Genomic DNA, 557259 nt, shown 5'->3' on the forward strand with positions numbered 1-557259 from the left:
AAAAAATAGCATATTAGATGACATTTTTGCAAATTAAAAAAAATGCAGTTGTGTGTTAATTATCATTGCTATGGTTAGTGTTACCTCAAAATCAGAGATCAGAAAATACATATCAGGAGATGAAAAAGAGGCATGTGACAGCTTATAATAACTGCATAGAATAATCAAATAACTTAAAAGTTACTGTTTAAAGAAGGTAAATTCTAATTAAATGCTTGAATGTATTTTTGCAAAAAAATAGTTTATACTTCAGTTCTATGAACTACTATAGTCCATGAAAGAGTGTAAAGGGGGATAAGGTTTGAAAAAGAGGTTGTATTCAGATTAGGGTGGGTTTTAAATGTTTAAGACATTTGTCCTTGGTTTAAGAGAAAATTGGACTCGCTGAATGTTTTCCAACAGAATAATAATATCAGAGCTGTTATTTAAGAAAATTAATTTTATAGCAGTGTTTATAACAGACCAGTTAGGTAAGAACTGAAAAGAAAGCTACTTATAACATGGTAGCAAACAGATTTAGAATGCCTGCATGTATGTGCAAAGTATGGATCATAACTTTAATAGTTTGCTTTAAAATAAAAAATTAATAATGGTAAATTAAATTAAATAGATGAATTTAAATTTTGTCTATATTCTCATTTATTACAAATCACGTAAGCTAATTTAAAAGCAAGTTGTCTAGAGCAGTTAAATGATCTATCAAAAGATCCTACTCAACCCAGCCTTCATGTTTCAGGGTTGAGCATTGACTTATGAACCAGGAGGTCATGGTTTGATGCCCAGCCAGGGAACATGCTAGGGTTTCAGGCTCAATCCCCAGTGGGGGACATGTAGGAGGCAGCTGATCAATGATTCTCTCTCATCCTTGATGTTTCTATCTCTCTCTCCCTCTCCTTTCCTCTGAAACCAATAAAATATATATTTAAAAAATAAAAGATCCTACTAAATTGTAAACATGTTTGCTAAGATAACTTCCTACCTTCTATTTTAGTGAATTCCTTTGATAACTTAACTTTGAAAAGGCACTTACATAAATTTCCATAAGTGAATAACAATGTCTTAAGTGCTATATATTTATCCATTTATCAATATTTTAGAAATTTTATTAGCTATAATTTAACAATATAATATAGATTAACCTTTATTGACTTCAGTATAACAATGACCTATAATATCAAGAGAAATCTAATAATAGACAAATATGCAAATTGACCATACCTCTGACACACCCAGAAGCCCCGCCCACAAGCCCCGCCCACCATCCAATCAGAGCGAGTATGCAAATTAACCCAAACCAAGATGGCTACAGCCACAGAGAGCAAGGTTCCCTAGGTAACAGAGGAAGCCAAGCTTTCTGCCAGCCATTGCAGGCCTAAGCCTCCACTCAAGCTACAAAGTTTCAATTATAGAAGGTAAACAAATTCAAACAAATGGCGGCAGAATGGAGCTTGAGAGAGCAGGCCAGGGTTGCCGCCAGCAACAGGGGTAGCAAAGCTTTCTGCACACCCTGGCCGGGCCCACCCGCTTAAGGCAACAAAGTTTCAATTATAACCCCAACACAAATGGCTTCGGGCCTCGGAGGGAGCCCCAGGCTTGGCTCCGCTCCAGGATACAAAGTTTCAGTTGTAGAAGGAAAATAAATTCCAGATACCAGGGTCTCTGCTTTTGTCCCAGGGGGCGTGGCCCACCTGCAAACCACCACAGGCCCCTCGCTCAGGCCGCCCCACACCCCAAGGGAACCCCACCCTGATCAGGGACACACTTCAGGGCAAACCAGCTGGCCCCACCCCTGTACCAGGCCTCTATCCTATCTAATAAAAGAGAACTATGCAGATTGATCATCACTGCAACACACAATATAGCTGCCCCCATGTGGTCAAAGATCCTGCCCCCATGTGGACACAAGATGGCCACCACAAGATGGCCAGCAGGAGAGGGCAGTTGGGAGGCACCCTGCCTGCAAGGGAGGGCAGTTGAGAGGGACCAGGCTTGCAAGGGAGGGCAGTTGAGAGGGATCAGGCCTGCAAGGAAGGGTAGTTGGAGGTGATCAACCCTGCAGGAGAGGGCAGTTAGGGGTGACCAGGCCAGAAGAGGAGGGAAGTTGGGGGCAAACAGGCTGGCATGGGAGTGATTAGGGGGTGATCAAGCTGGCAGGCAGAAGCAGTTAGGGGCAATCAGGAAGGCAGGCAGGCAAGCAGTTGGGAACCAGCAGTCCTGGATTATGAGAGGGATGTCCGACTGCCCTAAACGGGCAGTCGGACTTCCTTTGAGGGGTCTGAGATTGGAGAGGGTACAGGCTGGGCTGAGGGACAACCCCCCTCCGTGCACGAATTTCGTGCACCGGGCCTCTAGTAAATATATAAATATATATATATACACACATATATGCATATATATGTATATATATAAAATCTTAGTGCTAATGCTGTGGGTGGACAATTAGATTTATAATGGTATAATGGGACTATAATGGCATAAATCCAACATGAATGAATCATAGCAGCTGAGAAGGGAGTAAAAAATGAAAGCTATGTGTCAAGATTGCTCTAGAGAAACACAGATGAACATTATTAGGTGTTTTTACTTATACTTGGTAATAAAGAAATGAAAAGTTGGCAAGACTATCTTGGAGTGAGGCACCAAAATGCAATCAGGAGAGCAGGGTTACTTATCCATGGACTCTAAAAAGTAAACAAGCCAACAAAACAGGAACAGACTTACAGATACAGAGAACCAACTGGGGTTGGTGGGGTGGGTGAGATGTAGGGATGTGTGAAATAGGTGAAGGAATTAAGGGGTGCAAACTTCCAGGATAAGATCAATAAGTTGCGTGAAAGTAACTAACAGCATGGAGAAAATCTACACTAATAAAAGAGAAATATGCAAATTAACTGTACCTCTGTGACCCCCCACCAGCCAATCAGGAGTGAGTATGCAAATTAACCCAACAAAGATGGGGGTTAATTTGCATATGCAGGTGCAGCAGGACGCCTGCTATGAGGGGAAGGGCGGGGGCAGAGGGAGCTACAGGAGTGGCCCTCTGGCCGGAGCAAAGACAAGGCTCTGGCCGGACCGAAGACTGAAGGCTCCGGCCAGACCGAATATTAAAGGCTCCAGACAGACCAAAGACTCTGGCCGAGTGAAGACTCCAGCCAGAGTGAAGGCCTGGGTCCCGGGTGCCCGAGGAAAACCAGTGCTGGCAGCCAGGGGAAGGAAGGCCTATTCTTGCACAAATCTTCATGCAACAGGCCTCTAGTAGTCAATAATACTGTACTAACTTGATATGGTACCTGAAGGTAACTAAACTATAAGTGGTGACCACATTGTAATATATATAAGTATCAAATCACTATTTTGTACATCTGAAACTAATATAATATTGTAAGTCAGTTATACTTGAATGAATAGATGAATGAATGAATACAAGATATATTACAAGAGCAACAAGAGAGAAGCTTTTGAATTATGTACACAATGTCCACAAGACATAACACTGCACTTTTTTGTTATAGCTTTTAAGATGTAAGAAAAATGTATGGTTACCATAAAGAGACACAGTTTAACTGGCTAACTCTTCATGAGAAATTCATTTTGGTTTGTTTGTCTCTTCATGAGTAATTGAGCTGCATCTAAATTTAGCTGTGCTGTGAAATTGAATCCCACTTATTAAATTAAATAAGTGGCATCTATTGGCAAGTTAGGAATAAGCATGTTAATGTACTCAATCTTTGTTAGATACAATATGACAATTCTGCATATTTTTAAAAAGATTAGCTGCACAAATAAGGATGAGTTCAGGTATATGTTACTTTAAGTAAGGAAAATTTTCTGTTTGCCAATGAATTTTTAGCAATACAAATGAAAATATATTTGAAAGTCATATTCCCTAGCTGGTTTGGCTCAGTGAATAGACAGCTGATTAATAATTCTCTCTCATCATTGATGTTTCCCTCTCTCTTTCCCTCTCCCTTCATCTCTAAAATCAATAAAAATATATTTTAAAAAATGTCATATATATCTAGGAAGTACCAGAAGTGGCCTTACAATAGGATATAATGCTAATGATAATTTAAAGAAAAAAATGTCTCTGTCATAGCAGCTGTTAACTGCTGTGCTCAGATGCTGATGCTGTTGTTTCTCATTTAAAGGTAGACGTGACTGATGTCAGTAAAAACAGTTCTCACCATTTAGCTGGCAGTGGATAAAACTTCCTAGTTACCAGCCAAATATCAAGAACTTACTTGCTAGATAATATTTCTGTTGCTGATTACAGAGTGTAGCTATAGAGCTCTGAAGTTAGAGTAAAATCAGCAGCTCATTGGAGTTGATTTAAAACAAAATTCTCAAGGTTGGTAAGAGATAGTAATCAATCATTCCTAAAACTCAAGCTTGCTCTACAAAAATAGAGTCACAAGCACAATCCTATCTAATAAAAGAGTAATATGCAAATTGACCATCATTCCAACACGCAAGATGGCTGCCCCCATGTGGTCAAAGATGGCTGCCCCTATGTGGACACAAGATGGCTGCCACAAGATGACCAGCAGGGAGGGCAGTTGGGAGGGACCAGGCCTGCAAGAGAGGGGCAGTTGGGGGCAATCAAGCCTGCAGAGGAGGGCAGTTAGGGGTGACCAGGCCAGCAGAGGAGGGAAGTTGGGGGCGACCGGGCCTGCAGCGGAGGGCAGTTGGGGGCAAACAGGCCTGGCAGGGGAGCAGTTAGGCATCGATCAGGCTGGCAGGGGAGTGGTTAGGGGGTGATCAGGCTGGCAGGCAGAAGCAGTTAGGGCAATCAGGAAGGCAGGCAGGTGAGCAGTTGGGAGCCAGCAGTCCTGGATTGTGAGAGGGATGTCATCCTTTGAGCGGTCCCAGATTGGAGAGTGTGCAGGCTGGGCTGAGGGACACCCCCTCTCCCCCAGTGCACAAATTTTGTGCACTGGGCCTCTAGTCCTAACTAATAAAAGAATAACATGCAAATTGACTGTCACTCCAACACACAAGATGGCTGCCCCCATGTGGTCAAAGATCCTGCCCCCATGTGGACACAAGATGGCTGCCACAAGATGGCCACAGGGGAGGGCAGTTGGGAAGGACCAGGCCTGCAAAAGAGGGCAGTTGGGAGGGAGGGCAGTTGGGAGGGACCTGCAAGGGAGGGCAGTTGTGGGCAATCAAGCCTGCAGGGGAGGGCAGTTAGGGGTGACCAGGCCGGCAGGGGAGGGCAGTTAGGGGCAAAGAGGCTGGCAGGGGAGAAGTTAGGCATCAATCAGGCTGGCAGGGGAGTGGTTAGGGGGTGATCAGGCTGGCAGGCAGAAGCAGTTAGGGGCAATCAGGAAGGCAGGCAGGTGAGCAGTCAGGATCAGGCCTAAACGGGCAGTTGGACATCCCTCGAGGGGTCCCAGATTGGAGAGGGTGCAGGCTGGGCTGAGGGACACACGCCCCCGTGCATGAATTTCGTGCATCGGGCCTCTAGTTACACATAAAAGAAAAATGGCATTTAAGTTTCTTTGTGTACTTTTCAGTGGATTCAAAAGAGGAATTATAGTCAATTTTAGAATATTAAATAAAAGATAGTTATTGCACTTAAGAATAAATATAAATTTTAAATGTGTACCTTCTCTGCAGAAAAGATTAAACATAGACAGACTAGACCCAATCTAAAGTGATTCATGGTCTTTTAAAATGTCTTGTATCTCTAGTTGCAAAATAATTCCTATTCTATGTCTCTATATGCCTAAAAACATGTTGTAAAGGAAAAAATTGTGTGTGAATACCAAACACCTAAGCTTTTATCCTAAATAATCACAAATTTGATTTATTGTATTGATTGACCAGTCCAGGGAACTAATTAAAGGAATAAATGTATGTTGCAATACTCAACATCCCTTATTTGTTGATAATTTGCTCATAACAATTTCTCTGAACTCCTAGCCAATAGAAATTTTTAATTAGCAGGACTATAAAATTCCAGTTTGAGTTTTTTTGTGTGTGTTTTTTTTGTTTGTTTGTTTTAATAGAATTTGCAGGCAACAACAGGCCAGGAGAGACTTGGGAATCTTAGCTGTAAACTTCATCCTATTTTTCTCTCACTTGCCTGCCATATTTTTCTTCCCTTCAGTATACATTGTTTTTTAAAACATTCTTTCTTGGCATTGAGAGATTAACAAGAACAGAGAGCAGAGGAGGGCAAGTATATAAAGCACTATGGAAGGAAAAACTACCATACAATCAGAAGTCTAAATTTAATCCTGGTGTTATAATTAACAAAAGCAAATTTCTTAACATGTGTGAGTTTCTGTTACTTCATATGCAAATTTAGGAGTTAGAAATTATACTCTCTGAGGTTCTTCTACCTCTATAATTTATTATTCTGTGTGAGAAAGGATAAAATAAATCATATATTATTGAAGCAATATTTGTTATGACAGAATGGCAGTACTTTTTTCTTCACGGAAACTAATGTGTCAATTACAAAACATCATAATTTCATTTATATTCCTACTTCAAAAAAAGTAGAATATTAGCTCCAAAATTTGGTAAAATCTGTGGAGAAACTTAGAAATCCTATTATCATACACACTCTATGAGGTATCTGTTCAAGATACCTCATTTACAAATATAAGTAACAGCTCTTTTTCTTGTGGAAATAACAGTCAAATTATTTAGTTAAGGCTTGAAAGTATAGTTTCTATATGTTGTCATAGTGCAAAAAACATTATTTAATTAAAGACTTACTGTGAGCTAAATATTACAATCTAGAAAGAAACCATTGTTTTCTTTATCTTCAGGGTTGATTGCTGAGATTCATCATGTACTGTGAAGGACTGGACATTTTATCATTCTGGCAAGCTAACAAGTTGGCCTGCCACAGTTTCAAAACTGTGCTGTCAAAAGACATAAGACTCCTGAGTCAAAGACAGAAGGCTTTATTCCTCAGTGTATTAGCTGATTCCAGAGTATCAGCATTTAAGCTAATGACCCAATTCCACGAGGGGACTTGAAGAGGGATAGATGTTCCCATACATACATTATTGGAGAGAAATCCTGAGCTTAGGGAACAAATCCTTTATAATAAACAGTAAGTCTGACTGACCTTTTTCCCAGAAGAAGACATTACATTTATTTAAACACAGCCGTGAACAAACGTGCTTTTTGCTCCAGAGGGAGACACTATCTTCATCATTAAAGATGGTTCCTTATACAAACATCCTTGGGAAGATAGTCCAGGACAAAGGCCAACAGTTCCTGCACTAGCAAGTTGTGCAGAAATCCAAGAGACCTATGGATAATTACTCCTGACAATAAAGCAAGCTGTTTAAGAATGGCTAATAATTAAAGGTTCATTAAATAAAACATTTATGCCCTAGCCAGTTTGGCTCAGTGGATAGAGCATCGGCTATGGACTGAAGGGTCCTGGGTTCAATTCGGGTCAAGGGCACATACCTCAGTTGCAGGCTCCGCCCCAGCCCAGGCCCTGGTTAGGGCTCCTTCAGGAGGCAACCAATCAATGTGTTTATCTCACATTGATATTTCTCTCTGTCTTTCTCTCTCTCTTCCACTCTCTCTAAAAATCAATGGAAAAATATCCTGGGGTGAGGATTAAGAAAATAATAATAATAAATACAACAAAACATTTATTATGTTATAATAAAACTGTTTGCATTTTAGATATCAATTGCATTGGAGTTGGGGACAGTAGCGAGTCAGAAAATAAGACAAGTCAGAATATAACTCAACAACTCCTTATAGAGAGTTGACTATGTTGAAGGCTATTATCATCAACAACCCCTATTTTGCTGAAGTCATTGGTCAATGTCAATCAAACAAACATTTTAAAGTGACTTAAAAATTTCCCAGGCTTAAAAATATTTCAATGATTTTGAACTTTCAATAGAAATAAAACCAACTTCTTACAGTAGCCCACAAGACCCTGTGGCTTTAGTTAGTGCTTACTTCTTTGTCCTCTTCTCATACCACTCTCCAAGATACTCTCTGAACTTCAGTCACACTCTTTCTTATGTTCCTCAAGCACATCAAACTTTACCCCAAATTGGATCCATTTCACTTGCTCTTCACTTTGCCTGGAATACTTTTCCCCCAGATTTCCACAAGGCTGTCTCTTTCTCATCAGTTGCGTTTTAGTTCAGTTTTATCTCAGAGAGATTTCTCAAAGTTCCCACTCTTTCCAAAACCAGTTGTTCAATGTAGTAGACACTTTTGTGGATTATCATACAGCCATTCTTCTTTGATAACAGAATATTGATTTTATTCATATCCCTTAGAACAGTCTTCAAGGGAGACAGGCCCGAGGCATGTCTTGGTTATTTTAAGGCATGTCAGGATTATCTCAGATTATTGCTGATTGATCATTTTAGCCATAAGTCTACCATTCAATTTAGAGGAAACTTTGGATGACAGGCAAGTCATTGCAATTCTAAAAAGTTTTATCCTTTAAGAAGAAACCCCCCTTAACTATCTCAGGGTATCGGACACCTGAGATTCTCTCTGCTATTTTGAATCCTGAGTATATCCAGGCAAAAAGGACTAGCCAACATGCTGAAAATGACAAAGAAGAAAAAATTTATGTAAATGATGAGGTAACTCAGCTCTTGAATTAATCATCCTGGAACTTTCCTAGTACTTGACATCATGTTATATAAGATAATCAATGTACTTACTGACCAAAATTTTAGTTTATTGTTGTTTTTTCTGTAACTTGAGATAGAAAGCATCCTTACTGCTATAACAGATATCCCATTGTCCTATATTTTTTCTTCCTACCATTTCCTCAATGAGACCAGGTACCTCATCTGTCATGTTGATTCCTAATTATATAGTAGCCAGGATAGTGCCTTGACTATACGATATACTCAGTAAATATTTTTAAGTTAAAATATAAGAAAGTGAAACAAAATCAATGTCCAATGGAACTTATACTATACTAGTGCCCCGGTGCATGGATTTGTGCACATCGAAAGGAAATTAATTAGAAGGTAGCTGATAGGGTGGGACTGGACAAGAAGGGCCGGACATGCCCTGTAGCCATCCTCCCATGGCGGGCCACACCTGGGGCAGCACCACGGCTTGAAGGGTGTCTACAGAGTGAGCGGGGTCCCTCCAGCAGGTGGGGTCCCTCGGCCTGGCCTGTGGGGATCAGGCCTAAACCGGCTCTTCAACATCCCCCAAGGGGTCCCGGATTGCAAGAGGGCAGTTCTCAGGTGACACACCCCGGAATCGGGCTCTCTCCTCTCTGGTTCCAGGGTGCATCACCCAAGAACCGCAGCTCAGCAGCTCCTGTGTTGAGCATCTGCCCCTTGGTGTTCAGTGCGCATCATAGCTACCAGTTGGACGGTTGGATGGTCACTTAGCCTTTTATAAATATAGATTAAAATATTTCACACATACTCACACATGTAACAGGCATGATAATCTTTGAAATACGTTAATGTGCTTTTCTCTTTCATCTTTCTATGCTATGTAATGTTCTCCCAATCATATTTCTGTGTGTGTGTGTGAGGAGTGGAATGTTAAAGAAAGAGAAATAAATAACTGTTCATCTTTAAAAAATAAAAGTAAGATTTGGGTAAGTGTTTTGTGAGACAATTGTCTAAATTGCAGGTGATTTTGAAAAAGAGATTTTTTGAATTATTTAAACTTCTATAAGCATACCCAGCTGGCATGTTTAGATCTGCAGTGAAGTAGAGCAACATAAAAAAAGTTATAGCAGATCTCTCTATCTCCATGTGAGGACATAACAAGAAGGTGCCCATCTGCAAGCCAGGAGTTGATATTTTACCAGAATCCAACTCTGCTGGCACCCTGACCTTAGAATTCCAGCCTCCAGAACTGTGAAAAAAATAAAGTTCTGTTGTTTAAGTCACCCAGCCTATAATATTTTGTTATGGCAGCCCTACCTCACTAATACAAGCAGAATTAAGAATATGATTTCATGCCAAAATAACCAGACAAGAATCAAATAAGAATTCCAGAATTACTATGAAAAAATTCCCCAGATAACAGAAATAAGGCAGTTTTGAGGGATCGTGGGCCTCCAACAAAGAATTTTTGTCTGCAGTCTTCCTGCCCTCTGGTAGTGCCTCTCCCATGTTGAGGGGTGGCTCTACTGTGGCAACCTGATCATGGTATTGGCTTGCTCTTCCATAGAAGCACATCATCGATGGCATAAAGTTCATACTGATCCTGACAAACAAGGTCCTTCATGATCTGGACCCAGTGGTGCTTGCCATTACCACCAACATTTTTAGTCCTAAAGGAACTATCTCAAATGTCTATCTTGCCATGCTGTTTTCACAACTTTAAGCTTTGTACTCCACATGGGAAATGCTCTCTCCTTCCAATCCCCCTCTTCCATTTTTAAAACAACTGCTCATTCTCTAAGTCCTGGCTAAAATGTTGCCTTCTTTCCTAATTCTAGAACCATTCCATTGTCCATATTCTCACTGCATCTTGGACATTCATCCATTATATATAAACAATGGTCATATTTATTGCATACTCTTCTCTATACTGTACCTATCAACATGTGACATGCCATTCTCTTGGACTTACTTAGAAAACCCCCCCTCTCTCTCTTCTCTGTGCTTCTCTCTTGCTAGTGTAATTCTTATTCTTCGTTGGCCTAAAATTCTTCTGGAAAACTTTCCCAGGCTCTTAAGATGAATTGGTTTCTTGGTAAATACCCTCATCATTCTCAATACACCTTGATTACATTGTATTTATTTATTTGCTGTTTTCCTCACTCTGGAACAATGAATGAATATCATATCATCTATTTGCTAGAACTGTACTGTCCAACACAGTAGGCACTAACCACATGTGAGTAATGAACACTGAAAATGTGTCTAGTGCAAATTGAGTTGTGCTATAAAGGTAAAATATGCACCACTGGCTTTTGAAAATAGAACCAAAAGGAGAATACAAAGCATTACAATAAAATGTTTTATGCTGATTATACCTTGAAATATTGACATCTTGATTTTAGTGAAATAAGTGAAATATATTATTAAAATTAATTTTTTTTTATTTTTAGTCTTTTTACCTGGCTACTAAAAAATATAAGTTTCAAATGTGCCACACATTATATTTCTATTAAATAGCACTGCACATCATGGTCTTCGGAAGTAGAGAAAACTTTGATTATTGATTTTCTACATATCACTATATGTAGAAAACAAATCTATTTCACTATGTATTGAGTGAATAAATTTAAAAATGGCAAATAGTAAGTGAGAATAGCTGTATTATTTAATTAGCAACAAGTAAGAAAATGTGCACAGATTCTTTGTTACTAATTCATCAAAATGGTCTTAGATTCATCATGACAATGTTGTCCTTTTGGGTATGCTTGTAAAATGGGAGAAGTCGGGGGAAAAGAACTCAGCCTGAAAACCTTATGATGGTAAAAGTTCTGACTTTAAAAGAAATATACATTCTGACTTTAATATATTTTTAAAGTTTTTATTTGAATCTGTGTTTGGGGGCCATTCTGAATGTGCCTGTCATAGGCAGATGCTTCTGTTCTCTAAGACTAGCGACATAGGAATCAGTAGGTGGTAGTGCAGATGGCAGAGAGAGGGTGGGGTGACATTTCAAACTGTGGGCAGGACTAATGCAAATTTGGCAGCTCAAATGGAAATTTTGTGGCTGATTATTTTTGCAAGACTTTTTGCTTTCCAAGAGGTCTTTGACCACCCCACCCCAACCCACCCCCACATATATAACTCTCTCCATTGGAATTATTTTATATTGTAATTCTCAAAGACCAAGAGTTCTCAAAATGTTGCCTATGTGACCAAACTTTATACTTCTAACACTGGAAATCACAGGTATTTCTATTTTTAAAATCTTAAATATAGGGAAATATATTTGTTTTTATCATGCATTTAGTTATTAGAAATACATATGCATATATTTTTAATGAGAAAAAAAGTACAAATTATTTCATCTGAATTTTTTCTAAGCCATTGTCATTGGACTTGCTGAGCCATATAATGTGAACTGCCTGAGATAAGTCAGCCTCCTCCCAAGCTCCTCTAGCATGATTCAATTCCATTCTCAACAAACCAAGGCAGATAAATTTCATCTCTGTATCTGTGACCCCTAATCCCCCTGTAAAATATGCCCTCCAGCTTGTCAACATCTTTATATAGCGTAATATATTTCCAAATGTCTAACCATAACAACCTGTTGTGTTATATCCTTTTTTCTCTTATGTGCTTGAACATTGAATTAGGGTACTAAACTTTTTTTTTAACTTTTTTGCAAACTATTATTTCCAATATTCTCATTTACCAAAGTTGTAAAAATATTAAAAGCTTTAAAGATGAAACTGTTAACTGGTTAACAAAAATTAGTACATGTCTTTAAGCCCAGCAAAACGCCATAGACACGGAAGACTGAATACAATAAAATTCCATTTATATAAAGTTTTGTACATGCAATATCAAGCAATACATTAATAAAGACTATAGACATAGAGATAAAGGAAGACATGACAAACAAAAAGTTCAAAATATTAGTGAATTCGTGGTAAATTAGGAGAGAGGTTGATGGAACCAGGGCAGGACAAGTAGGGACTTCCAAGGAATACCGATCATACTCTACCTCCTAATCTGAGTGGTGAGTATGGGAGTGTTTAATTTATGATTATTCATTATACCTAATAGCCTATTATAAATAATATTTTATTATTTTGTGCATATCACAAAATAATTTTAAAAATAGAGTTATAAAGGAAAGGAAGGAAACGAGGGAAGGGGAGAGAGGGAGGGAAGGAAAGAAAGAAGGGAGGAAAAGAAAAACATGGAAAAGTAAAGGGGAAAATAATGACTAAGACAGAATAAAATAAGAAGTCTGAGCAAAATGGAAAGGGAAAGGTCCAAAAAACTGGGAAATGTTGGTCATGATGACACATTAATAATAACATCACAATGATGATGATGATGATGATGATGATATAGTATCTAATGTTATGGAATCATTGTTATATTCCAGACACCATTCTTGTTCTCAGTTTTTGTACATGAACTCATTTAAACATTATAATGACTCCATGGGATAGGTTCTACTACCATTTCCATTTTGTTTCACATTACTAAACTAAAGCAAATAAAATTTTAGTAAACTTATGAAGGTCACACATTTGATAAGTGGCAGAATGGGGAAATTCATTTGAAAGACTGATTTCCTTTTTTAATTGAATATTTAACATTATATAAATTAACATTATATTATATTCAGGTTTCCAACATAAGGACTCAATATTTGTATCTAAGTTAACATCCATCACCAGACATAGTTACACATTTCTTAACACCGTACTATCTAAAATCTCCAAGAATCATGGTTCTCAGATAATAAGTGATTAATTTTTCCTAGCCTATCTGGCCAAGCCTCCATGAACCTACCTCAGTAGTTCTCCTGACATTAGGCAGGCTATGTCAGTGACTATAAGATTAAAAGTCTATTTGTCTTTACTTTCATTTTTTAAGACATCCTAATTTCCTGCCTCTTCTCAAGACTTGTCATCCTCCATGAGATACTGAATTTGGAACAGAGGTATTAGGTCACTTTTATTAAATGTTTTCTTAGGCATTACTGTATTTTCCTGTATTTCAATTTCTTCATTTTCTTCCCAAAGAAACAACAAGTCTTACATGATCCTAGGATTTTTCAGCCATCACACAATCTTTCATTAAAGGTTAAAATTGGATAATACTCTCATATTTTCAGCTTAGTCTTAAATGAAAACTCACTGAGGGTGGTTCCAAATTTAGAGATGTTTACACAGAAACAATCACAAACTGTTAAAGTCAAGGCTAAATGAAAAGATTCCACGTATTTTCCCCAAATGTCACTATATACTGTAACTGTCTCTTTATTTCTTATATCATTGTGGTGACCTTAGTCTGTGGAATTATATGCCTATGAATATTTTATCATTCTAGTTAGAAGAATTCATCACAAATCAAAATTATATATGACTCACCAAGTTGGAAAAAAATGATCATCGTAATCATTGAAACTGAGTCATTGTCCCTTTATTACCTTACCCTGTAGTGCCGGGACAGCACTGATTACATCCTCTCCAGCCCAACTTTCTGTAGAACTAAATCCCCCCTGAACTTCAGTCCTCACTGAAACGTGTGAATGAGGATGAAAGATCTGAAGAGTTTTCCAGAGCAGGACTTCGTGAATACCACAGTCTTCAAAGTCAGTGACCTGTTTATTTCTCATGCTCCTATTTGGCAATATCCCTTCCTAAGCAAGTTTCCTAATCCTATTTCACTCTCAAGAAACCCCTGAAACTGCAGGTCCCAGCATGCTCTCCCTCTAGGGAGCACACCTATGCCATTCCCTTCTCCACAGGCATGTATCCCCTGACCCCTAAGTCTCATAGGGACCCCATAAGACTTGCAACCAGGGGAGCAATGGGCAGTGGCAACTCATCTCAAGCGAATCTCCTGAACCTGTCTCTAAGGCCCCCTTTTCCCTGACTTCCCAGTGAGCCAAAGCAGCCCAGCCTTGACTCTCCTACTACTTATTTTATGCCCTTCCTAGTTTCACTGTCCTGTGTTTTAGCTGCAGTCAATAAATTCTTGCTTGCGTTTCTACATTTTTGTCTCTTGATTGAAATCTTTCCTTCAAGAAGACAAGAGCTGATGTGTCCTTGTCTCATGAGGTACACTTCTCATTTTGTCTAGATGCAAAAGACTTCTGGGCTCTGGTATACAGAGGAACCATGACAAGGAAAGAGCCTGGTCCCTTAAGTTACCCCTAGGAGAAATCTGCTTGCTGACACGCAAGTCTGCATTGGATTATTAAATGAGCAAAATAATATTGTTTTCTATGTTACATCCTTAAAATATAAGATATTACTTGTCACTTAAATCATTGTTAATCAGAAAGAAAATTCAATCTTTTTATTGAAAATTTAATCTTATAAAACAAAAAAATTAATTTTAGAGAGGGTCCATCTTTTCCACTTGAAACACTAAAATGTATGGAAATCACAGCATGAGTCCATAGATAATTCTGTGACTATTTTAATCAGTGCTAAAAATCTGTAAATATTTAGGCACAAAAATGCCTATTCTGTTGAGTACTCCTTTAAAAATAAGAGCATGATTAAATACATTGCTTGATATAATTTAGCATGATCCTCAATTTTTATTTATTTATTTTAAAAATATATTTTTATTGATTTCAGAGAGGAAAGGAGAGGGAGAGAGAGAGAGAAACATCAATGATGAGAGAGAATCATTGACTGGCTGCCTCCTGCACATCTCCTACTGGAGATCAAGCCTGCACCCGGCAGGTACCCTGACAGGGAATCAAACAGTGACCTCCTGCTTCATAGGTTGACAGTCAACTACTGAGCCACACTGGCCAGGCCTCAATTTTTATTTTTAAGGGTTTGGTTATATTAAGGAATATGTAAATATAATCTTGTTACATCAGCTCCAAGGTTGCAACAAGTTTTGTATCAAAGAGAATATATATCCTCTATAATAAAAGCCTAATATGCTAAGTGTCTGGTAGTCCAGTCGTCTGTTCAACCAATCAAAGCGTAATATGCTAATGATATGCTAAGGCTGCTCAATCGCTCACTATGATGTGCACTGACCACCAGGGGCAGATGCTCCGACTGGTAGGTAAGCTTGCTGCTGGGGTCTGGCCAATCGGGACTGAGAGAGACGGGATGGACATGCCCTGTAGCCCTCCCGCGGTCCCTCATCGGCAGCTGGCCAACCGCCCGCATCCCTCCCCGGCCCCAATCATGCACAGGTGGGGTCCCTTGACCTGGTCTGTGCCCTCTCACAATCGGTGACCCCTTGGGGGATGTCAGAGAGCCGGTTTCAGCCTGATCCTGCAGACCAGGCTGAGGGACCCCACTGGTGCACAAATTCGTGAACCGGGCCTCTAATATATATATTAACAACAGTATATTGCTTTATATATAAAGGGGTATAGATAGAACCAAATATTATAGGTCATAACACTTGGAAATGTTGAGCATATCATGACAAAAATTAACCTAGTTAGTTTTGTAAATGATTGCTAAAGTAGCCGTAACATTTCAGGTGTTTGATTTCCTTTATGGTATCAAGGTAGTTTAGTTATGCTACTTATGCTTTCATTTAAACCTAAGAATTAGCTTGTCCAATCACATAATCTGATACTGAATATAATAGAAAATTATCAAAGTTACAATAACAGTGCCATATTTCTTATAGATTAAAAAATGTTATATATATATATATATATATTTGGCTTTGGAAATTGTTTTCAAATGTCATTATGCTTACAAAATTCTAACTAAACACCTAAACCTTACAGTAACCCAATCCATGTATTTACCAATGCCAATTTCTATACTAGCACTCCTATCTGTTTATTCATCTATATCTATAAAAGTCTAAGCAACTGTTACCACAGGACGACAGGCTGGTAACTATGATGTGCACTGACCACCAGGGGGCAGACACTCAATGCTGAAGCTGCCCCCTGGTGGTCAGTGCGCTCCCACTGGCCAACCTCCTGAGGTCCCTCCCCCCATCTGGCCAGCCCCGATCGGGCCCAATTGCTGGTCAGGCTCAGGGACCGCACCCGTGTGCAAATTCGTGCACTGGGCCTCTACTATTGACATAAAATCACAAGCATTTGTCTGCAGATGGTAGAGATTTCCTTGGAAAATTAGGGAATTGAAAGAAGCAGAAGCTGAATTACAAATCTATACTTTCTCTATTGGATTATTTTTATTTTCATAACCATATTTTCTTTGGCGTTTCCAGATTTCTCTTCTTCCAAGGCATTAAGATCAATTCTTATTTTTTAACCAATAATGAGTTTGTTTCTGTTTTGCTTTTGTTCTCTGAAAGGCTTCTGTGGCCCATATGAGACTATATCTTATTAGAAAGAGTGATAATGAATGAAATTGCACTTCAATGTTTCATACAGTAAATTTGAAAAACATATAAGACTATGTTTAAAGTACTCTTTCTTAGTAATGCTTTCTTGTTGATTATTGTTCTTGTAAGTGCTTTTCATGAAGACATTTAAAAACAAAACCTAATCATTTAATTTTGAAGTGAAATAGGTGCAATGAATCAAATCCATATTGACTTTTTTTTTTTTTTTTTACCAAATATCTTTTCATAGAGTCTGGAAATCTGTTTTTAAGGTGACAGTTCATCTGCTAAACTGATTTTTGATACCGACAAATGGACATTTCCACCCCAATGGTTTGTGCATTAGAGTGCACTTTATAGTAGAGTTCTAATCCAAGTTGGGGAGGGAGATGGCCTTGAGGGGTACATGTTTTGGGAAGAATAGGGGTACATGTTTTGGGAAGAATTTGGCACTGTAGCTTTAACCAGTAATAGCTATCTTCTGTTAGGATTTTCTATCAGCAGCACCTCCGTCAGGCCTCTATCTCAAGTATGTTCTTAGAAACTTCTTAGGGGAGGACAAACCTTCATCTCTACAAATTCACCTCTCCCAGGAATTGATCTCGGCTCTTAATAACATAAGTGTAGAGTGCCTCCTTGTGGCCCAGACACTTGACTAAAGGCAGTATTGTCCATAAAATATGTAGTCTAGTAAAGTGTACCAGGCATTACTATATATATATATATATCATATATACACATATATATTATATTATATATTATATATTATATTATATATGATATAATTAAGGTATAGTTAATATGACATTCACCCATGTAAAGTGTATGAATCAATGGTTTTTAGTTTATTTACAAAGTTGTGCAACTATCACCACAATTAATCTTAGGACATTTCATCTCCTTGTCTTGACCGGAAGCCCCTCTTAACAAATTCTTACTAACAAATGAGTAGATGACCAACTGCAAGAATAAACAAATGAATAAAGACACATGTAAATTTCTAGTTTGCATCAAACAAGTGCAAAAGTGAGCTCTTAAGGTTTCTATTATGCACTCACATATATGTTATGCTATATGTATGAAAGGGAAATTTTGATTTAAGAAAAATGAAATATAATGAAGTATCCTTAATGCTATTAATGAGATTAAGTAATAACTATCAACCCACATTCATCAATTTATATTTCCAAGGTTATTAATTTAAATGTTATTTGAAGTCTGTTAGACTTTATATAGAAATGGTGATTCTAGACCCAGCAATTGAAGCTAAGTAGAATTTTGAATTCATGCTCAGGTTGCTCACTAAAACCCACATGTTCTTTCAATGAGAAAATGCAGCTTGTGTTTCAAAACAAGGATATAAAAATAACTGGAACACATGTTTATAAGTTGGGGATTGCCTGTATTTTTGGAATACTGTTACTATTATAGTGTTTAGAAAATACTTTTTACTTAAAATTAAAAATATACTTCTAAGAGAAAGTATAAAACCCATTTGTCTTAATATTTCATTCAGAAAAAAAAGACAAATCCTATCCATACTGTTTATTTGAGGATCTAATAAAAGTTTTCAAAATTAGTTACAGATTTTCATATTTAGTTATAGATTTTATTTTTCTTGTATTTTCAAATTCAGCTTTTAAAGCTTCTTATTTGCTTGATCAAGGTGATAATATTTTATTTCTATAAAATATTTTTATCTTTCTAATCTCCATTGAAAGATAACAAAATCAGTACTATGAAGGTGTCTTACTGAGGTATAGCTGTTTATGGAAGAAGAGTACATGAAGCAATAAATAGCTCCAGCCAGTGATTAAATGTAGACGCAGAGTTGAAGTATCTGATGGATGCAAATGCCATTTACAGCCTCACATAGTTCAATATCATAAATACTACTCTCATTGTACAAGTACAAAGATGACAACACAAAATAAACTCTATAGCGTATACACAAATGATACAAATAAAAAAGTAGGTAAATATGCCAATTTAAATTATAATTTTATTGTTTTTATATGAATCAATAACAGGCCCAGATGATTATTTTCTTCATATAAGCTTAAATATAAACTTTTTATAGTGATTAATTGCTTAAGGTGGACTAGAGGATAGGCTAAGAGTTTATATTTGGAAAAACCTGTCATCAGGAATTTATACAATTTAAGTATCAAGGCCATTAAAATTTGTCTAACATTCATGATAAGTTGAATTAATATGTCATATAGCTATATAGTTAACACTTGCATATCTCATTAAATACTGTGCCTGTTTAAGTATGTAAGAATTGATCTTTTAAAATAAAAATGATAGTGAAAATCTGTCTATGCTAAATCTTTTAATGTTAAAAGCCCTTGGAACATATAATTTAAATGGGTGAATTATATGGTATGTGGATTATATATAAATAAAGCTATTAAAAATTAACAAATTGTAAAGAAACATATGTTTCTGATTTTTAAAATTTGCCTACATATTTGAGCCATGAAAATGGTTTATTTATTCTTAGACAATATTTTCTTTTTTAAAAAAATATATTTTATTGATTTTTTACAGAGAGGAAGGGAGAGGGATAGAGAGTCAGAAACATCGATGAGAGAGAAACATCGATCAGCTGCCTCCTGCACACTCCCCACTGGGTATGTGCCCACAACCAAAGAACATGCCCTTGACTGGAATCGAACCTGGGATCTTTGAGTCCACAGGCTGACGCTCTATCCACTGAGCCAAACCAGTCAGGGATTATTCTTAGACAATATTTTCTTAAGTGCAGTACAAGCTTTTTTCCAAATGAACAATCTCCACCTGTATTGATCATTAGTTTACTAATCTATTATGTATATTTTAAAGCATGCACATATACAAATTACAAAAGAATGAGAAAAAAGTACTTCTTTAGCACACATATATATATGCACCATTAAATACATATTACATGTGAGTTGTTTGTTCTTACAGATAATTGCTTAGCCTTCTTAAAAATGACTTGTTATAAATTTCTTTTCAATTCTTAAATCATAGAGATTGAAAAAAGTTTCACCTTGCATGGCTCAATGCTTTTTATCTGTTTTCCTGCAATATCCCTGACTTTGGGTGTGGCTATGGATGAGTTAAGAAACTGCTATATTCTTTAATTCTCATTAAATCTGGGGTTAAGAATTTGAGTATTTGATGGAGGTTTTAGAGATTAATGAGTTCAAGTTTTCTCATTAATTAAGAACAAATTAATTTAAAATTAACCTAAGACACGGAAAAGAGGCTGGGACATGTGACACTGAGTTCAGGGCTCTTGGGCATTTTCTAAATTCTAACCGTTTTTCAGGTTAGAATAAAGTCACTGAAGCGGCTAAATCACTGTTGACCTTTCCTCCTAATCCCACTTACACCTTCCTATTGTTCGCGAATTTTTCTGAAAAAAAGGTATTGAGAGAAAGAAGTGATCCTGAAGGCTGAAAATGGAAAGAATATAGGCTCATTAAAGTTCATGAGTCATTTACTATGAAAATATTTGCACATATAAATCAGTATTCTATATGGAATGGATTATGACATTTTTCAGTTGAGTTCATATAAAAATTCTACATGTCAAGTGATCAGGTTGCTGCCTATGCATAGGGAATTTGCAAACATTGTACAGTAGTTGTACCTTATATAACACTTTAATATTTACTTTTTTATTTTAAAAAGTGGTTAAATATTAATATCATAAAACCCATTCTACTTTTAGGGAATCTTGAAAGATTTTTCATATTTTCTATAAATAGGAAGACATTGAAGATTACTACATTTGTTTAGCAATAAACATTTTAGCTGATTGAATATTTGAAGTAAATTTAGTTGTCTTGATCTTTTGCCTCATTTATGCTGTTTTGTTCCAGGCATTTTGGCCTTCTTGCTTCTTACTGTCTCTGTTTTACCTTTCTCCTTTGCATTGCATTTATCTGTGTTATAGAAGCAAATTCATACTTTCTTTCATCTTGTCTTTCCTTCGTGTTTCTATTTTTATTCTCTGGGTAATTTCTCTTTGATTTTGCTAATATTTACACTTCTTTTTCTCCATATTACTTTTAAAAGGTCCCTCTCTTGGTAATGTGTTTAAGACACTCGACTATTGTCTATTGGGAAGGAAAAAGGTCAAAAGAAGAGGTGGAAAAGAGGCAGATTAGAACTGGCTAGTTAAGTTGGGGAAGAAAGGGGAAAAAACAGCAGAATTGGGTTCTGTTCCTACACTTTGATGAATTATGGAGATTTGTTTAGGCTTGAATTTGAAGCTTTGTCACCGTGTTGTAACTAAGTTTATGATGACAGTCCATCTTTGATAAGTATTTTGTGGTTGTTCAAAGGAAAAAATGTTGTGTATTTTGAGAAGTAAAAATGAAGTTTTAAAAAATGTATAATCAATCCAATATATAGGAAGTACAAAAGTATTCTAATAATCTTTTGAAAAATATCAAGTCTTGAATTTAAGAAATTTTTAAGGACTAACAGGGAGAGACAGAGATGACTGAATATACACAGCCCTCCTCACCAAAAAAACATGCTGGCTCTTGTTATAAACTAGAGGCCCAGTGCACGAATTCATATGGGGTGTGAGGGGGTCCCTCAGCCTGGTCTGCACCCTCTCGCAATCTTGAGAACCCCTCAGGGGATGTAGCAGTGAGCCAAGCGGCAGGCGGCCAGGGAGGAGCCCAAGCTGGGGCCATGCGCCATGCCGCTCGCACTCATCCTGGCCCACTGCGCCTGCCGCCACTGCTCAGTAGTGCTGCCACGGAGTCAGGAGAGACTCCTGCTGCCACAACTGCTCTTGCCAGCCATGAGCCTGGCTTCTGGCTGAGCGGCACTTCCCCTGTGGAAGTACATTGACCACCAGGGGGCAACTCCTGCATTGAGCATCTGCCCCCTGGTGTTCAGTGCACATCATAGGGACTGGTTGACCAGTCATTCCGGTAGTAATGGTTGCTTAGGCTTATATATGTATATATATAGACTAGGGGCCCAGTGCATGAATTTGTGCACCTTGGAAGGAACTGTGGGCCATGAGGCTGCGGTAGGCACAGGGCGGGTCTTGAGCCATCTTCTGTGCTCCCATCTGGCCCCTCCTGCCACGGCCCCCAGTCTTCTGTCTGCTGGAAGCCCTACTCCCACCGCCGTCAGCGGGTGCAAGCAGCGGCTGCTGCCCTGATTGCCCCTTAGGAGCAGGGGGAGGTGGAGAAACCTTCAGGGGCGATCAGGGCCGGCAGCCGCCACTCGCACCAGCTGATGACGCCTAGTGATCGGGACCAGTTCCGGGCACCAGCAGTGGGTGCTAGTGGTGGCTCTGGCACTGGCTGCAGGTGCAAGCAGGGCCAGCGCTGGAAGCAGGTGTGAGTGCTGTATGGGACCATGGCGCGGGAGCAAAGAATTTTCAGTAACCACCAGAGGCTCGCCCTGATGACAGTGACTGGCACCCTGCCTTGGTCTGGCGTCCCCACTCAACTGCTCCACCATCCCACTGCGGCCAATGCCCGCCATGTTCCACACATGCCCCCTGGTGGTCATCACACGTCATAGTGACTGGTTGTTCGGTCTATTTGCACATTAGCCTTTTATTATATAGGATAATGACTGCTAATCATGTGAATGACATAATTAAATAAAATTAAGATAATTTTTAATGGCAACTAGACTAAGAAATGTTATTAGAATATTATAAAAACAAAATCCTTCATTTTTAAGTTATCCATTTGATATTTTAAAGTTATTCATTTGGTTTAAACTTAATAATTTGCATGTATCCTGACAGTATAAATTATATCCAAAAAAATGAAGGACAACTTGGCAAAAGATGGATTAATCTCTGTGTAACAGAAAGACTTGCAGTAACACCAGGTAATACATACAGTTGTTGTGGGGGATTGGTTCCAGATCCTCTATGGATACCAAAATCTGAGGATGGCATAGTATTTGCATATAGTCTGCGCACATCCTCCTGTATACTTTAAATCATCTCTAGATTACTCATAATGTAATTACTCACAATGTAAATGCTATATAAATAATTGATCTATATTGTTTAGGGAATAAATATAGGAAAAAATCTGTACATGTTCATTAAAGACACAACTATCACAGGTCTCATTATGTAGTAGTACACATTAGCAACAACATGACTTCTTTTTACTTGGTTAGTTGAAGCCACTGATTTAGAACCCATGGATACAGAGGGCAGGCTGTATACTCAGCTTGAAACTCAAGACTCAAGTTTATTGTTTTACTTTGGACTATCTTCACCCAGGTTGGCAAACTTATGAAATTAATTCTTCTATTCTGGGTAGCTATGGATAGTCTGAGAGAATCATAATCTTAAGGAAAGGGTCACCTTAGAGTAAAAATTAGAAAAATGTGAATAAGAAAAAGAAAAGCAATGTATTTAAATTCCAACTGTAGACAATGTAAGTTATCTTTAGAATAGAATTATTTAAATCCCTGTTCTTAGTTTTAAAGGTACAAACTGTTGAAATATTGTTTCAATTATGAAAAAATATAACATCAGAAGCATATAACAATATCCTTCAGCCGGTTGATTAGGCATCACAGTATTTTGTCTTTTTCCAAATTATCAGGAATTGTTAGAAATTATACCCCACTGTCCTCTATCTTGTAAAGAAAATACTATTACTATTTAAAAATATTTGATGGCCCAGTCCGCGTGGCTCAATGGTTGAGTGTCGACCAGGAGGTCACAGTTTGATTCCTTGTCAGGGCATATGCCTGGGTTGCGGGCTTGATTCCCAGTGTGAGGCACAAAGGAGGCAGCTGACCAATGATACTCTCTCATTATTGATATTTCTCTCTCTCTTTCTCCCTTCCTCTCTGGAATCAATAAGAATATATTTAAAAAAATTTTTTTGATGTAGCCCTGGCTGGTGTGGCTTAGTTGGTTGGGGTGTCATCCTGAACAGTGAAAGGTTGCTGGTTTGATTCCTGGTCAGGGCACATACACAGAGTGCAGATTTAATTCCTGGTCTAGCGCATACAAAAGGCAACTGATATTGTTTCTCTCTTACATCGATGTGTTTTTTTTTTTGTTTTTTTTTTCTCTCTCTCTCCCCCAACCTCTTCCTCCCCCTCTAAAAAATCAATAAAAACATATCCTCTGGTGAGGATTAAAAATAATACTTTAAAATATTTGAAGGCTTGGCCAGTGTTGCTCAATGGTTTGGCATAGACCTATGAACCAGAATGTCAAAGTTTGATTCCTAGTCAGGGTACATGCCAGGGTGTGGGCTTGAAACCAAGTAGGAGGCAGGCAGGAGGCAACAATCAATGATTCTATCTCATTATTGATGTTTCTATCCCTCTCTACCTCTCCCTTCATCTTTGATATTAATTAAAAAATTGATGCATATTGATTTTAAAAAGTTTCTTAATACCAGACTTTTACGTTTATATTGCCCATGTGATAGGTAAATAGAATAGAGATATTATTGTCACCTATCAATGGATTGTAGGATTTTAACTCTTAAATTTACTCATATGTCCAGATAATCAAGTCTCTTTTGCAATAATATAGATATTTTAATCATATAATTCTGAAATGTGTGGCTACAAAAATAAAATTATTTTTCTTCTATTTTTCCCCATCTCATTACTGTAGAGGGAGAAACTCCTAGCAATACCCTTTTGAGGTGCTTCTATAAACGCTCATATAACAGATTAATTTATATAATATCTATATTTATATAAATATTTTATCCATAGCAGGTACACTTGATCCATAACATATCCAAATTCTTACAGAAATTGGATATGCTAGGTCGTAATGGTGTTTTATTGCATTTAATGTATATGAAAATACCTACTATCAGGAGAAAGTAGGTGGTGTGCAGGAGGCAGCCTATTGATCTCATCTATGTTTCTATCTCTCTGTCCCTCTCCCTTCCTCTCTCTAAAATCAATAATAAAAAAGAATAGTATCAACAAATGATATTTTTTTCTCTCTCGTGGAAGGTTGCATTTACATAATTAAAAAAACTGGAAGAGTGCCAATAGGTATTAGTTTTTGTCTTTTCAAATGTTACTATCTACCCATTATTAACCATATCCCATTGCATTTTTGCTGCCAGTAATTACTTGGATAAGTAACTGAATTCTGTACTTCCCTTTGTCTATTAGGTCTAAATAAATGGATTCCATATAGTTTGTGCTATAACTTACAGTTCAAAAACAACAACAAAACACCAGCCCTGCCCTGGCTGGTGTGGTTTGTTCAGTGGTTAGAGCATTGTCTCTTGCACCAAAGGGTCATGGGTTCAATTTCCTGTCAGGTTGGGGGTGTAATTCCCAGTTGGGGGTGCAATACCCAGTTGGGGCATGATACTCAGTTGGGGTGCATGCATGAGGCAATCCAATCAATGTTTCTCTCTCACATGAATGTTTCTCTTTTTCTTTTTCTAGAATCAATGAAAAATATATCCTGGGGTGAGGAATAAAAAAACATAAAAACTCCAGCCTTATTTATGGAGTGAAGAAGGATCATATAATAAAATTTAGATTTTAGAGTCTAATAGAATTTTGTTTTTTTTTAATGGGAATTCATGATGTAGGTGCTAATTTTTTCTGAGATGTGCTTGTGTTTAATGGTGAGGAAGGTAGAAAGAGCAAAAATAAAACAAGAGAAAGGGATAAAAAGTTTTATGATTAGCAGAGATTTAAAAATAGAACAGCATAAAAGCTATTGATTGGTTGAAGATATGATGGTATTTAATATAATAGCTAATATTTCTAAATCCTTAAATTAGCAGAAGTTTGTCAATATCATATTCTGATAGGCAAATAATAAACTTCTAATAAGTACTTGTTGAAAGCTTCTGTGTCCATTTAGAAAAAGAATATTTTTTTTGTCAAAAGTTTAATGCAGACCTAGCCAGTTTGGCTCAGTAGATAGAGCGTCAGCCTGTGGACTGAAGGGTCCCGGGTTCGATTCCAGTTAAAGGCATGTACCTCTATTGCAGGTTTGATACCTGGTCCTGGTGGGGCCTCCTGTGGGAGCCAACCAATCGCTGTGTCTCTCTCTCACAACAATGTTTCTCTCTCTGTTTCTTCTCCTCCCTTTCACTCTCTCTAAAAATCAATGGAAAAATATCTTTAGGTGAGTATTAACAACAATAAGAAGTTTAATGCAATATCTGTCAATAGCTGTATTAGTCTGACCAAAGAAAAATTTGTTCTAAATATTTCTCTTGTTTGTACGAAGTATTTGACCATGTTTCCTTATCTAAGACAGTGCCTTTTCCTTGTTGCTTTCTATGATGGCCTGTGTATGCTGCTTTAGTTTCAAAACACTGAAGGCTAATGCTGCCTTAAAAACCATTACACACTCCCTTCACCATTCATTCTCCGCGGAATTGATACTTCAGAGTTGCTTTCTTTCTTACTCCCATCTTCTGAAAAGATTCCCCAAGGACATAGATAGTTGAAGCTTTCTGTCCATTTTTGTTTAACTTTGGCTTTCTCTGGCACATATCTGTGTGTGCATAGAAGCATGATATCACCTCAAGTCACAGGCATTTTCGATTATGGCTCTTACAGTGTATCTTTATCTCAGAGACAGGTCATATACCCCTATCTGCATATACACAAATAAGGCCCATTGTTATGGTTTTCTCCTTACATTACTTAACCCTTTGCACTCGCTTGCTTTTTTCTCGATTCCTTTATTCTAATGCTAACCGTGTCGAGTCACACTCGACATCCGAGTGCAAAATTAAGATATGCCAAATAGAAAATTAATTATTGCCTTTTATGTTATTTTGGCCTTGGGGAATTATTTTCTTTTCTAGTATTTGTATATGTACAGTTGAGAGAGAGAGAGAAGAGAGAAGAGAGAGAGAGAGAGAGAGAGAGAGAGAGAATTAAAAATATTTCAATTAGGTTATTTGTTCTATTATATAGTCAAAATGTTGAATAAATTAATTTGATTTACTGAAAAAAATTCAGGAAAACATGCTCATACATACAAACAAATATACAACCAAGTAGACTTTTATGCTACCACTATGTATACTATAACCTAAAAAAGGGAGTAAAAGTGAACATTTCGTGGTTACAAGGTGCATATTGTTCTTTGTTCATTTTTAATAAAAATAAAATATAGATGAACAAATTAAATATTTACATATAATAACAATTAAGAGTTAGTCACAAGTTACAAATCATAAATTTGTTATAAAAGTCACTGCTTATGGAGATTTGACTGGGAGTGGTGAGCAGACAATACAGTGTACAGATGATGTGCTGTAGAATTGTACACCTAAAACCCACATAATGTTGTCAACCAGTGTCACCCCAATAAATTAAACAGGGAGTAAAAGTCACTGCTTTGCATGAACTAATCTTCTTTAAACTTTCTTCTAGAAGTGATTAAACATAAATATCTGCAACTCTTCATTAGTCTATTTTTTTATTAGAAAATTTCCTCCTAAGTGAATGGTAGGTATTGATTTCTGACTTCTTGCTCATTTATAGCCCATAAGACAAGTTTTATTATCAGTCCTTATGGTTTATAAACAGGTTACCTTGAATGGCAAATTTTGATGATTTTAGCATTTATTAAAATTAATGGGATGAGATCTGATTTAGGGGGAAATTTTCTAAAATAACAGAACTGAGATGAAACAATGCATTGTCGATGGCTATGGCTAATCCAATAGGCACATAATATTATTGTGGAAATGGTCATGTTTTAACTACCGCACATTAGAAATAAAATCCACATTATGGATATCCTCATTAAAAAGGTTTAGGTAGATAAAAAACCATAAATAGCAAACCTTACAACAGAGCACTGAGCAGTGATTTAGCCTTACAGTTGATAACCAACCCTTTCAGAAAGAATTGTAGAAGCAATATCTTTCTTCAACAGCTTCAGATATTAGAAAACAGAGTGTTTCATCAGAGTGATCCAAAAAAAATTGAGATTTGGCTCAAAGGCCAACAATGTTAATAATGAAGGCTGACTTACCTTCTCTCGAAGTTTATTACATTTTTTTATTCCTTAAGCTCCTTCTTTTAAAGATATAAAATTGGAAATGGGTATACCTTAGTAGGAACTCTGAGGGCATTATTGAAATCATTGACAGAATACATTATACAAATATTTTTATGTAGTGAGGCTATTATGATACCAACATATCACGTACACAATAACGGGCGTCTAATTCTGCTATTTGTAATCCCCATGCTGGGGAAGAAAACCTGCTTTTGCATCACTGAAAATTGAAAAAATAAAATGATGGACTCGACTATTCGCTTATCTAATTTTGGAGTGGAAAGCTACCTTCAGTTATAGAAAAATATCCTTCCTGAGCTCCGTTTCTCAGTCGCATTACATCTCACTTCATCTCTGTTTGCTAGCTCCTGCTGCCACACTCCATGCTTAGCATAAAACAAAGTTAAGTCCCGGTGGGGTGCCTTTTGTGAGGCCTCTCAGAGTAGGAAGAGAGAAACAAAGAGCAATAAAGAGATGTAGAGAATACAAAAACAAATAAGGCACCACAAAGGAGAGGTAAGGGGGGGCGGTGTGGGGGAAGAAAACATCACTGGGTCAAGAATCTTAAAATCACACACTTTTTTATCTTTTGCTAATAAGTAGTAGTCGTATGTCTTCTCTGTTTTGGGATGCTGCCTTCAGAGAGCTGGGACATAAACTCAGAATATGTAAGGGTCTTTCATAAGCGCCCCCCGGAAACTAAAGAAGGGCTCATTAAAATTTCACAGCCACCTCGAAACTACGGCTTGGACGTATAGGCAGGATGGTCATTTTTTGGTCATCTGGGATCAGGCTCGCTACGCTTCGTGTCAGACGTGCTCTGATACGCTATCATAAGGGAGCTTATGGATTTAAGACGTTCAAGGACATTTTTCCACTCCTGGCATACCAGTTCCCTCCTGAGGAGGCCTGCGCGGTTGGGAGAGGGAGGCCTAATCCGAGACCCTTCTGTTCTTCCTATGAGGAGGCCAGAGCATGCCTTCCCACTGCTGCTGCCGGGGGTGGAGGTGGAAACTGGTCCTGTCTTGCTACTCCTTAGCTTTCTCCTCCTCCCATATTTCCCCCTCCACATTTCAGGCTCTTTCCTCAAATTGCTACCCTTTTGGTGCCTTCACATTGCCAAAGTGAACTCACCCTGCAGGCCAGGCAGACCAGTGGCCAAAGCAGGGCATGCGAAACCTTCTGGAATAGTCTCTCACCAGAATGGTACAAAGCCCCTTTCGCAGTTCTCTCCTCCCAGGATGGAGAATTCGTCCCTCCACCCCTCTCTGTCCCACCGAATGGCCGGGCTGGGAAGATTTTTTTTACAGCATCAGGTGCTTCTCTGAACGTCCTCAGCCCGGGCCCGGAGGCTGTCCTCGCCAGGTGAGCCGTACCTGGGGTGGGACCGCTGGCACAAATGGCATTCAGCTGCGCCAGCGGCTCCAGCTTCTGGCACCGCCGGGCAAACGAACAGTGCCACCTGGCAGAGCCCAAAGCGGGGCTTTACGATGCAAACACAAACCCCCCTCCTGCATTTGTTGTCCGATCACTTCCCCACGATTCCCAGGCCGGCAGTGGATTCTACACTCGGGGGGAAGGCTCAGGGGAAGGCAGCCTCTGCCTGTGCAAACATAACCCCCGAAGGCGCAGGCCAAGTCCCGGGCGGGAGCCTCCGCAGCCGGATGCCCGCTGGGCGCCTGGCTGTCCCGGGGGAGCCCCGCGGGGCTGGGTCCGCTCTCCCTCCGCTCGCCGGGCGGCGGGAGCGGGCGGGCGCCGACTTCGGGAGTTCCTTTCTGCCTTGTAAGGAGGGCTGCTCCGGCCCGTCCCCGCCCGATCGCTCTGACGCCCAGCCCTCCCCCTGCCCACCCCCAGCCTCCTCCCTTCCACTCCCCGGGAGAAGCCAGACGGAGCCTCTCTCCCCGCCACAAGTCTCTCCGCCGCCTGCCATCCCCCCCCCCAACCCCCCCATTCCGACATCCACCCCCCTCCTCCGCCCCCGCCCCGCCTCCTTCCCCCTGGGCGATCGGGGGGAATAAATCAGGGAAGAAACCGAGAGGCGAAGGGAGGTAGTGAGAGTGCGCGGGCGCTGGCAGGCTCGCCCAGGTCTGTTTCCAAAGTCGCCCTTGATGGCGGCGGAGGCGAGGCAGCCGCGACGCTGAGCCGCCGACGCCGCGAGCTCGAGGGTCCGCCCGCCGCCGCCGCCGCCCCTTCCCCGCGCCGCGCCCCGCTGCGCCCCGGCCCGGGCGCGCCAGCCCTCGGACCTCCCGGCGACCCGGGCGGGCGGAGCGCGCCCCTTCTCCTCCCGGCGTTCCCGGCACCGCTCCTTCCTTCCCGGGCCGGGGAGGGAGGCGGGATTGATCTTCGATCACGAAGATGGCTGCTGGCTGCCTGCTGGTCTTGACTCTGACACTTTTCCAATCTTGGCTGATCCGCCTCTCGTCGGAGGAGCCTTTCCCTTCGGCCATCACGTAAGTCGCCGGGCAGGGCAGGGCAGGGCAGGGCAGGGCAGGGCAGGGCTGGGGGTGCCGGCCGAGGGTGCCGCTGGAGCGGGGCGCCGGACTCCGTCCCCCGATCGCGGGGTTTTCCTGCCCGTGGGGGTGGGGAGCGAGTCCGGCTGGGCTCCGGAGAGGCCGGGCGGGAGGAGCGCGCCGCTGGCCGCGGGGATGCGCTCCGAACCCGAGCGTCCGAGGGGCCGGGCGCCGGGGCCGCGCGGTCCCGGGCGGCAACATCTGCCCACGGCTCGCGGCGCCTCAGCCCATCTCTTATAGGATCCCTTAGACTTAAAGAGTTGACAGGCACACGTTTCACGGGGGAGGAAGAAAAGTTTCCAGCCACTGAGCCGCTCTCATCAAAACGCAGTCTTCATAAAAAGTTGTGTTGTGGCCGGGCGTTGGACAAATAGGTAATTGCAGGCTTTGGCAGGGGAGCCGGGACCTGTCCCGCCCTTGGCCTCTGGGATGCTCGCTAATTGCCCAGGTGTCCAAACTCCGTTAGATCCTCAGTCTCTGGGCGCACTTGACAGCCTTTCTGGTCGGAAGTGTGCTCACCGCGCCCCGGCCGCAGAGCACCGTCCGCCCAGGGGTCTGGCAGGGGCCGGGACCACCCTTTCTTGGAAGCATCTAATTGCCGGAAAGACTTGCGGCTCCTGTTCTTAGGATGAATTGAACCTATTCTTTGGGGGAAGGAACTGAGCCTTACCAGAGTCTCCTGCAATTTTCTCTTATTTTTAAGATTCTAAAATAACTTACACACACACACACACACACACACACACACACACACACACACGAACACAACACCTCTCTGCTTTTCTGGAAATAGAGTGTTTAAAGGTAGCCATGTAGTCACACGGCAGGAAGGGAATGAAAAATAATTCCTCTCCTCTCTTTTAGGCTGGAAAAAGCAATCCGAGTCAGTGGCACAGAAATACACATACATACTTTTAAATGCGCTGAATAGCCTATCAGGCATTCTGGGAAAGCATTTATTTTAGTTCTTGAAGCTACTTTAAAGCTTCTGAGAGCAGGTAATCTTAAGTGGATGAGTCATTTTAATGCATTTTACATAACAAAAACAAAGCCCAAGGTAGCCTTCCCGGTATTTAGGATGTTGGGAATTATTTGCTGTCCTTTCGTTGACCGAGTGCTGAATCCTATAGTTTCTGGCGGATCCTAACTGTGAATCTTTACCAGTTGAAACCCTGCAGCTATTAGATTCAGCTTAAAGTATTTATGACATTAGGTGCCAGTGCAAGCATCTGACTGATGCACATCCTAACCCAGAGAAGGGAGGTGTCTAATATTTTTGTCATTGATTTACAGTCATGTTCCTTTTTAGATAATCTTCCATAAAAATGATTGCAGATCCTGTTTTTGTTATGAAGCAAAAGGGTAAATGCCATCTGTCGACCTTCTTTTAATTGGCAGCATGTTCCAAGCAGATATTTTAAAACATAAAGATAGGAAGGATTCCCCTAAAGATACTTCAAAATTATTTACTCTTACTAATTTTTTACTCTCTCTAGCTTGGCCTATACAGCAAGAACTCCAGTGACTCACTTGCATTTTGTGTCAAATGAGAAGAGTCCCTGTGTTTAGTTTACACCTTTTTAGTCTTATTTTTAACTGACAATTTATCATTGTTTTTATCATTTGGAGGTTATGCATCATCACACCATTGGGGAAAACTATGACTTTAAACTCCAACAAACTACAACCTTTTATTCTTGAATGTGACATGGTAAAATATTAATGTAAAAATCCTTATTGTAAGTACAGCTTTCATAAATGATGTCCTAAAATTAAAATAACTCAGTTTTCATGGTCAGAAATTTACTAGAGACAAGAAAGAAATAGTGGGCAAAATAGGAATTAGGAAAACAAAAAAAATTTTAAAAGATTTGAAATTTATTTTTTAACAATGGAGATTTAAGATGTCTTCAAATTATATGAAACATCATTTCATGAAATAAAAGCTTAGTAAAAGGTTTTGTAGGTCTAAGCCAGTATCCTATAGATAATATTAACAATATTTTTGTAAGACTCTGCATCTTCAGTTATTTATTTGGAAAGTTAGTAACACCATCTTCTGAGGAGAGGACAAATGATAATTGACATCTGTACTTCATGTTAGATTTCTGAATAAATTTAAAAAAATTTAAATTGCAGTGTTATTTTCATCAAGATGTGATGCCATTTGCTTTTCTTGAAAGAAAAAAAATCATATGAAATGTTGAGATCAGGAAAAATCTCAAATCTTTGGGAAAAATTTCAAGTTTATAAAAACTGCACACAAAGATGATAGCATTCACTAAAGGCACATTATTATGCTTCTATGTGTAAGTTTCCCATTAGTAAATCTTTAGTAAATATTTTTTTTTGATTATTTTACTTTTCAGAGAAAAGGTAACATGAGAAGTTTTGATTATCAGAAAAGGATGCCATCAACACACTATAAAATTAATTATGCACTTACTGGAGTGGGGCCTCAATTTGAGCTAGTAATTCACAAAGTGTTTTGTTTTTTTATAAAGTGTTTATAATATTAAGAGCTTACGTTTTATTATAATAAAACAAAAAATATTCTAAGTAGCTTTAATTTTCTGCTCTCTGCTTTCTCATACATTCTCATAGCAGATTCTTCTGGATTAAAGCAGTAGTTAAACTGTTCTAAGTGTTAATACTAAAATAATTTTTTTTTTTAAGACAAAGACATTTTGATACAATTCTTTGCTAGCTTAGGTTTTCCTTGTGGAAAGGATTGTCTCAATAAGGTGTGAAACATATATATGCCATTTGGTAGCAGCCACCACATGCATATTAGTTTATATGTAAATGGAAAATACAGTATTTTCATGTTAAAATGCACGTTATATTGGTAGTTTAAAATACAGTTTCAAAAAGGGAGCTCTCCCTTCTTCTAGAAATAATTTCTTGACTCATATGTGAAAACAATTCTATTTTAAAACTCAGGGTAATATGTATGGAAGCCAGTATTGTAATGTTAATTTAAACCTGGCCCTCTTAATTTTAGAACCTATTTATATAAATCCAGTTTTTTTTTTTAAACTTTGTAGTTCTAACTACTCATGTTAAACTTTTATCTCAGTCATATCAAAATGCCAATCAGTCAAGAATAATTGGATGAGAGACTATTGGTATGTGGTGGTTTTAATATAAACTGTATAATGGGATAAATTACAGGTGTCTACATGAAATACAGGTATATATATATATATATATTCCTGTTACTAGACAAATTTAAACTTAAAGGCTGTAGAAAAAAAATTTTATGTCATTGGAATGGCTATGACTTGGAATGGGTATCTTTACTATTTGTTAGAAGTGACAATTATTCTCATTTGGGCTTAGCAATTTCTTTTCACATACTATGTATACAAGAAAATGTGTCCTTGATAAAATAAGATAAAATATTAAATGTAAAATAAAACCTTAAAACTATGAACATCAGTAAATCGCTATGTTAGACCTTTAATTTGTTCTCATCAGCTTAAGCACATGACGTTTATTATTTCACAGGTGTGTGTTCAAAATATGCAGCAGTAGATATATTTTTTCAATTAAGTAGTAACATGATGTTAAATATATTAATGTTTACACATAGGTGTATGCGTAGCTATTTGGATTGACAGCTGGATGAGCATTAGGTTGACAGAAATGGATATAAACCAAAATTTTTTTAGAAATATACAAAGGCATAACTTATTATAGTTTATAACAAGGAGATAAAGTGTGCCTTTATTTTTTTTATGGATTTCATTAATTAAATAAGTACATTCTGAAGCAAACTATTCATTTTGGAAAATATAAAAAATTTACCACTGTTTCTTCAAAGAAACCTCTCTGCATAGACACCTTTCTTTTATTTCTCCAGTATTGATAAAAATAACATCATTTTACACATGGTAAAGTTTTGCAAAAACCTAAATAACGTGTGCAAATTATGAATTCAAATTTAGTATTTATATTTACAGTATATATTCATAAGAAATAACAATGCATTTAGGAACTTTAAAAATAATTTTAATCATTGGTTTTCAGTACACATGTAAATTTCCAAGGAAGTAATCTGTTCTTCTCAATTCACATCTTATTTTCTTGTATGTATCTTCAAACTGTTTATAAACTTAAACTGGAGATTTAAACGGTTAAAGTAAAATATATTTTAGGCAAATTGCCAATTTATTGATTTCCTTCAGTGACTTACATGTATGGACATAATCAGTTCTAACATAAACATATACATCTAGAAGTTTGAAAAAAAAATCAGAATTTCAGTATTTCTAAGAAGTAACATTTTATTGCTCTTAAAGTGACAACCTTTCATTATTTGTAATAAAAGAGTTGTCTGTTATAGTGTTTCAAAAAGCGTGTGAGCTGCTTACCATGGGGAAAGGACTCTGTTCTATTGCATCCACTCCACTTTTACTTAAGGCTGATAGTGTGCATCCGGCACTATAGCATACTCTGTCAGCCAGTCCTTTTCATGGATTCTCTGCTTAGTACCACACCTGTTCCCAAGCCTTTCATATGGTTGCTTTCCAGTGTACGTGGAACTGTACTGAGATAACCAACCACAGAGCTTACACATGGTTCATTTTTTTTTCTTTTGTGTGCGCGAAAAGAAAAATGGTTGTGTCATATTGTTTACAGAGTTGAAAGAAAGAGGGTTTTGACTTCAATGTCACTTGAGGTAAAAATAGTAGCACTTTGTGAAAAATACTGTATTTGACATCTTTCCCTTCTGGGTCCAAAATATTAACATTGCAAATTTAGATAAATAGTCTAGTTTATATTACTATAGTACTCTATTTAATAATATTTTATGTGTGTGCAAATATACTCAGGGTGGGGCAAAAGGTTTCCAATTGTTGGTATGGAAAATAATACAATAATTAATAAATAATAATTCAAAAATAAACTTTCACATACAATTGCAAACCTACTTTTGCCCCACCCTGTTTTATATATATAAATTGATTCAGAGAGAATCATTGATTGTCTGCCTCCTGCATGTCCCACACTGGGGATCAAGCCCTCACCCCGGCACGTGTATACATTACCACATATATGTGGTAATGTATACACACTTTAACAGCTGATAGCTATAGATTCTATTACATTTTGAAAATGAAGTGTATTTTAATAAATACTGCATTTTAGGGTGTATACATTTTTGGGGGGACACTGTGTGTGTGTGTGTGTGTGCATGCGTGCACACATATATATGGATTTTTTAAAACTTCAAGTGGTCTGCTAGGGTAGAAAAACTTCAGTAAGGTAAGTTTTTTAACAAATGTCCATGCTTTAATATCTCTGCCAATCCACAACTGTTTTTAGGAATTGAATGCCATTCAAAATATTTTTGTAACACTAGCATTTAGAATAACTTGTAAATAAAATAAAATAACATATTGTATACAAAAGCAACTGGAAAATGCTCAGATCATATAGTGACAAGTTATTAACATAATGATGATTAAAAAGTATGATTCTAAAGATAGTCTTGCCATCATTTAAAATATATATATTTTTATTATTGATTTCAGAGAGGAAGGGAGAGGGAGAGAGAGATAGAAACATCAGTGATCAGAGAGAATCATTGATTGTCTGCCTCCTGCATGCCCCACACTGGGGATCAAGCCCTCACCCCGGCACGTGTTCTGGCCTGGAATCGAGCTGTGACTTTCTGGTTTATAGGCTGATGCTCAACCACTGAGCCACACCAGCGGGCAGATTTGCCATCTTTTATACAAAACAAGCATGAGAAAGAAACTATTGCACATGGAATACTGGGTACATATTAAGAGGTCTATGCATGCTAAGCAATTTTATTTCTGCCGTTTACATATGGGATATTTAAAATGTGTAAGAATTAAACATATTTGGCATTACGACATTTTTGGAATGAAGGATAAATGTGCCCATGTTTTAGTTTTATTTGTAAAATATAAACTTTCAGGTTTCTTTTCCTTCTAGGCATTATATATTTTGGAGTATTTTAATACACATGAATAAACTACCATTAGCAATCTAAAATAATGAGTCAAATGATCATTGCTCCTTTAAAATTTGCCATTTGTACAGAGTCTAACAAGATTCCAAACAAAGAAAAGATTGACATTGTGGCCTCAACAAACTGGTGTGCTTTTACAGTTAATTTCAGTATCAGAATCAGGGTGTTATATATGAAGCAATATTTAAAGTTCTATCTGAATATGAATGTGGGATATTTCTGGCTAGATGTTATTTTAACATTTGCTTCTACTGATTTTTTTTTTTACCATATGCCTCTGCTGGGATAAAAAAAAATTAGGATATATTTTAAATTCTATATCATAAATGGGAGAACTACTTAAGCTAGAAATGATGGTAATGCAAATAATGTTGTTGCCCATTTTAAATGCTTCAGATTTGGAGATAATCTTACTGTCAATTTGAAGTTCTTTTTTTTTTTCCTGAGTAATTAAAAATTTGTGATAGTCTCCTGGCTAATTATGAATTCTTTTATTCAAATAACTAATTGCTAGTTCTCGCTTTCATGCACATACATATTTACTATTAATTTATTATTTGATATAACATTGAATCAATTGGAGAATTTTTGGTTTGTTTTTTTTCCCCCAAGTAACCTGTGATCAGACCTCAATTTCGGGTCCTCCTTCTCCCTTCATTCTTCTCTGACTGTTTCAGGGACTTCCTTTCACCACCAGACATTTCTCTCGATGGGAAACTGTTGAGGAATTTTGATGCACAGATAAGTCTGTAATATATAATCAAAACTTCCACCAAAATTGTCACACAGTCTAGACAATTGTTTCATTTGACATTTGCCCACATACTGTGGGGATAATTAGGGGAAAGAGGGAAAGAGCTAATAAAATAGTTCTATGTATAAGGTGCCTACTGTCAGGCTACGTAAAGGGATGGTTAGACATTAATGATGTCTTATTTTCAGGATTAAAGGAGGACTGGGTCAATAAAATAAAAAGGGCTTAGGCAACCTGGAAAGTCTCCTGTTTTAAAAAAGTGATCTAGAAGCGTGGTAAAAATGCTACGAGGAATGATGCATGTGTAAGTGGGGCAGACAAAGGAGCCCTTGGATTACAAAATTAAAGATGCTAAAGGCAGCAGTTGGTTATTTAAATTTTTTTCTTATTTTTTCCCCATTTCCCATGTGAGCTTGGTTTTCCTAGTGCTGTTTACTGAACATAATATTAGCTTTTATATATTTAAATATTCATATATGGAAATTCACCTTAGAAACAAACCAAAGACAATAAAATTGTCTAGGTCTCAAAAAAGAGAAGCAATTAAACATTTTTATTTTTTATAAAACCTTGGGGAAGTGGTTTATTGAATAAGAAGTGTTACTATAACATATTAAAAACCAAAGTGCTAATAATCAAGAAAGAAATTCTGTTCGTAATATTTTTTCATTAGATCATAAGAAATCAAATAACTTGCAGGTCTGTAGGTGTCTATGTATTATACCGAAGATTATTTAGACTTCAAAGTACATAATGCATCATATTAAAAAAATAATTTTAATTTATGCTATCTCTTAATGTCTCCTGCTTCAAATATTTTAACATAAAATGAAATTTAATTCAATGAATAATGCAATTATTACTCAGTACAAATTATATAATGCACTGAGCTACATTCTGAGAATCCAAACTGAGGAAGGGAGTCCCACAGGAAGAAATTCCCAACTCCAAGGTGACTGGGAAGCAGTGGGACCCATCAAAACATGATCCAGTAAAAGCAAATAGCATGTTGAAGACACATGGTCTGTTCCGTGTTAGGTCTGGGGCTTCTGGGTAGGAAGAGATGTTGGTGGGACTGGATTGTTGGTTAGAGTCTGAATTATAAAATGCAGGGCCATCTTTCTACATGACCTGAAGGGAGATGGGCAGTGTTTACAGCACATGGACATTTGTGGTAGCCCAGCTCTGCGTACTCAAATTTGGCCTTCATCCTCAGAGTTTTTAAATTAAAAATAAAAGTTATAGGCTTTGACTTATAATACCTAGAAGGTGGATTAAAGAGACCGATATCTGAGGCAGAGACAATGAGAGGAGCAGCTAGTAGACCATGGCAGCATTCCCAGAGTGAGAGTTGGCCAAGGTCTAAAAAAGAACAGTGGTCGTGGGAAAGCAGAGCAGGTGTGGAACATGCTGTAGAAGTAAAATGGTTTGGGTACTTGGGGAATCAGAAAGAGAGAAGAGTTAGAACCCAAGATGTCTAACAGGTAGGTCATGTGACACTGAACGATGTACAGTAGAGTGCACAGGAGGAAGACCAAGTTGGTGGGGGGAGGGGAGGGAATGGGCTCACTTGCCATTTTGATTCACAGTGTCTCTGTAGAAATGTGTCTCTAAAGGGGATTTGGAGACAAATTCAGAGTGCAGTCTTTGAAGTCAGAAAGAAGGTTCATTCATCTATTTAGCAAATATTATTTAGTATCTGTTATGATAGGCATTGCGAGTTTCCAAAGAAGAACCTAGGTGCAGCAGGGATGGGGAACATCTGACCCTCGGGCCATAGAAGCCTGGAGGAATCATTTGGCCTGGCCCTGCCAAGGCATTCGGGGTGAGTTAATTAAATGTTTGACCAAATATAGCAGGCTAATTTTTAAGTTGATAATTTTGTATGTCCCGGGAATGATGTTATAAATATCCAAATGATCCTTGGCAGATAAAAAGGTTCCCCACCCCCAATCTACAGTTTCATTTTGCAGAGAGATCCGAAAGGAGGAGTCCTTTAAGGAAGTCACCGGGCCATGAGGGTAGGAGAGCAGTTTCGGCAGCGTGTTGCTGACTGCAGCACGATTTCAGTGCCTTAGGAGTTCGTAGCGGCAGAGACTAGAAAGGTAGCGAGTGTAGATCGTTCTTTCAAGAGATTTGACAGTGTGAGGAAAGGGGAAGATGTATAGTGGGTTCAGAGGAAGACACTTTGAGAAATTTGGCACTCTTTTGCTTTGTTTGAAAATAGGAGTTATGTTAGGCTGCTTGGGATTTCAAGTAGTAGCAGTAAAAAACCATAGGACTATCTTGAACCAAAAAGGGAAATATCGCTCAGTGATAGTGGAGCTGGATGATCAATTATGGGAGTCAAGGTCAAGGATGTGCCAACAACTGCAGGAGGGGTGGGACTGCCAACGGGTTCATCCCTTGCTCCAGTCTACAGGTTTTCTTTGACTTTTCATTCTCTGTTCCCTGCAAATTGGCTTTATCTGCTTTCCAGTGCGCATGACATGGAATAGCTGTGAGAGTTTACATTCTCTCCATCAAAGCTTTGAACTAGTTTGAAACTAGAATTCTAGTCCAAACATAGCCTCCTATGTTGACCGTGTGAATATGGCCATCTACAGCCCATTTAGTTGTGATCAGGAGATGGGATTTGGAAAAAGGACTCTGGTTACCAGAGCTTGGGGCACTTCTTTATGCAATCTCATTAGGACATATTACATTGCAACAGGCCAGTTGCTGTTAGCATGGATAGAGAAGAAGTAGTTCTTAGAAAATGGCTTTTGGGGTTGGGGAAGGTTGTAGAGACAACTAAATAAGTGTTACCAGAGGGGAGATTTGAGGATATCTGAGGGAGAAGACCAAATGGCAGAGAGATGAAAGAGATGAGGGGCCATGACTGATAGGTGAATTTTCTGACCTGCAGGTGAGGAATGGATCAAGAAGAAAAATAGTGTTTTACAAAGTAACTTTTCACAGATGAATTAGCCTTGAGAATTAAAGCAGATGTTTGGGATATAGAATAGATGCACTTTTAATTTACTGGAGGTGTTTTTGGAGGAATGTTTCAAATTACATATTCCATTCTCAATGACCAGGTTCAGAAATGTAATGCATACACATGAGTAATGTCCAAGTTTTGAGATGCACAGACTAGAATTTTTCTTTATCTGGTAGTAATAAGACTCCAGTTCACAGCTCTGTTCCCTTTGGACACAGCCACATTTGATCCTTTTTTGTCTTTATTTTTTTGTTCACTTTTTTTAGACAACATTATTATCTTGAAAATCCATGTAGTTTTGCAAAATGTTATTAGATTTAATAAGTATATGTGCTTCTGGTAGAAAGAAATATGAGTGAAAAGGAAATAACAGAAAGAGGAAAGAGTTTCTGTTTTGGCAATTTATCATTATTTATTAATTATTATTTTTTGACAGATAGAGGAGGTTTACTACTACATTCTATCCCACTACCCTATATTCAGTCTTTAGCAAAAGGAAGAGATTTGAATTGAAACAGTGCCTTGTTAATAAAACAAAATGAAAAAATTTGGTTAAATAAGAAACAAGTCACAGAATATTTCTGCAAGGCATGTTCCTGGTCACCTCTTAAAGAGGCATCTCAGGTCTCCTGAAGGTCTGGAAATTACTGGCAGCTGCCATCACAGCAGTTCCCTGAGCTTCCAGGATGACTGATGAATGGTTAGGATCACAAATGCCAGCACATCTATGAATCAATGTCTATTTCATTGGTACCAATGCAGTGTGGAAAAATCACCCCTGTCGTGTGCAACGAGAGATGAGAAGAGTTAGGTGGGCTCTGTATTTTTCTCTTCTGTGACTTTGCCCTCTTTTCTCTCCCATAGGTAGTCACAGTTGACTTGAGCTAATTTTGATATCTCTACCTGCAGAATGTATGGACACTAACGCTAAGCATTCTCTTTACATATTATAAGATTGCTTTCTGACATTTTTGAGCTCCTTCTGTATTCCGGGCACTGTGAATTAATACTCTGCATGTTTTTGAACCCATCCAACTTAAGTTAGTTAGTCCCCTAAGGTAAGTATTATTATCCTTGTTTTCTAGATGAGGGAAGTTAAACTTAGAGTATGAAGAACTTTTATGAATTTTCTTCGGAGCAAAATTTGATCTCAAGCAGTTTAATTACTCACCTGCTGTACTTGGCTGCCCTTCTGTGGCAGGAGCCTTGATCCTCACCTGGTCCAGTTGTGGCCGACTGAGTATCTCAGCAATGAGGTTGAGGGGAAAGGAGTCAGTGTAAATAGAGCAGAACTAACTCCAAGTCTCAATTTCTCCATCTGCAGAACAAGGATAACTAAGTAGATCCAGAATCACAATGTTATACCATGAAGGCCAAATGAGAAGATGCGTGGGGAACTTGGAAGGGCTGTTTAATGGCCAGGCTTTAGTATTTGTATCACATGTGATTTTTTTCTGCCTTCAAGAAATCATGAAGTGATGACTAAGATTCAGTGAGCTAGATTAGTATGCTAATATATCATTTGGGCCACCAGGAAAACCTGAAATGAGGGGGGAAAGGAATGCTTATCAGGCCTTAAAAGTGTCTCTTTGTAAAGCTTCTGTGGCCATAATCATGAAGAGGGGACTCTAGTATGCAGTGAACTTGAGAGAGTGAAATGTTTTGTCTCTAGGTTAAGGACGACCTGTGCCCTAAAAGAGACCATGGAGAAAGCAGAACCATAAAGGACTCTATGTTTTATCTAACATTTCAGCCAGCACCTGTGCTATGAGAACTGTGCCACAGGAGGTTGAATCTGTTCTTAAAAGTTATAACCTTGACACTGATAACCTCTCATTATCAAACAAAGATGTGAGCTTTCAGCTTCGAGTCAGAATGTTTGAAAGTTAAGGCGATCCACCCATGATGTTTATAGAAATGATTCTAGACAACTCTCCAAATTGGGAGATCACAGAAGAATAAAATTGAGACCAGTTGCACTTTTAGCAGCCAATACAGAAGTCAGAGCATACTGAAAAGGCCAGTTGTCATTTGCTTCATCCAACTGATGATGAGCCACACTCATTTAACCCCGCCCCTTCACTTTTCAGTATAAATGCAGGTCAGCCTTTTGCACACACTCTTCATAGAAATAAAAAAAGTTAACATGTCTGCTGCACATTTTTAATCAGTTCGTGGAGGAAAGAGATATTTTGATGATACTATACATTAATCCGATGACTAATGAGTACAACTTGGTAATAACCATGGAAGCAGTAAGTTTTCAAGTACCAGGAACCGGCCTTTTTGACATTTGCCACAGAGAAGAATGTGTAATAGTCTTATGATGTTAGTCACTTTAAAAATACCAACCCGTCTTTGCTATGGCATGCTATTAGAATCGGCTTAAATTTGCATTTGTGAAAATGTTAGGAGAGACAAACCGATGGGCCATGGGAAGCTGCAGAAGGATGGGCACAATGGGGGCTATGCTCATAGCTCTAAATTAAACATTTAAGCTTGGTTGTTTCTCAACACATCCGATTTTCCTGTCCATATAAATGTAGAAATCAGAATTAATTTTCCTGAGGTAAATTTTTATTGTGCATGTGTAGCTCAGTTCCCAGGGGGTTGATGTACATCGTGTCAAGGTCTGCCAGTGAGTAATTGTTTAAAATTTATATCAATACTCAATGGTAATAAATAAACATAGGGGAATGGTAACTCATCACAGAGCCAACCATGCATGATAATTAGATGAGGTCCATTTATCTCCTTAAGTTATCAGATGTGACACAACCTGTCTGTGTGGTGTCTAAATGCCAGCTGAGTCCCTGGGTGTAAATGACTGTGACGGGGGGCGGGGGTGGTTTGAGGTTTGCAAGCCTTGGATTTGATTCTACCACTTCGGGATTTTTCCACAAGTAAAGTCCATTGGCCCCTGGGATTCTGTACTCATAATATGTATGGGTTCTAAAACCTGGAGTCAACAGACTCCTCAGGATATATATTTTTTTCCTTTCCTGTTTCCTCTACAACCACCACCCTAATTCCAGGATAATACATAAAATATGTGTTGTATTATATTATATAACATAGTAATACAGCACATTATATAATATATAAACTCTAGAGGCTCGGTGCATGGATTTGTGCACTGGTGGGGTCCCTCGGCCTGGTCTGTGCCCTCTAGCAATCTGGGACCCCTCGGGGATGTTGGAGGCCCAGTGCACGGATTCGGCCTGATCCCTGCAGACGAGGCCGAGGGACTCCACTGGTGCACATATGTGTACACCAGGCCTTTAGTATGCATATAAGATCTTTGGTTAATCCCTGCAGACCAGGCCAAGGGACTCCACTGGTGCACATATGTGTACACCAGGCCTTTAGTATGCATATAAGATCTTTGGTTAATCTCTTCCTGTCCTCCCCCTCCCCCTTCCTCTGAGATTCATCAGTCTGTTCCATGTTTCCATGCCTGTGCATTGAGCATCTGCCCCCTGGTGGTCAATGTGTGTCATAGCTACCTGTCGAAGGGTTGCTTAGGCTTTTATATATATATATATAGATATATAATTTATATGACATGAAAATATTATAAAACACTAGTGAAATATGCACATAAATTCAGATGTGTTATATGTATGTAGAACACATTTAGAAGACATTATAAAACCTGAAAATGCTTTTTAGTATCTGGAAGAGCTGTTATGTATAAATCATTGGGATAGGATTTTTACTTGCTGATTATAGTTTTAATTTTTTTTGCCCACTTTGAGTCTTGTGATAACTCTCTTTCATAGCTTTCAAACCCCACAGTGATACTGTATTGCTCCACTTGCTCCCCAAAGGTGCTAGTAAGCGTGTTGTAGACATTTGAGCAAAACCAGAACCATACTAGTCTGTCCTGTAAGTTCTGAGGACTCAAGGTACATAGTCTGTTATGGTGGGAAGTACTCAGAATTCTAAAAGGTGATCATTTATGATAGGGGTGGGGAACCTTTTTTCTGCCAAGGGCCATTTGGAGATTTATGATTCGTTTAATATAAATTTATGTTGCTATGAAAAAAGCTCCTAGATTTATTGAATTTTGAGTCCCGCCTGCAGTTGCCTTGGCAGGGCCAGACCAAATGATTTCATGGGCTGGACATTCCTCACCCCTGGTTTGTGAGGTGGCTTCAGCCTTTCCAACCAGATTTCATCATTTGAACCACAGAACACAGATAATGATTTGAGTGACTCTTTTTTTTCAGTTCTCTCAAAAATGATTCATGGAGGAGCATCTAATTCTTAAAAATGGGTGTTTTTGAACAGTAGGGCTTAATTCTCTCATAGAACTTTCTTGGCTAGTTAAAGTGTGGGTTCAAAGCTTAGCTCTATAATTTATTAGCTGGGTAATTTGAGCATATGTATCTTCCCATTGATAAAACCATATAAGGTTTTTGCAAGAATTAAGAATGTTAATTCATGTAAAGCACTGATAACATAGAAAGCACTGATCTACACTAATAAAAGAGTAAGATGCAAATTGACCGTACCTTCATGATGCCCACCAGCCAATCAGGAGTGAGTATGCAAATTAACCCAACAAAGATGACAGGTTAATTTGCATATGCAGGCGCCAAGTGGCTGGGGGCGGGGCAGGTGTCCTGCACCGCCCCAGCCACTCTGGGCCTCTGGGCAGCATGGGAAGGTGGAAAGGCGGCTCTGGGCCCGAGCAAAAATCGGGTCCAGCCAGAGTGAAGGTGATGCCAGCAGCCAGGGGAAGGAAGGCCCATTCTTGCATGAATCTTCGTGCATCGGGCCTCTAGTTAAATATAATTTGCATAGAGGCAGAATTTAGTGGGGGCAGGTGATCTGAATTCCTGTTTGTCTGCCACTAACTAGATAGGGAACCTGCTTTGGTAACATCTTGTGAGGAAGAGTAATTGTGATACTTGTGTGATATAGAATGGTACTTTTTTTTTTTTTAAGATGAGCAACTAACATATCATATCTTACCTTGAGGAATAAATGAATTTTATGGAGTTTCTAAGAAAAGAGTACAAACCAATTAAACTGTTAAAATATCAACTCAAATTTTTCAAGAAGACTTCATATTGGAACTCATTCATCTTGAAGTTTAGAAGTGTGCACAGAATCACATAAAGTGTGGCCTTTCCTTGTGCCCAGTTGATTTGCTTTCCTCCCAGTGAGATGTCATGATTCTATGAGAAGTTAGGAAAACTTAAATCCTCAATATTTATGGAAAAAAAAAGATGTCAGTCAGATTATACAAAAGAGATACAAGACTGACCACTAATTTAAAGGACAGGGAATGAAAACAAACTAGACAGAATCGTCATAAAGACATTTTATATGAAGATCGATAGATAGAATGAGTCAATTGTTCAGAATTCAGTAATCTAGATTCATTCATTTATTTCATTTTGGCATTTTCCATGCTGTGTATTACACTGCCACAATCTTTGTAGTTTAAAACAATGTACATTTATTTTCTCCCAGTTTCCATGGTGAGGAGCCTAGCCATGGCTTAGCTGGATCGTTCGCTCTGGGTCTCACAAGGCTGCACTAAGGAGTCGACTGGTCTGCATTTCTTACTGGGGCTACTTTCTGCTCTTCTTTAAAGCTTATGTGGTTGTTAACACTCCCTTGTGGTTTTAGGGAAATTTCCTTTCCACATGGTGCTCTCTCAAAGGTCCTCTCACAACATGGTCACTTCTTTCTGAAAGGCCAGCAGGAAAATCTCTCTGTTTAGTCCCTCTTTTAAGGACTTCCAACTAATTAAGTAGACCACCCACGATAATCTTTCTTTTGATGATCTGAGAATCAAATAATTTGGGATCTTTCGTCTACAGAATCCCTTTACTCTTGGCCATATAACATAGCCCCATCCTGGGAGTGACTTCCCTATATAATCATAGGTCCCATCCCTCCAAACTCCCCCCACGAGAGTGGATGATACATGGTAGCCCTCTTAGAATTCTTCCTCCCACAGGTTTTATTATTAGATTATTAGACAACCATCATAAAAACACCCCAAATTAGAAAATGAATAGGAATACGCATTTGCTTGCCACTTTAGATGTTCAGAAATGCTGACAATTCTCTGAAGCAGTCAGTCAGATGATTTCTCATCCTTTTGCCTCCAGGAAATCGTGCTCAGCTACCTTGGTGCTGATCTATCCTGTAAGGAAAGTAAATTCCAAGAGCTCATTAACAACTCATTCCTAGTGTTAGTTGAACTTTTCATCCTCTACAAAGAAAAAAAATTCTCCCTGCTGTGGTGTAAGTCAGTTGACACAATTATTGCCAACACTGTATAGAAAGATTGTAAGACAACTCTTCTGAAATGTAAAGGATTAAATTACTTCCAAATTAAGGTTTGTATTTCATGAACACTTAAGTTTCTCCTGAAATTATGTGCATTTCCCTGCCTGTATAAACTAGGTGATTTTGTAAAATCCCAACCTGCATCTGTTTTTTTATACATATCCATAACGAATACCCCAATTATAAAGTATTAATGCAGAAATGTTCATGTACTGGAAAAAGCATCATATATCCCTTATCCTCAGTATATAGATTTAGGAGGATAGCTATGGCTTCTGTTTACAAAGAATATACTATAATAAAATGCTTCTTCAAATTCTTAAGTACTGGGTACTCAGTAAGTTTACTTTAAAAAAAGCGCCCTCCCTATCCTGTATACAGGTGCCCCGTGCATACCTAGTCCATTTCCTTTGGAAGTACTGCTGATTACCTGATTTGTTCAGGATTTGTCTTGTTATACCACTAGCATTAATTAATTTGCTAACACCTGGGTATTCTGGTCAGAATAATTGTCTAGTTCAGTGCTTTTCACATTCACTGTCCTTAGAAATAGAGTTTATTTTTTTGTAAATTTCATGTTCATTGCAAATGTATATTTTTGTAGAACAATGAAAATCAATTAATGGTAAAGTGTAATTTAAAACCATGTTTTCTTTTTATTATTATTTTTGGTCAATCCTCACCCAAGGATATTTTTTCCATTGATTTTTTAGAGAGAGTAGAATGGAGGGAGGGGGTGAGGGAGAGAAAGAGAGATCAAGGGAGAGAGAAACATCGATGTGAGAGAGACACATCTATTAGTTGCCTCCTGTTCATGCCCTGACTCACCAGGGACAGGGATTGAACCTGCAACCCAGGTACGTGCCCTTGACTGGGAATCAAACCTGTGATCCTTTCGTTTGTGGTCTGATGCCCTGACCACTGCAGCATACTGACCAGGGCTGAACCATCTATACTAATAAAAGAGTAATATGCTAATTAGACCGGGAGACCTTCCGGATGTCCTTCCCGACAAAGCCATGGTGGCGGGGCCGAGGTGGTTAGGGGCGATCAGGCCAGGAGGGTAGGGCAGTTGGGAGTGATCAGGCCAGCAGTGGGGGGCAGTTGGGGGCGAGCAGTCTGGCAGGTAGAGTGGTTAGGGGAGATCAGGCAGGCAGGCAGGTAAGGGGTTAGGAGCCAGTGGTCCTGGATTGCGAGAGGATGTCTGACTGCCGGTTTAGGCCCTATCCCAGGGATTGGGCCTAAACCGGCAGTCAGACATCCCCCAAGGGGTCCCAGATTAGAGAGGGTGCAGGCCGGGCTGAGGGACACCTCCCCCACCCCGTCCCCCATGCACAAATTTCATGCACAGGTTCACTAGTGTTTTAAAATAATCAGATTTAGTAGTCATAGCATTACTTTTTCAAACAGTTATAAAAGTGTCTAAACACTCTCTATTTCTATACTTTTCTTGAGCCAGATCAGCAGAGTACAACCGGAGTAGCCTTAGTTTAATTGATTTGCCTACGTAAGGTAACCAAATTACTGTTTTCAGTTTGAAAATGGAATTAAAAACAAAAAAAAACTAAAATAGAAGATTTTCTCATTAAGTGGTCTTTAAAAATGATATGCCCTGTTTTAATGCTTATCTTTGGTTTAGGCTATTGAATAACTATGAACTTTTTCCTCAAAGTAATCATAATGTTTTGGTTTGAAAGTAGCTGCCTATTTCAGATTGTTACATGTATAGTTTCTGAATAGAATTTTATGTTATATACAAGCAATTTGACTTTTAGTGTATTCTCTTTAGGATGTTTTATTTTTCCAATGAGTCTAAATGCTTGCTATAAGTAGGACAAATATCTTGGTACTGCAATGAAAGGAAGGACTGCCATACCTGAGACAGGTTGCATTTTTTTACACTTTAAAAAAAAAAAATCTGAATAAAGTGTACTTGGCCTATGAGATTAAGGTTGTATAAAAAAAATCTCTGTTGATATCTCAGATCTGATAGTGTCTGCAAAGTATAAAAGTATGTCATTCTCACTGGGTTGAAACACATCCAGAATCAAACAATATGACTCTTGCAAAAGGCAATTAAACGTTTTCTAAGAAAGTTTCACATGTTCACTTAATAAGTATTGAGAATTGCAAAACTTTTTTATTTTGTAGACCCCGATTTCTCCTTAGGTATCTGTACTCATTGTAACTGAAATGTATGAAAAAACATATTTATTTTTTGACAGAATCTCTTTCAGTTGTTTTCTCCTGGTTTGACTGGAGATTTTCCTGACAGCCAGTGCCAAAGATGTTCTCAAATTGCATGTAGGATTTACCTAATGAAACTGAGGCATGTTAAGTTATAGCAATAGACGGGATCAACAAGGTTGTCAGCTCTTTATTTTTATGTCTTTCCATGCAGTCTCTTCTGAGTTGTATCTGTCACTAGACACTTATTCCTGAACAATTGCCTCAAGGATAGAGTTTTCCAGACTATTGAGATAGATTAGTTTCCTAAGAAAATTAGAACTTACGTGTTTTAAGACTCTCTTCAAGGGTTCTTATTCTGTTGTTAGGTGGGTCACTTAAAGCTAATCGAAATAAACTAGATATTTTTATAAAGATGCTGCATCTCCGAGCTAATAGGACATCAGGTAAGGAACAATGCCAATGTGGACAGTACTAGACAAACTCTTGCTAAACTGGCCATCTAAGTAAGTGGTTTTTAGGATAAGCTCACAAAAAAATACTTGATTGATAAATTCCCTTATAGCATAACTTCATGGATCTTACATAGTAAAAATTATAGCTGTATCTATGTAGTTTAAAAATCCCCTTCACGAAAGAGAATGTGTAATTTACAACATTACAATGGCCATGGTTCTAAGAAATCTCCTGAAATCTTACTAGTGGAAACTGTCCTACCTTGGTAACCATTGTAGTTAATTATTGCAATAAAATATTAATTATCATTACATTTATATATACATATTTAAAACATCTTGGCAAGATGGCCCTCATATGTGAATATATTAATTTACTATATTTCAATTTTGCCAAAAATATGGCTGAGAATTTAAAATCAGATGTCACTGTCTTATAAACCTCACTAGTAAAAGTAAAGCATTATCTTCTTTGTGAGCAGCTTTATTTAGGGGTTGGTTAAGCCTTTTCCTTCGAGCTACATGGAGCAACAGGAAGGGAAAATATGCTTAAAGGAAATATATATGGGTGAGGCAACCAAAACCTTTGCTGCATCTTGGAATTTTTATGAGGCCAGGACCTTGACTCCAGATTATCCATGAAATTATTCTGTTGACATCATATGGTCCTGAAATGAAACTCTTTGTGTTACTCGCATTCCTGGCCATCCTCATTTTTAATTAGATGGTGATTTAAGGCATGTCTATACATACGTGATCTGATCAGTTCTGAGCCAGCCCTACCTCCAGGTGAGCACCCGGGAAGTGACATGGCCATTATATTTAGTAGTGTAGGAGGCTGTCACCAACTGTGTTGAAATGTGGCTTTGTGTCTATCTGCTTCTCCTTCCCTATCCTTCTGCCACTACATTTATCTACTAATTTTCCAGTGGATCAAGTGTGCACAAGCTCTTCCTTGGTTGTTCAGATCTCTGCTTTTATCCTCCACCCACCCACTTTGAACACATTCAGAACTCTTCTTTCTCAAACCATTAGATAAACAGAATCTTTCTAGAGGCATCATTTTAATGGGAGTTAATCAGCACAGATAAATCTCTAGTGTGTAGGCCATATAAATGCAGACCATATTTTAAAGGAGGATTTTTCTGTAGTTCTGTCCTGACTCCTGATTGCAACTGCCAAACACCATGTCAGAAGAGAAATATCTGGGTGATCTGCTTCTGAAAGTTTGTTCACCAGTGTCTGGGCATAGTCATAGAACAAGTTTTGAGAGAATGATTTCTTGAGGTTTTCTCTCTAGATTCAGATACTATCCCATAGAATATCAGATATTATTCTAAAGAAGTCATTAAGTTAGATATTAGTGGCACATAATAAAGTGATGACAAGCTAAGCATGGTCAGTAAAGACCTACTATGGATATGTGATATCTATATAATAAAAGGCTAATATGCAAATCAACTGAACAGGGGAACAACGGGTTGCTATGACAATCACTGACCACCAGGGGCAGATGCTCAACATAGGAGCTTCCCCCTGGTGGTCAGTGTGCTCCCACAGGAGGTGCGCCACTCAGCCAGAAGCCGGGCTCATGGCTGGTGAGCGCAGCGGCAGTAGCAGGAGCCTCTCCCTGCCTCCACTGTAGCACTAAGGATGTCCTACTGGAGTGGGCCTAAGCTGTCAGTCGGACATCCCCCTGGATTGCGAGAGGGTGGAGGCTGGGCTGAGGTACACACCCCCCCCCCAACTGAGTTTACAAATTTCGTGCACTGGGCCTCTAGTTTATAATAAAGCAAGAGTGCTATTTTATAAAAATACCAAAGGAATAGAAGTCTGGTAGATTAAGAGGCACAGACTGTTAGGATAAGGAGTGATGTTTTGAAGAACATGCACTTGAAGGAAGAAGTGTGGCCTGATATTTTTTTTCTGCTCTGATTTTTCTATATTATGTCATTCTACATTGAAGATTGAAAATTTGTTCCACATACACATACTACAAATTTATCAAAGGCAAGGACTCTGAAAAATTGTTGTATAAAATAAGGAAACAAGGACCTAAAGACACTAAAGCAGTTATTCCATAAAACGTATCTCAGAGAAGATATTCTATCTTTTTTTTAAGCAACAGAACTGGATTTGCTCATTACATCCAATTGGTTACATTTCTGAATGCTTTTCTCATGCTTTTATCTCACAACGAGAGTTGTTCTGTTTCTGGCCTTCATGATGTAGCGGGTTAAAAGCAGTGCTTTATTTTATAAAGGAAAGAAAATCATGAGTTGGTAATGGGGTGAAAACTGGAAAAAAGAGGCTTTTGGACTCCTTAATTAATATGAGATGCAATTCAGTTCGACTCATTTGTATTTCTTACCAATCCTTGTTCTCTCCTAAATTCAGACACAGCATGATGGACACTAGACTATTGTATTTTAATTTTACAATATTTGTTTGCATTTAATAATACTTTTATAGTATTTGCTAACAATTCATAATTTTAGAAAAGTCAAATCATAGAAATTTGACCGAAAATAACTATTGAAGTCTATTAAAATACACCAAGGAAAGATAGTGTTACCACCAAGATTTTATAAAAAGCCACTAAATTTTTTACATAATCTAGGCTAGATTGCTCAAGCTTGGAACTGCTGACATTTTGAACTAGACAGTTGTTTGTAATGGAGGCCTGTCATGTGCATTGTAGGATGTTTAGTAGCATCCTTGGTCTCTGCCCTTGGTCACTACCAGTAACAACCCCTTCCAAGTCATGACAATAAGAAATATCTCCAGACATTGTCAAATGTCTCTTATGGTGCAAAACCAGCCCTGGTTGGGAACCACCGACCTAAATGTAAATCAATTGACCTATGATATGTACTCCCGTTGCCAGTGGTATCTCTATCTGGCTCATTCTCAAAATACTTACGTGGTGTTTGCATTTTGCAAACACTTTGTCACGTCAGTGAGTTGTATTCATTAAGCCCTGAGAAGCATGCTTTTAAAAAAGGTAAATTGGCCAGTTCAAAATATTTTCTAAATTTAACTGTTAAATTTAGTGGTTGGTGAAGCAAGAAGTATAATTATGTAACATACAGTCAGATGTACAGGGGTAAACTTCTCCTGTTCCTAGAGATCAGTGAGTTTCCTGAAGGAGGGTTTCGCAGTGGAACATGTCTGTGACAGAAGTATACTGCTATCCGCTCTTTCCTGCTGGGTTTAGAGCAGAAGTGAGACAATCTAGCCGGTCCTTGTGCACAAGGCATAAAATGCTTCATAGACACCAGAAATGCTGGACAGTTGCCAGGGTGGCCTGTGGGCAAACTGTAATTAATATGGACACTCTTGTTAGGGGTGTTTGTTTCACCTGGGAAAACTGTGTAGTAAACGAATGAAGATTTTCTTGGCTGAAAGGACTCCGTTTTTTAAGAGGGAAATAATGAACAGAGACCTCCCCCATGACCCCCATTCCCCAAACAATATGAGCACTTTTGGGATAAACTTATTCTACGTCAAAGCGCTATTTGTAGATGTACTGGTATAGTGTTCTGTCTTATGGCGCTTTGAAATTTTATAGGGCTGGTCTGGACTGATCATACACCAAAAATATCTTGATGGGTATGAAAAGAATACCAGGCATTTCTGCTCATCTACTTGCACTGTAAATGGAGACGAGCTACATGCTGGTTTGTTCTCTTTTAGGACAGTGTACTTACAAGAATGACAATACAACGTGGTGTAGTGTAGAAACAGTAATCCTGGTGAGTGCCAGGTGCATTAGTTTGAAAGGAATGCTATTACAGGAGGGAAAATGGAAACCCAAAATCTCTGGCCCAAGATCAAGGAGCAATTTCTCTGCCTGTTGTTTTCCTGTCTGCAAAGAAATAATACGTATTTTATCTTTTTAGTTGGTTGGGCTTAAACGGGACTCTTAAAGTATTTCAGATTCATCCCACTCTAGCTGACTTAGGAGAGCCTAGAAAGATTCATTTTTGTGTCTCCTTTTCCTGTTGTCCTCTCTCTGATACCTCTCTAATACTTAACCATATTGTTAACAAAACATAAATATATTTCACTTTCACTGGATGCAAAATCTAGTGCATTTCCACACATTTTCTCCCTTCTTTAAGTATTCAATATTCATACATGAGCATAATAATCCCTGCCTTTCCCTTTTTCTACTACAGACAAATATGGTAAAAAGTATCCTGTAATGACCAGCATTTTATTTCAGCCCAGCTCTTCCTTTTGTTAGCCCTCGTGTTGCGTTTGACTAGGACCCTTTTGGTTTCTGCCTGTTATCCATCCTAATAATGACCTTTCACTCTCAAAAGTATCCAGGTTCAGACAACAAATTATGTTTACCCTGTGTTCAGCCTATATTATCAGTATGTTCTACGGTATAATCCAATTTATGGTGTCATCATTAGGAAGTTTAGATTACATTTTAAAAATTTATACATGGAACATATAGTGGACATTTTGAGTATTAATAAACTTCTATACATATGCCTGGATTGTAGATACATTAAAATGACTTAGAAACACTTTTTTTTTCTTCTTCATATCCTGGATATATTTTTTTCTTTTAAGAGCCTTTAAGAAATGAGATATTTGCTATATATTCCACAACAACAGTTTAAAATTTTTAAGTAGTTGTGAATTACTAAGTTATGCAAACCTTTAATATGAAGAACAACCTGATTTATTCATTACCTATGTATTTGCTTTTTGAGTCCCTTTGGTTGACATATGCTTTTCCAAAATGTGTATGTTGAAGTTCTAACCCCCAGAATCTCAGAGTGTATGTGCCCTTATTTAGAAATAGGGTCTTTGCAGATATAATTAGTTAGGATTAGGTCATACAGGGGTAAGGTAGGCTATAATCCAATATGGCAAATGTACCTTAAGAAGGGAAAATTTGGGCCCAGACACACACACACACACACACACACACACGCACGCACGCACACACACACACACACGCACGCACACACACACAGGGGGAACGCCATGAGCAGAGTGGAATTATGCTGCCACAAGCCAAGCAACTCCCAGAATCTAGGAGAGAGGCCTAGAGCAGATCCTCCCCTAGTGCCTCCAGAGGAGCCTGGCCGTACTGACACCTTGATCTTGGTTTTCTAGCCCCCAGAACTATAAGACAACATGTGTCTGTTATTCTAAGCCACCCACTTTGAGGTACTTTGTTATGGAAACCCCAGCACAGACTCCATCCCCTGTTGGGATGGTCATGACATCCCATTCAGTCCTTTAAGGCCTGGTGGAGCATATTGTCATCATATAGAGTTATTACAGTGGTTTCATGTTCAGTGAGACATCACTACCTGTAAAAATAATTCCTCTAGAACACTTACTGATGAATGCTCTATTTATACTCCCTACCATACTCAGTGTAGGTTGTCTTTTAGCCAAAGGTTCCAGGTAATTATATGAAGCTCCCAGACTTCAGGTCTATGGAGTTTTTCTAGCCTTCTCTTACAAAGAGACACTTATATATAGTGTTTTGTCCTGTACTCCTTCCTCTTTGGCACGGCATCAATGGATTTGCTCCAGGTTTGGAAAATGTGTGACCAGTGAATAGCATAATTCTTGCCAAACTTCCCAAGAAATAAAGAGAACCCTTAGGCTTTTAAAGATATGTTTATTAAAAAAAAAAAAAAAGAGGCTAATTTGGAAAGTTTTTTTTTTTTCTTCTAAAATAACATAATGTGGTTATAGTACTTTTACTTTGGGACCTTTTACGTTTGAATAGTATGAGTTTGTTAATATGTACATTTTTAGGATGCTAATGATGCGATTATAAATACAAATGTGTGGCTATAACCCAGTGTATTAAACACACAATTTCCCAGGGGTGTACACTCCAGGTGTGTTGTCTTGTAGAATCAGAGGCCAGGCTCACTTGGAGCTCTTAGTGCTAGTACTGTGTTCACCTTCTTAAAGAAAACATTTTTATGATAAACATGCTGGACACAGACACCTCCCTAGAATGGATCAAAATCTCTTAGAGGCTGAATCAATACTGTAGATATTCTCTTTCAGGGCTTGACACTCTTTTCACTCTGTCCTCCCTGGATTAGAATGCCTGATTCGTGCTTTTAGTGCTCGGTGCTACCCTTGCTTCCCACAAATTACTACTCAATATTTCATTGTCTGGCATTATGTTTAGTAGGTTTTCCCACTATTTTTCCTTCTCTGTTTGATGCTTCATTTAACGAGCTCTGTAACGTGTGTAACTTGTGACTTTGGTTTTTGTGCTAGACATGGGTCCAGGTGTACAGTGCGTGATGTCTCAGTTTCCGTTTCCTTATCTCTACCAGTATATGTGAATACATTGACACTGCAGAGCACAATATTGACATGCGATATTATACTATTCATTTTCCCCACTAAGCCAATGTGTTGGATCTGTGTAACATTTAACTTGCCATGAGAGTTGGTGGTTGGCCTCTTTTTCAGACCTTGCTTTTTCTGAATGCATGTTGTGTTTGAAATGCAGTTTAGATACCATCTATTATAGACACCAACGTTTGTATGCTATGATTATAAAGTGGTGTGACTTAGTTACAATTACATCTTGGCTTATTATTCTAGTATTTTATTGGGTAAAATTCTGAATCATGGGTTAGAGTAAAGTAAGTTATGAATGTTATTCATGATAATATATCCTGATTAACAAAATAATTCAATGTATAGTCTCATTATATGTATGTATATCTATAATATATGCATATATACCATATGTGCATATATAATATACATGTATAGACACTCATTGATAAAATTAATAAAATACTTTAATAAGTATTGCCAACCATGGCCCAGGAAATATGTTAGTCCCTGAAGAAACAAAGTTAATAGAACAAGATTGTACCTTAGATAATTTCTAGGATAATTATAACAATATTTAACATTTAATCATTTACATGTACTATCTTAAAGCTTTGTTTTATTTTATTTTTATTAATCTTTTTCTAAAGTATTTTGGGTTTACAAGTGTTATGATTATAATTAAAAAGTTTATTTCTACTCATGCCATAGTATATATTTCTACATATATACTATGGAAACTACTCAGCCATAAGAAAAGATGAAATACTGCCATTTTACGACAACATGGATGGACCTTGAGGATACTATGCTAAGTGAAATAAATCAGTCAGAAAAAGCTAAGAATCACATGATTTCACTCATATGTGGGATATAAAAGTGAAACCCATAGACACAGACAGACAGCAGTAGGATAGTTAGTTGCCAGAGGGAAGGGGGCTCCGGGTGGTGGTTAATGGAAAGCGGGTCAAGTATTTGGGGTTGGGAGATGATTTGACTTTGGGTGGTGGGCATACAGTGCAATATACGGATAATGTGCCATAGAAATGTACATTTAAAACCTATGTGACCCCATTAACCAATGTCACCCCAATAAATTTGATAAAATTAAAAAAAAGAATTAAACCTCAGTAAGTTTTTCTAGAATTAATGCATAATAGGATAAGCTTACATTTATTTTTCTAGGGAATAATGGGGTCTTAGAGGCAAACCCATCAGCCATTGTTCTGGAGCACCTCAGAGAGGTGTGGGTCATAAGCAGGGGGCATGTGTAGCCAGGCAGAGTTGGGAAGACCTCCGCCCAGGCCTGAAAATGCAGACACATTGCTTCTTTGGCTGAGAAATCAGGGCATGAGTAGAAATAAACTTGCTGATGACCCACTTTCCTTTAGGTAAATGTTAGATATTTTAGAAGGAAAAGTAGTAAGTCCATACAAAGTTCCTTTTGCGCAGATATCAAAGTGGCTCCTCATTCAGAATATAGAAGATAAAATTGATTGACCAAGAAATGTCCAATTAAGAACTGTGCAGAAAAGTTATCTCAGAAATACTAATGTAGTCTTTGAAAACCTGTTTAGACTGTAAAACAGACACAAGTAGATATGTGGACTAATTCAAATAACATTATTTCTTAAGATAAAGTAGTTGTAGTTAAAGTAATTTAACAAATGAAATACCTCACTTTTAGCAAATGTTAATACTTCTTTAAGTGGCTTATAAGCATTTTAGAGCTTTTTTCTCTCATCATTTTGCATCTCTGAAACAACTAGGGAAATGTTTTAGTTAATTCCGAATTTCACAAAATGTTTTGATAACCTTCAAACTGTATAATTTTTCCCTACATAGACTTTTTGAATTTCAAGTATTCTTTTTTTATATAGGTTTCTGCATAATTTTCCCCATTTATATCAAGGCTTGGATATTTTCTGGTCTAAAGAGTAAGGCAAGAAGCAATTTAGTCCATTTTTCAAAAATAAAACTAGTGCTTAGCAGATTAACAACTGATTTTTATCTTTGAGAACCAAATCACAGGGAAAGGGTTACAGGCATAGAAAGCCTGAAACACAAATACAAACACATAATTGGAGCCCCGAACAGTCTCTGGGACGAATGATCAGGAGCCCAGAGGTGAGATGAGGCCAGTTTTTTGATCAACATTTACTTTTTAAGATTACTTCTCATGTATTCAGTACATGGGTGGCAACTCAATTACATTGTTTGAGATTTAGTCCCTGGCTTGACTGTGGTTGAATTGACAATTTTTCAACTTTACTAAGATGCGAAAGCCATACCCAAATCTTACTTCAGAGTTTGAATTTTGATCTCTCCCAGGCCAGTGATGTGTGGTAGGATGCTCTCTTGTGATGCTGGGCAGGGACAGCGAACACAGATCCCAGTGAGCCATCCACCCAATATCATGGGTAAAGGACCGAGGCGCTGCAGTATACTGTGTTGCCAGTGTTTTTTGCATGTTGTGTTTTCACATCCCATCATGTGTAAAACTCCCATCTGTGTATCCTGCTTCTGATGAGAAGAAGAGGAAGGCAATTATTATAAAGATAATGAGGGGTGTGTGTGTGTGTGTGTGTGTGTGTGTGTGTGTGTGTGTGTGTGTGTGTTAGTTTTAGTTTTGGCTTGAGGTAAGGAATTTAACACCTTGAGGGACTTTCATTTTCTATGAAATAATTTCAACTTTTTATCAAAGTTAGACATCTCTTGTGAGAAATGTACCAAAATTCAAAAGTTGCTCTAGTGAGGTTTACTACTCAGGAAAAATAATTCCCAAGATATTTTCTACCCCTATTAGCTCCTCTGTACTACGTGCCAGAAAAATGGGCACAGGCAAGGTGTCCGCGTACCTGTATAGAAAAAAAGGCTTTGAGATTTTGGATTCTTGGATGTGAATATTATATGCCTATTTAATAATGTCAACAGCAGTTTAAATAATATGCTTTTTGATTTTTTGATCATTACTTAACTGAATAAGAAATCGTTGTTGGCAATGAACATTATTGCCAGCATTTACTGAGTGACAGGTGTCAGGTAGTATGCTAGTGTTTTACTTATGTTATCTTATTTCATTCTGACCTCAACCCCTATAAAACAGCGACAGACATTACTTTTCTCTTTTATAGATGAAGAAGATGAAGCTGAGGTCCTGAGCAGTTGAATAAACTGTCAGCCAAACATAGATAGTGTTAGTGGGATAGAAATACAATTCTGGTCTGTCTGATTCCAAACTTTCTCTCAGCCACAAAATTATATTGCCTTCTCATGCAGAACTGCGCAGGTGCCAGGTATTTAAAATAGCATTTAAAATAAGGATGACTGTATTTGGGTCATTAAGTATGTTCTTAGGCAGGCTATAGTTTTTCTTTATCTAGACCAGTGATTGTTAAATGGAGAACATTTAAACTACCGTTTCTCTAAAGAAGTTAATGACTTTTAACTCTTGCTTCTTAGATAAGAGTCCATACAATGGAATAAACACTTTTCCCATTATAGTATATGTGAAAGAAATCTTCAAAGCAAAAGAGGCAAGTGAATATCAAAGAAGCTTCTTTTAGAATGTAATCCTATGAGAGAGTAGTCGTGAAAGATTAGAAAAGATTCTCTTTGTGATTATGCATTTGAAGCAGCTGGGATGAATTCTGTCATGATCGACATAACTGAGGATCATTTCTGCAAGTGAGGGATACAGAACGTTAAAGACTCATCGCTTGGTACTGAGGTCACCTGCTTCTTAACAGACGAAAATAGAAGAGAACAAGTGTTAAGAATTCATTCTGCCTTCTCTATGCTTTTGTAGCTTTATTTTTAGAGCTCTGCTAGCAGCAGTTGGGAGCATTGTTTGCCCCTAAGCGCTTGCTCAGTCAGACTCACCCTCTCTCTTGCAATCTTTGCCTCCTTTGACAGGTGTGAGGGACTTCCTAAGTGTCGCAAGCTAGTCATCTGGCATCAGCCACCCAGATATAGCTTGCGCCTTCAGCCCACTGAGGTCAGAAGAGAGGTAATTTTTCTTGTGCATGTTAACATGTATTAGTTTTTTCGTAAGGCTAAGCTGATCAGAATGAAAGGGTGTTGGATAGATAGTGGTGCAGGATAAAAAAAATTTAATAAAGAATGGATTAGATAAACTGCCATGATGGATTGATTCATAAGGAAAGAATGAAAAGGAATATGTCAGTGGCTTTCTTACTAAACCTAAGCGATCATAAATGCCCAAACCACACAACAATACCAGTTTTTGTGATAAAAGCAGAACACATTTATTATTATAAAAATTGTGCATGCATGTGTATGTTTCTGAAGAAATTAGAGAAACTATTACATAGAGATTTGTCCATAATGTACTGTTTATTCAAGACAAAGTAAGTGTAGTAATTTAAATATTTATAGCCCAGGGAACAATAGGAACAGAAGAGATCTTAGACAATGACTTTCTCAGGAAAGTCATGAACTGTTGGCAGTTCATGCCATTCATTGGAATTACGGGAGATACAGAGGTTTCATTGCACACATTATACAAGGCAACACAGCAGGAACACATTTGAATCACCTGGGAAGTTTTCAAAAGTTACAAGTTCTCAGGTTCTACTCTAGAGACTCTGATAATTGGCTTGGCATTAGTATTTAAAAAAAAAATCTCCCTGGATGATTTTACTGTGTAGCCAGGGTAGAGAACCATTGACTTAGAAAACTCAACAGGAGAGCTGTGCATTCAGAATTACATACCTCTAATTATACTTGGCTTCCATGACCTGTGGAATATAACACATTTTCAGACACACTAGCATTAAAAAATAGGATTTCATTATCCAATAATCTATTCATGAGTTAATCAAATATTTGTTCAATGCCTACCATGTAAGAGGACACTGATGGAGAGAGAGCCTCAGGGATCTAGCATTTTATTTCTTCTCAAAGAATTTATAATCTGGGGAGTAATAGAAATATCTTAAGAAGTAATCAATGTTCTAAAGCTGTATGTGCTTCACAGCAATGCCCAGTAGTGATAAAATGAATCGAGGAAGAATAACAACTCTAGGCTCATGTGGTCATGGAGAGTTCATAGAAGGTTTGCAATCCTCCCCATCACAGATTTTCTTTTAAAGCCTTTAAAGCTGCAGTCTCTGAAGTTTTGTTGGTAACTTAAAAGTGCTGAGACACAGATCTATCTGGTCTTCCCCCCTGTAGATACTAGTAAAATCTCCTCATTGAATCCCATTGTCTTGGGACCACCCTTACCTAGCTGATTACCCCTAGTGTTTACAATTGCTTTGAACTTGAATATGAAGTTTATCTAAAACAGTAGCTTTTGAGCTGGCCTTACAGAATGAACAGAATTTAGGTGCAAGGACAGTAGGTTGAATTTTCCCTGCTCCAGATTAGCAGAGGGACCATATTAAACAAAAGTAAAGAGTATACAACTTGATTGAGAAAGGAAAGTTATTGCAATAGTAACAAGCTCATACAATTCCTCTTCCATGTGCTCGATGTTAGATGCATTTTTATTATTATCTTATGTTTATAACCTTTGTCAGGTATTAGATTAATTTTTTTTTAGTAAAAAGTGAGGTTCAAAGAGTTTATAATATCAAACATTAGTAAGTCATCAAGTCAAGTTTCCAACACAGTCCAGTAGCCATTCTGATATCAAAAGCAGTGCTCTTTCCACTCTGCTGTGTCTCCTTGTATAAATGAATAATGGGAAGAGACAAAAAGCAGGTAGAGGAAGAGGGTGGCTTGTGGAATCCTTGAATACCAATTCAAAGAAAGGATTTCATCCTGAGGGAAGCAGGGAGTCATTAAAGAGTTTTGCAAGGGGTATATATTTTAGTTATTTTAGAAGGCTAAACAGGCAGGGATATATATATATATATATATATCAGTTCAATAAAAATGCTTATTTATTTAAAAATTATTTATTGAACACATTGTATTCTACACAGTATCTAATTCCTGGGAGTAGAGTTGGATTAATGAGTGTTTTTAATCAAAAAGTTTCTTTGTAATATGCTGTGCTAAACATTTTGGAGAGAAAGAGAAATGAGGTACAGCATCTACCTTCTACATATATTGTTGTTGAATCAGCCTATTGGATAATTGGGCCCTTCTGGGTGTTTTTGTACTTCCAACTGCGACATGATGGGTTCCAGGGGAAGGAGGCTATGCCGGGATCATCAAGGCTTCTGTAGTGGTCCATCCAGAAGGTCTCAATTTGAGGGGATGAAGAAGTGAAAGATGAACTAACAGAAAGGAAGGGTGTCTGTGATTTTTGAAACTTTATGTTTTGTTTCATACAAACTTCTTAAAAATAGTTCTGTCACCATGAGTTAATATATAGCACGCTGTGACATTCCAGTGTTCCAGATAGTATTAATTTTTACTTTGAGTGTGGAAATACATTTCTCATTGTGCACAACATTCTCTTTATGGAATGTTTGATATGTAGGACTCTGAAAAATACTGTGAGAAGTTATGAAAAGAGGGATTATATAAAGCAAGAGGTAAACAAATTATGTATTAAATTATATGATATTTTTATGTGTGACAAAGATCTATTGATTCGCTAAATTTGACCAACATGTGTGTTTTTTTTTTTTTTAATATGCTTTTATTGATTTCAGAGGGAGGAAGGGAGAGGGAGTGAGAGATAGAAACATCAATGATGAGAATAATTGATCAGCTGCCTCCTGCATTCCCCTCACAGGGGACTGAGCTCAAAACCCAGGCATGTACCCTGACTGGGAATCGAATTGTGATCTCCTACTTCATGGGTCAATGCTCAACCACTGAGCAACAACAGCCAGGCTTGAACAACATGTTTTTTGAGCTGTCTTTCTGGATGGCTGACATTCTTCGAAGAAAAACTATCTACCATTAAGTATCAATATTATGGTCAGAGCACAGAGCAAAACTGACCTCATGAGGTATTAAGTTCTTTTTATGGGCATTTTTAGTACTATTTTCTGACCCAATCTATGTGCATTGCATCTCTGATTAAGTAGAGGAGAGGGCTGTGAAGTTTGTTTCTAAGGTATCCTCAAATCCTATGGGTTGCAAACATTATCTATAGCCTAGACATATAAACTGTCTTATTTGTAATTATTATTGCTGTTTTTAAACTGTATGTCAATGTCATTCTTATGAATAAACTAGAGGCCCGGTGCATGAAATTCATGTACAGGTAGGGTCCCTAGGCCTGGCCGGCGATCAGGGCCAATTGGGGCCTTCCGGCTATGGTCCGAGGCTTCCCTTCCCAGGCTGCGGGCTGGGGCCTTCCTTCATTCCACACTGCCCCCTGGTGGTCAGCGCACGTTATAGCGAGCGATAGAACTCCTGGTCTCCTGGTTGAACTCCCATTGGGACACTTTGCATATTAGCCTGTTATATGTATAGATTATACTTGGGCATGTGCAGTCCATATATTTTTCTGCTAAAAGGAATTCTCATTTATAATTTTAATCAAGAAAATTTCATTAAATAAGTGTGCTAGGACAACAGTAATCTTTTCATATTGAGGGATATAGAAGATATACATTTTATAGAGGGATAGAAATACCAGATATTTTGTGCATGATTATTTTACTTATCTAGTGATATAAAAAACTCAAACCCAAGTAAAGGTTCTCAAATATGGATGTCAAATCCTTTTCCCATTGCCTGTTTGAATATCAAATATATTTCCATAACTCTAGCAAAGTGAGCTCATACACCTAGTGTGTGTGTGCTGTCTTGTGGTAACATTGCTTAAGGTGGTAGGCAGATCCCTCAGAAAATGCTTGAACAAAGAGTTGAAGACAACTGGCAGGCAGCTGTTACATTAAGCCGTGCTGGAATTTTCTCTGTGCCAATCACATTCTTCAGATGTACAAAAGACTTACACATTAACAGATCTGCCTTATTGGCGTCCTTATAATATTTTTAGAGGGGTAGTAAATAGGATATTTGATCTTTAAGATTAGTTTTTATATATGTGGACCTGACATTTGAAATTATTTAAACATAATTTATTATAGTTATTGAATATCTATGTTTTAAAATAATTTCCTGGGTAAAGTTGAAAAGAAAGTGGAAAATCTAAAAATAATAGTGAGGAAGCCGTAGCTGGTTTGGCTCAGTGGATAGCGCATCGGCCTATGGACTGAAGGGTCCCGGGTTCAATTCCAGTCAAGGGCACATGCCCAGTTGGGGGCGTGCAGGAGGCAGCCGATCAGTGATTATCTCTTATCATTGAGGTTTTTAATCTCTCTCCTGCTCCCTTCCTCTCTGAAATCAATACAAATATATTTAAATAAATAAATATAAATAATAGTGAGACCAAAAAAAAAAAAAAAAAATCCAAGTAAAATAGATAAGGATTTTCAGGAAAAAAAAAAATGGTGCAGTGAACACTGAGGCTGTGATTTCTGAGCCAGGGCTTCTCTAAAATAAGTAAAAAGACAAAACAAAACAAAACTACTTTATTTATTTGAATAGTTTTAGGTTCACAGCAAAATTGATACTTCAGAGATTTCCCATGCAGCCCCTGCCCCTACACATCATAGCCTCGCAGAGCCTCCCCCATTATCCTTTTCCTTGTATATGCTGCACAGGCATCCACACTGGAAACCCCAGGATGGAAAGAGATGAGGATGTGACACCTTGATGGTAGGCTGGGGAAGGTCTTCCAACAAACAGCATTTAAACTAGAATCCCTGCACTGGAAAGGTAGTTCCACTCATCGAGATCTAATAACGTGCACTGTGTAATACAGAAGTACATACTGAGCCGTGTTCTTTAGAATCCCCTTCTGAATTCCACAGACAACATTGCTACTGGCCACACAGCCACAGTGTGAATTCCTAGACTTTGTCCTTCATTTTCCTACTGACCATCTCCTATAGTTTTAGACAGTCTTGTTTTCTTTTCTTTTTTTCTTTTAGGTGGTGGCCAGAGTCTTGCAATGCCTTTACTTAGAAATAATTTCCCCAGCTTTAGAAATATGACTCTGTTTGCATAAATTTAACTTATTTGTCTATCTTAATTTGTATATTAATTTTAAACCCTAATTTTGTTTTTTTTAGATTATTCTTGTAAATTTTAATATATATACTTCATAATACATTTAAAGAGAAGATGTGTTGTCTATTATTTTCATGTAATAATTATCTTAATTAGATACATGCCTTCACTTTTTAAAAAAATTATTTTTTATTTTTAAAAAATTTTCTTTATTGATTAAGGTATTACATATGTGTCCTTGTCTCCCCCCGCATTGACCCCCACCTTCCCACTCGTGACCTCACCCCCTAGTGTCTGTCTGTGTCCATTGGTTAGGCTTATATGCATGCATTCAAGTCCTTTGGTTGCTCTCTTTCTCTTCCCCCCCATCCTCCCCTGCCTTCCCTCAGAGGTCTGATGGTCTGATCGATGCTTCTCTTGTCTCTGGATCTGTTTTTGTTCATCAGTTTATGTTGTTCATTATTTTCCATTTTTTTGAGAGCACTTGTCATTCAACATTGACCATATTTTCTGATGAGAACCGCCAAAGCAGTGATATGAAATGACTAATGAGATAATTTAAAAAATGGCAAAGAGAATATCAGTCTTTTTTCTAACCCAATGTTTTTTGCTAACCCACCCATTTTACCTCGACTCATGTTATTATAATACCAACGGAATTTTATTTAACCAGTTTTGAAACACTGTCTTTCAGTGAGAGTAATTCTCAAAATCATCTACTTCAGAAAAGGCAAGTATCTTGGGTGCTTTGGAGTTTTTCTATCTAAATCTCCACTAGCTGCCTCAAGTAAATATAGATTCTGTACTTGAGCGACAGCAACAAATGCTGAAACCTAATCCTACATTCTCAGTGCTCTGATGGGCCATATTTGGCAAATCCCTGCTCTCCCTGGACTTCACTGGCCCAGCAAATATCTTTTCTGCTGACTACCGAGGGAGACATAGGGCACAGTCTCATGGTTACTTTTCTGCTTGTGTAAAATTAGTAGCACTGACTGAGAGTGTGAAGTAATGAGTTAGTATTAAAAGTTGCCTAATGGTGCCAAATGTGAAGTTGAACTTGGCTTTAAGTCAATATTCTGTCATACATACAAAAGCAAGTAAGCAAGATATAGAACTAAATTTCTTCCCCTATAATTGAACTTTATTTTAAATTTGAGCCATCTTTAAGAATGATACTTAAAACAGTCAATTTAAGGATTCTTCACTAAACCATTTCAAGCAGGGGTGGCAATTCAAATCTGAGGCGGTCCTATGGAGCTTTAGGAAGGAAAGGTTCATCTAGCATCCTTTGAATGAAGCTAATCTGTTTAGACTTTTAGACTTCTGTCCCTCCTGCAGATCCTAAGATATGCATGTTCCTGCACATGTCAAAGTCACTCTGTGTCATGAGGTTCCTTCAGGTCACTGGCCTCTATCAGCCACTTCCATGTCTCTCTTTTGGCCAGAGTTTCAAGAACTTATTTAGAACCCCCATCTAACCTTCCAAGAATTTGACTCTGGTCTGTGTACTTTATGTCCTTTGGTTACTAATTCAATGTAGGAATTGGAAGTGGGGGAGGGGGCAGAAAAAGGGGGAGAAAACAGTGTATTCTCACTTAACAGCACTAAATCTTATCCCTTACACTTACAAAAACTATTCAGTACTTAACAGTATTAATATATTTTCTCAGGAATTGTGTACCTGAAATCTGTATAATTTTGTTAACCAGTGTCACCCCAATAAATTCAATAAAACGGAAAAACAAAAATAAAACAAAGCCTTTTGTTTCTTTTACTGAGTTCATTGAAAATAAAAACTAAACCCTGTTCACCTGTCTAAAATTAGAACTCTATTCTGACACTTCCCAACTTAATTTTTCTCTAGCGTATAGAAATACTTAATACTTAGATAATATAGTTATCTAAATAAAATAATTTGCAGTGTCTTAAATTTTCTAATTTCTTTATGTTTTTCTTACTCTTAAATGAAAGCTTTAGAATAAATACAATGTGGCACTTAGTAGCTATGCCTAAGAGAGTTTAGTCACTGGTAGATATTCTTATAAATGGATTTCCCCTTCTGGAAAAATTTATTTAAGTCTTAGTTTCTATTACATTAAAATAATTTCAGAATGTACATCTTTTTGTTTGTTACATTGAAGTAAAATACCCAAGAGATTAAATATCATTCTAAATTCTGTTTCCTAATTTAAATATATATCTTATTAGCTCCTCTTTTAATTTGTCTTTAACTTTATTATATAAATATGGAATTATTATTTGAACAATTGCATAACTTGAACACACCTGTATAGCCTTTAGCATGAATTACACATTTTTATTTGCAAGAATACATTTAGCATTTTTGTGTGTAATAATTCAACATTTCTCTATTGAAAGATGACCTTCATTTCCATTACTTCATTAAAATAGTACATATCTGTATATATGTCAAAATTTTACATGCAGATGTTGTTTCAAGGTAATTCAAGTGTCATTGCCTTTCTACTTTTTTTGTAGTCTATCATTTTATTATTTGAATCTTTCAGGACTGAGCTGGAATCCTGATTATTTATAATTTCATATTTACAAAATTCATGCAAATTGATAACATAATCAAATTGATATCACTTCTGAATTATTACCAAGAAAGGGGGACATTATCTTGCAATGAGAGAGCGAATAAATATATATCTTGTCTTTGCTGTTTCCTGATGACTTACAGAGTCACCTGACCATTTATGTCCAAGGGGATACATTTATAAGTAGAATTTTTGTATTGATTTGGGATAGGACGCAATTTTTTCCTGAGGCATTTAGTGTTCATATATTGTTTTCATATAATCTCTCAAGTGTAATAAATTCATTCATTGTAAGCTAATAGTGATTAAACATTGTAAACTGATAGTGGCCCTTATAGGGTTATTTTAAAATAAAAGAACACTTTAGGAAACAAAAAGAAATTAATATAAAACCAGGAATAACTAATTATGTGTGGGGAAGAAGTTAATTATTTTAGCTTCCTTTAAATTTCACTAGATGGGACCACCAACTTTACCTCTGTAAACTATTTCTACTGTCTGTTTTTTTTTAATTTTATTTTTCCATTATAGTTTATAGTCAATATTATTTTATATTAGTTTCAGACATACAGCATATTGGTTTAGATAATCATACACTTTATGAAGTGTTCTCCCCGATATTTCCAGTACCCACCTGGACCATACATAGTTATTAGAATATTCTTGACTGTATTCACTGTGCTGTATTTACATCCCCATGACTATTTTGTAGCTACCAATTTGTATTTCTTCATCCTTTCACCGTTCTCACCCTGTCTCCCAACTGCCATTCCCTTTGACAACCATCGGTCTTGTTCTCTGTATCTGTGTGTCTTTTTGTTTGATTTTAATCTGTGCAAAGAAACAATACAAAATTCAAGAAATAAAATCTATTGTGTGAAAACATTTAAGGTATTTAAAGGCCAAATATTTTCTTTAAAAAATAATTTTATTTATTTCAGAGATGAAGAGAGAGAGAGATAGAAATATCAATGAGAATCATTGATCGGCTGCCTCCTGCATGCCCCACACAGGGCAAGTGCCCTGACCGGGAATCAAACCATGACCTCCTGGTTCATATTTCAACACTCGACCACTGAACCACACCAGCCAGGCAAGGCCTAATATTTTTATGCCGTATTCTGTCCTGGCTTTCCATAGATCAGTATCTTTTTATGATGTGGATAATTAAAATTTTACTGTATTTTGAATTTATGCAGATTAATCTGGGTAATCTGAAGCTTCAAAAAGTCAGGTGAGTGGGCAGTCAGGTGAGTAGAGGGAGAACTGGAGATTGCACTGTATAATTTTTGCCAGTACTATTGAATCTGCTGTTAGAAATTATGAGGATTTCCTCCAGAAACATAAAGCATGCAGAGTATTTAACTTGTTTCCGTCTAATTATATACTTGAGTGGTGCACGTGTTGTCAGATTCTGAAACCATCTTTGAATTCACTTTTTTTCCCACCTTGGTACTCTGTGCTTTCTGAGATTTTACATGGTTATATGACCTATGAGTGATGCTCAATATTGACAAGTATAGTGCAAACAACAGATGGTAAGATATTGATGGAGAAATTTGTTAACGGGCCAGTTGTCTTGCTTACAAGTACATCTTTTTGGCTTTTTCCGTCTGCTTTTCTACATTTTGTACCTTGGAAGGAGGAAAGAACAGAAAGGTATTTTTATGTTTCTTCATGGGAATATATTTTCTAATCTAGTCTGTTCTCTGGCTGGTCACACCTCCATTTAGCCAACACAAAACTAAATCATAGTTTCCTTCTTTGATTGTGAAACATAATGAAGCTTCTCGAAGATTTGCTAATTGGTAAAGGTGAACTTATAAGTAAAAAGTAAGTACTTCCTCTTTGTTTTTCTATAAAATGACAGCCTACCAGTGGAAAGGCAGATCTAGAGATGAAGGGATTAGCTCTGATTTAAATTTGAACTCAGGAACTTCCCCTGGGAACCTAGACAAATTATGCTATCCCAATATAATTTAAATACCTTTGCTGCTTCTCATTTACATCTAGCTAAGAAAATAACAAAACTATTGCTACTGTGTTCTCAGGTATTTGAAAAGGAAAATGTCAAAATACTGTTGGAAAGCCCGTTTTTGATTAAAGTTATTCTTCCTGATCTTCTGACTGCCTCAGATAATTAAGGGCTCATTTAGGATTGGGAAACCTGACATTTTCATGGCAACTTTCATTATTGGACCACCATATTGATATATTATAACTACATAAACAAAATTTGCCACCCTTAGCACTTTCAAGTATACTAAAATGTTTAAATTTGAAAAAAAAAATTATTGAAGTTGGCCTGGCAAAGCTAACAGTATTGCTAAAAATCTGTGTTTTTGACTCAGATCTGATTTTCACTGATCCAGCATTGATCTGAAAATTTACATAGAGAAAAATATTGAAGAAAAATGCCTCTTTTAAGGTGGGCAGTATTGGAATAGCAAGGAATACCTTAAATGTTGAAGGGTAAGAATGCTGGGAAAGGGTTAACAATATGGATTACTTCCCTGGCCATCAGAGTAATGGCATTTAATATTTTATAAAGGACATATGACCATTGGAAATGATATATTTTTATAAAGAAATATCTTAAGTACAATGATTAATAATTAAAGTGTCACAATTATTCTTTAATCGCATGATATATAATATATTTAAATTGCTACCACTTTATACCATCTACATATTGTGTGGGTGTGTGTATTGTTTACTAATCTAATTATCTTAGATGGAGATAATTATTTTTAATTGATTGTTAGAAGTCAAATTGTCATAGTATGTTTTTACAATGAAATAATTAATGGTGTGCTTAGCACTTTTGCATGTACAGTCTTTAAATGGGTATGGGACTATATTTTATTTTACTCTTCATGGGAGTGTATTTCTGTTAATTTCTGGTTTTTAATGGACAGCTGCTTGGCTTCAGGAGGTTATGATTTATTATGTTAAAATGTAATTTGAAACAAGAGCTAATTTCTTCCCTCAATCCTATGTGTAAATATATTGCTAACATATTGTATGGTTTGCACTTTCTAATGATGTGCAGTTGCATTCAATCTAAATGTTTTTCACAGGATAATGCAGCACAAAGTAAGATTAAAGTGGAGGGTATTAAATACTATAGCCTTTTTTTTTTTTCTTTTGCTGGAGGTACTTATTGCTGTGGTTATTGCCATTTAAGGCAAAAGATGCTGCTTACTTAATGGTTGCTGGTGGTCTCTAGGGCACTTTACAGAAAATCCTAAGAATGCAAGTGTATGTATAAGTTAATTCTTTGGAAAAAAACAATACATTTTATTATAAAAAAGAAAGATTTTTCAGGCCAATTTGTAAAGCCTATTTAACCCACAATGTACCAGATAGAAAATTACGATAGAACTATTTCAACTGTATTTGACCACCAGGCTTTCATGCTCATGTATTCATCATGAGCATCAACAAGATACATTTTTTTGTAGGCACTAGGGATGAAGGATGGAGGTGTGGGGCAGAATACACATGTATGAAAAAGTCCCTTTCTCTAAAGATCTAATAATTCCTCTTCTGGTAAGTTACAGTTCATTCCACTTTGAGACTTTGCACTATTTTTCTTACTCCAACAACGGGAGTGAATCTCTCCAGCCTCTTTGGAAAGCCAGTAGCCGGGCAGAAAAGGAAGGAGGAGCACAGCACAAGCTGAGCAAAATGTGGTCCTATTCCTTGGGGAGCTTGAAATCCAGCCAGCAGGTGCACAAGTGGATGTGTGCCCTGGTGAAACAGTGATGTTTTGTAGGTATTGGAACTGGGAGGAGGAACTCTTAATGCAGGCAGAGAAGAAGGGTTTGTTTGCATTGGGCCGAGTATTTCACTAGGGTCTAAAGGGTTCAGGAGCATTTCAGTACATTAATGTGATTTATGCTTGATCTATATGCATTAATTGATTCTTACATCATGCCTCATTTTCCCATGTGTCTTGCATCAACATTCAGTTAAAAACAACTTCATCTTTGCTATATTCAGTCGATTTCTACCCTAACTTCTACTGTTTTCAAACTATTTGAAAGCTATCTCTTCCTTAACCAGCCAGTTATTTCTGCTCTTTGTATACAAGGCAAACACATAAGCTTTACCTTTTATTTTGACTCTTTAGCATTTTAATGCAATGCTCATTTCATATTTTAAAGCATACATTCCTTCTAGGATGAAAATATGTTTTCTTTTTTTCTTTATTTTATTACCAGTGATCTATTTTTTATATTTCAAAATATTTTGTATTAGTCTGCTTGGGCTGCTGTAACAAAATACCCAAGGCTGAGTGGCTTAAATAACAGACATTTATTTCTCACAGTGGTAGAGGCTGGGAAGTCGAAGGTCAAGGTGCTGGCCAATATGGTTCTTGGGGGAACCTGCTTCTTAGTTTACAGGTAGACAATTTTTTGCTGTGTTCTTACATGGCAGAGACAGATCTTCTTTCTCTTGCATCTCCAAATACAGTCACATTAGGGATTAGAGCCTCAACATACTATTTTTTTTTTTTTTCTTTGGGGGAAGGGTGGCGGCACAAAATTCAGTCCATAGCATTGAAATAATAATAATTAAAAATAAAAAAAAAATCCTGGAGCTTTTAAAATTATTGTGTTCCTTCTCTAGTGTTTTAGTCAAATGAAAGTTGATAAATGAGAGATGTAAGTGTAGCTCATAACTGAACAGGAGTTAGTTTTTCTGTATATTTCAGCATTCCCTATTTTCAGCACTTACTTGGCTATGTGTGGTGAATATGCACTTCATATAGATGTGCAAATTTTTCCAGAAGCTGCTTTTGGCTTGTTTAGTCTTAAAAAAATCACTTGACTTTTTAGATATGTAAAATTTTGGTTATGCACATGCCTTAGTGTAAAGAGGTACTTTGTAAATATTTACTAATTGCAATATTGGAGATTTTAATTTGTGTGAAAATAACTGAAAAATCCTGTGTTGATGGGTGCAGGGAGAGGAGAGCTCAGGTGATAAATAAGAAGTGATGCAAATAAATACCAGTCGTGCTTCTTCCTACTCTGAAAGCCTCAGCTTATTCAACACTCCTTTGAATTTATACATGTTTGCTACTCATTTAATTTTTACATATGAAGACCAAGGATGCTGTCCATTTTTATTAGGATTCCTAAGTACCTTTTCTCTATCCCTTGTTTCAAATATAATCATTCTTCTGTGATGCTCCTTCCCCTTGTACCTGTGAAAGGTCCTCTTCCTTCTCCGTCTGCCTGTTTGCTGCTCTATTTCTCCTTAGTGCTTTCTCTTCCAAACAAGGGCTGAATATGAATAATTGAATGGCAAATAGATTTAGTTCAGAGCAGCAATGGTGCAGCTGGCAGCCGCGCCAATAAGCACCCTTGGCATGTAAAACTAGCCTCTGACCAGTTTTTCTCTTTTGGAATAGATCAGAGGCTCAAAAATTTCAGTCAAAGAAGCTGAAATACAAGTTCTCATTTGGAGGGAAAAAATAACTAAAGGACTTATGACCTGTCTTTGTATCCAGGCTGTATTCTAAGTGACAAATGTGTTAATGTCGTTAATGGTTAATTTTACAACTTCTACTGAGTTTTAGATTACTAGATAAAATAATCCTCTAGATCATCAGTTCTTCTGTGGAACTGATGGTATAGAAGGAATCGCAACACATTTCAATAGAAACAATGGAAAGATTGAATCCCAAACCTTAGACACCGACAGACTTAAAGTCATCTGCACTCAGAGGGAAGGTAAGGGAGGGTGGGGGTAAGGGGGAGAGATCAACCAAAGGACTTGTATGCATGCATATAAGCCTAACCAATGGACACAGACACCAGGGGGGTGAGAGCATGATTGGTGGGGTGGGTGGGGGGGCAATGGGGGGATAAGGACATGTACGTAATACCTTAATCAATAAAGAAAAAAAAAAGGCATCTGCAAATCCTTGGCTACCATTACATATAGCATATATTTTTATGCACAAATGTCTCCAAATATATTTACCCCTTGTGTTTAGAACAAACACAGTTTATTTTAAATTTATGAATACCAACCATATATTTCTGTATATCTAAACATGTCCTTTGAGTAGTTTTAAATACTAATAATTCACCTGATCTTTTCAGAAGCCCCATTTTAGGCCATGTAACATTTACCGTATCACAAAGCGTATTATGGAGGAGGTGGTCCCCTTACACTTGCATACACAACCAGTAACAAATAGAAGGTCATTTTCTGATTTAAGGGGTCACTTTCCTTTCTTCTGTGGAGGGCTGCCATCCCGCCCACTGCCCCTCCCCTAACAGTCCTCTGAATAGTCTCTGTGAATGGGCCAGCACGCCTCTGTTTAGGCCTCAGCCACTCTTGCTGCAAAACTTGAAAAGAGCCCATATGGGTCAGAAGTGAATGGGATAGCCCGGGATCACTGCTGGGAAACATGTTCAAGCTAGTCACAAACTAATCTGGGAGTGACTTCAGACAAAGAAGACAAAAGACCACTTTAGGGTCTAAATCACCCACTTGACAGAGGAGGGCTCCAGAATAAGTACCCTGCTAAGTTCTAGTTACTTCTGTGTTCCTTTCTCTTTAATTGTAATGAATTTTAGGGGTGAAGGCCAGGAAAATCAGGAAATTTCCTTAAATTTAAAAGAATGTCTATATGTAGTTATTCTTTTTGCTGTATATGTTTGCTTTCTTACAAGAGTTCTGTACGTATATAACCCAGCTTCAATTTGACTATTTCCATTACTCGGTTTCAAAGTATCTTTATTGAGGATGCATTTTTTCAAGTTAGGAAGCTTTATTTTTTTTCCTGATGTATCATTTTAAAATAGTCTCATGTAATACGGGTAAAGTAAGTCCCTTAGGAAAAAATGTGTTCTATTAATATTTTTGTATTTATTTATGCACTTAGAAGGACATCAAATCATACAGTAGAATGTAAAAATAAAACATAAAGACAAGAAAAGAGTAAATGTAATTAGAGGCTAGGGTGATCTGAATGCAAATATGTAAACCGTATATTACATAGTTTTAAAAAATTGTCCTGAAGATTTCATTTTTGAGATTCCTACAGGCCAGAATAAGAAGGCAAATACATGTTATATAATTTATATATGGGAGTAGTGTACTAATTCCACAGGGGCGGTTAAGTATTTTTCCTGGTACTTAGGTCTGAAAGAAATTCTTCCCATGAGTTTTCAATACACGAGTTGTTGAAGGATCAATAACTATAAGATTGGATTCTATAAACTTCTGTCCATTACAGCTGAGGCTATAATGCAAGGTAAACTTTGGAAAAGTAATTTTAAAGGGTTTTACGAGAATGCGGTTCAAGGACATGGCCTTGATCCACAAATAAAATCTAGATTCCAGAGAAATGTCTTAAATTTCCCCCATAAATATTGTTGCTCTTAATCAGACTAATGATAAAGGCAGTCAGAAATAATTTGAGACTATATTCTCTATAAGACTCTGGAGTCTAGATAGTCTTCATTGCTTAGTAAGGACATCCTTATATACATTAACAAGAAAAGAACACTTGGTAGGTTAGAACGTTTTGTAAAAACTTGTCTGACCAAGTTTCAATTTGTCTGATCCAAATGCTTATTAAATGGATACCCATCTCTCCCACTGGCCACACATCTTTATATAAGAGAGTGTCTAGATTTACCAATTCTAAACCAATTCTCAAAGCAACTGATAATCATGGGATATTTTTCTCTGTGTATGGACTTTGATATAAAGGAAGTGTTGACAAAGTTGATATTATGAATTCTCTTACAATACAAGCAGAAGTTATTGTAGACTTACTTGGCTTTTTTATACCTTTCTAATCAGTCACAAAACTAATTTTCCTGTTTAAATTTCATTATCTTCTTTGTAGGTGAGAAAATTTGAGGTTTGAAATGAACTGTGCTCTTATGCCGAATAGAAGCTTTCTGCTTCTTGGATAATATATAATGGGAGGCACTTATAGTTAGAGAACAGAATGCAAATGTAATAAACATTGACAGTTTAAAAGTAATGCTGTAATGAAGAGAAGCTGGGTTATGGGAGGAGGGGAAGTAGTGAAGGGATGTGGCAAGGTACTCATTTTCTTCTCTTTTGATACTTAGGGAGTAAGAACTACTGCCTAAAACCTATGGATAGTCTAGTAGATTCTTAAGACATTAATTATTAAGATGCAAATAATGAAAAAGTTAAAAATAAAATTATAGCTAAGAAATTTGGAAGAACGCAGAGAGAACGGCAGTTGGATATATGGGGAAGACAGAAAAGTAGTGAGTTAATTTCTGTATATTTCATAGGAGTGAGCAGGTACTCCTTACAGAGGAACACTCAAGAAATGGAGGTAAAAATAGATTATTTCAAGTATGACCATGGCCAAAACAAGAGATGTAAATTTTTCTAAGAAGGGAAATTTGGTTATACTTCCATGGACTAGAACTGGATATGAAATGAGAGAAACTTTACTGTCATTTGTAACTTTCCATTCCATGTATTATTTTAATATTTTTAAATACATAATGACTGATTCAGTAGCTATCTTCAGTGTGGAACTTTAGAACATTTTCTGAGTAGTCAGTAGTTTTTGAATGTGTCTGAGGAAAAGACAAACACTTACACACATATTTTTAAAAATGTTATTGTCAACCCTGGCTGGGTAACTAAGTTGGTTAGAGTATCATCCCAATGCACCAAGGTTATAGATTCAATCCCTAGTCAGGGCACATACAAGAACCAACTAATGAATGAATAAATAAGTGGAATAACAAATCTATTTTTCTCTATCTCTCAAATCAGTCAGTAAGTTTTAAAAATACTATTTTTCAGAAAAGTTTAGAGAAACATAAATAATTAGATAAGCACTATATTTGTAAGTGCATACAATTGTTTTAAGGGTAATCATTTAGTACGTCTGTTAAAGTGCTTTACAAATTGTAAGGTTAAAAATGTTAGGTGCTTCTATTATTTATCAAGGTTGTCTTTGTAATTTGTTTTTAGGGAAAAGTAACTGTTTAATAACTTTATGAGAAAAATGTCTTTTGAATTATATTTTCATGGATTATTTTGACTCATGTTCTGAAATTTATCATTTGGCAGACATGGGACTGGTCTAGCAAATGTGTCATTTTTTAAAAGCATCTAATTTATTATCATGCAAATAATTATGGAAACCCACTTGAGAACTTGTGAATAAAAAGTAACTGGTATGCATGACTAAAAAAAAAAAAAAAAAAAAGTATCACTTCTTCTCTACTGAACGTAGAACTCTACCCTGATCAGGTGACAACTTGAATGTTGGCTTTAGGTCTCAGAGTAAAATTTTTATTTAATAAGTTTATTGAAAAATTAGATTATCTTCTTACTTTCCCCCCTTAATTAATTAATTAATTAATTAATTAAAGAACAGTTGCTATACAATAATATTATACTAGTTTCAGGTGTACAACATAGTGGTTGGACACATATATCTTGCCCTGGGAATACCACACCAAGTCTGGTAATCATCTGTCACTGTGCAAAGTTATCACACTGTTATTGCCTATATTCCTCTTCACTTTTTTCATCCAACCCTTCACCCCCATCCCCTCTGGCAATTATCAATTTGTTCTTTGTTTTTGTGAGTCTGTTTTTGTTCTTTTGCTTTGATTTTTAAAAATTCCACACATAAATGAAAGCATGTGGTACTTGCTTTTCTCTGTCTGACATATTTCACTTAGCATAACACCCTCTAGGACCATCCGTGTTGTCACAAATGATATTTCGTTTTTTAATTAATATTCCATTGTATATATGTACCACATCTTTTTATTCATTCATCTATCAATGGGCCCCTAGGTTGCATCCATATCTTGGCTGTTATAAATAACTAGAGGCCCGGTGCATGAAATTCATGAATGGGTAGGGTCCCTAGGCCTGGCTGGCGATCAGGGCCCATCGGGGTCTTCCGGCTGCTGGACGGGGCCTTCCTTCTGACTGCCAGCCAGGGTGTTCCTTCTCCCAGCTGCTGGCTACTGGCCGCTGGCCAGGGCCTTCCATCATTCTGTGCCGCCCCCTGGTGGTCAGTGCACGTCATAGTGAGGAATTGAACTCCTGGTCTCCCAGTCGAACTCCCAAGGGGACAATTTGCATATTAGGCTTTTATATATATATATAGATGTTGCAGTGTACATAGGAGTGCTTATATCTGTTTGAATTAGTGGTTTCTTTTTTTTTTTTTTTCCTGATAAATAGGATGCTAAAGTATCAAGGAATATGTCTATAAGCACTAATAATGAATAACGGCATTTTTTTCTCAAGCTCAGAGAATTCATGACAGAAGTAGACATAGACCATCAGAAATTTAGAGCTAATGAAAATTAGTCCTAAATTTACAAATTAGCCCTAATTACAGAAATTTAGGGCTAGTGAAAATCATAGGGAGACAGTATGGTACACCTTAAAGAAGCTCTTTCTGTCAATTAAAATTATTAAAATAAAACTGGAACTTTCAAGAAACTGAGCCTTTCATCCCTCATAGTGTTTAATATAGTTGTAATTGTTATTTATTGAGCACTTACATACTAAATATTCTAAGGCCTTTTATTCTGTTATTCAGTTCTCACAGCATCCCTAAGAGAAAGGTACTGCTAAATAGCTCTATCTTACTAGTACAGGCGAGAAAATAAAGATTTAAGGAGAGTAAGTGTTCTGCTTAGGATCTCACTATACATGACAGGTAATACCAATTCTTCTGGCTCTGAACCCTGAACTCCTAAATAAGAAGATCAAGTCTAAGTTGAATAGCCTATATAATAAAGAGGTAATATGCAAATGGTTGTTACGCCATGATGCATAACAACCAGCAGAGAGCTACAGGAGGGCGGGGCAGCGAGCTACTCGCACACGGATTAGTGCACAGGGCTACTAGTAGTTAGATAACATATGTTTGCAAGAGGGTCTGACTTAGATGCCCTTAGGATTTTTGTCACATGTCTTAATGATTTTCTTGAATCTTACATGGATCCAGTTGGCATGACCTAGTAGTTACAGTTGTGATATTTAATGGTATAAAGTAGGAAGGCAGTCCTATTTCCCACCATGTGGCCTTCAGATTTTATCTTTTTGATATTTGGAAGAAAGTGTTTTGGTGTGTTTGATTACAAAGAAGGATCTAGAAATGCATGAATTCCTGTCAAACGCTACTCTTGTTTTTGGAGTTTTCAGAGAAGTTGTATATACAGGTGCATAATTTCGGGACTACAGTACTATCATAAATACCCCTTAGTGGTTGATAGTCTAATGCAATGTTCAGAACCAATGGCTTTGCTGTAAATAATCTCTTGTGAATCTAAAATTTGGACCTAGAGTGCTCAAGTATTTGTGGAAACAGAGAGAAAGAGAAAACTAGGTCTATAAAGGGGACTTGTGCGTCCCTCTCGCTTCTGTCTCCACCTGAATTCTTAGAACCAGAAAGAGAATGGGAACATGATATAGTTGGAGGTCCAATGTTCATGTGGCGAAAAGCAGAAAATGTAAAAGAGAGCCCTTTCTCATAAAGGACCCTTGCTCCTTAAGCCACAGTGACTCCTGATTATTAGTAATCACAGGTCAGTCAATATTTCAAGTGCCAACCAATATGGAGAAATCCTTCCTTTAGGTAGACAAGGAGAGATGAGTGTCCAAACAGGAGGAAGGAGACAGATTTTTTTTCCTTTTTCCATTTTTTATTAAGGTATTATATGTGTACATATCTTACCATTTCCCCCCCCACCCCAACCCCACTCCCATACATGAGACAGATGTTTTAAGTGTTAAACAGAAAGCAAAAATATTCCTGACAGTCTTTATTGGATTTTCTCCCTGCATTCTTGAAAAATTTCCCAAACTTCCTAAGACCCATGCTGCCCATACTTTTATAGGTACAATAGGGGCTAAGACAAGCCAATATGAAGAGCTAAATGCGACAGATGGCCACAATTGCATTGATCTAATATATCAATCCTGATCTAAATGGAAAAGAGAATCTAATACCTTCCAAAGCAACTCTGAAGTTTTAGTCAATAACTGGAATGTTAGATTTTGGCAAAAGAAGAGATGTTAGATTTTTAAAGCTGACTATATGACCCCAATAAAAAAGAATCAATTTTTATTAGGAATGGAGCCTGGCAGTTTTGTGTAACGCATCCAGAATTTCCCTGACGAATTCTGAGTAATGGATTAGCTTCAGTGAAAATTAGGTGATTTTTTGTGACTTTAACATGATGCACAAGAAGCTTCAATCAATAATACTCGCATTGGAGAACAGTTTTGAAGTAGGCAAACAGCATATATAATACATTATCATGTGTATATAATTATCTCAGCGTGCCAAACGGTGGAAAACAATCTTCAAGTGGCAGAGAATTAATAACCCTTCTCATTTTATTGTTCAGCATTTTATTCTAAAGTTATGTTGGATTTCTTTTTGTTTTCCTAAGAGATTTTCTTAAAAGCACAAACCTGACATAGCTCAGTGCAGCTCACTTTCATCAACAGTGAGCTGAAATTCTGTTGAAAGACAAATATTATAATTGTCAGTGTCTGAGAAGGCTAGTTGCAAGGAAAAAAAATTATTGGGGCTAGGTACTATATGGAAATTCATGCATATATAGATTCAAGAATTTAACCCACATGCATTCTTCTAAATTAGATACTGAGGTGTGTGTATATATTTAGAGGTATATATTTGGAAAAGAAGTGTAGAAATGTTCATGACAGGTGAAAAGAATTTAACCATTGAGAAAACTGCTGAATTAATAGAGGCTGCTGTTTTGGAATATCTAATGTTTATTTACTATGAAAATAACATACACTTCATGTTGAAAGGATATATTTTATCTCTTAGTTGTTTCTCTTTGAGGAGAACATTAGCCTTGTATTAGGGAAGTATAGCAAGGACAATATCTACTGAAAAGCATGAGTGTTATGCTGGCATTGTCAAGTTCCCAGCTGTTTTATATTGCGATAACAATAGGGTGAACTGTAAGAATGGTGCTCTGTACCTTAAAGCTTGTTTTATTTCTAATGTGTGAATGACAGGTATTTATTGAGCTGCCTCAGACGTATAGCAACATGGAAAAATGTCCATTGAAAGCTAGTTATTTAAAAATATATCGTAGAACAATTTAAAACTCAGTTTGGCCGTGTTTGGGATCCAATGGCATTTCTTACTATTTCCCAAATTGCTGAATTGGACAAAACCAGCCAGACCTTTTTTCTTTCCTTTTGAGGTTTCTTATATTTCATAAGAAATAGGTGCCCAATGACCTGAATATCTCCTTTGTGACACCTATTTTCTGTATCCCCCCCGCTCTAGCTGACACAGAAATGCTGTGACACGTGGTCTTGTCCCAGTGACAGGCAGCCAATGTGTTTGCAGTCATTAACTCGCTCCTGGAGCCTAGAGAGCCCGAGGCAATCACCAGCCACTGATTTTCACCCTGGGGACCTCGCAGACACACTGTTTGGGGCTGTAGGCAATTAAGACAGCCTACTATGAAATCAATAATGTTTGCGGGGCATTGAGTATATTTACTAAGCATTTTGATAAATACACACACGTGTGTGTCCTGCCCACAAAAACCTGCATTTTTGTGGTGAATATACACAAGGGAAGCTTGTTAACAATATATATATATATATATATATATATATATATATATATATAAATAAAATCACACATACACAGAAGTGTCAAAAGTGTTTAAAGCAGTACCTGATTAACTGGTTGAAGCAGTAACTAGTGTAGATACTACCTGTTCCATAAAAAGAGGAAGCAGGAGGCGCATGGAGCTGGGCCAACTGGAAACATTTTTTTTTTTTTTTTACATACTGGTATATGTTTACTGATTTCAGAGAGGAAGGGAGAGGGAGGGAGAGATAGAAACATCAATGATGAGAGAGAATTATTGATTGGCGGCCTCCTACACACCCCACACTGTGGATCGAGCCCGCGTCCCGGGCATGTGCCCTGACCAAGAATCGAACCATGACCTCCTGGTTCAAAGGTCGACTCTCAACCACTGAGCCACGCCGGCCGGGCTCCATGTTTTTTTCTTATAGATTTCTGAGCCAGTAGAGAATGTCAGTTTTTCATTTGCGTGACCCCCCGATATTCAGATCCAATATAATATTCTTGGAATGAATCCCTTATATTCCGTCAATTTAATGCCTTAGCTGTTTGAGGATTAGAAAACTGGTATCTGTTTTCTAAATTCTAAAATCCAGCCAAGTCCTTAACCTTTTATAGAAATGCCTTGTTGAGAGAGGTTTTCTTGAGGGTAACGGAGTCACCTCAATCAGCAGTTACTGTATACATATGCAAGAAGGCTGTTAATTAAAGGGACAGGAAAACATAATTGTGCTAACTTTCTGGATCCTCTGCCTTGCATAATGATGTGAGAAGAATTGCTTGGCACATTTCAGGATTTCTGAGCTCCCTTAATGATGGCTATAGGCTGATTTAATCAACAAACCGTGCAACTGCAGTCATTGTGACTCAGGTCCTTGTGACAAAATAAATGGTTTATAGTAAACTGCCAGAAGATACACAACACCATGTATAATTCTGTGTGGTGTTTTTATTTTCATTTTTGTTGTTGTTGCGGTTTGTCCATTGTGCTCTGTTTTTACTAATTTATTTTGAACAACTATTTTATGAAAAGCATTGGTATATAGGGAGTTTGTATTAACGTGTAGCTACATCTGAATTCTGTTACCTTTCATTTAGTTTTACTTATTTTTCCATCTATTTATGTGATATTCTAGTGCTGATTGCAGCTACCATAAATTCTCATTTGCTAAGATGAGTGTAACAACGACAAAAGCATGGCTCAAAGCTGAGAATGAGTGCCTGCGTTTGTCTGTGGGTGTGTGCCTGCCTGTGCATATGCGCATGTGAGATGTCTTGATCCATTTGTACATTTCTCTGGGGAATTCTCAGGCAATTAAGCCAACCTATTACAATAGATCCTTTTCGGCACGTTCTGATTTGATAGGAGAATGGGTAATTCCTGTTAATGACTAGTACATCTGTTCAATTATATTGTTTGGTATTGATGCTTAATTAGGTGTCACGTTGGAGGAGGGGGGGACCCTGAAAGCATGACTTCCTTTTAAATGTCAGACTCTTCCTAAATTACCTGTCTTTTTAACATACATGGGGCGCTTTGACAGGCATCGCGTCCTTCGACCTTAAAACATTTACACTGTGCTGGAGAAGAAGTGCAATGTTCCCTGGGAAGTGAGCTGTTTTGGAACTGGTTTGCCTTGAATGTCACACATGTCCAGTTTCGTGTGGAGCGACCCTTGTCAACCTTTAGCTGGCAACAGAAGGAGGACTTCCCAGGGGTAATACAATTTTTGTTAAATGGCCTTGTTTTTCTCTGGGAGGGTTTCTTTAGAAAAGATAGCCCTGAATAAAATTGAGGCTATATTGCTTAAAACCATAGCTTGTGTGTTTTGTGTGTGTGTGTGTGTGTGTGTTTTTTTTTCTAGATGTATCTAGATACAAGCAAATATAGCACCCATTGTATATTTTCTTTTTTAAATAGTATTGACACATGGATCCTATTTGTAAAATATAGATAGACGAATGGGTAAATAACTGAGTATAAATACGATTCTTGAAACTAGAATAGGGAGAGATTTATAATAGAAAAGATTGTGTCTGAGGAGCTAAGTATTCTTTTAGCTCGGGAGTTATGAGTGTCACAGTTTGAAAGCCTTTTTAGCCAGCCTGTAGGCATGTGTTTCATTTTTTATTGATGTCCATTGGTGGGTTAAGGCCAAAGATGATTATGTTTTCCTTGACAACTCATGCTATGTCACAAGCGATGTGATGTGTTTTAATCAAACCATGCATTATGTAGGAGATCCTAGAACAATTAAAAAGTGGGAATTGACAGCATAGACAATTAGGTCCTTAAAAATGAATTATAATGGTCGAGGTTTGCTGGTGGCTGACCTTGTTTAATCACCTCGTCCAGTGATTTTCATCTTGTGGCACATATAAACTAATTACTAAAATTCTGCAGCACACCAAAACATATTTTTTGCTGATCTGACAAAAAAAAATGGTATAATTTTGATTCATTCATACCAGACAGCTGTAGTTGTGTTGGCTGTTGTCATTTTTTTATTTGACAGTCTAAGGCAGGCGTCCTCAAACTACGGCCCGCTGGCCACATGCGGGTGTTTTTGTTGTTTTGTTGTGTTTTTTTACTTCAAAATAAGATATGTGCAGTGTGCATGGGAATTTGTTCATAGTTTTTTTTAAACTATAGTCCGGCCCTCCAACAGTCTGAGGGACAGTGAACTGGCCCCCTGTTTAAAAAGTTTGAGGACCCCTGGTCTAAGGCAAAAGAGGTCAGTGCCCCTGACTAAATAGGTATTGCATGTTTTAAAAGTTCCTGCTGCACACTGACTGCAAACCACGGACCTTGTGTGTAAGCATTTGGAGTGTTTTTGTTGACTATGTGGCTATCCTTAACAAAAGATAAGGATATTAATGTGTTGTTCAAAACTGAATAAAGAGTTGTTGATTATACTAACTTAAGTTAGAACCCTCTTTCCAAAAGAAAAGGAGTTACTTGGGTCAAGGTAGTCTAGTAAAATTTGGCAATTCTAACATCTGGCCAATTCTTAGTTTGGTATTTTCTTGTTTATATTAGTGATCTGTCTGCATTTTTAAACTATTCCTTAGGATAGTAAAATATAAGAACATATAAAGGAAACTATAAGCAATTCTCTTTAATTCTAGATACAGTAATAGTTAACCATTCAGTGATGTAGATTCTTTGCAAGATTTGCTCCAACCCCAATCTTTAGCAGTACTTACTGTTCTCATCCTGGACAGTGTGGCTCAGTTAGTTGGAGCATACTCCTGTGCACTGAAGGATCAAAGGGTCATGGGTTTGATTCCTGGTCAGGGCAGGAATGTACTCAGATTGTAGGTTCAATCCCCGGTTGGGGCACATGCCAGAGGCAACTGATGGATGTTTCTCTCCCACATAGATGTTTCTCCCTCTCCCTCTCCTTTTCTTTCTCTTTAAAAATCAATAAAAACATATTAAAAAATATTAACTGTTCTCAAGATTCTTCTCTGTAAACCATATTCTAAATTTGAATAAAATAATTCTCTTTTATGTTTTAGGTAAGATTAGAAAATAAAAAAACTGCTTCCTAACATATGTTGCTATAATTTTATACAGAATGAGAGTTTGCCTTATTGGATTTACTCTCTTTGTGCTAATCAATACTGTAAATTATTTCTTAGATAACTAATTTTTGCATATCTTTCATGCAATGAGGAAGCTCACACAGGAGATTGGATAGATTTTTTTGAGGAACAATTACGTTAAAATTACCTAGTAATTTTGGAAGTGTTACCATGAAGTTATACAATATCTTAAAGTTTGTACTTACTTTAATTTTTTGGGTTAATATTTATTTGCTGTACTTTCATTTTTGAGAATATTACCTTGTAATAAATGTTATGTGTAAATTAATTCTGTTACTGAGCACACTTTTTGTATTACAAAAATATGTATTAAAGGTTATGTACAAATCAAATAACTAGAGTGTTTAAGATGCTTATCTTAATTTTTTCACTATATAAAATTGAAGATCAGTTAATTTCATTTTTCTAATCATAAATATAGAAAGAATACTGATGGGAATTTTAATAAAAACATGAAAATGACAATTGTACAACATTCCAGGCCTTATAGTCTTGTAATGAAATTACAGATTAGGTATCTCATAGAATTTCATTATAGTGATGTTATTTGTTATTTATTATTTTTTTGTTAATCCTCACCCGAGGACATTTTTCTCCATTGATTTTTTTTTAAGAAAGAGTGGAAAGGAGGGGGAGAGATATATATAGAGAAACATCGATGTGAGAGAGACACATGGATTAGTTGCCTCCTGAACACGCCCTGACCAGGGTTGGGGATCGAACCTGCAACCGAGGTGTAAGATGCTATTTTTAAAATATTCTCTAGAACTTGTGATTTTTTAATGGACTTCTATATCAATAGCACAGTTATCCCATTGTAAATAACTGTTTCTTCTTGAAAAAAATTAAGGATATAGTTTAGTGATACATTTATTTCTCAACCTTAAGCTTTAGTTCCTAATATTATAAACTTTGTAGAGCAACCACAAAAACTTGATAAAGATTTATTATGTTTGTGGTACTGTGCTAAGTACTTTATAGGCAAGATCTTTTTTTAATCTTTACAAGAACCCTGTGAGTTATGTACCAACTAGAGGCCCGGGGCATGAAATTCGTGCACGGAGTGGGGGGGGGGGGGCGTTCCTCAGCCCGGCCTGCACCCTCTCCAATCTGGGACCCCTTCGGGGGATGTCCAACTGCCAGTTTAGGCCCGATCCCACAGGGATCGGACATCCCTCTTGCAATCTGGGACCGCTGGCTCCTAACCGCTCCCCTGCCTGCCTGCCAGCCAGATCGCCCCTACCTTGCCCGCCTGCCTGCTTGCCTGATTGCCCCTACCTTGCCCCCCTGCAGTCCTGATCAACCCTAACTTGCCCCCCTGCGGGCCTGATCACCCCTAACTGCCTGTGCCTCGGTACCCAGTCTGGCCTCCCTCTGTGGGAGGTGACCTGGCAGATCAGGAGAAGGCACTACCCCCATTACCCTGCTGCTGCTGCCACTGCCAGCCTGAGCCTCAGCCCTTTGCAGCCTCCCACGGCTGCCTGAGCCACTGCGGCTTTGTCTGGAAGGATGTCCGGAAGACGACCACTCTAATTAGCATATTACCCTTTTATTAGTATAGATGCTAGCCTAACTTTTAAAATGATAAAGTAACCGTCCCACATCAGTTAGTAAACAGCCAAGCCAAGCAGGATGGCCCAAGCCCCAAGAACTTGACCTATCTCTCTGCTATACTGTTAATTAGTAGAGAGATGTTCCAGATCCTGTTAAATGGTAGACTATTTCTATCTGTGAGAGGTGTGACTATGCCTTTAAAAGTTCTATTATCACTACATTATAATACATTACATTGCAAAAGATTCAGGCAGATAATACATATACACAAAACAAAGTACAAAGGACATTTATGACCCATCTCCCTACTCCACTGTTGGCAAGTCAGTGTGTGTCCTTCCAGTACTGTTCACTGTTTATGTAACACCTGGTGTGAATACTTATAGAATCAAATATTTACTTTTTACATATATATATGGATAAGTTCTTACTCTAGGCATTATTATGGCTTGCTTATTCACTGAAGATCTTGATATCTTTCTGTTAATTATTTGTCTTTTCTTTTTCCCCCACTTAATTTTTTGACTGCTGCATATCCCATGGAATTGATGTGCCATCAACTATTTAAGAAGTTCTCTTAAATAGTAATATTTAGGTTGATCTTCTCTATTTCCTATTACAAATAATGTCCCTGTGAACATCTTAATACACACCACTTTTTGGATCTCATGGAGTGTTTCCTTATGATAAGAGACCTAGAGATGAATAGGGAACCAGTATTTTTCACATTGAAAAATATTTCCTGATTTGCCTTCAAAGAGTGTATATATTTACATATATAATATATGTATACATATAATCACATATATACATATGTATATACATACACATAATAGTGTATAATATATATATGTATATATGTGTGTGTGTGTGTGTGTGTGTGTGTGTGTGTGTGTAACCTTTGAAGGCAAATCAGGAAATGTTATATATTTTTTAAATTATATCTTTATTTTCACATATTATGTTTTTCCTAGTGTTTGTCAGTATTTAATTTTTTGTTGATCTGATGTGTAATGAAATGTTATGTTTTGTTTGCTTGGCCATTGATGAGGCTTTCTTTTCAATAATTTTAGTTATTTTTTTCTGATAATTTGGAGTCCTCTGTATATTTCTCTATTAGTTGTTTACATTTTTCATAAAGAGCTTGTAAAATCTCATATTGAATTATGTTATAGTCTAGTAATTCTTCAGTTTATTATTTTGGACTAGAGGCCCAGTGCACGAAATTTGTGCACTCAGGGGGTCCCTCAGCCAGGCCTGCGCCCTCTCACAGTCCAGGAGCCCTCAGGGGATATCTGACTGACAGTGGGCCTAAGCCATCAGTCAGACATATTTAGTGCTACCGCTGAGGCAGGAGAGGCTCCTGCCACTGCCATGGCACTCGCCAGCTGTGAACCAGCTTCTGACTGAGCAGCGCTCCCCTTATTGGAGCACACTGACTGACACAGGGAAGCTCCTGCATTGAGCGTCTGTCCCCTGGTGGTCATAGCAACTGGTCGTTCTACTGTTTGGTCTATTTGCATATTAGCCTTTTATTATATAGGATTGTTATGTAGATAATCATATTATCTGCAAATAATAAAAGCTTTTTTTTTTGTTTTCTTTCCCAATGTTTATGACCCCTATTTATCTTTCTATCTTAGAATATTAACTATGAATTCTGTTACAGCATTTTTGTGCTAATGAGAATGTACATGCTTCTGTTTGCACTTGACTTAGTGGGATGTTTTAAGTATTTCACCTTTAAGTATTTTTTCCATAAACTGGTAGATAATGTTTATTAAGTTAAGGAAGCTTCTTTCTCTTCCTAAGAACCAAAATTAAACATTAGTAAAAGCATTTTGGGGGATATTTATTGAAAAGATAGGGTGATTTTTATCTTTAATTACTTAATATACTGGATTAAATTACAGGTTAAAAATAATGTAATCTGAAAATAATACAATATTAACCATTTAGTATATTCCAGGGATTGTTCTAAATCCGTGGTCGGCAAACTGTGGCTTGCAAGCCACATGTGGCTCTTTGGCCCCTTGAGTGTGGCTCTTCCACAAAATACCACGGCCTGGGTGAGTCTATTTTGAAGAAGTGGCATTAGAAGAAGTTTAAGTTTAAAAAATTTGGCTCTCAAAAGAAATTTCAATCGTTGTACTGTTGATATTTGGCTCTGTTGACTAATGAGTTTGCCGACCACTGTTCTAAATGAATTTTTTGTTTCAATTAATTTTAATTTTACAACCCTTTGAGACGAAGAGGTATTAAAATGTAGAAGTATTAGGATATTTTAATGTTGAAACATCTATTTCTTCCTGGAATAAATGTTCCTTGGTCATGGTGCCTTTTTAAAAATTTTCTCTTTGATTTGATTGCTCAATATTTCATATAGATTTTTTTTTGCTTTTGTTTATATTTGGGATCAGTTTATATTCTCTCTACTTCTGGCTTGTTTTGGTAAGAAAATGTTTGCTTTTTCTAAACTTAATTAATGTATACAGGGTAATTTTATAATCAGAAAATAAATTTTAATGTAATTTAAAACACTGTGCATTAACATTTACTCTGAAAAAAGAGTTGTGGAAGTATGGGAGACAGAGGAAGCTAGAGTCAGATTGACCAGTAAGCAGGGCAGTGCAATAGTCCATCACAAGATGACAGAGTTCTAAAAGCAGTGACACTGAGAATGAAAGGAGGAAGGAATGGCAAAGAGTTGTTTATATAATAGAATTAACATTCATTCATTAAACATTTAATAAATTCTTACTACCTTTCAAGTGCTAGTCACTCTTATTGTCCTGAAGCTAAAAGTTAAATGGGGAACTTGACAAATAAATAATCGCTTTTTTATATTATAAGTAAATTATACCATATCCTGGAGTGATTTACTGAAAAGGAAATACTTGAATTTGGCCTTAAATATAACTGGAAATTTGCCCTGGCTGGTTTTTCTCAGTGGTTAGAGCCCACAGACCTAAGGGTTGTGGGTTCAATTCCAGGTCAAGGGCACGTACCTTGGTTGCAGATTCTATAGCCCCATTAGGGGTCTGTGGCGGAGGCAACCAATTGATGTGTCTCCCTCCCTCTCCCTCTTTTCCCTTCCTCCTTCTCCTCCCTCCCTTCCACTGTCTCTAGAAATCAATGAAAAAAATATCCTCAGGTGAGGATTAAAAGTGAAGAAAGAATTTATACATTAGGAAAAAGAGGAGTATAAGATGTTAGTAACATCCTATACGTAAATTATTTCAAATTTATGAATATTTATACACAAGTATTTTAAGATGTTATTCTGAAGTGAGAATGATATGATATAAGGATCATTGTTATGTACAGAAAAGGAAGAGAAAATGTTGATAGAAGGTAGGAAAGATTGGAAATATAGGAGGTATCAGTTTATGGAAACGTCTTGTAAAACATTTTTGTAACTTACTGTGATGTACCTGGGGACTTCTGACTAGGGAGCAAATTGATAGGCTCTAGCTTTTGTGAACAACAAATTCTTAGGACTTTAATTTTGTTATTATTGTTCAATAATAGAAAGAATAATAGTCCCTTAGCAACTATTTAAGAAATTGAGGCTAGATCAAAGCATATGTAAAATATGTATAACACATTCCTTGGACTTAATAGTCTCTAACCATTTAAAGTGCAATAAAATGGTACACTGATTTGTTTAAAGTCTAAAAATGCAGAAATAGGGACATTCTATTTCCACTGTAATTTCAGATTCTGCTTTTGACTTTGAATAAGAAATCAGCTATGATATCATTATTTTCCTGCTTCATAGAACTTAATGAGCTTTTAAAAATAATTTAGCAAATGGCAAAGCCATACAGTGTTAAATAGTAATCTCTGTGTGTTTCCACACAATTTGTGTAGCTGCTTTTCTCTGAAGAATCCAAACATTTACGCTATTATGCCAATACTTCATCCTTAGAGGGAAGCACCTTGGGTTGAAGTTTCTGCACGTGATGAGGGACATTCCCATAGTCAAAGCGGACACTGACAGTGGAAGTCCAGGTAGTGGAGCAAATTGGCAGTGACATGAAGTGTTGGATCAACCTGGTGGAGGTGGACAGTGCCCAGAATTGTTACTCTTTGATTACATTGCGGTCGTTGGTGCCATGGCTTTCATCCCTGTTGGAATTTCTAATTTTTGCTATAGTGACGCAATGATCCCATTATTTTTCTCATTCCAAAATGACCTGAAGTAGTTTTATAGGCACTTAGTATGAAAATTCAGACTTTTGGAATGTAAGGTTTTTTCTTGCAGATGACTTTAAGAGACTTTATGGTGTCTGTGTCAGCCAAGAGTATTTTTACCATTCTTCTCCATTCTATTACTTAAAAAAAAAAAAGAGAAGTTATTGGATGTAAGACCATGCTTTTTCAATCGAAGCCTTCTTTATCATGCCTTGTGCAAAAATACAGATATCCCAATTTGACTATTCTCTTTGCTTTCCCCCAAAGCGTCATTTATATATTCAATTAATATTTTATTGCACAACTATTTTATCTCAGTGTTAAGCAAAGTGCTTTTGATTTCAGATGAGAAAGGCCTTCCCTTGTGCTGTTTATATTCTAATAGAGTAAAGAGACTGAAAACAAGTAAAAATACACATCTAATAATTGCAAGGTTGTGAGTGTCTTGAAGAAATATTAGAGCCTGATGTGAAGGACAGGGGGCGGCAGGATAAAGTGATCAGTTTAGCTACTGGGGTCAGGATTTAGTCTATGAGGTGATGACATTTGATGTGGAATTGAAAGAATGAGAAGAGATGAAAAGACCTGGAGGGAAAACGTGGTAGGCAGAAGAAACAGCAGGCACAAACATGCTATTTGATTGATGATGGTGTCAAATTCTATAGAGAGTGGCAAGTTAAATATCTAAATCTTTGTCTCTTACCCAAAATGCTAGTGAATGCATATGCTCATATATTGGTGCTAGAGCAATGAGCCGTCTAAGAGGAGCGTGGGCTCATGTGGTGTTTGCCATTTCGGTTCATTTTCCCTTTTGAGGTTCTGTATGCTAAAGTTTTTCCAATTCATTGACTGAAATATCAAGGAGTAAAGAAGCTCCTATAGTAGCTTCACCACCCAATTCTTATGTCATCCTCTATGTGTAATAGAAAATAAATTGTAGGGTTATGCAAATCAAGCAATATCACTTCAGCCCTTCTTTAAGCCTCTCCTTATTATCCACCTAGAACAGTGGTCGGCAAACTCATTAGTCAACAGAGCCAAATATCAACAGTACAACGATTGAAATTTCTTTTGAGAGTCAATTTTTTTAAACTTAAACTTCTTCTAACGCCACTTCTTCAAAATAGACTCACCCAGGCCGTGGTATTTTGTGGAAGAGCCACACTCAAGGGGCCAAGGAGCCGCATGTGGCTCGAGAGCCGCAGTTTGCCGAACACTGACCTAGAACTTATCAAGAGAATGTGAAAGATGGCTGCCTAAGGTTTAGAGGTAACTTATGCTACAGCGCTTAAGTTTTTAGTGCAATGAAATAATTAAATTTGTGTCTTTCATGGCAATGTTCAAATATAAGAGTATCTAAAATATAGAGATGCACAAATATGAACTCCATTGCTTTGCAGAGAGCCAACCATATGACTGGTGTAAACAAATCATTGTTCATTTATTGATCTGTAATTGATCTACCTGCACAGCAAAAATCAATGCTATTCATATCCATTGTCCATACTGAAAAGATATATACTTGATTATAAAAGTCAGTGAACATTACTTTTCCTAACAATAAGTTGAATATAAGCAAAAATTCTTATAAATAAAATAGTCTTGTAAGAGACTTGCCTTCACAATTCTATGTAAAATAGATTAAAGCAACCATATGTTCTATCATAATTGGGTTAGAGGCTATATCATTTTAGACTTATAGGACTGTTAATGGCATACCTTAAAAGTTGCAATGATTATTTGAAGAATAGTACATAGTGCATTGTTTAAAGTTCTTGGTGATGAGCGACTTTTCTTTTCAAATGTACAAAAGTAAATTTTCATCTGTTTTAAGAGAAACTTCACCTTCATTTAAAAAAAAAAAGCATTATTTTAGTCTTTTATCTTTTTTTATTCTCCCTACTCCTCCCAACTTCTCTGTGTCCCACCTCCTTATTCTTTCTCTTGATTTCTTTCTTTTCCTTTGGGTCCATTGAATTTCTTTCAATTCCTTCACTTTCATTTTCTTTCATTTAATCTTATCTACGACCAGCTGGCTGTGTCATAAATTCAGGGGAGAGTTGGTTAATCAGGAACATGTTATTTCCCCTGGGTTTCCCAGCTCTGTGTAACCCTCTGGATTTCTCTAATGAAGACGAAAGATATTGTGATGGGCACAATGGGGTCTCTTCCATTAATTCTATTGTCTGCCCGTTCATTCCACAAACACCCCCTCTGCCAAATCAGAAGAGAGAACATAGAAAACAAGACCAGAGTAGATGGAAATTAGAACCCTTTTACCACAATCCTGACAGGGGTGTTTTCTTTAGGTGAAAAGTATATACACTGCCTAACCTCTTTGAATCATTATTCTTGTGGGCTACTTCCCTGATTCTTAGCTCCAACTTTGCTTTTAGACAGTGACTATTGGATCCTCCTTAGAACCACAGTCCAAAGAACCTGGTGGAAGGGCGGACCCAGTCCACTCCTAAACCGAAACCCAGACTCAGGTCGCAGAACTTTGGAGGTATATGGTTGTCAGGTCTCCGCTTGGTCAGAAAATGTTTCTATTAAAAGTACATGGTATATTTTAGTAATCATTATCACCTAAATTGCCCTTATTGGCTGATTATTGCTTTTTTTTTAATTGCAGGGAGAAGACAGAAATTATCACTGTGCCCTTTCCATACCTATATTTTTATTCACTCTTTCCATTCTGGTTAGATCTAAGGATAAAGACAAACAAAAATATGGTAGTCAGATGGCTACATCTAAGTCAGCTGCCTCCGCTGTAAAAATATATACTATTTTTGGGTGTTCTTTTGCTAGGTATTAGGAATTGGATATTTCTGAAATATTTATAACTTTACTTATAAATTCCAAAGGGATAATAATCATCATAAAAATCAAATAATATGTAAATGTTTATAAAATATCTAATTTTAGATGGTTGTCTAATCATTTATAAGGTAAATGTCCTTAATTTCTTTTGCACTCAGAAGAACTTTCTAACAGTTTCACCTTTCAAATGAAAAAGTTATTAGTAAAGTAATGAATGTCTGTCACAGAAAGTATTGGGGAGAATTGGCATGACAATTTTTCATGGGTAATGCGTAAGGGAAGCCTCCATTAAATAGGAGCCTGGGCTAGAAGAACAAGTTGTTTTCTTCTGCAGTTTCTAGAACTAAAAATAATGTTTATTAATATCTGTGTTCATCAGAGAAATAACCTCAGATTCATATACTATATGTTGAAAGGTGATGTGAATGCCTATGAGGCTACTATTTCCCTGATGTTATCAAGAGATATGAGAGGGTGATTCAGTGCTTTGGGGGAAATAGATCATGGATAGTTGAAAAGATAGTTCTACAGACAGCAAGAGATGTGCACGTTGTTGTTGTTTTTTTCTTCTATTATTACAGGTGACCTAAAACAGGTAGTGTGGATTCTAATGGCTTGCCTTTTGTATTTTCTGCATAGCAATAAGGGAGTTCATTCAGCCTCGCTTTTACAGAAGGAACATTTTGAGATAGAATATATGGGCTGTCAGTCCTGTGGGAGGCTGCTGAGTCACATATGATTCACAGATCTGGCTTCAGAAATCTTCAGAATTTCTCTTAACAATACAGGGTGGTCTGCTTTAAAAATGCCTGTTGAAATCCACATTGGGATGTGCTCTAAATGGAGCACTTAGCAGCAGTGACAGAATGACTATTAATGAAAAAAATTTAAAAGCCTGCAACGATTCCTTCAGAATGCTGATGTTTAATTTATGTTACTGGCTGCTTCATAATTTCTTCATGTTTCATAAAGATGATGAGTTACATGAGAGTTATAGCAGGGCCCTCCAGCCCTTTTCACTAGGGCTCATGAAATGCATCTTACCTATTTCTAAAATGACTGAATGAGATCAGTTTTCAAGTCTTTCCTTCTAATTGCAGGAGAATTATTTCAAATGTGGAAGATGTAAACATCAACACAAATGAGACTTTCTACTAGGAGATTGACCACTGTCTGTTACAGTGTTTATTTCATATTTTATATAAATAATTTAAATTCTAGTAACCATCTTGTTATTTGCTTCCTAATAAGGAAAATATGCCCAAGACTTGAATTTTTTAAATTTCTTTTTTGTTTGTAATAGTAAATCAATCATCTGATGTTAGTTATTTAATTATAATTTTATTTTTAAAAAAGCCTTCTAAGTAACTTATACATACATGATCATGCTTTACAGCATTTAAAAAAATATATTTTTATTGATTTCAGAGAGGAAGGGAGAGGGAGAAAGATAGAAACATCAGTGATGAAAGAGAATCATTGATGGACTGCCTCCTGCATGCCCCACACTGGGGATCGAGCCCACAACCTGGGCACATGCCCTGACCAGGAATCATACCATGACCTCTTGGTTCATAGGTCGACGCTCAACCACTGAGCCATGTTCGCTGGGCTACACCATTTTTTAAATTTACTGAGAGTATGACACAGATGCTTCAGTTGGAATTAACTACATAAAGTGCTTTCCCCCCTTGATATAGTTTTTCTATTTAATTGCCTAGATTTTCACCTACCTTTTCACTTAGAATTCATAAAAGGTCATGATTTTATAAAATTGTTATTTAAACAGCAGCCAATCATGTGAAATCTTCATTCAAATACAAATGTTTGACGTCGTTATCAAGAAATTAAAGCTGAGTTCTTTTCCTGTATTCCTTTGACATTTGTATAAACCTTTCACCAAAGCTTCACATTCTTCACAAGTAATTATTGCATAGTGCTAAAATTGTCATTTTGCCACCATTTGATAAGCATCAATTTATTTTTAAACACAATTCTCATTGTTAATTTCACTGCAATAATGATTTTTTTTTTAAAGTTTAGCCTTGTGTTTCTGTTGAGCAGGGCAGGAAAGGGCGCTGCTGTAATTCCTGTCCTGAGAAGCAATCTTTGCCTGGAGTGCTTGGTCCACTCAGACCATGGGGGCGGGGGTTATGGGGGGGGGCACAAGGGCAGTGAATGTGCAGCTCAGGCACAGGGTCAAGGAGAACCACGCGTCAGAGGGGACAAAAAGGTTGAAAGCAATTAAAAGGTAATATATTTTCTGAGCTGTAAGATATTTACTGTCTCATTTTTAAAGGTTTCATTTCATTATTTTCGAGAATCCTGTGCTTAATACTCAAGGAACAAACGTGTGGGAGACAGGCTCTCCTTATAATGTCCCTTTCTAAGGGTCTTCAGGAAGAGAGTTATTGCTTTTCTAATCTGCAGGTTAATACATTTGCATCGACGGCTTTTTGATTGTTCAATAAACTCGGTTCTGAAACAGCTGTCAGACAAATTACACTGTGGGCTGTCTATCCAGGGGGCACCACAGAAGTGGGCCAGGCTTTTACATGGGTGCATTTGTGTGTGTGTTGGAGCCTGCATCAGGAAAACAATGAAGGCCAGCTGAAACAGTCATCTTTTCCATTGATATTTGAAAGATTTAATGTTGCTTTTAGAATATTACATATTTAAAACACATCAGGGCTGACTGTACATCTAACCTGCTACTTCATGTCAAGTGTGTGCATGTTGTGAATAATATGAGGGTCAATTGCTGTGCACCTAAAACTGAGGATGTCTTGCTATGCTAACGAAAGGCGCTCAATTTATGGTTTTGTAAATAAAATAAACAGTTCTTGTTTACTTGATAATATTGATGGGAAATATTCAATTTGAAGAAAAATTACAGCATTGAAGAAATATGTGCATATTTCCAAAAAGGCCTTTTTAGGGAAGAAAATGCCTGGGTTTTCTCAATTACTTAAATGTTTACTTTCTAATTATAACTTATTTTTTCTCTTGCCATGTAAACATAAGACTTTTGTAATTGTCATTTGTTCCCTTTACATCAACAGCAGGCTTAGAACCCAGCGATACGCTATGCTATAAAATAAAAAAAAAACTAACACCACAAGACATTTGAAAGTTATGATGAGAGGAGAGTTGAGGATGACTGGTGGCTTAATGATGGAAAGCACAAAGCCGTGTTTCAGATCACCGCATTGATTAGCATTTATTAATGCATGTACTCTATTTGCTTCTAAAGGCAAACTGCTTAACTCTACCACTTACTAACTCTGTGACCTTATGCAAGTAATGTAACCTCTGTAATTCAGTTTCCTCATCTGTAAGGTGGGGCTCATAATAGAATCTGCCTCAATAGATTTTTGTGAGAATTAAAGAGTTTGTTCACATAACATGTTTAGAACATCTCCTGGCACAAGGTACTTAATTAAGTGTTATCTATTATCTATTGAGCATCCATTTTGTGTTCAGAACTATGCTGGATCCTCTCAGAATACAGAACTATAAGCTGTGGTCCAAGGAAATGAAGTATTGTTGGAGAAAAATAATTCTAGCATAACACAGTATATTAATATGTGTGACATTTTGTAAGGCAGGCGATGTATATCTTAAGAACTTAGGGAAAAGAAAGGTTTTTAGGGATTCGAGGTCTTAGATTGTCCAGAAGAAAAAGGACCTGCAGCACAGGCTTACAGGGTGATTTTCAGGAACTGCAGCGACTTAGAGAGGTAACGTCAGGCTGGTAGGCAACATGATAACCTGACAGAGTTGACATGTTGCTGAAACAATTAAAATGGTTTGGCTGCGGATACTGATCCATGTGGGGAAGTGGATTGGCCATTTAGATCAGAATCTAAACATCATAAGCATTATAGTGTTTTGCAGTATTGAAAATATTACGGAAGCTAGGTTAATAATTCAGAGAAGAAAGGAAATGAGGCCATTTTTATCATGACATTAAATAATATTTACACACATGAATTGGGCTGAAATAAATTTTGCGAACAATCTGCAATGAGTGAAAAAGTATAGATAAACATTGAGAGGGGAGACCTTCCATAAAATGAATGGAGGCTTTGTAATGAGCAATTAGAAATCCAGCTCATTCGGTCCATAGAGACACCAGCAGCAGATTGTGTGGCCACGCGGGACCCCTCCCTTGGCTCCAGGCCACACAGGGACTGTGCTGGGGGTTGTAACTAGCTCTGATGGGGAAGGTAAAACAACAAAGCTCCCAGAGCCTCGAGGGATCAAATCCCTGTCTGAGAACCGTCCCCCTCCAGCTATCGGTGGAACTACATGAATATCAACCCTGCGTGTATTGCTCATTTGTTGTCTTGGAAGCTGGAAGCCTACGCTGAGGCAAAAGGTATTAACTAAATAAAGAAACAATGAAAAATGCTTGGATAAAACAAAAATTAATCCAAGATGGTGGAAAAGGAGATCTCATAAAGAATCTTTGTTTTTCGAGAATTATGAGTATGTATATTTGTAAAGTGGATTAAACACACACACACACACACACACACACACACACACACACACACACACCAGCAAAGGCTAACAGAACATAAAGGCAGAGGAACATGATCAACTTATGAATCAGATTTTAGTGATAAAGCCTTTTTTTTCCCTACTCCTCAAGCACTTTACCTTTATACTGTAATTAGCAAAAATCAGATGCCTTTTAACATTGCTTACAATATTGACTCTAGGCAAAAATGGAATACTGAAACATTTCACAAGTCAAAATAGCTTTCTAAAAACAGTTTGTTGAAAATGGCTTAAATTGTTAACAATTTTAAGAACTAACATTTCTGGCATGACACCCATCTCACAAACAATCCTAGATTTAATGTAATATCAAGCACTCTTTTTACACACACACACACACACACACACACACACACACACACACACACTTGTATTTCATAATATAGTTATCTATGTTATAAGAATTGCACAGTTAGCAAATAGTGTGTCTAGGTTATCTAAATCTTTGGCTTACTTATATAATTTTTACTCAAATACGGGAACACTGTGGGTGGTTTATTATATAACAAAAAATAGGAGCAGTTTGGCATTGGTGGGATATTTATAGCAAGTGGAACGCTTGAAATATATGAACTTATTACTTCAAAATTATGAACAAGCTGCTTATATATGAACACAATTGAAATGGTCAGCTTGTTAGAGCTTGTATTATTTATTTTTTTCCAAGATCCACGGGCATAGCTATGTGTATTTCCTTGGATTAAAAATAAAATGATTTCTTTAAAAAGTGGCATAGGCAGAGCATTGCCTTAGAACAAGGGCTGCAGAGACTTCTCACGCGCCCACTCCTCCTCTATGTCCCTGACTGTAACAGCCTCTTCCTTTCCCTTTGCTCTTCTCTGCGTCTCCCATTTATTTATTTTTTGGCTCTGGTATCTAAGATAATTGCTAGTTGGATAATTCAAGAAGGGTGTCGAAGGAAGATGTCTGCTTTTAATGCTCTCTCCTTACTAATAGCAGTAGATTCGGGCATTTGTCTCTATGTCAGAAAATTGACCATATTGAATATAGGAAGGAAGGACAGTTAGGTAACAATGCTTAGCTATTGCTTTGGCTCCATTCTTCCAACAAAGAAAATCTCTTTGTAGCATTTAAAACAATTAAATGGGTAACTGTGCAGACTTGACACTTTGTACTCAACTGTTATACTTTTCAATAGATTAAATTGGGTATAATTTGTGCTGTTCTGAATCTGCTCTTCCTCCAAGTGCATGCAAAATGAAATTGATTACCATAATTCTTTTTAAAAAGTTTTCCAAACTAGGTACTACTCTTTTTAAAGCCATTTTACAGGCAAATCCAACCTGAAAAGGAACAATAATTACATGCCAAATATTTTTAATTCAATTTTCATGAAAACTTGAATATTTTATATTTTTGCTTTTAAATTTGTGCTGTTTCTGTGTCATAAAGTGAAGCAGATGATATAAAAGATGATCTTAATTATTCAATAAAATATTTGCTTCAATATTTAAAGATCTCAGTGAATTCTCCAAACTACATTGAGTCTGCAGACATCTTCAAACAGTGGGAAGCATTCTGCTAGTCGACTCTAATGAGTTATTGTAAGGGCAGAGAGAGAATACAAGATAATTTTTTCCTATGACATTCAATACCCACTTGACAGATTTGGAATTATAAGTTATGTTCTCTAGAGATTTACTAATCCCTGTAAAGTATTAAATATAATTGTGCTTTAAAAATCAATAATGCAGTTTTATTTCAATATATTTTCTGTTTATTCAATAACTACTTGTCTGCCTACTATATGCAAGACACTTTAATAAAAATATTGAGGATTCAGGGACAAATAAGTATAAATGTATATCCACCTAATCATGAAAGTATACAGGAAAATAAGCATAAAGCCAATTAAAGTGCTTTGGAGTTTAGTGGATAGAAGAGAATCTTTTTTAGTTTGGCAGTTTATCAAAGGTGATATCAGGGTAGTTGTGGAATTTATTCATAATGAAGGTAGAGAATGAATTTCAGGGACAGGCTGAAGTAAATAAGAGGGTAGAAAGCTAGGTAGGTTAAGTTTTTTAAACTTTAATTTTTGTCAGACTTGCTGACCTTCCCTCACGTGAGAGTTACACGCCTCCCCTTCTCCCCACACCGCCCCAACCACCCATACCCGGAGGGAAAGCTGTGTCCTTATCTCCAGAGACCAGGGACGGAGAAAGGAACAGGCATGAACCGGCTTTGTTAAGTTTCCCTCAGTTTACTCTGCACAGCTCTTTGACCTGTCATATCTTTCCATTCTTTATCAAGTCTAGCATAAGAACACTCAGGTTTAACCATCTCTTTGGGTTTTTATTTCCTTACGAAGTCTCCCATGCCATGTAAGACTCCTTCTGGAGTGCTCTGTTGGTTTCTTCTTACATGAAAAGGCTATATAGCCCCTCTAACTTTCTCCAAAATTTTATAGTATATTCTGGAGACAGTCAATGAAATAGTGCTCAGTGATTATAAATATGTGCTTGACAATTTACCTAGAAATAGAAATACTGATAATTTGCACATATGCGTATTTCCCCTTATGTCATTTTTTACTTTTATGCTGAATGGGATCTTTGCATATTTCCTAGTCATATATATTCTTCTAACTCCAGGTTTGGGAGGCAGAGTTCTTTTTTTTTTATTTTTAAATTTCTTTATTGATTAAGGTATCACATATTTGTCCTCATCCCCCCATTCCCATCCCACACCCCTCCCCACACATGCCCCCATCCCCCCTGTTGCCCTTAACCGCTGGTTAGGCTCATATGCTTGCACACAAGTCCTTTGGTTGATCTCTCCCTTTTACCCCCACCTTCCCCTAACCTCCCTCTGAGGCCCGACAGTCTGATCCATGCCTCCTTGTTTCTGGGTCTGTTCTTGTTCATCAGTCTATGTTGTTCATTATTTCCCCTAGATGAGTGGGATCATGTGCTATTAGAAATACACTTATAAGAACCAAAAATGAGACAAGCAATAATGGTTATGGTGACAGGCAAATGAATCAGTCTATAGTGAGTTTCTTTCTGGGCCAACAGTTCTTTTGAGACCCAATTTCAATGTCACACAGTTCCTTATGTGTACATGTCAGCACTGACATTTCAGTTCTGGATGGTGGACAAATGGTGGTAATGCAGGTCCGACTCTCTCTGGTTTGGTCCTGGGCAACCTGCAGTGATGCACAGCTGCTGACTGCTAGTATGGGAAGGCCACGTCAGCGTCTTCCATCTCTGGACTGCTTCTCTTCTGTCTTCATGGCTGGAGTAGTCCTGCTGATTCCTCTCTGTTGCTGGAATCCACATGGTCTCGGAGTTGTTTTCTGAAAATATACAAACATATTCTTGACCAAAAGTTAATAAAGGAATATTTTCTATAAATTTGACTTGGGATCCTATTTCATTTTTTGCCCAAATGATTTTCCTCTGGCTTGTGTGTTTTTCATGGGTGTCTTGCTTTTAGCCTTACAATTAATTTTCTAAAGTATTAATTTTCTAGATGTATTTTACTTACAGGATATTTTTCCTTACATGATATTCTTCTACTATCCCCTCCTTTTTTGATTTAAATGTTAGGAGGCTTTTGAAAATTTTATAATGTAGTCTTGATGGCTTTTAAATTTTAATTTTTTGCACTATAATATTACTGTTTTAGGTTCATTACATGGTGCACAATTTTATCATGAGATGAAGTACCACTACAAATTTTAGTTAACACTTTAGGAACACCTTTTTGTCCAGTACAATTAATTTTTCTAGAGTATTCGCTTGTTTCAACTAGACAATTTAAATTTGCCTGAAAACTTGACTACTATTTTACTGTCAAATTTATTACTCTAACAACAATCTTATTTTACCTTGTAAATATTAGTGGAAGGGATTATTTGCCTTCTTGAGTAGGTCCTGAGCATTCCTGGTGGTAGGCTGGATTTAGATATCATAAACCCACTTCCCCACACCATAGGTACAAGACAACTCAAACAATTCTTGTTGGAGTGAGAGGGCAGCTGCTGTCGGCCAAGTCTCTGTCGATCACCTGGGTCCTGATCTGAGCTGGGCATGGGAAGCACGAAGCAGCCATGGGAGCAGGAGACCTCCCTCAGAAGGGACTAGGGTTCAGGCCCCTGCAGTGTTGGGGGGGTGAGGGTCTGTGCCCCACCTCTGTTGATCCCAAATTCTCTCCTGATGGCCCCTCTGCGACTGTGCCTGTCTTAGGTTGTTCCTTCCTTGAGGAATCTTACCAGTCTCTGGCTAACCAGCCATCCTCTGGGGCCAAGCAGGGTGATGTGAGGTTCAGTTCTGTCTCCTTGGTAGCCTATGCCCCTGTGGCCTCCATGCCCAGCACCTGCCTTTGGATCCCCTCGCCTGCTGGCGGGGCCCCAGCATGGATCACATATCTTGTGGAACCCGGGTTTCTTCTCCAGGGAGGGCTCAGTTCGCCCCACTGGGTGAGAGACAGATCCATGGCACCAGTCATCTCGAGACTTCAACCTCGACCTGAACAGAGAGCTCATGCAACAGCTGTGAGCAATTGAATTGTGAGAATAGGGTCTCTCTTGCCCTAAAGGGTAAGAGAGACCAATATGGAATGCTCAGCTGCCTTCCCAGGAGGCCCTCTACACAATGAAAAGGATTAAATCCTTACATGTCCTTTTTAAATGGGAGGCAGAGTTCTTATGTCTTTTAGGAAAACCAGGCACCATGTCATATCCATGAAAAATAATCCTTGCTCCTATAAAGTGTTCTTGATAGCTTGTCAGTGGGGCAGAGAAGATTGGAAGAGTCCTGAATTGCTTTTCAGCCAAAACAGGTTCACCCCAATGAACAGTGGCAGTGACAGTACACTCAGGTGTCAAGTTAGAATGAAAGGTTTAGACCATTTAGCATAAATCAGAATTCAGGCATGAGTTAAGTTCATGTTTTTACATATATGCTATTTGCCTCTTGGTTTCCCAGCTAAAGGGATATATAAGATACATATAACAGTTTTTATTATTTGTCAATGTTGGGAATTATACTTGAGAAGAGATGATTCATTTTCCTTGGGTTTTAGGACTTGTTTAGTAACTGCTTGGAGAAATGAGGTAGTCTGACCCGAATTAGAAAATGGTGTCAACGGTCTTTGCTCCTCCCAGTTTCCTACTGGAACCTATTGTTTTAAATGTAAAAATAGGAACAATTATATTTACCTAATAGTAGTAATAAGAATATTAGTTAGTATTTATAATATGTTTCAAATATACGCACCAGCTCATAAGCAGCACAAAGTCTAATATTAGAATAATGTGGTTATGCATACTTGATTTTAATGAATCTATAAATTTCTCTCCACTTTGTACCCTCCTCCCCTTTATTTTTTGTTTCTTGATATTGATTTATCTTCTTTGTATCAATTTCATACAGCATGGTTCAATAAATATTCTTTCTTATTTTCATTTGTGTAAAAGTATCCCTAGCGTTTATGTATTTAATTTGCTAACTAATTTGTTGCACATGTAAATCAAACCTCTGTGTTTTCTTCTAAGGCATTTCATTCTTTTTATGACTGACTTTCAGGTTTTGCTTCTTCCCCTTTAGTTTATTAGCTCATTATTCTTTTATGTGTTCTCCTACACCTCATTTAAATCCCTGTTTCATGTTATACTTCTTTCCATGTTTAATTTCTTGTTCTGTTGCACTTAAGTTTAGTTGGGGGAAAAAATGGCCGCCTTATAGTAGTATTGAAACTTATCTATCTGAAGAAAAGAAGATTAATATGGTTAAATACCCATGATCCCAGCACTTATGAAATACAAAGTTCAGTTTCCTTTATAAAATAGCACTTTATAAAACATTTAGTGTTAATAAAATTTAAAGAAGTTGGATAAATAAGATACTTATAATGGCATAGGACTATTTATCATATGACCTCAGGAAAAGAAAAGATACATAAATTTTACATAGCATGCTTTCAGCCATGTGAGGTAATTTAAGAAGACTAAATGGGAATACATGAAATGTTAGCAGTGGTTATCCCTAGGTAATTAAATTAGGAGACATTTAAAATATTTCTCATTTTCTTGCATTTTAAAAAATGTTCTACACTTAGCACACCCTTAGTATTATATCCAGAAGACGTGTAAGCTAAAGAATAAGGCTTAGTTTAGAATATTCTATTTACTAATTTTAAATGGAATTTTCATAAAAAATAAGCAAATTTATCCTCATTGGACATGGCAATCATGTCATTTTTCTCTTATCTGGGGGTATTTCAGCATTCTAAGGGGCTTTACAGTAAAGTCTCATTGGCTTTATAATTTGTAGATGGGATGAGAGGGTGGACATAATGAGAGCTGGGAGGGAGAAGAAATATTTAAAGGCAATTTGATGAATTATCTGCATCATGACTATAAAATGGCTGTCTGTGGCCTTAATTTGCCAGAGATATAATCAAATGTTTTCTTCTCTAATGTCTGCAGTATCAAGTCATGGGTGGATAAGATGCAAGAAGACCTTGTCACACTGGCAAAAACAGCAAGTGGAGTCAATCAGCTTGTGGATGTGAGTAGAACCCAAATAAACTTACTCTTTCCTTTAATTTGAATGCAGTTCTAACTTCCAGGAAGCTGTTCTTCTGTATTATAAATAAGATGGTTTTTGTGTGTGGATCTGGTAGTGAAATTCTAGAAGAGACCCTTGGTATTGCTTGGTATTGTGAGAAAGAAACATCATCCCTAACAATTAATAAAGCTTTCTCACCACACACACTTCACAGTTTACACACAGCCCTCACTTACATGAATCCATGTGTTACATAGACTCCCCTAAAGTTTAAATTGGGATGTTACCTTTCTATTCTTCAGACTATATTGTATAATCTCTCACATAGCGGTGACTTTAAGTACTGTGATGAATTCCTTTGAATGTCCTCAGTGGGAACACTTCTTCATTTTTTGATGGTAGATTTTATTTTTAAGGAGAGTTGAAAAGTGTTTACAGCCATGTCTGGAGACTAGAGTGAGTCATTGATATGGGTAGCAAAGATTTTGGTGTAAGAAAAAGTCATTGTAAAATAGGGTTTTTCTTAGGATTTATGAAAGTCACTATTAAATGATTTTTGAAGATAATATTATTATATAAATATTTATTTATCATCTTTAAAAGGTTATTTGACTTGGGTAAGAACATTTATATTGTAGGTTTTGTAACATTTATTAAACATTAAATGTTATTTCTTGAGTGTCTCACTTCTATTTCAATGTAAGTAATGTAACAATTTGAAAGTACTTTCCTCTTGTGATCTTAGTGATGCAATGAGGCCTTTTATTTTCCAAAAATGAGATGAAATGTATTAAAGCAGATTCATATGTATGATACATAAGTATTTATTATATGGGTATTTATGTGTGAATACTTCTCTCCAGAGAAAATGGAATGTGTGGTTGGTTACCATATATATTAATAGAAATTCATAAAGGAACCTTATTAATTGAGCAGATACTTAAAAAATTATTCAAAAGAAACTGTGTACAAAACAATCATAGGTTTTAATCTCAGAGTATGTTGAACAAACATAAATATCTGTGAGATGAAGATATTTGGAAATGAAAAATGTTCCTTGTGAATAACAATGATCAAATTTAGTTTAGTCAGCATGTGTGTGTCCCAGGTTCTGTGTAGGCTACAAGGGTTGACAGAGAACAGTTCCTTTCCCCAGAGAACTGACGCTCTGCTAATCTACTATGTGGGCCCGAAGATGCCTGAAAGCTCCTGGTAGCCGGTGCTGGTGATCTGCAATGATATTGTGGGGAAATATGTAAGAATATGAGCGTGTGCAAGGTAATACCTGAGCCTCTATGAAAGTGATGGAGTTTGTGGGATGAGAAAAAAAGAGATGAGAATTAACAGGTTCTGGTTAGAAGCTATATGAATCTTTTTATTGACAGATTGAGATTAAAAATAACTGCTCTTGGGAGCGCTCCTTCACTCCTCCAGAGTTTCTGCAGCCTCAGAAACCACTTTCTTGGCTGACCTCATTTTTACTTTTCATGTAAATACGTGAACCTTCTCTCACCGAATCTGCTTTTGCAGGGAATCATTATGCAACAAAAAAGTCTCACCTGATTTCCACTATGCTTTTGTGAAGTGTAGCTGACTAAGAAGAGTGTAAAATTGTTAAATGAATAAATGGCTTTGTCTGAATATGGATAACAAAATAGAATGGAGAGGATGGAAGAAAATTCCCACACTTTTTCTGTTTCTGAGGCACATACATAACCACAGTGACAGAAAAAATACAATTAAATAATTTGTTTTATTATATGTAACGAATGAGGGGGGAGAGATAGAACAGAATCGATTATTGGAAAAAGAATGTGAGTATTAGGTCACAGAAAGAGCGTCATTTTGCGTAGATAAGTGATCCATATACCTCTGTGCTTTTGCCTAGAGAGAAGGTTCATGTGTGGGCTTTTGGCTGTGGAAATTTAAAGTAGAGACTGGCTGAAGGATGCTATAGTGGATAGTGGACTTTGAGCTGAGGTTGGGCGTATTGGATACAAGGCGAGGACCAAAAGTTGAATAAATGGAGGGATTTAACAGGTTCATGGATTGAAATTCAATATTATGGAAATGATGATTCTTCCAAAAGTATTTAATGTAATTATTTTTACTGGTTTTGCAAGATAGAACTAGCATTTTACCTGAATACTCATATGCAGCTGTAATGAGGCAACTTAGCAAAAATAAGACATCTTTAAAATTTAATGAAAATTAAAGTTATTTGCCTAACTTCTGTTAAAGATACAGCATGAATTAGCTTAAATAGTGCTATGTCTTAATGAATTATTCCATTATCTAAACATTTATTAGAAGATAACATGTCCATTAATTGAGTATGCTCAGCCACAAAGTACATGAAATAATCGAGGGAAGAGAAGAAATAAAATTAGGGAAAAGAGACAGTAATGTATTATAATTTTGCTTAGTGAATTTAATATATTAGAACCTTTCAAATACAACTGAAGGACTTCATTTGTTTTTCATTATTTCAATAACTGCACTACCTATGCATGTGGTATCTTATTAATTCTCAGGACAACCTTATAAAGTGAACATCATCATCTTTAATATGCATGAAGCAATTGCAATGTTAAATTTTGGTTCTAGGACACACAACTACTAAATTGGATGTAACTCTAAAATTAAAAAAAAAATCTTGTTATGCTTTATACCAAACATGATTAATTATGTCATGGTCATATACAGTCCATGGGCCGCATGCCTTGTTTATTTGGCCCATATCAGCCTTTGAGTTTGACATGCTTGCTTTAGACTATAATATTTTACCTTTTTACATTGCTTCTTGTATATTGAAAAGGCAAGCAGATCCCTGATTAGGTACAAGGTTACTATGGTTATGCTACTGCTCTTTTAGTAAGAGATACAAATTAGAAGAAGCCAAAATTCGGCTAGCAGTTACCCACTCATGAACATTTCTATTTGAATTTATTTTTAAAAAAGAAAGTATGGAAAGATATTGTAAAACCTAAATTTACATGCAGAATGTAAAATCTTCCATTACTGTTGGTATGTACAGACATGGTTTTGTGTGTATATCTATTAAAAGGATTGCTGAGAGTGGTACAGAAAATAGTTTTTCCTGATTTTGTCTTTATGGGTCTTCCACCTGAAGAAAATACACTTATTTTCATCCAGTTGATAGGTTGGTGATCGCTAAGATGTTTCATCTCATGGAGTTGTTGAGATTGATGACATATCCATATACAATATTTATTGACCTATAACCAGAACTCAAGAAGGATCATACCCCTGTTGTATTAGTCAAGAGAATTGTATTATACTAGAGGCCCGGTGCACGAAAATTCATGCCCTCGGGGCTTGTGGGTCCCTCAGCCAGGCCTGCGCCCTCTCACAGTCTGGGAGCCCTCAGGGGATATCTTACTGTCGGAGCACTCCCAATATTATCTCAAAGACATAAATATGAAATGTGTATAAATATTGAGCATTCCGTTCTCTTAATTAAGTTAGTATTTACACAAGGATTTTGAGTGAAGAATTTCATTAGTAACTCAAGGGGTTCACAGTCCAATGTTTTTTTCTTTGTGGTCACATGATCTTATGTAAATAGAATGTTCATTTTCTAGGTGGTAGAGAGTTTAATATATTATTTTATTGGCAAAAGAAGATACTCTGAAGCAGAACATAATTAATCATTGGTGATTCTGAGTAGGGATTTAGCAAGATGCAGAGTCAACAGTAAGGATGGGAATCTTTTTTTTTTTTTTTTTTCTCCTCGGGAATGATGCTAAGTAGCTGGTGATAGTAGATTTCCCTTTACCTGCTTGTCAAGTGAGATAGTGACACTCTCCCTTCCTCACAGAAACGTTGTAGGGGTAAAAGGGATATAAAATGCAATGTGACAGCAATAATAGATGCTATTAAAAAGTTGATGCTTACTTCTCTTTAAAATGTAGCTTTATATTTATGTTTATATTACTTTAAAAGTAATATAATTATTTTAAAAAGTAATATAAGTACTTTATAAAAGTAATGGTATTACTTTTCAAATATAGCTTATTTATTTCATGTTTTGATTTTGTTCAGAGTTGTCTTACACCTCCAACTAGGAAATGTTGTGACTAGTTACCATAATAACAGGCAAATTGAGATTATTGTCATCTTAGGGAAAAATACATTACCCTCCCTCCCTAAATGGAGAGAAATCTATTTTGACTGCAGAATGTATTTCCATAGAGAGAATATGGACTCTGTTATTTTTGTGTATGTGTGCTTTGTTTCTTTTAAACAGTGGTTAATTACATCTGTTTTCAAAGACACGGAATAAAATGAATTCTAAAGGGGTTTCTAATCTTATGATAACTTTCAATATTTTATTAACAGGTTTTTAAGTGCAGTACTATCAGTTCATAAACATTAATAGTGAAAGACTATTAAAATGATTTCTTTTTTACCATACCGATCTGTTCTATTATCAATCAATAACACTTTTTAAAGTTATGCTGGTATTTGAGCGAGTTCTTATTTTTGTTTCTTCAAGTAGCAATCTAATGGCTTGGTAATACTAATTACAGGGAGAGTGATAGATAGTGGCTGTGCTCTCTTCTTGTCTATGAGCCTCACAAAGGACGGGGAAGCTAAAAACGTATGGAAGTGATGTAGCCAAGGGTTAGCTTCTTCTTTACAATGAAGATGAATGGCATACAAGACCATTATTTGCTACTGCACACTCTCAATATACAACATATAGCTTCTTATATTTCTCCCCTGAAGACACCTTTAATGTCTCTATATAGAGTGCAGTGATTCTCAGCCAGGGGCAATTTTGTTCCCCAAGAGACATTTGAAACATTTATTATTGTCACAACCAGGGGTGGGGCGGGGCGGGGGGCGGTGAGTGTTACTGGCATGTAGGGTGCAGAGGCCAAAGATGCTGCTAAACATCCTATACTGCATAGGGCACTGCCCACAGCAAAGAACGATCTGGTAAAAATGTCATTATTGCTGAGGCTGAAAATGTAAGAAGGACAAGAATTTGAGGCAAGAGTACATGTATGAAACTCCTTAAATGAATATAAATTTGTAAAGTTACACATCAGTATTGATAGGAAGCAATTTTTCTTTAGAGAAGCCATTTGCTACTAGATGGTTAAGCACAAATGAAGCTGTGCTGTGTTTTAAAGGTCTTTTGTTGGCAGTGAAATAAATTTAGATCCTTTGGGTTTAGGGTCAGTCTCAAATAGTTTGGACTTGACTACATAATCAGGTAAAAACTCTGAATTTTATAGCTCTTCATAATAGTGTCCCAATTAGTTTTTCAGTCTTTATTTTCCAATAATTTCTTGTTTCACACACATTCTGATTTTCTCTCTCCCTTACTTGTGCACATTTATTCAAAAGTGTGACTATAATCCATCTTTTTGATGATCATAACCCATGTGACCTGACTTGCCTCTGAATTCTGATGGTACAATTTTCTGTACTTCCTCATTGGAACACTGATAATAGTCATATTGATTATTACCCTGTTCTGTGTATTTACTCTAACCTAATTACCATTTGCATGTTGCATTTATGATACATTGTGTAACTGCATAGTACCTTACATAGCCTTGTTGTTTTTTTAGATTTAAAATAAATATTGGTTTTAAAATACAAGGAAAACTTGTTACAAGCCAGCATTTCCCTTCCTAGTAAAGCCTGATGCAATCACCGGTCTCAGTGTCCATTTGCTCATTTATGCCGCCAGGATTATGGAGCGCCTGCTACGTGCGGGCACTATATTATGTGCTGGGCTGTACCAGTGGACAAAACAGGCAAAAATCTCTGTCTTCTTGAAATTTCTCCTCCTGCTACCAACTCTGGTTTTCTCTTGCAGAGTCACATCTTCCTCGTCCACTTTAAAGGATCTTTGTGATTACATTGGACTCACCAGGACACTCCAGGATAATCTCGTTATTTTCAATTCATCTGATTAGCAAAACTTCATTACATCTGCAAACTTAATTCCACTTTGCCATGTAACGTCGTATTCACAGATTCTGGGGATTCGGATGTGGATCTCTTTGGGAGGCCTTTATTGTGCCTACCACAGCCATCACTTCTGTCACTCGGTGTCTGAATACTCTTTTCCTCCCACTAGTCTTTTCACTTCTGCTTCTGCCCTTGATCCATCCCACTGTCATCTACAGTCAGACTCTGATTGGCGCAATGTATTACTGTTTAAACAGATCTTTTGTACTGGCTCCTACAGGCCACTGGTTTCAGAAGTTAGCTGCTTGCAGGTCTGATATATCCTAATACAGTTAAGCAAGGGCCAAAGTCAAGGTCATACATTAGAATAATGCTACCCATTTATAAGGAAAATCAAGAGCCCGAACCCCAGTGTTCCCATTAATATGATGGCTAAGTGAATGCATTTTTTAGGTTTCTTAAAGTGAGTGGTATAGAGAAGCTTCCTGAAAGTGATTGCTAATCCAGTCTTATCTGTCATCCAGAACCTGGAAGTGTATCTGGCTTTCAGTGAGCATCTCGGGGGTACCTGCATTAGTCTGTGGCATCATTCATCACCTAAAACTAAGGCTTGTGATTTCAGAAACATTTCTCTATGTATGTTTATGAAGCAGTTATATCAATGAGTGGCATCACCTTTTAGATATTACATTCGAGAGTATTTTAAATGTATTATTCTGAAGATTATCTTGACACTATGGACTTAACTAGAGCAAAGTGACTTAGAAGTTTCCAATGAAAAAGGTAGGGAAACCATATTCTCTGTTGCCATCACCACAAAACTTGGTCTGTCAATGTAATACTGAAAGTACATTACAACCAGTTAATTAAAATTGTAAGAAAGAATATACAGGCGACAAGTATTGTTTTGTCAAAACTTACATCAAAGATAGTAGGGGGAGGACTTGAACAACAGAAAATGAAAAGCATATTCATGCATCGGTCAGCAGAATAAAGCTCCTGTCCTGGAGTCTCTTTATGGGCCGTATTCTTTCTAGCAGACGAAATGGAAGCCAGTGTCACACAGCACGTGAGAAATCAACATGTGATTTGAATGGAGTTTGCCTGGTCACAAAAACTCCTATTATTTCTACCATAATATTTTTCTTTCAGAAAGGCCATTGGATAAAATGCTAAAGCAGGTCATTGTTTTTTAAGGAAACAAAATACTAGAAAGAGGAAAAGATACTGAAGAATTTTTCAAATAGTCGTTAGGTTAACATGTGAAATGGTATAGAAATGTGGTTTATTTTAGTGGGAGAAAAAATCATAAATTTATGTACATTAGGAAAATACATAATGTTAAAATCCATGTGAAACTTTCTACTCTGAAAATGTTTACAAAACAAAAACCAGTAGACTTTTTGAGAGCCTTCTCAATATTTTATGCAACAAAGAATATTGTATTCTTTAAAACCAGAAGCAAGAGTTAGTTTTTCTTTTGGTGGGACGACAGTTAAATGCTTCAAATTCATTTTTATTACCAAGAAAACATTTCAAATGTTTTATATGTAAAGTAGACAGCAGGATATTTACATTGGGTATCGAGATTTAAGCTTCTTTAACTTTACATTTATTTAAAGTTTATTTGCACCCAGCTGATGTTGCTCAGTAGTTGCGTGTCATCCATGAACTAGGAGGTCAAGATTCTGATTCCCAGTCAGAGCACATGCCCGGGTTGTGGGCTCAGTACCCAGTGAGGGGCATGAAGGAGGCAACCAATCAATGATTATCTCTCATCATTGGTTTCTATCTCTCTCTTTCTCTCCCTTCCTCTCTGAAATCAATAAAATATATATATTTTGAAAATATGGGCAATAAAAACATATTATTTTAAAAAGTTTATTTGCACCCTAACCAGTTTGGTTCAGTGGATAGAGCATCAGCCTGCAGACTGAAGGGTCCCAGGTTTGATTCCGGTCAAGGGCATGTACGTTGGTTGCGGGCACATCCCCAGTAGGGTGTGCAGGAGGCATCCGATCAATGATTCTCTCATTGATGTTTGTAACTCTCTATCCCTCTCCCTTCCTCTCTGTAAAAATCAATAATAATAATAAAATATATATATATATACATACATATATATATGTATGTGTGTGTGTGTGTATATATATATATATATATATATATATATATATAAGTTTATTTGCCAGCTAGATCTTGTATTTTTTTTCTTTTTCTAAGCATTAAAAAAGTTACCCTAGAAACATAATTTGAGAGAATAAATATATTTTAGAAATATATATATATATATATATATATATATATATGAACTAAATTCTTCTGATTTATAATCCTCTCATTCTTTAAAGTACTTATAACATTTCTAATATGTGTAGGTAGTGAATTAATAAATGTCTTTATTTATAGTACATAATGCAAAGTAAAGACTATGCATCCTGAACTAATCTTCACCAACTCTGAATTATAGTGTAGTCTCTATACCACAGGAAGGAGATCAGACTTCATACGGAAAGGAACAAAACATTAATGGTTCAAAGCACAGCTGCCTTTATACCAATTAGCTATATTGGTTTTACTGCAAAGAACTAAATATCCTGGATCAATTAAAGTGATGTTGAGGTTTATCTTTTTGTACCCTGATCAATTAATCTATTCAGGAGGTCATGTTCTTGGATGTCATCTTAGGCCAAAATAAAAGAGGGAGCCTTGAGTTGGATGGATTTTACCATGGATAACCTGGGTCTTTAAAACAGAGCTCGATAATCTGCCCTGCAGAAGAAAACACAAGCAGTCCAGTAATATGCAGGAATCCTGGATGACACTAAATATGGAGATTGTATATGCTAAGTTACTGTGGTTTGAATAGGTGAAATGAAAACCTACAAGGTCAAAATTGAGACTAGTATGGAAACACCTCATAGTTTGAATAAATCAAATGAATTTAGGAGTAAAAGTTTGATTTAAATCTTTAAAAACTATTAATTTTTATCACTTGAATAAAAAATTTAATTCTATATAAACTAACATTATCTGTTATAAATAATCTAGAGCAGGCATCCTCAAACTACGGCCCGTGGGCCACATGCGGGTGTTTTTGCCGTTTTGTTTTTTTACTTCAAAATAAGACATGTGCAGTGTGCATAGGAATTTGTTCATAGTTTTTTTTTTTTAAACTATAGTCTGGCCCTCCAACAGTCTGAGGGACAGTGAACTGGCCCCCTGTTTAAAAAGTTTGAGGACCCCTGATCTAGAGGCCTGGTGCATGAATTCATGCATGGTTGGGGTTCCTCGGCCTGGCTGGCAATCGGGACCATCTTGCCCAGTCCCAATCAGGGCCGATGTGGGCGGCTGGCCAAGGAGGGACTATGGGAGGGCTCCAGGGCTTGTCCTGCCTGTCTCACCCAGTCCTGATCGGCCAGACCCTAGCAGCAAGCTAACCTACCCTGATCGGTCGAACACTTAGCCTATTAGGCTTTTATATATATAGATGTTAGTATATGTTTCTGTGTCCATTTGAAACCAGCATTCACCAGTAGCATCCATGCTCAGCTGGGACTGGGCTGTAGAACCTGTTGGTAGTAACAGAATGCTGAGGTTGTGCTAGGAAAACAGGGTTGAACTGGTTCCTTCATGTGCCTGGATTCTCTTCTCATAAGATGGCAAAAAACTGCCAGGTCTTGGCTTTTATAGATGGTTTAGTCATGCATGTGCAACCCATCTGTTGGATGCATAAGGGATTTTCTTCTCTGCTCGGCCCTCCAGCCACAGATAGGGTTGCTGGTCCTCTCCCCACCCCTTTTCTTTCATTCTTCCTCTCTCACCAGGAGTGTACAGGCTCTGCATACCAATTGCATCTGATGCCATGCTAAGGAACTCTTTCCATGGACACTTATGTGAGCCAGAAATGCAGCCAAGTTTCCTTTTGCTGCCTAGCTTACTTTCAGTATAGTTTGATTCATCGATTTAAAGACAAAACTAAAGTCAATCTGATAATAAAAATATTTACACAATTCCATTTTAACCTTTAATGTTGACCTTGATGACCTTCAACTACTACTCTGTGAAATGAAGCTCCCTGTGTCACCTGGATGAACCTTCCTTAGCAGGGGCTTCATATTCATTCATTAATTCTCTCTCTCTTTCTTTTCATAAGGTTTGGCAGCAAACCCGTTAGCCTCAGTGATTGCAATGAAGGAGAACAGTGGGAAGTCTCTCTCCATACATTAGCACTTCCCCCGCCCTCCTACCTTTGTTCACTGCACACATCCTCCTGGTTTGACGTCCCATACTTCAGTTCTCCTGTTTTTAAAATGCTGATGGCAGTTAATTCCAGGTTTTGAGTTTGAAAGTACAACTTCAAGTCACAAAATTGCATATACAAAGCATTGTTGTTCAAGATGTTTTACAGCCTGTTGACGTAGCTATTTTGGCGAGCTGGTGGTCTTATAGGAAACTAATATTTATATACATATTTTTGACACACCTAAACTCTGGGAAGATCAAGGTGAAGGAAGAAAAGGGTGGACTTTTCTAATCAATTGTTTATGATTTTTAAATACATTCTAATGTGAACTTATGAGCCAAATAAGCAATTATTGTTCTTAATAATTTCTTTTGCTTTTCACATAGATTTATGAGAAATACCAAGATTTGTATACTGTGGAACCAAATAATGCACGCCAGCTGGTGGAAATCGCAGCCAGGGATATTGAAAAACTTCTAAGCAACAGATCTAAAGCTCTGGTGGTGAGTTTAAATTGGGTCTGCTCATTTTGTTATTTTCCATTACTTATTATTTTTCATGCTTTAGTTGGAGGCTTTCTTTAGTATGCTTTCTTTACCACGGAAACTGTTCATCTAATATGTGCATGAAAGGTGAGATATCATGGTTTCATTGTGAATCCAACATAACCAGCTTACTTCTAATTATTAGTTTGTTAAGTGATTTTAATACATAGGAATAGTATATTTAATTCGTACATGGATGTATTTATACATATGTAAGTCAAGATGTGTAATAATAATGTTTAAATTTATTGTGCAACATAAAATCCATGAATATTGCCAGCACCCTTAACGCTGACTTCTTAGAACTTTCCTGTCCCCTTACCTTGCCTCCCTGCCAGGGGTGGCCAATACTCTAGATATTTGATTACTTATTTCTTTATTTTAAAAAATAGTTGTGCTTCACATACATGTTTTGTTAAACAACATATTTGCTAGTTTGCTTTCTTTTTAGTTTTATTAAAATCACATTATACTATATGTAGCTCTCAGTGACTTTCTTCCATTTTGTTTGTTCTAGAGGCCCAGTGCATAAAATTTGTGCAGTCTGGGAGCCCTCGGGGGATGCCGCCTGCAGGCTTAGGCCCATCAAGGGGTCCTTAGCGCTGCCTTGGAAGCAGGAGAGGCTCCTGCCACTGCCTCTGCACTCACCAGCCATGAGCTGAGTGGCGCAACCCCTGGGGGAGTGCACTGACCACTACGGGGCAGCTCCTGCATTGAGTATCTGCCCCATGGTGGTCAGTGTGCGTCATAGCGACCGGATGTTCCACTGTTGGGTCTATTTGCATATTAGCCTTTTATTTTATAGGATGATTTATCTGGAGGTTTGTACTTAGATTTAATTTATTTTAGCCACAGTTAAATATTATTTTATGAGGATATATCTCAAATTTTCATTTATTCTCTGTTGGTAAATTATTATTTGGTGCTGCTAAATCTTCTTGAACAAGTTTCCTGGTACCTAGTGCAAGGATATCTGTAGGGCCAATAGTGGAATTATTAGACTGTAGGTATTCACAAAGTCAGCTTTACAAGAATATTAATTCCTTTCCAAAATAGTTTCATCAGTTTAGATGTGCACTAGCAATATATTTTTAGTATCAAGGTTATCAACATAAAATACCCTTGGGAATATATAATAGATGCAAATCTATGAAAAAACATGTAAATTGAACTGGTTGTTTTCTCAAATATCTACTAAAGAAATTCCCTAGGAGTTTCTAGAATTCAGTTGTTTGTCTTTTTTTAAAGGAAATGAACAATTGAAAGGATTTTTTTTTTCTTCTTTTTAGTGGAATGATTAAAATTTCTATGATAAACTTTATTATGTCTTCACATATACTGATTTTATGTATTTGAACATTAAATTTTTAATTCTGGCTTTTATAGCCTGTTGATTAAACATGAAATCATAACTTATTTTATTGCTTCATGCTTAACTTACATTTGTTTATATGTTCGACTCAAAATTACTTCAACCAATATCTTTTTTCAATTTCAGTATTTATTTTGACATTTTATTCATGCTTATATTGTACTATTATCTTTTGATCTGCTCCAACAACCAAGTTTAGAAAGAGCTGAAAGAGAAACCACTGTAAAAAAATTTAGTTGCTTTTGCCATAAAACCAACCTCTTTTATAGCAAAACAGATTTTGTACTTAAGTCATTTTTTGTTTTGTTTTGAGAGTATATAAAAACATGTTATGATTCTGATGAGTGATATGCATTGGGCTGTTACAGAATCCTATGAAATAGGCACATTTAAACATCTGTTCATTCTTGTTTTATTAATGAGGAAACTCATAAAGGTCTAGGGTTCTTGTCCAAGACTTGTATAGGTAACATGAGGTTGTGGTGGAATTTCACTTTAGGACATCTGTCCATGAATCCAGCTTTTTCCCCTCTAACTCCACACTGATAATTTCAGCCATTTTATTTTCAATATGTATTTCCTAAGTTAGTATTTTTCTATTTTTCTTGCTATGCCTATGCCTCACAAACTGGCTCAATATGGTAATTATTCTGCTAACATTGTTGGATTATTCTTAAGCAATCTCAAGTCAAAAAAGAAACAATCATTTAACATTGTTATTAACATTTATTTCAGCCTGCACTAGGCAGAAAACCTGCAAGTGTTAATGAACAGTTCATAGGAAAAAGCTTTTCAACAAAACAATCCAACCTCCTCCAATGGTGCCTCCTGAAAGATGGAGGTGTATTAAATAAGTGGTCTTATTGTTCACCAACCAGCACAGACAAGGGGATCTGCTGAGTTAATGAAGGTCTCTAGACATTTTGCTCAAATAAAATAGGATCAAGGTTATAATAAACACATTTTTCCAGTGACACATTTCCAATTATGGTGTATCGTGTCTCCCTCTGGCTGTCCTGGTAACTTTAATTAAAGCTGCTCTAATCTATTATGAAGCTTTAAATACTGTAATATGCGCCACCTCCCTCTTAATTCAACCTTGATATTTAGTTTATGATTAGATAATGAAAAAGAGAAAATAACAAATGTTTTCAAATGACTGTTAAAATAGTATTTTTTCTTTCTCCCCCCCGCCAAAGATTATTGTTGATTAACCAAATTGTTTTGTGTATCTTTAGCTATTAAAGCAGTAGTTCTCTATTTTTCATGTTTGTCATTGATATGGAGTTTGCTAAAATGCAGATTCCTGGCCTTTATCTATAGAGGGTTTAACTCAGAAAGAAAGAAATATCAGAAAACCAGGTCCAAAGAAGTGATAAAGAGATTCAGAAAGAAATATGAAATTTTTAGAGACTCAAAGAATTTAAAATGTATTGTATTTGGGTTTTAGGAATCATTGGTTTACTTTTACAAAAACAGATTCATTAGAATATATTGGAATGAAATAAAGACTACAGTGTTAAAGAGTTTTTGGGAAATGAGAAATTGGCAAGAAATTAATATGCTCAAGAAATTTGGTAGGACAGTGAAAGAGAATGTGGAGTACTACTATAGACTTTTTCTTTTTTTCAGAATGGAGGACATGTAAACATGCATATAGGCAGAAAGGAAGGAATCTATTAAATGTAAAACTAAGAAAAAAACACACACCTGGATGTTGAAGGATAGTTCCAGAAAACACATACACCGATATTAGAGTAATGAATTTATCTTTGAAAAGGTGGTGGTATCTTTCACTTGAGACAGAATGGATAGTAAATATGAATAAAGATAATTAAACTTGCAGATAGATGAAATTGGAAGTCACACTGGATAACCACTTTTCTCTTGGAAAAGTAGAAGTCTTATGTGCAAAAAATAGGTGTCTTGAGGACCGTATTAAAGATTTGGGGAAGCAAAGTAAGAAAAAGTGAAATGAGTCTTGTATAGGTAAGTGGTAAAAAAACATATAGAGCCATCCTAACATTGAGAAAAAACAGAAGGTATAAGATATCCTCATGTTCTAAGAGTGAGGTGCTAAGCTACATATGAATTTGAGAGTTGTCTGAAAGTATATGTCTTGACAATTAGCCCTAAATCTATCTTGAGGGTATAAATTTATCCAGATTGAAGAGAACGAAAAAAATTCCTTTGGGAGAAGTATGGAATATTGTGCTATTTCTGTTTTCATAGATAAAAATGTCCTTACCCTTCTCCTTAATCTTAGTATAAATGTTCTTGAGAGGATTGCCTGGATTGCTTATATATTTATTTCCCCTCGAATCTGAGTGGTAAAGGGACTAGCTAATCCACTAGTATTTTGTCAAATTTAGATTACTTTTATTTATTTGGATTTGACACATGCTTCTGGATGCTAACAATAAAGTGCCGAGGCTAGAGATGCCTGTCTGATGGCTGAGCAATGAAAGGTGGCTTCACTGGGCACAAGCTTACACACAAATCAAAGCAGAGGTGAGCCGTACCTGATGGAGCTGGTCTGGGACTTGATCCAATAGGGCACGCTGCCAGGGACAAAGCCAGTTCAGCAGAAAGAGGGTAGACACACACTATCAGATGGGAACTGAAGCGCAGGGTGTAAGTGGCAGCCAGAAGTGTGGCATTGTAGTGAGATGTTCTGGAAACCTCCAAACAATGCCGGGTGGCACCCAAAGAGAGGAGTAAGTCCGCGATGCCCATCCACCAATGCCAGCGTGTACCAACACACAATCATAGCGAGAAAGGGTGTCCATTACCAGCTTTCTCACAGTGCCGTTGCTGAAATCTCCACCTGTGAGCTGGCAAGTGCCATCAAGATGGGATCAGGAGGAGAAACTCCGAGAGGGAGCTTACCACACTCCTCACACAGAGACCCCAGGAATTTCTCAACCTGGAGCAGTACTGAGCTACTATTGGAAGTACAAATGAATTTTAAAATTAGATTTTTCACTTTAACCCAAATTAGATATTTTAATTAATTAGCTGAGATTATTTTTAGGTATAAAAGTGATATATACAGTGTTGCTTAGGACAGTTATGGACCCTGTAAGGCTTAAAGTTGTGTCCAAATACAGCTGAAGGGTGATTAGTACAGATTACAGGTTTATTTTCTTTCATGTAACAAGAAATCTGAGGTAGGTAGCTGAAAAGATTTCCAGAAGTCCCATTCTGCTACTTCTGTGTGCATCTCAGTGAATAAGCCCTGCCTGCAAGTGGGGGATAAAAAATACAGTTTTTGCTTCTCTGTACAAAATTGTACTCTTAGTTAAAATTTTAATCCAGCCAGCTGGTGTCTATGTCAAGACCTTTACAAGATTTAATGTGAGTTTTAGGGAAGAGAGTCTAGAGCAAATCCATTTTAAGAAGCATAGGAAAGAAAAACATTGCTTTGTAAAAAACAAAACAAACAAACAAAAAACAAAACAAAAAAAAACCCAACAACAATCATAGAGTTCTGCCCTGGCTGGTGTGGCTCAATTGGTTGAGCATCCTTCCATGCTCCAAGAGGTCACCAGTTCAATTCCCAGTTAGGGAATGTGTCCAGGTTGCAGGCTCGATCCCCAGTAGAGGGCATGCAGCAGGCAGCCAATATATGTTTCTCTCCCTCTCCCTTCCTCTGTCTCCAAAATCAATAAAAACATGTTTAAAACACACACACACACAGAGTTCCACTCCTTTAATATGATTACATAATCAGATCAGCTTTTTCTATGGAGGATTGGGACAGTATTAATAGTAGAAGAATGAAAAGACTCTTGAATCCATTTTAGATTGAGATTGGCAGAGTAAATATTATAAACATCAAGGACACTTAAGAATTAGTTATCAGTAGTTGAAATGTTTGAAATCATGAACTATGATAGGTAGGGTATGGTAATGGCCAAGAATTATGAGTACAAGAAAGAAGACAATTGTATGTGAATAAAGTGTAGGTTTATAGGGAACAGTGGGGAACAAGAAATTGTGGTATATGATGGGAATTTAAGAAACTAAGAGTTCTGGGTGATAACAAGGTTGAGGCATGAGTGAGTGATCAGGTTGAATGGAGAAGAGTGAAAGCTTTTGAAGTTTTAATGATAAGGAGCAAATTCATAATTAGCATTTATTGAATGTCTACTCTGACCCAAACCCTTTTTGCTAGGCTCTTTTCAGATATTTCTAACACAATTTCTATTCTGCAAAATAGGTATAATTGATCACATTTTAAAGATGAGAAAATGAAGGCTCAAGTAATTAAACATTTGTCCAATTTGACACAGCTTGCAAGTACTTCAAACCCACTTATGTATATATGCAAGGTACTTGGTGTTTCCTGTGAGGCCTTTACTAGTTTAAAAACTTCCCACATTAGCTCCTTTAATCTTCATAGTACATGGACTGAAACTCAGATAAATGTAAGTTCTTGACCAAGTTTTATACATACAGAGTGAGAGATTTGGGCTTGAATTCTTGTTTTATCTAGCTTTTAGCTTTATGCACCATATATCTCACCTCTATGACATCTCAGTAATCTGAGCCAAAATATATTTTGGCATTTGTTCAATCAATCGGATCTCTTTGTACAGGTGACATATAACTATTATAACTAAGTAAGCCACACTAATTATGCCTTTTGTTGGGTCCCATAGTACCATTGGATTTAAGTCCTATAAAATGGCATCTTCCACTGCTTTGTTTGCCCTGAGGCATCTAACACCTACTTGGAGCATAGTTCAGCACTAAATAAAACACAGTCCACTAACCTGGTTTCACAATAGAATTCCTCTTGATTTTTGAAATCCAACTTTCACAGAGTACACAGATCTCTCAATAAGATATTTTTGTTTCTTGTTTTGTTGCTAATGCTTATACGGCAACTATTTACATACACAACCTCCAAACTCAGAATTTTTTTTAAACAATGTGATATCTGGGAGTCTTGATTTAAATTTCAAATAGAATTAGTACAACATCAGCATTAGTAGATGCTTTGAAGAACAGGCCAGGTGCCGACCGAGGATATGTGCATGTTTTCCGCTGCCACTGAGAAGCCAAGCCAGGTCTACAAACACCTGTATCTTAACAGCCCTGCTCACTGCTTCAGTAGGCAGTGATTGTAGCACTTTACTCTCTAATATGAAAGCTTCTTACACTTATTGATGCACCTTTGCATTTGGTAAGTATATTTACTGTTTTAGTTAGAATTTTAAAAGTTGGTTGTGGGTGTAGATTGATACAAATGCATTATTTTTTTTTTCAATTTACCATCATAAATGATAGGCTATCAGAATTTTCACTCAAAACATCTGATTTTTTTTTTGTGTGTGTGTGTGGCTTAAATGGGAGATGCCTGTATTTCTTGATATCATTTGTTAATGTGTTAAATGGAAATCTACACATACCACCACATTTCCTCTCTCAGGTTACACACTTTAGTGGCATATTTATGGATTTTTAAATCCATCATGATAATGACAGGACTTTGGGGCCAAGCAGAAGAGATAGTGAAACATTAAGTGCTGCTTAGGATCTCTTAAATTACTAAGAAGGAAACAACAGATCCATATAACTATAACTATGCTGCTACTTTCTACCACACTCCGCATTTTAATTTTTATAACATTCTGTTTTGATTTATATATTATTTAAACGTTTGTAGTAAAGTGTTTTTAAACAACACCTTCTGTTGTAAATTGTTTAGTGCTAAGAGTACTTTCTCCCCCCTACCCCATTCCATGAAGTAGTATCTGCACTAAATGACTGTATGAACATAGACACTTTGGGAAAAAGCTAGGTACCAAATATATTTTGAAGATGGAGAGCACAATTAATAGTATAGTGCACCTAATTTTTTAATGGAAGGTATTCAAATAAGAAAAGGTTCCGGGCAACAATTATAGTGTCTTCCTAATAAAATAAATAAATCCCTTTTGGAAATGTGATTCTCATTGTCCTGAGTTGACAATCCATAGGTTCAGAAAGTAATATTTAAAGTACCACCAAGAGCATTACTGTGTTGGCAATTTGATAAAGATAATGTATGCTCTGATAACATAGCACTTGCAGAAATTAGAGTAAAAGGGAGTGATGGGTTTGTTGATTGGATTGAGTACAATGGGAATTAGGTGAAATGACTTGCAAAATGAAAATATGAGGCCCTTTTAAAAAGCGATTAAGACTTTCAAGATTGCAGCAGCAGAGCATTAAACCAACTGTGGGCCCTTCTGAGTGAAGGGCCCTATCTAACTGCAGAAGTGACACCCCATAAGGCTGGCCAGCCCTTGCACACAGTTGATTAGTGGCAGATCTGGAATGGGACTTGGGATTATTAACTTCTCATCCAGTGCTCTTTCTCTAATGATAGTCATTGGACTTTACCAGGTGACTTGAGAGTCTATGAAACCTATGACAATTGTTAAAAAGATAAATCCAAATGAGGCAAAAATCCATACTTCATTCCACTTCTATTTTAAAAAAATTGCAAACTTGTCCCAGTAGGACTATAGAAATGGTCTGATCTAAATGTGCTAGTAAGTGGTGTTTTGTATAAAAATAAATAGAGAGAAACAGGGCTAATCCAAGGCCAGCCTCTTTGACTTACCTAATGGAACCTTTAGCTAGAACTCCATAGCATGCCGGAAAAATGGAGATGACCCGATCAAGTAGTGTTTGCTAATGATAAGCACTGTTGAAACCATTTATAGAGATGAACTTCAAGTAGTGTTCTGATTCCTAAACATTCTTCACTCTATTTATTTATTTGTATTTTTAAATATTTTTTAACACCCTCATTTGAGGATATGTTTATTGTTTTATTTTTAGAGAGAGGAAGGGGCAGAGAGAGAAAGAGAAAAATCGATGTGATTTGGGTAACAGTGATTGGTTACCTCTCATACATGCCCCAACCAGGAACCAAACCTGCTACCTGGGCATGGGCTCTGACTGGGGATTGAACCCTCACACTTTCACTGTCCAGGAGGACGCTCCAACCAGCTGAGCCACACCGACCAGGGCTTAACTTAATTTTTAATCCATTGAGGTTTAGTTTTTCCTTTTCCTCATTACCCCCTGATTATCCTGCCACATAATTACAAAAACTCTAAGTCTTCTTCAATGCATTCATTTTCTAACTTTTACTGAGTATGGTGCAGGCTGAAGCCCTGTGTGAGATACCCAGTGTCACATAGCTTGTTTTTTTTTTCTTTTTTTCTTTTTCTTTTGGCTCTTTTTTTTTTTTGTATACCCAAGAATTCTTTTGAATCTATTCTTCATAGTTTTTTAGAGCTTATAAAATTAAGAACTGCGTTTACAAAGATGAGCTCTCCGTGCCTTCCTTAACATTCCCAGGCACAATTTGCCATTAGAATAGAATGCCCTGTTTATTTAATTAAAATATCATAGAGTCATACATCTTGAAGGAATTTTGGGAATTTGTTTTTCTGACTTCCTCTCAGGCAGGTGAATGTTTAAACCACCAAGGATAGGGAGTGAGCTGTTCTTTCCTGGAATATTTTCAGTAATGAAGCTTCCACAAATATAATGCTCAGTTATTATTGTTTAGCTTGGTTTTCAATGAATTATTTCTAACATTCATGTCCTTATTTAATTTAAGACATTTTACTTTATTTTCCCCATGTACAATAAAATTCTTCTTATGATAATATCTCATTTTGTGTGTGTGTGTTGGGGGAGGTATCGGAGGTAGGAGGAACATCATCAACTCCTCATAGCTTAGTGTCTTGACTAATGATGATTCTCAGTTGTCAAGCAGCCATTCTTGCCCAGACATTGTGTTAAATGCTTTACTTGTCTTATCGAATTTAATCTTCAGAACAACCTTATGAGATAGGTCTGTTATTGGGTCTGAAGATCAGAGTTATATTGAGATATAATTGACCTGCGGCACTGTATAAGTTTAAGGTGTACATCATAATGATTTGACTTACATATATCATGAAATGATTACCATGGTAAGTTTAGTTAACATCTATCATCTCATATAGATACAAACAACAATACACATCTTTACATATGGGAAAACTTTTGATTATTTTATTAGAATAAGTCATATAAATGGAGTGGCTGAGTCAAAAGCAGATTGGCATTATTTATATTTTTCTTTTAAGGAAATTATCTTTAATCTTTCTCCGAACTCTTTCTCTGCCTACTTTTTATTTGTGCTGGTAAATAACAGGACTTCTGAGAAATTAGGTAGAAATGACCTGGTTGCATTTAGCCCAGTATAATAAGTTAAGTAGGGTTCTGTAACCAGGACTTAATTTTAAATGATAGGTATATTTTTAATTATTATAATAATGTCAAAAACTCAGACTGTTTTCTACGGATTAGTGACTTTGTTTTTTTGGCAACATAATCAGTTCAAAATTAACAGGCTGGCTGGGTTAAACATCTGCCTTCCAGATTTATTAAAAAAAACATACAGCCTGAGAGTTGCAGTTCCTGATTCCACATGCCTGCCCCTATGCTCTGTCTTGTATGTTTTATCGCAGCCACGGGCAGCATGCCAACCTGCCGCACTGCATGAGTGATCCTCTTGTGTGCAGACCTTGTATTCTAGGGCAGCTGACACCATCTAAGCCCTGTTATGAGCAGGCACCAAATTGTGTCTTGACAGCCCAGGCATTCGTTCCAAAAGACTGTCCACTCCTTCTCTGGCTAATTCATCCATTTAGTCCTGGGACTCATTACTCCCCAATTACAGCTACTCCTATAAATGTTGGCCTATTGTTGCCTGACAAACCAATCACCTCTGGTTGTTTATACAGTCTTTTCCCAGAAATTCTACGTCAGCCAACTTAAATGTCCAATAATAAATAAGAATAATGACTCATTTTCTACCAGGGAGTTTACAGAGAATTTATGGCCCTGTACATTACTGCCTATGCCATTATTTTCTCCAGCACAACAACGTAATGTGACCTCTTAAAAAGGAAAAGAAATAAATCATCCACTATGATATTTATGTGCTCAGAATAGTTCTTTAAAATATGGATGTTCAGTAGCCAGTTTTGCAGACTTGTGCTAGAGACAAGTGTGACACTTGCAGAAGTGTTCATTCTCATTAAATGACTTTTCACATGTCCACTTTCCCCTCTCAAATGCGCATTTTTAAATTACATGATCAATATAGATTTTAACAGTATATAGTTTCTGATGCCTTTGTTAGTAACTATATTTTGACTCACTAATTATAACCATTAAAATGAAATTAATCTTCACAGTTTCTTAGAGAGACTGATGATTTTTTAAGGTTAAATATTAAAATGTTTTAAAACTAACAGCTTATGTAACTTCTTACATAGAAGGAGAATAGTAATAACAATAGTTTATTAAGTGCTTGTGACAAGTTCTAAGGCCTTTAATTGTGTTTATGAATTTCAACCCTTACAATATATCTCCACATTTGATATTAATATTGTACCTGTTGAAATTGGGGCTTGGTATATTTTGTCAGTTTTGTAACATTCTTATCTTTTGTTTTGCCAGTTTCCAGTATTTAAAAAAACACATTTTTTTATGCATGAATGAAGACTTTATTTAAAGAAAAATATATTATCTCTATTTTATGTAGATTCTTTGCCCAATGATTTGAATCCAGTTGCATTTAATTTTGAAGCTTTATAGCGGCATTTCTCCTCACTCTGCCTTGCATTTATTATGGGTCAGACACTCTGCTGAGTTATTTTATATGTATTATTTCATTTAATAATTCCTTCTCTTTCTCTTACTCTCCTTTACCACCTCTTTTCTTTTACTCCTTCCACCCTCTGGGTCCTTCTTCTCCCTCTTCTTCAGTATGATAAGGTGAGGAATTATAGATTACAAAGTTCTAAGTATATTGTCCAAGGTCATGTAGTTCTAGAATGGTACTTTTGTTTCAAAATAAGATTATAAATTCTCATGTTTTATTTTATATAAGATCTATAAAGAAGTGGTAATGATATCATATATATATGATATATATATGTGTATATACATGCATATATATGTATATATGTATGTATTATTGATTTCAGAGAGGAATGGAGAGGGAGAGAGATAGAAACATCAATGATGAGAGAGAATCATCAATCAGCTACCCCCTGCATGCCCCGCACTGGGAATCAAGCTGGAAATCTGGGCATGTGCCTTGACCTGAATCGAATTGTGACCTCCTGGTTTGTAGGTCAACTCTCAACCACTGAGCCATGCTGGGTGGGCTGATAGCTTATTTTAATTTTAATTACAATGTAAAAGGAGAGGACTACTACACCCCTATAAAAAAGAAGGAACTTTTACCATTTGCAACAGCATGGATGGAACTGGAGAGCATTATGCTAAGCAAAATAAGCCAGTCAGAGAAAGATAAATATCACATGATCTCACGCATATGTGGGATATAATGATCAACATAATTTGGTGAACAAAAATAGATCCAGAGACAAATGGCAGGGGAGGTGGGGGTGGGGGGGTTAGAGAGCAATCAAAGGACTTGTATGCATGCATATTAGGATAACCAATGGACACAGACACTGGGGCGGTGGGGGCTTGCCGGGGTGTGGGTGGTTTGCGGGGGGGTCAATTGGGGAAAAAGAAGACATATGTAAAACTTAAGACAATAAAAAAAAAGGAGAGGAATACTAAAAGAGAAGGAGGGGCGGAGGGAACAAAGGAGAGAGGATATAGACTTTCTATTCTCTAATATTACTATTACTGGTAATGCATTAATGTGCGGTTGTCTAGTGATGTTGACAGAGATCATAAAATCTAAAAATTTTTATGAAGCTTAGTATAATTATTTGGTTTTATATATGAAAAGCAAATATTTTGGAGTATCCACAAGCCAACACACTGTGCTGGGGCTTTTGTACCATAAGTAAATATATTTTGGGAGTGTTTTAAGGAAACTGGATAGAAACACATACAGTTGTGGTATAAAGATCAACATTAATTAGAATGGTCCTTATTTGTAAACTTGAACTTAAATGCCATGCAGATATTCACTCTTGTTACATCCAATGAAACCAATGACTTTTTGGTATTGTCTCTCTCATTTAGATGATTATTTCAAGAAGTAAATTTTACTAGCACCTAAAGCATTGGTTATAGGCAAAGGTTCAGAGTAAGTGAATCACTCACAATTCTAAACTTAAGGTCTATTTAAATTAACCAACTTTTAATTACAAATAGTGAGAAATTTAGGGCATGGTATATAGTTAAAGGACAAGAGCTGTTGCTCTATTCAAGGGGAGAGAGGTGCATTATGGGAGTGGGAAAGGGAAAATATGGAAACCACCTGAGTTTATCTCATAGGGCACAAAGAACTTCCGAACTCTCAGGATTTTTGTTCTTCCTAAAATTTATATTTGTTTAAAGTATTCCCTACCATTACTTTGCTCCCGATAGTGGTTCGCTGGAGATTTATAATCTTGAAAATGATGCTATCTTTTGGGAATGTGCAGGGGGATAACTCTTTCTATAATTTCAATGATGCTAACTGTCTGCCAGTCATCTGGTTGGGAAAATCAGTGCTGCTTAATGTTCCTGCACTTCCATGATCCCATTTCTCTTCTCTAAATGGTAGTGTCTAGTCCTTAGTTGACATTTCACACCAATTGCCCCGTGGCTGTTGGGAGCTAAATCAGCATATTAAGAAGCAGCAAGTGGCACCTCATGCCTGCCCTGAGGAAAGTTACCCTGTGTTAGTTACCGCACGGATCCTCAGCTGCTCTCCCCGGATCCTTCAGACACGCTCACTGATGCCAAACAGCATTTCTCAGCTGCACAGGAGGACATGGAAAAAAACACCGGAAGGAGGGCAGTTTAAAGACGTAAAGGCAGGCCCTGCCAAGGCAGGCCATACTTTTCCCCTCAGCTGCACACACAGAGGAATTATCCCTGTGATCTGCCAGTGTTTTATTGCCACATAAGTAGGCGTCCGTTACAAAGGGAGCAGGCGGTGTACATTTTTGTTGTGTGTGTGTGTGTGACAGTAGTAATTTTCTACTTCTCCATTCAGTGACAGTGTTTAAAAAGGAAAATAATGGATGCATTTTAAGAGGTAGTGAGCTCCAAAAGGCTGTTGGTAGTTTCTGTAAATGTGTAATCATTTCTATGGTACAACTAATGTTTAAAAAGAGGATGATGTTCAACTAACATTAGCCAGTGAAAGCCTGGGGTCTGCCTAGTGTGCCCTGGATGATATTGGTATGTTTGTTTCTGATTCGCTTTGTGGTGTGACCTGTTCAAGTAGTACTGAATCAGATATTTTGATTGATACATTAAATCCTGATTTAGGCGCTTTGGTGTTCTTTTCTGGTCAAATAGGAAATTGTCCCAATTATATTTGCTTCTCATCAGAGAGGAAAATAAAATCTTGTGGGCATGTTTTCTTTTAAGGAACTGATGGGGTCAGAAAATGAATGCTATAGCTGCATTGTAAATCAGTACATCCTGAAGTGACTAGGAGTTTGACAGCTTGAAAACGAGAAACACTTGTAAAAATAAAATGTGTAATTAAGGTTCTCAGGTCTAAATTTCTATAAATTCATCAAAATCCTCCAAGAAGGTTTCTAATTATGTGTCTTTCTGCTAATTCATTGTGGTAGCTCAAAGCTTCATCCACTATAACAGCTGTGGCTCTCGGCTTAAAGCTGCAAGATTTTAGCCTGACACAGTGAGCAGGCTGACTCAGATGTCACAGATGCTGTGCAATGTTAACCCTATTTTAAAAGGGTCACTTACAGAAACAGCCTTTCCTATTCAATATCTACATGTCAGGCCTCACATTTCCCCCTACCCTGTAGTCCTTTATGCTGTGACAAAGTTGTCCTGTGTTATGAAATAGTGACTCATTTATGTCCATGCACTGCAAATCACTAAACCGTCTGTCCTGCTCAATTTTGAAACTCTCCTTCCAAGTTCAGTGTCTAAGTCAGAACATAGTTGAGAGAGAGAGAGAGTTTAATTTTTCTGGAGAGTCTTCGGGGTAGGTGGCCCAAGGTGCTCTTGTTATTGAGTTTGGATGATTGAATCTTTTCTCCTCTGATATTTGTTCTTTTATTATAACTAGTAATATTTTGCATTAACTTATAAGTTGAAGAGTTTTGTGTGTTTTTTACCTTTCTGGAATGTTCGGGGAAATAAGCAATATGGAGTATTTGAAGTACATGTTTTCTTCCCCCAAAAATTATGTCTTGTGTTTCACTTCCTTTTCTGAAAGATTTTGTGCAACTAATATTTAGATGGCAAATCTTTGTCTGTTGTTTAATTTAGTGTGTAAAAATATTGGTAGCTGTAGGTCTCTGTATACTAGTTATCGTCAGTTGATACATTTTGGACTGATTTAATTGTTTTTGTTCTTTTGTTGATATTTAGATTTTTAAATTATTTTTTTCATTAAATTTATTGGGATGACATTGATTAAAAAGACGATATAGATTTCAAGTATAAAGATTATATAGGTTCAAGTGTACATTTCTATGGTACATGATCAGTATATCGTATTGTGTGCCCACCACTCAAAGTCAAATAATCTGTCACTATATATTTGGTTCCTTTTACCCTTTACTACCCTCCACCCCGCTTCCCTCTGGTAACCACCATACTATTGTCTGTGTCTATGAGTTTCAGTTTTATATCCCACATATGAGTGAAATCACATGGGTCTTAGCTTTTTCTGACTAACTTATTTTGCTTAGCATGATATTCTCAAGGCCCATTCATGTTGTGGCAAATGGCCATCAGATATATGAAAAGATACCCAACTTCACTAGCTATTAAGGAAATGCAAATCAAAACTATCACCAGATAAACTATCACTACCTCTCACACCTTTAAAATGGCTGTTATCAATAAGCTATGTAATAACAAGTGTTGGAGAGGTTATGGAGGAAAAGGAACCCTCATTCACTGCTGGTGGGAGTGTAAATTGGTACAGCCACTGTAGAAAACAGTATGGAGGCTCCTCAAAAAATTAAGAAAAGCATTACCAGCCCTGGCTGATGTGGATCAGGTGGTTGGAGCATTGTCCCTTACACCAAAAGTTCATGGGTTCGATTCCCAGTCAGGGCACATATCCAGGTTGCAACTTCAGTCTCTGGTTGGGATGAGTTCAGGAGGCAGCCCATTGATCTTCCTCTCCCTCTCCCTCTCCCTCTTCCTCTTCCTCTTCCTCTCCCTCTCCCTCTCTCTCTCTCCCTCTCCCTCTCCCTCTTCCTTTCTCTCTAAAATCAGTGGAAGCATATCCTCAGGTGAGGATTAAAAAATAATAAAGTTACCATATAATTCAGCAACCCCTCTTCTGGGTATCTACCTGAAAACTTAAAAACATTTAATCGCAAAGATATATTCATGGTGGCCAAGACATGGAAACAACCAAAGTGTCCTTCAATATATGATTGATAAAGAAGATGTGGTACATATATGTAATGGAATATTACTCAGACATAAGAAAAGATGAAATACTGCCATTTGTGATATTAAGATTTTTATAAAGTGACTATATCATCTTGTAAAAACATGATACAACTACATTAACAATATAAAATACAGATAGAAAAACATAAATTAAAAATTAGCTTTTAAATATAGTACTGTAATCAATCCCCTTATCAACTTTCAGAAAAATAGCATTGATATTTTCTAAACTGTTAGTTTAAATTTTGTTGTACATATTTGGCTTCAGGTATATGAATACTCTAAATCTGAGCAATCATCTGTTTTGTTACATGGGATTCTTGTATAATTATTTTAAGCATGCTCGCTTTCCTGACATCTGAAATAAGTTTTACATTAGGAGGCAATAAATGATACACCTTCTTATTAATCTTTAATCAATCTCTTTGTTTATAAACATGTTTTTCTCCTAAGAATAAAAGACTCATTTCAAGGCACAAAAGTTGTATGTTTGTTGTGACTAAAAAGCCAGTTATAGTGAAAATAAATGAGAAATTATAAGTGTAAATAACTCTGATTTTCTTGATTCAAGAGAGAAAGACCTGTGATAAAGGTACCCAATATCAAGTTAATTTTTTTTCTATGTTTCTATATTATATGACACATCAAACAAAAAAAATCTTTAAATTTTATATGATGAACACAAAGTTATTTTATTATCTAGCTTATGTTACTGTTAAACAAAATAATGTAAAAGTTTACTAGAGTTATGATTAATTGTGATGGTTTAAATAAGCATGTTTATCTCAAAACTCTATTAAAATAAGTTTAAGGAATAAAGAGGCTTAAATCTGTAAGGATAACAGTTATAGAAGGTAATGTCACAGAAGGGCTGCTAACAAAATTTAGAACCAGACCAGAGGACTCCTTGACTTACAAGAGTAGAAAGAGCAAAAAGCTAAGTGCCTACATTGGAATAATATATAATAAATATGTACCACATTGAGAAAAAATTCCATTTATGCCCCAGAACTCCGGTAGGGCTTAGAAATTAGAGCTACAACATGACTTTGAAAGGTTGGGTGCAAGGTATGGCTGAAGACACAAAGATTGATTAAGAGGGTTTACAAGAAGTTCCCTTCTCAAATGCCTCCCTCACTGAACTCAGGCCAGTGTTGAACTTAAGAAGCTCTGTACTCAGAGATAGCAGGAGATAAGAAAAGTGTCATTATTCTAAAAGAGGAAACTCTTTTTAGAATTAAAGGAAGTCTGTATCTTGAGCTGTGAACTTCTCAGTTTCCTTCCTTCTTGAATCCCAGAATTAGAGAGGAGTTTGGAGACTTAATTTCTGGAGATATTGGCCCAATAGATGAGATGTACAGAGACTGACACTTTGGGATTCACCAACAAAATAACCAGCTCACCAACAGATCACCCTGTGGTAAAGCCCATACATCAGCAAGCGTGTTCATGCACATGGAACTTTCAATCAGTTTTTCCCAATGCCTTACTCTTTAAAAATATTTTTTCTAAACATAATTTATTTTTATGCATTTAATATATAAAATGTTATTCATAGAGCAAGCAACCAAAAAACATTAGCAGATAGCCACCTGAACTACCTATGGCAACACTAGTCTCCATTGTGAGAATTCTCTCCAAAATGACTTGTAGTCACTTCTGCAGTGGGTTTGACATTTTTTAAACCATGGCAATATTGTCACATACCCTTCTGGCTATGCTTGGCACATTCTGTATCAGTGATGCATTTTGAAAATGGTTCATAAGCTCAGATTTTTTTAAAAAATGATTATCCAGTGGTGAGAGCTTTTCAATTTAAGGTACATAAAATCTGGCTACAAATTAAAACCTTCATGTACTCTCCCACCCCTTCCCAGGCTCTGCATCCCCCAGGTTTATGCCTCGGAGGTATCCACCTCCAGCCACTTCCCCACAAGTCAGGGGAAGTCCCTGTTGAAGGGACTGACCTTTCCTTTAAGAGCCTGGCAATGTAGAACTCCAGGGAAATCAGAAAGATTATCACAGTAAACTGCACGCCTTACCCATAAGTAATGTTTATATCATCATAATTAGATCAACACTGAATTTTAATTACCTAAAAATTATGACTACCTATATGGGAAAAATGAGGGAGGGAACAAGTGTGTGTGTGTGTGTGTGTGTGTGTGTGTGTGTGTGTGTGTGTGTGTTTGGTGTGTGGTGGGGCAGGGGAAGTGACATAAGAAAACAAAATACTTTTTATAGGAGAAATTTGATGGGTATTTGGACGTTTTAGCATGTTATATTTTAAAATGGAATCAAATCACCAAGGAAAGGCAATATGATTGAGAATGGGTGGCTCTGGTAATCAAGAGGGAGTGGAAAGAGATAAGGCAGGATTTAAAAAATCATACTCTTATTTAACTTTATGACTGCCTATGCTGATTGACTTTTAAATTAAGCATTTGTATTATTTGGGAAAAATAAAACTGAATTAACAATAAAATATCCCATGTAATTTCTAATTGAAAAGAAATATACTACATTTATATTTCTTCGGTAAAATTATGGAAAAGCCCCCCAAATTTAGCAGGCCTTGTATCTTTGTTACATTTGTGCCTATTTTTAGACAAGTGTAGTACTGCTAAAAGGTTTATCTATTTTCTTCTTGAATTTTATATTCTTGAAATAGCAAGAATATAAAATAAAAGTAATAAAATTGAAATAGCAACTACTTACCATTCCTCCTTCTGTGCATCATCATTTAAATATCTGAGGCATCCTTTGATTGTTTCTGTTAGGCTGGCCTCTTGTGCCTTCCACAGAATCTACTTTTGGCCAGAAGTTCACTAACTCCCACCTGGAATATAGTGACCACTTCTGAAATGCTACTCCACCTCCTAATCTCTCTCTGCTTCAATTTGTTCTGTAGTGCTTGCAGGTTAAACTTCAGAAGTCACAACAGTGATGCTGGTTATTCTATCAGTGAACAAAAAGGAGGGAAGGGAAAGGTAAAGCAAAACATTTTCAGTGGAAAATAATCGTCTTGGGAAAAGCACATTATGTCATTGTTTTTGGTGCCAGGGATAAGGTTATTCAAACTCAATATATTTAGTGATCATTGATTAATGCCAGACACTCTACTAGTAGGACACCCTACCTACCAGCGTTATAAATATTAGAAAGATAGTCCCTTTTCAGTTCACATTGGTAGAAAGGCTGTAAATATTAGCATTTTTTAAGGGATGACTTTAGAGCCTATAGCTGGTCAAGTATTTGTTGAGAGAGATTCAGGATTAATGAACTGTATGTTAACTATAGTAGGTCAAATGGCAGTTCTTTTCCCCTGTATGTCTTTACTCACTGATAATACTATTTAATTTTCTAATTGGAGCACTTTCATTTATAATACTTTAACATTAGAAATTAATTATATATCTATGTACATTCTTTGGGATGGTGAGCCCCTTTTCTCTGTCCATTTCTATTCCCATTTTTACTTATCTTTTTATTATGGGTCTCTGCACAGTTTTACCCACAAACAACTGCAACTTCAAAATGAATAATTCATCTGGTTCATTGTATCCTCAATTAGCATGTCTGAGAGCAGATACAACACTGTGTATTCATACAGGAAGCCTTTTGTTCTTTAGCAAAAGAAGAACAAAATATGTGAGGTGTCAAAAGGTGTTTGTGCTAAATTATGTATGTATTGGGTTCTTGATTCTTACAGTCCTACTGGGGGGTATATTTGAATGTGGGGAATCTATCACTAGGTTTCATTGTACTTATTTGTATTGGATAAATTGAAAAAAATATCATTTCAACTCTTAATTCATCATAAATAAATAGCGTTCATCTTCTCCTTTGGGAAGACAAATAGATAACTACCTCAGTTGGATCCCATCAAGATATACAACTGTGTGGAGCTAAATATTTGCACTATGTGGTCCTGGTGCCTCTCTGATAGGTAGTGGCTGCTGCAGGCTGGCTACATGGCTGTGATTTATTATTTAACCAGAGGCTGTGTTCATTCCAGCAGGGAGCCTCTCTTCCTGCAGCTCCATTGAGATCTACGACTGTCCTCAGACTTTGCACAGTGCCTTGGACATCAGTCTCGGCTGCAGATCTCTCTGAAGTCCCCCAAAAGGGTTCATTTTCATAACCTCAATGAAACACGCAGAGAATTCATGCCCAAGTTTATTGACTCTGATATCCAGTGTGTTCATAGGAGCATAAAACCGTAGGCAGCTGTTCTTTTGGGTCCCAGTTGTCAGGTGGGAAATTACGAAGAGCTTCATGCTGCTCTAAATAATTAAAATTAATACCTACCGGAAGAAAACCAGCTCAATTAGCATTAGATTCCTTACAGATATGAAATAATTAAACTAGTGTCTGTAAGAGACAAGAGTGCATTTGTGAGATACAAATATTTAAGTAGGAATAATTTTTAATCTGCATAGACTGCTCAACAAATATATCAATTCAATGACTCTTAATAAAGAAGCTAAAGTATTCAAGTGTGTGTGTGTGTGTGTTTATTAGGTGGGGAAGCCAAAGAAGCCAGCTTTTGATATGAGTGCTCCTTCCATCTTCCCTTCAGGTTTCTTAACTCCCAAAGCAATCCTCCTTCTTCTCAATTTCCTTTAAATCATTTATATTATAACTTTTGGAGGACAGAGATGGGACCAAAGGGAGCCAGGAAAAAAATAATACTATTTCTAAAGAAATATTTAATAACATACACAAGTTCTAATCCTGGAATGAATGTCAAGAAGGCAACTGCAGGAATGTTTATTCCATGGTACTTGAAGACCTCTATAAAAAACTTGGGGAGACTGTACCTAAAGCATTTATAACATTTTATACAGCAGGCAGAGAGCATTAGCAGGCACCAACCATCCAGTTCTCTGCTCCACATCTGAGCTGAAAAAGCATAACTGTGTGCAAGGCTGTAACCAAGGTAAAAAGGAAGAATATAAACAAGTTCTATTCTTAGTCCTTGTGACTCTCAGAGCTTCACCTCTTTATATTTAGGTCATTAGGTAGTTCATAGTTGTGTTCCCATTATTTTAATTGTCTGCATCATTTTTAAAAGACTTGTCAAAGATAGCTTGCCAAAATACATGACATTTGACTCTTTAAGAAATCATATGATATTCCGGCTCTGAAAGTAGAAAGTGCATTTCAATGCTATCATTTGGGAATTTGGGTCAGCACTCCCGGGAGTTCTGAATTTGATACTCGTTGCCTTTCTCAGCTGCATTTTTCCCCCACTAAAAGATAGTTCAGTGAAGCATATAGGACAGATGTTGTGTATGAGAATGAAAAAGAAAAACAAACACAACTGTGTAATGGGATGTAATTTGGAGGAGATGTAATAGAATTCAATACAGTTATTTCTCTAGAACACCCCAACCGAGTATAGCATCCATTCTTAAGGCCACCGACCTTGCTGCTAAACCTGTCTGCCTAAATATGTTTATATTAATAAAAAATTGATTTTTAGAAATAACAAAGGGAATCTCTACTATGCAAAAAGAGAAACAAAAAGTCCAGACCTGATTTCCCAGGTGTTAGTTGATTTATATGTCGGTAATTAGAAAGTTGGTCTTGAAGCTCCTTTCTGGAAATCCATAAAAAATAAAAGGAAATACTTTGATGCTAACTGTCAATGTTGAAGACATATGTTATTAAAAAAGAGTGTGCAAAGGACAGTGATAATAAATTGAGTGAATTGAAAATTAGATCCATTCATTATTTTAAAAAAATAATTTACTCTTTTAATCTGTATATGCTTATTAAATGGTATACCAGGCACAGAGCACCTACCTGCCTTTTCCATACATGGGACCTGCTGTGCTTTTGAAACCATACATAAGTCAAATATGTTCTGAGAAGTCCACAGAGTTCATTTCATCTTTATAAATCAAAAACAAAGGGAAAACAAAACATTCACTCACACACGCATACACTATTAAATAAGCAAGGAGACAAAGTAATTTTTCTAAGGACATAAAAACCCTTTGGGGATTTTTTTTTTTTTTTGACAAAACTTTTTCTTTTCTTCTTTCTTTTGTATGAGATTAGACCAAAGGGTTTTAAGGCCAAATGAGGTATTGAGACATGATCTAATCTGCCTTCCCCCCAACTAGGCTGTGCTACATCAATAATCAGTCAGAATCTTAAAATAAGGAAACAGGGGAAAAAGCAAAACCAGAAAATTAAAAACTTTGAGAAAATCAGTTTGGGAAGTTTGTATAGCACATTTTGCTATCTTACATTGAAAAAAGCTATAGTATACTATATCCTATATAATAAAACCCTAATATGCAAATTGACCAAACGGTGGAATGACCGGTTGCTGTGATGTGCATTGACCACCAGGGGGCAGATGTTCAATGCAGAAGCTGCCCCCTGGTGGTCAGTATGCTCCCACAGGGGGAGCACCGCTCAGTCAGAAGCCAGGCTCACTGCTGGTGAGTACAGTGGTGGTGGCAAGGGCCTCTCTGGCCTCCACCGCAGGTGGGTGGTAAGGAGTGAGGGGTCCCTGACTGCGAGAGGGATGTCTGACTGCTGGGCTGAGGGGAGCCCCCCCTACCCCGGGCATGAAATTACATGCACTGGGCCTCTAGTATATGTATATTAAAGGCTCAACATTTCCTGTGAGCGATTATAAACCCATTTCTTCTTCAGAAGTGTAGGAAGAAGACAAGGGGCAAAGGTAGTGGCAGTGTACAAAGAAGAACAGCATAGACAGGCAAAGATAACAGGAAGAGCAGAGACTTCTGGGAGATGCCATTCAACCTGCCCCATAAAGGGGTGTTTCTTAGTCATTGGGACCCCTTCCCCAACAAGAGCTTCACATTGCTCTCTGGATGACTAGGGCTGCTTGATGGCAAGTAGGAGCTATGGAGGCTAATGACAGACATTAAAATGCTATGCAGGTAGAAATGGGAGAGAAGGACAAATAGAAAAAGTAAGAAGTGATTCTGTGGTATAGCAGAGAGGTAAGAGGGAATAAATAACAAGGGGAAAAGAGAGCAACAAATACTGCTTTTGGATTGCCTGTGAAAGGCTCTCATCTCTAAGGAGTAGCTTAGTGGACTCTGTCTCTGGCTTTTTCATCTTGGATCTATGAATAATAGAAATAATTACTCAAATACTCATATATACTCTTGAGTGTATTTTATCAACTGTGCCTGTTTAACATATTTAACACATCTGTACCCCAAAGTTGGGGATATTCTTCAACCCATATTCTTCATAGAGAGTCCTGTGGGCTCCCATCTCTAACTCTTCAATATGTTATTGCCAAAATAATTAGGGTACTCTTTTATTCCATTTTGCCTGTCCTAATTTTGCAGTCCTAATTTTGTCTGTCATCCTATGTATTTCTATATACTGCTCAAATTTACTCTCCGAAAGGTTCCATTTTGACAAAATGGTATATGGTCCAATTATCACATTGGATCAAGAAAATGTACTTACTCAAGCTAAAGCTGTCATAATATACCTATAGGCCTGTCTCTGAGCTCTTCTTATCATCCCCTATCCAGTAGCTAAGATTTCTTCTAACAGTCTTTTAGTTCATCAATGAACTGAAGAGTTAACAAATATTGAAAGTTCATTTATATGTTAACAGTAAATAAGTAAATCACTATTTCAAGAGTAGCTACAAAATACCACGACACTTTGCAATCGGGTAGCCTGGTTAGGACTCCAAGATTGTCCAGGTTTGGGCATGGTAGGGGGTTTGAAGGACTTGGTGCCAATCAAGGAAAATATGTGACCAAGGAGAGGCAGTAACTTCCAACAAGCTTTATTGGACAGCACTTGGCCAGGGTTGCCTGAGAGGCGAAGTTGTCTCTCATAGCACGTGAGCATCCAGAAGTTATGGCACGGAGGTCACCATCCAGAAAGGGAGGAGGACTGGGGAATGCTGGAGGAAAGGTGCATCAGAGAGGGGTTCACCTCTCCTGGTGCTGTTGCTTAGCAGTTCTGCGGAGGGTCTCTGGGTCAGAGAGCTATTAATGGCTGTGGTGTCTTGGGGTCTTCATAGCCAGGGCTTATCTTATTTATTGCTAGAAAATGTGGAGCGGGATTTGAGGGCTGCATTGAGTTTCCATTTTCATATGCATGGAGAATACAGTGCCTGCATTAGGCTGCTTGGGCCCAGCGCTTGGAGAGCTATAGACAGCTAGTCATGATATTTACATTTAGTCCAGCTTGCCTTAGTCTTTCATTTTTAATTTGTGTAGTTAGATTTATCGGTCTTTTTACTTATAGCTTCTATCTTTGCTGTTTTGCTTTGGCAAGAACTTCTCTAACTGAAACAACTTCCTTTTCTTTATTTGTTCTTTCCTTATTTTTGTAACACTTTTTCTTTCTCACATTTAACTTCTTACTCCATGTGAATGAATTTTGGAACATGCTGTGAAATGGGCCTGCAATTTTTTGTTTTCCTTTCCAAATATTTAACTAATAATTCTAGGATTATGTCGCCATTTGTTGAAGATTTTATCATAAATCTGCTAATTTGAAATGACACCTTGGTTTCTGAACTCTCAGTTCTGTTCTATTAATCTCTTTGTACATTATTATTCTAGTAACACTCATTGTCATTTTTTTCCTTTGCTGTGCAATTTAATATCTGAAAGTTCATGTATAATCTAATTTTATTTAAAAGAATAGATATTCTTCATGGTGATGGTTAATACAGTTTTATCAGAAACTTTCCATTATCCCATCCTCTCAAAAACATGTAGTTTTAACGCCTAATTCCATATAATCTTGCTTTTCATATTCATAGATATTTTTCTCTTGAAAGTCGCTATTCATGTCTTAATCCCCAGATCCAACTGCTTGAACAAACATTTCCACCAGCATCTATGGCATTTTATCATGGGTTATATCTATTCTCTCTCTGTAAACTTTTACAAAATCTTAAGCTCTTTAGCTGCTGGATCCTTCCTGGCCCTTTCTTTTTATCCACCTTGCCCTCGCCTGGTATATAGTAAACACTGAATGCTCTTGTCTTCTATCTGAAGGAATCTTTGAGGCCGGTTCCTTAGAAACTGTATCATAAAACATTAAACAACTTGAGGGAGGTCAGTTTGAATTTTGGAGTACAGACAAGAAAAGATTGATATACTATTTGTTTATTTTCTGAAATAAATTTTTTTGAACTTCAATTTTTTGTAGTAGCAAGAAGATTGGTACTCTTCAGGGAAGTCTAGCAGGCTCAAAATACAATTGTAGGAGCAAGTTTTCTGTACTATTTTGAAAGAAATGTTGGAGATAAAAATCTGTCTCTTGATTCAGTTGTTTAAATCATGGGTCTGTTATAAAGTTAAAGACTTGAAAAATTCTGAAAGTACAGTCAGCATTGCCATTGCATTGACAGTGTTATTCAATTTGATTCTTATATTGGATGAATGGCAGTGTTTGAATTATAATGTATTGCAGGAAGGCACACGGTGTGCCTGAGCTGTTCCCTCTGTCCCCCATACACAGGCATAATCAGAAACAACCTGAGAGATTTGTTCTCACTTTGAAATCCATTTTAGTGATTTGGATAGACTTAAACATAACCCTCTGTGAGTTTTCTCCTATTATACAACTTTATTTATACTGCATTTTCTTTAATAAAATGGAATTTTGAATTTTTTATTTGTTGGCAGTCTGGGAATTAGGTATAAATGTAAGAAAATGGGATAACCAGTTGAACTAACTCTACTGAGTCAGACATCCCGCCTCCTGCTAAGAGTTTTCCTTCTAAGTCCCACTAACCTCCATGCCCCCAACTCCTACCTGCCTCACAGGGATTGTTACCCAGGGGTCAGGATGCATCAGTTTCAACTCTTGCCCAGATTTTCTATATGGGACTTTGGGACCTTGCTTCTTTTTGGTTCAGGTGTCCTCAAACTTCCCCAGATCACTCAATGGCGAAAACAGATTAGATTTAGTGTACAGAGTCCACTGGCTTTGTTTTCTTGATATTTACAATATTATGAAAGATTTTAGAGATTGCTATCAGAAACCAAAAATCTCCATAAGTTATTACAGGAGGTATGGTTTTACATTCATCGAAGGAAATGCCATTTTAAAATGGAATTAGGGAGTTTTAAGTAAATGTTTTGAATTTATAAATTATTTTAGCCATTCCATTAAAGTCCATAATGATATATTTGTGCTTTTGATATTTGTATTCATCATAATGATATAAAATCTGTATACAATAGCATGTCTTTTCATAAAATACCCACGATATACTTATAGCCCTTTAATTACCCCTTCTTCACATGAATATTTGTGTAAGTAAAATGAAAGGCAAGTCACCACTCCTTAAATTTTATATACAGTACATATTTTAGAGGATTGAAAGCTTTTGGGGATAATGTTACTTAGTAATCTATGACAAAGTTGAATGAATTTATTTGGGAATGTTCACTGCCTAAGGGATGGAAATCAGTAGGTGGCTATTTATGTCCTCTCATTGTAACTGTCTCCTCAACACCCAGCTCACCCCTCTCCTTTGTGTAGCATCCATTTGGTTTGGATCACACTGACCAGTTGCTCACTGTATCTCTTGACTGACTTGTTACAACCCAGCAGTCAGTCAGTGCATGGCCTTCCATTGTCCAGGAGTGGTTTGCAGGTCATTCCATCAGTGCAAAGCTCAGTCCCTTCTGCAGTTGTTCATTAGTTGTGTGAGGAAGAGAATCCTTTCTCTTTGCCTCTGATCTGGAACTTGGCTCTCCTGAGAACAAGAGTGGAGCCTTTGGATCATTGGCCACTTGCTACCTTGATCCTGCTGCTGAGCTGCTCAGTCAATGAACTTTGAATCACACCTTACATCTGGACTTCCCTGTCCCATAGTCTAATAGATCCCTTAATGATTAGGCCAATTCCAGTTGAGTTTTCAGTTATTTGCAGATGAAAGAAACCCAATTGACATATTTGGTGCCATGGAAATAATACTGAACCAGATTCTAAATCAGGAGCCTAAATTCTTGTCTTAGCTCTTCCATTTAATCGCAATTTGACCTGAGACAAATAAGTTATTTCCATGTAAAAGGGATAGGATAGATGACAGAAAAGGCTCCTGCAGCTCTAAAATTCTAGAATCCTTTGCTCCTACATTGGTTTCTGGGTGAAGTCAAAGAAAAATGCAGTGTCTGAAGTTTGGTTAATGGTGAAGATCGTTAGCTTCTTCCAGAGCTAGACCAGTCCTCTAGGCGCTTGGGAGAAAACTGCCGACATCGAGAGTAGGCTGACAGGCTTGTGTACTCTTTGGGGTATATTAGGATGGCACATATCAAAGTGCCGATGTGTAGCCTATCAAAGAAGTTGTCTTAGCTTTTTTCAGTTACAAATAGCAGACCGATTTAAACAGAAGATGTGTTTATTGAAAGAGTATTTGAGTAACTTGCAGAGTTAAGGAAATTGCATGTAGAGCCCGGCTGGGAAGGATACACTTGCCACAATCCTTAACCATAGGCACTGTGGCTTGCACTGCGACCGTCCTCACCAGCCCCGGAACTGACTTGGCTGTCCCTAAACTGGATGCTGCTGCCGAAGCCGGGATGGGTCTATCTATCGCTGCCCCTGCTTCTCTGGGTTACTAACCTCTCATTTAAAATCAAGTGAAAATCCTACAAGACTCCATAGGCAGCAAAATAGCAGACAGATGTCGTAGCAATATCTTTACCAATACAGCTCCTAGGGCAATAGAGGCTAAGGAGAAAATAAACAAATGGGACTACATCAAAATAAAAAGCTTATGCACAGCAAAAGAAACCATCAACAAGACAACAAGAAAGCCCACTGCATGGGAGAACATACTTGCCAATGCTATTTCAGATAAGGGTTTAATCTCCAGAGAACTCATACAACTTAATAAAAGGAAGATAAATGATCCAATCAAAAAATGGGCAAAGGACTTAAATAGACACTTTTCAAAAGATTCTATACTTGGATGCGGGCACTGCCTCCCAACATAATGTATCTTGAGAAATTCTCCAAACATAGAGAGGCATTTCAATGGCGAAAATCAAATAAGTAAAAAGCTCTGACAAATGACAAATGTCTACAATAATGTTTAGCTAATTGTAATTAAGTACCTCTTGAGGATATTGTCTTTAAACACTCCTGTGTCCAAATGATTTGACATTTCAGGTTCACCTGATTACTCTAACCATCCAAAGCAAAATAGACTCAACTCAGTTAAAGGATGTGATAAAATAAAACTGCCTGTTTGACTGGTTTGGCTATCAAGAAATGGGAACAGTTAAACAATTACTTAATTGGTGTAAATGTAACTGAGATGATGTGAGTGGGGACCTTGGCATTGCTTATTCTTTATGGTGGAATATTTTTAATAACAGTTCAGAATCTGGTTATTGTCTGGTCAATTTGATCTTTGAAAATCTATGTTTCAACAGATAATTAATTATACTGTGTGCCAGAGGGCAAATATAATACCTTCTAAAAGCTTAGTGTTTGCTGTGTGCATACTACTCCACTATTGCTTACAAGATACACATTTTGATGTCAGAACACTGTTGCTCTTTGCCATCTGGCGAATCGTCTTTAATCAGCTTGAAGTGTTTCTTGTGGAAGGTAATTACAGGTTTTCAATGGAAATGACAGTGTACTGCCAGCTAGATAGTGTTTGTCACACTGAGAATGTATGAAAAGCACACACAAACTATGGGCTCTCTGAAGAAAGAACCCTTCCAGAGATAATGATAGAGCTGCTTTCGGGACTGATAAAATCAGAGAGCTACCTGATAGGGGTACTGCCCTCACCTTGGGTGAACAGTTGTGCTAAGAAGATCAGAGAAGGTAAAAGGGGAGTGTTAAACAATGCGTAAACACTGCTGGCTACATGCTTTGAAATGCATTTGAATTTAAAGAAGTATTATAAGAGGGGGAGTGGTATTGAAATTTGGATTACCTGGGGAAGCAGTTCAAATGTGGTATTGTTTCAGTGTGTTTTGGGGAACTACACCACAGAGCCACGGAGCTTGCTGTAGGTCCTAAGTAGATGTTGATGTTTAATTGAAGTAACATTTACACTATGATTTAATTGGCAGCATCGAAGAGCTGGCTGCTTGATGGGAAAAGCTGTGTATTGTGCAGCTGTGTATATATTTCATATCTAACTGACTTAATGCTTGCATGTGAGATTTGTCATGAGCAAGCAATTTTCCTTCAGTATACTTTTATTGCTGCACACTTCAGGTCACAGTGTGTGTGTGTTCTTGCATAGAATTACGTTTGTTTGTTTTTCCCATTCCCTTATGTTATATCATTTTTATGATACCTGGAACAAAATACATTGGCTATTCCTCATTCAATCATTCATAAATACATATATTTGACAGTTATTTATTTTTTGAGTGCCTAAAATGTACCAGGCATTGAATCGGGGGCTATAAACAACAAACAAAAAATAATTGCCTCCCTCTGGAGCTTTGTTCTAGTACTCTCTGAGCGTAGAAGTATATGGTGTTCATATGAGCTTCCACACATTGTTGACAATATAGACGTGATTTTCTTCTCTTTGCTTGACCCCGTGTTGTGCTTTAGTGAGGATAACCTGGCAGTGACAGACGTCATTGAATGAGGAAATAGTACTCATTAGGAATGAGGAAGGAAGAAGGAGAGGTTGCAGCTCCTATAAGCCAAGAAGGGAGACAGTATGAAGAATTGGTGTTGGTCAGCAACATTAAAGAAGGCATTCCTTGTAGCGCTCACTCATTCAGAAAACATTTCTCCACTCTCTGCTATTGGTAGGCATTTTTCTAGGGACTAGATATAGCGGTTAACAAGACAGGCAAGTTTCCTGCTGTAATTTTATATTTTATAAATTAAGGGAGATATACAATAAGCAAACAAGAAAGTAAAAAAAAAAAAGGTTTTCCCTTCCACAATTTACAAGTCTTTTATTGAATTCAAATGTAGACAGCTGTAAAAAAAAAAGGTGATGGCCTCAGGCTATGGACAGCTACTAGTGGCCTCCATAACTCATTTTTTTTATTTTTATTGAATTTATTGGGGTAACACTGGCTAACAAAATTATACAGGTTTTATGTAAACAATTCCACAGCTCACCATCTGTACGCTATATAGTATATTTACCATCCCAAGTCAAGTCTCTGTCCATCAGCATTTATCCCCCTCTGACATCTAAAATTGCTTGGAAAATTATCAATGTGCAGTGGTGAAAATAACGATGATGGTAATAATGACCATAATGATGAAAAGGAGGCCCAAGACCAGGGCCCAGATTTGAGGCACTTGGTGGTGGACACATAGCTCTGGGCACCAATCACGACACTCCCCATTTAGGGTCCCTAAACTTCAATGAGCAGGTGAATGCCACAAAGCCCTGGTAGCAGGAATTCATGAAGAGTGTATGTTGAACAGGGACCAGACAACGCAGTCAGCCATGGCAGGCCACGTGATGTTGATCACAGTGGTGTCATGGGCCCCAAGATCTGGGGCATCTCTAGCTGGACTGCTTCCTGTTCCTGCTGGAGCATCTCATGTTGGGGGACTCCAGTGTGGGCAACAGTGAAGAGGGCTGGGAACTGTGATTCATGGTGCTGAGACAGAGCAGCTGCAGTTTGGGTCCTGGGAGGGAGCTCTGTCAAAAGAGAAATTTTGTATAGTAAAAAGTGCTCTGGAAATTGGTAACCAGAAGAATGCACTTCTTAATTTATTGCCCGAGTAGGCTGCTATAAATTTGATGGTTAATAAAGGTCCTCTAAGGTGATGGGAGAAGACATTCAATGGAGGAAACAGGTGTGAAGGTGCCACTCCAGGAAGTGGGGATGCTTAGTCAAAGGCCCTTCGGCCCAGGGACCTTCTGCTTTCCAGGATCAGAGGTCTCATGTGACTGGAACTTAATGAGCAAGTGTGAGAGTGTCTAAGAATTCAGAGGGGCATCCAGGGGTCAGATGACATATGGCCTTCTAGAAGAATATTCACAATCTGTGACAATGACCAGTATTATGTGCACTAGAAAATTTGCTTTCTCAATATTAGGAAATTGGTAAATAGCAAAGGAAAAGAACATTTACTCTTAATTCTACACTCAGTTGCAAATATTATAAACTTTGTGGTGCTCATATGTCTATTCTCCTTTCTATCCTTGGGCCCAAATACATGTGCAAACATATATACTCACATATGCAACTTTTAATTAAATTGGAATTATACTGTTCACATGTTAAAATCAGTTATTTGCATTTCATGTATTGAGAATGTTTGTAAATGTCATAAAATGTAATAATAAAAATAAAATTACATTGCATAGTATGTACAATACACAATTTACTTGGGGCCCAACAGTAAATAATATATAAAATATTATTTTAATGGCTGCATTGTATGGATACCATATCTCTGGCTAATTCAGAAGACATCTAATTTTTAATATCACAAATATCATAGGACAAAAGTTACTCAATAAGAGCAATTTCACATGTTTGTCATATATTCCTATTCTAGTCCTGTCAAAATTATTCTGTTTTAAAACTTGTAATTCTACAAGTTAAGGTATATTCATGATTTAGAGAATACTGTCTTTTAAAAAAATGTTTTTATTGATTTCAGAGAAAGGGAGAGGAAGAGGGAGATAGAAACATTAATGATGAGAGAGAATCATCAATTTGCTGCCTCCTGCATGCCTTCCTGGTTCATAGGCCAATGCTCAACCATTAAACCATACCGGCCAGGTGAGAATACTGTCTTCTAGAAGTTAAAAAGAGGGGAAAAATCTTGTCATAACTTCTCATAAATTAATCATTTTGGATTTCTACTTAAATGTGTTTTGAATTCCGCAAATTTATAATTTTGTGTGTGTGTGTGTACTGTTTGCATTGTTAGTCCATCATCTATTGTCTATGATTATGAATACTATTTATTTCAAATAAGATAGATTCAGGAAAAAAGAAAATGATTATTAGAGTTTTACAGTGTAATTAGCTGCTTTCGTCTTTCTAGTCATTTACCTTACTCATGAAGCCTTTTTATCTTCTTGGTTCTAATTAATAACTGTCTAAGCTCAGTTTCTCTAATTTCCCAAATAGGGATAAAAAAGAGGCTTATCTACAGAGCAGTTTTGATGCTTAAAGGAAAAAAAGGTATTTATTCCAAGTTATAACATGTTAGTTATTGCTTTGTTGTTGATGGTGGTAGTGATGATAATCTGAGGACCAAAATCAGGAAGTTGAAAGTTAGGAAGGGTGTGTGAAATTTGGCCAATTTATATAGGTTTATTTATGGATGGTAGGAGGTACCTAAAATCATAATAGCAAATTCCCATTTTAATGGAATAAAGATCTTATACAGGATAAAGAATGAAGAAATGAGAAAAAAATCAAGATAATATATTTACTGCATATAGGAGAGAAACAAGAGTGAAAATAAGTGACTTAAGATTCTGAGATTGAATGAGTCAATGGTATTTTGAGTAGCAAGGAGAAACTGCATAGGTGAGCTGTATCTTAGAGAAAGCAGTGGCTTTGCCTTTTTACCTGATGACTGAGACGATGGTAGACTTTCTTGCAGTAGCTGCTAACAGCAAAAGGATTTAGAGGATCCACACTTCCAGAAAGGGTGGTAGTGGATCTGAACTTCCATTTAGATGACAGTTGACATCACCAAGCAAGAGCAGAGGCTGAATCTGTGGCTAAAACATTCGGTTTATAGAGTGGGAGTGCGGAATAGAGCCAGAGTTTCATTGGATGACATGATATTTACATGCCATCCAATACATCAAGGGAAGAAGTTTGTAATTAAATAAGGAATACAGCTCAAGAAATGGTTATGGAGAAAATATTTTGAAATTGTAGGTACTAGAGCAGTTAGATAAGGCCATAATAAAATAAGATAAGCAATGAATATTGTCTAAATAAGTAGTTCAAAGGAGTTTAGTAATGAAAGACATTAAAAAGTCTGTGTTCAAATTCACAAGGATGGCCAAAATCTTGAAAAGACTTATAATGCCAATTTTTGGTCAGTACAGTGGTTGGCAAAAGTAGGTTTACAGTTGTGATTACATGAAATAGTTTATTCTTGTATTATTATTTATCAATTATTATATTATTTACTTTTATTATAACTATAAACCTACTTCTGCTTACCCCTGTGTGTAGAGCAACTGGAACTTAAATATATTGGGTGTGAGGAAACTCATTTTTACAGAAATCATTTTGGAAATTTTTTGGCAGTATCTAACCTTTGATTCAGCAATTCTTAAAACATACCTAAGAGAAATGAGTGCAATAGCCCTTAGCTGAAAACAACTCACAAGAGCTTCAACAAAAGATTGGATAAATAAACTGTAGTACAGTGGTTCTCAACCTTTCTAATGCCGCGACCCTTTAATACAGTTCCTCATGTTGTGGTGACCCCCAACCATAAAATTATTTTCGTTTCTACTTCATAACTGTAATTTTGCTACTGTTAATGAATTGTAATGTAAACATCTGTGTTTTCCGATGGTCTTGGGCTCTACAGCAGCGGTTCTCAACCTGTGGATTGCGACCCACAGGTTGAGAACTGCTAGCAGGGTTGCCTAAGACCATCGGAGAACACAGATATTTACATTACGATTCATTAACACTAGCAAAATTACAGTTATGAAGTAGCAACTAAATAATTTTATGGTTGGGGGTCACCACAACATGAGGAACTGTATTAAAGGGTCGCAGCATTAGAAAGGTTGAGAACCACTGCTGTAGTATATTCATACATTGGAATATAGGGCAGCAATTAAAAGAACAAAGCACAGATATACAATAGTTATAAATATCACAGATAATAGTGAAAAGCCAAAGAAGTCAACCAGAAAAAAACTACATATTCAATATATATGAAGTTCAAGAACAGGCAAAACTAATCTGTGGCAATAGAAGTCAGAATAGTGGTTACCTTGGATATAAGGGCAGGGAGGATAGATACTGATTCTAATGAGCATGAAGATATGTGAATAAAGTCTAAAAGGGGAAGTCAGTAATCACTGAGGAGAGGAGAGCTTAAGAACTTAATTAGCTGAAGCCAAATGATGGGTCTGTAATTCAAGATGTGGAAACCAGAGACACAGAACAACAATGTACAACTATATAACGACATGAGGCAATAGAGACTCTGTTGTCTGCTGTTTAAGTCTTAGGAGTCTCTGTTTAATGCAGTGACTTGGGAGGAGGGCAGAATATAAATGAAGGGGTTGTTTTCTGTCACTTTATTCCTGGTATCTGTTATGCCTCAATCATTCGCTCAGAAAATTTTTACTAAGTACATTTTACATTCCAGACATCGAGCTGGGTACTAAGGATATACAATTGAAAGATGATGTCTTGGAGAATAGTTGACTTTGGATGGTTGGCACATGGTGCCTTAAATTTAATTAAAAAAAGAAAAATGATGTCTTTCCCCCACTAAATGTACATACTTTACATTTAGTGGGGGCAGGTCATCAAATACACAAATAATTTTAATAGATGTGCAAGTACAATGGAAGAATATAGAAGAGTTCTCAAACTCCTGAGGTGAAAAGAAAACCTGGGGGAATTTCAGGTGGAGCATATGCAAAGGAAATGAATGGTGAGTGAGATCTGAGACTAGAGAAGTTAAGTAGAGACTGGTTTTAAAGGGACTGGTACAGCATGTGCCCTGGAAAGCCACCACACTTGAGAGTGGACACATTTGGATTTGACTTTATGACTTGCCCATAAAATGGAGAAAACGGTGTCTATTTTGCAGGGTTGTGAGAATTTACGGCATAAAATCCTGCTTGCTGTTGTTTTAGTGAAGGTAGCCCTATCATGACAGGGAAGCTATTGAAGGCGTAAAGAAGGAGAATATGAACTGATATCATTGTAAACTCACATTGACAGCTTTAGCAGGTTATGGGCTAGAGGATTTCAAAATCAGATTTTGGAACACCAGCGAGAAGGCTACTGCAGAAACCCTGGAAAGGGAAAACAGCTTGAAGGGGAACCGTTTTTGTTCAAATGGAAGAGAGGGGAGAGAGAACACTGGAGAATGTATAGGTCATGCTGAGTCACTGAGGGTGACCATTGGACAAAAGATGTTTAGGTTTCTAGTTTAGATAAGCTAGCAGAGCAGATAGTCGCCAATGAAGAGTCTACAGGAGGGGCATCCTCATACACTTTCTGGCAAATTGTCATGCCATTTCATCACGTACTCTGATTCTGGCCTAAGGAACTACTATCTTTTCAATTTCCTCCCACCACCCTCTCTTATAGATCGGGTGCTCTGGATAAAGCTCCCTGGACGCCGTTTCTTCTTGTCTTTTTCCTGCATTAAGCTACTTAGCAGGCTTTCCTACTTAGCTGCTTTGGACAGGTTCCTTGTCCTTGTGTTCTATTCACCATCCTTAATTTTATTCTCATTTTTTGTCTCAGGTGTCTTTCAAGTTCTCTTTCCATTCACATTTAAATTTTTTTTTGTTTTATCTTTTTATTATTTTAATCATTATTCAAGACACCTTGCCCCATGTAGGCAAACTAATTTCTCAACTTTTGCCCAACCATGCTCCACATGAATCTAGTAGTTAACTCTTCTTTTTGGGTATTTCTGGTTTTGTCTGAATAATAAAAGTGGAAAAGAAATGAGTAGACTAGGTGTTATGAAAGGGAGAGTGGGTAATTGGGTTATAGCAATAAATTTTTGTAACTAAATAAATCCCACATGAGTTTTAGGAATACAGTTCTACAGTCCATTATCTGCGTATTGTATTGTGTGTTTAGCATCACAAGTCAAGTCTCCTTCCATCAACATTTGTCCTCCCATCTTCTATCTTCCTCCCCGCTCTCTCCCCTCTGGCAATCACCATACTGTTGTGTTATTAACCAATGCCATACCAATAAATTCAATAACAATTCTACATTGGTAAAGCAAAACAAAACAAAACAAAGAATGAATTAGTTAGTCCTATCATTTCAATAAAACTGGGAAGTGAAAGTAAAAACAAACAAACCAACCCCATACAGTATGTCTCAGTTTTGCTCTGTATTAGGCTAACTGGTGGTTTCATCTGTTTTTGTAAAATAACATTTAAAAGTTAACTTTATATATATGGCATTTTCAGTTCAAGTGCTTGATATTATAGAGATAATATCTGAAATATTAAATCTTAGCCATTTATTATGAAATTTCTTTTTTAAAAGACAAATTTTAACTTTGGTATAATTATTACACTGTATTTCTTTTGATTGGCTTTCATCTTTCCATACCCCATTTATATTTCACTAAATTTGTTTAAATGTTAAAAGCAAAACTTTATGCCAAAAATAGATTTTTCCTCTGCCTATGTACTATATGCAAGTAGTAAAATAATTCTTACTTGTTAATTTGTTGATTTTTGTTATCCAAATCGGGAGGCTGTAGAATCTAGAGGTTTAAAGAGGTTAGCTTTGAAAGCTTTAATTTCTTCAATTCAGTAGGACAGTCTTGCATTGATTTTGTGTATGAGGAGAAGTGCAAGGTGATGGTTTTATAAAGAATACTATTTAGTACTTATAGTCAAGGAATGTTACAGGCTAATGGCAGAAACAGACAAGTGCCCAATAACAGTACAGTACACAGTAATACCATATTACACTTTTAGGTACTGTAAGTGAATGTCTTAAAATGAATTATTAGCCAACAACTTATTCTGAGCTGTTTTCCAGATTTGAATTTAATATCATTTGGTGCTGAGATATAAATAATTGTGAAACTTAAGAATTGGATTATAAGTATGTATATCAAAAAGTCAGATGTTTTACAGGTTGCTAAGCAAAAAATTAACAATCCAAAGAAAAGTTAGCAAAGTATAAGGCATCTCTCTCTCTCAAACACACACACAGGCACACAGGCCAATAACATATGAAAGTGCTTATCCTCTTTCTAGAGAAATGCAAATCATCACTAGTATAGCCTATTTTTGCTAATATATTTTTCACTGACATAGTGTTTTTTTAAAATAAAGAATCTTTTTCAGCTTTTAATATTTGTTTGTCCTGAATCTATTTGAACCTAAATTAATCAGTTAGTTTTAAGGAAGCTATACACTGTATGCATTCATTGGGAGTGTCCAGCTGATGAATTTGTAGATGAAAATGCATTTCAGAAGTAGTTTGTCTTGTGATTGAAATGTAGATATGGAACAAATCATATACTTCCTGCTTCAGTCTTCTTTAGGGTAATTCAGTTCTTATTACAGTTTATCTTGTCATGGAAAACTGTCAAACACATTTTTGTTAAGAACTAGTTGAAGGCCCTTTCTACCAGTAAGATTTGATGGATAGCTTTTAAGCACTGACCTGCTATATTTTGGGTATGATAAGACACTACTTATATGTAAGTTTATTTCTATAGCCATTATAATTTATATGCAAATAATAGTAAACTCATTACCATTTTTACAAAATGTTCTAAACTAACTTAAGAGTACTTATAGAAGCATATACTTATTGAAATTGGTAGAAGCACAAATATATTGTAACAGCAGTGACCTGTGAAGGAGTCTGTTCACTGATAACCAATAGCACCCTGAACTTAAAAATCTAAAAACCTAGATTTCAAATAGACAAAGGAGATGCATCTCATTATTAGCTAAAGGCCAGGCAATTTTTCTCATTTTCCAAATTGGTTTATTGAATGGAAATGCTTTTGTGGCTTTTTTCAAGGTAATTTATGGCTCCTGTAAGACTGCCTTTATATAATTTTATAAAAAAAATGAAGCATTAGATGCATGCACACAAATAAATATGCCATCTTGTAGATCAAATAGGTGATTTAATGAGGTAGAATATAATGCCCTCTAACTTTTTGTCTTTATATAGACAGTTTGAACCATTAAAAACAGCTAACCAAAATATAGCTTTAAAATTCAATATTGCCTCTCATTTCTCAGAATCAAATCTTGGATAAAGAATAACAAAAATAGAGAGGAGAATGATTGAAAATCAAATGTTTAATGTATAAGAAAGTAGAAAATGGGTTGCAAATAATGGTAGGTAGTTGAAGAATAAGATAATAGTTTTAAGATAAATTTATTCACAAGACAGCCACATGATACTTTTATGTAGAGCCCTATAGATTTTCACAAGAGCTTGCAGTAAAAGGCAAATATTCAGAGAAGAAAAAGAACCCAGAGTAGATTAAATAAACTTCTGGATATATATATCTGCGAGTCCTCCAAATAAGCCAAAGGGTCTATCGGGATTTGGGGATTTCTTGAATGAAATCCAAATGTGTTCTTTGTTAAATAGAGGAACAAAATCTGCACAGACTTCAGAAAATGAAAGAGTAAATCATTAATATGCATGGGTTAGATTTGGCCCCAGAGATCTTAGATTCAACTATGACTGGGTTTGCATTGCTTTAGGAAAATTGTAAGGCAATATTTAGAAAAACATTATACAGCGGAATTTAGCATTTCAATTTGAGAAATAGTGCTTTGGTTCTAATGAGCAGATGCTCAACTGTGTATTGAGAGACCTGATGCAATTAAAGGAGGCTTTTAGGTGGGAGGAGATCATTCAGCCATGTATCGCCTGTCAGATCTACCTTGGCCAGCTTTCTGCATGACAGATGCAGTTAGATTTTCCTAAGTCTATTCAGCCAGCCATTCATTTGGCAATGGTCCCTCCAACAATCACTTATAAGACCTGGGTTTAGAAGACTTATGTGCCCCTTTTTTAATATAACAGAGATCAGATGTGTTACTGCAGGGATATGAACATGCCTGCTAAAAGGATGGGCCTCACTGAGTTTTCAGGAGAGAAGATAGAGACTGAAATTGGAAATGGCAGAGATAGCTTGTTGGGGAAGTCCGGTATCATATAAGTATATATTTTGATCTACAACAGCAATTTTCAACCTTTTTCATCTCATGGCACACATAACCTAATGACTAAAATTCTGCAGCACACCGAAAAATATATTACATTTTTTGTCTATCTGACAAAAAAAAAAAAAAGGTATAATTTTGATTCATTCACACCGGACAGCTGTTGTTTCTGTTGGCTGTTGTCATTTTTTTTATATGGCGGTCTAAGGGAAAAGAGGTCAGTGCCCCTGACTAAAATTGCATGTTTTTAAAAATTTTTGCGGCATACTGGTTGAAAATCGCTGTTCTAAATAAGTATATATACATATGAGATAGAGATAAAGCTCTTCAAAACAAGGGCAAGAATGCCTCTTTTTAGACTAAGTGGCTCCATCACCAGTGGTATATCTTGGATGACACTATTTAAAAAAGAAAAATCATAAATGAGGAAGCAGGTGCATCTTGAATAAGAAAGTGGAGCTTAGAGACACCAAGTCATTTACTGGAGGCAAAATTTGATTCAGCGGATATGCTTCCCCTTGCCCATTCTTTTCCTTTTCTTTCTTCATTTCTCTTTAGGTCAGAGGCTGGCAGCATAATTAAAATTTGAATTATTTATGAAGAGCCATTAAAGTGGGTGGCTTGCAGATTAGTCAAAGACAGCAGCGCTGACACTAAGCTGCATTTCTTTTACTCTTTCAACTGTAACTGATATCTGAACTGTATGCCTTGAATGTAAGCATATGAAGTTAAAGCTTTTCAAAGAAAAATATGTGAAAATTGTGACTGTTTACATTGAAGCAAACATAAGTGTGTGTCTATAAACGTCATCATGTTCAAAAGTCTTCTTTTGTGTATGCATATATACATAAAAGATGTTTCTCTGCCGATAAGTCATTAATATTGAATAGAAATATAATTACCAAGGGGAACTATTTTTTGGTAGACATATAAAGATATGGCTAGAACTATAAATATGCCCACATGGGTATCATTAAGTGCGCATTTTATATTTGGACAGGGACATTGAAACAGTTCAGAAACATCTGTCACCAGTGTGATGTGTTGAAAAGCAAAAGAAATGGAAATGGGTGTCTGTTTTCTCAAAAGCATTAGGATTTGTAAACAGAAACATCATTTTTTTATCTGCCAATTAGAATGAGTTCATGGACCTAATGCAATTTTTGAAAACAGTGAGAGTCTGCATTATAATATTAAGCTAGACTATTCTTCAAATTAACAAAGGGAAAAATCCCTCATATAACCAGTTTCTCTATAGCCTTATCGTAGTCTTAGGGCGGGGGGAGGGGCATATTGTCATATGTTTTATTTTGCACAGAGATTGAGATAAGTCTCTCCCCATTTTACTTATTGAACACATGTAGATTTTGTTCATACCATTCAGAAGAAAATCAAACATACTTTCGCTTTTCTGGCCTTTTACTTTCTCTCCATGAAAAATGGCCCAAAACATGGATAATAGTTCTAATTGTGCTAAAATGGAATAAATTAAATATATCCAGATAGTTATTTTTATTTTAATATATCTCTTTTAAATGTCTCTAAGCAGAATGGACTAATACTCCTTTGAAATAATCACTTTTATCTAATTTTTAAAACCATTCATTTATCATTTCAGAATTCTGTGAATTAGGTCAATCTTTACTTTTTTTTTTTTTTTAAGGAAAAATACCAGAGTGAATGTTTACTTGAATTGGTATAAGTGTTTTAAAAATAAAACCATCCATCCACATTTAGGCTAAAGTCTCTCTGCTTGTCAGGAACAAAATGACCAAAGTATGACGTTTTCCCCAGCATGTTGATGTACATAGGTGAAAGAGTAACATACCTCTTCTTCTTCGTATGTTCTCTCTTTTATGTGAGCCTGAATTTCCTCCAGCGAATTTTTTACATGTAAGTCAGCAGGTGTTACAACATAAAATAATAATAGCAACAACAACAACAATAATATACTTACTGATTCTTGTTATTTGTCAGCATGGAAACATACAAGCTTTATCATTTTCAGAAGAAAGGGCAGGCTGGTCAGCTTCCTAATCAGCATTTGAAATTGGCATTACCTCCAAATAAGTAATCTACAAGGAAAGATTAACCCTTTTTTAAAAAATCTTGCCATTCTTTTTAAATATATTTTTATTTATTTCAGAGAGGAAGGGAGAGGAAGAGAGAGATAGAAACATCAATGATGAGAGAGAATCATTGATCATCTGCCTGCTGCATGACCCACACCAGGGACTGAGCCTGCAACCCGGGCATGTGCGCAGTCCAGGAATCAGCCATGACTTCCTGGTTCATAGGTTGACACTCAATCACTGAGCCATGCCAGCCAGGCAAGATTAACCTATTTTAACACATTAAATACCAGGGTCATTGAAAGAAAAGTATCAGTAAGACACCAGGCCTTTCCAACACCAAAAAATAATTTACTGCAGCAATTTATCCACTTGGAATGAAAAATTTGTATCTATTTCTAACTTTCTCTCTTTTTCATATGGTGCTTATAATCTCTGTGATTTGGTGGTATATATTGGTTACGAGATGATTAAGTAGAATACTATCTGGAGATAACAAGATTATTAGAGCTACATAAACTGCTAAGGAGAAGAAACTTTTTATATATTTAAGTTGTGTTTTGTTTTATTTTGGTTTTAAAATTTTACATTCAGGGTTTGCCAAAATGTGTTCCGTAGCACCCGGGTTCTGAGAGACATTTAAAATTGGGCCATTGTAAATAACGCTGCTATGAACATAAGGGTACAAAAATAGAATTTCACTGCATGTAAAATTTTCCAAGAAATAAAACCAAAATAAAACAAAACACAACTTAAATATATTTTTAAAAAATTGAGCCATTGTCCAATAAATTTTGGGCACAGTTTATACTATATCTCTCCTCATAGACTCATTAAACTCTTGAGCATATAAAAGACATAGTAAGGTCCTGCATTTAGGAAGCCTACATAAGTTTTTTAGTTCAATTTTTCATGTATATTTAAATAATATGTATGTACAAATGTAATTATAATGTTACTTAAATATTATATATGTACTAGAAGCCCAGTGCACCAAATTTGTGCACGGGTAGGGTACCTAGGCCTGGCTGGCAATCAGGGCTGATAGGTGGGGCGACGGGCGGGGTGACCAGGGGCCTCTGCTGGCACCCCCCTTGGCCAGTCTGGTGCCGCCCATTCCCCAGCCTCTCCTCCCACTGCTGCCTCTGGTCGCCTCCCTCTGCAGGGTGACTGGTGGGGCGACCGGGGGCCCCACTGGCACCCGCCTTGTCTGGCCTGGGGCCTGCAGGCTGGGGGCAACTCCTGCATTGAGTGTCTGGCCCCTGGTGGTCAGTGCGTGTCATAGCGACTGGTCATTCCGGCCTTCCATCCGCTGTTTGGTCGATTTGCATATTAGGCTTTTATTATATAGGATTAGAGGCCCGGTGTATGAAATTCTTGCACGGGTAGGGTCCCTAGGCCTGGCAGGTGATCAGGGATGATTGGGGCCTTCTGGCTGCCACCTAGGGCCTCCCTTTCCCAGCTGCTGGCTGCTGGCCCGGGCCTTCCTTCATTCTGCATTGCCCCTGATGGTCAGTGCATGTCATAGTGAGCGATCAAACTCCTGGTCTCCTGGTTGAACTCCCTAGGGGACAATTTGCATATTAGGCTTTTATATATAGATATATGCACATATGTATCTATAATATCATTTGAATATTATTTACACACAAATGTGTGTGTGTGTGTGTATATATATATATATATATATATATATATATATATATATATATATATATATGTATATATATGTATTTAAAATATATCATTTGGAACTACTGTTTCTTGAACACATTTGAAACTCTTTGAGAAATACTGGTATAAGTTTTATAAACAGATTTTGAGATTGAACCATCTAGAATAAAATCTACTTCTATCAAACTGAACAACCTTGAGCAAATTATTTAACTGGTCTGAAGCCCAGTTCTTCAACTATAAACTGGTGCAAATAATTTCTACTCACATGTTTGATTTAAGGCTAAAATGCCATAATATATATAGAACTCTTAGTGAAATTCTATCACATAGGCATTTGATAATAATGAACTTGAGAGATGTCTTTAAAGTCATATTTTGCCTATTGCCAATGTTGTATAGGGTTATCCTTAGGTAATTGCGTGTTGCTCGAATTATTTCATGGGTATACATTACTCCTCAAGGAAATGTTTAGTTCTCTATAGTAAATATCTGTTGTTTTGGGCTTCTTGATTTTCTTTTTATTTCCTATGGAAAAGTGCTTATATGCCATATGATCCTAGTGGCATTGTTCACAATGATGTTGATATTGATGATATCATTAATAATGACCATCCATGACACTTGCTGAGTATAGGCAGTATTCTAAGTGCTTTAAATATATTAAACTCATTTATTTTTTATATCAACCTTATAGCATATCTACTTTATCTCAATTTTATAGATCAAAGATTTTAAAAAGGGGCAGAGAGAGGTTAAGAAACTAGCTCAAGGTTACACAGCTAATACTGGTAAGTGTTTCAGTCAGTAGTAAACCTGAGCAGTAGGGCTCCAGAGTCTCGGCTCTTCACCACTGCAGTATATGCAGAAAAGGGCCTCGAACAAGGGCTCTGTTCCTCACTTTCCACCTCAATGTCACCTCTGTGAGGTAGAAAGCATGACTGAAGCCAAGCCTAACTTTTTAATTCCTTGGCATTCTAATAGTGTTTCTGGATGATTACTATTATGTTTTTCTACCTACTTTATTACCCCCGTAGCATTTAGGACTAAAAGTAGGATGTACTTATTAAGTACATGATTAAAAGTTCTGATAATCATAGACTGTGAGTTGTGAAAAATTCCTAAAGTACTTTAAATATTTTCTCAAATGCTATTCCTTAGCTGTTTGACAATCAAAATATATATGTACTCTGAGACCTTTGGTATCTCCAAATTCGTAAGCAGTGTTCTGCCACTTTAATCCCTGATTGTTCCATTTATGAAGGAGGGACATTGATACTACCTCACAAGATTGGGCACTATGGTGGTAAGTAGCAAAGGGTCCTTCAGTTAGGCTCAGTGACTGAATAATTCACATTAAAATTCAGGCTCATGGCCTCAGTAACTAAAATATGTACCATAGAAATATCACAAAGAGGTTCATGTTAAAGCTTTAAATTGCTAAAATAATCCAAACACCAAGTGTGACATAAATGTGTGGATGTATATATGATTTAAAAATTAAATTTTACATTTTAACTTTATCACCACCTAAACTATTTGAGTCAAGGCCATACATAATGATCCCTTCTTAATTAGAAGATGACCATCCCAAAAGGGTCTACCATACTCCAAGCATATCTATCATCTATCTATCTATCTATCTATCTATCTATCTATCTATCTATCTATCTATCTATCATCATTAGCTTATCTATTCACATCTATCCCAGTGTTTATTCAGGAGTCAGATGAAGGATTTTATTTTCTTAAGAAATTATTGTTTTCTTCTAATAAGCAAAAACAACAGCAACAACAAACAAACCACATTTTCAAATGCATTGGCTTATTATCCTCTATTAGGTAAGATGAGTGGTTATTGAACGAAAAGAGAACACTGTGTTTGGAAGACATGAGTGTGATTAATATTTAAATAAAGGATCTTTATTATTGATCTATTTCATCTTGTCATTCTAAACTGTTTAAAATGACACCCCAGGTTTTTAACCAGAAATTCCCTCGTTTTGTCAGAGAAGTAGTGGTTATGAACTGGAAACCTTAGTTCTATAAACCCTGCTGACTCAGTAAAGTTTGCCTAAAGCTGGAGCGTTTAACTGGTGGACCTGCCAGGAATGCTCAAGATTAGAAACTCCTTAAGGAAAGTAATCCTTACCATTGTTGGCCATTGTACTGGACAGTCTTTTCTTTTTTTAAAGATATTTTTATTGATTTCAGAGAGGAAGGGGAGAGAGAGAGAGAGAGAGAGAGAGAGAGAGAGAGAGAGAGATTAACATCAATGATGAGAATCATTGATTGACTGCCTCCTGCACAGCCCACACTGGGGATTGAGCCCTCAACCCAGGCATATGCCCTGACCATCACCTCTCAATTCATAGTTAGACACTCAACCACTGAGCCACACCGGCTGGGCTGCACTGGACAGTCTTACATATTTTCAGATTGACCAAGGAACTATTTCCTTGACTTAAACTCACAGAAGCATTTTTTCCTCCTTCTCAATAGAAAGGAGAAAGTGAAAACAAATGGATTGCAGGACTGTATTCTCTGAAGGAAAATGGGAAAAGGCATTGTGGGTATATACTTTTTAGAATGGAGAATACTTGATTTACTTTAGTCATAAATGTTGAGGACAGGATTCCTTCCTCTTTTAACTCTAATACTGTCAAACTTACACTATATCCACTTGCACCTCCTCCCCACAGTCCCAGAAAAATGTCCTTTCCTCTGCTAGAAGCCAATGGCTTCACCTGTTTTCAAAAATATCTCCCTCCCATCTCATCTAACAGTGGGGTCTCCCTTCATGTTCCTATTTTATTTTCAGTCTCTTCCATTTTGTTGGCTTGTGCCTCAAAGTTTATACATCTATTCATGCTCTAATCTCTCCCATCTTTATAAGAAAGCTACAAACAAATTAAATATTCTTACATGCTGTGTTCCATTTAGCTAAAGTTTCTTCTCTCCTTTACTTGATAGCCAAACTTATATTGGATCTTTCCAGATATTCAGATTTCATGAATCTGTATGTTTTTTAAATGTGAGAACTAGTAAATGACTAACAATTACTATATTTTATCAGCTTAATTTCATAAAAAATAGAGGCTATTATAAAACCATAAAAGGAAGGACATATTTAGTTATTTTGTTCTCAGTACCTGTTTTAGGTTTTACATATCCTAGAGTTCAGAATATTTACTCTCATTAATGCCTTCGTTTGTTTATTGTAACCTTATTGGTGCAACTCAGAGCCTATATTCGTATTTTAGGCATTACCACTTTGGCTTTGAATCAAAACAAGGAGTGGATTTAATTCAGTGGATTGAGTTGCCAGTTGTAAATGGATATTATCCCAAGATGCGTATGCAATTTTCCTGAAAATAGATGACTGGCACTGAGTGTGTTTTCAGAGTCGAGACAGGGGTAATGTATATGATTGGTGGTAAAATATAGACTGCTGTGGGCTTGCAGCCAGAATCCTGTGCCAGTCCCTTCCAGGAGCAAAGCTGGCTAGAGCTGATTTGCTCAACTGAAATGCGTTATGCAAGATACCATACTAAGTGTCATAGGAGGGAAAAATTAACTATTTTAGTCAGTGAAACTCACAGAAGCTTTATTTTTATTTTTTGTGATGCAAAATATTAAAATTTGACATAGACACAAATAAAAGAGACAATACTATAATTAGTACTGGAGCAAAACAAATCATTTCCAAATTGTCATAATTCAGGTAATATTTGTTGCTGCCACCTTCATCATTGATATTATCTCTAATGAATTATCTTTACATATTTATTGTAGGGAAGGTATTTAAATTTTTGAAACTTGTGATAGTATACACATTATTTCTAGAGATGGTAGTATAACCAGAACAAATACTAAGTCAAACACTGTTTTATGAGTAACTTTAAATTTTTTGCTTCAAATTTTAAATGACTTAGAGATTCAGATTATTTTAGTTGTTTATGCTTTTATTTTGTCCAAATAATAGTATAATAGTATGTTCTAATGGATGGTTTGACTCAGGCTGTAGAGAGAGGGAAAGGTCACACTAAGTAGAACCTTGCAAAACATTGAATCTGGATTATTTCTAAATGCAATTAATAGATGAGTTTTAATTTACATATAAGAGATGGTTCCATTTCAAGAGCACTCATGAAACCAGGATTCTAAGTCTCTAAAGCTGAAAGTTTGACTCTGGAATGCAGTAAATTTAAACCAGGTAATGAACTCTACCCTTTGAGATCTTTTGAGGCCAGTTTTTCTCACAGCCTGAGCCTGTTGACTTTTCCTGTATATGCTAGTAAAGAGATGAATGATAGCATAACATTATGCATATCAACAGTGTTATATAACATATCATACTTCTGATAATTATTGTTTCAAAACATGTGTCTGACATATTGTTTGTTTGGACAAAAAGAGACCATACAACTTAAAGGGACATAAATGGTATTTTATTGCTAGGTCTTGAACACATGTGTTCCTCTCGCCACTAGGAGTGTATACCAAAATGATGCATGAAGAATTAAGAACAGAAATAATAGGGTGAAACAAATGAAAATTTTAAAAATAGTGAACCAATAAAAGGTATATGGAAACAATCAATCGCTTATGGTTCTCTTTTCCACAATTATAGACACATAATACAAATTTTCCACTGTTAAGCACATTCTTAGGAACACACAGGATATCCAAAAGACTTATGCTGAATGCTAATTTGTTTTATATATTTTATATTTACATTTGGAAGGACAGAATAAGAATGAACCAAATTAAATTGCAGAGATGGCGTGAGGTGAGAGGCAGCAGGATGTTATCTTTTTAAGCCCTTGATGATGTATGTTTTATTTTCTAATGGCCACTTAGTATGTAGCAAAGCAAAATATGATTCCTATTTCCTTGTTGGTAAGTTAGAATACAGATTAGATGAATCATCTGTTGGTGGCATCAGTTTTTGATGTTTTGTGTTTAAGTCAGAATAGAAATACTCCCCAAACATAGTCAGGGGGAGGGTGAAGCTACTCATCAAATTGAATTGTCATGGAAGAAAGAGTGTTCCTTTTCAAAAACTGCCACCTAGAAAAATATTTTGACTTCATGTTTCTTAGCCAAATGGAAGCATACTAAATTCAGTGTTCAGTAGCTTCAGGGAATCTGCTCTAAAACCTTGCAAGTTTCTGGAGAATACTAGTAAACATTAAGTTTTTCTAGTGTAAAATTCATATGATGGAAATACATTATATGGCACCATGAAATTTGTCAAAGATAGCAGGTAAGGATTTAGCATGAAACATCATTAACAGCATTATTGTACATTTTTTTATATGCCAATATTTTATGTCTTACTAGATTCTTTTTGGTTGCTTTAGTTTTGTATTTTAAAATATTTGTTGATATCTGTCAAATACCCTTAATAAATGAAATCAACTTCCAGAGCCAATAATTTTTATCATTATGCCCTTATTGTATATAAAAAGTTCTTTTCCCTCTGGATTATCCTTTTAAGCAAATTTAACAAGTCTCCCCATAGCTGTCCTTCCTACCTCAGTTCATGCCTTTATCATTTCTGATCTGTATTTCACATCTTTATCCTTTCAGACCTGTATTTCTAACTGTCCTCATGCTTTTTAAAATTCTCACTGCCCTTTGATTAAATTCTTTTTCCACATTACTGCCAGTCATCTTTTTCAAATTCAAAATTTATCATTTCATTTCTCTACCCAAAATTCAGAACTCATTTCTCATTCCCTCCAGGATATAATCAAAATTATTTTAAAAGTCAAACAGAGCCTACATTCCTGCCCTTTCCTCCAGCCATTCTCTTCCCTCTTCTCTGTAGCTACTCACACTTCCTTTTCTCCCAATGTCCATATACTGTGTTCTGATCTTTGAACACCCTTCATTTTAAAATATATTTTTATTGACTTCAGAGAGGAAGAGAAAGGGAGAGGGAGATAGAAACATCGATGATGAGAATCATCAATAGGCTGCCTCCTGCATGCCCCCTACTGGGGATCGAGCCTGTAACCTGGGCATGTGCCCTGATAGGAATGGAACTGTGACCTCCTGGTTCATATGTCAACCCTCAAGCACTGAGTCACACGGGCTTGGAGGCTAGGCTGACACCCTTCAACTGGTTAACTTCTCATTTTATTAAGTGGACTTTATCCACAAAACCTTCCTAGGTTTTAGTCTTTCTATCTGTCCCCAAACTCATCCTCTCCAGCTACCACAATTTGTATCTGGGTTAAGTGTTCTTCTTTGTCATAAGCAGATTATCTCTTACCGCACTGCAGTGCTATTTTTTATTGCTGTGTTGCCTATTATTTTGTAACTCCTTGAATCCAGGAACTCTGTATTTCCATTGAGGAGTACAGTGGGCATTCAGTAAATACATATTTAATGAATGAACAAGTAGATGTTTAATTAAGAGAGGGAGTATGGTTAGTGCAGTTGTAATAAGGCCAGGCAGACCTGGCAGTTTTCAAATTCTGCCTCCATTTAACCTCTCTTTGCTTTATTTTCTTGATTGGACAACGAGTAATACAAGAATAACTCTCTCAGATCATAGTTGCAATGACTGCATAAAGCAGTTAGCAAAATGCTTGGTATATAATCAGTGATCAAATGAATATTGACTACTGTTATTATTGTGGAGAGAAGCTTATCAAAATTACAGAATATAGTATCTTAATTTTGATTCTCTCAAAACATGTTCACATTCTCATGTTAGAGTACAATTAAGAACAGGTAGAACATACTTGCAAAATAGTCATTATTGTAGTGTCTAATAAATAAAATAGAATAAATGACAGGTAAAGGATTTTATACTCTTTTATTTTGAAGGACATGCAAATTTAGGTAATGAAAAGTAGATGAGTCATAGAAATATAAAGTGATTATTTGCTAGATATTTTATCTCCCATGTCCTTTATAGTTTTACAGCTGATTACTGTTTATTGATAAAACATGTTAAAAGTCATCTTTAGAAATTGGGCATTGGCATGAGGCAGGTCCTGGTTTGCCTTTCATCTCCTGCCCCTTCCAAGCTGTATAACCACTGATGGACTACTTGACATTTTCTAATGATCTTAGGAGCTACTTTAATGAAACTAACATATGGCATAGCAAAAGCTGGAAAAAATGTTTTCAATGTATGGTTCTGAAAATAAAATAGAACAGAGCAACACCAAATCACTTGCATTTCCTGGAAATGAAAGGAAAAAGTACAATACAGCCCAATCCTTTCACACCCACTGCTCTTTTTTTGGGATAACTAATAGAATGATTGATTTAAAAAGATCTAATTGCAACATCACAATAACATATTATACTTTTTAAATTTTTCATATGTGTGTATTTGTGTATTTAAAATTGAGACACAATTTACATGCAATGGAATGCACAAATCTGTGTCAAACTCAAGGACTTTTGACAGATGCTTACAGCAATACAATATAACCCCAGCTTCTGTCAAGATATAGACAATTTCTAATACCCCAAAAGGTTCCTTTGTGTTCCCTTTTCTGATTGTTGTTAGTGCAAGATTTTAAATCTCTTTGTCTTCTGATATCACAATAGCAACCTATTTTAGGTGCTAGTAAGCTCCATTAAATCAGCTCTTTAAAAATGTGAAAATTTTGCAGGTGGCAGAAGCAGGTGGTCTTTCTGGTCTTGTTTAATGTTGTTTATTAGTAATTTATTTTCTTTCCCCAACATTAGAAAATCAGTACATATAACTTATTAAATTAAATGATTAAATGCCATTCTCAGAGCAGCCAAAAATAATGTAGAAAAATTTAATACTTCTTTTTAACCTAAACTCTTAAAATAGAAAACAAAGGAAATATTTTCTTTAAAATATATTTTTATTGATTACAGAGAGGAAGAGAGAGGGAGGCAGAGATAGAAACATCAATGATGAGAGAGACTCATTGATCAGCTGCCTCCTGCATGCCCCCTACTGGGGATTGAGCCCACAACCTATGCATGTGCCCTTGATTGGAATCAAACCTGGGACCCTTCAGTCCACAGATCAATGCTCTATCCACTGAGCCAAACCAGCCAGGGCAAGGAAATCTTTATAATTAATAATAGGTATATCAGTCAGGGCTTTGTTTAGGAGACAAAAACTATTCTAGGTATGTCAAGGAGGAATTTAATATAATAAATTAATTCCTTTCAAAGCTGAAGTATGTAATTTGTGGCATCTTAGTCCCATCAATTTTTAAAATTCAATTTATTGCGGTGACATAGGTTCACAAAACCATACAGGTTTCAAGTGTACAACTCAATAAAACATCATCTGCCCATTGTATTGTGTGCCCATTGCCCCAAGCAAAGTCTCCATCCCTGTTTTGCTCCCCTTTGCCCACCTCCAACTACCCCAAACCCCTTTCCCTCTGGCTATCACTACACTGTTATCTATGTCTATGTTTAATGTATATGTGTTCTTTGATTAATCCTTTCACCTTCCTTCTTATTACACCATGGCATTGAGAGATGGAAGATATGGGCAAGAGATCAACATTATGTAAGAGATCAACATTATGTCCATTGCTTTAATAAAGATTTTTGAATTTAGATAGAGATAACTGACTTGCTATGTTTCTTACGACTTCTTATTATTCCTGGCTTCATCTGTTTAAATACATAAATAAATATGTACAACAGACTCTCCTAACACTTGAAAATATCTGGAAAAAGATTATTAAAAGTTATACAAATCAAGACCTGAACTATTCTTGTGGTTAAGTGTGATTTTTGTTGCTGGCAGCCTTTGGAAAGAGTGATAGTGATGAGAAACAAAATTTCAAATGACAAGTATTTGAAATTATCAGTAGATCATACATCTTGTTAAGAAGAAAAGAACACACAAAAGAGCCAATATTTAATTTCTTAGAAGAATGCTGACTATGCAGATGGCTAAATATAAAATAAAATTAAAATGTCTTACTATATTATGGTGAGTTAGAGCTGTTTATTAAAACTTGAGCTTTTACACATAAGTCATTGCTGAAGCAATAACAATTGAAACTTAGACTCCTTCTGGAATAGTAATCACACTCACAGAGAGGTAATTAATTCCACTAACTGAATCCTTAAGAATTGTCTCATATGTCCTAAGTTACATAATGAAGTTAAAAATGAATACTTTTCAGGATATAACAATTGGATTTAGACTTTTACTTATTTGGTATTTAAGAAAAAAAATTCTAATTCACTATGAAACTTTATTCATATAGGGTCAGCTCTGTTTTTCCTTCTATCTCCAGGTATTGTCAAGCTTCATTACAATGCAGAGGAGTTGCAAGTGCGGTGTAGAGACTGTTTTGCTAGTTGCCTACTCACCATCCATTCCCTGCTTTCCCCCTTTTCAAAGCCCTCCTATTCCACCAATCATAAGATTTAGGTAGGATTGATCCTAGTCCGAGCTGCATGACTGGATATTGATTGTTCTAACCCAACTCAGTTCAGGATTGGAGATAAAATTTGCCTAAGCCAATCAACACAAGATCTGTGTTGATACTGTAAAGATTAGGCTCAAGAGTATTGTTAGATAGTTTTAAGAATACTCGCGAGAATATGACTCTTCTCTCATGTGAAAAACAAGGATGATTTCAGGTCCCTTCCCAGCCCTTTGCAACCATAAGATTGGCAAAACTGAAGATGATGTGCTGAAGGTAAGGCCAGCGCAGGAGGAGGTCAGAGATAAGGAAGTGTCTTGTCTTCCTTCAACATGGCGAAGTTAGTCTTTCATGATCTGGCTTGAACACACCTTTTCAGCCTCATCAGCAATCTGTTTCCTGCTGTATTCTTTATGGCATTCATGTGGTCCTGTGAAGAATTCCCAGGTGGTCCCATACTCTTATTTCTCCAGTTTGTTTCCCCATTGCCCCAAAAGTCCCTTTACTTAAAGTCTTTTGTTCAATTCTGCTCCTCCAATGCTTCCCTACTTTTTATTTTTTTACACTTAACACTAGGGTAATGTCTTTGGTGGAAATGTCTTTGTACCTCCCAAATTCATAGGTTGAAACCTAATACCTAACGTAATGGTATTAGGAGGTAGAAGTTATGGGGGTGATTAGATCATGAGGGTGGAGCCCCCATGAACTGGATCAGTGCCCTTATAAATGAGACCCCAGAGAGCTCTCCTGCCCCTTCTGCCCCATGAAGTTACTCTTACCAGACACCAAACCTGCCAGGTATCATGATCTCGGACTTCCCAGCCTCCAGACTGTAAGAAATAAATGTTTGTTGTTGTTTTTTTATGCACCCAGTTTATGGTATTTTTGTTATAGCAGCCAGAATGTACTAAGATACTGTCTCTTTGAAGTATTTCTTAGTATCTTTAACTCCTGTTGTATCTACTGAATATGGTGTTCCCCCTCTGTGCTCCCATAATTCCTTGGAGATGCAGGAAGTCTCTATATTGAATTTTATGTGGAGATTGTTTGGGTCTCTGTCTCACTAGAGAATCTTTAGGATATAGTACATCAATGCAATTTTTTTTTAAATAATTGAGATGTAGCTAAATTCTGGTTAAAGAGTGCATTCTGATAAAAAATAACCGTGCTTCCTATGACACCAGGTGGCAAGAACAATATTACCAAACGTGGATTCACACTGTTACCTTTAATTATCAGAGAACAAATCACTTGGTTATTTAAAGTGTTAGCCTGTAAATAAGAAAGTAGGGATTCTAATCTTACCTTTAACATTTTTGTAATTATCTAAATCCTGTTTAGATCACTGAGAGCAAAGTGCTTGGGAAAACAAACAGCACAATTCAAGCAGGGTCACCCCTGGGTCCAGCGCCTGTGTGGGCTGTGGCGCTTCCTTCTCTTCTCAGGTCACCAGAAGTGCCCCTGGCCCCAATTATCAGTCTTCCAAAAGGAAGGCCATTAGGGAAGAGGACTCCCATGGGAGACATGTATGGATCCATGGAAATCTGCCAGCAGTTTAGAAAAAAAATAGCCAAAGTGAATGCCTGAGTGCTGAGTGGGCATCATTAACCTTATGCATGAAGCATTTTATTATTGTCACTTCATTGTGGTTACTATTAATACGTGTAGTCATGACCTACGACCTCTTAAAATCTAAAACAGAGCCTGTGTAATATCTACAGACATTCTTTGCTTGTTTCTGCTCGGTGCTTCAGAGGTGTTAGCCTGGGTGTAATACAAGCTGCCCAGTGCCTATTGTGTACACCTGGGCCTTGCACATGTTTGTTACTTCCTAGTTTCATTTCTCTAAACTAGGAATGATAAGGCTTCTTATCAGACATCGTTTGAGAGCTTAAGGCTTTTCTCTCTCTTTGTATTTCGTAGAGTTCAGATTTGTTCTTTGTGTAGTTTTTATCTCATTTAAAATTCAGGATTAGTGAATCATTACTTTATAATGTTAAAACATCTCCTGCTTAATTTTTCCTCAGGAAATCTTACAAACTAGATGAAAATATCCAGGGAGGCTCTCTGTTATTTTCTCATTCAAATTCCCATTTTAAAATCTCCAAGAAGCTGGCTGATGTGGCTCAGCAATTGAGTGTTGACCTAGGAGCCAAGAGGTCACCAGTTCCGTTCCCAGTCAGGGCACATGGCTGGGTTGTGGGCTTGCGCCCCCAGTAAGGAGCTTGCAAGAGGCAGCCAATCCATGATGATGCTTCTCTCTAGTCGCTGTTTCTCTCTCTCTATTCCTTCCCCTTCCTCTCTCTCTAAAAATCAATTAAAAAAAAAAACATTTAAAAAGTCCAGAAGAGACATAAAAGAGGAGAAAGCAAGGGGGTCCTATTTTTATTTATAAAACAAATATCCTCACCGATTTTACTATGTATAGTGTTTAGTTATTAGTCCATTATTAGAGTTTCTTCCATCTTGGGAAACACAAAACCTGAGTTCTGTTCCACTTGGAAGCCATTAAAGATGAGTTTCGATTGTGTAGTGGAGACATTTTCATGAATAGAGAATTATCCGTGGATTTATTCAAGACAAAAACAAAGTATGCATCAGTGCATCCGTGAGCGAGCTGTAAGTCCAAGGGGATTCAGGAATTTTGCTCACCTGTGATGATGGTGATTTGAGTAAGACAGTAATCACTGATGCCCTGGCCATTGTGACAGTTGGAGAGGCCACAGGTTCGATTCCAGTCAGGGGGCATGCCTGATTTGGGGGCTGTGCAGTGGGGGTGTGCAGGAGGCAGCAGATACCGTAGATGTCTCTCTCTCTCTTTCTCTCAAATCAATAAAAACATTTTTCAAAAAGATAGTCATCATTGATGTTATGAAACTTTTCAGTGTTCTGTGGCTGGTCCACGCCTTGCCATGGAGTTGGTGCCTAGGAGACACATTATACGTCTTATCTGGGGTCAGTGCTGCTCCCTCCGTTTGAGTGGACGTGCTGAAGGAGGCTTTATGCTTTGTTAGAAGACCAGCTCTGAGCCATTGTTGCATTTTCAGTTTTACACTTTTCCCAAGCGTGAGAGGCAGGCATGATCAAAGGTATTTTCCCATGTATAATTCATATGACTTTGATGGAAAGCACATTGCTGTTGTCTGTAGAAGTAGAATATAGTTGAAATTATACATTTAAAAATAATACTAGTGATTATGCTTATGTGTGTTAAAGTTGGAAAGCTGAGACTATTAGGAAAAGAATCTGTTTTAGCTACCAGTGAACACAAACCTCTCGGGTGTATTTTATCAAGCTGTCAATATATGATCCTTACTGATGATGAAATCTGTGGGACAATTGTCTGCATTTATGACCCAGAGAGTCACACCCTTCACAACCTTTAAGCTACTTCTGAAATATTGCATTGCCTCCTTTACTTTAGCAATTTATCTAATTTAAGAAATATATGCTAGCTGTACCCAGGTACAAATCATGTTTATACATTAGTATTTTCTGTTGCTTAACATTGCATTTTCATTACATTTCTTTATTTATCTACTAGAGGCCCAGTGCATGATTAAATCATGCACGTGTAGGGTCCCCTACACTCTTTCGCTTTTGATCACAGGGGAGCTGGGTGCCTGTTCGCTGGTGCACCAGGCCTTTCAGAAGCCTCCGCCGCGCTGGAGGCTTCTGAAAGGCCTGGTGCCTGAGCGGACAGGCACCTAGCTCCCACGCTTTCGCTTTCGCTTTCGATCGCTGGTGCCTGAGCGGACAGGCACCCAGCTCCCCCCCTGCTTTTGATGGTCCGCGGCGGGACATGAGCTCTCTGCCCCAGAGGCCCCTTCTGTGCCACAGCACAGCCATAGCGCAGATGCTGGCGACGCGAGCTCAGCATCCCTCCCAATCGGCCACCCCGAGTCCCCCCCCCCCCCCGCGCCTCCTGGCCAATCGTGGGCATAGTGAAGGTACGGTCAATTTGCATATTTGTCTATTATTAGGTAGGATGTATTTATCTATTTATGTTTTCTTTATGTTTCTCTGGCCCTTAAATTTTGCTATATATTTTTGCCCTCCAATTCTGTATCAAATTTTACTGACTCATAAATAAAGTTTGAAGAGAAAGACACAGAGTCTTCTATAAAGGAATAGTGTATAGTGACAATAATCAGACCTCTGTATTTATTTATTTACTTACTTATTTACTTATTGTCTAAAGTTTTACATATGTCTCCTTTTTCTCCACTTGACCTCTGCCTCCCCCTCCCCCAGCCATTCCCACCCTGGGCAAGCCCCCACTGCCCCAGTGTCTGTATCCATTGGTTATGCTAATATGCATGCATTCAAGTCCTTTGGTTATTCTCTAAACACCCCCCCCCCTTCCCTGCCATTTGCAGACCTCATTTTTAACATGCACACTCACCCCCACACACGTTTTTAAACTTGGTGTTCGACAAATACTTTAAATTAATAAGGTGACTTATGACAGTCCTGCTTCTGCTACCCGTTAGCACATGTGACATTTTGTAAAAGTAAATTACTCATGTATGACCCAGAGAAACCTATGAAAGCTGCTTATAATGTACTTGTGAAGATCAAATAAAATAAAGATGTTTTAAAGAATGGTGAACACTCTTTAAAGTTTTGAGTATACTACCCAAGGAGGGGATTTGAAAGAGGAAAGATACTACAAGAATTCCTAATTAATGAAGATCTTTATTCTTATTAAAAATAATTTTCTTCACATGACCTTCTTTTTCTGTGGCTATTCACTTACTCTAATTATAATCATTCTGTGTCTTATTTCTTGCTTTTTTCTTGTTTAATTTTCCTTTTATTTCAACTGATATGAACCCATTTGGCCATGTTATTATCTTACTTCCACGTGGGCTTTAAAGCACATCTCTTAGAAGTTATTACTTGATTCAGTTTAATCTAGATTAGGACTGTTGATCTATAGTTGAAAACTAAAACTAAACATAAACATAAAATAGGCACATAGGAAAAGTGTCTATAAAGACTATTTAAAATCTAATTATTACTAATATTTATTTTAATTAATTTTTTTCTTAAGCTCACTTTCTCCCTTTTATCTTATGGGAGTTTAGAAACCTCTCTGGTAGCTAGGCCCATGTGTCTCACTGGTTGAACATTGACTTATGAACCACGAGGTCATGGTTCAATTCCTGGTAAGGTGCATGCCTGGGTTGTGGGCTCCATCCTCAGTAGGGGGCATGTAGGAGTCAGCAGATCAATTTTTTTTTTTCATCATTGATGTTTCTCTCTCTCTCTCTTTCCCTTCTTCTCTGAAATCAATAAAAATATATTTTAAAAAATGTTAAAAGAAACCTCTTTGATAAATAGAAGGATGTGTGTATAGGTTTGGATACCTCATCCTTAGTGCTATGAAGGATTTGAACTTAAAGCTGATTAAAATTTCTAATAAGTGAATATGAATATGCATATGAAGTATTTATCCATTAAGATAAAAATGAGAATTTTAATAACAAGAATATACTTTGCTTCTATGAAATGTTTTCACCTGAGAAACTAAATACCTTTGAAAAAATAATAAAATCCACAAATTTTCTCATTAATGCACATATTAGTTAGTGAATGAAAACTCTGTATTCTCATTTAAAGATACAAATCAAGGTGAAATAAGAAAGAGTTAATACCCTTAAATTAGTTTGTTGAAGAATCAGTGAGCTCAGGTCAGAAAACTCTTGAAAATCCTTGGTCCCTATTCCCTTTATGAAGCCAGTATGGGATTTCCGGTCACCTTTGAAAGTGGAAATTCTGACATTTAAAAGCAAGAACCACAAATCATAGTTCTAAAAATTCTAAAGCTAGACTAAATATAAATAATTCTGTGATTTTATTTTTGGAGGCTCTCTAGAATAAAGGGTAAGAGATTGGGATTCAGAGTCTAACTAGCTGGGTTTTCTTCGGGCTGCACCTATATAGTGAGGTGTGTGAGTACCTCCTGGTACCTGGGCCTTCTCATCTCTGAAGGAGGATCCTGACACCTTGCTCATGTGTTTGTTGTGGGGATTAAAGGAGGTAATGTGTGTAAAACACCATATTGCTTGAAAAGTAGCATGCATTCATTCACTGTTGGCTATTTAATAATAATTCGATAATAATAATTACTGACAATTACAGCATAGCTAATCTGTTTACCTTGGGAATAATAGTTTTCTTATTTCAGGAAAAGATATGTGTCAAAATATGTCAACTTATCTTTAAAAAATGCTTATAAGGCATGAACTCTAGAATTGAAATTTAAATGAACTGTAACTAAAGTCAGCTGGGATTATTTTCTTCTTTGGAAAAGTGTTTTATAAAGAAAACTTGGTCTTTAATGGTGCCAGCGGACAATAGGGTGGTGGAGGGTGGGGTGAGAGATGGGGAGGACTTGAAATAAAAAAGAGGTCAATAGTTTAGTTTCATATATCATATTTAATAAGGCTTTGTTTCATTATGAAATAAAAGGTCAGAACAGCACAGTTTAAAATGTTTTGATACAAGAATTTAAATAGATATTGGAACACAAATATCTATTTAATACATACCAAAATGGTTTGATATCATAACTGCTCAAAGTTAAATATGCAACTTTTAAATACTCTAAGTATTTCCTTGAAAATTTGATTTGTGCTTTTAAACAATATTGAGTTTCATAGTACAACGAACAATTTTGTGACACTATGATTTTAAGACATACTCTTACTTTTAATAAAATGTGAACAAAATGTATTTTCCTTGCTTTGCAAAGCATTTATTTATTTAATTTTGCAATAAATTCACTATGGGACTGGTTCATAAAATTGATTTGGAATATGTATATGTGTATAATATAAAACAAATCAAGAATCAATGCAGTGAGTCTATCTGTAGAAGGAAAACATTCTATCGCATATCATGAAAATCCCTTTTGTGTTATTTGATTTGCTGAATAGGATCTTTTGCATTGGAAGGAGGCATGTTCTTTTAGTGATTACTACTATAAAAGAGTGTCTGAGCATGAAAAAGTGAATTTCTATTTAAAAACAACACAAAATCTTCCTATGAGAAATAAGTATAAATTAGTTGAAGTCCACAAATAATTTTTTTGTCTAAAAGTGAAATAGTTGTAGTGAATTTGAATATGAGATGAATAACATGTCTATATTAACACTAGAGGCCCGATGCACGAAATCCGTGCAAGGGGCTTGGCCCTCGCAGCCGTGGCTGCCTCGGCCCTCACAGCCCCAGCTTCATCCAGAAGGTCGTCCGGATGGTCGTTCTACTGTTCAGTCTAGTTAGCATATTAGCTCTTTATTATATAGGATTATGAAGATTACTCTGGTAGCTATGATCACTATTAGCTGTGTTTTATATGTCTTTATTTTTTTATCATAGAATATTGTCTGCTGAATATAATGTCTCAGATAGGTTAGATAATTGATTAAAACTTTTTGTATTACTAATTATGTTAGTCCAGCGTATTACATAGCATATTATTAGTATAGCATCTAGATCTAGATCTATATTGATAATATAGTATGTAGTTCTAGACTTAACCTAGGTACTATACTAATATAGTATATCTTTATACTATCTGTATACTAATAGTATATAGATCTAGATTATATAAAGATATTATCTATACTACTCTTTCATTTTTATTTTATTTCATTTTTAAAAAAAATCTTTATTGTTGAAAGTAATACATAGTTCCTCCTCCCCCCGCCCCCCATTAACCTCTTCCAGCCTGCTCTTGTCTTATTCTCTCTTATTCTTCAAAATAAAATTTATTTACTATTCTTATAGGGTATTCAGATTCACATAATATTAATTAATCCCTAACCTAAGCCATGTATTACACTAGACATTTTCTTTTTTTTTCTTATTCAAGCTTCATACCATCTTTTGATGAATATTTTTATTGTCTTTATGAAGGGGAAGCAATTGAGGAAGATTTTTGTAGAATGACTTTAGAAGCTTATAAGCAGAAGCACACACACATTCCCTCCTACTCCCTCTCCTTACCCCTCTAACCCTCTCCCCTCAGGCATTCTAGGATAATTAGAAAATTAAGATCTGAAAGGTGAGATGGTAATGGTATAAGTAGATCTCTTGAGACACCTTTTGTCATGAATCTCCAAATTAATCCTACAGAGTTGAAAAGAGTACTCCAAGGATGTTTGAAATGTCATTGAGGGGGTCTGGGCTTTTCTTAGCTGTCTGACCTTAAGCAGGTCTGAAAAGCAATTCCCAGAGCTACAGAAGTCCCTGAATTAAGCAGAATGTAGTCCAGATTAGCACAATTCTCTATGCAGCTACCTCATGGTATAGAGAGCAAAATATCGATAAAAGTATTAAGTCAAATATTGAAATACAAAGACATACTGTTATCTTTTAATAAATAATAACCTATTAATCTAAACCATTAATAAACCTTATAAAGGTATTTAATTCATAATCAGGTCAAAAACTACTGAGAAAATCTGAAAAATTATTTTCAAAATACATATGAGTTATATCAGTTTTACTATACAACAGATTGAATTGTAATACAGAAAGCCTGAGATGAAATTATAGATATTTTAAGTACTGTTTTTTTAGATTCTTAGGTTTATGTACTCTTAATTCAGCTCTAATTTTGAAATATTTGCATAATTATACTTAAAAACACCTTTGAAGTCGGCTCTTAAAGGTGCTTTTTAGGTAAAATTTAAGGAAGGGTGCTTTAAGAATTTAATAGAATAAGTTAATAAATTAAGTGATAAATTATTGATATATGAAACAACAGGAAGTAAAAGATGGTTTTAAGAATTATTTGATGCATTGATGCTGCCTAGTCAGTAACACACTAATATATACTTCTAATCTCTGAGGATTTTAAAATTACTGTATATTCCACATTCTCATGAAAGGAAGCTAATAGTTTTCTAAACTTGGACATAGATTTAGATCTTAAATATAAAATGTGATTAGATCAGGAATATAATTTGAATCCTCTTGAAGTTTAGCTATAGTAAACTAGAGGATGTGTGTGAAAAAATATTGCTATATAACTATAAAGACCTCTAAGTAACAGTAACAATAAGTTATGCTTACACCATCCCAAGTGTGCTTCCTATTTTCTTATTTTTTAGTTGACATCTTTAGTTTTAGGCAAGCCACCAACTGTACCAGTTGCTTTGCATACAGAAAATCATCTGATTATGAGATCAAAATGTTAACGTAGGGTTAATAATTATATATGATTTGGTTGTAAAGTAAATAGTACTTAAATGAGTAAGGTTTGAGATAACATATTCATACCTAATAATCCAAGTAGGAAAACAAATAACAGGATATTGAAAAAAACAAACAAAAAGCAAGACAGAAGTATATATCTGTAGGTTTGTGGAGTTTTATCTGATGTTTTGCTAATGACATGATATCTTGTGTTCAGTAAAAATGAACTGAGCTAGCTTTAGAAGTGTTAGTTATTAGATTTGTGTGTGTCTTCCTGACCTTAACCCAAATTAAAATAAAATTAAGGAGAAAGGATTAGTTTTAGTATTCTGAATTTTATTAAGAATGGGAGGAAACTTGAAAAGCTTATATTTGTTTCTGGTTCTGAGTTTTTACATAATTTATATAAGCTTTGGATAAGTTAAGTGGCCAGCTATTAGAAAAAGACACTTTAAAATATGTTTTATCCACAGTGTCATAGAATTAGTGTGATATATTTTATTTTTACAAGTGTTAGCATATTATGTAGGTGGAGAGATTAAAATAAAGAACATTTTATGTATAATTGTATTAAAATACTCAGAAAAATGTAAGTGTACTCACCATTGCTGAGGAGATTTCCTTTAACAAATTCTTGCTAATTAGACTAATAATTTTTCTCAGTCAAATAGAAATAAAAAATAGTAAGATTTTCTTCTACTTTTGCTATATCATCAAGTTGGATACCTTTAGAAAAAAGTCCAATGAAAGAAACACTACTAAAAAGGAAGGAACAAAAGCTTCTAAAAGCTTTGTTTGAATTCTTCATTCTGACTTAAATCAATGAAGGAAATGCTTACTCCAAGTCAATTTTTCTCATATACAATTGGTTAGTGTAGAGATTGAATTATGAATGTCACATTTAATTTAAAACTAAAGAGAGAAATATAATTATCACACAGAATGTGCTCTTCTGTGAATGTCAAGTGCAACTTGTTGAAGGTCTTTTGAAACACGCGAAGGACAGACTTTGTGCATTAGTGCTGCCTGCCTGGAGCACCGACCAGCTGGGAATACTGATGCCGAGTGTACTATTGGTTACCCCTGCTTTCTATGCAGACTGGCTCTTGGAACCACACTCTCTGTTTGCCAGGGAATAAGCCTCTGCTACAGAGTGGATCCAAAGCCTCTTAACGTTCGTGTAAAAAATAACATTCTTGCTTAGGAAGTTGGTTTGCACTTCTAAATTCATGCTTTACCTAGTAACGTGGTAGGAGTTTCTAGAGAGGCCTTTTTCTCTCCTCTGTGTTGCATTTTGTCCCTCTCAGTTATTCGTTTATCTTAACAAGCAAGTGTCCTTTGTTAGCAAGGTGATACTCAACTGAGAACCTTGCCGGATGTTTGCTCATTTCTGTTCACTTTTTAGCCTTTCACTTAGGTCAGTGGTTGGCAAACTGCGGCTCGCGAGCCACATGTGGCTCTTTGGCCCCTTGAGTGTGGCTCTTCCACAAAATACCACGTGCGGGCGTGCATATACAGTGTGATTGAAACTTCGTGGCCCATGCGCAGAAGTCGGTTTTCGGCTCTCAAAAGAAATTTCAATCGTTGTACTGTTGATATTTGGCTCTGTTGACTAATGAGTTTGTCGACCACTGACTTAGATTATTGGGAGTGTTATTGGGGCTAATTCATGCAAAGCTCTTACACAGTTTCTGGCACAGTCAGTTATCAGTAGGGCAGGTGGTGAGTATATTTCTATTAGATGAGGGCAGTGAGTCCTAGAAATATAATTTCTTTAGTACAGAGACATCATTGGACCTTGTATACAGTGACATTTTAGAAATGTACCCAGGACTTTCTTGTTCCTTTATCTGTGGCCTATAGGCTTGTCATGGCACTGTCACTCCAAACCTAAATATCTAACCACCAGAGTAGTTAGCCAGTGTTCCTTAGCATTTTAGCCAAAATCTACAAAAATGGAGAAGATCCAGACATGATGAAATTATGAGAATAAATATCTATATATATAAAAAGCCAGCAACCATAATGGCCATAACAACCATAATGACCAGTCACTATGATGCCCACTCTGGCCAGTGAACTGGCTGATCAGGGGGTGGGGCTGGCCGGCCAACCTTGTGGCCCCTCCCCCCTGCCTGCCTGCCCCTCATTGGACTCTCCAGCCCTGATCAAGAGCTGGCCTCCAGCCAAACACACTCTCCCTTCCCTCCCAGCCAGCCCCGCCCCTGATCAGCCTGCCCTACCACAATAGGCCCGCAGCCCCTCCCCACAGCCGCCTGACCCTGATTGCACCCCATCACCCCATAGGGGGCAGGGCTGGGAGGCCAACCTCCTGAAGCCCCTGCCCCTGGCCACCCCACTCCTGATCCAACCACCCACCCCAATAGGGGGTAGGGCCGGCCTGCCAACCTGCAGCCCCTCCCCCCATTAGGCCCCACCCCAGGTCAGCCCCCCCCACCCTATCAGGGGCAGGGCTGGCAGGCCCACCACCCATAGCCCCTCCCCATGGCTGGCCCTGCCCCCAATTGGCCCCCAACCCCAATCAGGGGTGGGGCCCACCGGCCAATCACCCACAGCCCCTTCCCCCAGCCAGCCCTGCCCTGATTTGGCCCCGATCAGGGCGGGCCAGCCAGCCAACCTCCTGCCATCTCTTCCACCCTACAGGCCTAGCCCCAATCCGCCTTGATTGGGGCTGGACCGACTGTACCCTGCGGGCACCTTCCCCCTCCCCGCCCCCGTGCATGAATTCATGCACTGGGCCTCTAGTCTATATAATAAAAGCCCAGTGACTGGTCATTCTGCCAGAATGACCAGAACAACTGGTTGCTATGATGCACACTGACCACCAGGGGGAAGACGCTCAATGCAGGAGCTGCCCCCTGGTGGTCAGTGCGCTCCCACAGGGGGAGCACCACTCAGCCAGAAAATGGGCTCAGGGCTGGTGAGTGCAGCGACAGTGACAGGAGCCTCTCCCTCTTCCATGGCAGTGCTAAGGAGGGGTGACCCAAGCGGGAAGGAGCGAGCAGGTGGGAGGTTAGGAGCAAGGGGTCCCGGATTGCAAGAAGGATGTCTGATTTCCAATTGCCGGTTTAGGCCCAAATCAGCAGTCGGATATCCCCCGAGGGGTCCTGGATTGCTAGAGGGCATAGGCCGGGCTGAGGGACACAACCCCTGCACAAATTTCGTGCATCGGGCCTTTAGTAAAATATAAAATTAGAAGAGTCATCAAGAGAACTTTTATGAATATTTTCAAGACTATTCATCTTTAGTAATTCCAGCTATTATTATTAACACTTCACTTCTCTGGTGTAACAATTTAAAGTGATGTGTGAGAGTGGAAGGAGTTACTGACAATTAAAAGGATTCCTGGATATAGTGGATTGATAATGTTTCTGGTGCTGCAGTGAAATGAAAGTCCATTTGCCTTTGGTGACTGTGCTGAATAACATTCTGTAAGGCACTAACTAGAGGATTAAGGGGTAATCGGTTTAATTCCATTTTATATTAGCAATGGATTGGAATGTTTCTTTCAGGAGACAAGCATTATAACATTTTTATCTGCAGATATGAGTTGATTTTGCTCATTGCACCATAAAGAATATGTGAGCAAAATGTTTAGTTCCTTTATATAGTTTACCATCCATCTGTTTTGTAATTTTAATTAGAAGGAAAAGGAGGAGATTAAAGCATACCATCGTTAGACATTACTTTCATCTTTTTGTTCGCTTATTTAGCCTGGTGAGCATGTTTTGGTAATTCTCCTCTTCTCAAGTTTTACCTGAGGTCACTGGGTTAGATATGGGATAAAGATTATTATTTTCAAAGTAATAAGTTGTAGCACTTGAATAATAACATCTTTACTAATTATTCTCATAAACCATTATATTTAATACTAATTCTCTTTAAAGTAAAAGTCTGTTATGAATCCAGAAAGAACAGGGATATGCCTGTTTTGGAGAGAGAAGTAGGAAAAATGTTTTCTCTCCAAATGCATAGCATTTTTTGGACAAACTAAGGTCATTCATATCCATTTCAGTTTCAGAAATCAAATTTTTATGTTAATGTTTCTTTATGTTAGCTATTAGTTAATTTTCATGAATTGATTGATTCCATTTTCAGTTTCCTCTGGGTTGTCTAAAAATTCAAAGATAGTTATGGCCCCCTTGTGGTCAAATAACATAAAAATTTCAAGATTGAAGAGTAGTTAATCTTTTTCTAAAAGGATATTCTGGAAAATTCTAAGGCTATGGCCTTCTAAAATCATAAAATGGTCTGATAGAGAATAAAGACATCAGTTAACTAAAGATATTTAATTAACATATGATCTATAATTTTTATATAAATAGATAAATGTTTAGAAAAATATCTGAATAATTACTTTCCTTACCCCATCCTCTGTGACATTTTAGTGCAGATGTGTAAGAAATTCTTTTTTAAAGTGTGTCTGGTATGATGATGACTTTATTAACTATATATCATTTAATACTTAAAACCTATTAAGATAGATCTGGCCAGTGTTGTTCACTGGTTAGAGTGTCAGCCCGTGCTTCGAAAGGTTCAGGGTTCAATTCCCAGTTGAGGGCATGTACCTGGGTTGCAGGTTCAATCCCCAGCCCAGGTCGGGGCATGTGGGACCAATTAATGTGTCTCTCTTCACATTGATGTTCTCTCTCTGTCTCTCCACCTCCCTCCCTACCTCCCACTCTTGCTAACAAAACAAACAAACAAACTAACTAACAAACAAAAACAACACACACAAAAATGAAAAAAAAATATTTTGAGGTGAGGATTAACACACACACACACACACACACACACACACACAACCTGTTAAGATAGCAGGATGAGAAACAGCATATATTATGTACATGCTTTTGATAATTAAACCTTAACATTTTAATTAAAATAATTATGTAGTTCTTTACATAGTCCTATATTACTCTTGATTAGGAGAAGCGTCTTTGAACCATATCAGAGAAAAGGAATGTTAATCAACATTTATTTTTGAAGTTTTTTTTCTATGTTCAGGGTATGTTTTATGTTCTAAATAAAGATTAAATAAAATGATGTCAGGAAGTCTGTATCTTTATGCATATTTAAGTTAATTTATAAATTTAACAAACAATTGTTTTATCATAGTCATGATAAGACTTCCAATTATTATTACTGAAAAAATATCGATGTAAATTATTTGTATATTACCTTTTTTTTTTCTAATGAGAATGTTCTCTCTCTTTTTTTTTAAATATATTTTATTGATTTTTTTACAGTGAGGAAGGGAGAGGAATAGAGAGTTAGAAACATCGATGAGAGAGAAACATCGATCAGCTGCCTCCTGCACACCCCCTACTAGGGATGTGCCCGCAACCAAGGTACATGCCCTTGACTGGAATCAAACCTGGGACCCTTCAGGCCAACGCTCTATCCACTGAGCCAAACCAGATAGGGCTGTATGTTACCTTTGGAAACAACTTTATGTACATAGAAAAATCATTCAGATTTGGGCCAATTGCTTTCTAGAATAGCATGTGAAAATTTATATAAGATTGTTTTATGTATAAATATTTCTACTTAAAATATAAAAACAGATGGTAATGAATTAAGCAGGAACAATTCTTGGTATGCAAATATAACTACTGTCTGTGAATTGTTTTAGTGAAACAATCTTTTTAGTTTTGTTGTGATTGTAAAAGTGGAAAGGAAAAAAAAAAAGTCTTGTAATGTATAGGACATGCCAAAGATAGATATTCACAAGCTGTCCTGATCACTGCCAATTTGATACTACTATTTTTATCCGGTCCACTTCACTTGATCTCATGGGATACAAACTTCTGTCTTCATTGAAGAAATGGAATAGCTAGCAGAAATTAAATCAATATTTTAATAACTGTCACAAAGAATTTATCAGAGCTATGCTAGATTAAAAATATCTGTGGCTATTTGGGTTCTTTTGTGGTTCCAAATAAATTTTTGGAATTTTTGGAGTAGTCCTGTGAAACGCTCCCTTGGTATAGGAATTGCATTGAATCTGTGGATTGCTTTGGGTAGTATGGACATTTTAATGATGCTAATTCTTCCTATCCATGAACATGATATATTCTTGCACTTATTTGTATCTTCTTCAATTTTTTTCTTCACTGTCTTATAATTTTTCGAGTACAGGTCTTTTACATCCTTGGCTAAATTTATTCCTAGATATTTTATTTTATTTCATTGATGCAATTGTAAATAGGATCATTTTCTTAGTTTCCCTTTCTGATAGTTTACTATTGGTGTATAAAAATGCAACTGATTTTTGGATATTTATTCTGTACCCTGCTACTTTACTGAATTGATCAGTTCTACTAGTTTTCTGGTGGAATGTTTAGGGTTCTCATAGCCATAGCAATCTTGAGAAAGAAGAACAAAGCTGGAAGAATTGCACAACCTGATATCAAACTATACTACAAGGCCATAGTAATCAGAATAGCTTGGTAATGCCATGAAAACAGACATCTAGATTAATGGAACAGAATAGAAAGCTCAGAAAGAAACCCACACTTTGTGGTCAATTAATGTTTGATAAAGGAGGCAAGAGCATACAATGGGGTATAAAGATAGACTATTAAATGAACGGTGTTGGGAAAATTGGACAGATACATGCAAAAAACCCACACAAATTAGACCACCTTTTTACAGAGAAATAAACATACACAGAAGTAAACTCAAAATGGATTAAAAACTTAAATATAAGACTTAAAACAATAAAAGTGCTAAAAGAAAACATCGGCAGTAACATCTTGGACTTTTCTAGTAGCAAAATATTTTTCTGATATATCTCCTCAGACAAGGTAAACAAAAGAAAAAGATAAATAAATGGTACTATATCAAACGAAAAAGTTTTTGCACAGCAAAGGAAACCATCACACAATGAACAGACAACCCATTGAATAGGAGAATATATTTACCATGATTATCATTATTTATTACTAGAGACCCGATGCACGAAATTCGGGCAAAAGTAAGCCTTCCTTCCCCCGGGTGCTGGCACCAGCTTCCCTCTGGCACCTGGGACTTGGGCTTCCCTCCGGCTGCTGGCAGGCACCAGGGACCCAGGTTTCCTCGCAACCCCAGCTTTGTCCAGAAGTTCGTCTGGAAGGACGTCTGGTCTAATTAGCATATTACACTTTCATTATTATAGATAAATATACAATTGAACAAAGATGCTATAAGAATTAGGAAAAATATAAACATCATTTGAGCTAAAGTGGTAGAATTTGGGGTGTTAATGTTTCTTTAATGTTATTATTATTTTTTTTCCTTTCCACTTGGGAGAGGGAGAGGCCATAATAAACACAAAAGCAGTTACTTTTTAATTAGACCAAGGACATTTTCCATGGCACACTAATTTCTATTTACTGCACAATGTGAGGCTTTTAATGCAATATCTTAAAATTTTACAAAATTGAGGTGCTTTGCCATTGAGTTATGTCTATGTTTGCTTCTTTCCAGAACATAGCATTGATATTTGACCTAAACATCTCTAAGAAAATGTAATAGGTAAATGTAAATGATTTACCAAGCACAGTTAATGTGGCCGCAAATACGGTCGTGCTGTAGCCTCTGGAGGCTTCCAGGTTTGGTGGCTTACCTGGGTTTCCCATTACTCCGTCTTTTGCTCAACTCTAGCTCCATTCACATCAGAACAGACTGGAGGGCACTCGTGTGAATGCATAGGTGAGCAGTCTGTGTAACCAGCGCAGGGAGAATGTAAACATTTATTCCCCTTCCTCTTTTGGTTCAAGCCCCTTCCAGCCTCCCATGGAGGGCATGGCCTTCAGGTCCTCAGAGCCCTGCCCTAGGGCCTGAAGCACAAACAAAAAGAAGGGCTGGGAAGGGCCCCTTCAAGTAATTTTACCAAGTGTCTCACCACCTCCTTAAAAGAACGTTTCAAGGGGAACATTTGCTGACATGGCTTTTTGAAGATTCATTTATTCCTTAGACATTCAGCCAGAGTCTTCTGTGTACAGATGTAGGGATATAAAGATGAATTTGACCTGGTCCCTGCCTCAAGCAGCTTATATAAGGGAGAAGTTTGTCCTGCTTAATTTTAAGGCTCTCTAAAATACAAGCAGCTTCTTCCTTTTATATACTACATAAAAAGAAAGCCAATGATGCTTTTTTTATATTGGTATTCATATATATATATATATATATATATATATATATATACACACACACACACACACATACATATATATATACACATATATATGTGTATATATATATGTATGTGTGTGTGTGTGTGTGTGTGTGTGTATATATATATATATATACATATATGAATATATATATGAAATATGCAGGGTGTCCCAAAATGTTTACACAGGTTAATAGCTGATAGCTCAATTTTGAAAATGAAATGTATTTTAATAAACACTACCTTTATATTTTCAAAGTGTGTCTATACATTTTCCTGGGACATCCTATGTTTATTTTCAATAGATGTAAATTACATTTCATATAAGTTTGTATAATTTAGAAGTAAAATTGGCACAATATCTGCAGTATTCCTTTAGTATTTTTTAGAAAAAAAAAATAAAATCTTAAAATGACTTTAGCATGATAGAAAATAAAAGATGGGGTTGTACTTACTTGGACACTGAATTTCTTCCTTTAGTCTTAATTGAGCACCAACACTTGTATCCCCTGTTTTCTTTTGTTTGTTTCTTTTCTAATTTAAAGAGTGATTTTCGTATCTGGCACAGTGAAACATATACATTCCTCTCAGAAATATGTACATTGCCAAAAGACATGCACTAGGATTTTCATAGCCCCAAACTAGAAAAAACCCAGAGGTCTGTCCACAGTAAAATGAAACCATACACTGTGGTGCCCGCATTATATTGGAATACCACATGGCTGTGAAAACAGGATAATAAAGATAAAACTGAAACACAGCATTGAGTGAAGGAAGGTAGACACTAGACCTAGATACTTCTCTGATTCCTTATCAACAAGATACAAAACAGACCAAACGGTGGTGTTTAGTGGTTCGCTTTTGTGGAAGACTCTTGTTTCTGGAAGGGAGCACGGAAGATGCTGTGTGAGGGTTGCTAGTTCCATGGAATTTTTCTCACCTGGCTTCTGATACTCAGATGGGTTTAGTTTGTGAACTTGTGATAAAGGTACTTTTCTGTATGTATATTATTCAACACAAAGTTTAAAAATGAACTGTTAAAGAAAGTGAATATATGGGCAAGTGTAACAAGAAATGGAGCTGTGCTCCGAATAGTCCTACGCCTCATCCACCAGACTTTGTGGGAATATTGAGGACCACACAATTAGAAAAACAGAGGCTATTCATTCAGAGCTTTCTGTAGCAGCCACTACCAGCTGCATTTGGCAGAGACTCAAAGGGGAGGAAGGGAATGGGAAAGTATCATAGCAAAAAAGCGGGGAGACTTCAGGTGTGCTGTGATTGGAGGCTGTTGGCATGGGAAGTGGAGGTGGGCTGGCCAGGATCCAGGAATCTTATGTGATTAGTTGGGGGAGCACAGTTTGCTTTCTCTGGTTGGGCCTGCATTGGCAGTCCGGGCTGGAAAATAGAGCAGCTGGAAATCTTTGACGAAGTTCGGCCAGTTCTCCGAAAGTTGCTGCAGTTATGGTTTGGCTGCCTTCAGAGGTTGCACATGCTGTCACATGTAGTCTGGGCATTGCCTGTTTGCATATTCAGTCTCATCACAGAAGGAACCATGTGAAGGGCTGTGCTCTGCCAGAGCCCCATCTGGTGCACTTTGAACGTAAGGCTTGGTCTCCTATATTTTGGGGACTAGACCTGTGATTTGTCAGTTTTCCCAAAAGTAATTGGACTATGAGTAACTACCTGGTAAACGAATCTAATTCTGTTCCTACTGAACTAATCTAAGAGAGACTTATAGTGGAAAGACAATTTATTTGGGAAAAATAGTGGTCATATCTTGTTCAATAATTGGACATTCTATCCTACCTGATTTGGCTCAGTGGATAGAGAGTCGGACTGCAGACTGAAGGGTCCTGGGTTCAATTCCGGTCAATGGCACATGCCTGTGTTGTGGGCTCGATCCCCAGTAGGGTGTGTGTGCAGGAGGCAGCCGATCAATGATTCTCATCACTGATGTTTCTATCTCTCTTTCACTCTCCCTTCCTCTCTGAAATCAATAAAAATATATTTAAACAATAATTGGACATTCCCTTACTTGATGGCGAGTTGGTTCAGTCAGATATAGTCATTAAACGCTATTTTAAAAAGCCGGGCATCTCTGTGATCATCTATTTGGAGTAGTTCTAAAGCTGAGTGAATATTAGAACCCCCTGGAGAGCTTTGAAACTGCCCTGGTCCCGGTTCTGCCAGCAGAGATAGAGACACCAATGCAATTGATAAAGTGTGAGACCCAGACACTGACATATATATTTTAAAGATCTTGTGATTTCAGTGTGTGGCTGATGTTGAAATCACTGGCTTACGGCAAAGGTTAATATATAACATTTGACTTCTTGATAGTTGCTTATATTACATCAAGTATTTTACATACACTATTTTATTAAATTATCCTCAACATTCTATGAGGTAGTTGTTATGATCTTGTTTTTAATAGGCACATTATTAAATTATAGTAATTTAATGACTTGCCTATAGCAATTAAATATTTTACCTAGAGTCACACAACAGGAGGTGCACTAGTCCATATTTATAGACAAAATGTGACTTAAATTGAAGTGAGGCTCTATGTGGCCTTTAGTTATCTTTCTTAGTATGAATATTCAGATATTTCAGTGTGCTTTAATACTGGGTCCTGGAAATGTTGATATAATATACAGAAGAGTATTTATCATAGTTTCTATCTAAAGTTTTTTTAAAAAAATCTAAATTTCAAATTCTATCTGGCCTCAAGTTTTCAGATAAAAGCTTATGGGTCTCGAATAAGTAGAAGAGAAGCAGGTTTAATCGAATTCAGAGGAATCGCTCTTAACAGCTAGTCTGTACTTCTATTATGTGATATTTTTATCAAGCTATGCTAATCTAATAAATTTCTCTTTATTCTAGGAACATGTTTATTGAAAGAACCTGAAGCAGTCACTATTATTGATAGGTCTGTAATTTCAGGCTTGGAAGAGATCTTAATAGCTTGCTATACCAATCACCAATCTGATACTTGACTGTATTTTATCTTCTCAGGGCTCAAAACCTGGCTTAGAGCCTTTCCTAGAATCAATATCAGACTCTCAACTTTGTCATTTGTACAATTTATTTTTTCCCCATTTGTAAGATCAGATGCACTTGTGTCTTGGCTCTCAGAGCCCTTTTCCTCTTCTACATGAGTCAGTTAAGACCATGACAGTAGTTTCAGCTAATTTTCAGCTTCTTCCAGTCTGTGCAATGTTTTCCTCAGTCTGAAGTTCCTTGGGCTTATGGTGAATGAATACATTTTCTCTCACAAAGTAGGGCATGGATACGGTTTTACTCTTTTTTTTCAACTCTTTATATCCTAAAGCCTATATTGTCTGCTATAGCAACAGCTTTCAATTTTATTAATCCACATCCAAGATGTTAAAGAAGATATTTTAAAATTATTAACATGAATTTTGAGAATTAAAAAGTAATAAGACAGTATAACATTGTTCACTCTTCTGGTGCAAATAAGAATTGTAACATTTTATGTGTTTCATGTAATATAAGAGGCAGGCCTCCTAGAACAGTTTTTTTTTTTTTTTTTAATATATATTACAACTTAAACTGGGTACTAGTTCTGGTTCAACTGATTTTTTAGGAGAAATGTGGACATCTAGAATATAATTAAGTACATAAAAAGACATACAATTTGGAATTTAATTGAGACATGCAAGAAGTAACAGCCAGCTAAAACACTTTCTAGGTCTAACATTTTAGGATTAAGCCTCTGAATTCCATTTTTCTTCTTCCTTTGGGATTTCAATTGCTTTTTTTGGTGTCTGGATCTGTTCTGATTTCTAATGGATGATTGAATGAGGTCCTTCATCTTCTGTAGTCAGGAAGCCTATTCCATTGGTCCTGTAGTTCAATTGCTTTTTAATCAATCCCTCTGAAAAGCCAATATGCTAGCAAAATGACAAAACGTCTCAGAGCCCTCACACTTGCCTGAGAAGTTAAATCAGGTCTTCCCTTTTTTTCCAAAAAGAATGGGTCATGAGAAAAGCCTTCATCCCAGAAAGGAGATCTCTGCAATAACTGCTTACCTCATCTAAAATGCACTTCATTCTCTTTCTTGAAGGGTTGTTGTAAGGACAAATGAGAAAATATGTGTGAAATACCTATCGGATGATGAGTCAGCCTTCAGTAAAGGGTGGCTGCGGAGAACAGAGGCGGCTCTGGTGGTGTTGGTATAGCAGTTTGAGCTGGTGGTAATTGAATCAATGAGAACCAATGAGTCTTCGGTGTAAGAAAGTTTCTTGGCCATAAATGGGATTGTAATTCATTTGTGCCTTGCAAAAGATGTCTAACAAGGACTGACTACCTAGTATGCTGACTAATCAACTACCTAGGGCATAGTTTTAAAAAATAATTTTATATTTGGTATTAAAACAAAATTAAAGTTGAATTATGTTGGGTTTTCTAATATATATTTTAGATTTTGGAATTCATTATTTTGAATAATGAATAAACTAGTCTGTAAGCATTTAGTTTCTTTACAGACCTTAGACCTCCCCCAACTCTACATTTGCATGGAAAGTCTTTATTACTATACAATGGTACTCAATTAAACAGAATCTATAGCTTGTGTTGTACCTTACATACACTGTTGTTCATAATTCTTGTATTATTTCTTCCAATTCAGCTTATTTTCCACATTTGACCCCAGGTAACAAGACCACTTAGACAGAAATTACTGTACAAAATGAGAAACCAGAAAAAGATAACAGAGGAAGAGAACCATTTTTATATAATTAGTATTAACTTTTGCCATGATTATCAAATAGTTGATATATTTTTACATTAGACAGTCTTAGCAAGCATAAATTTGGTATCTCAATAGCGATGTACGTTTGTTTTACGGCAATGGGGCATTCCAACTTAGGTTTGAATTTCACATCCAAATAAGAGCATAAATTTCATCTGTCATTGCACATTCTGCTCTGCTGAGGGGAAGACTCAGATGCCACAGGGAGAGAAATGTGGCCTGGGGACGAGTCAACAGCCACTACATGATTGATGAACAGAAGCAGTTCATGCAGTTTCTGTTAAGATGGAGCTACATCTCCTCAGACCTTTGTGAACTATCAAGTGTGGGCTGACTGAGAAATAGGTCCTGTCTTATTTCTTACCCTTTTAACATGACAGGAAAAAATGCTCTTTGAATAGTAACAAATCATCGGACACATAGTAACAGTAGATCAACATGATTTTATGAACCCTACAAGAAAATGAATGTTGTGAGGAGACCAGGCTATTTTTGTGTGAAATTCTGTTTGGAAATGAGTGTGTTGATTCAGACAGACTTGAAATTAGAATGCCTGGGTTCGTAACCAGGCTGTTAGCATTGACTATGTTACCTCGGGTTAGTTACAGAAGTTGCTAAACCTGAGCTTTTCAACGGCCAAATGGGGACAATGATTATACCTATTAATTTTAAGTTTTGGTGTGAGGACCAAATCAATTATTGCCTGATGTATAGTGAATAAGCACTCAATAAATACTAGTTGTTCTTATTTTTTATTTAAGGTAATGAAAATGTTTCTCCATGATTTTATTATTTTGCTGCATCCTACCTAGGATTTTAAAAAATTATTATAGATAATACATTCATTCATTCAGCAAATATTTTTGAGGGTCCACTGTGTATCAGGTGCTGCATTAAATCCTGGGCAAATAACAGAGAGGGAAACAGAATGATAGGTGGGGCTCGGAGAGGTTGCTAAGGTGGACTGAAGATAAGCGAATATTTCAGTAGATGATTGAAATAAAGTAAATAAATGAAGCGATCACTTCTCCAGGCAGTGGTTTTCCTATGCAGTGAAGATCCAAGGCAAGTGTGCTTGGCATGATCAAGGAGCCACAATGAAGCCAGAGAGGTTGTTGTAGGAATGTTAGGTTGAGAGATCGTAGGGCATTGAAGGTGTGGCACGTCATGACAGCCTTAACAAATGGAGGGAAGGAACGCTGTAAGATGGTTTGGGGCAGGAGAGTGACATATCTGATTTACATGTTTGGAGAAGGGGCCATGCATGGAGTCAGGAAAGTCCTTTAGGAGCTATTACAGTGGTTTAAGTTAGAAATGATAATGTTTTGGACTAGTCTGTTAGTGGTAGAAGTTCAAAAAACAGGCACAGTAATGTATTAAATACTTACTATGAACTAGAGAGAGGTGGAAGAGGACATAGCGGAGATAAATGGGATGAAAAACAACAACAAACCAACCAACAAACAACCCCCAAAAAAACTAACAACACCAAAAATCCTGAAAAACCTTTTAACTTTTAATTGGATATTTACTTATTCAATAAACAATCTTAGTTATTTAGTATCTAGTATGTGGCGGGTCCTGTATTAGATACTTGGGATAAAAAATGAATAAGACACGATACCTGCTCTCAAGAGCTTCACTATAATAAATAGCATATATTGAAGAAAAAGACAAAGTGTTCTATTATAAATTAGAAAGCAGTAAGCAGTTACGCATCTTGAGGATGGCAGGAGGTCTTCAGAGAGGAGAAAGCATTTGTGATAGATCATCTCTTCTGTTATAATTGGACACAATGGAAAAGTTCACTTGATCCATGGAGCAAACGTCTCCATTCCTCAGTATAGAAAACCATATAACTGTAGTCACAGGTACACATGACTGCAGTTACAGGTATGTATGTAATATACCTGTAGCCTTGGATAGCTCTCTCTGGCCACCCAGATATCAACTGACCATGGATCAGATTAGCTCCTGGTCATTATTCTCTTAGATGTTCCTTCTAAGAAGTCCCATTCAGGGGTTGAGTGTTATCTGAATCCCTGGCATGCAACAATAACTCCAGCCCTTCCACTTTCTGTGGCCTTCAGTTTGAACTGCATCTTTTGGCCACTTCTTTTGATGCTTCAAACAGTGGGTGTCTTCCCCTCCATGCCCATCAGAATCTTCATTTTCAAATGGTATTGTGCTAACACCTAAAGAAATGGCTCCTACTTTTGAGTAGGAGCTGGGGTTACTCATATGTGGGTAAAAACCTTTCACGTTATAGATTAAAAGGAACCTCTTATTTTCATTTTTATTACAGCTGGTGGACCCTTTGCTGCCCAAAGCTACGTAGCTTTATGGACTAAGAGAACTTTTCTTTATATCAAAATCATGGCTATTTACTTTAAAGGCACCATTATAGAAAATATCCTATTACTTGTCTTGACGCCATTTGGATGTGCTATCAGAATTTGTAGTAAACTAACACTTTTTGTAACAGTGAACTAATTTAACAGCATTTAATTATTTCACTCTGAACTGGAAATCCAAGGCCATGTCATAGGAATCAGGAATCCCTGTAAAAAAAAGTGTTCAGAGTGATGGTTATGTGTAATATTTGTTCATGAAGCATACTATTTATTTGATTTATGTATATAATACAGCAATGTTTTAGAGGTGGTCTGTATTAAAACATGCAAACATAGTGTTTCTCAAAGTATGGTCCAGAGACAACTAGAAGTCTCCAGAGCACTGCTTTTACTTAAAGTGAAAAAAAAATTATATAGAGAAGCAATTATGCCATTTTTCAAGTTAAAAAATATTAAAATAATTTTATGAAGTATGCTATTTTATTATGATTGTCAATTAGAAAACTGTGAAATTTCTTTTTACTAAGTCATACACATTAGGTCTCTCTCTTCTAAGTCTTTGCCATTCCAAAACACTTTCCTTATTTTTCAGATAAATATTTATTAGGTAACTACCTCAGACAATTGTAAGTTTTGTTGGGTATTATCATTGTCATTTTGCAAGTGAATACATTTTAAAAACACCTCTTTGATAAATGTTTGCAATTTGTAATTAATATCACAGAGGGGAAAAGAAGTGACCTTGAACTAGGGGAACCCATGAAGACCAGTTAGGCAAAACTTGCCTGCCCTTGCTCCTTTTTCATAACTAGAGCTAATTTCTTTATTTTGATGATATAGACATAGAAATGTTGGGGGGGGGGAAAGTAACTCAAAATATGTAATTGTTCAAGATTTAATTGGTTCATGGCAAATATAAACCACTTGGGCTCGAAATTTTTTTAGAAGAATATGTCACATTCTTCCAAAGGGAGTATACATATGAAACTGAGTTGGACATGCGTCGTGGCCATTTCTCAGCTGCTGTAAAGAAAATGAAAATGGGCCTCAAAATTAGAACTTAGACCACTCTTCTGTGGTCTCTTCCTCTTTCCTGGTGATTAATAAAGTCAGCAAAAACTATAACTGTATGGTGTAGAAAAATTCTACGCTCCTATTTTATAGTAGAGGATTACTATTATTATTATTTTTAAAATCCTCATCTGAGGATATTTTTTCATTGATTTTTAGGGAGAGTGGACGAGAGAGGGGAAGGCAAAAAGAAACATTGATGTGAGGGAAACACATCCATGGTTGCCTCCTGCAGGAGCCCTGACCAGGACCCTGGCTGGGGAGGAGCCTGAACTAAGGTACATGCCCTTGACCTGAATCAAACCCTTGACCATTTGGTCTGTAGGCTGACACTCTATCCACTGAGCCAAACTGGCTAGGGCAGGGGATTATTATTTTTAAGAGAAAATATGATCAAGTAGAAAACAATTATAATAAGGACTGCAAATTACTTTGCTGCTTACTAAAGAAACAGAGTAGTATAGGTCTAATAATTAGAGGTCTAGAAGAAAACTGTCTTTTCTCTATGATCAGTATTTACTAGTTGTCTGAACTTCAGGTAAGGAAAGGAGCCTTTTTAAGCATTAGTTTTCTTATCTCTTAAAATGGGAATAAAAATAGTACCTAAATGAGAGTTTATCTGAGAATTAAATAATCTAGTCTTGGTTAAGTCCTAGCATAGTGTCCCCCCATTAAAAAAAGAATCTTAAACCTATATTATCTATATTGGTGTTGATAAGGATGACTACAACAATGATGAGAAAGAATTAGAAAAGTTTTACAAGTAAAAGATTAGTGACGTATTTGCCTCTGAAACTATTCCAAATTTTAATAGTTTCCAATTTATTTGTGCTTTTCTTTTATTTGAAATTAATGAAATGGACATATTATGATAAAATTTTACTTATGTGTGTATGAAAATTCACCATTACTATTGGTAGCTCTTGCCTGCAGCAATAATAGAATAGCTGCAGCAAAACTCCTGAAATTCTATGTATGTCTGAAACAAAATTTCCTGCCTCTGTTTAATATTTAGAAATAATCTTTTAGTTGACTTTCAAAGTGTGTCTAATTTACTTGAGCCTGGCTATGAAATTTCCTTGTATCAAAGACATAGTCTTTTTCTTGATACTTAAACAAACAAAACAAAATAAGAAAACAGGATGTAACAGACATGGACATGAAGTACACATCTTGATTTCTACTTTTTCTGATTATCTTCCTATCTTAGATCTTATAGCTTCAGGATACTGTCACCTTGTGTGTTTGTGTCTTGAATTAATTCAAAGCATATTGTTTAAAGGGATCAGGTGAAAAAGGTGATTGAGAGGAGCAAATTATAAATCACTCACAAGCTAGGCCAGTCAGATGGCGAATATGAATAAAAGACTGAGCTAGTGTCATTAACATGAAGAGAAAGGAAATAGCACTTTATAAAGTAGGTAACTATAAGATTATTATCTACTGATTTGGAATAAAAAGAATATAATATAATGTAACTTAAAATGCTATCTTTGTATAAAATACAGGTTTCTCCCTCCCTCCTTCCTTCCCTCCCTTCTTCAAGTATTTCAGCTATCCAGACTCTTAATAATATTTATTTAGGCTAATAGCCAAGAGGTTTTGAGCCTATGGCTATTTTTTGTTCAGACACATTTACTAGTTTTTTTGATTGCTTATTTATGGATAGTATTTTTGCTATTTGGAGCATCATCTCCTTTTGTCCTTTATTTTTGGATTCATTGTGTTCTGGTTACTTGATTTTGCTATAAGTCTGGTATTTGGGTAGCTGAAATACTTGACAAAATGAAACCATTCTTTGGAGTAAACTGTCTTATTTTTGTAATGCTTGAAGTTCCAGAATGTTTCATAGAAGGAAGAATAAATCAGCAGTTTAATTTTTGGAAAAGGCAAGTTCAGAATATTTACAATAAAGTACCTCATGAATATGTAGCAGACCAAATTGATTTTGATAAACTGCTTCATATTCTACTGTTATTACTCTGCCTAGAAAATATGCTTTGTGTGGTGAGAAATTTAAACAATATAAGGAATATTTGGAAACAAAAAGAGGTGTGAATGTCAGGAGAATGGAAGAAAGAAAAAGAAGCTACCTATTACTTTTAAAATATGCTGAAACAAATGCAATCCAGCAGTGCTTGCAAAGACACACTTGTGTTAAAGACAGGAAAATAGTTTGCTGATCTCTATTTCGATTGGCTCTCACTTCTGGTTTCCTTATCACTTTTTTTTTTTTTAAGGTTTCAAGAAGTATAATGGTAGAAATAGGTACTTGCATTACAATGTTCATCATTTATTTGGTGTTGACAAGTTCAGGGCCTATCCTGTATGCTTTGCATTTCCATGTAATCTCTTAAACAGATGAGAAATAGAGGAGTATTAGCTTTTTAATTTTTTTTAAAATTTATCTTTATTATTGAATGTGTTACAGATCTATGTCTCCAGATCCATTTTGTTCATAAATTTATTTTGTTTATTAGATTCCACAGATGAGTGAGATCATGTGATACATGAACAGAGTAAGCTATTTGAAGGTTTAAAGAAAAAGCTGGTCATGTTCAGAACTTCAGAAGTTTAGATGATAAGTCAGCAGGTGTAAATAGAGAATGATAAAAATGAGGAAATAAAAATAGACAATGGACAGATAAGTGCAATTCTTGCAGGTCACAATAGGAGAATTATACTTTTCTGGTAAGCAGGGACGTGTCATAATCAAATTTGTATTTCAAATTTGATTATGTGTATTTGATTTGTGTATTTTTCTACAATTTTAATTATAAACAGGTTTTGTTTTGGATTTTGGTTTTTAGTGAGCTTAGAGTTCAAATATATGAGGTAATTTTGAATGAGAGATTATGCTATATAATAAAAGGCTAATATGCAAATCAACAAACGGTGGAACAACCAGTTGCTATGACACACACTGACCACCAGGGGACAGACACTCAATGCAGGAGCTGCCCCCTGGTGGTCAGTGCACTCCCACAGGGGGAGCACCGCTCAGCCAGAAGCCCTGAGCCGGGCTCACTGCTGGTGAGCACAGCAGTGGTGGTGAGAGCCTCTCCTGCCTCTGCAACAGCACTAAGGATGTCCGACTGCTGGCTTAGGCCCACTTCCTGCAGGGAACGGGCCTAAGCCTTCAGTTGGACATCCCCTGAGGGCTCTGGGACTGCGAGAGGGCTCAGGCCGAGCTGAGGGAACCCCCCAAGTGCACGAATTTTGTACACTGGGCCTCTAGTAGCTTTATAGAAGCACAACCAGGTGAGGAAGGAGAGCTGAGCTTATTCTGTGTTGTTGAGGTATAAATTTTCCCTTAGATATATGGGCCTTATGCCCATACCCATGGGATCCTCCAACTTGTCAGCTAAAAGGCACTGGCTCACCCTAGCCGGTTTGGCTCAGTGGATAGAGCATTGGCCTATGGACTGAAAGGTCCCAGGTTTGATTCTGGTCAAGAGCACATACCCAGGTTGCGAGCTTGATCCCCATTGGGTGGCATGCATGAGGCAGCTGATCAAGGATTCTCTCTCATCATTGATGTTTCTATCTCTCTCTCCCTCACCGTTCCTCTCTGAAATCAATAAAAATATATTAAAAAAATAAAAGGCACAGGCTCTTCAAGAGGGTACCTTTCTTTCTTTCTTTTTTTAGTTTGTATGTGTAACTATATTTTTAAAGAACTGTTTGATATATGGCTAATATGCAAAGTGTCCCCTCTTGAGTTCAACTGGGAGACCGGGAGTTCGATCCCTTGCTATGAGATGTGTTGACCACCAGGGGGAACAAAGGAAGGCCCTGGCCGGCAGCTATAAGGCCCCCATTGGCCCTGATTGCTGGCCAGGCCTAGGGACCCTACCCGTGCACTAATTTCATGCACTAGGCCTCTAGTATGTGTGTGTGTGTGTGTGTGTGTGTGTGTGTGTGTGTGTGTGTATGTAATCATTTAGAAAGACAGTCTAGAATATTATTTAAGATCTAGGATATTGTGCCCAGATTTTCTTGTTTTATATCCCAAATTTACATATACTTGCTGTGAGGCCTTAAATCTAACAAAATAATATTTTGTTCCTTGTGTCTTCATTTATGGGGATAATAATGACATATTAGGTCAGAATAATTCAGTGCCATGTACCATAAACCAAACTCATGGATCAATGAACAAAAGTGTATTGGCATAATAACATTGAATTGTACTAATCCAGACTAAGTCCAGTGGTCCTATTGGATCCAGCAGCTCAAACAATGTCATCAGAATCTTGGCTTTGTTATACTCAAAGACTTCATTGCTAGGACAACTTTCACATGTTTAACAAAAGATAGTACCCAGCAGCTTTAGGCTTTATATTCTATAAATTTAGCAATTGTAGGAAAAACATGAAATACTTCTTATCTAATGGTTTAGAATAAGTCTTATACTGAGTCTTACCATCTCTTCTTGTAGGATTTCCAGATAAAATTCAAATGTATCTGAATTACAAATACATAATGAATCATCTTTAAAAACTGTGGCTTAAACATTATGTGGACTGTACTCACACTAAGAAATGATTCACTGTATATTTGAAATTAAATTGAACTGAGCATTCTCTATTTTTAAAAGGATATCACAATCCTTTTGGGGGAACCTTGTCTGTGTCTGAACCCATCACTCTAGTCAGGGTGATGGAGTGTTTACTCGGCCTGGTTAGATGCCTTAATAGTGCAAACCTCCACCACAAAGCAAATGTATTTTAAAAAAGACAAAAAAGTAGCTCCATATCAAATATTGAGTTGCTACTATCAAAGAAGAGATGTGGTGCAATTAGAAAACAAAAACATAAAAGCAAATAAAAATGTTTTATAAAAATGGTGTCTAATAGAAATTCTTTGAAGATTACATTAAATAGGATAGATAATCTTCTTAAAGCTGTCAGCACAGTGCTTGGCACATAGAAAACCTCAGTAAATATTTTCTACGACTCATGCTATTATTGTTCTACTAATTCTAATACATAAGTACTTACTCCATTTATTAAGCTGACATATATTTACTTCTATATTATTTCAAAATTTTCATGTTTTGCGAATCTTAATAGGAATAAATGACACAATTTAAGAATGATTAAAATATTCTGTTAAACATCTTTTGTGCATTAGACTCCCCCCCCTCACCCCCCAAATAAAATTTTTATAGGGATCAAGAAAAATTACTAGCTCAGAGGAAATGAACATTTTGAAATTTCTAAATACTTATGCTTAGCTGTCTATCAGTTATGATTCTGTAGAAATCCATGTTTCAAACCAAACAGGCTGGTTTTCTCCCTGCTACCTACAGACTCAGCCTTATATCCAGTAACCTCTGCCTAGACCCATCCAATAATCTAAACTCTATCTCCGATTCACAGCTTATAAGACCCCTTACTGCAAAATCACAGATCAAGCTTAATTGTTGTTCCTATAGTTCTCTGTCCTGGGAGAGACTTTCTCAAAATCCACCCCAACACAGGGAAAGTCCCATTGGAGAGGTGGTTCTGGAGATCTGAAAATTCAATTTATTATTATTTTACTGGGCTAGTTATTCTATCCCTTCTGTGGTGACTTCTTCCAGTATATGTATAAAATTCTGATACCAGTCAGTCCTCCTAGGCAATCCACACGATAGATAAAATGAATAGTACATCAGGAGTCTTACTTAGGAAACCTTATCAAAATAAACCTAATGTTAGAGAAAAATCAGTTGTTAGCACAGAGTCGCAGAGTTGCTCAAATGACTGTTTTGAGGAGGAACAATAAAGGATCTCCATCCATACCAATTGACCAAATTGATCTGCTTTCCATCCACACAGCGGTTCAAAGAACTCATCTCCTCATTTTCATTTCTCCCTGGTTGTTCCCTTTGTTCAGCAAATTGAAGAGACATTGACTAAGGTTGCAGTTATTTTTTATAGCAACTTCAAAAAAGGATATTTGTACTAATGTTTAGCTTTGCCTGTTAAAGATAAAAGCAAGCTGAAAAGTTCACATCGCAAGGGCCTGGCTGAAACCACATTAGGGAGGCTCATTCATACCTTAGCTAGGCTCTTTTCAGTGCATGCAGGACGCCAGCTAAGAGGGTCTCCTAAATGCTTTGCACATCTCTCTAAAAGGAATTGAAATGTATCTATTTGACGTAAATTGGTAAATACCTAGTTTAGACAACAATCATTCTCTTAACATAATAGTCTTTTAACCAACAAAACTTCCCAATGCCATCAATATCTAACTTTTCCCCAAGTTGTACTTAAGTATTTACACAACTGGTAATCTCTCCACTTCATTGAAAATGAACAATCATTAGTTTCCTTTAATGTAAAATACTGTCTTCTTTGGTATCTCAGACCAGTTCTGTTCCACATTTTACTGTTATTGGCCTGGATTTTAGGAGGTGTTTCTCTCATATGCATACCCACCCTCAACACTCACGAAGTCTCATCATTCCTTTCATTTGACTGACTATAAATTGCTAGCCTCCAGATCATGGATTGTGTCACAGAGAAGCTCATCAGCTCTTTGAAGATATGAAATTCATTGGCTTGGTTGTATCACACCTTAGATGATTGCCAATCTGACCCTAATTTATAATAAAAAATACTGTGAAATCATATCATAACTCAAAGAGCCCAAAGGAAAATTAAGGTTCACAGTTCTTTGCATACCAAAGAATGATGAAAATTAATGATAACATTTTTATAGTAAAAATAATGTTTATAAAATTATCTGAAATTTATATATTATAATTTAGAAAATACTTCATAAAAAATCTATGGCAAAATATACAAAGATAGTGATATGTCAGTTTTCCTCCCAGAGTTTGAAATAATTGTTTACAAGAGGTATGTAAGTTACAAAATGACTTCTCTCATACACTGATATTTAGGCTTTTCTTAACCAATGTGGTAAAGTAACTTTGTGTTTAAGTAGAAGAGAAAGCCTGTTTGTAGAGCATTGTCATTACTTGGACTGTATTCCATTTATATAATTATATATACATTAATAGAGGCCTGATGCACAAATTCAGGCACAGGTAGGGTCCAGATGGCCTACCCTGAGCAGGCCAGGGAGAGGAGCTGTGGGCAGTTGGCTGGCTGGCCCCACCCCCTGGTCAAACTCCCAGTTGGACTCCCGGTCGAACTCCTGGTCGAGGGGGACAATTTGCATATTAGCCTTTTATTATATAGGATGCTTTTGTGAAAGAATAGATATGCAGTATTTTTCCAAAAGCCTCACATAATGCTACTAATGTTATGAGCACTTAATACTAGTGATAATATCCATTTGTTTAGTGCCTGGGATATGATAGACATTGGGCTTAGCATATGACAAACATTAGGTAAATTAACTCATATGCCTGTGGGATAGCCATTGCTATTCCCATCATCAGATGGGAAAGCACAATTTTTTTTTTTTAAGTTAGGGGAGCCTTGAGAATATTGATATACTAAGGAGAAAAGGCCTACAGATAGGTAGACAAAGACAAAACACTAGAGAAGAGAGGTGCTGAGCAGAGTTGAAGAGAGATGAATCTTAAGAATCAAGGAAGATTTTCCACTGAGATGGAAGAAGAAGAAAGGGCTGTAGCAAATATCGATAAATTAGCAGGCTGACATTAATGTGAGTCTGGTTGACTATGATTTTGCACTTAGTTTTAGCAAGGATAACAAAGTGCCACAGACCTGGTGGCTATAAACAACAGAGATTTGTTTGTCACAGTTCTGAAGGCTGAGGGTCGGAGATGAGGGTACCAGCGGGAAAAGGTTCTGGTGAGATCTCTCTTCCAGGCTGCGTGCAGATGATTCTTTTCCTCACCTGGTGGGAAATGAGCGACAGCTCTCAGAGTGTCCCTGTTATAAAAGCAATAACCCCATTCATGAGGGCTCCACCCTCATGACCTAATTACCTCCCAAAGGCTCCACCTCCAAATTATGTATAAAACAATTGTATGTGCCTAGCACCATGTGAGGCATTAAATGGTCACAAAGAAATATAAGTCTCTGCTTTGAGAAGCTCACAGTTTCATCAAGAAGACAAAGCATAACAGCAAAAGACAATGCAAGGCAATCTGCAATTGCTACTACAATGGGTGTTAGAGACCGTTACCCTGACTGGAGATCAGAGTAGTGGCAGCGAAATATTAATTTCACTAATTTCTTTAAATCTAGGATGCCGTCGCTTGTAGAACACAAGATAATTTTTAAAAATCTACCAAATATGACTTGTCATCTATTATAATACCCATCTATATTTTACAGATATTAACATGGGCAAAAATATATCCTTCCAATTAATTTATTGATTAATTTACACAACAGATACTTGTATAATGTATGTAATTCTCTAGCCCAGTTCTTGTTGGTCATAATTTTATTTGCATTAGCATCAGGTAAACCACTGATTTTATATTTGAGTTGAGAAATTTTGACTAACATAATGACTGCTGACCTCAAAGAATTCAGGTACATAAGGCCATTTGCTTTATAGTTGGCAACCTTTATTTATTTAATTTTTAATTCAACATTAACATGATAGTTTAATATTCACACTTGCATTGAGGATGTTTTTAGATTTTTTTGTAAATGTTGGTCTGAAAGTACCAAAAATATACTTCATTTGGTTAATTTTTAGAAGCACAGGAAGGTTTATTTGGTTCACCAAGTGCAAAAATGTGGCATAGGATGTATAGGGAGCAATTTAGCAGCAGTAAAACGTTTCACAACCATTATTATTTCAAAAATAAAGCCTGTGTTTGTTTCTTTGACTATAGGAAAGAATCAGAGCTAGAACTTTTCTGGCATATATACAGAAATGAACTCATTAGCATTGGAATATCTTCTTATAACTGTTGGGAACAAGGAAAGAAAAACCAATCTGTTTGTTCCCTATTTTATATTCATGAGGCTGCTCAGGAGGCAGTTTGATTGACACCATTGGTGTGTGTTGTCCGCTTTCTTCAGATCAAGCTGGGGGTTTTGGTTCACTTATCACTCACTTCTACTTTGTTACCAAGGTCTATTGTGGCTCTCAAAATTGTGTTGTGATGAATTGCCCACTTGGGAATTTTTAGGACATCTTAATCCCAGTCTGACAGAAATCCCTTCCATAAATAATCTACCAGCCCCTATGCCAAATGCAAGTGGATCAGCGGACACAGATTTATGACAGCTTTCACGAGGGAAAAGTAGCGGCAGGGAATTTGCTAGTGCACTGAGAACCCATGCATTGTCTCTGTTTCCTAGTTTATTTTTCCTCAGATATATTCAGTTGAAGTGTTCTCTGCAGAATTTTCTTTAAAGCTCTGTTGTGTGTGTTTGTGTGCATGTGCGTTTGAATCTGCAGTTGCTTCGTTGATTTAAAAATGGGGAAATTATATACCATTTTTTATTTATACATTTGGCTTTTTTGGATAAATATAAGCTGATAAAATTGGATAGTAATTGTGAATGTAAAATTCTGATTAAATAGTTTTTTAAATAATTTAAAATAGTAGTTGAAACCAATTTGAGAGGAGTTTATAACTAGTAGATTTAGAATTTGAATGATAAGAATATGTGACTTATATTAAGTGATTTAATTATTCTTCAAAAAAAGGTATTCTTTTTTACTGAAAAACACATGACAAATTATCTGTTGTTGTGTTAACCTGATTATAATTTTATATTTGAATCTAAGATATTTGCATAGAACCGGTATAATTCAAAGACAGCAAAAAAAATTTGGTAGATTGAACAATTTGCCTATAATATTTTATTGTAATTTATATTGCTTTATGATAAATTATTAAGGATATCAAGTCATTAATCCTATGAAATGAGCACTCATAATAGAAAATAGAATTCAAGTACTATCCTTCATATATATACATATTTGCCTAATGCATTTTATTTATTAAACATTTAAAGAGTAAAATTCTAAAATAGAATCCTTGTTTAGTAATTCTTGCATTAGCACACTTAGACTGTGAAATCTGTCACTTTATAATAGAAGGACCATTCTTTCCATAAAGTGACAGCCACCTTTTCTTGCCCTGGAGGTATATGGCACAAGTTAACAGCAAGGCAGAATGTGACATGTTGCTATTTGCCATTCATAATAGTTAGACAGCTTTATAAGCTTCTTATGAGGCTAAGAGTTTTCTTCAATAATAAAGAGAAGAGAGGGGTTTGACCTTATGTATACACTTGTTTCCCTCTCTGGTAAGGTACCATGCGTGCTTTTTGTATATATTTATAAAAACAATGGGAAAAATAATCCCCATGAGGTGGAAGGGTTTGTAATTTCCTAAATCCATAGAAGTAAATTAAAATGGATATATTGTTGTTGTCGTTAGTTAAAAAAAATACTGGATTTTTTTCAGAACAAATCCTAAAGAGGCTATTAAATTCCCACTAAGTACCAGCATCTCCTTAGCCACCTTAGCTACCAGTAGGGGAATGGAGCCTCATTAGGCGGTAACACAGGGTCAAGGATTAGAATTGCTTCTGGCTCGGATAACTCAAAAATCAGAGTCTCCAAATTAGTACAGTTGCATTCAAATAAGACAGGAATACATACTTTTTAAAAAACATCAAATCTCTAACCATATAAAGTACAGCATAGGATAATTGTTAAATGAGACAAAATGTTATAATTTTGGATGGTGCTTGACATTTTGTAAAGCCTTTTTGTTGTCCCTGTCTCATTTGACCCATACAATGATTTTGTGAAGTAACCCTTGTCAAATCTACATCACAGAAGAAGAAACTGAGGCACAGCGAGAGCAGTAATATGCCTAAGATCACAGAGCTACTAGGGTAACATCAGGTTTATTGAATTCCCTCTGCTCCATTTTAAGCCCTTTGCTCATGTTCTCAACCTGGGACTGAGACAACCTCCCTCCTATTGCCGCCCCCCACCCCACTCCCACCAAGAAAGTTTTTGCAAACATGAAGGTGTTTTGGCTGTCACAATAATAGCTGCTGGCATTTAGTGGGGAGGGCCAGGGATAGCTCCATGCAAGGACTTTTTTCTACCTAAAATTCCTGTAGTGCCTATGTTGAAGAACAATTACAATCACTAGGCATATCAAGTAAGGAGATTCTTACAATTTTAAAGTATGTTTACATTCCACTCAGTACATTTGTTCCTTGTTTTTGTTTTTATCCTCACCCAAGGATAGGTTTTGCTCTAACACTGATGTTTCTCTTTCTCCCTCTCCCTTCCTCTCTCTCTCTACAAATCAATAAAAAAAATATTTTAAAATCCAGTTCTGATAATAAGCAATATCTTTAAATATTTGTTTCTTACTTTTCTAGACTCATCTTTGACCAGCGCTCCAATTCCAAACTCTATGCTTTTTCAAAATACTTTGAACAACCTTTATTACCTTCTGTACTTGATTAACTTCTCTTGGATCTTAAGACACAGGTCAGGCATCACCTTCTCCATGGGGCTCCCCTAATGTCATACCCTACCCCGTTTTACATTAGGGCGCTCCCTTATGTGTTCTTGTACAACACCACTCACTTCCATCCACTCACTCACCAACCTGCATAGTGGCGGTCTTCTCTCTCTTCCAAGACTATGTAATTCTTCAGTGCAGGGACTATCTTTTGTATCTGCTTGAATTAAGATATAATGTAAATCTGAAAAAATACTTCCAGTATAGGCCACTAATCCAAAAACATTGCAGATAAATTATTTCCTGTAAAAGATATGATAGTGAAACTCAAACTGTCGCCTTTGTCTTTTATGATTACCTGCATGTGACTGCTTGGAAGAGCATGTGTTCATGTCTCTCTCTCTCTCTCTCTCTCTCTCTCTCTCCCCCCACTCTCCCTCTCCTTCTCCCTCCCTCCCTTCCTCCCTTTCTCTCTCCTCACCCTCCATCTGTTAAGTATTTTTACAGTATCATCTCATTATAGCATACACTCGAGGGTTCTTTTTCATTATGTTTTTCAGTCCTTCCCTACAGATAATTGTGTTCTTTCTGATCACTTTTCTTCCAAATTTGATTTTGCCAAACATTGTAATTGATGCCCTTTCCCCAAATCTGAATATGTTTTTACAATTATTTTTTATTCCAATGTCATAATATATATCAAATAAAATACAATGTGGTTTTGTTTGCTCCCTTTTCTCATTAAGATATCTGTGCCTCAATAACTACACTTCCTTTAAAAAAAAAAAAAAAGATCTAAGGAAAAATGGGCTTGAGATTCAACATGTAAATACCTCAATCCTTGCATGGTATTTCCGTATGCATACACAAATACATGCAAATTATTTAGAGAAGAAAATATTCCTTTTTTAGCTGTTCCAGCACAGGAAGTAAAGATATATTTTCCTACCCTACATGAGCTTGCAGACGTTTATTTACTTGTTATTTTGGCACAAAGTGTATGAAGTTTGTCATCGTGAAGGGCAGAGTGGAGACCATCACAGGCGCTCCTGTGCCATGAGGAGATGAGGGGAGCCCTGCAGGCAGGCTGCCCCAGCCCGAGGCTGCTGATGGGTACCAGGCCCAGCTCTCCTGAGCAGTTCAGGGAGAGCTGCGTCGGTTCTGTCAGTGGCTGGGGCCAGCTTGTGTGGAGATATATAGGGCTTTTAGCAGCTACTTTGAAATATTACTCTAATGTAGTTGGTTCGTTTTCGAAATGTAATTGAATATTAACTTCCTCATTTAATGATATTTGGTACCAAAACAAGGTAGTCTTATAATTTAATGCCAAAATCATTATGGTGCGATTCCAATGTATTCTGAAAGTGGGTTATACAGATGAGATCTTTTAAAAAAAATCATGAAATAAAGTGAATAAAACATAATCAATAAAAGGAATATTTGAAAGCATTTATATCCAGATATAGTCTAAGATTTCCCTCAGTACCACCTAATGAATTTTCAGGTTATAAAGCAGCTATTTAAAGATAATGTTAAAATATATTAAGTAGCCTAACAAACATGTTAAATACATTTGTTTTTAATAATACACATTCTTTAAATATTGAATTTTTGGTAGAGTTGAGGGGCAGATAAAAACACAAACATTCAACAAGTTTTTTACACCATTGCCAAAATGACTTAGAAAACTAAGAAATGCAGCACATTAACTTATTTATACTCACTTTAATATAGTATGCATTCCCATAGATTGTGGCATACAAGTTTCGCTTAGATTAATTTTTTAATGCACTGCATAAGTGAGATTTTATTTTGTTCATGCTACATCTTTTTAAGATTAAAAATACCCCCACAAACCCACACATCTCAAAAGATTTGGCAAACTACAATGAAATCAAAGCAATTATTGTTCATTCCAAAGACTGCTAAAATTTCCCAGATATTTGTCAGTTTGCCCAGGACTATTTTGGACACACATGGTAGAAGAGATTAATTTGCTATTATCATGTGGCCATTAGTCATTAAAAAAGTAGATAATGTGTCAATGTCTATTGTTTGAAATACTTTAGAAGTACCTCCATCTGTGTCTAACATTAATAGCACTTAAACGTTTTTCTCACCTGTTTGGTCTTGTTTAATATTTTGTATGGTGAGGGGTAAGAGCCCAGGCAAAATGCAGTTCTGTATCCAAATCTAACATAAATCTTCAGGCTAGGTCTTTGTGCAGCCTTTGAGAAGAGCATACAACTCGCCAATATAGTTTGGCAGAAAAAGCACCAGACAATAAAGAATCAGGAATTAGAACAGATGGAATCTAGTTCTAGTTTAACTGATGATTTAAGGATGACCTTGATAAAATAGCTTTCTTTGTTTCAAGGAAGTTATAACTAAAAATCATTAATCAAGTAATGTTTCCCATGTAGGTCAGGATAGATGTCATTGTACAAGAGAATACTACTTTCTGGAGTCAATCTGAATGGTGCAGAGACACAATAGATGATGATGATGATGATGATGATGAAGAAGAAGAAGAAGAAGTGTGTGTGTGTATTCATGTGTGTGTGTGTGTGTGTGTGTATTCATGTGTGTGTGTACTTTAAAAAAAAAGGAATTGGCTGCTCAAGTTATTAGCTTTAGAAGATCTACATATAAAATACAAAAACAATGGAGAGTATTGGATAGAAGACATAGGGAAATCTACCAGGCAGTTGACCTCTAGCTACAGGGAGTTGATTTAAGGCACCCCCATTATGTCAGTGCCTGACATGAACGCTTTGGAACCGCCTCTGAAGCCCCTTGAATCCTTTCTGTTTTCTTTACTGGTTCTGTTGATCCTTCTACCTAATAGATGATTCTAAAGGCCTGGCCCTCTGCTCTCTTTACTGTTCCCTTTCTATGATCAAATTTAAATTTTTCTCATAAAAGAAGGTGACTGTCAGGTCAATCCTTACATATTTTTTAAGTTCTAATTTCCCATCCCAAACATTGAAATCTCACCCAGTTTCCCAGATTCCATATGCACCTCAAAATGCCAAACTGAACATTTAATGTTTCCCTCAAAAAGTCTTTCCTGCATGGCTAAGTGGCTGATCGTCGACCTGTGAACCAGGAGGTCACAGTTCAATTCCTGGTCAGGGCACATGCCCGGATTGTGGACTTGATCCCCGATGTGGGGCGTGCAGCAGGCAGCCGATCAATGATTCCCTCTCATCATTGATGTTTCTATCTCTCTCTTCCTCTCCCTTCCTCTCTGCAATCAACAAAAATGTGTTTGTTTTTTAAAAAGTATTTCCTCAAGATATTATGCCTTTAAAAATAACAATGCCATTTTTTGGTGTGTGTTAGAACTTCTGCTTCCACAATTCTTTCTTATATACTTCATGTATGTCATACTAAAGATTTTGGGGAAAAGTTAGGAAAGGGTTTTAAGTCTTTGTTGCAAAAATAACACTAAATTGAAAATTAAGCTTCCCAATTATTAAAAAAAAATATTTCTTGACATCCCCAAATGAGAAATTATCACTGGTGTCTCTTTGCATCATTCTACTTATACATACCAGCTTCAAGTGTCTTCGTCCTTCCCTCATACCCTCCAGAATTGCCTCATCATTGTAATTTCATTTTCCCTCATGTAGAAGTCTGCTTTTCTTAGTGTGATTCCCAAACTTGACTATGTAAACCAACCTGATGCTCCTCTGAACAAAATGGACTTCTCTATTTCACAGGATTTAACCTCCTTAGAAGGAATTTGTTGTTTGTGGGGATAATTTTCTGTAACACCAGCTCTCCTTTCTCTGCTTCTTCCCTGTGCAGTCCCCATATTCCATTTAGATTCAGATATTGAAATCAACTATTGATCACACTCTCTTTTGTGTGAGACCCTCGCCATCTAGACCTTTATTTCTCAATTTTTCTTCATCTTTAGAGATTCATTTCGTTTTCTGTCAAATAAAATACATTAATTAGCTAAGTTACCTTACCTTGGACCTGTTCTCAAAAGGGTTTCTATATCTTTAATACAGTGATGATAATACTTATTGATGGGGTTATTGTGAAATTACCTACCACCATGCTTAGTGCTCAGTATTAAGTAATTAAATGTTATGTTCCTCTTATTTTTTTCCTTTGGAATCCATTGAATATTAAGTGAATTTATGATACTACATTAGTCATCCTATTTAAAAAATATTTTTTCTTCCCTGTTTATCTCTATTCAAGTGTAAAATTTTGGGGGGCAGGAATTTTATCTGGTGCTCAAATATATATGACAGCAAAGTAGAGAGGAATAAGGAAGAGTCAAATACTTTTGTGGTAAAATTTTTTGGAGGGATGTGAACCTTAAGCTTTCACTGTGTAGTGCTCATTTTTCTTTGGGCTTCTAGGATGAATCTGTGTCCTAATTGAGAGAAAATTATATCTGACTAAGTCTGTGTATTGCAGTCTGTTTCTTTGATATATATCCACTACTAATATAATTCAGTTTTCCCATTTTCTTTGATTTCTTTGTTTCTGTCTTTTGCTGCTTCAAGTGCTTACTCGTTCTTGAACTTTATTACATGGACACATGCATGCACACACATGCATGTATACATATATGCCCCCTTAAAATATAAGAATAGAAGTTGGGTTTAATATATTACGATTTTCTTTGACTTTTTAAAATAATTTTTTTATTTTAAAAAATACAAAATGCTTTAAAGTCAAAGTTTTTATTCAGATAGAAGGTGGAAATGAGTAGAAGGAAAAAAACCAAAGGTTTTGTACAGGATAATATTCAAAGCAACTTGCCTGTGTTCTTTGAGTTTGAAGGTGGTGATTAGGTTTTCAGATTTAGAGAAGTGTGAGACAACCTAATTAAACACCTTTTTGCTGGAAAGCAGCTCTATAAAGCCAGATTGCGTTGGGAAGCTCTCAAAGCTTATATCAGAAAGCTAATATTGTAAAGTCTTTCAAACAAATAGGTTTTGAAAAACTATTTCTCAGGCTGAAAATAAATTATAAAAGTACTTAATAAATATGCATGCTAGAACCCTTACATTGAATCGATGCAAAAATATATCTTTAAAAGCATAAAATATACAGTAAAATAAATGTGTATGTACATATTTTCTAGTTAAACAAATAGTTAAAACAAATTAATAACTTTATGAACCCTTAGCTTTTAATTAAAATCCTTAATAAATAATTATATATCAAAGAGAATCACATGGCAATCAGGATGAGAAAAGCAAAGCAAATCTTTACAGATTGTAGATATAGTATAGTTTTAAATAAACCCTTCATCTTCTTCATGAGCATAGTGTTTATTATTGCCCTCATTAACAGTGTACTTACTAAATGTGAATTGTTTATCTGTAAATGCAATGGAATGTATTTTGTAATTTTGTAGTATCAATCAATAGCATACATTCCTTTCTAACAACACAGTATTTTTCATAGCCTTTAGTGACCTTTTAATGACCAAACAGACAGGCCCTTTATATAAGCTGGTTTGTCATTATGTAAAATGAGAGGGATGGGCTCAATGACCTCTAAGATTTCTTTCAATCCTTAACAACATATGATTTTATGACTTAATTTCTTATAATGCCAAGAAGAAATGGTGATGGGTTGAAGGATATTCAGAAAATTCATTTATTTAATTAAAAATAGTCCAAAGCTCTAACAAAGAATATTTAAGAAGATGGTATTACAATGTGAAGAGAGCATGAGATTGCCTTTAGATAATGAGTAAGGGTGATATAAACAAATTCACACACTATTGGGTTGATTAAATTTATCTTTCTGGGAATTGAATATATGGTGGTCTTTCATACTACAAATGAGATTTGAGGAAAGTTAATGAAGCTGAGTCCTCATTAGTTGGTCATGCTTTTCTGAATGTTTGATTGATAGCAAAGGATCGCTATTATCTTTTAGTAATTAATCTTCTTGTTTCATAGAACAGAATTTTTTTATTTAAAACAATTTATTCAAAGTTAATACTATTATGGATATGAAGCAATTAAACATTGGCTTACATTCAAGATAAGGGAAAACTAATTGTAAACGGAATTCTCCATGCATGGAACAAGGGCAGACCAATCTTGCTATGAAGATGATTCTTTCTGTGGATGTGAAGAATGGCATCCTTTTGGCTTCTACGTTTATTGCTTTCTTTTAAAAACATTTTGCTTCTCTGACTCTTAAAATACATTCACTGAAGAGTTAAAAAAAAAAAAAAAAAGCAAGTTTTCATGAACAGACACTACACTGTCAGATTGCAAAATCTACAACAGGAATTTTTTTCAGGGCAAGGTAGGCTTATCTATATTTCAAATTATAAATTCATTGTAAGTCACTTATCTTTGAAATATATTTGCAATAAAGTGTGTTACTGCTATGGTTCTGTTTTATTTAATGTTAACTTTTAAGTCATCTATAATTTTTAAAGAAGTATAAATTCCTCTTAAAGCAAAATCTTGTCTATCCTTGAGTAGACCTAATGCAGCTGCTAGTCTTGTTTTCATCTGTCTTTTCAGCAGCTAGCCTAGTAGAAGCTCAATTACATGAATGAAAGTGGAGGTTTTCCTACAGAAATCTTTCTTGTGAGTTCTTCTCCCTCCTTTATTCTTTCCTCTAAGAATCACGTTCTTTTGTATTCTTCCTTTACTATTTAGGATTCACTGTTCTGAAGCTTCACCCAAACATGCCATAACCAAGTGGTACCTCTTATTCTAAAACTAGAGGCCAGGTGCAGGAAAATTCGTGCAAGAGTAGGCCTTCCTTCCCCCAGCTGCCGACACTGGCTTCCCTCTGGCACCTGGGACTTGGGCTGCTGGCACTGGCTTCCCTCCAGGACCCGGACTTCCTTCCTCCGGCTGCTGGCAGGCACCTGGGACCCGGGCTGGCTTCCCTCCAGCTGCCCACAGGCACCCTGGACCGTGGGGCGGGCGGCTTTCCCTCTCCCGGGCTGCAGCCGCAGCTGCAGGCGCTGGCGCCCAGGACTGCGGGGTAGGCGGTTTTTCTCCCTCTCCTGAGCCACAGCCACAGGCACTGGTGCCTGGGACCACGGGTGGGCGGCTTTGCCGGGCTTTGGCAGGAAGGATGTCTGGATGGTCGTCCGGAAGGAAGTCGGTCTAATTAGCATATTACCCTTTAATTAGTATAGATATGGTCACTTTTCTGGAAATCTTCATTCTATTCCCTTTACAACCTAACATGTTATCCAAGTTTTTGATAAAAATAGAGTATAATAAACTTTAAAAAGCAAGCTTATCAAAACTTGTTACTTTGAGATCATCTCTGCATCTATAATAATAAAAGCATAATATGCTAATTAGACCGACTTCCTTCTGGACATCCTTCTGGACGAAGCTGGGGCTTCAAGGGAAGCCCAGGCCCCGGGTGCCTGCCAGCGGCTGGAGGGAAGCCTGTGTCCCGGGTGCCAGAGGGAAGCCGGTGCCAGCAGCTGAGGGAAGGAAGGCCTACTCTTGCAGGAATTCCGTGTTTCGGGCCTCTAGTATGATAATAAAATTTTATCTCTGTCAGGTCTAGAGCATTTCTGAGCCTATCGGGGGTTGTTCGTGCCCCAGCAATTCCAGTGAAGGGAAATACCCGCCCCCTCCACTTTGCTTTGCTCTATAGCACACCTGAAAATTGAACTGCCTTGTGCTTTTAGCCCCTTATAGAAATTTTGGTGAAATAGATTTTAGTAGTTTCTTTCAACATTCTTGGCATCTGGATAAAAACAAATCAGGAGGCTTCACTTAGAAATCTTTTCCACGTTTCTCAAATTTGGCCTATTTCTTTAGAGCAAATGTGTCTGTGTTTATTTTCCCTTTTCTGAGGATAAATTATTTTCTTAAAAGTTCTTGGAAATTTTGGGTAAGTTAATTTCTACAGGAACAGATGTAGAAATTTTCCCTCCCAAACTTTTCCAGAGTGAATTCAATCTATGTGGCAAAACTAAGTACCATCCGCCTCTTCACTTGCCTTTTTTTTTTTTTTTTCCAATCTTTATAGTTGGAAATATTACATAGGTCTTCCTTTTCCCCCCATTAACCTCTTCCAGCCCACGCCCCCTCTCCCCCAGGCCCTCACCGCCCCATTGTCTGTGTCCAGGGGTTATGCCTATATGCATACAAGTTCATTGGTTGATCTTTTCCCACCCACTCTCCCCTGCCTGCCCTCTAAGGTTCAGTAGATTGTTCATGCTTCTATGACTCTGAGTCTATTTTAAAAAATATATATTTTTATTGATTCCAGAGAGGAAGGGAGAGGGAGAGAGAGTTAGAAACATCAGTGATGAGAGAGAATCATTGATCGGCTGCCTCCTCCATGCCCCCTGCTAGGGATTGAGCCACAACCCGAGCATGTGCCCTTGAGGCTTTATCCACTGAGCCAAGCCAGCTAGGCCTGGGTCTATTTTTGATTATCAGTTTATTTAATTCATTAGATTCCACATACGTGTGAGATCATGTGATACTTATATTTCTCTCACTGGCTTATTTTGCTCAGCATAATACTCTCCAGATCCATCCATGCTGTTGCAAATGGTAAGAGTTCTTTCTTTTTTATTGCCAAGTAGTATTCCATTGTGTAAATGATCTTTTTTTTTTTTTTATCCACTCATCTGCTGATGGGCACTTAGATTGCTTCCATGTCTATTGTAAATTGTGCTGCTATGAACATAGGGGTGCATATATCCTTTCTGATTGGTGTTTCTGATTTCTTGGGATAAATTCCTAGAAGTGGGGTTACTGGGTCAAATGGGAGTTAACATTTTTATTTTTTTGAGGAAACTCCATATTGTTTTCCACAGTGGCTGCACCAGTCTGCATTCCCACCAGCAGTGTATGAGGATTCCTTTTTCTCCGCATCCTCTCCAGCACTTGTCGTTTGTTGACTTGTTGATGATAGCCATTCTGGTGGATGTGAGATGATACCACGTTGTGGTTACAATTGTATTTCTCTGATGATTAGTGACTTTGAGCATTTTTTCATGTGTCTCTTGGCCTTCTGTATGTCCACTTTGGAGAAGTGTTTAATTAGGTTCTTTGCCCATTTTTTAATTGGATTTTTTTTTCCCTTTTGTTAAGTTGTGAGTTCCCTATATATTTTGGAGATTAAATCCTTATCAGATGTGTCATTGGCAAATATGTTCTCTCATGTAGTGGGCTCTCTTAGTATGTTGATGATTGTTTCTTTTGCATTGCAGAAGCTTTTTATTTTCATGTATTCCTATTTGCTTATTTTCTCTTCAGTTTCCATTGTCCCAGTAGATTCACTTGCCTCTTTAATTTTGGATATTGTAACCTCCCCTGGAGGAGTAAGCGTTAATGGAGTTTCTGAGGAGGAAACTCCACCGCCACTATACATTTTTATTTGTGTATTTTGATCTGACCCTTTGTTCCATTGTTGATATGCTTATTAGATTATCAAAGCAGTGGAGTGCAATGGGGTGGAGAGAGAAAAGTAATCAGTTATAAAAGGATGCTACTAATTTAGAAAATGAACATAAAATCAGGTAATTTCTTAAGGAAACCTTTTTCAAGCGTTTAATTGATTGATACATATCTGAGCTACTCTCTGCTATATAGGGAATGAGAAGAAATTAGTCCTTGTTCAGTTTCAGTTTTTCTTCTACTTATGTGATGTTGAGAGCAAGTTGTATAACTTCTGTTATCAGGTGCAATAGTGGCAATGTGACTGGAATAGGTAGCCTTATTCAAATTCCAGTTCCTCCACCACTTGCCCTTTGTCAAGCTCCTTATAGGAATTATCCAATCTATCTTTCCTACAAATTTAATAGATAATATAATTAGCTCCATTTACAGATGAGTAAATAGACTTGAAAGAACAGGTAAGGCAAGGCAACTTAAACTCTATAGTCTGTTTACTCCTCTATAAATGGAGCTACTGATAGTATCTACTAAGTATCTAAAAAAGATGAGATAATTTCTATGAGATGCTTGGCAAAGAATAAGTACTAAAAAAATCAGCCTTTATTGTTATTTATATCTCATTATGATGATCAACTGAGACATCATTTGTAAAAGAAATCTCATAAGTTATAAAGAGCTACATACAGTTTAACTATCCTTCATGTGCATTGTATAATGACTATAAAACTTTATTTTTTCTTAAAAAGAAAATAAAAATAGGAGCCTTCTTGAACATCCCACTTAAGAGCTAAGTGTTTAAATTTTTGTCACTTCTTAGAAGTTTATATCTAAGAAATTGGAGCAGAAAACCTCAGATAATAATGTGAGCATTATTAAGAGAACTTTGATAATATCAGTTACTGGAACTTTTTTACTGAAATTGTTGAAACTCACATGACAACAAAGAGAAATAATAATATTACTCAAGTTAAAGAAAAAAAAACGCTAAAGAACTACTAGGTGTTTTACAGCAATTCAAAAGCACATTCTCTAGAAAAAAGGAAAACAGGAATGGCATATATATTTTTTTCAAATTAGTGCATGATGTTTCTGATATTTAAAAAAAATCTAGTAAATTGCATATTTTACCAATTTGATTGACTGATTTACACATCATAGTGATTTTCCAAATACGAGGAGGAAAAATTATACAAGTGGGGGAGAAGTACACAGTACACACTTTTATCTACCACCAGATGTAATGCACTTATTCCCAGAGTATCAACAAAAATAAAAAAAAAAGGATTGTTTCCATAGCGACATTAGCTAAACCGAAAGTGTGCTTGCTAACATCACTATTTTGTTTTTAAAGCCTGAGCACAGACCAAATTGGCAGCCTGTGAGAGTTAATTAAACTCAAATGTAAATTATTTAAAAGTAAAAAGAAATTAAGATAGCATGGCAGGAATGATAAATAGTTAACTACCAGTCAAAGAGTAGCCTGAGGTAAAAGAAACAAATCCCCTTTGATAGAATAAGAATCAAAGGCAGGGTGTGGGGAGGAGGAGCACCAGAGATGGCAAATCAGTATTGTGAAATTAAAAGGGTGGAAGGTGGCTGAAGCAGATACAATCTGACGGGATCTGGGGTGCAGTGCAATATATTTATACCAGAATGGTATATACCTGTTAGATTTTACCTTCAGTAAGATAAAAGAACTCCTTTCCCCCCTTCTTAATTAGTAATAGCTAATGTTGATTAAAATGTCACTGCTGTTTTGTTTTGCAAAAATCTCATTTAATCCTTCACTATCCTGTGAAACTGGTACTATTACCTGTGCTTTACAGATGAAGAAGCAGAAACACAGAGAAATGAAATAATTCCTCCCGTATTTTCCTCTTTTTAAATGTTATTTATTTTTTAAGTTTATCTCTATTGTTGAAAGTATTACAGATGTCCCTTCTAGCCCAGGCCTTTACCACACTCTTCTCTCCTGTATTTTCCAAGTCAATACATGTTTTATGGTTTCCTGAGTTCTTGAACAAGCCCTGCACGAAAGCTTAACTAAAAGTAAAATCTTCAGAACTGTATTCAGAATAGCTGGTGGAAAATGTTATGTGGCATTTTTAGTTGCCATGCAATATAAGGATGTTTTTGCATCTACTAGTACGTGATGGGTAGTAGCTGCCCATAGCTAATATTTGTCTGCAGAACAGTTGTGGTGCAGTGGGAGGTAATGGATGTCTGTGTGAGTTCATTTGGAAAATTAGTAACGCAGGCTGTTTTAAAACTCTTGAATTATGACAAGGGAAATATACTGATAAATACTTTTAGGGATTATAAAATGCTGAAAGATAAATTCTATATGAAATGATCCTTCACTGATGGTTTAAACCTTTAAGTTACTTTCCACTGTAGGATATAAAAATAAATTTGGTAGACTCTTTTGATCTGCTCTAACTGCCAATCTTTTTAAAAAAATTATTTTCATTTGGTTGGTACATATGCAAACTTATGCGTAGGCATACTTGAAACTAAAGGTAAATTACAAAAAATGTATTCTTTTGTCATATATGTTTATTTATATATTTGCCTTTACTTAAAGTCGTTGAAGAGAGTTGACGTTTTTAGATTCACCTGTTTATTTTCTTAGAAAAAAGAAAAGTAGAAAGTATTAAAAATTAATTTTAAAGGTACTTCCCAATCTGTCACACTACATTTTATTATGTCAGTTTGCATCATATTCAATTAAACTGTTTTTGCTATTTTTCATATTCTAATAAGGCCCACATTAACTTTGACACATTTTTAGATTTATAGAAAGGCAACGCCTCACACAAACCATCTGACAGTGAGAAGTGGCCTTCCCACATTTTTTTTTCCTTTTTTGTAAGTGGTTGTGTACTTTTTCAGGTCTTTTGTATTAACTCAGTGCTGCAAAGATTTGATTATTTCCTTATAAGTATAGCAAATTTTCCTCTTCTCCCTCGCATAAGCTTTTGTGCTTTATGCTTTATTTGAGAACCAATACATTAAAAACAAAATGAAACCTGAAGCTTACACAACTTTCTGCAAATTACAAGTAGTGGGCTTGGTAGAACTAAGCAAGTCTGAGCCCACTTAGTATCCTGTATCCAAGAAACAGAGCAAGGAAGGGGAGAATTATAAAACTATAAATATAAAGCAGTGTGTTTCAGTAATGTATTTTAAAGAGGAAAAATAATAAGAGAAGATAATTTTAGATAATTCTAAATTGCATTTTTATTAATTCTAATTAATTATCTATAGGACGTTTTTTGAGGATTCAATACAGTTTCTATATACATTGATATTGTGTTCTGTACCACACAGTCATTTTACATATTTTTTTCAAAATGGCAAATATAACTTTTTCTTATTTATTTTAGTTTTCAAATTAAAGTTAATTGTCTCAGCAACAAAGCTAATAAACTATAAAATCAGTGAAAATAAGACTGTAGATCATGATCAAATTTCTGAGTTGTTACCAGTCTACTTATGGACTTCTGTCTCACCCTTTCATCTCCATTGTGTCTGAATTTACCAGGTTTATTTTTCAAAAAGGTATAGAGCCATTTGTTATTATTTTATTTCCCATTGCTACAAGAGCTCGATGTTATTAAGATCATATACACCGAGTGGCCAGATTATTATGATCTCTGAATGCATAATAATCTGGCCACTCAGGGTATTTATATCTCAAGTGGGTACCAAAAGTATTCTAGACTTTTGCTGGAGATCAGCCACCTATTTGCCCTGAGCTTTCTATCAGCCAGTGCAAAGGGGAAAACTGATCAGGTGCACGATTTATAGTGTCTTTGATATCAAGTAAATGAGGTACTCAAGAGAAGTACACTGAGTAGACAGATTATTATGCGTTCAGAGATCATAATAATCTGGCCACTCAGTGTGTGTGTGTGTGTGTGTGTGTGTGTGTGTGTGTGTGTATTGGAGGCCCAGTGCATGAATTCGTGCATGGGTGGGGTCTGGCCAGCCTGGCCATGGGGAGGGGACCTGGGCGGTTGGCCGGCCTGCCTGCTGGTCAAACTCCTGGTAGAGGGGACAATGTGCATATTAGCCTTTTATTATATAGGATATACACTGAGTGGCCCGATGATTATGCGTTCAGAGATCATAATAATCTGGCCACTCAGTGTAAATCTTCTGCTTGAACAATGCCCTGATTTTTGTTTTATATCAGTACTTCTCAAAAGTGCACATTAGAATCACTGGAGGTCTTGTTAAAACATAGACTGATGAGGCTCGCCCCAAGAATTTCTGATTAAATAGGTGTTGAGTGGGTTCTGAGAATGTGAATATCTAACTGGTTCCCAGGTGATATGCTGCTCCTGCTGGTCTGGGCACCCTTTGAGAAGCACTATTCTAGGGATGCTGAGATGTAAGCAGGGTATAAAACACATGCTCAGTAAAGAACTGAGGACAAACCAAATGTATCAGTTAAATGATGGTGAGAGATTGAAAATATGGAGACGGATCAGTGAACATTTTTATGGAAGCAGACTCAACTGGGTATGGTGTTTCAAGAAATGTCAAGGCTCTGAGGTTTTACCCTTCTTGCAAGCTAACAAGCTAGTTCACCACAGTTTCAAAGATTCAGGAGACTCCCTGAGTCAGACACAATGGGTTTTATGATTCCTACACAGCAGGCAGCTTGGTATTGTGTACCATCAGTTCCTCCTGACCCTCAAGTCCATGCAGAGTTAGTACAAGTGGACACTGTGTGTGCCATGGATTTGTGTTGCAGCCCAGGAAACCTGGGATTGGAAAAACCCATCTTTTAAATGGGGAGTCCCAGCAAACCTGCCTAACTTTTCTCCCATGGATTATTTTTATTTTCTGGAGCAACAAATAAATTTGGAGGGAGACATGCTGTCTGTCTTCCCAGGCTGTTTGGTATTCTTGAAAAGATAGGAGCAAAGGCTCCTGAATATGTGATCCCATAATATATTTGTCTGATTTTTTAGCTTAACTATTTGGGACCCTAGAGCCCATTATTAATAGGGTTAAGGGCTAGACTAGTTTGGGGGACTGTGTTTTTTGTGTGTTTTTTTCCCTCTCCACTGACCAAATTCTCTTCCTTCTCCACAGTGATCATTTCCTGAGTTTCTGAATCCACATTAGTACTCAACATTTAGAGAACAAGGCAACTGATTATAAATTAACTCTAGAATCCTAGAGTGGGATTATATGGATTAGCTTCGATCCCTGCCACATACCCAGCCAAATTCTACTAAATTTTAAGGATCAGGTGGGGATGAATTAACACACCAACTTTTACAAATTGAGTGGTGATGAATTAATCTAGCAATATGCTTGTCATGTAGAAAGACAACTTTTGTGGCCTCTCAAAGTGTCATTATAATGAATAATGATGATCTAGTGAACCTAGTTATAAATCTTGATAAGCTGAGAGAAAACCTTGAAAATACTTGGAAATGATTATTTCCACATTTGCACACATGTTAATTGACTGCCTGCTCTCTGCTGCATTGTGTAAGGTGCGTGAGGTGTACAGACATGAAAGAACTTCTTATACTTAAGGAACTCACATTTAATGTTTTATTGATAGATAGAGGGGGAGAGAGGGAGAGAAGAAATCCAGAGAACCAGAAAGAGTGAGGGGGAGAGAGAGACAGAAAGAGAGAGAGAGAGGAAATTGAGTACAACATAAAGGGTGTCATAATAGTGTAAGCATATGGCTCCAGTAAAGGGCAGTAGTTTATTTTTGTTACTTCCATGAAATGGTGCTTCTACTTAGAATAATGATTCTCAAAGAGTAATTAAATCCACATGTCTAATATAGCTAAAATATTCCCCTCTAGAAGAATGTTTTCAAAGTTTAATCCAAGGAAAAGGTGTACTCTATTAAACATACAGAATTCTGGGAATGACCCCAGGTATGGAATCAGAATCGTTGGGTGAATGTGGGGTTGAGTGGGTTCGTATAAAGTCCAAGTATGTTGAACAAGCTCATCTGGTAATTCTTTAGATTTGTCAAAGTGTAAAGCTGATGTGGAAATTATGTTCATTTGAACAATCTTTTATTTTATTGTTTTGTGCTGTAGAGCCAAAAATAGATAATGATAATAACCGTTTATATATTATTTACATTTGTTACCACTGAAAGGAATTTTACCATTCTTACCAGATGACATCTCCTTTACCCTGGCTTCTGTATTCCAAGAGTCTGCCAATTTATTTGGGGCTAATTACATCTCTGAAGATTAGACTTGCAGCTTTGTGATTAATTTCAAAAGCATTTCGTGAATATGGCAGATCCAGGGCTGAAATCTATATAACACGATCCAGAAACCATATTCCAAAAGACTTATTTTTCACTGGGCCACAAATAGAACAAATGATGACTGGCTTGATTTTTAGCAACTTTTATTTATATGTTTTGCATATGTTATACTCCCTTAAAACTTGCAGTGGAAGGAGAAATCGTGTTTATATTATGAGATTTTTATTTCACATAACCTGGAATGAAATAAATTGTAAGAAAATGACAGGCTATTAAAAGGAATTAATCTGTAGTCTTATATAGCACTTTATGCAGTGTGAGATTTATATGAGATTTGGATTAATACAATAAATTAATATTTTACTATTTTGATAGTTCTTCTCATATCATAATTCCAGTATTTGCAGAAGTGTTAAAATATTTGAATAGACATAAATAACAAGACTATATACTTTATTCTCCTGGGTCAGTCTATTTACAACTAATTTTAATGAATAGTAAAAATTATATATTATGTAGCTTGTTCTGTTTCTCTTAAGAAACAATAGTCAAGAAGGCAAACTCCTTTTTTTCTTCTTAATTATCTCAAAAAGATAGACTGGTGCTAAGCTATTTAATCAGGATTTTGTAGAATTTCTCAAATTATTGAAGTATATTTTTCTAAATTAAAGCAGAATTTTATTAAAAATAACCTTTGTGTCTTGGAGTAAGTTTGGGATTGCCCAGCTGGAAAAACAAAAGTGAGTTTGAAAAAAACAAGAAATTTAATGATTGTAATTATGTGCTCATGTTTTGTGTTATTAAACAAAACCAGAAAGTCTGCAAAAACATATTTTAGGCAAGCATAAGTAAAACATAAAAACAGTGTTTAGTCATCTTTGTAAGAGTGGGCTTGCTAACCCAAAGCCCCACAGTGAAAGGGGATCAAAATGTCTTTGGTCAAGTTGCCTTGCTTAAATGTTGATCTAGCATCTTTCAAACTGTACCAGTAATTCCTGTGCAGAAACAATGATAGAGAGAAAGGATAGGTAGGATTATATTTACAAATAAGGCCTGTTACTATGTTCTGATGATAAAGATGCAATAAATGCATAGTGTTTTAGTGCTAAAAAAGGGTTTTAGAGGTGGCTTCAGCTTTGTTTCCTTGCAGGTTCTTCTCTCTTCTTGGCACCTTATCTTTACTTTCAAAACCCTGACTAAATCATTTTTCAAAACTCCCTGACATTAATTGATTCTCTTGTTCAATCTAAACCATGACTTCCAATGATTATGGGTTTCTCTTTAGAAATATCAGCCCTCTCCCCCCACTAAAGCTGTTGGGGGTTTTCTTTGGCATTCAACCTACACACAACCTTGGAAAAATCAACAGTATTGACATCAGATAACATTTACATACTTAAAAAATATTTGTCAAACAATGCCAAAGAATATAGACTAATTCATTATACTGATTACTATGGGTAGATAAATTGGTTAAAGGAGATAAATAAGGTGAGCTTCAAGGTTATTTGTAATATCTTACTTTTTCCAAAATGGTTATTAAAGCAAATATAAAAAAAATAAATAAAGATGAATTCTGGGTCATGGGTTCCAGATTGTTTTTGGCTTTTCACTATTTTTCATATTTCATAATGATCTACTCTTCTTTCTCATTTTATTTATGATAAAAATAAAATAAAATTGAACTCATTTTATTGACTTATATTAAACGCACATTCCTTGAATCGCTTATGCTTTGGGACCACCATATGGGTCTTCAAGAGCTTTTTGGCTTGGCAACATACCATTAAAATATAGGGACCATTAAAATGTCTTCATTTGTTTCACTCAGATATGCATATGTTGAAGTGGTCATCAGTGATTGTAATTCTAACATAGCCTATTCTATGAAGTTACATTTGTATGATTCAAATGGAAACAAAATTTTATTAAGTTTATAATGTAGTAGATGTTTAGCATACCAAACATAAAATATATAAAGGAGTTATTATTCTTAGATGCAGAAAATGTTGAATTCATTGCCTAAAATTTCATAGTTAGTGAATGGAAGCACCAGAATTGGGAACCAGATCTGTCTGGTTTAAACGTGCATGCTCATTATACTGTACCTCCAAAATAATTTATTGTACTGAACATTTTTCTTCAAAACCTATGTCTATTATTCAACTAAATTTGCCATTTTCAATTGATATTATTAGACCATTAAATTGATTATCCTGATTTTTTTTTGCTATGTTAAGAACATTAGATAAAGATAGGCAAAATTCATTAAAATGATAAAAATTGTCAAAATAGACATAATACTATTGCTATTCCTTATAAGGTATTAATTATTTGAACATTAATCACATAACCCATGCATATTTTACTTGGATTAGTCTATTGTGAAGCTCTAATTACATATATATATATGTATACATACATACATATAATATATATATATATTGATTTCAGAGAGGAAGAAAGAGGGAAAGAGAGATAGAAACATCGAAGATAAGAGAGAATCACTGATCAGCTGCCTCCTGCACACCCCCACTGCCCACTGGGGATAGAGCCGGAAACCCAGGCATATTCCCTTGACCAGAATTGAAACCTGGGACCCTTCAGTCCTCAGGCCAACGCTCTATCCACTGAGCCAAACCGACTAGGGCTCTATTACCTCTTTATTAGGAAGAAATGTCTTGATATACACTAGCCAAAAAGATTGTTTCTTTGAGTGATATTTTTAAGTCAATTCTTGATTAACATGAATATCAACATTATTAGAGTTTAACTGAACTGGCATATGATCCCTGAAGGTTTCCTTTCAAAGATATCAAAAGAAAATTTTTAATAATTAAATATATTAGACAACTTTTTATCTTTCATCTGCAATTACCTTACAGTCTAGGAAGCAAATTACACACAGGTTTGGAAAATAGTCTCTTTCCAAGAAAAAAATATATGTAGGTATTGTTAAGGAAAAATGATAGAATTATTTCTTTATACACTGTATAATTGTAGTGCTTTGATTAGACTTTCATATCACCTGACAGAATTCAATGCTAGTGGAAGAGATAAAGACATGTCAAAAAGTGAAGGTTGCGAATGAATAGGCCTTCAAGGGAGCTGATCTTTCTCTGATCTGATAAAACGTCTCCCTTTCTCTATTTCTGTTTTTTTTTTTTTTTTTCTTTCCTGCAGATCACTGCATATCAAAAGCTTTTTCTCTGATTAGCAATAGTCTCTCAGGATTTGAGGACAGGACCTATGTAAAGAAAGTTCTAAAACTGACATACAGTTTTTTGTTCTGTTTTTGTTTCAGTCTTTGGCAATGTCTAAAAATTTGCTGGGAAATTTCCCATTAATCTGAAATAGTTCTCTACCAGTGTTTTTGGTTTTGACAGTGCTTTGTCTTCATATAATCTGTCAGTGACTAGTGACGTTAACACTTTTGATGGGTTTAATGGATACTAAGGATTGTTCTTGTGGAATGAGCAAAAGCTTTGAAGTCAGAAGGCTTAGCTTAAAGTCCTTTTGTTAAATTTATGAGTTCTAAAAAAGTCATTAATATGATTTTCTATTTTATTATGCTCAAACCAATAGGTAGATAGAGATGTATAGACATCTGTGACATTGTTTATATATTTATTGTTTTATACCCAAAGGATTTTTATATACATGTGTTGTTTCATTTATAATAAAGCCATTTAATGAATCTTTCTGGCATATCTTAATATGAGCAGAATTAAGTCTTAGTTTTCTGTCATAGTTATTTATGCTGAGCTGGGTTCTTTGTTTCTGTCTGGTGCTTGGTCTGATTTTAATGATTTATACTATTACTATGAATTAAATGAGAAAAAAAAATTATTTTTCCTGTAATAAGTTATTATTATAGACCAAACTTATATAGCCAACTATGGAAACAGGAATACTCTACCAAGCAAATGTTCACATTTTATTAGGTAGGAATTTTATCAATCTTAACACATTTGCTTGTGGCATTTAATGGTCAATCATTGGCTTTAAAAAGAAATGTCACTTGACCAGAATAGAAGTTAATTAGGGACTTAAGTGTCAGTTTTCTCTTAGTCATGACTAGCTGGTCTTTTGCCACAAGAAAGATCACCATCAGCAACTATTTGTTTTAGTCCCCAAGATAGACTATTTAAGCATCTAAAGTTCAGTGTTATGCTTTATCATGAGATTTGCTGGATTAAAACATATTTTGTTAATTTCTTTATGAACAAAGAAGGTAACAGTAGTGCATTTAACTGTATTTTCAGATTTCCAAGCTAAGGATATAAAATTTAGCAAATTTTGAGCTTCAAACAACCTTTTAAAATACACTTTTCCTTCCTTCCTTCCTTCCTTCCTTCCTTCCTTCCTTCCTTCCTTCCTTCCTTCCTTCCTTCCTTCCTTCCCCTTCCTCCCTCTTTCCCTCTCTTCCTCCTTCCCTCCCTCCTCACCTGAGGGTATTTTCATTGATTTTTTAGAGAGGGAAAGAAAGAGAGAAACATTAATCAGTTGCCTCCCATACACACCCTGACCTGGGATCAAACCCACAACCTAGGTATGCGTCCTGACCAAGAATTGAACCCACAACCTTCTAGTGTACAGACAATGCTCCAGCCAACTGAGCCACACCAGCCAGGGTCACTTTTTTTTTCATATATAACTACAGGGTGCCCCCCCCCAAAAAAAAAATGCATACACACTTTAACAGCTGATAGCTCAATTTTGAAAATGAAATGTATTTTAATAAACATTGCCTTTATAATTATTTAAAATATGTGTATCCTTTTTGGGGATACCCTATACATGTCTTTAAGTTTCTAAAACTATTTATGAATTTTGTGACAAATGGCACTTATTTTATAAAATTAGTGTTTAAAAACATATATTAGAAATAGAGCTAATTTGGACTTTCCTCCATGGAGGAGAATTATCTTATAGTTTGTTGCTATTGTTCATCCCTCTTTAATTTTTTTATAGAAATAAACTGTAATGATTACTGACATTGTGGCTAATTAAGCATGGATTATGTTTATATTATAAGCCATGTGATTCTGGATCAGATCACTTTAGTTGTACTTTCTCATGCTCTCTAGAATAACGTTGGTAGTGTTTGAGCTCCTGCCTTAAAAACTGTATTTCCTTGTGGCTGAATATCCCCCAGGGTGTTTTGTTTGTGGGGTGGGGGGAGGTAGAGAGGAAGGATCCTTCTTTTGTGCACTGTGAAAGGAAAACATCTTAATATTCTTCTCCAAGACATAAAGGCATTTTAGAGTTCTAATATTTTTTAATCTAAAAAATATTTAACTTATTTGTATTTTATACAGTATTTTCTTTAAATCCACAAAATACTTAAGTTTATTGTGTGCCCCATACATATGAATGTTCAGCTGTTAAAAATATTACCTAATATTACCTGTTAAAAATGAGGGAAGACTTACACTTTGAATTTGTCAAGAACATCACTTCATGTTTATCTTCTCATTCTGCCTTTTCTTTCTTTATCTTCCACACTGAGGTTTTCTGATAAAGAAATTGCTTCCATTTCCATTTCATTTGCTGCTGTCTTATTCACTTTTTTTTGCTACATTTCCACACTGATTTTGAGTTTCCAAAAGTAGTGTGATGAAATGTTACTGAAGGATATGCATTCTTTTAACTTTGCTGTTTAGTTATTTGTTTTTGTAGGGATAAAGACTAAAGAACCTTTTTTTGTTTACTCTCTCTGGTACAATTTCTAATGTTTACTAGCTCCTATTACATCCCATTTGTGCCTGGTGGCTGATAGCCGAAACCTTTGTCATTTAAAATTGCTGGACAATTTTCCTCTTAATTCAGCTTAGGGACTCTTAAATTGAGATCTCCCATTAGCCAATATTTTATAGTCATGGATAATACCTACATAATAGTTAGAAAAATGAACAGATTACATTAAATAGCAGGGAATAGAGGCCAACACACCAATATAAAACATTGCTCTAAAGGTTGTTTCCATTATCCGGTGTAGTCTGGACTTGCTAGGAAGAGCACACACTGAAGCATAGTTCATTGCGGAAGATTAAACACATGAACCAGTGAACCACTAGGAGATTTATACATTTACGAACCTAACCTGATAATTTACTCTTACTAAATGAGTATACTGCATTCACTTTTACTATGTAGGGTGTCCCCCTAAATGTGTACACACTTTGAATGATCATAAAGTCAGTGTTTATTAACATACAGTTCATTTTCAAAATTTAAATATATATTTTTATTGATTGCAGAGAAGAAGGAAGAGGGAGAAAGAGAAATATCAATGATGAAAGAGAATCATTGATTGGCTGCCTCCTTCACACCCCACACTGGGGATCGAGCCTGCAACTTGGGCATATGACTGGGAATCGAACCATGTCCTCCTGGTTCACAAGTCAATGCTCAACCACTGAGCAATGCTGGCCAGGCCTTTTTAACCATTTATGAGAATCTACAGAAATGAAGAAATTGTTTTTGTCAGTGCCTGTTTTCTAACTGATGACTGTCTGGTCTGGCACGGCCGATAACAGGAAGCGATGGGATCACAAACATCAATAATCATTTTATTCAGTATCTGTGCACCCTCAACTCATCAACTGTTGCCTGTTTTTGTACCGTAAACTTTATATTTTATGTATCCCCCATAAAAAGGTCTGGTGGGTAACTTTTCTGTGTTCAAAGTTTAGTGTGGCTTCACCCATCATTTCAAACCAGTTAAACCTGGAACGGAGTGAAAATTAAGTGAGTTATCAGCTGTCAAAGTCGGTCTACAGATTGTGGAACACCCTGCATTTGATGTTATATTTGTCCTGTTTCTGCCATGTGTGTTTTCTAACTATGTGTGTGTGGAAGTGGGGAGGTGCGGGGGGAGGGCAGGGGAGACCGCAGATGCACACACTAAGCTATTTTCTCACATGGACACAGAGTGCAAATAGATTATAATTACTCAGAGTTACATAGCTGTTACACATACCACTTCCTGTCTGCCAAGAACTGTGCATATAATAACTCATTTAGTCCTTTGAACAATCCATGAAACAGATTCTCACATTATTCACATAAGAAAATGGGGGGAGAAACTGAATTTTTTCCAAGGTTGCACAGCTAGTATGCAGCAGGGTTGGTATTTAAATCCAGGTAGTCTGGCTTAATCTCTGTATTCTTAATCACTAAATGTTCCTGTCTCTTGTAAAAGCTTATTACATGGAGAACATAATAGTAACACCAGGAAATACAAAGAGAAAAAAAAAAAAAAACCCTAAACACCAGAGAAGGAAAAAAAGAATCTCTCTACAAAAAGTGATTGTGACAGCTTGCTACTCCTCACAGGTTATCTCTGAAAGAACTGTTAAGAGTGTTCTTCAGCCAGGTGGACATTATCACATCGCTGTGGCTTTTGGTGAAATAACAACGGAATAGGATAGGAACAAGGTGCCTTGTACAATGCTTAGTGTATATTTAATGATTTATCAGTGTCATTTCCTTTCTGCTTATATAGAAATACTAGAGGCCTGATGCATGAAATTCGTGCAAGAGTAGGCCTTCCTTCCCCCAGCTGCCGGCACTGGCTTCCCTCTGGCACCTGGGACCCGGACTTCCCTCCAGCCGCCGACAGGCACCCGGGCTTCCCTCGCAGCCCAGCTTCATCTGGAAGGTCGTCCGGAAGGATGTCCAGTCTAATTAGCATATTATGCTTTTGTTATTATAGATATTCTATACAGAAATGTACTAACAACAACCTACCAAGATTAAACTACTCTACTGACTGAAGCTTTTTCTAAAAACTGAAATGTTAGTCTTTATAAAAATATATATATATATGTGTGTGTGTGTGTGTGTGTGTGTGTGTGTGTGTATGTTTTTTATTGATTTCAGAGAAGAAGGGGGAGGGAGAGAGAGATTGAAACATCACTGATGAGAGAGTATTATTGATCGGCTGCCTTAGGCACACCCCCTACTGGAGATCAAGGCCAGGAACTGGGTATGTGCCCTGCAGGAACGGAACCATGGCCTTCTGGTTCATAGGCTGACCTCTGAGCCACATTGCCCGGGTTGAGATGTTAGTTTTTGATAGAAAGCACTTGAAGGGGACCTTACTGCCCATGATGGCAGAGCCAATGAACGTCATGGTATTCAAGAGTAGTGTGTTACTTATATTACTAAAAAGGTAAATAAATACCTGTACTGTTTCTCAACTTCAGTAGGTTATATTACCTAAACATTTAGACTTTATGAATCATAAATAAGGAATCACTCCTGTTTTCTTGTCTTCATAATTGATTTGAAAACCCAAAGACTATATAACGATTACATATTCATGGAGTCATTTGCATTCTAAGATTTATTGTTTTCTTTTCAGCGCCTGGCTTTGGAAGCAGAGAAAGTTCAAGCAGCCCACCAGTGGCGGGAGGATTTTGCAGTAAGGACCCTCTTTTATACCAATTGCTTTGTCTTTATAGTTATGATTCCATTAATATAATTTAGTGATGAAATCTTATGGTTTATAGGACCAACATATAGCCATAGTTTATTGCTTTAAAAAAATTGCTTTTGTATAACCAGGGCCAATTAAATTATTCCAAATGTTCCTGATTATGTTCCATATTTTTTTAAAAGAAGAGTTCATTGAAATGTTCTTCCATAAGGTATTTATAAAACTAATTACAGTAAAATATAACATTCCATTACAATATCTGAATAAACTTTGTAGTTATATCAGTTGAAAAATATGTGGCATTTTAAAATTTTTAGTTTGTGAGACGCGACTTGCATATGATAATCACCTTTATAGTGGGCAATGTGATTAAAGTGAGAATAAATGTATTAAACCTCTTGAAATTTAATTTGCTCCATGTTAGCTGGAAGTTATCTTTCATCGACTCTAGCCCACTTTTAAAAATGCCAACTTATATTAACTTTTCCATGTATTTTTTTTATAAACTTATTTTGTTCTCCAAGAATCATTGTGTTAATTATACAAATAGCAGAAATTATTCTTGTAATGATTTCTATCTATCTATCTACATACCTATCATCTGTCTACCATCTATCATCTATCATCTATGTATGTATCTATCTGTCTTCTTACATCTAAGGGGCACAGTGAAAAAGTCTATCTGTAATAGTCAGTTAAAATGTCTGCTACATATTTGAACTTTTCACTTACATTGAAAATTTTTTACGTCTGATTACAGAAAAATTGTAGACAATTCATTTTGAGGATGTTAAAATAGGAACTGAGTATGAGTGACAGTTTGATTGTACTGTTCAATTGTATTTGAATATTTTGCAAACCAAAATCTCAAATTTGAAGGTTAAGAAAGTTGTGCTTCAACAGAACACTAAATCCAGGTTCAGTAATTAGCAAGTTTCCTTTGTGTTTGTATGATTATACTGTATATGAAAGGAAAATATACTCATTTATTGAACTTTTAGTCTACTAAGTGGAGACTCACTACTGTCAGTTTGATTCTTTCCGTAAATTGATCGTATTGCTTGATTTGTTTGCATCATGTAGACACTCGCTTGGTCCACAATTGTTTGACATAGGTAGGTTAAAAAAGATCAATGTGTCATCCATAATACATAGCAAAAACAATTAATGATTAAATTAAAAAAGATAACCTTTGTGTACTGAGGGCAAATTATAAACTCATCCAATGTAGATTTTACATTGTAATTGTTACTTTTTAGATAAAAGGAAACTTGAATATTTTTGTTTCTTGATTAGACAAAAATGCAGCCAAACTAATTTATCCAAATAAGTATCCTTTTGATTAACTAATCTTCAAACCCTCCCCTCCCCCCTTTAGATGGCATAGTAAAGTCTAGTGTAAAACATAATAGATGTGAAGCTGGATCATATATTCTGCCTAGGATTGCTGTAGTAAACTTGGTGCTGTTTTAGTTTAAATTACAAGTAATTCTGAGCATCCCAAAATCAAGTTTATCCAGATCAGCTTCTTTTATATATATAGATTCCATTGTTTTCAAAAAGATTTTCTTTGAATTAAAGGAATTTAATAATATTTTACATAGTCATTTATTAGTTTATGTCATTTTTAGATTTCTAAGGAACAATGTGTTAGAAAATAATTTGGCAAGTAGGGATGTAGTAATGCCTTTATAGTATTGGTGTTGTTTTATTCAATTATTATGTTACTGTTCTGTGGATATAAAGTTTTTCCCCCCAGATATATTGTGAACTTTTTGATTTCAAGCTAAATTAACACTAAATTAACATTTTTGCAATGATTTATTTCTCTTTATGGAAGTAATAGGTTAATGCCAGTGGGTGATATCCAGCATCTAGAAGGGTTCAGGAATCTGGAGAAGGCACTGTGATGTAAATTAATAAAGAGATTAAAAATATAATATAAATTTGTAATCCATGGGGGAGCCAGAGGAGGGCTTAGCTTCAGTAACCAAGTTCTCCGAATCTCTGGACCCCTAGCTCTTTATTAACACAAATTGCCCTAAAGCAAAGTAGATATACATATCAAAGGCAAGGTTTAGTATACAGTAGGCATTGCTAATTTTGGGGAATGGCCTTCAGCTGTTCAGGTGTTTGGCCAGCAGGAGGCAATAACATGTAGATTAAGATGCCCTCAGCTGTCTGGCAACCAGCAATAATATATGCAAATATTTAGGTGTGGGGAAATGCCCTTAGCTATTCCAGCAATAGGTAATATGTATTCAGCCCTGCTGAATCCCCAAGTTCCATCAACCTTTTGATGAAACTTCTTGCATTTATGACATGCTGGAATTAGCTTACAGCAATAGGTGACCATTGTAGATGTCACAAAAACTTTCAATGTGTGTTAGCTTTTCTATATGTTATTGAATTCAAACCATAATTATTTGTAAGGCACTCTATCATTTATGTATTGCTAAGAAAGAAAAAAGAAGCCAACTAAATTATGATGTACCAGCAATTTGAAGCTGTATTCTTTCTTATCAGATGTCAAAATGTGGAAAAAATTACCTTGAAATGTAACTCATATTACCTACTTTCTCATTGTCTATATCCAATGAGAATCACTGCTAGGAAAATTTATGCAAGAGGACAAATTAGTCCCATAATGACACAAAAGCCATTCCTAAATCTTATAGGGTAAAATAGAAAATAAATAGTTTACCCAGCAAATGTTAGGAGTTCTTAGCAAATGGTAGTCACAGTGTGGAGAATTCTTGAACAAATTCTGTTCTTAATTTCCCCCTAGATTACCTCACAATTTATTTAGGACATATGAACATACTGAGTGACATTAAAGGAGATTGTTAAAGGAAAAACAGATTAGGCCACTTTAGAGCCCTGTCAACTCATTTCCTGAGTTCTTCTTGAAAGACTGTGAAGGGTATTCAGGGACACGTGCCTGTCAGTTTGCACACTGAGAATTCATATTTTCCATATCTTACCATGTCAGTCATACATAACGTCTTTACAAGAGGCCTTCCCTTTGAAATACCATGGCTGATAGAACGGTCAGATAGTGGTGGTTTTGTATTTGAAGAATAGGACCTGAATAAAGATTACCTAACCTTCAGACTCAAATAAGTAAATAGTGCAAAAATAAGACACTTTCCCCCTTTTCCTTTTTGTTGTTGTTGTTGATAAACTAGATGATGCTTCAATTCATATAAAGTAAAGTTAAGCAACTCCTTCAAGGCCAATTATACAAATCAAATTAAAATTTGTGTCTGGCTATGATTGGAAATTAGAAATCATCGCCATGAAGTCTCCCCTTATTTTGTGGGAGCTCACAAAACAATTGCAGATTTTATCAATGTCTTAACTAAACACTTAAACATGTTTAATTTGAAGTTAAATGCCACCATATTTTAAAAAGTCCTTCTTTGAAACTATATAAGACTTTTATCTTTTCAGGTATTTAACTATTTGCATCAGTGCAATATTTCTTTAATGCCATCCTTCAATAATTTAACACTAAGATGATTTAGAAGGCAGAAATAATTTCCTAAGAGGTACATTAACATTTCAAAAAGAAATGTAATATTCTGATTCTTCCCTCAAGTCTAAGTAGGCCAGTTTTATTAATATTACTTAGGCAAAATGTTGATTAACTTTCCCTACTGTGTAATGTAGAGAAGTCTGATGAACAACAAGAACAAAAGGCAAAGTACTAAAATGCTGGCAAACAAGAAACAGATCATGTAATTCACACTCTCCCTCAGCTCAATTCCCAATTGAATGTACAATTGAGGAACAAAGGGCATACACTCTAAATGGATTAAGAGTTGTGCGGTCATGCATTTACAAGTTCAAACCATATTTGTAAATAAGCCATGTCTGCCAGCTGCTTTTCAGGTCTCCTTACAACATACGAGTGTTAAAGGTGACATTTCGGGTCATTTATGATGGACGAATTATTTTTTTTAAGAGCAGGTGGGAGAAGGAAAAAAGAATTTGGAAAACTAATTGCTCCACATGAAATAATTGCTGCCATTCCTACAGAACTGATCTTTCCAATTGCATTTGAAATCTCATTTGATTGTATTGCAATGGTTGGTTAACTATAACAGTCGTATTTCCAACTAAGCCTGCAATATTAATTGTACTTACACATGTATAAACATGAGGGGGGCCTAATTTGTATTTTAATAAGAAGGATCTTTATGTATGGGTTATTAGCATCAGCTTGTTACTGTGTAGGCTTAGTACAGACGTCTAGAAATTGGCCAGTAATTAAACCTTTAAGGAGCTGTTTTTAGCTTCAACTTCACAGAGAAACTAAATTAGAAGGTGAAAAATTTTCTAGTGAAATTGAATGTTATTGAGTGTCAATCAGGATACGTTAGTTCAAATTTAGCTTTAATTATATATACAGGGGTGGACAAAAGTAGGTTTACAGTTGTGAGTATGCTGAATAGAGTTAATAAAGCTATTGCAATAATCATAACCTGCTATGTCTTTCTATGCAAATAACTCTAAACCTACTCTTGCCCACCCATATGTGTGTGTGTGTGTGTGTGTACGTACGTGTGTGTGATCACTTTGCCCAAATCACATTATGAAATGTTGCTGTAAAAATAGTAATATTTAAAATTTTGTGTTTATATGAATTAAATTAATAGATACTAGTATTATGTATTTAACTATTTCATCTATCCTATTCATTCCATGGAATTGGATTATTTTTATTGATTGCAGCACAAACAGTTATAAATATGTGAGCCATAAAAACATACTTCATTCTTTTTTGTTATAATGTATAAAGATAAATGCTATTCTAAATTATAATTAGGTGTAGGTTCTAGATATGAAAGAGCTGAATTTTTAGTGATTAAATAGTGGTGGAGTAAAATAAAAGTGGGAAAACAGTATTCTGTCTTAAAGTATAAATGAATGAATTTAATAGATGGTCAAAGTGATCTATTAGTCTCAGTTTCTAACTTTGGCTGAATTGCCCTTTCCAATCAAGAACTTGCATATTTAATTAATTTATTTTCCTGCAACATTTGTATGTAGGGAAATAATCAATTTTTTTACAGCTGCTTTCTTTTAAGATTTTTTGTCAGTCTTTCCCCATTATTAAGATAGATGGAAAGGAGCCACAGTGCAAAATTGACTTACTCCCATATTGTGGGAAACCAATTTAATAGAAAAGACTCAGGCAAATTTATGGTATTTTTGTCCTTCTGTTTATTCATACTTATAAATACTCATGGTAAGAGCTTATAAAACAGCAGAGTAGAAAAAAATAAACATGGGGACTAACCCCTATCTTATTTTCTTATATTGAAAAATAGAAGAAATAAAATATTTATTCATTAATAACCTAGCCAATAATATTGTTTTCATTTTTAACATTTTCTAATGATCTTCAAGACCTTGCTATTATTTCTTACTAGAGGCCCAGTGCATGAAATTCAGGCATGGTTAGGGTCCCTAGGCCTGGCCAGCAGTACCCCACTGCCGCTGTTTGCCTGCCATGGTCCATGGCGCCCCCTGGTGGTCAGCGCATGTCATAGTGAGCGATTGAACTCCCTGTCTCCTGGTCGAACTCCAGAGGGGACACTTTGCATATTAGCGTTTTATATATATAGATAAAGCCAAGGTCACATTATAGTATAATAGAACCCCTAAAGATATACATCATGTTGATTATCCTGGGATAATGCAAACTTAGATCTAAATGAGGCTGGGTGTATTTCTTTCTCTTTTCTTGCCCCTCCTCTCGAAGGGATGGATAAATTGGAAAGGACAGGTATCTGTGACTTAGAAAGTGGAGAGATGGATGTTGAGTCTATATTTTTCAAGACTAGTCTGTTGCCTCATTAACTTGGGATTAAACTAATGAAAAACTTGCTAAGTTATTGAGAAATTCCTGGAAATGATGCCAGTATTCTAAAAAGTTTAGCCATGCATTGCACCCAGAATCATCCTCATCGATGTTTAAGTTAGAGTTAATTATTGCCATCAGCTGGTGCCAAATTACACTGTTGAAGAGAGTTTTTGAATTTAGGGATTTTATTAACTCTTTATAACTTGACTTTCATCTTATTAAAAGTACTCAAATCCTCCCACAACCACATCAGAATTACAACTAAAGTACAGAATAGCCATCATTCACAACTGCCTCAAATCTAGCTGAATCATTCAACTAGGGATTTAAAGAAGAAGTCACATGGTGACTGGTAGGAGGAGCTGGAGACACAGAATGAGCTAGTCCCATACAATCAGGAGGAATATCTCAACTGCATAGGTCTCCCCTGAGGAGCAAGGTGTCCCAGCCCCACACCAGGCCTCCCAGCCAAGGGTTCCAGAGCCAGGAAGAGAAGTCTCCATAACTCTGCCTATAAAAACCAGCTTGAATTATGGCTGAGTGAGAGAGAGGGCTGCTGGAGACCCAGGCAGTTCCTCTTAAAGAGCCCATGCAAGAACTTACTGAGACTCACTCCCTCCAAGCTGCAGCACTGGGGCAGAAGCTTGAAAGGAACCAGGGAAATATGGGGAGGAACAGCATTGTCTGGCATTAGGATGAGAGTTGATGGGTGGGAACTTCTTTCTGCCAGACAAAAGTGTTGGCAGAGTTTATTGTTCCTTTTTTGAGACCCCCTCCTCCCCTCCCCACACACACAGAGCTGGCAGGGTGGTGCCATATCTGAGTTTCCATTAACATGGTTCATCCTGTTTGCCCTTTCCTAGTGATTCTCTGAGATCTCGCCCCAAGCCATTTCCAGTGGTTTTCATACAAATGGCCCATCTGGCTTCTGCATACCCCTAACCTCTTTCTAAGGGCCCTGCACTAGTGGCAGCATAGCTTGGCCTCTGCTGGGGACCTCCACATCAAGTAACAGCCATCTGCAGATTGCTCTGTGGTCATGCCAGGTGGCCCCAGGAAGGACATAGGTGCTCTGAGCAATACTGGCCAGGCTACTCTTGCTGCTTTTAAGATTCTTTCTTTGTCTATAATCGTTTTCATTTTAATCATGATGTGTCTTGGTGTAAGTCTCTTTGGCTTCATGTTGTTTGGGACTCTATGCTTCCTGGACTTGTATGTCTATTTCCTTCACCAGGTTATGGAAGTTTTGTCATTATTTTTTTTCAAATAGTTTTTCAATTTCTTGCTCTCTTGCTTCTCCTTCTGGTATCCCCATGATGTGACTATGGGTACATTTGAAGTTGTCCCAGAGGTTCCTTACACTATTTTCATTGGGGGGAGCGGGTGATTCTTTGTTTTCTATTTGCTTTTCTGATTGGGTGTTTTTCGCTACTGATTGGATGAATTGATTCACAACATCATCTACCCTACTGTTGATTCCCTGTAAACTATTCATCATTTCGGCTAATGTATCCTTCATTTCTGACTGGTTCTGTTTTATGGTTTCCATGTCTTCTCTTATGCTGTTGAATTTTTCACTGAATCCCTTGAGCATCCCTATAACCACTGCTTGGAACTCAGTATCTGTTAGTTTCCTTGCCTCTATTTTATTTAGCTCTTTTTCTGGATATTTCTCCTGTTTTCTCATTTTGGACCTGTTTCTTTGTCTCCACATTTTGACAGCTTCCCTATGTTTGTTTCTATGTATTAGTAGCGATGCTACATCCACCAGACTTGGTAGAGTGGCCCTGTGTAGCAGGTGTCCTGTAGGGCCCAGTGGCAGAGCCTCCTCAACCTGTTTGGCTGTGTGCACTGTCCTCATGAAGTTGAGCCTTGGTTGTCACTGGAATGCCACTGGGAGGGATGGATCCCCAGACTGATAAACTGTGACTACAGCACAGCTACTGTGCAGGTGTCGACCCAGGACAGGATTCAGGGTGGCTTTAGTGTTCACTGAGTCTGCCCCTTGAGTGTGTAGCTCCTTGAAAAAAAAATCTCCAGTGACTCTTCACTTAGCATAAATGGTATACCAGCCCCTTCATGAACTGACCTTATCTTACTGTGGATGAGAAAAGGGGTTCTATGGAAACCCTCACAGGGTGATCTGATCTTAAATTCCTAAATGGCCGGTCATGGTTGGTAGTCATATCCAGTATATCACTTTTTACTAAAAGGTTTATCTTTGCCTTAAGCAAGTCCTCTCTAGTGTTTTTGGAATCTAGGTTAACACACCTTTGGAGTAAGCATAACCACCCCCAAGAGAGCTCCTAATTTGTCAAGTATCGTATAATCTAATGTCTGCTTTGCTTTCTTCCACCTCCATGTAATCTTCCTTATGTTCCCTCAATTTAAATGCACAAAAGAAGCTGCAAAACTATTATTCTCCGGAGCATTTGAGATCTTGCTCTGGCATATGTTGTCAGTTTGGTTCAAATAAACTTATAAAAATTCTCTACAGATTTGGACTTTCTTATGTTGACATTACCTTTCCTATTTTCTATTTCAACTTCTTCCCAGCAGCTATTAACACAGTCCAGAAATGCTAAGCCGAAAACAGAGTAAACTACTTGATGTTTTCCTAGGAGGATATTTTTTCCTTCATCTGCAGAACTTTTGATAAGTTTTGCATAGAATTATCTCCTCTTTCCCCCTTATTTCTTCTTGTCTTTCATTTACTCATCCAGGATTTGTTGTCTGTTTTACATGGCCTCTAATTCCCAGTATATATATTCCTATTTAAGTATGTACTCACTGTATAATTTTCCTTTATCCACTTTTTCCCAGCACTAAAACGTAAACTTCTTGGAGATAACAGCTGTAGCTAGTGCATTACTAAGAAAACTAGTCTATCATAATGCATACAGAGAGTAGCATATATGTAATTTTTCATGAAAAATAATTACTTGAGTATTTAGTTGTGTTTTTAATATAAGCATCAGTGTTAGTTTTACTGGAGAAATAATAATATTTGCTTGAACTGAACATTCTTTTCTTAATATGTAGGTCCCCAGCCATGGTTACAGAACACTGGGCTTAGAGTTATACAAATCTTTCAAATTTTGGCTTTGCTACTAATTTGCAATGAGATTTAGAAAAATAATAGTTTCTTGAATATCAATTTCTTTATCTCAAGACTGTTATCTATGTTAAAAAAATCAACCAAGTAAATTTAAAGATTGAATTGACTATAAGAAAGGGATTCATGAATTAGGAAGCATCTCATCTAGCAACTACAAGGACCCTGCTGTACAAGGACCCTCCTGGAGTTGTACAAAATGGAAGGTTTTTATATTAAGAAGCTTGGGGCAAGGGAACTATTAACAAAAGAAAAGAGGGGAGGGGAGGGGAGGGGAGGGGAGGGGAGGGGAGAGGAGAGGAGAGAGAGAGAGGAGAGGAGAGGAGAGGAGAGGAGAGGAGAGGAGAGGAGAGGAGAGGAGAGGAGAGGAGAGGAGAGGAGAGGAGAGGAGAGGAGAAGGAATATTTTTAGACCATATTTAGACTGGGACATCTTGAGAGGGTGAAGTAAGAGGATGGCAAAGGTCTTTATTATGCAGATTGGTCTTCTTTCTCTTGGGGGGATGGAGAGGGCCCAGGTGACAGATTACCTTATTGGTACTTGACCAGCAAATTCAGACTTGATTAAGATTACATTCCTGGGAGAGACTGGCAGTGCAATTAGATCAGGTATTAAATCTAGGTTTGGTATCATGGACTTTTAGCAGGAGTGCCACCATTTTGGGCCTGTGGTTTTCTCTTTAACAGCTCTGTAGGCTCCACCAGCATAATTATCTCTGTAAGATGCTCAGTAATTATTTTTCTATGTTCCTGTGAGCACTCTCTCTCTACCAAGAAAAATATTTTCTAGAAACCCCAAGATTTGACTCAGGTGTTCACAAGCAGGTTGACACAAGTCCCTGGATGGATACTCACATAGTCCATTGAGCATCTGTCAGCTCCCATGACTGTTGTGCTTTATTTGCCACCCTTCCCCCAATAGCAGAATTATATTTCTGGGTTTCCAAAGTCCCGTATCTCTTAGTCCAGTCCGGGAAGAAGTGCGGCTGGGGATGTCAGTAGAACTAAAATGAAAGCCAGTGTCCAGAATTTCTATCCCATGTTGCAGCTGGGTCCAGTTCAGTATTAGGCTAGTTGTAGTCCATTAGTTCATTGTGTGTGGAGTCCACCATGTGGATGAATGCAGGGGAGCCAAGAGTCCAGTGCAACATGCCAAGAGGAACCGAGAGAGTGAGTTCCTTTGTTTAGGGACTGAAATATCCCAAATTTCACACTCTTGCAATGCCCATGCCTATTCTGACCAATGACCTGTTCCCAGGTGTGACTGACAGACAGCACCTTTCTGACATGACCCCACCTTTACTGAGCATGCATCTGTCTTACACCCTGTCCAATCCCTTCCCCCAGCAAGAATAGACCCCTGCCTCCCTGGAGAGTGTAAAGCTTTAGCTTTCTGGCAAAGCTGCCCAAATGACATGCCCATCATATTTGGCCTTCCCCTTTGCCCCTTCTCTATTATTAATAACTAGATTAATTACAATAGTATCAGCTGCACCATTATATCTTCCCACCAACAATGTGTAAGTGTTCCAAATTTTTCATATTCTTGCCAACACTTGTCTAGTTGAAAGACTTAAACATAAGATATGAAGCTGTAAAACTCCTAGACTAAAACAGGAAAAGCTTTATGACATTGTTCTTGGCAATGGTTCTATGGATATGACACCAAAATCACAGGCAACAAAAACAAAAATAAACAAGTGAGAGTATGCAAAACTAAAATGCTTCTGCACAGTAAAGCAAGCAATCAACAGAGTGAAAGACAACCTACAGAACTGGAGAAAATATTTAAATGCCATATAACCAATAAGGAGCAAGAGGGCATGTATGGCAGTGGGGTGGGGGGGCAGAGGGAGGGATATGGACACATGTAATACCTTAATCAATAAAAGAATTAAAAAAATAAAAATAAAAAATATATTAAAAAAACACACCCAGTAACGAAAATACCAACCCTATAGGTTTTAAATCATAGGGCTTTGAAGCTAGTTCTCATATTCCATGTGTCACAAAGTTCCTAAGGAAATCAGCTCATTCATTATTTATAAAGTACTTCTGTCAGTGAGGGCAGTAACACCTTTGTCTGAGAGAGTTTAAGGAGACTTATTTCTTGCCTTATTCTCATCTCCCCAATGTCCCCATGAACGCTTGTCCGTGTATTTCTCCTTTTTTAGGAAATAATCCATTGACCTTCAGCAAATGAATGCATTAAACAGATTCCTGATAATTTTCCAACTCCTAACCTATGTTGCCATAGGCCAGGTTAAGCCTGGAAGACCCTGTTGCTACATATATTCATATTCCCAAAGAGCAGTTAGAAATTAAATGAGATAGTTTATGTAAATATGCCTAGCATTTTGGAAGTTCTCCAAAAATGATAATTTTAATAGAGGAGGCAAACATGCTGTTTCCCTTCTGAAACATTTTTTTAAAGATACACAAGGCAAGTGACTGTGAAATGTTAAATAAAAAGGATAATATGGAATTAAAACATCCATTTGATCAGTTCTGTTCTTGCTCTGAGCAAAACAAACAAACAAACAAATAAACAAACAAACAAATAAATATTTAGCACAGTGATTTTAAGCTTGTAAAATATCCTGAAAACATTTCTGCACTCATAGTGTTTGTGTGAGTGTTTGAATCTCATTACCTTACAGCTCACGATTGGTAAAATCTAATACATTTTACATTTCTGCACTTTTATTTGAAATTCTCAAGAGTTTTTGTGTTCTGAGCATTTTTGTTTTGAAATAAAGAGCATTAGTTACACTCTGAATAGATTACAAAATCCAACTTGCAATATATCTATAATATATATTTGATGGTTCCAGGCTAACTTCTTTTTCATCATCCTTGTGATGAGTGAAAATGACTAAATCATATATCCAAGATGACTTCAGCCTACTTCTTTGGCTGGAAGGGAAACAAACCGAACTGCCAGAGAATATCAATGTTTCTGTTATTTTATTATGATGGATGTTAATCCTGAGGCTTCCCAGAAGTTTCTCTAGTTTTTACAGGATCCTCTCTGAAATTCTGATTCATAAAGTTAACTCATTAATTTAATAACCTAGATTTTTAATTTAAACGATTCTTCTATCTCACAGGCTTTTAACTCTAAATTCTGAATCATAATTAGTTACTAGTTTGCAAGGGAGAATGGTGGAAAACATGAATCATTTTATGCCACAAATGGATAATCACATTGTATGCCATTTTCATCAAACTCTATTTTCTTATTTGAATGCACATAGAAGAATAAGCACCAACAGGATGTTGGGAACTGTAGAACATTGGATTCTCTGGCATGGCACTCTTTATGGCCCACTTGCATTGTTTCCTTTCTTAGTACTCTCAAATGTCAAGGGTATTTCATTGATGATTGTAAATTGTCTTGAGTCATACTATGTGACTCACAGCAAAAAAGCAGCAATGACAAGAAAAGCCAAGGTCTCTCTACAGAAGCACTGCTAGGCCATGTTGGAAGCTTTGTGAATTTAGATTGAAGATGGCAATTGCACTATAATTCATAGCTCTGCCTGAAAGTGCCAAGGAGCCGTATCTCTCAACAGTTTTGAAATTCTTCAGATGTAAAATTCAAGGTTACTGTTGAGCAAATTAAATTAATCAAAATACTTTGATTTCAAAGGGTATTAGGTATCTATTTTGTAGTTTGATAGGAAGTCTACTTAATCATGTTAATGCTAGGCAAATTGGTAATGTGAAAACAGGAAAATGTAAGCAACTTTCACCTGTAGATAATAAGTTTATAAATAGAGGTCTTTGTGAAAAAGACTAAGCACATTTTCATGAAAAAGAGAAGTTGCTCAGCTTCCCATTTCATTTTCCTTCTGCATCCTGTTTATAAAAGGAAGAAAAAAGGAAGAAAAACATTGCAAATGATTAATGCTGATTAATAGCTTAGTTATTAGCTGTTACTTGAGATTGTACAGATGAATCTTTCCTTTTGGGGGGAGAAATATTAGTTTATGATTTTACTAAAAAGAGAGTCTTTTCCCCAATTACTTAGATACATTTTAAGAGATGCAGAGCATGTAAATGTAAAGAAAATATGTAATTTTCTTTTATTAAAAAAGTCGGGGCCCTAGCGTTTGGCTCAGTGCTTGGAGTGTGGGCCTAGGACTGAAGGGTCCCAGATTTGATTCTGGTCAAGGGCACATACATTGGTTGCAGGCTCCATGCCTGGCTCTGGTCTGGGTGCTTGCTGGAGGGAGACCACCAATCCATGTGTCTCACATTGATGTTTCTTTCTATCAGTCTCCTCCTCTCCCTTCCACTCTGTCCTGAAATCAATGGGAAAAATATCCTCCGGTGAGAATTAACAACAACAACAAAAAAGCTGGGTAGTCATTTCCTCTGGATAAATTATTAGGGATTATAGAGTGAAAGTTGATTACACAGAAAAATCAAGAAAACTGATTTCTGAGTTGCTTGCTGATAAATTTCCCAGCTTCTCCCTGGAAAAGACTGACATGTGTCAGGAGTTTAACTTGAACTGTTGTCTGCTGGCCTGTAGCTCTCTTTATGTCATGCAATTTGATGACAAAGGGCTACCTGCTGGGATACCCTATCCAAAAGTAAAGAGAAGTCAACAAAACAAGTAATTAAATAGGTGTTATTTGCACTGATTGTCCCTAAATTTAAAAACAATGTTTATTGAATTAAAGCAAAAGTGGGGACAGTTGATTGCATAGTGTGCCAACATATTTTATGTAAATTTATTTTTTTAAATCATGCCTTTAACTAATTTGTAATTACATTTTGGTGTGGATTTAATATTCTAAATTTTACATATTACCAATATGTCTTTAATTATATAAAAATTAATTTGTAGTTTTAAACCGTTGGGTTTTTTTTAGTAAATTTCATGTCCCAAAAATTGTTTGAGGATCAAATAAAATACCTAATGAACATTGATAGTATCTAAGCAAACATACCATGCTGAATATATTTATCCAAATAGTATTTTGCTAATGTACTGGAGTGTGCTTCTTGACTTTTAGCTCTCTATCTTGGCTGCCCTCTAGTGAAATACAGACCAATCTGGAGAAACTTCTTGCTTTGATTTCCTTTTGCTAACTGCAAAAAATAGCATTTCAGAACCTCACCAGGAAGGAACATTGTGATTCAGAAGTTGAGAGGTTTGGGATTTAGTGTTTCCATACTATGGATGCTTCTAGTGTTTATCATCATATTTATTAAATATTCACAATTTAAAAATATGTAGTATACTAATTTAATGTTACTAAATAAACATAGGGTATTCATTTCCTCTGGAGGAAATTATGTATGCTGTGGTGTTAGATAGACTTAGATTCAAATTCTATTTTGCTGTTCCCTATGTAACTTTGAGAAATTGGCATACCTTCCTGGACCTTTGTTTCCTCACCTATAAACTGTAATAATACACATCTCCTTAATATTTGAGGTGAGCAATTCATGAGGTAGTATGTTTCTATAATAAATTATCAATAAATGGATATTATTCTCATTATTATTGTTCATATCTTGTTTCACAAATGATGGCTCTACAAAGATCAAGTTCAGTGCAATTCTTTTCAATATTTGTGTGAGCATATACACTGAGTAGCCAGATTATTATGATCTCTGAACTCATAATAATCTGGCCACTCAGTGTATATCCTATATAATAAAAAGCTAATATGCAAATTGTCCCCTCGACCAGGAGTTCGACCAGCAGGCAGGCCGGCCAACCGCCCATGTCCCCTCCCGTGGCCAAGCTGGAATTCATGCACCGGGCCTCTAATGTATATATATACTGAGTGGCCAGATTATTATATGTTCAGAGATCATAATAATCTGGCCACTCAGTGTATATGTTTTATGTACATGCTATATCGTTCTTTTCTCCACTGAGAAGAAAAATGGGTGCTGGTAATCTTAGGTTCTCTGTTCTCTTTACACTACAAAACAAACACATTTCTTAAGAATTTCACTTAAAGTTTGTTTTAAAAATATAAAGAAATCTTAAAGAATGGTATTAGACTATTTCTATTTTGTGTGTGTATAAATATACTCATCAGTTATGGAGGTTTATACTGTATATCCACAGAGAGAGAGAGAGAGAGAGAGAGAGAGAGAGAGAGAGAGAGGCTGTTTGAAGAATCCTTTTGTGTTTGCTAAGAAAATATTTTGAAGACCATATCCTTCAAGCTTTGGTTATAGGAAGAAGTTTCTCTCTCAAAGCAAAAGTCTTATTTATTCTTTTATTAGACAAGGAGAATAATGCTACGGCCATGATTTCCTTCTCTCACAGTCTGTCAGGAAGCTCAGGGCTGAATTTGCAATGCTTAAACACATAATTGCAGGTTCTTAACATATATCCTTTTTCTCCTGATAAGGTTTTTAAATAATTATTATACTTGAAATATTTATTTTAACTGAGTTCTTTAATACATGTTTTGTAGTTTCCTCTAAGAATGGAATCATTTTCTTAAAACAATGATGCTTATATGGAGCTTTAAAATCTCCATCAGAGCTTTTCAAATACAACATTTTGATATCCCTACACACAATCCAGTAACAAATCAGTGGATGACCATACAAACATTGGTGAAAGCTGTGGTTAAAAGTTTTAAGTCATTGGAATTTGTAAAACTGATGTTTGTCACAAATAAATATATATTATACACATAGAGATCCAGCGACCTATGAACACCCTTTTACATAATTTGTAAGATTTAGATACAACTATAGATCTGAGAGTTATTTAAACAGGATTGAAAAAAATAAGTTAAAATAAGCAACTTGCAATTGAGCAATTGTCTGAAACATATAAAAATTTGAGTTTAAGTCTTTAGTTACTAACCTAACTTATAGGAAACAAAACCTACGAAACAAATCTATATTTATTGTATTAATTCTGTGTAATTCATCACATAGTTCTCCAGCCTACTTTATTTTGTTTATACATGACTAGTTTGACTTTAGAAATTATAAGGACCCAGAATTTTTATGGAGGATAGTTCTAAGTCCTTTTTATGAATTCCTGGGAAACTAGACTTCCTCATCATGGAATCAACAACAAAGTAACTGGTTGCAACAGGAAGAATTTGGCTTACTTATTCCTTAAAGCACTTGGTTTGCTAGTTCTACAGTGTCAGTCTTTTCCAGTACCTTTGACATCAAGAATGGTCTCTATGTGGGAATGTTGTTCTATTTGACCTAAGGTATCAGTTTAGAGGAATCACAGCATCAATCGACCGTTTGAATGTAAGTGGTTAACTACCTGCATGGTCAGGTCATAGAAATCAACATAGGTGACCTGTGAGAGGATAGCCATGTTTCTCTATTACGAGCTTTAGCAAAGCATCCCAAAATAATAAACTGCTGCTGAATTATCAATGCACCTGTTTTGATGATTCCTTAGTGGAATACAAAATGATAATTAAGTGAACAAGACCAGGTAATTATCTATGTGAAATTGGAAATGCCATTTCCACATACAATGCATTTGACTAAAGATTTATTTCAACTTTGAAGAACAAATGCTCTTTGGACTTTTGGGTGGTTTTTAAAAGACTAGAGCAGTTTGTAATTTGATGTCATTTGAGATCATTGTTCCAGATTTAATTTCAAAGCTAGTAATTAATGCATCTTCCATCTTCAGAAAAAATTCCCGCAACAATAATTTTAAACTTGTCGGAAATCCTAGAAAGTATTTTTAAATTATAAAATAATATCTCACAAATTTGGGTTGCTACATTTAGCACATGAAAGTACAGGATGCCCAGTACATTTGAATTTCAGATAAACAAACATCATTTGTATAAGTTTGGAACATCCTTTTACTAAAAAAAAAAAATTATCTGAAATTAAAATTTAATTGGGTGTTCTCTATTTTATTTGGCAACGCTATACTATAAATACCAATATTTTTTCAAGCTCTTACATGAAACTTCTTAGCTGAAGCTTTCCTAAACTTTCTAAATTTTTTAAGACCTGATTTCTGCTTTGAGCAATCTCTAAGCAATTTTTAAACAAAGCTAGGCCAATTCCAAAACTGTGATTTTTGTACATGTACTTGATCTTGACAGAAAAGGACATTATGTATAGTGGTATTTATCAGCTTTGATTAAATACATTTAGGTTTATCTTGTACTCTGGATATAATTTGAAAAATTTGCTTTCTGAGTGTAAAATTTGGGTGGTAGTTTTTTTTTTATCTGCTTTCATTTCCCTTGTTTCTCTGGGGTGTTTGTAGAGCTGCTATATTTTTACTAAACAAGTAATCCATGAAAGTAACCAAAATCCACAACAGAGGAAAGAACACAGCCTTCCAATTTTGTGGAGAGGAAATTGTGTTTGCAGAGGTTAATTAGCTGCTAATATATTCTCTTCAGACTTCTCACCTGAATATTGACTGAAATTTCTTGATTCTTTAAATGTAAAATATTTTTCATACTGAGTTTCTCATGCACTAGGAAAGAAGTCAGTGTGATCAAAAGATGAATATGCTGATGTGTTCCTTTGTTCAGTTAACACATCTGGAAGCACAGTTTAAAATGTAGACAACTCTCTAATTATCTCAGCTTCACTGCAATATTTTTGATCTCCACTGAAGTAACCCCTTGTGATTAAAATAACTTCATTTAGGCAAGTCCTTTAGTTGTTCAGTTAATATTTTACCTCAATTTCTTACTTAAAACTATTGAAATTTTATTATTTACACTTAACCAAAATAAATATCTTTTTTACTTTTTATTCAGTGTTTCAACCTTCTCTTATTCTATTTTATTGTATAATTATATTACTGAAACAAGTATCTAAGATACTAAATAATTGTATATTAAACTGTAGCCTTCATTAAAATTGTGTAAAACAGTTATAAAATAATTATATGCTATATAATAATATTAATATTTGTTATATATATACATATCTTTAAAATTTACAAAGTTCTTTCAGATAAATTATAGCACTAAATTATAACTGCAGTCCTTTGAAGTTGGAGTTTTTTGTCCAGTTGATAAATGAGAAGACAAAACAACTTTGAATAGGTGAATTTGTTTGCTTGCTAACACAGGCTAAGAATTGCATCAAGGAATAAAATTCAGATCTTTTAATTTGTCATTTAGTGCATTTGTATTGCATCATGCTGTCTCTGCTTGGTACAACTTTGTGTATAATATTTTGAAAAATATAAAGGTTCTATTTAATACTCCCAAGGAAAAAAATACATTTTTCTAAATAATTATACCTTATGAAAATTAAAATAAATAATTTGCAAAAGTATGCCTGAAGAATTAAGTGTTGTCCACAGAGTTCCCTTTCCCTGTCCCTCCTTTTTAAAAATTTGAGTGAAAGATGAAATGCAGTATACAACTGAACTAGGACTATGTTGAGAGTCTTGGATTCCTTGAGAACTTTTGAATTGTGGCTTCTATAATTAACACTTTAACAATTATGCATGTTTTAATTAAAGACAAGTTATATCTGAATCAATGAACAATTTGAATTTAGAAGCTCTTTGAAATACAACTTAATTAAATACAGTTCCTAAAACTAGGCTAATGAAGTTCAGGCTATTAGGAATTTTTATTTGTTTTCAAAGCATTTATATATTATTCAGATGGAATGTCATGCTTTTTAAATTTTCAGAATTTACTTCATTTATTTTCTTCTGCAGTAACCTTTTTTTCTTTGTACTGTTAGTAAAATTATTTTTACAGAGAAGTGGAACAAATTTAAAATGTACTCTATCACCTGAAAAAACACTCTGATTTCTATTAGTTACAATACAAATGCATGGTGTTTCATAATATTAATGAAAGATAGAAGTGGTTGATCTAGAGCAATTATTTTATGCCATAATGGAGAGACTGTCAGATTGGTATGAATAAAGGGGTTGATTTAATCTAATATGAGGTTTTTATTTCAACACAGGCATCCTCAGAAATACAGTTATTATTTTTCAGGGGTAAATGGATATACTTTGACTTGACCTTTTAAGATATAAAGAAAAATAACGATGTAGAAGTTATTACACTTTGATATGTTTCTACAGAGATATGTCAGAGAGATGTCAGCTAAAAAAAGGAAGAGAAAGCTTTCCCTTTGCCTTTCAGAATTGAAAGATGTCTAAGTTCTGCTGGGGGTTCACTTGTGAAGAGAAGTAATCACAGACTTATTGTGAAAAATAGAGGAACACAGCTACTAGGTCTTCTGTGATCTAAAGCAAAACAATTACTCAGTGGAAACATAAAACTATCTAGGTGGAAAGATTCTAGAATGTATTTGTCAACTAACTCATCATTTTACAGATGAGGAATCAAAGCCTAAAAAAGTCACCTGCTAACTAGTCACTGCTTAAGCACTTTAAAGTCATTTATTGATTTAGCTATGCTCTCAGGAAATATCTCTAAAACACTCCCTATGTGTCTATAGTAGATGTTGTGGGCCCCCTACCCACATCTCCTGAACACACACACACACACACACACACACACACACACACACACACACACTGAGAGAGAGAGAGAGAGAGAGAGAGAGAGAGAGAGAGAGAGAGAGAGAGCATGGCTTTCTGTAGTAGTTTTAACTCATGCAGGCCCATGTTCCACTTGCAATAAGCCATGCCCTAGCCGTATGCATTTGTTTACTGGAGGTGACTGGTGAATGGACACATTTACTAGACCTAGTCAGTATAAATTTAAAATTAGAGTAATACATATAGAAAGATTTTCTGTGTAATTAATCTTTTCATACATACTTAATTTTAATGAGACAAATGGTTCCACATAGTAAAACAGGTGAACTAACTAATGTGTCAATTTTTTTAAGATATGCATTCAGAAAACCTACTTTATCGTATAACAGACTTTCAGCTTCAATGTACACCCCTTCACCCAAATTAGTTTGTTATATTGAGGTTTTTCTGTAGTTATGTTCTCATCATGCCACCAACAAAAATTAAAGTTCAAGCAAATACTATTAACTGTTAGTAACAGGAATTAGAATGTAAAAGAGCATTGTGGGGTGTGGTATTTGTATTAGTGCTGTCAGTTGTTGGAGTTCGAGACCACATTCTAACCAGCTTAAGAAAAATAATAAATTACTGTTTCTATAACTAAGAAGCATGGAGATGGAGGGAATCTCTGGCACATCAGCATTCAAGCTTTTAAGCAGCTCATCTTTCAGGACCATAACTACTCCTGGAAAATGGAATATTCCTGGAAAAGTTATAGGAAAATGAAATACTGTAAGTGGACAGATTCAGGCACCTGTAATTTCTGTCATTAGAGGAGATGTGTTGTCAGCCAAATGGAATCACATGATTGGAAGGAACAGTTTTTCAGATATAGTAGCATTTCTGAAAAGAAGAAAATTTACCAAACAAAGCAAATCCACATGTTTGCTTATCCTAGGTTTTACACTGTGAGAACTGCTGACTTACTCTGTATGAGGGCTTGCTGTGTAATTCTCTCCATCAGGATTCCACAGTTTGGGTGTTGGGATGGATAAGCAAACTTTTGGTTTACTAAGGTTGGGCAGGACTTAGTGAGGACTGATGTGTGAGAAATGGGTTTGGAAAGAGTGCATAGAATCATGGAGAAGTTTGGAGCGCAGCAACAGGTGTAATGGACAGGATGCATATTGAGCCATCACTTACCTCCTATTTGCATTAGACTTCCTTAAAAATGCACCTCATCTAATTTATCCAATTAGACATAACAGAAATTAATCATTTTATTTCTTCACTCTGCTACATGGAGTCTTTGAAGAAATGACTTTAAATGAATTAAATAGACTCACAGCATACTAACTGACCTAAGGAAATAAAATTATAATAATTTACTTGGATTCATATAAGTATCAGATAAAACTAACATAAATTCTATGGATAATCCTGACTTTTTTTTCAACATATAAAATAATAGCTGATTACATATACAGGTCACATGTTGTGTGCCAGGCACTGTGCTAAACTTATCAGTTGTGTTATTTATTATCTCCTGGCACATAATATGAATGTAGGGTTGTCACATGTCTTCAGTCCATTAATCTGGTAACATTAATCTCTAGTTTGACTTGTATCGGTCTTTCCTTTTCCTTTTTATCTTTATAAACTATATACTCAAACATTCTAAACCTCACACAAATGTAATGGCACAAAAATATTTTTTTTCCAAAGACTATTGTCTTCAATTTACTTCATCTACTTTTAGCTATCTTTGGAAACGTTCATTCCATTCACATTCTGCCCCCATGCCATCCCTGCTCCCGTGCATGCACACCCAACCATACTCCTACCCGCACAAGCACACTCACACAAGTTCTCGAGTTCTTTTATTCACACAGGGCTACAGAGCTGCTGGCTATCTCATCCCGTGTACCATGGTTTACTTGGGCACAGTCAAGAGCAGTGGTGTATGGTTACCAGGTCAAATTGCTACAAAGATATATTCATCACAAAATTTGAGTTATAAGTGATTTTGAGCTAAATTATGGGGCTCTTTGTTGGTAGGAATTATTAACATAACTCATTTACAGATAAGAGAATCCCTAATGTTTATCTGACTGACTTCATATTTGGAATTTAAGAGTGATAAAAATGACCATAATAATAAGATTTAAACAAAATCTTTAGCAGACAATACAGTTGCCCGAAATTTGCCAGGTTGTGGATCATTGTGCAGAGCCAAGGGTATTGCGAAGAAAGGAGAATTAATAAATTGGACCGGGAGTTAATCTCTATTTGAATTTTGAATGTGTCATATATTTCAGATGTTGGCTATAAAATCCTAATTTTCTGTTCCAATATTTAAATCATATTCCTGGCAGCATCTTACTTCCATGTAGAAGCTTTGTACTTATGCTTCGAATTTTTAACATCAACTATTCATCAGAGGCCAACTTTTATAGGAAAGTGTCGTGCAAGGGACTGTCACTCACAGTGCCATTTTAAAGATGGAATGGTCTATTTTGCCCAGATTTAATGTTTGACTCCCAGTAGACGCTGGGAAACTGAAGCAATTTATCTCTCAACTTGCTGGGGATGTTTTAAATTTCAGTAAGCAGCAGTATTATATTAGCATAGACAATTTGGGTAAATTTGTTTGAAGGAGATAATAAATAACTAAGCTACTTGGTTAAAATCAGAAATGAAACAATTTGTTCTTGTCATCTGGTGGCGCTTAAATTATGACAAATAGCTCTCCAAAGGCTTAACTCATCTGCAAATCTCCTCTGAGGCCATTGCTGGCTTTATCCTATTGTAAGGCATGGAATACACTGAAATCCACTGAAAACTTCTGTGTTTGAGTTAGAAATAACTTCCAAGGTAATGTTTAATAATTTGCATAAAAACATTTAGCCAGAAATATGATAAACAAGATAACTCAATTTTATAGTATGTGCCTGTACTAATTAGTTGATGTGCTAATTAGTTGAAATATTAAAAGACTCTGATATAACTATGTACTTTCTGGAGAAGGGACTGAGGGAATTTTGAGTAATAGGATAGATAAATGATTAAGAAACACACACATGCACAATTTGCAAATACACATGCTTGAACTGAGCAAAATGGGGAGATTTTTACAACTACCTGAAATTCTTAATTTTCACCTATTTTGAAACCTAGGACAGTTGATTTATGTGGTCATGTCCTCCAAGGACAAATAAGAGTTATCCTTCAGTTTTAGCAGGTTAGAGGGATTGGTTCAGCTACCTCAAGTTCTTGCCCCATGTGAGTTGGGAAGCAGGAACTTGCTCCTTATGGTTGGACAGGAGTCTTCATCTTTGTTTCCTAAACCAAGCACAGAGGGAAGTCGCCAAAATTGTAGAATAAGTGGGGCCTGTCTCCCTCTGTTGGTCATAAGATCCCAAAGTCTCCATAGGGTAAAGGGAGAAGGAATGCAGCTCATTCTTTTGCCTCTTCTTTAATTATACCCCCTCAGGAGATACAGCTGGTCTTTACACTGTTTCCTAATTTTGTTTTAGCACAGAATTCATTTAAAAATATTTTTATTTATCTCAGATAGGAAAGGAGAGGGAGAGAGAGAAACATCAGTGATGAGGAAGAATCATTGATCGGTTGTCTCCTGCACGCCTCCTACTGGGGATTGAGCCTGCAACCCAGGCGCGTGCCCTGATATCCTGGTTCATAGGTCGACACTCAATGACTGAGGCACACCAGCCAGACACACAGAATTTATTTTAACTAAAATCCATCCCTATAAAAACATGGGAACATAGAAGCAGTGCTGATTCAGTGTGAATTGTCCAATATTCCTGAAAGTTGTCTTTTATCCCAACCTGGTTAAGATTGGTTCTGGATATATTTTGGTGCTTCCATGATTTGAGTCATTTGATTTTATACTTATTTAGTTTAACAAAGCTTCACATTCTTTTTCATGTTAACAAGTAATATAAAATACTTGTATTGAAAATTGTCTAAACAAATATAAATGGAACTATATCTATGTCTTACTTCACTGTAAGCAATTTAGTTTTTAAAAATACTTGTTATTTAGATTTTGACATATTATTTGTAATATTAATTGTACTAACACATTGACCTTATATTTATGTATTTTCCAATGTTGATTGTTTTGTATTTTCTTTTTCTTTTTTGATTTTTCAATTACAGTGTACATTCAGTATTACTTTGTATTAGTTTCAAGTGTACGGCTCAGTGGTTAGACAATCATATACTTTACCGAAGTGTTCCCCTGATATTTCCAGCAGCCGCCTGACACCATATGTAATTATAACAATATTATTTACTATATTCATTATTTATGCTATACTTTACATCCTCGTGACTATTTTATAACTACCAATTTGTACTTCTTAATCCCTTTACCAACCAAAACCTGTCCTTTGGCAGTCTGTTCTCTTTATATGTGGGTTTCTTTTGGTCTATTTATTTCTTCTTTAAATTCCATATATAAGTGAAATTATATGATATTTGTCTTTTTTAGACTGACTTATTTCACTTAGCATAATAGCCTCCAGGTTCATCCACATTGTTACAAATGGTAAGATTTCATTCTTTTTCACGGCTGAGTAACATTCCTTTATATATATATATGTACCACAGTTTTTTTTTTTTATCTACTTATCTACTAATGGACACTTAGGCTGCCTACAAATCTTGACTATTGTAAATAATGCTGCAATGAGCATAGGGGAGCATATAGTCTTTTGAACTAGTGTTTGGGTTTCTCCGGATATATACCCAGAGGTAGAATTGCTGGGTCATAAGGCAGTTCTATTTTTAGTTTTTTGCAGTAACTCAATATTGTTTTCCACAGTGGCTGCACCAATCTGCATTACCACCAACAGATCTTAATATATATCCTTATGTACAGAGCTAATATGTATTTTTATATAGCAAAAGAGATAGTTATAAATGAAATTGATTTATAACTTTACAGTTTCACCAAATCATGTTTTTTTCTCAAGCTTACATTTAAATTTTTTTTCTGATCCAAATAATTCTGATACAATAAGCCACACTAAAATAAATCACTGCAATTTTCCATAAGAAAGTATGACGAACTGAGATTGGAAAACTATTGTTATGTAGCAAAAATTTATATAAATTCAGTGCTCTGTGAATGTTTGCATTTTATTGTCAAACTGCCATGTAGATGGAATGGGATGACAAATTAAATGCACAATTATAGTTTCTCCAAATTGTTACATGGATTTATCCTTGCTAAAATTGATCAGTAGAGCTTTTCTGTTAGGTAAAATAAAGGACTAATGAAATGTGCATGCTATCCATGCAAGTTTTGAGGTTTCGGAAAGGAAAGTGTGTTTATAAAAAATGTTTTTAGGCCAAAAGCAATGTCACATTTATTGGAGAAGAAATTTTGTTGTAAGGCAGTGGAAGTGACACTATTGTTTTCCTTCACATTTATATTTTGACCATGTAAGAAATTGACCTTGTATAAAGAAAGAGAGCTTTTTAAAAATAGAAATGTGCCCTAGCTGGTTTAGTTCAGCGGACAGAGGGTCAGCCTACGGATTAAAAGGTCCCTGGTCAAGGGCACATGCCTGGGTTCCGGGCTCAATCCCCAGTAGGGGACGTGCAGAAGGCAGCTGAACAGTGATTCTCTCTCATCATTGATGTTTCTATCTCTCTCCCTTCTTCTCTGAAATCAATAAAAAAGTAAATAAATAAAATAAAATAAAAGTATAAATACAAATTACCCATTTTAGAAGGGGTATGGATATTTGACATACAGTATTATTTTGTGATTAATGTATTTTTCATAGTTCACATCCTATCTAATAATAGACAAATATGCAAATTAACCATACCTCCGACACGCCCACAAGCCATGCCCACCATCCAATAAGAGCGAGTATGCAAATTAACCCAAACCAAGATGGCTACAGCCACAGAGAGCAAGGTTTCCTAGGTAACAGAGGAAGCCAAGCTTTCCGCCAGCCATTGCAGGCCTAAGCCTCCACTTAAGCTACAAAGTTTCAATTATAGAAGGTAAACAAATTCAAACAAATGGCGGCAGAATGGAGCTTGAGAGAGCAGGCCAGGGTTGCCGCCGGCAACAGGGGAAGCAAAGCTTTCCGCATACCCTGGCCGGGCCCACCCGCTTAAGGCAACAAAGTTTCAATTGTAACCCCAACACAAATGGCTGCCAGCCTCGGAGGGAGCCCCAGGCTTGGCTCTGCTCCAGGCTACAAAGTTTCAATTGTAGAAGGAAAATAAATTCCAGATACCAGGGCTTCTGCTTGGGTTGCCAGGGGGCGTGGCCGGCCTGCAAACCACCACAGGCCCCTCGCTCAGGCCGCCCCATGCCCCAAGGGAACCCCACCCTGATCAGGGACACCCTTCAGGGCAAACAAGCTGGCCCCCACCCCTGTACCAGGCCTCTATCCTATCTAATAAAAGAGTAGTATGCAAATTGATCATCACTGCAACACACAATATAGCTGCCCCCATGTGGTCAAAGATCCTGCCCCCATGTGGACACAAGATGGCCACCACAAGATGGCCAGCAGGAGAGGGCAGTTGGGAGGCACCCGGCCTGCAAGGGAGGGCAGTTGAGAAGGGCCAGGCCTGCAAGGGAGGGCAGTTGGAGATGATCAACCCTGCAGGAGAGGGCAGTTAGGGGTAACCAGGCTGGCAGAGGAGGGAAGTTGGGGGCAAACAGGCTGGCAGCAGAGTGGTTAGGGGGTGATCAGGCTGGCAGGCAGAAGCGGTTAGGGGCAATCAGGAAGGCAGGCAGGCAAGCAGTTGGGAGCCAGCAGTCCTGGATTGTGAGAGGGATGTCCGACTGCCCGTCAGACCTAAACGGGCAGTCAGACATCCCTTGAGGGGTCCCAGATTGGAGAGGGTACAGGCTGGGCTGAGGGACAACCCCCCTCTGTGCACGAATTTCGTGCACCGGGCCTCTAGTTTAAAATTAAAAAGTCAGCTTTTGAATTACATGTATTTCAAAGTCCAGAAAGACTTGCACAAATGTATAAAATTTAAATAAACTTGGCAATATACATTTTTCAATAACAGTTTTAGAAGTAATACAGAGGTTCTAAAAGAAGAGGTAATAGGGTTTTGTATATTATATAGTACAGTAAAAGAGGGAAAGGCATTTGGAAATTCTCAAATAAACCCAGTTTTCTATATGTTAGTTTTTTTTTTAATTTCCAGCATAGTTTATCTAAATACAATCAAAATACTTAGTTTGAGTTAAAACTAGCATTTCTTTATCATACTTAACTCTCTTCTGGGACTGTCGTTGATATTCTAAATCTCAAGTTTAAGAAATAAATTATGTTTGTTATATGTGACAATGTGTGATACATAAGAAAAAAGCTTACTAATTAATTTAGTACTTTAACTCAAGTACCATGTACCAAGTGTAGTCCTAGACACGAATGATTTTAGATAATTGATCTGTATCCATTATTTCACCGAAAGGAAAAGGGTAGGTATGTTTACTTATATTGTGTCTCCCTTGGCAGAGCAGTATGTACAAATGGGTATATAATGAATGTTGACAATGATGATACTGAACTGCATGAAATTTAATACAGTTTCAACACAGTTCAATTTTGAAATATAAGCAAGCAGTTGGAAGAAATAAAGTCTAAAATGAAGATAAACCTATTCAGTGCTTTAACTTTTGATGGACTCCACATTTTAAATTGAAAATTGTTTCCTAAGTATAAATTACAGGGTTGCATGAGGGATCAATAAGCTAGTAATTAGATTTGGGTCTCAGGTAAATTCAGATGGTTACGATTTCTGATATTGTATTTTAACCTTGCTTCAAAACTAATGCTGTAAGAAATGCCTCAGGAATTAGAACTTACATGCATGGTAAAAATCTCTAGCTGCTTAATTATTTTAAAAGTCATTTAATGGTAAGTTAAAAAGTGTTATTGACTCTGTATGCAATACATTTGAACTCCTGGGTTTCATTCAGTGTTATGAATCAAGATTTTATGTATTTGTCTATAGAGGGTTTGGTTTGGTCGTTTGGTCTACAGAGACACCTATATTTTATGGTATGTTTCTTACATCAAAAGGAGGCAGGTTCTGTGGCAAATAAATCTGGGAAACAAAACAACATCTACTTTCCTCTTGGACATTTATAATATACATGCATACTTTGAGGATCTGTGAGGTCCTGCTGAAAAGAGACAATTTTATCTTTATTTTTATTCTGACGCCATGACCATAGAATACTTTTGCCTATGTAACATTTATTATGATTTGAAGAGCTAGAATTTTTGGGGGGGAGGTGCATATCTTAAGAAACATTAGTCTATTTTTTCCAAGGAATTTCCTAAAATATTTTTTGTACATTGTGTTTTCTTTTTTTTTTTTTTTTTAATATGTTTTATTGATTTTTTTTTTTTTTTACAGAGAGGAAGGGAGAGGGATAGAGAGCTAGAAACATCGATGAGAGAGAATCATCGACCAGCTGCTTCCTGCACACCCCCTACCAGGGATGTGCCCGCAGCCAATGTACATGCCCTTGACTGGAATCGAACCTGGGACCTTTCAGTCCGCAGACCGACGCTCTATCCATTGAGCCAAACCGGTTTTGGCCATTGTGTTTTCTTTTAATAAAATTTTATAGTATCCATATTTATAATTAATGAAGAGGTACAGAAAAAAGCATTTTTTACATAGTACTCATGTTACTACTGAAGACAAACAAAATGGACTGTATTTTCAATCACTTCAGGAGAGGAAAGGAAATAGAAATGGATTATTTTTAAATTGCATGTTTCTAGCCTCTAAGACTCAAAGAAATATCCAAAATTATAAGACAAAATTTATTCTTGAAGAGCAACACACTTATTCACCACTTTGGTAGAAATGGAGAATATTCGTGTGTTAGATAAATATGTATTTTTTAAAAGTCATAGTTTTAGCAAACTATTAAGCAATTTGTATTACATTTTTCTTGAATTATCTTATCATTTATGGTTTAGGCTGTGTGTGTGTGTGTGTGCATGTGTTGTGTGTGTAATTTATCTGCATTATGAAATTTTTATTTTTTTCTTGACAAATTGTTCTCAGACTTACACTGAGATATTTTCCCTCAATGCAAAATGTGCTTTTCCAATCTCACTGATATAGTGTTTTAATATGTTCTTAGAAAATATTGGCTAATCTTTATGGATCTTTGTGGAATATATTGTGAAAGGAATATTATAAGGGGTTTAATAATTAAAATATAAATCAAATATATTTAGTGTTTCATCCTGTATATTTTTGTTTTTACTCAAATTAATAAAGCATTCTTTTTTTTATATTTTTTATAGAGTAATGAAGTTGTCTACTACAATGCAAAGGATGATCTGGATGTGAGTATTAACATTTTACATTAAATTCCAAGGTGACCTTTATTATACTGGGATGATTGGTTTTATAGAACAAGTTGACTTAGCAGGTTTAGTATTTCAGAAAATGCTCCATAGCAGAAGAAAAATGCCAATTAGACACTACAAGGTAATGATGAATTTTAGTGCTTATGTTATCTTTAACAACTTATTGTTGATATCTTCCTAAGAAGAAATGCCATATGTTTTTCTGTTTTTAACTCACACTGTACCCTGTTCAGACCTCAGTCCACTGCACTGACTTAAATTCTCTGTACTCCATTAGCACTGTTGACAGAGATTGGATCCCATTCATCTCTGTATCCTGGCTCCTGTCACCATGGTCACTAGGCATGTCTCCTCTGGCCTTAACTGCATACATCAGGAGAAGCCATTTACTTCATCTATAGTGTGAATGACACTCTGGAAGCTGAGCAACAACTAGCCTGCCTGTTCAATCTTTGAAGCACATTATGTGCTTAATATGCCTTTTAAAATAAATATCTCTAAAGTACATGTTCCAATGACTTCAGAACATGATTATTTTAGCACAAATGAGTTACTTATAATATTGAACAGGTCAGGACAGATTAGGGACACACTTGGACAGATTAGGGACACATTTTCATTACTTAGATATGATAGAAGCATTTATAAAATTATAAAACAAAATTTACACATAAGTTTTAAATTCTATTGTATTTGATTTTTGTTATCAGAAAAAATATTTATATACACTTATTTTTTATCCAATTTTTTTGAAGGCCTCCTATAATTTAGGTATTCTTCTAAGAGCTTGGGGTGTATCAGTGAAAAAATTAAATAAGTATACTATAATTATTGTTGGTTCTCAGACTTTTTATCTGAATCAAAAAATATATAATAGTATATATTAATTAATATAAATGAACCTATTGAATTTGTCCTCCTTTTGACTTCTCCCAGGCAATAAAGTCTCTAATATTACTGTGGGTTATAATTATGCCTAGAACCAGGATACATTCTCTTTTCTAGGCCATGTGTTGAGCTATAGCAAATTAAATAAAAATCTCTTAATAGGAATTGATATCAACTATATTTGATATCAACTTTTAAATTTAAAACTTAAAAATGATGCTTATCACTTAGAGAAATTATCTCAATTGTTTATATATAAATAACTGTTTCAGAATAAGTGGAAAACAGTGTTTTGTAGTGGAAAGAGCATTACAAAGGAGCATTTCATGCCCCATCCAGCCCTAAAATTGTAGTCTCCCATAGGGCATCAAAACTATTTAAACTCAAACTGTTTTCCCACATTTCTACAGTTGACTAGGTGATCCATAAATTAATTCCAGATCTGTATAGTCTTAGAATCCTGCTAAAATAGTAAAGTTTGGTGGAATTAGGCTGTTTCATATAAATTTTTTGAGAATTTATAAAGAACTATAAGATTGTTTCTTATGTCATTAAAACTTTTTATGGGGACGTTCAAAGGGCTTTACTATTGGTCTCATAAACCCTTAAACATTGAATAAAAATGAACCATATTTTATGATTAGCCTGTGGGTTTGGCTGTTACGGAGAAACCTAAAGTAATAGTGATAAAAATAAGACAAAAGTTTATTCTTTCATCATTCTGTGTACAAGGCCTAACATGGTAACTCAATCATCCAAGGCCCAGGGTCCTTCTCTCATGTTCTCTGCTCTCCTCAAAATACTTTTTTATGTCGTGGCCCAAGAGTGATGCTTCAGTATTCACCAGGATTTTTGCATTCTAGGTAACTGGAAGAAGACAAATGGCAATGAGGGCATGCTCTTTGCCTTTAAGGGCATGTTCAGGTGCATACATCACTTCTATCTGCACCATGGTCCACAACTTAGTGACTCGTTTTGCCTATTTGCAGTAGGATATGGAATATAGTCCACCCCTATCAGATAGGCATATACCCAAATAAAAATATGGGGTTCTGTTACTAAAGAGAGAACAGGGAGCATACTAACTAGGAGATAACTAGTTTCTACGAATATCTTCAAATTACTCTTCTTGACATATTAAAGTTAATGCCCAAAGTCTACCCAATCTTAGTGATGTCTGTTATCTAATATAGTCAAATTCTTCAACTTGGAACTGAGGAAAAATTATCTTTTACAGCAAAATGTTTATAAATTATGTGATATATTTTTTCTTAATGTTTTGATTACTATGATCAAATTGTTTTCTGCAATAGAAATATTTACTATCTTACAGTGAAAGCAAGTTAAGACATGTAAGTAAATGTGACACTTTGATATTCTACTTTAGGATTTTCAGTGGTTATAATTTTCTTAAAGACTTGCTTATCTGATGAAGTCACACTTCAGTGGATGATGAAATTTACTCACCCTAGCCAAAAGTTTTCCAATATAGGTTGATTTAATTGACTGCCATACCAAAACTTTATACATGTTGTGCTTAATTATTTTATATATCAAATTCTCACAAATCATAATGCCATCTCATTGTTCTGATTTGAATTGGATTACCATCACTGTTCTTTTAGATGTATAATTTTCACAAGTTCCACAGAGCCTGATACATTATTAAAAATTCTGATGGGACATTATCTAATGTGCTTTTATCATCTCACACATCACTAATATCTAATGAACAAAAGAACTAATTGGAGTACTAAATATTGAAGCAACACTGTCAATTAATAAATTTGTCCTCATCTGCTTGAATGGTGTTATAAATATCTGAGATGTAAATGAAGCTTCTATTTTAAGTATTATACCTCCTACAGGAGTCTAAAAAGATTGTAAATCTATAGCCTATCATTTATAAGTTTTCCCCCAGTTCTGCATTAGCAAGAGCATATTTGTTAATCCATGACCACTTCTAGTAGAAGAGTGGTCATTTCTATATTTCCCAACTCTCCTACATAGGCCATTTTCTTTTCATCTCTATGACCACCATGCAAGTTTAGATATTATTCTCCAATATTTACCTAAGAGCTATTGAAATGGTCTCTTATGCTTCTAAATTTTATATATATTTCATAATATACATTTTTAGTACGAAAATATTCCTAAACATTTTATTTATAGTTTCTTTTCCATTGTCAAGATCTTCAAATCAGTTATTATTGACTTTATTTGGTATTTATTTAAGACCTTGAATCAACTTTACCAGTTTTTTCCTAAGCCAATATGACTTTTGTAATGAAATGGCCATTTCTTCTTCTTGGAGGCACAGCCAATATTTATAAATTATGTTCTTGGGTCCTTCCCTTATGTGTAAGTTCCTGGAGGGCAGCTCTTATGGACTCACAAGCAGCTAGCCTGGCCTTAATAGCAACTAGCACATTGTAATTACATAAGGTTTTTTCCAGTAATAAATCTAAGTTAAAATAGAAGTTTCATTCTATGTAAGTATGAAATAGCTTAAGAACAGCAGAGCCATAATTATATACCCCCATTTCTGCTCTCCATACATAACTTCATTTTTAGAGGCCCTTTCACCGCCACCACTCCCCAATTTCAGCCCAGACCTGTGAGTCTCTGTAATATAAAGGATTGGAATTGAAGTACACACCCTGAGGAAAACACTTGCCCTTAGCAAATGCCTACTTGACCAGAAACCATACCTATATCACCCTCCGCCTTCAAGCTACAGATTTGACAGCATCAGGAAAAAAAAATCCTTGAAAGGGAATCTGTACCATTTGACTGTTTCCCAGTCCTGAGACTAGATAGTCTTAATTCTGAAGAAAGACTAAATAGATCTCTCTTTATTAAGGAAGAAGCAGTTAATGGAGCAATCCATGAAAAGTTCAATAACAGTACAGTAGAAATATTGTATTATTAAAGATACAGAGGAAACAAAATAGATCCAGTGACATAGAAGCATGGAACAGACTGTCGAATCTCAGAGGGAAGGTGTGGGTAGGTGGGTGGGTGTGAAGAGATCAACCAAAGATCTTGTATGCATACATGCATAACACATGGAGATAGACAGTAGGGTGGTGGAGGCCTGGGGTTGGGACAGGGATGAGCAATAAGGGGTCAATGGGAAAAAAAAGGGGACATATGTAATACTTTCAACAATAAAGATTTCAAAAAAGAATGTTATATTTAAGTGTAATCTATTGATTTTGCCCATTATAAGGATGATATATAACCTCAGTTAAAGGTCAAACAAGTATTTAAAAGTGATCAATTATTCCTTTGGAATGTAATCTTTCTATTAGCTACATCTGAATCAGTCAGTTTGTGGGAAGCTATCAGGGCTTTAATATAAGACAAGTTCTCAGGGTCATTTTATATTATTCTGCTACTCTACTTAGATCAATGCTATTTATATTCACCTTGTGGGTACAAAAATAAATAAGTGACAACCAGATTTAGCTAAAGTAGTGACTAAAATAAGGGGTAGAATTAATGTTTCTTAGGATTGTGTAATATAAGAAATTATGAATGCAGACTTTTAGACAAGTTTTCCCCTTGAAACTTAAAAATATAAAAGTATGTATACTGTAGCTGGGCGAAATTATTTGGTAAGCCACAGTTCTCATGGAAGGATATAAGGCACATAACCTTACTAGAAATTTAAGGTGATTCTTCCTGTGTCCACTGTGCTGGTTAATGCTAAAACAGTCTCTCTTCCGATTACTTGGTCATGGTACCCTACAATTTTCCAGTCAAATGTTAAGTATTTAAAAGCCAATTCAGTCTGACCAGCATGGCTCAGTGGTTGAGCATCTGCTTATGAATCAGGAGGTCACAGTTGATTCCTGGTCAGAACACATGCCCAGGTTGCAGTACGAGGTGTGCAGGTAACAGCCAATCAAATGATTCTATCTCATCATTGATGTTTTCATTTCTCCTTCTCCCTTCCTCTCTGAAATCAATCAATCAGTCAATCAATCAATCAATCAATCAACCAGCCAATTCAAATACAACCTCCTCATGAAGTCTTCCTTGGTTTTTCTAGTTAGCAAATGACATTTTCTTCCTCTGGGTATTCTAAACAACTTTTTATACATTTCTGGCTTTATTAGTATGCCATACCTTCTTACATTATAGTATTTGATACAGGGATAATCTTCTCTAGTAAAATGTTTAGCAACTTGTGGTAAAGATCTTTTTCTCTTTCATTGTTGAGCGTAGTTGTTGAGAAGAATGCTTGTTAAATTGGGTAGGTGTTTGTGTTTCAGTACCCACATTACTTACACCACATCTGTGAAGATTTGTTCACCTTTCAGTGTGGAGCTCTATTTGCAAAGAAAACGGGAAACCCCTTGCAAGCATGGTGGATATGAAAATGTTGGTTTTGTTTCAAGGTTGGTGGGAACAAAGCTGAGAGAGGAAGAGCAAAGCTGGCTTTGGCGATGGACTATATTTGAATTAATTTTAATACAAAAATGCGTTTTCTTTTGTTCATGTACTGGGGCGGCTGCGGAAGGAGGCCGTGGCAGAGGACATGGTTTCCTCCTCTCTCACCTACCCCTTCCCCTTGTTGACTTGTAGTGGTCATGAGGACTGAGAGTAATGTCAAAACAATGTGGTTTCCTGTTTGTCTAAAACTGATTCAAGTTGGGAATAACTAGCGGAGTTAGAATGCTTATTTGGAATTACTACAAGTGATATAAGGTCAGGAACTTTGGTTCTAAGTGTGGACAGATCTGATGAGCAAAGTTATTATGAATCTCTGTGAAATACAAAATCAGACTTACTGTGTTAGTTGATCAAACTGAAGGTCTGTATGATTCAACATGTAATTAGGGTAAATAATAGTTGTTGAATTAAGTAATTTAGAAATACGACATTATATTCCTAAATACTTCAGTGTACAACTGTTTTTCCCCTAAATACTAACAAGACACATACATAAAATCACTATATACATTGTTATACAGAGGAGATTATAGAGTGTTAAGAGATTGTATTCTGAAGTGTCATTGCCTGGATTTGAATCCCAGCTCTGTCATTTTCTAGCCGTATGATATTGGCCATGACACACAATCTCTGTTTTTCACTTTTTTTGTAAAATAAAGGTAATCATAGTACCTACCTCATACAGTTAGTGTGAAAATTAAAAGTAATTAACACATATAAAGCATTTAGAACATTTCCTATCCCATAGTCAGTAATACAGAAATATTAATGAGTATATTTTTAAAGAGAATAATTTTAATGCTATTACAATAAATTTAAGATTGATTTGAAATGATTTTAACTCAAAATGGAGCACGTTTGTGTGTATGCATTAACAATAATTAAAGGGTAATAGATTAAGCTATTTTTCATTTTATTGTTATGAATATAATTCTAGACTGGGTGTAAAAACTAAGACAATGCAAAACAAAATAAAAATCGAAGTAGCTTCTTCAAAAAGTATTTAGAATAAAAGGAACACAATGCTGAAATTTGTCTTGATATCAGTACAGGTTTGTATGTCCAGATTTAAAAGAAAAATTAATCATCAAAATAAGATGGAAAAAAAGGCTATTAAGCAACAATTATTTATGAAATTCCACTTTAAGTTTTACTTCATTTTGAAATTCATTTAGGTTCGTGGCTTGATGTTTTAGAAACATCTATCTCAATAAGTCCTTAGATTCACTCAAAATTAGCGAAGCAAAATCCCCAGAAGGCTTGAGTTGTGCCAGCAAGCAGCACTGTTAATTCCCAAAGCAAGCAAAAAGAATGCAGATCATTACAAACTCTTATTAACCTGATTCCAAGATCTATGTTTCTGACTAAAATCCAAATGAAATAAGTTTAACTTTGAATTCCCATGTCGATAAATTGAGCTGATTTATTTGCTACATTTTATTTTATTGATCATGTTAAAAATTTGACCCGTCTGGGACTTTTGGCTAGTCTGCCGAATTCCCTTGCATATTTATGTTACTATTTATTTTCTTAGCAGAGTCTTGTCTATGTTAAAATTAATTGAACACAATGTCCTAACTAAATGCCTTTTTAAAAGCCCAATCTTTCATGATCTTATCTTACTTTATATAAATAAATAAACCTCATTCTAGAAGGGATATGCATCAGTGATGAAATCTATTCTAATTACTAGAGAAGCAAAGTCTAGATTTCTTTCTAACTTTCTTTTTTTCACTATCTTATAGAACGTAGCCTTTATTTCAGGCTCTGATGACTGATGTTGAATCCTCAAATAGGTGATGGCATAGAGATGGAATATTAATTGCTTCTGTATAATAACTGGTTTAATCAGAGGTGTTTTTTTTTATGTGTGTATGCATCAAAAATAAATGTTTTAAATATTTTGGATGCTATACATTTGGATTCAATTATAATAGTAGTTAACATACATATTCTTATTCTTTAGTAGGCAGTAAATACTTTGTATGCAATGTTAGTGTTTAAAGTTCACACTAATCTATTGTGACACGCACTATTATTTTACTGATTTTCAGGTGAGACAAGTAAATCTTAGTGAGCTTAAGTCACACAGTAGGTATTTGATGGTGCGGGGCATTGAACGTGGTGCAGTCCACGTGGTCCACAGCAAGAGCAGCGTGGCATTGTGGGTACCCACGGGATGGAGAGGGCCCTGTAATGGAGCTGCTATAAATCAAGACTGAAGGTTAAAAATTTTTGGAGACGGTTTTGACTTAAAATTTTAATTGATCATACCTACCCATTATTCTGTCTATATTTAATGGTGATGTAGTTGGCTTGTATTTAATCCAGCCAGTTTCATCATTGACAGTGATTTGCAGTAGGTAAAATGAAATCTCTATGATTAAAAAAAGTGTTGGGCTTTGAATCATAAATCTCCACTGATCTGATCTGCTATTCCCAGTGATATTAATGCATGCAACCCTGTGTGAAATATGACCACATTAGGAGTCACTGGGAAAATTTTTGTAAAACTAATAAAAAAGGTAGATTAGATTCAATCTCTTCTAGTAATTGTACCTTATGCTTTTGGGGGCTTCTTTAAAGAGTTTTGACTCTATTCAGAAATTTTTAATACTTTACACACCTGGGGACATGCTCGTTTTGCAAGGATAGTTTAAACATTGATTCTTGGTTGTTTTTGTTGTTGTTTTTGGAGATTGAATGATTCTCTTGTAGATTTGCATCCAGTTCTTTCTTTCCAGAAGTAGAGTATGGCATATATATTTAAAACACAATGAATAATCATTAAATTTAGAAAATTCAGCGCATTATATGGGCATTATAAAGTTACCCTGTTGTACAAAGATGGAGACTGGGTTGTTTTAAACGGAATCTTCAACCATTTTTTGTTTACACATGCAAATTAGTTTTTTTTAAATGCATCTCCCTTTATAAGAATATTTACTTATAAGTTCAATATTTACTACTGAACTAATATATTTAAAAACCCCCAAAGAGACTTCTAAATCTTTGTTTAGTGAAATTTTACAAAGTATTTGTTTAAAGTGGCATATGATTAAAAGTCCCTAGATGAAAAAGTATAAAGGTTTTTCTGGATGCTAGTTATTAAAGGCCTTTGTTAATTATGATGACCTCAGTTACCATTGGAAATATCTCAACAGGCCATATGAACACATTACATTCTTATTAATAATAAATTATACTTAAAATAAGCCTTCTTGATAAATTTTTAACTTTTGACCAATTTGCCTAATTAAACAAATTAAATTGCTGATTTCACCTTGTAATGAGTTTGAAGAAGAGCTAATGCTGAGAATAAACAGAAGCATCATCTGTCATTTTCCTGTTGTTCAGTGCAACTTCCATTGGTAGAATTTCATCTTTAGTCATTATTAATTTTAAGATACTGTAAGCTACTGATCCATATGAAATAGTCTAAATCAGAAAAGATAGTATATAAATTGCATATAAAGTATAGCACAGTACATTGAAAGTGATGGTACAAGTGAGAAGGTAGCTACCTCCTTGTCAGTGCGTAGGTTTCCACTCTTTGCTGTGGTGCCTGGAGTGTATTAGTAGCAGGTGACTCCAGAGCAGCTCACACCCAGAAGGCAGGAGGAGAGGGAGTAATGTCAGTCCCTATAGTAAATATGGGGATGTCAGTCCCTATCGTAAATATCAGTAAACTTTCGCTTTTTTTCCTCACTTCACTTGCTATAAATAGGTACCAGTTCTGTTTTCTTTCAACCCTCCAATGGATCCTTTTAGATACCACTGATACATAATGTATTTATTTTCATTTAAAGTCTTATGAAAAGGAAGGACTTGATTATCTCTTAGGTATGTAAATGAAAGAATAAAACCCATGAATTGAAAAGAAAAACCTAATGTTTTAATTCATATGCACCTACAAATTGTCTGTTTGACTGATTGATATCTGTAGCTTTATGATATGAATGTATTGCCCTAAATTAAAAGGTAAATTCTCAGGGTTTGGTTACCCAGAGACTTTAGTGGTAAATGCTTCTTTATAGCAGCATCCCACCATTAAAATGTTCTTCCAGGTATTTGGCATTAAAAAAAAAAAAAAAAAAAAAGCTTTGTAGACAATTTGCTTTAAGTCCATAGATTTCAGAATTAGAAATTTTAGAGCTAGAAAGAACCTTACAGATCTTATTTCCCTCTATTTCTTATAAAAGAAAACCTGAAGAGACAGCAAGGATTCATAGAGTTGGAATGAGATTGAGAACCTAGATTCCTGACGGAGGCACTGTCTGTCCATTCACTAAATTGCTTCCAGTGTTTGTCCTAGAAAAAAGAAGCATAAATTTGGAGGCGAGGAAACATGGATTCACCTTTATTATTTACTCAACAAATAATATTAATATGGCAAGTAAAAACAGTTCGAAGTGATATGCTAGATGCTAGGGATACAACTCGATGATACCAATGAGGTTTCTTGCCTTTAAGGAGCTTAATTTTAGTGTACTGAGACAACAGAGATGGGCAAATAAAAAGTTAGATAACTAAAATGGAGCAGTGCTCTGAAGGTAGTAAGTAGGGTGACATTGTCAAGATTCTATGGGGGATAATTAGATGGGGAATGCCCAAGAGAGTATTCTTTAACTGAGACCTAAAGAACAAATTGGTGCCATGAAAGTAGACCAGGGAAAAGCATACCAAGCAAAGGGAACAACCAGTACAAGGAAGGCTAACCCAGCAAGAGCATGATGTGTGTGAGGAGCAGAAAATAGGCCACTGCAGCGGGAACATAATGAGCAAAAAGAAGCAGAATGGGAGGTCTGAGTGAGTAATCAGGCAGGACATAGATTGTAGGAAATCTTATAAGCAGGCCATCGAGGGGTTTTCATTTCACCATAAATATGGTGGGAACTTGGAGTCCTGAAGTCTGGGCTCTTGGACTATACCTGAGTTGTATAGGATTGGCTAGTCTTTACCTTGGATCTCAAGGGGAAATAATTGACCTTCCCATCTTGAAAAGTTTTTTAAAAGCCTTTTTGCTATGCCAGTATTTTGAAAAGTATATTTGTCCATTATAACATTTATAACACAAAATTTGCTTTTAATTTTTAGAAATAGGATGATCTCATTTCAATGTTTTTCATATCCTATATAATAAAAGGCTAATATGCAAATCGACCGAACAGAGGAATGATCAGTCGCTATGATGTGCACTGACCACCAGGGGGAAGACGATCAATGCAGGAGCTGACCCCTAGTGGTCAGTGTGCTTCCACAGGGGGAGCACCGCTCAGCCAGAAGCTGGGCTCACAGCTGGCGAGCACATCAGTGGTAGCAGGAGCCTCTCACGCCTCCGCAGCAGCCTAACCCGGCAGTCGTACATCCCCCGAAGGCTCCTGGACTGCAAGAGGGTGCAGGCCAGGCTGAGGTACCTCCTCCCCTACCCCTGAGTTCACAAAGAGGCCCAGTGCATGAGATTCGTTCACTGGAGAGGGGGGTCCCTCAGCCCAACCTGCACCCTCTCGCAATCCGGGACCCCTGGCTCCTAACCGCTTGCTTGCCTGCCTGCCTGCCTGCCTGCCTGCCTGATTGCCCCTAACTGCCTCTGCTTACTGGCCTGATTTCCCCCTAACTGGTCCTCTGCTGGCCTGGTCACCCCCTAACTGTCACCCTGCCAGCCTGGTCATCCTCTCCCCCGTGTCAGCCTGATTGCCCCCTAACTGGTCCCCTGCCGGCCTGGTTGCTCCCTAACTGCCCCCATATTGGCCTGGCCGCCTCCTAACTGCTCCCCTACTGGTCTGCCTGGTCGCCCCTAACCACACTACCTGCCTGCCTGATCACCCCTAACTGTCTCTGCTTGCCAGCCTGATCGCCCCCTAACTGTCCAGAAGGAAGTCCAACATCCGTAAGATGCCCAGCCAACCCGGTCTAATTAGCATATTACCCTTTTATTCGTATATATATATATATATATATATATATATATATATATATATGTGTGTGTGTGTGTGTGTGTGTGTGTGTGTGTGTGTGTGTGTAAAATACTATATGGTGCTAGGTCCTGGAATAGCTGATTCACTCATAATGTAAACTAAAAAGTCATCCATTTTATTTTGAGAATGTTCTCAGATTGTGTATTCCAACTTTTTTTTTAATGTTATCATTATAATAATTACCAGCAATCTCAGTATATATTTTTTGAGGATTGTCTATTTTTGCTCTTACATTTAATTTAATAAATAAGTTATTACAGTGATTGGTATCACTTTTGATTTAATTTAGTTGTTTTATGTGTTTCATATTCATACCTGTCTTTGACTCTGTCATATTCAGAAAATGTATATATTTTTTGCTTTAATATCCCCTACAGTTTTTTTTTACTTGCTACCTTTCTTTGTTATTGCACAGTTTAACCTGCTTACTGTTCCTTTTATCCAAAGTTGGCTTATTTCATACTGTTTCTACCTTTTTTTTAATGTATCATAATTAGTAGTAGAAGAATACATAGAGGCTTCACAGTGAATCTAATCTTTAAGAGCTAGAATTATTTCTTCAATTTTCTTTTGATCACTAATGTTATAAATTTACTTTTCATGTTATATTTAAAACAATCTTTTCTTAATTTGTTAAATAAATTGCTTCTGAAAAATTAATGCTATAGTTTTTCCATAAGGTAAATCTAAAGAGTTATATCATTTTGATTACCCAAAGAACTAAAGAAATCTTCTGAATTCATAAAAATTCAATTTCTTCATAAAACATATTATGATTAGCTAACCTCATGTTTTTGCAAGGATAATATGTCTATTAAGTTCAAAATTTGTTCTTATTATTATAATTTAGTAACACAAAAGTACAAATATTTAAGTCTTTAATGTATAATTTATTTAGTCATATTTTCCCTCTAATTCTCTTCATCCACTCAATACTTGTCAGATTATCCTCAAGAGAAAATAGCTTAAACCAATTAACTGAGGAGACTCAACAGTGTTCTTATTGCTATTGTAACTGGATTCATGGCTTAATATTCAGCCTGGCCTTACCACCTGCCCAGAACAACTATGGCTGATGAAGAAGGCTCAGCAGCTTTTGCTATTTATTATTCACTAATTGGGCCTGGTCAGCTGCAGTTGCTTTGGTGAATTTCCATTTCTAATAGATTCAAGTGATTTGGTAAAAGGAGGCTTTCCTTTGTAAGAGCCAGATCTGGTAACCAGCCTTAACTAATGGAGGATCACAGAATGCTTCGATGCCAGGATTGGACTAGTGGTTAGAGAGGCAACCTTACTTTTTAATCCACAGAATGATTGCAAGGCCCTGTTGTAAATAATATGCTTGTAATAGTACAAAAGAAAAGGATGGCCCTGGCCGGGTGTGTCAGCTGGTTGGAGCGTTTCGGGTTTAGTTCCGGGTCAGGGCACATACCTAGGTTGCGGGCTCCATCCCCAGCTGGGGCACGTAAAGGAGGCAAGGAGGCAACCAACCAATCCATGTTTTCCTCTGATATCAATGTCTCTCTTTCTCTCTCTCTCTCTCTCCTTCGCTCTCTCTAAAATCAATTAAAAAAACAAAACATAAAACAAACATATCCTTGAGTGAGGATTAAAAAAATGATTCATTTAGAGTTAGATATTTTAAAATATGCACACATACATACTGGATAATTGTGTACAAAGCAATGACCTCTAGGTATTGAAGAATTTGTCTCATTTCACAAGAGTTCATTCGTTTAACTTCATTAGTGAGTTAGAAATACCAATTGTAATACTTACATAAAGAGTCACTCAAGGATCTCAGTGTACCATTCTTTTTTTTTTTTTTTAATATATTTTATTGATTTTTTACAGAGAGGAAGAGAGAGGGATAGAGAGCTAGAAACATCGATGAGAGAGAAACATCGACCAGCTGCCTCCTGCACACCTCCTACTGGGGATGTGCCCGCAACCAATGTACATGCCCTTGACCGGAATTGAACCAGGGACCCTTCAGTCCGCAGACCGACGCTCTATCCACTGAGCCAAACCGGTTTCGGCGAGTGTACCATTCTTATTCATATCAACTACTTTTCTCAATTTTGGGGGACACAAAAAATAAGAGCGAGCAGGGGGAGAAGATAAGCCTAGCCACAGTATGATTGTGAACCAAGTTTCTCAATGAGCACATTTAATCTGAATTATGCAATGTGATTAGGCTAGTTTCTATTGCAACTTAGGTAAAATATATAAACTTTAAATTTCTGGACATTTTCCTTTCAGCAGAAGTAGTTTTAAGTTCACAACATGCAAAAGTAACTATTGAAAATAAATGTGTTATCATAAATATCAATTCTGAGTGTTTACTTCAAGATAAATATATTAAATATGCAAGAGCTTTTCCTGTCTGTCACAGACTTGTCATTGTGACTTTGCAAATTAAATTTGCTAATGCGTACTGCTTGGAAAATTGAATGACCTGCCCATCCAGCATTGGCCTGTACGATGTCTCTGAGTGATCTAATCTATTATTTAATAACTGAAATTATATTGAGACCAATAGTCTGAGAAACAGATTTCTCATGTTTCACTTATGTGTTTTACCAAATGCATTTGAATACATTTGAGAATCAGTTTGCTCATTTCTTTGTAGACTTCTCTGTAGGATGGTCTGGAGAATTCAGAAGAGAGATTTTGGGGGGAAATGTTAAAAAGGAATATAATAACTTAAACAAGGAAATGTTAATTCCAGGGGAAGCATTTAAAAATTTTAATTAACACATTAAACAATATATGTTAAGTAGCTTTCCCCCAATTTCTTTTTCATTAATTCCTTTATGTATAATATTTGTTGTATTTTAATTATATAATGACAATATTAATATAGGTATCTGAAACATAATATAAGTTTAAGAAAATAAATGATTTGCATTAAAAAATTCTGATATTTTCATGAAATTATTTCAATTTATGGAGACTATGAAATGGAGGACGAGAGAGAACAACAGTATTAGTTTTCCTTAATATATTTAGCAACTGCACATTAAAACTAGTCTTGATACAAGTTAAGAAGTACATTATTATTTTAAAGTTATTTATAAAAGCCCTTTATATGGTGATTTAAAAGTAAAAGAATCCGTATAATATATATTAAAATAAATTAATATATTTAAAATTGTGATTTTTTAGCTATGAGAGGATTCAGAGGAAATATAAGAAGCAATTTTCACCTTAGTAAGATAATCATATAATGCTTAATAGAACTTCAGAAAGAAATTCAAAGAAAAATTAATATTTTTCTGATTAAAATATAATACATGCTGCTCCTTGTATTATTCTAAAAAGCAAGAGAACACAAACATAACTATAGTTATAACTCAGAACTACAAAACTAATTACATTTACTATGTAATCATCCATGCATATATCCATTTACCTCTCTTTCCTCTCAAAATAAATAGGCCTTTTCTTTCCTTTTTGCTGAATATTTACTTTTTAAGCTTTAGATAAGTTTAAACAAATATAGTATATATGTATATTCTCAATGCAATTACTCTTTTATATTGTAGCTGTCATTATTATTGTGACTATTTTATTATTGTTAGGCATTTAATTTATTTCCCAATTTAGATATTAAATGGCATTTCTATAAACATTAATATCAGTAAATCCTCCTCATTTTACCAAGTAAATATTTCTTGAATGAGCGAATGAATGAAATATTTGCACATTTCCACATATTCCTAACTTTAATTCATAGATGTAGTTCACTACCTTCCTATTGGTTTATTATCATCTAATCCTACTTTTCTATATCTGAACTTTGCTAGAAATAGATGTAAATGAGATTTCTTGAAAAGATATGCTTACAAAAATAATGTGTCCTTTTCTAAAATTATAGAAGTGGAACTATAATTTTCATAACTGAAACTGACTTTTTAGGTTGTTTAGTTTGAGGGTTCTTAATTGAAGATAGGAGAGAGAATTAGAATCAACTGAGAGATTCCTACAAAAGACATGCTCCCCGTTGGGATGCACTGCTTTATTGGTGGGGGCGGAGGCTCCCCAGGTGATTCTGAGCGTCCCCCGGGTGAGGAGCACACCTGCAGCCCAGAGTCATTTATTTGTAAGTCAAAAACAGAAGCCCAAGGAACACTGGCCAGCCTGCGTTCCAGACGTTACTAGTGCAACAGAGTGGAACCAGATCTCCTGAGGTCTACCCTTTCCACTCTGCCTTTTATGGTATTTTGTAAGTACCGTATGTTCTTTGTAATGGGTATTATTTTTTTTTTTTTTAAAGAACTTTCAGGGTTGTATAAGCTTGAGAACACTGGGTTAAACAGTTGATTTTTTTAGTGAAGCTTATTTCGGAAGCTTTGATATGCCAGTGTGCTTTGAAATACAATTTTCTCTTAATAGAAGAATCTAACAGGCAACATTTTCCCAATTTAATTGTGGATAGAGCTAACCCCTAGGGCAGGGGGGGGACGTCCTGCCTGCAGGCCATATAAGCCTCCAGAAATCATTTGGTCTGGCCCTGCCAAGGCATTCGGGTTGAGTTCATTAAATGTTTGACCAAATACAGCAGGCCAATTTTTACATGGATAATTTTGTATGGCCCTCGAATGATGTTTGGTTCTTGGCAGAGAAAAAGGTTCCCCACCCCTGCCTAGAGTATCATGAGGGACTGTTGTCTTTTGAAACATCCTTTACAAAAACATTACTTGCCATATTGCCATGTGTATGCATGGTAATACTAAAACTGCCTTCTACATGGAGGGTAGAACATGTTAGGTATCCATTAATATGCTTATTACTGATCAATCCTAATTTTTTCATGAGTGTTTCTACTACATAAAAATGTATGCCTAGTTTAAACTACTGATATTTTAAAGCAGGGGACTTCCATTTGTAGTGTTCATCAGAATCACCTGGAGGTTTGTTGAACTACAGATCGCTCAGCCCCTCCCGTGGTCTTTCTTACTGACTAGGTCCTGGGTGGGGCCCGAGAGCCTGGGTTCCAAAGTTTCCTTGGATGCTGGCGCCGCTTGTCCAAGGACCGCACTTTGAGAAACCACTGCTTTGAAGTAAATTAGTGGAGACTTTTCACTAATACAGAACGTTTGCAGCTGAGAAGAAGAATATCTATTCGTTAGAACCCTCTTTACATTCACATTATTAATGAAAGTAGTTTGTTTTAATGTACCTTTCACTTACTCATGTCAATAGTGCCCAGGAATAGACTGGAGGGTGAATTTTAAAGTGTATTAAAATTCGCAGTTGCATCCAGTGCAGATCGTTTAGTTTGAGGGTTCTTCATTGAAGCTAGGAATCTTAGAATCAACTGAGATTCCTTCAATGACATTCTCCCCATTGGGATGCACTGCTTTATTGGTGGGGGAGGAGGCTCCCCATGTGATTCTGATTGTCCCTCGGGTGAGGACCACACCTGCAGCCCAGAGTCATTTATTTGTAAGTCAAAAACAGAAGCCCGAGGAGCAGTGACTGGCCTGAGTTCGAGATGTTATTAATGCAACAGAGTAGAACCAGATCTCCTGAGGTCTACACTTCCCACTGTGCCTTTTACGGTATTTTGTAAGTACCGTATGTTCTTTGTAATAGGTATTACATTACACGCACTTCTGCTTTAGAAGAGTGTAATTTGTGATTTTCGCATGTAGGTATGTTGCTAAATTTTAGACTTTCGACAGTGTTATTTTGCATATTCAATTTGTTAATGGAGGGGTGGCTTTCACATAAATAAAATGTGAACTGTTCCCAAATATTTTTATCAGTGACAAATTTTACAATTCAAATTGTACATACCCACATGTGTGTTCATACACACACACAGTCATACCTAACTTGACCAAAAATTTCACAATATATTCTCTCTTATATGTGGAGTGTATGTTCATATTTCTTTGTTTCATTTAAAAATGATTTGGTCATGACCTATTAAGTTGATTTTATTACCTAATGATGGATCAGACCTACAGCTTTACAGAAATTAAAAAAAAAGCCGTGTTGCTCATATTTGTGTCTAAATAATCTTTTCAATGTTAACAATTTCCCTAGAGAAAAAAAAAATACATAAGTGTGGTTGTGTGTGTAGGAAGGTGTTAAAATATCTCTAGAGCCATATGGAAAGTTGGATACTCACTTCTTTCTAGACCTGCTGACTTTATATTGTTAACACATCCTCCCAACCTCCTTCTGAAATCTTCTGGTTGTCCTCTTAAGTCTCCCACTGTTTATCCTTTGCATACTGCAGGGTGCTGCCAAAATAGTCCAATGTTGTGATTTTTATTTCCAGTTTTGTTTTAAGGAGATTACCTTGGGAATATGGAAAGCATTAGTCTCTAAAATGAATGAGCTGATAGTACAGGTTTGAATTTAATGAAAAAAAGAATTAGGGAAGAGTTAAATAACTATATTTGGACTGGAAAAAAAAGGTTAACACAATTAGTCAAAAACAATTGTTCTAGACATGTGTTTTGAATAAATGAGTGAGATTCTTAGATTTTGTCAGGGGAGGGCAACAGGTAATTCAGTATCTAAAGCATAGTTCAAAGAGATAGACAATTCATCTTCAACCTAAACTCCTGTGGGACTTTCCTAAATCATTATTGTCTCTTGGCTCCGACCTTGGGAGACAAATTGCTCCAGTTAGGATTTTATTGTACTTAGAGTTACAATATATCTCTTCTTTTCTAGTATACTTTCTTTTTTAAAACAAAATATCATGCCCTAGCCAGGTTGGCCCAGTGGATAGAGTGTGGGCCCACAGACTGAAGGGTCCCGAGTTCAATTCCAGTCAAGGGCATGTACCTTGGTTGCAGGCCCAATCACCATATGGGAGGCAACCAATCAATGTGTCTCTGCCACACTGATGTTTCTCTCTATCTCTCCCCTCCACTCTCTAAAAATCAATGGAAAAATATCCTCCAGTGATATTCTGGGCTAGGTCCATGAAAATCAAATTGACCTGGGCTATGGGGGGAAAAAAAATCTCATTCTCTTGGGAAACATGCAAAAGTCAAGGGAGCATGACATAAAATAACTTCTCAATACTTCCTTTTTTTTTTTTTGTCATGTGGACCATTAGTTGTCAAACCCAGAATTATCTTCAACTGTATAATATAAATGTGGTAAGATAAGAGTGCAATTCCCTCCAAGGGGATAGTATTTGTTGTTTTTTTTTTTTAATATATTTTATTGATATTTTACAGAGAGGAAGGGAGAGGGACAGAGAGCTAGAAACATCGATGAGAGAGAAGCATCGATCAGCTGCCCCCTGCACACCCCCCACTGGGGATGCGCCCGCAACCAAGGCACATGCCCCTGACTGGAATCGAACCCGGGACCCCTCAGTCCCCAGGCCGACGCTCTATCCACTGAGCCAAACCGGCCAGGGCCAAGGGGACAGTTTTAATTGGGTTGTATTTAAAGACACTTATCCTGTTGTTTAAATGTACATTTTGAAGTGTTAGCTGCTGGTAAGCTCTGGTTCTGTTGGGATGATCCTGAGGAGTGACTCAACCATGGAGGAAATTAGGAGAAAAGTTAGGTTATACTGTGAATAAATTGGATGTCATCATGGTACTCTATTTTAAAATATTCTCTTAGTTCCTTTTTTAAAGAATATGCACTTGACACACGATAGGAATGTGAGAGCATCTGTGTTAGCATAAATTGTAATATTCTGTTTGTTTTTGTATTTTTCTATACAGCCTGAAAAAAATGACAGTGAGCCAGGCAGCCAGAGGATAAAACCTGTTTTCATCGATGATGCTAATTTCGGACGGCAAATATCCTATCAGCATGCAGCAGTCCATATTCCCACCGACATCTATGAGGGCTGTAAGTAAAAGAATGTGAACAACAGTTCAAATACCATGTTCTTATCTGGCTTATGGAGCTAATGTGATACTGTTTATTTACATGTCATTTAAGAGTCTGTGTCAAACTCTGGTTTGTGTAAAAGAAGAAACCTGATTTTCATGAGCTGTTTATGCTCAGATGGCCTCACTGGAATAATGTTTGTAGGCAAGTCTGCATCCATGGAGATGTTCTTCTACTCTAGTGTTTAGTAAATAATTCTGCTTTTCCAATTGACATCAATAACTTAAAAGTATTAGATATATTCTTTAAAAATCAAAACTATGTCCCACAAGTGCACACATGCAAATATTCTTACACAAACACACAAACCGGTAAAGGAAGCGAGATGTATATTTTAGACTCCATTTCTTACCACATCTTATCATGCTTTTAAGTCTCTCTCACTCCCAATATATTGTGGGCTCAAGAGAAAAAGAAGTGTTGGGGAAAGGAATAAACAAAAGACCTAAGGAAGCAGAAAACCACTAAAGCAGTGGTTCTCAACCTTCCTAATGCCGCGACCCTTTAATACAGTTCCTCATGTTGTGGTGACCCCCAACCATAAAATTATTTTTGTTGCTACTTCATAACTGTAATTTTGCTACTGTTAGGAATCGTAATGTAAATATCTGTGTTTTCCGATGGTCTTAGGCTCTATAGCAGCGTTTCTCAACCTGGGGGTCACAACCCACAGGTTGAGAACCGCTAGCAGGGTCACCTAAGACCATCGGAGAACACAGATATTTACATTACGATTCCTAACAGTAGCAAAATTACAGTTATGAAGTAGCAACAAAAATAATTTTATGGTTGGGGGTCACCACAACATGAGGAACTGTATTAAAGGGTCACGGCATTAGGAAGGTTGAGAACCACTGCACTAAAGGGAAGATTAGATTGAGAAGGCTTCACTGTAAAGAAGGGAGGGGGTAAGTTATATGGGAAGATGCAGGGGAGCAAGCTTGGGTCAGTGATGTTTCTCAGAAACACCCACATGGAACCAAGGCAGAGCCTGGGAATTCTCACTAGGAAGTTCCCTACGGACGGCCCAGTCATCTTCGAGGACTAGCTGTGACCCAGAAAGCAAGGTCTTTGTTCAGTGGTAGCTCTGGCTTCCATGATATCCATTCCCTAACCAGCTTCCTTTCATGCCCCCTCATACCCTGCCTTCTCACGTAAACTGGTAAGGAGGAGAAAGAACCACTTGACATTTTTAAAGTGTGTTTCCTGTGTTCCCCGGAATCAGAAAGGCTCGTGTTCTGAGTATGTGTACCCAGGTTTCTGGAGCCAGATGGCCTAAGTTCAAATCTAAATTTTACCAATATTGTTTCCTTAGGCAATTTTTTTGATGCTCTGGGCAAGCATTTTCTTACCTGTAAAATGGGGGTAAGTTTACTAACCCAAAAAGTCATTTGAGGATAAAGTAAAGTAATATATATGTTTGCAGTACCAGGCTTGTAGTGAGTTCTATGTGTTTGTTGTTATTATCAATTACAATTAAAGTTTAGAAACAGGATTAAGCAGAGGGACTGATATTGTAAATTAGCTTTTATTTTTTTCATCCACTGTGAGATTATTTGTTGTTTAAAAAGGAATTTTAAGTACATGTATGATTCTTTTCATAACATAAATTTCACCTATAAAATATTGTATTCATTCATTTTGTTTCTTTTTAATGTTTTAAAACATGCATGTTTTCTTCTTATCAATTCTTATAAGATGTTAAACATACAATATTTCTCTACATATAATAGATACAGAATGGTGTGTATAGGTAGTTTTTGATGTTCCATCCAAATTAAACATAATTTGACTTCTTTACAACCAACTTACCCTATTAATTGCAAGTCCTTTGAGAAATTACCTGGGATTTAGATTCAGATTTTTTTTTAATCCCACAATTTTGTTCTTTATCAAAAAGTTATTTAAGCCCTAAGTGGTTTGGCTCAGTAGATAGAGCATCAGCCTTCGGACTGAAGGGCCCTGGGTTTGATTCCGGTCAAGGGCACATGCCGGGGTTGTGGGCTTGATTCCCAAAGTGGGGCTTGCAGGAGGCAGCCAATCAATGATTCTCATCACTGATGTTTCTCTCTCTCCCTCTCCCTTCCTCTCTAAAATTAATAAAAAATATATTTAGAAAAAAAGTTATTTAATATTTGCAATTATATTTTGTAACTACTATAGCAAGCCACTATTCAGACAACACCCAGCTCTATGATGATATTTTTCACTTAAAAATATTATTTAATTCACCTTATTTTGTTTAAATGTTTATAACCTGTTGTTTGTTGGGTATGTCAACAAAGTAATGATCTTATTTCTTTATCTTTTTATTGAATTTACATAAGAATAAACTGGGTGAATGGATATAGAAATTCTTAGTCAAAACATATTTTTTGTCAATACTGTGCATAGCATGGCTCTGTTTTTCAACTTGCATTAGTATGTTGAAAAAAATTGACTTCAACTTGATTGTTTTTAACATACTGGGAAGCTTCTTTGATTGTGTTTCTGTTTTGTTGCCTCTTATTTGAGTTTTCCCCTTATTTCTGAAATTCAGTACTTTATAAATGTCAACAAGATATTCAGTCAATCATTTTTTTTTTCAAGTGTTTTAACATGTGGACACTTTGTTTAAAATATATATATTTACATGGAAGACTTGTAGGTAAAATTTAAAAAAAATTATTGAAACAAATGTAGTGTGACCAGAACCCTGCCTAGCTATCCCTTTATGTTCTTTAATAGAACGTATTAAATACACAAAATATTTAATGAGGCTCTTCACATGCACTTCCACAGTCTTTTTGCCACTCTGTAGATAAATTTCCTTGAAGTTCAGGCAGTCCAGTAGTGCTTATACAGAAATCCTCAAATTTTCTGTAAAATTTTCAGTGAAGAATATCAGGACTACTTAACACATTTTTAAAACAGGTTTCTTGCCCTAGCCGGTTTTGCTCAGTGGATAGAGCATCGGCCCATGAACTGAAGGGACCTGGGTTGGATTCCAGTCTAGGCTCCATCCCCAGCCCAGTGTCTGGGAGGTAACCAAAAAGATGTTTCTTTCTCTCCGTATCTCTCCATCCCTTCCACTTTCTCTAAAAATCATTGGGAAAATATCCTAGGGTGAGGATTAAACAAAACAAAACAAAAAGAAATACAGGTTTCTTTTTTATTCTAAAAGCTATGTGCCATGGTGGCAAAAATTTTAATATTGCATAAATATTTAACATGGAAAATGAAAATCTCCAATGGTATCCTCTCCTGAAGCTAATCATGGTTAACAGTTTGGGACTTAGTCCTTTAGAATATTTTTAAAATTGCCGACATTCACTAATGTAATAACTCAAATGGGTTTTTCACACTGTTCTTCAGCTTTCTTCCCCACACCTGCCTTATAATGGAGAGATATTTTTGTTAAACTATTAAAAGGCTGAAAATAAGAGGAAAATTTCTCTTCAGGAGTAGGTTACCCAGAGAATATAAAAACAAAGTTACTTTGCTTAATTTTTCAATGGGATACTATTCTTTAGAAGCAAAAATAAGTGAAAAATGCATTTCTCATTTTTTACCTAGATTACTAGAACCCAAACTAATTAGAACATAATTCAACAGTGTGACAAATTACCTTGTGTATATATTTTACAAATACCAAGGGTTAGTAGACTCTATAATTCCATTAACCTGATTAATAATAACCTTTTTTAGAGTTTACTAGTTGCTTGACTTCATGCTAATAAACTTCCTTAATATATTTTATTTACTATAATTTTGTTAAAATAATTTTGAAAAGGGGGAAACTGAAGTGAAGTCTTTAATGAAAAACCACAACATTTGTAAGAAATGGTGTCAGATGTCAAATAAATTATAATTCTATCTTTTATTCTTTTAATAACTATGAGAGATAATATACCTGATATTTTACTTTTGAGTTAATTTTGACTTGGTTATATTTTGGAGCCAGGATTGTCCCCAGAAGTTAGTAATATACTTACATATGAGAATCTTCATTTTCTTACTATTTTGCTCTATTTTTTTTAGTTGAAATTATGTTCATGACTAATGTCTTCATCTATTTTATAATGTCATGAAATCTGACACATAAAATAAGTCCATGAATATATTTTTAAGATATTGTCACATAATATACACATTTCTTTATTAAAATATTGTTATTGATTTTTAGAGAGAGAGAAAAGGAGAGGAGAGAGAGAGAGAGAGAAACATCAATCAGCTGCCTCCTGCACCCCCCTCAACTGGGCGTGTGCCCTGTTGGGAATCCAAAGGCAACCCTTCAGTGCATAGCAGGATGCTCAACCAGCTGAGCTGCAGTGACCAGGGCATGTACCTTTTTTCAATATCTTACAAGGGCTTTGACTTTGTCTAAATGTTTTTTTTTTTTTATAATTTCAAATAAACTATTTGTAAACAACTGCAGAAGATGATTTTAATCACCTCAGAAAATAAAAATACGGCTTTACTTTGAAAATTAATAAAAAAATACTTAGAGTTTTTCAGAAGTCATAAGACACTTTGGCATACAGCAGACATCTTTTAAAAAAGGAAAAGAAGCTCTGTCTTTGGATTATTTATTTAGTCCTATTTATCTTAATATTGGCTTTTCCTTCTTGGCTGAAATCTCATCAATAAGACTCTGACCCTTCCCGGCCTGTACTCCTTTAAAATTCATATGCAGTGTTTTGGGCTGTGTGAGTAAATGACACAGAAGTAAAATCAGGAATTTTAACAAGATCGTAAAATTTTAATAATTACTGGTAGTTTTTATGCAGTCCATCACAACATATTAGATTTACAGTATTATTCTAGGTTTCTGAATTTAAAAAATGTGAAAGTACAATTTAATTGAAGCTTAACAGAATGAAACAGCTTCTTTCACTTAAAGACAGTTGTATAGCTACATTCTCATAATAAATCTCATGTTCTAATTTCCCAAAGGCGATTACTTTAGTCCCTTGAACTGAAAAATGGTCATTTTTGCTCACTGATATATTTAAAATTGTATAGTATATTTAAGTAAAACCCTATCTGAAAGTTTTCATTTTTGAGAATTTCACAAATTGATACTTTTAAGTCAAAGAAATGTCAAAATTCATAAGATGTTTAGTAAGAGATCATATACTATTTCAACCAATATTCTGATATGTAGAACAACTCAATCAACATTCTTATTAAAAAAAAAAAATAGAGCATGGCATTAGTTCACAATTATTTGTTTTGCACAGAAAAATAGCCAAAACACTACCATGAACATATATAAGCATTAGTAGTTTGTACTGTGCTGCGAATCCAAACCAGAAGTGATCACAAAAAATATGCCAGGCAAGCCCAAAAGCCGAGCTCAGAATGTCTATCAATGTATAAGGAGTTATGTAAACAGGAATTAAAAAAAAAATTATCTGCGTATTTCCCTCTAGTATTTCTATCATCTGTTCCTAATTTTAACACTGAATGATCAGAAAAAACACACCAAAAAACTAACTTGCATGCATGGAATTTATTTAATTAGGAAATAAAAATTAATAGTGATGGAGAGCCGGGCCAGCTGCTGTGGCTCAGTTGGTTGAGCAGCATCCCATGCACCAAAACGTTGCTTGTTTGATTCCCAGTGAGGGCCCCTTCCCAGGATGTGTGTTCATTCCCTAGTTGGGATGTGTGCAGGAGGCAATGATCACTATGTCTCTCTCACATCCATGTTTCTCTCTCTCTCCTCCTTTCTTCCTCTCTCTCTCTGAAATCTTTAAAAACATATTTTAAAATAATTATGGAGAAAGATTTCAAATTTTGCCAAATTGTACTTTAATTTAATTCACTACTCTTTAAAGATCCTAATAATTTTATCTTAGCTCATTTGCTTTTTGAGATAATTAGATTAATATATCAGAATGTCATTATAAAAATTTATAATAAATAGAAAATTAGAAGGAAGTGTATAGACCTAAAAATATACCAGGTTTACACAATATTGATAGGCATGCTTCCTTGGGCTACCACTTTTGTCCAAGGTCACACCACCCCTCCTCTGTTCTTGCTAGAGTATCCAGTATAACATTTTTATGAAGGTAAAACAGATTATGTAATTTCTCCTATAAAAACATCACACTTTCCATTTCCATTATGAACTAAAGGTTTGTGTTCTCCCCAAATTCATATGTTGAAATCCTAACAATGTGTTAGTATTAATGTTAGAGGTAAAATACAGATAACATTTTTGCTCTTAAACTATTACAGAGTCCCCCAATTCTCCCTGTAAAGGAAAAACATGACTTTCTATATTACAAAATAGGATAAAGGAGAATATATAAATTTACAGTGATACTAATGCTATATGTATGTGTGTTCATTGAATATACTAATAGTAAATATATAGTAAACTAAGTGAATATACCAATACTGACATATTACAAAAGCAAATGAATATAAAGTTTATAACCTGAACTTTTAACATGCCAGGAAGCTTTATCATACATTATTTAATAATATTTTTTGAAAATAACATTTTAATATTATATGTTCCATAGCTAATTTATACTGTTGTCATTTTATCATGGTAAATAAATACAGCTCCATATCCCTTCATAATTTCCTTATGATAAAATATAAGACTTTAAAATATTAGGAAGTCAAAACTATTGATAATTTTTATTTATATTGCAGGTTAATACAAATTTAAATTTATGCTAGCAGTGAATCAGTGCCCTTCTAACTCCAACATTATCAACATTGAATATTACCTCTTAAATAATTTCTCAGAGTGTAGAACATTGAATATAAGTTGGATTAGTTTACTGCAAAATATTTTTCCAGCTATTACATCATATATTTATTTTTCTGCACTGGTTTCTGTAGTTGTTTTCTTTGCTGGTATTTATGATAAATATTAATTTGGATCAAGATACAATTATACAAAATGTTTTTAGCAATAATAGATTCTTAAATCTTGTGTTCATTGTTGTTTTTTAACAAGATAGTTTACCAAAAAAAGAAAAATGTTTCTGCAATTCTGGAGGTGCATCATTCCAGTGCTACAGAGTTGTATGCTTAACTGCTAAAAAGGTCAATGCCTTAAATAACTGTCAGTAAAATGTTACCATGTTTATTAATATACCAAAGTGGCAAAGCAGCTTTTCTTATTTTAAAATCCTATTTCGATTACACTGCCTTGGTTCCGAATCAAGGAAACAGAAATCTGATAAGTGCTAAGAAAGGGAACTCTTAAGAAGCACAATTGATTCTGTAACAAAGTGATCATCCCATCACTTGGGGGGGAAAAGAATTAGCTTAAATAATTAACATTATATCTTATTAGGAGTAGGGCAATAAAATAATAACATCATAAAAAATACATTGGAGACAATCCTGACGTACAAAATGTAGATTTTAGGCTGGGGTGATTTGATCATCTATAATAACAAAAGGGTAATATGATAATGAGACCGGACGTCTACCAGACATCATTCCGGATATCCTTCCTGATGAACCTGGGTTGGAGGGAAGCCAGTCCGGTGGGGAGGAAGGCCTACTCTTGCATGAATTTTCATGCATCGGGCCTCTAGTATTTAATAAGAATGGCCTGAAGATAAATTCTTATCTGAGGTAAAATTTGCACTTACTTTCAATGCCTTACTGTATGTAATACATGCATTTCAGAAAGAGTGTTATAGTATTTATTTTTCTATAGGAAAATGGTGAACACAGGTAAACCCAAATGATCTTACAGATACTGGCTCTTTAATTCATTTAGGACTGTAGAGTAACAGACTAATTAGTAATAAAAGTTTTATGGGCTTTCTAAATTGCTATGGACTGAATTTTCCACAAAAAAGTCATGTTGAGACCCTAACCCCCAATGTAATTGTATTTGAAGAAAGAGTTTGGTGGTAGAAGGTGAAAGTTAAATGAGGTCATAAGGCTGGGGCCCTAATCTGCTACTATTATAAGCAAAAGCCCATACGTGTACACACAGAGGAAAGGCCAGGTGACAAATAATATGAGAAGAGAGGTGTCTGCAAGCCAGGAACTGAATAGGCAGTCACCTTGATCTTGGCTTTCCCAGCATCCAGAATGTGAGAAAATAAATTTCTGTTGTTTAAGCCACCAAGTCTGTGGTATTTTGTTACGGCAGCCTGAACTGACTAAAACGCAAGTTTATTTCCAGAGGAAAAATGCAATAAGCTTCAACTCTGGTTTAAAAGAATAAAGATAAAACAAAAAATGAAAAAGTTAAGTTGGCTATTTCATACTTTATCTATCTATCTATCTATCTATCTATCTATCTATCTATCTATCTATCTATCTATCTATATAAAAGCCTAAGCGACTGTCGCAACCGAAACAACCGAACAGACAACCGAACAGGCTGCGTGGGGCGACCAGGCAGGCAGGGGGGCAGTGAGGGGCGACCAGGCTGGCCGGGGGGGGGGGGGGGCAGTGGGGGGCAAATAGGCCAGCAGGAGGGGCAGTTGGGGTTGACCAGGCCATGGGGGGGGGGGGCAGTTAGTGGTGATCAGGCAGGCAGGTAAGCAGTTAGGAGCCAGTGGTCCCGGATTGTGAGAGGGATGTCCGACTGCCGGTTTAGGCCCGATCCCACAGGGCCTAAACTGGCAGTCTGACATCCCCCGAGGGGTCCCAGATTGGAGAGGGTGCAGGCTGGGCTGAGGGGATTCCCCCCCCCCCCCCCCAATGCATGAATTTCGTGCACTGGGCCTCTAGAATTAAACTATATGGCTTAGAACTATTTGGCTGGAAATTTGTATTTGCAAGCCTCCTTTTTGCATTTTAATCCAGAATCTTGGTTTTTGCACTTCCCTTCAAAGGGATTGGTTTTCAATGCTCACCAAACTCAATAGATAAACAGACTTGATTGGAAAGACAATTAATTTGCAATTCTAGGCATAAATACCAACAATAATTAGTTTGATGATTTTCATGGAGAATTCCTTAAGTTATTGAGTGGGTATGTAGGATCTGCAGACGTAGAAACTGAAAATTATAGTTACCGAAGTCTGGTTTTGTTCATTTTTAAGAGAGGGCAGAAGAATATGGTAACAGTCTGATAGTTATGAAGTCATGCTGACAAGCATTGCTGTTGTTTTTACCAGTCTGTGCAGATAATGTTGTCCTATGCACATTGCAAATTGATCACATTTTAGAATATTCTACTGGGTGAGTTTGTGAAGCATTCCAGTTCCTGAACTGAAACTTGAGGGATACTTTCACTCTCATAATATTTAGAATTATAAAACCCCTCTGATCTCATTGAAAATAAAATTGTTAATTAGTTTTTGAGATAGCTATGATTACAAGGTCCACTTCGCTCTTTGGTGTAGATACCTATTTATGGTGGTTGCATCAGTCTTCTGTATCACCTACCATGTGAACTACTCCAGAATGGCACATTTTCTAAATATTTCTGTAGGTAAAAAAATTATATCAAGATTCTTCAGTGGGTTAATGGTTTGCTGGCCAAATAAGTTCGGGAAATGTTGTATTTTATAGTTCCCTCTTTGGAGATTCATAGTACACATTACCTTTAACAGCTCAGAGAAATTCTGCTAGAAAGAAACAAAACTCAAGTTGTTTTACCCGATGTTTTTTTCATATTTTTTGGCCATGTAACATTACCATCCCACAAGTATATATTTTATTTAATTTACATCATCACTCTAAAATAATAAAATGGCCTTAGTCACTTTTAGTCATAAAAACAATCACCAAAAAAAACACAAAAAACAATGTTTCCATTCAGGAATGACAATGTCTGTTCCCATGTAATAGGAATCTCAAATTTGAGGTAAGTGTTGCCTCTTCTTCCCCACCATAGATTAGAGGTAATGAAAGCCTACAATAGAGACTGGGCAAGGGGCGGGAGGGCATTCATAAGCTGCTATGTGAATTTTATCCCCATCCAGTTGAAGCACGGTGGGGAAGGGAAGGTGCAGGATGGTCCTGGGCTGGGTGGCTTAGGGCAGGGCTGGGTGGATGATGGGTCTTTAAGATAATTAAAATGACTCTTTCTCTGGGGGACAGATCTTATGGATTAGAGATTTCCTGCTGGGTTCTTCTTCTCTAGTTCCTTTGACCCAACAAGCACACATTTCTGTACTATGTGAAAACTTGCTGCTACTTTGCCTCCATGGCCCGGCGTGGCATTTTGTATTGACTTCTCCAGAACAACCTAAGGTCCTGTAGAATAGTGACATCCTTCATACTTCATGCCAGCTTTAGCAGATGCTACCAAGTCGGCCAGAATTTAGACATATGATATTACATGGTTCTTAATGTTTTACTGTATATCTCTTGTACTATATTTAACTACAAAGTTTATTTCATAACATTGCATATTTGGCCAAATATATAAGAAGTGGCTAATGGAAAGGTTATTTTTAGGAGGCACATGAAGGATATTCAGTGAGAATACTTAGAAAAGTTTTGAAGAATCTGTGTCACAATTAATATTGGTATTGTCCCCATCTTGCTCATCTAATAAGGATAATGCCCATATATATCACCCATATCTTAGCACTATGTTTAGCACGCATATACTAGTAACTCAGGAATACATCTTTCCATGAAATATAGGAGCTGACATTTATTTCTCAGCGCTTTTTCTTAAGAGGCAGAACAAACATTAAACAGTATGTTAATTAAATTTTCTTAATTTCTATTCATATTTTGTTAGTAGCAATGTTACAAAAAGAACAGTCTTTGAATTATTTTATACTATTGCTGAACAAGAAATTCAGGCATTTGTTAAAGGTCCAATTATTGCTTTATTTCTTATTGTGTAGTGGGGATTACAAATTAAAATGTACTGTTTCTTTGTTTCTAAAAAAGAAATTAAAATGGGAACATAGAGGGAAGACATGAAAAAGGATGTGTGCACAATTCAATGCCTCTATAAATTGATAGCTGGAAATCAGAAGTGTACTTGGCCAGCTTTTTGTGATGGATATAACAAGTGACAGGCCATTCAAAGGTTGAAGAAAAGAGATAATGAAATCTTAAATTAGAATAGCTTCCAAAACAGACTGACAGTACTGTTCACAGCAAATTAAAAAGGGATTGACAATTGGAGAGAAAATGAAAGTATGGAATTTGAGATGAGAATATTTTAATCATCTGGCATTTGCTTCATGGATAAAATCTTATGCAGATTTCTCCCTAGAGACAAAGGGGCATTTAAAAGGTATTTCTACAATCCTGTAGAAAAAGAGAAAGACTTTAAATAGATTAACTATTTCAAAACTTCTTGGTCTCAAGATACAAAGATCAGATTTTAAAAGTATGGGGCTATAAACTATGCTAGGATTGAGATGGCATCTTGTCAATTTTTATTGTGATTAGAGAAAATAAGTCATATATAATTTTAACTTAATGAATAATACCTGACACTTTTTAAAAACACTGCTTGAGGTATATCACATCCTAAAGGTAGTCCCAAACCTTGCTAATTGGTTCAATCTTGTGTACAAATTTGTTTTTACTTGTTTCTTGCAAATAATAGTAACTAGAAGCTGTGAAGAAGTTCATTGTAGGCTCCGATGGAAACTGGGGTCCTTTATTGTCTTATATTCATCCAGTCCGGAGCATGACTGAGGAGCTGTCCCATTCCTACCCTCTCAGGTCTCTGAAGACCAGTTGTTTCTGTACGTTCTTGGCAGGGAAATGCATTGGTAATGATTAGACCACTCTTGGTATAAAGCAAAAGTCCCCAGGAGAGTTATAAGTATTTAGTGGGAAGCTTTATTTTTGAAACTAACCTTGTATGGGTTTGGCATCTTGTACTCTTAAAATGGCTTCTCTATTTAATCTTTATCTTTTGTAAGTCACAGGGCTTCTTCAATCCATAGAACATCCTCATTCCAGAATAATTTAATTCTTTGCCCCTCTTCAGTTATCAGTTTCTTCCCAAAGCTACAAAAAAAAAAAAAAAGAAAGAAAAAGAAAAAGAAAAGAAAGAAAAAGGCAAACAAGTAAATGACAAGAAAAACTGGTCTCAATCATTTTTTCCTATATGTACACCACACTTTTCAATTTCCAAGAGAAGGGCTGATGGGGGGAAAAATCAATTTTCCTCTGTATTTTATTTGTCATGTATTAGTTTTTTAGGTTCTCAAATTTAAAATAACATATTTTTGTTAAAAATGTTTTCTCCTTATAAATGTGAACAAGTTTTATGCAATACTTTTGCATATACATTAGTTATTGCTGATATTTTGACCTTGCAACTTCTTTTTAGAATTACGTTCAATATCAGTTTTCTAGTCAAGGAAAAACATTAAGTAATTACCATGTTAAAAAAGAATAAATAAAACAGTCAGACTTTTTAGAATCACACTTAGTTCTAATGGAGTTATAGCTGGTGGACTTTATTGGCCAGCATTAGACCCTCTCGAATCCTCTTTTCACCCAGGACCAGAGGGGTGGAACCAGAAGGTCCCTGGGTTGAATGAAGACATACTACAGAGCCTACTCCCTCTCCCACACCTGGACTGCACCACCTACAAGCAGTATGTTTGTAGGATGTGAGAGAAACAGACAAGTAAACTACTTCGATGTTTAAACTGCTGAAATCACATATATACTAGTATTTATATGTGTATATATATATCATATATATGCATATATATTCATATAATATGCATATAAATGCACACACACACATACTCTTACACAACAAATATATTCTGACAGTTTTAATTTTCCTAAAATGTTTAAAAGTCAAAATGTTAATCTAAAAGTTTTATACCCAAATAAATTTTAAGACAGTTTTTTTTATCAAGTCTTAAAGCCCTTATCAAGCAGATTGCTCTTATACAGAGCTGCAAAGTAAATGTCATTTCCATTTTCTTATTCTCAATCTTTCATTCTTTTTCTCTTTCTCTTTGATTCAAGATTTTTAAAAGTATGACAGGTTAGGGAAAACAAAAATCACAGCTGATTCTCTGAGGAGCTTGATGATAGGTCGATCTCAGACTTTGACAGTTTTAAACATATTTTGCTCACTTCCAAGTTAATAATCAAAGCAAAGAATTAAAAGCATATAAATTTTATATGTTGAAATATTTCCAATTTATTAGCTTGTTTTATAAAACTCAGAAATTAATCCATTATTCACAATACGTGATGTTAACTACCCTTTCCACTGCCACAATTATGCCATGTGTAATTATGACAAAATATATGAACTAACATGTATTCTGTAATCACTAGTTTAGGGACCATTCAAGTTGCGAGATTTGAATTTAACCTGGGTTAGCAGGCTATAAAATGTGTGTATATATTTCTTATATTCTTAAATATATAATCTACTTAAATTATCAATCAAATGCATTTTTGCATTATAGGAAATCATATACTGTAATACCATTACTGTAACTACACCATTACTATACTCAGCTTTATTTAAATATTTTCCATTCTTAAATGAAGGATATGATTTTAATGGAATTTAAAAATATTGTAGTTTATCAATGGACCAAATAAAACTATTATATGCCTTGCTGATTTGAATTTAATAATAAGTTATATTACTTAAAAGTTTGATCTTGAAACATATTTTTATCTGTCTTATAAGTTCCATCTCTCATTTGACATTTTACTGGAGTTGAATTGTTGAATTTCTGGATAAATAATGTAGATGTGTGTGTGACCATCATCTCCTGTCTGTCTCCCTAGCCAGGGCATGCTGAGTTCAGACATTTTATAATAGTCAATGTCTGGGAGATTTTTGTACAATGAAAATTGAGAACTCTGTTCTGACCAAGACATTCTTAATTTCAAACTCCAAATTCTTTTGGTAACATACAGTTCTACATGTACATAGTTATTTTCTTCTTTAGATTTTTCACTTTATGTTAGTGTATAGTTACTTCAAATTTAATCTGTTTATATAATATTATGTATATAAAAATCTCCCAGACTAGGAGCTCATAAAGGAACATTACTTGTCTTTGGTTTAAATAGTGAGTTCTAGGTCAATGAAAAATATTGCCAAATACTTAAATTCTGTTTTATTTTAAAAGTCAACCCCATGGTCTTAATTATGATTTATACATTTCAAAAATTATAAATAAAGATTCTACTTAGAAAATGACACTAAAGCAGTTGCTAGAAAAAGGTAGAAAGGTTAAAGTTTGGACCCAAAATAAAAACATTAGTTTGAAAAAAGGCTTTTGTTTGATGTCTTCAGAAAAATAAAAAAATTAGAATAGCATTTCATATCTCCCAATTAATCCTCATTTTACTTTGCATAAAGGCACATATGTATACATTTCACATATGTATATCATTTGAGTGAACAATTCTCTCCAGGAAGCTGTGTGTTGATTGAAATTTCAGATAAAAATATCTTAACGTAGGAAAGAAGTATACTGCCATTGTCTATATTTTTTATGTTGATGGCATGAATTTCAACTTATTCTGAACTAAGGAAAAGAAGAGAATTGGACATAACAATGTTCGTGAATTTTAAGGAAATTTTAATTTTACTGAATTCATCTTTCTGCCCCCCCCAAAAACAAAAAATACCTGTGAGAGATTTATTAAATTTAATAAAATATATAAATCCTTTTATTTAAAAAGTTAAAGATATAAATATCTTTTATTAAAGACAATAAGATTATATTTTTGAATTTGATTTTAAAAATGGCAACTATTTTATAAAATTATTAATAAGATGTACTCCAAGTGATAGGAAAAAAAATCACTTTGCCTATCCTTGGAAATGTGGAAATAAATTTACATTCAAGAGAATCCTTTTTGAGACTATTACAATGAAACAGTAAATTCAATCTCAACCTTATTATACTTGTATTTTTCAACGGCTTAAAAAATTGTGTTTTTGTCCAACAGGAAAATAATTATGTGAAGTTTTGTCAGTGTATAGAATGGCTATTATAACTAAACTAGAGGCCTGGTGTACACAATTTGTGCACTCAGGGGAGGAGGGTCCCTAAGCCTGGCCTGCACCCTCTCTCAATCAGGGCGCCCTCAGGGGGAGTCTGACTGCTGGCTTAGGCCCTTCTCCCACCTAAAGGGGAGTGGGCCTAAGCCGGCAATTGGATATCTTTAGCGCTGCCACGGAGGCAGGAAAGGTTCCCACCACCACTGCTGCACTCACCAGTCTTGAGACTGGCATCTGGCTGAGCGGCACTCCCTCTATGGGAGCACACTGACCACCAGGGGGCAGCTCCTGCATTGAGCATCTGCCCCCTGGTAGTCAGTGTGCATCATAGCAACCAGTTGTTCTGCCATCTGGTTGATTTGCATATTAGCCTTTTATTATATAGGATGCTTTTAAAATGAATTAATTAAATGTTATTGGTTGTATATAAGTATACAATGGTTCAAATAGAGGATGCACTAATATGATCTGGAGCCTGTTGTAATACATACACACTCCTCCCTACCTTCTTGTTGAAAAAGGTTTTAGTACCTTTTTAAAGAATATATAATATGAAAATTTGTTCCCCAAAATGTTAACAATAAAATGCACATGCTTTCAGTTTTACACACAAAAAAAAAAATATTGGAGAGGTTGCATTTTCCGATATCAGAAGCAAGGGTGAGAAAATAAACAATTGATACTTTAGTAGGATATTTATAAAATAATTTCAGTTGAATCAAATAAATGAAAAGACTTTGCTTCAGATATATTTGGAGGGCCAGAGGAACTGACAAATACATAAAAGATTCTGGCTTTCATCAGTTTGATTCACAATACAAAGTGACAAGAAACTAAAGGCTTCTTTTAAAAACATGAATAAGATTAATATCAAAGAAAATTCATTTTGCAAAGAACAGTAATATTTATTTCAGAAACCTTGTTTATATCAGAGAATGGTAGCTATGTGTTTAAAGTTAAATTGCATTTATTACTTCTTATATGTGGCTAATTTTGTTTCATGAAATGGAAGGTTTAAAAATTCTTGATCTCCGTGTTACCTCCTGATATTAAATTTTACTGAAAGGTTGGTTGAAGTTTCCTTCTTAGGAAGAAAAACCTCATATGTTTCTAAGTAATTAAATCTTGTCACTCTTGCTTTCTGATGAATGAGGCCGGTTGGCATTCAGGCATTGAGAGCTTCTGATGCTGGTTTAAATCATTTCCAAAAGTCAAAGGTGCAAGTGAATTGTAGAAGAGAGCCTCACAAGGACGGTGAGGAGCGTATGTTCGACAATTTGAAGTGTCTTTATAATACATATATGAGTCCTGTGGTAGAACTTGATGGTCTTATAAGATCATGTAATCATCGAGCCTCACTCTCTTGAGGCTCTCAGTGAGTATACAGGCACAATAGATTACCCGTCCTTCCAGCGGAGGCAGAGGGAAATTGCTTCTCCAAGTGCTCAGCGAGCATTAGTGTGCTCTACATACAGGAGAGGCAGTCATTATATCCCTGGGTACTTGATTTAAGTCAATAACTATTTTAAAAATACAAAGTTGTAAAAAAAAATGCATAAGAAGATAATGGATTTTTATTGGTTTTTATACCTTTTCATATTCTCTCTTCTTGATGGACTGTGAGTCATACATAGATAACGTACAACTTGTATTCAGTACTCTTATTTTAATGCAGATGTGAAAATCATATTTAAAAGGCACATTTTGCTATTTTAATGAAATGAAAACAATAGATATTAAAGTATACAATGCATCAATTACTTTTTATTGAAAATAATGTTGTTTATGAGAGTTAGGTCCTCATTTGTTCCTTTTGGCAATCTCTCTCTGATAACTAAAGCTTCCTTAATATTTAAAGATTCCCTAGAGCTTATGATGTCAATAACTGCTGACTTCATGCAAAGCAGATAGTTCCAGTTGTCACTGAACAATGACTCCCAAATCTGATTCTTCCTTACAGACTTCCTGGCTCAGCCGCAGATTCATTTCTCTTATTGCCTTTTAAGTAATCCTGTTTACTAGCTATCTCACAGGTACCTCATGTTGTGTGCAAAATGGAATTCATCATCATTATCCCCAAACATACCCCTCCTCCTACGTTCCTGTCTTTGTTAATAGCACTGTCTGGGCCCAAGTCAGAACCCCAAGTCTTCCCTTTTCCCTTTCCCACTATCTGTCACAATGGTCTGTAGACTATTTTTCTTCAACTTTCACTTCCTGTGTCCACCAATGTTTTTTTAGTTCAGACCATTGTTATCCTCGCCCGACCATACAATCTTTCTATTTTGCCATCCCCACTCATCTGGCTTGCTTTCAATCTGGCTTCTAAGTGAACGCTCAAGTGCAAATATGATTATTTCAGATGTCAGCTTATATGGCTCTCTATAATTCTCAGAATAAAATTATTGTGTATTTAGTAGTTCTGGATTATCATAACAGTGTGTCTTTAATCTTATCGTTGCTGCCATTGTCCTACATGCAATCCCCTTCCATTCACCATCTTTAACAAGGAGCTCCTAGAATGTCTTATGCCTTGTTGTTGTTGTTGTTGTCGTCATCGTCTCTGTGCCCTTAACAGGTTAGGCACTGAATCAGGCACCACACCCTCTTTCTGCCTCTCCCCTCTTCCTTAACACTGTGTGTGTCACCTACTCCAGGAAGTCTTCTGTGACCACCTTCCCTCAACCCTCAAAGCATTTACTTAGCTTTTCATAGGGAGGTTAAAGTTACTAGAATCTATGATACAAAAGCAAAATTTGATTTAAGATGCTTTGGTCTATCTTCTCTCTTAGCTCTTGATAAACTTGAGAATAATGATCACAATTTATTTGATTTTGGCTTGAAGGTCTAGTCAAGGATTATTAATAAGATTTATTTCTGTATTAGATACTCGCTGAACAATGCAGTCATTAGGGCTGATAAATATAAATTTAATGACAATTACTATAACAAGTACATTGAAATCTGAAGAAATCATGCTCACTATGTTGTAAGCATGATGTCTTTCTTTATAAATAACAAAATACTTAATGAGTGCTCTAAGTATATGTATGTTTATATGCACTTGAGAAATTCTCTTTTCCTGTGCAACTACATCTACATTCATGTGCAACTAGAGATATTAGGATATTAACCTCACGTTGCCTTGGAAATGGTATTCAATTTTATTCATACCTTTAGGTAACATGACTCTGGCAGTAACAATCTGTCATTCAATTTGTTTTATTTTGTTTTGTTTCATTCTGAAGCAGAGGATGGTGTATAAACCAAGTGATTTCTCTTCTTGATTACAGCCAACTACTGTGTACTGAGTTTCAATGCATCTGATCTTTGCATCTTTAAATCACCAGGCAACTCTTTATTCCAAAACTGGTTGACACAAACCCTTAAGTAGCAAGCACCGTGTGCCTTATTGATAGTACCAGCCCAGTCCCCAGGAGCCTTGTTATCCTTATCTCATTAGTCAGCTCCAATACTTTTTGATCCTTCGTTTTGAATTCAGCAGACCAGCTTTATGTGGAGACACTAAATTCCCTATGCAGTTAAGGAGTCTCAGAGCAAAGATGAGAGATATCCCATATCTCATTTGGCCTATAATTCTCACCCAAAGTTTTCTCTCAGCTTTAACGGAACTGTGGGTATATAATCCTGTGTGTTGTGTCTGCTATGTACATTAGACCTTATATAATTGCTGCTACCGGAATTTTTGGGTGCCTATTCTCTCATGGCAGCATTCACCAGTGTGGTTTGATATCAGGGGGCACTGGAAATATCCCATTATAAAAATCAACTCACCAAATTTATACAGTACATAAAGGCTGTCATTACAGAGAATTTTTTTTAGATTTTTTATTCTCTTATAACAATGTAAATAATTTTGGAAAGGTTAACATACCTTTTTATTCATGACATTTATAGCAAGGAGATTACGTAATGTTGGACATTAACTTAGGGCTGAGTTAAGAGCAAAGGTTTCTTGAGGGGAGCGAATGTGAGATTTAATTATTCATCCTAGCATTTTAGCAGCTCAATTAGAATTCCTCCATCAAAATATATATTTTAACCTTTTAAAAGCTGAATATTAAGAGGTGACTAAGCCCTGGCCACTGTGACTCAGTTGGTTGGAGCATCATCCAGTGCACTGAAAGGTTTCTGGTTATTTTCCCCTATCAGGACACTCACCTAGGTTGCTGATTTGATCCCCAGTTAGTGTGTATAAGGGAGACAGTGGATCAATATTTCTCATACATCTATGTTTCTCTCTTTTCCCTCCTTATCCCTCTCCCCTCCCCTCCTCTCTTTCTCTCTCTCTCTCTCCCTCTCTCTCTCCCTTTCTCCTTCCCTCCCTTCCTCCCTCACTCTCTCTCTCTCCCCCCTCCTTTCACCTCTCTAAAATCAGTAAAACTATGTGAGGAGTAAAAAAAAAAAAAAAAAGAGGGGAATACAATAATAATGGTAAGGGCAGGCAACATGTATTGTGCAGTTACTAAGTGACAAACAGTATTCTGAATACATATAACCTATGCTAAGATATATATAACCAGATATTTAACAATTTTGTTTACAATTACAAATTTAAATACAAATAGTTGAATTTATGATGAAAATGACTTTGTATCAATGAAAGAAATTGATTGTCCTCTTCAGGTTTAGCGATTCTGTATAATTTATATTGATAAATTATGCAATGTTTCTAAATTTAAAATTGTATTTTACCTATATGTTTTCAATGAAGAGTATCTCATGATATGAGAACTCTTAATTAGGGGGTGGGATATAAGGAAAGTGGCTTTATTACAAAATAAATGGAGAAATATGCTAACTGTTCAAGTAAAACCAAGTGACTGGCAAGACTAAAATATGTAAAAATGTAAAAAGAAACTATTGTCTACGTACTGGTAAGACATCTAAAGGACATGGGCATGTTACAATTTTCCAATCCAGCTAAGGGAAGGACTATAATAAAATCATGCTTCCTTTTATTAAAAAACTTATCTGACATTCATACTAACTCTGAGGGCTACCCAGAATTCTTATTGTACTTATATTCATTTTTTAGATGAAAGAACACAGAAGCACAAGAGGTTACATGATTTAAGTAGCCTGTTGTGCCAGTGATAGAGACTCTTCTCTGCCAAAGTCACTAACTGTGTTTTCTTGTTTTGGATAATGTGAGGAACAGAAAAACTTAGAATGCTTGAAAGATAAAATCAGTATTCTTAACCTTGCCTTCTGCTCTCATTATTCCCATGCAAAATCACTACACCCCTCTGAGAAATAGCTTACAATTATCATTTTATGGAAAATGGCATTTAAAGTCCTTTAATTACTAAATGTAACGTTATATCCCAGGGTCTTCTATTCCCCTTACAGTATTCTTCATTTCTTGGATTTTTTCTGAGTCCCTTCTATGTGCTCCACAATTTTCAGATTTCCTTAAAACAGAACAGCTGTGCCCTGGATATTAGCCACATCCATGCTCAATCTATGGGAAATGAAAGCCATAAAGGAGCAAGACCAGACATCTCAGTAATATGGGGGTTAGAGAATTGACAAAGACAAGAGTCTTTTAATATTTGTACCAAATTAACTGTACGAATAAGGCTTATCTTGTCATCGGGGTCTACATATGCCTTGGACCCTTCTGTTCCCCCATCCTCAGTGGGAGGTGCAGTCTGGTGCGTGAGACACAATTAGAGAGATTAGATTTGGCCTTCCCTTCTCTCTGTGTTTTATTAATCTTTCCATTACACTGGGATTAGATGAGATTCCCTTAGCCAAATCCATTGAAAAGATTCGTTCATTTTAATATTTATGCACACTGTCTAGTCCTTAAAGTGGATTCTTTTTGCCTGTGCATTTAATTGGATCTGTGGGTTTCTTCTTATTAACATTTTTTTTCTTTTAGAGATTAGAGTTGATGAATAAAATTAGTGACATCTGGCTCAGCTCATCTGTTAAATGCAACCCTTTTAATGGTGACCTTATGTACTATGGGATAAAATGAACATTTGCTATAGAGATAAAATAAGTTCAGTGTAGAATCACACAGTAAGTGTTGACTCATTAAAAATTAACAACAGCATCAAAGCAAAATTCTAATATTCTGTGACTGTCCTAGAGCAGGTGGTGGGAGGGACAACATTTAATGGCACTAAAACGTAGCTTTGAATCCTTACTTTTTTAGAGATGAGAAGAGTGTGTTAAGAGTTCCTGAGACTAAAATGAAAAATTTGCTCAACCCAAAGGGTGTCAAAATGTAGCCTGAAATATTGAAATTATATAATATCATAAAATAATACTTAAAATTATATCACCTCTCACTTTGAAGAAGTTTTGCTGTGGCTTTTTGTTGACAACATTCATTGGGGATATTGCTTTTTACAGAGTGGATTCAATGTCTTGTGCTTATAGTTGCACCTGAGCCAGGTTTCTAAGCCTGGGCACTATTGACATTTTAGTAATTCTTTCTTGTGGAGGCGTGTTCTAAACATCCTTCAATGGACAGAGCACCCCTGGGCTCTGCCCACCAGATGTAACAACTTCCCACCAGGCATGACAATAAAAAATGTCTTTAGTCATTGCTGAAGGCCCCCTGGGGAGGAATATTTCTCTCAGTTGAGAAACACTGTGTTAACAAAGGCATTGACATACTGTTTTTCAGATTTAAATTTTTAAATATGTAGAGCTAAACATACAATGAAAATGTAGAAATAAATAGGTCACATACGGTTAACATACCTGCAGCACACAGTAAGTGCTTAATAGATATTGTTGACCTTATTTGTTATTACCAGTGGCAAGAACTTAAATCCTGTATACTAATTTCATCACAATGCAAGGCTTTGATAAAGGAATGGTATTATTAGTTAAATAGCAATAGTATAGTAAACATTCGAGCCAGTTCTCTTGTTTTAATGATTTGCTTGCATCATATTTACCATTATAAAACAACAACACAATTTTTAGCATCTAGTTCCTTGCATAGCTTCAATATCTACAGGTCTTGTCAGAGACTTGTCAAAGCTATTTTATGTTTTATAAAATTTATTTTTGATATCGATGTACCAGTGTTATTTATATTTTAAATCATAAAAATCGTTTCTGTTTTCTACATATATTTGCTTCATTTGAAAGCTGTAGTTGACCTTATAAATAACCGTAAGGTTTTTGAAATAGTCATTTTGTGTCTTCTATGCACATGAGGCCCTGAACCCTGAATAAGTCAACAAAATATATTCAAACTTAAAGAAGGGGATCAACAGTGCAACACTTTATGGGTTAAAGTTTACAGGAAAAAAAATTGCATTCAGAACTTATAAATAATTCTGTATGCCATGTCAGAAACAAGATAGAGATATGCCATTTATTTTAGAAGAATTAGCAAATGTAAGGTGCTTCTTTTATGCTGTTGCAAATTAGATTTTCCTTTCTTCCCTTGAGAAGCCTGATTGAACAATAGAACACTCTAAATGAGAGAATCCTTGAACACCAAGGCCATGTTTTTAAAAACCAAGTATAAGAAGAATAGAGATATATCCTTGGCGTTCTGAGTCAATTATCAGTAGAATCCTGTTAACCATTCAGAATAGAGGCCCGAAGTCAAGGTTTGCTTCCCCAGCATTCATCGATTTTAATAGGCTTAGCCTTGGACATCTATAAAAGACTTATTTTTGCAAAATCTAATTTTCTAACAAAGATAAAGATCTTCATTTCTTTAAAGTCAGCTGAAAGTGAGGACTAATTTTGCTCTTAAAGTAGCCATAAGATACTTAGCGTAAGTTCATTAGTTACTGGCAGTAGGTTCAAGGCTAGATCAGCATGGACCAGTTACTCTTCTATAGTGGAAAAAAAAATGTCACTCATTTACTTCTAATATCCATTCAAATGAAAAATTATAAGTTTGTGTGAATTTAAAATGTTATTTTTGGAGGTTATGGGAGAAGGAAGACATGAGTGAATACAGAGGTGGGCAAAAATAGGTTTACAGTTGTGAGTACAGGAAACAGTTTATTCTTGTATTATTACTTATTAATTATTGTATTATCTAAATGAATAATTAAAAACATACCTTTGCCCATCCCTGTATAGTACACAATATTTTAAAATAATACATAACTGATATAATATATAAAATACAATTATTTAAAATACTGCTAACCAATTTATAGAAAACCAGTCAGAACTATTATCCAGTTATTAAGTAATTCTGTCCCAATAAAAGGTAAAGTTGTGGTTTTGTTCAAGAAATATTTCAAATTCTTTTAAAAATATTTTATTCTGGAGTTTTTATGAAACATTATTTGGCTACTAATTGATATCAGTGTTTTGGCAATTAAATAAAATCTTTTGAATTTTGATTTCTTGCTCTGGACTTTCAAATAAAGATTGTGAGTTACAGAAAATTAACTGCATTTTAACAGTGTTTATAATATACATTGACAAATGGAAACTTACTTATAATCTGTTTATTGAGTTATAGAGTACCATAATTATTCTTTGAGTCTCAGGTCTTTATATAAATGAACAATACAGTTTCATAATCCAAAGTAATATGGCTGAGAATAATTTTCCAAGCAATTTGGTCTTGTTTTGTTTCATCGTAGAAGGATTATGCTTTATACCTTTAATTTTAAGTACTATGGTGTGAGAAAAACGGGGGACTCTAAAAATACTCAGACCCAAAGAAAGACCCCAGCACCATAACCACAAAAACTCCTTGTAATATAAAACAAAAGATCTCCTAATAATAACTTTTTGAATGTGCCTGGCTTCTTACCCAATTGTAGCCCGGGTAGTTGATTAAAAATCATCCCCCTAAATAATCTCTACCTGATGATTTTAGGTGAGAGAGAGTAAGTATCTTCAAGAAATGAGATACATTTGTTTTAGCATGGCCAATATTCTGCATTAGTTTTACTAGTATTATTCAGTAATCTGCAGATTACCCAGTAATTTGAGTTATGCTAATAGCATAGAAATGGAGAAATGGCGCCCCCCTTGTAATTCTGAATTAAGCTAGTATTTAATTTTATACATTTTAAGAAGACAAAAATCTGTTCCTTTCAGGATACTAAAGTAATATATGCTTATTAGTCTAATGCAATGTATGATGTAGATCAGAAAAATATAGCCAAATAATGAAGAAGCAGCTAAAATATATTTATACTTGTTTGCTTACTTTGATACTTTATATATTTTTGTATTTATAGTTGCTTTCAACATAGCTTAAGAAGATATTTTCCTAGTGCAGCAATATATTTTACTTGGTGGTTTTGGTGCCTTAAAAAGTTGAACACTAGGATAGAATGAATGACTCTTGCTCTAAAATTCTCTGGTTAAGGACTGGAGATCCAGACTGTCTTCATGGTATAAATCCCCTGAAATTGCTTAAGACTATGTTCATTTTGAAAGACAGCTACAAGCAGGCTCCCCTTTAAAGAGGTTGCACTTTTCTGTGCTCCCATGGCCAACTTTTAATTTTAATTTCCTGCTCCAGACTTTCAAATAAAGATTGTGTCTAATAGAATAAAGATTACACCTAGTAGCCTTTATAAATACCCACTCACAAATGGAAGTATTTGTATTCTTATTCATTGCTGTGTACTGTTATCAAGTTGATAAGCTTTGTGATAGGTATACAATACCATTTCTTTCATTCTGAGTTAAATTTAAAATCAATTCAGGGATCTATAATGTAAATATTTTATATACTTTGCTCATTTGCAGATTATCTAAATTTGAGAAAAACATTTTGAAATCTACTTCAATAATGGCTTATCTGAATAAGAGAATTTTCAATTATATAAACTGCAAATTTTTAAAACATATCACCAATATAGTAAGAATATTCCAGAGTTGACTTTTCCCCCAACTAGATAAAAGTGTAATTCACAGTCAGTGTATCACAGCCTAATATTTATAGTTGTTAACTTATCAAATAAAACTTAAGAAAAAAATAAATAAGTTTATTAAAATAATTAGATATCAGTTTTTGCTTAATGTGAATTAAATAGTCAAGGAAATTGAAAAGATAGAATAGATTGGAGATTAATGAATACTACTGGATCATAAATAAACATGATTATTTGTTCAGTGGAATATTACTGTTAAACTTATGAATGTTTAAAGAAAAGTACAATATTCCTCATTTTCTGTGATGTTTTGTATATTGCTATAAATATTCATGAATTGTGCGTATCAGTTCAGGTTACCTGTGTGAATATAAATTTTTATATAGCCAGTCACTTAGTGTTCATTGGATCATGCTTTTGCATATGAAATCACTGGTATCTCAGATGCACCACAAATCCGACCCAGCTCATGAATATTCACACACACACTGATCTTTCTGGAAGTAACCACATCTATAAAGATGGAAATCTTGTTAGTTTTCAATAATGAGAAATGTATTAGGATGCTGGTCCCAGAACAGTTTTACAATTTTACCGTTTTCATTTTTTTTGAAATGATACACTTCAATATACACCTTTTTTGATAGAAGCTCTTTTTTATTCTTTTACCTTTAAAATGTCTTGTGCATGGTTTAGCCATAATTGCATTTGCTTCCTTTATTTGATGTGGTCACCGAAAAGCATAGACACCAAACAGTATCACCAGACCTTATCCAAAGCTAATTTTCAGTTTAGGTTTGGTCATTGATTCTCAAGTACAGAGATGTCCAATGTGCTAATCTGCTCAGGTCATGGTATATATTTTACAAAAACAAAAAAACAAAATTATTTGTCATCTTTTTGTGTGGAAGGAAAATAATATTCTAAGCCAATTGAACATTTAGTATGCTAGACATAGGGTGCTGTAATTACAGAGGCCCATAATTATAAATTATATACTACGTTAACCCGTGTTTTATGCCACATTATAATACTTCTCTTTCATTGTAATGAAAGGCATATGTTTCAGTCAGCAGTTATAAGTAGGTAACAAAATCAATGACCTGATCCTTATTAGCACCATACTCTAATTATTAATTGAGCTAACTAGAAAAAAAGGAAAACTGTTCATAATGGTAGTAATAAAGTATGAGCTACTTCATATTTCTAACATTGACATTGTCAAACCTCTGAATGATTTTTTTTGGTCAAAATGAATACCTTTTTTATTGTGTAAGCACATTAAACAATGATCAATGACAAACATCTTTTTTTTTTTTTTAACTCAAGTAACACACCAGATTATGTAACACTTGAGGGCGGTGGTCCTCAAACTGTGTCCTGAAGGATCCAGTAGGGGTCTTTGAACTGCCTGAAAGTTAGGAATGCTGCCATGTCTGTTTTATGTATTACTAGTGTCCCAGAGCACGGATTCGTGAACATTGAAAGGAAATTAATTAGAAGAAATATTTTGATATCGCTATTTTCCCTCTCTCTATAGAAGTATCAACCAAATTCATGATAGACAATGAGAGATTGAAACACACACATGTGATTGGCGCCAGTGAGAGCTTTATATGTATAACACATGCATGAATCAACTTAGCCTTTTATAGATATAGAACAAACTTGCTTAATTAGACCTGTTTTCTGATTTAGCTCAACTTTTTCCAGCCCAGTGAAGCACCTCAACTTCTCTTTCAGGTAATTGTCAGCAACACAGCAGTAAATATCATCACGAAGCAGATTATTATTGTAGATCATGCAGGGAGAACAAAGGGTAAAATATTTAATGGCAGCAGTGTTTGACTATATTCTGCACAGTGAGAAAACCTGAAGTCATTTTCAAGTTCCACCATTTCTTTTTCAGTTGGGTCAAGTTTCTAAGCTTTCTAAATCTCTTTTTTCTGGCTAATGAAAAGAAAATAGGATTCTACTGAGTCTTCTATCTACCTACTCCAGGACTTCTGTGAGGATCTAATGAGATGAGGCATGGGAAAACGCTTCACAGACATTTGGTTAAATTGTAAAATGTTTGCACCTGGCTATAAAGCAAGTCAGGTTCCTGGGATGAAGAAACTCCAAGGAGGCTAGTTGCTAGGGAGAGGAAACCGAGCATTGCTACATGGCATTGTTAACTGGGTGCCCACAGCAACTGTTTCTGGGCTGGGCTGTGGGCTGCATTTTACACCATGGGGTCTTGGCAGCATAGGCTGCAATTTGGTGGGGTGTCGTTCTGGAGTGGTGGCGGGGCCTGTGTCCCACTTGGGGGAAGCCAAGTGTTGGTTTGTCAGCGCCAGGTCTGTGGTGCCATTTATTTTTAAATGGCCAGTGCATGTCATGGCAGTTCCTGTGTTGAGCATCTGTCCTCTGGTGGTCAGTGTATGTCATAGCTACCAGTCAGATGGACACACACCCAGCCTTTTATATATATATAAATAGTCATTCTCAACAGGGAGCAGTTTTGCCCTTCCAGGGATTTCTGATGCTGTCTGGAGGCAGTTTTCCTCATCATAACAAGGGGGACTGTACTGACATCTCATAGGCGGAGGCCAGAGATGCTGCTGAGTATTCCACAAAGCACACAAAGCTCCCACACAAAGATTACTCAGCCCAAAATGTCTAAAGGGCAACATCCTATAAAAATTTGTTTGAAGACAATCCCACGTCTAAACATTTTGATAGCTACTGGATTAGAGTACCTTTATAAGTAAAGCAGTGAAAATGTATATTGTTTTTTTTTTGTTTGTTTTGTTTTTGGTGGGTTTTTTTTTTGCAAATCAGTGGAGACTGATTCAATTATTAATTATAATATTTTTATTAATTTATTTTGTTTTTGTTTGTTTTGTTAGCAACAATTGTGTTAAATGAACTGAACTGGACAAGTGCCTTAGATGAAGTTTTCAAAAAAAATCGAGATGAAGATCCTTCCTTGTTGTGGCAGGTGTTTGGCAGTGCTACTGGCCTGGCCAGATATTATCCAGGTAAGTGCTTAGTGAGTCAGTGGGTACCAGATAAAATCCTAAGTACAGACTTAATGTTTCTTGAGAACACTCTGTTACCTCCTCCTACAGTGAAACAAAAAGATAGTTACCATGTTACTTTTAAAAGGAAAGACTACTTCTCTTTAAATGGCTTTGTATTGCCAGAACTGGTTTGGCTCAGTGGATAGAGCATTGGCCTGCAGACTGAAGGGTCCCAGGTTTGATTCCGGTCAAGGGCATGTACCTTGGTTGCGGGCACATCCCCATTGGGTGGTGTGTAGGAGGCAGCTGATTGGTGTTTCTCTCTCATCGATGTTTCTAGCTCTCTATCCCTCTCCCTTCCTCTCTGTAAAAAAATTCAATAAAATATATTTTTAAAAAATAATAAATGGCTTTGTATCTACCAAAATCACTTTAAACCTAAGAAGCACCTGAGGTATTGGCACCTGGAATCAGGCCAGGTAGCTGTGAGACCAGTGATCAGGTATCTGTATATCTGGAACAGGAAGTGATCCTGAATCCTAAAACAGTTCTGAGATAAAGAGCCACATGCTGAACATGGATCGGTGAGTCACATTGAGAATTGAATACAATTTTCAGAAACTAATTGAAAATTTTCTCTCCAGATCTGGTTTATGTTTCTATGTAAAATGCATTGATGCTTTTCTTCCATCACAAATGTGGATTTGTAGAAATGAGTATGACAGGAAATAACATGCAATTTCAATGAAAGTAAAGCTTTCTTATGTGTCGGGTTGGATTAATTTTGAAGGAATCTGAGCAATGACCTCTGGTGGTCAGTGTATGTCATAGCTACTGGTCAGACGGACACACACCCAGCCTTTTATATATATAAATAGTCATTCTCAACAGGGAGCAGTTTTGCCCTTCATTGAAATATATTCAATGAAGATGAATGTATTTTATACATTAAAATGGATAAACCCTGTTGTGATGCCCTTTATATTTTCTTATAAAGGAGAGTTTGGAGAAATAAATCTATCAGAAAATACAAAATTAATCACTAGTCAATCCTGAGAACCTATTGAAAGGACTTTTAGTGAAATGTCTATTTCTCCACATTTAAGAACAAGCTGACAAGCACAAATGCATTTTATTTCTCAAAGACATGGCCTGAGTTATGGGATACTTAAGTAACTTGACTTGAAACAGTATAGAAGAGAATTCTTCCTGAGACTTGACTTTTTCTAAACATGTTTAACAAATAGAATTAGTCACAATAAAAAAAATCACAAAAGTGAACATGGGGTGAAATAGAAATTGGCTAATATCTAGCTTTGTATGGCAATAACTCAGTATCAGAGGGAAGTTGATGATGCTAAGAAGGAGGGGCAAATAAGTATTGTAAGAGAGAACTAGGAAGGGGAGATTGCAAAATAAGAGAGAGAGAGACCATTGTGCTCAAGAATTGGAAGTAAAGATAGGTTGTGTTATAAGCCCTTTTCAAAGATGGCTCTTTTTACAAATAGCAATTGACTTTTAAAAATACTATTTAATCATATTCAATTCTTTCATTTTACATGCTAATTGAGAAAGAAGGTTTTAACCTTTTAAAGCCCTATTCACATACTTTCAAATGTGTTGCCATTTGTCCACTTTGTTTTGGGAAAAAATCTTTAAAGGTTTAATTTAGCTGAATCCTTGAGATCCCTCCAGAATATTAGCTGTGGAAGCAACCCTGTGCTCTCCTGAAATACCTAGATTTGAGCAATGGTTGGGCAGACATTTGCTTTCTTAGATTCTCTGACACCTGGATATGGGTCTATAACCCCTCGCTGTCTAGCAGATTCATCCTGGACCTTGCTGTGGGAGCCATGATGCTAATTAGGGACTGGAGAACCCATTCTGGGATGGCAATAGTTGGACAGCAACACTCAGATTCCTGAAAATCTTGTGAGCTATGCAATACAAATTTATTGAGTTAATTCTTAAAAAAAAAAAAAAAAAAGTTCAAATTCATTATCTTGGCTTGGCATTCAGAACCATGACTAATACTCCATAGCAGATGACTGAGACAAGCCTAAAATAATAATAGACATAACATCAGTTAGATCCCGGCAATTGGACCAGGGTTAAAGGTATTTTTAGGTATGTGAAATTCACCTTTCTTTTTCTTTTAATGAGGAAAAAAATGTGAAGTCTGTAGAGTAAGAAAAATGCACTCGAACTTGCTAATTGGAAATGCAATTAGTTTTCATGTGAAATGGTGTTTCTACCAAGAGAATCAGCCCTCAATGCATCATTATGAGCTGGATTATTTCCTAGCAGCTGAAAAGAAAAACTGATGCTCTCCTGTTATTTTAGACTGTATTAACTAGAAAATGGATTTGTAGTTTGCATACTTTCTCAAGAATATAACTAACACATATTTAGTATTCTGATCTAATGCATAAACACCTTTTTTAAGTCAGCAGTCCAACAACTGACATAGTACACCTTAAATATATGAAGTAGAAGTGTAGTTCAATAGATGTAGTCAATGATAAACTCACAGTTCATTTTTGATCAGAGGAAAGCGTTGTCATGAATGATTAATATCACCTTTAACTTTGGCTTTCAGAAATTATATGCCCACAATGTAGTTGTTATTCCCACCCCCTTCTTTCTTCTGTCATCCCAAAATCTTGTTGGAAAGCAAAAGAGACTCTAAACTGAGCAACCTTTCACTTTTTGCAGGGATTTTAGAAGCCCTGATTTCTTCTCAAAACATGTATCTTTCATTCTGCATCATTATGAATCTGATCATTTCACTGTATGGTTATTAGTCCTTTTTACTATTTGATCTTCCACAGTTCTGAGCCTATATAAATAATGTACCAGTTAATTGCCACAGTGGGGTTTTACAACAAATTAATTAGTAATATCACAGAAGAAATCACATTGTTTAATTTTACCATAATATAAATATCTTAACTATAACCAAGGGATATGTCCTAATAGTAGATATTTCAGAAGGCTTCTAAGAGAAGATTCTTAATGTTTTTAAATACAAACCATTTAAGAATCATGAATTATTATTAGAAATTTCTCTAAGGCTCATATATCTAAACATGTTCGAGGAGAGGACTTGTTCAGCATAAAAGTATCATCCAAATCATCAACTTCTAATGTCATCCAATGGGTCTAAGTGGTGTGTGTGTGTGTGTGTGTGTGTGTGTGTGTGTGTGTGTGATTGTGAGAGAAGGTTTGTAAATTATTTAAATTAAAATATAGATTTAATTCTAATAAGTATACATTAATTACATTTGAAATCAATGCAGTTAGACAAAAGTATTTTTTTCTGATTACTGAAAATGGTAAAAGCTCTGAATTAACAAAAGGTTCTTGAATCTGTATTGAGTTACTTCAACTCATTTAAATATATTTAAGGAAAACAGTTTTTTATGTAGTTTTTAAATTATAATTTAACCTTTTAATTATAATTTCAAATGGACTAGCCATTATCAAATATGTTAATAATAAAGTTAAAATTACGATATTGTTTGATAACAACTCAAGAAAAACAGCAATCTTTTTTATAGATCAAGATAGTATGGCTTGGATGAAAATATAAGGATTAAATAATTGAAAGTATAATTTCCATGAATGCCAAATCCATTTTCTTTAAGGGTAAATTTTTCTGTTAGTAGAGAAGAAAGAAAATATATAATTTCTGGACACCTAGTAAAACATATAAGTCAGCACCCAGAAAATCCCTGTGTCTGCAAATTATTTCTGAAATAATATGAAAAAGAAAATATGTTGACTTGCTTTTAACTGCTATAATGTTTTCCATTTTTTTGCCATTTAAAAAAAATTAAGCATAGAAATTTTATCTCCCATTTTAAAATTGTTGTGAATAAGAAGAATGTGTCAATGGTGTTTTTGATTTATTTTAAATACTATTTTTATAGGTCATGACTAATATTTTGATGTAATTTCTCTAATTTTTAATTTAACTTAATTTATCTCTCCCTTTTACTCTCTTATTTTCTTTTTTTTTTTTTTTTTTCCATTTCTTCTCTTAAAGCTTCTCCATGGGTTGATAACAGCCGAACTCCAAACAAGATTGACCTTTATGATGTACGCAGAAGACCATGGTAAGAATTTTACGTAATCATGAAAAGATTAAACAGACAAAAGTAGGCTACATTTTTGTGTGTGAAAAAGATGGATGGAATCTTTCCATTATTAGAATGAATATTGTCTAATTACTTAAATGGCTCTGGTATTTTTAAAAATGTTAACAAATGCATATAGTTAAAAGTAAATGAAGATAAGTTCACATGGGAACATATCTTCATTTGAATATTGTTGAAATTAATCAACAATTTCAAATTGACTACCTTTATATGCAATTTCATCTCCGAAACTCTTTTAACTGGTGGGATTTCTATGGAAAGACCCCCAGTTTGCTTGGAGTAGAGCTCTAATTGAGCCTCTGGACTGAGTAGGAGGTAGTTTGTCTTTGGCAGTCAACTAATGGGAACTGGCCCCAAACTATAAGAGCTGCCCCAGCTATATATTGCTTAGGTTTATTTTTCAAAAAAATAAGTATTATTTGTTTCTCACTTTTTAAAAAAAGCAACTCATTTTCCTAATATAAAAATAAAAAAAAACAATAATATATAATTTCCCAACTTACGTGTTTTGAGGTCTTAAAAATGTATTTAATATATCTTTTCTTGAATTAATTCACATTATGTCCAATATACTGCTTTGTAATCTACTCTTTTCATATCAATACCCTTTAGTACCTGTTTGTAAAAGATACACTTTACATCATTTTAAAATAGTGACTATGAGGTAATGTATTTAAGAAATCCCCTATTATTCAACATTTAGATTATTTCTCACATTTTGCTAGGGTTCAGACAAGTTCTAAGACATAACAGTTGATTCAAAGTAAATGTATTTAATGCTTTTATGATGCCCTGTTAAATATCCCAGTAGCTATTTACATGAACATCAACCATTATAGTCGTGAAAAATATTATTAATCCACATATTATGTTTGTTAATATTTCTCCAAGTGTGGTGGCTGTGAAGCAATGGGAGGTAAAGACAATTACATCACATGATTTGGATTTGGGGAAACAGCTGTTTGGGGCGGGGCGGGGGGGACTTAGCAGCTAAGTGCTAAACAGGAGAGGCAGACAGCAGTCTTTCCTCTAATCTTCCCACAGAGAGGCACGTCTGCACCATTTGTTAAGATGAAGGAAATTTGCTTTCCATTGGAATATCCCAGCAGCTTCTCCCCTTGCCTTCTTATAGAGACGCAAACTTGCCTGCGAGTTATAAACTGTGTTTCATGAACACAGCATGGAGTCCTGAGTAGATACTAACTGTGCAGGATGCTGTCTGTAACTAATTGACAAGTTATCTGGCAAACTTCTGAGAAGTGAGATTTGGGTAGAGAGGCATCAGAGATGAGTAGAAAGTTGAATTCAGGTTCAGCCCTTCCTGGTGGGGAAAGGAGGTCCCTGTGCCCTGGCACTCTGGGGCCAGGCAACATGAACTTTGGGATCATTCAGCTGCAGTTATGTTTCTCCCTCTACAATTCCTAAATGATCTGAAAGCTCTCCCATAGTCTCTTTAAAATGCAGAGATTCTAAATCTGTAGGGCTGGGTTGAACTTGGGAATCAACATTTTAAAGTAACTCTCCAGGTGATTTCATAGATTCTAAGAAGTTTGAGAGCTACCACTGAAAAATCTTGGTAATAACATCATATATTTTTCTGTTTTTAATTTCTTTATTGTCCCTTTGCATTTCTGTTCTGTTGATGTTGCTTTTTCATGATCCCAGACCACTTAGCTATATATTGTGTTTACTTTTTGCATTTAAAAATATGACTTAGCCTTATGATTATTTATTCTTACTATTCCTTAGAATTAGTTTTAAAATGTGTAGTCAACAAATTGAAGTTCAGGATAATTCCCCCCCCAAAAAAAAATGGGCTTCTAGAAGTTACATTATTTTGCTCTTAGTATTAAAACATGTCTCTTCCTCCTTTTTTAATAAATATCCGAAAAACATAATTGAAACGTTATGCCACTGGCTTCTCTACTATTGTAGATTTTTAAAATGGACAATGCAAAATTATGAATGGAAGAGCAGAACATTGTTGACTGAGATAGAAGTAGGTCTGTTTGGAAAAGACCTTATCTCCAATCAGGAAATATCAGGGTAACAAATATCAATGTTTGCTATTTTGCAAGAGAAAATATATTTATTTTGAATTTGTTTCAGGTACATCCAAGGAGCTGCATCTCCTAAAGACATGCTTATTCTGGTTGATGTGTGAGTAGTTAAATGCTACATATTTATTTCTATACTGAGAATATAGCGTGGATTCATAGATAACAGTAATGTGTTGGGACTAGAGAAATGATTGATAGGTTGGGGGAAAAGAACAAAATGTTATTATGACTACTTTTATATTCAGACAAAGAAGCCATATGAAGACAGTAACAAAACAAAAATTATGTTATTGAAAATGAGAAGAATCTATATCAGAATTGAAAATTATGGCCTGGCATGGTTCTAAAGTCTGGGCTTTTTGAAAAACAGTAATTTGCTTCTAATTTTGGGGTTTATATTTAAAATAACTTTAAGGTACAGTCTGGCTAAAACTAAGCAGTTCCTGCTACCAAAAAAAAAAAAAATTTCAGTTGACAACTAGTCATTAAGATTCAAATAACTTTGAGGGTTTTGACCACAAAACGGATAGAGTAAAATGTATTAAATGTCAATACTGGGACTTTCTCAAGGGAAATGCTAATGTATGTGAAAGAATTCCAGGAGTTTTTATATTGGTCATTTTATGTGTTACAATGTTTCAATTTAAGGTGTGTGTGTGTGTGTGTGTGTATGTGTGTGTGTGTGTGTATGTGTATGTGTTCCTCTAATGAAGTTGAAAATGAAATGGTAGAGCATAGAAAAAACATATATCCTGCTATAGAGATTTGGTTTTTAAGAGTAATACCAAGGAATAAAATCAAAGCATAAAATGCTTTGCTTATTTTCCCTGAGAAAATAAAGGTATGTCCTCAGATATTCTTCACCACATCGAAAGAAACAAAACACAGTGATTTGTTGGCAAATAAATCTGTATCACAGGCTAACATTACCATTTGAAAAATTCTCCATTTTGATCTAAAGTAAACAAGTTCAAAACCTTATAACCTAGCCTGAGAAGAATATAAATGAATTAGACAACTGTAACTTAAATTTCATTCATTCTCATTTCATTAGTTAAATGCATTTAAGCTATATCTCGCTTAAATTAAATTATTGTGGAATTTATATCATACATGAATCCTTAGGTACAAACTTTAAATGGTAATATAATGTGTTATAATCCTATTGGATGTATAATTTCCAGAAATAATTTATTAAAATCTTTGAAAACCACATGCATATCCTAAAGTTGAAAGTATATATATTTAGTAGGTAACTATGAACTATTACTAGTATTGTATTAAGGTGTGTTTCCAGAATTTTCACCTATTACCATAGGGAGGAGAGGCAACTAAGAGCTGCCTGCAGTAGCTGTTACCCTAGCTCAGCATCTTCAGGTCACGGAGATCTGAGTCAGAGTGGAGAGAGGATGGAGAGGAGGTCACTGTCTGGGAACAGAGTGAAGTGGAATGAATGAGGAAATTGTCTGAAAGGGAAGGAAGGTTGAGGGGGAGGAGTACATTGGACTAAGACCTAGCTTGGTTATTACCAAGAACATAAATAGGAAAGAAAAATATATTTGGGAATAATTTGTCATTTTGGACATTGAGCCTGTAGTTGTTTAACAAGCAGTGAAGTGTAAAAGTGGGGAAAAGTTGGGAGCTAGAGATGTAGAATTGGGAGTAAGTTGTCTAGAGATGAGCCCCACAAATGGATGAGGTCATTCTTGAGCATCATAGAGTATGCAGAGATGAGACAAATGAAGACTGAACTCCAGAAAATATCAACTTTAGGATACAAAACAAGGCCTTTTGTCCACATAAAAAAATATGTCTCTTATCGTATTTGTTATGCTGCTTCATAATTATTGGTTTAATCAAGTAAAACACTGGATACCCTCGAGCAATGACCTTAAATGTTTACCTGTAGAGGTTATAACCCCTCACTTCTAACTTGGATAACCAAGCTGGTATTAAGTTTTATGTTTCTTGAGTAAGTGAATATGCCCTGAGTATCCATATTTTCTTAAAATCGTCATTTGACTTTAATTTTTATCATTGTGCTTAGAAGTATATATATTCTGATGCTATATGAAAAGATTTATTTCTATACTATTAAAAATATGACTTTCTACTACTGATTTTTTAAAGACAAAATTATTTGAATATTATATAAAGATCTAGAGCCAGTACATAAATTGCCTTTACTTAAGGTGTCTGATTTTGATTAAATAGATGGTCATTAACATGCATGCACCCATTTTTTATAGGAGTGGAAGTGTTAGTGGGTTGACGCTTAAATTGATCCGAACATCTGTCTCCGAAATGTTGGAAACCCTCTCAGATGATGATTTTGTGAATGTAGCTTCAGTAAGTATAAGATGACTGCACTTATGCAGTCATCCCATTTTGGGGGAATTAACTCTGCAATTTCTATCTCCTGTGACTTTAAAATACTCTGTAATGTTTTATTATGGACAGGCTGAGATATTTCTGATCTATTACAAGACACTGAGCTGTTCCTATCTTGTTACTAATTCTCCTTTATTTCTTCACCACGGTCCTTTCTGAATGTCTAAGGCTTTACCCACAAAGTAATTGAAGGCAAAACATTACACATATTCTCCTTTACTCAGAGAAGCTTAACCAGGTGACATGAACCCTTTTACTCATTGATATCATTGTAACTCTTAATAAAATTTATTTTTCAATTTAACGAGAGAACCAACAGATATTTGAATGTGCTTCTTTTAGAGTTTTATTTCCCCAGAACCATCTTAGACCTTCCTATTCACAGAGTGTACTGAACTCTGAAACAAGTGAAATAGAGCAAAATAAATGTTACCATGTCTCATTTTAATTCATAGAAGTGAGGCAAAAAATGTCATGGCTGGTGACTGATGGATATAATTTCCCATTTGAAGTGGATGTATTCCTAGAGATGAACGTGAGGGAAGAGGAATTTGTGGTGAGGTCATTTTGTATCGAACACAGGAGAATGGCTTTGCCTGTGAAACCACTGGGAGGAAGAAGTTCAAGCACGTTGCCTGCCATGGATTTTTTCCCTTAACTGAGAGGGCACCTTGGGGAGTGAAAGTGGGCAGGAGAATGGGGCATAATCCCTTGTCAATCAGAGCTCCAGGTAACTAGATTAATATTTACTGAGAGGAAGAAGATTAGTCCTAAAGTGTTTTTAGCATGATATCCCTGGCTAAGGGTATCTATGAAAAATAGAACCCAGGATCAATGAAGCAAAACCCCCCTGAAAAATGTCCATACATGATATAACTCTCTGGTTAATAAATTGGAGCTAGTTCATAGTTTAAATAGTCTGGCTATACAAGGAACCCCTCAAACCTCTTATTGAGACTTCTTTTCATCTGGGCCAGAGGGGTGTCTCCAACATGGTACTGAAGGACCTGTCTATGTTTTCTAGAGCTGCCATAGAGAACGCCACAGACTGGATAGCTTAAACTACAGAAATGAATTTCCTCATAGTTCTGGGGGTCAGAAGTTCAAGATCAAGCTGCCAGTAGAGTCCGTTTCACCTGAGTTCTCTTTCCTTGGCTTGCAATAGCCACCTTCTTGCTGCCTCTTCGCATAGACACCTCTCTGTGTGTGCAGACCCCTGGTGTCTCTTCCTCTTTTTATAAGGACACATGTCCCTAAACTAACTGCCCCAGCTTAACTTAATCACCTGGTTGAATTTCTTATCTTCAGACCCTGTTCATTCTGAGATACTGGGGTTGGGACTTCAACATATGAATTTCACGGGGACACAATTCAGCCCATAATAACATCTGGGCACCACCCTTCCATGTCCAGATGTTTTTCTGCTTCTGATGAACCTTTAGAAACTTTAGCTTGTCTGACCCCATGTGTTACCTCACCACTTAGTCTGTAGCTCTCAAAAAAGTGATCAGAAAAGACAGTCATTTTGTTTCATTTGTACATAAACGTATTATTCATCACACAGCCATTGTGATGGTTGCTAACAAAATATGATCTTTGATGTCGCAAAAGAGAAAGTCGTAAATTCAGTACAGATTTGTCATATCTAAGTTTCTTTTGTTTAGGAACAGTAATTTTTATGCTTAAATCATGTAGGAGATGTCAGAATGAATGCTGCATCATTTCCTAGTGACTGTTGTTTCCAGTGCTGTTTTTTGGTTACAGAAAGGAAGCCTGCTGTTAGGCAAAGCTCAGATGCAAGCATTATGTAGCTGTTTTCCCACTAATCCAGTTATATGTTTTGACAGAAGTAAGGGGTAGATGATAGGAGCAGCAATTCAATTATAGCATGTTCTGCTTTACAGGCAAAATTTCAAATGTTGACACGGGAGTGGAATTTGTTTACGAAAGTGAGGGAATTTGACGTTTTAGGAATAAAGTTGTGAGCTAGTGGATAATGAAAGGAAAATGTATGCTGATTATGGGCAATATGTGAAAAGTTAGCAACTGAACAAGGTTGTCATATATTTCCATAAGATCACATATCTCCTTACTTAAGAATTAGCAGCAAATATCAAGATTGTATTAAGGTTCCTTGAGTGCATTTTCTTCCAGAAAGCTTTTATAATTCATGTGCATTAAAAAAAAAAATGCTGTCTTTGAGTAGTCATCAGAAAGAAATAATCAAAATATAATTCCTTGTAATATCTTTGCCATTAGTTGTAAGAGATAATTTTTTTTAACCCTCACCCAAGGATATGTTTTCATTGATTTTAGAGAGAGATGAAGGGGAAGAGAGGGAGAGAGGAACATCAATTGGTTGTCTCCCATACAGGCCCTGACCACCGGCAATTGAAGCCCCAACCTAGGTATGTGCCCTGACCTGGAATCAACCCTTTGGTGTATGGGATGATGCTCCAACCAACTGAACCAACTGGCCAGGGCGGAGAAACTTGTTTTTTAAAGTAAACTCTCCACTTCACCTAGATTGTGGTCAGTAAACAACAGTTTTAGGAGTGACAATCTCTAAATGTAGTGCAAAATGTGGAGTGAGGAACCACCACCACGTAGGAGCTGGGGAAGGGATGATCTTGACCTGATGGCTACATTAGTAAGGCTCACCTCTTATTAAGTGTCCTACTTCCCACTCTTCTCAAACCTGCCTCTTGGATGTACTCATTGAATTGCATGGGGATTGTGCATAACCTTTGAAACGACTAGTTCCATGACCTTGTACAAGTTAATGTGAGGCTTATGAATCTGTTCCTTCCTCTTTGAAAAGGACAGATCATATTTAACTTGTCAAAAAGCTGTTGAGCACTGCATGCAAAATGCTTATTTTTGGCAATTGTTGTTATTACCATCATATTCTTCTAATACTTTTCTACCAACTGCTGGGAGACAGTTCTTCATGAATATGTCACATTTCTTCCAGACTAAGCATTAACAGCCAATCTGCTCAGCTTTATGTACATTCCAGGCAAGTGAAGGGAGAGCTGTCTTCTCCCCCAGAAGAGGTTACATTGCCAAGTAGTGAAGATATGGTCTCCCTTTGATGAGGATGTGGGCTGCCTGCCAGCAGCCCCTTGTAAGATCAGGGGCTTCCTCATGTGGGATCTCTTGCCTGAAACTCATCTATGGCCAGTGCGATGACCTCTAGCCTTTCTCTTATCCCCTGTGGGAATTGGGTTTTGGGTGCAAATAGGTCTCAGTCTTGTTACTACTGTCTTTTGTCTCTCACCAGAGGACTTGTATTTTGGGGGCTAGTATCTCTGAAACGGTAGAAGACTAACTACTTTGCTTAAAAGTAGGGTGAAATCTCACACACTTCCCAGTTCTTGACCTGATAGTTTAACACCAACTAATGTCAGTGGAGGTTTGTTGAAATCTGCAATTGCACTGTATCTGCAAGAGAGACACAATTTGGATTGTTCCTTTTCCTATGATCTTAGAACTTTTGTTTTTTGGTGTTTTTTTTCCTTCTAAAATATGCCTCATGGTTTTCTCAGTTTAGGAACTTTTCTGCATATGATAATGAGCACAGTTGTCAGTTGTTGCACAATTTAAATTTAAAAGTTATTTTTACACCCTTCCAAAGCAGGCCCTCATTTTGCCAGTGCTCGAGTAAAAGAAAAGCTATTTGGCATGCCATTGCAGTTTTGTGACAAATGAATTCTGGGAGAGTAATTTCATTGCCCGTCTTATAAAATAGTCATCCATTTAGATTTCAGGAAAATTGTATGTTGATTCATATCTCATTTATGTCAACAAATAAGAATATTATAGTTTATACCCTTGATTCTCCCAGTGGGGCTTGTGGCCAAGCAGCATGAGCAGCACCTGGCAGATGGTTAGAAACGCAGAATCTCAAACTCTGCCCCTGATCTAAGGATTCAGTATCTGCAGTTAGCAAGTCTCCCAAGTGATTCCTCAGCAGTGGGAAAACCAGAGAATCGGGGCTCATCAGGGAGGCACATTTTGCAGAGACCAGTGGGCATCTGTCTGGGACTTGTTGTAACTAATCATGCTTATTCATGATTTAGATTTTAAGATCTTGGTACTTCATAGAATTACTAATACAATGGAGGTTTATGAATGTTTTTATTTTGTAGCCTTTTGCTTTTGGGAGGGTGAAATTAAAAAAAAAAGGAAGAAGGAGTAAAATTAAGCTCATTAAAAAAAACTGAAATTCCCTCTTTTACATACTTTTAAAGGTAAAGATGGGTGCTTTAAGAAATTATCTTCATTTAAATTACACACAGAAGACATTGAAGACTGTGAAGGAAAGACTGAAATAAAGGAGAAATTTAGGGATTATATAACAAGACAAGTAATCAAGGTTATTTATTTTTAAAAAAGATTGCTAGAGGATAACTTAATTGCTTTGGAAGTATAAGGAAAGTTTATAAGAAGGTGTGGACAAGCATGGTAAATATTTTTCCATTAATTATAAGGTGCAAGAAAGATGGCTTTGGTACTTAAAAATTAGTTGCATTTGGAGTTTTAGAAATAAGAAAGTAATACTTAAAGTGAGGCAGAGCGAATATTTCTAAAACTGAGTTATTGTTTTTAAAATAAAAGTTATTGACTTACTTACTGGGGCTTGAAGGACTAGGTAAAGACTCCACGCCCAATAAGCACAGATGTATGTCATTACATGTTGGGTAAAAATTTTCAAAGAATATTTATTCATTTAATTTTAAGTAAAGATAAAGAGATTGGCTAGGGCTAACCTGACCTATAGCCTTAGGATAGCTCACAGTTATTTTAATTAAACTATCATATTTGCTATTTAATTATTTAGCAGGTTTAACTTTAAGAGAAATTAAAATATGAAGTGATAGTATAATAAGGTAGTTATTTGCAATTATATAGACTTAAACCTTAATTTTTGAATAGCAAAATCCCATTTCAGCAAATTCTTGGTCATATATCCCATTGTAAGGGGCTTTGTTATAGTGACAATTTGCATGTTACGTTCTCTTCTAAATTTCAGATACAAATATTGCCATTTGCTTTCCCTCACTTTTCTAGTATTATATGATTCATGTTTATTATACCCTTTAAAATATATTCCCCAAATGTTTTTTACTCCTCATGAAATCTCTCCTGCTTAACTTTGGTCTATTGATAGGTATCTATTTATTATTTTTATTAATTTATACCATATCAAAAGTACAAATTTTTTGGATGTGTACATTTCAAATTTATATTTTGATCCCAATGGAACTGAATTAGATTTAATATAATTCCTTCAAATATAGTTGGTATTTTTTTGTTGATCCCAGATGCTATTTCATGTTTAAAAGAACTTATTGGTAATGTTAATAACCTTGAATCAAAATGCAAATAGAATACAGTAAAATGACACTTGGGACTTATGCAGAAATTTATTTACTCTTTCAACAAAGTTAAGGTAGACTGAATTTTGAGTATGTTATGATTTAAGTTAATTGGAATATTTGTTTTAAAATGAAAACATCAAAATTTTTTATGGACCACCATAATTATAGGCAAACAGAAATTTTGTCTTGGTAATGTTATCAACATTTTTATTATTTTATTATAATAGTGCCATTTTCTTTTGACATACAGAATTTATTATTCCTATTTATTTACGTAATTCTTTTTCTGATAGTTAAAATGATCAGATCTAGCTCTGGCTGGTGTGGCTCAGTTGGTTGGAGCATTGTCCTGTACACCAAAAGGGGGCGGGTTCAATTCCTGCTCAGGACACACACGTAGATTGCAGGTTCCATCCCCAGTCAGGGGAGCATACAGGAGGCAACCGATTCATGTTTCTCTCTCACCTTAATGTTTTTCTCTCTCCTTTTCTCTCTCCTTCACTACCTCCCCCTCCCCTCTCTCTCCCTTCTGGTCTCTCTAAGAAATAAAAACTTATCTTCTGGTAAGAGTTTTAAAAAATTATTAGATTTAATTACCTGATTTTATAATTTGAGGGGCTCTCCCTTTTATTTCAGAAAGGAGGAACCTAAAGCTCAGAACAGAGAACTTAATAAAATGAGGCTATTGATGCTTATTAGTAGCAGTACCTGAACTAGCCCTACTTTTCCTAAATTGAATTAAAAAGTGGAAAACTTATATCAAAATTTATATTTTTATACAGTAGAATCAAGAAACCAACAGAACAGCAGCCAGTGTTTGGGGACAGTAATATCAATTTGAGGACAAGAGTGTTCAAGTCCCAGAGTGCCATTAGCAAAGATATTCCCATTGTCTCCAACTATGGGTGACCACATCTTCTGGTTTTCCCAGAATAGAGATTAATAATAGAATTAAAATCAAATTTACAACATTAGCAAAACTCACAAATTACCTAGTAGTACTTTTTTTAAAAAATATATTTTTATTGATTTCAGAGAGGAAGGAAGAGGGAGAGAGAGAGATAGAAACATCAATGATGAGAGAAAGTCACTGATTGGCTGCCTCCCACACACACACCCCCCCACTGGGGATCGAGCCCGCAACCCGGGCATGTGCCCTTGACCGGAATCGAACCTGGGACCCTTCAGTCCACAGGCCGACGCTCTATCCACCAAGCCAAACCGGCTAGGGCCCTAGTAGTACTTTTAATAATATATTTAGGATCTGCATTTTTTTAAAAAAAGGAATGAATATATGAGATATATGTAGAATAGTTGAAATGTAAATACAGCTATAAATGTGGAATTAATAATTCTTTCTGGAATGAAAAGCTGACTCATGTGAATATGTCAGTTTTTCTCAAGTTGATTGGTAAATGCAATTTTAATTTTACAAAAAAAAGTTCCAAAGTTCAATAGGAAGACAGCTGAGCAAAAAGTAACAGGGTATGGCAGCTTACTCTTCTGGTATATATTGAAAATTATTAGACACCATAGACAAGAGTGTGTCAGGTGTTTGGGTTAGAAGTAGAGCTCTGACTCGTAGCCTTTTGCACTCGGATGTCGAGTGTGACTCGACACGGTTAGCATCGGTAGCAGCTCTTTTTATACTCTTTGAATGTGTCAATAATTTGAAATATAAAAAAATCCAAATAATAAGTTTGTATGAAAAGAAACTCCAGTTTTTTATTCTACTGCAGCACTTTGTAAAATCTGGGGTATTTAAAAAATTAAATCCCGAGTAGAATAAAGGAATCGAGAAAAAAGCAAGCGAGTGCAAAGGGTTAGTTGCTGCATGATTCTAAGCCTCATTTTCTCAACGTTATAATGAAAATCATATTAAAAATAAAACCATAAGCTTGGTGAAGGTCAATTGAATTAATACATGTAAAGTGCTTAGCTTGGCACAATTGTTATCCTCAATATATTTTGGCTAATATTTTTATTAATATTAAAAATAAGTTGGTGAAATGATGCAAAGAGTAAAGGGACTAAAAATACTAGAAATGTATCTAAATCTTAATTGATTATAAAGAATGGATCATAAACCAATAATTATTCAAAAAAAAAAGGAAAATTGGCTATTTGAGAAAACACACAGCTAAATGTAATTGTCACCTCATACTTTTGGGGGAAATAAATTTCAACATGACTGAATACTGAAATGTAACATAAGTAACCAAAACCATCAAATACTAGAAAAGACAATAAATGAATATTTTCCTGATTGTTTTATGGTTTTCTAAGCATAAAATTAAGAAGTTATAATAAATGGGTAACAATTAAAACCTAATCAACAAAATGAAAAATAGGATTTATATTTAAATAAATTATATGAAAATTAATACATGAGAAAAATTTTACTTCTTAGCCATCAAAGAAATTTAAGTAATTAAATGTTGAATTATCCTCTTTACTTATAATTTAGCAATTAAAGTATTAAGTACTTATGAAAGGAAAGTAAGATTTGTATACATATTATTGTAAATTGATTCAGTATTTCTGGAAAGTAATTTGGCAATAGATAAAGAACCTTAAAGTGATAACTGGGAATATGAATGTATGTGTATGGATATCAGCTATTTTCTTTGGATTTTATCCCAATTTTACTTATTATATTTTCTAGTTTATAAACATCCTATTAAAAATAGAAAAATCAACATAAATAAACCGTATTTTTAATAGGAATAAAAGTTAACCAATATTTTCAAGATCATAGTTTGTGTTCACTTTCCTTTTATTTTTTTCCTGCATTGCCCTCTGGTGTCCAAAATATGGATAGCTTCTGTTACCATAATTTGTAATTGTCCTTACTTAATATGCAAAATTGCATTATTTACACTATATAATTTAGGTAATCCATTTAAATGAATTATTTTATCTAATTTAAATTATGTAAAGAAGTTTACTCATATTGTATAATTTAAAAAAATACCCATGTTCAAAGCAGGCCGGTCTAGATTTGAGTTCTTGTTTTTGCTGATCAACTGCACAGCTTGAGCCCACACTTTTCCTCTATTTCTTTTATATGCAAAAAAAGAGATAGAAAAGATCATTAGAACATGTTCTAAGGAATAATTTATATATAGAACAAATTTTCAAAAATCAAGGAATTATAAATGATGTTCAGTTTTCCCATTAGAGAATGCTTTATGACAAAGTACCCTAAAGTAATTCTGACTTTATAGGAGTTTAGAATCCATGGATGAGGTAAAGGAGTGGAAATGAAAGAATGCTGAGTGGTCAGACACATATTAAGTGGGCCACTTCTCTTTCTCTGCTGTTCTAAGTGGAAGAATATTCCCTTTGGGGTTTTACTTTTAGTTCTTAATGTTTTAGGGTAAACTCTGTGATCCCACCAACCTGTCACAGGGAAACTTGGTGTTCCACGAAGGTGTATTACAGGTGCCATTCCTGGACATGGTTACTTTCCAGGATCTTGATGTTCTCTGACTGTTGGTGTAGATCAAGGCCGTGCCAACATTTTATGGTTTGTATCCCAGGTTAATCCAATGGCAGCAGAGCTCCTCTCAGGAATATTTTTTGGAATGGTTTGTTTAGTAGAGGACACAGAACGGAAATAGATACAGCCCTCACAAAACCAAGAGTTTAGGATACCTCATTTGAGAAATTACGAGTTTGCTTTGGACCTAGAGTATCTTTTATTTTTATTTTTTGATGTGCGTACTTGACTGTGATGTTTAATAGGAAGGTTCTTTGAAATTTACTCATCGTGGTTATTTCAGAGAATGTCTTTAAATATTAAACTAATGTTTGAGGGACCCTTGTAACATCTGTTAGTGAACTTTATTGAAAGTTCAATAAGCTGGTATCGTTTATCTGAATCTCATGCATCTAGGAATATTTTCTGATTTTGCTATTGATTATACTAATGTTTTTACTAAAATAAATTTTTAAAGGATAGAGTTGTAATTGATTTAACATCTGTGTGCTGGCATCTACTTTATGGCAGGTGTTTTACACTCATTTTCATTTGACTATTTTAATAGTGTCTGTTTGGGAAGACTACTTATGTTTATGAATGGAGAAATATAAACACACATTACACAGGTAAAATATAGCCACTACACTAGTAGGTTTATATCTTGATTATTGATCAGCATTTTGGACCATCTTCTAATTTTCTTAAATTCCATTCATATATTCAGTAAATATTTGTAGTATACCTATTATATACCGAACATTGAGGATGCAATGGTAGGATGGCCAGTTTCTTTGGCCATGTGGAAGAGCCATTCAAGATGCCATACAAAGAAATATGAAATAACTAAGATAGGTTCTATAAAAAATAAATCTAGGCCTAAGGAAGGTTATTGTGGCATGGTTTGTCCCAGTCAGGGAAAGCCATGAACGCCTTTGCTAAGGAAACAATGTGGAGGTCAGTGGGGTAACCAAGTGTAGAGGAGAGACAGAGTGCTGTAGGCAGAAGGAACAGGATACGTGAAAGAGAAATGAAAGAATGTCCAAGTGCCAGAGCACAGATGCAAAGTCCCTCATGATTTCCCTGCAGACGCTCACGTTACCCCACACACTTTCTCTGTCTCGGATGCTCACAGAGATTTTGCTCAGCAGTTCTAAAAGGGACCTACTTGCTTGGATTTGGGGGGATCAGGAAAGGAATCAGTGTGATGTTAGCTTGAATATCTGACTCTGTCGGGTTAGTTAAGGATACATCTTTAAAGAAGTATTTTATTAATAGATGACAAAAGCAGGGCTCCTTAAATCTATTTTCACTCACCATATACTATTTCAAAGTTTTACACAGTTATGTTACTAAACTTTTGCCTTACGGTTTTTAATATACATGTGGTTTATATATTAAACATGTGATTTATAAAATAAAATCTAGGCATGTGTTACTGAAGACTACAATTTTAGTTCATGAAAATAAGCCTGGTTTATTTTTCTGTTCTAAAAGTAGATGAATATCAGATGTCTGTGAAATGTATACTTATCTAATTTAGACTTTTAAAATGTATTATCCCTTTCCTTGGGAGAATAAGAATTGCCATAGGGACTTAAACGTTGGAAGTTAGTTCTTTCTTGCATTATTTATGAGTTTTATTATGAATATAATTGTAGTCTTTCTGATGTACACCACTGAATTTATATTTAATGAATTAAATTTACATTTAATCAGTTTGTGTTAAAGTGATTTAATGAGATGTTTCACTTTTCTGTTTAAAAGCAGGTCAAGGCCAATCAGAAGACTCAGGTCTATACATTATTCAATACTCATTTTCTGCATAACATAATTTTAAGATGTGTGGTTTAACTAAGTCAGTTAATAACATTTCCTATAACTATACCTAATAATTCTCTACAGTTAAACATTTTGCTATTAATATATTGGCAAATTATTATTTTACTTTCTAACATGGAAATTCTCATTCTTTTAAAAAAAATACTTATTATTTTAAATGGTCTTTTAGAAGAATGGAGACACACACACACACACACACACACACACACACACACTCACACACTCACATAGAGAAACATCGATGTGAGAGAGAAAATTGATCGGTCACGCCCTGATTGGGGATCAAACCCAAAACCTAGGTATGTGCCCTGACGGGGAATCGAACTGCCATCTTTGGTATAAAGGATGGCACTTCGACCAACTGAGCCACACCAGCCACAGCCTCACATTCTTTTATTTTCAAAATGAAACATGTAGATTAAGATTGTGTCATATTATCAAAGATTGGAAAGTAATGAACTAGGCAGTGGGAGTTAAAACATTCAAATTTATAGACAACAGTAAAATATATTGGAAGTTTATTCTCATATATGTGATGAACCTGAAAGTAGTGTTCACTGTTAAGGTAAGAACTCAAAGGACCTGTGCAGGACATTTTACTTGTTATTTAATATCCACTCCCTCCAAACCATCTCTTCTCTTACTTGACCCTGATGACCTTGCTTCATTGTTCACTGGGGACAAAAGACACAGACAGTAACTGTCATCTGTTCAACACCCAATCTACACACCCCAATTATCTGTGTGCGCCCCCATTATCTGCTCGGCTCCCACTCTTCTTTCCTAGAACAGGGAGTCAACACGTGTTTTCTTGAAGGATCGTTGTTATAGCTGCCGGCTGTATGCCCTCCTTCCCCACCTTCACAAGAACTTTAGTTTTTACCTCTTTTCTACAGGGTGATCCAAAAAATGTGTACACATTTTAACAGCTGATTCTATTACATTTTGAAAGTGAAATATAGTTTAACCCTTTGCACTCGCTTGCTTTTTTCTCGATCCCTTTATTCTACTCGGGGTTTAATTTTTTAAATACCCCAGATTTTACAAAGCGCGGCAGTAGAATAAAAAACTGGAGTTTCTTTTCCTACAAACTTATTTATTTGGATTTTTTAATATTTCAAATTATTGATACATTCAAAGAGTAATTTTAATCTCGACATCTGAGTGCAAAAGGTTAATAAGCACTGCCTTTATAATTATTCAAAATGTGTATACATTTTTTGGGGACACCCTGATTTCCTACATCTTTTTCTCCCTTTTCTCTTTAGTATCAATCCTCTCTTGCTCTAGTGACCCTTCATTTTAAAGAAGCCCTTCCCTGACCCCAGATTTGTGCTTACAGGTACTGCCCTGTCTTGCTTCTCTGCTTCCCACCCAGGGCGCTTTGAAGGTAATCCTTTGTACATGCTCCACCTCCCATTGTTCTTCCGCGCACTCCACTGGGGTCAGCCTGGACAGCCTCTTCAGCCCCATCTTCTCTGTCTCGGAGCTGCAATGTCATCTTCTTGAGACTCTCATTCTCTCTCATCATCCAAGACAGTCCAATCCTCTTGTTTCTTTCTTGTCTCCATGGGAACATAACTCTTACTCAGTTTTCTCAAGGGCGCTTCCCCTACTTTTAGTTTATATGGTTTTAAACCCAATTTCTATGCTGAAGGTGTTTGTGTGTGTTTTTTTAACTTGAACCAAGACTTCTTTTAAATGTTCTGATTTATTGACATCTCTATTTGCATATCTCACTCGTATTGAAAACTCACCCTCACTAGCATGCTGTGCTTCTCTTCCCTGTAAGTCCTCTAGCTACTCCTCCAGCTCTCCAGCCACCCAGATGCCCTTGTCAGAATCTGACAATCATTCAACATACCACAGTCTCACTAAACCACATACCCAATCCACCACCACATTCTATTGATTCTTCCTCCAAAATAGACCTGGAATCCCTTCTTTTCTGATCATTCCCACAAATAATAAAGCCAATTTCTATGTTCAGCTTGGTTATGGCAAACAGCCTTTTAATTATTCCCCTCCTTTAAATGTTGCTCACCTTAAATATATTTTCCAAACAACAGCTAGTGTGATCTCTTAAAATTCTAGATTATACTAGTTAGAATTTGGCTTGAAATCTTTCTATGGTGTTTCATTTGACAAAAGAAAACCCCAATTATTCAGCATTTCCATTAGGTCTTGCATGATCTAGCCCCTTTCTCCTTCCCTGAACCCATTTTATGTCATTTGTCTTCATATGTGACTGAGCTAAACTTCTCTTATTTATATTTCCCTAAAAGGCTCCCCCATCCCCACATCACCCCCCACATCAGGGCCTTCTTGCATGTTGTTCTACTTGCCTGGAATGTTCTTTCTCAATAGTCTTCAGTAAACCATTTCTCTGGAATAACAGGAAATGCCATTTTTCAGGGAAATTTCCCCCCTAACTGCTCACAATTCAAATTAGGACACCACCCTCCCACCCCCGATAATGTCTCCTAGAGCGTAATACTATATTTCCTTTTAAGAAGTAATCATAATTTATTATACTACATTAAGAGGTGATGTGGGAATAGTTAAAATCTCAGACTCTTCTGCCACAGTGCTAGTCTGAATTCTTACTCTATCACTTATTTGCCACTATGGACAAATTATTTCATTTTTCTATGTTTAAGTTTCTTCAGGGATAATAGTAACACTAATCATAGGACATTTGCCAAGAGGAGTGATAAATATTTATAGAGTACATAGTAAATGCAGCACATAGTAAATGCCGTATAAGTGTTTACACCTATACAAGCGTGTGTGTATATGTGCAAGCCCAGTTTACATACTGTCTGGAGGCACAAACTATCACCTGCCATAATTCTTAACATACAACATGGCTAGTTAATGTTTGCTTAATGGATTTATGAAAACTGCAGTGTCCTTATAACTAGGCTTCATTGATCTTCAGAGGAAAAAGAATGATGCATTATATTTATAAGAATATACTAGTATAATTACTTTTAAAATTTGTGTTTTGGCTTGTTATCCACCTATTAAAATCATTTAATTATGTTTTTGATCTGAGTATTTTCAAGCCTTCACCTGGCCAGCCCCCTACCTTTTAGCAAGTAGGGTAGGGTTTATTATCCTAATTTTGCAGATGTGACCGTCTAAACCCCAGGAGCCTGAGGGACTTACACAAATAGTAGAGTTAATAAATGACAGGACGATCCTACTCATCTCAGTATTTTGGATCTTATTGCAGTTACTCCTATTGTTCTTTTCTTTTTGGGAAATATCCAGTGAATTATGTAAATACCTTTAATAGTGCTTGGTGAAATTGGTGATCATGCTTACATTCTCAATTTGGGGCACGTATGGTTGGAGTTTATCCTCTACTCTTACTGCCTCTTTGTTGATCAGGGACACATCCCTTACAGCAGTAATTCTCAGCAGTGTTCTCTTGCCTTTTGTTGCCTCCAGATTTCACTGAATTCTGCATAGAACCTCTATAGTGATAGTTCTAAAACGCTACCGGGTGTTCTTGACACTTTCAGATTTCCTGTTTTAATCCCCATAGGAAGACTCTACTCTCAAATTTCAAAATGATTAAACCTCTCTTCCTTTAACTCAGTGTACTGTTTTTCCATCTAGCTTTTCCTTATGAGGCACAAGTAAAATACTCGGTTTCTCCCTTATGCTTCACAGGCATCATCGTATCATTTCTGGATTCTGAATACATTTCATTATCTATTGGGGTTCTTTTCTTTCTTTCTTTCTTTTTTGTCAGAATGCTCATAAAATTTGAGAGCTGGAAAGGACTGTATATAACTCAAATCTCAAATTTGTAATCAGGGAAACCAAGCTTCGGGAGGTAAGTGACAGGCTCAGAGTTCCAATATAACTTCAGGGCTTAGGTGAAAATTACTACTTGATCCTTAGTATACTTTTGTTACCAATCTATTCTACCTTTTTTTTTTTTTTTTTAAGAGAAAGTAATCCACTGGGATTGAGAAGTACAAACAAATTCAAAGAAAATTACATGGTTGATTTAAAGTTCATTTATATGTTCACTATTTTATCTTTTTCAGTTTAACAGCAACGCCCAGGATGTAAGCTGTTTTCAGCACCTTGTACAAGCAAATGTAAGAAACAAGAAAGTACTAAAAGATGCCGTGAATAACATCACAGCAAAAGGGATTACAGATTATAAGAAGGGCTTTAGCTTTGCTTTTGAACAGCTGCTTAATGTAAGTAGCAATACCATGCCCTTTTCTCTTTCATTATTGAATTGCAGTTGCTGAATTTCAATATCCTGAGAGTTAAAGCTACCTAGGGTTAGATAACAGTGCTCTTTTTCATTTGTTTAGAAAGCGGATGTGTCCAGGCAGTAGAAATCTTTGAACTACTTTTATTTTTTTAAATTCAAATTCAAAAGGTATACAAAATGCATATTTTCTTGTCCTTTTAGATCTTCTATCAGATTTTCAAAATATGTTTAAAAACATATTTATAAGGTAATTTAATTTTGCATAAGCCCTTAAAACTTAATTGGCATAATTAGAATATCATTTATTTTTCCTTCTATCAATTGCTACATTATTTATTTGGAGATTTGTTTTAATCATCAAATGGTTAGTGGAAAGATTTTAGTTTTAAACATCTACTTTGGGTATTGTAATTGGTCCTAAATGTACAGAAAGGTCAAAATGGTAGACAGTACGTTGAGAGGGAAGATAAGTCCCAAGCAGGAATTCCTCAGGGAGGATTCCCCTGAACTAATCACCCATCCATGTCTACAGTGAGACTATTGGACGCTGGCAGCCTACTGCCTGACTGTATTTTCAAATGGCTGTGCCATCTTTTTCATTCTGAACTAGTTGAGAGCAGGAGTTGTCATTCAGTTCTGTATCTCTCAAGAGACAGTGTTTTCACTATGTTTGAGAGTGAGGACCTGACTGCTCTGTACCTTGGTTTCTTCACTTATACAGTGGAGGTCACCATCACATGTACATCAGATGGTTGTGGACAGGGTTGTTTACAGTATCTGACACATAGTAATCCTCATGTGTAATGTAAGCTGTTGGGCTGGTATTGGAGTTAAGATCATGATTACTATAATTAACAACTAGTACATGGCTGGTACAGATTCAGCACATAATTCCTAATGTATTTGCTGAATCAGAAAAGCCCTTACAGGTCGTCTTTTTCTTCAAACTTGACTTTGTTGTTCCCTAAGTGAATCTTCTAAACAGTTTTTGAGATGTCTGATCAGTTGGTTCATTCATTTGTTCATTTGGCCAATATTTGTGAGTGTCGCACAATTTCCTGTCACAGTGCCAGAGCTGGAATTATAGGAATAATCCAGACCATCTGCTCTTGAGAAGCTCCAGCATGCACTAAATCGTTATCCCAGTACAATGAGTTAGGGCCATCATGGGGCATTCCGAGTGTGTTTCTGGAGCAGCCTGGAGGAGGAACTCAACTTACCCAAAGGGGATCGGGAAGGTGTGGCCTTTCCTTGAGCACAGGATTTTGAGCAGTGAGTAGAATCTAGGTAGGTAGCCAAGAGAGGGGAAATCATTTAAGATAAAAAGAACTGCATGGACACATGCCAGACTACATGGAACCTCGCGGGAATTGCAGGCTGCTTGGCCATGGCTGGGGCATAGCAATATAGGAGCAGGATGGAAATGGAAAGACCATGAACTGTCAGTTAATGACGTGTTTAGGAGCCAACAAAATGGCAATGGTATGGAAATGACATGCTCTAACTAGTGTTTGAGGTTAAGCTATGGTGGAAATCCTGGTGTTGGAATAGTAGTGAAGAGACGTTAGGAGTGACAGGGTAACTGGACCAGGGAAAGAGGTTGGTGAGTGGCAAGAGGGATTTGGGTGACTCTAAGTTCTTTTAACGAGATTACTAAGTAGATAATGGCACAGGAATCTAGATAGAGGGAAGGTGAGGGTAGAAAGAGCTCAGTTTCAGTTATGTTGACTGTTAGATAGGCAAGTGAGGAGACGGAAAGGCAAAGCAGGTCAGCCGTGCAGTTTGAAGGGAAGTTATATTTGGTAAAAATGCATGTTTGTTAAATGATGTATGTTCACTAACAAAAATATGAAAACTTAAAACTTTGAAATTCAAATGTCATTGGCCATTAGATTCAGATATATTCTTTCTGTAGAAAAGGAATATAATTTTTCAAACTAATAATTATTTATCTCTTGAGTCAGTAATCGGGTTTTCGAGATTCGCAGGTTCATTATTCTTCTCAGTGTTGTTCATTTAGCTGGCTTCCTTCCCTCTTATTCAGGTTTCACTTGTGAAATGCTAAGGTGTCTCAAGCCTAATGTACAATTTCAGAGGCAGTCTCATTAGAGAGGCCACATTAACTCCCAGATTCATTGCTAGTTGCTGATAAAATATAACTTTACTTCTCTTGGCCTCTGGTGCTGCCTGTACCACCATTGTAAAGGAGTTTTAATATGTCTCAGTTATTCCTGGAGTAAATCTCAAATGTTCTGCTTTCCACATGTCCCTTAGGTATTGCACTTCTTCATTTTAAAGTAATTTTCCCAAATGTCATGGCCTGCCTTATTCACAGTTGAAGCACATTTTGTTATTTCAAACACTTCTAGTCCTCTTATTATCATGTAATGCCATTCCCTGTTTTTCTGTAAATCCTTGTAAGGTTTACCTTTGAGATCACTGAAGCAAGCATCAAATAGAATTAGACATATCATTTTCCCCATAGTAAGCCTTAAATTAAGATTTGAATTATTCTTCAGGTAGCATTTCATAAAATGTTACCAAATACATTGAGATGCAATTTTCAAAGCATTTTTACTGAGTGCATATATGATAGATGCTGCTCTATGTACTGGCCATGCAGGGATACAGCAAAGAAGGTTATGAAATAATATATTAAAGCAAATCAACTTATTGAAATAGTCATGTTCTTTATTTTACTTAATTCATTACAAGCCAGTCAGGTATAACTGTGTGACTGTATGACTGTGTGATTCTTTAGATAATTGCAAATCCACTGAAAAGTTCCTATGATGTACCTTTGCTTTATCAAAAGTCCTGAGAAGGCTGCTTCTAGGAAAAATCATGTCAAAAACAAAACATTTTATTTCCATTTTTGTGTGTCCTAATCTCTCTCTCTTGGGAAAGGTTATTATTTATTTGTACCAATATACAAATGATCAGCAGGACCCAGTGTGATATTTGCATTCAGTGATAAAATACCTCTACAACTTTAAGGAAACTAACTCCTGTGGTAGAAATTTTACTTATCACTTTTATGAGACAATCTTTTAAATACATATTTATTTTGCCAATTTTTAATATACAGATAAAAAGACAAATCATTAGGGAATTAATTTTAGTTAAGGGATTTCAACACCTTTCACGGAGTATTTTGATAATGAAATATGTAATTTTTTGTATAGTCAAATTTTTAGACAGTTACACTCAAAGACAAGAATCACGTTTGAATGGGACAAATTGTATTAGTCAATTCTTGTGTTTTCAAAATGCTTGGATGAAAGCTTTAGCTGCCAATCTTCTAATACCTAGTCAATGGGGTGAGATTATATGAAACAGGATTTTTTCATCAATAAAGCAAAATGTTGTTTTTCTTAGCTTGTCCAACAGGAAATGGGATATATCTTTTTTAAAAATAAGATAGAGCATGGTCCTCCAACAGCTTAAACACTGCAGGATAATTAATGATTTAAATATATATATATATATATATATTAGTAATTTAAGGGCCAGGTTAATGTGCTGTCCAATATGGTAACCACAGTCATATATGCTGTTGAGCATTTGGGATATGCCTGGTCTGAACTGAGATTTGAAGACTTATTATGAAAGAAAAAGTATATGTTATCTGAAGAATTTTTATATTGATTTCATACTTAATTGATAATTTTTTGGGTGGCCAAGTTAAATGAAATATATTGTTAGAATTAATTTCAGATATTCTTACTTTAACATGGCTATCAGAAAGTTAAAATTACAAATTAGGTGTATCTCCATTGATAGCACTAGGCTGGCTAGGGGGCTGGCATTTTGAAAGAAGCTGAGCATTCATAAATTATTTTTAAATTAAACACTTAACGCTGGAACACACTTTGCAACGGTAAAAAGGCTGCCATTATCGTTTCAGACTTCAAAGAAGCCCATATTTTTAAATTAAATTCTTCAGAGGGGTCTTTTGGTGCTAATCCATTGTTCTCCTATGTTTGACTCTTTTGGGACCTTAAAGTTCAAGAGATTTACACTAGGAATTGAGTCTTTCAGGATTAGAATATGTGTGGCAGGTTGAGAGAAAACAGTAGAGGCTATTCTGGGAATAGGTATGAACATTTACAAAGATATGAAAGAGCATTGGTGTTAGGGATCAACTGGGAGTTTATAATTTCAGAAATGTAAAGTTAATAAAATAAAGTAGGATGAAGGAGGAAAGGGAGGAAAAATATTTGTAAGTGGTTTAAAAATATATGTGAATGGGTATGAACAACTTTTATTAATATTGTTTCTGGTTTAAATTATAGGGGGAATGGCAACATAACTATTAATTAATTTAAAATCTATTAATCACTGAGAAATTATTGTGTTCTAAGCATTTATCTAGGCAAGAAAAAGACACTGAACAAAAACAGACAGGACTTCATGCCCTCATGGTCCTTACATTTAATTATGCAAAGCCAACAGTGGGCAAGCAAATAAAATATCCGCTATATATATGAGTATAGAATGCTGTGAAGAAAATACAGCCTGGGAGGGAGATTGCAATTTAAAAATGTAGCTTTGGGGAAAGTTCTCATTGATAAGGTGACATTTGATCAAAGACCTGAAGGAAGTTGGGGCCTATGATGTCTGGGGCAGGGGTGGGGGCTGAAGGGAAGGCTCTGTGAGCGGAGGGACCTGGGCTGATCCAGGAACCAGTTCTTAGAATAAACATATTGGGCATATATTTTACTCATTACTTGCATCCTCTTCATGCTCTTTCATATGCTTTATATTTCTGCCTTTTATTATGAATGATATTCATATATTTTTTTACAGTACAATGTTTCCAGAGCTAACTGCAACAAGATCATCATGCTGTTCACGGATGGAGGAGAGGAGAGAGCCCAGGAGATATTTGCCAAATACAACAAAGACAGAAAAGTGAGTGCAATTTTACAATCTTTTTTTTTTTTTTCTTAATCGTCACCCGAGGATATGTTTTTTTTTTAATTGATTTTTAGAGAGAGTGGAGGTGGGGGAGAGAAGGAGAGAGAAAGAGAGAGAGAAACATCAATGTGAGAGAGAAACATTGATTAGTTGCCTCCCATAGGTACCTGAACCCTCAACTTAGGTATGTGTCCTGACCAGGAATCAAACCATGACCTCCTGGTTCATAGGTCAATGCTCAACTGCTGAGCCACGCCTGCCAAGCTCAGTTTTTTGAACAAAGGCATTTTGTGACATGCTACACCTCATATTAAATGACTCATATCACATTTACTTTTGTAAATCTAATGAAACTCTCATATGCAATACTGCTGAATTTCTGTTAATATGTTGTCTATTGTGCTTTAAGGACATTCCCTTCTCTTAAAACACACATCTTTTGTCAATGCCAAAGCAACTTTGAAAATTCAGTAGTTAGCCCTTAGTTTATATGATTTTTAAATAAATTTTATTTTCATTTAACATAAAAATTAAGATGTTCTTGAAGTTCCATAGTTTTTTTTATTTTCTAACATGGGAAAACTTTGTTAAACAAACACATTCATCTCCTGGTATTGCCATGTTCTGAAAGTACTAAGTGAAAATAGATGATGACCAACAAACACTTTTAATTCAGTTCTACTTTTGAATGTTTTTGCATTTTGTTCAGATAGCACTTACATATTTAATTGTTTATGTCAAGGACATATGTGTGCATATAGCACATATATGTATATGTTAAAAATAGAATGTATCTGTATAAGGGAGATTTTTTTTTTTTACCATCTTCACATACAGCTTCAGATGGTGTGAATGAATTGAAGAATCTTCTGACTTCCTCTCCTCATTCAAACTTTCCAATCTTCCATGCACCTACTGACCCTGTCTGAGGCATTTGCAGCCCACAGACCCTGATGTGGAAGATAGTTGTCTATCTTTGTCATCTAAGGATATGTATGATAGACCAATTCAATACCTTATCAATTAATATTTGTTACATAATACATTTATCAACTCAGAATTTCACTACCCATATGATCTTTCAAATGACCAATGTGCAAAAATGAAATTTGATAGATTTAGATAGATAGATATTTTCAATACTCTTAAAAAGTCTATATTTGATTATAACTTTGTTTAAAGTATGCTCTTTAAAAAAGTTCATTTGTAGCTTAAAAATACCAAAGTTATAGTCATGGAGAAAGTTTGATTAGCTTTAGAAAAATCTGAAAAGAAAATTACTCTTTGAATGCTACTTTTCCCCCAAGCCTCTTGCTTGACATTAATATGGCTGCTAAATGCTTCATTTACAATCATTTTTCATCCAGTTGACATCAGAAATCACTCAGAGCACCCCGGTAGGTGTGATGAGGTGCATCCAGAGAACTGATGAATGAAGCTACAGATACATAGCACAATTTAATGAGGCCAAAAGTTTGAGAGTTAGAACAAAATGTTTGGGTTCTTTTGCGAAATGTATTACTCTTGGGGATTTCAGATAGGTACAGCTTTAAAACCGAATCCATGTTAATCTCCTCACACAGCTGTTTCAAATTAAAATAAATTCGCTTTCTAATCTTTACCTGCAGCAATGCCATTCCTTAGGGCTCACCCATGTGTACGAGACATCCTTAAAAATGGTGCCAAAAGTAAAATGAACTCTATCAGAGAGTCCAAACAAATGAATAAAGAAAAGTAAAACCAGACCCAGAGCTGAAAGATAATTTCCAGGCCCAGCAAAATTAAGATAGTGGCTCTTCTGTAGACTAGCAAAGGGGTTGGTTAACATCACACATTTAAGCTTGTCTTGCCAGTTAGAAAATTGTTCTCTGATTCTTAGCTTAATTCTCAGAATTAAAAAAATGAAAGACAGTCAAAATTAATAAAATGGGCATTTCAAAACAACTAGTAAATGAATGAGAACAAGTGGGAAAAAGCATATGATAGATGGGGAATAATTTTCAAAATAAAGAATGAATAGCTATAAAATTATGATCATCTGACAATAGATACATTATTTTTTAAATTAAATAAAAAGATTGGCAAAGTCTGTCCTAATTTTCTTCAAATCCAAAGTAGCGAGATATAATCTATACCCTATACAATTTTAAAGCAAATCACAAGTGGCTGACTCTGTGTATGTGTTTTATATGGTAACAGTGAAAATTTTCAATATTTCAACAGATGGTAGGGAAAATTATTCATGGAAAATAATTCATTGCCTTCTCTCTTGTCTCTCTCTGGCTTCTTCAACAGGCAAGAATAAAGCCTTTAGAATGAATGTTCAAACATATGATAATGAGGGCATTCAGATGTGTAAATGTGTTTTTATTTCAGAAAGGAAGGGAGAGGAAGAGAGGGAAACATCAGTGATGAGATAGAATCACTGATCAGCTGCCTCCTGCATGCCCCCGACTAGGGGTTGAGCTTGCAACCCTGGCATGTCCCTGACTGGGTATCAAACGTGACCTCCTGGTGCATAGGTCGATGCTCAACCACTGAGCCACACTGGCTGGGCCAGATGTGTAAAATTATTTAATACTATTTAACAAATGCACTGCTTCTAACATATCTGTAATAAAACTTTTTGACACTTTAAACAGTTTCCAAATGATTTTTAATGTTAGAATAGGAACTATACCTTGTTGATAAAATCAAATATATTATCTTATACCAGAGTTACTGGATAGCTGAAAGAACTAATTGCAATGTAAGACTGGCCCTGCCAATAGAGAGATTATCAAAGGCAGGTTTTGTGCATGTGTATGTGACTGTGTCCTCCTTTTTAACAGGTTTATTTGCCTTTGTTTCTTTCTGAATAAAGTTAATGTTGACAGTTACCTAAACTAAGGAAAATATTATCAGACTAGAGGCCTGATGCATGAAATTCGTGCTAGAGTAGGACCACACAGCCCCGGCTGCCTCAGCCCTCACAGCCCTAGCTGCCTCGTGACCCCACCCCCTGCCCACTAGCCATTCTGGAAGGTCATTCCGGATGGTCATTCTGGAAGGTCATTCCCCCATCTGGTCTAATTAGCATATTAGCTCTTTATTGTATAGGATATATTTCCTTCAGTCTTGAGTAATATTCCATGCATTTTTATAATCTTTAATATCTAAAAAAGATCTGTTGAAAAATGAGGTTAAATATTAATTAAGCAGAAAGTGTATAATATAGCATAAACCTCAGAGTATAGAAACTGCACTTGAAGTAATTTCTAGGTAGAACTGTATCACCTGCAATTGGGATTGCCCATTGTTTGTGTTAAAACTTCACACCAGAGGAGGCATTCTGTTCTCCTTTTTCTGTGGCTGCCTTATTGGTGGATGAACAACTCTGTTTACAATATATCTCTGTAGGTGTCTTCCTCACCCAATCTTTCTAGAGTGGCCCGTTCCCCCAGAAACTCCCTTAGCGTTCTCTATGTCAGCATCCTTTTTTCTTTTTGTTTTCTTTCTCCCAGATTACCATTTTTAATCTTACTAATAAATTTGTTCACTCTTTAATTTGAACTCCTCTCTGTTATAAGGTAGGGTTTGTGTTAGTTTATAAGCCAACCATTGAACCCCTAGTGGTTAGCACAGTGCTTGATACACAGTAGTTGCTACATGATAACTGACATGTTTGATATCAGTAAATGTGCAATAAATATGCACCTGAGGTAAACTATAAGAAATTCATAAATGTCAGGAAAAACTCATAGCTTTGTGCTTTTAATGGGAAGTCACTTAAAACAATATTTGTCTTATAATTGGAATGTGGAGTAAAATTGATGGTCTATTCTTACACATCATCTTATATGTAGGGAGGATTTAAGTTTATATAAAAATGATTGTATCAATGGCAGTTTTCCATTGACCCTAATCAGTCCAACACATAGTTTTTCATGAGGATTCTCATTATTAGTGTCAGTAAAGTATTTGGCATTACGCAAGAATAACATCTGAAATAAATCACTATATTGCTTATTTTCTGATATCCCAGCTGACAGCAGTCTTTGCAGAGTTACAAATTGCTTGGAAATGCAATGGGCCTGTAACTTATTCTTTCCTTATAAAGTACTACAAATGAAGGCAGAAGGAAGGGGAACTCAAAATCTCTTCCTTATAATCTGATAATGTAAGGGTGATTCATTATAATTGTTGTTTATACATTAAAAATACCAACATAATCCCAAGTCATGTATCTGTGTTATGCACCCACACGTAAGATATGAGAGAAATATCTGCTTCTTTTAGATAAAAGTAGATGACTATTGCATTTCGTTTTTCTTTTTAAAGTTGTTTCATATTGTTAAACAAATCCAACAAACATCAATTACTTTGATGTTATTGCTTTGTCAGACCCTTGGAAATTCTGTACAGACATATCTCATAGGAACAAAATGACTTTTAGACAATATTAGACTCTTTTTATTTAGAGATATTGTAAAATGTTAGAGAGTGAGCCAAATTTGTTCCTTTAGAAAGGTATCATTTTGAGGAATTTTAAGTTCATTTGGAGGCAAGAAAGGCTAATGTCCCACTAATGGGAAACGTTACCTCTTTGAATTCTGTTGGTTTTACTATGGAAGACATTCTAGTCATCATTGTCACTTTCGTTATAATTATCATCATCTTCATTACCATAGCTAATATGTACAGAGCTCACAATTTTCCATATAATATAAATGCTCTACATGTATCACTTTATTTCCAGCTGGATTAATCATATGATAAAAGCATTTTTATTATCATCCTCATTGCCATTTTGGAAATTAGAAATCCAAAATTTGAGAAGTAACTTGTTGAAAGTCTCACAGCTATTAAGTGACAGAGTCAAGAGTTTAAATGGTCTACAGTCCACATTTCATAGCTTATGTGGAATGTGCCTGGCTGGTCCCCCGTCTCGCTCCTCTCCTGGGCAGCCCTGTGGCTATGCCAGTCACCATCTGCCCACCCAGAAGCCTTCCTTCTTGTTGGACAACAGGATTTTACCACTGAAGGACATGCTTCTACAGCTCTAACAGACAAAGATGGATGAAACTAAGCTGTCAAAACTTTGCAGACTGCGAGTACCTTTCAGATCGTTGGGCTTTATAAAATACAGTGTGAAAAGGGTATTTAGACATTTTATTTCCTTTCTAATACTATAAAACTAGAGATATGGGTTATTCAAATGCTCTGGATTCTGGAATCTTTGTGAGTTCTGGAAACCACTGCAGAATTTTCTCCTAAAATACTCAGTCCAATCTCGTATTTTTATAGGCGTAAAGCCAAAAATTTTAGTACACATAGTAAATTAATAAAACGCATTTCTGACATCATTTTTCTAACATGTTTCGATAGCTGAAGTTTTTATTTTAGTTTTATTGGCTTTCTTTCTTCTTAGTCTCATTTCCATTATTCCTTGGAGATTTGCCTAATGCAAATTAAACTTGAACTCTGGGTAACTGATAATTGCCGAGGTGACAATTTCCAGTAACTGTGTTCTGCTGGGAAATGAGAAATTCCTATGACTTTTTAAAATAGGTTGACCCTGTGGCTTTGGAAAAATCTTAATTGACGACAAGTATTTTATTCTTCAACAAACAAAACAAAATAAAGAGATTAGCAGAAGCCCAGTATTGTAGGATAAAATTATAAATCATTTGGGTATTATAAGAAACAACTCAGTAATGTATTTTAAATAACAAAATTTGTTAATTAAAAGCTTTCTCTGATCAAGTAAGGCAGCTTTATACTATTGGAATTATAATTTCTCTATTCAGAAAAAAATTGGTTTTTGAAACAACTAAAGGCCAATTATGAGAGTTTGAGGCTAATATGGACTGATGTTTAATTGTTTTCAGTTTAATTTTATTAAATATGCTCTCAAATTACTATTGCTTCTATGCATATCCTTATGCTTATACAACTAAACATGAGTCAAGGGTTATGAGATTTTTTTTATTCTTTACGAATTAATGCAGTACATAAATGGTACGTGAATTAAGTATACTTTATTTTGCCTGCAAAAATTTGTTTAACTCCATTGAGCAAGTCTAAATAACATAAAAAAGTTAAGAATTTACCGTGATATAATGAAACTGCCCAGATTACAAAATGCAAGATAGCTATGAGCCCTGTTGTGGCTCTGCTCTCTTATAATTAATTGATTTACATGTCAGATTGCATGACATATGTCTTAGATCCCTCTGGTAAGAAATTAAGACCAGTCATTTGACTATGGGCTTCTTTTAAATTTAACAAATATTTATTTCCATTTATTTATAAGACACTAAATAAATACAATAGATAAAATAGTGCAATCTTGGAACTGTTTTAACCTAACCCAATGCTTATTTAGCACCACTTTCCCATATTATTTCTGTTAAAGATCTGGGCACCAGCATTATCAAAATATTTTTCAAAGCCATCTATGATTGTATATGTCTCATATGTATATACCTCACAGAAGTGAACATTTCGAAACATGAGCCTGTTGAAAATCACACAGATTAGTTGAGGAACATTTAGCAAATTTTCTAGATTATTTTATTTAGAAAAGAAAGTTTTCAGTTTGCATTTGTTACGTGAATCTAATGTTGTGATTATAAATGTACCATGCAGCATGAGTAAAGATTTTTTTTTTTTTTTACAAAACTTGACTTTGTCTTGATATAGAGTTGGTTTAAATTAATTTGTTTGAGACTTTAGATAAAATACATGGCTTGTGTGAGTACACATTAAGGATTTTGAGTTATTTTGTGTGTCATTTTATTTGTTTTTATGTAAGACCATCCAAATGCATTAATAAGAAAAGAGCTCTAAAAGTATATATAATTGGGAATGTAGTTTACCTTGATTTTTAAATTGTGCATATTCCAAGGAATCACTTTATTTTTCTTTTACCTAAAATTATAGCTAAATATGAAGTGCAAATTTCAAGAAGTGGAGAACATGAGAAGCAGGGCATAGCAATCATCTCTGTGAATTTGGGTATCTGGAATTTTAGAGTTAGTTCATTATTCCACAGGGTGGCAGTAATATAATATAGAATAGGAAGAGTACCAGCTCAAGTCCAAGAAGAAAGTCAGTGTGCAAAAAAATCATCTTTTAAATTTCACTAATTCATCATGTACATGCACTATAACATGTATTTCACATGTTTACAAAGTTAAAATTCTTATTTTATAATTACCTATTATGTATAAAACAAAGAAAATTAGACATAGTTATGGCATCTGAGGGTGAAATAATTTTATTGATTTTTTTTTCATTGTCATATAAGGAATTTAAATTTTTAGATAATTCTTAGTATACTTTTTCTGAATCAAATATATATTTTTAAAATTATTTCAGAAAATTCTAAGATAGTCTGAAATCCTTAAATATATACATGCATCTGATTGATGTATATGTACGTATATGTGTGTGTATGCGTGTGTGTGTGTGTGTGTGTGTGTGTATCCATCAAGAGAAAAATAAGAATTTTAGCTATAGTAGAAAGATGTTGTAAATATTATAATGGTAAGGTAGTTGCAGAAATTATTAAAAGGTTACATTTTATATTCTTGAGATTTTATTACCCACATGGAGTTTGGAAAATTTCGGAAAGGAAAATATCTTTAAAAATGTTGACAGTAGCCCCGCTACTATGCATATCCTTATGCTTATACAACTAAACATGAGTCAAGGGTTATGAGAATTTTTTTTGTTTAACAAATTTATTTCCATTATTTATAAGACACTAAAATAGATACAATAGATAAAATAGTATCCCATGCACAAAGAGGTTACTGGTTCAATTCCAGGTCAGGGCACATGCCCAGGTTGCAGGCTAAATCCCCAGTAGGGGGCGTGCATGAGATAGCAGATTGATGTGTCTCTCTCTCATGGATGTTTCTAGCTATCTCCCTCTCTTTTAAATAAATAAAAAACATATTAAAATATTTACAGTAAGTAAACTATAATTGAAAAATAGAAAATATAATGCTTTATAAAGATAATTTTTTTAAATGTTGACAGTAAGTCATATACATTTGTTATATGGGAATGATTCAATCAGTTAATGTTATATTCAAAAAGCCAAGGACCTATGTGAAAAATGAACAAAGATAGATGGGGGGAAATGAGTGTGCTTTAAAATTTTATGAAATTATAATTGTGACAGAAAGTATACTTCCACACCCAGCCCTGATCCTGAATCCCTCAATTTGGACTTCTGAGATCTCCAGGGTAGTAGGCAAAACTTTTGTAGTAAATAAAAGTTATAAGCTTTTTTTTTTTTAAACTCATATGTTTTTTGGCTGATTTGTGTTTATTTGGACTATTTGATGAATAGCATCACTTAAAATAATGACATGGTATGTCTAAGTGTAGCGTGTATGCCTCTATGATGTTAGAAATGTTTGCCTGGAAGAGACATATTAGTTGTATTCATTTATTTCTTTTTAATGAAGAGTGTTTTATGGAAATTTTTTCCTAGAACACTGTTGTGAGAACAGGAACAATGAGAGAAAGCAATGCTTTAAGTTGTAAAGGGGAGACATGCTTTCACGTGTTAATTATGAAGACAATCCCCAAGTGCTTTCTGGAGCATCTGGATTTTTTCCCTGCTCTGAATTCATGTGACAATTGTTTAGGGGATAGCATTTAAATCGAGTTATCAGTAGGGTGGCCAACCTGTTTATATAAAAGTATTTCCATTTAGGAGTAAGTTCAACTGTATAAGCAGTAACACTCCATTGAAATATATAGGCAGCCTAAAAAGTGATCCAATTGAAGAATTTAAGAAAATGAATCTTGTATTTTGAGAGGGAGGGAGGGAGAGAGGTAGAGAGAGAGGGAGAGAGAGAGAGAGAGGGAGAGAGACAGAGAGAGACAGAGAGAGAGAGAGAGAGAGAGAGAGAGAGAGAGAGAGAGAGAGAGAGAAAGTGTCATTAGTCACTAACTTTTGTTAACCTAGAACCAGGCATTTGTTCTTGCAACTTGAGGTGATTAAAACTCAGCTGTGTCCACCGAATGGCTCCCTACATAACTAGCTGAGGCAAACCTAGGTGGCTTAAGGGTGGCTCACATAAAACTTTACAAGTGAAACAGCAACATCCCCAATGTACATTTTTGGGCAGGGGTTGTTATAATGTGGTTTCTGTGTGGCCGAGACAAGTGAGAGAACAGAGAACAGATGTGAAATCTCTTTTGAGATTTGAGCTCTGCAATCATGTGGAAAAGATGAAACAATTAGAAAATGTCAATTCAAACAGTCAATCGACATGAATTAGGGAAAAGCTCTTAACATAGTTCAAACCAGAACATGAAAATCATGGAAAAGTGATTTTCTGCATGTTTATCTTTAGAAAAAGCTGAAATGTGGAACGTAGAATATTGGTTTATATTACTAAATTGGTAAAAATCAACCCATGTTAAATAGCCAGTTTATTAAATACTTGTTAGCATCATTAAATTTGTCCTCTACACTTTTATAGTATTATTTAAATTCAATGCCTTTCAATAAATATTTAAATTACTATAAGAACATCTCAATTAAATTTTTAAATATTTGCATATTTTATAACATGTTAGAAACTGTCTATTTTGATTTTCTTTAAAAATCCTAGGAGCTTAAAGTATTTATATACACCAACCATCTTTTATAGAAAATAAGTAATATAACTAGCATAATCATACCTATGCATTCTGAATATTTCCACAGTGTGAAAGTAGTGAAAACATCACTAAATTTAATTGCCTTAAGCAACTAAAAGTATAATGACCTCCTTTATGTATATACTAGAGGCCCAGTGCACGACATTTGTGAACTGGGGGGGGGGTGGGAGGGTCCCTCAGCCCACCTGCACCCTTTCGCATTCTGGGAGCCCTCAGGGGATGTCCATGGGGAGCAGGCCTAAGCCGGCAGTCAGACATCCTTAGCACTGCGCTCGCCAGCCATGAGCCCGGCTTCTGGCTGAGCGGCACTCCCCCTGTGGGAGCTCACTGCCCACCAGGGGGCAGCTCCTGCATCGAGTGTCTGCCCCCTGGTGGTCAGTGTGTGTCATAGCAACTGGTCGTTCCGCTATTTGGTAGATTTGTACTTTACCCTTTTATTATATAAGATGTTTATCACTACATACCTATAAAGTATGTGGAAATTTTTATTGTGCACTGGCTAGATATATGAATAATATGTTTTAGCCAGGTAAAACAGGTGAACTTAGATTGGACCTGAAAGATGCTGTTTCTACTAATAAAACCTTAGTTATGATCCTGCCATAGGATCAGGATATGGTGCAGGGCACCTTTAAATTCATAACTGAAGTCTGTGGTGATATTTTTTTTTTCTGTCTGGTGCCTTCCATAATGCTTTTCTGGTGTCAATTTTTCTTGTCACATTAATCAACTATGAAAAACATGATTTTATTTTATTTTTTTTTTACTTTAGCTATATTGTTGTGCAGTTTAATTAAAGAGTATGCAGCCTAACAGATACATAAATTTTTATTCACCAGGTACGTGTATTCACATTTTCTGTTGGTCAACATAATTATGACAGAGGACCTATTCAGTGGATGGCCTGTGAAAATAAAGGTAACATCTATTTTCATGACCACATTTTATTAGAAAAAAATAATAATTTGGTAGTTGTAGTTCTACATATTACTATTCAAAATAATCTAAAGTTGTAGCTAATTTTATAGAACTCAACACTAGAATAAGATGCTGACAATGTTTTCTGTGGAAAAACACACAACACAACAGACTTTTTGTTACATTATATAAAAATTCCTAAGACACTGGTCCTATTGTACATTCATAAAAAGATATATTAAATGATACTTAATGATACTTATTAAATATAACATTATGTGAAAAACTAAGAATGAAAGAATACCTGAATTATATAAAACTTGGATATAAGAAAGTGTGACATATGTACATTTTTGCCTGGATAAATTATTGTTTTAAAAATGTATTTTATACATTTCTAAATAATTCATATCTTGTGTAGTAAGTCCATATTTCCTTTGTTCTCAGAAAAACGTAAGATGTTATTTGAAAAATAAGCAGTAATCACATAGCAATAGAAAGATCCTAAATGTATTCTTAAAATTATATTTAGGCACATATTTTATATAAATATAATTATCGAATACTCATGATCATTCATCATTAATAATTTGGCCCATAGAAAACATATTTAATGTTACCAGGTTCACTATTGCTTTGTAGAAAAATAAGTTATTTTGTGCAATGTAAGATAATGTAACAACATTTCTAGTAAACTATTTATCTGTAATGAATATACAATAATCAAAAAATTTTCAAATTTATTGGTGGTGTTAATATTTTACTGTTTGCACAATTAAGGTGAAAAAATGTTTTTCTTACAAAGCCATAAATAATTGCATGAACTTTTCTATGATATATTTTCATAAATATGTATACATATGTTTCAGGTTATTACTATGAAATTCCTTCCATTGGAGCAATAAGAATCAATACTCAGGTACAGTTTTTCAAACCTTGATTTTCAAAGTATAAGGTATTTTCTGAATTATATTTGCTCAATATGCAGAAAATAGGTAAAAATGAAAATATTTTACATAATAAGTTTATATTTATACATAATATTACATTTGCAACAAAATGATGAGTATTATGGTAATGTATCGTTGTTGTTTATTCCTCACCCAAGGATATGTTTTTATTGATTTTAGAGACAGAGGAAGGGAGAGGTAGAGAGAGAGAGAACACATATCGCTTGCCTCCTGACCACGGATAGAACCCGAAACCTGGGTATATGCCTTGTTGGGAATCGAATCCATGACCCTTTGATGCACTGTGATGTGGCTCCAACCAACTGAACTACACCAGCCAGGGCAGCAATGTATTACTTTTTATTCCATTAAGGTTCCAAGGATTCTAAAACTCAAACATAAAATATATAAGTATATTCTTCTTCTCAGATGTGAAAAACGTCATGCAAAACAAAATCAAAGTTACTAATAGTCTCATCTCATGTAATTTGCACTTGATTCTGTTGCAAATAATTTAAATGAGTTTTTTTCCAGTTGTAGGTATCATATAGAAAATGAAACAATAATGATTCTGGACAAATTATATAAGTTCTTACTGAGAATTTACGTCCCCAAATAACCCCTGTAGATATATTTACCTGTTTAAAATAAACATACATCAAGGAGATGGTTTTTTCTACAACCATTCATTTAAAAGCATGCCTGGTCAGTAACTTTATACATTGAAACAATTAAGTTAATTTAAATATGCTTATTTGTAAGTGTTCATAAATTCCTGTTTGAAATCATAGCTCAATTTTGAATATAACTGAGGATCTGTAAAATAGACTAAGTCAAAATTTAGCATAAATAATGTGGAATTTGTGGAAATGAATACTGAATACATTGAATGTTGAAATGAAACAGCAGCTGCATTTGAGTCTGATGTCTAGATTTGGCACAGTATTTCATTTATTTTTTATATGTTTAAATGTAGATTTGAATTTCAGCCAAACAATCCATGATATGAAAGCAAATACGTGGCTGCTTTATTATTTCAAATTTGTGCAGTTCCATCCAGTAAATCACAGAGCCTAAAATAGTTTAGATTAACATAAAACAATTCACAAGGAACATATTTCACTTATCATTGGCTCTTCCACAGAAAGATAATGTTTTGATTGTTACTAGGAAAAACTGGGGTAGATATCTTTTATAAATAATGTAAGTCAAATAATGTTGATTCAGAGTATGTAGTTATACCATTTAAGGAGTGCCCAAAGTCGGAATTGGATGATTATATACTTACTGTCTTAATAATTTTGACTCCATATTCATTTTTAACTCTAGATAAGTTTTCTTCTATGGAGATGATTTTCTTAACACAGCATTTTTAATTTTCAACTATTTAACTTTTTTTTTTTTAATAAATAGGAATATTTGGATGTTCTGGGAAGACCAATGGTTTTAGCAGGAGACAAAGCTAAGCAAGTCCAATGGACAAATGTGTACCTGGATGCACTGGTAAGAGGTTGGCTATTCAACCAAAAACTGTCATAACAAAAGCACACAGCTGACTTCTTTGTAGATGACATTTCTCTTTTCCATGTCACTAAACCTTTTTAAAAAAACCTATCACAACTTTTTTTAACTAGAATTTAGGTAATTTAAATATGAAGCTATACTTGTATAGTAGAGAACCACAGATACAAAGTGTTATCTCTTTTTCAGTTGATCCATTAAGAATGTAAAATTTCCAACTATGAATTTTATGGGCATGTCAATAACTTGTTGAATAGCTATGTGAAAAATGCTGAAAGTCTTGTGAATTAGTACCTATTACTACAGGTTATGAACAAGAATTTTGAAGTATTTTAAAAGTAGACCTCCACTAGCAGAAGCATTTGTATCTTCAGTAAATCAAGCCAGATTAAAAAAACAAAAAACAAAACCACAACTCAGAAGTACATGCAGTTAGACAGGCAAGAAATCTTACCTTATTCTGAATTCAATACAAACCTAATCACCTCTTCATATATTTAAACTCTTGCTTTAGGTCAACCCCAGATGTTTATAAAAATAGGCCCTTGAGGTGATCAAATCTGGTATGAAATAACAAAAGCATGTTAACTTGTCCATTACACAATTAAAATTTTAGTTCAGGTATTCAATTATATTTTAAGGTGGTAGTTCTCAGTTGTGGGTGGTTTTCCCATTCGCAGGTCATTTGGAAATATCTATATAAATATTTCTAGCACGATGACTGGGGTGCAGGGGCCAGGCATGCTGCCAAACACCCTCCTATGGACTAGAGAGCTCCCACTATGCACACTCAACAAAGAATCATCCAGCTCAAAATGTTAATAGGGCTGAATTTGAGAAAAAAAAATTTAATGTAATTTTTTCTTTCCTGATATGAAAGTTATAGATAGTAATTATCATACTTAAGAAATATTCATATGCTTAATCTTAATAAGACTTTATTAATGTACATATTAGAATCAAAATACTAAGCTCTGAAAAGTACATACTGACTCAATAACCCTTTTTCCTGCTTGAAATTTAATTATATGCTGATTCAACTGTTCTAAATACAACGATGAACCCAAGGGGCAAAATGCAACCCACTTAAATTACTTATCATTTGGTTCTTGTAAAATAAACATATACAGGAAGTTAGAAGGAAAATAGGCACTATTAGCAGCAGCCTTGCATGCTAAGACAGATAAAGTGAAGCTTGCTACCTCAGGCCCTAGTTAAAATTACTGTCCAGTGTTCCTTCTTGACATCACATATTTATTTAAGGTCACATGGTCATCTAAAGCTATGGTCAAATTTTTTGCTTTCCCAAATCCATCATAGTACAGAGTATGATAGGAGGAGTCAATAATTATGCCCTGTAGTATTTCCTATGACCAGAAGTTCATTAACCAACATTTGTGCATTGTCGGTAAGGTTCTTACTGATAGCGCAAAAGACATTAGGAAGAAATTTTGGTTCTAAATATGCTGTTCTATAAGCTGAAACTAAATGTTAAAAAAGAACACATAGAGTATTCTTTTTGCTCACTTGAAAATGAAAAGTGACCCATCTTGTATTTCTAATTATTTGTTTATAGTCTCTGCACATAGCAGATTCAAAACAAGTGCTGGTCAAAATAACTGTTATACTAAGAAGAAAAAGGAAAAATATTCCAAGACTGTAATAAGTATAATGAGCAAATGAAAAGGTATCTGGAAATTCAGAAGAAATAAGCCATATATTTGGGGATAAAGTAGAGTGAGGTTAAAAAGATGGTGCATTTTTTTCTGATTTTCCACTTCAGGTTAGGTTTCTATTATTGGTGATGAGCAGTGAACCACACAGGGTGCAGGATGAAAGTTGTGGAATTGCTGGGTATATAGAAGGAATGATACATCAGTCACTTCAGGAGATAATGAGAGAAAGGACAGAAACAAGACTGGAACTGTATTGTAGAGGGTTCACTTTATTTGGGAGGTAAAGTGAGGTTCTTCACATAAAAAGAGAGAGTGGGGAAGAAAAGAGCTGGGTTCTAGAAAATAAATATCAAATAAATTCCAGGCAGGAGAGCAAAAATCTTGTTTTGCTCCTCTTTTTTAATTCTCTAGAAACTTGTACAGTGCCAGGAATAGAGTAGAGTACAGTTGTTGTTGTTGTTTTCTTTCTGCTGTATAAATAAGGGAGAAAATGAATGTTGGCCACCAATGAGTTTATCCATAAATTTATTTAATATATTAGTCTTGTATCTTATTTTAGAACACATTACTGTATTTATATGCTAAGTAGGGTATTCTATACAAATGCAAAAGTGATCCAAAGAAAGAGATTATATCCGTATATACCTTATCTTATTCTATACTAGCATGTATTAAACTATGCATGCACATTATAACTCAAATGGAAAGTTTGCCAAAAGGAATCTTCAATTAATTATTTTTGGGGGACTAGTTTTATGAATTACCTGTAATTTTGACTTTTTTGAGATGAAATATTTTCATTGTGAATATTAATTTGCATATTTAATTAAGGATGCTTTCATTGTCAAATGTTTAGGACTAAATAGAGAGCTAACGTGTAGATCATCATGCATCCAACTATGTATAGTTGTTTCCGTAACTTTATTTGTCCCCAAAATGTAGTATCTTGTTCTACTGAAAGCCTCTCTATGATTGTCCTTCCTCACTTGGTTTGGTTTCCATTATTTTTGTGCTTCCCACGTGCATAATTTTAAACCATAGTCTAGGACAAAGGTCGGCAAACCGCGGCTCGTGAGCCACATGCGGCTCTTTGGCCCCTTGAGTGTTTTAATGCCACTTCTTCAAAACAGACTCGCCCAGGCCGAAAACCAGCTTCTGCGCATGGGCCACGATGTTTCAAGCCCGCACGTGGTATTTTGTGGAAGAGCCACACTCAAGGGGCCAAAGAGCCGCATGTGGCTCGCGAGCCGCAGTTTGCCGACCACTGGTCTAGGACATTTCTCTATGAGACCATGATGTTTCTGTAATGAGAACAGGGGTTCTGAGATTTGGATTTAGGGTTATTATTCACAAGAAGATTCACTAATATTTTTCACTAATATCATTCACTATTTTCTCAGCTTAGCTGAGAAATTTTTGACAATTTTTAAATTATTTAAAAATGACTTTGTTAAAAATGGTGTTTGACATGAAATAGTGGTAAATATATAGTTGGCATATATTTTTTTTTTATTAGTGCAGATGGCACTAATAAAGAAAAGGGAACCTCTGACTTGAAAATCAGTTCATTTGGACTAATCCATGCTCTCATCTATCCTATATAATAAAAGCCTAAGGAACTGTTTGACTGGTAGCTATGACGTGCACTGACCACCAGGGGCAGATGCTCAATGCACAGACATGGAAACATGGAACAGACTGATGAATCTCAGAGGGAAGGGGGGAAGAGATTAACCAAAGATCTTATATGCATACTAGAGGCCTAGTGCATGGATTTGTGCATCGGCGAGGTCTCTTGGCCTGGCCGGGTCAAAGAGACCTGCAGGGATCGGGTAAAAACTGGCTGGGTGCACCTGTGGGGTCCCTCAGCCTGGCCTGTGGGGATCAGGCTGAAACCTGAGGGGTCCCAGATTTCAAGAGGGCACAGGCCAGGCTGAGGGACCCCACCGGTGCACAAATCCGTGCACCGGGCCTCTAGTTTAATCTATGATATCATCTACATTCTGATTTATTATTGTTACATTAAACTGCTTTATGACTAGTCTTTCATATTTTATGCTTGAAGTTTTTGTCTATATCATTTTATTTTGTGAAAACTACTCTTTATTTTGGAGGATATTTATTACTTCTTTTGAACAGCATAGTATTTACCAAGAATATCCCAGAAATACAGTATCAGTAACATATTTCTTCAGTTCATAATGTTATTCTGCAACACATTTGTGATTTAGCATTTAAGCCTTGGACTAGGGCATGAAAAAAAAAATCAGAAATGAAGCTACAACAAAGGAAGGTGAATAAATCATTTGAAGCACATAATATTTTAGTATCACTCTGCTCATGGAGACCTTTGATGTTAGTTGAACTATCACCATAAAGAAAAGAGTAGAAGGACAGTATAACTGAAATGTTTGGTGTCATTGATTTTTTTTTTTTTTTTGTATTTTAAGTTATTTGCAGTGCTCTTATAGAGTAATATTTTAGGTGTTGCATGCTTCAGTAGCTGCCTAATAGATCTTGATTATTTCTAAGACATTTTTATTGTGTGTTTTTTTGTAAAATAATCTTTCAAAATATATTACTAGTTTTTTGTGACTATATAGTATAAAATGCAATGTCAGATATCAAAGACTAATACAGTAGAACAGAGTTTAAATTGTAATTTTAATTTGCCTTTTCTCTCTGATTCTATTTTTAGGAACTGGGACTTGTCATTACTGGAACTCTTCCGGTCTTCAATATAACTGGCCAAGTTGAAAATAAGACAAATTTAAAGGTTAAAAGTTAATTGATAAAATTAATAATGATAACTGATAAGCTATGACGTTGAAGCTCAATGTGGATAAGATATTTCTATAAGGAAGTACATACAGTGTAACTGACTGTGAGGCTAGAAGTAAAAGGCAACAGCTGCTTCTGTGATAACCACCTGGGAAAAAGGAAATGCAGGTCAAGTTCTCTGCTTCCCCATAGACAGGATTCAGCCTGACCCTATTTAACTATGACCTGATGAGAACACAAGTTCAGACTGTGGGAGTAATTATGTAATGAATGGGCAATACTGTTATGTGCACATTTTTAAAATGCATCGAATATATTCATGGAGTTCAGAAAGAACATCCTAACAAAACCATTTTGTCTCAGGTGTACATAGGTATATTTAAGGAGTTGTTCCTCCTCCAACTCCCATTCAAACAATTGTTTCTTTAATCATCATGCAGCTCAAGGATCTGATTTAAATAATTTATGTTTTCTATGTTAAGGTTCAGGAAAAATACTTGAATTTCGCAATTTTTTAATTTTATTTCTATAGCACTGGTATATTGTCAGTGCAATAAAATGCTACCCACTTAAAGTTTGGAAAGTTCTGAAAAATATGTATCTTTGCTTGTTAATTTCCATTTCTTATTTTTTAAATACTTTTGATTTAAAAATAGGGCTACATTCTTATTTCTTAGCTTGTATCAAAAGGAATTTAAGAATGCCAGAGAATACTAAATAGTCATTTTGTAGTTTGGTTGTCATTCTTGATTTGAGGGCCATTTATTTCCAGTTTATGGTATAATGAAGCTTATAGCACTTAAGCATTACTTGTTTAGTTATTATAAATTTCAGTTGAGCTCCTTATTTTAATAATGTAGCCATAGAAAACATTGCTTATTACTCTTTGGAGGCCCATTACCATTCTTAAATGTCTGTGGGTCATAATATCATAACTCATAAAGTAGTCATTCTCTCTCTCCTCATATGGACTATAAAAGGGATTGCTTATATTTGGGATTTTGCTGAAACTAGGAAAACAGCATAGTTGTTGACATAACTTTCTCATTCTCTGTGCATCTACACAAAGTTTAAAGAATTCTTATAATAACTATAGACTGGATTTTATCATTTTCTTGGTAACATCTCAATTTAACTTACAATTTATATAATTTTATTTAAAACAAAAATTCCTGATTCTAAATGTTAACTACTTTTTCAATTTATGTCCCATAGAATATTATGATAACAGTTTGCCAAACAGCCTCCTTGACTTGCAACTAAAACTATGATGCCCATTCTTTGGTATTTCTGGGAAATTAGCAGCAAGCAGAAAGTAGTGTTTTTAGGATTTCTGCTACTTTATTACCAATAAGATCACATACTTTTTAGGATAGTAGAATAGATACTATCAACAACAAAAATCAATAGTTTTCTCATTCCATATTGCCAAACATCTGTTAGCTAGACATTTTAGTGTTTGTTTTTTTAAATTTTAATATTTAAAATTTATCTTTATTGTTGAAAGTATTACAGATGTCCCCCATTTTTCACCCATTGACCCCCTCCATCCCACTCCTGCCACCCCTCCCCCCAGGCCTTCACTGCACTATTGTCTATGTCATGATAGTACACCACAAAGTCAGTATACACTCACTTGCATACACACAGAGCTGCAGCTGCTGACTATATAGTAGCAATAAAGTTAAATATTAGGGGTAAAATAAATACAAGAAGTATCAAATAAAATTTTTCATATTTAAAAAAATTTTTAACTTAAATTTTCAAGATTTTATTTTCTTAAGTTAAATATTAAGTAATAAAGTTGTGGGAAAACAAAGCTAAATATCATTGTAAATTGATACAAAAATGCCATACATATATGCCATATTATTTTATACTAGAGGCCCGGTGTACAAAATTCATGCACGGGGGTGTGTGTCCCTCAGCCCAGCCTGCACCCTCTCCAATCTGGGGCCCCTCGAAGGATGTCCGACTGCCCGTTTAGGCCCGATCCCAGTGGGATCGGGCCTAAACAGGCAGTCGGACATCCCTCTCACAATTCAGGACTGCTGGCTCCCAACTGCTCACCTGCCTGCCTTCCTGATTGCCCCTAACCGCTTCTGCCTGCCAGCCTGATCACCCCCTAACCACTCCCCTGCCAGCCAGATTGATGCCTAACTGCTCCCCTGCCAGCCTGTTTGCCCCTAACTCCCCTCCCCTGCAGGCCTGGTCACCCCTAACTGCCCTCCCCTGTAGGCCTGGTCCCCCCCAACTGCTCTTCACTGCAGGCCTGGTCCTCCCCAACTGCCCTTCCCTGCATGCCTGGTCACCCCCAACTTCCCTCCTCTGCCGGCCTGGTCCTTCCCAACTGCCCTTCCCTGCTGGCCATCTTGTGGTGACCATCTTGTGTCCACTGGGGGGCAGGATCTTTGACCACACGGGGGCAGCCATCTTGTGTGTTGGAGTGATGGTCAATCTGCATATTACTCTTTTATTAGATAGGATAGAGGCCTGGTGCATGGGAAGGGGCCAGCTGGTTTTCCCTGAAGGATGTCCCGGATCAGGGTGGGGGTTCCCTTGGGGCGTGGGGCAGCCTGGGCGAGGGGCCTGTGGTGGTTTGCAGGCCAGCCATGCCCCCTGGCAACCCAAGCGGAGGCCCTGGTATCTGGGATTTATTTACCTTCTACAATTGAAACTTTGTAGCCTAGAGTGGAGCCAAGCCTTCTGCTTGCTCTGTGGCAGCAGCCATTTCTTTTGGGGTTTATGTATCTTCTATAATTGAAACTTTGTAGCCTTAAGCAGAGGCATGGGTAGGCCAGGGTGTGCGGAAAGCTTGGCTTCCTCCATTGTCAGGGGCAACCCTAGCCTCCTGCTCTTTCCAGCTCCATGGCTGCTGCCATTTCTGTTTGGATTTGTTTACCTTCTATAATTGAAACTTTGTAACCTTGAGTGGAGGCCTAGGCTGGCAAGGGCAGGCGGAAAGCTTGGTTTCCTCCATTGCTTGGGAAACCCAAGCCTCCCTCCTGCTCTCTGTGGCTGTAGTCATCTTGGTTGGGTTTATTTGCATATCCGCTCCTGATTGGCTGGTGGGTGTGGCTTATGGCTGTAGCGGAGTGATGGTTAATTTGCATATTACTATTTTATTAGATAGGATATCTATCTATATAAAAGCCTAAGCAACTGTCCGACCGTTCAACTGTCTAACCGGTAGCTATGACGCCCACTGATCACCAGGGGGCAGACGCTCAATGCAGGAGCTGCTGAGCTGTGGTGACTTGGCAGCTGCGGTTCTTGGGTGACACACCCGGAACCAGAAAGGAGGAAGCCCGATTCCGGGGTGTGTCACCCGAGAACCGCCCTTTTGCAATCCAAGACCCCTCGGGGGATGTTGGAGAGCCAGTTTTGGCCTGATCCCCACAGGCCTGGCTGAGGGACCCCCACCTGCCAGAGGGACCCCGCTCACTCTGCAGACACCCTTCCAGCCCTGGTGCCACCCCAGGTGTGGCTGGCCAGGGAGGGATTGCAGGAGGTTGGCTCCAGGGCGTGTCCGGCCCATCTCACCCCAGTTCTACCCCTCCAGCCACTTTCTAATTAATTTACTTTCAATATGCAAAAATCCATGCACCGGGCCTCTAGTATATACAGGCAGTCCTCGGGTTACGTCGAACTCGATGTACATCGTTTCGTGGTTATGTCGCCATCTCCAATTTATTTATTAAAAAAAAAAAGTTCCGTCATTTCAATGTATGCACATATGTGCTTTATGTTTTTTATTACTATTTATTTACCACAAGTAAAGGTCAGGAATTGTTATCTTTCTTTTAAATTTTTTTTTTATTGTTTCACTTCATTACTGCTGTGTATGTGCTCCATGTGAGTGATGTAGGTGCTTATGTAGGTGGGTTCCAACTTCTGGCGAAAATCACGTTACGTTGTGCCATAGGAACGGATCTCTGATGGAACCCGAGGACCTACTGTGTGTGTGTGTGTGTGTGTGTGTGTGTGTGTGTGTGTGTGTGTGTATGTAAATTTGAGCTATAGTGTGGCATACAACCAATGCCAAGCAAAGGGATGATAATATTGTGTAGAACTATGTAAAGTTTTGGTATAAAACCCACTACCTTTTTGCTGTCTTATAGAACCAGCTGATTCTTGGTGTGATGGGAGTTGATGTGTCTTTGGAAGATATTAAAAGACTAACACCACGCTTTACAGTAAGATGCAATTTACCATTTTGGTATCTTTTCTTTCTTAAAACTCTATGTTAATATAGCCTATCCATAAAGCATTAAATAACTTTCAAAAAGTTATATTAATGAAGTAACTAAATGTTAAAATAAAAAAATAGAGATCATGTTATCTTTCTTCATGCTTTAAAATCTGTATTTAAGATTTTTTTAAAAAAGGAGAATGAGGATTTCTGTTTGTGGCTTAGAGATCTCTATTTAAATGTTTTTTTTTTTGTTTTTTTAACTTTTATTGTTGTTTGTTTCCAGCTGTGCCCTAATGGCTATTATTTTGCAATTGATCCTAATGGTTATGTTTTATTACATCCAAATCTTCAGCCAAAGGTATGTATATAATTTGTTTACTATGATTAGTGTTCTGTAAAATTAATGATTAATGTTCTTAATAGGTATGTCATTTTAGAATTCATTGTATAGCACTAAATAGAAAGGAACATTATTATATTTGTAATGTTGATAGATGACAAGATCACAGTTTATAATATATCAAAATGTGAAAGCACTTTTCATTTTCTCTTACCAATTTAGCTTTCCAAAATTTAGCTAATCAAGATTCTTGTCTTAAAGACGGCCATTATCACCACCCATGCCTGAGTTCCACTTGGGACTTTGTTTAAGGCTGTAACTTAGTGAAGGAGATTGCCCTCCCCCCGCCCCCACCCTTGAATCTGATAAATACAAGTAATGTTCCTCAATGCATAGGCCACATTTTCTATTGCCCTTTTCTTCTGGTAATTCTCTCTCCCCTTCATCTCCAAGAATGTGGTTTGTTTCTTTTCTACTTTCAAATAGACTTATAAAAATATGTATGCAATTCAATAAGTAAAACTCCATGGGATGGGCTTCAGAAATGGGAAGTGTTTATTAATCAGTGAGTTATTGGGAAGTGATAAAATTGCATAAACCATTTTATCCTAATCTTTATGCCTTTTTTTTCCCTATGGTATAAAGTATATTCCTTTTTTAAATATATATATTTTTATTGATTTCAGAGAGGGAGAGAGAAAGAGAAACATCAATGATGAGAGAGAATCATTACTCGGCTGCCTCCTGCACGCCCTCTACTGGGGTTCAAGCCTGCAACCTGGTCATGTGCCCTGACCAGAAATTGAATGGCAAACTTTCCACATGGGATGATGCCCACTGAACTACAGTGGCCAGGGTCAGCTTTTTGTATTTTTATATAGGAAATTATTAAAAGCAAGTATGCAACAGAATCACATTTAGAAAAATATTATTTTAGAAACCATTAAAAATAAATATTGTTAAACAATGTATTTTTTTCTTAAATTCATGGTTTTGAATTCTTATTAAAAGTTAAACATAATTTCTATTTTGTGGGTGATGTATGCTATACAGATTGATACAAGAAACTCATAAAATGATAATACAGTATATGACAAATGTTTCAGAAACTGACAAATACAAAGAACCAATATGGTAATTTCAGCAGATATGCTAACAAAATTAATCCTAATTTTTTCATTAGCAATTCACCAATAGAAAAAAAGGAAAATAATATTATGTCCCATAGCACCCAAAATTATTTAACAAGGTCAAAGTCTAATTTTATGTTTTCTGTTTTATTTCAAAATTCATTTTAATTGTTTTCCATTTTGTTTTATTGAAATCATCAGATTAGGTATACATATTAGATAATTCCTTTTTATCAGTCCTAAGAAGTATTTATTGTAAAGGAAATTGTATATACTCTGTCATAGAAGTCAATATTTAAAATAAATATATAGTGTTTTCATTGAATTATCCATTAGTGCCACAGCTATAACATTTGATATTACTTCAGAAAACAAAGGCACAAATTTCAAGGGTTAAAACTTTTTAATAGCCTATAGTATTTATATTTTAACACATTTGAATTATGTAAATTCTATAAATTCTTTTTTTTCTTAATCAGCATAAAAGTTGTCTGAGACAAATCATCTTTCTCACTTCCAACTTCCTCACTTTTTTTCCCAGGAAAAGAGAATATTAACAGTCATTTCGCTTAAAATCAAGCAAACAAAAACACAGTTTTTTACTTACTAACCATATTTTTAAACTTTTATTTTGTTTATTGACTCTTCGTGAACTCTATAATACCTGTTTTTGATCAAGCAAATACCTGACCACAATTGATTATAGGATAAAACCCTTATCTATGTCGAGATGTAGCATGATGAATTACCATCTTTCTGTTGCTTTAGCCTATTGGTGTAGGTATACCAACAATTAATTTAAGAAAAAGGAGACCCAATGTTCAGGTAACTGAATGAAATTGGCAGTGCCTTCAAACTTGCTAAATCAAAGTTGAAATTAAGCTTCTCTTTCTAAAAGCATATGATTAATGCTGCCTTTCCTGACATCAAGCTTCCAGAGCATGAGATGGAGATGAGCGTTGTTTCTCAATAAGCTGGAGCAAAATGTTATTAATTATGGCAGAGGGTGTACGCATTGGCTAACTAAAAATTGCTAGCAAATTACGTAGTAATAATGATAACAATCAGCGCAATCATAATCAGATGGCTTCTAAAGATAAATTTATTAAATATTGTGAAAGTGGTATCAAATCCATGTAGTCTTAACAATTTGTTTGTGAAATTGATTTCTAAGTGGAAATAAAAATAACAATTCTGATGTGATAGTTTCCATAAGCCATAGAATTTAAGCCAACATTTTTTTGACTTTCTAAAAGCGTATGCTTAGGTTAGAAGTTAGAGAAAATTCCCTTCAACTAATTAAAGATGTCTAAAATTACAAATAAACATTGTAAATTGTTATTGCTTGGAAAACTCATTGCAAAATTTTTCTCTATTGTCAACAAAATTTAAACTTTATTATGTGTATGCATATTTCTTTAAGCACCCTAAAAATAATTAATGTAAAAGAATACTTCCTGTAATTTAGTACAGTTTAGTAAAAGAATTTTAAAGAAAGTTCAATATTATTTAAGGCTTTAAATGTAAGCTTACAATTTCTTTAAAAAGAAAGTTGGTGACATAATACAAATGGTCTCTACTTATAATGATTTGACTTAGGATTTTTTTGACTTCACAATGGTGTGAAAGCAATATTCATTCAGTAGAAATAGTATTTTGAATTTTGAATTTTGATTATTTCTGGGCTAGCAGGATATGGTACGATCCTCTCTCATGATGCTGAACAATGTTAAGAGTTCTGAGCACTTTTAAAGTAGTCTAGTTGAAGGTATGATGCTCCATGATTAGGAGTGTTAAATGCATTTTCAACTTATAATCTTTTCAATTTATGATGTGTTTATCAGGACATAAGCTCATCATAACTCAAGGAGCATCTATAATGGAGAGGTAATGTGATATCAAGAAGAAATCTTTGAGCTATAAAAATAGGACTTACAGCCAACACTGTAAAATTGAGTAATTCACTAAACCCCATAGTACTTAAATTTTTTTCATCTGAAAAGCAGGAGGATTGAACTAATAATTATTTTCTACTCCACACAGTATATCTGCCTAGGAGATAGATAGATAGATAGATAGATAGATAGATAGATAGATAAATAAATAGATAGATAGATAAATTTCAGGCTCCATTTTCTGAAAATTTCATTTAATTTGGCAGGGGATGAAATCCAGGCTTCTGATTAGTTTTTAAACTAACCCAGGTTGTTCTAAAGTGTAGAGCCTCTAGATTAATGGCTTCAGTTCCCTTCTAGCTCTCGAATTCCATGACAATTTGAATTTCATGTTGTTGCATCAGTCTTTATATCTTTTATGATTCCTATGGAGATTAAAATTATACTTACGTCTTTTCTTGATAAATTATTTTATGTTCCTCTTCTTGCATGTTTCTGTGTATTATCTTAGCAGTCATGTACATCTTAGTGAATTATTATTTTTGCAGTACTTTCAGATTGCATGTAATATTATGATATACTTTTTAAAACAACCTTAAAAGTGGTTTGTTTTATGTTTGTTTTCCTTTAAGGAAACCCCAAATGGCAAACTAGCAACCACACAAGACTTCTGAATTTTGGGAATATTTTTTGAAATGCGTATGTAGTATTTTTAATAATACTTAACTACTAATTACTTCAATTTAAAATTTGTTAACATTGCCTTTTATTTTCCACAAATTACGTGGTTATTCTGTCAGTTGATATTCAAATTTTACAAATGAAAAATGTTAGATATTTAAAATATAAAACAAAAGTATTGGGAGTAGAGGAACTCAATTCTAATTCTTGAGCCTCTCTTGTTGCTTTCTTATTAGAAGATTCTGCTTTTGCATTTTTTATAACTGTGCCTATGATGACTCTTTCAAACAATGGTCAGCCAGATTGCCATTTAAAAAGTACAACTTATTCATTGACATTTTTCTTTTATTATTTCATTTTCTTCTCTGTGTCTTTATATGTTGGATTGGGACATCATCTTCATATTGCCAATTCTTCCTGATAATGCCTCCTCCATGCATGCTGTTTGGGTCTGGTCATGCTATGCATTATCCATTGCATGTAAGATAATATTCTTATTTATGTTTTGATTATTTTGACTTTGTTTTGCAGTGAGTTTTTTAAAATTTTAATGCTGGTGTAATGGTGTTTGTGTGGAGATAATTTATTTCATGGGACTTTTAAATAAGCAATTCTTAATAATATTTTCTACTATAGAGTGTCCTTTTGTTAGAGACTTTCTCAGTTTTGTTTCTTTAAAGAAAGGATTAGAATTATTTTCAACATTCATTTTTATTTTCTTCTTATGAAATGTGTGACATTTCAAATCAATATTTGCTTCTGAGCGAATAAGTTGCTATCCAAACAGTGGTCAGTATTGAACAATTTAATACTTATTTTCAGTAATCTAGAATCTTCTGATTCTACATATTGAGTTCATAAGCAGTGAATATTTTTTCAATAAAATTGACAGACACAGTTGAGATCATTTTTGTAAATTTGCTTTTAAAAAATCCTCATTCATCAAAACCCATGGGAATCATAAATTTCCATTGTTTAAATGGAGTTACTCTTCAAAAGAAGGCCTTTTGTTATAATTATAAATTAATACATGCCATGTGTACTTATTTGTCATAAATAAGATGGTTAATTTCAGTACATTTTAATAATTGACTGCTTTTGATAGTCAGTCCTCCTAAAACATTCTTTAAAATAGTGATGATCTGAATATATTTTGGAAGAGCCTGTGAGGATAAAATTATTCAAATTCTATTTACCTTGCACTAATGCAACGTAGTTTGTATTTATTACTTATGTTTAATTATTATAATATAGCAGTATTTATTTTATGAAACATTAAGCACCTGGTTTCTAAAATTTTGCAGCTATAAAATTATAGATACCTATTACAATTTCATTGTTCTAGTGAACTTTGAAATTCTACTATGGCATGTTGTATTACTTGGCAAGTGTTATAAGATAATCAGTATATTTTTGTTAATCAAATAGTTCAGTAAGTTTTCATTTTGTAATTGACAACTTTTTTTAAAATGTCATATGAGGTGAATTAGCCAGGCTAACTTTTATTTTGATACATTTATATAAATAAGTCAAAAATCTTCCTTTTTCCACAATGAATTTTATTGTTGGACACCAGCAAGAAGTAGTGGTAGGAGATGTTAAAACAGGGAACAGTTTTAATGAACCCAGGGGTTATTATTCTAGTTAGACTTCAATTACAATACCTAATCTTTATTAAAAATGTTTATACCTTAGCCACAAATTTTACCTTAAATAAACTTAACCTGACATTAAAATATATGTAAAGGTTCTGAGATTCAAATACATGAAAGAAATTTGCATCTTAATGCATTGTAAGAAGGAAGAATACATTTAGTAGAGTTTGTTTTGCTTAGCACATTCAAACATAGTTTTAAAAGTATTTTTCTTCATTTAATTTCTTATTACATTACAGATACAAATAAGAAAGGATATTATTTATATATTCCCTTTGTTATATTGCTCAATATGTTATTAACTTGGCTATATTTTTCTCCTTTCCATCATAATTAAAGAGAAACTTCTGAGTGGATCTTCAAATCATTTCCCCCCAAGAACTTGTGGTTCTAAATGTAGTATCTAACTCAGTGCTCAGTGATTAATTAAAATTTGCTGCACTTAAAGCTTACATTTCTGGTCCTATTTATTATTACTTTTAAATATATATATATGAAAGAATATACCGTTTTTATTATATAATTTTTATTATACCTTAGGTAAGTAACCTTTACAGATTAATTTTATATTTAAATATTAATTGAATTATTCTATATATAGCATTATTTTATAATGTCACATATGCTTAATTAGTATTTTTTTTTGTGTAGAACCCCAAATCTCAGGAGCCAGTAACTTTGGATTTCCTTGATGCAGAATTAGAGAATGATATTAAAGTGGAGGTGAGTGTATTCAGTAGGCCTGAACAATACCCTCAGGTCAAATGCTGGAATCACACATTCCACCAGTATCGGTTGAGCAGCTTCAGCGGGTTGGGTGCTCTCTTAGGTACTGTATGCACAAATTTGGATGCTTTTTCTCTTGAAAAAATTCTAGGTCCTGGGCTCACTTATCCAAAAGGTCATATGAAAAGAAATAAATATTTTAAGTTGGGTGTGTTTGTTTCTTTCTCATTTCACAGGTAGAGATTTTTAAGTATCTCAACACAAATGAAACATGTAAATTTTAATTAAAAAAAACATGTGGAGTATGTTGCTATAGATTTGAAAGAAATTTCAAATCAGGGGGTCTAACCATTCAACAACCCAATGAGCAACATGTGTAGAGAAGCTGCCATGTTTGTCTTAGTGCTCTTTCCTCAGAAAATGTCTATTTAATTTCAAAACCAGAATTGCATATCACTTTCTCTGAGAGGATCTCCCATCAGGATAAGGATAATAATAATAATAATGATACTTATTGAGTACATGATATGTAAGTCATGGATTCTCAAGAGCCTTTGAAATAGGTATTATTATTGTTATTACTATTATTGTCATTATATCTGTTGTACTGATGATATGTGAGGTACAAAGAGGTTAAATTGCCTAGCTTATCTCCTGTTACTCAGCTGGTAAGTAGCAGAATCAGGTTTTGAACAAGGCTCTTGCTCTCCAGAGCAAAGATTTTTAAGATTCTTTCAGATGGATGAACTCTTATCATAATTTGTCAGATTGTGTTTTAATTTGTACTTGCTTTACACATTTCACAGCTTTATTCCTCATTGTACAATAGAATTTAATTATTCTATCTAATAAAGAGGAAATATGCTAATTGACCCTCACACTGTAGCAAAGATGGCGGCACCCACAGCCAATAAGGAGGGAATATGCTAATTGATTGCCCTGCCCTCAAAGATGGAGGCGCCCAGTCCCCTCAGCCCCGCTGGAGCGGTAGGAACACGGCAAGGCCGGGCCCTTCCCCAGGCAGGCCCAGCAGCTCCACGTGCCTGCCTCTGGATTCCCCCAGTCCCCTCAGCCCCCCAGGGCTGGCCCGAGGTGCAGGCAAGCCTCAGATGGTGGCTGCCAGGGCACCCAGGGCCGTCCAAGGCTCAGATAAGCAGGGTAACCAGGGCTGGCCGAGGCTTGCTCTGCCGGCAGTGGCAGCAGCAGAGGTGTGATGGGGCGTCGCCTTCCCTTGATCACCAGGTCGCCTCCCGCCCCTGAGGGCTCCTGGACTGTGAGAGGGGGCAGGCCGGGCTGAGGGACATCCCCCCCTCCAGTGCATGAAATTTTATGCACCGGGCCTCTAGATTATTATTATTATCCTGGGCCAAGGTCTGATGCTGGGATATTTTAAGTGGTTAAAGAATATTTGTTGTAAAGTGTTTTGACAAATAGAGTACGATTATGTAATAGTAAGGAGCTTGGTCTTTGGACTCTCATGCCACTGAGTAACTATAATTATTATTTCACCTCTCTTAAATATCAGTTTCCCCTTGATCCCATAAAGTAATGCCCCATTGAAAATATTTCATTAATGTTGTTCTTACTTTTAAAAAATAATGTAAACTTACTATAATGTGATAGCTTTTAAAAAAGTATTCCCAGAGAATAGCAGCAACCTACTATTTTTATTCAGTTGGTTCTGAAATAAGGTATAATATGTTAATAAACATACTTTGATAGATCAATTAGTATCTGCAATAAAATAAATTTTCATTTTTCCTTAGATTCGCAATAAAATGATAGATGGAGAAAATGGAGAAAAATCCTTCAGAACTCTGGTTAAATCTCAAGATGAGGTAAGAATTAAGTTAAGCTTATTCTCATACATGTCAATAATAGTTTATATTGGTAGTTAGTCTTTCTTTTCTATTAAAGCAATATTTATTTATAAAACAGGGGTGTCTCCAATAAACAAACTTTTAAGGTACTCTTCTTTTCTGGAGAGAGATATATTTTTTAATCTTTAATATTGAAAGTATTGCATAAGTCCCCTTTTCCCCCACTGACCTCTTCTAGCCCACCCCCACCCCTTTCAATAATATTTTTAACTCTTGGAGTTTTATAATTTAATGTTGTTTTGGGTTTATCTATTGTTATTTTTAAAACTTAATTTAATTTTTATGTATTCTTATATTAACAGTATGTTCTTGAAATATTTTTATTTTATCATTATAAGAAATAAAGCACAATTTAATGCAGATGTTTTAATTATTGTATTCCATATATTAATTATTTAAGCTTTAAAACATCTTTTGGTTGTTTACTTGTTTCTGGCTTGATTTATCTTAGTGCACTATTTATGTACTTTATATAATAATTTCCCTGCATATAAATCTGAAATTAAATCAGGAGACAACACAACTACCCCCATACATCACTGGTACAAATATGTAATACAATTTATTGTTTATTATTCCATTGTCATTGAAGAATTCTTTATATGAGGAGTGTGCCTATCTGTTATTAGTCACATGTAGAGTAAATGCATATTCATATATTTGAGTATTTGAAAAAATATAGAACTCAGAAGCTTTTGAGCCTAGAAATTTAATTTAATCTTTATAGCATGCTTTTAAAATGTAAACATTTCTCCTGAATTCTTCAGTAGATCTTTTCCTAAATTGTAGCTAGGATCTAAATAGGATCCTTCATTGGCATGTGGCTTTCCTTATTTTAATATTATTCGGAGTCCCCATTAGGAGAACATAAGGGGAGGTAAATATCAATTTCAGTCTTTGTTAAAACTTCAATTCTCTTTACTCAGACTTTAGCTGTGCTGTTTACCCCTTCACTCCTTACAGGAGAGATATGTACCATTTACCAGTTTCACCAACTTTTCCATGTTGTTCCATCAACCAGATCTTTGAGTTGAACATTTTTTCCTCAACTTTTGTTTCTATTAAATCACTTTGATATTTTCCTACTTCAATTTACTATAAATTATTTTTATGACCAATATTCATTTATAGAGTTTTCCTATTACTAATAGTGAAAAAAAATGTCATCTTGTATGTTTCCTAATCTGATATAATTTTTGATATTATTTTTACCACTTGCAGAACAACACTAGTTTGCCATGTTTGTTGAGCAGTATCTAATTGGTAAACATTATTTTTAAAAATTATTTTAAGAATTTTACTAGCCCTTGCCCTAACCGGTGTGGCTCCGTGGATAGAGTGTCGGCCTGTGGACTCAAAGGTCCCAGGTTCAATCCCGGTCAAGGGCATGTACCTTGGTTGCGGGCACATCCACAGTAGGGGGTGTGCAGGAGGCAGCTGATCGATGTTTCTCTCTCATCGATGTTTCTAACTCTCTATCCCTCTCCCTTCCTCTCTGTAAAAACTCAATAAAATGTATTAAAAAAAAAAAAAAGAATTTTACTAGTCCAAAAACCTTAATAATCCATTCCTCCCTTCTCCACTCACATAAATAAAACCAAGGGATGTTGGATGTATAGCAGCAGCATTGTGTAGTTGCTATACAATGATTTTGGCATCATGCATTTTCCTTCATCCTTTCAATTCAAGTCCCCTTTATTTATTTCTTCATCATTGATTTGTGGAAAATAATAGTATCTTCACCAGAAGGTTGATTAAATGAGACAGTGACTGCAAAGTGCTTGGTATGTTGCCTAACTCCAAGTAATACTTCAGTGACTGTTACTGTTCTGATGAGGATGACTAAACTGGAAATAACTAAAAGAATTATAAGATCTGAATGTGTTATCGCTTTATCTAAGGGAAGAAAGAATAATAATTTCTTTAGTATTGTTCATCAGCTGCATATGAAAGCGTCTATATCCATGCAGTTATTTAGCTCTTTATTTCCTTTCCCTGGTAGATTTAGTTGTTTTTTCAACCTTCATGATACTGAGTTGTTAGTCTCTTATGATAGATAAAACTATAGTAATTGCTTAATAAGAATAGTAATATGCTAATCTTACATTTGGATCTAGACACACTGACTGCATTAATTTCCTGATATTATAACCATTTCTTTTAAACATACTCTAGGATGGATTATCTGAGCCTTACCTAACATTTCATAGTCCTATTTCATTATTAAAGCTTATTTTTCAGGAAATGTTTTTAAAGTATTTGGGTTAATAATTTGGCATAAATTGCCAAGATTTTCACTTGTAAGTTTTTAAAATGTATTATGTGGGTGTTTATTTTGTCCTAACATTTTGCTTTATTCATACCTATATCCATAACAGAATAAACATTATAATAGAATAGATCAGAAATTTGTGAGGAGGGATGTTGAATGACCACTGGATTTATAAATAGATACTAATGTTTTGCTCATCATGTAAATTTACATAGAATAAAAGGTGAGAATAACCATGTGGAACTTTTTTTCTAGAGATATATTGACAAAGGAAACAGGACATATACATGGACCCCTGTCAATGGAACAGATTACAGGTAATTAACTATATTTATATGTATATTGAATTAAAGTATTCACTTCAGTGTCTTTCACCTATTTTAGTAGTCATTTTCCCAGTGGATGAATATTGTCTTAGCATTTTCATTAACTATTTTCAATGTAATTAAAATAGAAATGTTACCTTTTCCAACACTACAATGTTTAAAGTTATAGCTGTGTGTGTGTGTGTGTGTGTGTGTGTGTGTGTGTTTTCCAAAGTGGAAAATATAGGGGAAAGCTAGGATATAAAATTTAGAAATGAAGGAATATAAATATATTTGATATTTTGTATATTTATGCTAGTAAAAATGTTGACAATCTGCCCTTAATTTGTAGTTGTCGCCTCCACTAACCTCCTCATATAAATTAGTTTACATTCCCATTTTAGGTTGTAAATTAACTTAAAAATAATATTTATTACATCATAGTGTGATATGATATAAAATACTCATTTGATATAATTTACCCCCAAGAGTAGCAATTTTGCAATATACTAATTTCTCCAATTGTAAAACAACACAGTAACACTCTATAAGAGTGTTAGATTCTAAGATTGTTGCCTTCTTCATTTAAATCCCCAGCTCATGAGACAGTGGCACATGGTAGACATTCTGTAAATATTTACAGGATTCGAAATTAAGATTTTCAATTTGCCTCATCCTGTCAAATTCAAAGAATGGTGTCCAAATGTCCATTGAAACATTCAAGTCTGAAGGACTCTTCGGCTACATCCTATCTAATAAAGAGGGAATAGGCTAATTGACCATCACTCTGTCACAAAGATGGCTGCACCCACAGCTGAGGCCACGTTCCCATAAGGAGCCTTAACGAGCAATCAGCAGGGACCTGAGGCTATGCCCTCCCCCGCCCCCATGCAGTTTGACAGAGGACCTCAGGCTGCATCCCCCGCCCAGCAGGGCTTGACAGGGGACCTCAAGGTGCGCTTCCCGTCCTGGTGCTGGGCTAGGGGACCTCAGGCTGCTCCCCCTGCCCCAGCGCCAGGCTGGGGGACCTCAGGCCGCGCCCCCCGCCCGGCGGGGCTTGACAGGGGACCTCAAGGTGTACCCCCAGTGCTGGGTCAGGGGAACTCAGGCCGCACCCCCCTGCCAGTGGGGCTTGATGGGGGACCTGAGGCTGCGCCCCCCTCCTGGTGCTGGGCCGGGGGACCTGAGGCTGCGCCCCCCCACCACCTGTCGGAGCTTGGAGACCTCAGGCCATGCCCCCCCTCCCAGCAGGGTTTGACAGGGGATCTCAGGCCGTGTCCCCCACCTGGCAGGGCTTGACAGAGAACCTCAAGGCACGCCCCCCACCCCGGTCTGGGCTGGGGGACCTCAGGCCACCCCCTCCTGTCCTAGCGCCGGGCCAGGGGACCTGAGGCTATGTCCCCTGCCCGGCATGGCTTGACAAGGGTGGGACTGGCTGGGTCTGGATCTAACCCAATGGGGGGGGGTGGGCAGCCGAGTCTGGGTCTCACGCGATTTTCAGGTGCATGTGGGTGGGCAGGGACTTGACTCTGGGTCCCATGGTGAGCCCCAGACTCTGACAGGAGGAAGGTTTTCATATATATTTTACTAATTTTCTTTCATCTCTGACACTTCTATTATAGAGAAAGGACAAATAGCAATATTAAATTATTTCCTCTAATTAATCCCCTTTTAATGTGCACGAATTTCATGCACTGGGTCACTAGTTTTTATATAAAATATCTGTGGTGGGCTCAACTATTCCTTAACAACAGCCCCCCCCCCCCCCAGCCCCAGAAAAAAAAAAAAAAAAAAAGAAAGAAAAAAAATATATATATATAACCTTTCAGGGGAGCCTAGGTGCTGGGGATTTCCCTAGAGCTGCAGTGTTGTTATAATAGGGAACTGTTGTCTTTTGTGTTCCTAGAAGGGCATACAGAATAGATATAGAAGAAAACATAGGTATAAATGTCACGAAACAGTACCTTCCAATCTTTCTCCACTTTTGATTTTTTTTTTTTTTTTACATACTTTTGAACCTATTGAGAAACACCAGAATTACTGGTTTAATTATTTTACTTATGCCTGTCTACTGATTTTTCTCTCTATCATTTCTATTAGGCATCTCTTTACACATATACAACCTTTATTTACATACAAAAGTCATTATTTTTTCTTTCTCTTTTATGACTATTGCCAGCTTTCCTTTTTTTTTTTTTTTATGAATTTGTCAGAAAGTGTAACAGCACAGAAGAAATCTAGAATCTAGGAGCACGGTCTCATTATTATTATTATTATTATTATTATTATTTTAACCCTCACCTGAGGATATATTTTTATTGATTTTAGAGAGAGAGGAAGGGAGAGGGAGAGTGAAACATTGATGTGAGAAAGAAACATGGATCAGTTGCCTCTCACATGCACTCCAACCAGGGATTGAACCCACAACTTGGGTATGAGCCCAGACCAGGAATCAAACCTAAGACCTTTCAGTGTATCCAACACCTTTCAATATATGGGATGATGCTCCAACCAACTGAGCCACACCAGCCAGGGCAAGGAGCCTTATCTCTTTAGAGATAATTTTATGATAAAACACAGGATTGGATGTACTGTTGGGAATGCACTCTATGCCTTTGTTCCTTAGATGGACAAATACTAAGTTAGAAAAACTGTTTCCTTTTGATCCTGACAATGAGTTGTCAACGAGACTTGTTCCTACTGCCGTCAGATTATACTTTGGGGGTATTTTTACTTCGCATTCTATCTTACCTAAATGCATCTGTAACAGTCTCTCAAATGTCCATTACCTTCAGCCCCTTTTCCTCACACATCCAGACATAACACACGGTGTGGACAGGTGAATATTTATTTCTCCAGGGTTGAACATATTACTTGTTTATAGAACTTTAGTCTCTTCCCATTTTCATGCAAGTTAAAATTCAACTTCCAATTCTGGTAATTCAAGTCGCATATTTCTACCCTGTCTTTTCTCCCACTGCTCTCCCCATACAAATTACTGTTCTCTGAATAGCCCATCTTCCCTTCTTCTGCATGTCTGCATCATTCATTTCCTTCCCCAACCTACAACTTGGAGCCAGATTCCATCTCTTTCCATTATAAGTACTTCCCTGAATCTCTGTACAAATAAATTCACAAATGCCAATTTAGAACAAAATGTTACATCTAAATTAAAGAAACATGGCATGTGTTGTTTTAATGAATGAGGTACCAAATTTCACTTAGTGATTTTTGTCTCCTTAAGCCTTGATATAATTTAGATACATTTTTGAAATATAGTAATTAATTATATTAATAGAATTCTCTCAGCATTAATGAAGAGTTTGGTTTATAGTGAAACATTTTTGAGTTGAAAAGTGTTATATTCTACTTCACTAGTTAATCATATTTATGTGAGTCACATAAATATTACGTGGGATCTAACATCCATCTTGTGACCACTGGATTTATTGGACTTTAATCCCTAGGAGAAAATAAAGCCGCCTTGGTCTATTGGTTTTATATGGAGGGAAACAGCAAACACTGTATATGAAAGCATCGTTGAGTGGGAATGCTGGTAAAGATCTTATCTGCTGCAGGTTGAAGAAATAACTGTTGCCTTAAGATGGAAATAATTACATGTAACTATATTTTTCTACAGAATAGTGTGTATCCACGAATAACAACCTGAGTTCCAGGCCAGATATATATTTAATATGTCAATTTTAAAACTATTGTGTCCCTTGAGGCTTGCCACACTATTTTTTTATGGTACATGAGATGTAACACAAGCTTACAGAATGACACTGTGGCAACCACATGATATAATGTTATCGGTTTTAATTAGAAGTTTCTCTTAGCAATAAATGCTGATGGGGTAGTAAAAATGTCCTAATTTCCCTGGAGAGGAATTTTTAGGAGACGATCGTCAAATGCTCAGTAATTCTGCTCCACATTTTATACATGGCAAGTGAATCATGAAAGGTCATCTTGCTTTCAGGCTAATTGCACTGCTTATTTTAATTTTAATCTCTGCCTCCATTTAAAGGAAGTTACCTATAAAATGAATGTAGAGATTTGCATTAAATGTACATACCATTTTATTTCTCTGACCTTTATCCATAAGGAAAGTCTATGAGTTACTTAGTGATGGGAAAAGGTTTGAGAACTGGAGGTAGCAAGCATTCACCCATTTTGCTACCTTGACTGATCAGTTAAATTGTAGCAAATAAACCACTGCTTTTTTATTCTTCGTAGAAGGAATTTTTTGCATGTATATTTATAAGAAGAAAAACCTGGAATTTGGTATTTTTTCCTGTTCTATATTGTCCATAGGAGAAAAGTAATGAGGTGACAATCTGGACATTCATCCCAAAAGCCATGGTATGAGGCTTGAGTTATTTGAAAGAAGATCTGAAAATGTCTAGAAATATTTAGAAGCCTGAATAGGCTTTTCCTGTGCACTGCTAAATTTTAGATTACATATTAAAGGTGAATCCTGAATGACTCAATTGATCAACTTAAGCTAGCCTCACTTTTTGAAAATAGTTGCATCGGAAATCTTTGAGAGTGCCTCATTATCTGCACCCATTAGCTCCTAAGTTTCCTTCTATATTCAAAGAATTGCAAAAGTCATTTGCAACAGCAAATGTAGACATGAAATAATTAATAAATGTCCTATGCATGTATATTAGCCCTTGTAAGAATAAAAGAATTTCATAGATGCAGTTGTATTTTTGGAAATTGCATAATATTCAAAAGTTCTGATATCTTAACTTTTAATGCATTATGTGTTTTATTAATTGGCAACTTCAAAACAGCAAGGTTACCTGCTTGTCAGCTTTTTATTTTGTTCAGTTATTAAGACAAGGTTTGATGACGGGCTTTTCTGACCGTCCTGTGTCTAAATCGTTGTGAACTTGGTTTAAGATTTGCACAGGACCTGTCCTCTAGTTTGTACATCTATCTATACGTTTAGAGTATCCCATGACTCCTGTAAAGTACTGAGCTCAAGATGTATGTCCTGTTGTACCTGACAGCAATTTACCAAGGGCTATGGAATATCCACAATAAATGAATCTGAAGTATTGGGTAAGAACCAATGGCATGAGCAGGGAATCTTTTTTAGTGCTATAAAGGAATCTGAATTTTCCCATTAACAGACTCTGTGGACTTGTCTAAACATTAGAGTATTGAAATAGTAGTTATTTAGATGAATAACCCATGGATACAGACAGTAGTGTGGTGAAGGCCTGGGGTGGGTGCGGAGAGAAGGGGTGGGCTAAAAGGGGTCAATGGGGAGAAAAAGGGTACATCTGCATAACTCTAAAGATATAATAAAATTTATAAAGATAAATTTTAAAAAAGAAAAATTATTTTTAAAACAGTATATTTCAGATGATTATATAAGTTGTGTAATAGAAATGATAATACATTTGTAATTTTTAATAGCATACCCTTGCTATAAAAGCACTTTAACATTATAGTTAATTCATCAATTTTATTTACTTTGTTTAAACATACTCCAGTATTATTCTATATTTTTCAACACTCAAAAGTGTTTTCTGGAAATATAGTACCCATGACATTTCTTTCTCAGCTAATTTATGGGCATATTTAGAAGCTTATTTTCCATGTGTCTTCTGATCCCCTATAATGGAGAGAACTGGGTGACTCGGGATGGCAGGATCAGATAAATACTCTATTAGGTGAATGCATTTTACTGTCAAAGTAACATGTCTTTTCCTTCCCATGAAAAAGATTTTTGGATTTTTTTCCATGAACTTGACGTGTGGTGTTTATTTTTATTTTTTTATGTTTCATTTTTGTTTGTTTGTGTTTATGCTTCTCTTGTTTCTATTGCAGTTTGGCCTTGGTATTACCAACCTACAGTTTTTACTATATAAAAGCCAAAATAGAAGAGACAATAACTCAGGCCAGATGTAAGTACTGTGAAAGCAACTTCAGGGTCTATTTACTATCTTCTAGCATCCAATGTTTAAAGACGTCTAGATTTTGGAATACCCAAGGCTTATCCATTCTAGTAGCTGTTAGTACCAAATCTACAGCAATGATTCTAACCCATTCCAAACATGCAAGGAACAAGAAATATTCTACCTGGATAGAATATGAGCAGGTACTCCCGTCTCCCTGGCAGTCCCCACCCCCCTGCCCTGCCGCGCTTTGTGCTCATAGAATCATTGCAGTGCTGTGTCCTCTGTTGCTGTTGCTTTAAGGGTCTGCTAGCTGATGCAGAATGTTTCACATGGTCTCTGCTCATGGCACTGTGCGAGTAACGCTTTACCTTTTCTTTTTTTCTTTTTTTTTTCTTTTTTGTTGTTGTTGCTTTTGGCAAGAATAATATTGTGCTCCACATGTTCTACTTCGTTGAAAAATATTAGGTTGCACTGGTCTTTGGTTTTGATTCGGTGATGGACCTTTTCTCATAATCCAAATTAATGTCTTCAGTAACTCAAATGAATTAGTTCTTTTAAGTATCATTTGGAATGTGGAGTCATTGTTTAACGCCAGTTAATATTTCAAATCATTATTAATCTTTATTTTGTTTTGGGTTGACTAGATTTAGGAATGTAAAATGACCATCATATCCTTTGCACATTGCTCAGTCATTACTAGCAACCTAAATTTTTCCTAGTACAATAAAGTAAACAAATGTATACATATTTACATATGTCTTTTATATCAGAAATCTAAAGAATAAGTAAACTAGATTCTTTCATTTCCGTGTCAGTTCTTTGCTCTCTGCAGCCCTGGTTCTCATAGGACATTGTGGTATTTTATACATTTTTATCACTTTCACTTGATAGATATGATGGTCTTTTCACAACCAGTAACTTTGCATGAGCTAGTTCTTCACTGGATAAATGAGGGGATGGCTAGCGGGTCTTTGATGATTGGTAAAGGGTTTTGTTTAGAGGCTAACATCGGTACTGCACCTGCATTAACCACTTGGCAGAATAGACCCTTGAAATAACCACAGCACAGATAGAGTGCTCTAGTAGTAATTGACGGGGCATACTTTCCAGTCTCCAAAAATATGTGTCTTCTTTTCCAGACTACAGCTGTACATAATGAACCTTTGATCTATGCACAATATTTTTATTCAAGGAAGTCATTGAATAAAATATTGTTTGTGACCCCTTTTGCTTTACCCTCTTTTTTTTTTGTTTCCCTGCTTTCTCTTTCTGATGGATTTTCACAGCAAAAAAGGGCAAAATGAAGGGCAAGTATTTTCTTGTTGCTCAATTTTTTTTTTCTGTTTAGTACACTTGACATTTCCACTGATCTTTCCATTCCTAATGGATATTATCCTCTGTGCTTCTCATTTGCTAGATTTTCTTCCATGATCACTCAAACCTTAGCGGCCAAAAACGGGGAAAGAATATGCTTGTGTTTTCAAATGGAGCCTGTTTCACATTCAAGTTTTGTCTGAGACTTAAATATTTGTGTGTTTTTATCCTTCCACTTACTAATTCATACTAATGTGAAAAATGTTACTAATTCACTAAGGCATTAATTGGTTTATTGAAATCATTTTCTTTGCCATAATATCATAAAATTTTTATGTTGACATTTTAAATACCTGTGATGTATTATTGATAAAAAAATTTTAAAGAATATCTTGGTTAGGATATGGTTAGTAAATGGGAAAGTTATAAACTTAGCATTTTCTCTGATAAAACTTTTAATCCATGTTACAAAATTAAAGTTTATTTTTTTAAGTATGGAGGACATTTATATTAACTGATGTATTTCAGTTTAGGATATACATAATATATTTTAATTTTCTCATTAGATTATATTTCTAATGCCTTCTTATTGCCATAGAATCTCAGGATATATATTCTTGATTGCTTATCTAACCCTGTAACATTATCTTTGCAGATTCAGAGACACTGAAGCCGGATAATTTTGAAGAATCTGGCTATACATTCTTAGCACCAAGGTTGGTTTGGTTTTATTTTATTTTTATAGCTTGTATGAATGATAACAGTTCTAAATTTGGGTCAAGATTGCTGCTCTGGGTTAATTTCATGCCAAATTATGGAACCAAAGGGAACAAGAACTTTAAAAAAGAAAAGAATCCTGCTAACTCCTTCATTTACTCCTTCAGGTGTTTATTAAGCAACTACTATGTGCTCAGCACTGTGCTGATGTGGGGACACAATAGTGAACAAGACAGATGTAGGCTTTGCTTTTGTTGGAACTAACCAGGCAACAAGAATGAAGAATTGTCTGTGTGCATGTGTATGTGTACACATACAAACATACAAAAAACAAACATACTCTCTATGTTTTTACATGTTATATATACACACACACATACACATACGAGAATATATTTACCTTATAGAAGGTCTTACATAACAGACCATGCTGATTGGCTTCTGTGCTGCACCATCAGACAAGATGGAAAATATAGGTACCGGCACTCAGAGAGAGGATAAATATGTCTCAATGTCAATTCCCAATTGGTAAGCAATGGACTTTAGCAAGGACTTAGCCAGTGGGACATTTCTGTGGCCTAAGGCAGTGGTCGGCAAACCGAGGCTCACGAGCCACATGCGGCTCTTTAGCCCCTTGAGTGTGGCTCTTCCACAAAATACCACGTGCAGGCGTGCACGTACAGTGCGATTGGAACTTCGTGGCCCATGCGCAGAGGTTGGTTTTTGGCCAGGGCGACTCTATTTTGAAGAAGTGTCATTAGAACACTCAAGGGGCCAAAGAGCCGTGGTTTGCCGACCACTGGCCTAAGGCATATTCAGTATCAACATGACTTACTGGAAGATTGGAATTTTCCTATGGGTTTAGGGATGGAGCAAATCCACCAGAGAAGGGAAACAATGTTGTTGTAACTTGTGACACCTCAATTAACACATGTTAAGCCCTTTACATGCATAAGTATATTTACTGCTCAAAAGAACTCTATAATAAATTAGTGTTATTGTCCCATTCCACAGATCAGGAAACAGTTTTAGAGACGTGAAATAATAGTTTCCTTGTTACTCCAAGATATGAGTATAGATTGAATAAACAAATACTGATGGATGTCAAAAAAACATTCAGTACTAGTATATCTGAGTAAAATGTTTTTGTAGGGAAGGTTTCCTGAGAAAGTTAATACTGAATGCGTATTCAAAGAGTTGTGAAAAATAAGGTAATTAAAAAATTGGGATAAGGAATAAAGAAAAGACGGAAAGTTATGTATGTAGGACAGCAGTCACATATTTTTGTCACTGTTATTAATGAGAAACAGTGTAGCAAACTTTAGAGCAAGACTATCTGCGTCTGTTACCCAGATGTTCATGGTTATGGTGCGTTACTCAAATTCTCTGCACCTTAGTCTCTTTGCTTTCAAATGTTGTATCCCTAACAACTACCTCAGAGTTTGTATAAGCTTTTAATGAGATTATGCATGCAAAGTATATACCAAAGTTCTTGGTAAGATATGAGCTCTAAATAAATATTAGTTATTATTTATGGTGGTAGTAAGAGGAAGGAGAGGAAGAAGGATTTAATAAAGGGTATTAAAAAGTAGTTATTTTAAAATAAAAAGAAAGCTTGCAAATTTTAAAGATATATAGCCATTTTTGTTAATTCTTAAATAAATTAAGCTATTTGATCATGATTAATCAGTTTTTGTAATTTCCTCAATTTAAAAACTGCAAAAGGGAAACATTGAGAATTTAGATGCACGGAACATTCCTGCCTTAAAGAGGCATACAGTCACAGGCATGAAAAGTCTAAAACATAGATTATTTTTGCTCTCTTTCTTGGATGTCCAGAAATGAGAAAGGCACTTCAAAGAAGATGAGTTAGAATGAGAAATAAATAAATAACAATTGCTATAGGCTAAAGTTCAGTGCTAATCTGTGACTTATTTAAGGTTGTTGAACAGAATGAGAACAAAGTCATTTTCAGTATTCTAGAAGTAATTTGCCAAATTTCTAATACTAAAGATCTGTAGTTTCAAAGCCTTTTAAGTTACAAAGCTAATTTGGTCAGAAACCGAAAACGACTAAAGGAGATTATAGGCCTTGAAAGTGTTTTTCAGCAAATTGAAGTTTGATCTTTTAAAGTCATGCAAATATTTCTTCACCTTGCTGCTTCACTTTTCTGAGGAATCATTTTCCTAAAAGAAATTAACAATGATCAATGTTGTAAAAGTGATCACTTTTAGAGAAACAGTGCCTCATAGAAGGTATATTAGCAGGTATTTCCACATGTCTTTAGAAGTTTTGGTAATGACAGGTATTGTTTGGCTACCCACTGACATGTGTGAATCCTTTGGGAAAAGAACCTAAGAAATAGTGACTATCTTGAGTCCTTAAGCTCCCAGGCCTGTGTTGAATAGCCTTGGCTAACAGACAACCAACATCAGTGCTGTCTGCCTAACCCCATATTCGCCTCTCCAATATTCCCATCTGCCTCTTGCTACTTATTGCCTGTGGCATAGGTACCACACTCCTCATGGTGGGCAATTTTCTGTGGTCCTTCTGGATCATCTTATCACTAAAGAGTTCATTCCACTGGCACAACATTCCATATTTCCTCACATTTTCGTTTTAAAAACCTTTCACTTTTTCCCATCCTAATTCAACAACTCTCCTTAAAAGGGTACTTTCAACACTTTTTGGCTTTTGATATGAGTAAAAATCAGATTATTATTTGATACTCTGGTGTTTACTGTAATTGAAAGTAGTCAATATGTCTTTAGACGACTTCAAAATACAGCACAATTCAACCAGCAAGGATAAACACACACACATACACAGGATGACACTGTCTAAATTGCTCACCACATTAAGTGCCTTCTATTGGTAGAGGTCAAAGTTGCTTTTGGCCTGGAGCTATGCAGTAACAGACGTGCACAGAGTGAAAGTTCAAAGCACCTTGTGTGGTTAAAACACACTAATTAGGGATGTGAGGACGGGGTTCTTCCTCGGGGCTTCACCATCTGCTAGTTAGGTCCCTCTCTGTCATATAGCTAGTAAGAAAAGTGTTTCCACTTCCTATGATTACATGTACAATTTTAATGTTTTGATTTTAATACCCAATATCTTAAAATATTTTTTTCAGAGATTACTGCAATGACCTTAAAATATCAGATAATAACACCGAATTTCTTTTAAATTTCAATGAGTTTATTGATAGAAAAACTCCAAACAATCCATCCTGTAAGTATGCATTAATTCACAATAATTGTTTCAGTGTGGTTAAATCCTGGTTCAGTTGAGTTTGTTGTGATGGTTTGTTTATTTACTTTATAAAATTTTAATGGTAAAATGTAACAACATGACCCTAGTAAAGAAATGTTATTACATTATTAAATAAAGTCAAAATTTAAAAGCCAGAAAATAGATACTTGCAAGTGTTTAGATGGAAATAGGATATGCTTACCTTTCCTCCTTTCAAATTTAAGAAGCTTAATTTTGAATGATCTTCTGAAGGTTTTTCATTGCATTGTTCTTGCTATATAGAGGAAAACAAACTAACACATATTTTCCAATTTACATAATGAGTTTTATATGAATAGAATAAAAAGATAAAAAGATAAGCAGTATTACTTAATAGTTTGTTTTCTTGCTGACATTCTATTTTGATCACAATTAACTTTGTAATTAGAAATATGCTTCTATACTTTCCCATTTTATGAAGTCAATAAAATTGGGATAAAATAAATTTTAGCTATTACATTTGTCTTTTAGAGAAATTTGCATCATTCATACTATGAAACTTCATAGAGACTTATGAATTCTTAGCTTTTTAAACATTTAAAAAATCTTTAACTACTTTTTTCCTAAAAATTAAAATAATTAAAACTAACTAAAATGTGTGCAGCCTAATCTTACCCCCACCTCTCGCAGTAATAGCATAAGTAAAGTCACATGTTCCTTACCTGAATGAAATGAAATGTTGATATGAATGAAGTTTCAGAAGGTACTTACAGGTTATTCAGAGCTTCATGGGCTTAGAGTAGAGGAGCCTGAGGAAAAGGATGAAGAAAAAGTGTTTTTAAAATGTGTATTAATTTTACCCTTGGTTTTCATCATCTATCCTCCCCATTACCTTTGAACTTGAGCTGATAGGATCCTTCACTAATATCAGTAGATTTCAAAAGCTAGTCTTGGAATAGAGATGGTGTGTGATAACTTAGGTTCCTTATGTTCCTTGGCCCAAAACAAACAAAAACCTACATAACTATGTATTTTTATTTTTATATATAAAATTGTCCATGAAATGATGCTAGTTTGAAATCACCACACAAAAGCAAAAGAGAATACTATTTCTTCATTGTTTCTTGATTGGCATATTTCATATATCTTGTTAATACAGTTTAAAAAAAGTTGCCCCATTTAGAATTGGCTCTTCCTCTACTAGTTCCGTCAATAGCCTAAAAAAGTCAAGAAAAGATGAAAAATGCAGAAAATAAATATAGGATTTATTTTTAAATTCATAGAAATATTTTTTCATTCTAAATTGCTTTCAGAAATAATATATTTGTCTCATTATCTTAATTTTAAAAGTATGTGGATTTCATTGAGGGTCTCCTTTTTCTGTGTTAGGTAACACGGATTTGATAAATCGGGTCTTGTTGGATGCAGGTTTTACAAGTGAACTGGTTCAAAATTACTGGAGTAAGCAGAAAAACATGTAAGTATTGTTCTTATTAATTAAAAAATATGTCCTTTCAGTTTAGCATCTTTCTGGGGACTATCTGGAAATAGGCATCAAACTTAAAGTTTATTATTTATCTTTAATAACAATTTATTGAGAAAATTATTTTACAATTGTTGACAACTTGCATTTGCAGTTGTGGGTGTATGTGAGGAGTAACACCTGCCATTACTCAGCTTCCCACGCAGTGTGTACACTGACATGTGAATAGGCATGTTTGTGTGTGTTTCTACATGTGGTAAAATAGGGTTACTACCAGGTACCCAGTCAAGAAACTGACAAATCCGATGATGGTTCTCATTTACACTCTCTCCTCCACCCATTTCCAATCAATCATCAAATGCTAAATATTTATTCTAACAATGTTTTCCTCTCTTTATAGGCAAAGTCCTAATTTCAGTTTTTAAGATATTACAGCAACTGATTTTTATGCCTTTAATACTTCCCATTCTTCTACCTACAACAGCCCCAGTCTATATTCTCCATATAGCTCACACTTGCCAGTCTTAACTTTTAAAATGCAGTTCCAATTCTAGGCTAAAGGTGACACTCTCCAGCATGGATTTCAAGATCATTCATGAGCTGACCATTCTTAGAAGCTTGTACTCACAACTTGACTTCCTATTTTTTCTCACCTTGTGCCTTACGCTTTTATCACAACAGATACAATCACTCTTCACTAGCTTTCTCTGTCATCCCTGTTAACTCCTATTCCATCTTCAAAATTCAGCTGTATTATTCTTTTCCTATGATATGTCTTCCTTAAGCATCCTCCATTTTAATTACTTATTTCTTAGATGTTTTAACTATTAAAACATAGTTGCATCTATTGATATATTTACTTTGGCTATCTGTGTTTTAAGAAATAGTTTTATTTATCTTTGTATCACCAACACCTAACTTAGTAACTTTCAGAGAGTAAGTTGAATAAAATATTTCCTTCTTCTGTCTTCTGTTCCAGCAAGGGAGTGAAAGCTCGGTTTGTTGTGACTGATGGTGGGATTACCAGAGTTTATCCCAAAGAGTAAGTTCAAATAACATCTGTAAAAATAAGTGCATTACAAAAGACTACGGCAAGACTCTGTTCATTACTGTATGAGGAAGCCATTCTTCAGAGACACTGATCATTATTCACACATTAAATTGGAATCATTGTTTAAAGTACTTACATTACAAAATATTTCATTTCTTTAAAAATGCTATATGATTCTTCAGTAATGTACTTGTATTTGCTTATCATATATATTACATAATTTAAGGTATTTTAAATACATGTTTCTCTTTGTACAAACTAACCTAGTCAAATGAACATAATGGTTGTAGTCTATGGACTATATTTGAATAGCACATCATTGTTTTCACTGTACTTCAATGAATCTTACCTCTGTTTATCTTCAGAACAGTCTATAAAGTGGGCTGGGTAGACTTATTAATATTAATTGAACTATTAACTGACTTGTCCAGAATTACCTAGTTAGTAAATGGCAGAGTAAAACCTAGGAGTCAACTCTTTCTATAAATTCAATGCTAATCTATTGCTTAGTAATGAGTATCATATACCCCATCAATTACCACTAACTTGCTTGGGCATACCTGAGATATAGACATATCTGTAAATTTTGGTTTTGTCCACAAAGGGAAAAGTAGGTTATCAGGTAGGTTAAAGAATAAAAATGATGAGCCATTTCCTCCTTAGGGCTGGAGAAAATTGGCAAGAAAACCCAGAAACCTATGAGGACAGCTTCTATAAAAGGAGTCTTGATAATGATAACTATGTTTTCACTGCTCCCTACTTTAACAGTAAGTATTTCTTGAAATTTAGCTTTGACAATTAAAAAATAATAAATTATTGCTACTGCTTGCATTACTCCCCCAAAATATATTATAAGTTAATTGCTCAGAATAGTCATTATTAAGTATACATGATATGCCGACATTGGAAAGACAGAAGCATCTATTTAACTGAGGAGGAAAACGCACATACAGGAAACAGTCATTCAGTAATGTAGAAGCAGCTTATCTATTGGCATGCATAATGCTAGAAACATGTAGATAAACTCTCATTACACAAACTGAAAATATATTGAAGAATGCTTAATTTTTTTAAATGTAATTAATCGATTTACTGCACTCTAATTAGTTAAATATATTAAGTATAGAAATTAATAGCCATATTTTAAAATATTTTATTGTTATTTCCCCCAAAGTTTTTAATTTAATTACTCAGCCTCTCTGGGGATAGATATTATTTATCCTCATTTTCACAAGTAGGAAAACTGAAGTTCAGAAAATTTTAGAGTTTTGTCCAGGGACATTATCTTCTAAAAATGCAAAGGCAGTTTGGGAATCTCTAAGATCAATCTTTCCACTTCAGCCGCCTTCCCAATATTTTAGCAAATGTCATGAGGCAGAGGTTTGGCATGCACCCAGTGTATTGTGGAATGCATGAAGCCAAGCTGAACAGTTCACATCCCAAAGGCAATTAATGCAAACCAATTCATGGACACCCCAATTACCCTGGCATATAGCATATACCTGTGCTAGAATAGTCATGTATTGAAAGAAATTCAATATTATTTGATTTATCTAGATAGGTCTTTTCCACTTTTTTTTAGAAAGTGGACCTGGAGCTTATGAATCAGGCATTATGGTAAGCAAAGCGGTAGAAATATATATCCAAGGAAAACTTCTTAAACCTGCAGGTAAGTATATGTATAAATATATATTATATACATACACATGACCAATATTAAATGTGACCTAATATTTATATTAAAAAATGGGCAATGCTTATCAGAAAGTTTCAACCAAAACAAAGACAGACAAATGTTTTAAAAAATAAAATACAATACAATCACTTCTCTTTGAGGTTGGGGATAAAATAAAGTTGTTAGTATATGGAGTTGAGGAATTTTCTAAGAAGTATATATGTTTATATGCTGTTGGCACAAATTTATGGAGTCAATTTAGTGTCATATGTAAAAATTCTAAATGCTGGATTGGTCCAGCAATCCCACTCTAGAAGTCCAACCTGAAAGACACTTACGAATATGCAGAAGGATACACAGCCAAAGATGTGAATATTTGTAATGATGTGAACATGGAAAGTTTAGTTTCCGTTGTTGGGGTGAAAAGATAAATTATGGCATAACTATGCTATAAAAAGTATTAGGTAAGGATCCATTTTTTTTAAACTTCCAATAAAGTAAGTTGGAAAATAACCTTTTTTGTTAAAAGAAATCAAACAAATAAAACAGTTTGTAAAACTGAAGATTAATGGGAATTGGAAGTAGGCTGGAATGAGCAGATACAATAATGTATCAGTTATTATTTTTTCATTGTAGATTCAATGCTGTTTGACCTGTTCAAAGAGCATGCATTAGGCCACCTGGAGAAGGTTCATAAATTGCCTTCCTACTCCTGAGGGCAGTTTTATCCCTCAGTGGCTCAACTGCATAGTTAGATTCACTCCATCACTTTCTGACCAATAAACCCTTCCTTTGCTCAGTTGCTTTTATTCACTTAGTTATTGCTCAGACGCTTAATCATTCTTCCACTCTCTCACTCAACCTTTCATCTTCTCATCTAGTCACTCTTCAGCCAACATTTCTTAATCACCTATTGCATACATTGCATTGGCCGGGTTAGGAAAGCTTCCCTAAGACATTCTATTTGAATGACCTTATATTTATAAGGCTATTCTTAATACTACCACTTTTTTTTTTTTAGCTTATCAGCTATATTAGTTAATTGACCAGGCTGTGGCAAATGAATAAGCTGTTTTGTGAATATAAATGAAGTTTATGTGATAGATGAAGAGCTATCAGCATTACTTCTTAATGTAAACCCCAAGAAATAGCTCTGTAACCAACATTATATTCAACCCAAAGTCAATGCTGTTATATAAATTACCTAAATTATCATGTAGCAAATATTTGTTGCAGCTAACTAAAATTATAGTCTTTTAAATTAATTCAAATAAACTTTTCAATGTATAGCTGAAATTAAATTGATTTCTTTTAAATCTCAAGAAACTTACCTGCTCAGGAATTTTCAAATATGAGGAGAAAAATTGATATATGAGAATCATAGCTACATTTTTAAAGATATATATCCATTTTTCTTTTACATATTTTTCAGTTGTTGGAATTAAAATTGATGTAAATTCATGGATAGAGAATTTCACCAAAACATCAATCAGGGATCCGGTAAGATATATATATATATTTTTTTTTAATTACTATGTACTTACTCTCAAATGTAAATAAAATTAAAAGTAAAATCTTATACAGAGGCTAAATTTTCAGTGCCACTACAATGAAACAAAATTATGAATTTCTTTTTTTTCAAAGATTTTAAAAATTAATAAATATAAAAAAATTTAATGTTATAATTTTAAATGCTAGTGTAGATAACTATTGCTATTTTCTAAAGATAAAGTAATTCTTTTTTATTATGGGAAAGACTGATGTTTAATCTTACTTTTATACTAGATAAGTTATTTTGATTTATTTTTATTTATAATTGCAACATGGTAATAATATGATACAATTAAAATTCAGTTTTACAAAATGTGGTAATAATTGTAATTTTGTCTTTCAGTGTGCTGGTCCAGTTTGTGACTGCAAAAGAAACAGTGATGTAAGAAAACTCTTTAAAATATACATTTTAACTACTAGTATAATTTTTTCTTGTTACTCTTGCTAAGATTTTATGATTAAAAATATGCAGGAAATTTTAATCAAGTGCTAAAAATTAACTATGAAGTTGTGAACTACTTTAAATCCTATTTTTAAAAAGATTATTATATTATGGGGAATTATAATAAAGGCGTATCAATATGGACTGTATTCTCTTCTATCTCAATTCTGTTAGGTTCTTTTGCACCTATGTATCTTTACCTCTATTCCTGGGTGGGCATTTTCTAACCAAGGTATACTTACTACTTATCCATGCAGTCTTTCCCCATCTTTTTGCATTTCCTCTAAGTTTGTTCAACACTGTATTCACAATGAGAATTTTTTTTTTAACTAAACCTAAGGATTATATAATCCTATATAATAAAGAGGTAATATATAAATTGACCATCACTGTAACACACAAGATGGCTGGCAGGGGAGGGCAGTTGGGGGCAACCAGGCCTGCAAGAGAGGGCAGTTAGGGATGACCAGGCTGGCAGGGGAGTGGTTAGGGGGCGTGATCAGGCTGGCAGGCAGGCAAGCAGTTGGGAGTCATCAGTCCTGGATTGTGAGAGGGATGTCCAACTGCCCGTTTAGGCCCAAACCGAATGGGACCTAAACGGGCAGTCAGACATCCCTCGAGGGGTGCCAGAATGGAGAGGGTGCGGGCTGGGCTGAGTGACACAACCCACTCCCCCCCCATGCATGAATTTCGTGCACCTAGCCTCTAGTTTATTATAAAGTTCCCTATCATGGATTGTATTTTACATTGCCTTCTATTTTATTTCCATTTGAGAGTTTGAAAAAGCAAATGTGGACTTTTTTTTATTCAAAAGCTGAAGATGCTTTAAGAATGATACTAGATAAACTATTCCAAAAAAATGAATAAGGAAGGATGAATTCCACTCTTCTAGTCATCTTATATGTGTGTATATTTCCCAAGGAAGCAAGGGGTTTATATCATCTGATCACTTCTAGTCATCAAAATTATGTCAATAATTTATTTTTGTAGTTTGTCCATTTTATAGAGACTTTGTAAACATTGATTATGGGAACTATGTTTTTAGAGCAAAGGTTTGGCAAGCTGCTTCCACAGTAGGAAAATGGAATGACCATGTCCCCAACTCTGAAAACAGTGTTTCAAATTGTGGTTTTTATATAATAAAAACTATTAAACTGATTCATGCATTTACACATGATTTCAATTAGGTGGGAATTTATTCCATATTTTAGGATTAATGATTTTTTTCTGTCACAGGCATTTCTTCTTTTGCTTTTAAATTTCAAATGATCCAACCAAGTACTTATATATATAGCTCTAAATATCCCCAGACTGCTCTTTTTTATTATTATTCTATGAAACACGGTGACTAAAATTCATTTAAAAATATAAAATTCATTTAAAAATATTTTCTGTCAAGTCTTAAACATGTGCTTAAAATAATAAAGTAATTATACATTATTAAATATTTTGATCTATTCAGTTTACCGAATGATTCAGATGATTTTTAGAGTGGCAAAAAGATTATTTCTGATTTGTTCTTATGATTTGTTAAGACTAAGTTAACAGTTTTAACTGGATGGATAGTGGTGGAATACAAAGCCCTGGGGGTTTGATATGAATCTATGCATGCCCTTGATTTATTTAATCAAAATCTCTTGAGCATGTGTGTCCAAGAGAAGACATAATCATTCTCCTAGTGTTGTTATAATCATCTACATGTATCAAAGTAATGATACTACAACCTTCTAATCTTTCTAAAAAATGTGTTAACTGTTATGTTTATAGGTAATGGATTGTGTGATTCTAGATGATGGTGGCTTTCTTTTAATGGCAAATCATGATGATTATACTAACCAGGTATGTACCTAAAGGGAAAAAGAACTAAGGTTTCCAAAGTATATTTTCCTAGTTCAACATTACAAAACTCCTTCATACCATAATAGAAATTGATGAGTTGTTTTATTTTTGTTATAAATTTTAAAGTGCTTAATATGATGTAAATCATTAAGATTTGCATCCAAAATATAGGTTTCTTTATGTTTGTTAGTTGAGTTTACTTTCTAGTACTCAAAGTAATTAAAACATATAGTTAAGGATCTTAACATATATAAACTTTTTATTTTTGATCTCTCAGAAATGTAAAATATTCCCATGTATTAAATACTTATCAGTTGATAGTGTCTAACTTAATATTAGGCCGCTTTGAAACAGGTGAAGTTTCTAATCCCTAGTTTGTAAATTGCTAATTGCTTCATAGAAGATTTTGAACAAAGTAGAATTTTTGGTCAACTAATTTCATCTCTGAGTCTACATTTGTGGCTTCTCTTAAAAGAAAAGGAAGGAAAAGATCTCTCAACGATGACCGTTTTTTCTAACTGACAATGTCTATGGCTGGAGTTTAGAAATAAACTCTAGGGTAGTCCTCTACTACCTCCGAGGTTGCCCCTGTGGATGGGGCTCACTCCAGTCCATCACAGTCCCTACAGATTTCTTTCTCAAGTCCCATCCATTTTTCTTATTTGTGCTGTTTCTCATCCTCAGGAGGCATTTGATTGTCCTTAATGCTGAATAAATTGTGTCCATTCCTTCTACAGATATCACACAGCTTTTGAGTATTGAATTAAGCTCATTGCGTTCTTTTGGAATGTTAGATCTGGTTTTAAAACTCCTGAGTAGTTTTAGTACACGATTCTTTGTATTATTTCTTTTCACTGTACTGATTCAGGTATTAATATTTGACTTTAATTTGCAACTTTATTTTTTTTTTTCTGTGCAGATTGGAAGATTTTTTGGAGAGATTGATCCAAGTTTGATGAGACATCTGGTTAATATATCAGTCTATGCTTTTAACAAATCCTACGATTACCAGTCGGTGTGTGAGCCTGGTGCTGCACCAAAACAAGGAGCAGGGCATCGCTCGGCATACGTGGTCAGTGATATCCAAGTCCCCCTCCCTCTCCAGGAGACACTCAGTGTGGATTAAAGCACTGACTTTTTTATTTTATATTTTCTAGCCATCAATTGCAGACATATTACACATTGGCTGGTGGGCAACAGCTGCTGCCTGGTAAGTCAAAATTGTATTTTTATTGGTAAGGAGAGAAAGATGTAAAGAGTAAATAATTGGATGAAAACATGGATTTTGTGACATGTAAATGATTATTATGGGAATTACTCTTTTTATTCCCATTAACGCATATTGGCAATACATATTTATAAATAGTTCTTCTAGGTGATCCTTGTAAGGCTGTTAAAATCATTCCATTTTTTTATGTGAAAACAATGTTATGCTCATGCAAACGCCAGCCTTTCCAGAAGCTTATTTTTCCTATGGGACCTTTGAAACTCTTCATTTGTGTGTCTTCCTTATAGGATACTCAGTCCCTTAAATTGTGGGTGTTTTTATCTCTTCTTTTTATTGCATTCCACATTCAAGTTGGATGCCTTCATCTATCAAATTCCTGACATGATGACTCATCTTTCCACCTCTTTACTGTTCATTCAAAGGCTGGCATAGTTTTAGAGGCATCAATCATCTTGCTGAAATGGATCTAATTCTTTCTTTTCATTGAATCCAACCTCCTTCACCCCCTCACCTATAACCTGCCACCTATGAAAATGAGACATTTAAACTGCTTAGTGAGGCACTGTGGAAAGTCTGAAAGATCAAATTTGTCATTGTTCGGTTCTGCTTAGTCAAGTAACAACTTCCTGTTGTGTCTGGGATCCATTCTCTCCCTCCCTTCCTCGCTGTCACTATACTTCTTTTTTATCAATGCCCAACTTGTATTGTTCTAGCTTTATTCCAGGTAGGTTAATCTTTACGTTCATTTGATATTGAGGCTTTCCCAGCTAAAATTAGATTATAAAGTAGCAAGATTTTAGAATTAAATCCATTATTCTGGGGAAAAATGGTGCTTTCTGTTGTGAAAATGAGATTTCTAAATCTCATATTGAGCCCTAGCTGGTTTGGCTCAATGGATAGAACGTCGGCCTGCAGACTGAAGGGTCCTGAGTTTGATGCCAGTCACAGGCACATGCCCAGGTTGTACGCTCAATCCCTAGTAGGGGGCATGCAAGAGGCAGCCAATCAATGATTCTCTCTAATCATTGATGTTTCTCTCTCTCCCTTCCTCTCTGAAATTACTAAGAATATTTTTTCAAATCTCATATTGATTCTGAAATACTTAATTGCCTCTATGTTATTTTCACTAAACTCAGTTCCAGATGACTCTATACTAATATTTGGCTCAATTGTCCTTTATTATAATATTGAAATATTCTAAATGCCACATATGATATATATATTTCATAAATGTCACACTGTGTGTTTATAAATATAGTTTATAAACCCATGGCACAAAGCCATTTTTGTTTGTTTTTTTTAGGCTTTTTCTTCTACCACAGAGCTTTAAAAACTAAAAGAAGAAAATTCTGACTGTGAAATATTGATATTCTCCTGTTAGACTTACCAAATCTCATTTCATATTATGTCTCCTCACACATGTGTCCCTCATTTGGTTCTACACACCCTGACTTCATGACGTCTTCAACAGAAATAATGTATAATGCTTTGTGTAATTTAAGAATACTTATATAAAATGCTTCTAAATTTTTTATTAACAAATTCTCAATATTTTCCTGAAAGGTGAAAAATATGTTTATAAAAAATTCCTCAGATTTTTATTATATAATTGATAGAGGAAAATATGTAGATTTTAATCACTAATTACTCATATTTAAAATTCAGGTCTATTCTACAGCAGTTTATCTTGAGTTTGACTTTTCCACGGCTTCTGGAGGCAGGTAAGTAAATGCTCAGATATTGCCATAATTAAAATATCCTTTTTGGATGTACTGAATTTAACAAACTCTGAGAAAGAGTGTGTGATAGAAAGAGAATCATCCATTTGACACTTATAGGTTCAAATCTATTTTTCAAAACTTTCCTGTCTTTCATTGGATCTATTTTGTAGCTGTTATATATTTGAATTAATTTTTCCATTGAAAAAATTGCTGGGCACCTATTAAGGGCTACCGCTATATTACCAGCAGTAAACAGCCAATCAAGGTGCCCGCCCTTTTACAGTTGTTTTACTCCATGAAAAAGGAAGGCTCTGGGACTGCCTACCGTGTCCCTTCCTGATGGTGGTCTTCGTTTCCCCACAGCTGAGATGGAAGATGAGGAATTTACAGCCTCTATATCGAAGCAGAGTTGCATCACTGAACAAACGCAGTATTTCTTCGATAATGATAGTAAGTCCTTCAGTGGTGTATTAGACTGCGGAAACTGTTCCAGGTAATTTTTTTTTCCTCATTTCTGGACCAAATAAATTGTATTCACTTTTATAGTCATTACAGAAAATGATGGAGATTGTTGTTGTTTGACTCAGAGAGATATGGATAACTGTTTTAAGATGAAAATATCAGAGATCTTCACTTTCTCTGTAGGTTTCTTAAAAATTATAATTTTTAAATTTAATTTTAACTTAGGTAAGTTATAGTCCCTTCAACTATAATAAATGGTCTTTAAAAAATACCCACTTTTAGGCAGAATAGAGAAATTCTATTATATGTGTGTATTTTCTTGTCTAAAATGACCTATATTAAAATGTTTCTAATATAGAGAAATTTGAAAAATTATTCATTCTAATAAGATTAGGATTAATTATATCAGTAATTCCAAAGCAGATGTATGATTTTTTTTGTTTTGTTTTTACATTTAGTTAGTAAACGGTTTTCAGGGTTGTGTGTTCTAATTCGAAACTGGGAGAAAATATTTCCAAAGGTCAAGGTTAATGTTAGTCACCAGTATCCATAAAACATCTTGAAACATTGTTGGAAGAGATGGAGAATTTAGTTTGGTTGTAATGGGATAGAGGCGAAGTAGGGATGTTTGGTTTTCAGAGGAGAGAGTGATAATCCATGTCACAGGTCCGCTGAGAACAGAGTAGAAAGGCAAAGAGTTGGGATACTTTGTTTTTAGCGACTTCAGGGTGGTTATTGAAGAAGAAATGTTCACATAGAGAAGAGAAAATACGAGGAGATGAGGTAATCTGAGCACATGAAAGGGCTGGAATTGTTAGTTGCTAGGGATTCAAAATAGACGTTTAAAACAGTTAAAAATATTTTCAGGAATGTGTTAACTGAAACTAGCATGAATTTTTAATAAGCATGTTCAATATGATTTGATGACTTTATTTAACTAACCTTTATGTCCTGGGAGGAAGTAGAGTGTATGAAAAGGATAAGGAAGGGGAAGATAGTCAGGCATGATGAACTCAGTAAAAAGCAGACCTCCTTGTTTAGAGATTAGAATATTAGGCTCCCCTCTATCAATGTTTTGCAGGCTCATCAGAAAGAGCTTCAGAATTCTTTGGTCTTCCATTAATTGATGTGCAGTACTAGCAATATGTGCTTTAAAATGGCTAAATTAAATTGCAGAGATAAATGTAATCAAGATATTAGAATGAATCGCAAAAAATCCCACTTTTCCAAAGATATCTTAGAGAAATCACTCTTTAACGATAGTTACATTTTTATCTTGATTGCTAAAGAAGGCAGAGAAGCAGCTTAAGATGTGAAAACTCACACACACAACAAAATACTTCATGAAATGTAAAACTCTTGACTTTCTCTATATGTCCGTTTCCAGTTAAGTAGTTACCACCATGGTTGGCAATTACAATTAACATTTAAGTGTTGTGCCTCAATCACACTAGTCACATTTCAGACTCAATAGCTTTATTATCTATCCTACTGCATAAAGCAAAAAAAAAAAACAAAAAACATTTCCATCATCACGGAAAGTTTATTGATCTAGTCTTTACTCTGCCATATTTGCAGTCTGAGTTTTCTTATGTGTAAAATAAGGTAACTGTGGCTTATTTCCAGTGATAAATACCACAATTCCTTAAACATGTAAAATAAAACATTCTTTCTATGAGTTTCAACAACTAAGTAGTGCTAATTTTGTATTGAGAACTAACATTTTTAAACATGCTTAAAACATTTTTGCATTTTATTTATTCATTTGAGAGAGGTGATAGGTGCATCCTCATACATAAAGCACAGTGACCTGTCTTCTAAACTCATTCTCCTTCTGTTTTACCGTTTATGTTGGTGATACTTCGTGTTTCAAGATGTGATACCATTTTAATGTGTTAAGAATCTTTGAAAATTGTTATTTCTTTCCCAAAAGATACTGTTCTGTTAATTTTTAAAAATATTTCCTTTGCAGGATCTTTCATGTAGAGAAACTTATGAACACCAACTTGGTATTCATAATGGTTGAGAGCAAAGGGACTTGTCCCTGCGACACGCGACTGCTCATACAAGCAGAGCAGACTTGTATCCTTTGACACCAGAGATGTTTGGAATGGAAAACCATCTTGAAATAATGCGTTTTTAACCTTGTCATGTTGTTTATGCTCATCAAATATTATAGAGTGATCACCGCACAGGAAGAATGGACCCCTCATGCAACAATGTGTTTTGGAGGTCAAGGCTGATGTTGCTATACAGGCACCAAAAGGATAGAAAAGGTTTCTTACTCACAGAATGAAGTTTGGTGGCGAGAGCAGTGCAGATTCCCAAGTAGATGGGAAAATGGCCTGAGAGAGCTGGGAGGAGCACCTGTCTTGGTTAGGCAGCAGTGCTGGGTTCTTGCCTGTGCTGACTGGCGCTTGGGTGGTTCAAACTTCCCAGGCAGTGCCAAAGGAGGGAGCACTCCACCCCGGCTCTCCTACCTGCTCACCTAGATGTGGGACAGAAGGAAAGGGGGCATTGTGGCTTGAAAGCTGTCAATAATCCAAAATGCAGTCAGATATGGTATATGCATCCATTGGAATATCATTCAGTCTTAAAAGGAAGGAAACCCTGTTGTATGCTATAACGGCTAAAACTACTTCTGGGGTAAACATGCAAAAGGGCATGCAATGACTATCAAGCACTTATGCAGAGGTTCTATAGAGCGTCTATAATTTTTTTTTTTCCAAAAATAGCAGGAGCAAATGCTAAAAAAGTTCTCACCTATGTTTGGAATTGACATTTATTATTAGAAATTGGTTTATGTCTATCTTTGCCCCCCGGGTTCTCCCCTGTGCTGTTTTATAAGTATAACCCTGTCTTATACTCTACATCATTCATCCACTTTTATGTGCCAGGGACCATATGCGGTCAAATTTTAAAAAGCTGATCTCTTCACACAGCCTCTAGTCTGACAAGAAAAGTTTGTGGCAGTTTAATCCCTAAGTAGTTGAATTGGTTGTGTTGGGTTAGAGTAATGACATAGGTATCTCTTACTTGCTTTGAGAAATAAATATATTGCATTTTCTTTTTTTAATTGTGTGTGGGGGGAAGTAATTTCATATTCCTTAACAAGGTTCTTTAGCTGATGGTCCTGATCCTTGTGTTATGGTTAAGCAACCCAGATACCGAAAGGGGCCTGAGGTCTGCTTTGATAACAATGACTTGGTAAGACCAAATGTTTACTGTATTAAAATACTTTATCTCAATGGTCCTTATCCATAAGAATTTAAAGAGCCATGGTGTTTCTCATTAGCATGATGTACTTTCTGGTAAATAGATTTTTTTCATTTCAATATTTTTCATAGTTAGAATAAGCTTACCGGTTGCTTCTTCTATCTGTCCTTTCCACAAAAATTGTACTTTCAAACATAATTCCAATCAATTTACTAATAATCCAACATTAGAAATCTGGTGATTTTAAAGACTTTCATGGGCAGTAAATGTTACGTATGGTATATAAGTTGTCTGCCTTCATTTATATTCCAACCTTGAAGATGTAAAAGTTATTTTTATTAATTTGGGTTCATTCAGGGAATTTAAAAACCTGTTAAATAGCTATTATCTAATTATTTTGTAATTCTACTTTTTTTTACATGGTTTCTGATTCTATCATAGATTATATATATATTATTTCTCTTAACTATTCTTAGATTGTTTGAAATTAGACCAGGTGAATTACACAGGGTTAAGTTGATAAATAAAATTTTACAAAGCATATTTTAACAAACTGCTAATTTTCCTATAGGTCAGCTGTCTTCCTCTAACACTGTTATCACTGTGTCAGTAATCAGCTTTATGCTTTTAAAATTATTTTAGTTAAGAAACTTTGTTCTCAAACATAAAGGTTACAAAATGCCTGTCCACTTTCAAAAATTAATTTTAAATATAATATTCAATACTCTGATTCTTCAGGGTGTGCCTTTACATTTAGTGGTTTGCACACACACTGCATTATTATCTTAGGAATTGTTTATTCTAAAAATAGGACCAATCATTTACTGACTGATGTGCATTTGTAGAGGTTATTATTTATTTAGAATAGACTTGCCTACTATGTACTTTTGCATTTCCATAGATACATATTATGCAATTAGATAAATTATAATTGGTGCAAAGAAGAAAATATGGAGAATAAGGCTAAAAAAGCAAGATGTTTTAGCAAGTATATATCTCTGTTATCTCTGCAAGGACTACTGATTATTCCCTTTGATGGGGAAATGATTCAGAATTGCTAATTGTTCTTTTTCATTTTACCCAGTTAGGTTATTTTATCTACTACACCTTCAGGAGCTTTGCCCTTGTCAAATCATTGCCCAAAGAATGTTGTATGTGGGCCCAAGGGTAGTATCGCTCATCAGCTATTTGCCATCAAAGACTGAGGTTAAATTCCTTCAGATGAACTTTAAAGATCATATAAAATTCCTGTTACTCAAAAATATCTTTACCCTATGAAGCTCTATATTTTGATCAAGGCATTAAAAGATTTAAGACAAAAATGTTCAAATTGCTATAAATTATACAGTGGATTGTGGGTGAAAGTACAACTCTTGCTCTGTAGCTTAATGTGCTAATAATGTCTGTTTAGCAGTGGAATATTTCAGTAACGCTTATTTGCAATGGTCACTGTGAATCTGCTCTGGATGGAGGCTCACATAAACTGCTAACTGCCGGCAAATTGCATGAAATCTCATCTTGTATGTCTTCTTTTTTGTGTTTTCTTTCCTTTTCCTGTACTTGCTACTTTGCCCGTTATTAATAGGATCAACTTATATGCACAACGAGTCGTGCCTGTACCATGATGTCTGCTCCTATCTTCATTTTACTGCAAGTTTTCATGTGGTGTGGATGGTCAGTCACTTTCTCTAATTTTTCTGTTTTTGTGTTTGGCTCGAAATTTTAAAAAATAATCTATATCCCTAAATGCACCATAACTGTCCTGAAACCAGGTTATTAACATACCAGTACTAATTGTAAATAGCTAATTTCAAATGTCGCATAAGTTTCTAATTTTAAACTGAACATAACATTCTATATTTATTTAAAAATAAGTATTTTCTCAAATAAGTCAATGTGGGAAAAAAATTATACATGCTTCATGATGTCTCAATTTTACTAAAGAGAAATACCTAAGGACAATTATTAGAGCTGGTCATCTCAATTTAATCATTACTTAATAATTCAATTATTCTTTTTTTAAACAACTTTTTAGATTTTTACTGCCAAAATTTTCGTGTTCTTATATTGTATAAGTGCTTCCAATTTCATTTTACTTAATATCACTCACATTATCTAGGGCAAAATAATCATGATTTATTAACCTTTTGCCATTTACTGAATTACATAATCAGTGTAACTAAATATATGTTTTAGGGCCTGAGTTGTGTTCAGGGTTCCACTTGCAGTTTTGCGGTTTCTTTTCTGATGGCCTTGATTCACTGTGATTATTATAACTAGAGCAACTTTGGTTGTGTTTGTTCTCCCGTCATTATTGTCCAGGTAGTCATTGATTAGGAAACCACTAGATGGAGATGTGGCCATTACTATGGATGGAGTGAGCTTACCAGAGGGGAAAAGGGAGTAGCAGAAGGATATTCAGAAAACAACTGCATTTGTCCTGGGATAATAAAATAATGGTTTTCACAGAAAAAAAAAAAATTCCAAGTGAAGAAACTTATCTGGTTTAAAATACCAAAATTAAATTCTCTCTCTGTATGAACATTTTTTAAACAATATCATTCGTCCCTTACCCTGGCTGGTGTGGTTTAGTTGGTTAAGCATCGTCCCATGCACCAGAAGTCATCGGTTCTATTCCCAGTCAGGGTACATTCCCTGGTGTAGAGGCATGCAGGAGGCAGCTAGTAAATTTCTCTACCTAAAAAAAAAAAAAATAATTAAAAAAATAATTGATCCCTTAAAGATGATTACATAGGTAAGCATAACATTTTCTATTGGTGTCCCTATTTATAATCATAATAGAAATGAGCAAACTATAGCTTAAGGGTGAAGACTAGTATAAAAAGTTACTTCCATCGATCACAGATTTTTTTAGATAAAATTTATAGGCTACCATTTAGAGGCAAATATGCATGGCAACTTCCTTTGAATAGGTCACTTCTAGTTTTAACTTAAAAACCTTTAGGCAACTACCTGACAGGTGGGGCTCAGTTGGTTGGAGTATCGTCCTGTGTACCAGAAGGTTGCAGGTTCGATTCCCAGTCAGGGCACATATAGGAGACAGCCAATTGATATCTCTAGCTATCTCTATCACATCCATGTTTCTCTCTCAATCCCTTCCTCCTCTCTAAAATAAATTTTAAAAATCTATATTTAATAATGAATTAATCAAGACCCCCAAAATATAATTTTTTATATATTTTTCTCACCATAACTATAAATTTACTAAGAAAATTAATATCACCATGAACCCCAATATTTAGAAGCAATAAAAGTTAAAATCTAAGCTTCAGTGTTAGTCTGAATATAAGTAGGAATCTGTGTGAATTAGATTCTGCTCACAGAAAAGCTGGGACAGAGGTGTCATCTTCTAAATGGTGACCGCTCTCTAAACATTTGAATAGTGACTCTGTCTAAAGCTAGGACCCTTACACCCTGTGGAGTCCAAAAGGATATAGATTATAGGTATCTATGAAGCCCATGCCATGAGGACTTTATTAAAACACAAGTATTCAAATTCAAATGAGACCTTTTGACAAGAGCTTTTTGAAGAATGAAGTGGTAAAAAAGAACAAAAGAAAAATAAACATGAAGCTGAAGTTTGTTGTTGTTTTTTTTATCAAAGAAGAAATTAAAGCTAGCCAATATGTCCATTGAGGAAGTTCATTATTTTATGCAAACCTAATTTATAAAAACACATTATTGGGTACATGAAAAATGATTATGGAGAAATAAATGGGTGTATATGTACATAGGTGAACAAATGCACTACCTACTTCATTAGTTAATGTAAGTATGTTAAGATGCTGTGTAAGAGAACAAATTAAGAGTTTTATAGATTGTTCTTTGAAGCTGTTATGGGTGACTTAAGTACAGACCTATCTAAATTTGAAAGTTAGCCATTGTTTGGTAGATGTCTTCACCAGTGATTTGCCTTTTGAAGGAAATTTAATGGTGACTGTAATTCAGAAAAGAAAGAGCCAAAACTTCTTAACCAAGTTACTGAAAATTTTCTCTTGGGAAAATTATTCATAAATTTATTTAAATAAATTAAAAATTATTGTGCTCTTACTATGTGCAACTAGTCACCCCAGGTTCTGGTTTTGGAAAGAGTAATTGTTTAGTAATAGTTGTTTAACAAGGTAAAATGGAAGAGATTTTAGTCACCAAGTATACACAGTCTTAAAAAGTTAGCCTTGGGGCAAAAGCATATGAATATATAACTATGGTTTAGATGTTGTTGGGTTTTTTTAATGAATAACTGAAAAGTGAAAATAGGAATGAGGAATTTTCAGTGTATCTTTTTAAAGATTCCTTTGAGAGACATCCCTGGAAATAAATCTACTAAAATTAATTACTCTATTGTAATATATATATATTGGCACTGTATAATCTGTCATACTGAAACAAGGTACCAATCTCTTATTTTCTACTATAGTAATCTTTTAAAAAATCAGACTTGATTGACCTGGTCATGATGTTAGTGGGAGTTTGGTCACTTTAAAACAGAAATGCTGGAGTTCCACCCATACCAATGCATTTGTGATTTGGAATGTTTTTAGAATATAGCTCATAGTTTACTTGCATGGAATAATCTCAAGTCTTGGTAAATGTAGTTGCCCATGCATGAGAAAGCATGATCAGGAAACTGAAGAGGCAGATTTTTTTAGTGTGAATCAACTTACAGATTTCAGGGACTCCAAATAACTTATCTAAACTACCACATTGCAGGCTAAAACAGACATATCTCATCATCACACAGGGGAAATGAAACCCCACCCCCCTCAAAAAAACAAACACAAATTTAAAAATAAAGAAAATGGATTCAAGCCAGAGAGAATATTTTTCTTTCCATAATACATTTCTAGGATAATTTTTACATTAATAAGAATTTCTTTGATAAATATATCCATAATGCATTAATGGGTCTTGTTTGTGGTCTAATTTTCTGTTCCATCAGAAACCAAAGAACTTATAAGCATATATGCATAGGACACAGAAAATAGGTGAAAGCCTAGGGTGGGGTGGGAGATGGGTGAAGGGGGGAAAATAGGGGACATCTGTAATACTCTCAAAAATAAATTTTTTTAAAAAGCAGAATAATATGAAAAACACACACCACTTAATTAAAACTTAGGAGACACACTCCTGGTATAATAACAATTAAGCTTTAAGTTAGTATTTTGTGTTTATAACTAATCAATATATGTGCCACTTTACTGAGTACCTCCTATTTATTATGTACTTACTCTACTTGTGAGATATTTGAGATATGTATAAACTAAAAAAAATTATTTTTAATCTGAAATGTAATTAAGAACTCTGTTTTTAATCTGGTAACCCTACCTACCAGGGAAAAGTATCTGAACAAAGAGAAGAAAGAGCGCAAAAGCCCTGAGATAGTAAACACCTTCACCTGTTGCAGAAACAGCCAGTGTTATTGGAGCAGAATGAGTGGTGAGGGAGGGGAGAGGAATACAGGAAGGTGAAGCTGGAAAGACAGCCAAGTCCCAGACCATATAATGCTTTGTCGAGAAATTTTGCTCTGAGAGCGATAAGAAATTTCAAGAAAGGCAGTGAAATGATTTAATGTATGGTTTTTAGAAGACTACTTTTTGAGAAAATAAAAGGACAAAAGTAGAAACAATGAGACAGCCTTGCAGGAGTACAGGCAAGAAGTGATGGTGACTTAGATATGAGAAGTAGTAGGTTTTGTGATAGAAGACATGCTGATGGATTAGATTTGAGAAAAAAGGAGGAAACACAGATGACTTGTTGTCTTTGACCTGATCCACTACTCCTAAATCTGTCATTTAGAAAAATAATGTTTTGGGGCAAGCTTGATATCTTTCTGAGACCATATAAGAGTAGAGGTGGTAGAGATCAATGAATGTGAAGGTCAGAGGAGAATTTAGGGCTAAAGATATAAAAATGTGAGTAATTGAGGTTCTGGTCCAAGGTGGTGACATAGTAGGCCCCAAGACACACCAAACCTATACCTATAAACTGAAATTCATTCTGAAAGAAATCCAGCTGAGTGACCCCTATACTTTGGATGATCAAGAAAATACCCACATTGAAATGGGTAGGAAATGCTGAGACACACTATCGCCATAAACCTCACATCTGGCACATCAACCTATAATCAAGAGGCAACTCACAACTCCCAGGTTCTTCCTGAAGGGTTTCGATTGAACATCTAGCACCTCAACTTTTAAGATTTCCACCTGATGATGAGCCCCCAAAACATGTAGCTCCCAAAGTCATTGGGGGCTTGCATCCATGAGACCCACAAGACCATAGCAAACAAAAAGTTTTTAATGGGCCTATGAGGACTCACTATGGCCATCCTCCCAGGGCTCAGAGAAGAGAGAGCAGCCAGAAATGCCTTCTCCCAGTCTTTCCCTGCCCGAGGATATTTGCATACTTTAACCTTTTGCACTCGGATGTTGAGATTAAAATTACTCTTTGAATGTATCAATAATTTGAAATATAAAAAAAATCCAAATAAATAAGTTTGTATGAAAAGAAACTCCAGTTTTTTATTCTACTGCTACGCTTTGTAAAATCTGGGGTATTTAAAAAATTAAATCCCGAGTAGAATAAAGGAATCGAGAAAAAAGCGAGTGCAAAGGGTTAAAAGCTTTTGCCTGAGAATAAAGTCCTCTAATTTAGCACATATATAGCAGCTGACTATGGCCTTCCCTGAAAGGCTGGCCACAGTAGAAGATGCCTCCATGCTCATCCTTTGACCCACTCCAGGTCTCTGGTATCTCTCTGAGAAGATTTTTGAACATATCTGGCATCTTGGCTTATGAACCACCACTCTAAGAATGCACCCTTGATCACTTGGCTCTGGTGGCCAGCACAGCTGGCATTCACAGGTAATATAGGACTGTAGCAAACAAACAGTTCTTAATCAGCTGTCCTCCCAGAGCTCAGTGCAGAGGGAGCTAACAGAAATGCCCATCTCCAAGCCTTTCCTGAAAGGCTTGCATATTTTAAAAGATGCTTGCTTTTGCTCTAGCCTCCAGTCAGCTTGAATCTGGGTGTAACAGATTCCTCCCCCGCTGGGACAATGTACTCAAAAGACACATGTAATGTTGCTCAACATCACTCACTATTCATCAGGGAAATACAAATCAAAACCACAATGAGATACCATCTCACACCTATTGGAATGGCTTCAAGAAGATAAGCAACAATAAGTGCAGGCAGGGATGTGAGAAAAGGGAACCTTTGTACACTGTTGGTTGGAGTATAAATTGGTACAACCAGAATGGAAAACAATAGGGAGGTTTCTCAAATAATTAACACTGGAATATTTGTTAGCTATGAGAGAGGAGGACATTCTGCCATTCTTAATAACATGGTTAGGCCTGGAGCATATTGTGCTAAGTGAAATAAGTCAGACAGAAAAAGACAAGCACTTTGTATGATATCACTTATATATGGAACCTTACAAAACAAAACAAAACAAAACAAAAAAAAATTGTAAAACAGAATAAATAGTAGCTATCAGAGTATGGAAAGGGAGGTGAGGGAATAGAACAGATGTTGTTCAAGGGTACAAACAACAAGTAGTAAATAAGTCCTAGATATCTAATGCACAGTACAATGAATATACATAATAGCATTGTATTAAAATCATCAAACAGAGAGACTAGACCTTAATTATTACAACTACTAAAAAGAAAGGATCATTACATAACATGATAGAGGTACTAATTATTACTACAGTGACAATCATATTACAGTATATTCATCCATCAAATTAACACATTGTACACCTTAAATTTATACAATGTTATATTTCAAAAATCCTAATAGAGTAATATGCAAATTGATCATCACTCCAACAGAATACGGCCCCCCCATGTGGTCAAAGATGGCTGGCAGGGGAGGGCAGTTGTGGGCAATCAGGCCAGCAGGGGAGGGCAGTTGGGAGGGACCAGGCCTGTAAGGGAGGACAGGTGGGGAGCAATCAGACCTGCAGGGGAGAGCAGTTAGGGGGGACCGGGCTGGCAGAGGAGGGCAATTGGGGGGAACCAGGCCGGGAGGGGAGGGCAGTTTGGGGGGACCAGGCCTGCAGGAGAGGACAGTTGGGGGTGACCAGGCCAGCAGGGGAGGGCAGTTAGGGGCAATCGGGCTGGCAGGGGAGCAGTTAGGTGTCTATCAGGCTGGCAGGGGAGTGGTTAGGGGCAATCAGGCAGGCAGGCAAGCAGTTGGGAGCCAGCAGTCCTGGATTGTGGGAGGACAGTCAGACATCCCTTGAGAGGTCCCAGATTGGAGAGGGTACAGGCTGGGCTGAGGGACACACACACACCCGTGCATGAATTGCATGCACCGGGCCTCTAGTCTCCTTATATAAAAGGCTAAGTTACCATCCGTCTGACTGACCAGTCGACTGGCCGGTACATATGACATGCACTGAGCACCAGGGGGCAGATGCTCAACGCAGGAGCTGCCAAGCTGCAGTGACTTGGCAGCAGCAGTTCTCAGGTGACGCACCCTGGAACCAAAGAGGGGGGATCCTGATTCCTTTCAATGTGCACGAATCTGTGCACCGGGCCACTAGTATTTCACTAACACCCATTATAATTATCAAAGTAGAAGACAAGGAGCGAATCTTAAAAGGAGTAAGAAAAAAACTGCTGTGTACAAGGGAACCCCTAAGACTATCTGACTGAAGGTAGTGGCACATAATAATCAAAGTGCTAAAGAACACACCTGCCAAACAGGAATACCCAGGAAAATTGTCCTTTAGAATTGAAGAAGAGTGAGTTTTGAGACAAGCAAAAACAGAAGGAATTTATAGCCACTAGATTTATAAGAAATGTTAAAGACTCTTCTTTAAGTGCAGGCAAAACTGTTAATTAGTAACAGGAAATCATATGAAACTATAAATGTCATTGATAAAGGTAAATGCATAGTTAAATTAAGATTATTATAATGGTGGTGGGTTAATAATCACATATATCTAATATGATTGTTAAAGGGTTAATCCTGGTGTATGAGACAGATTATGATCATATGGTTTGGCTTCTTAACAGTGTGACTGGGCAAATGGCTTATTTTTTGAAACTTGCATTCTGTATAAAATCTGGACACAATACCTACTTCATTGGGCATCCACGAGAAACAATTGAGATAATTTCTGTGATGAGTTGCACAGTGATTTGCAAATTTGCTCCCAAAATAGATCTTAGTTCAAAAAAATGTAGTGAAATAACTATAATATAATTATTACACAAGATAAAAAATGTAAATTGTGATATCAAAAACAAAATAAGATGGAGAGAGGGTAAAAATGTAAGGCTTTAGAATGTATTCAAACTTAACCTTTTGCACTCGGATGTCGAGTGTGACTCAACACGGTTAGCATTAGAATAAAGGAATTGAGAAAAAAAGCAAGCAAGTGCAAAGGGTTAAAATGTTACCACCTTAAAATACAGTGTTAAAAGATGTTTTACATAAGCCTTTAGTAACCACAAAGCAAAAATATACTGCATACCCAAAGATAAAGGGAAAGGGATTTAAACAGACCACTACAGGAACACATCAAATCAGAAAGGAAGAGAGTAAGAGAAGTAAAGGTAACAAAGGAATTTGAAAACAGCTAGAAAACTATTAACAAAATACCTATCAATAATTAAATGTAAATGAACTAAATTTTCTAATTTAAAGACATAAATTGGCAGAATGGATTTTTTAAAGACAAAATTATAAGCTGTGCACAAGAGACATACTTCAGTTTTAAAGGCACACACACATTGATTGTGAAGGAATGGAAACAGATATTCCATGCAAATGGAAACCAAAAGAAAGTTTAGGTAGCTTTTCTTAAACAAAATAGACTTTCAGACAAAAATTGTAATAAAAAGCCCTGGCCAGTTATCTTGGTTGGGGCATTTTCCCATGCGCCAAAAAGTTGGGGGTTTGATTCCCAGTTGGGGTGCATATAGTAGGCAAATGATTGATATTTTTCTCTTACATCAATGTTCTCCCCCACTATTATTCCCCACCCAACTCCCCACCCCCTCTCTCTAAACATATGCTTGGGTGAAGATTTTAAAAAATCTGTAATAAGAAACAAAGTCATTATATAATGATAAAGGAGTTATTTAAAAAGAGGATATAACCTTTATAAATATTTATGCATAAGCATAAAGCACCTAAATATATCAATTAAATATTAACAGACAAAAAGGGAGAAATAGACAGCAATCTACATATATAAAAGCCTAAGCGACCATCTGACCATTCGACCAATCGCCCAGTAGCTATGATGCCCAATGACCACCAAGGGGCAGACACTCCAACCAGTAGAGGAGAGAGCCTGATTCCTCGCAGAATCAGCCATGCGTTAGGTTGCTGCTAGGGCACTGTCAGCCCCGAATCTGCTTCACCCGCACCCTGGACCCAGAGAGGTCCCTTGGCCTGGCCTGTAGGGATTGGGCCGAAACCAGCTCTCTGACATTCCCCGAGGGGTCCCAGATTGTGAGAGGTCACAGGCCAGGCCGAGGGACCCCTCCAGTACATGAATCTGTGCACCGGGCCTCTAGTACAATAATATTAGGTGACATTAATTCCCTACTTTCATCAGGGGTTATAACATCTAGATAGAAAATCAATGAGGAAACTTTGGAACTAAGTGACAAGTTAGAGCAGAAGAACATAAGAGATATTAACAACATTCCACCCCAAAGCAGCAGAATAGACATTCTTCTAAACTGCATGGGGAACATTCTCCACAATAGGACATATTTTATGCCATAAAAGACTTAATAAACGTAAGATGATTATTATATCAAAAAGAAATTAAGCATCCTTTTGACCACAAGTGTATGACAATAGAAATCAATTACATGGAGAAAACTGGAAAATTTATAAATGTGTGGAGATTAAGCAACATGCTCTTAAATAATCATCATTCAAAGAAGAAATCAAAAGAGAAATAGAAATGGAAGTAAAACATACCAAAACTATGGGAAATAGCAAAGTACTTCTAAAGGGAAAGTTCATGGTGATAAATACCTATACTAACAATTTTAAAAATCTCAAATAACCTAAATCTATACCTCTAGGATGTTTAAAAAAAAAGAAGAAGAAGAACTAATCACAACGGTATTAGAAGTCAGGGAATAACAAAGACCATAGCAGAAACAAATAAATAATCAGAGACTAAAAAGACAATAGAAAAGTTAAATGAAACAAAAGGTAATTAAAATAGACAAACCATTAGCTGGCCTTCCCAAGACAAAAAGAGAGAGAACTCATAAGATTAGAAATGAAAAAGATGTTAAAATTGACATCAAAGAAGTACAGAGGATCAAAGAACGATTATATGCCAACAACTTTGGACAATAGAAGAAATGGATAAATTTCTAGAAACAAACATCCTCTCAAGGCTGAATCATGAATAAATATAAATTTAAGCAAACCAATGACTAATAAATCAATTGAATCACTTATCAAAAACCTCCCAACAAAGAGAAGTCCAGGACAAGACGGTTTCACTGGTGAATCCTCCCAGACACTTAAAAAAGAAATACCAATTCTCCTCAAATCTTTTAAAATGTTGAAGAGGAGGGAACAAGTCTAAATTCATTTTACAAGACCAGGCTTGGCATGGTCCCAAAACCAGACGAGACTACAAAAAAGAAAAGTAAGGCTGATATTCTTGATGAACATAGATGTAAACATCCTCAACAAATTAAATGAAACAATACATTAAAAGGATCATATACAAATGAGATTTATTCCAGCGATGTAAGGATGTTTTAACATCTGCAAATAAATCAATATAATATACTACATTGACAAACTGAATGATAAAGATCATGTGATAATTTCAACACATGCACAAAAAGGATTTACTAAATTTAACATGCAATTTTTTTTTCTGCAGATTTAAAAGCAATAATTTTTCATATTGGGAATATTGACAGGGTCAACTGATATGATGGCTTTGGGTTATAAAAAACAGTAACACATGAACAAGGGAGGAGAACACCATTCCTTATTCTTAGTGTCAGCTAGGTGGCATGTTATGGCAGCTTTCCTTTGTGATGTAACAGTATCGTGGAGAAAATCAGAGGCAACAAGAATGTGTTCAGTTGAAGATAGCAACTTGGCATCCTGGTGAAGCCAGTGCAGTCCCAGCCGGGTATAACAAACTAGGTCTGTCATGATGCTTGCATTAAAGATGAGAGGGCCCTTTACTTTATCCAGTTCAGCAAAGAAATATTTTTGTTCTTTGGAAAGCTGCTCAGCTTAGTTCCAAATTTCTGTTTGGTAAAACTCTAAACAAAGACAGTATTGAAGGAACATTCCTCAACATAATAATAGTCATACATGACAAGTCCACAGCTAATAACATCATATTCAATGGTAAAAAGCTAAAAGCTTTTCCTCTAAGATCTGGAATAAGACAGAGATGCCTACTCTTACCACTATTATTCAAGATAGTACTGGAAGTTCTAGACAGAACAATTCAGCAATAAAAAGAAATAAAAGACATCCAACTTGGAAAGGAAGAAGTAAAACTGTCTTTATTTGCATATGACATGGTCTTATATATAGAAAGCCCTAAAACTCACTACAAAAATGATAGAATGTATAAGGTTAATAAAAGTGCAAGATACAAAGTCAATATACAAAAATCAGTTGCATTTCTAAACAGTAATATTGAACTATCAGAGAAATTTAGAAACTAATTCCATTTACAATTGCACCAAAATGAATACAATACCCAAGAATAAATTTCACCATGAAGGTGAAAGACCTGTATACTGAAAAAAAAAAAATTACAATATGTACAACATAAAACACAAAAATCTCAAATAGCCAAAGCAATCTTAAGACAGAATAAAAGAGAAGGCATCACACTTCATGATTTCAAACTGTATGACACAACTACAGTAATCAAAACAGTCTAATACTATCATAAAAAAGACACATAAAACAATGGAACGGAATAGGGAGCCACAAATCCATGCATATATGTTGAACTAATTTATGTCAAAGGAGCAAAGAACATACACTGGGAAATGGGTTAGTTTCTTTAACAAATCGTGCTGGGAAAGCTGAACAGCCACATGCAAAGAATGAAACTGGACCACTATTGCATACTACGCACAAATAAATCAACTCAAATAAGCAAATGGGACTTCAAAGATTCTGTACAGCAAAGAAAACAAAACAACATATTAAAACTCAATCTACTGAATGAGAGGGAATATTTACAAATCATATATCTGATAAGGGGCCAGTACCCAAAATATAGAAAGAACTCATAAAACTCAGTATCAAAAAATAAATAATACAATTTAAAAATGGGCAGAGGATCTGAATACACATATTTTCAAAGAAGACATACAGGTAGGCACCAGGCATATGAAAAGAGGCTCAAACATCACTAATTATGAGTGACATGCAAATCAAAACTACAGTGAAAATCAACTCATATCTATTAGAATGGCTATTGTAAAAAAGACAAAGAGAAAATAAATTATGGCAAGTTTGTGGAGAAAAGAGAAGCCTTATACATTTTGGTGAATGTAAATTGGTGCAGCCACTATGGAAAACAGTATGGAGGTTCCTTAAATTTTTAAAAAATAGAGCTATGGTATTATCCAGAAATTCTACTTCTGGATATTTATCCAAAGAAAATGAAAACACTAACTGGAAAATATATATACACTCCTGTGTTCAGTGCATCATTATTTATAGTAGCCAAGGTATAGAAACAACCTAAAAGTTTATATAAATACTGGACTTTTATTCAGTCATTTAAAAAAAATCAAATCTTGTCATTTGCAAAAAATATGGATGGACCTTGCGGTATTATGCTACATAAGTGAAATAGACCAGGCAGAGAAAGACAAATACTGCATGGTATCACTTATGATATATATGGAATCTTAAAAAAAAAATCAATAAACAAATTCCAAACTCAAAAACAAAATTGCTGCCCAGGGCTGAGGTGAATGGGGAGAGGTTGATAAAAGTGTAAGGCCTGAGGATCTAATAAAACATGGTGACTATAATTGATGACTATGTTGGTAACACTGTAAAATTGAAATTTGCTAAGGGAGTAGACATTAAATATTCTCACCAAAGGAAAATAAATTAGTATGTGAGGTGATGGATGTGTTAATTATCTTGATAGGGGCAATCCTTTCATAATCAAGTTACCACAATGTACACTTTAAATATCTTGCCATTTTATTTGTCAATTATAATTCAATAGAGCTGAATTTTTTTGGAAAAACAACATTTATTGTTTTTATTTAAAACAATAAAAATATGAGTAATTAACCAATGGGTGAAATTTAAAGCTACAGGGCTGGATTAGAACACCTAGGAAGAAAGTATAAATAAAAAAGAAAATACGAGTGAGAAATAACCCCTGGAATAATCGAACATGGAAAGATCCTGAAGAGAAAAGCTGAAAGGTTAAGATGAACCACAAACAAGTGTGGAGGAAAGATGCATGAGAAAATATTTCAAGGAGAGAATATTTGTTGTACTTTGTCAAATGCTCCTGAAAAGTCAAAAAGGATGAGGACTGAGAATTGATCATTTTTTAACGATCTCTTTAGATTTAGGGCCTATCTTTTAAAAGTGAAATTTCCCTTAATAGATTATTCTTCCTCAAAAATTCTGTTAAACAGACAAACAAAAGAGTTCTGCCTCACAATACAATTCAAGAAAGAAATTGTATTTATTTATTGGGTAGCAATCACTGTATTAAACCCTAGTGAGCAAAGAGTCAATGTTCTATTCTCTGGGAGTTCAGAGTCTTTGTGTAAATATTCTGAATAGAATATTTAATTAATTACCTTTGTACTCACATACTTACATAACATTATTTTTATTATTGGAAGATCAACCTTGGATTAGTAAATTCTTAAATGATGTTTAGAAAAATAATTAGATATGAGGGTTTTCTATTAAATTCAACATATTAAAAGGAATTAAAGGATATAGAAAATGTTACAGAATACAGAACCTTGGAATAAAAGATAAATAATAATTTTGCATTTGTAGGGAACGTAATGAACCACAACTAGACATTGGGTAATCCAAATGAGTATATGCATTACCTACATTCATGGTTTTCTAAACAAAACTTGATAGCTTAGCTCCTTGTTTAGGATATATGTTTCAGAGTGTCCTTTCATTTATGGTTCAAGTAAGTTCTTTTTATTTTAATTCTTGATGGAGGTCCAGATGCTACATGTGCAGTATGGGATGTTCACCTTTGAAACTAGATGTAAGGGATATGGAAAATAGAAGTTCACTTCTCAAATTTATTTATTTTACCAGTCCCAAAATTTGCCTAATTGAGCATAATCACTAAAAACATAATTCATGGGAATTGTAAAACATGCTGTTAAATTTTATTTTTATTTCTTGTATTTATAAATATATGGGAACACTTAATCCTATGAAAGTTTTTTTTAATTTAGAAATTGGTACATAATTCAAAATAGCATTCACTATTAAAATATTTTCTTTCATTATCATCAGAATCTACAATAAAATTATAAAGCATTCTAAATGGTACTAGGGAAATTTCTTTATCCTAAATCATTAAACAATAAAATCTGGGAGAATGTAATTTATTTAGACTCAAAGAAATTTTATAAGGTGAGTTCAGAAGTGGACTAAACCCAGGTGCTCTAAAAGATGTCTTACTAAATATTTTTCAGGATTTTTTTTTTCCTATTCTTTCCAACAGGAGGATTATACCGACTGTGGTGGTGCCTCTGGATTAAATGCCTCCCTGTGGTCCATCATTGGAATCCAGTTTGTACTTCTTTGGCTTTTATCTGGCATCAGACTCTGCCAGTTATGACCTTCCAAAAACAAATCTGCATAATTAAACTCCAGACCCTGCCAAAACATGAGTCCTCAACTGCATTAACATAGGGTCAACCTCGGATCAGCAGAACATTAGCTGGGCCCATAACATGGCATAAGTCAAAGGCACAGACTCATAACGCACCCACTGGCTGCATGTCAGGGTGCCAGATCCTGAAACTTGTCTGAATGTTGCATCATCCATGTATAACATCAAAGCAAAATTCTGTACGTGCTTTCCTGGAAAATTTGAAAGTTTGTTGTTGCATTGTTGGTGATTACTTGTAAAAGGGCTCCCCACACAACGGTTTATGACTCATACAAATTGTCTTGATTTTGAGCTGGAATTTGACTTTCTTCAATCCTTGTTCTTTTACCAAGAAAACCTCTAGGGGGAAAAAAAAAAAAGGGTTGTTTTTTTGCCTTTACTTATTCTTCTGTTGACCATTATTTCCTGCTTTGAGTAGTTATTATTGAAATATGTATATATAGAGAGAATTAATATTGATGTAATCTGTTGAAATAGAAATAATGGCTAATTTTCTATAAAAAAAATTTGCCATGAATAAAATGCCTTATGAAGAATGGCTTCTCTGCCAAAAATGTAACACAGATGATGACTAATTAAGTTTTGGTGGGGTAATAAATTGGTTGTTTGAAAATAATAACTAAGAAATTATTATACTAAAGGTGCTTGAGGGTAAAATTTGAATATGCGACGTATTTCCTCATAAATGTAAGCCCTTACTAATTGCTTCAGTGTACTGTTCCTTTGTTCACAGTAGAGTTATGTAGTGCTACCCAGATATTTCAAAGTGCTCTAAGAAAAGCTTGTTGGGGGGAGGGGAAGATGTTTTTTCTTGTGATAAATGAACTTTGGTTACCAAGGGTATTTTGCATGATGCTGCTGCTATTTTAACTTTGTTTGTTTTTCTCTTAACTGTATAGTCCATTGAACAGTTAACTGAGTGACATTACTGTTATGTAAGAATCTGAACCTTGCAGTGTAATGCACCTGAGTCATCTTTAAAAACATTGTTAAACTACTCTGAATATACTGTGCAATGAAAATGCTGAATGACTGGGTTAGATAAATGGTGAAATGGGAATTAACAGATTTTATACAGATTCGTGCTTTTGCCTGAAAACCTATGTACAGATATTTTAAGTACATAAATCAGATTTGACACATTTATTTTTTGAAAAGTACATATATGTTCTCAATGGAGATTCATCCTAGGTTTCCTCTTTGTTCATTTGAATAGTGGCACCTACAATCCAAAATTTCTGCTGCTGTTGCTGCTGCTTTGTCCCTCCATTTTCAATGGTCTGATCACTTGACCAAAATTTCCCATGCAGAGTGATGAGGGTTTTACAATAATCTGAACAAATAGGAAACCTTGAATCTATATGTATGCACATGAATACTTGATTATGGATAATCAAAATTGTTTTATACAGCCTCATTGGTGAAATCGTTAGCGTAGTAAATCAAATATTTCATTATAGATGAATATGGAAGCCGAATATTACTTATACTTTTAAAAGTTATTTTCAGGAGTAAACAGTATTTGAAGAAAGGGTGAAAACTGAATGTGTAACTCTAGTTGTAGTAATTCTGCTGAAGGTTGGAAGTATACAGATATTTTTTATGGTAAAATGCATTTGTTCTTATTTGAACATGCCAAATATTGGTGTGTGTATATGCTGGAAATTTTCTTATATATCCTTTTAAAGTCAAAATCTTATTAACATTATCCAGCATGCTTTAATATGCTCTACATAGCAAAGATATAACAAATTCTTTAGCATAGCTTAAAGAGTATATTTGTTTTGTCTTTAGCTTTGCATACATTTGTAATCTCCTCCTACCACCAATATACCCTAGGTACTATTTGTGTACATTTCCTTATTTAAAATATTTTTTTATTTAAAAATGGGGGGATTGGGAAATGGATTCACTTTGCCAACTATTGTTCTAAGAGTTAACATCAGTTACCATTTCTAATGCATTGTGATTTTGTAGTCTCATTTGTAACTGGTATTGACATTTTAGAAAACACCAAAGTGTTTAAAAACAAAAAGTGGAATTTCTCACTCTAGAAATGTTTAAATCATGTTGTTTGTTAATTAAATATTTAAAACTTATTGTTAACTTTTGCTAGACTATTTTAAATCAAGAAAGTGTTGGGAGGGGATATCAAAATATAAAACTGTTAGTTTGTGTATATAAGCAACACATTAAAACAATGGAATTGCTTCCAGCATACAACAGACTACCTTAAAATTATCTTTAAAATCTATTAAATATATTTTCATGACTAATGTCACTGAAATAGTATGTATTCATTGACTACATTATTTGTTGTATTAATGACAGTTAAACGTGGCAACTCTTGGCAGGGTCCTATTTGATTTCATTTGCCATCAAAATATATTTAATGCATGAGTCTTGCTATGATCCTTTATTTTCTGCTGTACAAGATAATATTATGACAGCCACATACATGATTATAAATTGGGTAAGAATGTGCTCTGACTAAAAATTGTTCTGAATCCTAATACTTGTCTTTATGCCTTTTGCATACATACTTTTCTGTAAGACAGTAACACTCATCCCGTCAATTTTTTATCTTTAATTTTGGATTTTTCTCTGAGTTCTAATTGTTGTCAAAAACTTAAATTATAGCCTATTATATATATTGAGTTTCAAAGACTGAACAGTACAAGAGATCAAGAAAAAAGCTTTCAAACTCTTCATTTGTGCTATACTCATTCAGCTTAATGTCGTTTGTCATTAAAACAAATTCAAATAACTCTTGCATTGGTGTTGAGTAACAGGAATAAATTTTGCATTAATGGTTTTCTTCATTTGAACAACCAGCATTACTGCCAAACACCAATCGTGGTCCATATTTGTAACAGGTTTTTAATATGACATAGTTAGCAAGTTTGATTGAAGAGATTTTGAGGTCCTGGACCTGTAAGATTTTAGTATGATCTTTTTTCATGTTTCTAATGCTTGAAGCATTATTGCTTAACTTGGAAACAAAAACATAAAAAAACGGAACAGTGTTGCTGCCATTTGTAAGTTTTCTTATAATATTCCTTTTATTAACTTTAAAACTGGCCTTACTGGATTCAAATAGGCAGTATCCTTTTTAAGTGACCTTTCCAACCCAAGTGTTACTTGCTTATTTGATGCTCTCTTGTATTTTCCATCTCATTTAAATCTTCCTCTCCACCAAAGCTGAAATTCTATGTCTTAATTTAAAACTCTAAACTATTCCATTGATCATGTTAGTTGACATTAAAATGTCTAGAGATACAGAGTTTGATCCAGTGAAACAAATGTAGTGACTTTATTTTTTAAAAAAGTGTAGAATAGAATGATGATTTCACTTGCCCACAATTTCAAATACCTTATTGTTATCGGAATGTTGTTTTCCTCAAAGCAGAATGTTAATATTGCTAATAATCCATGTGCATTTGTGTAAAGAGCAAATCAATATAACTAATGTATCAAGTGTTGGAAAAAATCCAGAATTTCAAAAACTTAGACAACCCTTACCAATAGTTTCATGTACTTTGTTTATATAGCTCACATAATTCACTCGGAGAAATTCCTCTGAGACTAATGGGATACTGTCTTGTATAGATGCCAATTGAGTTTACAGTGTGACCTGACAAAGCTCTCTTTTTTGTTGTGCTGTATGATTGTTGGATCATGCTTTTTAGGATGTTTTTATTAAAATGCTCAGTGTGCATCCATGCAAAAGGCCAAGTGGCTTTGTGAACAAAAGATCTTTTCTCCCATTTATTATGTTCTCTTGACACTTTTGTGGAAATTAAGTAGCCTGATAAAAACATTTTGTAAAAATTTGTATAATACTGTTATAAAAATATTTATAATCCCAGAAAATGTTGTGTTAAATCTTGTGCAAAAACAGTATATTCAGAATAAAAGTTTATCATTTAAAGTCACAACAGTTTGGATTATTTAATTACTTAGAATCCAGTTGAAAGAGACAGTGGTTTCTATCATAAATATATTTTAAGAAAGCCACCTTCCTGTGGAGATAATTCTGGATTTTGGAAGCAAAAGCTGAGATTGCAAAGTACTTCTACAATTACAAACCTCAACTCACAAATAAACAAATGTACTTGCAACTCCTTCACGTAACTCTGACCCTTCTCACGTGTACTTTTGCCATCAAGGCATTTAGAAACTTACTAAATCAGACTTCTGATTTCTATAGTAAAACAAACAAACAAAACAAAACACAAAAAATTCTAGGCAAAAATTTTTTTGAATGAAACTTGTTAAAATATCTGAACTATGCATACCTTTTATTACATCTAATATTTAAATATTTCTGCTAGCTATTTTATGCCAGCTAAGACAATGAAGTTTATAAAGAGTTGTTTTTGTTTTAAAAACACACACACACACACACAAAAACATTAGGTTCCTTTTACATTGATACCAGCTTACCATCTGCCACCCTGTGTTCATTTAATAATCAAATGAGAAGCCTGATTTTGTGTGGAACCCGGTATAATGTAAGCCACTTTTCTTTCTGGGGATTTCCATGAGAGAGCAAAAAATACCTACATGTGAGAGGAATATGGTATGTAGGTACCCAAGTTAGTGCTTACTAGAAAATTTGACTCTTAGTTTCCGATCAAGGCATTTTAACAGGAAAACCCCTACCTCAAAGTGTAAGGTAGATAACATTTGTTTTTTGAACATCTGGCTCCATTCTGTACCAATGTATCTCCTCCATCAATCCTCTCCCCTCATTTCCTCTATCAATCATCTTGGTGCCACCCCCGTCTCTTCCCTGGGGACCTCGTTTCGTCAGTTCTTTCTTAAGCATGTCCAGTCCTCCCTTTCTGCAGGCTCACTTCCCTCTGCCTGCAAACACATTCAGGACACCTCTTTTTAAAACAGCAAAATCAAACATCCACCGCTGCCCATTAGCCCTATTACTTACTAGTTATACACCTAGAATTAAAATACTCCTTTGTATAGCTACAGACACATTTTGGTAGTCTCTCTGCAATGTACTCAACTAAGCCTTAGAATTTTAGGTTGGAAAGTCATATAGTTATCTCTGACCTTTAGTTTGGACTACCACTGAAAACGTTTAGTGCCTGGCATAAGGTACTAATAAAGTCAACATCTTGGGCATCTCTTGATTCTTAAATTATTTGCTTCTTAAAGTGGAGCTATTCATAGAGCACCTCTACAATTTTCCACAAATTGGTATACAATCAACAATACCATTTATTTAATATTTTCTATTTAAATTGACTAACATTTTTAAAAATAATATATTTAAGAGAGAAATTTAACATAACTCAACCAAAGAACTTATATGCATATTTGCATAACCCAAGCACACAGATAACAGTGGGGTAAAGGCCTAGAGAAGGGATGGGAGTGGGGAGGTGGGAAGGTCAATGGAAAAAAAAAAAGGACATCTATAAAACTTTAAACAATAGAGATAAATTTTAAAAAGTAAAAAAAATAATGACATTATTGCCATAATTGAAAAACCAATATAATTTGCCATAATTAGTAGGAATGTCACATTAAAATAGTTTTTTGCATCCTAATGAAATCAATAAAACCACTCAGCATATGCCAGTGTCAAATGTACTATATTTAACATAACTTCTTCAACATATTTACTGTAATGATAGATTAGGCAGTTTTTGTATTTCTGATATTAAAAACTAATGTTTTAAATGTAAACCTGGACTCAAACTTCTTACTAAATTGTAATAATTAATACCTTAAAATAGATTTGTCAAAATGCATACTCATTTTTTTCCAAAATGTTGTTTCCCTAGGTGCACAATTTTTTTTAAAAAAAAGCTTTACTGTAATCACAATAGTCTTAGTATCTCAGGACTCTAATATGCCTTTAAAGATTACTTATAACACTTCCACTGATATAAGGACAATGTGTAATGAAGCTAGGTTGGAGTAAGATTGCCAATTTCCTGTACTAGGAAGGACTGCTCTTTTCCAGATATTCTTTTTCTTTGATTGTTTAGTTTAAGAAAAACTAATCTTTCCTTTGTGAAATTATGGGATAGCTGATAATAGCTATTTTTAAAACATATTTTTTATTATTTTCAGGGAGGAAGGGAGAGAGAGATAGAAACATCAATGATGAGAGAGAATCATTGATCAGCTGCCTCCTGCACACCCCTACTAGGAATTGAGCCTGCAACCTGGGCGTGTGCCCTGGCCAGGAATTGAACCATGACCTCCTGGTTCATGGGTCGAGGCTCAACCACTGAGCCACACTACCTGGGGCTAATAACTATTTTAAACTGCAAAATCGTTAACAAACATGTCAGGTGTCATCACTGGTGCTTCAACCCTCCTTTTATCAATTTTAAAATCATACAGATATGTAAAATTCCTAAATGTTGTAACACTGCTCTAGTCCTCATTATGAAGGCAGTGTAGCCAAGTGGTAACTGCAATCTATTGCTTAGATTTGGACCTGACTTTACCACTTAATAGCTTCAGAACCATGGGCAACCTACCTCATGTCTAAAAGCCTTAGTTTCCTCATCCATAAAACAGAATAGAAGTAACTACATTATAGGGTTGCCATGACAACTAAATGATATAATTAATGTAAAGCACTGAGCATAGGTCCCAGCACTGAGTAAGCACTCAACACTACCATCCATCAGTATTATGAACTGTTATCACAATCATTTCCCTGGTCATCATAATCATTTTTGGCTGGAGCTTTTAAGACCCTAATATTGCACCATCTGTCACTTAATGCAGAGAATATCTCTTTTTAAAATCTATGAAAATGTGGTGTATTTTTTAAAAAGAATGTGTGGACTTTGGAATTAAAATGAACAAACAAACCTGGTTTCATCTGTAGCTTTGATTTTTACTTATGTGACCTTAACAGGAGATTTACTTAATATTGCAGCGTAGCAGTACCTTTAACTGTAAGTTAACATTTCCCTGGCAATATTTGGAACAAATCCTAATGATATAGTACTGGCAGAAAATATGGACTTAATAAATATAGCAACATTTAGTAAAATAAGTACCCAATCTCCTAATAGCCATAGTCCTAGTATTGCCAGAATATCAAAAATGCTTCTAGTAGTCAAATATTTGGTAGATTTATTAATATTTCCATCTCAGTTTAACAAATGGTAATGTTGTAACATATCCTAGAGGGTTTTTATTCTCTAATTTATCATTCATTCCACCTAGTACTACCTCATGTCAAATTGAGAAAACCTAATGGAACACACCAATCTGCATATTCCAGATTACTTCGATCTGTAACTCAAGAATCTACTTCTAAATTTTAAAAATTACTTTAGAATCCTGGAGTTCAGATAACATTATAAAAGGGATCTAGTCGTAAGGATTGGATCAGAATTAAGAATCAGAGTTCTGAGATTAGCAAAAGCAAATCAAACAAAAATTACAGAAAAACTAGCAAATCAGACGGATCACTTTTAAAGTATAAATACTTTTAAAAACTGCAAAAATAGGGTTCAGGATCAAGTTTTAGTTAATATTTGATACTGAGCCATTAAGTTACCGATAGGGGACTTTTATATTTCCCTAAATTCTAGGGTCAGCAGAGCCTCACGAAAGACATCAGGGGGGCTGTCAATTGATAGGAAGCAGGACAAACAACCTAGCCACGAGATATGATGGGAGGTGAGATGAGTGGGAAAGAACAACAAAGTTTGATTTTTAGATGTCAGAAACCCAACGTCCAAGTGTCCACAGGGCCACACTCCTTCCAAAAGCTCTAGGAGAAAATCCTTCCTCGCCTCTTTTAGCTGCTGTGGGCTCCAGGCATTCCTTAGTTTGCAACAGCACCCCTCATCTCTGCCTCTGTCTTTTCCTTCTCTATTATCTCTTTAAAGGACTTAGGGCTGAGAAGACCCTTTATCCAAATAAGTTTACATTCACAGGTTTTAAGGTTTCAGACTCAGCCCTATCTTTTTGGGAGACATAATTCAACCAGCTACACAGAATGCATTTGGCACTGTGGCACGTGTGTGAAGACTGCTTATTGGGCTTATGATGAGTTCACCAATTTCAATCTCCAGCCTTGATTTTTCCATTTTGTCTAGATTTGTATATCCAATTTGATATGTTAGATGGCCAGTTTGTTCCACTGGAGTGTTGAATAGGTGCAGGAGAGGTTATGGTGCAACATCCAGATACCTATGTTCAAGACTGAGGCACTCATTCTCCCATTTTCCAGGAGGGTGGACCGTGGCTCACAGCTAAGTCCCTTCCAGAATTTACCTTGGGGTGAAGGAAGCTGCTCTGTGCCTCCAAGGTGATAGATGGGGAGGTTACAAAAACTTAGAGCACTTGCCTTAACTCAGTCCATCACTGAGGGGTCATCCCTGCTCCAGAGCTTCCCACAAAATGGATTAAGAACTCCGTTACAACTGTCTGACACAACCCTCTTCCTCTGCACAATTCTGCTCCTCTCCTTTCCTCATAGGTATTATTCCTAAGAACACTTTGTGATAAACCACTTCTATACATGTCTCCATTTTAGAGCCTACTTCCCATAGAACCCAACTCTATAGTTGTGTAGGAAAACAACTCTTATTGCAATGGACCCTCTACCATCTCTCAAGTTCCCTCCCTTCCACTAAAATGGTTCCATCCCCCATCCCAACACAGTAACTGGCAGTATCATCCACAGAGCTCTCAAGCCAAAATCTGAGGAATCACTATAATTTATTATCTTTTCCCTTACCAATATCCTATTTGAGCAAGGCCAAGCAATTTGACTTCTAAATTATATTGAATATCTCTATACTTTTTTTCCCCCATTTTCATCACCAAACCTCCTAGTGTGACCCTCATCTCTCCCCTAAACTATTTCCGAGTTAGTAGTATTTTTATTTTGAGCGATGTACTTCACCTTTATTAGCCTCCAGAAAATGAAGAGAACAACAGTATCAATACAAATTTAGTTTCGGCTGCCTGCTGCTTCAAAAGCCAGTACTCGAGAGAGACAAGTGCCAGTGTTAGGAAAAATGGTTTATTCAAGAGCTGGCAGCCTGAGAAGACGGGGGACTCTTGTCTTAACATCTCACTGCAGGCAGAAGTTTTTATAAGGAGGGAAATTCAGTTGAAAAAACTATAGTGATGTGGAAGCTTCCCTTTGCCTGAACAAAGAGATCATGGGGAGAGGGTTTGAAAAGTTCTCTATGTAACAGACCAGTAGAGTCTATTCCGATAAGGACCTTGAAACTGGTCAAGTGTGCACCACCCTGTTTGTCGTCATCCTGGTTTTACATCATCCTGGAATTATGGTTGAAAGTTAGGAAATCTCCTGGAGCTAGAATGCCTGAAGCTCAGAATTTGTGTCTTTTGAAGTTAGTTCCTAGAATTCTTGTACAAACATACTGTTGGGTGTTTTTTTTTTTTATTATTATTATTATTATTATTATTATTATTATTATTATTTATTGTTTGAAGTATTACAAATAGTAGTACATATGTCTCCTTTCTTCCCCCCATTGACTTCCCCCCGGCCTCCCCTGCCTTCCCTCTGTAGTTTGACAGTCTGTTCAATGCTTCTACGAGCTACATATTAGAATCAGCATTTTCAGAAACAATGTCCAAAGAATGGTGGGGTTGCTTACAATGCCAACATAGTACTAGTACCAATATTATAGAATTGTTGTGAACAAATAGGTTAAGAAATATAGAAGAGTTAATAATACTTGGTTTATAGTAAGTTCTACAGTGTCGATCATTATAAAGATCCTGCAATTTAATTAGGTTACCTCTTATGGTGGGAAATGGAAAGTGCATACAACTGAACGAGGATAATTGTCTGTGGACTTCTCCATTGGTTCTCATTGTCCTCACAATCAAACCATAATCTTTTTTGCACATAATTGCATCATATCATTCCCTATGGTGGGATTCCAGGACTTATGTTATTTTAAGATATTCAATACACACATACAATAATGAAGTAAATGTTATATAAAATAATATTTTTTTCTAAATATCACAGTTTTTGTTACTTATCTGAATGGCTCTAATTCAAAAATAAGCAGTCTAGATTCTGCCAAAAGTGCATTCCAGAAGCATATTGTGGGGTGATTATTTCCAGTACATGACCTTACCCCTGTCACGAATCTGCTTACTGGTTAATTTCTTTTAAAATTCACACATACATAGAAAAATACATATTTGACTCTTAATCTCTTCTTGTTCATCCCTTTCCATTCTTAGTGATGACTAAATGGGAAATGATTTCTCAAGTTTCCCTAGCATTGTGGTTAAAATGTGGTGTTCAAAACTATGAGACATGAGCCTCTATGTGTGATCTAATACCAAGCATTTCCCTAGATAAAATGGATATTCATAGAATGAATTAGGTTACTATACATCCTTTAACATGACAATGACAGTTTAACAAGGGTCATAATACATAAACTCAATTTTAAATTTAAAATCATGAATAAGTATATCATTTTTAAGCCATTCTACTATTAACAGCATCAGAGTAATAAGATATGTGAACAAATAAGGTTGTTTCATTTGTTTTAATATAGACATGAGAAAGCATGTGTTAAAGTTTACTAGAACTTAGCCATGTTCATTTCAAAAGCTCATACTTTAAAAGTTAATAAAATGTTATATTCTCTCAATCTAGTTTTTTTTAAAAAGCCAAGCCATATTAATGGTGAAGCTTCCCTTTGCCTGAACAAAAAAAGAGCTGCCAATTCCTGTCATATCCTACTCTGCATTTGGGGTGCAGAAAATGTGAGCCCCTTGGAAATAAGCATGACAATGGTTGCAAAATCTTTATTGAAATGGCATAGATCTTCCATGGCAGGAACATCCTACTAGTATTTAGTTCTGATATAGATCAATGGACAGGAGGCAATTAAAACAATAACCAACTAGAGAGGTTTCAGCCATTCTGTTATTTGGACCCAAAGAACCTTAAATGAAACAATTGAACAAAAGTTAGCCAGGATTCCAGATACATGAGGATACCATTTACTAAGTAACTGATGTCAGAAGAGGGGCTGGATTGGGAAGAGAAATAATGAATTCATTAGACAAGGTTGAGTTTTATGTGCCTATGGGAAAGCAATGTGTAGAGTAGCTATAGAATATAAGTGTGTATCACAGCAGGAAAATCCAGAAGGAAAACTCCAGATTTGCAGTTAATATACAGTATAAATAGCACTTGAAATCATAAGTTTAGATGTGGTAGGCCAAAAAATTAGAAATAAACATGTACTTAGCCTAATGAATCTTTTGATCCCTCATCTCTCTTTTATACCAATTTTATTTATTCAAATTTCTTATAATTGTAGATAGACTAGAGGCTCGGTGCATGAAATTCATGCACAGCGGCGGGGGGAGGGTCAATCAGCCTGGCCTGCAATGACTCCAGTGTTCCATGCCCTGATCTCTGGTCAGAGGCCCTCCCTCCGCGTGGCCGGGCATGGGACGCTGGGCTTGTGTCACCAGGGGCAACCGCCCCTCCCTCCATGCAGCCGGGTGTGGACGTTGGGCTCACAGTCGCCAGGGTGATGCTGCCAGCATGCCCCCTACCACCACTATGGGCAATGCCATCTTTGTCGCAGAGTGACAGTTAATTTGTATATTACTATTTTATTAGATAGGATTTTTAAAGGATATAACAGATGTTTTTAAGAAAGGTATTAATTTGCCTGTGTGTGCCCAAATAATATCTTGCTTCTTGGGTAAGTTTTTTAACAAAACTATGTCTGTTTTAGATCATGTTTAAAATTAAGTCTAATTAAGTAGAAATTTTCTCACTTTCCTATGAAGGAATTGAATGTTTCACACTTAGATGGCAGAGCATGAAAACTAGAATCCAAAAAGGGAAGTAGAAGAGGTGGGGAGAGTGGGTAAAAGAAAGGGAAAAAGGTTCATTTCAATCATTCTTCTATATAGATTTTCTTGCATCTAACAGTTAAATATAATTTCTCCATCTTCTGTACTCACATAGTTGTTAATTTTTTAAATTAATATTGTATATTTATGTATCTGTATCTTCCTGCCCTGATAAATCATACACTTTTTCAAGACAAAGACCAGTTACCTTTGTAATCCCACTGTAATACCAACATTTAAAATTCTGATCTATTTGTCCCATAGATCTAGTAAAAACAAACCTAAAATATATTTTTGATTTGTGTAAAAGGGTGATCTCAAAGCACTTTTTTCTCATATATTTAGGTGTATCTCAATGTAAGAATCAAATCTGATACTGGAAAATAGTATTCTGGCTTAAGGTTATAGAAGTCAGATAATATCTATAGTCTGCCTCACTCTTTTTGAGAATCCACTGAAATAAATGGAATGAATTACAAAGAAGGACAAAAGTATAACATTGCGTAGAACAGGAATAAGGAAATGAACATGACTGACCAATGAGAAAGATCAACACTTTTGCTGAAGAGAGAAGCTGCAACCGAAATACGCTATAACAAAAACAATAGTACATTTTTAGAGAGAAGCTCTAAGAAGCACTCATCTCAGAATCAGAAGGTATGATTAAGTGTGGAAATGGACAGTAGAGCTAAAATTCAGTAAAAGTGTAAGTATGAAATAATTGTTATTAAACAACCATTTACCTTTACTAGTCCTGAACAAACAAATCACAAACACCCACATTCATTCCCAAGCAAATTAACCGATAGTTTTACAGGACCATGTGACTAGTTATGACCAAGGAACTATCAGAGAAAGTGATGAGTCCCTTTTTTGAGCAGATCATTTAACTGTTACAACCACTCCAGATCTCTTTCCATAAATCTCAGACCAGCAACATTGCCATACTGGCTACACCCAGTGTCAGTCTAAGTCCAGAGTGGAGACATGGAACAAAGACTCCAGGCTCTACTGTTGTTAAAGTCATACATTTTTTGGTTTGTTTGTTAACAAAACCTAGTCTACTCTTATTTTGCCTGTTCTCTTAGCCAAAACATTTTGCAGAAAATGGGAAAACCCAACCTTTTAGTGTGGTCATATGTACCCCAGAATTAAGTTCCCATAACTCCAGTATTTGGGGGTCTCTATAAAACAAAGAAAAAGATGAAGGAAAGGAGGAAACAGATTTGATATGAGACACTTTTTAGAATGAAAGAGCTCACCAAATGCCCATCACTTTAAATTTTAAAAGGCTCACACTTAGACATATTTTTAACTAAACTTCAGAATAAAATGGGGAAAATGTATTAAAAACATCTAAAGACATTTTTATTTTAAAGTCACTCAAAAGGCAATGAGAAAGTGAGTGTCATGAGAAGCTGTGTAATGTAGTTATGTAAGTCCGGAGGCAGGTACTACAATATGCTAACCATGTGCTTTGGACAATTTATTTAACTTGTGCCTCAGTTACTTCAGCTAGAAAATGAAGATTATAATAGTTTCCTTTGTGGTTATTAAGACCTTACAGTATTCAGAACAGTACCTAGACCTAAATCTAGGTTGTTAAGGAACTATGGCTAAAATAATTTTTAGAGTTACCAAGAACAATCCTGAATGTGAGAAGTCTATAAGGCAAAGAACTCAATTTATTATATGCTTTAAATGACTGCAGTTACAAAATGAACACAATTAAAGGTGTCCATTTTTCTTCCTAATTGAAATTTGTTTTTAGTTCCTGAATCCCAATTTGTAGTTTGCAGTAGAAATCTGGCCAAAGAAACAACCTAACATTACATCTTTAAGAACTAGAAAAAGAAAAACAAATGTAGCCCAAAGTCAGCAGATACTTAGGGTGTTAAAAAGGGCCTCCTGGGACTCTTGCCTTCTCTTGCTTCTCTTGTTGACAGAAGAAATGAGTGGGAACAGGAAGTACCTAGGAGTGCAATTCTGCTCCAAGTGGTGCTCTCTCTCCTTGGTAGCGTCCCATCTGGCCTAAGATATTGGCCACTGTCTTCAATAAACAATTGTGTTACCAGAGGGAATAATGTATTGCCTCTGCTTTCATAAAAATGTAGCATTTGTTCTGAAGTGAAGTTTGGCAGTTCTCCTGTCGATTTGGATTCCACCTTAGTCTTTGTTGCATGTACCTGATTCTCTGAACTCAGCTGTCTCCCATACAGCCTGCACTATCCTTCCAGAGCCTCAGCTACATACATGGTCCCTTTCCCCTAATTCCACTGTGAACCTTTAGCAGGTCACTGGATCTATAATCTCAACCGCATCCAAATCAGAAATGTCCTGATCTTCTCCATGATGGTGACAGCCAAGGATCTCTATTTCCACTAAGTTGCAACTTGGTTTTTGCATATGGGACACATCCTAAAGGATATGTAAATAAAGAGTGTGGCTGCAGTGTGAAGATTCTAACTAGATATAGAGATGAAAGAAATTAGAGTGCTCTATCACAGAATCACTGGAGTATATGGGATAAAAAGATGAGTTTCCATAAAAATAAAATTAGACTAACCTACACTTTAAGCATTTCTGTTGAGAAAAAACATTCATTTTAGACCCATCTTTTTCAAAGATCTCTATCCCATTGCTCAATTACATATGAAGGTAAAATTTTACTGTCCAGTATTTAGACAACTGACATACCCAGTAGTTGAATGAGAGCAAGAGCTCAGTCCTTAAATGTGATCCGATACATGGAGAATGTAATCTCAGGCTCTGCTTTTAGTTTTCAAGTCTGTGTGTGTCTGGGATTCACATATAATGTCAACATAGTTTCCATTGGTTAAAAAATAGTTTAATATTTTATAATTTTTAAATTTTAGTCTAACTGTATTCGATAATAAAATATTGAAAAATACATTTGCTATTAGTTGTTGCAGGCCAAATATAGGATATCTCTTTAAGTCTTTAGTGACTGAAGTACTAACTGTATAATGCGATGTGCATGTCTAATACAGTACCTTAATATACAGAAATGTGATATTTTAGGAATGGCTTTTTTTAATCCCCTGTATGTGGATTGATTAGCTTTACTTCCTAGATTATTCCTAAAATATAAAATTTCAATTATCAATGACAATTTTTTAAAAAGACCTTGATGATTTAAAGAGAAAAAAATAATGTTATGACATATGAAACATTACTAAGTGGTGCTTTAAGTCACATTTTTGCTATTTTATTTGAAGATCCTTCCAGTCTTAGAGTGTGAAAAAGAATTTGTATTTGTAATTTGTTTTGAAGCATAGTTGTGGAGACATATATGAAAGAAAAATTATTTCTTTGAAAAAATTAAGACATCATAATTTCTCATTATCTGATCATGCTTTCTTATAATACCTAAATTCAAGGACATGTGGAATGAAATGCGATCGAGAGTCTATATACATTACATATTATATTACCAATGTCTAGTTTCAATAAAAACTTCATCCAGCTTCTGTGCCATGTGGTATATGAGTTAAACTCACTTTAATTGACTCCAGCTGTTACTTACTACGTGGAATAATAAATCATGATCTTTTCAGCATTGTCTAAAAGGAGATATGTGTACAAAGGGAGAAAAATGTGTAAAAATATAAATAATCACCAATCTATATTTATTGAGTGTACCAAGCCCAAATGTAGGGAAAGAGGGAGATTCTAGAATATGGCAAAGTAAATAATAAAATAAGTTAAAGACATTCAGTCATAATGCAAAGAACAGATGTCTAGAAGTCAGTACACCTGGTTTCAGGCCCTGGCTTTGCCACTAACTACCCATGTGAGTGATTAAAGTGTGAATTATGCTTGCTTCTTCCAACCCAGGTAAGGGAAAGAGAGAGGGAATAATTTGCCAAATTTGAATAGGCTGATAGGTGAGGCAGGGCGATAATAGAACATCTACCAGAGAGATCCTACAGAGAACCCTGGCCAAAGAAAATTGATATACCCAAGCTAATTTAGGCCACAATCACCCATGGGTGTCCGTGTAGTGATAGAATGTCAGCCAAAAAGAGAAGAGAAGCAGATTGTATTTTATAGCCAAATAAGATCAGTGGTTCTCAAACTGACTGCACAGTTGTGGGACCCACCTCAGACTCATGAAATCAGGTATCTAGGGTTGAAATGCAGACATGTATGGTTGAAATACAGACATGTAAAAATATTTATAGCTCCCTGGATAATTTTAATGTGTTGTCAAGGTTGATAACTAGTGGGTTACATGAAAGTTTTGCCCTTGAAGTGGCAGGTCACAAGCCATTGGACTGGGGCTCAGTCCCCTCAGGGAAGCAGAGCCCCAGCACTGGGAACATAATATGAAGGGTGGGGAGAGCTATTACTCCAAAATTAAGATGAGTGACCGGCGGAACCAAGTGGAGAGTGGCTCACAAATATAGCTGGTAACACATTTAAGATGATTACACTTAGCCCTTAGTACTAAAGAAAGACCAGAGAGTAGTGGGAACAGATGATGAGAGTAGCTTCAGAACCTCAATCAGCATCTGAAATTGGTTAGGAGAAAGATAGCAAATCAAATGATGTTTGATAAAACCAGGGAATAAGCAAAAGGCAGATGCTACTTCTGCTTTGGTTACCTCATCAGCAAAAATGAGTTTGAAAAATCATTCCTTGGAATACTTTGTGCCCACATCAGTCATCTGCTCCACTTCAGAGCCTTCTCCCAAGGCATTCCTCTCACAGTTATACTCTCTTGTCTTCAGTACTTCAAAATTTAGCAATACACCTCTTTCACAAAAAATTGCAAAACTACCTACTAAAGTTATTATGACACTTCAGCACAAGAGTGATTTTGAATGGTACTATGTAAGTAATACAATGAGAAAGAAAAAAGAATTGTGCTTTAAAATTGGAAAGAAGAGTAAAATTATATTTTTTTGATGAAATAGTACTATCTAAACCCTAGAGAATATTATAAACACTAAGTTACATAGTAAAGTGGTAGATGCAAGACTAATACACAATATTAGGTGTCTGCCTATATGCAAACAATAAATTAAAAAATAGGAATAAAAATATTAATACTTAGCCCTGGCTGGTTGCTCATTGGTTAGAGTATCGACCTGCAAACGGCAGGGTTGCAGGTTTGATTCCAGGTCAAGGGCACGTACATAGATTACAGATTACCCGATCCTGGAGGGGGCACGTGCAGGAGGCAACTAATTGATGTTTCTCTCTCTCTCCCCCCTTCTCTTTCTTTTTCACTCTCTCTAAAAATCAATGGAAAAAATATCCTCAGATGAGGATGAATGAAAAAAGATTAGTAGAAAGTATGGAAAAATAAATAAATGCTACTAAGAAACTTTTAAATGAATAAATGGAAAAAATATTCTTTGAGCTTTGGTAGAAATCCTATCTAATAAAAGAGTAATATGCAAATTAACCATCACTCCACTACACCCACCAGCCCACCAGCCAATCAGGAGTGAGTATGCAAATTAACCCCAACCAAGATGGCTGCAGCCACAGAGCAAGCAGGAGGGAGCCTTGGGTTTCCCTAATGATGGAGGAAGCCAAGCTTTCCACACACCCTGGCAGGCCCAGGCCTCTACTCAAGGGTACAAAGTTTCAATTATAGAAGGTAAATAAATTCCAACAGAAATGGCTGCAGCCACGGAGCGAGCAGGAGGCTTGGCTTCGCTCCAGGCTACAAAGTTTCAATGATAGAAGATAAATAAACTCCAGATACCAGGGTCTCCACTTGGGTTGCTGGGGGGCGTGGCTGGCCTGCAAACCACCACAGGCCCCTCACCCAGGCCTCCCCAAGCCCCAAGGGAAACCCCACCCTGATATGGGACACCCTTCAGGGCAAACCAGCTGGTCCCCACCCATGTACCAGGCCTCTATCCTTTCTAATAAAAGAGTAATATGCAGATTGACCATCACTCCAACACACAAGATGGCTGCCCCCATGTGGTCAAAAATCCTGCCCCCATGTGGACACAAGATGGCCACCACAAGATGGCCAGCAGGAGAGGGAAGTTTAAAGAGCCCAGGTCTGCAAGGAAGGGCAGTTGTGGGCAATCAGGCCAGCACGGGAGGGCAGTTGGGAGGGAACAGGCCTGCAAGGGAGGGCAGTTGGGGGCAATCAAGCCTGCAGAGGAGGGCAGTTAGGGGTGACCAGGCCGGCAGAGGAGGGAAGTTGGGGGTTACTGGGCCTGCAGGGAAAGGGAAGTTGGGGGGGACCCAGGCCTGCAGGGGAGAGCAGTTGGGGGGGACCTGGCCTGCAGGGGAGGGAAGTTAGGGGCAAACAGGCTGGCAGGGGAGCAGTTAGGCATCAACCAGGCTGGCAAGGGAGTGGTTAGGGTATGATCAGGCTGGCAGGCAGAAGTGGTTAGGGGCAATCAGGAAGCCAGGCAGGCAAGCAGTTGGGAGCCAGCAGTCCTGGATTGTGAGAGGGATGTCCGACTGCCCGTTTAGGCAGTCGACATCCCCCAAGGGGTCCCAGATTGGAGAGGGTGAAGGCTGGGCTGAGGGACACACCCCCCCATGCACGAATTTTGTGCACCAGGCCTCTAGTTTTATAATAAGGATGTAAGTTACAACTAAATTAATTTTTAATTGACAAAAGAAATACAATAGGAATTTATTTTCAAAATTAAATACCTTAACTTTAAAGTTTATAAGAAAAATAGTATGTATAACAATATTACTTTTTTCATAAGGCAGGTAATAAAAACTTTAACAATAAACATGCTCAAAGTCACTACTCATCTGAGAGATGCAAATCAAAATGACAATGAGGTACCATCTCACACCTGTCAGAATGGCTATCATCAACAAATCAACAAAGGACAAGTGCTGGTGAGGATGCAGAGTAAAAGGAACCCTCTTGCACTGCTGGTGGGAATGCAGTATGGAGTTTCCTCAAAAAATTAAAAATGGAACCCACATCCGACCCAGTAATCTCCCTTCTAGGAATATATCCCAAGAAAACAGAAACACCAATCAAAAAGGATATATGCACCCCTAGCAGCACAATTTACAATAGCTAAGATTTGGAAACAGCCTAGGTGCCCATCAGCAGATGAGTGGATTAGAAAACTCTGGTACATCTACACAATGAAATACTACACTGCTGTAAAAAAAGAAAGAATTCTTACCATGTGTGACAGCATGGATGGAACTGGAGAGCATTATGCTAAGCGAAATAACTCAGTCGGAGAGAGATAAACATCACATGATCTCACTCATTAGTGGAATATAATGAACAACATAAACTGATGAGCAAAAATAGAACCAGAGTAATTGAAGCATCAAACAGACTGTCCAACCTATGAGGGAAGGCGAGGGCTGAGGGACTAAGAGATCAACCAAAGGACTTATACGCATGCATATGAGCATAACCAATTGACACAGACTGGGGGGCGGGGGAGGGAATGTGCTGGGGGTGGGAATGGCTGGGGAAAGGTCAATGGGGGGAAAAGGAGACATATGTAATACTTTAAACAACAAAGAATTTAAATAATATTTTAGTTGTGTAGAAAAGAATACCAAGGAAAAGGACAGACTATGAAAAAATATGGGATTTTTGTCTAGTTAGAAATTATTTTCTGGATGAATATATTGACTAGTAGTGATCCAACCATCGATAAATCACAAATAGAAGTCTGGCTATGTAGTTTGATTCCGGACTTCTCCATTTCCTTTTTAGAAATTCACATATTAAAACTAGGCTTACAATCAGTTTGAAATAGGGGGCATTTATATCATTCATCAGCTTGACTTTCCTTACGAACCCTGACAATAACAGTACACTTTCTTAAAATACAGCATAACACTTGCACTGTTCTGATCTGACCACCATTTTCCATTTTTGACTTTTTATTGAGGCCTCCCTTCCACTGACCAAAGCTTACCCCTACCCTGGCCTTGTTTCTTCCATCCATCAGTTTTTCAAATACTAATACATTTCCTTCCTGTAGATTCTAAGACAAACAGTAATGCTTCAATCCATTCTATTTAACTGCAACTAAAACTACTAAGCACTTTTATATTTGCTGCTATAAAAAATAATCACAGTCCATTGTCCTTACATACCAATTCAACAAACTTTGATGACGTTACTTTTTGTTAGATCTTCATTTCCTTATCACATTATAAAATAATTTTGACATGTTTTATTAGAAAATAATCTGATTTCAGAGTTTTAAAAATTATAAGCCCATGAAGAGTTAACTGTGTGCTATGTGCTATGTGGATTTATTCCATACTTTCAGATATATTATTAATTTATTAAACATTGAATAGTTTATAGTTTCATAATTCACTGGTATTATCTTAGATGTATGGTGTATTCATGAGCTTTGGGGGAAAGACATTAGAATAGCAGTATTTTAAGCCAGAAAATGAAAACACATATATTTTTCTTTTGCTAAAAACATATATCTAGTTGACATTATTTTTTTCTGATGTTCATCCATATGGTTGAGACATAAGTAGCCTTTTAAGACTGATGTGACATGGTACTATATTTTAGTTCAAATTTTCGTTTTGCTGTGAGTGCAAATTGCATTTATCTTAACACAGGAGTGAAGCAAAGCTTAAGCTTCACAAAAAAGTTCTTTTTATATTTTACAGTTTATCTACATCATTATTGATAGTTATAGCAGAGAAAATACATTAAACTTTCCTCTCCTCTAAGGAAACTGGCAGTCCATACTGTTCATTTAGAAAGGATAGATTTTTGTTCACCTGGAGCATAGAATTTGGCTATAGGCCACTGAAACAGTTTGAAAAATGATCTCTAAAACGTTTAAATTAACAAAGCAACTGTGGTGTATGTATTCATTTTTGTTTCAGAAATGGTTCATTTTATACCCTTTGACCACTGTGGTTAATTTATCACTGAAGTTCATTTTTAATATATTTTAGGAAAGGCATGTTGTTTGAACTAAATTATAGAAATAGTATTCAAGTCACCTGAAAAGTTTGTTTTATTTTTTACACATTCTGGAATAATATTTTGGCCACCAGTTTACCTGGAGATGGAATAATTTTAATTTTAACTTCTTCACTGCAGATTTATTTCAGGACCAGTATGATGAGTGCACAAGAAAAGGAGGAGATCTTAGGCCAAGAGGAGAAGCAGGTGAAGGGCGGCCGGAGGGGGGGGGAGCGGGGGAGGGGGGCGGGGGGGGGAGGTGAAGGAGAAGTGACCTAGTCAGTTACTGGTGTTGATGAGATTAAACAAAGGATATATAAGACAACAAACCATTTACCTTAATGAGTGTGAATGCAATTAAGTGTTAAGGACAGAAACCATCCTTGATGAATTAAACAGGAATTGAGATGAAGGTATTAGAGCACGTTATGTTGCTAATGAGCCAAAGTGTTTTCAGTGAATAATTATAGAAAGATAAAGTTATCAGAAAAGTAGTGTTTATGTTTTATTTCTTGAAATAATATGTATTTTGCCACTCTTGACAGATTTACATTTGAATTGAACAACAACTTCATGGGATTAAAATAGCCTCTAAAGATGTATGAGGAAAATTAAATGCAGTTGTTACTAATTTGTATATGAAATTGACATAATCTTTTAATTTTCTAATTTGCAATAGAAAAATCTTCTTATACAATCTTAATAGTCTCATAATGACAACAGTAAGTATCTGAATTATTTGTCATAACCACACATTATTCAATTATCCCTGCTTCAAACAGATTTTCTTAGAACTACTGATTTATTGTTGATAAATTTGGAAACATTTCAAAATAAGCCACTAACTCAATGAAAGAAATGTATTTAATTAGAAGAGAAATTAACTATATGTGTATCAAACATGAAATTAACCTATCATCAACAGCTCTGTTCAGAAATAAAATTCTGGGAGCGTGACAGATTTACGTCCCCTTTGGTAGCATCTGCCATGTGATACAAAGCCTTGAGCTGTGGAAATGGCTTTTTGATTGCAGTTATTATAGAAAAATTTGACAGATTTAAAACTCCACATTTTTCAATGCTAAAGATTAAATGCACTTACTATCTCTTAGAAAAGTAGTTTGAGCTCAGATTTGGACATGGACTCTATAGTCTATAAGTTATTAAGAAGTTAATATTCTATAAAGTGCAAATTTTCCCATTCTAATATCAATAAGAACATAGAAACAGTTGCTATGGCATATAGAACATATAATTATTTCTCATGTTTCCAAATAACCTCAGAGCATCATAAAAATTATATAACAAACCAGAAGCATTCTCAGAAATATGTGTATATTGATAAAAAATTCTATCAGAAGTTTAAAGGATGCATTATATATTCCACAAACCAAGGAAACTACTCAAATAACTTTCTATTTAAACAAAAAATATGTAATTAGAAATTATAATGTTGAATTATGCTAGTCACCACTAACACATAGCAATTTTTACATGGTTAGGTCCATGCTCTAGCATCATTTTGGTTGAGTTGATTTTTTAAGGGGGAATTATATGTCTAATTTGATTTGATCTCATTTTGCCTTTTTTACAAGGCAAAAGTTCCATCTTCTATAAATTGCTTAATACTGGATAAGACTAGGAGTACTAGGGTTTACTACCATAGTTGTTTATGGTATTTGTCATTAATTAATGCTTAGTTTTGTAATGAAATCAGAGAATGTTTTGTATAGTAGTACTAGAGGCCCGGTGCATAAAATTTGTGCACTGGGGGGGTGGGAGGGTGTCCCTCAGCCCAGCCAGCGCCCTCTCGCACTCTGTGACCCCTCGGGTTATGTCTGTCTGCCAGCTTAGGCCTGATCGGGCCTAAGCTGGCAGTTGGACATCCCTCTTGCAATCCAGGATCCCTCGCTCCTTACCACTCAGCTCGCTGCTCCTTAGCGCTGCTGTGGAGGCAGGACAGGCTCCCACCACAACGGCTGCACTCGCCAGCTGTGAGCCCAGCTTCTGGCTGAGTGGCGTTCCCCCTGTGGGAGTGCACTGACCACCAGGGAGCAGCTCCTGCATTGAGCATCTGCCCCCTGATGGTCAGTGTGCATCATAGCGACCAGTCGTTCTGATTGTTCCACTGTAACGGTCACTTAGGCTTTTATTATATAGATAATATTTTTAGTTTATATTTTTAGAAAGTGTTCTTTGTGAAGTAATATATGGTCAATTTTTGTGATTGTTCCATGAACCCTGGAAAATAAGGTAATTTCTTTGTTTTTGGAGTACAGAGTTTGATGTATATCAATTAGATCTATCTTCTTAAATATATTACTTTGGTCTTCTATGTCTTCATTTACCCTCTTGCTTTATTAGAGAGAATACAAACTAAAACCTCTTATTCCTAACATGCTCTATTTCTCCTTGTATCTATCAATTGCATTGTTTTATTAGCTGAAGTCTACACTCCACCCAGGCTAATCATGAAAAAAAAAGGAGACCCAATTTACCAATATCAGAAATTAAAAGGAAATATAATTACTGAATAAAATAAGAAAATACAACCAAAAAATTATGCCCACAAATTCAAAAGCTTAAATAAAATGGAGCAATTCCATGAAAGATACACACTGCCAAAATTCATCAAAACGAAGCCCATAAACTGAAAAAGCCCCTTTCCACTAAAGAAATTATAGTTAAAATCTATTAAATAAATTAAATTGTAATTAAATATTATAGGTTTTAACTCACATACTTCAAGAACAAATGATTTTAATAGTGAATTCTACCAAACATTTACAAATAAATAATGCCTGTTATTTATAATGGTGGAACTACATAAAATTTGTATTGGTAGAACTATATTATCACTTCCAGAAAATGAGAGGGAACATTTCCCTACTTTTTTAAAAAATTCTTTATTGTTTAAAGTATTACATATAGTATTACATATATCTCTTTTTTCCCCCATTGACTTCTCCCCGGCCACTCTCCCTCCTTCCCCCGCACATGCCCTCAATCCCCTACTGTCTGTGTCCATTGGTTATGCTTATATGCATACATACATGTCCTTTGGTTGATCTCTTACTCACTCCCCTTCCCCTGCCTTCCCTCTGAAGTTTGACAGGCTGTTTGATGCTTCTCTGTCTCTGGATCTATTTATGTCTTACTTTTTTATGATCCCAGCATATTACCACAACCAGACAAAGACATTATAAGAAAAGTGCAGATAAGAAAAGTACAGACAAATATCTCTCATGAACATAGACACAAAAGTTCCTAACAAAATAGTAGCAAATCTAATCCTACAATGTATAAAAGAAAAAAAAAAAAAATTAGACATCATGACCTGTAACGCCCGGAACGCTGGCCGCACTCACAAAGCACCAAGAGAGGCTTCTCATGCAAAAAGCAAAGGGTTTATTGGTACAGGCATGCCCGGTCCCACAACATACTCTGAACACAGAGCAGAGGTTGTTGGCCCCGAAGCAGGGTTTGAGCACAGGTTAAATACACTTTAGGGGGCAGGGTCTTTCCATTTTACAACCCGGTAACTTTCCACTGTGGTTTTCTGCTTCCTGGAATAGTTAAGACAATTAAGTCTGTTGACATATAAACATTTTTCTTTATCTATGCACAAACTCTTGGTATCAGTTCCCCCCAGCCATAGATGGCTATCTGGTTTCTATCTCAAAGTTCTTGGCTGACTTATTCTAATTGTCTTCAACTGACCTTGTCTTCAACTGACCTCAGGCCCTTACTGAAATGCTGGCTTTTATGATTTTACAACTCTTCATTCCCCCCTTTTTCTGTGGCCGGTCTCTAATCCTAGAGACCTTCAGATTCATCTAATGCTGAGTATTGCTGCCTGATTAAAGTGATGCTGGTGGGCGAAGGGCAAGGTTTGGGCCCACAGGTACGGGGACAGCTTCCTGTCTCAGTCTTATTGTAAACCATAATCTATAATCATAGCCCGGAGTATAGAATCTAAGACCCCATGTCTGTAGATTCTCTGATTTTTTTTTTCCCGTTCTCAGTGAGGGAAATGTTTAACCTGTTACATAGAATGCCTGTCCCACAAGGGGATCATATTTCACAATCAGTGCTGGCTCTTCCCGTGATATTCCTCAATACCTGTATCCAGTCCCTTGGGGGACCTCGTATCCACCAGGCTGCCCCTGTTGTTTCACACCCCCAAGCAGCACAATATAGAGATTCAGGCCCCCCCACAGGTCCTTATTTTTCCCCGGTCCCTCCCTTCCTTGGGGCATACATAAAATTCAATGTTACCGAGAACACACCCCTGGCGGGAATCACTGCACCCCGAGGTATGGGTACCGCTGGGATGGTGCCCATGATCTCGTATGAGCAGGGGGAGTTTGGTGGGGTCTTCTACTGCTCCCAGATCCCAAGTGTCTAATACTGTCAGTCTTTTCTACCGTTCATTCTGGTCCCGGCTGCTGCGGCGCAGGCTTGAGATGGGAGGCATGGATCCAAGACGTGATGTCATCTACTTTTACTGCTGTCGGGGTGGTCGGCAGCACCACGTAGGGTCCTTTCCACCGGGGCTCTAGGCTGTGGGTCTGGTGTCTTCTTACGAGCACCGAGTCTCCGACTCAGAATGAGTGGGGCACCTTAAGGTCTCCTGGTTGATAAGCGGAGGCCAACGGCTTCCATTCAGACAAATTACTGGATCCCTTCCAGAGCCTTTAACCTGGCAAGCAGAGGGGTATAGGGTAATGAGCCTTTACCTAGAATGGGTGATATTCTTGAGACCGGAGGTGGGGTTCCATACAGAATTTCAAAAGGGGTGAGATTGTACATAGGGGACGAGGGCGTGTTTCGAGCCCAAAACAGAGCATAAGGCAGGAGCAAGGTCCAATCCTGAACGCCAGTCTCTAAGGTCAATTTAGTTAAGGTCTCCTTAATGGTTCTATTCATTCTCTCTACCTGCCCTGAACTTTGGGGAAGATAGGCACAATGTAATTTCCAATTAATCCCCAACACCCTGGCCACTCCCTGACTTACCTAGGCCACGAAAGCAGGTCCATTGTCTGACCCAATTACCTGGGGCAGTCCAAACCGAGGAAAAAGTTCTTCCATAATCTTCTTTACCACCACTTGGGCTGTTTCCCTCCGGGTGGGGTAGGCCTCTACCCATCCTGAGAAAGTGTCTACAAAAACTAAGAGAAATCTTAACCCATATTTGGCTGGCCTGATTTCAGTAAAGTCCACTTCCCAGAATTGGCCAGGCCTATTCCCCCTTAGCCTCTTTCCCTCCGGGGCTTGGGACGGATGTGCATTTACAACCCGGCAGGCTTGACAATTTTTAGCCACTTGTTCCGTCAGCCTCTTGTTTTCTGTAGCAGTTAAGGAAAAGGGTTGCTCCCTCAGCAGTTCTTGCATTTTTCTGGCACCTAGATGAGTGAGCTGATGAACATGCTGTAACAGTTGTGGGTGTCAGATTCTCCTCTTGGGTCTCAGTTATTAGTGCTAGAACTTCTGCCCCTCGAAGGGCTGCTGCCTTTGCTTCCTCATCTGCCCGCCGATTCCCTGCGGCTATGGGGTCTGATCCTTTCTGATGACCGGGGCAATGGACTATAGCCAATTCGGTGGGCAGCAGAACTGCCGCCAGTAGCCTAAGGATTTCAGCCTTATGCTTAATGTCTTTTCCGGCTGAGGTTAGTAGTCCTCTTTGCTGGTATATGGCCCCATGTACATGAGCAGTAGCAAATGCATAGCGGCTGTCTGTATAGATGGTAGCCTTTTTTCCTTTAGCCAATTCTAAGGCTCTTGTGAGAGCGATTAGCTCCGCTTTCTGGGCTGAGGTCCCTTCTGGCAGCCCTGCTGACCATATGGTCTTAGTTCTGCTGACTACCGCCGCCCCCGCATGTCTCTTACCATCTCGCAGGAAGCTGCTACCGTCCGTGAACCAGGTTACTTCTGAGTTGGGTAATGGAAGGTCCTTCAGGTCGCGGCGAATTCCTGCTTCCTCTGCCAAGATGTCCTGGCAGGAGTGCAAGACCGGATCCGCAGCTTCGTCCGGGAGCAGGGTGGCAGGGTTTAAGGTAGACGGGGGCCCAAAGGTTACTCGATCCTTATCCAACAAAATGCTCTGATAATGGGTGATGCGTGCATTTGAGAGCCATCGGTCTGGGGGCTGCCTGATGACGCTTTCCAGAGTATGCGGGGCTATGATGGTCAATTTTTGTCCCAAAGTCAATTTGTTAGCGTCTTTGGCCAATAGAGCGGCGGCAGCTATAGCTTTCAAACAGCGGGGCCATCCTCCTGCTACTGAGTCCAGACATTTGGACAGATAGGCCACTGGCCTCCTCCAGGGTCCCAAGGTCTGAGTTAGGACTTCTCGGCTCAACATCGGGGAGTGCCAGTGCTGGGGCTGACAATAGGGCCCTCTTGATGTCATCAAAGGCCTGCTGCTGTTCTGGCCCCCAGGAAAATTCCGCATCCCCTTTTAGAAGTGGATAAAGTGGGGCGGCTAATGACGCAAACCCCGGGATCCATAGTCTACAGAACCCGGCCGTCCCCAGGAACTCTCGGAGTTGTTTCCTGGAGGCAGGTACGGGAATCTGCACAACAGTCTTTTTCCGTGCCTCCGTCAACCACCACTTTCCTTCCCGGAGAGTATATCCTAGGAAAGTTACTTCCCGCCTACATATCTGGGCCTTCTTAGCTGATGCCCGGTACCCCAGCTGAGCAAGCTCTTGCAATAGGGAACGGGTCCCATACTCACATTCCTCCTGAGATGGTGCAGCCAACAGTAGGTCGTCTACATACTAGAGCAGAGTCACCTCCGGGTGTCGGGTTCTGAAGGGACCCAGGTCCTGGTGGAGGGCCTCATCGAAAATGGTGGGTGAATTCTTAAAGCCCTGGGGTAGCCTTGTCCAGGTCAGTTGTCCCGCTATCCCAGCCTCCGGATCAGTCCACTCAAAGGCAAACAATGGTTGGCTGCTTTCACAGAGCCGCAGACAGAAGAAAGCATCCTTCAAGTCTAATACAGTATACCAGATTCTGTCAGGTTGGAGGGTGCTTAGAAGGTTGTAGGGGTTAGGTACAGTGGGATGTATGTCCTGTACCCTACTGTTAATTTCCCTTAGGTCTTGTACTGGTCGGTAGTCCCCTGTTCCTGGCTTTTTGACAGGGAGAAGCGGCGTATTCCAAGCCGACTGGCAGGGCCTCAAAACCCCCTCCTGGATTAGCTTCTGAATATGTGGTCTGATTCCTTCTCGAGCCTCCCTGCTCATGGGGTACTGCCTGACTCGAATTGGGACTGCAGAGGTCTTCAAGGTAACCACCACTGGGGGTTGATTTTCTGCCAGCCCTAGCCCGGCTTTCTCGGCCCAAGCATCTGGATACTCCTCAAGCCAGGTTGTCATGTCCTGGAACTTTTGGGACAGTCTCTTTTCCAATGGCCCTTCTCCTTGCAATATGCGCACTGGTCCGAGTCCAAATTTGACCGCCATCGTGGACCCAGGTCCCCTCCCTTTCTACTTCCTTTCTCTTGTGTTACTAACTACTGTGGCCAGGATTTTAGTCAATGCCTTGTCTCTCCTCTGTCTCCCTTTTGTGAAAAACCTTGTCTGCCTCCTTAACTAGGTCTCTGAGAGTCAAATCCTGGAGCCCATCAAGGCACCGTAGTTTACGCCTTATATCCGCAGCTGATTGGCCAAGAAAGGCCATGGCCACCGAGGCCTTCTGTTCCTCTGATTGCGGATCAAAGGGCGTAAACCTCCGATAGGCCTCCATTAACCTCTCTAAAAAGACTGTGGGCGATTCGGGGGGCCCCTGAACGCCTTCCCTTACCTTAGCCAAATTGGTGGGCTGCCTGGAGGCTGCCCGGAGACCTGCCACAAGAGCCTGAGGGGCCGAGGGCGGCGGGGAAGGGGTAGCTGGTTTCACAGGCAACATCACGGTCTTCGACGTCGTCAGCAGGGTCCTGGGGAGAGAACTGAGGAACCAGAAAGGCTTTCTGACCAATGATCCAAGGTCAGGGACAGAGGAGTGGAGGTGGACTGACCCATGACAAGAACCATACAAATGACAGTAAACATTGAACAGAAGACAAGGACGAACACAACACGCTCAGACAAAAATCCAAAAGGTCTCACAGCACCAATTGACCTGGCTGGCAACAGAATTTCAGAGTACTCTAACAGATGGGAGGATTCCAGGCGTCCCTGGGCCTCCCCAGATTCCACCAGGGCGTCCCCCGGGGATGTGGCTTGCGACCCGAGGACACGTCTGTCGTCGCAGTCGGGGGAGACTTACGCCCCGCCCCGACAGCCACCAGACCAAACAGATTTGCCAGCCTTAACCCTCAAACTAAACAGCAAACAGAAGACAAGGACAAGCGATCGCTATCCGAGAGGCGCCGTTACTTACCCCAAGAAGCGTCTGTTGGAGCCTGAAGGCGGCTGCAGCAATCTCGGTGGAACCTCCAAATGTAACGCCCGGAACGCTGGCCGCACTCACAAAGCACCAAGAGAGGCTTCTCATGCAAAAAGCAAAGGGTTTATTGGTACAGGCATGCCCGGTCCCACAACATACTCTGAACACAGAGCAGAGGTTGTTGGCCCCGAAGCAGGGTTTGAGCACAGGTTAAATACACTTTAGGGGGCAGGGTCTTTCCATTTTACAACCCGGTAACTTTCCACTGTGGTTTTCTGCTTCCTGGAATAGTTAAGACAATTAAGTCTGTTGACATATAAACATTTTTCTTTATCTATGCACAAACTCTTGGTATCAGTTCCCCCCAGCCATAGATGGCTATCTGGTTTCTATCTCAAAGTTCTTGGCTGACTTATTCTAATTGTCTTCAACTGACCTTGTCTTCAACTGACCTCAGGCCCTTACTGAAATGCTGGCTTTTATGATTTTACAACTCTTCAGACCAAGTGGAGTCTATTCACAAAATGCATTTTTGGGTTCAATACTGGACAATTAATCAATGAATCTGACCATATTAACAGCTTAAGAGAAACCATATGATCATCTCAATAGCTGTAGAAAAAGCATTTGACAAAAGGCAATATCCATTCATAATAATAATGATTTTAAAACCTCAATAAGCTGTGATAAAAGGTGAAATATCTCAATATTTCACCTAATACAGAGAGAGTATATAAAAATAAAATCCATTGCTAAAATTATACTTAATGGTGAGAGACTGAATGCTTTCCTTTTAATAAGGATGACTTCTCTTATCAATCCTATTCAATATCATACTGAAAGTCCTAATTAGTACAGTATTGCAAGAAATATAAAAAAATAAAAACAAATTGGAAAGGAAGAAATAAAACTATATATTCAAATGACATAATTTTCTATGTAGTAAATTCCAGTTAATCTACAAATTTATTTTTCTGGAAATAAATTAGTTTAAGCAAAGTTTCAAGATGTCAATTAACACCATACCCCACCTATCTACCACCATTATACTTAACCTTAAGTGAAGAATACAATAATAAAATGGAAAATTTAATGGAAAGTTTAAACAACAGCTTCAAGAGCACTTTAAAGAGTTTCAACAGTTTGACCAGGCAGAGGAAATAATCCGTGAACTGAAAAACAGGTCATTTGAAATTACCCAATCAGAGAAGAAATAAGGGGGAAAAATGAAAAAGAGTGAACAAGACACCAACAAAGAATTAATATATAAATTATAGAGTCTCAGTAGGAGAATAGAGAAAAAAGGACAGAAAACATGCTTAAATGAATAATGGCTGAAAATTTCCCTATGTTGGGAGGGAAATAGGTATCTAGATTTATGAAGCTTAAAAGTCTCAAAGGGGAACAACCAAAAAAACTATACCAAGACATATTATAATCAAATTGCAAGTTTCAAGGACAAAAAGGAGAATTTTGAAAGCATCAAAAGAAAAGCAACTTATCATGTGTAAATGAACTCCGTAAGACTGTATGCCGATTTCTCAAGAAAAACCTTGCAAGCAAGGAAATAGGGGAATGATATATACAAAGTACTAAACAAAACATTCCAACCAAGAATACCATATTAGGCAAAATTATCCTTAAAAAATGAAGGAAAGATAAAGTCTTTCACAGACAAACAAAATTTGAGGAAGTCCATCACCACTAGACCTTGAAGGATTCCTTCAAATTGTTATGAAAAGGTAGTAAAGAATAATGTGAAAGCATCTGAGGAGTGATGTCAGAGGAATGGTGGCATGAGAAATACCCTTGGTCTTTCCCCTTGAAGTTTCAACAATTTGAACAACTATGCTCCATGTACTGGCACCCTGAGTAATCTGTACATTGAAACATCTAACGGTGGGCAAGTGGGAACAAACGGGGAGGTAAGGGGAGAAGGCTGAAACAAGCCAGCAATGCAGCCCTGTACTTAGAATGGTTTGTGTTGGAATACATTAAGTATTTCTCAGATATGTAAATGGATTAAAAATATTTAACACACATTCTCAATATATAAACATTTAATAACAGAAAAATAAAAAAACTAGCAGTTGTACACTGAAACATAGATTTTGAATAATTTTAGTACATATGGTGGCAAAGTGATGTTAACTACAAAAATAATTCTTCAAAGATCATATGGATATTTTAAAATATAGTATTTAACAATAAACAGGCACTAAAATTGAGTACACACACACACACACACATATATGGAGAGAGAGAGAGAGAGAGAGAGAGAGAGAGAGAGAGAGAGAGAGAGAGAGAGAGAGAGAGAGAGAGAGAGAAATCTATGGGGTTCCAACCCTTATTTTATAAGCATTCATAAAATAATGGTAAATTCTTTTTACATTTTTAAAGTCAGAAGACTTGTCACTGATTATCAAAATAAAATTAAAGAGAAAATTTAAAACACATGCAGGTAGGATGCATGTATTGCCAATCATTGAAAACTGTAACAATATAAAAAAAAATAAACCAGATAAAAGTGACTCAAACTTTTAGAGCCATGTACCTTTTAAGATTGAAATCTAAAATCCTCTTCCACCTCTGCTTATTCCAATATATATATATGAACACTTGCATTCAAAAGTTTACAATTCATTATATTGCCTTAGAAGTTTATTCCTTCATATAATAAAAATGTTTAATTATATTTCAAAAATTGTCTTTTGTTAATAACTTTGCTGTAAAACTGTGGCCATTGCACTGAAAAATTGGAAGCTCAACTGTACAAATTAGTTTAATTCTGCTCCATGTAATTTTCCATATGAAGATTGCATTAGTGGATATGAATAATTTAAATTGATGAGTGGTCTCTTACATGCTATTTTTGAAAAGCAATTGATTTTGATCATCTTGTATTTAACAGCAAGCTGCAGAAAATCCAACCTCATAAAAGTATGCATTAGCAAGCAGAAACAGTACATTCTCATAGCCACTCTTCCAGATAAGGGTGGCTTATGTCGAGGAAACCCAGAATTCTCTAAGACATTTCTTTGAAATCATGTCAAATTTTTTCTTTTGTCTTCAAGGCTGACATCATCTTTGGCAAGGTATACCTTACTGATGTTGTCTTTGACAGATCAGAAATTAATAAGAAGTCCACATTTCAATTCCTTCTGTCTAAGCAGAAGGAATCTTCAAAGGAAGGCTGTGGGGTTCCCAAGTGTTTTCAAATTCTTGTCTGTGGTGAAACTGATGTATAAAACTCTTGACTTCATTCTGCAGAAATATTCTCATCATTGGAAAGTTCACATTTGTTGATCTTCCATTTCTTTCTCATAAACTTCTAAAGGTTTCAAGAGACTTCATACTATTGTCTACAAGGCCAAAGCAAAAATATCCTCCCAAAAACCCATTTTTGAGTTTGTATTGAGTGAATTCTGATGTATGTATATCTCTTTAGAAAACAGGCTTTTCTTTGAATTTTGTGAAAATTAGAATTTTTAATGAAAAAACAAAACAAAAAACCAAACTGACTTCAAATAATTTAATGGGGGGAAAGCATCACCCCATTTTTCTGGGAAAATAGTAAATGGAATAAATGAAAAATTAAAAGCAGGGATTCCGCGTCTATGGCTCCTAGGACAGTAGTCGGCAAACTCATTAGTCAACAGAGCCAAATATCAACAGTACAACGATTGAAATTTCTTTTGAGAGCCAAATTCTTTAAACTTAAACTATAAAGGTAGGTACATTGTTATTAACTTAATTAGAGTACTCCTAAGCTGGCCTTTGCTAAAAACTCAAGGGGCCAAAGAGCCGCATGTGGCTCGCGAGCCGCGGTTTGCTGACCACTGTCCTAGGATATTCTATAAGAGATCACCAGTCTTGGTGTATTCTGGCAATTACTCTTAGTAATTTAACAAACATTGATAGTTAACTCCTATAATAAGAGACCTTGCTCCCACATTAAAGCTACAGTCTCTGCTTTTACCCTTCCTGCTCAAATGTAAAGCAGATCTAATATGCCCACTGCCCCCATATTGCTCCAAGAAATCTTATTTTATGTTAGAGGGGAAGGAGAGCCCAATTTGTACAAGCTATTCCTGAAGACAAAGCAAAGTCAACATGTTATTTTCACCTCATCAAAATTGTCCTATTAAATGTGTTGCCTTCTTTCCTCCCACCTACTTTTCTTTCCTTTTCTTCATTTCTTTCTAAAATTAGGATTTTATGTGCAAAGAGTGTCAATAGAAAATTCAGAAAGCTTTACTTGATATGGATATTTTTATTGGACAAAAAACAAACCTTTCTTGAACAGGGAGACTTCAAAAGAGGTGAAAAGGTTGCTTCAGGAAAGTTACAGTAAGACTTATGAAGCTAGAGGAAGTTCATAGAGCTTAATTCTCATTGGTTAGCACAAGCAGAATATCTAAATCATCACTGATTGCCCACAATGTGCTGAGTCTTGCTGATAAGGAAAGAAGGTTCAAACTTCCTTTACAGTTTAAGTGGGTATTTCAGGAAATGGATCTTTATGAGTTTTACTAACCTGCGTGTGAGCCATCAGTTCAAAAGCAAAGGTAGGTCCTGGCTTCCATTTTGGTTTTTATTTCACAAGGGATTATATTATTTTTTCCAATTTCTTCTTATCCCCAAATTGGAATAGTAAAGCATGGAGTAGTTTAAAAATTAATTTCCATTTTGAGATATGTCCATGTAGAAGAAAGGATATACTGTTTAGTATTGGAAGATACATCAATTATATCTGCCTATGAGTAACATAATCCCAAACACAGTGGATAAATCACACAAGTATTTCTTGTTTCATGCAACAGTAGTTCAGAGATAAGCAATCCAAAGTTGTTTTCTGGCTCTCCAAAAGCATTGGGAACTCAAGATTCTTCTAGTTTCTTACTTTGCAACCCATGGCTTCCATCCTCAAGGACAACTAATGTTCCCAGGAGGCAGTGGAAGTTCTAACCCTTATATTTGATTTCCAGAAACAAGAAGGAAGATGGGTACCTCCTCTCTGCTAAGACTGACCTTGTCTGAAGACCTACACAACGTTTTTTGTGTGTTTTTTTCAGGGGTTTTTTAAGATTTATTTTTACAGATCTGCATATCAATACCAGAGCTCCCAAACCCCATCCAGTGATCAGGGTCTGCATTGTTCATAGCCTGAATGTTAGATATAAAAGTTCTAAACAATACTTTCTAAGATGACCCCTATAGTCAGCCCCTTGTGGAAATGTGGCATTGAACCCACGGGGGGGGGGGGGGGTAAATTCTTGATGTAAGGAAAAAATACTGCTCTTGTTCTCCTGAGCTACTTTTGGTAAAGATATGACTCCCAAAGTAGTGTATTTCTTAAAACTATGCAATAAATTGACAGCTGGCAGAGAATTTTCTGGATCTAGAGAAGCATCTATTGGGAGATGTGAGATTCCTGAAAAAAAAAAAAAAGTAGACACATGGCTTCCTCTCTTTACATGTATTATAGGAACAACTTATGCTGAACTGCTTTTGACACAATGCAACTGGTACCCTCACACTCCCTTTTCCCATGGACCAATCTCTTATTGGGACAGTTGACTGTCCAAAAACTTCTCTAAGTTCTGTGGGTGGAGAGTGTTGGCATGGGGCTGGGCATTGTAGCAAAGGAGGGTGGGTGGGTAGGGGGAGTCAGCTAGCATTTCTAATTCTACCTGCCTAATCAAACAATGGTCTTGTTTTTTGCCTTATTGCCTAGCTGCTCAAGCTATGTTTAACCAGTTAGTTCTTTACCAGTATACAAAGGCAAGTGATTGATCACAAGCCATTCTCAGGCAGGCTACCAAATTTTAATCTATGCATAACATTTATTTTTGTTTCCATTGAAGATACTATTACCCTATTATGTTGATGTCTGTCATTGACTTTTTAACTGAACAGATTTAAAATATGATATAGAGCAGATTATAATTTAAGGGATAAGGTACATAATGTCATAGTAACTCAGAGCCAGAGCTACATAGCACTTCCTTGGGATATCAAAAAATCCTTTGCTGGTGCACAGGTAAAAAAGAATAGTTACATCAGAGGTGAAAACAGCTCTTTCAAGCAACCACATCCTACCTAATAAAAGAGTAATATGCAAATTAACCATCAGTCCACTACACCCACAAGCCACGCCCACAAGCCACATCCACAAGCCAATCAGAGCGAGTATGCAAATAAACCCAACCAAGATGGCTACAGCATGAGGGAGGCTTGGGTTTCCCCAAGGCAATGGAGGAAGCCAAGCTTTCCACCTGCCCTTGCTGGCCTAAGCCTCCACTCAAGGCTACAAAGTTTCAATTATAGAAGGTAAACAAATCCAAAGAGAAATGGCTGCTGGCCACGGAGCAAGCAGGAGGCTACAAAGTTTCAATTGCAGAAGGTAAGTAAATTCTAGATACCAGGGCCTCCGCTTGGGTTGCCAGGGCATGTGGCTGGCCTGCAAACCACCACAGGCCCCTCGCTCAGGCCGCCCCATGCCCCAAGGGAACCCCCACTCTGATCTGGGACACCCTTCAGGGCAAATCAGCTGGCCCCCACCCGTCCACCAGGCCTCTATCCTATATAATAAAAGAGTAATATGCAGATTGACCATCACTCGAACACACAAGATAGCTGCCCACATGTGGTCAAAGATCCTGCCCCTATGTGGACACAAGATGGTCACCACAAGATGGCCAGCAGGGGAGGGCAGTTGGGAGGCACCAGGCCTGCAAGGGAGGGCAGTTGGACGCAATCAACCCTGCAGGGGAGGGCAGTTAGGGGTGACCAGGCTGGCAGAGGAGGGAAGTTGGGGGCAAAGAGGCTGGCAGGGGAGCAGTTAGACATCAATCAGGCTGGCATGGGAGTGGTTAGGGGGTGATCAGGCTGGCAGGCAGAAGCGATTAGGGGCAATCAGGAAGGCAGGCAGGTGAGCAGTTGGGAGCCAGCAGTCCTGGATTGTGAGAGGGATGTCCGACTGCCCATTTGGGATTGGGTCTAAATGGGTAGTCGGACATCCCTCGAGGGGTCCCTGATTGGAGAGGGTGCAGGCTGGGCTGAGGGACACCACCCCTGCCCCCGTGCACGAATTTTGTGCACCGAGCCTCTAGTAGTTTTATAGGATGACTAACAAGTGCAGTATTGTAGACTGGTTTTTGTGCAGTCATTGTGGACTATTTTTTATATAACATACTAGTGGCCCAGTGCATGAAAGTTGTGCACATTAAAAGGGAATTAAATAGAGGAAATATTTTAATATTGCTATTTGCCCTTTCTTTATAATAGAAGTGTCAGAGATGAAAGAAAATTAGTAAAATGTACATGAAAATCTTCCTCTTGTCAGAGTCTGGGGCGGCACACAGCCTCAGGTGCCCCAGCGCACCCTCAGGTCCCCTGGCCTGGTGCCGGGGTGGGGAGTGCACCTTGAGGTCCCCCATCAAGCCCCACTGGGTCGGGGGCACGGCCTGAGGTCCCCTCGTCAAGCCCCACTGGGCTGGGTGCGCAGCCTGAGGTCCCCCAGCCCGGGGCCAGGGAGGGAGGCATGGTTTAAGGTCCCCAGTCAAGCCCCGCTGGGCAGGGGGCGCAGCCTCAGGTCCTCTGCCCTGGCCTAGCTCCACACAGCCTCAGGTCCCTGCTGATCGCTCGTTATGGGAACCCTACCTGCACTGTGGGTGCAGCCATCTTCTGATGGAGTGATGGTTAATTTGCATATTACCTCTTTATTATGTAGGATATTCTTTAGTTTGCTATTTTTATGTCAGAGTTTGCCTCAACACTTCCAAGTTGGGGCAAAAACAAGTCTAGTCTATTTATTTCAATCTTCTTCTTTTAGAAATGTGTATACTCACAACCACAGGGAATGGTAAAGCAATTTCCCAAACTCATTGTTTTATTGGTCAATTTAGGCAGATTGCCAATTATGAAATCATGCAATGTTAACAAAGTCTACACATTGATTCCTGAAGCTGAAATTGTTAGCATATCTGAAGCATCTGTATTGGTGGTAACTGTCAAAGTCTGCATCACAAAATTCAAAGCCAGAAATTGAGTGGGATATTAAATATGAGTATTCAGTTTTCAAGAACTGTAAAAAGTAAAAAAAAAAAAAAGAGAAAGAAACTAAAAGCCCTAAGGCAAATATATTTCACTGACATTTGAAACTCTTACAATAGATTTTATTTATTATGCTTTTAAAAACAAAGAGCTAGAAATACACATTCCATTTTGCTAGGTGAGATATATTCTCTCTATGACAATAAAAATGTAAAAATAAGGTATTTTATGTATTGAAATTCCAATGAATTTCAAATTTGCAAATGATCTCTTTCAGAGGAGCTCAAGACAATAGTTAAAAACCTCTGGTGACTATATAATGATTCATACCTAGAAAGTGCTTGAAAATTGTTAAACACAGATTCATATCCAGAAAGTGCTTTAAAATTGTTAAACACTGTAATACAAGTTGAAATAGTCCATATTGAAATGACCTCTGGTGAATTGGACTGGGGCTGAAAAAACTGTTTTGCCAGGGATCATGTTAAGTGAGTGCAAGCAAGCAGGGAGACAGGTGTTTCCTGTTCCCAACCACATGGCATAACCATATAGATTAGCTGCAAGGAATCTAGCCAGAAGATTTTTTTAAAAAACCTAATTCAATTTACCACCACTCATATGGAAATTGGTTTAGGTTGAAATTATATTCTAAATAATTTAAACTCATAGTTAAGATTTATACTCTTCTTTATTATTACAATATCCCCGAATCATAAATGCTAATAACAGGGTGGGTACTTGAGCTACCTCATTCACACTGTAACTAGCACAGGTCTTCTTCCTGTCACAGCCCTGGAAGATGGACCACTATCCTCTGCTTTAACACTTCCAGGGTCAGAAAGGGAAGAGGAGGAACTCACAGAGGACTGAGGTGACAGATCCATTTGTAGACACCTCTGAGGGTACTGATTACTGATGATCACTCAGACATTTAAACTAGAGTTAAAACAGTAAGTGTGACACTTGCCAAAATGGGAAAACATCCTTTTGCCTATCCTGCCTCTTTAAGTTGATCATATATTAATGCCAACTGGAATTATCACACAATAGTGCTTTCACATTTCTCAAAAAAAAATGTTTATGTCTAACAGAATGCTAAGTTGGAGGGGATGTTCTCTGGGTTAACACTAGTAATGACACACAGTGATGAAGTGGCATCGGTACGTCTGTAGCTCTCCTTCTCCTGGACCATAGTCATCTAACACACGACGGGACGGCAGGCACTGCAGGGCCCTTAAAGAGGAGACTTTCTAGCTCCTGCCTCACGGCTTCGCCACACAGGACAGCAAGTCATCTGCTGAGCTTTAAGAGTGTGGAAGAAAGAAAGGGGCTTAGTTATGTGGCACCCTGTTGGGTTAGAGAGGGGGTAGTCTTGGGTTGTAAAGGAGAGAATGATATAGGAAATTCCTAAAATAGCATGTGTTACAGGCTAAAGGCTATATGGAAGTAATAAGCCCTCCAAATAGATTTTCTCCATACTCCTCCTATTAAGAATTAAAAAAATCATTACAACACTTTATTCTCTGCAGAGCTATGAGGCTCCAGGAAAGATGCATCGGTCTTGTGCATGAATCTATTCTAGCAAAGGGACAGTCCAGTCCAGGAGCCAATTTTGTGGGTCAGAGTAAATGGTCCAAGTCAAATTCCAGCACCACTGCTTAAGCCCTGTGACTGTGTACAATGTATTCAATGTCTCTGCCTCAATTCCTTTCATCTATAAAGTGGAGATACTAATCTGTAGTAAACAGTTGAGGTGATAAGGAAATGAGTAAACTCTGCACAGTTTTCAACTGGAGAATATATTATTTTCATTGTAAAGATATTCCTAAGTGTGATTAAGGGTTTTTTTTTTTTTTTTTAATTTGCTTTGTTTTGCTTCTATTATTAAGGGAGTACACATTCCTGACTCTAACCTTTTTTTTAACCCTGGTTGTGAAACCCTAAAGATGGTATTTTGGTGAAAGAGAGAGATTTCTTTCTTTCTCTCTCCCCTTCCTTCCTCCTCCCCTGTTCCCTGACTGTTTTGCTGAATCTTCAGTTTTGGGGGCCCTAAGAGTAATGCACTGAGGATCTGCCCACACAGGTAGTAATTTCCTGGACAGCAGGCTGAAAGCACAAAGACTGCACGTGGTGGCTGGGACTTCCCCTGCTCGGGACAGATGTGAGCATAGTTTTGGCCAAAAGACAAGGGAGTGGGAAAGGGAGAGATTTCTCAGAGCAATGCTTTGCTGGTGTCTTTCAAAAGAGAAAAAAAAAAAAAAAAGATTATACCTCTAGGTTAAAAAGCAAGACTAAACCACAGTTATGTAATTTTGAGAGATTCCTAAATCTGCACTGGCATTATATTTAAAACATTAAACTTCAAAGAAATAACCAAAGAATTTCCCCTGACCTCATACTACATATATCCCATTAAAAATTCAATTTGTAAAACATATTTCAAATGGTCATTCTCAGGAGAATATGCATCGGTAAAGACCAGACACATGGAATATTTCAACTGTGTGTGGCTCTTCTTCATTTTCTTTTTCTTCACATACAGGACAGGACTTCTAGATGAATAAAGATACGGTGTTTGTGTGTTTTCCAGAACCAAGTTATCTTTGGGCTGTGACCAAGCATGAGAAATTTGCACCCTGAGGAAAACTATTTGAAGGTTGCAAAATGAATTTAAGTTCATGGGTAATGCTACTTTTATATTGTAAACATACTGTAATTCAAATATATTTTCTATGGAAAATACCTAGGAATTCCTAAACTATGTATTTTCTGGGAATATATAGATTAGCGATCTTCATAAAATTTTTAGTTGCAAAGATTTTAGAGATTTTTCTAGTCCAATGCTCCCATTTTGCAGATAAGTAAACAAAGACCTAAATCATTTCAGGGAGAAAGTGCATTCAAGCTTTGTGATAGAAAATAGCTTTTTGTTTGCGTGCCAACTCTGGCCAATTGATAGTGCCTATGTGCAAATATCTTTTGAGAAAGATTGAGAGGTGAACTTCAGAGTCTGCTGGATAGGATGCTATGATCAATGAGCATCTGCTCCAGGTTTGGAGTCAGTATAAGAAAGCAAGAATGGCCCTAGCCCGGTTGGCTCAGTGGATAGAGCATTGGCCTGGGGACCAAAGGGTCCCAGTTTCAATTCCCGTCAAGGGCATGTACCTTAATTGCAGGCTTCTCCCCTGCCAGGGCCCTGGTCAGGGTGCATGCAGAAGGCAACCAATTGATGTGTTTCTCTCACATTGATATTTCTCTCTGTCTTTCCCTCTTTCTTCCACTCTCTCTAAAAATCAATGGAAAAATAACCTTGAGTAAGGATTAAAAAAAAAAAAGAATGTCCTATAGTTGCTGATGTTAGTTGCTGACTGGGAAAAAGTCTTTACAGTCAAAATAAATCTGGCAATGGATTGATTTCCTCATCGATTAAGTGGGAGTAAATTACTTATTGGGAAAATATCTATTGATCCAATCAACTCTTTTCCTACAGTCCTAGATTTACTTTACAAAAACAATGCTGCTCTGTTTTATAGTGGCTGACCTCTCCTCCAGACTGGCTTTGATAGCTCCTGACTATGATAGTGAAAAAGACACTCAAGGAAAGCTGTGAAAAACATGATCTGATTAAGAATACCGAGAGAAGAAGACTGTAGAATAGCAGTCACATGGAAGGAAAACCTGAGGAACATCAATATACAAGATTGTAATTGCTGCATATATGTAAGCTGGAAAACCATACCATAAAAGCCAACTCTGTGGAGACTCCCCTAAGAGCAGGTTGGAGAAAGCATGGCTATATGAACCTGATCAGGAAAGAGGGTGATTGTATTTTGTGCTGAAAAAAAAAACAGTACCCGTCATGCACTGCTGGTGGGAATGCAGACTGGTGCAGCCACTGTGGAGAACAGTATGGCCTTTCCTAAAAAAAACTAAAATTGGAACTCCCATTTGACCCAGTGATCCCACTTCTAGGAATATATCCCAAGAAACTAGAAACACCAATCAAAAAGGATATATGCACCCCTATGTTCATAGCAGCACAATTTACCATAGCTAAGATTTGGAAACAGCCTAAATGCCCATCAGCAGATGAGTGGATTAAAAAACTGTGGCACATCTATACAATGGAATACTATGCTGCGGTAAAAAAAGAAGGAATTCTTACCATTTGCAGCAGCATGGATAGAACTGGAGAGCATTATGCTAAGTGAAATAAGCCAGTCAGAGAAAGATAAATATCACATGATCTCACTCATTTATGGAATATAATGAATAACATAAACTGATTAACAGAAACAGATCCAGAGACAGAGAAGCAACGATCAGACTGTCAAACCTCAGAGGGAAGGTAGGGAGGGTGGGGGTAACGGGGAGAGATCAAACAAAGGACTTGTATGCACGCATATAAGCCTACCCAATGGACATAGACAACAGAGGGGTGAGGACATGAGTGGGGTGGTGGTGGTGGGGCAATGATGCGATAAGGACACATATGTAATATCTTAATCAATAAAGAAAAAAAGAAACTTCCATAAGACCAGCAAGACCAGCATATAGTGTTCCTGAATGAGCAATTAAAAACAAACTACAACATGGTTTGTTTTCAAAATGAATAGTGTACCTTTGAAGCACCGAGTCCAGTCTGGTATAGCGGCCCCTTGGCCATTCCCTGCCTCTTTCCTAGGACCCTCTTTTCCACTATGATGCGTCATTTTTACTTGATGAAAAGGATCCCAGCAATGTGAAATCAGAAGTTGGTTCAGTAATGCCTATGTGGCTTCAGTGTTTGATATGAGGAGAAGTATCATATATTTCCTATGTGAAGTTAATTCATGGCAACAGCTGGAAAGTCACATCATATTTCTGTGAGACTCTAAACCCAAAGTGCCAACCAATTCTTGCACTTATGTCTGTTGTAAAGAAACCATGAGAAGGTGAGCCAGAGGGCTTACAACCTTACTCTCTGCCTACAATAATACAGTTTAAAGGATATTGGTCCCAAATTCATCTCTACACAAAATGATCTATGTGTAACTGTAGCTGTGTTTCCTCTCTCAACTGTTTATAGGAAGAATTTTTTTTCTTACTCCTTTGGCTATATAACTCTTGTTTCATATTGTTAAATTCCTACAGTATAGTAATACATAAGACAACTTGAATAAAGATAGTGACTTTATCTTAGAAGCATATCTTATATCTATGGAGTAGCCTTATTATGGGTAGAGGCTTGTAGCAGTTGAGAAACGCTCAGAATGAGATTGCCATTATACCCCCAGTTTAAAGGCAAAATTTTAGCCAACAAATATACATACATACTAGTTTGGTAGTATAGATAAAGCCTTAGTATTTGCAGTCTAGGCTAAATTGTCTTAAATTAGTAAACAGATTTTTCATTGTCTACTTCCTTTAGTTTTTATATTTAATATAGGCCCTGTGCACGAAATTTCGTGTATGGGTAGGATCCCTAGCAGCTGCCGGCTGCCAGCCGGGGCCTCCTTCCCCCTGGCTGCTGCCACCAGCTGGTGTGGGGACGGCTGGGGGGAAGGGCTGAGGGCTGTTGGCCAGCCGGCCCCACCCCCTGGTTGAACTCCCAGTCTGGTCCAGGGGATCATTTGCATATTAGGCTTTTATTATATAGGATAGCTTTACATTTTTATCTTATTAAAAGTAAATATAAACATATTGAATATTTATTGTAAACAAACAAAAAAATACAATATGTATAAAGTTCCCCCTTTTTTTCCTATAAGCTCAGCCCCTAGCCCAAATAGTATCTTGAAGTATATGCTATTTTTAATTTGTTCATATAATATGCTGAGGGAAATTCAAAGTACTAATTTACCTTCATTTTCTTTGATAGCATAATAAAATTTCATAGCGTTCAAGTACACTAACTTTTTTAATATGTGTACCAGGTTATGAATAATCTTTATGAGGGGCAGAAGTCTCTTCTTACAAAGACAGAAATCAATTTATAATAGCTTAATCAATAACAAGTCATGTATCAGACATATACAGTGGTGGGACAGAGAACTGAAGGAAAAGCTAAACTCCCAAACCTCATAAAAACGCAGCTCCAAAGTCAGACCAGTTCAAACCACAAAACAACTGCCTCTAAGACTTTTTCTATAACTGGTTTCTTTTTCTCTCTGTGAGTCATCTCCATTGCCTTTAACCATCGATGGGCTTCTCTATAAGGTGGGGGAAATAGCCATCTTGCAGCTCTGTACTCAAACACTCCCACCCCCCTGAAACTAAGGAGAAAAGGGATTACCTCTATTGCTTAAAAACTCCTTTGAAAAGATTCTGCCTTCAAAAGGGTCAAATTGGGGCACTTGCCAGCATCTGAAACACTATAGCTGAGGAATAAAACATCATTATTGATCTAGCCAGGGTCCCTGCAATGTCCCCAATGCTACGCAATGGTCAAGCCTCAACAAATATTTATGGAACTAATATCCCAAAGATAACATGGTTAAAATATAAACATTTAAAAAGTCTAAGCACCTAAAAAACATCCTGTGTCTATAATCTATAATTAATTATTATTATAATTTTTCTATATATATATAAATCTTCACTGTATTCACAATCTTTTAAAATGTAATTCTGACAAGATTATTTAGACATAATCATAAAATCCACCATTTCACTCATCTCTTATTTGAGATTAATTGAAAGACCAATGACTGCAAGCCCAATTTTTTGAGTGCATGGCAAATTCAGATATTCAATTGGTTTAAAGCATTGAATAAACTGTTTGGGTTTTTGAAATTACAGTTTAAAATCTTTAATTCATCTTTCCATCCTTCCAGAAATACTCTATGAACATATATGAAGTGTGAGACCCTGGTTCAGGTGCTGGAACTAAAGCTGTTTATAAGACCAATCCCTGTAATTATTGAGTTTATATTCTAATTAGGGGAGACAATAAATATGCATATCATTAGGGGAGCCTTGAATATGCAAATTGATATCAGGTACTGAAAATATCTATTAAGAAAACACAGATATTAGAGTAAGGCAAGAGAGTAATGGCATACAAGGAGTTGATAGATAGGGTGCCCAGGGCAGCTAGTTCTCTTTGAGTGTTGTGTGAGCAATAACTAAGGGAGGGAGTCATGCAACTAACTCAGGGCAGAATTACCTGTGTAAGGACTCTTAGAGAAAGAATACAGCACTCAGAAAATTGCAAGATACCTATAGGAAACCAAAAGTATTTACCGAAAACCACAAGAGAACTCTGAGTTATCTATGAAGCCTTGGGGAGGTCTGGGAGTGGTAGGAGATGGAGTTGGATAAGGTAAGGCTTTATTTTTTATTTTTCTAATGCATCTTTATTGTTGAAAGTATTATAGATGTCCCCCTTTTCCTTCCCGATTGACCCCCCTTCACTCTGCTCCTACCCCACCCCCCAGACTTTCACCCCACTATTGTCTGTGTCCATGGGCTATGCATATATGCAGTGAGCGATGTAAGAAGTGAAACAATCTGATTTTTGTTTTAAATCATCTATATGGCTAATGTCATCTATTGTGTACTGTTTTGTTGGGAGAGCAGTTCTGCAGAGTGAAGTGGAGGAACTTCAACAATTGTACTTATTAATATATTAAATTTTGCCAGTCCTCCATTGTGCTAGCAACTTTTATTTTATTTGGTGACTTAAGTTAAAATAAATGCTCTGTAAGAAATTTAAATTTAATTGCATCAAATCAATTTATATTTTAGATGGGTGATTTGACCATAAATTTCTAACTGGGCAGTTCATATGGGTAAGTGAACCTTTTTAGTAAAAGGTTTATCTTTGCCTTAAGCAAGCCCTGCCCAGTGTTTTTTTGAATCTAGGTTAACACATCTTTGAAATAAACACCCTTAGGAGAGCATATAATCTTATCTCCTAAGATTATCTATTTGATAATTCAGTCCCCACCTTGCTTTCTCTGACCTTCATGTAAACTTCCTTGCATTCCTTCTTTAATCGCAAATGCATAAAAAAAACCTGCAAAACTCTTATTCTGAGAATCATTTAATATCTTTTTTCCTGGCAATTGTCGTCAGTTTTAGTTCAAATAAACTCTTACAAGTATTCTCTATCTGTTTGGATGTTCTTATGTCGACAGAAGACACTTAGGAAACTTCCGATTAGCAAATAAAGTGATTGATATGTTGGGATGGGATGGTATGACAGAAGGAACACTTAAATTAGTCCTTAAAAAGGTGGGAGGGTCCAAGAGGCTTTTTGAAAGATACAACTTTTAAAGTTGAAAACTGGTGGAGAGCAGAGGATGTGCAAAGACTGTAGGTAAGGGATTGTGGTAATCCAGGAAATGTTCGAGGATGTCAGTGGGGCTGAGGAGGTTTGCTTGTTTGTTTATTGGGATTTAGTGTCTGGGAGACAGTTACTGGATGTTGGGGAAGATAATTAGCAAAGGAAAGTACAGGTCAGAGACATAAGCAAAGAATTACAGCTGATACTTCACCAACTTTGACATCAGGATGACGCCATCAAACAGGTTATTATGAAAAAGACTATTAACAGTGAATGATGAAAAAGTGCTAAATCCTCAAAAAACCAGCATTACTCTCAGTGCCTACCGGTGAAAGTACATTCAGTCCATCCTGCAGAAGTAGGGTGAACCCATACGAGAAATGATGAGGCATATCAAATATCTGAAATCATGTAAACTTCTGACACCACCAGGAACAAATTCACAACTGAAGTTAACATAGTGAAGGCTCAAAGTCAATATTGCATACAAACAGGCAGCGTTATCTAATTTATAATAAAGTATTTTGGATGAACGTTGGTGTGCTTATTCATCATTTATTATACTTTACTTGCTTTACAATTACTGAATAGATACATTTGTCATAAAAATATACCTTGTAGTTTTGGATATGGTTTTTGGAGCAATGGAAAGCCCTAAACTGTTTTAAACAAATAAATGGTTCAGATTGGTATTTCAGAGACATCTTTGCTATCTTTGTCATTGAATATTGAGAATCACTCAGAGCAATTCAAGACTGGATGTAAAAAGATAGGGCAAAGTCTAGATATAGGCTCTTTAGGGAATCCTATACATGCTATAACACAAATGATAATAAATATGGAAAAAATGTATACACTGAAGAGATATTTAAAAGCAATTATTTAGTGGGACTGGATGGTTTGGAGTGCAGTTAAGAGAAACTGAAGACAACACTCAGTTTTTGACATTCATTTAGATTCCACCAATTTAGACTCTAAAAATGTAAGCCAGACTTACATTGACTTTAGATAGGCTTTAAAAAATATTTTTGTGTCCATTGGTTAGGCTTATATGCATGCATACAAGTCCTTTGGTTGAACTCTCTCCCTTACCCCCACCCTCCCCTACCTTCCCTCTGAGGTTTGAAGGTCTGATCGATGTTTCTCTGTCTCTGGATCTGTTTTTGTTCATCAGTTTATGTTGTTCATTATATTCCATAAATGAGTGAGATCATGTGATATTTATCTTTCTCTGACTGGCTTATTTCACTTAGCATAATGCCTCTCCCCCCAGGTAATGGGGAATAAGGACACATATGTAACACCTTAATCAATAAAGAAATTAAAAATATATATATTTTTCAATGCAAATGGTGCCAAAAAGATGGGACAAAGTTTTAAAAACAGAAGTGCTACTTATATGCAAAAAACTATAAGTATATTTTGATCATAAACCTAGTCAAAGAATGCATAAATAGATTTATACAATTAAATTAAAATGGCAATTTAAATAGCTTATACAGCTGAAACCGGTTTGGCTCAGTGGATAGGGCGTCGGCCTGCGGACTCAAGGGTCCCAGGTTCGATTCTGGTCAAGGGCATGTACCTTGGTTGTGGGCACATCCCCAGTAGGGGGTGTGCAAGAGGCAGCTGATCGATGTTTCTCTCTCATCGATTTTTCTAACTTCCTCTATCCCTCTCTCTTCCTCTCTGTAAAAAATCAATAAAATATATTTTAAAAATAAATAAATAAATAAATAGCTTATACATTCATATCTGCTTTCTATATTTTTCTGGGCTAGTGATATCACATTGTTTTATTATCATTCATAAAAGTATATGTGTAGATACTATTATAAGACATATTTCATTTTGAAATAGGTATTGGTTAATGAGCAACAAACAATTACCATTAGATATTCAGTTTTCAGGTGAGATAGCATTATTAAGAGAAGCCATCCATAACTGGTCTATTGGATTTAGAGAGAGACACAAATGTATGGTAAAATGACTGATTTTTTAAATAGATACATTTTTATAATCTGAATCATGAAGTACCATATGTACAAATTAATTAGAGAGGCACCCATGGAGCTATTGTAAGAATTACATTAATTAATACATTTTCAAGGAAAAGGCATTCAATGAGGTATCACCTCACACCTGTCAGAATGGCTATCATCAATAAATCAACAAACTAAGTATTGGCCAGGATGTGGAGAAAAGGGAGCCCTTGGGCAATGTTGGTGGGCACAGCCAGTGTGGAAAGCAGTATGGAGTCACCTCAAGAAATTAAAAATGGAACCTGCCTTAAGACCCAGGGATTCCACTTCTGGGAATTTATCTGAAGAAACCTGAAACACCGGTTTAAAAGAATATATGCATCCCTATGTTCATGGCAGCTTTATTTACAATAGCCAAGATTTGGAAGCAGCCCAAGTGTCCATCAGTAGATGAGTAGATAATAAAGCTCTGGTACATTTGTGAGAGGGTTCACTTGAAATGCAGGCAGACAGGGCAGGGGTCCCGTGGAAAACAAAGGCAGGTGGAACACAGGCAGGGGCAGGCACAGCAGTTTGAGCAGCCTAAACCACAGAAACCAACCAAGCAGAGATAATAAAATGTTTCTGGACTCAAAGCGGGAGGCATGGGAAGACAAGGAAGGCCTGCAGCCACAAGGTGTACGAACACATAAAACAGAGAAAGTCCAGCATAGGAACAGAGAAAGAACACATAGAAACAGGGAATTTTAAGTCCTTTGCTTGGCAAAAACAATTGAGGGAATCAATCAGGTGACGACACAGATAGATATAGAAGCAGGCTTGTAGCAAATATATACCCCTGGACTACAAGGCTTTAACAGGAAGCCCATTCTTTGGGCCCCCTCCCCATTGGGGAGTCTGAATCTGCTTGTAATAAGTTCTCCACACTTTTGCTTAAATCTTCTGGTCCATGGAGCTTAATTCTTCAGCATCCCGAGACACAACCCGGGGAAAATACCTCGGCTCACCATTCCAGTTATCATTTACACAATGGAATACTACTCGACCATGACAAAAAGTTAAAAGGAAATCTTACCCTTTGAAATGGCATGAATGGACCTGGAGAGTATTATGTTAAGTGAAATAAGCTAGTCAGAAAAAGACAAGTACCATACGATTTCACTTACATGTGGAATCTAATGAACAAAATAAACTAACAAAGTGGAGACAGACTCATGGACACAAAGACTAGACTGACAGCTGTCAGAAAGGGAGAGGGCTGGGTGAGAATGGTGAAGGCATTAAGGAAAAAAAAAAAAAAAAAAAGACATGGTCACAGACAACACTATGGTAATTGCCAAAGGAAAGAGAGGGTGAGGATGGGTAGAAGAGAGTAGGGGGGATACATGGTAATGGAAGGAGACTTGACTTGTGGTAGTAAACACACAATACAATATACAGATGATATATTGTAGAATCGTATACCTGAAACTTACATAATTTTATTAACAAATGTCACCCCAATACATTTTTTTTAATTCTAAAGCCCTAATAAAATACTACATTTTAAAAAATTATTGGAATGGCAATTTTTACTCTTATTATTTCAGACACTCGGATATGCTAGTTTCTTTCTAAGTTATTTGTCCTTGACAAGTATACATGTAAAATTTTAAAGATTTATAAGACAAACTTAGTCTTTCAGAAGCTTATCATTAAGTAGTTCTCTAAACAAATAAAATCCAGAGGAAAATTACTACAACAAAGCTTGCATTAAAATAAATTAAAGGTAATATTCTCTTCACAATTTTGCCTTGATGAATCCATGTATGGAGAATGTGTTTATTTAATCACATTTAACTTACTTAAATTAGGTGCATAAATATTTAATAAAATTCTTTTTAGGTTTCAATAAACCTTTTTAAAGAAAATATAGAACCTTAATATATTAATTCATTGATATTGTTCATTTTTAGCTTATGAAAATTTGGGGACCATTTACAGCAGTAATATCAGATTCTTTCAAATAGACGTAAGATTTTCATTACTGTCAGCACAAACACTTATAAGAAACAATGTGATGAAGGGGGCACGCTTCCATAAATATCCTCTAGATGTTGGATGCCCATTTATTTGAATGCCAGTGTTTATTGGGTGATTATTTTGGGTGATACACATTCTTTATATGCATTTAGCCACTTAATCCTCAACACCACCACCCTTTGACTTAAGAGCAGGAGACACAGAAATGGTAAGTAACTTACCCAAGGTCACACAGCTGATCAATACTGGCCCTGGAATTCTGTTATTTATTAAATTGTATTCCTTCAAAATTCATATGTTGAAGTCCTAGCCACACTATCTTAGAGTACGACCTTATTTGGAAATAGGGGCATCACAGGTGTAGTTAAGATAAAGTTGCACTGGAGTAGGGTCCTTATAAAGAGAACACCACATGAGGGGAGACATGTTATGTGAAGATAAATAAAACACTGAGTTTCTTCAGAAGAAGTAAGGTGGTATTGATTATAGAAAGCGTATTCTGTTTTCCTTTGAAACAATTCACAGGTTATCTCAATTCATGGTGAACCTATTCTTCCCACTGTTCAAGACAAAATGGCTGTCATCATTCTTGACTCATCACGCTCTTTATCCAATCCACAAGCAAATATTGCTAGTTTCATTTTTAAAATATATCGAAACTAGAACGATTTCTCATTACCTCCACAGCTGTCACTTTGGTCTAAGCCACCATCATCTCTAGCCACAATTACTGCAAGACTATTGCAACTACCTCCGCCTCTCTTGCTGCTATCGTCTCTTCACAGCAGAGGGGCCGGAGTGATTCTGTTACTCTTTTCTATGTAACTTTTGCATTAAAACTTCCCAATGGCTTTCTATTTTTCAAGTAAAACCCAAAGTCCCTACAAGGATCTTTTCATTGCTACATAATCTCATCCAATCTGTACTCTTTCCTACCTCATTCCCTACAACTCTTCCCCTGGCTTATTCTGAGACAGGCTAGTAAGCCAGGACAAGCGGAATAGGGAAACGAGACAGATAGTTAAATAGCAGTTTGTAGCCATCTAGAAAATCTAGATGCAAAGCAGTTTGCAGCCATCTAGTAAGTCCTATCTTCCCTAAACAGAGGACACTTAAGAGTAAATGGTTTGTACTTCTCCCCAACCAGAGAGTAAATAGCTTAAATCACTCTACTCAGTGAGTCAGCACAAATCCAGTTACTGCCATTTGTGCCAACCACACCCAAGGACAGATGAAATTGAGAATAAATCTCATTTTGGTACAGAAAGCTGATGAATATTCTATTGAGATTCTCCCTTAAGACCTCCTGTAAATGCCCAGCCTTTAAAAGGCCTCAAAAGGAAGGTCCAGCATGCTCCCCCTCCCCCCATCTTTCCCCACAGGCATGCATCTCCTGACCTAAACTCTGAGTCTAAGGGACCCAAAGGGCTTGCTTGCAACCAGGGCAGCAAAGGGCAGTGGCAGTTCATCCCAGGCAACCCCCGTCTTCCAGGCGCCCTATTCACTGACTTCTCAGTGAGCCAAAGTAGAACGGCCTAGGCTCAGTTCCCTAGCCCAGTGGTCGGCAAACTCATTAGTCAGCAGAGCCAAATATCAACAGTACAAGGATTGAAATTTCTTTTGAGAGCCCAATTTTTTAAACTTAAACTTCTTCTAACACCCCTTCTTCAAAATAGACTCGCCCAGGCTGTGGTATTTGGTGGAAGAGCCACACTCAAGGGGCCAAAGAGCCACATGTGGCTCGCGAGCCGCAGTTTGCCGACCACTGCCCTAGCCCTTTCTTGTTTCATTGTCCCAGTGGTGTTTTTTGTGTGTGTGTGTTTAAAAATATATTTTATTGATTTCAGAGAGGAAGGGAGAGGGAGAAGAGATAGAAACATCAAACGATGAGAAAGAATTTTGCATTTCCCTCACTGGGGACCAAGCCGGCAACCCAGGCATGTGCCCTGATCAGGAATCAAACCATGACCTTCTGGTTCAGAGGCCGTTGCTCAACCACTGAGCAACAGCCCGCTGGGCGCATTGTCCCCCATTTTAATAAACATCCTCTAAAATTCACCTAGGCTTGTGTTGTAACATTTTTCCTGCACAAAGTCAAGAACCCACACAGTACCGGCTGGCCCGACGCAGACCCGCCAAGGGCCAGCTCCCCTTTTTGGTAACAACTCCCCTTCAACAAACTTTGCCTCTTTCCGGGAGTCTTAAGCAAAGTAGTTGGTTACATTCTTGCCTCAAGGCTTTATTTAGAGTTTGCTCTTACCTCAGTATAAAGCACTCTTTCCCAAAATATCCATATTATTTACTCCCTCTTAAAATATTTTTGCAAATCTTACCTTCTCACATCTCAGTCCCAAGTCAGCTGGGGTCCTGGCGGAAGAGTTGCTAGCGTGCAAATGCGTAATTTAAGAGATAATTGGGGACTATTTACAAAGACTGGGAAGGCTGAAGGAAATTACCAAGAGGTGGTGAAGAGCCCAAAAATTAGCAACAGCTGGAAGCCATTACCATCCCTAGAGTGAAAGCACGGGGAGAAAAGCTGTTGTTATCTGAAAGTAACTGAGGAAAGTTACAGGAGCTTGAGGCTGTGGATAAAGAAACAAAGGCACCAGCAAACTATAATTCATCAGGGAAAGAGTAAGGGGAATAACTTCCCTGGTATCTTTCTCTCTCTTTTCATCCTGTGACTGACTGCTGACGCCTCACCTTGGCTGTACGTCAACAGAGGCCAAGGTGAGAGGGAGTCTGGGAGTTACACACAGTAGGAGCAAGGCTCTTGAGAGCTCAGGGTGGGGCAGAGAAACTCAGGGAAGGGATCTGGCAGGTGAAATGGAAAATAGCTGCAACGATCGATCCTTCCCCGCTCCCAGAATCCACTCTTTTAAATAATAGCTGTAACTAGATAATATATTATATGCTACAAAATTGACCATTTTAAAGGCAAGTTACCATCCACAAAGTAAAATTAATTGAGTGGCCCCTGGAAAGGTCAGCAGTATATACAAATTCACTGCTTTACTTTGAGGCTGTGCCAGCTCTTCTTTCTGGTATAGTCCAGAGAAACCAGGACCATCTTGCTGGTCCATTACAAGGGCATCATGCCAGACTATTGCAGTGTAGCTGATGCGCATGACTATTTCTGTATGTCACATCCAGCCAACAAAACTGTTCCACCTTTCCAGTTGCATGCCAACTACATCTGCTTCTCTTTGTTGATGGAAACTGAAAAGAAAGTGATGTCTTATTCCACAGCTGTATGTCAGGTACCAAGGACTGATTTACTGCAATGATATCATGAAGAACAGCTGGGATTAGCTCCAGGTACTGATCATCTTTAAGATCCAGTCATTATTCAAGACTCATTTGGTTTGTAATGGCTAAAGAGACAAGTTAAAGAGATGTGAGAGGAATTACAGACCCTGCATTTGTCAAGACATTAATGATAGGGCTAATCTCTATAATTCTCTGATAGATGCAGTGTTGCCTTGAATGTGTTATTTTTGATGGAGGGCAGCATGTATAAGGGCTTTCACTAGAATTTTTCTATCATAATAGAAAAATTACTTCATGATCAGGTAACTACGGGAGTTTGCCAGATACTAAAGGTACACATTCTAACTGTGCATGTTTGGGCTATGTAAATAACCACACGATGGGTCACTGGTTCCACTGTGAGACAAACTCAGACCAAGACTCCGTCTGTCATTCCTCAAGGAAGGAACAACCTAAGACAGGCACAGTCACAGAGTGGCCATCAGGAGAGAATTTGGGGATCAACAGAGGTGGGGCACAGACCCTCACCCCCCCCAACATTGCAGGGGCCTGAACCCTAGCCCCTTCTGAGGGAGGTCTCCTGCCCCCATGGCTGCTTCGTGCTTCCCATGCCCAGCTCAGATCAGGACCCAGGTGACCGACAGAGACTTGGCCGACAGCAGCTACCCCCTCACTCCAACAAGAATTGTTTGAGTTGTCTTGTACCCATGGTGTGGGGAAGTGGGTTTATGATATCCAAATCCAGCCTACCACCAGGAATGCTCAGGACCTACTCAAGAAGGCAAATAATCCCTTCCACCAATATTTACAGGGTAAAATAAGATTATTGTTAGAGTAATAAATTTGACAGTAAAATAGTAGTCAAGTTTTCAGGCAAATTTAAGTTGGCTAGTTGAAACAAGCGAATATTCTAGAAAAATTAATTGTACTGTACAAAAAGGTGTTCCTAAAGTGTTAACTAAAAGTTTTATTGGTACTTCATCTCATGATAAAATTATGCACCATGTAATGAACCTGAAACAGTAATATTATAGTGCAAATTTAAAAGCCATCAAGAATACATTATACAATTTTCAAAAGCCTCCTAACATTTAAATCAAAAAAGGAGGGGATAGTAGAAGAATATCATGTAAGGAAAAATATCCTGTAAGTAAATTACATCTAGACAATTAATACTTTAGAAAATTAATTGTAAGGCTAAAAGCAAGACACCCATGAAAAACACACAAGGTGTCAAAACAAGCCAGAGGAAAATCATTTGGGCAAAAAAATGAAATAGGATCCCAAGTCAAATTTATAGAAAATATTCCTTTATTAACTTTTGGTCGAGAATATGTTTGTATATTTTCAGAAAACAACTCTGAGACCATGTGGATTCCAGCAACAGAGAGGAATCAACAGGACTACTCCAGCCATGAAGACAGAAGAGAAGCAGTCCAGAGATGGAAGACGCTGACGTGGCCTTCCCATACTAGCAGTTAGCAGCTGTGCATCACTGCAGGTTGCCCAGGACCAAACCAGAGAGAGTCGGACCTGCATTACCACCATTTGTCCACCATCCAGAACTGAAATGTCAGTGCTGACATGTACACATAAGGAACTGTTGGACATTGAAATTGGGTCTCAAAAAGAACTGTTGGCCCAGAAAGAAACTCACTACAGACTGATTCATTTGCCTGTCACCATAACCATTATTACTTGTCTCATTTTCGGTTCTTATAAGTGTATTTCTAATAGCACATGATCTCACTCATCTAGGGGAAATAATGAACAACATAGACTGATGAACAAGAACAGACCCAGAAACAAGGAGGCATGGATCAGACTGTCGGGCCTCAGAGGGAGGGTAAAGGGGAGAGATCAACCAAAGGACTTGTGTGCAAGCATATGAGCCTAACCAGCGATTAAGGACAACAGGGGATTGGGGGCATGTGTGGGGTGGGGTGTGGGATGGGAATGGGGAGATGAGGACAAATATGTGATACCTTAATCAATAAAGAAATTAAAAAAAAAAAAGACGCCGTCTGTCATTGTACGTCAGTAAGCTTCCATTCTAATCTGTGAGAATTGGTGACATTTCATATATCCAGGGATTGACCTCAGTAAAGAGCCTCTGTGAAGAGCTAATAATTTTCCTAAAAGTCTGTATTTTCATATCTGCTGTAGAGTTCTACTACCATCTCCCTCCATTAGTTGAAGACTTAGGAAAAGACTCCTGGTATCACTTGTAGCCACACTGCAGTCCTTTTTCAAGTCCTCATGGCCAATTTGTCTTTGGTGGGTTAGGCTTGATTCTGGCAGCTATGACCAAGAGTTTATTATTAAAATTAAACCCAGAAATATGATTCCAGCCCATAATCTCCCATTATTATCTCTGGCCTATATAAGACAGTAATTCCAGAGTTTTAAATAATGTTTTAGAGAAGAGTAAAGAGGGATACCTCAGAGATATTGAGGGTTTGGTTCCAGATCACCTCAATAAAGTGAACATCGTAATAAAGCGAGTTGTAAATTTTTTTTTTTTATTGCTGATGGAGGGTCTTGCCTCCAATTTGTAAAACTACAACATCTGTGAAGTGCAATAAAGCAAAGCACAATAAAATGAGCTATGCCTATATCCTCTGGTCTTTCTAGAAAGATAGTAGGACGAGGCTGAGAAACTTGTGTAAAATTGATCTACTCTAACATTCCTTAGGTCTCCACACTTTTTTTTTTTTTATTGTCTTTATTGTTGAAAGTATTAAAGCCGAAACCGGTTTGGCTCAATGGATAGAGCGTCGGTCTGCGGACTGAAAGGTCCCAGGTTCGATTCCGGTCAAGGGCATGTACATTGGCTGCGGGCACATCCCTGGTAGGGGGTGTGCAGGAGGCAGCTGGTCGATGATTCTCTCTCATCGATGTTTCTAGCTCTCTATCCCTCTCCCTTCCTCTCTGTAAAAATCAATAAATAATTTTAAAAAAAAGAAAGTATTAAAGATATCCCTATTTTTCCCCGTTAATCCCCTCTCTCCATACCCCCGCCCCTCCCCCGTGGCCTTCACTACACTATTGTCTATGTCCATGGTTATGCATATAAGTTCTTTGGTTAATCTCTTCCCACCCTCTACCCCACCTTCCCTCTGAGATTCATCAGTCTGTTCCATCCATGCTTCTATGTCTCTATATCTATTTTGTTCATCAGTTTATTTTGTTCATTAGATTTCACATGAGTGAGATCATGTGATACTTGTCTTTCTCTGACTGCTTCATTTCACTTAGCATAATACTTTCCAGGTTTCTCCAAGCTGTCTCAAAGAATAAGAGATCCTTTCTTTTTTATAGCTGCATAGTATTCCATTGTGTAAATGAACTATATCGTTTTATCCACTTATCCACTGACAAGTGTTGGTGAGGATGTGGAGAAAAGAGAACTCTAGTACATTGCTGGTGGGAATACAGACTGGTGCAGCCACTATGGAAAACAGTATGGAGTTTCCTCAAAAAATTAAAAATTGAAATTAAAAATTGACCCAGTGATCCCACTTCTAGTAATAGATCCTAAGAAGCCAGAAACACCAATCAGAAAGAATATATGCACCTGTATGTTCATAGTAGCATTATTTACAACAGCTAAAATCTGGAAATAGCCCAAGTGCCCATCAGTAGAAGAGTTCAAACTATTTTCTTTAGCATGCCAGGAAGTGTGGTTGGCTCATTGATAGTATTTCACCACCGAGTTCAGTTTTCATTTGGTTAATGAACCAAGCCATTATTAACTCTACTCCCAAATGCTTGAGCTCCCATATTAAATTCATCCCAGGTGAGACTCTCTAAATTCAACTAAAATCAATCTTGTATTTGATCCTCTTTTTTTATACTCTTGTAAATAATCTCTACCTATGTTGCAAAACTCCTGACTGTGCAAATAGGCTCAATCCTTTGCTAAACTGCCTCATCCCTGGAGCAGATTTTTTACCTTTTTATCTGGGCTATGCTAAGATACAAATCACCCTGTGGGCCTAGAGGTGAGGGGAATTGGTGTGAATGACAACTAAGAAAATATGTCATTCCTGTTATTTGTACAGCTATTTAAAGGTTTTTTAGGTTGGGAGGCTTATTCTCTGGGAGGTATGGTGGAGGAAGAGGCAGCTTTCTCTTCCAGGGAATGTTGAGAAGGATTTGAGTGTTCAGTACTTTCTATACCGTCTCTGTCTTGTTTATGTCCAAATGCCTCCACACCACATTTCAGGGTACTATTCCTATTAGCCCTATATCTCTCTCTCAGGAGAAGAGCCTGGAGGTGTTGTATATTTCATTAGAGTTGAAATTCCATAACTCTAGCACTCAGGCCTGGGGCTGCATCCTTAGTCTTTCCTGGGACTAAATACGAGGATTCTTTTGTAACTGCCTGAAAGCCAGTTGATTTTTCACCCATGCTTTGAGTTTTGAATTCAGGGCTTTCAGTGTATCTCTCTTTTTTCAAGTTTATAGATTATTCAGAAACAGCTAGCTCATCCCTCAGTTTTTATAATCATCATCATCACCATGGTGACTAAAAGCTTCACTACCTCAAGATTTGCAAATGCCTCACCCACCACCAGCATTCTATCCCATGCCACCAGCAGTGATAATATGAGTAATCCTAATACCAATGCAAGCCACAAATTAACAGCGTCTCATTTATTCCAACCAGGAGATTCTTCGTTTGTCTCTTTCAGTATATGAGCAACAGTTCCAAATCCAATGGAGAGGGTCTATTTTTGACTGCCAGAACTTGGTAAAAATTAAAATATCAAAAATTGCACAGGCAGGAAACAAAACACGGAAAATGGTATTTCAAGAGTTTAATGCAAGAACTATTTATACAGGTGTAGACAGAGTAAAGAGAAACAATAAGGATGGCAAAGCACCTAAAAAGAATAATTGATGAGAAACCCTTAAGCTGACAAGCGTATGGAATTATTAAGAGAAACTTAGAGGTGTCTCCAAAATATACAAGCTGCCCAACAGTAACTGTTTTCAGGGTAGGGAACCATAGCCATGACCTAGTTAGGTGGTTGGGAGAAGTAAAAAAATCAGAGCTTTCTCACTTCAGATTTCCTACTGGTGACTTCCATTGTCCACATTCGACTAGAAACCAGAGGACAAGAGAGCCTGGATGATGCAGTCATAGATACTATTTTGCTGGGGCACAGCACAAGACAGAAAAGAGTGGAGAACAGATCTGAGTAGGCAAATGGTATATTACTAGCACCCTGTCCTTATCCTCTGATCCCCCTATTAGCATCTGCAACACTCCTTCTTCTGGGACTATTTGCACATCCTGGCTTTATTTTTCTTCATAGCACATATCACCTTTAATAAAAAATAATATAGTTTGCCTATTTATTTTATTATCTGCCTCTTCTCCTACAGCGAGATCTTCATGAAGCAGGAGTTTCCCAGATTGGCTCATTACTCTACTCCCAGTGCCTAGTACATGGTAGGCACTCCATAAATGTTTGTTGAATGAAACTCTATTTTCGGCACAACTTAAGTTTAAGTACTCAAAAAATTGTGCAAGGGATTAAAAAATACCCTGTACATATACTCTGCTATAATTATAATACAACTTCTATAACTATTAAATGAAGAATGGTTTACAATATATTAAAACAATTTATAATAATTCTGTGGCTGCCGAAACCAGTTTGGCTCAGTGGATGGAGCGTCGGCCTGTGGACTGAAGGGTCTCGGGTTCGATTCCGGTCAAGGGCATGTGCCTTGGTTGCAGGCACATCCCCGGTGGGGGGTGTGCAGGAGGCAGCTGATCGATGTTTCTCTCTCACCGATGTTTCTAGCTTTCTATCCCTCTCCCTTCCTCTCTGTAGAAAATCAATAAAATATATTTAAAAATAAAAAATTTAAAAAAAAATAAAAAATTCTGTGGCTAAATAAGAGCATTCTTTTGTAACTGCCTGTGTTTTAACTTTGGTGTTTTAAGGCTTATAAAAGGCTAGTGCTTTAAGATTTTTTAAAAAGTTGATGGTCATACAGGACAATCCAAATTAGCAGTTCAGATGGTTGAAGTATTGAATATACTGCCTCCCCACTTTTATGCTGCTCTTACCCATTATTACAGATTTATTGTATAAGTTTAGACAATTAAGAAAGCAAAAACAAAACACAACAAAACAAAACAAAAACACACCCCAGAAAACCAAATATTTGATTGCTCACATACTATAACTGATAACTTTTTGGCATATGTTGTGTCACATACTCTATATAAAAACAGGGCCATACAATACATGTTCTTAATAATCTTAAATCATTAAAATCTACTTCTTAATTTCATTTTGGTAAATCATGTAGCAGAGATACTTTCCCATATCACTTAATATTTTTCTATTAATTCCTATAAGGTGATCTATGTTAGATATTTACTTTTAAATTTTTATTATTTCATATATATTTAAATTTTCACATTTAATAAACACTTATTTTTTAATATTAGGCCTTTTAAAAAAGAAAATTTATAAATAAGACCTGAGTTCCATATTTATTTGTATATTATTTTACAATATCTTTATATTCCTGGGATTAATTCCCAGAAGCAAAATTCCTTAATCAATGTGGTCACACTTACAGATATAGCAATTTCCTTCCAGAAACTGTGTATCAATTTGCATGCCCTATAAAAACACATGAGAATGCATATTTCTCTATATACTGGCCAACATTCAGCAGTCATTTTTGTTAAAGTTTTACAATCTGACATTAAAAAATGGCATGACATTGTTGTAAAAAAATTTCTTTGTGATAATTGCTTGTCATTTAAAAAAAATCTAGTGTTAGAATAAGTATGTAACAGATTTAGAAGTAGTGGCAACTCAAAGTAATCACGTAGCTCCGTTACATCCACACACAACTTCAATTCACTAAAACGTTATACATACTCATCTCAAGCCTTTCATTTATCTATGAGGTTTTAATTTTTATTTGTTATTATTTTTTAAATGTTTTTATTGATTTTAGAGAGAGAAAGTGAGAGGGAGAGATAGAAACATCAATGATGAAAGCAAATCATTAATCAGCTGCCTCCTGCACGCCCCCTACTGGGCATGGAGCCTACAATCCAGGCCTGTGCCCTAACCAGGAATTGAACCATGACCTCCTGGTTCTTAGGTCAATGCTCAACCACTGAGCAACACTGCCGGGCCATGAGTTTTTTGAGAAACACTGAAAGTCAAAAGAAATCCAAGACATTTCATTATATTAGTACTAACATGTCACATTAATCAAAAACCGAGTCTCGCCCTGGCTGAGTAGCTCAGTTGGTTATAGCATCATCTCCATACACCAAGGTTGTGGGTTCCATCCTGGGTCAGGGCACACACAAGAGTCAACTAATGATTGCATAGATTGGTGGAGCAGCAAATCAATGTCTCTCTCTCTCTTCCCCCATTCCTCTCTAAAAATCACTCAATCAATTGTAAAATAACCATGTCTCATCTTCACGGAAGTCAAGACACACATTCACCGAAGAGACATTATTGCAGCTGGTGACTGGGCCGTAGCACCTTCTTCCTTTCCAGCTTTCCCCACCTCCTGAGTTGCTCTTGGTGTTCTCTTTGTCCCCAATATTCAATTTAAAGGTATGCTCTTAGGTTTAACCTCTCCTTCAATCCATCACTCTGTGTTATTTTAACACTCTGGTAATTATTTCCAAAGTTAATCTAACTTTTTTCTTTCCTCACGGTGTTCTAAATGTCAGGCTGTTGTTCCCGAAGAGATTATAAATTCCTACATTATAAATCAATGGGTGGATTTCCTGGATAGGTCTTCCTGGGGCTCAGTGTACATTGGGCATTTAAATACTACCAGCATGTGCTCATTTCTGAGTTCTAGACAGAGTCTGCTTGTTAGGCAAAATCTTCTTTTTGACACAAGAATAACACAACAAGCTAGTGTGCCTCAGTGGCTGAGTGTTGACCTATAAACCAGAAGGTCACAGTTTGATTCCTGGTCAGGGTACATGCCTGGGGCACAGGGTAGATCTCCAGTAGGGGGGTGTAGGAGGCAACCTTTCAATGATTCTCTTTCATTATTGATATTTCTCTCTCTCTCGCCCTCTCTCTTCCTCTCTGAAATAAAAAAAAAAGTATATATTTTTTAAAAAGAATAATACAACAAGATTTGAAATCCTCCATTATACTGAAATAATCTAAAAATTCTGGGTCTTTCTTAGCTACTCAGTTCCTTAGTTTGCAATTTGTGAATTATTTTAATCTTCCTTGATCCTTTTTCTTCTTGCTATGGCTACTATGGTATGCATTCCCTGCCACATTTGTGATATTGTTCAGCTAGTTTAGAGTGTTACGTGACTCACTAAATGTGTAGCTGAGAGGTTTTAGCAGCATTCTGATTTTTTTTTAGTAGCTGTTTTTTCAGACTCCTTTCTATTTACCTCAGCAGGTCTGTAACCACACTCAGGACATTATTATTTCAGTAGGACATGAAAAACAATAACAGTGGTGATCAAAAGAGCCTGAGGAAAGACATGATTGCAATTCAGAAAAAAAAAAGCAGATGAACAGATATAATCTGTTATAACTGGAGATTGAGAGGTCACTGCAGCTGGAATGACATTGTTTTATTTTTTCCTGATTTATAAAAGTAACACATGTGTATCACATTAGAGAAAAAAATGTTAAATATATAAATATACAAAAAGAAAAATAAAAAGCTATGGCACTTAGAAAACTATGAATATGACACCTAAAAAAAAAAAAAAACAACTTGACACAAACTATTTCTTACTTTAAATTATTTTATTAGTGCTTTGCTATATATTTAAAAAAATACTTAATATATAATTTAAAAATGTTGATTCTATTTAAATAATATGGATTTTTTTAAATGTTCTTTTTTTTATCAATGAGATTTCTATAGCTTTGTAACTGATTCTTTACATATTCCCAATTATTTCTAGAGGGTACATTTCTTGAAGTGAAAAATATGAACATTAAAAAACACATACCCTGGCTGTTTTTGTTCAGTGGTTAGAGCATCAGCCATCAGACCTAAGGGTTGCAGGTTTGATTCCCCATCAAGGGCATGTAGCCCGGTTGAGTATGTGGGAGGCAACCAATTGATGTGTCTCTCTCACATAAATATTTTTCTCTCTTTCTCTCTCTCTCTCTCTCTCTCTCTCTCTCTCTCTCTCTCTCTTTCTCTTCTTCCCTCCCTTCCACACTCTCTAAAAATCAATGAGAAAAATATCCTCCAGTGAGGATTAAAACACACACACACACACACACACACACACACACACACACACACAACAAACAACATTAACATTTTATCTCTTGATAATTATTGCTAAATTTCCTCCAGAAAAGCTACCAAATCTTTGACAGAAAATTATGAGACTATCTATTTCTCTAAATCATCACAAGCATTTATATATCTGTTGTGGATTGAATTGTGTTTCCCAAAAACATATGTTGAAATCCTAATCCCAGATAGCTAAGAATGCCACCATATTTGAAAATAGGGTCTTTGCAGTTGTAATCAATTTAAAAGAGGACATACTGGATTAAGGTGGACTCTAAATCCAATGACTGGTATCTTAATTGGGGGAGGGGGGGTGGTACTTGGAGACATAAAGAGTCAGAGAAGACACAGGGAATAAGGCCCTGTGAAGACAGAAGCAGAGATTGAAGTCATGCTGCCACAACTCAGAGAATGCGAGGGGCTGTTGGGAGTCACGGGAAGCTAAAGGAGGCAAGGAAGTATTGTCCCCTAGAGCCATTCGAGGGGTCATGGCCCTGCTAACAACCTGATTTCAGACTTCCCACTTAAACTGGGAAGGAATAAACTTCTATTGTTTTAAGTCATGGGTTGTGACCATTTGTTACAGTTGCCTTAGGGAACAGAATATCCTAAAAAAAAAAAAAAAATGAAGTCCATTGTTATATAGGCATTTTAAGATGTTTGCTATTTAGGCTAGTGAGGAGAAACCATTTTTATTATTCTTGTGGCAAAATAAATGCTGTCTTGGTCAGAGGGCCCCACAATGCCATTTGGACAGATCCCATTTTGCCAGGGTCTTCCTTAGGGCAGAAGTTTTCAAACTGTGGTTCTTTAATTTTTATTTGTGAGATTCTTCCCCATCCCCACCACCTTGGAATTTTTACTTCTCATGGAAGACATATTTTTTGCCACCAAAGTCCTGACATAGGCAAGATATCACTGTGGTTACACTGACGAACAGCTATTTATTTAGACCCTCTTCTTTGTCTTGAATGGATGAATCTTGTGAGTCCCATCATTATTCAGAAGGCTTACTAGTACTTCCATAGCTCTACACTGAATTCAGATCTGATACCATATTTTCTCTTGCTGTTGGTTACTAAAACTCCAGCTCCTGCATGCCAGGTTCTATACTAGGGCCTAATTCCTCCTCCTGATGAGTGAGCTAGGACATTTCTATTACATGAAGCTTCTTTTTCTTTGAAATTTAGCTATGATAATACAAATATACATACCGTTAACTATTTCTTAATGCTTTTAGCCAGTTTAGCTAGTGGCTGGAGAGAGAGCCGGGGGGGGGAGGGGGGGCAGAGAAACTAAAAAAAAGTTATTGAGATAAGATAAAAGTTATGGGATATTTGCAGTGTTATTATAGTGGAATGGAAGGCATTTACTCAGTCTAGAATAACTAGTCAAATTACCTAATGCTAATGTTTGTAATGTAACCACCCAAATTCAATGGCTTAACACAATAAGAGCATTTCTTGCTCAAATCATTAAAAAAGATAATGTTTTGGTCAAGTGCTGACTCAGGGTCCCAGGCACCAAGGTTTCTCCATGTTGTGACCCTGCCATCTTAAACATATGGCCTCCACGATCACTTCTGTAATAGAAAAGAGAGAATGAACTCACAGGCCTAGAAGATGACACAATTGACAGTGAGAAGCCAGTCACTTGCTCTGAACTTAATCTGAAGGTAACGGGGAAATACAGTCTTTCCGGGGTTCCTGAGAAGTTCATATCAGGCTGTGCCACATGAGATGAGATGGGGAAGACCCCAAGAGGTGCTAATAAAATGCCCAAGCCATTGTGTTTACAGTTCCCCTCTGATAGGAACAGTCCAATGTAGTAAAATTTCTTAAATCCATGCACTAAGAGAAATGTAAGAAGTTGAGTTCACATGTTTAGGGAAAAAACAACCACTACCAAATATACCTCATTTTGAATCCAGTTTTCTTGTAAGGAAAACTAAGATCATAGGAAAAAATAGAATTCATAATTCTCAGCCAATCAGGAGGGAATATACAAATTAGCAGGACAAAGATGGAGGCGGCCCCACCCCCCAGCCACTTCAGGCCCGGAGACTGCAGACTCCAGCCAGAATCAGTGAGAAGCCTGCAGACTTCGGCCTGAGCAAAGGTGGAAAGCGGTGGCCAGAGCGAAGGCCTGGGTCCCAGGTGCCGGAGGAAAACCGGTGCCGGCAGCCAGGTGAAAGAAGGCCTATTGCACGAATCTTCGTGCAATGGGCCTCTAGTAGGTTTATAAAACAATGGATGATAAGTATAATTCCATATCACCATTCCTTAAGGGAACTAAATGTTACAATGCTGCACATTATTGACATTGTTTTTCTAAAGCTTTTATTGTTGTCTTCAGTTCTCATCTTTTAAAATATCTTTCAAATTTATACACACCTGCTTTTAACCTGAAAGCAAAGCCTCCTGGCCAACATTGCCTTCATATTAAGATGCTTATTATTTCTGATGTTGATACTCTTATGTATGTAAGTTTCTATAATTGAAATCTGGATACTAGAAAACCCACTAACTCAGTTTTCTCTTGTCCTCTTCGTGTTTCTCTACAAGTAAGCTTATTACAACTAAGCTTATTTAATTCCAAATCAGCACTGCCATTACTTTTTAGATTTAGGGCTGCTGCACTCAGGCTCACACCTTCATGGACAATCTTGCATGGAGTTCTTGTCTCATAGGATGAACCTTATACTCTCTATTTCCTGCACTTTTATTTGCTGACTGAAATACTATTTTAAAATGAACTGATATCCTAATCAATAACATTGCCCCCACCCAATGTAATGTGATTTCCTGATGGTTCTAGTTGCTGGGTTTTCCTCCACCAAATTGGGCTGCTTTCAATACAGAAGCCAGTCAAAATTAAGGCTATGTTGATCACTTCCCTTTGGATGACAGAACTGGGTCTTCTGGTCATCTAACTTGGTCAATGAGATGCTCCAGGACAGAACTCCAAACTACTTTGATACAGAGTTTTGTAAAAACTGGCAGCATCTTTTCTTAATCATTCTAGCTAAGATTTTTTCTTCCTTCTCTAAGTTCACTTACGAAGTTGAGTAGCTGATAACACATCTTCATTTCTGAAACTCTTTAAGTAGCAACAGCACTGAATACTAGAAAGAGAAACACGAGTAAGAGTGATGTCCTATTTTGAAATGCTCATAGTCTAGAGTAATCGATATATAATTATATGTATAATACAACATAATAATTGCTACAATGACTCTTAAACAAAGGGACAATAATATATTTTAGAACAAAAGCAAGTGAATATTAAGGAATATGTCAAGTTAATAATTATCTAACATATTCTTCCCTTATTACAAGGACTTTTAAAGTGCTTATTTATTTGTGGCCATTGTATTTCCCACCCATATTTCAGAGTGGCTTCCACCCTACAACCATACTCTGAGAGCCTAAATGTTCCAGCAATGTTTCCTATGAGCGCCTGTGGGACAGGACCTGTGGAGTGGATAGACAGACATTGCAATACATTTGGTTGGAGAAGAGGGAGGCTGAGGCAGGGCAGCAGCTCATAGATACCAGTGAATGATTAGGCAATACAAGGGACCCAGGGACTCTCAAGAACCTACCCCCTGTTTAGGAGAGTTAATAAATTAAAATACTCTGTTCCTATATGAATCAACAAGTTGCCTTTCACATAGTATGTGCTTTTTTTCTCTGCTCTCTCTTTCCCATAATAGGCTCTGCTACTTATCATGGGTCCCTTCAGGCTGGAAGGGTAAATTCAGTTGTAGGGGATGGAATAGTCTGACATCTGAGTATGTTCTGGTTATCAAACTTCATTTTCCTATCTAGCTGTACTGGAAATAAAGAATAGATTTGGAGTTCCATCTGATCCTTGTATCTATTTAAAATTGGCCCAGAATACACTGAGCATGCTGGGCCAGACACCTTGCAAAAAAGACTTAGGGACCAGCTTTTGGGCCCAATTATGTAGGGAGACAAAAGCTTTTCATTAATACAATTGTATGTTTAATAGACACAGCTCCATGGGTCTAATTTTTTCATTAGCATAGAAGTCAAACTCTGAGATTTTAAGCAGGCATTATTTTAAGCTATTAAGTTTGTGAATTTTTTTTGGCAGCCAAAGAAAACTAACACAGGTGGGGTGGTGGCAGAGGAAGGGCCATAAAACAAGTAAGAAACACAAAGGTAAAAGCGATCTTATTCCTAACGTTCTAATCCCGAAATGAATGGGGGAGCGGGGTTCACGGCTGCTCTTTTACTGTGATTTATAACATATATAAATACTTTATAATTTTTTCTCTTGTACGTATCTCATATTACATGAAAACAGTGTAAAACTCTTGTGCTGCTTCATCTGTGGTTCTGTGGCAAAAGCAAATTAAATTGCCAATATTTTCAATTGAAACTTGCCTTGCATGAAAAAGATACACATTACACAGTGTATTTTCACAAAGGACAGGTATGAGGTTCTCTTTGAGGCTTTTTGTTTCCTGTGGATTCCACACTAGCATTAGAAATGCTGAAAAATTGTTTCCCCCAGATATTTAATAAAGTTTTTAAAATCCACAGGATATGAAATCTGTCCTTTACATTTTTCACCTTATACAAATTGTGGTATTAAAATTCAAGATAGCCCTAGCTGGTTTGGCTCAATGGATAAAGCATCGGACTGAGGACTGAAGAAAGGTCCTGGGTTCGATTCCGGTCAAGAGCACATGCCTCGGTTGCAGGCTCCATTCCCCTAGTCCTAGGGCCACGTGCGGAATCGAGTGCGCGAGGCAGCCAATCCATGTGTCTCTCTCACATGGATGTTTCTCTTTCTGTCTCTCCCCATCCCTTCCATTCTCTCTAAAAATCAATTCACACTTATTTATTGAGCACCTAAAGCTTGCCTGGCTTTCTGCATTTGGTGGTTATCCAAAGAAGTAAAGCTCTGGACTGAGCCTATTTAATGACCTATAATTATAACTGAGGTGTGTATTTAATTTATACAATTGGACATTGTATTCATTTCCTAGGGCTGCCATAATAAATTAATATAAACTGGGTGACTTACAACAACAGAATTTCTTTCCTCACCATTTTGGAGGCCAGAAGTCTGAAATGATGGTGTCAGAAGAGCCAACAGGCTCTAGTGCAAACAATCTTTCCATGCCTTCCCCAGCCCATGGATGCTGCTGGCATTCCTTGGCTTGTGGCTGCACAACTCCAATTTCTGACTCTTTCTTCATTTGGCTTTTCCACTCCTTCCTCTTGTGTCTTTCCTCTGTGTGTTTCTTATAAGGGCACTTGTCATTGGACTTGTTACCCCTCTTGATGATCCAAAGCATCTCATTTTTAGATCTTTAATTTACTGACATCTGCAAAGACTCTTTTTAAAAAACTTTTTTTAAAAAATTAGATCACATTCCCTGGTCCTGACATATCTTTTTGAGTGTCACTATTTATCCCACTACAAATACTAATCTAAAACTCATAACATAGAAATAATAGTGGTAATATATTTTCATTTGAATTATATGACCCTTACAGTATAATATTTTGTTCAAAAAACAGTAACAAAAGGAATTTCCCTTAATATGATTATAAATGTTTAAAACTAGAAAATAACTTTTGGATTTATTTTCAATTTGGTTCAGTTATTCATGATCTTTTGACCCCTTATAAAAAATCATAATTCTGGAGAGTCGTTCTCTACTAGGAGCTGAACTAAAAAAAATGTGCCTTCTGGGGAGAGGCTTAGCAAATATCTATCTTGTAAATGGGAGAGAGCTTCTGGAGTTTATGGAAAAGACCTTATATAATTCACATGATATCAAAACTGAAAAATTAGTTACACCTTGGAGGGATGGTGAGAAAGAATTATAATGTTGAAAATGTAAAAAAGAAGCAAACAACCTTTGATCAGTAGTCATACCATTATTAGCCTCACTAGAAGCCTGGTGCATGAAATTTGTGCACGGAGGGGGGTTGTCCCTCAGCCCAGCCTGTACCCTCTCCAATCTGGGATCCCTCTCACAACCCAGGACTGCTGGCTCCCAACTGCTCACATGCCTGCCTTCCTGATTGCCCCTAACCGCTTCTGCCTGCCAGCCTGATCACCCCCAAACCACTCCACTGCCAGCCTGGTTGATGCTTAACTGCTCCCCTGCCAGCAACTTAACTGCTCCCCTGCCAGTTGCCCCCAACTTCCCTCCTCTGCCGGTCTGGTCACCCCTAACTGCCCTCTCCTGCAGGGTTGATCACCTACAACTGCCCTCCCTTGCAGGCCTGGTGCCTCCCAACTGCCCTCCCTTGCAGGCCTGGTCCCTATCAACTGCCCTCCCTTGCAGGCAGGGTGCCTCCCAACTGCCCTCTCCTGCTGGCCATTTTGTGGTGGCCATCTTGTGTCCACATGGGGGCAGGATCTTTGACTACATGGGGGCAGACATATTGTGTGTTGGAGTGATGGTCAATCTGCATATTACTCTTTATTACATAGGATAGAGGCCTGGTGCAGGAGTAGGGGCCAGCTGGTTTGCCCTGAAGGGTGTCCCAGATCAGGGTGGGGGTTCCCTTGGGGTGTGGGGCGGCCTGAGCGAGGGGCCTGTGGTGGTTTGCAGGCCAGCCACGCCCCCTGGCAACCCAAGCGGAGGCCCTGGTATCTGGAATTTATTTTCCTTCTACAATTGAAACTTTGTAGCCTGGAGCGGAGCCAAGCCTGCTGCTCCCTCCGCGGCCGGCAGCCATTTCTGTGGCAGTTAATTCACCTTCTATAATTGAAACTTTGTAGCATTAAGCAGAGGCTGGGCCTGGACAGGGTGTGCAGAAAGCTTTGCTTACCTTGTTCCGCCGGCAACCCTGGCTTGCTCTCTCAAGCTCCGTTCTGCCGCCATTTCTGTTTGAATTTGTTTACCTTCTATAATTGAAACTTTGTAGCTTGAGTGGAGGCTTAGGCCTGCAACAGCTTGCGGAAAGCTTGGCTTCCTCTGTTACCTGGGAAACCTTGCTTTCTGTGGCTGTAGCCATCTTGGTTGGGTTAATTTGCATACTTGCTCTGATGGGCTGATGTGTGAGGCTTGTGGGCATGGCTTGTGGGTGTGTCGACGGTGTGGTCAATTTGCATATTACCTTTTTATTAGGCAGGATATTGTTAATATTTACTACATATATTCCTCTGTCACACTGATTTGAAAGCCAAAACTAAATATTTATGCTAATTGTTTTGCAAAACTTTGCAATAATCCTTTGGGCTGCAATGGATGATGGTTAACTCTACATATACCTTAAAACTTTTGTCTACTCATGTAATCTAGTAACCATGGCCTTACGCAGAACTTAGGGTACTTCTGTTCAATTTCTTTGCAAAATTTCCTTAAAATAACATTCCTAACATGAATTTTTAAAAATCAAGAATATATTAAGTATTTTCTTCCTGTATAAAATTTAGAAACCGTACGTCACCTATTCTAAGAGAAAAAAAATATTTTTTTGTCTCACATTAGTGATAACAATGTTTTCTTCAATACCCAAATGGACCTAAATTTTTTTTGTGTGTGGCATAAAAAATATAAAAGGCCAACAAACAGAATATCTACAAGTGTGTTGTGTGTGTGTGTGTGTGTGTGTGTGTGTGAGAGAGAGAGAGAGAGAGAGAGAGAGAGAGAGAGAGAGAGTTATTTGAGGGACACAAAAAATATGGGTGAGAAAATGTGTTCTGTTTGCCAAATCTTCCTTCTTAGAACTAATAAATAGAATGACTTTTAGATTAGTGTACATGTGCTAACATTGTCTTTTGCCAAGTGGGAAAGAAACATTTCTTGAGCTGGTTCCTCCAAATGTTGATGGTTTATATCTAATAAAGATGTTTGGATTCCATTTCCTTTAAAATATGTATGTGACAAATACAGGATACATTTTTTTTTTATTTGCCAATTCTCCTTCCATTATAAGAGCACGCTCTGATTTAAGGGGCTACTCCAAAGGGCACTACATATCAGGAGATTGTGCACACAAAAAAAGTTGAAAATAGCATGCAGCTTAATGAAATAAAGTTTCATATAAAATAAAGTACAATACAGAATAATATACAATACAAAATTAAATGCAAAAAGTTTGGAGTGCAGAGACATCTGACGGATTTATAGTATGCTCAGGTGTGATTCGCCTGTCAGGCACACTTTAAGAGTCGTTCCATTATTCAAAGGACAGATCAAGAGCACCCATGTGAAGGAGAATGACTCTGAGTTCAGCAGTTTGGGTCAGGTGTCTGTTTCTATACTGCATCATTCATATGCATGTCATCATGATGAATGCAGAGTAACTGAACACTAATTCTGTCTAAATCCAGCTGAAAAGGGTATGCGATCGTATCACAATCTAAGGCTCCTTATTTTTCAGCCTACTACTTGACAGCATGACAAAAGTCAAGGGTTATCACTAATGATGAGTAACATCCTACTAGTATAATAATTTCATGTGGGCTATGCTTGGAAAAAGACAATCTGTTCCAAAATTGTAAAACTCCAAGCATATTTTCCTGCAGACCTAATCTATATCTTATTTCCTTTCATAAATCATTAGCAATAACTTAAAATTAGAGGAAACTATCTATGGATGTGAAACTCTTTGCTAAAAATTAACAATGTAAGGTTAAAGAAAAAAAAAAGGTAACTCTCTGTGGTTCCTCGATGTATTCTTTGCATATAAATCAAACTGTATGCAAATAGTCATTTAGGTAGAAAAATGCCATGAATTTTGTACATGAGTATCAGTAAATTCAGCTTAAGCACATGATCTTTAATATAACGTATAAAAATAATATTGTCCAACTTAAGTTTTTTCTTTTTCACAAAAGGTGACTGCTTTTCAATAGTCTGATTATCAGAATTAGATGATAGCTCAGAATAAGACATCTGTCTCTGTTGCTTGTCTTAATCACTAAATGCCACCACCAATAATAATAATGAAAATAGATAATAATAATAATAATAAATGTCAAATGCAGTAGAGGAGGTTTGGATTGCTTTGTTTTGTTTTGGTCAAGCTTAGCAGCTCCAGGTTTTCTAAAATACCTATGCAATACACTAAGTTAGTTTTAAAAAGATACTATGATTTATGGCTTCTTGTGTTTACACGGGAACTATCTTTAATTACTAGTATCTGGTTGTCAGAAAATCATATATTTGTAAAAGATAAAACCAAAAAATTTAGGCTTTTTTGAACATTTGTAAGTGTCTAATTAAAACACATCAGTTACCAAAGTCACTTTAAAAAGTGACTTTGAAGTATAATACCTCCTTATCATAAAAATTATTTGGGAGTCAAACATTCTCTTTCAACACAACAATGACTTAACAGTGAGTCATATGAAAAGTTTACTAAGATCAAGAACAATCTTAGTCTGATAAATATAATGGAAATCTAGCCAATAAATGAGATAGCTAAAATAGGTCTAAATGGAACAAATATGTGTATTTTTTTTAATCTCGAGGTACATTTTTTTATTTTGAAATGATTTAAGAACTGCCTTCTAACAATTATGTGGGATTTGGTGGGTTAAATGAAGTTCATTGTTATCCATGCATTTTCTCTTTGATTTTCATAGAACATTTGTTACTTAGCTTTTCCACAACAGTAGATTAGCACAAGTTTGGAAAAGTATTCACATTTTTATAGTCATGGAAATATTTTAATTACTCTAATATAACATAATACTAAAACTAGAGGCCGGTGCACGGCATGTGTGCACTCGTGGGGGCAAGGGGCGGGGGGTCTCTCAGCCCAGTCTGTGCCCTTTTACAGTCCAGGAGCCCTTGGGGGATGTCCAACTTAGGGGAGTGGGCCTAAGCCGGCAGTCAGACACCCTTAGTGCTGCCACGGAGGCGGGCCACTGTGCTCCCGGCTTGTGGCTGAGCAGTGCTCCCCTTGTGGGAGCGCATTGACCACCAGGGGGCAACTCCTGCATTGAGCATCTGCCCCTTGGTGGTCAGTGCGCATCATAGCGACCCGTCGTTCCACAGTTCAGTCTATTTGCATATTTGCCTTTTACTATATAGGATTGTCTTATTGCTTGAAGTCTTATCAATGTATAAATACTAGAGGCCTGATGCATGAAATTTGTGCTAGGGTAGGCCCTCGCAGCCCTGGCTGCCTTGGCCCTCGCATCCCCAGCTACTGCCTTGGCCCTTGCATCCTCACCAGTGGCTACCTCAGCCCTTGCAGCCCTGGCTTCATCAGGAAGGTCATCCGGATGGTCGTTCTGCTGTTTGGTCTAATTAGCACATTAGCTCTTTATTATATAGGATACTCATCCAACTAGGTTACTAGAACTTTGAGCAACAAAAATGTATTGTTCCTACTAATATTTACTGAACAATTACTTTATCCATGTATAATATACTCTTATTTCCATAAAATCCTCTTTATTTGTATAAATGGTAATGAACCAATTAGCTGTTAGGAAGAAGGTACAGAAGCAAGCATTTAACTCCCTATTCAATGAACTTAGTACATTTTGGCAGTCAACAAAGCCATTGGCATACAGGCTAAGCAGCTGCCTACTTGAGAGTCAACCTTTTCAGAGACTAGCAAAAATAATTAAAGCACAGGAAAGTAGTTCACTCATTTATTCATATTAGTAATTTTTATTATAGATTTTTCACATGTAAAAGTGATTGAAATAGTAAAATAAAGCCCATGAATAAATAGTCTAATTTAAACAATATCTCTAATTTTATTTCATCTATTTTCTCCAGGTTATTTTTATACAAAACCAAGGCATTATATTATTTCACTAGAGGCCCGGTGCACAAAAATTTGTGCACTTGTGGGTGGGAGGTCCCTCAGCCCAGCCTGTGCCCTCTTGCAGTCTGGGAGCCCTTGGGGGGATGTCCGACTGCAGCTTAGTCCCATGGGGAGCAGGGCTAAGCCGTGGAGGCGGGAGAGGCTCCTGCCACCACTGATGCACTCACAGCCATTAGCCCGGCTTGTGGCTGAGCAGAGCTTCCCCTGTGGGAGCTCACTGACCAACAGGGGGCAGCTCCTGAATTGAGTGTCTGCCCCCTGGTGGTCATTGCATGTCATAGCGACCGGTCGTTCTGCTGTTAGGGTCAATTTGCATATTACCCTTTTATTATATAGGATTGTACATATTTCACTAAATCTCTAAAAGATAAATACTCTTTAAATAAAAACATAACCACAATATGATTAGGACAACTAAAAATGAATAATAATGTATTTATCTGATTAACTTTCAAATAAATTCTAATTCTGTAGAATATTCTTTTATAGGTTTTAGATGCTTTGGCTGCCATTGATTCAGCTTCTATGAACTTCTTTATTTGGAAAAGGAATTAGTCATCTAAATAGCACTATATGGTATGTATATGATTATCTTTCTCTCTCTCTTTTATTTCAGATTGAGACCTACATAAAATAAATTTCCTAAGGTCATAATGCCAGAACCAGTTCAGTTCCTGCCATCTTATTCCAGTACCCACACTCTTTCTTAGCCAGATCCATATATTTTTACGGGAGAAAAATATAAGGAATATAAGAACACTCAAATAAATATACCACTTCTTTTCTCTTTTGAAGTAAGGTTTTATTAGATTAACACCTGAAGCTAAATACACATAGCTATTCAGCAAATGAGGGGCAGATCCACAATTGTTAACAAATTCTTGCTCATGACAGGATAGGTTTTTCCAGTATGCCCTGGACCTATTTCTCATTCTTGTTTAACTAGCAATTTTATTGTCTTTATAATTTTGTTTATAATTTTTAATCTCCTAAGTATATTTTTCTCACCCAAATCATTCTTTGCATTTCCCCAGACCAATCATCAGTAAACAAGGATGGCATAGTTAATGAGTATCTGCCTTAGTGAGAAGAGTCTCACCTCTAACCGCTACCCCAACTGCATTAAATATACCACTTTTTAAAAAAAAAATTTGTATTAATTTGAGTATGTAAATTTTGTCCTTCTTTCTTTCCTTCCTTTCTTCCTTCCTTTCTTCTTTCCTTCCTTCCTTCCTTCCTTCCTTCCTTCCTTCCTTCCTTCCTTCCTTCCCTTCTTTTCTTTTCTTTTTTATTTGATACTGAACATAAATTTTGTCCATCAACTCAGAAATACTTATTCACTTAATAAATTTACTAGGAGATTCTATTTAACTTTTTGTAAAATAGTTTACACATGTCTTGACACATAAATGTGGAGATATTTTTTTCATTTAGCTAAAATATTTCTGAGAGCAAGAATGTTAGAATATTAATATTTAAAATAAATTTTGATATATAAATCTACAATTTAAAAATTGGTTCCATAATTGAGGTTGACTTCTACATGAATATGAAATGGAAGGCTTAATAGTTTTGGGACTCCAAAATGATAGGAACTATAAACACATCAGGAAAAGCACTAAAATCAAGGACTTTACCGCTCTTATTCAATATAGTACTGGCGGTGCTAGCCACAGCAATCAAACAAGAAGAAAACATAAAAGGCATCCAAACTGGAAAGGGGGAAGTAAAACTGCCTTCCTCGTTAAACTTTCTAGCCTTTGATTTGAAGTGAAAGATGTGTCACTTGAACACTTAGAGGCCATTTTAGGATCAATAATTGGCCTAATTTCAATATTGTTGTATCTCAGGAAATAGGGAGATCTGAGAGGGAGAGAGATGGGGAATGGCCATCCTGTTAAGCAGTTAGAACATACACAACATTTATCCATTAAGTTTGCCATTTATATGAGTGTTTGTGGTTCCCCAAAATATTACAATAGTAACCATCAAAGATCACGGAGCACCGATTACCATAATAAATATAACAGTAATGACAAATTTTGAAATATGGGAGAATTACCAAAATGTGACACAGAGACATGCTGTTGGAATAATAACACCAATAGATTTGATCAATGCAGGGTTATTACAACCTTGCAATTTGTAAAAAAAAAAAAAAGTGCAATAACTGCAAAGGTTGCCTGTAGTTTGCTAGTTAGTCTTCCTTATCCGCTTTTATCTCCTCTAAATACATTCTCCTCATTAGATGGTCATTACAGATCCAAGTCTCATAATACTTTAATTTCTCTGCTTTTAGAGTAATCATCAAGCCTTAAAGTGTCCCACAAGCCAACACTACATGGCCAACAAGCATGAACTGACTCTTGCCTATTCCTTCAGGCAGGTACCAAACTATTCTTCCCCTGGATCTCTATATGACAACTTTACTGGCTTCCTTTCAATAAATAGTCCCTGGAAGCTCAGGACCTTTGCAAATGCAGTTCCTTTTACCTTATATCACTTCACTCCCTCATCTGTGCTTGTACAGGATCTCAGTTCAAATTCACTTCATTGGGAAACCCATCCCTACCAAGGAATACAGAAAAACCTCTTTTCTATAGCACTATTTGCTTTTTGTTTCATGGTTTTTGTCAATTATAATTTCATAGGCATTTATGTTTTTATTTTAGTTTCCTCTCAAGAAACTATAAGCTCCACTATAGTCTGTTTATATTCATTACTCAAGGCCCAGTGCACAGATTCGTGCACTGGTGGGGTCCCTCGGCCTGGCCTGCGGGAATCGAGCTGAAACCGGCTCTCCAACATCCCCTGAGAGGTCCTGGATTGCAAGAGGGAGGTTCTTGGGTGACGCGCCCTGGAATTGGGCTCCCTCCTCTCTCCTGGTGCGTTTCCCAAGAACCGCAGCTCCTGTGTTGAGCGTCTGCCCCCGTGTGGTCAGTGCATGATAAATATTCAACACAGCATATGACATTAACAACTCGATATACAGTATATTTACCAGTTGTTGAATAACAAGAATTTAATTTTTCTTTCCTTCCTTCTTTCTCCTTCTCTCCTTCTTCTTCGCTCTCTTCCTCACCTTCTCCCTCTTCTCTTTCTCTCTCTTTCTCCGTTCCTCTCCACATTTTCTCCCCCTCCTCCTCCCCCCCCTCCTCCTCCTCCTCCTCCTCCTCCTCCTCCTCCTCCTTCTCTCTCTCTCGCTTTTTTAGTTCCCTCCTTTTAATAAATCATCAGGAGATGTTCATTCCTATAATCTGTAAGTCATTCTAAGAACCTACAAGGCTATAATGCAGTGATTCTTAAACATGGCTGCCTGTTAGAATCACCTGGGGAGCTTTTAATAAGTACCCATGCCTAGGCCCACCACAGACCAATTAAACGAGCATTTCTGGAGGTGGGGATCAAGAGACATTTTTATAAAGCTCCCTGGGTGATTCTAAGGTTTAGCCAGGGTTGTGAAACATGCTCTAATGGATGAAATCTGAATACCCATCTGTTCACAAAACATTCAAGCCATGACTCTTGGTGTAGGAAATTCCTAATTCTGATGAAGTGATCTTTATATTCATTCATTCATTCATTCATTCATTCATATATTTATTCAAAACATGACTTTAAATCATGTTATTAAATCTTTTATTTGTTACACTAATATTAAATAGTATATATTTTTTTTTTACCAAAAGCAAAAATTTCTGTTAGGAGTTGTAAAAGACTACACAATATAGCTAGATACTTTCTAGATTCTGACTTGACTGAGTTATTTTCTCCCTTTGCTGATATCATGGGTTTAAATTACAAATTTAACCCTAGAATTTTCCCCTTGCTAATCTCCTCATTGTGCATGTTACTTGAACACGTGGTGGCCTTTCACACTGATTGCACAAATGTAGCAACCCAGACATTGTTTGTGCAAAAAAAAAACCCCACGCACCTCTTCTGTAAAACAGGCACATCTCCTAATCTGAAAGCTGTGAAGGGGAGTCTTTCTGACTGCTGGAACATCTAAGGGACTAAGTAATTAGAGATGTGGCTCCAAAAGGAGAAGCTGAAGAGCTGTTGGGGCTGGGCAGGAAGAGTAAAATATTTAAAAAGAGACATGGTGCAATCAGGAAGCGTTTTCCTCAAAGGGCAGTTGCTGCTGGAGCAACTGAGTCATCCTCACAGTATTGTCTGCCCTAGATACAGAGAACAGGAAGTGAAAGTTCAGTGTTGCTTACTGTCAATTACCATCCACATAAACAGACACAGGAAGATCAAGTCATGTTAGTTAGCTTTATTGCCCTGGGATGTTTTGATAAATATGTTAGCAATATAAATAATACACTTGCATACCCCCAAGGCCAAATTTTCGAGTTTCCTTTCTGACTTCATCTCTTTTCAAAGCGCTGTCTTTTCCCACACGTTTTCTTTTTGAATTCACCAGCCTCTGAGCCCCTTGCATCTCTTCCCCTTCTGTGGATAGGATGGGGACACCTCATCCTCCAGGCCCCTCATAAAGGTAAACGTGGTGCCAGCGAGTAATCCCCTTGGGTCACTAATGGATATTCACACATCTGAGAACCCTGTTAAGACGCTTCTGAAGTGGAATGTGACTCCAGCTGTAGCACTTACATACTGCTCATATTTCCTCCTTTAGACTCCAGGGAGTTCAACAACTGCCTATTAGCAAGCTGACGATGGAAGGAAGCGCCGTAAATCTCCCAGGCAATGATAAAGCCGATGCTCCAGAAAGAAGGAGGAAAGAGCGAATTGCAATTAAAAAACAGAACCGTGAACTTTGGCCTTTTCAAAGAACAACACCCACAGTAAGTTAATGAAGAACATGAGAGGATAAACGAAACTGTAAACATTTCTTATATCTCATTTCAGCTATCATCTGGGTTGCAAGCAGAATGAAAGAGGACACTAAACATCGAGAACCCAAATTAGTCTCTAAGATACAAATACCGTATCATTTTGAACTTTTTAGAACATTTGGTTTACATATAATTTGGTCACTCCTGTTACTTCAGGGAGGCAAAGAGTTTGTAACTCCTATCGTATAGGTACCATTAAAGAAGACCAATCAGAACTCTTAAAAATAAGAAAAAATGACATTAGGTGTTATAGAAATCACAAATGCTTTAACTAAATATGTTGGATACTTTTAAACAACATGGTGAGTTGACGGCACATGTCTTCCCATTGTTTAAGCATAAGCTAATTAAAATTTCAGAATAAAGCTAAGGTAACTTTCCTGACCATACTCCAAGTAAAGTGAATGGCTTCATTCATTAATAGCTACAGGGGAATCTACTCTATGTGTGAAGAAGAGAGGGAAGCTTAATGTTTAGACAGAAGGAAAGTGGGAGGGAGATGTAATACAATTTTAAACACCATAAGAATTAAGATATAAGAATGATGAAGAAGAACATCTTGCTTAATTTATACTTACATATATTATCTTGTTTTATACTCACAGCCTTTTGATGATAAGATCCACTTTCTATAGAAAGCATGGGCCACCTCAAAAACAAACAAAAAAAAAACAACAGCACATTGCCAAGTATCACTATTGCCCTTTTGATTCATGTAAAAACAGGTATAATAATATGAGTATTTTGTATTTGTACATTGCTAATGTCTCATAGTACCATCATTGCATCTGTTGAAAAGATAATTATGTTCTTTATTATCAAGTGTACCTAAATAATAAAATAACATCAGACTAGATAGCATCATCCCAGATATAGCAATAAATAGTCTCAGACCACTTTGAAATAGAAAAAAAAAACTCATAAATTTATAATTATGTCTGTAAAGCATTATCTCTATGATGTATAATTTAATTATTCTTACATTTTCTTTTTTTTCTTTTTTTTAATATACATTTTATTGATTTTTTACAGAGAGGAAGGGAGAGAGTTAGAATCATTGATGAGAGAGAAACATCAATCAGCTGCCTCCTGCACACCCCCTACTGGGGATGTGCCCGAAACCAAGGTACATGCCCTTGACTGGAATTGAACCTGGGATCCTTGAGTCCACAGACCAACGCTCTATCCACTGAGCCAAACCGGTTAGGGCTATTCTTACATTTTAAATAGCTTAATGGCTGCCTTTGTACTGCATTGGCCGTAGGTGTAAAGCTTGACCTGTAAGTTCACAACTTACCAAAAGTATAGGAAGTACAGGTGAAGAGAATGTTTGTCCCATGTTAAAGAACCTACCTGCTAAAAATAATCATTTTGCCTTCCTGAAAATCTTTTACTGCTGCATGACAAATGACTACAAAATTTTTTGGCCAAAATCTCTCAGTTGATTGGCATTAAGTAGAATTAGTGGCTGCTTTTCTCTATATAATAGAAATTCCAATTCCACTGCCAGCAATTCATTAAGGTGACTCAAGGAAAATGCTTCCAACTGTATTTTAAAATTGCTGGTCTTATTTACTTTCTCTGTCTCAAAAACCAGTAAAAACAGATGACCTGCCCAAATAATCTAGATTTTATGTAAGTTATACGATTTCATTTCTTAATTTTAAATGATGCTTTGTAATTAGAGAAAGTGCTTATGTATGGGTTTTCAGAGAGAAGTCTTTATTAAATTAGACCGAAACTACAAAAAATTATGAATAGTAGAATTTCAATACAATATATATGCAGATATTCAAGTTTTCTTTAAATGAATTATTCAATGTATACATCACATAATATTAATTGATATAGTTGCTTAATAACAATACCAATGAGCTATGGTAGATAACGACAGCATTAAAGAATGGCAGACTCTGGCCCTGCTGGCGTGGCTCAGTGGTTGAGCATCGACCTCTGGACCAGAAGGTCATGGTTCGATTCCCAGTCAAGGCAGATGCCTAGGTTATGGGCTTGATCCCTGGTGTGGGGCGTGCAGGAGGCAGCCATTTTCATCGTTGATGTTTCTGTCTCTATCTCCCTCTCCCTTCCACTCTGTGAAATTAATAAAAATAAAAAATAAAATAAAAAGAACAGCAGACTCTGCAGCCAGAATGTCCCAGACTACTTGGGTTCATATCCAGGATTTACTTAGTTCTTTATTTTTTATAATTTAGCTTTTTTCTTCTTCTGTAAAATAGTTTATCAATAGAACCTACTTCATAGGATCATTCTGAGGTTTAAAGGAGTCAATACATGTAAGCACTTATGACAGTGCCTATTACCTGCATGTTATCTGTGTGTTGCTTCTCATGCCCCCCTTACAGTGCGCCTCTCTCCTTTTTATAAATATATTTCCTCTATCTAGGTGATATTTTTTCTGAGGGATTAATATCTCTTAAGTGTAAATCTGGAAATATTTTAATAACTTTACTATAAAATAGTGTAAATAAATAGATATGGTGATTGCCCTCATGTTGTTTATAATTTAGTGAATAAAATTTGAAAAAAAGATAGAACCTATGAATGCTTAAGTTTGTAAGGATAGTAAAACAATAAATATACAAATAAACAAATAATCACAAGCTGTGATAAGTGATATGAAATGACAATATAAAACCAATGGTAAAACTAATTGACTGCCTTTCAGGAGTTCACTGGCCAGCAAAGAAGACTTAACAAAAAGAAACAATACAACTCATTTTAAAAGTATTTTTATAAAGTAAATTAAGTAATATTAACAAGAGTTGAAAAGTATACATGCACACTAGCAAGAATTCTACCAACCTTAATAATGCCTGTTTAAATATATCACCAAATGCAAACAATTATATGTTTAGACACAATTTATATCCTGCTTTTCCACTTATTTTTTGTCATATGTGTGTTTGTGTGTCAAGTTCCTGCAAAGCTTCACAATTACATTTGAATTGGCTTCCCAATATTTCATCAAATAGCATATGTATTCTCTTAAGTTGGACACATATGCTAGTCTTAATATCTCATGATATAAGTAATGATCCAATAAAATAATTCTATTGATTTTTCTAATCTTTTTTATTTCTACAGAATTCTTCTATAACATATTTTTCTTATTTTGAATAGTCTTCTTTGGATCTACTTTAATAAGTGAGATTATTGAGTCCAAATGTATGATTTATTTTTTTCTGACCCAACTTTTCTTTCAAAATTAAATTAATATTAATGTGTTCCCATTTAAAAAAATATTTGATTTGTGTACAAAAAATTCAAGCAAAAATGTATAAAGTAAAAGAAATCCTAGGTGAAGGTAGCAGACACCGACCTACAATGTCAAGGCTGCAGGGCTCTGCTCTGCTCTGATGTGGTCTGGACTCACACACAGTCTGGGTGCAGTGGATCCCTTGCTTAGATGGAGCAAGAGGACGAGGCGCTGAGCCAGTGGCAGGCAGCTCAGCACCAGTTTGCAGAGAATACTGAGAAGTCAGTGTGCATCTTGGACGTGTCTCCATCTCCTGGAAGCAGTAGAGTGCACACTTCTTGGAACCATGGCCCATCAGGCATTCAACACATTCTTCAGGGTCCACAGCTGGAGAGGATCCCCTTGGTTTCTGCTGAGGTGTCCGGGCAGAATGTGAATGAAATGGGGCCACCGTTCAGTGTGTTGCTGCCTGAGGATGGTGTGACCTACGGCCTCTAAGTGACACTCCCTCCCTCCCAAATAATTTACGTTCATGGAATGTCTCCTTTTCAACCTGGAATGATGATTTTCAAAGGGTCCCAGATGATGTCCTATGAGAGCCATGTCCTGCATGGTTCAGGGTTTGGGATCTGAAGAAGGGCCATGCACAAATGACAGAGATGAGACAAGAAATAATAATTTGGAAATATTGGGGGCCAGGCGGGAAGCCTAACGCAAGGAAAAGGACTTCCACTCATGCTCAGGCCTTGCCAACCTTTTATTCAATTTTGGATACACATCTAGCCCTTAGTCAGACAGTCAATTGTGGTAACAGACAGACTATCTTAAAGGTCAGTAAATATTAGAAAGATTTCCTCTGAGACTATTTGGTCAGGAAATTGCTTGAGCCACCATGGTCTGGACTAAACAATCGGTGCATAGCTCTGGCCCTTGCCAGGGCTCAAGGTTCACCAGCGTTCCAGGCTCCTTGTTTACACTTCTCTGATAGTGAAGACAAAGGGTGGCTTCCTACAATGTCCTTATGCGGCTCCAATATTCCAGGGTGGTTATGACCTTCCGTGAAAATCTAAGCAATGGGCCACCAATGGGCCACCAGTCACGGCTCCCAGTAAAATCCCACATTAGGACACCAACAATGCCTTATTCTGGCCACCCTACAGTACCTTTTAATAGCGACTCCTTAACACCTAAAATATTATTGCCCTCAACCATGCCTTCTGCTGAGGGCCAGGCAAGGCTGTCCTCTTTGGCTCAGATGTTGTCTACTAGAGATCCCCACAACTGTGGAGTACCCCCAGCTGGGTCCCCATTATTGCTGACTTTAGAATCCCAGGACTCTTTTGTTAGCCAGCCAGCCTCCCAGGAAGACCCCTTCCACCCTGAGCGACCCATATCTACTCCACAAAGTGTGGAGCAGAGGCGCAGGGCCCTGGAAAGAGCACCCAGGAGGAGAGCCCTGGTGCAAGGCCTTACTGCTGCCAAATGAGAACTGTGGACAAGCTTACACTAAGTGCTCCCACCTTCTGAGTCACCAACACAAACACACAGGTGAGAGGATCTATAAATGTGAGTGGGAAGGTGGTAAGTGGTCTTTCTTCCTTTCTAATGAGCTTGGACAACATATGCAGATACACACCAGATACTGACCATAGTATCATGAGCCTACATTGATACATCATAATTACCAAAGTACTCTCTCTTTTGAAGAATAATTTTGTTGGATACCTTAAATATTCTACTCCATTTTCTTCTTGCATGCATAGTTTTTACAGTTTCTGAAGAGAAATTCAATGTAATTTCCCCATTTTCTCTGTAAGTAATATAGTTTTTTTCCTGGCTTCCTTAAAAATGTTGTCTTTGATTTTTTGAAGTTTAAATATGATGTGAATAGGTATAGAATTTTTTGTATTTATCCTTCTTAGTGTTGCCTTTCTTCCCTTCTTTCTCTCTCTCTTCTTTCTTTCTCTCTCTTTCTTTCTTTCTTTCTTTCTTTCTTTCTTTCTTTCTTTCTTTCTCTCTTTCTCTCTCTCTCCCTCTCTCTCTCTCTCTCTCTCTCTCTCTCTCTCTCTCTCTCTCTCTCTCTTCTCTCTCTCTCTCTCTCTCTCTCTCTTTCTTTCTTTCTTTCTTTCTTTCTTTCTTTCTTTCTTCCTTCCTTCCTTCCTTCCTTCCTTCCTTTCTTCCTTCCTTTGCATTTCAGTTTTGGAGGTTTCTATTGGCATATCTTTAAGCTCACTGATTCTTTCCTCAGCTGTGATCAGTCTACGGATGAGCCCATCAAAGGCATTCTTCATTTCTGTTAGTCTTTTGATTTCTAGCATTTCCTTTTGATTCTTTCTTAGAATTTCCATCTCCCTGTTTATATTACCTATCTGTTCCTTCATGTTGTCCACTTTTTCAAGTAGAGCTCTTAGCATATTCATCATAGTTTCTAACATTTCCAGTGTAATCATTTCAAAATCTCGGCTGTATCTGGTTTTGGTTCTGATGCTTGCTTTGCATCTACAGAGTCTTTTGTTTTTTTTAAAAAAAAGGTTTGTTTTTTTTACCAAACCTTGTAATTTTTGTGGAATGCCAGATAGACTATCAGATAAAAGGAACTGAGGAAGATAGACCTTTAGTGAGAACTTTTATGTCTTTCTGTCTAAGACTTGGGTTGTATTCATGTTTGCTATAGCTGCAGTTTCAGAGGCTAAAATGTTCTTTCCTTTCCATGTTTTTGGCTAACCTGTTGTGTTGGGTTTTCCCAGCGACTCTTTAAGGCCTGAGGTTTGAACCTCTTTAAGTGTATTCCTTTTATTGTAGAAGAGCGTAAGATGAGAGAGAGGAAAAGTGATCTATAGTCCCTGATTAGGTCTCATTCTTTTAGTAAACTTGAGTTGGGTATTTCTCTTCTCGCATATCAAAGGCTAGAGTAGGCTTGAGTTTGGTTATTTCCCTTCTCCCAGCTTGGATAGGCTCTAGTAAAACTCCATGCAGCTCGGTTCTCGTAAGATAGATTCCATTGGGTCAGACCTTGTTGAGACAGGGAGCTCTAGAAAGATTTCAAAATGGTAGTTTCTTCCCCTCCCCCTGCTGGAAGCATGAGGTAGTTTTTCTCAAATTTTCACAGTTTGAACCTGATAGAGCAACTGAAAGTAAAAACCTTGAAAGTGTGGGCTCACAACACACCGAGAATAAGCCACCACTTAGTTTTGAACTCTTGCTGTCCATCCAGCAATTCATCAAATAATGTAGTCTTCCCACTGTGATGGGCTCGAGTTGTGGGGATCTGCTCCGCGGCTTCTGCCTCAGGTGAGTGTGACGTGCTGTAACTGCCTGTTCACTCCTCCAGTTTTCAGGGTGGCACGGAGACCTGAAACCTCAATTCCCTGCTGTATTTAAGAAGAAGAGTTGTTAATTTTCCATTTGTTCAGCATTTCTCATATCTGGATGGGAGTGATGATTTCTAAGCTCTTTGCATGTTGGACCAGAAATCAGAAGTCAAGTGGCCCATATTAAATACTCAACAAATACTGTGCTGCTTCTCCTTTATTTTGTTATTACTTTTATACATAGTCATCTTGCTGTTGATAGGGTAGCCTTTTGTTGTTTTAAAGGAAATTCTCCTATTTGATATAGCCTGTTAAAAAAGAAAATTTAGACAGCTGGTGTGGCTCAGTGGTTGAGCATCAACCTATGAACCAGGAGATCACGGTTCGATTCCCAGTCAGGGCACCTGCCTGGGTTGTGGACTCAGTCCCCAATGTGGGGCGTGCAGGAGGCAGCTGACCAATGATTCTCTTTCATCATTGATGTTTCTATCTCTTTCTCCTTCTCCTTTTCTCTCTGAAATCAATAAAAATATATTTTTTAAAAAAGAAAATTTAGATACCCTTAACAAGTTATAATTGAATGCATTTTTGCCTCACATGCCTTAAAATGTGTACCTTGTTACTAAAATGATGAAGTGCAGGTTGTCTGTGTGAGAATTCTTGATCTTCATTCTGTGGGAAAGGCTCTCATTGTTTGATTAACACCATTAGCACCATTAGTGCTTAAGTAAATTAAGTCAGAAGCTAGAATCCAGTACACCGAATCTCTTGTTTTATTATGAAAAATTCCTTTGCCAAATAGAAATATCTTTGTAGCCCAAAGCAAAAGTTTATACTCAGACACACACCCCTGCTCCCTCCACACACACACATACACAAATAGGGGAGTGTAATCAAACTCTTCATGTTCAGCTTATATTTCCTATTTATTTTTTATGAGTTAGAACTCTATAATTTGTGACATACTTTTAAGACCTTTCATCTTAGAGCTATGTCTCCTAATTCTGTGTTACTGTCCAATGTCCACATTCTCATCTCAGAGTTAAAAGAAAAAAATAAATCCCTAAACCTCACTTGGTGAAAAGCAGCAGGTGCTGTGTTCTTTGCTAAACCCATTCTTCTCTTGAGGGGTTGAGATTCTCAAATCTCAGAATGCCTCATTTCTGCCTAATCAATAAACATGGCTTCTCCTGATGTGTGTGTTCCAATAAAACCAGATTATAGTGTGTACACTCAAGATTGCTATCACATGTCAAGTGTCTTTAGCATAGAATTATGCCTGGATGGATGGCTCTACTGAGCTGACACACTAATTTTCTTCCCCATTAAACTTCTCATTTTGCAAGCATCCATTTCATTGATAGAAGCCTGCCACATTTAAGTATCTCATTTAACCCCCTATTGTGCATTGAAAGGTATGAAATTGTTTCCTAAACAACCTATTTTAGTTTCCTTCATACTGATAGGGTAAGCATATGTTGTCTTTTTAAATTCCATATATATCCTAACAAATAAAACGGGCTCCTTATTTTGGGGCTGTCAGTTCGTTTGTTTAAAAATGCAGTAAAAAAACACAGGCTGTGTTGATTCAACATACCTTTCTGGTGCAAAGTCTACCGAGGCATCTGTTCTAAGACCAAGAAAACATTTGAAGCTTTAAATCTGATTGTTCAGACAGCTGAACTAGTTTAACTAAAAGGTTTATAGAAAGGGATGGAGAAAAGAAATCTATAAAGAGTTTGGTCAACATTGGAAAAATACATCAGATATTTTCTCCTTGGCTTCCTAATAATGTATGACATCAATTGTGACAATGTTTCCGGATTCAGTAGGGATAGAAGTAAGCATTGGAAAGCTTATTTTTAGATTTATGTGAGAATGAATACCAATGGATATTAATTAACATATATGTGTGTGAACAATATAATAATATAATATTGGTTTGAACAATATATACCTATCCATGTATATACCTATTTAGTATGTTACACAGACATACTAAGTGTAACCATTTTATATATTTTGATTGAGAAATGGTTTTGAAAATAGATGTTACAGGTAAGTAAACAGATAACAGTTTAGCTCAGCTTTTGAAATAGAACCAAAATCTGATTAAGTTTTCAAAATGTGAAAACATCTCAATAGACAACAAACAATGCAGCTCATTATTATATTGAAGCTTTAAAATTTTGACTTTTTCTGATCTTATGATTGACATAAAAAAATTACTTATACTTTTCTTTTCATAAAATTGCTCTGTGCCATGAGAATAGACCATATGGAATGAGATTATTCTTCATACTGTTTGGATAAAAGGAAAGAATAAATTGCAGAAAGAGAGAGAAGAGGAAGCAGCAAGGGGGAGAGGAGGCAATAGAAGGAAACAATAGAATTCATAGAGAGGAAGGATTTCTGGGGCTGTTTTGTCATTGGACTCCCATTTTTGGTTGGACTGGGTGATCCATTATTTTCCCACTACTTTCTTTCAGTTGAACAATTATATATAGCTGGATCACTGCCACCTTGCTCTGTGACAGGTCAAGGAGGGACTCAAAGGCCTGGAGGAACCAAGCCATGATTTTAACAGGACCAGGTTTTGTGTTCTGAAGCAAAGATCTAGAGCAAAACTAATCTGTACTCAAGTGGGTCACAACTGGCATTGTGTCTTTATTAAAAATATATCCTCATAGACTGAATAAAAAATATATATACACACATACACATATATATATATTTACCTTTGTTTTCATTTTTTCAAATAAGAACTTTTTTTCTAAGATAAAGCTAGAATTTAAGCAACTTATTAATAGTGCAGTGCAGAATGATGACTATTTTGACAGGAAAACAAATTCCACAAATATGAAATCAAGATGATATTTAATCTAATAATAAAATATAAGAATTCCCATTAAAGGTCTAGATGTAAAATAATAGACATTATAGGCATTACATCATGCAAAAATACTAGAAAAATATCAGCAAAAGGATCCAAACCAGTAACTTTGCCCTTGTAGCCAATAATATAATCCACTATTTTAAGTACATATTTGATTTGCAAACATATGTGTCAGAATATTGTACAATGTCTGCACAATTAAGAAAAATAAAATCAGCATTAATTGAATGTGCACGTAAACTAATTAAGCTGAACAACAACTCAGTCTGATTAGTAGTATTATTATGCCCAAGTTTTTGCAGAGGAACCTACGGAAATGGCTTCTAGTGTAGCTGGATTCCAAGGCCTGCACCATGTGGCTGTAGGTTTATATTTCCATTGCACCAGGTGAGAACCAGTACATTACAAATAAAAAAAAAATTACTTTTCATTTTATATAAATACCAAAGAAATGTAATACTCAGAGAAAGTTTTGAAGGAACCTTAATTGTTTGGGGGAGCACAGATCAGCTCGATATGTCCAATAAATTCTTTTAAATAAGCAGACCCTATAGGTCACTTTATCAGACAATTACCTGACTGTCCAACAAAACCTCCTTCTTAAACATTCCAATATGTTGTTAAGAAAAAGATATGAAGTGTGATGTTAAGTATTAAAACACTTAAAAGCATGCCTGCACTTCTTTGGAGAATGGACGTGCCATTAATGAAGGTATATAAACTTCAGAAAATAAGAGCAGAGTGTGTGAGGAGAGATTTACTTCAAGTGAAATCCTCTGCCCTCAAAGGGTTAAATGTTAACAAAGTCAAAAAGCAGAAATCAGGCTCCTATTAGTCTTGAACACTAATCTTGTTGACGGCTGAAGTGTTTCCTTATTTTATCCATATTTATTATATTGAAGGTGGGTTATATGGTGGTGACTAATGACCAAACATCTGGACCTAGTGACCCTTAAAACCCTCTAGCCATTGCTGTTCACAATTAAATACCACATGACTAAAATGATATTTTGGCTTGATCAGGACAAATTAGTGTGGCAAATCTAAGTACGTAGACTTGCCTTTAGCTTTGCAGATATCATAGCTTATAGAAATTTTAAAACTAAAAAAATGAAATTTTGTATATCTCATTGTCATTATAGAACTAACAAAAGTAAAACAGATTTTTTTTCAGAAGAAAATGAATAAGTATTCTGGTGGATTGATCATTGTGGATATGAAGAACATTTGTTTCAGAAGTTTTACCTCCCAGAATTTTGATTGAGCTGTGGGAAATGGGATTACTTCAGGTTAAATAATTGGCAAACCTCATTTCCAGAGTAATTAATTTTATCTGCAGACAGATAGCTAAAGGGAAGAGAAAGCAAATGTCATCATCATCATAAGAATTATTCAGTAAGAATGAGTAAGTTTGTCTTCTTACAGGTTGAAAGGCAAGAGAGACGATATAGAATAACACTGGTCAACAAGAATGAGTTGGAATGGCCAGAAACACAAAAGAAAAAGTGAGTTACATAGAATGCCTGAGGTTGTGTCAGTACCCAATGGAAGGGCTTCCATGAAAGCTCTGTTTGATCTCTACAAAGTTTGCCTATTTTTCTCTCCTCTGGCTAAGAGAGGAGGTGGAGTGCTGCTGGGGAAAGGTGGGCAAAGGTGTTGAATGCAACTCCTGTGACTGAGTCCATGAGAGATGAAGTCTTCATATTTGACTTACATATTAAATTCAAATCTATCTCTTATTATAACCAGGTGATGTAAAACCTTTAATTTAAAAAAGAATCAGAGATAAAAATCCACAAATCGCACAAATCGTGTTGACACACAGCGTCTACTGATGAACCCATGACTCCTATCTAAAATAAGAGCACAAAAATACAGACAGACCACAAACCAGCAATAATCAGCCCTGAAACTTCATGATGGTCTGAAGTGGACACCAAGAGGATTCAGAGAAGAAAGGAAAAGTATCATGGGGAATTCATATAAACTATATCTGGGGGAAATGTTCAGGTATAACTATCCATTTGGAATATGAGAAAGGAGAAAAGAAATCCCCTGACCCCTGTGGGGGAAAAAATGCCAGCTCAATTTTAAGAACATAAACTGCGACACAAGCTAAAAAACCCCTTCTTATAGAACCTTCATCAGATACTTGAAAAAGATTTTCTAAAAAGTACTTTCAACTCCAGAAGAAATACTAAGCAACTTGAAATCAATAAAACAAGGATGAGATAATGAAACAACAGGGGGATGTAAATTAGAGACGATGAAATCAAGGGGAAAACTGAGAATCAAAGCCATGGCATTAAAGAATTAACAATTAAGTGACCAATAAGAAAGCATTTATATGCATATCTAAAAACTAAAATAATGACATAGAACAGACAATTCTTTAACCTTTTGCACTCGGATGTCGAGATTAAAATTACTCTTTAAATGTATCAATAATTTGAAATATAAAAAAATCCAAATAAATAAGTTTGTATGAAAAGAAACTGCAGTTTTTTATACTACTGCTGCGCTTTGTAATATCTGGGGTATTTAAAAAATTAAATCCCAAGTAGAATAAAGGAATTGAGAAAAAAAGCAAGCGAGTGCAAAGGGTTAAAGTAGTTAAAGATGATTTATATTGGGTACAGAGTTAACAGTAAATTTTTAGAAAACTCATGTTCCTAAACTAGAGAATGAATCATTATGCAGCAAGTAGTAATCAGATATATAAAATAAGAATGTAAGATTCTCAAAGATAAATCTGCAGAAACTGAATAGAAATGAGTAACACAAGAAATTTTATATCCCAAGAACAATCAAGTAGACAAATGAAAAGACAGAGGTGTATATAGTAATTAATAAGGTTGATCCAAGTATATACATGAATAAATAACCATGGCACTAGAGTAAAACTTTTTTTTAATATATATTTTATCGATTTTTTACAGAGAGGAAGGGAGAGGGATAGAAAGCCAGAAATATCGATGAGAGAGAAACATCAATCAGCTGCCTCCTGCACACCCCCCACTGGGGATGTGCCCGCAACCAAGGTACATGCCCTTGACCGGAATCGAAACTGGGACCTTTCAGTCCGCAGGCCGACGCTCTATCCACTGAGCCAAACCGGTTTTGGCAAGAGTAAAACTTTTTAAAAATTATTTTACATTTTCAAAAAATAGTATATTCTTAACAGAGTATTCCAAAATGTGGTATAGAACAAATAGTGTTCAATGTATGTGCACAACACACACACACACACACACACACACACACACACACACACATATTTAGTATGCACAATAGATATAAATGAAAGTACTACATATAAAAAACATATGAGATGGACTAAATTTGGCTCAGGTGAAAAATTCAGAGCCTTACACATTAATGCTACTTACTTTGATACAAAATAAATCTAAAAAATTAAATATTTAATAGAACAAGGTAGAAATAGACTGCAAAATAAACCTAAGGAAAGATAAAAGAAGGGTACAAAAGCTGTAACAAATGAATCAAAAAATAGAAAAAGTAAAAAAAAAGTGAAGAGCAAATTTTTGGATAAAATAAATATAATAGGAGAACACAGAATTATACAATTTTTTAAAAAAGAGTAAAAAGGTAAAGGCAGAAGTAAACACTTTTTAGTATGTATTTTGCAAAGGTATAGATAAAAAAAAGTGCAAAAAACTAAAAGAAATGATGTTTATAATAAAACCCAAACTACATAAAATATTAGAAAACCAAAATAACAAAAAATGACCCTAGAAAAAATGGAAACATGGGATAAATTGAACAAACCATTACCTGTAAAAACAAGTGCTCACAAAGTCATAAGCTAATCATCTTCCAAAGTGGTAGGCTTAGACAATTTCCCAGGTAACTTCTTTTTAATCCCTGAAGGACCAGACAATGCTGATCTTGTTTTCCATAACAGGAAGACAGTAAGTCAGCATAACTCTGATTATAAATCTATACACAAACAGATTTTTAAAAATTTTGAAGAAAATTTATATATGACAGTCTTACATAATTTCTCCTGTTGTCTGATATCAATTTTCAAATAACAGAATCAATTCTAAAGTATCCCTAAAAAGCATCTGTGCTAACTCTTGACTTTAAGGTTCAGCAGTAATTCAGGGGTTCTAATTATTTTTCATGGCTCATCCCATTTTTTTTCTAATGCAAGCTAGATCAAATTTATATAACATCAAAAGGAAAATGAATACTTCTTTTTTCTACTAGTTTGCATTTGGAGGTTATAAACACACACACATATTGCTATTGCTGTGTATGAATTTATTGAAATTGATGATTATTGCATCAAATTTAAAAGTCAGTAAGTCAAATTAACAAATGCTTGTTCAATAATCATCCCTCCCTGTTTGAATATTTTATATTCTGTAGGGAACTAACTGGTGAATATTTAAAAACAATGCATCCTCAAAAGATATTTTTAAAAGATAGAGATTATAAATAACATTTGAATTAAGAGAAATATAAAATTATCAAAAGGGGCTTAATATCTTTATTACGAGGTATTAATGAATTTTTGAATTTTCAAAATTTTAAATAACTGTCCCAAAGTAGCTTTATTTGATCAGATAGTAAATCACACATGCAGAACAGCACAGTGGTAAAAAAAAAAAAAAAAAAAGCAAAAAAATCCACGAGAAATAATTTCCAATTTTTGAAATGTGGTTATATTTTCTCAATAAATGAGTTAAGCAGACACCATTTGTTGATAAGCATCATATGGGAGAATGGAGAGATTTGCCATAGTCGGAAAGTAAATCAATCATAGGTTTGAAAATAAAATCCACATGTGCAGACTTGCAGAGCTGGTTGAGCCACCGGCCAACACTCTCTCATCACACTATATTAGCTCTGTTCCTGTCCAGGGGAAGATTGTTAATGGTGAGTCTGATTACACCATGAAACCCAATCCCAAGGGAACTGACAGAAACGCCATCTCACGTGCCATTTAAAATAACTTTAGGACCTGGAGGATATCATTTGGTGTTAAGATGTAAATAAAGGGCTTGATTATCCTGAGATATTAACAAAATCCATCCAACCTAAGTAAGCCACCTTAAGGATTTATTTTATTTTATTTTTTTTAGGAATGGCCTCAAAAATGACCCAGCACCATGAAGTACAATAATTTGAAAATAATTTTTACTTGGGAGATATTTGTTTGTTTGTTTGGGTAGAAGGGTACCAAATTGTTGGTATACTTTGACTACAGCAAAAAAATATATTTTATCTTGTATTACTAGGTTATACTTCATTCATTCATTCTTTAATTAGTAAATAAACTGAGGACCCAGTTTCTTCAAAGTCCTGTTATAGTATAGAAGAGGCATTTCCTACATCACAGCACAGAGACAGTCATGATACATTAATGCAGACTTTTCTACTTGCAAATGATGAAAACAACCTAAACTAGCTTAATGTCTATTAGCAAGAATAGCTGAAATACCTAGGGATACAAATGGCTTCAAGCAAAGTTAAAGTCAGATGCTCAAATACTATGTTAGCATTCATTCTCTCCCTCTTGACTTCTTGACTACTTTTTAATGGCTTCACTTTCTGTCATGCTTCCAATAAACGGTGGCAAATATTACCTGCAAATTTACATGATGCTTAGCAAGCATGCTATGCTCTCAGATAATAGACCCATTCTTTTCAAGTGTCTTATGTCAATTTCAAAGTGGAATCTGGCTTTTACTTCTTGGGTTATTTGTTCTTCCTGAGTCATTCATTGACTTAACAGAGTAGGTAACTTTTTGGCCTGAGTTTTAAAATCCAATGAAGATATTTAATTTTTGGACAAAAGTAGTAAGATGTGACAGCAAGAAGAGAAACTTTGAGTAAAAGTATGGAGAAATTAAACAGCCTGGGAAGTTGTTATGATCTCATCAAGTGGTAAACCTTAAATCCATAAGCACATCAATCATTATGTAAGTGTCCAGATCATAGTAGTACTCAATAAAAGTTTGTTGTGTGAATACAAGTTGAACAATTTTCAAACCAAACTGGAAGAATCCAGTGTGAAACTAGGGAGGAGGAAGAATAGACTTTTTTCCCCCATTTGGGTATTTGGCAAATATGTTGATGCTTTCTGCAAAATTAAAAGGTGAGTTTTCAATTGGAGCAACACAAAAGCTAAATAAACTTTGCCTTTGCTAGTAGTGTCCTTCTCTTACTAAAGATATCCTTCCCTAACCATATCTTACCACCATGGGTGACAAAGAGAAGAAACACAGCTGAGAAGAGGAGCATTTCAAGATTAAAAAATTTATATGTTTTCTAGGAACCCCATGGTGAATTAAGAATACATTTTATTCAATATTTATTAGTCATCTTCTGTTCCATCATATGTGTGTACATAGTTTTCTAATAAAAATTGTCATGTTATTATTTAATCTCCATTTAAAAACAAATTATTTTAAAAGCTCTCTTTTAATATTATATTTTCCCAATATTCTATTAAAATTAATGTGCACTTGTTAATATAACTAAAATATTTTCTCATTGAGCCAATGAGTACAGTGAGGAAATGGACTAAATAAATAAATAAGTAAGTAAATTTTCTGACTTCGTTGTTTGGGTCAATAGATGCACTATTACTCAAGTATCTCAAGTTTCTAGGCAGGCTATCCATGGAGAGAAAGAGAAACAGTGAGGGACTTGCATATGTATTTGGAATTAACAGTGTACTTTGTGAGGTGAAGTATAAAACCATGTATAAGTCACTCTGCATCATGGTCATGGCACTAGGATATAAATTAATCCAAAATAAACTTGATTTTCAGTTTTGTCATTTTTAAAACTAGTTTTACTTTGGGCAAATTAGTTAACTTTCTGAACTTTATTTCTTTATCGGTGAAATAGCAATAAATGATCAGGGCAATTGTGAAGACTAACTGAGAAAAATGTATGTAAACTACACTGCATTAGATCTTGTACATAAATAAATAGGTGCTGCATAAATATTACTGTTATCTGAGAAATCTGTCTTTGATGAAACAAAATAGATCCCAGGTTACAACAAAATCAGTGAAGGTAACAGTGTATGTAAATACAGAAGGTGTTGGTTGGAAAAGCAGTTACTCAGTCACAGATGTTTTGAGAAGGAACTTCCCTGGCAGTTCTCACCTATGTCCAGTGGAGCGGAGATAAGGATGTGAACTGTTTAGTCAGGAGGCTGTGACATGTTTATGTGGAGGCGAACACATTTGATTGTCCTAGAGCAGTTCCAGTACACACTGGATGATCTCTCTGTCATTCCTAAATGCAAACTGGTGTCAGCAGACTTGACTGAGGTGCTTTTAAAAGACAACTTCCATGTCCCACTTGCTATCTCCAGAGTACAGCTAGATAACCCACACGGTTAGCAAGCTCCCTAACTGCTCTAGCTATGCATCCTAGTGTACGTAGATGGCATGGGTACTTCTCTCTGCTCTGATTTTGTGCTTATCACTTCGAGTTATGGTTTGGTTCCCCACGCCCATCTCCTACAGAAAGAAAATGAACTGGTTATCTGGTCAATGTTTTCAATGTCAACTGTATTTCTTGCTGTAAATTTACAATTGTCATTCTGGCTTATCCAGAGTTTACTGTGAGCTAGAACAATATATTGGCTATAGACCACTTGTGGTGTGTTGAGGAAATAAAGTTTCTACATTTCCCAATTGTGAATATCAGACAGCTCCTTTAGAGAAGTATCAAAATGTGAAGACCCAGTATCACCATAGCTGCCATCTTCTTAAAGATCAACAGTACTGGTCCTAGTGACTTCATGTCCTGGGTTTATATACACGCCGTGTGCTTTTAGTTAGTGGTAGGAGACACCGAATGTTCGTCTACAGGCCTGACCCAGTCATTCAGTGACTGATTTCCTTGACAAAATGTAAGGGAATTTCAAAAATGAAGGCTCTTGGATGGATATTACAGGATATTGCTGTCATCTCTCTGTCCCTAAATTGTCTTTGAGTGGTGACAGGGCAGTCAGCTGAGAAGTGGCACTTTATCCTTCAGGGTTAGCTTTGCTGCATCAGGTCTCAGTGATCGTCTTAGAGCCTCCAGATATGAATCTCCTTACTTTAGGAGAAAAAGAGGAATTCTTTCTCTCACTTGCTTATTTTTGTTGTTCAACAAGAGACTCAAGACCATTAAATAATACTTAAAAATAACCCTGCTGAGTCAGCAAACAATCCTTGTATTGTCAGCACAAGGCTTTGGATGGGCCACATGATTGTGCAGACTGGTGGGGTAAGCCCAGTGTGCTGCTCTGACCAACGGAGGCAAGTCTCATGGTATCTCTTCTCTCCTGAATCCCTGAGAGACTAGGTTTACTCTGAGGATAGTATCGTTTGCTTCTCTTTTTATCTGGAAAAGACCATTGTTCTGGTGTTTAATTAAAACCAGACTCTTTTCAGCATGGCAAAACCAGCTCCAGAAAGTATCAACATTAAAGATTCTACCATGGTAAATATATTTTTGTCACAAACCCTTGCTAAGTTCCCTAAACTAACTTCATTATTTCTGGTGTGACAACATATGAAACTAAACTTACCCTGCCTTGTGCTTATTTTCTGAAGGTCAAGTCTCAGCCCTCTATTGTCTCATTCCAGTTGTAGAAGAGACCATGTTTAAAAGTCTAAGAAGGACTCTTTTATGAGCATGTAAGGTGCCTACCGGCAGGCTGCCAAGAATCCCAAAGCAGCAGACAAGCTGGGCTTCTAAAATTTCTTTTCCCTTTAAGACTGGCTCTAATGTTCGGTTTCATACATTTTGGGAAGTGTCCCAAACAGAATGGTTTTCCCTTGGACCTGTGCTCTTCTCAGTGAAACCTGAGTGGAGGTGGTCATAAAGCAGCTGATAGGAAAGTGAGACGATGCCTCTTCCTCACTGTGCAGGGGAGTGCAGAGAGCAAACCCGGTCCCTGCTTCACTGCCATGAGGTTGGCAGTTTGAGGCCTGACTGGCAGAGTTAGGTCCCGCAGGTCCACAGTGAAACCTGACCAAACTCAATGCTGTTCATGGTAATGTGCACCCTGTTTGAATTTGTGTACTGTGGTTTCATTTGAAGAAAACAGGGGCTTTTCTGAACAGCGCCTTTGCATCTTTCAGCCGAGAAGGAAAGAGTGTGTGTGTGTGTGTGTGCATATGTATGTGTGTGTGTGTGCGTGTGTGTGCGTATGTATGTGTGTGTATGTGTGTTTGTGGCGTGCTCATGTCTTTAATCTCCTTCTTGTTCCCAGTCCAATGCCAAGATTTGGAGGGCTAACAGTTTTACTAGGCCTTGTGTTCAGTCTCTATGTGGGCTGCCTCAGTACTGCTTCTCACAACCATTGAGAGAGGCATTATTAGCCCTATTTCACAGGTAAGGCAACGGGAAATGAAATGAGTTGCCTTGGAAGCTGAGCTGATATTTGACTAACTCTGCCCAACTCCAGAGTTTATATACTTTATCTCCAAACATGGTAAAGACCAAGCCTCTTAAATTAATGAATACTTTCTAAAAGGTATTCTATGAGTCAAACACTAGAAGAGAGGAAATCTAATTTTTTCCCCTTCAAGGTTGTTGCCAGGGAATATGGCAGGATGTTTGTAAACAATTTGTACAATATCTTAATGATAGAAATCACAACACAAAGCATGATTGTTTTTCTTAGAATGTGAATGAACTGAGAACATGATATTACTAAGTTTCAGATAAATAAACATCCAGTTATACATCTTATTGATTAAATATGGAAATGTCCTTAGGAAAGTCATAGGTTTAGCAAAATTGAGGCAAAATTTTTTAAAATAGAAAACATGTTTATATATTATATTGCTCCATTATTAAAATATTTATTTAATTTCAATTGAGAACTGATCCAGTTTATAATTCCTCTATGCATAAAATGGACTTAGTACCCAAATGCATTACTATATAGTCAAAGAAAATAGATATGTTTATAATATGCAAGTTGTAAATAACACTATTTCTATATTTAATTATTTTTGTTATAATTATTAACCTTTATAATTCTAAAAATCAGCAAAAATTAAAGCTATGTTAAAAATCATATTTACAAGTTCATTTGTGACAGCATTATGATCATCGGGTTGTTTTCTATTATACCACAAAAGCAGGCACCTAGGTATTACCTGGATCTGCCTTGATGGTGAGACTAAAATGCTACTTAAATATGGATAGGGTGGCAACTGGGGACGGAAAAGTTCTGCCTGTGGCAAGCTGATGGGGATCAGGCTCGACAGTGGTTTTACTGCCTGACCTTCCAAGAACATGGAGCTGTCTATGAGTTTGTTTGAGGTTCTAGACATCTGTTAACTCAACTTTAATCCAACTTTTTTTTTCATAAAATACAACTCTTCTCTCTTTTTGGGAAAAAAAAAAAGTCTTTGTGAAATCAAAGGATTCTGAATCCATAATGTTTAATTCATAGAGTGGCTTGATTTCTTAATTTCATTATAGAGTCTACTATTGAGGTCATCCCATATTGCAAAACGTTTGTGATTCTCTTATTAAAAAATAATAGAAGATAGAATTATAAAATCATAGTCTAGTAATAGTTGTTACCAAATACTCTAAGCACATTGCCTAATCTAAAGGTCACAAGAGCCCAGTACGATAAATATTATTATTCCAAGTTTATATTGACAGAACTGAATTTTAGAGATGACACACTCTTAAAAAGACTGACATCAATGTTATTTTCCCCAAGCCACCAAAGCAGAATTGGGGGAAAATAATTTTTAAAAAAATTGTTCAATGCTTTCTTTCATACAGAATTATAGAGAAGATTTAAAATATTTAATTAAAAAATTGAGAAACCAGAAAATGCTAATGACTGAAGCAGGCCTAGAGATTAAAATATATAATAAATACATTATAAATAGAACAGTGTAAAATAGAATTCCCAAGGCTTAAGGGCTAAAAAATCTTTGAACATGCACTATATATATATATTGAAAAGAGAGAAAAATAACAATAAAATCTTCACATTTTCAGTGACATCAATTTCTTTTCAATAGTGACCTTTGAGGTGGAGAAGGTCACTCTTGAGATTGCACCATAGTTCAAAGGGCAGAAAACTCTCTCATTTCTCACTGTTCCAGCTTTTGTGTCCATCTAGGTGTTGATAGATGATGGCAAACAAGACTGTCCCCAATTACACACTAGTGATACTGCCTTCAAAACTCTGGACCTGAAGATTCCAGACAGCAAGGACTCCAGAGAGATGATAGAGGAGACACAGAAGAATTCAAGTACCACAGATTAGGGGCTGAGAAATAGGAGGGGAGTGTTAAGCGATAAAGTAAAGAGGGCCTCTACAACTTGCTGAAGACTGAAAAGGACTTAACCTTGTCCTCTCCTTTCTCCATTATTTACCTTTTTGTTTTACCTTTTGCCTCTTTCTTCTCTTTCCATTCCATTTCCTCTCCACTGCAGTAGGAGAATTGTGGAATACCGTAGTTGCGAACAGCCTGATGGTATTTGTGACAGGGTACTCTCTTTCCAGTTCTTTCTCCTCCTCCCACAGTTGTCCATGCAGCCATGTTCCACTGCTCTCCACAGGCCTCTAGAATGGTTGGTTGCAGTAGATTAGTTACCCATCAATTGAGTAATGTTACCCATCAGTTGGGTAAGGTAAGTGATATACTCTGCACTAACCCAGGGTAAGCTCCATAGCTGGCTAGGAAAGGTAGCTATCAATAAGTATCAGAGATAGATGTGTACATTAGTCAAAAATTGCCATATATAGTTTATATGTTACATGTATATCTTATATCACTAAGAGACAATACAAAATTCAAACACAAAAAAATATTTTTCACTTACTAATTGACTGGCCAGGCATTTTTAAATAAGTATGAAGTGTAATTAGGATGAAAAGATTTAGATACTTTCTTTTGAGTTGGGAAAGGCCAAGGTTATTATCTCCAGCTTATAGATAAGGAGATTGAGGCACAAAGTGGCTGAAGCAGTTAAATGGAATCACTGGATAGTAAGTTTCAATAAATACGATTTCTTAATATGGCATTTTATTTTTACTTACATTAAAATTGAAATCAGTTTAACTTTCTCAGATTCCTGTTTGTTAATTTCTATGGCACTCACCCAAGTGTCAAAATGTCATAGAAACACTTCCATCTCAAGAGATATATACATATATATCCTGGATCTCACAGCAGCTCTCCTGAGTCATATTTCTAACTGCTTGTGAGGTATCACCACTGAACTGTCTTGCCACTATATTCAATTTATCAAGTCCTAACTGCATCCTATCTCTCACAGACACAATTATTCTTCTAGTCATCTGAAAGGACTAGAAATGTGGAGCCATCTTTTACTCATTCTGTTCCTTCATCGTCTAATTACGGTCTGTCCCCAAGAGTCCTCCTTCCTTCATCTTGGCCTCCCCTGTGTGATTCCCATAGCTACCTCACTAGTCCGGGCTTTCATCACCTCAGACTTAAATGGCCAAAGGAGCCTTCAGAGGGCTCCCTTGCCTACACTCTATCATCTACTGCTCTGGCCCCAGATCAGTGGCCTGTCAATATTCACAGCCACTCACTAGTCAAACACTTCTTCTGGGTTTCTGAGTCTTTCTAATCTAAGTCTTTTTTTTTTTTTCTAGAATAGTCTAACATTCACTCTCCGTTTGAGGGAGGCCACAAGTCACCTTATTTCTGTTCCACATTTTTTTTGAATAATTTTCTCTTCCATCCTTCTTACACCTCTTCTTTGTATTCAAACTTTAGCCATGTTGAAAGGCTCAGCTCGAAATCAATGTCCCATCTTCTGTGATTGAGGAAGTTTATAATGATTTCTCTATTTCCTGAATTCACATGATTTCCATCACTATCACATGCTCTGGTATTTTACTGTGCTCTAATGAATGTGGTATATTTATCCTACCAAAGAGACTGTAAATGCTTATTGTGTAGAACTACTGTCACTTGTACCTTTCATAGCATCAAAACAGTTGAAGGCACGTAAAAGTGATATTTTACTAATTGACTGACTGATTCATTAAAAATGCATTACCGTATTTTATAAACGAGAGGAAAGGCTGACAAGGTATCCTTTGGTATCAAAAATCTCAAATAGGTATATGACTTTTTTTTAGATTTTATAAGTCTAATAATTTCGGCTTTATTTATACACTTATTCTGAGCCCAATATTCTGAATATTCTGCTAACAAGGAAAGTATCAGATTTGGAAACATCCTTTATTTTGAGGACCAGAGATTTACATGTAGAATTAGATATTGAAATTCTATGCTATTTCAAAATGTAACTCTGATGCTTGAGCTGCATCCTCTTCCTGATTATCTTACCCAATGGAAATATCGAAATGGTTGGGCATCTGAACACATACACATGCCGGACTTTCTTTTTCTTTCTTTTTTTTCCTTCTTCTTCTAATGTCAGCTGTATCATTTCACAAACCAAAAAAAAAAAAAAAAAAATTCCTGGGAAATAATGAGCTCCCAGTTAGGTATCCTTGGACTTAAATAGAAATGCATCTAACTCAAGGTTTTGCCATTCCCGCCACTTATTCAAAATCTTTGCAAGCAAAGGCAGAAAAGAAACAAGTTGTTCTAGTAAAATGAAACTGTGCATAAAATCCCCAACAGTTCAAAACGTGGCTTTCTGGACTTTTTCACATATTACAACTGCAAGTTTAACAGCCAGCTTTGGGGACTACAGTGCACCAGGTAGGGGATATTGTTCCATAGAATAATTGCTCTCCAGGGGAAAGGCATTTCGGTGACTTTCATGTTATAAGGCAGCACGAGCCAGTGGGTCATTAATCATCAGTGAGTGTCACTGAAGAGTTTAAATATAAAGAAAAGGGTCCAATGACATTAAATATCAGAAGGAAAAAGAATTGGGCAAATGTTCATGATAATCTGACTTACTGACACTAAAGTTTCATACCTGTGCACGTATGCAAATATCAGGTTTAAAAGAAATTTAAAGACTAATTTACTACATTGAAGTAAAAATGGCATCTTCCCAGTTGATTCGTTTGGGGTACGTGTAGGAGAACAGCAGGGCAGATGAAAATGAGGTAATGCTTTAATAGTCTGAAATAAAAATGCACCATCTCTATCTTTGATTTGGTTATATTTTTTAGAGTTGTGTTATTTATTATGCATCCATTTAAGCATAAGAGAAGCAACTTTTGATAAAGGCAATTCTGTAGGTAAAAATTAAAATTAGGTAAAAATTAAAATATGGTAAAGATGCACTGATAAGAAAAAAAGAACATTATTTCCCCCCCCCCCCCAAATTTTTTTAACTTAAAGATAGTTACTTGTAGTTATGAGCTATTCTACTCCTAAACTTCCTGGCAGCTAAGCAAAAAGAAAAATGGAATAAATTACCTCCTGGAAAGCACAATACAATATCAGGAAAACATATTTTCTCTTAGCACTAATTTTCAGGAGTTTATTTCGTAAGTGACATCAGACAGCATTGATTCAGTTAGTGTTCAGTTCCAAGTAGCAGGAAACACCTTTGGGCAACTTCAGGACATTTATTGAAAAGATATTGAGGGAGCTCCCAGAAGCAAGGGAAAGGTGAAAAAACCAAGTGTGGGCCCAAGCGTGCCAGGCTTTTAGAGGCTCGGTCGCTGAAAGTCTGACAGCCTCTCCTAGGCAATAGGAGAGTAAGTCCCACTCTCCTGCTGTCCTTGCGCCTATCACTATAACAAGGTGACCTGGGTCTCAAGAGCGGGAAGAATTTGACAGTTTCTTCCAGGCACTATCACCCTAATGAATTAGTCTCGCTTTCCTTGGCCCTCCTGCGTATAGCTTGTGACAGTCAGTTGAGATCTGGAAGTGCTTTCCTTCTCAAGCAATCATCGTCTCCCCACGCCCCTCCCACTGTGTCTGGGGCTGGTAGACCTTGTCAGATCCAAATAAATACGGTTAAGCACAATTATTCTGAGGGGAGAGGCATTATTAAACTGAAACAAAACTGAAACTTAATTATCTGATGAGACCATCTATCTTTGCACCCAGAGACAGAATTTTTCAGGAGAAAAAAGAAACACTTTAAGTGGGAATCTCGGTCTTCTCTCCTCCACACCTCTACTCCTCCGCCCCTCCTCCTGGGCCAGAGTGCAGGAGAAAGAAGAGAGGGGGGAATAAACCTATCACCTTCAGGGAAGGAGAGAGATAAAGAGCCATCTCTTAAAAAGAAAGAGTATATCAGATATTTTTTAAATGGCTCCACATCTATTAGATGTTCGGTATTTAAAGTCTTGTGAGAGTGTGGCTGAGCTCAGGAGGCACACAGCACATACAGGGCAATAAGAGTCAGGCTCTGAGGTAGGAAATCTCCAGGGACTTTATTGGCTTCCCTAGAGGGAGAGGGGGCATCTGAATTTACAGTCCCACCAAGGCCACACATAGTGGGAGTGGCAATTTCCCCCAAAGGAAATCAGCGTTCTCTTAAAAGAGGGGGAATGGATTGCTGGGCGATCAATCCAAACAGATTGATGTCCAATACAGGCAGCAGCGGCAACAATGGAAGCAGTCTCCTACCGGACATGTAGTGAGTGGTTATCTGCCAGGCATGGCGTTAGGTGCTTTACAACCTCTTTACAATCCTCACAATCTCTCTGTGAAGATGGTACACTTCTATAATTGTCCTCAATAAGTTGCCAAAGATGCTCAAAAGGTCAGTGCTGAAACTAGGATTCAAACCTGACTTTAGGACACATGTTCTTAATGCCTATGGCCACCTTCAATCGCTGTTTTAAAAGAGAATGCAGAACTCTCTTCATCCAGCTGCTTCTCATAAAAATAAATGAAAATCAGAGCTCCTTTAATACATCGGGTGTACAATAAAATATGTTTAAAAATGAATTATCCTATATAATAAAAGGGTAATATGCAAATTGACCCTAATGGTGGAACAACCAGAATGACCACTCAACCAGTCACTATGAGGCGCACTGACCACCTCTCACCCGATGGTGAGCGGGGAACTGGGGGTAGGTGGCGAGGAGATGTGGGTGGCACCAGGCCAAGCCCTGCCCCATTAGTTGCCCCACACACAGAGGGCAACCCGGGGCAGGGGCAGGGGCAGGGCACGTGAGCAGGCAGGAATGGCCGACCTCATGGTCCCTTCCCCCGGCCAGGCTCCGATTGCCTGATGGTGAACGGGGAACCAGGGTGGGTGGAGGTGGGGGGCGAGGCTGGCTGCAGGCAGCCAGGGAAGATGGCCCTGATCGCAGGCCAAGACTAGGGACTGTATCCGTGCACGAATTTCATGCACTGGGCCTCTAGTATATATTCTAAATATCTCTAGTATCAAGTTCATACAAAAATAAGGATAAATAAATGATGCTACAAATGAAGATCAGTATTGTTTTAGAAAAATAAGAAAGTGAGTTTTTTTTAGAGTAGAGAATTTGAAATTGCTTTCTCTGTATGTTTTGATAAATGTATCTTTCTAATCTACATAATATAATTTATTTATTATTATTTTATTTCTATTTTTATATTTTAAAATCCTGGTTGGGTAGCTCAGTTGTTAGGAGTATTGTCTGGATATGCCAAGATTGCAGGTTCCATCCCTGTTCTAGACACATACAGGTATTAACTAAAGAAGGTATAAATAAGTGGAATAACAAATTAATACCTCTCTCTCTCTCTCTCTCTCTCTCTTCCTCTCCCCCTCTCTAAAATCAGTCAATAATAAAAAAAAAAATAGGGGAGTTATTTAAAAATTATATGTAATCTGTTGCCAATAATTGTATCACAATTCACATATTCCCCAATTTAAGAGAGAAAGCTACCTGTCACTGATGCCCAGATCCTCTGCCAGTCCTGTTCCCTAGATGAAAATCATTTGAAGTGTGATTTTTTTAGAACACCCTCATTCTCAAAGAGTAGGAGGATACTTTGACAGCCATAACATATTTTTGGCCCAGAATAACAGCCAAATAATAGAGAATGCTATCAATTCATTGAACTTTTTATGTCACCAAATCTTAAGTGTCTTTTATATTATTCTCCAAGACAATGATAATCAAATTATTTAAGAGGGGCAAGGATAAGAAATTGAAGAAATCTATCCTTCTACTTGTCCCAATTTGTCACTTCTCAGTATCCTTAGTTTTATATAAAGTAGTGATTTTGTTTTAGCCATACAGAGGTTAAGATCTACAGGAGAATTTGATAACCATTCTAAATCTTCTTCTTCTCCTCCTCTCAGGAAAAAGAATCATATACAAATACATTTGCACATACATATGTACCTCCCACAAGTCTATAAATGATTTGGGGGTTTCATTTTATAATAAAGCCATTTAAGTGACAACAGTTCTATGGTAAGACCTTTCATTTTAATTTAGTGTTTTTTATTTGAAAATTTACTTATGGAAACGTATAATAGCGAATAAACCAGGAAACAAAACAGGAAGGACTTCATATGTAGTGATGTCCATAATGTATAACATAATAATATAAATATAATACAATAAATATATAATTAGTATAATATGAATTAACATATAACATTATGTATTATATATAACATATACAATATATAAAATCATATCTTACTTTCTTACCAATTTAAATTGTGTCTTTCACACAGATTGAGGTGTAGAAATGAATTTTTATTATTTTGAGCACCTTTTAAGAGAGCAATTTCTGATTACTGGGAAGACTGCATCTTAAGGGTATTTTCAAATTTTAAGGTACTAACACTTTGAATATGAAATGGGTAAGAATAAGACAGATTAAAGTGAGACTTGATTTTACTAAATTTTCTCAGCACCCTCATCCTTCTTCACACATCCCAAACTCTCCTTAATGTCTCCGTTCTCTCTATGGTTAAACATATGCATGATGAAGAGCCCACATATGCTTGCTTGGGGACACACAGGGGTTAACACTTATTATGTCCACAATAAATACAGTCCCTTATCTTGAAATTTCCTCGGAATTTCCTATGCCTGAACCACCTTACTTATAAAGTGACTTCCCTTTAGCTACACAAAACAGCGTTTTCTCACATTTAATCAGCCTGAACTTTTTCTATAGCTTAACTCTTGAAAAAAATCATTTGTTAGATGTCTGATGATAAAATAGCAAGATCATCACAGAAAATAGATTTTTTCTGAGAAAATATTGTATACAGGTATATTCTGCTACCCATGGGAGGATAAAGGCAGGTCTGTTTTCATTTGTACCTTGGAGTGACCCTAACTTGTAAGGTGATGGTATCCCTATCACATTTAATTAGAAAATTGTTCTGTGGAGAAAATGAATGTCCCAAGAACAAGCTTTAAGTTCCTGCAGGGAGAGGAAGGCTTCCTGCCTAAGCCAGGCCCTGCCTGCACACACAGGGATGCCAAGAGCATTTTCAATGGCTTTGTTTTAAACAACGAATAGGCAACCAAAGATGACTAGAGGGTTTCACAGAAGAAGCAACTTCAAAATAAGGCAACAAGGTGAACATTAAGAAGAGTAAAATTGACCTAAGATGAAAGAGTAGGCTTAGAACCAGGAACAACTACACAATTTGTGGGGCCCAGTAAAAATAAATATGGGTCCCCTCCTTCAACAAGTATTACGAATTTCAGATGTCCACACCGAGCACCAAACCGAGAGGCCTTCTGAGCACAGGGCCTTGTGAGACGGTAGATCACACCTGGGGGAAGCAGGCCTTCCCTGCTTACAACACAAACTCAAACTTGAATAAATCTTTAGGAATGACCGTTGGAGGGATTTGAAATGATAATCATTTCCACAAAATAAGAATACGACAGAAGTTAAGAAAACAGCAGAGAGAAAACAAGAAAGGACTCATGAAGTTTAAACACATTTAAAGATGCATCTTCCTTCTTTAAATTAGGCCCAGATTTGCTAATTGGCTTTGGCTTCTGCCGTGGCCTTTGGAAAGCCAAAAAGGTGAATGTTAGCTTTCATGTCCTTTGTGGAATTCTGAACTTGTATATGAAAAGTGACTGGGCCCTGGCTGATGTGGCTCAGTTGGTTGGGTGTCATTCCTTGCACCAAAAGGTTGCTGGTTTGATTCTCAGTCAGGGCAGATGCCCAGGTTTCCCACTCGATCCCTGGTGGGGGATATGTAGGAGGAAGCGATCAATATTCCAATCTCACAATGATGTTTCTATTTCTCCCTCTCCCTTTCTCTCTCTTTAAAATTCAATAAAAATAAATATATTTTTTTAATCTTATTTTTTTGCCTTTATTTTTCAACAAGAAGATTCATAATAGTTCCTGAAACCTTTCCAGTCAACCAAATTCATAATGGCTCCCTTTGGCAGAATTTTAAAAATATTTTTATTGATTTTTATTTTATTTTATTTTATTTTTCAGGTTTTTTTTTTGTTGTTGTTTAAAGTATTACACATAGTAGTACATATATCTCCTTTTTTCCCCCATTGACCTTCCCCCAGTCTCCCCACCCCCTGTCGCATGCCCTCATCCCACCCCTCCCCCCTCAGTGTCTTGTGTCCATTGGCTGTGCTTATACACATGCATACAAGTCCTTTGGTTGATCTCTTTCTCCCCCTCCCCAACACTCCCCAGAATTCCCGCTATAATTTGACAGTCTGTTCGGTGTTTTACTGCCTCTGTATCTATCTTTGGTTCTTCAGGTTATAGTGTTCTTTATTTTCCATAAATGAGTGAGATCATGTGGTATTTTTCTTTCATTGCCTGGATTATTTCACTTAACATAATGCTCTCCAGGTCCATCCATGCTGCTGCAAATGGTAAGAATTCCTTCTTTTTTATAGCAGCGTAGTATTCCATTGTGTAAATGTACCATAGTTTTCTAATCCACTCATCTGCTGATGGGCACTTAGGCTGTTTCCAAATCTTAGCTATTGTAAATTGTGCTGCTATGAACATAGGGGTGCATATATCCTTTCTGATTGGTGTTTCTAGTTTCTTGGGATATATTCCTAGGAGTGGGATCACTGGGTCAAATGGGAGTTCCATTTTTAGTTTTTTGAGGAAATTCCATACTGTTCTCCACAGTGGCTGCACCAGTCTGCATTCCCACCAGCAGTGCACCGGGGTTCTTTTGTCTCCACATCCCCACCAGCACTTGTCATTTGTTGATTTGTTGATGATAGCCAGTCTGACAGGTGTGAGATGGTACCACATTGTCATTTTGATTTGCATCACTTGGATAATTAGTGACTTTGAGCATGTTTTCATATGTCTCTTGGCCTTCTTTCAATAAAATATTTTTTAAAAGAATAGAAAAGTGATTGGGTTCCCATGAACTTGAATCGCCATATCAATGACAGTAAAAGAAACAGGCCATGCCATTGAGATTTATTTATCATTTCTAGATATTTACTTCCTTTGGAGCAAATAATTAGTAATTAAAGTATAAATATATACTTGTTATTGGAAGTTTAATTTCTAAAATATTTATGATTATAAATTGATATTTTATGAAAAAAGTAATTATTATCAAGCTGTAAAGTAAGTGAATCCGCAATCAATTTTAATTTTGAACAAAAATTGATCACCTGGTTCTGTGAAAATTAGGGTTGTAGTACAGAATGTGAATGCTACCAGTATAAATACTAAAAAACACTTTAATATATTTACTGTTTTAAAATATGTTTTTATTGATTTGAGTGATAAAGGAAGGGAGAGGGAGAGAGAGAAACATTGATGTGGGAGAGAAACATCAAGTGGTTGCCTCCTGTATGGGCCTAAACTGGGGATAGAACCTGCAACCTGGGCATCTGACCTAACTGGGAATTGAACCTGTGACCTTTTGGTGCATGGGATGATGCTCTACCAATTGAGCCATACCAGTCAGGGCTTTATATTTACCTTATTGGAATCTCACAACAATCCTTTGAGGTAAGTAGAAGTAGTTGTTTACATTAGGTATTTGAGGACATTGAGGTTCAGAGAAGTTAGACTTGACCAAGGTCACCTAGGTTATAAATAGAGGCAAATGGAACCAAACCAAATTTTGTTGCTCAAAACCCACTGTTATTTACTTTATATCATACTGTCTTTTCTGAAAAACTAGATAATTCATGTCAAAATATTATTTTTATGAATAAGTGGGAGAAGATTATTATTCTTTGAATAATCAAAGAGCTCCCTTAAAGCAAGCATAGCATTGGTTCTAAATGAATCATTAGATCAAACATTTTTATTATCAAGAGACTACCAAAGAGATTGTTTCAAATTGGGTTCCAAGGTGTTGTAAGATGTTTGGAACAAAGAAATGTAGGCCAGTCTGGGAAGTAAAAGAATGCTAGGGTACCATTCTTTGAGAGAAAATGGAGGTTCATCTGTCTATTACAGGAATATGAGTAAACCATCTTTTGAAGGAAGGATTTCATCCTATATAATAAAGAGCTAATATGCTAATTAGACCAGACAGCGGAACGACCTTCTGGAACAACCAGTGGGCAGGGGGCAGGGCCATGAGGCAGCTGGGGACACGAGGCAGTCGGGGCCATTAGGGCCAAGGCAGTCAGGGCTGAGAAGGCCAACAGGCAACTGAGGCAGCGAGGCTGCAAGGCAGCAGCCAAGGTGTCCAGGGATGCAAGGCAGCAGCCAAGGCAGTCAGAGATGCAAGGCAGCTGGGGCTGCGATGGCCGAGGCAGCTGGAGCTACAAGGGCCTACCCTTTCATGAATTTCATGCTTCGGGCCTCTAATGTCTTAATAAAAGAAATTAAATGTAAATCAAATAATGGAAAATCAGTGACACACTGACTTATCCTATCTAATAAAAGAGTAATATGTAAATTGACCATCACACCAACACACAAGATGGCTGCCCCATGTGGTTAAAGATGGCTGCCCCCATGTGGACACAAGATGGCTGCCACAAGATGGCCAGCAGGGGAGGGAAGTTGGGGGTGACCAGGCCTGCAAGGGAGGGCAATTGTGGGCGATCAGGCCAGCAGGGGAGGGCAGTTGGGGGGGACCAGGCCTGCAAGGGAGGGCAGTTGGGCGCGATCAAGCCTGCTGGGGAGGGCAGTTAGGGGCAAACAGGCTGGCAGGGGAGCAGTTAGGCATCAATCAGGCTGGCAGATGAATGGTTAGGGGATGATCAGGCTGGCAGGCAGAAGCAGTTAGGGGCAATCAGGAAGGCAGGCAGGTGAGCAGTTGGGAGTCAGCAGTCCTGGATTGTGAGAGGAATGTCCCAGATTGGAGAGGGTACAGGCTGGGCTGAGGGATACCCCCCGCCCCAGTCTGGGCACAAATTTCATGCACCGGGCCTCTAGTCAATATAAATAAGAGGCTAATATGCTAAGTGTCCAACTGTCTGGGTAATGACATCACGTAGCAATGCCTGGCTTCCTCTCCCTAGCAACTAGCATCCTTGCAGTTTCTTCAGCTCAGGAACATGACTTGCTTTATAGCCAGGTGGAAAGATTTTATACTTTAACCAAATGTCTGTGAAGCATTTTCCTGTGCCTCATCTCATTTGATCTTCACAGAAGTCCTGGAGTAGGTAGATAGGAGACTTGGTGGAATCCTATTTCCTTTTCATTAGACAGAAAACAGAGATTTAGAAAGCTTAGAAATGTGACCCGACTGAAAAGAAGTAAGAAATGGTGGACCTTGAAAATGACTTCAGGTTTTCTCACTGTGCAGAATATAGTCAAACACTGCTGCAGTTAAATATTTTACACTTTGTTCTCCCTGGGTGATCTACAATAATAATCTGCTTCATGTTGATATTTACTGCTGTGTTGCTGACAATTACCTGAAAGAGAAGTTGGGGTGCTTTACTGGACTGGAAAAAGTTAAGCTAAATCAGAAAGCAGGTCTAATTAAGCAAGTTTATTCTATCCAATAAAAGAGAAACATGCAAATTGACCGTACCTCTGCTACACCCACCAGCCACACCCACCAGCCAATCAGGAGCAAGCATGCAAATTAACCCAACAAATATGTCAGTGGCCATGGAGTTGGAGCGAGCAGGAGGCTTGGGTTGCCCCCGGTGATGGAGGAAGCCAAGCTTCCCACCCGCCCTCCCTGGCGCTGGCCTCTGCTCAAGGAGGGGCTGGAGGTTGGGTTGCCCCAGCCAGCCCTGGCCTCTGCTCAAGGCTACAAAGTTTTAATTATAGAAGATAAATAAATCCTAGATACCTGTTTCCAGCTGGCCCTGGCCTCCGCTCAAGGAGGCGCTGAAAAAAAAAAAAGAGAGAGAGAAAAAAAGGAGGGTCTGGGAGCAATCAGCCCCTCACCCAGGCTGGCCAGGCACCCCAGCAGGGACCCCCACCCTGAAGGGGGTGTGGCCAGCTTGAAAACAGCCCTCAGCCCCTCACCCAGGCTGGCTACGCACCCCCAGTGGGGACCCTCACCCCATGGGATCATGGCCAGTCTGCAAACCACCACAGGCCCCTTACCCAGGCCACCCCATGCCCCAAGGAAACCCCCACCCTGATCCGGGCCACCCTTCAGGGCAAACCAGCCGGCCCCTACCCATGCACCAGGCCTCTATCTATACTAATAAAAGGGTAATATGCTAATTAAACTGGGAGACCTTCCAGGAGACCTTCCAGACATTCTTCTGGACAAAGCCATGGTAGCAGGGCCGAGGTAGAGGCGGTTAGAGACCAAGAGGGGAGGGCAGTTGTGGGTGATCAGGCCAGGATGGGACGGCAGTTGTGAGTGATCAGGCTGGTGGGGGGCGGGTCATTGCGGTTAAGCAGACCAGCGGGGGTGCCAGTTGGGGGTGAGCAGGACATCAGTGGGGGTCAGTTGGAGGTGATAAGGACAGTGGGGGGGCAGTTTGGAGGGAGCAGGCCAGCAGGGGGGCAGTTGGGGGTGAGCAGGCCAGCGGGGGCGGGGCAGTTGGGGGTGAGCAGGCCAGCAGGGGGGCAGTTGGGGGTGAGAACACTGGCACAGGGGGAAGTTGGGGGTGATCATGATGGTGGGGGGGGCATTTGGTGGCGAGCAGGCCGGCGGCAGGGGGCAATTGGGGATGAGCAGGCCAGCAGGTAGAGTGGTTAGGAGCAATCAGGCAGGCAGGCAGGCAGGTAAGCAGTTATGAGCCAGCAGTCCTGGATTGTGAGAGGGATATCTGACTGCTGGCTTAGGCCCGATTCCTGTAAACCGGTGGTCCCAGATTGGAGAGGGTGCAATGCGGGCTGAGGGACACCCCCCTGTGCATGAATTTCATGCACTGGGCCACTAGTATATATAAAAAAGGCTAAGTTGCCATGCACATGTGCGATACATATAAAGCTGCCAATTGCACATATGTGTTTTGATCTGTCATTGTTGATTGTGAATTTGGTTGACATTTCTATTATAGAGAAAGGGTGAATAGCGATATTAAAATATTCTTCTAATTAATTTCCTTTCAATGTGCACTGGGCCACTAGTTGTTAATAAAACTAAAGCCCAGTGTTTTATCTATGGTCCCACAAGCAGCAAGTGAATAATTTTATTGCATGTTTAATGATCCCCTCCATATAGATCTTTATGTGAAAGCACATTGCCTATGATTTTACTTTTAAACTACTTTCTACTAATGTAATTACTTGAAGAATATTATTTCTTGCACATTGTTGTCAATTATAGTGTATTAGATACCTATTTCTTCTTAAAAAGTAGACTATGACCATGGCTTTGGATATAATGGCATTTTAAAAAATTTATTTTCAAATATTTCAAACTTTACTTGACATCACAATTTCCACAATTCCTACTGCTATGAGTTCTTAACAATTCCACTTTCTTTTATACACAGATACCATGATCACAAATCCCCTGGGGGGGAAAAAAGCCCATTTTACATAGTCAACCATGTGTAAAGCCAGATTTAGTTATAAGTGCATAAATCATGCATTTGCACCTGCATAAAAAATTCTGCATTTTATAAATGATTTGTCTTTGCCAAGATGATGTTTAATAGAGCCAAACCTAGCAAAATTGTAATTTTTTTATTCCTTTTCTTTGTCTGAAGTTTCTCCCATGCTTTGCTGAGCCTATGACCTCCAATAACATTAATAATATTAGCTATCATTTATTAAACTCTTCTTCTGCAAAAGGCATTTTATTTATGAAACTCAACACAACTCTGCAAGACATTTATTAGCTTCCATATTTTTCAAATGAGGAAAGTGTGGTGCAAGAAATTGCAGAATTGAGTCACACCAATAATCTCTATGGTTTCATAGCTACTTTATCACCTCACCTTACAGAAGACCTCTCCAGACCTTAACAGGAAACTAAAAATAAAATGGAATATATTTCCTTTAAGGGGACTTTGTCTCAAAAATAAAAGTAGCCTAGGCCTATTTTGGAAATTAATTTTTCACATATGGAGGAGATGCTGACTATTGTTTTTACTCATATTTTATATATTTTCTGATTTTTTTATACTTTTCAAGATCAAATCTCCAGGAATAAAATTTTTTCCAACAGTATGTTGAAATTTCATGACCAGAAAGTATAGATACTGCTGAGTTTACTTATGGGGATTATTAACTTTATTATTAGTGATATTATTTTAAGTCCTTCAAATGTTCATGTCCCTCCCAATGTTATAGCTGCACTTTAGCCAAATTGTTGATATTTTTAGTGTCAAATTTGTTGTTCAATTTTATTTTGATATAATAATATCAAAATTACACTATAATAATAAAAGTGTAATATGCTACTTAGACCCGACAGCCAAATGACCTTCCAGACATCATTCCGGATGACCTTCTGGAAGAAGCCGTGGTGGCGGGGCCAAGGCAGAAGTAGTTAGGTGAAATCAGGCAGGCAGGCAGAGTGGTTAGGGGCAATCAGGCAGGCAGGCAAGTGGTTAGGGGTGATCAGGCAGGCAGGCGAGTGGTTAGGGGTGATCAGGCAAAAAGGTAGAGCAGTTAGGGGCAATCAGGCAGCCAGGCAAGTGGTTAGGGGTGATCAGGCATCAGGCAAGTGGTTAGGGGTGATCAGGCAGCCAGGCAGGCAGGCAGGCAGAGTGGTTAGGAGTGATCAGGCAGGCAGGCAGGTGAGTGGTTAGGAACCAGTGGTCCTGGATTGCAAGAGGAATTTCAGACTGCTGGTTTAGGCCTGATCTCAAACTAAACCATCAGTTGAACATCCCCTGAAGGGTCTTGGATTATGAGAGGGTGCAAGCCGGGCTGAGGGACACCTCCCCCATGCATAAATTTTGTGCACCGGGCCTCTAGTATATTATAAAAAGACAAGAATACTTTTCATGAAGCAGTATTTTACAGTTTTAGGATTTAAGGGTTCAATATCAATATTTATATGAAAGAAATAAATGATACACTTTTTCATAGATGATAAGCTGAGGAAAAAAGAGAAGGGGAAGGCATGAGAGAGAGGGTGATCACTGGAGGAAGGTGCTACCAGGCTAGAGGGCAGATGCAAATGACCAAAATGATCAATAAATTACTTATTCTAGGGCTAATTATATAATTACTAGTGGCCCGGTGCATGAAATTCATGCACATTAAAAGGGAATTAATTAGAGGAAATATTTTAATATTGTTATTTGCCCTTTCTCTATAATAGAAGTGTCAGAGATGAAAGAAAATTAGTAAAATGTATATGAAAATATCCCTCCTGTCAGAGTCTGGGGTGCACCATGGGACCCAGAGTCAAGTCCCTGCCCATTAGCATGTGCCTCGAAATCGCGCGAGACCCAGACCCGGCCTGACCCCACCCCTGTCAAGCCCCACAGGGCAGGGGCCACAGCCTCAGGTCCCCTCTATTATTTGACAGACAAATCTGTTTTTATCGTCATATAAATATTTTGTCAGTTTCAAATTTTACTTGATTATGCCGTTAGCTCAGTGTGTAGTTTAGCAGCTTGTTCTCTTGAGTAACAGAGATAAAAAAGTTAACACCACAGTGATTGCTACTGACCCTATTTTGCATGGATTGGTATTGATGGCACCATAGCTCATAGGATACTGGAGGGGCATGGTCCTGTCTATTCTAGTATGTACATTGTCCCAGACAGTCACCATGAAACCAAAGTAATTCTTTAAACTATAGGTAAATCTTAAATGTTCCATGATCAGATTCATTTACTAGTATTTTTAGAAAATTCTAATAAATAGATTACTTCCTTTTTTTTTAGAAAGTCATCCTTTTTGTTCCCTCCATTAGAAGAAAAATTCTAAAATAGAACTGCTGTTATACAAGAATATATTTAAATTTTTCATCAAGTGTTACATGCTTCCATTTACCCTTCTAGTTAAGTATGCCCACATTTTATCAATTACAGAGCTACATGCAGAATGTTTTATGAGAGACACTATGGTATTGTAAGGAAGTGTTCTGGATTTGAGTCAGGAAAACAGATTTCTAGTTCTTATTTCCCAGTTACTGACTGTGCACACTGCTGCAAGTCACTTCAGGTATCTGAGTTTTAGTTTCCTAACCTATGAAGTGCAATGGTTAACTCCCCATCCCCCCATTGCATTAGGAAATCACAATGGTGCAGAATGATAAAGAACTTAAAATACAAAGTTTTATTTATTTTTAAGCATATTTCAAGATAAAAACAGATATCATGGTCTTCAGAAGGAATCTCTATTTGTGTCATCTATCAATGAGCTTAAGGCATTAAATAAATTCATTCTGTGTATGTTCTTTGGTAGACTGGTAACTATTAACTTTATGTGATACTTCTTTCTTATTTTTCTTTTCAGTGAAAGAAATAAAATTTAAAATTAAACATTAATACCCTATTATTTCATTCTCTGTAACTGCATAAAATGGTTTACAAATGAGATTAGCAAGTATTTGAGAGAGAAATTTGCAGGTTAACCTTCTTGATATTAGTTAATTACAACCTTCTGTGGTTCTATAGTAACCTTATTTCCAGGGTTAGAGCCAGTTTTTTGCATTAGTTCTTCCAAAGGGACCACATGTCAAATATCCTTGGACAGGGTACAATTTAAATTACTGGTGGTCTACTAGTTATTTTCAGTCTAAGAGAACAAACACCAGATGTATTATGGACAGACTTTAAGAGGCATTATAAAGAGAAGAGGGGATTGGTCTATTTCTCAAATTGTGAGATCCACCCATTGTTGCTGTGTGTAATAATCTCATTCTGGAAGAATTAAATTCATATTTATCACTGTGTCCTTTGAAATGATTTGCTGAATGAACACTCTATGCATAAAGCAACTTCATAGAAGCAAGACATAATTCACTCTTGATCCCAAGCAAGTGACTTGAAATTTGCATGTCAGATTTAAAGAGAAATTGATGGTGTGCATTTTATCAAGTCTTTTTTACAGCTACTTGATAGTGTCCTCTGGTTTTGTTTGGAAATTAAAGTGTTTACTAATTCAAGGAACAGTTTGCAATAATTGTCTGCAAAATGAACCTGCTATATTAAGGGTGAAAAAAATTTTAAAACACGCCTCATTTTTCTTCTCTATAGGGCAAGGTTTTCCTAGGGATTTTGCTGATACTTTGAGCTACCATCTTTATAATCCCTTCTCCATTTTCATTCCCTGATCTCCAACCATACAATTTCCAGGGTGACACTGACACTCAGCAAAGCTATTAACATGATTTTGCTGACTGCTCAATGAGCCTGTGTGAATTGAGTAGCCACCATTGCCAGCTGTGCAAAGCCTTTGATCTTTATTTACATTTTGATTTCATGTTTTGGTGCTGGAGGAGATTTTGTAGTCAACACTGGGTCAGTGAATTTAAAGTTCTGTACAAAGATTCTTTTGGTAGACAGTAACTACCACTTATTTTTCCAAACCATAAAGATATATACACACTATATTTTAAGGTAAGCCTAATTCCTATTGAGCCTTGACTCTTTTGTAACCTACATCTACATTTCTATTGGAGTTAATTTACATAAACATTCTTATCATTTGTACCATCTCATAAATTTTACTGAACAATGTGCATTATATAATTCACCTGAAAATTTTTGCATTTTAATGTAACAAATAAATTTGTTTAAGGTACTAGGGAGATTAGATCAATAAGGGAATTTTATTAAAGGTATCTATCTTTCTGTCAATATATATATATATCTTTTAAAGCAGAAGTAGGGGTTACAGAAAGAATATAACAGGCATGGGTAAATATATTAACACATAAATAGGGAAATTTTAAATGTTCTCATGCATTTTGATTTAGCAAAACATACATATACTTGTAAATCAATATAGAGCAATTTGTACATCTATCTAGCAAAAGAATATTTAAAAGCAAATAATATCATTCTCTTAGACATAAACACACTTTAGAACACGGAATCTAAATGTTTCTTAATGAAAGATATCATTTTAGAAGATGAGATGAGCACTGTTTACTAAAATGAGGGCTTAGAGCTTTCCCCACCAAAAATGAGCTTTTTCAAATATAAAGGACAAATCTTTCCTCCTGGAAATGGCCTTCCAATGGCCTCTCTCAAAGGCCATTTCTCTTGCTGTCACTCCTTAGTGTCAACCTGAGGTGGTTTTTTGTTTGTTTCACATATTATGTGTGAGAGAGAGATAATTTTCCCAATTTGCAGACAAGGAAATAAAACTCAATACTGTGTGCAAGCAGATTGCAGGTGACCCCTGCCTTTTAGGGATATTATTAATGGGCTTCCTGGAATTGGGATAGGGGTGGACAACTTCTGAATTCAAGAAAGTAACTTAGCAGAGTTCCATAAGTATAGGCCTCAGGATTAGTAGGAAACCTTTCAAAAATATACTTTTTAAATTTAATTTTATTTATCTTTGCTATTGTAAATGGCATTTTCCAATTACAGTTTACATTCAATATTATTTTATATTATTAGTTTCAGGTGTATGGCATAATGGTTAGACAATCATATAATTTACATAGTGGTCCCTCCAATATTTCAAGTACCCACCTGGTACCATACATAGTTATTGCAATATTATTGACTATATTCCCTATGCTGTACTTTATATCCTGTGACTACCAATTTGTAGGTATTAATCCCTTCATCTTTTTTTTACCCAATACCCCAAACCAGTCCCCTCTGGCAACCATCAGTTTGATCTCTGTATCTCTGAGTTTATTTCTATTTTGTTTGTTAAGTTTGCTCTTTATAATACACTATAAGTGAAATCACATGGTATTTGTCTTTCTCTTTCTAACTTATTTCACTTAGCATAATACCTGCTAGGTCCATCCATTCTGTTGCAAATGGTAAGACAGTATTCTTTTCATGCGCAAATGATATGCCATTGTGTATATGTACCACCATTTTTTTAATCCACACATCTATTGATGGGCACTTGGGTTGCTTCCATATCTTCAATATATACTAGTAAAGGTTTTCCCCAAAAATGTATACACACTTTGAATAATTATGAATTCCAATGGATTAAATCTGAAAAGAAAGAAACATCAATTGAGCTATCAGCTGTTAGTTAAAGTGTGGATACATTTTTTGAGACACCCTGTATATGTTAAATGAGTGGCCGAGTCCTATCCTTTAATTCTTTGGCTTCTAAAACTAGGGAGGAAAACTGAAGAATTAAAAATAGTCTCTCATCTATTCTGTCCCCAGTAATGTCCACTATCTAATGATCTGGAGAAATTTACTTACTTTTGTGATCACAAATGTCTCCAGTGAATTATTTTAGAAGGTTTAGTATTTTGCAATTTTCCTATATGTCACAAATGGGATGAAATAATTAAATTCTCTGTGATTTATAAAGTAGTTTTTTTGTTAGATGTACAATATAATTGGACCAATGGTCAACATATTTTAGTTAACAAGATTGCTGAGAGCATGTCAACCAAATTAGAAAAAATTAAAAATTAAAAAATATACTTAAACATCATTAAAAGAAGAAATCCTTTTAAGATGCTTCTATATACTATCTATGAATATGTCATTTTGTAAATGTCACAATGTTTGCTGTTTTATAGAATTTAAAATTTTGCTCATAATTTCATGGTTCATCGCTCTGTTACAGTGAAAAAACAGCAGAACTGGTGGGTGGTCCAGTCCCTACACTGAAGCAATTGGCAATCTGTATCTTTAAAAATATTTAAATTCTGCATTTGTTTCTAGAGCAATTAAATTTTGCCACCTATAATTAATTGACACAATCTGCTAAAGACCTGAGAGAATGATCTAACCATAAAATGGAACAGAATACCTACAGGCAGGATTCAATCTTAAGGAAATGCTTGCAACATTGAAGAAACAGTGTCAAGGAAGGCAGCTGGGCCACATCCCTTTCTGCTCATTCAACTTGACCAGGGTGACCAGGCATTTCAAAGCCAATGCTTTCTTATTAATGCCCTATTCCCCTACATCACCCAGCTCATTGTTTAGTCTAATAGACTTTCTGCTTAACCAGTTCCATTCAGGGTTTTCTAGTTCCCTCCCATTTGGCTTTAGCCATGCATTCTTGTAAATGGGTGACATTCTGAAAAGTTTCTATTTTTCTCCTTCATGAAAAATGTTGAATATAGATCTATTCTCCTTTTTATTCAACAGGATTTCATTTAGTAAGACTTCTCTGAGAAAGTAAAGATAATGCTGATAATAATAATGGTAGCTGAAATCTATTGATACTTAACATGTGCCAGTATACATTTATTATTTTTTAATACTTAAAACAACTATCGCCTGGCTGGTGTGGCTCAGTGGTTGAGCGTTGACCTATGAACCAGGAAGTCACGGTTTGATTCCTGGTCAGGGCACATGTCTGGGTTGTGGGATCAATCCCCAGTAGGTGGCATGCAGGAGGCAGCTGATCAATAATTCTCTCTCATCATGATGTTTCTATTTCTCCCTCTCCCTTCCTCTCTGAAATAAATTAAAGTATATATATATGAAAAAAAAACAACCATAAAAGTTAATTATGAGTATTATCATTTTATAGAATAAAAACAATGAAGTGTAAAGATGGTAAGTAGTGTACTTACAGGTCATGCCAATTAAGTAGTAAAGCTAGGATTAAGCCTTCTAAAGTGGACTCTTAAGACTGGGCACCTGTGATAAATAAGCATCCCCAAGGATATAGATAGTTATTTCATGAGCTTCTTGGGATTTATGAGAAACTCATACAATGACTAAGTAATACAAAACAGTATAAAATTAAGTACTGTATTTTTAGTGGTTGTTATAGGAAGTAGTCAAAAGATAAATGTGAATCTGGGAATCTTCAGGCAAGGTGGTCATTTTTTGCTTTTTTAGGGAAAAAAAAAAAGATAAAAAATTGAAGGTGGGAGCATTGGAGTGGAATATCAAGTTAAAGGGAAAAGGCACAAGAAAACAGCCCGGCTCCTTCTGCAGGGCCAAAGCACCAGCAGCAGACAGAGGTGCAGGAGCACTTGCTTCTAGCCCACAGGCTTTCAAATGCTTGCCTGGAGCTCTAAAATTCTCAGAGTCAAGTGACCCCATGCCTGCTTCAACTGAAATTGCTCTGCATCTGTGTACACACACACACACATACACACACACACACACACACACACACACACACACATATAGACATTCCTGCTGGCAGACAGACCAGCAAGCTTAACCTGGTATCACATCTTGCCACTTTGCCCTAATGACTTTTCTTAAATAATTAATATCCAGAGTGACAGTTTCTGTCTGTCTATAGGTTTGCAGTGCACATGAAGGGCTTACAAGGCATTCTATGCTTTGATCTTTCTCACAACCTGGAGCCTAGTAGGTGTTCAGTAAATGAATGTAAGGGAAAAAAAAAAAAAAAGAGGATAATCTGTTGTAGGTCCAGCAGAGACTCAGGTTTGTTATTCCCCAAGAACAAGATTTCTAAATTTCCAAAACTTTATTTTCTACTACTGTCTTTCTTCCCCCAGAATAGCCCTGACCATAAAGAAATGTAGAGTACTGGGTCTCTTTTTCCCTGCCTGTAATTATTTCCTCCAATCAGGATGTAGTTTCAAGAGTAGCCAGCACTGTCAATCACCCTCTACCCTCCTTTGAAACTCCTTGATTATGGGAAAGTGCTCTGCATGTAATCACTTCAATTACTCAGTAAAACTTCCTGTGTTACTTCTGCTGTGTTTTGAATTTGGGATTTTAAAGAGGCTTTGCTACTTTCTCCTTACGTATAAAAATATATGTATTTGGAAAGAGTTGAACAAATTTGCTTTTACGGATGACCACACATCCAGTTGTCCAAATTAGCTTGCCCAGCTTGGAGGGTCTGTAGGAATGGAGCGGACAACAGGGACAGCACAGCATCAGAATGAGGGGCTTTTTAGCTGAGGGTTAATCGGAGACTGCAGATTCCAGGGAGATTGCAAGCTGAGAACTTGGTAGCAGGCTGTTCCATTTGAAACCATTCATTTGGTCAGAAATTCCTCTGGCAGGAAGTTCTGGGTTACTTTATGGGTGATACATTTCTCTGGCGTTGAACTTGGTTGTTTTTTTTTTTTTTAAAAAAGCAAAAACAAAACAAACCCAAAACAATCAAAGCAACCACAGCAAAAGACCCTCTTTGCTGGACCTCCCAGGGAAGGGAATAATAGCTTCAAAAAGAGATTCCCTCTTGATCCCTGAGGCCTATGACCTGCTCTATGATATTATAGTCATTCTGTTGGCAAAGTCTACAGAGGAGCTGCCAGGCTCCTGATCATGGGTGGTTGGGGTTTACAGGACTAAGTGAGGACTCCTTTCTCAATTGGCTCAGAGATGGCAATGTGGTGCCAGGGGTCAGATTTCTCCATATAATTCTCTGCACCCTTAGACACTCAGTTATGGGCAGTGTGATGAAATCTTGGTGGTTTAATATTCAGTGATATACCCCACTCTTATTTTAAAACTCACTCAAGAGTATATCAGCATCATGAGAAAATAAATACAAACACTTATTAAACACCCACTTATGTTCTAGAAACTACGCTAGGTACTGGTGATACTGAGGTGAATGATACCTGGCCTTGCCCTCCAGGAGATCACAGGTTAATTAGATCCCAATAGGGAGATTGGGATCCTCCTTTTGCCTCACACAGGGCCTAGGCATCAATTCCCAAGGAACTATTTGTGACGGAGCCAGAATCAAATAGTACCCAAATAGGCAAAACTCTCAATGACAGTTTCTTCTATAACCTGTACTAGACAAAACTTTTAAACTTTATGTTCTAATGTCCCAATTTCAATTTGCTTAATGTGAGAGAGCTAAAGGCAGCAGACTTCTGAATTTTTCATTTTATCATCCAAAAATGCAAGTGGAAAGATATGAGGACTTGGATCAGAGGGAGACACTGGGAATATAAGGGGGAAATTGACAAAATATTTTACACCATCAATAAAGTACTTTCCTATATTATTATTTTTTTGTTTTATAATCAAAAGGGACAAGGAAGATTACTTGACACTCATTAAATACCAATTGGTTCTCTTTAAGTTGTGTCTTCCCCTTATTCTTTACCAAACTTTTATAAACCAAGCACATAATATTTTAAAGTAAGGTAAAGGAACTGCGATTAAAAGAGGATGTCACATTCCTGAGGCCTTAGCTAATAAGTGGTGGGCCAAATTTTCAATGCTTTTGCCTCTTTCCAAAACCCATGTTACCTCTGCTTTACAAATGAGAAAGTATGTTTTAAGAAAGTTATCTAGGTGGTCTAGGTTGACAATCCAAGGATGTAGGAAGGAGAAGATAGGAAAGTATCTCAAAAGAACAATGGCTAATGCTTCCTCAAAACAAAGGATGTGGGCCTCAGCTAATTCAAAATTCTGAACCTGGTAATTTGAGAAGTGGTAATGTCACCAAAAACATTTTAAAGTTATAAAAGTTGGCAAGTGTAAAAGAGGAAGTTAATATGGTGGTCTGTTAAACTGACTCTGAGTTGATCCAAATATTATTGAGATGACTAGAAGGAAATATCTATATATATAAATATATAAAAGGCTAATATGCTAAGTGTCCAACCATCCGACCAGTCGCTATGACACGGACTGACCACTAGGGGGCAGGCGCTCAACGCAGGAGCTGCCATGACACACACTGGCCATTTACAGAGAAACTGCACTGTGGACCCGGCACCCACAAAGCAATACGCGGCTTCCCCCAAGTGCGGCACAGGCCCCACCACCACCCTAGAGTGACAGTCCACCAAATTGCAGCCGATGCTGCCAAGACCTCATGGCGCAAAATGCACCCACAGCTCAGCTCAGCCCAGCCCTGAAATGGTCACTGTGGGTGCTGGGTAATGACTTCATGTAGTAACACCATGCTTCCTCTCCCTAGCAACTAGCCTCCTTGCACTTTCTTCAGCCCAGGAACATGACTTGCTTTATAGCCAGGTGGAAAGATTTTATACTTTAACCAAATATCTGTGAAGTGTTTTCCCATGCCTCATCTCATTTGATCCTCACAGAAGTCCTGGAGTAGGTAGATAGGAGACTTGGTGGAATCCTATTTCCTTTTCATTAGCCGGAAAACAGAGATTTAGAAAGCTTAGAAACTTGACCCGACTGAAAAGAAGAAAGAAATGGTGGACCTTGAAAATGACTTCAGAATATAGTCAAACACTGCTGCAGTTAAATATTTTATCCCTTTTTCTCCCTGAGTGATCTACAATTATAATCTGCTTCATGTTGATATTTACTGCTGTGTTGCTGGCAATTACCTGAAAGAGAAGTTGGGGTGCTTCACTGGGCTGGAAAAAGTTTAGCTAAATCAGAAAGCAGGTCTAATTAAGCAAGTTTGTTCTATATTTATAAAAGGCTAAGTTGATTCGCGCATGTGTGATACATATAAAGCTCTTGCTGGTGCCAATCGCACGTGTGTGTTTCGATCTGTCTTTGTCGATCGTGAATTTAGTTGACACTTCTATTATAGAGAAAGGGCAAATTGCGATATTAAATTATTTCTTCTAATGAATTTCCTTTCAATGTGCACGAATCCATGCACCAGGCCACTACTAGTTTTATAAATACAGTTGTTGCTACCCATGTCTGTAATTTCCTGTCCCAGATTTCCCAAAGCTATTTTCTTTTGATATTCTTACCTTACTTCTTGTTACCTTTCCCACTTAGTTTTCCCTAGTCCAATCTAAATTTTTCATCCTTAGCTACCCCATTGCTCTAGCATAATGTGTTTTATGTCCTTCATATCACTTACTATTATCTAAAATAATCTTAGTCATTATTTATTCATTTGTTTGCTATCTCTTCCCACTAAAATATCATCTCCAGGTGACCGGGGACTTTTGCCTATCTTGTTTACCAGTGTTTCTTCCAAGCCTAGAACTATTATTGGTGCAAAGTAGACACACAATAACATTTTAAAGAAAAACAAAAACAGTGAAAGAAGTAATGGATATAGAAGATTCAACTAAAATATATGTTAGGTACTAAAGGCATACTTTTTAAAAACTTCTATAACTTATTTTTATTATTTATTTAGTTTTGATATGCTTATTGATAGTTTTGAGACAGATTGGAAAAGAGAGAGAAACATCGATGAGAGTGAAACACCCATCGGCTGCCTCCAGCACACACCCTGCAGGGGATTGAGCCTGATACTTGGGCACGTGCCCTGACCTGAAATCGAACCTGCGACTTCTTCCTGCATGGGACAATGCTCAACCAACTGAGCCACACCAACCAGGGCTGAAGACTCATAATTTAGTGAAATATATCAGTTGTCATTACAGAGCTAAGCCATGGCAATAAAACAGTTTTCTGAGGGAAGGTATTTAGGCATAAGAACAAAATGAAGGACTAAACTCTGGAGAGCAACCAAAGATGATGTGTGGGGACAGAACTGATGCAATGAAAAATAAAATAAAAGTACATAGTAAAAGTACTATATAATATCATAAACACCAAATGAGAAAATGCTTTGTGATGAACATTTGTGGTTTAGGATTAAAACAATTAAATTGTAATTTATTATTCATTTCAGAGATAAAAAATATCTAGAACCTGTTTAGAAGATAACTTACTAACTCCTATTTTAGTCTTTTTGTCCTAACCAAAGATAAATGATAAGTTAAAAATGTACAGGTTTTTGTTTTTTGCTTTTGGCCTTAAACATTCCTGAAATTTTTTAACAGTGATGTTTTAAGTACAAATTTGCATGCTCTTTTTAGATCCTATTCATATAGTATAATTAATATATAATAACAATAAAAACATATAATAACATGTGCTACATCTGACTAGTTAAATGAAATTATCCTTTTCCAATATTAGAACACAATATTTGGCCTGTTATATGCTATCATTTTTTTTTTTTTTTCTAAAATCGTGGCCATGTTTGGAGATAAGTGTAACATTAGTGGTAGTTCAATAGCTGGAAAAGATTAGCAAGAATGAAAACAATATTTATCCTGGCAGAAAATTTAAATTACATTTTAATTATTACCATTTAAATTTTATTTTAGTGAAAGTTACACTCAATCTGTAACTCATGGGGTAATTATGTACTTAATAGTTAGTTTAGTCTCCAAATTTGTTTGAGTTTTGACTATTTTATCTTGAATGTCTTTGATGTTAATATGTTTTCAATGGGAGGTAAAAAAGTTGGCTTCTCTTTGTTTTTATTTCATGAATTAAAGTAAAGATTTTAACAAACAATTCTATTTTTCCTGAAGTCATTTTTCTTTCTGTCATCAGTTTAAATTATAGATACATCGACAAAATTCACATTCTTTTCTTACAGAACTTATGCACATTTTTAACCACAGTAGCAGAAAATTAGGTTAATCATGAATGCAGTTAACATAGCCTTTAGGTATTTTGTATGCTATTGGAAAAAAATAAGTTTTCATTCTAAAATCTAGCATATTGAGACGTTAAGTTTAAAAATAAATTTGTTGCCCTGGCTGGTTTTGTTTAGTGTTTGCAGCATCAGCCCGTGGGCTGAAGGGTCTCAGGTTCGATTCCTGGTCAAGGGCACATAACTCAGTTGCAGGTTCCCAGCCCCGTGGGGGCTTTTGGGAGGCAACCAATTTATATTTCTCTCTCTCTTTTCTCTCTCCCCCTCCTCCCTCCATTCCATCCTTTCTCCTCCTTCCCTCCCACTCCCTTTAGAAATCAATGAAAAAAATATCCTCAGGTAAGGATTTAAAAAAAATGGATCTGTCTGTAAAATGTTACACTGCCAGAAATCCTTAATGAATAGTTATCAAAATCTTTATGAATAAAAGCAAACAGTTTTGGAGAGATGGCCCTTTTAAGAATAATGACATTCAACTATAAATATTCATTATTTTAATGAATATTTGTAACTATCTACTTATACTTTTTCTACATACATTTTTTTTTTTTTTAGAGAGAGAGAGGGAGGAAGGGAGAGAGACATTGATTTATTGTTTCATTTATGCATTCATTGGTTGATTCTTGTATGTTCCCTAACCAAGGGTTGAACTGTCAACTTTGGTGTATCAGGAGGACGATCTAACCAACTGAGCTACCTGGCCAGGGCAAGTATTCTAAATATGTGAATGTATATGTATATATACATATATATGTATATCTGGGCATTCATTTTTCATTAAGATTTTCTTAATTTCTTAATAAGAAATTTAAAGAATGGTGATTTAGCCCAGCTGGTGTGACCCAATGTTTGAGCATCGACTCCTGAACCAGGAGGTCATGGTTTGGTTCCCGGTCAGGGCACATGCCTGGATTGCAGGCTTGATCCCCAGTTTGGGGCCTGCAGGAGGCAGCCAATCAATGATTATCTCTCATCATAGATATTTCTATCCCTTCCTCTCCCTGAAATCAATAACAATATATTTTTAAAAAGAAATTGTGACTTACTTGCAGTTTATTTCTCTAAATATTATAAAAGACTTCTTATCCATTGTTTCATTGTTTATTTGGAAATAAGCACAGCCTAATGTTCTAAGCCTAAAGTCAGATAAGTCAACATAATACAGGGGCAATGTACCAAGAACTAGGTAAAGTCAAGATACAGGTGAAAACAATTTTAAGGCATCAGTTTGACAACATCAACTAGTTAATAAGCATATCTTCATCTTTCTCCCTCATTTTCATGACACCGTTTTACCTCAGTACTATTTTGATTACATATTCCAAAATAAACAGAACTCAGGCTTCAGTAAATCTGTTTTAGAACTTTGTTTCCAAAAATAAAAAAAATAAATGGTAACTATACGATAGACAAATACTAAAAGAACTCATTATTTCACCAGTAACCTGCTCTGCTCTGTTGCTTGACTTTCAAGAGGTTATTTTTCTTACTCATTTTAAACTTTATTCTGAAATATGATTTTTTTTTTCCTGTAGGCATTCTGCCAAAGCTTAATAAATTTAGAAAGGTCTGACAAGTCTGTTTATATTTTTGTGAACTATGAAGATCAGGGGTTCCTGGGGTAGATGTGAAAAGAGTGTTAGGTGTCAGTTAGTTAATTTAAAACACATTATTGGACAGTTATTCTTTATCTTAATGCTTTAATAATTAAATTTTATCCCAGTTGAAAAAAAATGGAATGTGGGTAAATATTCCAAATTTTTTTTTTGTAATTTATGGATATTTTTGTATAGTTGTTTTATTTTAATGTTCCAAACAGCTTTAAAAAATAATATACATTATTCCTATTATGGTGGATTTCAATTTTGAAAAAAATAGTGACCAAATGTTTATCTGTAAATCCTATATAATAAAACCCTAATATGCAAATAGATCGAACAGTGGAAAGACCAGTTGCTATGATGCACACTGACCACCAGAGGGCAGATGGTCAACGCAGGAGCTGCCCCCGGGTGGTCAGTGCGCTCCCACAGGGGGAGCACCGCTCCGCCTGAAGCTGAGTTTATGGCTGGCGAGTGCAGCAGCGGTGGGGGGAGCCTCTCCCGCCTCTTCAGCAGCGCTAAGGACCCCCCAGGGAGCGGCGGCCGGACATCCCCCGAGGGGTCCAGGACTGCAAAAGGGCCCAGGCCAGGCTGAGGGACACCCCCCCCCCCCTGGGTATGAATGTTGTGCACCAGGCCTCTAGTATTACATAATCAAATCATATGTAAATTATGAGCTGACTTAACCTTATATGCATGAGTTAAAGAATGAATTACATGGGAAAATAACACTTTAAAATTACAGCATTTATGGGGATTTATTATGTGGGAATAGTTTTACTATATCACTTTAATACTGCTATAAAATACATTTATGTACATTTTATATTTTATTGTTCCTAAATATTTACAAAGTATGTAAGAGAAGTTTCACGAGGCCGCTTGAAGAAGTGATACTGAGTGAGCACTGAGAGACCAAAGTGAACAAAATGTGGAGAAAGAAAGCTTGCATCTGGATAGAAATAGTGTGCTTTGCTCCCCACATTACCTACTTCAGGGGGTTATTATGAGGATTAAATGGCATAGTGTTATACAAAATTATTTCCCATATAATAGTCTGTCAGTAGATGGTTGAGCCTGTATAAGAATGGAGTCCAGTTGATGTCTCTTTAAATTTTTTAATATATTTTTTAAAATATATTTTATTGATTTTAGAGAAGAAGGAAGAGGGAGAGATAGAAACATCAATTTTGAGAGAATCATTGATTGGCTGCCTCCTGCACGCCCCCTACCAGGGACGGAGCCTACAATCCAGGCATGTGCCCATGGCCAGAATCAAACCTGGGACCCTTCAGTCCGCAGGCTGACGCTCTATCCATTTAGCCAAACTAGCTAGGGCTCTTTAAATATTTTTAAAGAGGAAGTGCCTTTATTTTTTTAAATTTATTTTTTAAACATGATATTATTTATTTTAGACAGAGAGGAAAGGAGAGGGATAGAGAGATAGAAACATCAATGAGAGAGAAATGTCAACATCAATTGGCTGTCTCCTGGGGATTAAGGCCAAAACCCAGGCATATGCCCTGACTGGGAATCAAACTGGTGACATCTTCGTTTATGGGTTGACATTCAACCATGGAGCAACATCACCCAGGCGCAACTCTTTAATATTTAATTCAGGAATAGAGATAATCCGAGTTCCACTCTGTCTAGATTGGGCCATGTTAATGGTGTTTCATTCCCCTCTGGAGAATTTAAGAGGGCATTGGAACATAAAAGCTGATAATGATAATGGTTAAAAGGACTGGAATGAGATGCATCACTTGAAGAAGCAATACACATCTTTATGTATTTGAAAGAGAATAGTCTTACTTTCTTTGGCTGAGGGGGGCAGAATCAGGAAGACATGGAAGATGTAAGGTAGCAGATTTCTGATCAATATGAAGGAGAATTTTCTAACAATGTAAATGTTGAACATCAGAAAAACTACCCAAAATGTTTATTTGAAGAAATAAAAGGATGAATGGCTACTAGTGTCTTTTGTAGCAATGAGTAACTAGGATTTTAGAATCCATGTTTTATTTCAATATTTAATAGGGTTCAGAAAAAAATGGAAACTTATATAGATGTATACAGGGCGTGGTCTTGAGTGAGAAATGACTAATCCACACTGCCACCTATCAGATGGAGAAATCAATTATATGATTAATGGAGAGATTTTTCCTCATTTTCCATGTTTAATTCAAGTTTCAATTAGTCAAACCTTTATCCTATGCCCTTAGATTACTGTGAAGTATTTCAATCTTTTTATTTTTCTTTCCCTCCTTCCTTCCTTCCTTCCTTCCTTCCTTCCTTCCTTCCTTCCTTCCTTCCTTCCTTCCTTCCTTCCTTCATCCTTCCTCCCTCCCTCCCTTCCTCTCTCTCTCTCTCTCTCTCTCTCTCTCTCTCTCTCTCTCTCTCTCTCTCTTTCTTCTTTTGTTGTTGTTGTTAGAGGTTATAATATAAGCTCCAGAAGCAAAATGCTTGGGTTTCAATCTTAGATTTTTTTTATATACTAGCTGTCTGTAGTGTCAATAGTAAAACTGAGCATCTGGGAAGTGAATATAATAATAGTATCTATTATTATGTTTGCTGCAAGGACTTAAGGAAGTATTTTAGAAGTATAAAGTATGAAATGTGCTTAGAATAGTGCTCTAATAAATGCCTATTTTTATTTATGATTTGGAATTAATTCATTTAAATTATTTACAGCAAAATCGATAAAGGAGATTACCTGTCAATTCCCCATACAGATTTCTTAAATTAATGAAAATGGTATTTCTAGCTATTTTTATATTAGAAAATATAGTGAAAGCAATAAGTTTGCAGTAAGTGCAAATGGATAAATATTACTGACTAGCCATTATAATGACCAAAAACTAGGATAACTGAGAACAAAAGGAAGAATATAAACCCAGTTCTACTTAACAGTTTAAAAATCACAAGAAAAGTAATACAAAGAATGGAGACACAAAATTAAATGTTAAAATACATAAAACAACTTTATACATGTCTGATGGCTCTCTCAGGTTTTCATTGTTAGGCATACTGGTAGATCATTCCTTTGGTTGGCGCTCATGTCTTCTATATCTTTGTATGATCTCATATTTATTAATACCTTGGGCACTCAAATATTATTAATGTCATTTTCCGGCAGGTGCAAGAATTGGATGTAGGTTTCAACATATGATTTATGTTTGCAATAAGATGTGTAAATACAACAGTCATCCAAGAAGTAGTAAATGGGCCAGTCAGGTGGGGCAGGGATAAAAATACTTTCATTACCCACATTACACCCACACGTCCTAGAGGATGTGGCCAGGATTTTTAGCAAAACCCATCTGTGTTTGACACTTTGTGTAATTCCTATAACTATTTTTTCTGCTCCTCTCTAATAAATTATTTGGCAATTTTTTTTTTGCACTGTTACATAAATTTTTTAGTTACATTTTGCACAAGAACTTGGGTTTACATCCCAAGGAGGCTCTGGGAAGCCTAGGGTATCAGATAAAGTTGGCCTGGAAGAGGGCCAGACAGAAAAGAGCCTCCAACAAGGATAATACTGGCTGTAAAAGCCTCCTTCCTTAGGGATCTGAATAGATAAAGGAAAAGACAGTTTTGCAACTTCCCCTTTCAAAGACACAGATCTCTGTCTTTCAAAACAGCACTATTGTTTGCTAATCTTCCTGAAATGTCAAGTGTAATTTTTGTGCTTTCTCCTGATTACTTGAATAAACAACACATTGCAAAATGTTTCTCTCAGAGAGCAGTTAATGCATCATTGCACAGAGCAAAGCAGAAACCACTGAGGTTAAGATTGCCATCACCACCTAAACAGTACAAACAGTTAAAAACACACACAACTTCCTTATTATATCATTCAATCAAGATTTCTTGAACATTTACTAAGAAAAAAGCATAAAAACAGATGATTTGCAAAGATATAAAGAAATGTAAGGCTTCACTCCTACCTTTAAATAGCTTACAAACTACTCAGGGTGGTAATACATACACATATGCATTGGTTTTTATTGCTGTTATAACCAATTACTACAAACTCAGTGGCTTAAAATATATGTTATCTTTGTTAGATAATGTCTGACATTGGTCTGACTAGGATAAAATCAAAAGGTTGGCATGGCTGTGTTTCTTTTGGAGGCTCTAAAGGGAGAATCTATTTCCTCGTCCTTTACAGCTTCAAGAGGATGCCCTCATTCTTTACTGTGTGGTCCCCTTCGTTCATCAGCAATTGGCATTTCTTTAGTCATCCTGGTTCTCTCTCTGAACACAGCTGGGGAAGGTTCTCTGATTTAAAGGACTCATGTCGATAGGGTCCACCTTGATAGCCCAGGCTAATCTCCCATCTCAAGGGTCTTAATCTTAATCACATATGCATAGCTCCCTTTGCTCTGTAAGATTATATATTCACTGGGCAGAGGGACTGAGACAAGGACATTTCTGGAAACCACTCTTCTTCCTACCACAATTTATAAAGTCACTGTGGCATCTTTAGCACCTAGCAGAGGGTTCCATAGATGTTTAGAATCAATATGTATAAAACAATATCTTAATATATAAAAAGCCAGGGGCCATCACGATCAAAACAGCCAGACTGATGACCGAACATCAGGCTGTGTGGGGCGACCAGGCTGGCAAGGGGGCAGTAAGGTGCAACCAGGCTGGCAGGGGGCAGTTGGGGGTGACCAGGCCAGTGGGGGGGGAGGGCAGTTGGGGGAAACCAGGCTGGCAAGGGGGGCAGTAAGAGGTGACCAGGCCAGCTGGGGGTGGGGGGGCAGATAGGGGCAACCAGGCCAGCAGGAGGGGCAGCTGGGGGTGACCTGGCCTACAGGAGGGGGCAGTTGGGGGCAACCAGGTCAGCAGGGGTGGCAGTTAGGATTGATCAGGCTGGCAGGGGGGCAGTTAGGGATGATCAGGCAGGCAGGCAGGTGAGTAGTTAGGAGCCAGCAGTCCCAGATTGTGAGAGGGATGTCCGACTGCCGGTTTAGGCCCGATCCCCAGGGGATCGGGCCTAAACCGGCAGTCGGACATTTCCCAAGGTGTTCCAGATTGGAGAGGGTGCAGGCTGGGTTGAGGGGACCCCCTCATGCATGAATTTCATGCACCAGGCCTCTATTATTAAATATATAAGGAAAGTCTTTTGGAAATAAATATCGCTTGTGCAATTATCTGGAAACTGGAAAAAACAGTTAACATTTTAGTATCACCAAGTCCTGTATGGGACTGGCTACAGCTACAGAAATATGTAATTGTTTGAGGTGAAATATTTCAAATAAAAATATTTAAAGATGTCAATTTATTATAAGTATATGCTTATAAATAGTTTATTCAATGTTTTCATAATCATTTAAAATAAATTCTAATGTTAATGCATATTAATAGTGCCTGTTTTGCTATTGAAAATCATATGCTATTAAGAAGGTACTTATTAGAGCTGAAATAAATCTCAATAGAGCATCAGTGAATGTGGATTTTGGATTTTGTCTTAAATCAATGTCTAAAAATGTATATCTGAAAATAGGGAATCCTTAAAAGTTCTAGAAAAGTAGAACTTTGCCTTTAGTTTCGCTTTTTTCTCTTGTAAATTGACAGGCTTTGGGTCACATAAAAAATCTAATACTCTACGAAATAGTAAACTGGCTTTTCTTAGAGTAGTCTGTGATGGGGGGACCACTAGATTTTATTTATGCATTCGTATGTGTGTGTACTATTATGTGTATATATGTGTCTGTGCACAAAATTAAATAGTGAGTTTATTACTATCTTGTCATGCTGTTTGAAGACAATCATCAGCCATTTTGATATATTAGGTGAAAATTAATAAGGCCTATTCAGAGTCTATATAGTTTTTGATAGTCACTAAGATATTCCAGACACTACTATACGCTCTAGTGGACAATATACACTGAGTGGCCAGATTATCATCATCTCTGAACGCATAATAATCTGGCCACTCAGTGTATATCCTATATAATAAAAGGCTAATATGCAAATTGTCCCCTCGACCAGGAGTTTGACCAGCAGGCAGGCCGGCCAACCGCCCATGTCCCCTCCCCCTGGCCAGGCTGGCTGGACCCCACCCATCCACCCATGCACAAATTCATGTACTGGGCCTCTAATATGAGAGGCCCGGTGCATGAATACACACACACACACACACACACACACACATACACACACACACACTGAGTGGCCAGATTATTATGCATTTAAGGGTAATAATAATCTGGCCACTCAGTGTATATCCAATCATATACTCTATACACTTGAATGTAAAATGAGTGGCTAACTTGAATTATTTGGAAATGGGGGGGACAATTAAAACTTAAGCATTGAGAAATCCAGACAATAGAAATCTTTTAGATAAATCATGTTGGTATTTAATCCCTTTTTTGCTGATTTAATGGAAGAAAATACAAATACTGTTAGTTTCTGGATGCAATAATTCCCTTAAGTAACAGCAAGAATATTATTTTAGTGACATTTATTTAGGCAAGATGCCAATGCAAAGTTGAGTATGCCCCAAAAGTTTTACATATTAAAGTATCAAATTATTTTACTTAAATATAATTTTTCACTAGCAATATTTTATAACATGGAATTCTATACCTTCTTCTGCTTCCCTAGATTAGTTAACACATGGATGCATATGAAAAACTTATAGTCGTATCTAGTGTCACTTAAAATTTATTTTAAAATATTAACAGGCACTTCAGATTAAATAACTGTTAAACACTAGAGGTTTTCCTAATATCATTATGCCAAAAGTATGTCTTCACTCCACATTTTAATTGGGGTATTTTCTGTTTGAGACATTAAATAACTAAAAGAGTCTCTTATATGTTTTAGTATCAACAAAAACAATTACAAAAATTGTATAGCATTCCTAAATACTTCCTATGTGCGTTGTATGACTATTCTACAATTGTTACTATAATAATGATCAATATATAATTATAAACAACTGTCACAACCCTTTTTATATATTCTTCATTATCATTCTGCAGATGAGTAAAGTGAGTTAATTTGTCTAGGTTTTCTCAATAAGTGGATAATTAGTACTTGAGCTAGCTGGTTTTGATTTTTCTCTATCTCTGTGTACATTAAGAAAGAATTAAATCTTATATATATAAAACCCTAATATGCAAATAGACTGAACGGCAGAACAACTGAACTGAACAACCAGTTGCTATGACGTGCGCTGACCACCAGGGGGCATGTGTGGAACATGGTTGGTGTCGGCAGTAGATGGAAGAATGCGAAACATGGTGGGCATCAGCCACAGCGGAATGGTGGAGCAGGTGAGCGGGGGTGCCAGATCAAGGCAGGGTGCCAATTGCTGTCATTGGTGTGAGTCTCTGGTGGTTACTGAAAATTCTTTGCTCCCCCGCACCATCGTCCCACCTGGTGCTCACACCTGCTGCTGGAGCTGCTGCTTGCACCCGCTGCCGGTGCCCAGCACCAGCCCCAATCACTCAGTGCCATCAGTGGGTGTGAGTGGTGGCTGCTGGCTCCAATCACCCCTGAGGGCTTCTCCACCTCCCCTGCTCCTGAGGGGCGATCAGGGCTGGCAGCCATCGCTCGTACCCACTGCTGGAGCTGGCCACAATTGCTCTGCGCCCTCAGTGGGTGCGAGTGGGGCTGGCGCTGTCAGCGTGTGGGAGCAGCGGCAGCGGGAGCAGGGCTACCGGCAGACAGGGGACCAGGGGCCACAGTGGGAGAGTCCAGGCAGGAGCGCAGAGGATGGGCCGAGACCCACCCCTGTGCCCACCGCAGCCTCGCAGCCCACAGTTCCTTTCAAGGTGCACGAATTCGTGCACTGGGCCCCTAGTAAATTTATAATGAGAAATGTTAAACCATAGGGCATTAAAGCTATATATTGTACAGAAGTGCCAAATAAAATCTTGAAGTAAGACACAATATTTTCTTCTAAGTTACTCTTAGAATGATGCTAAATAACCATAACATGTAATAGCACTTTGGAGAATTAGGAAGTTGTTTCTGAGGGAAAAGGAGGGGGGGGGGGGAAAAAAAACCCTGAAAAAATATTAGTTACCTTTAAACATAAAAAAATGCTACAATAAATCTATTATTTGGGGATAGAGAGATAGTTAAAGAAAATATTTAGTTTATTTTTAAAAGAAAAGGTTGTAACCTCTTTTATTTATAAATGTAAAAATAAAAAAATAAATCATGGAAAAGAGATTCAGAAAATTCTATGAACATTTTTCTTTTATCAGGGCAAAAAAAGAAAAAAAGTTTAAGATAGCTATAAACTGGGGTTTTTCCATGTGGGTGTTCTGCTAAATGTCATCACCTATTCAATATATGAGGTATAATTCTGTTTTAGAATTGTAGGGTGAGAACATTTGGTTCATTCTAGAGTTATTTTTCTCCATTCAGGATTAGATGAAAACACTGAGCAACATACTTCATCTGACCTTTTGCTATTTTTGCAACATTATTGTGAATTATAAAAGCATATAAATATAGCATGATTAAATAACTAATTATTTAACTAATTATTTAATCGTTTTTAGAGGAATTTCTTTTAATGTGCACCATGCTATGGCTGTGTGATGACGTCCCTCAACATAAACAGTTTCAGAGATTTTTCTCCTCATATTCCGTGTTACGTGGCTAGAGAAAAGCGATGTTTCTGATGGATTTGATAGTCTCTTTGCTCTAAAGACTCTCCAGGAATCCAGTGAGTGCAAAGAGTCCCAAACATGAGTGAAGTAAGAAGTCTGCCAAAGACCCTACCATTTTGAATGAGAAATCCCAGGCTCCTAGATTAGGAATTTAAGTATAAGCTTCCTTAAAAATCTAAACCATACTGCCTTGTTATGAATAAACTAGATATAAATTCAGTCATTAACAAAATTGCCAAGGTTATTATGCTATACGGGACCATGGTATCATAGCATTAGTTAAATAGCTTTTTAAGTAATTCATAAGTAAGGCCAATAAACCAGATGAGCTGTGTGCAGTATAGTATATTATAAAGAAACACCTCCTCTCACTCCCCGCCCCCCACCACACACACACACATACAAATTCACAGAAAAGCAGTGCTCCGCCAGCTGAAGCCTTTCTCTCAAGTCTGAAATGTAATTCCTAGTATTGAGTGCCATCTGGTAAACGGAGTTGCCCTCAGATATCCCCAAGACCACAATAAACATGTAACATGGACATATAATAAAAGGGAAACCTCCATTTTATTATGTGGCTTTTAAGATGCAAAATGAATGGATTAAACAGTTGCTTTGAAAAGTACCTTATTGTGATATTTCTGTTTTCTTACACTAATATATATATATATATATGTATGTATATATATATATTTATCATCGTTGGGTTCTAAACTCAGAAAAAAAAAGTTGATTCCCCAAATTTATACATTTTTACTAATATCCCCATGTCCAACATGCCAGGTGTGGAATGCTTAGGCTTTATAAATTGGGGGCACTCCAGATTTAACGAAGCAGCCAGCACCTGGAAAGACATAAAAGCTAGCCTCTAAACGAAAGGTGATGAGTGTTATAGTTAACTAGCACCCCCTGGGTTCAGAGAATGGCCCCTCGTGGCTCAGAAAAGAAAACTGAAAATGCAGCATCACAGAGTTTAGTTTTAGCTCAGATTTCCTGGTATTCTCAACGCCTGTCTTCTCTTTACTCCCCAAAGGCAAGAACAGCTCCAGTCAGGACTGTCCTTTTGTTTCGTTTTTAGAGGAATTTCTTTTAATGTGCACCATGCTATGGCTGTATCAACATTAGTGAACTGCACAAAGATTTCTGCTTCAGTATGCACAACGTATTTCTAGAGAAAAAAAATGATAATTCTGCTTTTTTTTACACACTTGACAATTCCAACTGTGTGATGACGTCCCTCAACTGTTTCTGTCATTGTCCTGGAAGTTGCCTTGTGGTCTCACCGCAAGTTCTGCAACAGATTTCCTGGGAGTGTGGCAAAAGTCACACTGGGTAAGTGGTTGAGTCTATGATTTGATTGAGTAAACATTAGAGACCTTTTAGTGGTTAATCAATGTTAAATTAATTAATTTGTTTAATATTACATCTAGAATGTGTCCTAAAGTTATCAGTTGTTTTCAATTAGGCCATATTTTTAATGTACTAGACAGATGTGCCACAGTCGCAGAGACCCTATATGTACTTGAATGTATGGATTGTATCACATTCCTTAGTAGACAGGTGTTTGTTCAAAATACCTATTTTAAAAAGGTTTCCTCATGACCAGTTTCTCTGTGCTTGTATCTGTAGTATGTGCCTGACATGTTCTCCAAACAATGAGTTGTCTCCTGTCAGTTACTTTATTTCCCAAAGAAAAGTAATTGAAGTCCTGGTATTCTTGTTCAAACTATGTAAAATATTAATAGAAAGAAAGAGGGGAGATTTTTAATTAAATGTCCCCCCTATACCAATTTTTTTGGTATACTCTTATCTTTAACAGTCATTCTCTTGCTCTGTCCCACTGGTTGAGTCCATAATCACATGTAGATGACATTTATTCCAATCATCTTAGACTACAACAACATCCCGAAAAGAACTTTTGTCAATGATGAAAAAATTCAATATCTGCCTTGTCCACTGTGGGATCCACTGGCCATACATATTTGGCTGTTAAGTACTTGAAATGCAGCTACTACAAGTTTGAAAGTTTAGTTTCAATTTTACTTAAGGTTGAATTCACATAGCCATACATGATTTGTGGCTAAATACTGACAGCACAGAGGTCTAGGTTTTTGTGTGGCCATTGTACCCACTCTTCAAAATATGTTGGTATAAATATTCCATTATGCCTGCTTGTCTCATTGTTTTCTGATTCTGCTTCACATAATTTAAAAATATTCTCTATTTGATCCAAACTTATAGTTCAACCACTATTTATGTGGAACATCAGACACACTTTTACTTTTGGTTTTCTAAAAAGCAATTGTCCATTAACCATATTCCATCTCTGAAACGTATATTCCTTCTTCATTAGGAGTTCCTGTCAAAGATACTAGTGTCTTTAGTCTGTTTGGCCTGCTACAACAAAATCCCACAGTGGGTGGCTTAGAAACAACAGACATTGATTCCTCACATTCTGGAGACTGGAAGTTCAAAATCAGGGTGCCAGTAGACTCAATGTCTAGTGAAGGCTCACTCTCTAGTTCACAGGGGTTGCCTTCTTCGTGTTGTGTCTTCACATCATGGAAGGGCCTATGGAGCCTCTTTTTATAAAGGCACTGATTCCATCCATGAGGACTGCACACTCATGACCTAAACATCTCCCAACACCCCCACCTTCTAATACTACAATCTTTGGGGACTAGGATTCCAATATTTGAATTCTGAAAAGACACAAACATTCAGATGATGCCACCTTCCATACAAGTTAAGGCAAATGAATGTGTTGCCCAATATTTTATGTACATGCTCTAAATTGAGCTATATCATCTAAAGGAAATTATTATAAATTATAATGAATTTTGCAATATTTCCTACATTAAAAATAGTCAACACATATTATTCAGTGGTGAGGCTCTATAGATGAAAAATTACCATTTAGAGGGTGGGACCCATATGAAAGGGAAGAATGAGAAGATATAGTTTCATGGGAAAGATAAGCAATATCAAAGATTACACAAGTGCTTCTTTCTGAGATGTGGAAGGTCAGGATTACATAAAAGTAAGATGACCACTACAGAATTCAGATAAATAGAATAATCAAATTTTACAGCTGGGAGAAATGTTGAAATTCTCAATATGGATCTCTGTCAATGTGGCATTACCTAAAGCAAGTGACTTGTCTCAAAATCTCAGTTTCCACACACAGTGTCCTCAGATATCTCTTGCTTCAACAGCGTTTGGATGGAATGGACCAAAGGACACCCCTTCTTCCAGCCTCCAACCACTCTCCCAGCGTCTTATCCAGTCACCACCCTCAGAACCACCTCAGCCATCCTCAGCCTGAAAGACCAGTCAACAACATTTTGTTTTGTTTTTAATCTTAATTCCTATTTCCAAACAACCATGAGCTACCAAATTCGTCAGAATTATTCCACCAGGTGGAGGCTGCAGTCAACCCCCTGGCAGGCCCCATACACCTACCTTCTATTTCGACCTCGAGGATGTGGCTCTGAAGGGCATGGGCCATTTCTTCTGTGAGTTGGCGAAGAAGAAGCAAAAGAGCCCCAAGGGTCTCTTAAAGCTGCAAAACCAGCGCAGTGGCCGCATTCTCTTCCAGGATGTGCCGAAGCCTCCCCAAGGTGAGTGAGCAAAACTCAGGGTGCCATGAAAGCTGCCCTGGCCTTGGAGAGGAACCTGAACCAGGCCCTTGTGGAGCTGCAGGCCCTGGGTTCTGCCTGCGCAGACCCCCAGCTCTGTGGCTTCCTGGAGAACACTTCCAGGGTGAGCAGGTGAAAGTCATCAAGAAATACTCCACACCTGACTCACCTCTCCAGGCTGTTGGCCTCCAGGCTAGGCTGGGCTGGGTGAGAATCTCTTCAAAAGGCTTACCCTCAAGCACGACCAGGAGCCTTTGGAGCCCAGAGGCCTTTGAGGGGCCCCTCTGCATTCCCCTGGGGTCTGGCTTTTACCTGAGCCTCTCCCCAAAACTACTAGCCATTATTTTAACCACCTTGAAGCCCTCGCCCATGCATTGGACCAAATGGAAGCAATAAAGCTTTTTCAGCAATAAATAAATCTCACTTTCCTTATCTATAAATCAATGACAATAATAATACAATAATATCTAATATATATATTTGGTGGGGGGGGGGTGGTGAATTGGGTAAGTGAAATAGTAGTGCATTGGAAATGGTTAGCACAGTTCCTGGAAAAGAGTGTCCTACTTTAGTGGTAAGGTAACTGAGGTACAGGGATTAATTAACTGTCTTAATAAGAATTGAGACCAGGAGTAGTAGCAGCAAACAGAATGGCATCACATAAGTGCCAGTCACTTAATAAATGAAATGACTAGTCCATGAGCACTGTATACATTAGTGATCCACAGAGCACAGGCACATCAGCTTCCTCCTGTTGTGAATACCTGCAAATATCAATTGCACTTGAGAAACATGGGACTTTTAAAGACAAAAAAAAAATTTTGAGCCAAGTGCAACCTTTTAAAAAAAATACAATTATGTACATTTTTCCATTCAATCAATCTTGTTTCCATGGGATAATAGAGACCTCAATCTTATGACAGATTTAAAAAATTCTATAGGTAATTTGTATTTATCCTGTATTTAACTAATTACACAAATTCTAATATTTAAAGTATGTTTTTGCCCTGGCCGGGTTTGTTGAAGCATTATCCTATACACAAAAGGTTGCTGGATTGATCCCCAGTCAGGGCACATACCAAGGTTGTGGGTTCAATCCCCGGTTAAGGTTTGTGAAGGAGGTAACTGATAGATGTCTCTCTCACATTGATGTTTTTACTCTTCCTTCCTCTCTCTGAAATCAATAAACATCCTTGGGTGAGGATTTTTTAAAAAGTACCTTTCTTGAAAAATTTTCTGTTCTACCAAAAAAATTTTAGACACATTTTTGGAGATTTAAATATATATTTTATTGATTTTTTACAGAGAGGAAGAGAGAGGGATAGAGAGTTAGAAACATCGATCAGCTGCCTCTTGCACACCCCCTACTGGGGATGTGCCCGCAACCAAGGTACATGCCCTTGACCGGAATCAAACCTGGGACCCTTGAGTCCACAGGCCGACGCTCTATCCACTGAGCCAAACCGGTTTCGGCCATTTTTGGAGATTTAAATGAACAGTTAAACTAACACCTAGGGAGTATAAAAGTAATAGCACAGGGTGGGAAAAACATCATTATTATAACTTAGAAAAAACAAAGAGAATGTGTTACCAACACAAAGTAAAATGATAGCATAATTAATAATTTTTTTCATTTATATATATCATTATAGTTTTGAAAGATTTAAAATTACTTATATATTGATTTATTTTATAAAATTATTACTGAGCATCTATATGTTCTGTCTTAGGTTAATTTTGGTGACTATAATATTGAATAAAAGACATGTGGTTCTTCTCATGTGGTTTATAGAAATTTATGGGGCATGACCAACTTCATTTAAATCTTACATCTGAATCTTTATTCTTTTGTGAACTTGGGCAGAGCAAAAAAGAAAAAGAGAAGAAAGCTTAAGGACATGTACAACAGTGTGGTGATTTCTGGAGTAGGGGGTGGGAAGAGGTGAAGGAAGTTATAGGGGAGATAATTGGTGATGTATGGCCACCTGACTTGGGATGGAGAACACATAATACACTGGATAGATGATGTGCTATAGCACTGTGCACCTGAAACCTGTATAATTAGACAATGTTACCCTAATAAATTAAATAAAAAGAGAAAAATAAATAAAACTTAAAAGAATAGAAATAATTTAACTTTAAATTATAATGGAAATTATAAACAAGTTATAATAAATGGAGAGGAGATCCAAGATGGCTGCTGATGGGACAGCAGGCTGCAAGATAGTGTGTGAGTGAGAGAATGAAAGGAGAGTGCATGGACATGCAGGGAGTGTCTGTATTTGTGAGAGAGGGATATCTATTAGTATCTTCCACAGGACTGTTGGGTACTGGCAAATCAGGCTCCCCTAGCTGGGCAGTCTCTACTGCTGCTGAAATCTCTCCCAGAGCAGCCAGCTCTTCCACAGAGACCACACCATCTTGAAGGGGAGACTGGCTGTGATCAGAAGTACAGCCTTACCTTCAACCAGGAAGACTGTGGATACTTCCCAGGACCCTACAACCACAACTCCCAGGGACCAGCTGCCTGAGCTGTGAACCCACGAACACTGGGACTCCAGCCTCCCTCACCATGGGTGCCTAAAAAGTCTGTCCAGTGGGGAGAAAAAGCAGCATTGAATACGCAGACAGGCCCTGCGCTCTCTCACAGAGCAGATAGAAGGAACAGCTTAATCGAACAATACCCACCTGGAATTAGTGAATTAAACACAGCTGGTGAGGTAATCCATGGATGGAAAGGTCAGATATTGCCTAGAGAAAGTCAACACAGGATAGAGAGAGCTATATAACCAGACACCCTGAGAGGAGCAATCATGGGGAGACAAAGAAACAGCCCACATGCCAGAGAAAAGGAGAAATCACCAGAAAAGGAAGTAAATGAAATGGAGGAAAGCAACATGTCAGAGAAAGAATTCAGAGCAATGGTCATAAGGATACTGAAAAGGTTGGAAGACAAATTCAACAACATGTGTAAGAACCAAGAGGAAATGAAGAAAAACCAAGAAGAAATGAAAAATGACATCGCTGCAATAAAGAATTCAATAGTAAACAACAACAGTAGACTAGAAGAAGTGGAGGACCACATCAATGAGCTAGAAGACAAGGTCAGAAAAAATACCCAAAACTCAGTCAGGAAGAATAAAAAAACCTGAATAGGCCAATAACTACCTAAGAAATTGAAGCAGTGATCAAAAATCTTTCAGCAAGCAAAACCCTGGTCCAGACAGCTTTACAGGGGAGTTCTACTAAGCATTCAAAGAAGAACTAAAACCTATTCTCCTCAGACTATTCCAAAAAAATCAAGAGGAAGGCATACTTCCAAGCTTTTTCTATGAAGCCAGCATTACCCTAATTCCAAAATCAGATAAAGACAACATAAAGAGAACTACAGGCCAATACCCTTGATGTACATAGATGCTAAAATCCTCAACAAAATTCTAGCAAATCGGATTCAGCATTACATTAGAAAGAACATACATAATGACCAAGTGGGATTTATTCCATGGATGTAAGGATGGTACAATATCCACAAATCAATAAATGTGATACATCACATAAACAAACTGAGAGACAAAAATCACATAATCATATCAATCAATGCAGAAAAAGCATTTGACAAAATCCAACACCTTTTCTTGATAAAACTCTCAGCAAAGTGGTAATAGAGGGATCATACCTTAACATAATAAAAGCCTTATATGACAAACCTACAGCCAACATCATACTCAATGGGCCAAAACTAAACTCATTTCCCCTAAGAGTGGGAACAAGACATAGATGCCCACTTTCACCACTCCTGCTCAATATAGTACTGGAAATGCTAGCCATAGCGATCAGACAAGAAGGAGAAATAAAAGTCATATAAATTGGAAAAGAAGAGGTAAAACTGTCCTTAATCACAGATAACATCCTACCTTATAATAGAGAAACATGCAAATTGACCACACCTTCACTATGCCCACAGCCAATCAGAGCGAACAAGATGGCGGTTAATTTGCAAATGCGGGCGCTGAGCGGCCTGGGTCCAGGAAACATCCTCCGGACCCAGGCCACTCCTAGCCTGTAGGCCCGTGCTTAGGTCCTGAGCGGTAGGGGTCCCAGAACGCCCCCTGGCCACTCAGAGCCTATGGGTGTAGGTGCCAAGCAACCTGGCGGGCGGAACATCCCCATGTCGCTATAGCGGCTTGCAAAGGCTCCTGCACAAAGCAGCGGTTTGGGGCCACGCCCCCAGCCAGGCGCCCAGGACCGGGGGCTGCCGTTGGCCTCTGGGGTGTGCCAAGACCCTGGCGGCCACTGCTGTGTGCTGCCCGGGGTCCCTGCAAGCCCCGAGCCTGAGGCCCATGGTCAGGCTGGCTGCTGGCCTCCCTAAGCCGCTTGCAAAGGCTCCTGCACAAAGTGGCGGTTTGGGGCCACGCCCCCAGCCAGGCACCCAGGACCAGGGGCTGCTGCTGGCCTCCTGGGTTTGCCGACACCCTGGCAGCCACCGCTGCGTGCTGCCCAGGGTCCCTGCAAGCCTCGAGCCTGGGGCCCATGGTGGGGATGGCTGCTGGCCTTGGGGCGTTTGGAGATGGGGATGTTCCCGCCCTGCCCCAGAGGCTTTCCAAGCTCCAGCACCAAGTGCCAGATTGTGTCCATGCCCCAAGCCTAGCGCCCTCCACAGGGGATGGATGCTGGGCTCTGGGGTGTGCAGACATCCCGGCAGCCACCACCGGGTGGCAGGGACACGCCCCTATCCCAGTGGACACAACCCAGGGGCTGCATGAGCTACAGAGGATACACCTTTTTTTTAAAAAAAAAAATAAATTATTTATTTATTTATTTTACATAGAAGAGGGGAGAGGGATAGACAGTCAGAAATATCAATGAGAGAGAAACATCCTTTAGCTGCCTCCTGCACACTCCCCACTGGGGATATGCCTCCAACCAAGGTACATGCCCTTAACAGGAATCAAACCTGGGACCCTTCAGTCTGCAGGCCCACGGTCTATCCACTGAGCCAAACCATTTTGAGAGTAAATACTTTTTCTGACAACTCATTGGCTAAGCTCCCTGTAGGCCACCAATTGCAGTGTTCTTGGTAATTTGGGTTATAAGAATCCAAGAAGGTAATCTAGGGTTTTTCCACCACACTCTTGAAGGAAAAAATGAAGGTCCGTCCCTTGAGGGGTCCCAGATTGGAGAGACTGCAGGCTGGGCTGAGGGACAACACCCTCCGCTACCCCCCTCCCTGCTGTGCACGAATTTCATGCACCGGGCCTCTAGTGATACTATACATAGAAAACCCTAAAGACTCCATCAAAAAACTACCAGACCTAATAAATGAGTTCGGTAATGTAGCAGGATACAAAATTAACATGCAGCCCTAACAGGTTTGGCTCAGTGGATAGGGTGTCGGTCTGTGGACTCAAGGGTCCTAGGTTCGATTCCGGTGAAGGGCATGTACCTTGGTTGCAGGCACATCCCCAGTGGGGGGTGTGCAGGAGGCAGCTGATCGATGTTTCTCTCTCATCGATGTTTCTAACTCTCTATTCCTCTCCCTTCCTCTCTGTAAAAAAAATCAATAAAATACATATATGAAAAAAATTAACATGCAGAAATCTATGGCTTTTTTATACACCAATAATGAACTCACAGAAAGAGAAATGAAAAAAACAATCCCATTTATCATTGCACCAAAAAAAATTAAGATACCTAGGAATTAACTTAACTAAGGAAATAAAAGACCTGTACTCAGTAAACTACAGGACACTGAAAAAAGAGATAGAGGAAGACATAAACAAATGGAAGAACATACCATCTTCATGGATTGGTAGAATCAACATCATTAAAATGTCCACACTACCCAAAGCAATCTACAGATTCAATACAGTCCCCAGTGAATTAAAATACTGTGTTACATCAACACAATGGAATAATATGTCACTATAAAAAAGAAGGAACTTTTACCATTTGCAACAGCATGGACGGAACTGGAGAGCATTATGCTAAGCGAAATAAGCCAGTCAGAGAAAGATAAATATCACATGATCTCACACATATCATATGCAATAAAAGGCTAATATGCTAATTGACCACACGGTGGAACGACCGGTCACTATGATGTACATGGACCACCAGGGGGCAGATGCTCAATGCAGGAGCTTCCCCCTGGTGGTCAGTGTGCTCCCACAGTGGGAGCACCACTCAGCTAGAAGCTGGGCTCACAGCTGGTGAGCGCAACGGCAGTGGCAAGAGTCTCTCTTGCCTCCAAGGAAGCGCTAAGGATGTCCATCAGTTGGACATCTCCCGAGGGCTCCTGGACTATGAGATAGTGCAGGCAGGGCTGAGGGACCCCCCCACCCCAAATGCACGAATTTCATGCACTGGGCCTCTAGTGTGGGATATAATGATCAACATAATTTGATGAACAAGAATAGATCCAGAGACAATGGTGTGGGGGCAGAGGTAGAGAGCAACCAAAGGACTTGTATGCATGTATATTAGCATAACTAATGTACACAAACACTGGGGTGTTGGGGGCTTGCCCAAAGTGGGAATGGCTGGGGGAGGGGGTGGTTAATTGGGGGAAAAGGAGACATATGTAAAACTTTAGACAATAATAAATAAATAAATAAATAGAAATTATAATCACTCTTTCTTAATATAAGTTTTTTGTAAGGATTAAATAAGACAATCTTTTAAAGAGTACTTTGCACAATGTTTAGCATAAACTAAAAGCTCAATGCATATTAGCTATCATTTCAAAATAGAGACACCAAATAACCTGTCAAAAGTGGAATAACATATAATGTTAAATATGTAGGTTTAAGCATTTATAGTATTTAATGTTGTGATAAGCAGTTAGACAGACTTGAGCAGAGCAAGGACAACAGACCAGCTTCATAAGGTCGCCAGGATTGAAAGTCCCAGGTGTAACATAGCCTGGCCCCACTATAAAGTGGGCAATGGAGAGGTGTGGCCAGTAATGGCACCATTAATTTTAATACTATCTTACAGCTACACCTGTAACTGGACCCATGTTCAGCTGCCTGCTGCCACAAAAACCAAACTCATGAAACAGATGCTGGTGAAAAATGAGAGATTTATTCAAGTGCCAGTAACAAGGAGATGGGGGACTCTTGTCACAAAGCCCACTTCAACATCTCAGTGCAGGCACGGGTTTTTATAAGGAGGGAGAGGAAAGCAGAACAAGCAACTCAATGGGAAGGGGTTGAAAAGTTCTCTATGTGCAGGCCAGCATCGTCCATTCTGATAAGGATCTCAAAACTGACCAAGTGATGGTTTGGTGTACATCATCCTGGTCTTCATCATCTTGTCTCTATGTCATCCTAGTTCTATGTTTGAATGTCAGCAAATCTCCCAGAACTGGGATGACTGAAGGCTGCAGTCTGTATCTCCTGAAGTTAGTTCCTAGGATTCTATACAAACATGCTCTTTATCTAAAAGCTCTATTATTAGTCGGAGTCAGCATTTACAGAAACAATACCAAAAGAATAGTGGGTTGGGTTATAATCCCCACTGTTACAATGACCTATTTTACCAGTCCCAAGGGAAGTACCCAGAGGATGAGGCCTTTTTAGATCAATATGTCTTTTCATGCAAACTTTTATGGCTCTTTGAAATCACCCTCAGCTATGTACCACTGGTAAACTAGATCTCTCTCTAATTGCTACAGAGCCTGAAAGAAAATATACCTAATGAAAAAACAACAAAAAATATTCCAAAAATGGGTGAATAAACTTGCCAGTTTTCACCAACATTTGAGTAGCAATCCAATTCTTGAGGTGTTAAAAATGACTTCCTTGTTTTACAAATAAAGTCTTTACAGGGCTAGAAGTATGGCTCCAGAACATCAAAGCCCACTAAATCTTTTTACCTTCCCCTAACCTCCACTATTCTGCTCAAAAGGCTTATAGATAATTGGCTTTATGAAACCAAAGTTCTAGGAGGAGCCTACATTTATTTCTCTGTACCTTTGAAAGGGAAATATCTGGTTTTCTTCAAGAACTCTTATCTGAACCATCTCTTAAAATGCAAGTGTCTGGGAGATAATCCTTATTGAAAGAAAAAAAAGTTTAGCCATTCAAGCATATCAAATGAATTTATTTTAGCTGTTAAATATTGATTGCTAGACAGGTATTAAGTTCATCTACTTTTATTACAAAAAGCCAGAAAATAGATTTGGAGCTGTTAATAAATGTCTTAAACTTTGTTAGATATATAGCTCTTAAAAATATGAGTGTGTTTGCCAGTGGAGGAGCCTATGATTTTAAAAGTTTTGAAATATATTTGCCAATCTAAAAAAATGCTAATTGCTTACTTTTTACTTGTAAGTTGAAAGAATGTGTATGGTTTTTTGATAGCAGGTATAAGGTGTAAGATTTTTTTTTTTTTGAAGGAAAATGAAGTTGTTCCAAAGCTGTTTTTTTTCCTGAATGGGGAAGAGGGCTTTTGAAAGTTGTAAAAAGGTTTGTGAAAGTTATAGAAGGTTTGTGAAAAAAATCTTAAAAGAAAATTATATAAGTAAGCTGAATAATAAATTTATTAAGTGAATCAATTTAAAGAGCAAAAGTAAACATTTGATTTTGTGGGGTTTTTTTTTACATTGTTAAATGGACGAGGATTTTCCTCTTGCTTTCCAGATAGAAGAAGACTTATTTTATAAAAGCAATTTAATAAATTATTTTTCTCTCTACCTGATCCCTCCAGAACCTGGAAATTGTTAATGAGTGAGTCATGGCAATACGTTTCTTCGCATGTTCAATAAGACCAGTTTCCAATTGTGGTTTTATTAACCAAGACTTTGGCTGGAATGTCACGTCTGACAGAGACATGCCTGAACTCCGGATGTCATCAGAAATCTTTAAGAAATGAAGATTGACTTTGAAGCCAATACGAGCCCCTTGGAGACATGGCCTGGTACATTGCTTGATCCTATGATTCATAGTAGTCTTTCCAGGTAAGGAATGAAGGTTGTTTTCCTGAGAGATGACAAGAAAGGAACCTCAAGACGTCTTTGGGGCTCTCAAGAACTTGAGAAATTCACCCAAATCTATAGCTATTGTAGGAAAACCTGACAACAGCTAGGAGGTTCAGCTACTTTGGCCTGAAAGGCGTATTGAAGCTCAATAATGAGAGTCCAGAGAAGCAGACTTAAGAGACCCTATATGACCAATTGCTATTCTTGTTGTGTTTTATGCAAATAATCAGGCCAAATTGAAACTGGACTTAATCTGTATATATGAAAGCCTAAGCAACCATTACAATGGAATGACCGGAATGACTGGTCACTATGATGTGCACTGACCACCAGGTGGCAGACACTCAATGCAGGAGCTCCCACAGGGGGAGCACTGCTCAGCCAGAAGCTGGGCTCATGGCTGGTGAGGGTAGCTGCTGCAGCAGGAGCCTCTCCTGATTCCGTTTAATATTCGTGCACTGGGCCTCTAGTATAGTAAATAAATTAGTCTTAATTTGGCTCTTTGATAAAAAAATAAAATAAGGGTAATTATAAGAGGGAAATTATGTTTCTATATGCTATACAATACACAGTTGTGAATATTAAACTTTAATTAAAATAAATGTCTTCAAATTTTATTTTTCACCTGTGAATTGAACTGGATCCTGAATATTTCTAATTTTCTTAAGTATTTGACTACAATCCTCCAAACTAATATTTTGTTTTTTCTCCTATCCTTTTACTTAGAACTAAATCTTTCTCCTTCTATCAAACCATTTGTCATAATTCTTGCCATCCTAGCTTTTGCCCCAATAATACCAAGACAGTTTATCTCCACCAGGTGACAAGCCCTACTCATACTCAGGGAATACCACCTCTAAACACCATTGCCACCTCCTTCTATGCCCAGGCCTCATCATCCCTCTGACAGAGAGCAAGGATCTCTTGGCTCTGAAGAAAAATGCCATCTCTCTTCAGCAGGAAGCAGCTACAGTAGAGACCCTGCACCTCTAAAATGCCCACCCTTAAAGCCCTTAGGAAGGAGGACCCAGCGTGTTCTCCCTCCCTGGAGCATGCCCAGGCCTGTGCCTTTTCCTTCTCCCACCCCCCTCCCCACAGGTACATAGATCACCTTTACCTTCCTCACTTCTAAGCTCTAAGGGCCCTTGCTTTGCCTGTATCACCTTCTTCTACAAATTACTTCTCCTACCTCTGTGATTTTCTAAATAAATGTTCTCTTAGAGTCTTGGCTCTGAATTCTTTACTAGTCAGAATTCAAGTACCTAGGTTGCTAAACCCAGGTCCGGTCTAACCCCACCAGTCTAACACCTGGTGCCATTCTCATCACTGACAACAATGTGACAACAACAAATTGTGAAAATGTGTGACCTGCCAAAACCGGTTTGGCTCAGTGGATAGAGCGTCGGCCTGCGGACTGAAGGGTCCCAGGTTCGATTCCAGTCAAGGGCATGTACACTGTTTGTGGGCACATCCCCGGTAGAGGGTGTGCAGGAGGCAGCTGGTCGATGTTTCTCTCTCATCGATGTTTCTAGCTCTCTATCCCTCTTCCTTCCTCATTGTAAAAAATCAGTAAAATATATTTAAAAAAAAGAAAATGTGTGACCTATAAAATAATATCTTAACCAGAGTATATTTTTTTCTCCAAGCCTGTAGTAATAATTGAAATTATGCTTACAGCCCCATATTACTTTGTTTGTGTGAGAGAGAACAGAAAAACTTGTCTCCTTCATTGTTTACCTACAAGAATTTACTTAAAGAAAAATCTAGCTTCTTTAAAGGGAGTTTGAATCCCTAATACAGTCCAAGGGATGCCATGGGACAATTCAGGATCGTGGTCAGGCAATACATTGAAGTTGACATTTTCCAAAAACTGTAATAGAAAGTCAAAGGAAAGTGAAATGGATACTTAGGACACCAGGGAGAGGGGACAAATGACTTTTAAGTTTGATTGGTTTGAGGAAATGATCAAAGGGAAAAGTTAACAATAAAAAGGTGATATAAAGTGGATTCCTCAAAGTGGTTGTCTTAAGCCCCCACTTCTCTAGCTATCCTGCAATCATGTGGTGTGTGGGGTTTTTTGTTTGTTTGTTTGTTTCTGGAGGCGAGGATGGGTAGAGCAAGAGGAGGAGAAATCAGAGCTGTAGGTACAGATAAGGCTGCTCTGTGGATGGCTTTAATTCTGCCCACTATCTCGACACACTGCTCCAGAGTCATTCTCACATTATGCCCACCTTCCCTTCCTCTGTCCACAGAGACGCTGCTTCCCACTTGTGCTCATCTCAGAGACACATGTGGCAACTATCTCCCCCCGCCCCCAAGTCCATTAAAAATAAAGCAAGTGCTGCCCAAAGCAATCAGAGTAGTGCAGAGACAAATCCTCTCAATAAATGCAGTCTGGGCAATGGTTTCACAAAGAATCTACTGAAATGAGTCATGTCCCTCTCCCCTGCATCCCCCCCCCCACCCCCCAATGCTCTTCATCCCTCCATTTAAATTTTGGGAGGCTGGTGGGTGAATGCAGGGGGATGGAGCTTAAAAGAGAGGTCCATTCATCACTGCTGTATTGAAACAGTTTAAGAGATTTCCAGAGAAATTCTTTGAAGGTGAACACATCATATAGACATGCGTGTGTGTGTGTGAGTGTGTATGTGTTTACATGTGTACAAGGACACATAGTCCATTCTACATTTATCCATCCAAGACAGGCTGTGGATAATCACAGTCCCTTAGACATTTTGAGAGCAGGACCAGATTTGATCAGACCCCAGATCAGACAAGTTTCCCTGATGCACTTTGGGTATATTTGTGGTGACTGATAGCCCCTTCCCCCAACTGGTGGGTGGAGTATGACGTAACCTGCACCTGAGGCCTGAACATACCGGAGTACCTAACCAGGCACCTTATATGGACTATACATTGAACCACCAATCAGCACCTGCCAAATACCCTAAGCCCTTGTCCCAGCTAAGTACCTGAGTGCCTAACTATGTAACTTATATGGACCATACATTAAGCCACCAATCAGCACCCGCGGAGTACCCTAAGCCCCATCCCTTCCCATTCCTCCCCTCAAAAGGCGTGTTCACCTCTGCACGTGTTGCTCTCCTCCCCTTGCCAGACAGCCAGGTAGGTCCTTCTCCTCTCAGAATGCCTGTAGTCCTGGTTTTTCCGCCCTCTGTCTGATCTTTCAGTGACTTGGGGGGCTTAGCACA

The 557259-nt window shown here is 36.5% G+C and overlaps 2 protein-coding genes across 2 annotated transcripts; both read left to right on the forward strand.

Moving 5' to 3' along the window:
* The first annotated feature begins 29988 nt into the window (after window positions 1-29988).
* On the forward strand, window positions 29989-410208 carry CACNA2D1 (calcium voltage-gated channel auxiliary subunit alpha2delta 1). The gene is made up of 38 exons (XM_028158049.2): window positions 29989-30401; window positions 103923-104004; window positions 114589-114705; window positions 227563-227622; window positions 256424-256465; window positions 275529-275658; window positions 303351-303482; window positions 307513-307582; window positions 309734-309784; window positions 311934-312033; window positions 326847-327005; window positions 331835-331939; window positions 342454-342532; window positions 343402-343451; window positions 344896-344985; window positions 349378-349455; window positions 353582-353656; window positions 353939-354013; window positions 360023-360079; window positions 361849-361920; window positions 364490-364551; window positions 370384-370460; window positions 372424-372484; window positions 375619-375716; window positions 377106-377193; window positions 378179-378241; window positions 378914-379017; window positions 379833-379919; window positions 381358-381425; window positions 381820-381858; window positions 383686-383757; window positions 384677-384829; window positions 384915-384967; window positions 386651-386706; window positions 387070-387199; window positions 389141-389250; window positions 390293-390375; window positions 406133-410208. The coding sequence occupies exons 1-38, from the start codon at window positions 30307-30309 to the stop codon at window positions 406247-406249; spliced, it is 3240 nt and encodes a 1079-aa protein (XP_028013850.2). The 5' UTR covers window positions 29989-30306; the 3' UTR covers window positions 406250-410208.
* Window positions 410209-488327: 78119 nt separating this feature from the next.
* Window positions 488328-488925, forward strand: LOC103294799 (Krueppel-like factor 17). The gene is given in 3 exon segments (XM_054726615.1): window positions 488328-488739; window positions 488742-488759; window positions 488762-488925. Coding segments are annotated over 3 exon segments (594 nt in total).
* The last annotated feature ends 68334 nt before the right edge of the window (window positions 488926-557259 follow it).

This window comes from Eptesicus fuscus, chromosome 14 (assembly GCF_027574615.1).
Source record: "Eptesicus fuscus isolate TK198812 chromosome 14, DD_ASM_mEF_20220401, whole genome shotgun sequence".
Classification (NCBI taxonomy): domain Eukaryota; kingdom Metazoa; phylum Chordata; class Mammalia; order Chiroptera; family Vespertilionidae; genus Eptesicus; species Eptesicus fuscus.

Coding starts and splice junctions, on each gene's coding strand:
- CACNA2D1 (XM_028158049.2), top strand. CDS start 30,307: ATGGCTGCTGGCTGCCTGCTGGTCTTGACTCTGACACTTTTCCAATCT. Junction 303,483..307,512: donor CCTGGCCAGATATTATCCAG/GTAAGTGCTTAG, acceptor CTTCTCTTAAAG/CTTCTCCATGGGTTGATAAC. Junction 379,018..379,832: donor CACTGCTCCCTACTTTAACA/GTAAGTATTTCT, acceptor ACTTTTTTTTAG/AAAGTGGACCTGGAGCTTAT.